The sequence below is a fragment of the Poecile atricapillus genome, chromosome Z (assembly GCF_030490865.1).
Source record: "Poecile atricapillus isolate bPoeAtr1 chromosome Z, bPoeAtr1.hap1, whole genome shotgun sequence".
NCBI classification, from domain to species: domain Eukaryota; kingdom Metazoa; phylum Chordata; class Aves; order Passeriformes; family Paridae; genus Poecile; species Poecile atricapillus.
The window spans coordinates 37,422,473-37,999,188 of NC_081289.1; the positions used below are offsets into that span (position 1 = coordinate 37,422,473).

General features: G+C 37.7%; 2 protein-coding genes across 2 annotated transcripts; one reads left to right on the top strand and one right to left on the bottom strand.

Annotated features, from left to right (window-relative positions):
• The first annotated feature begins 10,718 nt into the window (after nt 1-10,718).
• Nucleotides 10,719-77,329, top strand: LOC131573719 (PRKC apoptosis WT1 regulator protein-like). The gene is made up of 6 exons (XM_058827927.1): nt 10,719-11,346; nt 45,510-45,638; nt 63,702-63,736; nt 70,266-70,413; nt 71,714-71,818; nt 76,277-77,329. Exons 1-6 carry the CDS (start codon nt 10,873-10,875, stop codon nt 76,361-76,363), a joined length of 978 nt encoding a protein of 325 aa, XP_058683910.1. The 5' UTR covers nt 10,719-10,872; the 3' UTR covers nt 76,364-77,329.
• Nucleotides 77,330-104,961: 27,632 nt separating this feature from the next.
• On the bottom strand, nt 104,962-438,568 carry LOC131573767 (synaptotagmin-1-like). The gene is made up of 11 exons (XM_058827998.1): nt 438,366-438,568; nt 358,525-358,612; nt 319,057-319,118; nt 224,544-224,732; nt 188,822-189,006; nt 176,240-176,362; nt 172,993-173,160; nt 169,575-169,742; nt 150,973-151,090; nt 109,393-109,526; nt 104,962-105,168 (listed from the first exon to the last, which is right to left on the bottom strand). The coding sequence occupies exons 4-11, from the start codon at nt 224,713-224,715 to the stop codon at nt 104,962-104,964; spliced, it is 1,275 nt and encodes a 424-aa protein (XP_058683981.1). The 5' UTR covers nt 224,716-224,732; nt 319,057-319,118; nt 358,525-358,612; nt 438,366-438,568.
• Nucleotides 438,569-576,716: the final 138,148 nt, after the last annotated feature.

Consider the following 576,716-nt stretch of genomic DNA (forward strand, 5'->3'; position numbering starts at 1 on the left):
GTAGCCAGTAGACAATGATGGAACTTTAATTGTGCAGCAGGGATTAATAATGTTTTATTATGTTTATTATGTTTTATAGATGAAACTTTTCAGTTACAATCCAGAGGACTGTCATAGCAAAGCCATGACACAAATTCACTATGTAATATACATTTAAAAAACCCAAGAAAACAAACTCCACAGCCATTACACAGTTTTTGGGGGAGAGTGTTTTGAAATAGACAGAAGAAGCAGTTGTCACTGCATTGTAGGGGGTTGCTTTCCCACTTACTTTAAAGGTTCTGTTGAACAGTTCTGTTGCAGCTCTGCTGATCACCTCTGTGGAATTACAGGTTTTTTTCCACATAGGGATGGCCAGTCTGTCTGCTGGGGAACAGAAGAAATGCTCTGAAGTTTTTCAGAAGAAGCTCTTGCTGTTAATGTTTATGTACACACATTTAGCTGTGTAATGTCTGATTCAGCTTCCTCAAGTTCTTAAAGCCACCTATAATGAATGAAAAAATGCTGGCAACTGGAGTTACAAAAAAATACTTGTTTTGTTTGCAGGAGCAGCAGTGGAGCTGTTTAGAGAGTAGTAGGAAATAATACTATGCTCAGCCTCAATATAGGTGTAAAATAAGACTAGAACAGTCCTAAAGGTGACTGGAGGTTCATGCACTGGAGACAGAATTAAAAACCAAAACAAAACCTCCCAAACTCACAATTAATTTCTTACTTTAAAGGGACAGCTGCTGCCATACTGATGAGGTAATGAGCTATTCCTGCTTGTGTCAGCACCTCCCCATTTTGTATCACTGATTAGATAGGAAAAGTATGTAGCCTTTCGAGAAAGGAGGAGCTGTTCAGTTCTTTCATCTGAAAACATCACCTGTTGGATGTCTAATGTTTCTCATCTGGCCCAGGGACAATTACAGCAGGGACAAAAGCCCCACATTCCAACTCTAATTATTTTTCCCTTCTTGCTTGAGTTCTACATGTCTGTTTTGCAAACCTATTCAAGCTTAGCAGAAATAGTTAGCCAAGACAGTGCAATTCATCTTCTGGTGTGGTCTTTTCCCTTTGCTTTATTTGCTGGAGAAGGGAAAAAAAAAAAAAAAACACAACAAAACAAACACAATCAAGTATGGTGGATGCTGGGAAAGAGCCTATTTATTTATTTGGTACCGTCTTCCTGTGCTGCCCGCATTACTCTACAGTGTCCTTGGAGCAGAGACTCACTGGGCTGAGTTGCTCTTTGAGCAAACCAGCGCCTGCCGCACTGCCTTGGGTGGGACCTCAGCAGGGCTGGCTGCTACACCTCCCACGGACCTTCATCTTTCCCCAGACAGAAAACAGTCCTGTTGCCCTTGTCTGTGGCTTCGTATATGCACGTTTTAATGATGCCTCTGTTTGCAGAAAAGACAGACCTGATCTAAGGGAATTGCTATTTCGCAGCTAAAATGAAGCTACTGCTCTCTGCATGTGGTTACTTGGGCCTATACCCCAAATCTGCCAAGGAAAAGAGCGTAGGTTTTACATCAGCTGGTACAAACTACACATCTACACAAAATTACACAGTCTACACATCTTGCCACACAGTCTGGTCACTGCCCAGAAAGAAGAGTTAATGAAAAAGTTTGTTTAAAAATACAAATCTGCATTTACATCAACCGCAGGTAGTGTCGGTGATTCTTCAGCTGTTAGCAGCTCACCTCTCTGGTTTTAGCTGTATGAAAAGCACCAAATTAGACTAAGTTCTTTCCTCCCACTTAACCCATGGCTATTGGCGATGCATTGTGGTAATTGCCCAGTAATGCAGCCTCATAATAAAGCACTCGTCGTGCTTTATGAAAAAAAGAGAGCTTTCACTACAGGCTTTTGCTTCTTTAGTTCGGTGCATAAAAAAGGCACAACTCAGAAGCATAAGGGGGAAGGAGCGGAAACGATACTAGAGAAGCGCTAATATTACTTCACCAGTTTCTGCCTAGGAATAATGGCACCGAGATCAGTTTCCAGCCCTGGGAGGAGCTCCGAGCGCGGACGGGCCGCTGGCGGGCGGCGTAGCCGGGAGGTGGCACCAGACGGCTTCGCTGCTCCGGGGCTGCTCCGGGGCTGCTCCTCTGGGCTCCCCTGGGGCTCCTCCCGGGCTCCCGCGGCTTCCCCGCGGGACAGCTGGTGCCGGCCAACTCTGGCCAGGCAGCGAGGGCACGGCGCCTGAGCCGCTCCCTGTGGGGCTGGGAGCGCAGCACGGCTTCTTCTCCTGTCCTGTCCCCCGCCTTGCCCTCCACACCGGGAGTAGGAGCAGTGCCTGGAGGAAACTCTGCCTCTGATGTAAACGGAGCCAGCTCTAGTATGACCGATGAAGCGTGGCAGAGAACAGCAATCTCAAATTCATCGACAGAAGGAAGGCTCTGGGTTTGTTTGAAGGCGGCAAGGACTACTTTTAAATATCTTATACTGAAAGCCTGCGAAAGGAGCTTGACGCCCTGGGAAAGGCAGAGTGTGCTTGGCTCGGCTGGTGAGCTGAAATCCATCCCGTCAGGAGGCAGAAGTGTAACCCAAGGAGGGCTGGCCAGTGGCTGTGGCGGGACGGACCCGTGTGAGTGCGGGCTGGCACAGGGAGCGCTCCCGTACTGAGGGAGGAGACAGACCAGGGATACGCACCGGGCACCACAGGACAGCTCTGCTACAGAGAACAGGCACAGCAAAAAAAGTAATCCTCCATATCAGAAGTTGCCAAATCAGCGGTTCATAGCAGCACTGCGCTTGGCTGAAATGCCGAAACTGGTTAACTCCTTCTTGCTCAGCCCCTTTTCAGTATCATCTGTGTGTTGCTTCACTGTGTGACCAGAGTGCTCTGTAAGCTGTGAGGCCCTTGGAGTTCTCCCTTCAGCCCCTTCTCTGGTCCAGTACGCCGTGGGCACTCGCATCTTTCTGGTCTCCTCAGCCTTTTCTCCTCAGCTCTGCATGGATGGGGTTCTGCCCTATTTCCAAGCCACCATATATAATTATTTTCTGTGCAAGAGAGGGCTTTGAAATCTAATTACGTTCCCTGTTATCCCTGGAGATAAACATGAAAGACCCCAGAAGTCACTTTCTTCTTTTTGAGCAGTGTCTAAATTTCCCTTTCTGTGAGGAGTGGCACTCAGGATTGCTACATGCAGGCACTGAATGCAAGAACTCCTTCATATTTTACCAACAAGTCACTACAAGCTTATCGACATGCCACAGCTGCTGGAAAGAGCAGCCTCTCCTCCATCTCCTCCTCTCCCCAGCGGTCGGTTTTCTCAGTTGCTCCCGAGTGTCACCCTGACCATCGAAACTCCCCTTTGGACACTCAGATCCCAGCCCTCACATTCAGTTCTTCTTTTACTTGCTGCCGATTTGCAGCCCCTCAGACCACCTCCTGTCCTTCTGCTTGCTTCTTGCATTTTCTACTCATTTGCCCCTTCTCTCTCCTGTTTCACCCTGCAGATCTCATCACTGCTTACTTCTTCCAGAGCTCACTGCTCCACAGTTCTGTCATCGGTTGAATTCTCTGCTGTCCACAATACCTCGCTCTGCAAGCGCAGCAGCCTCAACACTGCATGCTCTCCCTCAGCCTCTGTTCCTCACCTCCCACTCCCCTTTCCTCGCACAGCCTTATCCTGAGCTTTTTAGATCCCTAATGGTTTCAAAGACCCCATTAATCTTTTACTGACCACTGGATCTTTTTTGTTTTTTTCACTGATAATCTAATCTTTGCCCAGCAGGAATGTCTCTACCCAGCCAATGAGTTCCCACCTACTCTTGGTTATCTGTAAGGGTAAGTTTTTTACCATAAACTAAGCCCACTCCTAAGAGTCACCTGTTCCCACTCAATGCAGTTATTCCCCTCCTCAGGAATCAGCACTATTTTTCATAGGCTCCATACCTCAAAAAAGTTTCAAGAGTGAAAGGTCTTACACTTATTTTTAACTCATCAAGGTGTTTGCAGGCATAATTCACTATTTCCTAGTTTTCCTTCTTCTAATTTTGAGTGTCTTACAATAAAGCAAACCAATAAGGGGTCCTAATGCTAGAGAATAAATAAATTGAGCCTTGGATGTGGGTTTGCTGAAATATGTAGCTTGTCCTCTCTCAAGTAACTTCTGAACTTTAAACTTAAATATGTATTTAAAGCCTGCCATCTTGAAAGGTGCATCATTGAAATAAATTTTGTAATATAAAATATCAACAAAATTTTAACAATAGGATGCATACTTTATTTATGTTCTTTAAACTATTTGCTTCCTTTGTAGTCTGTTTGGTTTCATACACACTCACTCTAAACTCCCTCCTCTGCTTACACTCACTGACACGTTACTGCCATTGATTGATTGTTGTTTGTGTTTGCTTTGGACACTTCCAGATGATTGCTACTAATAACCAGTACTAAATTCCTGAAATATCTGCCTGATTCCTTTTCCAAGGCAACTTCATTATGGTGTCATATGAAGCACAGTAGGCCCTAGAAATACTGTGCTGCAGGAGAAAAATTATCTCCAATTGAAGGGATAGCTCAAACAAAGCATTGTAAAAAGCCATCACACTAAATTCTGCATGCATCATCTACTGCATTTCAGCAAAGGCCAAGCTTCTTAGTCAGCTCTCTGAGGAGATCCCTCAGTCTTAATTATGATATTTTTGGGGCATAGTTTTGTGCTCACTGGACTTTCCTACTGCGTGCAACTCATCACCTGAACAAGGTTAGATCAAAAGGATGAGGTATAACAGTTTAACCAGGAAGTACACAGTAACAATCAAGAGGCCTAATTAATTTTTACTGACTTTGTATTGGTTTTTCAAAAAATCAAAATAATTCTTCTGAGTTAGAGTGCCATTAATTAAAAAATTGAAAAAATCTAAAACCACAACACAACAGCCCTGAAGGATTATGAATTGTAACCAGTACCAACAAGACACAGACTGACAGCGAGCCAGGAACCACTGGATTTGGTTTCTAATTATTCATTTGCCTGCTTACATTTGGAGATACAGAAAGACAGGAACAGAACTGTCTTTAGTGCAGACAAAAAATCCTTTTGACAATGTTTTAAACTCATGAGCTAGATGCATAGAGGTCACAGAAGTACCTTGAGTTGGAAGGGACTCATAGGATCATTGCGTCCAACTTCCTGTTTCTTGCAGAACTAAATCTAAAACTTTAGAACTAATCTAAAACTAAAGCAGACATATGGTCAGAGGCTGCTGTCTTTAAAAAGAATGAGTAGGCTCCATAGGTGCTGGAAACATCATAGAAAGGAATAAAGGTGGTGTTATTCAGATAACTTGAGGTTATCTTATAAGGAAGTTTACACCTATGTTATTATTTCTGTCACATGTAGAGGCACAGCCAGCTCTTTATCGCCAAGGTGATAGTATCTGAGATGGCACAGCAGTGGGGTAGCCTGACAGCCTCCCCACTAATGAAGGTGGCAGCAGGCCAGCTGCCCATTTAGGTAAGAACTCAGGACTCTAGAGGAGAACATGGCACAAAGGCCCTAGAAAACACCCAAGGCATGCTTACATCCATAAGACTAGAGAGCTCTGTTGTGAAGGAATATAAAGAGAGCAAAGCATCTCTATTTGTTCTCAAAAGGGCAGGTCTGGAGCTGGACTAATAAACCAGCATATGGCCAAATCCAATGCCTCTGAGTTATGCTCCCTGGTATTCATATAGCAAGGAAGTACAGGCATTCTGAAGGAGCATTTTAGTTCAACTGTGCTGCTCAACTATCTCCAGGTGGTATTGTGTCTTAGAAAATTTGTTCCAACACAAGTCTATGTCTACCTACCTACCTACCTACCTACCTATGTCTACCTACACTGAATTCCATCTGCTACTTTATCACTGTCACTCACTTTGGCAATTTGTTATTTTTCACTTTCTTGATTTGTTGTGTTTCTTTACAATTCTTTAATTTTGATGGATCCATCATAGTGAAGAGCTCTGCTGCAAGATGCTCCCTAGGCTCCTTCATAGTAGGGAAAAATGGTTTTTAAAAGTTCTCCTTTTGTATTGTGATCATATCCTGGCCCTACTGATCTCCCTTCAGGGGAATTCTATGCCATTTGAAAATGGGTCCCCAAGCATACTTACAGCCTGCCTTACAGCATCCACCTTTTCCTCCCTTCTTTCCCAAGCGCTGTGAGGCTCATCAGCATCAGCTTTTTCTCTACTTCCTTATACCTCGCTGATTAACATTTTAATCTGTGTCTGTTTTTACCTATTCCTCAACAAGTTGCTCTAGGGCATACTCACCTGGTTCACTGTTCAAATCTGGCCCTCCAGAGTACCTGTTTGGATGAAAAAAAGAGGTAGCACAGTTGCTCAATAAACTCTGTCAAAACTACCCTGGCTGAACCTCACCACAAATAGCAAGGAGGTAAGACAAGCCAAGTCATTGCTCCATACCCCCATGGTGCAGAACATGAGCAGCAGCAACAGACCCTCTGACAGAGTCAGACTGGGAACTGTGGCAGAAAACACTCTCATCACACTTTTGAAGTCATCTGCACAGATACAGAATCCATTTAATAAAGTGTGAGTGATAAAGCAGGTGGAACAAGTATGTGACTGAAAAAGTTTGGATTGGGAGAAGAAAGATGAAGAATGCTGAGTGAATGACCTTCAAAGGGGATCCATATGGGAAGCGGTAGACAGGTGCACTAAGTGGAAGAGTTTCATGGAAATGCAGGTAATAGGCAGACGCAAAGTAAAGTCTGGAGCAGAAGGAAGAGCATGTGTGTTTGAGAATCAGACAGGTGAACACAGTAAAGTCAACAGAGACTTTGGGGAGAGATGCTGAAAATGGTGAGATGGAGGGAGTGTTTCAGTGAAGAACATACAGGCATGAGTGTATATGACAAATGTTTGCTAAGCTCATGCATGATGGTAACAAGTAAATGGACATTGGGCAAGAATTTGGATGTTGTCCTTAATTTCCTCAGCCATTAATACGTTATTATGTTCTCTATTTTATTTTCCAGCCCTTGAAAATTGCCACTTCAGAAAAGATCATGGCTCAGATAAACCTGAATTCAGAACCTTAATAAGGCTGGATAATTTGGTTGAATCTCTAGAAGAAATTATAAGGCTCTCAAGCAGCTTGCAACCCTTTACAAAGGAGGCAGCTTTGAAGTGCCCAACCCCAAAAGGCACTTAATTTCCTTCAGAATTTAAGAATGAATTATGGGTTTTACTCTAAATTGAAAAATGAAGTATTTCTTCCATGGCAAAGGAGATCAAGATCATCCTAGCCAATCCTGGTGGTAATTTTACCTCTAGGGAAGAATCTCATTCCAGGATATATAAAAACCAATATCTTAAGGCTTAAGGACCCTTATCATTACGCCAGTTTAAAATGTAGCTAATAAAATGAATTGTATTTCTAGGACTTAAGAATATCCTAAAGATTTCTTTTTCTTTGTAAAAACAGAGAAAAGTGTTGTTTTAAAATGTTTGCAAGCTATTTAGCTGCTCTCCCTTGTGGCAGAGGGAAACATGCAGTGTGATACTTAAACTATTTGGGACTTTATCCCTGAAAGCTCTCCAGCACAGACAACCTTATTGAGATGCAAACATCTGACAGTCAGCATTTTTGTATTGGGCACTTAAGCCCAACCTCACTCACCACAACATAACTTCTGTTAATTTATAACAGACTATAAGGCAAACAAACCTTTTTGGCACAAAAAAACCCACCCAAAACCAAAAACAACAACAACAAAAAAAAAAAAATAAAATCAAGCTCACAATGTTTTTTATAGTAAAGAGATAAAAATCCAACAGCAATGGTAGATGCAGCTAAAGCCTGGACATGTCAGCTCCTACACATAAGAAAAGTGGGCACAAGGGACGTGAAGCAGTGCAGGCACATGTAATCCTTGCTAGCTTCTACAGATTGCCACAGAGAGAGGGCTCAGGGGACAGCTGGCATGACCTGGGGTAACAGAGAACCAAGGGTGTCCTAAGAAATAAAACACATTGTTACATTTCTCAATGTACACAACATGCTGTAAGTAACAACTTTCTAATATGATTTTTTTTCCTAATATTTGGCCAGCTGTGCTGCTCAAGGTGTGTAATTATGAGGGTGAAACACTGTTATTGTCACAGTTACATGATTCTCTAAAGAAAAGCTCTTCATTGTATAAATGGAAAAAATTTTCCTGACAGGAAAGACAATAAATCATATAAGGAATCCGTTTTCTAGATTACATTTTCTAGAAATACAATTGAGTACTTGTCTAATTTAAAAGTTCTACAGATAAGAGTGCAGGTAAGAGTTTTTTCTTCAGGAGAGTGCTTACTCAAAACTTTTGTTAGGACCAACTTTACTAATTTTGTACTGCTGAGTATTAAAGAGTAGCATTAGTGCAGACCTATGTTTTTACCATCTATTTTTCTGCCTATTTACAGCTTTCCAAACCAACACTGAACTAAGCTGGTTTTGTTTGGGGATTTTCCCTTGGCCTGAAAGACAAGAGTTTTGTCTGCAGTGATGAAACTGCACCTTAAATTCCACATATACAAACATTTAAACACCCCTTCAATACCAACCACCACACCAAAAACACCCCTAAATCCAAACCAGAGCAGAAATCAGGTATGAGTTCAGTGAAAAGTCCAAGTAAATGAATTATCACCAGAAGGGCAGAGAAGGTTGGCAGGGTGAGATTGTGTCCACTGCTTTGAAAGAGAACGGAGCTGAGACTTACTTGAGGCACAAGTGGCTACATGGACTAATCCTATTATTTACATTGTGCACAGAGCCTAGCAGCAGATATTTGGAGCTCCATTTTGCTAGATGTTTTTTACCCCATCACCTTATTTTTTTTTTTTCTGTAAAAAGGAACCAAAAACCCTTGCAAAGTTTATATTCTGAAGTATTACTGAATTTTATTAACTAGGTGGACAAATTTAGGACTGAAAAGAGTCTGAAAAAGGGAGAAGAGGTGATGGAAAGGTGATCATGTGCTCTCAGTTAGTTAAACCAGGCTATATGGATTTCCTCTGACCGATATAAGCCTGTATCTTGTCCTGAGCCAGGTGGAAGGGTGGCACCGATGCACTCCTTTCCCCAGCATACCACTAACAAAGCAGGATTAAGCAAACCACAAATCTGTTGAAAGCCGTGATTTTCAAAAGTACCACGATCAGTTTTCAGGGCGCTACTAAGCCACAGTGAATTCGGGCAAACCAAAAGAAGCTTCAGTTTTGCGTGCAGATTTACCCATCTTATCACCTACACAAGCTGTTCAACAGATAGCACGTGCTCCCACCACGGTCCTTGCATTTTCGTTTTTCCTAACATTTAACCCAGTCAGGTTTCCCCACCGAGGGCTGTTATTATTTATAAACGAGACATCTGTCAAGTCTTTGCAGCGTGACTGGCGGAAACCCCTTGAATCCTGGCTTCGTCAGGCAAACACAGGATCTTTCCCAACCTTCCGCCCGCGGGAGTGACTTCCACCAGGCTAGCAGCAGCCTGCCCAGCACCGGCGCGGCCCAGAGGAAGTCATTCTGCTGCGGGAGTCACTGACCTCGGGCTCTTTCCCACCGTGCCCCGACCCCGCTGCACAGCGCAGCGGCGGCACCACGCTTCGAGCCCAAGCCGCTCTGCCGTCCCCTGGAGCGGCGGGCTGCCAGCGCCGGGCTCTGCACGGGCTGCTCGGCTCGGCTCGGCTTGCCCCGGGGGCAGCGCCGCTCCGCCCCGGGGCCGCGCCCGGCACCTGCCCCGCGGGAAGCGGCCGCACGTCGGGGCCCTTCAGCCGAGGCTTTGCGGCAGGTGCGGGCGGGTTTGGCGAAGCCCCCGCGGAGGGGAGTGACACCAGACCGCCTTCTCCGGCCCCTCCTGGCGGGGCTCCGACAGCCCCCGCCCGCCGTTCGTTAAAGCCGCCGGGGAAGCGGAGCGCGGCCGGGGCCGGCGGCGTCCCGGCCCGCTCATCCCCACTCCGCTGCTGCCGCGGCGCCCCTCGCCCTCTCCAGCCCTCGCCGCCGCTGCTCGGGAGCGCCGAGGTCCGTGTCCGCTCCCGCGCCGGTGCTGCCCGGGGCAGGTGCCAGGGCACTGGCGGTGGGGTCGCGGCCCGCACCGGGCCGGGCGGGGCCTCCCCGCCCTCACCCCATTGTCGAGGCTATCTCGGCAGTTTCCGCCCTGGCTTCGGCTGTGTCCGCGCCGCGATGGGGAAAGGGGAGGGAGCTGGGGAAGGCTCGGGGCCGCGGCGCTCCTTCCGGGACGGCGGGAGGCGGTGCCGCTCACCTGGTGCCGCCGGCGCTGTGCAGCGCCCGAGCCGCGGCCCCGCCGGGCGGGAGGTGAGCGCCGGCCGCGCTCGCCCCGCCCTGCTGCGAGCGGGAACGCGGCTCCCCGGGCAGGCGAGCTGGTGGCGGGGGGATGGCACCGGCTTCGGGGGGATGGCACCCGATGGCCCGGGGCGAGGGACGGCGCTGCGCGGCCGTCGTGGCCGCAGCGGGCGGGCGGAGGAGGAGGAGGCGGGTGCCGCCGGGCTGCCCCGCGCTGAGGGGAGCCCCGGGGAGCGAGGGGCGCCGTGCCGGGGCCGGGCGGCGCGGTCCGAGCCGTGGGAGCTGAGCGTGCGAGGGCGGGCGGTGATGGAGACCCGTCTCCTGGGGCTTCCCGGGGAGTTCGCGGGGCGGCGGGACGGGGATGGGCAGCGCGGCGGGTCGGCTCATGTCCCCCCCCCCCTTTGTTTCTCTCCAGGGTGTTTGTGCTTCTCCGAGCCTCTCTCCCCGCCCCCGTCTCTCCCGCCCGACCCGCCGGGACCTCTCCTCTCCGGGCGGCAGCAGAGCCGCCTCGGGGCGGGCGGCGGCAGCGGTGCTGGTGGGGCGCTCTCGCCGTCCAGCCCGCCGGGAACATGGCGACCGGCGGCTACCGCAGCGCCGGGGGCAGCACCACGGACTTTCTGGAGGAATGGAAAGCCAAGCGGGAGAAGATGCGGGCGAAGCAGGCACCGCCAGCCCCGGGCGCCCCGGGCGGGGGGGAGCCCCGTCCTGCGGGGGGCGGCCCCTCGGCCGAGCTGAACAACAACAGCACCAGCCTGCCCCCCGAGCGCGCTGTGCCCCCCGCCGGCGGGGCGCTGAACTGCCTCGGCCTCGCCAGCGCCAGCCTGGGCCGCGCCGCCCCCGCCAAGGAGCCGCCGCCGGCACTCGCCGGGAGCCGCGGGGCCGAGCCCGCCGTCGCACCGGGCTCCCCCGAGGGCGAGGAGAAGCTGGCCGCCAAGGGAAAGAGCTCGGGCCCCAGCTCCAGGAAGGGGAAGGGGCAGATCGAGAAGAGGAAGCTGAGGGAGAAGAGGAGGTCGACAGGTGTGGTGAACATCCCGGCCGCCGAGGTGAGCGGGGACGAGGGGGCGGCCGCCGAGGGGGCGAAGCGCTCTCCCCGCACTGCGGGCGGCAGCAGCAGCGCCGGCCGCGCCTGGCGGACGGGCCGTGCGGGGGTCGCGGCAGGGCGGCATCCCAAGCGACCGAAAGATGAGGTGTCATTTATCCTAAATAAGTAAGACCTGTCATAACTTGCGGCTTTTTCCTTTTTTTTTTTTTTTTTTTTTTTTTTTAAGTAGCTTCTTGTCGACAGAGAGTAATCTCGAAGCTTTTGGAGCTGAGACACATGCCTGTTACAATATGGTCAAAACAGTAGTAATGAGAGAAAATTGATTTATCAGCTTGGAATAGATGTTCAGGTGTAAATATTATTCAGTTTGGAACACAGAAGAATTTCCTGCACTGGAAAAAATGTAGTGGTTTACAGAGCATTTTTTTGAGGCAGAGGAAGATATTTTTATCAGCCAGCACAACTGTCCTCTGTGGTTTGCTACTAGTATAAAAATCTGGCATTGATTTGTAATACTCCTAGAGGAATTCAGAAGAATGATAACTAAGCTTTTAGCTTGTTTTGCAGTTAAGAAGAAAGGCCACAGGAAACTTTGAACAGAGTTGGATTTCTGTCTACAGTTTTGCACTAGTATTTCTGATCACTATATTTTTGTAGAAAAAAACCTTGTGTTTCTTTTGGTTAATATTGATTATCAAAGTAACTTGAGACAATTGAAGATCTTTCTGAAGCAGCAGGAGAAGGTTAAATTGTGTTCTTCACACCTGAAGTTACTAACCCTTGCTTCTGACATCCTAGGCAGTTTCACAGCACACACTTTCATGTGAGGTGGTCTTAGAAGGCTGAGAAATGAGTTTCAGGAAGAATAGAAATCTTTATAACTGTGGGTTTTGAGAACAATTGCAAACTCTTTAGTTTTAGGTAAAGGGTTTTGGCATAGGTCTTCAGTATCATTGTTTTGTAAAGTGGTGAATACAAGTGAGTTCTTTTTAGGGTTTTTTTTCAGAGTGTGCAAGCCTCATAGACTGCACCTTGTTTGTTTTACATGGACTTCCCCCTTAAATACTTGCCTTTTGTGCCTTTTATAGGAACCTTAAAATGCTGCATCTTTACTTCTCTAATTGAACTCCTCCTAGCCCAGCCAATAATGGTTTTGCACATTGCAGCAGGGGTTGTATGACGTGATGTTTTAGGGGTCTCTGTTGTGTACCCTGTCCCTAGTTGTACTCTCTTTGGTTGCTTGGTTTTGAGCGGTGGGTTTCTTTTTGCACTTTGAGGCTAATGTCCTAATTCTTTGAACTAGTTTTTTGAACTACTGTTCCTGTGGTAGTTTTTGGGTGGTGTGGTTTGGAGTTTGCTAGTTTGGTGGTGGTTGGGGTTTCTGTTTGTTTTGTTAAAGTATTACTCAAAATCTGTCTTGCTTTCCAGGAAAACACATTCCTTGCTCAGCAGCCATTAGAATCCTGTGTTTGAATTTGCTGCATTTTTAAGGGTATCTTTGTTTATTAAGGGCAACATATTTAGGCATTGAGAAACAAGTTCTCACCTGCTCCCTAAACTTTTGAGGGCCTAAACTTTGCTGAGTGTCACCCCGTGTTGGCGCTTCTTGGAAACTTCTTGTACCTTTATACTTAACTAGCAATTAAGCATTTCATCACATTTTTGGAGTCAAATTTTAATAACTGTAGATAACAGTTGTACAAGGTGTCATTGGGGAAGCTTGCTACTAGTAAGTGTTACGTTTTTTTACCAGCATATACTTATGCAGAGCTATCTCTTTTCATTATTTAACCTTTCTTAAATGTTTTTATTCATTGCCGCATGCATTCCTAAGAATTGTTTAGCTAGGGAACACTAGACCATTCCTGGTAGGGAACAGCTTCAAAAACAGTCTCCAGTGTCAAATGTGAGTACCTACTTACCAGTTAATGCTTTGCAGACTGTTTGCTTGTCATGTCTTTCATACAACTACAGAGAGTCATGAGAAAATGTTTTAAAGTATTGATTCAACCTGGTCAGCTGAAGTTCTCAGACAAAAGAAGGCTGTGATGTAGATGATGGCTTGTTGGAGAACACTCCAGTTTCTTGCTGTCTTTCTCACCAGGTGCTAGGTGTAGTTTACTGTGCAGTACATAGTGACTTGGTAGTAGTACACACTGAGTTTTACCACTTACAGCTCTTCATGGTGTATGTTTAAAAATTATTTCTCAGGAGATGTTATTTTAGAGCTTTCCTGGGTGTTTCATTGTCTTGCTTTTCAAGAAAATAATTTTTGTAATTTTTTTCTACAAAGTAGGCATTTTAGGCTGAATATCTCCCTCTGATGATTATCATGCCACTGTGGTGGAGACCAGTAAGATCCTCTGAAATTGAAATAGGTACCTGTTGAAAAAAATGCACTCTAAGAAGATACAAAGTGCCTAAAAACTTTTCTGCCCAAAATCGAATACAAAAATAGGTTTTGCCCCAAAGAATTAGGATTTAATTTCATTTGCAATGCAGCTGTAGAATTTATTGATAGGAAAGGTGGCAGAATATGAAGAGTTTGTGTTGTCTCAGTTATCTTGAAACTGGCATGAAAAATGTTAGGAGATTACTCATTAATGATTAATTCCTCTCCTGTTCAATGGGAAGGTAATAGGGCCAGTTCTTAAAGAGTTCTGTCTCTTCAGTGTATTTTGTATAAACGTTGATAGAGGGCAGAAACTACAGTGGAAGCTGTGAAAACAGATGGTGACAGGTTGGCAGTTGACAGTGCTTAGTATTTAGAGACCACCTTGATAAAAGTAAAGGCTGGTTTTTACCTTCTCAGCACTAGTGCTTATCTGAGTAATGGTGACTTTTGAAAATGGCTTTGGAGACACTGTTCTTCTTTTCAGCAGTCGTGAAGTAGTTTCTTGAAAGTTGGATTTGCTCTAAATAGTAAGTGCTATGGGATTTGGGTTTTGTTGATTCATAACAATTCTTCAGGTTGTAAAAGGTAACTGAATTATATGCAATTATCATTACTGTGTATGTTTCCTTCCTTAAATATTAAATTTTATAACCATTTTTAGTTATGTTTAGAATGTGTTTCTCTGTTTGCAGGTGCTCACTTGATGCAGGTGTTGAGTTTACTTGCAGCTTTTTTCTCATATACAGTTGTGCTAGTGCCTATTTAAGAAACACACAGTTCCCATTATTCACTCACAGTGCTTTGTGAGGATCCATATATAGGGTGAGACTTAGGTTTTGTATTATAATAATTATGTCTGGCTCCAATCAGATCAGACTGCACTGGTGAAACTGCAGCTTTAGTTCCTGTAACTTTACATTTGAGGATTATGCAGGTATAGCTATGTGAGTAAGGTGTTTTGTTTTTTTCCATGAACTCCAGAAAGGAGAATAACAAGTATTTTTATGGTTACTTTTTTAAAATGGTATATGTGTAATCAAAATCTTGTCTCATTTAGGAAGGACAGTTATCTAGCTGGGTTTTATGTAATGCATGCAGTATAGATAAAGTTTACATTTTTACTTAACCAGATGGAAGTCATCTAAGTTGGGAAGTGTTCTTTTGTTAATAACAGGGTGATGAATGATTTTACAAGGTGTAAGGAACAGTGCTCTGTGTATTTTGTACCTGAGGCTGCCAGACCCAAAACACAACAGTCTCCTGACCTGTTTGTGGGAAATACTGGAGTGAAAGGTGGAAGCGATTAAAATACGGACTCTACAAAGGATGTTCAGCCAGTCTGTGCTCATCTCTTGTCTCATGAACAGCAGTAAGGATATAACTTCTTGTAACCTCACTGATTGCTTCCTGTCAGGAGTCTGCCTGTGTGTTCAGAAGGCACTGCATACGTGGTGCTTGATAGTGTTGTACTGAACAACAGCCTTGGGAGTAGGCAGAGCAGGGCGTGCTTTCTGTGGGGAAAGAGAGTTCCTGCTACTAGAGAGGTCCAGTGTGCTCAGCTGAGGAGACTAAGTGCTACATGTGTCAGGCATAGCAATTACTCTGTGTGTTGTAAAGGAATTGAAATCCTTCTCTGAATGGCTGGAAACTAGAGAGAGGAGTGGAATCCTGTACTAGCTGTTGAGCTCTTTTGATTAGAAGTTTGCCTTCAGCATTATCTTTCTTAGTGATTCCATACCTGAGGATTAAAGTGCCTTCATGTTATATCTTGAGATCAATGAGGTAGTGTCTTTCCATTGTCTAACATCTGTTGTATTGTAAAACAACTTGTTTCTTTTTGTACGTGTTGGGGGAAAAAAGAGCCTGAATAAGTGGTTGTTCAAAGTACTAGAAAAACACCTGCATGACACCCATACCATTCAGGCATATGTAGCAGTGTTATAATGGAAGTCTGAAATACATTTATTTGACCTGGACAATCATTCATGATAGGTTAGACCATTCTCCTGATGGCTTTGTCTAGTGAACACCTCTTACTAGGATTCTATTTATGGTTCTTCCTTCAGATGTGTCACGGTGAATACAAGCATTTTCAGGTTCCATAAAAGAATTGTATTGAGATTGTTTGTATCCAGTTTGTTTTGCAGTTAATACCTTTGTGAACTCTGATTTTACCAAGTCTCTTGACAATACCTGTTCAAAAGGCATCTTTTCTTCTTTCCATCTTCTTTTAGCACATGGTAAGCTTATCTTTATTTTTTTAAGCTTTATTTTGTTTAAGAGTATGCTTTAATATCCTGACATAGCTAGGTACTGGAAGTTATTTGGCCAAAAAATCAATCACAACTAAGTTTTTAATAAACTTAAAAGTCTGGAAAACTTTCAATCCCAGAATCCATGTAGCAGCTTCTAAATCACTATGTGTGTACCTTCCAAGCCTGGTGTGCCCATCCTGTTGCTTATCACTGGCAAGCCTGGGGGAAAACCAGGAACTGCATGGCAAAATTTGATGGGCTGCATGCTCATAAGGTCCTCCAGTCATCCCCAGGAGGTGCTGCTACAATGAGCTGCACTTGAAACGTTCCTACACTGATGCACACAGCAAGAGGAGCTTTTGTAGTCCCAGAGATGTGGCATCAGGGCCATAAGTGAAACCTGGTGGGATGAGTCCTGTGACTGCTGTGTTACAATGGACAATTACAGGCTCCGCAGGAGAGATAGGCAGGGAAGGTGATGTGGGTAATAGAGGGGCTGGAATGTATGGAGCTTGGAATTAGCAATGGCACAGTTAGAGCTACTAAGGCTTAAGGGACAAACTTAATTGTGGAAATCTTCTGTAGGCAGCCCAGCCAGGACAGCACTGATGAATTATCCTTTAAGGAGCTAAAGGAGATCTATAAATCAGCCACCCTTGTTCTAATGGGATGACCTCAGTTTGCCAAATGTTAACTGGGAGCACCACACAGCTGGTACAAACAGGTTCAGAAGATTTTTAGAGTACCTGGATGGTAACTTCTTGAGATAGATGCTAAGGGAGTTGTCTAGGAAAGGTGCCCTTCTTGATTTGTTGCCTTCCTCAGAGAGGGCTTGTGAGTGGAGTGGAGTGACTGGTGGCTGTCTTGGCCATAGTGACCATTAAGTTTAAAATGGACATGAGGAGAGCAGACTTCAGGCTGCTCAGGGAACTACTGGTGAGTAAGGTCCCTTGAGAAGGTGCTTTTGGAGGTGCTGTGGTCTATCAGTACTGGTACTTAAGTACCACCTTCTAAGAGTACAGGAGCAGGTAATTTGGAAATGTTGGAAGTCAAGCATGTGAGATAAAAGGCTGACTTGTCTGAGCAGGGATCTTCTGCAGCTAAGGCAAAAAGGAAAGTGTATGCCCAGTGGAAGCAATGTTCATTGATATGGGAGGATCATAAAGATGCTGTTTCACCTCTGTGAGGAGAAAATTTGTGTAGCTAAATCTCAGTCAGAATTGAAGCTGGTCAGAACTGTGTGAGACAGTAAAAAGGGCTATTTAAAATATGTTAATAGCAAAAGTCAGTGCAGAAATAATATATATGATGAGGATGGTCACCTCACACACTGGAATGTAGACAGAGCAGAGACATTTAATGGTTTCTTCACTTCAGTCTTCGACAGTGGTGGTGGCCTCTTGGAGTCCCAGTACCCTGAGCTGGAGATCCACGACTGTGAGAATGGGATTCACTGGGAGTTTACCAATCTTGTACAGGATTTGCTTCTTCAGCTGAATCCCTCAAAATCTATAAAACCTGATGGAGTTCATCCAAGGCATCAAGAGCTGGCTGATGTCATCACAAGACCTCTCTTGATGATTCTTGAATGACCTCAGGAATCTGAAAAGGTCCAAATCAACTGGAACTTGACAAATGCCCCAATTTTCCAGAAGGACCAGAAAGATAACCACAGGTCTCTCAGTCTCACTTCAGTTCCTGGTAAAATTATGGAGAGGATTATGTTGGGAGTTATTGAGAAACATCTGAAGGACAATGCAGTCATTGATCACAGCACAGGTTCATGAGGGGCAAGTCCTGCTTTTCAAACTTAATTTCCTTTTTTGACAAGGCGACTCCCCAGTTGGTCAGTGGATGCCAGTTGTTATCTTTTTGGATTTCAATAAAGCTTTCCATAATGTCACAGGATCCTCTGGACAAAATGTCCAGCACACAGCTGGATAAACATGTCACGCAGTGGGTGAGCAGCTGTGAGCAAAGGGTTTTGTGGGTTAGGCTGGTGACCTGTCACTAGTGAGGCTCTGCAGGGCTCTGTCCTCAGCCCTGTGCTCTTCAGCATCTTCATAAATGACTTGGACACAGGACTTGAAGGAATGCTAAGTCAGTTTGCTGAAGGCACTGAGTTAGGAGGAGCTGTTGATTGCCATGAAGGCAGAACGACTTTGACAAATATAGGGGCTGGGCAATCACCAACCCTGTGAAGTTTGAAAATGACAAGTGCTGGATTCTGCACATGGGGTGGGACAGCCTTGGATGTACAGACAGACTGTGTAACACTGGAGAGCAGCCCTGTGGAAAAGGACCTGGGATCCTGGTCAAGGACAAGTCGGAAGAGCCACTGTTGATTAGTTCCATACAAATTTGTACTGAGTTCTTCAAACTATATATCGTTTACATTCATTACATGTATGTAAACTCATGTGTGGTTTTCTCTGCAACTTTTTTTCCCTCCAAGCTGGAGTTAGGTATTTAAAGAATTTAGATTGAAAGACTAAGTGGATGACTTATTTTCTGTTCTACACAAGGTCATGGGAAATGAAAATAAAAACCACAACCTTGATGTTTTATTTCAGGATTTTACTGTATTTGATCTGCTTGCATGTTGCTATGAAGAGCTGAATGGAACATTTAGGTCTCTTAGGTCTCTCCATTCAACTCTGTTGTATAGTCTTACCATGTAATTATCACATCATCTTAGATGGAGCTGTTTTTGATACAAAATAAAAGAACATCATCCTGACTTAAGGTAAGCTTAAAAAAAGGAATTAACCAAAAAAACCCACCCCAAAACTTCAGAGAAACAAAAGTAATACCATGCCATCTGCAATTTTTACCTATCTTAACTCTCAACAGGTACTCACCTTGAAACAAAAATACAAAAAGCCAAAACAAATCAACCCCAAAAAACCAACCAACCAACCAAAAAACAGTGGTAGGTATGGGCTTCATACAGTGTGTTATGCAGGATTTCATTGATTTTCTTGATCTGAAACCTAAGTAAGTGAATCTCTTAAGTCAGAAGTTTTTAGATGAGAGACTTGTGGAAGTGTAGTCCAGGGCAGTGCTGGGTATTTTCTTTGTGTAGGTATTGAATCTAAGTGTAATTAAGGTTGAAAGGAACCTCTGGGTGTCTTTAATTCAACCTTGTTGCATCCAGTCAGATCTTGAAAATCTCCAAGGATTCACAGCTTCTTTGGGCAATGCTACCAGGACATGACTGTCCTTGAGATGAAAGTGTTTTCCTTTCTTTCAGTCTGTCCTTCAAGTTTACATCCATTGTCTCCTGCCGTGCACTGCTGCAAAAAGCTTAGGCCTATACTTGGTGTCTGCCTAGGACAGTTGGAAAAAAGATGGATTTGTTGTTCTGGAAGAGCAACAATCTAGACAGTCTTTAGCTGGCAGAAATAGGTCGTATAACAAGATTTCTTATTAGCTATTTCAAAAGAGCTCTAGGAACTCTTAGTCTGCTCTTAGAACAAATTTAATCTGAATACTTCTTCCAAGATGCAATGAACAGAGTAATCAGTGATACAAAGTATAATTTCAATTTCTTCCATACACTTTGTCTTTACAGGTTGAACTAGAAGTTATTATTAATATTTATCAATTAAGCAGTGCTTTGCCCAGCCAGAACTCTGCCAGTGCCTTATTAACCTTAGTTGTTTGAAGTTTGGCAGCAGTTGTGCTTGTAGTCTGTGTCCCAGACTGTTACTCTGAGATTGAGATGGAGAGTGTGTAGTTTTTATTCACGGTGATGAGGCTTATTAACTTTTATAGACTGCATCCAATCTGAAGTAGGACCATGACTTCATATTTTCAGCAAGCCTGATATGAAAAGTCATATTGATCTCTGGTCAGAAAACAGTACTTAGCAGTACCTTACTCATACCTCTGTTAACTGATCAACTCTCCTCATTTTGTCTTGTATAATATGCATTCTTCACAATGTAGAACCCAACAAAGATTCCATACATGACTGCTCTGTTCTTTGTACTGGTTTAGTAACTATTATTTTTTCACAGTTACTATTTAATGATTTGTATTTTTTCCTGAAGCTGGTAGCTGCTACAGGTGCCTCTAGAACACAAAGTCAAAAGCTTGTCTTTGTAGTTTGTTTCCTTCTGAGGAGTAGTTTTGAGTAAGATGTGTTTTGAGTAAAGATCTAGGTTTTCTGAAATGTGGAAATTGGAGTGGAGCATGGAAGTACTTGGTCCTGTAGAAAATTATATTTTTGACCTGTGCTAAATGAGTTGTTTAACTTCTGTCTTTTAGACAGCCATACTTAAGGTTACCATTTTTTCCTTCCTATAAAAGATCTGAGGTCCTTTTGTAAAAAGTTCTCTTTAAATTAATGTACCAACTCCAAGATGAAAGATTTTGTGTGTGGGTCTGTAATGTGGTACTTCAAAGGACGATTGTATGACATTGTCATTTCAATTAGACAAAAGCTAAAAATGTCTGAAAAATGCTTAGAAATGCTGAAATATTTAAAAACTGAATGTAGAGCCATTTGACAGAGCAGTCCTTTGGTTTTATTCTTTTAGAAAAATTGAGATGGTCCACGTTATTTTTTTTTTTTCACATTTTAAATTGCATTAATTTATGCTGTATTATGCTGGGAAGAGGTAAAAAATCTGTTTGGAGCTTAAATTATTAGTTAATGATTTGTCATTAATATTGTCATTTGTTTTTCAAGATGTTTGAGCTAGAAAATGGTCACATTTCTTTCACAAAGGTAGTAAAGACTAGTAATCTCAAAAATGTGGTAGTTTGCAGATTTGGAATTCTGCAACCAAATGTTTAAAAAGCATATATTTGGTGTGTTAAGTACTCTGATAAAGCATTCCAATGAAGTATATTGGAATTGGGCACTTTGAGCATTCTTAGCAATTAAATTAGGGACCTGCACTTGACAACCAAATATTTAGGTACCTGCATTCAGACACTCCTGAATGGCATAACTAGAATTTTGTTGGTCCTAACACATCTGTCAAAGAATTTCCCATTCAGCCTATTTCTCTACTCTTTTGATCCATTACTAATAGAATTGAAAAAGGACAAAGTCTGTAGTACTTCTTAATGGCTAGAAAGACATAGAAACACTAAAGGTAATTTTGTGAAAATAGAAATAAGCTAAAAATTAATGAAACTTGTACAGTGAGTGCACATAAAGCTACCTTGTATTCTCTTGAAGATGATGTGCATTGTAATTACCTTGTGTAAAATACTGCACCTCAGGCAGGTGACTTCTACAGCAAAATACAGAAGCTATTTTTAGCCTAAGGCAGAAACTGAGGTGCATCTCCTTATCTGACAATCTTCTTTAGTCTAAAACATAAATAGGTGTTTTAATATATCCCATTTCATTCTAAAAAAAATGGAGCTTGTCAGATGTCAAATCAGTTTTTGTCAAAGTTACCCAGAGGCTATTTGAATGCAGGTGTTGCTAAGCAGCTCAATACAAAAAATGCACTTCTCATAGCATATTAAATTTTTTATGAGATACAAGAATATTTCAGAATCAAACCAAGAATTTGGAAATGGGAATATTGTGGTCTATTTATTTAGAATGATCTGGATGTTGTTTGCATGTTTTTATGTTCTAAAGCTTTCATCACTTACTGCTGGCCTGAGCAGAGACTGGAAAATGAGATCTGAAGCCTGGATTACCTACATTGTACAAGTTATCAGTTAATATGTATTCCTTTGTGATGAGTGTAAGCATCCCTACAGCTCTGTATTTAGGTGCTGCAGTTTATTAATTGAGGTTGAGAATAGCTGTTCTGTTTTGAGATCGTCCTTGGATCAATGTGGAAGGACCTGGATGGTGCTTGTGCACGGCTTAACTTATGGTTAATAAATCATGCTGACCTTACCTGACTCCATCTGGAAATAATGTAAAATGTTGATGTGCAAATGGGATACAGTGATGTTCAAGCTGACTCTCAGACCTTTGGATGTCAGTGTTGCTTCCCACTTCTAAGAGTGCTTGGTGGGCTTGCCACTACATTGCATAAATACAGTTGTTTTTAAATCAGTGCAGATTGTGCAATGGTGCATGTGCTTGAGGTCTATCAGATCTCTGGAAGGAGCAATATTAAAAAGAACAGCTTTTGTACCACTTTGGCAAACTGGAATGGTTTCTGTCCCTTTAAAATACGCCTGTAAAAATCTTTCTTTAAATATGCTTGGGTTTTTTTAGCCTGAGGCAGAAAGTGAGGAGCAATTTAGTAGATTTACTGAAGTCATAGTAAATAACAAAAAAAGGCTAAACTGAAGGATAAAATCAAGATGTGTCTATCCTGTAATATGTTACAGAACTTCAACAAAGATGACAAATGTCCTGATATTCTAAAAAATAGATATAAGGAAAGATAGCTAACTATAGATACAGTTTAGAAGAGACAGTTTTGTTGGTGTGTCTGGGGAGAATTGATGATCATGATAAACAAAAAGCAGGCCACTAAACAGAGGTGATTTTCTATTGTGCTGTTGATTGGTTTGTTTTTATCTTAATTTTGTTTTAATTATTTGGTCTCTTGGATGCATTTCATATGCAGTGCTTGCATATGAGGTGGTATTTATAAAACTTTTTGCATTTCTTCATAATCTGGGGACTGAGATAAACTTTTTTGGAGAATACTGGGAAAAACCAGGCAGGGTTGCATAAGTTCTAAATCTGCAGTGACTGTGTGGCTGGATTCTCTCTTCATTTTCCACAACACTGCCAAAATGAGTATGGGATAGACAAAACTTGTATTGGAAAACAGAGGTGAGCACATGACAAAGAGTAAATAGAGCAGCAGGATTTGAGTGTCAGAAGGAAGAAAGAAAAGTATGTTCCAGCCCTTCCAAAGAGGACTATAATGTCTTCTGTCTGCTCCTTTTTTATTTTACATATAGAGAAAGCTTGTTTGAAAACAAAGGTTTTGCAGTTTACTTGGTTTGTAGTTATGGAAATACATTTCTTGAAATATTTTAGAGTTGAGAAAATAATGAATTTTCTAGGTCAGTGTTTTCATGTGTTAGCAACTACTGATACAAGTTGATTTGAAAGGTGCAACTGTAACTGAAAATGAAAATTTCTGAAGAACAAATGAAATCACTTTTTTTTTCTCACTTTTTTACTTCTAAGAACTTGACTAAGTTTTGACTTAACAACTTGGCTAAAATTTTAGGTGGCATACATCATGTCTGTAAGAGGACATTCCATTTATCAGTGGTAGCCACAGGTTTTATTTAACAAGAACAGTCTCAGAATGGCATGTTCGGTCATGCCTTAACTGTATGACAAACAAAATGCCTGAAGCAGATAGAGATAACAGAAAATGGGGACTGTATTCTAGCAAAGAGACACTGGCTCATGAAACAATCATGTTTGTATTCCAACCTGGTATTCCAACCCTTGCTTTTCTTTCTTCCCTCAAAATTCTGGCACCGCCAGATACTGGAGGTAGTGTACTCCAGCAATTAAGAGGTGAAAGGATGTGAAGCCTATATGCCTGATAAGTTCATTTGAGGTAAAAACGTGTTATACCAATGCAACATTTCTTACTGATCACTGAGAGTATTTAATTTGTAGCAAATCCATTTCCCAAAGTACAACAATGAAAAACCTCACTAAAAGTACACCCATTTAAAGCATAGTAACGATCTTCACAAGTCCTTTTGTGTGAGTGTATAATGAAGGAAAGTAGGATGGTGGATAAAAGCTAGAATAATCTTTTAGAGTTCAGTTTTAAAACTTCATCTTAAAGATGAAAAAAGAAAGGTGTAGAGGTATTTGAGCCTTTGTTTGGCTTCATTTAGAGCACAGGTTGATCTTCTATTTTGCAAAATACCTGGTTGCTTTATTTCTGGTTTGTTTTGTAGCCTTATCCTCCATTTTTCTTAGTCATTTGTTTCTGACTAATTTTTTGAATAGCCTGTTATGTACCATGTCCACTTCTGTAATCAATATATGGTTTATTGTTGTTCATTCTCTAGTTCAGTATCCAGTTTAATTAAATGAGATTGTTTTCATTAGTTGTGGTATCTGTTTAATTCTTAATTTCACCATAACTCTTGGGTATATACTTCTAATCTTATTTATTTCTTCATGTTTTTATTCTTGGTACAAGTTTGTAATGTTTATGCAAAGGTCTGTGCTTGTAGGGAAATTTTTTATTAAATTATCTTTTGGAGTTTTAATGGATTGGTGTTTTTTAAAGATTCTTTGCTGAGAACTTTAAAATAAAACATCCTTTCAGGCTGTGAATGCACATTGCATGCCTTGGACTTTTTTTTGTGTCTCCAGGTATGTCTGAGGTAGAGCAAAGGTCAAATGTTAACCACCTCCTCAAGTTACGTTTCAGATTAAGAAGACATGAATGTCAGGAATTTGCAGGATTGAGTTTAGTGAGGCCAGTAATGTCAAAGTATTAGTTGAAAAAGTGAGGAGGGGAAGAAGGGAATGTGGCAAGAGGGAGGGGGGTAATTTGCAGATACTTAAATATACTTCACCCAGGGCAGACCATGTGTTACACGGGATCTCAGAACTGGTGGTGTTGGGATGAAAAAGTGTGATGTGTGTATTTTGCTTTTCAATTTAAAAACAATTTTACTAGTTGTGGAATGGTATGGTTTTGAACAAAATTAGCATTTGCTGCTGCTTGAATGATTTTTTTGTTTGTTCTTACTATTTGTCAAGTGTTTTAACACCCTTGAAAGTCTGCGGAAATGTGATCATGGATGTTTAGTTTTTTGTACTTTTTTTAAATTGGGAAGCTTTGCAAGAATGTGCTTATTTTCTGCTTAAATGCATTTGCTGCTTATAATTTAAATGAGTTCATAGATGAGTGCTTTTTACTTTCAAGACCAATCCTCTTCAAAAGATGGAGCTGTCCTTGAAAGGTGGATTTGTAAAAAGCCATCTATCTCCAGAAGGCTCTTTTTATTGTTCAGAACATAATCCTGTCCTCTAAATATTTAATCTAGTAGTCAGAGTGTTTTATACACAGTTGGATTGAATCCCTTGATTTTTAGGGGGTGTTGAACTTGAAGATGGTGGTTGAGTCAGTTCTTGTTGAAATATAAGTAGATATCTGCTGTTGTAATCAACTGACCCAGGATTCAAAGAACTTGCCAGGAATTCAGTCCATACAGTCGTGTTGCTACTGTGTTGGAGCAGTTTACTTGTTGTGTGTATGTCATGATTCGACAGAGCCAAAACCTGGACCAAAGATAACAAGAGGGAACGATTTCCACTCAACTGTTTTAAAGGATTTGGAAAGAGAACCATAGAGCTAAATGAAGACTTGTGAATTTTTGTTTTAAGTGCCTTTTGCTGCAAGGTACTTAAATGGGCCTGTGATGAGGCAGAAGGAATTGTTTTGCCTGCTTACGCATTTCAGACATTTGGCAGCTGCCTGTTTAGTCCCCATAGAAACTGCTTGATTGTTGTCTCTTGACAGTAAAGAGCTAGAGGAAAAGGTGTGAAGTTTATACACTGCAATCTCTGTGCTATATCTGCTGGTACAGTACAGTACCAGAAATGGGTGCATCACTTCCAGATGTGAGGGGAGGAGGACCAAGTGTGGTTTGTTTTGAGAACTGAATAAAATTAAAATATACTCAAGGGTGTGCTTTTTTCACTTGAGCTTAATTTGAAGGCAGCCTTAATTTCCAAGTCAAACTTTACTGATTTTATTTTTACACTGCTATGAACTGGTTAGAAAATTTCATTATTTTTGTCTTTGGTTTCTAATTTTGCTCAAATACTGATTTCCAGCATAGCCTTTATCAGTACAGCCACTGCTTACTGTAGTTATTTATTGTAAGTTTACTTGCTTTCATCAAATAGCCCTTTCATATCGAAGGGGGAAGGTTGGGGAATCCTCTTGAGATTTCGTCTTCTCCTTAAATCTGAGAAAGTTGCCGCTCTCAGTAATTATTATTACTATTATATAATTATTATTACTATTATATAATTATTATTATAGCTACAGATTGCATAACAAAAGGCCAAAAAATGAGATGATCCAACTGATACGCACCAGAAGGAAATGCAGTGTAAGTGAATGCACCAAGAGAAAGGAGCAGAAAATAATTCATGGCAGGGAGAGAGATTTCTGATCTTGGCAATTTTGATTTGATTTCAGTGAACTATCAGATCACAAAGCTGACCTTTATTGGATTTGATGCATTTGGAATGCCTTTGCGTTCCAAATAATATATAATTATTTTTATATATAATATATATATAATCCATATATATATATATATATATAAAATCTTTGTCATATAGTGTGTGGTGTGAGTTGTGACTTTACTATATATCTGTTTATGTAGCCAGTAGAGTAAGAGTTAGAACAGTGAAGCAGTAAAAGTACATTTGGATAGGGAAGCTCACTTTTTGGACATGGGTAACTTTAGGAAATGTTGCAGGAAGAAGTATACTTCTATCCAGAAAAATGTGTGCAATTTAAGCAGTCCATCTTTCTTCTTTCCCCTAATGAATAATAGAGAATCAATTGGCTGTTTCAAAACCATAAACTTTGGATTTTAAAAGATTTTCCTTTGGATATTTTAGGAGAACTTTTCAAATGCATCTGATTATTTGTTTGTGTGGACTTCTTTTTTCCAAGTTGTTTGCTTCTGCACATTTTTTTAGATGCATCTTTGGACTTGTGCCTGAATGCTTCTTTACACAGAGCTTTGAATTACAGAACATTTTGCCTCAATCATCTCAAAAAGGCAGTATTGATCTCATTGTTGCCCAAATGTAAGAAAAATAAAATCCAAGTGGTCCCTGAGATTTCCACTTTGGGGGAAAGTGGGTGACAGCATATGAAAAATAAATAAAGCAGCCCTCCTGGCTCTGTAAATGCATGGAAATATTGAATGGAGGAGGCCTTTGGAAGTCTCAGAGCAGTACTTTGAGCAGCCCTGGATCTGGTCAGCCTTGACTTTGTCTTCCTGAAGCTTGAAAACCTTTAAGGATGTTTCTCCAACTGTCTCTGAGTAACCTGACCCAGTGCTGTGCTGCTGCTCTCTTACTGAAATATTGTTCCTAGTATCCAGTTGGTGCATTTTGTACGCTTTGCTTTATCATCTGCTGTTTCTGCGAACAGCCTGGCTCCCATCATCTTTGTAACTAACCTTCAGATCGAGCTTGCTATTAAATTGCTCCTTGACTTCCTCTTTAGCAGGCTGAACAAGCCCTTCTTCTTCGTGTGCTCTTGCTCTAAAAACCCTCTAGCTTCTTTTCCCACTGTTTACTTCATTTCCTAGTTTCAGAAATTACTCTGATTCGGTACTTCAATCATGTTCAAATAGGAGTAAATGGAGTATAAAACATTGCTTATTATTTTTGTTGGTTTTCTTAGTTGCTGTTGTAAGTGAGCTGCAGCATATCTGAGAGAAGTGTCTTTTTGTTGGTTCTCCTTAGTTACTGGTCATCAGACACAGATCAGAGAGTGTGTGTTGTTTTTTATTAAGGACTAAGAAACAAAGGAAGAGTTACCTATTTCTCAAGGTAACTTCTTCAGAAGCTAGTAAAAGCTTACATTTTTCTCAGATCCTTTTCTTTCCAAATATTTCAGGGACCTAGGGACCTTAATTCAGCTGTTTTTTCAAAAAATGAAATCAATATGAATCCACAAATGATACCCCTAATGCAGTAATTCTAAGTAGGAAATATTTTTTAGGTTGTTCCTTATTCTTTAACCTGAAGCATTTTAGTTGAAACAGAAGTATTTTTAGTAATAAAAATACTCAGTGCTTATTTGGATAGATATGTATTCTCATATTTGTATTATTTTAAAGAATTCAGGTACTGCTTACAAGAGCTTTCTAGGAGATTCATAGTCTTGGTGAATTATGGAATACACATACAAATGTATCTGTTCTGCAGTTACAGATAGATTAATTTTCAATGTGAAAACAGCATTAAATTTATTTTTAATATTTAAGTTTATTTATTTAAAATTTAAGTTTATTCTGACTAATAGAAAAATTTAATAATTTTTCAAGTTGATTCCAATATCTTAATCATCTGATAGTGCTTGCTTTTATAAAAAACTATGTGCTGCCTTTGTGCTCATAAGAAAGTCCTTACCTCGCTATTGTAAGAAGAATATATATGTTCTTTTTAAGATACATTTAGTGATAGAGTGCTTTGCATGGTGTTTTTCTTTGCAGGATGGTTCTGAAAGCTGAATGATACTACTGTTTGTGAATAACTTGGCTTAACTTGGCATACTTTTCAAGTATGTTATTTTATTTCCTTGGTTTCCATTCAGAAAGCCAAATTCTAAATTGTATGTCCAATGAAATTTATTGGGTTTTTGAAGCTTCCCTTAATGGGCAATGTGAATCCTCAGATATGTACTTTTTGGTGATGCTCTTCTTAGTTTCTAGGTTGAAAAATGGGTTTCTTCCTTTGATTTTGATTTGACTCTTTAGTCATGCTGTTATTAAACTTGTTTATGGATAATGCGAAAATAAACTCTCTCTTTGCTTTGCTAATCAGAATGGTGCGGAACAGCTGGTTTGTGAATAAAGTGCTTGATTTAGTTGTGGAGCCCAAATCTGAGTAAGTCTGAGGAAAGCTCAAAATAATTTTGTCATTTTAATACTGGTTTATATAATGCTTTTATTTGTCTATAAAATGCTCCAGGGAACAAGAGCTGTCTATTGAGATGCTGAAAAGCCTTTTCTTTTGACAGTTTTTCAAGGGAATTTTTCAAGGAACACATTAAAATTGTCTCTGTCTTCCAGTACTGAATGACTGTGATGTCCTTAATTTAAAATTTACAGATGGGATAAAGCTCAATAATAATCATAATGTTAGAGTGGTCATAAAGTCCACTTGATTTTATTCTTGCCTCAAGTAAGGCTAAATAGCCTGTTCTTTCCCCCTCAACTCTTTTTCTTTCTTCATGACTTGTATGTAAGATATGTCGTTTGTTTCTAAGGTATTTTGCTATTAAACTAAAGGTTGTGTGGGAATCCCCGGGAATCGGCTGTTTCCCAAGAATGTGACTCCTGAAAGATGGTCTGTTGTAACATACTGCTTCTGCAGCCATGATGTGCTGCATGTCAGAGTAAATTAGAGCACAGCTTATTCATTCTCCTGCTACATCACAGGAGTTGGGATTTTGAATACCCATTACTCCTTATTCTTCAGACTTCATTAATAGTTTTGGACCATAAGTAAAGTTCTAGGTCACTGGCCCTTTCCCCGTTAGTGTTAATGGACCCCTTTTTAAGTCTACTGGAATGTGAAGAATGAAGTTTTACTTCCCTTTTTGGGAACTCCTAATTTTTGCCAGTTGTACGATTACTTCAAGCTTCTGCATTGCTTAAAGGAATAAAAGAGTATCACTAATTTATTTACTATGAATAATTAGAATTTACAACACAAAGAAATGACATTTAAGCCTTAGCCTTTGAGGAAGCTAATTATCATGTATATGAAGATTCCCTAAAAGATGGGAACTGAATGCTGAGAAGCCTTGTTTTAATGAGACTGGTTTAAATTTCTTTTTTTATGTTAAGGCCTGTCTTTATTCTGATGCCTGACTCATAAGCTGAACAGGAAAGTGAGTTTTGAGTGACCAACTAAGAAATTATTTTAAGCAAGCATGTCTCAAATCATATTAAAAAAATCAGGAGTTGAATTTCAAATTGAGATGTACAATTCTACTCTTTAATGTTAAATGTCTTTTCAAATGTCAGTTTAAAAGTTGCAGCTCCAAATGTAGGATTTTACAAAGTTGCATTCCATAGTAGTTTTGAGAAGTATAAACAGGTTTAACTTGGTGTAGAAACTGTATTGCAATCAGTATTTTTTTGCTTCCCCAAAACCCCCTCACATTATCTTATTAAAACGGACTTTGCATGTTGATGGTTGTGGTTTTTCAAGGAAAAAGATCAGGAGGAGTGAGAATGTTCTCTTTTGTGTGTGTGTGTGACTGTATCCAAGTTACTATCCGTAACCCAGGTTTTGTTCTGCAGCAAACTAATTTAAATCCTCCTAGGAATGCACAATATCCTTGCCAAAGGGTTTCACCAAGCAATTGAATGCTGTGTTTCAAAATAGGCATTCTTTACAAATACTTCTATTAAAATTTTTGTCTTTAAGAATAGACTGTAGCAGTGCATGTGCTTTGTGGCAAATAGAGGTAAATGTTTAGTCTGTGCTGTTGAATAATTAAAAGTTCAGCATGAATAGCTTTGCCAGAAGTGTTGCACACTGGAGGGTGAGCATATGCAGAAAATCACAAATCAAAGCACTGTAGAAGTGTAATAAATAAATCCATTGGATTGATTAAAAAGAAAAACAAAAAATTACAATTCTGGTCTGTTTTTTTTTAAGAGTTTATAAATAAGTTATGTATCAAAGCCAGTGGAGACAGATAAATCCTCAGTGTTTCCAACACTTGGCTCCACACACAGATAAACTTCTCGACCAGCAATTTTCAGATCTTTCCTCTGGAAGTGTACAGCAGCATCTCTTACTGAGAATTGTGACCACTGCAGTTTGGGTCGGACCTGTCCTGCTTTCAGTAGAACCTGCATTTATCTGCCAGGGAAGATCCTCAAGGGTCCAGCTGCTTTAGACTTGGGGTTATGGTCAGTTGTCAGCTGTGATGGTGTTAGTACTGGGCTCTGTGCCTCTTGTGTGCCCATCTCACTTCAGGCAGAGCTACTAATGTGTGCTGTTAGCCCATTACAATGGGAAATAAGGGGGTTGTTTCAAACAGTAGGTTTGGATACTTTAAATGAATGTTTTCTGTTACAAGGTCTGGTAGCATGGGCATGGCCAAGTGTTACGTTTCATTTGTAGGAGCCATCTGACTTAAAAGTGCAATTCTTGTCTTCAAACAATTATTCAGTCATAATGTAAGTCATGTTGTTGTCTTTCTGGTTAGATTTGGATTACTATGCTACATTGATGAGCACTTGCCATTAGGAGTACGTGTTGAAGAAATATTTCTGTTTTCTGTCCAGTGGAAACAAGTGTAAGTATTCACATTAAAAAGGTTTTTCTAGGGAGCTGGTTCATCTCCAGTAGGGATAAACATTTGAAAATGATCATGTCCAGATAACTTGCTCTCAATGCAAGTGTCCAGCAGTACCAGTGGTAGTCTCTGGTCTATATACTGAAATACTTAGAATATACTTAGAAATACTGATTTCTAAGAAACCTTGGAATACTGGAGAAGTTTTCAGAGAATTTGAATATAAAATTATGATTATAATTACAAAAGCAATTCTAGGTTCATAAATCTAGATCAGCAGATGTTATCTAGACAGGAGTCAGTTGCAAGTAAATTAGTGGGAGATGTATTTTACATAATTTTCTTGACTAATGAACAGGCAGTGTAATTTAGCTGATCTTTTTTTCATAGTATTTTAACTAAGACCATCACAGAAGTCAATTGTAATTATCTTGTAAATACCTTGTGTTAGCAGGAAGGCAGAGGTTGTAAGAAAGGTAGTAATTTTGATTAAGCTAACAGGGAAAGTAGGTGTGAACTAGTTTCTTCAGTAGGTGTGATAGACTAATAGTAGTTGAAGTTAATACACTGGTGCAGTCAGTTGGATAAGGTCAAGAAGGGAAGAATATAATTTAGGAACTGATACTCTGTGCTTGAAAACACTCCAGAAACAAGCCAACATCCTTCCTTGGCAGGGATGAGTGGGAATGTATTTGAAAGCAAAGCAGGTGTGGAACAACTTTTTTTATTTCCCCCCCCTTTTTTTTTTTTTGACTGTTACCTTCTCAGATTTGAACTATATTCAGCTTAGAGGAATTCTTGTTCTGTACCTATGTCTTCTGATGAAGAGCCAGCATTGATTGAGCCAGCCCCATCGTATATGTGTGAGAGCAAAATTGCCCTGCTGCTCACACTTGTTCCTCCTAGTTTACTGTCCAGCTGCAGGTGGTTTCTGTGGGATAGATGCATGAAGGTTGGTGAGGATAAATGTGTTCTTGGTGCAGTTTGTTATTCTTATTTGTTGTTTCTGTTGCCATCACAACTCTTCCTGCAAAGAGTGTACTGTTAAAAACTCCTAGAAAATAAGGCTGTAGGGAGTCTTGAAGAACTGTCTAGTTTGTCATCTTGTCCCAACAGTATTCTTACACCTGTGTTATTCCTGATATTTATCTTCCGTTGATGTGGACTTTAAAATTTCCAGTGATGAAGATTGCTTTTCTAGGCAAACTGCTCTATGCCCCTTTTTTGGATGTGGCTTTTTGTATGTTGTTGGGTTTTTTTCTGTAATCTATTCTTGTTCTTGCAACAAAATCTTATTAGGTTGAGTGAAATGCATAAGTGAATCAGTCTGCATCCTATGTTTTTGTTTTCAACAACCCAGTTGGTTGTTTACAATGTGAGCTGAGATTTTGGGAGAAAACCTTTCTTACAGCATTTTGTGTCAGTAGTGAATGACTGTGAAAGCCTTTGTGGGTGCTTGGTATGAGAATACATAGATGTACCTGTGTCTTGCTTCCCTCTCCACAGTTCAGAAACAGTCTTCAAACACAAACCATAAATAGAAAAGGAGCAACAGAAGAAAGTCAGAGCCTTTCATTATCCTAACTCCATTTAATAAGATAGCCAGAAAAATCCTAGGCCCCACTTATATTCCAGGCATAAACTACTGCAGCGAAATTATCAATACCTTCTTTATATCTTTACAATTGTTGTCATAAGTACAGTTAAAAAAAAAGGCATAGAAGTGTGTATGTGTACAAAGCTCTACTTATAAAAAGGGGTTCCCTGTTAAAAGATGTGGAAAATTTTTCTTAAAGCAGAAATAGGAGAATACTAAAATCCTAGCAGCATAGGGCATAGTGCAGTGCCTGTGTTATGATCCTTTGTGGTCATGTTTTTAATGGATATTTTTTCCTAAAATGATTTGCATATGTTAGCAGGAGAGGTCACGAACGTGAGGTATGCTATGTACACAAGGTATACATATTTGAATGTGTTTTTGTATATTGTGCCAAGAGAGGGGGTAATTCATTACAAATTTCACATGGAGTTTGGCCAGGTCCTTGTCTCTCAGCTGTGTTTGTGCACCTGTTTTAATAATAGGGCAAGTGGCAGGTCTGAAAATTAACATTTTTGGGATTAATTGAATTAATTTTTTGGTGCTATCAGTTCCTGTACAGGTAAATGTGCCAAGACAGAAGGATGGGCAGTGCAGGTGTCAGGATGAACAGAAGGTGAGGCTGGGCTGTTTGACCAGACTATAGGCATTTCTGACTTCATGCTGTTTATGTTGGACAAGGCAGGTTAAACTCAGCTTGTTCCTGTCTCTCTATTCTGCTCATTTATATTTGTGTTGCAGTTTTCTTTCAGTTGCAATGGCCCTGCTGCATATGGAGCCAAGAAGAACATGTGGGAAGAAGCGTGTTAATCCAGTCTTTGACTCTTGATGGGCTTTTTACCTAAGGAATGTTAACACAGGGCTATACTGTGATGTGGAATGGTGGTGAAACTTCCAGTGGTTGGATGGATGAGCTCTGCAGCCCTGTAGTAGTCCTCTTTTCTCAACTTAGAGTAATAGCAACTGTGCAGGTTACAAGGGGAAAAGTGCTCTGTAGCACAAACAGCCTGCAGGTTCAAGAAGTCACCTGGGCCTTGTGTTGGAGCTCTGAAGTCTGAATGAGTAGTTTTTCCCTCTAAAAACAGTGTTTATTAGTGTTATCAGGCATACTATTTATATCCCAAAATAGTTAGTAATGTTAAATGTTAGTACGTGCTTTTAGATGAATTTCTGTTGAACCCCTGTTTCTCTGGTTTGAATTGCTGAGGTTTTAATTTTGTGAGATTTTATCCTTTTCTGTGTCCAGACAGTTTTAGATCCTTGCTTTTACCTGGCTTGCTTGTGCTGGTCCTGGCACCCATTTGATCCTGTAGTTAGCTAGACCAAGGTGTACAAAATATTGTTCAATTTTCATAGAGGTACCTTTTTGCTAGGAAATTCTCTTTCATGATTTGCCAGTGTCAGTGGAGGGGTGTGGAGGACTGGTAGATGCCCTTGTGCCAGAGCAGGAAAGAGGAAGAGTTGGAGTATAGCTAAATGGACACTTGCTGATTCTAGCTGTTGCGGAACCTCAGCCCTTGTCCATTACATTGTTAAATTTCTTAGGAATCTTGGGGGAGGGAGAAGTCTTGTTTTCTTGGCTGGAAAAAGCAGTTGCAGGGGGACATGAAAATAAAAAATAGGAAGTAGAAATAAAATCAAAGCAATGCAGAGTTATTTTAGTGTTGAAATAAAGTTTGGCTCAACTTTAGGGTGACGGTTCAGTTCTGATTGTATCTAGAGTAGTTTCCTTTCTTTAAATTGTCTAGTGCCCTCTCACAATTAGTCATAGATATGCAAAAAACTTTGTGTTTCCATGTTATTTTAATATAGTTTGTGAGACTTTAGGATTCCTTGCTCTTCCAGATCCACAGCCAAGAATCATGTGGCAGGGAAGGGAAAGAGTTTTAAATATTTACTGAACAGAAAGCTGTATATATAAAGCTTTCTGCTAATTTTTATTTCATTCAGTGCAGGTGCTGAAAGGTTAATAGCTACCCTATCACATCTATTGTATCAAGACATTCTTTTCTAACCTAATGCAATGTTAATTTCCATTTAAGGAAGAATGTCTGCAGGAGCCAGTGGTATTTACTAACTGCGCCTGTAAAAACATTCCTTTTCACCCTCAGATGCTCACTCAGCCTTCTGTTTTCCAACGACGTTATTACAGGCTTTAGCTTGTAGTCTGAGAAATTAAAAGCATGTTTTAATAACGTGAACATCAGAATCCTCATTCCTGACTCCTCCTCTGATACTTCTTTGCTTGCTTTCCTCTGGTTTGGACTATAAGTGTAGCAGTGGCTGAGGGGGGGATTTATTTTGTTGTTTTTGCATGTGTGTGTCTTCCCATTAACAACATGAAGATCCCTACTGGAGCATCAATTTATATTTGAAAGGGGTTTTTTTTTTGGTCATTAAGATTCTTTAAATCAAGGGAAAAAAGTCTGGTATTAACTATTATTTGGCTTTGATAGGTAATTATACAAGACAAATTGAATGGAATCCCATTTCCAGTGTTGCTAACTCATGTGAATTCCTCTCCTTGTCTTCTGGTCAGAGTGACAGGCTGTTGGGCTGGACACAGCAATGGCTCAGGGCTGCTCCATGGTAACAGAGTGAATGCTGTGGTACCTACAGGATGCATGTAGTTGTTTACCTTTCTTTCACTGAGGAATGGTAAAGCTTGAATTACCTTATGTTTACCACAGTTTGGTCTACAGAAAACAACGCATGTGAACAGTTACCATGGCGAACGTGATGCATGTTAATTTTGCATCAGTCTTAACCTTAACCTCATGCTTTCATTACACTCAGGAGGAGGGGGGAAGGGGTGTAGCCCTTCTATTCTGTGCCTCAGCAAGGGAGACCCTTGCCAGTGCCTTGGGTCTGGAGCACAGAGCAAATCCATGTCACCTTGTAGCAAAGTTTTCCAGTCACCAGTAATGGGCAGATTTGTGAGTATTTCAGAAGAGAGGACTTTACCCAGTATTCCTATTTTGAAGCTGAGAAATGCGTGTTACAGTTGATGTTACAAATCAAGATAATAAATGCTTTATAAGCTGAAATCTTAGTGATTTGCTTGAGCTGTCTGGTCTCAGGCTCTTTGCTTGAGCTGCCATTTATGTCTAGATGGGGTGACGTACAAGTAATTGATTGCTGAATACCTGGCCAAGGCTTATGCTATATTGTATGCAAGTAACTCTAGCTGAAAAAACCCCAAAACTTTTTCAGTCACTCAACAATTAAAATAACAGTAATGGAAAATTGTCTTTTTTTATAAATTCTGCAATTGTGAATATAAACTTTTATTTATTCAGCATTTTCCATGTTTTATTTATTCATGTTTTCTTCTGGTTTGCTTTCTTGTAGAAATAGCATTGCTGTCTTATGGAATGAGTTACAGTAGTGTAAGGTTCCAGTGAGTGAAGTTGTTTTGAACCAACTGTGTGACGTGACTCATTCCTCCCATTATGATCCTATACTGGGATTTCCTCACACCTGGATGGATTTGGTTTTGTGTCTATGCATGTTGTTCTCTGTTCTGAGGTCGTCATATTCAAATGCTACTTTTGTACTAAGGTACTTGAACTTGCTGGTACTGTTTAGTGTGCACATGAAATACTCTTCAGTGGCAAAGTCTTGTCTATTTGCATGTTCTCTCCCTGAAGTCATAGTTTTTCTTACCTGCTGGAAGTGGAGTGTGCCCAGCTCTGTCTTAGACCTGGTAATGAAAATATGAAAATTTTTGGATGCATGTTGCAGGGAAAATTAGGCGGCCACTCTGACAGTGACATAAAGATGATAAAAAGTAAGTACCTTGTGTAGTTTTTCTTCTCAGACCATTGAAACAGATGTATCCTTTGCTTGCTTGCTTATTTTTGCTGCTGTAATATCTGTTTACTTGAGTAGCTGCCTCTCACCAGGCATCAGCTACATGTTCTTTCTGTGAGCCTTTCCCACAGCTCTTTCTGTCTCCCACGCTTTCTCCTCCTCACTCCCAAGTCAATACCGTAGTTCCCTTAGTTCCTCACAGAGCTTTTGAATGGGAAGAGTCAAACACCTGCTGAGCTGGCTCAGGGCTGTATACAGTGCTGACTGCTTAGGTGGAAGGGGAGCTGCCTGTTTTGTCTAGTCCTTGAATTACTGTGGCAACTAATCTGCATATTTCACTTGTAACCAACTGGAGTTAACCCCCTCACACTTCTTGTGCAACTTTCATGTCTTAAAGAATCTATTGCTAAGTATTAATTACTGTCTGGAACACCACACACACACACACCTGCCAGCACTAGTGACTTCAAAAAGATCCAGGTACACAAGAGGTGTGGTTTCTGATCGCAGTTTCCATAAGAAGCAAGGATACAAGTGGAGGTAACAGAAGGCTCTTAGGCTGTTAGCATGTGAGATTGCACAATGAGAACCTGGACTGGATTTACATCAAGATCCTTGGACATTGATATAATCATTTAAAAAGTACTGGCAATGCTCCCAAGGAAAAGGACGTCCCTCCAAATACAGAACTAAAGAGTGATTTTGGAACTCTAGGTTGGGAAACAACTTCATAGAATCAGGAGGATTAATTAGTAGGATTAATTTGTAGGTGTAAGGTGTTCTCCCAAGAGATAGTTGATGTTGACTTCAGCAACTTTTAATTTTTTTGATCTTTTCTGGTTATATCTGTCCTAGGGAGGCTTCAGTACCACAGATATGCTTTTTCTGCCTACACAGTTTTGGTCAGTGCTGTCTATTCCTGACAACAGTGCTGAGTCCATCAAAAGTGCTTATTTATTGCCTTGGAAATCAAATTCAAGCTTTTTTTTTTTCATCCAGGTAAGTGCCCATCCTATTTGAAGTGCTTATTCAGTACTACTTTTCCATTTCCTGTCCCACAGCTGAATGTAGAGTCCATCTCTGTCTGGTTAGTACACTTGTATTAAGACTCAAAAGAAACATCTGGGAGTGCAGAAAATCTGATTAATATTTTTATCAGTTTTTGTAGATTGAGAAGATCTCACTCCTAAATGAGAAGTGTAGTACAACTCTCAAAATTAAGTATAGTGCCAAAGTTTTCTTTATCCCTTTGGGATTGGTTCTGAGTCTGTTGTCCTGGCTTGCCTGTGCTCAGTTGGTTTTCATCAGCCTTTTTGCCTGTTTAGTTTGACTAATCCCACACCCACTGTATGTAAACATTGAATGAGATTCAGTGAGTAGAATAAGAAAAATGACAACTAGCCCATTAGGCAAGAGAGCAGAATTCTATGAAGGCACTGCATTAAAAAAAAATAAAAAATTAAATGCAACTTGAAATTCAGACATTATAAATGGCTATAAACTGCATGCTTCAGGGGACAGGACAGTTAGAAATACAGTTCCACTGATTGACCTGTTTGGTCTCCTTTTAGAACATTCTTCAAGTACTGATCTCATCTTTATTTCTCTTCAGAAGCACCATAGATGTACTGGGGGAGAGAACATTCTGTGTTATATGGTCATATTAAAAGGAATAATTCTGTTTTGAAATTAGCATGCTAATCTTCTCCAAGATGTTTTTCTCTCCCTGTGGCTTTAAAGAGAAGGGTGCTCAAGACCATACGTTTTTTTGCTGCATGACAATATATAATTCTCTCATTTGGAGCATTGTTTCTGTTTGCTAAGTTTTGTCAGAAATACGTGGCAGTGAAAGTCAAAGTGATGGTGATTTTTTTACCATTTTTACTCCATTAGCTGTTGTTTAAGTGGCTTTTGTTCAGCCATTAAGTGCCCTCTAATACAAACATCTAAAATCTTACCTAATACAGGAGCAAGTTTAACAGAAAAAATAGCACAGGTGGGCATCAGGTGTGTAAATGATCACTTGTTTTCTATACATCCCGGAAGAATTCTCATTTCTGCTCATGCAGTCTGTGATTGTTGTTTCCTAACATCTGTGGCATGATGCAAACTGATAAATATTTCTTCTGTGAACAGTGGAAATATTTTTAACAGATCTCTCTTTTTTCCCCTGGTTGAACCAGGCAAACTTGGTTCTACCATATTTCTTCTGCTCAACCACTGGTTTGCTATCCTTGTTTCAGATAGGATGCATCATTTTGGAATGTTAATTAGGAGGTTAATGAGACTAGTTTGGTGACTGACTCCACTTCTCAAGTGTGTGTGATTTTTGGGACCATTGCTGTAACTTCTAGATTTGTATGTTCAACACTATTAGTGATTTCTGTGTAGAGATGTCCACCATCAGCAGAGGAGGGAAAAGACATGTTACTATCAAAATAGAAGTAAGGAGCAGTGTGCAAAATTTGAATTAGGAGCAGGATGTTTATTTTCACTCTTAGCACACAGAGATGTGCTATATAAGGACCCTATAACTCTGAAAGTAAGATCATACCAACAGCATTAGGAGGATTTGGCTGCTTTTTTCTTAGACCCTTTATTTGATGTTGATTTACATTTTCTTTTTAAGAGCATGGATTGGGATTTCTTCTGGATGAGTCATAATTCTATTCATATAATAATTTCTCCATGGAACAGGTGTAAGCAGTTGGATGTCATTGCACAAGGATCCTCAGTCATTGTTGCTGCTTGATACTTTTGTTCTTAGGTGTTGATCAGTCAGAAGGGCTCTAAAATGTTAACTGTGAGTTCAGCATTAAATAGTTTGGTGCTTAATTCTGATAGTTTGCTAATCCATAGTTTTTATGATGTCTCTCTTTTCTAGAAAGATTTTGGTGGTACTAGATAGCTTGTCTTCTGCAAGACAAGTTTTGTTGTATCCCTGGAATTTTACTCTGTGACTTTTAATATCATGTACTAAGTAGTTAAATTAAGCATATCCACCAATCATTCTTGACAAGATTTGTGATAAAGGATTTTTTGGCAATTAGTTTAAGTTAAACATTTGACTTTTGAACTCATTCTTGTGGTATGTTTGAAAACACTGGTGACCAAACAGTGTATTTTGATGAATAACAAACTGCAAACATTGCTGCTTTTTGTTATTATAATGAGGGATAATTGACATTCTAATGTTGATGCAGTTGATGTTTTACATAAAGCTTTAAAAGAATTCAAAATACTTTGTTATTTTGCTCTTAATACAGACAAATATGCTGGTTTGTTGTTTTTTGTTTTTTTTTTTTCCAGAAACATTTCTAAGAGGATTTTGAGACTTTAAATTGTATTTGCTGTGGAATATAGTTGAATGTACAAAGTAGGTACTTATAAATTCTTACTATGGGTGAGAAAAGGATAGAGTTAAAAAAAATGTAAACGTGACTTATAATCAGGAATGCTGTGAATTTTGTAGAGCAAGATGTGCATTTCACTGATCTCTATGTGATGCTCGTCTTTTAGGGTTGCTTTGTTGGCAGCATGGTCAAGGATGAGTGAATCCTATGGCTGCGGTCAGCTGTGCTCTGGCCCACCTGCTGGGCACTGACCCATTGTTGTGCAGGGTCTCTTTTGATCTCAGATACCAAAGATTCCTGCTTTTACTCTTCTTCTACATTAAAAATCCGTGTTTGTGATTATACTAATGATTGATACTGGACTGCTCCGGTTAGAGATGCAGAGTTTTAAAAGTGCCCAAAAATCATGCAGATTAAGGTGTTGGAGTTCAGTATCCTTTTCTGGACTCTCTTAATGTGAGAATTGAAGTCTTAAAAAAATACATCTTTAGCTGGGTAATTGATAAAACTGTTTGTAGGTTTTAGTTCCTAGGAATAACATTATCTCTTTTCACCTCTGTAAGAACAGAGGTGAACATTTTCAACTTGTAAAGAAAAGAACTTCAGCAAGTGAATTGTGATGAAAGGCTTGTAGAGTGAAAAAGATGCAATTTTTCCAATTATACTGTCATTCCAATAAAAACATTTTATTACTCTAAACCTGTTTTACTGAAATATTTTGGGTGCTGTCTAGACAATGTAATAAAAGTGTGTTACAAACATGATTAAAATTAGTGTTTCAGAGGGGAAAAGTTCTTTAATCTTAAATCATAGAGGTTTGGGATTTTTGCTTGCTTTTGATGGGAGGCACTGACAGAAGGATTTGATACTCTGCAAAGAGGTAGGAAGATGGTACTTAGCTGATATCAAAGTTGTGAAGGGTAAAGCAAGGAAGCGTCTGGTACTCAGTGTTGCAGTAAGAAGAGTGATCATATAGAATCATGTGTAGAATAGGTATCTTTTATTTGCAGTTAATTTTCCAGGTTTTTCTGAATGGTCAACCAAGGGAAAGATAATGTTGAATCCTAAATTGTATGTTGCAGTAGTTAATTACCTGAATAAGTTTTTTTTTTCAGAGTAAAAAGCAATTCTTATATCTTGTCTTGTATTTCTACTGTGGAAGCTTTTAGAAAATATTTACATTTAATAAAAACCTTAACAATTTTACAGTGTCTTGAGATGAAGTTTTGATAGTGCACTTCGAACTTTTTCTCAGCATGGGAAATACCCTTGTGGTAAAATTGGTTTTTTAAAATTTTAAATTAAATTAAAAATTTTTAAAAGTGCCATTTTTAATTGTTCCTAGTTATTTCAGGAAATTGGAAGATGCCTAGATTTGTTTCCTGTCCTACATGGTTAAGCCAAGAAAGCCCACTGAGATAACCAATGGTGCTTGTGATGTAGAGCTTCTATTTATTGCCCAATATGGAACTGAACACAGGGTTTTACTGAGAGTACAGTATCTGCTTGCACATCTTGCTGTACTGGTTCAATATGGTATTATCTCAAGAGCTCATCATTTTCAAAAAGCTGATGTAGCACTTCCATTCCTGGAGTTCTGCGAAATAAATAGTTTGAATGGGCTTGTATCTGGTCCAGGCAAAATCAATTGAGCTAATTAAAACTGCTGAAACTAACCTGACTGACCTTTCATGAAATGAACTGGAAAGCCCTCAGTTATGTGCTTGGTCAGCAGAACTCCAAGGCAGAAGCAAGTTGGTGCAGGAAGGGGGGTGGGAATGGGGACATTTTGACTCGGCATGGTTTCTTGTGGTGAGAGCAGCTTGTGAGTGCTCATAAACTGATCTGCACAGGATAGGAATATTGCTTCTTTCCTGGGAAGAGACAGGCCCTTCCCCAGCTCTTGCTTATTCTTAGCAATGCACAAATATTTATAGGAAGCAAACCAGTGAATCATTAGAAATGTTCTTTGTACAATGTCTCCTTACTGGAGGGATGGTGTGCTGGAATGTGGGGATATCTTTGTGGAAGTTTCTTTCCTCAGTCTGAGTCTTTTGAAAGCATCTTATTCTGCTTGTATTTTCCATACTAGAGGTTTACAGAAAAATGTTTATACTACAGCTTCAAACATTTACTGAAATCCTAGAAAACCTAAAGAATTTCTGTGGATTCCTTATATTAAGATCAGATGTGGGAATGTCACATTGAATATCTGCTACACAAAACTCGGATGACTTTAATGGAAAATAAGAATCTGAAATGGTATGTGCCTGGTGGCAAAATAAAAAAGCAGAGGAAAGGGAATGGATGGAGAGAATTATATAATGGGTCAGAATTACACCTCGGTGGTTACAAGTCCATTTCTCTGCTGTGCTGACAGAGAAAGTAATTGCTGTACTTAATGTCTTTTTCAATGACATGAAACTAGTTTTTACCTCAAAGTACAGTATTTGAGAGAGCCTGCAATGTGAGCAACACAGTAATCCAGCTGATTGAAATATCTTGTGGGCTGAGGCAGTTTCAGCTGCAGGGCAGTTTGAAAAAACACAGTTTTTGAAGTGTCTAACAACACTTTTAAATATTTTTAATTTTTTTCAATAATAATGTATCAACCCTCACTCACAAACCAAAATGTGGTTTTATTGATTTTTATTACTCTAAAAGTTAGCTAAGAACATAATGCTAACAATGAATAACTGAAGATGAGTGCATAGGCAGGATATTTTCAATAGAGAGGCTTATTTTGTCATGAGTCAAAACAAGTGGATTTCCTTTTTAAGGCTAATGGTTATCAAAGCAAAACTTAATAACTTGCTAAAAGGCAGTAAAAGGTTTAAATTATGTAGTTGTTACCCTGTTGGTTTTTGCTCAGCCTACATTTTGTACACATTGTGTAAATTTGTGCGTCTGCATGTTTGGAAGGGGAACGTATACTTCGTGTTTGGGAAACCACAGCCTCTGACAGTGACTAGGAATCTGCTTTAGGGCAGGAGGGCATTGGGAGCCCTGGCCAGATGTGCCATGTCAGCTGTGGATGGTGACTGTCGACCTGTGCTTGTGACTCTGCCTCCTCATCTCTTACAAGTAATAAAAACCTGGTGCTGCTGTGGTTCTAACCACTCAAACTTGTGCTGTGACACCTGCTGCAGTGAGCTGGAGTGGGGAGCAAGCCCCCAGAGCCTTTACAACAGAGCCTGTGCACTCTGAATTAGATTTACATGAACTGTTCAACCAGCTGTCCTATGCTTGGGAAGAAGGCCTTTAGCCTGGGGGAAGTATGGATTATTTGGGGTGGTTTTGATGGTACTGATTTGCAGACTTTGGTGATCTTGGACCTTCCTGAGAAGAAAGGAAAGTGTAGGAATGGACATTACAGGCAAATCCTAACTGAAAATATCTAAAGTTATGTGGCTAGAACTTTCATACCAGATTTTGTTCCTGTTCAAAATTGCTAAAAGAATAGTTAGTAGCAGGTGGTTTTCTATTAAAAGAGAGAACATTCTTCATTACAGATGTAATTGTATTCAGAGAAAAATATTTCTATGGAACTCTCATTGTCTTTGGAAAGCTTACGAGAAGCATGTATCAGAAGGAGAGAATTTGTGGAGAAGGGTACACTTATCTACTTAGTCACTACTAAGACTTTTTTTCCTACAATATTTATATTTGAGTTTCATTTTTCTCCTTAAAGAAGGTTTTTCCTTTGAAATGCAAAGTTGTTTCCATTCTCTGTTGTGACAGCTCAGAGACCGGAATACGAATCTGAAAATGTTTCTGTTTTTCTAACACAGTATCATTCTTCATTTGCATGACACTAGTTAAAATTTACATTATATCTTCTGTGTGGCTTCTAGTTCTTTCTGAACAAGGCTGGCTTTGTAAAGAGGCAAAGATCACTCCATTTCTTGTTGCAGTAGGGACTTAATATTTCTTATTGTGTCACTTCATAATGGATTAATATGATAATGGGATAAATTAGGACCTAAGTTTATGTTATCAAAATTTTTAAGCTTTACAGTTTATAAAAGGTAGAGGATGTTGATTTAAAGAACATTTCCTAGAATGTGCCATTACAGTGTTTTTTAAATGTTTTTTTTATAAATGGGCCCAAAAGAATTACATTAAATATTTGTAATTATTTTTTTTTACAGAAGAATCAATGGAAGTGTTTTTGAATGTGTAATGATTTAGCCATAGTAACCTTCTTTAGTGATAGGAGTAGGTCTGCATCAGTTGCATTGAAAGGTTGGTTAGAAGTAGACTGGTAAAATTGCATTAGTGTTGCTGTAATGAGGCCTGCTGTGGAGAGTTTAAATGGCTTTTATTCAGGTTCACTTGTGGAAAAATATCCCTTTCTGGTTTGCCAGTTTTCTAGCACTTGTATCACCATAGTGTTTGCTTTGGAGGAGCTGGAGTTAGTTTTTGATATACTAGTGCTATTTTCAGCTAGCAAATAACACTGGTTTTGTTTTTAAAGATACTGTATTTTCCAGCATTCTCATGATATCCTTTTGACTAGTTTTGTGTCCTCTGTGTAAGATGGTGAGAGATTGTCAGTATCTCAGCCTCAGAATATTGACTTTGTTTTATCTGCATTAGAAATTTCAACTGAAATAATTTGACATTCATCTTTGTTCTCTGCTAGTCCTGTTCTATGTTTCTCAAGGTACTGGACATTGAGCTAGAAGCTTTTCCTGATATCTTAAACTGATTATTTCCCTGTGTTTTGGTAACAAGGTTTCATGCATCTCTTGTTCTAATGTGGAATGCTGGCAAACAGCTTGTGATGTCATCATCAGATTTTTTTTTTTTTAATTTTTTTTGTTTGTTTGTTTGGTTTTTTTTAGTTTTGTCTACTTTAAGTTGGTCTTCTAACCATAAGATTGTGGGGTTTTCTTTCCCTCTGTTCAATGTCTACATTGAATTAATAGACTGACCTAGACACAGTTGACTCAGCTGAAAGCTGGTTTACTGCTCACATTTCTACCCTGGCCTTAACGTGGCTTTGAGCTAGAACAGAGGCAGTAAAACGAATTATTTATTTTTTTATTTACTTGCCTACTTTTCCTGTCTCTGGCCTGACAGCAGTCAGTGCTTTAGAAGCTTAATCCTCCTAAAGCAAATATTTCAGCAAATCTAGTATGAAACATTTGTGTTGAAGAGTCAAAATGTTTCATATAAGTGTAAACTGTAATTAATGACTGTCCATATAATTGAAAAAATACTGATTTTCAATGGTAAATTTTCAAAGAAAAAATGAAAACCAAGGGAGCCAAAATTAAAATGAGTAATTGAGACTGGGACTTCAACATCAGCAGGTGCCACTATGTCAAAAAAGATCAGCTATTGAGTGAAGAGTACAATTAACTTTTTATTTTTCTTTTCTGGATTTCCTGAAGATCTCTTATCTGTAAAGGTAATACAATTGCATATGGCAAACAGGTTTGTAGAATCATTCCAAAGGAAGGAACTTCAGGTATAGTCCAAGCTCCTGCTTACAGCAGGATTAGCACTGAACTCGCACAGCATTGCCTAAAGCTTTATCAAATTGGATTTTAATTTGATTATTTCTTACTTTTGTGATGAAGAAAAGCTGTTAGGTGGAAAGAAAAGCATTTAAACATTAATTAAACTTCCTGAAATATGAAATTAATATTTCACCGGTGCCTGAATTTTGTGAAATATGGGAAGTATGTAAAGCAACATACAAAGACTGTAACTGATAACTAAATATTTTCCATTTTAGAGCCTTGATGAGTATGAAGATGATGAAGCAGGGCAGAAGGAACGGAAGAAAGAGGATGCTATTACTCAACAGAATACGATACAAAATGAGAGTTCCAGTGCAGATACCTCTTGCTCATACTTACTCCAGGTGAGATCTTAACATTGTTCCTTTTTGGTATTTTACTCAGATTAAAACTTGTGCTACTTTCTTCTTTGTATTTAATAGTAGATTATACCCTATGTGAAAAAAAAGTTCAGGAGTTGACACATTACTGAAAACAGAGTATGAAAACAAACAACGCTACTGAGACAAAGATTCTGACAACAGAATCTTGTGTGTCTGTAGAGGTCTTGAAGGTAATAGTTTTGATGTTCATCACATAATTACTATTTAGTGAGGAGAGAGAAATTGGGAGATTCAAGTGAAAACTACTGACAGGTTTAAAATATTCAGTTAATTGGAGGTAGACTTCTAGATCAGGACACATTTTCCCAATTTCTTTTGTCTGTTGACTTTTAATTACTGATTCTAGGATTGAAACCAATACACAAACCCCTAGGGTAAACAGCCCTTGCCTCTGTGAAGCCTTTTCTTCCTTTTTATTGCTCTCCTATCCCCTGACCACACTGATTCCTGTAGTCCCCTCCTCGACATCAAAACATTGCCAATTATGCTCAGTACACCACTCCTTCATACTATACCACCTGTGGCAAATGTTCTGTCTCTTTCCTGAGTGCCTCAAGTCTCTTTAACCAGTCTTGTTTCTACTTCTCTTACCCAAGAGCATGTACAAACCCAGCTGTACAAACTGAGGCCATCCAGCTCTGCCTGTTGTCTCCAACAGAGGCAACAGCACGTGCGTAGGGAGAAAAATATGCAAACAAACCAAGCACGTGACACTCATTGGTAGTTTTCTAACCATCCATAACTAGAAGTGGCATGGCTGGATTGGTGGGTCTGGATGCACTTCTAAAATTTCACCATCTTTTCTATGCTCATGGAGTCCTTTAATGTTGAGAAGAGCCTGGGCAGAGAAGTCTACAGAGAAGTCTGGAATGTCAAGATTGGTCTCCTTTTGTAAAAGCTGAATCTGTCATTTTCCATGTTTCCATGTGATTTCAGTAAGGTGTCCCAGTGGAAGACATGGGGAACTTCCTCTTTATGTGCCTGATTGCTGCAGAGAGAGGATGGCTTCTCTCAGTTGCCTGTTCTCTAAGCTGAAGAATTCTATTTTATTTGGTTGTTCCTCATACAGGAGTTACTCAATAACATTCTCTGCTTTCCAGTTTGACTCTGTTTTGTTTGCTACCCAAAAACAGAACCAATGGAACATTCAGTACAACATGCATTCATAGAATGGTTTAGTGGTGGAGTTTGTTCTGTTCTCTGTTTCTTTCCTAACGATTCCTGGTACCTATTTTTCTCCTGGGCAGTGAATTTACTGTTTATGTTCTGTATGCCTAATCTAACTTAACATTTTGGAGTTATCTGTGAGTGAAAATAACAAGCTCAGAGGTCAATGACTGTGTATTTAGAAATGTGTTCACCTTTTGTTTCACTTATGTACACTATACTTACGCCCATTAAATTTAATCTCCTGTTCCACCTCCCAGTCACTCCCAGTAAAGGAGTCCAGCATGTTTTTATAGTTGATCTGTATCTTTTCTGTTCTGAATAGCATCTCTGGACATCTCCTCCCCAAATACGTTGAAAAGCACAGGTTCCTGTTCATTATTCACTATTCTAGTTGTTCTGTCCACTGTGAAAGCTGACCATCGGGGCCCACCATTATTTCCTGCCTTTTCACCAGTGATTTATTCACAGGACATTTTCTTTTATAGTAAGAAGAGATTATTTTCTTTTATAATAAGAAGAGATTACTTTCTTTAGGAGGCTTTGGGGAGTGCCTTTGAAATGCACTATGCTGTCAATCAAATTTCTGTCCTGGACATGTTTTTATGACTTTTATTAGATTTGTGAGGTGTAACTATTCTACAAATGCCCCAGTGACTCTTCCACATGGTATCATATTTACTTACTTATTCCTTAATTTTTCTAGACTTACTAGCAACACTATCCAGTATAAATATTGAGTTTACTCCTCTACAATTCTGTGTTTAAGAATCTTCATGAGGATGATGTTTATGTTACCCTGTGGTAGTAGGGCAGTTTTAAATGAGAAGTTCCATTTGATCTCGAGTAGTTCAGCGATTACATTTTTCAGTAATATCAATACTTTCTTCAAAGCTCAAGGAGTAAGTAGCTGCCTCATTCTGGCAGATAAGATTTTAAAATTTTTTTTTTTTTTATTAATCTAACAGTGTACCTGCTGTAAATAGACCGTTCTCCAGAGGGAATGCTCTGATACGACACTCTTACCATTCTTTTCCATGGTGAACATCAACAAAAATTTTTCTGTAAAGCGACTGGCTCTTCTAAGTATGCCTCATATAACCAATCTGATGTCTTTGCAGATTCGTCAGGAGCCACCATGCTGAAAGGATTTTATGCTTTTTTTCCAAGTTGTTTGTAAGACTATTTCTTATAGTGTTCACTCTGTTTTCACTTCTCCAACAGATACTGGAGAAGTTGTAATTTTTAGTTTCCCCTTGTGGTATTATATAATGCTTTGGCTATATTCCCGTGGCCTCTTTCTTTATCCAAATTTTCTATTCTTCTTGACCAGTAATCTCAGTTTTTATTTACCAAACTGTCTGTATTAATTGTATCCTACATTTCCAACTATGTCACCTCTGTGTTCCAACAGGCACTACTTATTTGTTGACAGAGCACAGCAGGAGTGTCCTGTTGCCAACAATACAGAAGGGAGTCCCAGGTCTTGCATCTGGCAAAGGCCCAGGGTGGCACATGTACAGAACAGATGGAACCTTAGAAAGTTGTAGCTGTTAAGACTTAATCAGTTTACTACTGGCTCTGTCAATTCGCTTTTTATTAGAAGACTTAGAACTTGCCCATTTTGAACAGAATTTGACAGCAGTGTTATTTCAGCTTTGATGACTTAATTTCCTTTTGATTCTACTCTGTGCAGTACTGTGAAGTAGAGCCTGTGTTGTGGATGTAAGAACTAATTTTAAGTTGCCAAAATAATATATATTTTACTTCCACGTACTAAGCAGAATAAATACATTTCTTTAATTACGGATATTTCCCCCCATTTGTCCATTCTTATTATCATTTAATGAAATCTGTAAATACATAATTATTGTAAATATGGTAAATAAGATGGTATTGACTTGATATTTGATGAGGAAATACGTTGCTGAATAAGGTTTTTTCTAGTCCTTAATCTGATTTTTCAGTTCCATTTTAATATTGTCAGAGGTTGGAGTTTTCATTTTCTTAGGCAATATGTACATTTTTTGAAACTCTGGCTGAATTTGAAGTTCTTGATCCAAAAGCACAGGCATACCAGGTTTGTTTAAGAATAGATCTAAAAACACAGCATAGTTAAATATTTTCCCTGAAGCAGAAGTATTCAGAAATTATCTTCTGAATTTTATATTGGCAATATAGAAGATGGTAGATCTGTCAATGTTACAAGCACTGAAAAACTATTACAATCAAATAATTTGTTATTTAACTTTAGCAAAAGGTAATGTGGAAAGCCACACCTCACCAGGTGAATCAACATTAAATCTGCTCCCAGACACAAGTGTTATATCTGACTCTTGACTTTGTTGCTTGATTTTCCTCCTGTTATTAATAGGAATAAGATCCTATTCTTCAGTTGTTCTGATCTTGTGAGTTACAGTACCATGGGCTACTCCAGTGATGTGTATGGGGATGCAGACTAGGGTGATAAGTCATGTATCAGTTAGCTTAGAACTCTTACAAATGAGCTAAAAACCTGTAATGCTAAGGACAAGCATAGTTAAAATTACTACTTAAAAGTTATTAAAGTTTCTGCTTTAACTAGGAATCTTCAGCATCTGGTTCTTATCTGGCTCTTGTTTAGCAGAGATGACAAAACTGAAAATCATGCAAAACTATTTGATAGCAGCATCTTTCTTGCAGGTGGATAGAAATGATACGCTCAAAGTAGCAAAGATGTCTTAATTGAAAATGGTGTTAGTATTTATTAGTGTTAGTGTTGTGCTGCACTACACAGTATAGAAAGCTTGCATCAAAAAACCTACAAGATTTGTCTGGAAAAAACAATTAGTTTACTGAAGATTTATTTTTAGATCTTTTAGAAGACCTTCTGAATTCTAGAATGTGGAAAAGATGTTACTATTAGCTAATACTCAAAAGAATTCTGCCAAAAAACATCATATGCAAGGCGTTTGTATAAAAATTCAGGTTTGCTGATACCATGGTCATGTGCCTCTTGGAATTCAGCTGTTTGTGCATTTGACCTCCTAAAATACGCCCCAAATATGTGCCCTTGTTTATGTAATCCTGTGGCAGTAGGGTTAACATAACCTCAGTGTCATTACAAAAGTGATATTTGAGTATGGTAATATGTTGTGATGTGTATGTCACCTTCTAGTGTTCTTGGAAAATTGGAGAGCCAGTTGGGAAGGCTGAGAAGGTAATTCAAAGCTAATATAAAGCCTTGCAGTGGGAGACATGTATAGGTCCTCCATCCATTAAAACCTTCAAATTACAACTGGCTGGTTTTTGGCAGTTACGCTGTAATAATACAGAAGTATCATTCTCAATACCTTGGGAAGGGTTTGAAGCCCTGTTTTACGTTATCTTTGGTTCCTTTCAGCTTCCATTTTATTTCAAGTGTTGTAGTGTCTGTGAATGCTAGTTGTGCTGTGCACTGAATGGGTACATTGCAAAAAAATTATCAGCTGTAAATAATTGACATTTAAGATATGGGAGTTGAGTAATATGTATTGTCAAAAGCATCAAGAGACAAAAAGGTGTTGGAGAACTTTAAAATTATTTTTGTCATGAGGGTGGGGGTTATTGAGTTCTAGATGTGTGTTTTTCTCTGCACTGAGGACAAAAAGGGTCTTGCTGGATGAGCTGAATCCTGTCCTCTCCCTGGAAAACTTGGCCCAAACACATCAGGATGATTTTTTGCTTCTAACATAACATGGAAATAGTAATCAATTAGAGTGAGAGATACTGATTTTTGTGCCTGTGGGCATGGAAAGAGGAAATTCTGAATCACTTAGATACTGAACTTCAACCTTTGTGAAACTAATACTCTGAATCCTTCAACTGAAAGGTAATTATTTATAAATACTAGAATGATTTAGAGTATCTTACTGTAGAAAGGGAATGCTGATCTTTATTATTGTCACACAGAGGCAAAATTTGTCTAGTATATTTCTTAATCCCATATTAAGAAATTGAAGATCATAATATCACAGTTACCAATATCTTTTGCATCTGTACTGATTGCCAGAGAGCTCTCTGCAGTTGTCTGCTAGAAACTTGCCTTGATATTTGTAATGCTGGTATGAAACTGGTAGGAGAATTTTGCCTCTCAAGCATTATGAAGCCTGGGACCCCAGTATGAGATGAGTCACCCATTTTTTTAAACCCGTGACAGCTGTTTTGCTGTACCTAATTGCATGTATATGTATTGCTGCAAAGCCCAGGGCCTCATTCAATACCCTTGCACTTCAGTTGGAATTAGTAGTCATTTTGTTCCAACCATTAATTTGCTTTGTGTATGCAATTGTAATGCACATTTTTTGCTCTCTCTGTATTGGTCTTAGCATGTACGTGAACAAGAAATTCAAGAAATTAAGATGTTGAATCTTACAAAACTACTTTTTACAACTTTGTGAGGTACATTTTATACAGTTAAACATCCACACTGAATTGCAGTCACAAACACAGAATGGATTTTCAAGACAAAAGAATGTCACTTCACTAGTAACACTTAACCTTGTTAGACTGTAAGTTGTATTATATTCTTGCAGTACAAATTATGTGCATTAGCAGACAGACTAAAGCTTGATCCTAGTACAGAATTCCTGTGGAGCTGTTAATCCAAGACAACGGAAGGCAAAGCTGCCCTAGTTTTCAGTCAGAGCACTGACATACACAATAGTATTGCCTTGTCTTGAATTGCTCTCGCTCCTCTCTGTAGCAGCAATGCAGGTTTTTGTTCTCTGCAAGAGATTAGCTTGTGATAGATGCTTGGATAATCATTCAATTTAGTGTAGAAATTACCCAGTAGCTTTGAAAGAATCCTTGTTGATTTGAGGTGAGGATAGGATGAAATGTCTACATAATTAGCATTAACAGTACAGTTATGAAATTGTGTCACAGTAGGTCGGGTTCATTGTAGTAACTTCAGTATGAATAGGTCAGATGGCTGGTGAAGTAATCTAAAGTTGATTTATTAACATGACTCCTTAGTTATGTCTTGTGCATTTAGTTGTAAGTCATTCAAAAGCCTTTGAAAATTGAAGGAAAACATCTGATCTTTTTTAACCTTTTGTTATAAAAAAGTTTAGTGTTTCACCAAAACATTGCAGACAGTGTCTAAAAGAAATGTGGTCCAAAGATATTTCTACGGAAGTGTAGTTCTGTTTGCTTAAATGCCATTATTTTCTTTAAATGTGACCTAACATACTGAAATTTTTGGAAGTAAGGGTATATATCAGTGTTGCAAAACTATGAATGTTTAATAGAGGCACCTTAAAAGCTTTGCTGAAAGCAATAAATAAAGGTAAGAAATAAAATTCCTTCTTAGCTTTGTGGCAGACTGTGAGAAATTCAGGGATCTGAATTTGTTACATGCATGTCCTTTCAGAACATTGCAGCTGAAAACCTGCTTGACATCAGCTTCCCCAGAGTTTTGTACTTGAATCTTGTGCTGAGAATATACTGCCAAATAAGCCAGTCAACTCAAGTTGCATTTTTTGATTATTTTGCCTTTTCTGGCTTTTCATTTTGCAGTGTAATGTCATACATAATTTTACAATTGCTTTCATTATCCAAAGTATGTGGTAATAATATTCATACCTATTCATACATGATGATGGCTTTTCAAAGGTGTCTAGCATCTAGGTTCCATGTAGTTCTTGCAAAGAATTGCGTGCATACATTCAAGAGTATTACATATCAAGATAGTAATTAATCTTTGGCAAGTATTTTGCCATGATATTGCTTGATGTTAATTTCTGTTCATAGAGAAAATGTGGTTGTGCTACACTAGGCGTACCTACATGTATTAAACATGTTTTCTTTTCAGCACTACATTTTTTAGGTGCTAGGCCCAGAAATATTTTGCATTGTAACATGATTATAATATCGGTATTGTTTTTAAAAGTAAGGCAGTAAATGTGATTAACAGAAATATACTAATTATGGTGACGTATGTTTGAGTATTGAAGTCATAAGTAATTCTGCCAAATCAGGTTATATGACTCTAATATTTGACAGTTAATTACCAGATAAAGTTCATCTTGGGATTTCTATTTGTATGTGTAGCGTGATGCACTTCACAGAGACGGTATGAAAGCAGTCATTAGTATCCACAAAGCACTTAAACAATAATAGTGACTGTGGTAGAAAACTCATGAGGAAATCTATGTCTAAAAGTGTTTGCATAAAAATTAGTTAAAACATATTCAGATTCAATGTTAAGTATTAAAAGATCACAAATTCTTAAAATAAAAATTACCTTAACTCAGTTTTGTGCATGTGCAGTGTTTTTAAAGTGACGTTAATTAGAGGGAATTCGCTACCCTGTGCAGGTCATGACATGAACCAGGTGCTTCAGTTACTATCTGGCATGGTTCCCATGGCTTGGGAGACCCAGATGATTTCTGTGGTCTATGTAAGGAAAACAGGAACACAAGAATTTCATGTTTTCATGGTCACACATGATCAGGCAATCACGCAGGTAGTTTCTAGCAATATGGGCCTATATTCAGAGTATGTTAATAACTAAGTAATTAAGGCATGTGTCCACTTTGTGAAGAGCTAGCAAATGCAAAATATTGAACATTACTCACTGAGTACTGTTCTTTGTGTTCCACTTAAGAGATGTTGTGGAAAAATACATCATGATATCAGGAAGGGCAGTGTCATGAGTTAGAATGAAAGTTGCATAGGTCTAGGATGTTCTGACCTGTTCTGAATTGGTTGACTTTGCAGTCTTGATTTGCTTTAATTGCTATTTTCTGTATGTATTATTGCAGGTTGGAAGAAACTCCACTTATAGTAACTTTTAAATTAATCTTCAGTTATATAGTAACTTTTAAATTAATCTTCAAGGTAACTTCTGAGTTTAAGAGCGATAATGTTGCATGGTGTTCTTGTCTGGTATAACTGGAGGCTTTAACTACACTCAAGGATTTGTTTTGATAAAAATGAGATTGCTAGTTTTTAGTAGAATGGCAGTTTTAAAACAGTGGAGTCTGAATTTCTCATCAGAATGGGCTATGTCATGAGATGTTGTGCTCTCCTACCATTTGAGCAAATTCAGTATATGTGTGTTTGTTGGTATAGTACTGCTGATCCATGTGTGTTCCGTGGGTTTTACTTTGCCAAAGGATCTGCACATGCAAATCTGATTCAGCTGTACTGCATGTGCACTGTCCAATACTGCTGCTTTGGGAAAGTGCTCTCAAGTGAAATCATGGTCTTTTTTGCCCCTAAGAAATCAGGAAGCTGAGAGCTAGCAGCTACTGATGTGATACCAAAGGAAAGAGGGTGGCTGTAAATTGCCTATGAGCCAGATAAAGTTGCTTGGCTAAGCAACATGGAGCCTTGAGGATGCAGCTTGGGCATCCCTACTTTGAGTTGCTTGAGTTCTGCTCTTGGAGGGAAGTACTGATACTGACTATCAAGATTTGTTTTCCTGAAAGCTAACCAAGAAGAGAGATCTTCCAATTTTTTTGTGGAAGGCATTATTTGTGTTCAGTGCTTGATCACTGTCAGCATAAATTTGATTACCTTTGATGGCAAACTTCTCTTTTTTTAGAAAAAAACACAGAGTTATTAACATATTTAACATCTGTGCTCAGTAAAGTTTAGTTTAGTGGATAAGTGGTTTAAGCTTAAAATTTTGTTTGATGGATGCATTTCACGCCAGTAAATAGAATTAAATGTACCCATGAAGTGGCTTAAAATTGAATATTTGATTTTGTGGCCTGTGTATGTGTGCACAACCGTTTGTCACAAGACCTGCATGAAAACTAAAGCTGAATCAAGCCTGTATCTGTGAAGACAAGGCATTGTAAAGGATTCCTGTTCTTACTTTAGGTTCAAAGTTGTGCCTAGGAACCTGCAGGGTTTTCAGCACAGCGTGTTCGTCAGGTACTTTTCTAGATCCCTATGCACAACAAGTGTGAAGCAAAGTGTAAGTTATGATTTCTTCCTTGTAGTTTTGCTTAAGTTTGGTTGTGATCCTTTCACTAAGGTTTAATTTTCTGGGGGCTTTGTTTACTTTTATTCTAATTTTTTTCCTTGTCTTCAGATGCTGCTGCTATGTACTCAGCCTGTATGAACAGATATTTGGTTTGTTGTCACCCTGTTCGTTTCTTTCACTATGGAGTTCATGTACCTGTGCTCTAGAATTGCACCAGCACTAGCTTCTGTTACACTGGTCTGGAGCCTTTTTTGGAACCTTTATACAGATGTAAGGAGTAGGAAGCAGTTTCTCAAATTCCCAGCTGATGTTCTGAGCAGCCTAAAGGGGCCTCATGTAAAGGAATTTACTTTTTTCCCCACATGCTTTCTGTTTTGGACTGGCTTTTTAAGTCAGCTGGGTTAAATGGGTATCTCCTCCCAGTCTGATTTTTCTTTTGTGTGGGGGAACAAGGAAAGTGATCCTGAAAGTATAACAATAATAAACTGTAGCTGAGGTTGCTTTGGCAAGAAAAATCTTTGAGTACATACAAATTTATTGAAAAAGAGGGTCTTCCTGATGTATCTACTTTTACAAATAGATTACACAGCCTGACTGATCTCAAAAGCTTCTGTAAGGTATGGTAATACTCTTGATTCCTGCTCTTTCCTGTGCTCCTACTCTAGAGAAAGAATTTTAATTAATACTGCTTTCATGCCAGGAACAAGTCTGAAGGCTGGGTCACAGTTATGAGTACCTGCTGGGTGTGTACAGAGAGGGAGGAGGTTCTTTTCTGCAAGAACCATACATGGACCCTGCTGCGAGGTGGAGAGGGGAGACAACTGGCTCAGTACTGCTGAAAGATGAGCAGAAACGTATACTCTGCACAAATATGCAGAGCAATAGTTGTCAGACATTTTGTAACATGTATCATATATTCATGTTATTAATAGCAAGTTAGAGAATATCATAGCAGCAGTAACTCAGATGTGCTGGTGCATTTGGAAGCTACATATTCCAGTTCCATGGTGGTGGGAGGATGGCTGGGGCAGGATAGCTTGCTTCTGCATCTCTACATCCTTGCAGTCTGCTGTAATTAATGTGATGGCTCAGGAGGGAGGAGGACATAGTTATTTGGTGGAGACAGTCTGTTTATACTGTGAAAAAGTGCAAGACCTGGGTGTGAGCTCAACTGCTGCACTGCTGATAGAGCCTGTGGCTTAATTATTAGCAACATTTTCTGGCATGGTTTTGGTTCATGCTACCTAATGCTCCTTTATGTCATACCTGAGGACTGTTTGAGGAATAATGTACCAGGAGCCAATCCTCTTGTATGGTATGAGCATCACAACACCAGTTTTGGCTGCCAGTGTGGTGCTACAAGGACATTACTAGCCTTTGCTAGCTCAGAAACAACTGTGTATCTTTAGTCAACACTCAGGGGTATGCAAGGCAGATGTAGGTTTCCTGCTCTGAAAACACTGCTTTGAGTTGTAGTTCAGCCCTTGTGTGATTTCAAATACTTTTGTCTGAGGGGAGCCGACAGATTCTTGTTTTTTAGGGATACCACACTGTCTTTCTGGTCATTTTTCCTGCTCTGCTTTTTCTGTGAGTCACCTGAGATGTAGTCAGGGTTTTTCAGCCTTATCTTATCAGCCCCTTCACAGCTTTTGTTATGAGTGTCTGCTTGTCTTGAACTTTCTTCTGACACTTCACAATAGTGAATATTGCTTGAATATAGAAATAGAGAATAACAAGTAAAAGAATAACTCTGTTTATTTGTTTAAATGTATGTTTCTGGTTTCCTTATTTCTGGGAGCTGTTTTTTTCTGGAAGATGACTGACTTACCTGGTAGTTTCTTGTGTTACCTGCAGGTATTTCTTTAATTATTTTTTCTCACCTTATGTCCTTAATAGATTTCTTTATAGGTACAAATTGAGGATACTTACCTTTCTGCTAAGACTCTGATTCCCTAGGTGTTCTTGCAGTGTTTCTCCATGGCTCCCTGGCTCTGTGTAAACAGGCAGACAAGTCATAACTCCCTTGGCTTTGCAGGAGTAATATCTATCACTTGAACCCAGGCTTTTTAGCACATCTGTTCTTGTTTGAAGTCATATTAATTACATCTTAATTAAAGATAATAGATGAGGCTGTAAAAAATAAAAGTTAAGGTTCACAGAGTTGTGTTGCATTTCCATTAAAAACCTCTAGATGTTTTCAAAGGGGTGACAACGATTGAGAGGAACTGTCAGCTCCCTCCCAGGCAGAGGGGCCCTGTAGATAGACCATGACAAATTAGAGAATTGGGCAATCACCAACTGTATGAAATTCAACAAGGGCAGGTGCCAAATCCTGCACCTGGAATGGGGCAGTCCTGGTTGTGAGCATAGACTGGGGAGCAGGAAAGAGACCTGGGTGTCCTGGTGGATGGAAAGTTGAACATGAGCCAGCAGTGCCCTGGCAGCCAGGAGGGCCAACCCTGTCCTGGGGGCATCAGGCACAGCATGGTCAGCCAGGCAAGGGAGGGGATTGTCCTGCTCTGCTCTGAGCTGGGGCAGCCTCACCTCGAGTGCTGGGGGCAGCTTTGGGTGCCATGATGTGTAAAAGACATTAAAAAAATGAAGCTATTAGAGAGCATCAAGAGGAGAGCCACAAGGATGATGGAGGGTATGGAGTGGGAGCCATATGAGGAACACTTTTTCTGTTCAGCCGGGAGGAGACTGAAGGGAGACCTCATTGTGGTCTTCATCCTCACAAGGGGAGGAGAAGGGGCAGGTACGGATCTCGTCACTCTTGTGACGAGTGACAGGACCAGAGGAAATGGCATAAAGCTGAGTCAGGAGAGGTTTAGGTTGGATATCAGGAAAAAAACTCTTCACCTCATGAGTGGCTGGGCACTGGAACAAGCTCCCCAGGGCAGTGATCACAGCACCAAGCTTGACAGAGTTCAAAAAGCATTTGGACAGCAATCTCAGGCATACGGTGTGAACCTTGGAGTATCCTATTTAGGATATCCTATTTAGGACCAGGAATTGGACTTGATGATCCTGATGGGTCCTTTCCAACTCAGCATATTCATTGATTCTGTGATTTAGGAATGGAGGGTAAATGGTATCTCTTGACTCCTGAGGGAAAATTGCTTTTGGGAAATTTTGATGGGAGGAGGAAGGTATTTAATCTTCTCGTCTTTTTTTTTCTGTTTTCCATATCTGCAGTCATTCCTGGTTTATATTAGTGTCAGATTGCCTTTCAGTTGTTGAGCATTTAGATGTTATCCCACTTTAAGAGCTGAATGAAACCCTGTCTGTATTGCAGAAGATATGTAATTGCCATTTCCAAACAAATCTCAGCGCACAGTTGTACTGAATGTGAGAAGTGGCTGTAGTTAATCAAGATGTGATTTAAGGTAGGGGAGTTAATTTGATTTGCTGGATGGAGATAGAATCTACCTTGGTATGTAAAAAGGCAAGAAACCTGAGCAGTAGACCTCTTTCTTCCATGTAGTGAAGTTGTATTTGCTCACATCTTGAAGAATGTACAAAAATTTTTTAGGAAGCCCATATTTACGTTACATATGAAAAGAAAATTGTTTTGATAGCCTAATTTCAGTCAAAATTTAACCTTGCATGTTGCATGAATATCATTATGTAGTAATAATCTGCACTAGTGTATAGTTATATTTCAAAACTGTGTGCATATTCTTCATGTGAGTATATATATACCAGTGAGCCCTAACAGCCTGATTTGATCCAGGGGATTTGCTTTAACTGTTTGCAAAACTTTTAAGCAGTGTTTCAAGGGATTCCAGTGAACCTAGTCCAGCTAACTCCAGAGTCTGTACTTATTTAAAAACAATGTTTGTTAGTGCATTTTAACTCGCAAATTTGTAATAGTAGGGTTGGTTTAACATCTGGAAAACTTTGTCAGACACTTGTAAATACAGACAATCCTATTTATTTAAAGCCTGATGTCCAGCTTGTTTATGTAATCTCTCTGTTTGCCAGATGAAATGCCAAGATGAGCCAGGAGCAAAGAGGAGAGTTAGCCAAGTTCCTTGCATCCTAGTTTGACAGAGATCTAATTGGCAGTAAATGGTTTCATTAATTGAAATGGTCTCAGCTGCTTTTTCTGTCCTTACATCTCTTCTGCAGCAGGTGCATGTCTGTGTGTTAGTCTGTGCAGTGAATCAGATGAAGGAGCTCATGTGGAATGAGAGAAATGTTTTCTTTTTCCTTGGGTTTTTCATGTAGATCACACCCTGTCCTGCAGTAATAGCATCCACACAGTCGCTTTTGTAGACCAAACAAAAAGGGAACATGACCAATTTTCTGGAGCAATGCTGATGTATGTCACTCTGCAATAGTTTGCAGTGTTCACTAGTAATGTGGTTTATTAGTGAAGTATATACTGTTGAAAGGTAATGCTAGCTGCCTGAGATCATGTGCAAAAAGTAAAAGTAATTTTAAAATTGTGTTTGGAATACTGCATTGAAGTGTTTGATTTCAGGCTTGGACAAAGAACTGATGTTAGTAGATGTCTTTGGCAGCAGTATTTTTTCACCAGTATGAAAGAAACCATTAGCATTGTTATGAATTCCTTCTTTATGTACTGTTTTTCTACTCAGGATTTCCAGAGACTATAAAAAGAATTCCTCTTTTAGAGGGAGACATTCAAATAAACTGATTCCTTTGTTACTCGTGACAAATCATTCACTTTTATAGTGATGATTAGATATTTTAAATGTGGGTTAAAACTCAAAGTTAAAAAATATTAAGGAATATAAGCCAGATTTGTAAATAAGTATTTATGTACAAGAATAATAATCTGCTTTTAAGTTAACTCTTTGTCAGAACAAGCATATCCCTCCTTTTTTCATTCCCTTTCTTCATTTTCTGCCAACCTTCAGTTCTCCAAAAGGAGACAAGATCTTAAGTTATAGATGCTTGCCTCATTTTAAGATCTTCTGAATAATTTGAAATTTTAGATTAATTTTTGATTTATAGGCACATAAGGTTACTTACAGTGTGACTACTTATATTCATGTTGCCAGAGACTTTTGGATGCACACAAAATAAATTCTGTAAGATGAGAACAGAGGTAAATAATACATTTTCTTAGTGCTTTCATCATCACTTCAGAGAATGATTGGTTTACATTTCCATTAGAGATTTCAAAGTAATAAAAGTAATAATTTACTAAATCTGCAATATTAAATTTGTGTTCAGAGGAGTATTTTTACACATCACAGGTGCATTTTTAACTTTTTGTTCATAGCTAGTTTTAACTACAGAAATAAAAACCACTGATAGTTACTGTAGAAACATCTGTTACAAAGAGCTTGTTAATTGACTCAAGGTTTTTTTTGTTTGTTTGTTTTAACAGCTGTCATTTGTAGCAACTGAGAGTATTTGCTGTGCACTTTGAGTATTTGTTTGCTTTCCCAGCTTTTTCTGAAGACCTGGCTTTTCTGAATAGTACTACCAAAGTTCTAAGTGTCCTGTTGAATTAAATGTGCAAGTCTATGTGGTTGCTTTACAGCTTATATTTTCATTTAGTATATAGAAATATTTTAGCAAATATGAGGGTCTACAGTGCATCCATTGTATCCTTTTAGTGTCTAGAGTACAAAACAAGCACCTTAAGATTTCTTTGTACAAGGGTATGTGAGTTTCCCTAGACTGAAATTTCAGGTGCAATTTCTTTCTTTCTCATGATTTCTGCATTTTATTGCAAACAGAGGCTTATATTCATCAGGAAGCATTTTCCTGAAAAAAAAAAAAAAGCTGTTAAAAAAAATAAGAACAGAGGAAGATTAGAGCCCAGAGTTCCTACTTTATTGTATCTAGAAGCAGTTAGGCAAAATTTAGACTCAATGTAACTCTCCATCCAAGCCTAAAAGGACAATTGAACCACTTGCCCATAGCTAATGGGGCAGCTGGGATGATTCTGATACCATCATCATTAGGAGCTGTGTCTGATGTTACTGATGTGGTGTTTCAGTTCTCAGGTACAGGGAACGTGTATCTTAATGTATTAGATGAAACAATTTGAATCTCTTCAGGTACCTCAGAGACAAATCACCTCATCAGTCATTGTTGACTGTCTTAAAGCTAAAAAATCTTTAAGGCTTGAAGGGATCTTGGGAAATCCCCAGTCCAAGTCTTGCAGTCAAAGCAGGATACCTATAGCAAATGGCTCAGGACCTGTAGCCAGTTGGGTTTTTTGGTATCACCATGGATAGAAATATGATACCATTATCTTTACCCCACCAGGAATTTGTATCCATTGGCAAGATACCTCCTGAGCATCCTATTCTCCTGGCTGAACATTTCCAGCACTTTCAGCTTCTCCTCATGTATCAGATGCTCCAGACCTTTAATCATATGTCCAGCTTTGCTGGAGTCTCTCCAGGATATTGTTCTCATACTGAGAAGCCCAGAACTGGACCCAGCATGCCAGCTGTGATCTCGCCAGGGCTGAAGCAGAGGGCAATTAGAGAATATGCTTAGTTGGAAGGGACCCACGAGTCCAGCTCCTGTCCCTGAACAGGACACCTCAAGAGTCACACCATGTGCCTGAGAGTATTGTCCAAATGCTTCTTGAAGTCTCTCAGGTTTGGTGCTGTGACTGAGCACTTCTGTGCAGAGCCTGTTCAAGTGCCCAACAACCCTGAGATGTGAAGAACTTTTTCCTAATATCCAAATTAAGCCTCTGCTGACGCAGCTTCAGGCCGTTCCTGTCACTGGGCACCCCAGAGAAGAGAGCAGTGCCTGACTGTCCTTGTCCCTTCATGAGGAAATTGTAACTGCATTGAGGTCTCCCCTCAGTCTTCTCCAGGCTGAACAAGCCAAATGACCTCAGTAAGTCCTTGTGTACTCACTCTTTTCTAGTCCCTTCACTGTCTTTACAGCTCTCCTCAGGATGCTGTCATTCATCCTGCTGGCAGTGCATCCTGAGGATCCATGGGCCTTCTTTCATGATGCAAGGGCACAGTGGTGGCTTATGTTCAACTTGATGTCCACCAGAACACCTGGATTCTTTTCTGCACAGCAGCTTTCCACAGCCTGTACTCATGCTTGGGATTATTCATCCCCAGACTCAGGTGCAGGACTTTGCTTTTTCCTTTTTTTTTGGACTTCATGGGGTCTCTGTAAGCCTGTTTTCTAGCCTGTGTCCCTCTAGATGGCAACACAGCCACCTGATGTATTGTTAACCTCTCATTCAAGTTGTTTGTAGTGTGCAAACTTGCTGTACTTTTTCTCATCATTCAGGTCATTAATGAAGTCATTAAACAGTACTGGCCCCTGTATCAGCCCTGCAAAGTGGCTGATGTCCACTTAGTGCTTGGACTTAATGCTGTGGTTCATAACCCTTTGGACCCAGCAGTCACTGCATCTTGTGCTCTACTTATCTGGCCTCTATTTCCAGATAATAATGTTATGTGGGAAGGTGTTGAAAGCGTTGCTACCAGCTAGATAAACATTATCTGCTTTGCCTTCATCCACCAAGTCCTCCCACCATAGAAGGCTGTCAGGTCAGGCATAGTTTCCCCTTCATATATCCATGCTGATTTCACTTTCTTGTCCTTGAGGATTTGTTCCAATTCCTTCCTGCTCAGGGACTGAGCTAAGGACTGTCCTGTATTTCCTTGCATGATCCTTCTTGAAGAGAGGAATGACATTTACTTAATTGTAGTCCTCAGAAGCCTCTCCCTGCTTCCATAACCTTTCAAAGATAACCTATCCCTTAAGTAAACTTTAAAAATAGCATTGGTACTGTTTAAAGTTATGTTTCTCTGCCCTTTTAGAGGTAAACTTAGGTTCTGTTTCACAGCTGTGAATCACTAATTTTCAGATGCTGTCATCAATGATAAAAATAGTTATCTGTGTTAAACTAGCAATTTTGCCAAGTTTGTGGGTTTCTTTAAATAGTTCCCATAAATTTGTTGAATTTTGTTTTTCTGCTTACCTTAGGGATAAAGTGTAGCACATATGACAGAAATTGAAAATGTTTCATAAATTATACTTTCAGATCAAGTTTTTTTCTATCTATTTTCTATAGTAAAATAATATTCTTTTTTTCCTATTTTTTAGCTTGTTTATTTACTTAAAAAGTCACTAATGTGCTGATCAGTGAAGGCAGTGTAATGTAGAATTTTCAGAGTGGATGGAATTTCTCTTGCATTTTGTTTTAAGAACTCATTTACTTCTTTGCCTGCAGTAAGTGTTGTAAGTAGACAGAATTTCATACTTTGCCTTTTTTTTCGTTTCTCGTAAAGGCAATTATCCTTTAACTCCTTAAATATTCTTTCCTGAGTTTTTACCTGTTATTTGCTGAGGGGTGTTTTGCCTATGACTAAGAAAATAATTGGTTCATGTTCTTACAACATCCTAAAAAATATTTATGGACTTAGTCTGTCAAATCTGAGCCATTGTTTACCAGTTGAAACATGTCTTAATTTTTGTACTTGACAGCTTCAGTTTTTGTTCCTATCCAGAAGGACAGCTGTGGTGCTGAGGAATTGAAACAGTTTTGCTCTGCTGCTCTTGGATAAGTTGATGACCAGCTATCAAAGTGCACGTGTTTCCATACTAAGTAGTGGTAGTGGAGGTGTGCTGGTGGCAGGGTGTGAGCTGTTTCATGTGTTGTCCATGCAGAGGGATGGAATAACTGCATCCAGTTTTAGGATGTAATCAGAGACAAACTCTTAAGGTTTCTGAGGTGGTGTTCAGAAGCAGTAATATGATGACAATACTCCTGGTATTGTCTATACCTGACAATAAAATAATGCAAAACTGAGTTGTACAGTGGCATGGGACTGCTCTTGCTGCAGACTTAGTTTTCTGTGGAGTGATAAGGTAATTTGGCAGTATAGATACAAGAAAAATATTAATTGGTTTTTCCTTTTTTTTTCTTTTAGGATTCCTCCAGGATGGTTTCAAGCAGGTATAAAAGGTATGAGATCTTTGTACACAACATTTTTTTTATATTTCTGCCAGAAATAATGCTGATTAAATGGCTATTTGTAGTAGAAGCCATCATACTGCTACTGCAGATACATAGCCTGATATCGGGCAAAGGACCTGAGAGATGCACCAAGCTTATCCAAAGCCCTCTATTATTTTACTATTTTAAAATAAATTCAGCTAGTGTTTTACTGGATCTAACTAGGGCAGAATAGTTTCCCAATCAAATGTCAAACTTGACTACACAGGGCATAAGAACCAGTATTTTCATAGTTTCATTTATGAACCACTGTATTCCGAAGTTTAATAAATGAAGATTATTTTATTGCTCTCCACAGTAGTACTGAAAGATGGTTTTGTCATACTACTGTCTCAGTTGTAGCAGGTATTTCTCATATATAGCATGTCCTGTTTGTTGTTTGAGTCAGGTATTACCCTGGTCATTACTCCAGCTTTTTAATCAGAGAAATTCTTCAGAAGCTCTTGATGCACCTGACCAGTGTGTGAAATTTTTGTCCACGTGGGATTAATAGTGACACAATTATCAGAATTATTAGGAAATGTTATGGTAACATGGTGTCTGAAATACTTCAGCTGAAGCAAGGCAATTGTGTAGGAATGTATTTTATTTGGTATATGAATGCATTCTCTTTTAGGTATCCTTTACTTGGGTAAAGTATGTAGGCGGATAATTCATCTGTGTATATCTGCAAAGAACATCAACAATTATCTAGTCTTCACTGCTGTATTTTCTACCCCTCAAAATTGTTCACCTATAGAATCATAGAATGGTTTGGGTTGAAAGAGACCTTGAAGATCGCCTAGTCCAGCCCCCCTGCCTTGGGCAGGGACATTTTCCAGTGAACTGGATTGCTTAGTGCCCCATCCAACGTGGCCTTGAGCACTTAGAGGGAGGGAACACCCATAGCTTCTCTGGGCAACCTGTTCCAGAGTCTCACCTCCCACACTGTAAAAAGTAATAGCCTATCCTGTTATTCTTTAGTTTTCCTAGCATGTTGTCTTTTATATTTCTATTCTCAGGTTCTCGTAAACCCTCTGAGTGATGCTTTTTATTGCTGTCAGGTTATTTTTTTTTAAAATCACTTTGTCATTGCAGAATGGGTGGGCTTATTGCCACAAGTTTAGTAACTATGTAATTTCATGATTCGTTTCTCATTAATCAAGCACATCTTAGTTCAGTCTTTACTTCCTCTTCAGTCCCAGTGCAGAATTTTATTGCTGTTTGTATCTGCCAAATACTTAGTGGTATGTGTCATACTTTTGTGGCTTTTCATAAACCTTATCTCTGCTTGCATGCTGTATGTACTCACATACTTGCAAAAATTTGGTTGTGCGTGGGGTGGTAATAAATAAAAGTTTGCACAACCACATTCGTAACTTAGTTGAAAATAATCTAATTCTTCTGATTAGCATTGCAAAAGTAGGAAATGCCAAGGCTAGCAAATGCTACATAAGACTTGGTCGTGCAGTCTTCCCTCAGTCAGCTTTAGTTATGTGTGGGATGTAGAGTTTGTCATAGAACTGGCGTCACGTTCAAGGAGGAATCTGACTTGCTGTGAGCTTCCATTCAGTATTTTATGGATGCTGCCATCTTATCTTATTCATTGCATAGTCTTGAAACTTTATGTTGAAGGATTATTGACCACTGTCAGCACAGTGCCCAGTGCTCACAAATACTCAGTGGGTTTTATTCTCCTTGAAATATACAATGCCCACTGTGATTTGAGTTAATAGGATCTATTAGTTTTCTGCTGTATTTGAAAATTTCTACCTCCCTGAACTAATTTTTCCTGTGAGGATGCTTAAGGTATGACTCCCAGTGGTTTTGCATTCTGGTTTGAATGCTAAAGGAGTCAGAACCAGAATTGTTCTGGGCTTGTTTGCTTCTTCCAACATGTGCAGTAGGTTAGGATCTTACAGAAAGCAGCCATCTCTACAGTAATTCTTACTCAGATCACTCAGATCTCACTGAAGTCCCGCAGCAGGAGTCCCTTGGAAAGTCAATTGGTTAGAGTTGGTTAGAGAGATTATTGGTAGACTTTATAGACATATGATAGCAAAAAGGAAAGTATATTTTCCTGAAATGTTGGATTCTATAATAGATTCTCTTTCCATTGAAACATTTAATTATTTGCTAGAAATAGACAGATTGCTTTCTTCCATCTTTACTACTTCTGTCTTTTGTCTTTTGCCTTCTCTCTCTTCCCCAGTTATTCCTTATCAAACATGACATCTTGTTCATCTCAGCATTTTTCTTCACTTCACTGGTTTTCATTTTCTAGCACAGTTAGGCACCCTTTCCTTTCTCTTCCCCACTTCTCTTACATCCTTATATTTAATCAGTGGGGTCCTAGTCTTCTCTTTATTGTCTGATTTCTTGTGGGGTTTATTTTGTTTTATTGGGTTTTCTTGGTTTTTTGTATTTTTTTTTCTTCTTCCTGTTTCCATTTTCTATTCTTTCTGACTTCTAGTCCTGGATTACTGATACTATTCTGGACTTCCAGTATCTTTCCTTTTTGTTTAACTGTTTTCGTATTTTGTTATGATCTTAGAGAGTCTTTTACAACTTCAAGAATTCTTTTATTCTGCCTATACACTGAGATACCCATCCTCCTGTACCTGACAAGAGAAAGGAGATTTAAAAGCAGAGAAGATCAGTTATGTGTGTTCTTACAGAATCATTGTGTTCTCGGTGTGTTCCAGGACTCAAGGAATTACACAGATTTTACACTGTGAATTACGCTGCCTACTTTCCCTTATATGGATGCAACAATCCTTGACTAAACATTTATATGACATTTCTGGGAAACCTGTTTTACTGAGTGTCCATTGACTGGAAAACATGTTTACAAATGAATTCTGATGGCTGCTGTGTCTTTCTGTGTGCTTAGTGACTTGTACAAACAGCTTGTCTCTTTGTGCTGTAAAGTAAATAAAAGTTTGTGATGAGGATCTTAGTCTATAGTTGTAGTCTGTCTTCTGAATTTACTTCAGAAATTTTCACACCTCCCAGAAGTTTGTGGAGGGGTTGTTTTGTAGTTGCATGATTAAATGCGTAAAATATTTTTGAGAGAAAGGGAGTTTTGTTGTGGTCTGGAGTGGTACTGTGTGATCTGTTAAAAGCAGGACCAGAATCTGCAAGGTCATGCTGACCTGAAGGCCACAGGACATGCAGGAGAGTATTTGGGAGCTGTGGTCAGTCATGTGTCCTAACTGTGAGCTTCATGTGCTTTAAATGTGCAGGTATACTTAAGATGTAAGGCCAGAGGCAGGAAGTGCAAGTAGTTCAGTAAGTTCAAGTCGAAGGCCAGAAAAGTGGAGGAGCCTAGAGAAGTGCAGCTGTAGAGAAGATGAAACTGCCTTTCCTTGGCTCAACTCTGAAAGCCACAAATTTGGCTTAAGCAGTCTGAAGTAACAGAAATCTGAGGTGCCCTATTTAGAAATAATTGTCCTTTGCTTCTAGAGAAGCTGTTAGCAACTGACTGGATTGCAGTGACATAAATAACTGGGAGTTTCCAAATTAGGTGTAAGATTCTGGCATCAAAATAAGCCTGCTGTAGTTGAAATATAGTTTTGACAAGGGTGATTTTCAATGGGTGAAATGGCAATTTGGAGAGTGCCTTAGAAAGACATTGTGAGAATCAAAGAAGCATTGGAAAGAGCAAGAGATATTTCACTTTGCTGTAATAATGCTATTAAACCTGTCCATTTCTGAATAACTGATTTAATTGTTAAAAAAATAACTAGGAACTTCATTCCAAACCAAAATTTCTGTCTTTCTGTAGGAGTAGTCAAACTGATTTTGCTCAATCAAACTGATTGTGGAAAGGGTTCTTGGGGGGCATCAGGCACAGCATGGCCAGCCAAGAAAGGGAGGGGATTGTCCTGCTCTGTTCTGCAGTGGGGCGGCCTCACCTCAAGTGCTGGGGGCAGTTCTGGGTGCCACAATATAAAACCGACATGAAGCTCTTAGAGAACATCCAGAAGAGAGCAACAAGGATGGTGAAGGGACTGGAGTAGAAGCCCTAGGAGGAATGGCTGAGGTCACTTGGTCTGTTCAGCCTGGAGAAGGGGAGACCGAGGGAAAGCCTACAGCTTCCTCGTGGGGGAAAGAGGAGGGTCAGGTACAGACAGATACCTTGACAGAACTCGGGGGAATGGCAGGAGTCAGCAGAGGTTTAGGCTGGATATCAAGAAGTTTTCCAGCCAGAGGGTGGTTGGGTACTAGCAAAGGTTTCCCAGGGCAGTGGTCACAGCACCAAGCCTATCTTGAGTTCAAGAAGTGTTTGGACAATGCTCTCAGGCACATGTAACTCTAGGGGTTCCAGGGCCAACAGTTGGACTCAATGATCCTGATGGGCCCTTTCCAACTCAGCATATTCTGATTCTGCGATTCTTTCTCATTTAACACTCATGAAGTGATGTTGCACCTAGAGACTTAAGTTCCATTCTTTGTGAAAGATGTTTCTGATGTGTCATGGATAGTACATTTTTGCCATTGCTCTGTACTAGCCATTGGTTTTAACAACCAAAATAATGAACTTTAAATCTGTCACATTCTTTGTGTTAGGTTATGGACTCATGCCTCCTTAAATGTTTTTTTTAAATCCCATTTCCTAAAGCCTCCATGATAGGTTCTTTTTACTTTCCTATAATGAAAAGGAATGTGTTCAGTAGGGTCTGCTGCCCAGTGGAATAGATGAGGAAATTCTTGAGTGTGAGTTTTAGGAGAAAAACCCCTGAAAATTAAAGCATTTTCTTTATTAATGAAACCCTTCCTGTCCAGGTATTCTTTCTTCTAATCTGATCTTTGTTTAGGGGCTTCTGCCAATATCACTCACTCGAGCTGAGCTAAATTACTCCAGTATGCTGGCAAAAGTAATCATTTTTAAATGATGAAAAGTTGAGACTTTTTTTTGTGTGATTTTCTCCTTGAGACATTAACAGCGTGAAACTGCATGTCTTTTGGGAAGCTCAATAATCTAGAATTTATAGAGTTAAGTTAAAATATTTCTCTTATGTTGTGTTGTAACATGCGTATCCGGTCCTAGAAATGTTTTTTAAAAAATCTTCTGGATGAGGAATAAACAGTGCTAAATATGGTAATAACATTAAGCTACAAAATTCCTTACAATTGTGTCAGTGTGTCTTGGAAACTTCACACATACTGGAGCAAAAGCATATTTATATCCACGAAAAGACATCCCTTTGCCAGATACTCCTGCTTTTGATTTGCGTTGTATCCCTCTAAATCTGCACGTTGTAAGCAGGGGTTTCCTAGAGTTATGAAATGCAAAATTGTTAAATGAACACATTAATCACACACTCGTCTCTGTTTTAAAGGAAATGTAGGGATGCTCGTAGTGCTTTTCATTCTTTTCCTAAGTGGTCTAGAGCACCAGTGCATACATACTTCAGCTGTGTGATTTTGCAGAATCACAGGCTAATTGATGTTGGAAGGGACCTGTGGGAGGAATCTTGTCCAGACCCCTGCTCAAGCAGGCCCAGCTAGAGCTGATTGAGAAGCATCTCCAGGTGGTTTCTGAGTATCTCCACCGTTTGTTTTTGTCTTGGCAGTTTGTCTGTGTATTTTAAGTCTGAGAAGTATAACTTTGGTGGATTGTAGAGGAAAAGTCTCTTTGCCTGCTCCCAGGGCACTCTGTTCTGTTGTTCTTAGTTATTCATTAGAATCTTCATTGAAGGTAAATAACATTATTAGGAAGAAAATAGCTATGAGGAGGACACTGTTAGTTTTGTGACTGAAAATGCTTGGCTTGTCTTACATATATATAAATTAGTACTGGTTTTGTACATACCAGTAGTAATGGAGACCCTGCATGCTTTTTTAAAAACTAGCTTATGTGCACTTGCAGTGCTTATCTATTGATTCCATTACAGTGATTTTAATAAATAGATACATAATCTAAACCAAAAAAACCCATGGAACCACTTAAGGAATGAGTGTCTATCAACAGACTTCTGCAAAACTCCTCTGTATCAAAGTTCTGAAGTAAAATATCTGCAGATGGCATAAAATTAGTTTGTTGGGTCACATCACCTTCTCAGTTCAGTTTACTTTACATTCCCTTATAGGCCAAATCCATAGTTCCTGAAAAGTTAATCAATATTCTTCTTATGTTTTGGACATGTACTTGTTTTTTCATCCCTTGCGTTTTCATCTAGTTAAAAAGATGCTTGGTTTAAACTAGTGGCACTTTAGTTCTTGGAATAAAGTTACTTACCGTGAAACTTGAAAAATAGGATAAGTATGTGTTTACAGTGTATTACCCATGTGATGAAAGCTGCATTATCCAAGTATTTGAATCCGTGAGGCAGTGAATTTATTGAGTTTTCAGCCACACAAGAGCTGTGAAATACATTCTCTGCAGTTTATTAGACTGACCTATTGACTGCTTTGGAAAGCACTTCTGTGACTACTCTCATTTCTATTTTGCTAAATGTGTAACTAGGTGTCTGCTTTGCTCTGCCTTTCACAGTACAGCTAATGCACCAGAAGACGATGCTCCAAATAGATATTCCCGAACAGAGAGGACAGCTTACAGCAGATATAGCAGAGATGCAAATTCTTCTGGTAGTTCTCTACCAAGTAACACTTTGGAAAAGAGGATTGAGGAACTTGAAAGGGTAAGTACCAACTAACCTTTCCATGGCATACATCTGAAATAAAGTACTTTTGAAACTCCGGGGGGAGATTTGCAGGTAAATACATAGAAATGATGCAAAATGCTTGAAGTACAGATAGTTAAGTCCACAAAATAAAGAGTCAGACTGGCTGAGAAGAATGTGAACTTTCGAATCACAGATGTTTAGTTTTCATTTAGTGTATAAGTGAGAAATAGTTAAGGTAAAGATAATGCACTTAGCCAGCCAGCAGTGCTCTGTGTGCTTCTTATGTACCTTGTGACACACTAACACAGAGCAAATATCTTGGGGGAAGAAGGAGCTCACTGGCTGTTCACAAGGTTACAAGCCAGTTTCTGATCTAGTTGTTGGCTTGTATTTTTTTAGTATATCAAAATATTGTAAAATTTAATTGGTATCCAGTTGCTTTTTAGAGCCATAAACATTTAAAATGCATATTAAAAAATTATTTTCATTGTTTCACACTGAATAGAAACAGTTTTGGGAAAATGTAATGTTAAAACTGAGCTTTTCATCGAAGCAAATATTTTGCTAAATAATGTCATCTGTGTAATCTATTACTGACTTCTCTGTCTTCTTCTGAAGTGGTGTTTTTGTGGGTAACTTACCAAATATTCTCGAATGTAGGGGTGAAAGTTATTAAATAAACAGAATTTGTATGGGTCTTTTTTTTTAAAGGGGGAAAATAACATGTATTTTGTAGAAATTACTATTTTTGATTTAAGACTTGAGAAACCTTCATTTGAGTAAAGTACACCATAAATCCTCCCTTCTAAATCAGCTTCTTTTGAAACACCTTACTTGCCAGTAACAAAAAATAGATTTAAGCACCTTCTTTCCTAATGAACATTTTCATTCTTTCTCACATTCAGGCCTACAGATTTCAAAGTGAGTCTTCATTTCTTCTTAGTGCTATTATAAAAACCAACAACAGAAAATCCAACCAAAAACAATTGAGTTGGTACTTTACAGTTACTTCTCTTTTGGGCCCCTATCCAATTCTGTGTCCATGCTGAAGTTAAATATAAATTAAAACATTATCACTTGAATCAGACAGCAAACAGATTTGCTGTTGGTAAAATATTCTTAGATGTGGCTCTTTAGCTCCTTGAAATGTAAAAGGACTTGAAGATGTGGGTTTGACTTGCTGTAGGAAAGGAATTATAGAGAAGTGTGTGTGTGTGTGTGTGTGTTCTTTCTTTGTTTTAGATGGTATTAACTTAAAACTGTCTCTTAAAACAAGAATTTACATTTCCAACTTCATTCTGTATTCTGGTTATAGGAACTTGCAAAAGAAAGACAGGAAAATGCAAGATTAATGAAGATGGCGCAGGACAAAGAGGAACTAATTGGAAAGCTGAAAGAAGAAATTGATTTATTAAACAGAGTAAGCAAATACTTTCTTACATGGCTCTATAAAGAGGAAATAAGTGTCTGCATTCTCTGTTGTATTCTTCAGGCACCACATCCATTGGGTAAGGCCAAAAAAGAATTAATTGAGGGGTTTTTGTACTTGTGTAGCTTTTCAAGAGGTATGTCAGTAAGTTATATTTTCTTTCTAACGTGACTTGTATTTATCATGATTAACTTTGTTAAGTCTGGTGTTATTGGAGTGCCTCAATTCTTTGTTGTTCTAAGTCTTCATAGAGCAAGGTTATAAAAGTAAAAGCTCTTTATTATTTTTACAGATATTCTCTTTATTGTTGATCCCAAGTAAAGGCAGAATGAGACAGATGGCAGGAAACATGAGGTAGCCTCACCAGGCAAGGATGTGAAGGCAGGAGAAGAGGGGTAGAAGAGTGAGACATGCTTGGAAATGGAACAGGATGAGAAGTTTTAAAGTTGATAGAAAAAGGTTGCACCAGTTTTAAGGACAAACAGGAATCCTTTCATAGACTGGATTATTGACTTCATCCTGCACTTCCTGGCTGAGGTGTGACATCCCGATGTACTAGAGATATATGCTTCTCTTCCAGTCCAGTGCAGATAAGGCTCTGGTTAACCGATCAGTGAAGGGAGGCAATGAAGAGTGTCAGACCTACGTTTTGCAGCTTCATTAGTAGCAAAGGAGGACAGCATTCAGAAGTTTGCAAACTAACCTAGAAAGTTAAAAGATTATTCTGAAACACATATTTTGGTTTTTATATGGAGAAAGTTGGAAGTTAATCCCTAGGATAAATGAGGTATTGTCTGGTTTGGAGATATTTCTATTTCAACTGAGGCATTGCTTTTCATGCAGCTCTTTCATTCTGCAAAGAATCCTTCACATCTAAGCTGATGGTCTTATTACAGTTGGGGCAGGTGTTGATTCCTTCTGCATAATGAATGGCAAAGCTATTTAATACTGTTGGTCACGTCTGACTTCCTGACTCAAAGGTTGGAAAGAGCAGATCAAAAGAACCTAAATGACTGAAATCTTGGGGTTTAGGACCACAACTTTTTGAGAGGTTTGATGGTCCAGAAGTGATTATTTTTTTTGGCTATATTTGAAGTATGATGTCCTAAATGAAATCCATCAAGTGTCTTAACTAGAAACTGTCTTTGAACATCCATAGTAAAGTCAGGCACTGTCTGTGCATTGCCTGTGTTAAGTACGAGGGCAATTTCTTTCCATTGCATGGAAGAAAACATAAACTGAACAAAGTAATTTCAAAACCAACTTTGTTATGTATTGACTAAAATTTTACCGTTCCATGAGATCTACAAGGCCATCTTGTTGGTGCTCCCTAGGTAGATACTTTCAAACACAGAAGAGAAGGGATTTTTTTGGTCCAGCAGGTCAGCATTTTTCATACCTTTAACATTATCTGTGTGCTCAATAGAGTGTAAATTATTTATGTCTGTGTCTCTTGGGCTTTTCTTAATAATGAAATAGCTGCCTTTTGATTTTATGACCAGCATAATTATTTGTCTTCTAAAACTCATGTCTCAAGTGATGCTTCCATTAAAACAAATACAGTTTTCTTTCCTGTTTATTAACTCTTGAATTTATGTTTGCTTCTGTATTGGTGATCCATGTGAATTTAGAAATAGAAAAGATTTAAAAAAATTAAGAAAAGCTGCAGAAATATCACATCATTCTCATGATAGAAGGTTATGGAAGTTAATATGGCAGTTGTATTTGCTTCAGGTTTATTATCATAACTGAGAACATGAGAGCCAGCGCTTGGACCTCCATCTGTTCTTTATGGAGTGTCCCTCTGTAGGCCTAGCACCAGGGTTGGATCCTTTTCATGGAAGAACAGTTGCAACCTTCAGCCTTCTGTTCAGAGAAAAGGATTAGCCCTGCGGGCTGAACTTTATTTAGTGAGTAACTCTATGCAGAGGTCTTCTTAAAAAATTTTGCTGGTAGGCAGCCTAAATAGGGGTCTCTAAATTTGACCATTTTCACATTCATGGTTTTTCTCCAACTTTTCTGTTCACCAGAGTATACAGTTTTTGGATGTTAAGATGCACTGGTATGGAAAGTATGTCACATTAGACACACTAGATAACTTCTTAAAAAGCCATTTTATCGTGTATCTTTCTGACTGCTCAGTCCATATTTAGTGAAATGCTCTTTCTAGAAGTTTTAGTCAGTTCATAACCACAGATGCATCCCTGATCGTCAGAGACCTTTTGTTGCATTTGAAAAACTTTTTCCAAGAATCATGAAAACTTGGTAGAATTTTTCTCATTTTAAGTGGGTATATTTATTTAATGTGACAATATCATTTTACTGAGACCATTCAGTACATCACAGGGATACATAACAAATATGAGCTGCATTTATATTGAGGAAGAGAAAAGGCTTTCTCCTACAAATGACATTCTCTCATTCCAGTATATTAGACATTAAAAGTATGTCTGCCGTGTTCTTTGTAAGAAAAGGCAATTGCTTCATAAAAACCTTAAATGTCTGAAAGGAAAGGCATCTCAAAATATTTAAATACTTTGTAGGCAAAGTTCAACTGTCACTTAGTTTACACTTAGTCGTCTGTGACCTCACTAAGATGTCATTGTAGTTAAGTGTGTTTGGAGAGTCTGTCAGTGAGGATTTACAGTCCAATCAGTGTCAATTGTGTAGTTAGCAGTCCTTTTGGTATGTGAACTTCAAGCTTTCCTGCTATTGCATCTTTTTTTGCTAATTAGCATAATTTTGTGTTGTAGTTTTGAATAAGAAACTTTAAATTTTAGAGTGGCAGAATCCCCTCCATCTGTAGATAATTAAACTGCAGCAGTTATTTTTCCTGGCTTATATTTAAGAAACTTTTATGTGTATTAATTTTTTGAATGTTCATTTTTGCAGCATAAACATTTCACGAACTTTTAATATTTTATTTTTAGTCAATTATACTAGAACTTTAAACAGGAGGTTTTTAGGTAAGTTTTAATTGAGGTATCTGCTGGCTAGATCAACACGTTTGAGCATTATAATACAAGTTTTATGTATACCAAACTAAAAAGAAATAATTTTATTGAAAATGTGTTGTCCCTTCCATCTGATTATTGATCTGAATTGCACAAAAGAGAATGTAAAGTGTATTTGTTTACAGTAGATTGTATTTGTACTATCCACCCACCAAAACTTTCCCTGTTTAGATGTTTAAGTCACTTGTATCCATTAGGTTGGAGTGGTCAAATGCTTGATTCATACTGTGACGCAACTTTACTTCTGTGAGGCAGAGAGGAATTTCTGCTAGTGATTTCTTGATTCCACTCTAGAAAACAATAAAGGGATTGCAAAGGTATTGAGGTATGGATTTCAGCTTGGCTGAAACTGAAGAGGCTTTTAAAAATCATTTTACCAGTTTTACAGATGGTCTCTATTGTGCACTTCTGGAATGACCTCATTGAGAAAGAGATAAGAAGCTGGGCTCTGTATGTCAAACACTGCATAACAACTTAAAGGGCCAAGAGAGAGAAAAATCTCTTTACTACTTAAGGCAAGAGGACAGTTTGGCAGACCGCAATAAAAAAACCACATAGGATCTCCAGTGAAAATTCTGGTTCTTTTCCTTTGTCCACCTTTCCTTTTTCTCCTTAAAATCTAGTACTTGACATTACTTTCCTGTTTCTTCATTATTTTCTAGTTGACATTCTGTTTCTTGCATATGATTTTTTGTACAGAAAAATTATTTTTATTGAATTAATGTTTGTATTAAGCAGTCATTATTGCTGGTTTTCACTTTAAGGGCTTGAAAAAACTTATTAGGAGTGAAGAATTGAAATGGGAACTGGGCAAAAATGGTAATTAGAGGAAAAGACACAAATATTTGGGGTGAAAGCAATCTATTTTACTTTACACCCATTACTACTGTGTGTGCGCTGTCTGTTCTTCTGGTAGCACTTCAGACAGAAGGTATGAGGTCCATTTTTATTTTTTTTCCACAGAAAACAGAAAAAAAGTGGACTGACATATCTTTTTCTCAAAATGTTGATACTTAATACACAAAACAGGTCTTCTTGCAGTAATAAGCAATGATCTGTGTATATGAGAGCTGTAGTTGAAGACAAGCAGTAGGGGAAGCAGGAACAGTAGCTGACTAATGCACTTTCTGCGTATGCCAGAAAAATAATCACCCCCATTCTCTTTTGGTTTCTTTATGCATTAATTCCTGCTTTAGCTTTGATTTGACCATGTTTCTGTTTAGGGTGCTTGGGAATATAATATTAATGTTTTGTAATTACAGTAACACTTGGAAACAGGCTGGTTTAACAGTCCTGAGGGTACCTACTGTGGCACTAATTCTTCCCTATCCCAACTTCCTCGTTTCAAAGCTAAGATGGTAAATTCCTGCTGCTACTAATCGAGAATTTGTATTTCCATCCTGAAAAGTGTTTACTTTTCTTTTTTCTTGTGCAGGATCTAGATGATATAGAAGATGAAAATGAACAATTGAAGCAAGAAAATAAAACACTCTTAAAAGTTGTTGGACAGCTGACAAGGTAGAAGATTCAGGCGTCAATAAGGAAAGATTTTAAAAACTACTGATTGAACATTAAGGTCAATATAGTAATATTTCCTGTGTTGCAGTATGTTAGAATAACTGTCTTTGTATTTATTGTTAGGAAACCAGATGAATGTTTATTTTCATAGTGCTTTCTCCTTTGTTCAATGAAATGGCATAAAATTTGGGGTGTATTTTTAGCTTTCTTTTCACATAAACATAGCTAAAAATTTTGACATGTTTCAAATGTTAAGTTCAAAAATATTTGGATTTTGTATCTTCAGATTACAGCTGCATGAATTACAGTAATCTAAAATTCACAGCACCAAGATCACTTTCAGTCCATGTGGGTGTATATTTTTGAAATGAATGGAAGCAATACATATAAGCTTTGTTTACACAGATTCAAAATATATATTTTGGGAAATGCTTCCTTTTTTTGTTCAAACAGCTGTAAAGTGGATGCCTTATTACTGATGTATAACATTTGCAGATTGATGACTTTCTCTAGAATTCTCGTATGTTGAGTTTTTTTACTGTGTCTGAAAGATTGACAATAGTAGAGAGTAGCAATTTTTTTTCCTGTGTTTAACAGTATTCTGTCAGAAGGGGAAGGTTTTACTAAAAACCAACAAAACAAACAAGTGCAAAACAACACAAAGCCAAATAAATCACCTCTGCTATCAGCATTAATAAGTTGTTAGAATCACATTGAAGTTGTGCACTGCAGTTTATTTTATGGCTTTTGCTTTAGCAATGAAAAGCAAGTTTGCAATCAGACAGTTAGTTTGCTGTGTTGAGAATTCAAACAAAGCCTGGATCTTTCATTTTAGCAGACACTTCTTGTCATCTTACAATTTGTAGTGATCATAACCTCTACAAGTTCTTGGATTTTTTTTTTTAAGCTGAGTGAGAATTTTTTTATACATGACGAAGTAGGGGGGAATACTAGTGATTTGTGCCTTTTTGAAAAATCAAATGGTATACAAATCCCATTTTTGTCCTTGATTTTAAGCTAACAAGTTTAAAAAGTGCCTGGTTAGATGTTAAAATATGACTCTGTGTGGATTATTCTATAACATGATAGCTGACAAAATTTTCCTTATACTTTAACCACAGACCTCAGTTAACATTTAGACTGAAAATTATTTGTACTTTATTTCAACTTAATACAGCACATTTTTCATTCTTGGTCAGATTAAATGTACATGTCCTTTGAGGAAAGATTAGAAATTACAACATTTCAAAGAGTCCAAGCTTTTTCTGGACTATTTTGAAGTTTGGTGTCAGAGAGTTACATGCATATATTTTTTGTTACCTTAAAGGCAACTTTAATATAACAATATAACAGTATTGTTATATTAATATATATGTGAAATATATATAACAATCACTTTTTCAGATTTGCCAGTTGTTTTCATAATGTGCATTTAATGACAGTGTTTCTTAAATTTAAAATCCAGCTATTATTGTTATACTTTGGATTGTTTTGGATATAGGATAGGCTATTTTGCATTTGTGCATTCTGATGAGGAAAAACTTTTCAAAGCTTTAAAGTGTTTTTCAACACACTTATAGTCCTGGATGCCTCACTGTTTTCCTTCATAGTGGATGAGATCCCATGGAACACCATTTAAAACCTTTACTCAGGGGGTTAAATGGTATAGGGGGTTTGTATAAGCCCTTTGAACTACAATATACACCAATGAGTGTTGCTTGTAATATTGTTAAAACAGTAAGAGGTCCCTTAATTTATAAGTTCCAGGAAATTAAGCATTTAAAGACATAATAAAGTCACTTGAAATGTATGCCTTTTGAATAAATATGAAACTTTCTCTGGAAGAAGATGTGATTTCCTTCTCTGTGTACTCGGTAGGAAATACATGTGCCCTTGTGCTGCATGGGATGTCAAACGTATTGGAGCATGGCTAAGGACGTACTGCAGTACACACAGATCTCAATATGAAGTTGCAAATGAGATGTTTCATAAAATGTGTTTCATGTACATTTTAAACCAAAGAAAAATAGCAACAAAGAACATAAACAAGAGTTACTTATCTTCATATTACCTCTTCTTGGCAGCAGTAATGCCAGAATTATTTTTTTTTAACTTGTACATAAAACTGACAGAAGTATTTGGCAGAATTTGTGGATTTCCAATGTAACTGTTCTTGTTCAGGGCTAGTTGTGATTTTTCTACCCTGGAAAAGTTGTAGTAGTTGAGTTTTCCTCTGAAAACAGTCTCATAATCATTATGCAGAGTGATTTTTTAAAAATATCCATTTTATGTGTTAAAAAATTTAAACATCGTTAACCTATGAGTAACTGAATATACATTTTAGTTTTGAACATTGACTAGTTGGGGTGATACTTGTTATCAGATTAAAAAAATTATTTTGAGATTCTTCTACTGCAGGTAAAAGATATGTGTTTAATAATAAAGATTGTTTGCCTTTGTTCAAATAAAACAAAATTCTTTTTCATCCAGGCTGAGTACTTACTGTCTTTAAAGGAAAATTGATACTGTCTGTCTAAAATTCTAACTGGATTTTTCCTCTGTAGTGTGAAGTTCCCAATCTGAACTGCTAAAATTAGTTTTGCATTCACATTGGAGTTTTCAAGTGTGTATGCATATGCAGACACACAAGAGAGGAATCTGTATACTTACATGATACTTATTTTTTGCTTCAGGTATGTAGTGAGTATCCTTCCATCAATTAGATAGAGATGATCCTTTCTTCTACTGCAGTGTAGGAGTATAACCCTTCCCAGTAAAAGGAAGAATGTTACAGTGCTGCTTCTACAGAATGTGAATTGATTTAACTTGATTTAACTTCCGAAAGCTCTATATAAATACACATTCTCTTCTCCTGCACAAGCAGAATCATTAAAGGCAATCTCCTTTTCACTCATAGCTGCAGACTACACGTAAAGAGAACAAGTGGATAATCAGTAAATATCAGGGACATAATAAATATATCAGAATTTATCATAAAGTTTGTAATGTTGTTGTTTTAAAAGAATGTAAACATAAATACCACAAGCAACCATACATTCAACACCATGGTTACTCTATGGATAAGACATCATCCATTAAGAGCAGTTGCACTTGGTAAATTTAAAATGTTAGGTGAATTTGGTTAAGGATGACTGCCATTGTGAAATCATGGTGGCTTTTAGATTTGTTTTAAAATATAAAATTATGTCCTTCCTCAGTTGTTGCCTTTGGCCTTTTAGGTTCCTCAGTCTTGGTGGGAAATCTTAGCTCCAAGTACACAATTGCTTTTTCTGTGCTCCTCCTTTAATCACTGGATTTTCCATACAATAGCTACCTGATCTTAGTACTTGGTATGTTTTCCCATGGATATTTTATTTGTTCTTTCATAACTTAACTTTTTGTATCTTTTGGTGTATTCTTCTTTCCCTTATTCTTCTAGAAACTTAAGTGGTATCTGTGAAGTGTAACAACATCCATAAACCTATTTGGTGGATTTTCTGCTTTCTTAAGCAGACCTCAAATATTTATATGAAGAATTTTTCTCATACACTGAGGAATGTAGTGCTGCTGGAAGTTGGTTTGGGACACTTAAGAGTTTATGAAGGTTTTGAGAGGAATTGAATATTGATAAGGATATTGAGACAATCTAATGTTCTAGTTCTACTGTAAAAAGTTCTGATAGTGTCCAACTATTAAAAGTGAAACCTCGTGAGAGTATCACATGTAAGAGTAATGGTAATGTATGGAAAGCATTTGGACAGGAGCCAACAACAGGACACACGTCTGTCTAATGTGTCCCAAAATAACCCAGATCTCTATGCAGGTCTAGTGATTTCCACCTAAACCTACAGGTTTGCAGCTGAACCCTCCCTGTCTAGCAGCTGGCAGCCCTTCAGGTATGGAAATGGATGCATATGTTCCACTTGGCATTCCTTGAGCAGGGAGCAGGGAGGCCTCATTCACACCCAGTCTCTCTTGCTGGTGTCTCAGGAGGGATTTTGATTTAAACAACATTGACCTTCAATTTCTGGATTCACCGGAGACATTTGATGCAATATTAAGCAATTGGCATATTTTAATAATTGATTAGGAAATCATTAGGAAATTGATTAGGTACATCTTCTATACCACATAAAAAGAGAATGTTTCATTTTCTCAGGCAATGTCCAGTGCATTAGGCCTTTTCTTGAAGTGAACGTTGCTGCCCCTGGAAAAGACTCTTTCAACACCTTTAAGCTGGGCTCGTTTTATAGTCTTACCTCAATAAACCCAAACTACCAGGCCTTCTTTTAACAGCACTAGAAGTTAAAATGTCTTTGGAAGAATTCCAGGGGCAGATTTGAGGGTAATGTCTTAAGACTGTAAGTCCTTGTTTTCTTTTGGGCTTTGGGCAGCCTGGTCTAGTGAAAGGCATTCTTCTGCATGGCAAGGGAGGGGGGAACTAGATCATCTTTGAGGTCCCTTCTAACCCAAACCATTCTGATTCGTCATTGAAGAAAATCTGGCTAAAAAGACAACATCCAGCATTGTTTCTGAGTGACTACCTTGGTAGTCATTGTTGGGCTTCTTGGGGAACACAACTGCTTTACACTGAAGTCCTGCAAGTACTGCAGCATAGCAGGGAATAGCAGCAACATTCTAGAAATGTCTTAACGTGGATTTTCTACTGGTTCAGGCCAAACTATGTAAAACATGGTTAGTAATTAGTGATGGAATTGTAGTGGATGTTGCTAATGAAGGAGCTGGAAAAATCTTACTTTTGTAGCTGTGTTTTATAATTGCTTCAGGAAATCTTTCTGTAGTTATAATTATTGAGAGGTTAAACAGTGAACTTTGGCAACAGTTGTGCAAGTTTTAGAAAGAAACTTTGAGGTAAGAAGGGCTGTCTTTGGTATCTTTAATTGATGCCTTTGATGCTTAGGTATTTTTGTGTTAAAGCGCTTTGTTATCTACAGAAAACAAAAGATAAAAGCCTTATCTGTACTGCAAAGATAGTCCAAGTCTACCTTGTTTTTTTAATTATTGTGTTGTAAATGTTAAAAAATATTAAATAACGTAAGAATCCAACTTTGTTTTCAGATTTGGAATTCCATTAATAGAGGAGGTAATGAAAATGTATGCATATTTTGTGATACTGCTCTGCCTCATTTTCTGGTAAACAACTACTGTTGAACAGGTTTTGTAATTAATTGTCTCATTGTTGACCTCTAGGTGTTACAGCTAATGAAATTCATGCTTTCTGGAATAGCAAAAAGATGCACTTAAAAAGTGGCAGCAGCAAAAATGAGAACTCGGTCTCCTCTTAGTCTTTTAGGATGGGAACTCAAGCAATTTTTATGGATTGTCCTTGATTAAATGACCTGAAGATATTTAGGTATTACAGGCTCATTCAATGAGCTATTGTGTAATCTGCAACAAAGTAGCATTAACTGTTGTCCTTTCTGTGTATCAGTATTTTCTAAGAACACTAGGCATAATTTAAAAGAAAGACTGTGTTTTTCTGTTACACAAGATTATGTTTTAGAAATCTGGAGGTTGATAATTGGCATCTTGATATACTCTCCATTAGTATTTCTCCCTGGAAATCAGGTTTTGTGGACGGGTAGTGAAATGAAATCTTTGTTTTTCTCTCTCAGAAATGTTAATCTCTGCTTTTGCTTGAAGGCTCATTATAACAATGATGCAGTTTAGAGAGTTTAAAAATTTGATTGCAACAGTGTATGTGTGTTTACAGCCAGCTACCAAATATATTTAATGGGTGGGGACAGTAAAACTGCTGAATTTTGCAAGTTGAGACTCTCTAGAAATAACTCCCATATTTCTCTGTGAAGCAATTATAGAAAAAATGCTAATTGTTCCCAGCTGAATCACTCTTTCTTCTCATTTAATTGCTTCAGCTCACTATGGTATGTAATAAAATATTACTTAAACCCTCCTGTAATTCTGTTGCTTTGGCTTTCTATGAGAAGTGACATCTAAAAAAGAGTGGCCGCTTTCAATTTTCACTCTCCAGATTCTAATATTTACAAGGCTGCTTTAACTCAGGGTGAAAATGAGGAGAAAATGTGTGGGTTGAGACTACACAGGATTGAATGTTCGGGAGAGGATATCTGTGAAAGAATGAAAAAAACCTAGTGTCCTCCAGCATTTTTTTCACCTAGTTTTCAACAAGGAAAGAATGACAAACTGGATTTTTTATAGACATCTAAAAGTGGTTTCAGTTATCACTGCAGTATAGTTAAGTGTTTTTATGAGAGAAATGTAATCTCCAGCTTTTCATTCTCTCATCTTTGCACAGACACTTAAAAAGGAGAATATGACTTTCTACTCTTGAAGAAATGCAAATGACCATCTGTGCCCAGAGCTTTGGTCATATCTTTCCTAGACTGTGCTAGGCTGTAGATGAGTGGTCAGAAATGTCTGACACTGATTTTCAAATATTGCATAATTTGTATTATGCTATGGTAATGTTGATTAGTAAGGTTGATGTCTTGGGGAATGGCTAGCTCTAAGCATTTACATCTCTAGCAGAAGTGTAACAGAGCTGGTTCTCAGGATAAGATGGGAACCACTTGCTAAAGTACCAGGAGTGTGTGGAAGACTTCTGATTTCCCTGTATCTGAGAGCCTTCCTGCTGCACTTTGCACATTTAAATATAGAAAATTCTTCCTTAACAACTGCTGAGATATTTATGAAAAAGAAACACTCCCCCAAACAAAATACTCCCTGCTTATGTAGTGTGCCAGATAGCTGTATGCAAGTGTGGAACAAAATATTTTAAAAGTATTTTGAAAAGCACATTGAATATGTTACTGAGCGAAGTAATTTAGTACATTTTAATGTAATTCAATGTGCCTGTGTAAAATGGTGCTTTTATGATTTTTTAAAAAAAGCTTAGAATCAGAGGGAGGATACTCTTCTGGGTGCACTGGATTGTAAAAGCCCAGAACTGGATATGGATCTCAAGAAAGGTGCTTCTTGTTTTGATTGAAGTGGCTGGTGCAGCTCTGTAAGCATGCTCTTCATTCAGCTCCCTTTTATGCAGCTGTCAGCAGTCTTCACTGAGAAGCTCTCTATGTAGGAATCACATCCTTTTTATTTGGCACCCTATCCACTGAGTTTACATGGCTTTTAGAATGCTGCTAATATTGTAGCTGAGGCAGTTGAGAGCAGGAAGAGCTTCCCTGGCTTCCTTCTGTGGGAGTGTAGTCCAATATTTGGAAGTTACTCCCGATAATAATCGCGTGACTTAGTCCACTGGTAGAAGAAAGTAGATTGCTCTTTGGGGTTTGTAATAAGAAGTGAGAATGTTCACTAATTCAAAGGCAGGAGTGACCAGCAGGGGTCCACGGGGCTGCCTCTGTAACACAGAGCATTTCCACCTTCTGAATTTTGTTACAAGGTCCACCCATAGGGTTGTAAATTTACCTTAGATGAGTGCTCAGAGTATTGAAAGTAGGAACTAAGTCCCATATCCAAAAGCGTGTTACTAAAATGGATGAATAAAGCTGATGTCTTTGGTCTGTCTGTCCTGTGGGTAGGCAAAGATGCAGACCTTTCAAGGCATTTTGTTTTGGTATTTTTGTCTAATCCGTAGGTAAATGACAACTTGAAACTTTTCAAGTCTGTCATTTCATGACCTTTTTTTCTTGAACATAATTGAAATATATTTCATGACACTTTAAACAAAGATCAAAAATAGATTTTAAACAAAACAGATCTCATTTGGCTAAGGATTCTACAGTAGACGAGTGTAATTGTCTTTTATCTTGGATTCATTTTCTTTAGTTATCTTTTGCCTTACTGATACCTTTTGAGATTTTCAGTGCTTAAGCTCAAATGTAGTTCAGTTTACATTCTAAATCTAAGGAAGGTTATCCCAGCAGATGATTATCTCTGCAATTGGAGTGTTCTGTGTATTTTACTCATTTTTTAATACCATGGAGTCAAAAACACTTAACTGAAGGGTTCAGGAAATGCTGTATCAATGCTGCCAAATACTTACTTTTTGAATCTATTAACCATCTTTTCTGGCCCTGTGCTGCAGTCAGAGCTGTGTGATTATGGAAAGTAAACAACTGAAGTACCTATGCAGGGAACAAGATTTAGAGGTAAGCACTTTCTGTTTGTTTTTTTTCCTCTCTCAGGCCATGCATCAGATATATTCTGCTGTCCACTAAGCTGCTGCAGCTAGACAGCTGAACCAACATATTTCAGGGCAGTATCATTAACTGTGCTGATACAAAAACCCACTGGACAGGATGAATCAGCTTCCATTTATTTGCAAATTGGCAAAATGTCACGTTCTTCTTCTGCTCTTCCTCTATGGAACTTTTATCCATCTTTCCCACTGCTCTTTCTCAAATAACGGTGTGTCCAGATATTCAGAAAAGGGAAGGTTGTAAAGCAAGATACCGACTGATTTGTCAGCTGTCTTGTTCGGCACCGAGGCAGTGAGACACAGGATGCAGTTCACTAGGCGTTGGCACCAAGAAGAATTTTCCTCCTTGTTATCTGGCAAAATGCCATATCTCCTCACCAAAGAGATTGAAACAAAACATATTTTTCCTCATCATTATGTAAGACTTTACAATAATAAACTGTTTTGAGATTTTGGCAAGCATTGCTTTGGATTTTAATGGACTTTAATAATCTCTTAAGTAAAGTAATAATTAAATCACTTTTAATTAGATAATTTCTTACTAACATGGCTTTAGTATCCAAGGCCCAAGATGGAAAGCTGCAAGGCTAAGGAAAGCAAGCCTCTGCTTTGAATTTGGTGTCATATGCACGAACAGCTGTGTTAGTCTTTCCTCTTTCGTCTAACTGTACTTTCATGAAGCATGACTTCATTGTAGGTCTGCTACAGTATTTTTTATTTGTGTGTCACAGCAAGAATTTTGGGTGTGTCAGTGAGAGACGGGAATGTGGACAAAGGTCAGGCTGGATGGCAGGTAGGGCTTGTGGCTGGTGAGTATGCCTGCAGTGAGGATATTTGTATGGGATGATGATATTTGGCTTGGGAGGGGAAGTGACAGTGTTTGGTTGAAGTGTTGACATGGCAATACCACAGTAGCTAGGCTCTGTTAACCTGTGATGGTTTTTAAATGGTGTTTAAAAGTAAATCCTCATTCATACTGATTGTGTTTTTCCTTTTATTTCTTTAGTGCAATAAAGAGCAATAGCTTAGGGGTGCAGAGGAATTAGAAGGGGACAGAAGAAAGATCAGGTGTAAAAGAACAGGACGTTGCAAACAGGTTCTAAAGCAAAATGGTTACAGTAAGTCAAATATGAGAGGAGGGTGGCTGGAGTCCCCTTGCCAGCAGACAGGCTGTCCCAGCACTCAGCAAAATAATAGCAGTCAACCAGAAAGGCATCCAGTCAACTTGGAAAAGCATCCAGACTGTGGGCTGTGAAAGGTGAGGGCTGGGGGGTTCTTCCTTTTCAGGCAGACAAGTTTTAAAAACTGCCTTTGTCAGTTCTCAGCTGATAAAAAAAGTCTGTATGCTGTTATTAAGCCTATATGATCCTTGGGAAATGTGACAGAAAAGGCTTAAAATTTACTATGTATTTTCGGATATATTTTGAAGGTGTATTTGGCACATGTAGTTTTTACAAGCTGTCTCAGTGATGTGCAAAAATTAGGAAGTATCCACAGGTGTTGGAAGTGGCTCAGCAGAAGCAGTAGCAAATTCTGTGGAAGAGCTCTGTGCTCTGCTGGGCCTGTCCTTGGGTTGCTGTGTGGGTGAATCTCTGATACTGGCTGACAGCAAGGTTTCAGTAAAGCTGCAAAAATAGGGGAGTTTGCAAGCTCTGCAAAAACCAAGAAGAATTTAAAAGTACATGAGGAGATACCAGAATGGCTGTGGTGGGACTTTCTTCACTAAAGGAAAGGAATAATTCAACAAGGAGTAGTTAGGACAGAGCACTGTGAACTCTACAGACCACTGTTACTAGTAGTAATAACCCATTCTTTTGAATCATAGCAAAGTAAGAACAAGAAACTAAAGAATAGCACAAATGAGCTAAGCATGGAGTGATTTCTGTGCTCCCTGTTAAAAAAAAAAAAAAACAAACCCTGAACACCTGGCAACACGTAGTCCTTTGAAAAGATCCTTTAAAAGGAAAGAGAAAAGGAAGAAGGAGTGTTACTCCTAGTGCCAGGCTTGTTGAAGGAAATGGAGCTTACCTTTTCATTTCTGGTCTGATGGAAAAGGATTTTGATGTTGTTTAAGAGGGACTTTTTTTTCTCTAAACAGGATAGATCTGCTAGTGTAAGTTTTCCCACAAGAACTCAACTCAGGAATTTTCAGTGTTTTCTAACTCATGTTCAAGAGAAGTAATGTTTTAGTTAGTTATCTAGACACAGTAAACACTTCTCATTCTTTCCCCATTCAATTAGGGTGAAACGGTAGGGAAAGGATTTGAAGTAATTATTTCTTAGAAGGGGAGAGGTGGATTTGGTGGTCATTGCTAGGGGTTTTGGAGAGCTGGATATTTTTACTGGAGAGCTGGATATTTTGGAAAACATCTAGAATCTGTTTTTTAATCTATTCCTAAATTACTAATTAAAACCAGATGCAGCACAAGATGAATTAGTCTCCCTGTACTTTCCCTTGTCACCATGCAGCCCTCCTGTGAGAGCTGTATGCCAGAAAGCCAGGAAGAGGGCAGTCTCACTACAAGCAAGTCCACTTTACAGGAACAAAACCTAATTCCCAAGTTTCTTCACAAATGTAACCGTGTTAAATAGAAGATCTGTTCAGGGTTGCATAACTACTTCTGTAGCAATTAGAGAAAACTACATGGAGAAATTGCATTAGTAAAGCGTTTGTGTTTCTAGCTCATCTCTCTATACGGTGTTCTTTAATTTTCTGTTAATCTAATACAGATATAATTGTACAATCCATTTTTCTCTTCAGTACATTTTTTTCTCATTTGTTGTTTCTCTTCCTAAGTAAAATGAGTGGAGTCAGCTCGACAGAGCTAGCCAGCTTTCTGTAGGCCAGGGGCATGTGATTTGTGGCCTATATTTGGGAAACCACTGGTATTAAGTGGTTCATGAAATCTGCTTCAGCAGCATGGTGACTAGAGAAGGATGTCAGCCCTCAGGAAGGACCAAGCTGGATGCTGTGCTAAGGAGTGGGAGAGAGAAATTCTGTAATGCTCTTGACCACAGTCTGCTTAAATCACTCAGAACTCTGAAACACTGATCACCCTGGACAATGAACCACAGAGTCTTTTTGATAGCTATTTGTCCTGCTCTCTGCCTTGATGCTGAGAAAACAGGATCTCTACCCAGCTGATTTCTAATTATGTATATACTGCTAGATTATGTGAACAGGTGAGGCAAACTTCATTTTGGGCCACAATTTCTGTCGTCAGCAGCCTGGTTACTTGTTAGAGATACTTAGATTTCTCAGTCAAGATGTTCCAGCTGTTTCCTAGAGGCAGCTGCTCCTCACAGACCTTGCCTGTCCACTCTTCAAGGTGCAGGATGGGGCTGGGGCTACTGGGACCCTGCTGAAGACAGAAACACTGCTGATAAATTCATGGTGAGTCTAAGATCAGAGAATTGTAGTGTGGGAAGCAGGCAGCTGGGGAATGAAATCAGAAGCCAGTTCAGCAATCCAGTTGTTCAAGAGAGGAAATGAGCCAGCTGAAATCTTTCTGAGGGAGTCAAAGCAGAGGCCAAGGCAAAGAAAGGGAAGAAAACTTGAAGCCAAGCTGCTGAAGCCTCTGTGATCCCAAGCTTGCTTCCTCTCCTGCTGAGGCTGGAGGGGACACACCTAAATGGAGTTGGTGGATTGAAAAGCCCTGTTCCCAAGCGAGGGAAAAGGGACCTAAATGGAGTTGGTGGATTGAAAAGCCCTGTTCCCAAGCGAGGGAAAAGGGACCTAATGGAAGATCCTTGTGACTGCTTGTGGTACCAGGTGAGGTAACTGGGGAGCTGTGTACTGAGTGTAAGGGGCTTCCCTACCTTGATATGGCAAGAGGCCGAGGCACCTGGTGAGGAGTCCAGCTCTATTTGTAAGGAAGGTTTTTATGTGTTCTTATTCTGAAATGGGAAATAAAAAAGACTTCTTTGGCTGGGGGGCAGGTCATTTCACAAGGCTAGAAGAGACCAAAACATCTGGGATGAAATCTCATACGTGGCAGCCCTAGGTGTTGGAAAATTACTTTCATACATGTTACGTATATTGCAGTGTCTCTTGGAACTGCTGTTTGAGATAGTTTGTTGTATATCCCATCTGTATTTTTGCAGTCATAAGAGCTACTCTTACTTTTTGTATCATGAGATACACAGAACTATTAGAGCTATGTAAAAAAGTGAAAAAATTGTGAGACAAAAACAACCATCAAAACCCCCCAAACCTAAAGGAGCCTTAATTTAAAGGTTGCAGACTGCTTTTAATTGAGGGATTTGCAAGTTTTCCTCAGAAGGAAGAGGTGGGACTTGCCTTGTTTTGCCCAGATGATGACTCACATGCCAGTTTTATTCAAAGGGGAATAAAAATTAATTGTCTGTCTTTCCTCCTATACAGAACATTTTAATGTACCTTGATTACTCAGAGTATATTTCATAAAATAAAAGTTGAACAGTTCTACCTAGTCTTTAGGGGCAGAATCCTGAAGGTGTGCAACGATATGAAGTGCTGCTCTCACAACTTCTAAGTTCCACAGGAGCCAGAATTTGGTTGAAGTCATGTCTCTTGACCAGTCTGTTTATTGCCTCCCATTTTCAACATTCTTCTCTTGACCTGCAGTATTAGTTTATGAACTCCATTTCAAATTCCAGTGCTGCAGGTCAGCAGGTGGTGTAGAGGTTTTAAGTAACTCCAGGCTGGTTTGGAGTGGGGGTAGAAAGGGATGTGTATTGAATCAGACTCAAGTTAGGTGTGGTTTATCTTAATTTTACTCAATTGAAGTAAACCAAATAACAGGGAAAATATCCTAATATAATTGTAGTCAACTTCTGTGAGGTATGGACAGTCAGTGCTGAAGTTATGATTACAGGAAACTAAAACATTAATGAAATTGCAGTTTTGGAGCTGAATCTGTGATCTTTACATGAACAGTAATTTCCAGGATAATTGAATTAGTATATATTTTTAAACAATTTTCATAACTCATTGCTAAACAGTAACTGTGGCTTCTTTCAAAGGCTGTGAACATTTTAAACACGGTCTTTTACTGCAAATTACTGCTGCAGGTGGAGTTCTTCAGATCTATATTCATGAAGAGCAGGTGAACCAAAATTCTACTCCCCCACACTCTCCCTTTTGCTGAAGGCTGAGACAGCAAATTTTTTTTGTGCTGGGAAATATAAAAGGACAGAGGCTCTTAATTTGAAATCCAAACTGTTTTGTTCATTGGTTTTATGTGAACTTGAAGCACTTGTGGATTGCCAGCTAGAAGAGAAGAAAGTCCATCTCATCGTATAGGGGGCTAAACCTGCTGTCTCTGCAGGGCCAATTACAATGTGAAATTTTTTAAAAAAAGTGAATTGCCATCTCATATTTGCAGGTTGATACCAGAACATTGTTACTGCTCCATTTGTCACCCTGGTATTCAGTAAAGATTATGGATGTGTATAAGGAAATAATAAACAAGTCATAAAAATCTATTGGAGTTACGATCTTTTGTAGCAAGGGCAAAAGCCAAAGAGTAGATAAACACCGTAATCAGAAATTGTAGGACTACAATATACTGAACTTAGTTGCCTTCTTAGTAATCAATATCTTCTCTTGAACACCTTGATGGGAATCTGCTGACAGAAAAACTGCAACACTCAAACACAGTTTGCTCCACATTTCCTGGATTCTAATGTATTGCATTAAGACTTTTCCAGTCATTATGGAGCTTTTAATACCTAGTACACGAACTTCAGCTTCTGGACATTGTTGTAGCACATACCAAGCAGATACCATGCTTGAGCCCAGAGGTGTGTGTGGGTTCGTGTGTGCAGGTGTGCTGCTTTGAACAAACATTCGGGTTCTTTTGAGGTATTAAAAGAACTAGTATTAGTAGATGAGACACTTCTTTTTACTTTTAATTTTAAGATATCAGAACATCAGAAATTCTGCTTTCTTTTTCTCCCACGTTCTCATTTTCCTTAAGCCTGAGGTAATGGCAGGGTATTAGCAGTGACACCTCTGCTTTTGCAGTGCTTTTCAGATGGGTGTTTATTTCTGTGGATTTGGCTTCCTGGAGCATCTTCCCTGCTGCTCCCTCCCAATCCCCCCTCCAGCCCCTTTCTCCCGGTGCATGACTGACATCTTCTGGTGGCATTTCCATACTGCACGGTAGCCTGGACAGCAAGTAATGAGGAACATTTTAGGGTCCTAGAGCTTAAAAAAAACCCATAACTGCTTTTGTGAAATTGTCATCCTAAGGTTTGTTTCATAACCCTCAGAATCACTGTCATCATGTTCTGCTTCATCACCTTATCTACATATGCAAAGTCTCGCTCAAATTCTGTATTTGCAGTTATTCCTCTGGGTTTCCTTTGCAGAATTCTTGAGCTTGATGACATTTAAAAAAAAGGGGAGGGGGAAGGGAAACATTTTAAAAAATAAGTATCAAATAAGATGCATTTTAACTGTATTGTAAAGTCAATGAATTTTAAAAATGTATTTGGCCTCTAACCTGCAGCTTTGGGATTACTATCATATAACAGCAAAACCTCATAACTGCACAGGCTTTAGATTCTCATAAATAAAATTTCCTTAAGTAAAGCTTAAAACAATGCTTTTTGGATGCTAGACCAGTGCCTCTGATATTTCTCAGGAATTTACTGAGCTTCTATGCATATATGCACAAAGCTGTGGGAAGATAGGTATGTGTTTAATTTAAAAGAAGCTGATGGTTTTGTTTACAGGAATTACATTCTAGTCCTTCATCTCCATTCCTCTCTGCATTCCTTTCATTCAGGAACTCAGACTGTTTACATGGTCTGCTTCCCTGACATTACACTAAACCCGGGATAGAAAGATGATTTCTCCAAAGAGGTCTGCATGGGAAAGCCCCCAGATGAATGGTCTGTGGGGAGAGCTGGTGGGAATTGAAAGATTGAGACTGCCAGCATTAGCATGGGTTATTTGGCAGCAGTACTGAAACAAGGGCTGTTGCTCGTGCTCCAGATGTCTGCTTGCTTCTTAATGTGCTTGAGGGTATGGTGTCCTTGGGTCCTTGGGACATGCCATAGCCACTTAATAGCTGTGTTTATTCCTTGAATTTCATCAAAGTAAACAAAGCCTTCTAGAGCAATTTCTCCTCTTAACTCCAACTTCTTGAGCAGACAGTCCCAACCAGAGCTTTGTGTGGTTTCCTGTTTTCAGCAGCGCCACTGCTGTCCTGCAGTACCAGGAAGCTTCAGGACTGATCGAACTGTCCTGCAGGAGCTATCCCATAATTTTAAGTAAGTGAGGTGTCCAACCTCGTTCTTTCTTTGGGCCATCACTAATTTTTGTGCGCTTTGCCTGCATGTGTTAACTTGAGTGGACAAAGTTGCCTGTGGTGCATGGTGTCCATCCCTTGATGTTACATGAGAGCTCCATATGCAGTACAAGCTGAAGTACCCTTCCAGGCACTTTCCATGTCATATCAACAATCTTTTTTACTTTTTTCCCTTACTATTTGCCTCCCTGAAAGTTTTCAAATGTCTCAGAACACACCTACCTTCTGCTCCTCACAGAAACCTGAGGCTTTCTCTTCAGACAAGGTCTTCCTGGAATGAAACTAATTACTGAGACAATAGAGTTGTGGATGAGCATTTCAAATAACCTTGTCTGTTTTCACTGTTTACTGCTGGGTCTGGTTTGAGTACAACCTACAAAGCATTAAAAGCATTGGCTCTAAAATCCAAAGATAATGAGATAATGCCCTACTAAAAGGATAATCCATCTCCTCTCTCTTTCTGTAACTATGATGTGGTTTTGATCAGATTGATGTGACCAGCACTCAGCAAGGCTTTACAGCTCTTGCCACAGTCTGACATTACATGAACTTGAAATTAAGAGAGCATGCTGTGCTGAAGTGTAGAATGGGGCCAGCACTGAGAGGGGTTCCTAAACCCCTGCACAGCCACTTCAGAGCTAAGTGCCAGAGTAATGCTTTGTCCTGTGCAGGGCCAGCTTGTCAGAGGGCAGCTTTGAATGGTTTGGGAGAGATCTGTTTTGAAACTGACATTAAACTGAGGTGTCCACTTAGACGTCTCTGGTGATGCCTAAGTTCCAGTGTAGTCACTCGAGCTCATTTAGAGAATTAAGCTGCTCCCCAAAGCACAAACCTGCTGCCTCGTGCATGGAATTCTTTCATTGATCAAATTTCTGCTCTGTATTCTTGGAATTAAGCAGCAGCTGCACTTACAGAAAACTGTATGTGGATACCTAAAGTCAGATGTCTCAAGCCAAATCCTCACCCTCACTAGAAAGTGATCCTCTTTTTTCAGCATCCAGAAGTGCCAGCATTTTCTGAAGAAAGTCTGTTGCAAATTGCCTTCCTAGACAGGTCATTTTAGTTCTGCAGTCAGTAGGTAGCAGAAATCCATTTTCTTCCTTTGTTTGGAAAACAGATTTTTAAAAACAATTTGTAAATATAATAGAATTATTAATTATTTCAAATGTTTAAAAACAATCATAACTCTAGTCTCTGGACACTTGAAAACATGTAAGTCCAGCTCCAGCTGAACTGGAGAATTTCCTGTGAGTTGTAATCCATTAATTCCTCTCAAACTACTCATCAGCATCCTGAGCAGATTGAAAAGTCTTCCACCTTCTTTATAAATACGAATCTGTGGTCAGGCAGTTTCCATGACTGCAAATGTAGATTCCTCTTCAGAAATCTTCTGCATTCTGTATTTTACAATTTTTTGTATAATTGCTACTGGGTAGGAGGAAGAAATACAGCAAGTTGTTGATTCAAGTGACTTCTGAGCTGAGTGAGAAATGGCCTTAGTCCTCACTAATTGTTACTGGCTGATTCTGAAGACCACGTTTAACACACCTGCCAGGTTCAGAAACTGTGCACAGCCCCACAGTTATCACACCTGGGTTGCTGTCTGCTTTCCTCATCTTCCACAAAGTGGAGCTACAGCTGCACTAAGAGAAGGGAATGTGGAAAAACAATTTAAGCATAAGGAAATAATACTCTGCAGTGAAAAAAAAAAAAAAAGTTGAAGCTTGACAGCTGAAAGTGAAGGAGAGATAATTCATCAATCTAGCTTTGCAATGCTCTAGATCCAGAAATCATAGAGGCTTCTCATCTTAATCCATCTTGAGTGAGCATTTAAGTGTGTGTATGGCTTGTACATGGCATACCCTTGCTTTGCCATGGCACAGACCTTACTGGGAATGTGTTTCCTGTGGGAGACAGTGGCTGGTTTTCAAAACTCTGGTTTCATTTGCAGGTAGAAACAACTGGTGACGTGTACCACTGAGGAGTGGTGTCTGCTTTGTACTGTAACCAGTCACAAGATACTGTGCAAGCAGCTTGGTGAAATCTCTAAAAACTCCTCACTGATGCTTTACAGCTGGGTGAGAGTGTCCAGATATTCTTGAAGTTTGAGCTCTGTCAGGACCAAAACTGACCACTGCTGCAGCCTTGTTTGGCCCTGCGTGACCTGAGATCAGATAAGGGGCATTGAGTTGCTGCCTACAGAAGTATAATAATGCTTGCCACCTCATTACCAAAATAATTCTTCAGATATGGTGGGCAAGGTTTATACAACACATTGAAAATAAGTTATGTAAGTTCCTAATTAGGGAATTAATGGCCTTGTTAATATATGACTCTGCTACATATTACCTACAAAACAATTTTCCTCAAATTCTCAAAGAGCAAAAGATTTTAGTTTCCTACTTACATGGAACAGAGGCAGCAGACACATAAATTACGTAGGATTTGCTGAAAAAAGGCCAGTGAGAAGTAAAACCTGATCATCACACTGTAGAACTCTGCCAGTCAGGCCATTGAGTACTTAATTAGCTCCTAAGCACGAAGTTCAATTAACTAGGATAGTAAACCTGACCAAAAACCAGCTGCAGTTGTGGTTGTAATCAGAGAAGATTTTGAAAATGCAGCTGTGAAACCAAAGAGATAATACATCCAACCATGGGGCATAGACAAAGGCAGTGTTTCCCCCAATTTTTATTGACAAAAACAGCAAAGATGGATTTGCCATCTTTGTATGAACTGATGCTCACTGATGGAGGTGAGAAGCTTGAGGGATGAGAGCTAGTGACTGATGGAATCGTGGGACTGATGAGACTAATCAAAGAATAGTTTGGATTGGATGGCCTCTAAAGGTCATCTCATCTGACTGCTCTGCAGTGAGGGCATGGGTTCCAACCTGACCTTGAATGTTCCCAGGGATGGGGTATCTACCATCTCCCTGGACAACCTGTTCCAGTGTTTCACCACCCTCATTGTAAAAAACTTTCTTCTTTGTATGTAGTCTGAATCTATCCTCTTCCACTTTAAAATCACCGCTCTGTCCTATTGCAATAGGCCCTACTAATGTCTGTCCTCATCTTTCTTACAAGTCCCTTAAGTATTAAAAAGTCACACAATCCTAATCCTCTCAGCCTTTCTTCATAGGACAGGTTCTTCATCCTTCTAGTCATCTTGGTGGCCTCCTCTGGAGTTGTTCCAACCCATCCATGTCCTTTCTGTGCTGGGACCTCAGAGCTGGATGCAGCACTGCAGGTGGGGTCTCACCACAGCAGCAGAATCCCCTCCTTCACCCTGCTGGCCACGCTGCTTTGCGTGCAGCCCAGGACACGATTGGCTTTCTGGGCTGGGAGTTCCCATTGCCAGCTCAGGTCCAGATTCTCATCCATCACTATCCCCACTTCCTTCTCGGCAGAGCTGCTCTGAATTCCTCCATCCCTCAGCTTGTGCTGTTACTGGGGATTACCCAACGCAGGTGCAGCACCTTGCACTTGGTCTTGTTGAACCTCATGAGGTGCCCATGGGCTCATTTCTCCAGCTTGTCCAGTCCCTCTGGGCAGCATCCCATCCCTCAGTGGTGCCAAATACACCACTCAGCTTGGTGCTCTCTGCAAACCTGCTGAGGGTGCACTCGACCCCTCTGTCTGTCAGTGGTGAAGACACTGACCTGTACTGGTCCCAGTGCAGACCCCTGAGGGACACCCCTTGTCACTGACCTCCATTTGGATACTGAGCTGCTGACCACTTCCCTCTGGCTGTGACCATCCAACCAATTCCTCATCACCTAACAGTCCATCCACCAAATCTCCCTCTCTTCAACTTAGGCAGTAGGATGCTGGACATCCTTACACTTCAGATGCTCTGGCTTCTTGCTGTTATATTTGCCAGTAAACTTCTGACCTTCCTCCCTTGAATGCCTTTTAAGCCAAGTGGGAAGGAAGGGACTCATGCAAAATCCAGTACAAGTTGAAGTCAGTTGCTCCTCATCAGGACCTTCCTTTTTTCATCCTGCAAAAGTCTGGAGAAGGGGAAGACCTGACTTGATGTCTTTGCTACACACACGGCACTTTTTAAACATGGAAAAACTGCCTGCAAACTAAGGAAATAGCTCACTGCTCCTTACAAAGTCCTTGGTTGCTCTTATTACACCTTGGGCCAGGTTTGGACAGTATTCTCCAGGAAATCTCTGGGAGCCAGGCGCTATGAGTCAGTTATTTTGAGGTATTATCCAGACCAGTAATTTCCAATGCCGGATTTTTCCCCCCCTTGATAAGTACCCTGTGGCTGCGTTACCAGAGATGTTGAATCATGTTGCGTGACAAGGAAGAGACCATGTTGCTGCTAATAAGACCAAATTCACTCCATGGATAACTGTTTTAGATAATTAACAGGATAAAATGTTTTCATTATAGTCCAAGTACTTCAGATGAAAAGGATACAATTCTTGCAGGATTTTGAAAATTACCTAGCCCTGCTAACCGTGTCACAGTAAGTGGCTGTTCTACTATGTGGGAAACATATTGTAATGAGATGAGCAGGGAATGGCATTAATCTTCTCTCTTCATTTATTTATTTATTTATTTATTTATTTTAATTAAGGAAGAGTATAGCAATCTTTAAGGAAATGAAGATCCAGATGCTTTTGAGTAAGATGATTTGGCTGATGATAATATATTTGTTTATCAAGTTATGTCAATGATAATTTCAGATTTGCAGTGTCAAAAGCTATGAACTTTAAGGCCTTTGCTATGGCTTCAGAATTTAAATAGCTGGCATTTGCAATGCAGAAATTCTCAGGTGCCCTGATTGTGGACCAGGAGTGTGTGTGCTACAAACCCTAGGAAAAGTGAACAAGGCAACAGTGTGGGTATAAATGAAAGAGGAATGTGGTATTTGCCATGTAATGCATTCATCAGGGAATGGTGTATTACTGCTTACACGGGGAGGAGACCTAACGTGGGGTGCTGGGGAATACAGAGTGCCAGTGCATACCTGTATTTAGCAGCTGCTAGTCAAGGAACACGCTGTGTAATTGTGTGAGGATGTGAAATATTTTGTCGTGAAGGAGCTCCTTATCTATCCTTGAACATATCAAGAGTGTGAGAGGATTTATGGAGCTGTCATGCAGGAGATAATGAATGCACACACACACACAGAAGAGTGAAGACACTATAAAACCATTACCCAGGCTGGCAGGAGAATGAAGGAGTTGCCTGATAATGCTTTTAAGTTGCTTATTCTTTTAATGCATTTTAAAAATCTAGATTGCAGTGAAGTTGGCTTCTGTGTCACTTGTATTGACATTCTGTTTATGGTTTGCTATCCATTCTGTAGACATTAAAATGTGAATTTTTCTTTAAGATAACTGAGAGTGGATATGGGATTGTGGTCTGAACAAAAGTTTGTTCCTCATGAGATGTCTTAAACAGAGAATGTGAGTCAAATCAGCCAAAGTCAGGTCATGAGCAGGGGCAGTCCTCTTGTAATCAGAGAAGTATTAGTACTGCTAACTTCAGAAAAGGCTGGGAAGAGGCTGGCGAGATTCATGTGCAGCCCAGAGTGATTGTTTAGCCATCTGAGTTATAATGCAGTGGGTTTCTGTTATGGTACCAGGCAGGGAGAGTGTTCTCCCTCTCTTGGGGAAAGGTTACAGGAGGTTTTGTAAAGGCACTTGAGATGATGAAAGTTGTGGTGGAAACTGATGATGAATGTCATGGTTGGAAATGATTTATAATTTCTTATAAATCAGGAATAAAAATCAGGATAAAAGGGGGAAAAAATCCCCTCATTTCACCCAGTCCATCATATCTCTTCTCCGATGAAAAGTGCTACTACACTTCTTCGGAGTGCTGGTGTGACTCTCCATTGCTAATAAGTTGCAGAATACGATCAAGTAAAAAAGTATACTCTCAATAGCATAAGTAGGGAAGGTAGGTTTTATGCTGTGGGAAGTGAATGAAACACTGTAGCATCTTTGTAGTTTATATTCTGAAACAAGTATCAACTGGTTGCAAAGGCTTTTGCAACTCAGTGTTTTTCCCTGAGCTCACATTCCTAAGAGATTGTTAGAAGCTATTGCAGAGTGGCTGAACAAACTTCAGAAAATTGGCTAGGCAGAAGTGCAGCAAAGGAAGCATCAAGAACATTCAAGAAGGAAACAGCTTGTATTCAGCTGGATTAGGGGACACAGTAAATACAACATAATAGCAAACATGGCATGAGAAGTTCAGTTAGAAGAGATCTTGTGGCTCTATTGACAGAACAGGGACATGGGGAAAGACAAAAACACGTAAGACCGGGTGGGTTGGGGCTATATGGTGAGAGAGAGAGAGAGATTTGGTCCTCTGACCTGCAAGCAATTTCTTCCTGTATTTTTGCCAGTTTATTCCTCTGTGTTATCTGTACTTCAAAAAATGTCAATTGGAGAAGTGTGCTTTCTTGCTTGCTGTCGTTGCATTACTAATTATGGCAGATTTAATTATGGTCACAGCGCTCAAACCTTTCAGGCAGATATTTGTTTGTGTTAAATCCAAGGAGTGAGAGCATTAACCAATTCTCCTCATGACTGGGCTGGAGTGGGAAAGCTAATTCTTTGTGTTAGGAAAAATACTCTTTTCAGAAGCATGGAGCAAAGCAAAAATAATAACCTGAATTGTCTCAGGTTTTTATTCTGGAGACTTGGAAGGCTCAAAGACAAGGCACTGTGTGACTTAAGCAGGACTCGACTCTGGTACAAATCTGTACCTACTTTTTCTGTAGTATAGCAGAACTCTGGATAGCTAGGATACATTTTTACTCACTAGCTGTAAATTTTTATTTTTTTTGCTGTTCACTTATATTGTCTCCATAAATGTTTTTCCTCCACAAGATTGGATCTTTTTAGATTTACTTTTCAGAATTTCTTTCTGCCAAGGACTCCCTCAAATCCTTTCTTATGCCCTGTGTTTCAACTACAAAGACTTACCTGATTCAGCTGCCTTTGCAAACATTTTACTCTACACCAGACCATAACACAGCTCTTAATGGGATAGCATTTTCCAGTTTTTACAATAGATATGTTCCAAGGTTTAGTCTGGTCTTTGAAAAGCACTTTGAGACATTTGAATGGAGGGTGTGATGTCTCAGAGGCAGCAGTCCCACACTGAAGCCAAGCAGCATCCTGGCATTGGTACAAGTGCTGTGCAGGCACACAGAGCATCTTCTGTCCATGTGTGAAGTATGTTACCAATAAACATATTCCAGATAACATATATGAAGGCTAAATATGTATATGAGGATTGTAATTTGAACATCCTTTGTGTACTCAAAGTTTGTCAGAAGATTTCATTACCTTCTTAGAGACCACTGAGAAGACAAATTATTTTTCTGGAAGTAACTCTTGTACAAAAAAAGAGGTTCTGCCTTCATTTGTCTTAGTGGCTTGACTAGCTCTCTTACCTTATAATTGGAGATCATCTTTAGAGACATTTTTGGAAGTACTGTTCAAAAATTTATCCAAATATTTGGGTGATCAGTAAGATTTGAATTGAAATGCCTGTCTTGGTACTTGATTCTCAATCTATGAGATTAGAGATGGCCTCATAATTTAGATTTGTTCCAGCTGAAACAATTCTATACCACAGGTAAATTTTGCCAACTCATTTGTCTGTTTTCTAGATCACTAATAAATGTTCATCTGCAACAATGAACCTCTTTAGCATCTCACCCTTAATCATACACTATGTTGAAATTTGACCATTTAATCTTCATTCAATCCATGAAAAGGACACTGTGAGTCACTCTGATTACTTGATTTCCTTGATAACCTTCCATCACTGATCACCCATTAATCAGTGTCAGATCATGGTGTATGGCTAGAGAGAAGTGAAACTAAGAAGTTTGATGAAGCAGGGAGTTAAAGCCAATTAACATATTTTATATGTTAATTACATATAAAATATATTTTGGAGAGTTGGTTTTAGAATTCTTAAAACTGAGTTAAACAATAGAGGCAATCTTGTATTTTAATAAAGAAATGTATAAAAGCTGCTTTGAGTTTGACTATTACAGGAAAAAGAAAAGGTTGCCATGAAAAAAAACCAAACAAATAAACATCTTGGGGAGTTTCATGAAGAATAAAGCTGTTTTGAGCAGGATGCAAGTTACTGAGGCTGTCTGTCTTTCACCAGAACAAGAGGATAAGAATGTTTCCGAGTAAGTGTGAAATAATTGACTTCAACATTGCATTCTGGGTTCCAGCCTGTCAGGCTTTCAATCAGGATTAATAGCCAGGAATCCTCTTCCTTGTGATGAATGGTCCAGGAGCTCAATCTGGAACTCTTCAATGACAGATCCATGTCACGGTTTTGGAACAAATTCTTGGTGCCAATGGGCGCTGCTGCTCCTTAGGAAAACCATGAAACCTTCTAGGCTAAGGTACATGTTTGTGAACATAATGGATAAAGGAACTTTCCCTGGGCTCAGGGGGAATGCAAGCAAGCTTAGGTCTGTGCAAGACCATGGGATAATTTTGATTAGGAGAGCAGAGACTATTTTGCCACTTTTGTGCGTTGGTCTTTTGTTTTTGAGGAAAACTGGTGTCAGCTCCATTTGGTACTATAACATCAGGCCATCATCGCCTACTGTGTGCTCTCTGTTGTATGTAATAAGACAGTGTACAAAGATTTGAAATTAAATGTGAACTGTCAAACTGAGACTGGTTCTGTCAGAAGATGAAACTCTTCATTTGGTAAGGTGGGTGTATTTTGTTTTTTTTTTGGCTAAATGGCTGATCAAAATCTCAGCATGTTACCACACAGTGCATGCACAGAAAAAAAAGACTGTATTAGCTGTACCCTCCACCTTCACCCCAGAAGCATAGAAGAGCTGTTTTCACTTCCCCAATTTATTTGGCCTCTTTATAAGCTTCAAGAAGGACATCTAGATCATCTCCTAGTTTGTAGAACTTTCTTTTTTATCTTGAATATAGCATAATCTTGACATACATCTCTTTGCATGGCTCATGTCTGAATGTTGCTGCAGGTGTCGGTCACAGAGAACTACATAGAGTTTGTGTCCTCTGCACCAGTTTGTCATGTGCTTTTGGAACTACATTTTGGTAAAATAATAAAAGTATTCTCTGTATTGAAGATAAAGATTTGGTGCATATAAGGTAACAGTTATGAAGGCTGCTTAAGAATTTTGGTAGTATGTCAAGAAAATGTCTTTTTCATACTTTATTCAATGCCTGGATGAGCAACAGTGCTTGAACAGGTACTGAACATGAGGGCTGGACGTGCATTCCATAGGTTCATGTTCTGAAAAGAAGGTCAGTATGTGTAAAATTGAACTGACAGCCTGAAGTGGAAATGTTAAAGCATAAATAAATAAAACAGGGCTGTTAGAGTAATCAAAAATAAACTGTCTTAATTTTTTCTTTGCATAACTAACAGGCAATTAGCTTTCATTGACTCATGATGTGGAGAGTGATCGAGAGACAGACACTTTGCTTTGGTAACAGTCTGACAGTTGGGAAAAATGTTTTTCTTGTCAGTTGATTAGGGGTTAAATGAGCTGAATAAAATCGGTAATTTTTGCTGCTTTCCCCACTTAGTATAATAGCTATTATATGAAGCATTTTTCCTTACATTAGTTGTAATGACTGATTTTAACTGATTACTCTGTTGAAAGAACTGGTTTTGATTGACAAAGATGTCTCAAAGATGGTATTCCTAAGAGCTGCAAAGATGGTTGGTGCATATAGGACCTGCAATACCTTCTCCCTGCTACCCCTTTCCCCCATAGTTTAAGCACTTATTTGATGATCTTTAATCTACAAGAGTTTTAATTTATGGTCATCTTAGAAGTAGCACTTGGATGTAGGTTAAAATATACCATCTCTCTCCTAATAAAAACTTCAACCACGCTTTAGCACAATTGTCTGGAATACTGATGTGTAGGCAACTACTTGTGAGTTTTTGCCATGGTCATGTTTTGATAGAGGATGGTGGTTTTTGAGGCAAATAATCAGGCTCCTGGGTAAACAAGGTAATAGTGCTTCATCTGCAACAGAGGTGGTGAATTCATCTACTGTAGAGCTGCTGGCTGTGACTGTCTTACTGATGAAAGCAGCTTTTCAGAGCCCCTCGAAACGTGCTGTGCTATTTCACTTGTGACACTTCAAAGTATGTGATTGTGTGAAAGTCCTGGAGTGAAATGCCTTTTCAAAATTTTAGATCAAAAAAGAAATGCCAGAACATCAACAGGAAATAAAACATTTTTATTGAATATCTGTGTAATATGTATGTTAGTTTAACGACAATTGGAAAACTCTACTGTGGGGAGTCACTACACAAAGTGAAACAAAATATAAACCACCTCATCAAAAATGAAGGTAAAATACGGCTAAAGTTGTCAGCTCGCGGGCCACGAGCGATATGGCAGGATAAAACACCCCAAACATTTCTACAAGATACAGAGAAAACCCACACAGAGAAACACTCAAGCAGGCAGTAAATATACACAAAGGCAACTAGGATCTTTCTACAGCATCAGATTCTAATACTTCACACAGCTTTGTCAGAAAGGTACATGTGGCTTCTTTGAGGATGAAAAATGTCATCTTGGTCACATGGCAGGTTCAGTCTCTGAGAATCATTGTACCTTACAAACCAGTTCTAGGGTGACGTTCAGTCTGGCAGTGTAGGAAGAGAAAGCATTAAGAATACCTTAACACAATAAGTCAGTCCTGGCACTTTGAACCTGCAGCTATCCTGAATGAATAACTGAAAGCTGGAGACCATGAAGCTCCTAGGCTGGAAAGCTGACTGTCTACATCTTCTCTTTGGTGGGGTTTGGTCCTTAAGGATAAGATTTTAAAATATTCCAGCTTGATGCTTTGCATGTATGTGCCTGTTTCTATCAGAAAATGTCTCGCTTGTGTTTTTTCTATGTTTCATGTAAAAAAGAAAGAAAATGGATCTTGCTATTCTCACTTTCGGAGGTGGGGAGAGATACAGGCTTTTATTCTCCTCCCAGTAGTTTTACCCTCAAAGTACTGAAAATCAGGGGTGCTTGGCCCCTGATTGGATCCCTTCACTGACCTCTGAGATTGTCACACCTCTCCCAGAAGTAGAGCCTTGAGGAAGGCTGTGGAATTTAGTTTGCAGTGCACAGTTCTCTGATTACATTCATCTTTGTTAGACACAGAAGACTGATAAGAACAGTAACGGTTAATTCTCATGCCTCCCTCCAAAAGCAATAGCATTTCTCCATTTCTAGGGTCGTTTGCATTGCTGAAAATAATGAACTCTTCAAAGCATTATAAATATATTCACAGCTTGGAAAGATAAGCGAGGGGCCTCCAAGGATGGTACATGAGCTAGAAGTGATGCCCTGAATGACTTGATGAGATGGTGCAGCGGAGGGGCCATGCTGGGGAGCTGTAAGATGACTCTACGGGAAAGCAGCAGGGGCGAGGGCGCTTGGAAACGTAGAGTATTGCACAGGGCTTGACAAAATGCTGCGTGGTCAACCCATTCACAAGAGCATCCTTGTCCCCTGCATAGCTCTCCAGTTCTACATTGGTCCGTAACAACTGGAACTGCTTGTGCTATGCGTTCCTTCGGCAGTGCAGTAGAAGGGAATGGCAGTATTATTACAATATCACTACGGAATAAATTGATTGCTATCCACTGAGAAAACTACATTTCTAAGCACACACGGCAGTCACAGTGATACACAGAGCAGTCTTTCAAGACTCTTATGGAATGACTAATAGCTTCATAATAGTGCCATTTACTACATAATAACATTTAAAACATTTAAAAACTCCTCCTGAAACGAGCATCTAGTATACAGAAGAGGTTGCTTCAGTTTTCTAGAACTTGTTCTTTGTTTTCACTTTTTTTTTTAAAGGACAAATTAAAACTTAAGTATAAATAGTATATAAAAGGTCACTAGCTGTTCTCTTTTGGCTTACTTTGAAGTGCATTTAGAACTATGGCTAAATTTTGTCATCTTCTGATGGGATTACAATACTGTCTGTTTACCATGAAACTATTTTGTATAATAAACTCACACGGCTGTGTCTAAAAAATATTCTGCATTCCTTCTAATCTGAGTTAGTATCATAAAATATTTTGTTACAAAGTCTAATGTGCAAACTCATTATAATGTGAAATCGTGGATGGAATTCACAGTATGCAAATTTTGTATAAAGGTGATAATGGAGAGCTACTCTTGTTTTCATGGCAGCGTTTTACTACTGCTGCATCTCCCTCTTCCCACTCCCTGCACAACTTCTGCAGTGGTCTGTCTTCATATGTTAGATGAAATTGTTGCCTCCTGTGGAACTGCTTCCTCAACTTTCAATCTAAACCCATTTCAGTCTGTTATGTGTTTGTTTTGGAATATATACAAAAAAACTATATCCTGGCTTCTGGCTACATCTCCATGAGGTCAGCCATGGAATTGCTCAGATCATGCTAAGTTTCCTGTGAAAGAAGTCTACCCAATTGGATTTGCCCCTCCAAGATTCACTGTGGACGTGAAGTGTGTTATTAGGATGGTCCAGTTGAAAGCTCAGATTTAAGTTGTCCTTTAAGATGTCAGTGTAACACTACTAGTGCCTTACAAGTTGGATTATTTTTTTCTGGAATGCAGACGATACAATAGTTACCCTATAATATAGTATCAGCTCTCCTACATCTCAGTCAATTTACATAATTTAAAATAGAACATCTTATTAAAAACATCTAGATATACACAGATTAGGAAACGCTTACAACATACAAATACACAAACTAGAAATAAATTCTCAGCATACTGGTGTATATATACAACTGTGTGATACAATAAATAATTTCTGTCATGCTCTATCTACACATCATATTGCTTAAAAGAAGAGTAGATCTGGGGTGGGCAGTGGTGAAATGAAGTGCCTTTAAAAGGCTCTCTACATTTAAAGTTGTGCAAATTAAAATGGGAATTTTAAAGTACAACTGATCTGTGTCAGGAACACATGGCTGGAAATGAAAGGACCCATATTACTGAGGTATTTACAGATACTGGCTAAAGAGCACTATGTGGGCAAATGCAGAAAGGCTTCTTCTTCATCTTTTTCTTTTTCTTCTTCATAATTTAATTTAATTTAATTTAATTTAATTTAATTTATTTCTTGACTGCCAGCATGGCATCTACCTCCTCCTCGGGCTGTAGGGTGTGCCACTGTGCAATGGGCCGCCGGGGGTTGGCCAGCATGTCTGACCAGTGCCGCAGCTCCGCGCCGGTGCTGTTGTAGCCCACAAAGACTTTCCCGATGGCATCGTTCTTGCCAATCTTGTCATAGTCCAAAACAGTCACAACAATTTGCACTTTCTGTAATGAGAGAGAGAAAGAGCAGTGAGCATGACAGTAAGGGGAAGGTTGGCAGGGATGAATGTGGGGACAGCCAGCCATGGAGAAGTCATGAAGGGGGAAGTGTGTGACAGCTGGCGTGGATTCCCCTAATGAGAAGCAAATCCAAACTTCTGGTTTTGCTTCTTGTGAGCCTTCCAAATAAAATCAGCTTTACAACCTCCCTGTTAGCTTGAAACTTGCCCCCTTGCATTGAATAACTTCATATAGAAATAGAGGTTGTTTGTTTTTCCTTTAACAGATTAACAACTTATGGGTAAATTAATTCAAAAGTGCAATTTTACACACCCTTATTTTTTAAGTAAATAAGTTAACAACTAATGTTCTGAAACGGCTCTATGTTTGCAATGCTGTACTCTATTCTGTTAGTTGTTTTTCTACTTCTTAGCAACTCTTACCCATCCATCCAGTATGCTAGTCAGGTATTTTCAGATAAATTCAGAAGATGGCCCTTAAGGTTACTATGTACATAGACACACGTGTTCTCATCTCTACGCACGTGTGTGTACTTGTACATACATACAAGCATGTGTGTATACCCTGTATATTCTGTGTATTCACAGAGAAATCTAGAAAACAGGCTGGGTGCTTAAGGGAGTTGGAATGGATGTTTAAACCCCTGGTGTCTTGGGGCTCTGACACACTGGCACGGACTATAATGAGCTGATGCTGGAGTGCCACTTCTATAGGAATGGTGACCTCTGGTAAACAGGGTTAAACAAGTCCCACATGGTCTGTGAGCCCATCTGTCACAGCACACAGACAATTTTCCATCCATTTAGGCTGGGGCACACTGGGAGGTGTTTGAGCCAGGCATTTATGTTTGTAGTTGTGTGCACGTACACACTATTCTCATCTTTCAGGTCTCTAATATTTGTCAAAAGAGCATAGACAGCTATTCCTTCACTGGAGTGTTGTTCTTCCCCAACAGCACCTAAGACTTGCACAGTCTTGGGCTGATTTTGCTAAATTTTAAACACTTCTCCTTACAGAGCTTTATTTTTAATGATGAACATACAGTTCTTTTCCTGATTCCAGTGCCAGCTTCCTGAATAGAAGGAAGAAATTTCCTGAAACACTTTTCCAGAAGGATCTCCTATTCTCTAGAATTAGGTTTTTGATATATCTACAATCTGGACCTCTTACTAGAATGATTAATTTCAGGGCTTGCAGTAGCATTATCTTGTAAAAGTAGCAAGACCAGGGTCATGAGATTTATTTTATAAAGTCCATTTCCTTACAGGATTGTACAGTTCACTGAGCCAGAGAAAGAGATGATTCCAACAGGCACCAAAGTATTTATATAGTTGCTGATGACAAAAGTATACATCGAACTCAAGATTTTCCCTCCCCAGAGCACTCATGATAAAAGGCAATATTCTGAAGCAGGTATTTCTAGGTGCCAGAATTACATTTCAGTGTTGCTGTTTGCAATACACTCTCTTTTAATGCTACCTCCCTAAATGAACACTTCTGTTTTAGAAGCATGGTACACTCACAGATATAAAAATTAAGCATGAGACTATTTTTTTACACTACAAAAAATGCTTGCCTGCTGCACCTAGAAGCTTGGGGATAGTTATTACTGGATTTTTTTTTTTTTAATGTTAATTATAAGACAAAAATGAGCACTGTAAATGAAGGACCCTTTTCCTTGCTCTACAAAGATGTAAGAACAACCAGCTCGGATAATTAACTTGGAGATGATTCTCCCCTCGTGATCTCTGAACTAAACCTACAGAGAAATGTGAGCATCTCTTTGCCTTTGTACTACATATTAAAGGAGCAGCTGCATGGCAAAACCCAAGAGGTGCTAGTAGAAAGCCCTGCCTCTCCTAATAAACACTTGGATTAGCAGTTTCCATGGTGTGATTAAGCCCTTTGGACTGAGAGGGCCTGGGGACACCGCTGCCTACAAAGGCAGTCTGTTTTGCATGTGGCAAAATACGTGCCTGATGTGCTGGTAGCAACAGGATTTGACTTTCCTAGTAATGGGGTTCTCCCATTACCCTTGAAGACATCACTTTCTTTCTCTTAAGAGCCTGAACCCATAGTCACTTTTAAATTGCTGAAAATGTTAATGCTTGGCTCCTTTAAAATTATACAGATGTACTGTTATTGACCTGCTTTTCCCTCCATGACCTCTCTTTGTTCTCCAACAATCAAGAAACTTGTTTAACCATTATTTTTTGACAATGAAAGTTTGCTTAATGACTTTTACATGAATAACACATAAGTCACATTGATTCCTACCATATTGTCTAAATATAACATTTAAAATGTTTTTCTAATGATGAAATCACTTCAGTATCCATGATGAAGCAACTTCTAAATTTAGTCTTTTATGACTAACTCAAAATACATTGGCAAATGACCAAAGTCCATAATTGCAGATTTAAAATTGGGGCTATATAATAGTCAAGTAGATAGCTAAAAAAGTCATTCTAATAAACTTATAAAAAAAAAAAAGAAGGCAAAAATTTAAACCTCTAAACCACAATACTTTTAAAATAAACTATATCCACCTCAAAAAATGAGTTAGAATTAGAAGGCAAAATGCTCAAGTACCAAGAATGCATCTAACAAAGGTGCATGCCAAAGCTTTGACAGGGTAATTTGGAGAAAACCATTCCAGCTCCTCAATCCTGTCCCTATTTGGAAATCAAGATACTTGTTGCCTAAACTGCCACTGGATTTGATTAATCTTGTTTTGTCTCTAGGTCTTTGATCCTTGTTATGAAATCTTTCACAAGCACACAGACCAACTTTCATTAAAATCAAGGGAAATTAGCCCCCTCTGGATTTCCTCCTTTTTGATTCCTAGAATCCATAGACACCTGTTCATGCAGTAGGGCATGAAGAAATTCTAAATGGACAAGTGATGCATTAAAGTCACTGTGCCCATGCTTCACCTTGTCCAGTTTTGTTATCTTTTTTAGTACCAAGTCAGAAAAATGCAAGCACAGTTTTACTTGAAAGGTAGGACTTGGCTCCTGGGCTTCTCTCCAGCCCATTTGCTAACAAAATCCAAGATACAAAATGTGGAAATCCATACTGTACTCTCATCTAATGAAGAGGGCGCTCTAAGTTTTGTCCGAGGAATTTAAATACATTGAAACTTTTAAAACTACAAGTTTAAAAGCAGGGCACCTAATTTATACCATGACTTCTCTTACAATCCACAGAAGGTATTCAGAGATGTTTTAAATGACAGTCATTTAAACTGGGAGGCTCCTGAAAGGACACTTTCCCCACTCAGCTCCACCCAGAAAAGCTGTTGTGTTGCTTAACATCTCCATAGTCCTGGGGCTCCATGGCGAGGTGAGAAGCCAGCATGGAGTTCTTTTCCCACATGCTTCCTGAGATGGTTAAAAAAAGCTTCTCTCTTGAGATAAAAGACAGTTAACATCAAAAGAAGTTAATTCTCCCTCGTGAGAGATGGCTTGTCTCCCAGTAGCTCAAAGATAGGGAACTGAATCCCTGGAAAAAAGTTACACGATGCTTTGTCCTGTTATTTCCCACTGCTAATGTAGGTGACTTCCATCTCACTCTGCTGACTCCTGAGACTTAATTTTAGGTACTGAGCTCTGGAAGTAGCATCTGGACAACTACTGGAGCTCTCCTGAGGCACTAAGAGAACAGGTACTGCAGTACTGACCCCTGAGATTCTCAATGCCTTCTTCCAAGGGAAAAAGTTTTCAAAGTGTAGTGAAGAACTGTAAACAAGGTTTGTAAGAATTAGGTGTTTTACTTTAAGGGGGTATTATAGTGCTTTCAAAAAACAGGGCAAATAAATGCACATGGAACACAAATTTATCTGATAATGCCAATTTATTATTTTAAATAATTTAGGGAAAAATGTTATATACGGTTTTTCTTTTATCTCTATACCTTTTTGCTGGCACTTTCCTTCACTATTTTCCTGTGGATTTATTTTTCCCCCAAATCCATTTCTGTTAATAGAAAATGTCAGTTATCCATTTCTCACTGATGAATCAAAGCTTCCTAAGTACTTCATATTTTATAATTTCCCTCTTGAAGCAGTCACACTCATCTAATGTAGCACAGGGCTGGCACCTAGGTGCTAATGAAGGCATGCACATGTGATAATTAACAAGATTCCTGTTAAATATTTATAAGGGCTGAGAAATGGAATGCAGAGGAAAGACAAAACACTGACATTACCTGAATTTGCTCGAATGGTACTTCAAAGCTGAAAGACTCGTTGTAGTAGGGATTCAGAGTGTTCTTTTTAATTGTAGTCTTTTTCTTCTTCAGCCTCTTACCATTCTGCATCAGATGGATCTTCACATAGGGATCTAAACATTCAAAAGAAGAGGCAGAGCTAAGGAGTGTTCAGTGTGTTTTCTACAAATTTTAATCCCATACATGTAAGAGTAGATTTAAAAAAAAACCCGACGACATTTACAGCTTGTATTTAAACAAGTTCTTAATTTCTACTACAGAAAAACTCTCGTACAATTGTGAAGCATTCTTGATGGGAAAAGGTACAAAGTATTTATTGCATTATCTCCTTAACATCATGAAGGTGGAGTAAATTCCATCTAACTTTGTTCCAGAGCTTATTAACCATCCTGCAAGCATTTCTTAGCAATGGTTTGTGGGTGGTTTTCCGAAGACCAGTGAGTGCTGCCAAATGCACACAGCAGGTACAGAGTTGGCATGGCCAGATGCTCTACAACCACCTAGCAACTATTCCCATCACTCCCTGGGCAGGTGCTGTGTCATGGTTTTCCTGTCCTCTGACCTCCCTGGTGAGCTGTGATTGGCAGGAAAGGACTCTGTCCCTTCAATACCAGCCCTCTGCCCCAGTGCTGCAGATAGCCAGAGCCCATGGGGGCTGCAGTGCTGGTGTAAATTTCAGATTGGCTTTGCCACTCTCTACTGAATTCCATTGTCATTTCAAATGACTTCCAGTGGCAAAGGAACTCATTTGGTATCTAATCAGATGTTCCTTGTGCGAGCAAATCTTTCCTGGACGTTACAGCGCTGATGAGGTGTCTCACTGATAATTTCAATTCAAGTTTTGCCTGCTTAAAAGAATAGCACTGTGAGTTCTTAATCCATTACATGAGAGTGAACTAACATTCCTCCATGGAGCTGTTAATTAGCAGTACCATCACTGTGTTCAGCTATTTTTCTGTTTAGGCTTACTACAAAGCAACATTTGAGGCCTCTCAAGCTACTGGAGTCACTTGATCACAGTCTACAGTTCCTTGGAAGGAAGACAAATTTTGGTAGTAGATTCTTCAAGACAGCAGAGAAGGGTATAAAAAGATCCAATGGCTGTCAGAAGGCTGTTAAAAGACTCAAAGTTCAAACAGAAATTAAATCTGGGTAGGTTTACGTATCAGGCAAGATGGGATTGTAAGGGTTCCTTGTGGCTGCACAATTTATGAATTAAGGAGTATCATATGAGGAGTAAAATGCTAGCAAAAAGCCAACAGAGGTTTATTTCTTTTTTAATACTGAGAGGAACATCATTGCACACAGGGTTTTGAAGATGGAAAGGAGGCAAATCTGGCCTTCTTCAACAGTGGTTGGTACTTGAGAAAAACTCATCACTTTCGCTGAGGCTCCATGCAAAATGCAAAATTGTGCTAACTTCAAAATGATGGTTTAGGTATACCTAATATATACACTAAGAAAGATTAGTAGTCAATGAGTCAGTGGTAGAGTGTTAAAAATGAGAATGAGGTAAGATGCTGTAAAGATATAATTTGAGTTACCACACTGGAAGGCTAAACAGTACAGTAATATATTATTATTAAGGGCATTAGAACAGAATAATTTATTAAAATAAATGCAGGTGATATAAGCCAATTCTTCGCTGATCTGTGCCTTTGCACAGACAATATACACAGGTTTGATGATTATTCATATGTCCTTAAGGAACTGTGAAGTAAGATTTATAAAGGGATGCAGAAATAGTCCTATATTGATAACAAAATCCATATTCTGGAGAAGAATATTTTTAAACTAGAAATCAATGTATGTGGATGCTTGTAGATCTATGAGTACATTAATTTTACATTATTTGCTTCTACAGTTTCTATCTTTATGCTTTTATTAGAGGAAAACCTGACCTAGACAACTCACAGCCATGGGACAAGACCCACAAGATAGGTTTCTGTGGTTTCTTTTCAAGTCCTGATCAATTTCTTCTGTTTGTCAGTCTGGGGAGTTGAGTAAGGCTCAGTCAAATGCCAGTTGTTTAGTAGGAAAGACCCAGAGGTGCCACTGTAGTGCAGAACTGAGTGGCAGAGGTACCAAATGGAGCACAGAATGGGGAGTAACATGATAAAATAATCCAATTTTCTTTTATCTGAGGGTAAAATTGTCATGCCAATCCAAACAGAAACCTATCACTTACCTAAAACCATGTTCCTTCTTTTCTTGTTTCACAGGAAAGCATTATATAAATTTACTCATCACAAACATTTAAAATCAGAACAGGGTGTCCAGCTCAAGTAAGTGGGCCATAGAGAGGTTTCTAAGAGACCTTTGAGATTTTGTCTGAATTTATCCTCATTAGATGGTATATCCACATCCTTGTTTTTGAAGTATCCTGGTCCTAATTCTCCCCTCTCCTCACTATTCTGTGTCCCATACATGGGCCCTGCTACCACTGCACCATCTTCACTTACATTCTCCCATCTTGCACAACTTTAACTCCCTCATCTCCCCAGTAATCTATCTGCTTGCACTCTACACAGAAAACCTGATACCTAAGCACAGACTTTCTTGTGACTTCATGAATAAATCTCTGAAAAAAGACAGATTCTCTTCCACTAAATAACAGAAACCGAACTGCTTGGAATCAATTACTGGAAGAAGGGATGATAATCTAAAGAAAGTAGAACCTCTGGGAAGTGCCAGTCTCCAGTGATTTTTGTGAGATAAGGTTTAGCGTTAATGGAAACATCTCTCTACTTGCAACACAACCTCAGTTCTGGCCCCATTAGTCATGCTGAGTAATACTTTAACATGCAAATAGTCTTACTGAAGAACTGAGACTAGTAAGGATGAACTGATATTGCAGCCTGCAATGATAAATTGCCTGTTAAATGCTGAGCCTGGTCATAAAGGGCAATGCCAATGAAAATAAGCATTTCTCTTTATATACCCTGGATAGTTATTCTAGAGTAAATATTTCTTTATTATATTTATATATTATAAATATATTAAAATATTTGTATTTATAGATATATTTATAGATAATATACAATGTATATATTAAAATGCATATTAATATATAATTAATAAATTATATTAATTTTATTTTTAGGTAGATACAGTCAAATAGATTGATCCCCAGAATATTCACTTCTCTCCATGGCTGAACATCGAAGTATTTTTAACGAGTTTGATTCCTTTCAAGTAAACTGGGACCTAGTACCACATTACATCCACAGCTATCTCTGGATGGGCCACACCCATCTATCCGAGACAAAAGATGTTCCACCCAGATGTCCCTCGTTGAAGGAGACAGAATAGCTTTGTGCCCCTTGCTTAATAATACATTTTAACCAGTATGTGGGACTGAATAAAACTGTTCTGCTTATTCCCTCATTAACAGTCTACCCAAGGTCGCTAAAAAGATGTACAATTCACAACTAATTGTGCATTGTGGATCTCACAGTAATGTCTCAATGGAGGCTAGCTGAACTGCTTTTAAAGCATGGGGGAACCAGCTGACACATTTTGTTTTCCTGAAGTTTGCAGTAAGATGCCAATACATTATTTAAGAAGTAATCGACATGGTATGTAATACCAAGATTTCTACAGTAATCTGGACCATGAGGCATATATATATATATATATACACACACATATATATGTATATATATAAAATGGAAAAGTACTACCACTCAAAAGAAGAAAATTGTGGCAAAAGATAATATGCCAGGAAAAGATAGAACTAAAGAATGACTGTTTTTCAAAGGTTTTTAAGATAAGAAATGTTAAGAGGGGTAAGTAGCTAATGAAAAATAGTTTTCCACATAGGTAGGAGAGAATTCAGCACACAAATTTCCATTTCAGTGGGTAACAGAAAAAAAGCATCAACAACATAGTCAGCTTGGGATGGTTTTATTACAATAGCTTATTCTGAATGGAAACAGAAGGATAGTGCCCATCCTTTCTAAAATAAAATAAAGGCTTCTGCAATCTAATCAAAATATGAAAAGGAAGGCATTTACAAGTTGATAAATTTGAAAAATACCACAGGGATAATACTGGAATTGATTGTGTGTGGAGTTACAGTCCCGAGGCTGTGGGCAGGGGGAGCTTAATGGTTTGAAGAAAAAAGTCCCATGCAGGTCTGTGCAGTGAGATCAGAGAAAACCCTCTACAAGGGTAACATGATTAACAGGAAAAAACGTGAGCCAGAACAAACTAGTCATAGATACAGCTGAATAGTTTCATATGACAAAACACTGTAATAAGATGTTCTCAACTAAAATGTAGAAATGGTGAAGAAATACGGTGCCAGAACTGCCTCCAGCTGTATTTTTGTCTTCAAAATGTTCAGGATAACTGGGTGCTCATTAGCACGTGTTTTTTTCCATCAGAAGAAAATTTATGCACAATCCATGCCAAGGCTCAACATCACTGACATTTAGAGCAGAAGTGTCAGCAGACAGTGGAGCTTCCATTCCAGGAAGCAGAATGAATTCATGAAGAGCTTGGAAATTGATTCAAGAGGTAAAGAAAATGAGGTTTGGAAATGCAGCTTTACAAATTTCTGTGCAAATGCAGTTAGGACAGAAGTGACACGCAGGGTTCATTGTTAGTTCCAGGCTAAAGAGCCACTCTCATCCTGGAATGCAGCAGCGCGGTGGAAAGCCAAGGAAACACCTAAGCCAGGGGCTTAGACCAGAGCTTGGGGCAGGGTCGGTACTTCACCCTTAGCCTGTTCCACTTCTGTGCAAACACGTTTCAGGTGAAGTTCTCCTGGCCAGCAGTGGGGAAAACAGCCATTTAATACAGCAAACAGCCTCACTGTATCCGGGATGGAGGCCGGCAACACCTGCGTACCTCTGGAGAGAAACAGCAGCACAGGCCAGAGCTGGGCTATGGAAAGCGGAAGGGCTCTAAGAGCAAAGCAAAACAGGAAAAACTTTGCTGGGAGTTCTCACAGATTTGCTGATTTTTCCCAAGAACCATGGGACACGCTCCCGCTGTGGGCATATAAACCCTTCCTCCCAAGGGAGAGGGACAATTCACACGATGCCTGTGGCATCCAGGCCATGGATAGTTTCCCCTTACTTTTTCTGTTCTGTTTACTCATGTTCAGATGAGAGCAGAAAAAAAAATCTCTGAAATAATGAGTTTAGAGTGATACTGGATTTTCTCAGCTAGTATTTTTTCAAATGAATGGAAAGCTTTGAATGGGAAGGAAAGCCAGAGCAGGAAAAAAACAATATATGGTACGATGACTAAGAAGAAGCACAAGTACCTTCCACATTGCATAAAAATTATAGTTTATATTCACTGAGACAAGCTGTTGGGCCTTCTACCTTCCTCCACAAATGAACAAATGAAAGTTAGGACATTATTTTTAAGAAGCAACTGATGTCACAAGAGAAACATTGGAAAACACTCACAGTGGAAACAGTTCTCTTGGCATAAACTATATGGTTTGTAAGGTTTAAAAAATCAGATTTCCTTAAAAATAGAACTTTTTTTTTTTTAGATTTGCTACATAATGTCCAATCCTCAGCTAATACTGATACTTTTTTACTCTCATCACACTTTCAGCAACACCACCAGGCTGAAGATTACTTGATGTTATGGGCCAAGTCTTCAGCAGTTGCCTTGAGATGAGAAGTGAGTACCAAAAGCTATTTGGTGTAGGTTCCTATGCAGCATCCATGCCAGTCCTGACCCCAGCAAAACACGTTTTAAAATCCCTTTTACTAAGGGAGCTGAGGATTGAGTGGTGGAGACTCTCCCAACACCAGCACCAGTAGGTGCTGACTGTCGATGGGGTTGAGAAGTTGCATGCAGTCCATCCAGAGGGACTGTCAGGAAGGTCATGAGACCTGTGAAAAGTTTAAAAAGTTCCTATCACAGTTGCCAATGTCTGTCTGTGCCATGGAGGGATGCTCCGGACCCAGTGCACACTCACAAAGCATATTCAGGCTCTTTTGGGCTGATATGTCACACTGTAACAAGTTAGGCGACTTTATATTATATATTTCCACCAGCATCTTTAAAAGAAGATGCTGTAAGACTGGGTAATTTATAAATGAAAGAATTTTAAATTTCATATTCAATAACATTAGACAGATTCTCACAGGAATAATGGAGTCCAGGAATCCATTTATAGTGGGTAAGAAGGCGGTTGGTATCTGTAAATGTAACAATAGCCTGCCTAGAATGAAAAGAGTTAAATGGAGAGTGTAGCAGAACAATCTCAAAATAACAACTCTTCACTGGTGTGCAGTTTTATAAACATCAAGTTGCTGCTGAAATGCTGAATTCAGAGAACCAGGGAGCTTTGAGAAGGAGGTGCTGTAAAACTGACAGACAACCAATGATTCCCTCACCAAGAATCCCAAACTGAGGTTGCTGAACATGTAGAGCTGACAGCGGAAGCAGAAATGTTCACAGTGGCCTAAGGGCTATTCAGCCATCTCTTGAGTGTGCAATTCCACCCACAGAGCTTCCAACTGGAACATAACAACAAATGTTACAGTGCCAGATGGGGAAAACAGCAGAAAATGGGAGGGGAAAAAAGAAAAAAACAAACAAACAAAAAAAACCCAACAAAGCAATGCCAAAACTCTTATTTAAAAACCAGCACAAATTAGTGCTTATGAGCTTATGATTAACTTCACTGCCAGAGCAAGGACAGTTGATCTTTCGGTTGTATCCAAGGGGTTCATTTCAGCACAGTTACACAAAGGCAAAACAGTTTTATAAAGCACAACAAATGTGGGTTGAACCAACAGAAAAACGCACCTTGAATTTTGGCTGTGGGTAAACACAGAGTACTCTTGTGGAAAAGCAAAGCTACTCAACCAAGCACGTTGTAAATGTGATTACATGGAAACTACATGCAACAAAGCAGTAAACCTTGTTCCCCTGTATTTGCACCAAAAGGGGAGGAACTGACTGCTCATGAAGCTTGAATGTAGTGAGGAGGGGGAGAGACAGCACGGCATTGTAAAATTGTAACGTACTGGAGAAGGGCACCTGCAATCTTGGATAACAAATTAAGAAATAAAAATGCATATTGTAATACCATGCTTGTATACAAGGAGAAAGAATACAACAGTAGCTAAGGTGAAGGAGGTATTGATATCAAATAGTGGGAAGGTATTAATCTGAGCTGCTGATACGGGCAGACTCTCCAGGACAGGAATTCAGACTGAAACCAAAGCAAACTGGCAATACCTCAGGCAGCAAATTCCATAAGACTGCTGAGTTAGAATTTAGGTAATGCCTTTTGATGATGTAGAAAAAAAAAAAAAGATAATTTTTTTATTTATTAAATTAATGGCAGTGAAAATGCCAGAAGATAATACATAGAGGCTTAGAGAGATTCAAAAGATTGTCCTCAAGTGAACTGGGGGGGGAGGGAAGGGGGAATACACATGGACTGAGGAATAACAGCAGGCAGAAGAGTGAACAGAGAATCAGAAGCACAGATTACAGAATAATCCAAACAACCCAAGTTAAAAAGCAGTTATTGTGGGATGTCTTAGCTGAAAAAACCAGGAGCTTGGGCATGTAATGATGTTCTGCACTGGACTCTCAGTGAGTGCCTTGAAGCCCTCCAGAGCTGGGCTGGTTTGTGGGCAGAGCTGCTCCACCTCCCTGAGGCACACAGTGCTGAGCTGGACTGAATGTCAGCATGGCACTATTGTGTCGTGATTGTCTTTGCATGGAAAAAAATGAATATACCCTGCTAAGGGGTAATCTGAGTGCTCTTCCACAGAGGATTAGAAGTAATGCACTCACAACCAGGAAAAGTCAGCAATAAAGGCTGTCTAAAAAAACCACTGAACTATCATATTGTTTAACCATGAAAGTCTTCAAATGCAGCAAACCCAGTTGGCCCTGTATTCCATCCATACTCTCATGGGCCAAAATAACATTAGGCGAGCTGGGAGGAGAAGCAGAGGACAGAAAAAATAGAAAAGCAAAGCAGCAAGGAGTTTTATCTACCCATGATCATCAGGGTAGGAAACACCCAATTACCTTAGCTCATACAAATGAGTCACCAGAAAAATGTAAGACAATATACTGCAAAATAATTCTGACGCTTTTAGTAAAAATCTAGCACTGCCACTTATAAATAGCTTCTCTCATCCAGGTAAGCTCTCAGTCCCAGACAATGTGAAGTATTTTTTTTTTATGCTGATGATTAAACTAGAAATAGCACAGAACTAATACTGCAGGAATGCTGCAGTAAAGAAGGCATAGAAAATATAGTGCTACAACATCAGTATCTACTGGTAAAGCAGCCTGATCTGAACTCTTCACAGCTGAGAAATTAACCCTAGTTACGCTTTATCAAGGTTGATATTTATTTTAAGAGCATATAAAGACTTCCAAACTACATTTCATTTATCAGTGGCTGCATGCATAAAGGGATTCATCAAGTCCTCAGTCTCAACTTGAAATAATATTCAGTACTTTTCTACTTGTGAAGTTTATATAGATCCTAGTTCTCATTTTGTTTTCATTAGTTTTCTGTTGTATTTGAGCTTCAAGGAAAGAACCATAAATGGAAGGAAGCGGGTACATGAATGTAGTCTTGCTTTTAGCCTGCAAAACATGCATTCAAAATTACTTGGAGAAAATACTCAACAGCTCTCTTTCCCCTCCTATTCCTGCCTCCCAACACATCCAGCAGGATTTTGGGAATTCATACAGGCTACTTGTGGCACCTAAATTTAGCGTGACATAGAGGATCAAACTCTTTATTGTCTCAACACACAAACCACCCACCCCATATACAAAACCTAAGGTAACACACAATACAGTTAGTTTTTTGAACCTCTTTACACACAGAGGCCACAAGAAACCTTTTCTTATTCGCTACTCAGAGCCATGGCTAAGGACAAGCTTAGTTGATGGGCTTCCTGGTGGTGAGAAGACTCCTGGAACACTGCAAGGCAAGAACTACATCTGCTCAGGGAGTGGAAAGGGCTATTCTGGATTATGTTTTCCAGTATTGTTGGGATAACTGGGTTTTTTGGTTTTTTTTTGATTAAATTTTATCACAGTAAGGAAAAGGAGATCAAAAGCAGATTTTATTGGGATGGCCAATATCTTTGTCTTAATCCCATCATGAGAAGTTACAAGGTAGGTTAATTTATCAGCAATTTCAACTGAGTTCAGCTAAATTTTATCTGTTTTCCGAACGTAAAAGCTGAGTGAAAATCTAATTTTTAGAATACCCAACCCCCTGGATTTTAAAAGCCTGAAGGTCAGATTTTTGAGTTGAGTACTTGCAGAGGAAGGGCTGGGAGGCTGCACGCCTGCTCACATTCCTATTGATTACACACAAGGAAAAGCAGTGACCTGAAACTTAAGGCAAATTTTTCCATAGACAAGAGTAACATTGAGATTATGTTTACTGAAGAGTCATGGAAGAGCTGAAGTCCTTGGGAGAACGAACTGTTTACTTTGTTTTTTAACTCCAGACAAGTTACAAGAAAGAACAAGATGAGGAGTCATTTAAGAGCTAAGATTAAAGGAAAAGAACAAGCGTTCAAGGCCAACAGTATCTGCATTAGGAAAACTCTGCTGCTGAGAACATTAGTCCTGCTATAAGACAAGAGGACAGATAACTTGAAAAATGGTGCCATTAGGTGAAAGATGGAAGTATTTATAACACGACCAATAGCTCATGCCCCAAATTCTTCTTCAAATTGCCCTAGTAAGTCAATAATACAAATGGATATTTGACTGACATGTTCACCACTGACTCTACACGACTTTAGTATAAAAGTGAGTCAAAGGAGACACAACCTTTCAGAAATCCAAGGATACATGATAGTTTTCAGCTCAGATACCTGCTACAAATTTCTACAGCAGATAGCCAATTTGGTATGAAAGTGGTGGAGTGTGCTTCACTGACAAACCAGATTGAATCTGGGCAGCTCAGCATATTCCTGCCTGCTACTCCATTGAACAAGATCTTCATGCAGCCTAGTGTGCTTGTTTTGCATTAATTGACATTTGGGGAGGAGGAAAAAAGCCACCCACGGAAATTATTTTTCTGAGAGAAGATGCTAAGAGCTTCCTCTGTGCCTGGCAAAAACCAATAGCTAGCTAGCTCTGAGAATTGACAACTTATTAAGCTATTAAGAAGCTAGATCTGCCTCTGTAAAATCTCATCTTAAAGATGGGCAAGCCTGGGAAATCTCTCTCTTGCTTCAGCCTTTGAAGAGGTATCTGGGAGCCAGTCAGGTCAGCCCCATCCTGCCGTGGCCTGCATGGCCTGGCTGGACCCCAATGGTGGCTGGGCCATGGCTGCAACATCTTGCACCAAGCCCTGTACCGAGCTGGGGTCTGTTGGGCGCCAGGAGCGGCTCTGGGCCGGGCCAGGCCCCATCCACCACGGCCTGAGCAGCTGCGGGGCAGACGGAGGGAAAGCCGTAGAGCCACAGCTGGAATCGAAGGGAGCAGGGGCCAGTGACAGCCATGCAGCCATCACCATTCTGGCTGGGCCCCCTGAGATCCTGGCACAGCCCCAAAGAACTGCCATCCCTGTGACCACCCACAGGCCTGGGCGAGATATTCACTCTTTCACTGCTCAGATGAAACTTGCAAAACACTGATCCTCTCTCAAGTGAGAGAAAACGACAGAGCAAGAAACAACATGAAAACACTAAGGGAAAGAAGAGGACTTCTGCTCCCAGAGATGAAGATGATCTCAGAGATAGATGAAGGCTTTTAGTACCCCATAAAGACATGGCCCATGAATGTAGCTGTGGGAAGGCTGCGTGAGATGGGAGGAACTTCACAATTGCAGATTTTCCTGGCGGCTGCTATTCGTGGAAATTAAAAATCCACGAGAGAACTGCTTCTTACGGAGAAGTCTCCATGGCCTGGTGAGAGAAACTCCTCTCCCTACAAGAACTGATGAAAGACTATTGTAGAGGTGGTAACTGATTGAAAATCCCAGGTTTTCTCTCTGTATTGTCAGTTGGGAATGAAAAGAGGTTGTGGGGAGGGGAAGAGAAGTGTTCTGAAAGTTTTATTCTGATTCTTATTATTCTTTTAGTTCTGTTACTAAAGTTTTCTCTAGATCTTGCAAGATTTGAGCCTGTTTTGCCCTCCCCTCCTAATTCATATCTTACAGCAGGAAATGAGTAAGTAATTCTAATAGTGCACTGGCAATTTTAGCCAGTGCTAAACCCTCTACATTATTTAGTGTGTTAGTTGGGAAACTCAAACTAGCGAACCAAAACCACTACATGTAATTGGTGTTTCTGACCAGTTCCAAACTGAAACTGCCACACCTAGTCAGTGGATCATGACCTGCAACACAATCAATTTTTTTTTTTTTGAAAAAAAGCACATATGAATTTCTGAAAACCTTTGGCTCTTCAGAATTGAAAGGAGGGGTATTTGAAAAGACAAGCCTGAGTGTCTGTGGTTACTGGAGGAGGATGCTAGTGGAGGAAACTGCTGTTTTTATTTGTAATCAATAGATAGAAACCATAGTAAAGGAAAAGTGGATGACACTGCTTCCAAGCCACGGTAGTACTCATTGTGTATAACAGGGAATAGAAATAATTTCAGTAAAACTAAGCTCACAAAAGAGTATCTTTTTCAAGGAGTGTTCACCAAAGTTAGAATAGATTTTCAAAAGTATCAAGTATTTGTAGATAGGTCCATTTTCAAAGGCACCTAGCTCCTGTTAAAAATCACTGGTATGAAGATGAAGCAATCAATTCCACTGGAGACCCAGGCTTCAGCTTTCCTCTGGAAACTCCTACTGAACATTTCTCTGCATTAGTCAGTATCTAGGTGACAATAGGCCTCTTTGTTTTGCTTGTGAACAGTCAAGACATTCACTCAAGCAGCAATAAGAAATAATTTAAATTCTTTCTGTTTACTTACTGTATATGCCACAAATGGCAATCAGCAAGCAGTGATATTAAACTTGTGGGTTTCAGATAGACAAAATATTCTCATGTTAAAAATGAAGATCACAAACGTTGAAAAGAACACACTAAGGAGAAATGAGATTTTAAGTAAAAAAAAAAAAAAAGCCACATTTAGCAAACAATAAACCTGCTTTTCTGATACTCTTAGGAGAGAAGGAGAGAAAGGGGGAGAGAGAGGGAGTGCCTCCATTAGCTTGCCATTAGCACAAAGGAAAACAATTGCAGGCCTTAGTGAGGATTTAACTTTAACAAATGCTTATCACAAAGCCATGTCAATGCACACTGTTGTTCTGTATTTGGAATGAAATTAATTTCCAGCTCCACATTAACCTTTTAGAGACCCTGCTTGGTAGAGGAACTTCAATCCTTTGGATTTTGGTATGTCACCAATGAATTTGGTGAGTTTGATAAGACTACTACCTGAAGAACTTTTACTAAAGGAAAAAAAAAAAATCAGTTTATTAACAGTGGTTATTTCAGACCACTGAAAGGTTGAGTATTGAATCAAATAAGCAAGAAAAATGAAATAAAACCTACAAAATCCTACGTTTTTTCAATTCTCATAACATTATTCTTCTGTGCTATAATTAATCCACTGATACTGTGACAGCATACTCTTGAGCCATGCATTAACATAAAATCTTTATTGTGACAAAGTAGATCTTTTCTAAACTTTATGAAAAACAGGCCTTCCAATGTGACCAAGAAAGACCATTCAGCTGGGTAATGGGATACAATTTGTAGCCTCACCATAAAATAAGGGAAAAGTGGTGATTTAGATAGTAATAAAAGCAGGAATTTCAGCACATGTGGGGAAGCCCATTTTCTGGTCCTTATTAGTATTAATGCAACAACTGTCTTTGTTGGCCTCTGCAGGACTCTTTCCCTGCTGCATTCCAGGAGCTGAGAGGAGCTCTCTGGAAGTCAGACAAAATCTGCTGTCGCTACCATATTAGGAATCAAACTGAGTAGCAAAAGCCTCTGGCTGAACAGAGATAAATCAACAGGGAACGCGTTTGCCTCCCAGCCAAATGAGTAAAGCAAAGTGATTGAGGAAACAAAGTAAATAAAAATTAAAAAACAAACCCTCAGCAGCAGGAATGACAGCTTCTTCTTTACTTTTATCATTCTTCTTACTGAAGTATAGGTCCAAACCAGATTTACAGATATGAGCACACCCTGTTCCTTACATTTCTTTATTGCTACAGAGTGAAATAATCCCATGACACGTATCAATGATAGTTTCAAATGTTTTTTAACACTTTCTTTTTGGCTGGAAAGACATCATTAGACTGCAGTGGAGTTTAAACTGCTCTTGACATAAATTTTGATTTACAACCAATCTGGTCCTTCCACCAAGATTTCCCCTAATCAGAGACACAGTCACTCTTCCACTTGTGATTGTCCTTGTAGTCCACAGAAAATCTCACCTGAAATACAATGTTTGCTAATGATTCAGCTCTTCTTAAGAGCCAGAACAGAGGACTTGCTATTACACTTTGTATATGTGCATGGATCTGTTTTGAGCATTCCTAATTAGAGAGGGTATATAAAGTAACATTGGCAAAGGGATGTAATTCCATGTAGGTGTGATTGAAATCTATAGATTTTGTACCTGCTGTGTGTGAATGAGGGCCAGGTCTGCAAGGCATGCCAGTTCATAGCCTGTAAAAGGTGGGAAAGTCTTACTTCTATTGCATGGCATGGAGTCCAAACTCAGCATGATGAACTGTCCTGTGAAAAGATCTCTGTCTCTACTCTCTGCACTGCAGACGCTGTGAGATGGTGGATGCTCATGAGATGCAGGCACTGCAGATGCCATCGCAAAAAAGAGGAAGGGCTGCTGTGTCTGTACCCACTGTACCCACATAAAGGCAGATGTGCCATACCTTCCCTCCTGCTCCCCAGCAGCCCAAAGCACACCCCATCCCACCTCCTCTCATGCTGCTCAAGTACACACCCCACTGCAGGTTAGGAGGCTTAACAAAATCATGGTATAGGTAAGTTCAGGTTTCTATTTTGAAATCCAGAGAAGATTTATTCTTAGTATATTATTTCACAGAAAGAAAACAGTCTGAAGAGTTAGAAAATGTAACAAGATGGAAGTTAACAATGGTTAAGCCATTGTTAACTGGTGTTAAGCAACACCAGCATTTCAGCCTTAGTAACCTTGCATGTCACTTGTGATTGTTGTCTTTGGTTGCAATGGGTAGGAAACTGTCACATACACACATTTTTCTAATCCTCAGCCATCAGGCTCCCATGGCAACCCTTCTCTCAGCCAACCAAAATAAATGGGGGTTTCCCCACAGAACTTAATGCAAAGCATTGTACAATTAGTGGCAGAAATAGTATTTTGCCCATGGAAATATTACCACCTCATTTGAGAGGAAAGGTGGTTTCTGAAAGGTGGCAGACTAGCAATAAAAAAGAAGACTGCACGTATTGTTTTGTATTTGTTCAGGGGAAGAAAATCAGTAGATTCTGTCAACCAGCAGGTTGTCTCAGTAAAAATAAGCAATGGCTGAGGGAATGCAGAAATAAAATGGTACCCACGGCTTTCTACAGCTTTTGAGACAAGAATAAAGCTGCAGCTTCCTAATTATATAGTGCTCACCCTCTAGCATATTGATTTAATTGTTATATTTTCTCCTTTCTTGATAAGACACTGTGGTTGAATGCTGTTGTCAGCTCCTAGTGTGTTGTTTTTCTGAAAGCCTGTCTTAACTATTCAAATATCCACAAACTGTATCAACATTAGCAAATAAAAAGTATGTATAATAAGATCCATCAAGATACCTCTATTCACCCCCAAAATCAAATAAGGTAAAGCAGAAACTCACAGGTCATGACATCAGCCAGTGGTATGAGACCATAAATATTCATAGGGCATCAAACCAGTAAGCATTTATCACCAGTGGGAGCCTGGAAGCTGGACTCTGGGGCCTGGGAGAGCCCTCTGGCTGAAGCTAAATTCAGACTGATTCACTAAAAGGCAATGTGGCAGCACCCAGAGGAAGGAATTGGATAACTCGGCCTATAATCACCTTGCTGCTAATTTGAGTTCATTTTCCTTTTTCTTTTTAATCTGGGGTCAACATCGAGGTTACATCCCATTTTCTCAGTTATGTTTGATAAGAAATGCTGGTGTGCTGGACAGAAATTGAAGGGGAATAAGGAATGCTGGGGTTTGAAGTCCTCTTTGCTTCCATTTCAAGTTATGGGATTTCTATCTGGGCTACCGATTGAAAGGAGACGAGCAGGGCAGAGCATTTAACCCAGACCCCAATTTGAACTAAGTTCATTAGATTTTCCTTTGTAAGACAGTTACCACATATTTTGTCATAGATATTGTTCATCTATAGAGAAGTATTGTTCAATTAAGAGAGGGTGCTTAAGGAGTAACATGTTTACAGAAAAAGTTGCAGGTTACACAGAAAAACAGTGAAAAGGTGTGAAAAATAGAGCTTTCATACTGCTAAAAATTTCTGTCAATCAACTTTTCGTCAAACCAGATAGAAGACAAATTCTGAGTCCTACTGTCACACATTGGTATCTCAATTAGGTTTTCACAAAAGAATGGCTTAAAGTGCCTTTCAAGCTTTAAAGTGAGTTCTCTTATATAAATTTGCCTACAACACATTATGCAGTGCTCTGCAGCTTTTCAGATTTATTTTTCTTAACATCCCTGTCATTCTAACCATAGCAAATTCCAGGCAGGGCTCTAAGCAAAACCACAGAAGCTTTTCAAAGGCTCTTTATTTTCCTGCTTTTCCTTGAATTATCAGTACCTTTGTTTCATAAACTTTTGAACTTGCCATAAACATGTCTTGGTATGTTAAAGTACTGTCCTTCACCCAACCCCTTACTGTGAAAATACAGTAGATTACAAAAAGAATTGATGTGTACTTAAAAAAAACCCCAAAACCCTATACTCCAACATTATATGTTTTACTTTTTGTAAGTAAAGAGGTGACTTTGCCAGCCATTTCTAAAGGATTAAAAAGCCTGCTGTGTCATCTCATATATCTTCGTTCAGTTTCTAATGCAGCCAGAGAACACAAAGGCTGAGAGAAAACCTTTTATCATTTGCAGTTATCGACTAGGCCAGAATACAGTATTAGAAACCTTAGAAACTTGTAGCTAAAACTTCTTTGCTTTGAAGAATGGCTGATCTCCTGAGCGAAGGAAAGCAGTCTACCCTCAAAAAGGTTGTTATTATTATCCAGAAACCTAACACATTTTAGGGAAAAAGTGTTTGGGGCACTTTGAATGACAACCCATTTTCTATTGCATTGCCACAACAGTCCAAACGTTTTTGGATGTTCTTAATCACCTTATATACCAGCACTGGGAGAGTTTTAGCAGCCTTCAATAATAAGGTCTTTTATTTAAAAAAAGTGTATCTATCAGAAAGCAAAGGCAATTTCAAGGAATTGTTGCTTCAATGAGGGTGAAAGGTAGTGTTTTGTCCTGAGGCTTTTCATCCAAGATGCTGCTGATCTTAATGTTATGGGTTTCCAGAAAAATGCAGGCAGCATCCTTTTCTCCTTACAGCCTCTTGCTCATGCACCATGGCATGAGCAAACTGTAAAGTCAGAGGTAAAGACTGATATTAAACACCAGAGTACTCCCTCAAACTAGGTGCCAAGATCTCTTCATAGCAATCATATAAAATGTTATACTCTTAATTTGCAACTTTTATATATATATATTATATATTTGACTTTTATATATATATACAAAATAATCTATTTTTAAAACCTTTCTACTTGATTATGATTTCTGGGATTTCTGGGCTTTTGCATCCATCTTCTCTTTCAGTATGGATCAGAATCTTGACCTTATTCAAAGGCATCAGTCTATTTACTGACCAGAGGTAACCACCGTAGAATTCTGGCATTGATTGATAGTCAAGCCAACAGTCAGCCCCTGGAGGTACTGTATCAATTGAGAAATGAGACTGAAAAATCATTGTATACAAACTTTGAGAATATTCACTGCTGCCAACTCTTGTGATTTTATCACAGTCCCTGAGATATTGAGTATATTTCTTGAAGCCTTACATTCTCAGCAATATGTTACCAGTAGGGATTTGCAGACTGCATTTCAAATTAAAAAAAAATAACTTCCCTAACTCTCATGTCTAGAAATAAAAATCTGAAAGCATTGAATGCAAAGCTTCAAATCAAAAGTAATTTATTTAATTAATATACTTGAAGTATATTTATTTTTAAGTCAAGAGCAAAAATCTGGGAACCTAGGTTTGGCAATATCACTACTGTGCCCTCTTTAACAACAGCACACTTCAAAACTGAGCTGCTTGTGACCTTCCCCTTATGTATTTTTTTCCACTGCAACCATTGTCAACTTGCAGTGATAAAAGCTTTAAAAGCATAATTGAGAAGGGCTTTTACTTATAGTTTTGCTTGACATTTTTCCTAGGAAATTTTCAGAGCTGAGTGAAACCAGAATCAATCAAAATAAAGTCTTCAGAAAATTCATGGTGTCCTCCTCAGATAGTGGAATCACTAGCATACTGAACTGAGGAAAACATCAAAACAGACATGAAAACCCAACCAGAACTATACTGGTTGACTCTGTCAGGTCAGCATGAACTTACTCAGGTTGCCACCATTTTGGTAAATATTTTTCTAGCTACTGCAATCTGAGTTACACTGTTTTTACTGTTGGGAGATTTATCACTCAATTTTCTATAGTTCTCTTCCAGCTTTAAGTGCAATAGAAAGCTCTTTTCTCCGTTATTATTTAGGCTTCCTCCTGGAGAGAAAAAGCAATTCAGAAGAATAATCAGACATAAGTAGAATTTTGAAGTGCTGGACACAAAAACTTCTCCCCGCAGTTTCCACAGCAAAATAGCTGTGCCACATATTACTCAGATGCTGCTCATCTATTTTGCTTTATTTTGTGGAAAAATCAACCTCTGAACTCAGGCAAGTGTGAAAGAAGCAGAAGGAATGGACACAAGACAGCACTGACTCAGGGCATGACTGGTGGCTCCTCAAGCAGGTGGTCTCATGGAGTCATGAGGCAAGCAGCACCTGGGTTATGCTCTCCCTGTGGATCACTCAGAAAGATTCTGTCCTTCTCTGCTGTTTAGAAAGGGACATGGGGAAGAAGCATGGGAAAAGCTCTTTCTGCAGTGCTTTATCCCAAAGATTCCTGACTAATCTGGTACCCCTCATGCAGATGTGCACCTGTGAAAAATCTGCATTTTTTCATGCTGAACTAAAACCACCAGGTTTCTTGCCCTGTTTTGTTAATGTGGATCATGTTAATGATGTTTCTCCTGTTTTATCTGTGTTCAAGCTGTAGAAGGTAACTATCTCATACCTGTTTATATTGTGTTCTATAAAATTGAATAAATCTTTTTAAGAGAGACTTTCAGGAGTACTAAATACCCAGATCATCATTTTACTGAATTGATTCATAGCACAGGACATTTGAATTCCACAGATTGTTGCCATGGCTGCAACCTGAATGAGGACATTCCCTTCCAGAATTCAGCAGACAAGTTCCTTTGTTTATTTTCATTAAATTTTATTTGTACATGTAAAAGAAAAGGGGAAACACTGACCAGTCAGTCTGTTCTTTAGTATGCACATACTCTATTTCATCACATTATTACTTCATCAAGATAGTATTTTCTGGCCAAACTAAAGAGGATATTTTAGAAAGACAACAAACCAGATTTATGTACTTCAGCCTGATCCATTAGCTCATATGCTCTAAGTCAGTTTCACATTAAATCTTGTGGAATGACTCTCTTATTACTTTTATTATCAACTGTCCTCATTGCTCTGAGGGGCTCTGATAGAATTTAAAGAAATCCAGCAAACTCAGAAACCTCCTAATAGCTGTGTCTCTAAGTGATACAGTCTTTCTTCATGTAAGGATTCTGAAAGTGGTAGCATTCACACAACTTAATTTTCACCATTTCATGCTAAGAACTGAAAATAGCACAGTAACACAGCTATTGCAGAATACAAAAATTTGATTTACTAATTGAGAAAAAATTTCTAGTTGAGCAACATTACATTAAGAAAAATTCTACAGAAATATTCACAACTATTACAAGCTGCTCATGTCACCATAGATTTGGCTTGGTACAATGATGATACAGAATATACTAAGCTTCCTTTAAAGAAGTTAACTTTTCTTACCTGTTGAATGCAGTAAGTTTTTCAAAATCATATTTAGGAGAAGCACTGCAAAGGTTCTCTCTATCTTTGTGGTACTCTATAGGTTTTCCAAAGTGCAAGATGAAAATATGCTTTAAGTCCTAGTAGAATTATTCAAATACAATTCCAAGAACAGCAACACATGTCCAGGCCCAGGGTCAATAAAACCAGCTCACCGGTTTCAAATGTGGTGTTTCTTAAAAATTGCAAGGGGTCAGAGAGCTAGTCTTTGCATCATATTTTTTCCATCATTTAAAGGGATCAAGGAATTGGCCTCTAAGGCCTTTTCTTACAAAACAAACAACTCACAAACAACCAGGGTGAGACAGCAGTGAGGAAGGAGCACTGAAACTAATAGCTATAAAGTTTACCTGAAAGTGAAAGAGGCTGATGTGCCTTCTCCAATGGATACTTATAGGAGTGGAATAATTGGGGCATGGTTGTGCTCTAGTAGCTGCTAGACTCATGTAGAAAGGACTTCCTGGGAGATCCTCCTGCCCTGCTCCAAATGGAGTTTACTCTCTCCAAACACAGAATTTGAAAATCCTCCTGTCTGTTTTCATTCCCAGGATTAGAAACCTTGGTAGTGTCGAGCTTCAAGGCAGTCAGAGCTTTGAGGAACTCAAGAGGCTAAAGCTAGCCCTTTTTCTAAACTGTTGTCTTGATTTCTTAAAGACTTCTGTAAATATTGTTATTTTCACAGAATCACAGAATAAGCTGTGTTGGAAGAGGACCATCGAGTCCAACTCCTGGCCCTGCACAGCACTATCCCCAAGAGTCACATCATGTGCCTGAGAGAATTTCAAGCCATTTGCTGTAATAGAAATAATATTTTCCACAATCAATGTTCGACAGTCCTCTAGCACAATAAAGTAACTGTGTTTTGCAAAAACAAGGCATCCCAGTTGGATTTATTGTCAATTAAAAATGCTGCATACAAAAAGACCTAAGATAACCTGAGAAATAGGAATTGGCTGAGTCTGTTGCAGACTGAGTGATGGCAGAACAGGCACATGGGCTGTGCACACGAGGTGAGTCAGTGGGACTTTTGAGTAACAGCTCTGCATGACACACAAAGTAAAGGCAGGCACAATTACAGCGTTTATGGTTGTGGAAACACAATTCCTCAGCTAGTGCTCAAGAGACAAAGACTGCTGATCAGTGAAAATTATGTGGCACTCTTGGACAAAAGAATAAGGACCATGCTGTGTACCATATTTAGATGCCAGCCAGCACCCTGCTATGTCCTGATCCCAGGCTCAGTCCCCAGGCCACAAAAACCAATTGTGCTGCCCAAAGCTGCCGTTGAAGCAACCCCGGTGAGAAACTGATTCTAAGAAGGCAAAGACAAGGAGGCACTTCAGACAACATCAGATAATTTAAAACTGTGCACAGCTCCCTGCTAGAATAAATGGGCACATCATCGTCATCATTGGTGAAATTTTATCTGTTCAGATAAGCAGAGAATTAGGCCAATAATGCCCTACCAGACTAAATTATGTAACTACTTATCTGTAAAGGTTACTTTTGTTATCTCTGTAATGGAATTATCTCCACAAAAACAGTTATTTAGCCACTTAGTTATAAAACCATGTAGGAACACCAGAATTTCTATCATCAGTTTATGATTGTCTTTCGTTATTAATTCCAATCGTGCTATATAGTGATAATGAATCACAACAGGGGCACTGCTTCAGATATTGCAGCACAGTATATCTACCAGACCAGAACAGCTACCTGCTGCATTAGGATAATTCTGACACACTTTCGTTTTTTTCCTGATTTTTTTTTTTTTGTTGTTGTTCTCTGTTTATCTGGTCTCAGCTACCTAATCTAAGCAAAATAGATGATAATATTTTCCTCTTTGATAAAAGCCCTAGTGACATCTCAATTTATTTTTCAATTAGTCTGCCTGTCAGTAGTCAGGTCCACTAGACACACCAAGACCAGCAAGTGAAAAGGCATACTTGATGGAATTTCAAAAGTCAACTCTAAACACATGACCCAACATCTAAAATGTGGGGATCACTCCTTGAACAAATGATGTGACATACTTGGTTGTTCAAAAGAATGGCATTACCTTTGTTTTAGATCTGGTTACAGTGCTTTGCATTTGACTAAATCGGTTACATCTGCGCTGAATTTGTATAAAAGCCATGCCTTTACAGTCCAGTAGCATTCTATATCATCTTTCACACACTCCAACATGATTGAACAAGTCTTTTGTTGAACTAGAAAATCAAGTTCGTGTTCATCCCTAGACCAATTCCCTAATAATGATTTTTCCATCTTGCGATCCGAAGTTCAATTTAAGGACCAAAGACAAATGAAAAGTGCTTTTCCCCTCACGAGAATTTGACTTGTTCAGATCGAAACTTCAACATAAATACGCATTAGGAATGTACTGTTCTCATTTATATGTGAGTTACTCCATACTTGCTCCTTCTTTCTCACTTGATGAGGATAGTCCGTCTCCTTCCAGCATCTAAAAACCCCACCTTACCTTTTACCAGGGAAGGACTTCACTGTTGAGACTGTAACTTCTTTTTTGCAATCTACTGCTTATGCATATTAGGCATGACAGGTGCTGCACACACTTTTCAGGCCCTTACAGCAACAGCTTCAAGTCCATAAGAAGGTTGCTTAGACCTAAAATCAGCAGTGCTTCCCAAAATGATAGAGCCCATGGATGTGAATGTCCTACAATATGTAAGATATACTGCAAATGCATTTATCTCTATCCATAGAGAAAGGTGCATTAAAAAAAAAAAAGCCATAAAAAGGAGAAAGAGGAAAATGTATAAAAAGACAAAAAACCGTTTATAAAAACCGTTTATAAAAACGATTGCACAAGTTTCCATCAAACATGCAACTAAACAGAACAGATGGGGAATATAATCACAGGCTTGATTTGTTAAAAACTTCTAAATCAGAAATTTCCAGTTGTTCAGTTTAAATACCATCAATACTTGACAAACTAAAAGATTGTCACTTTACAAAAAACTCTGCCTCCATGCTTAATAATTTGATGTATATGTATACTGATCTCATTCAGATGCAAATGTCTTCTGGGATTGGCCACAGATGATGCAAAATGCTAATTTAATATTGTACAAGGGGAATGATTATTAATTTCTTCCAGGATATCTTGGTTATAAGAACTACAAATTATGCTGATTTGGGAGCAGTGTGGGCATGAGAGAGGATGACACCTGTTTAGTAACACTCTTGCAAGAGATTAGTCCCACACAAGGGATTTGCATGATAGTAGAAAAGCAGTATTTTCAGGATTTTATTTACTACAGAAATATCTGTACATTATAGATTATTGACCAAAGCACCAAGCCTAACAAACTGGAACCCACATCTCTGCTCACATTTTCATCTGTCATAGCTATCACTCTTTTATGTTCCCTTACATTGTTGCTACAACAACAGCTGTGCTGCTATACGTATTTTCTGAAAAGTCAAACATACTGCATGATTAATCATTTAAATAATGAAACATCAGCTTCACAATATTGGTCCTATTACTTGTATGATGTATTCTCAGGTACCCGTGACAGACCAAAACACCATCCTGGCAGTGGAAGTTTCCTTAGATAACTCTAGTATGGTTCAGTGACATTTTAGGCAATTGGAAAGTTTGAAAAGTATTTTCTAGTCATTTCATTAAGGGCATGTTTGGCTGATGCCCCTCACAGCTACTGGATGATTCACAGCTGCCTACCTCTGAGAAGCAGTTCAGCAGAAATTACTGTTGTGTTTCTATAGCAAACAGAAAGGACTGAAACCAATTTTTCCTGGAAAACGCAAAGCCAATGCATACAATTTCAAAAAGTCGTGACACTACCTACTCTTCAAATGGTATAGTTATTTTAAACCTACATTAATGCCAAAGCAAAGGACTCCCTCCCTGAAATAAATGGCCATCTTGCATACCCAGATCAATAGCAGCTCCAACACTTCCAGCTCAAACCAGCCAAAGTCTTTAGTCAGAACTGTGGCTTCACAGAACAAAAATGAACCAGAAAGCTAGAAAGCCATTCTGCAGTTTGGGGAATGTGTGGATTGAACCCCCCCATAAATCCAGCTCAGCAGCCTGGACTGCAAGGTCTTCTCTGCATGTCCTCTGGGAGAGAAGGGAGGCAAGGGCTGCAGGAATGTTATGGCATCCTTTCTTGCTATTTGCTTTCCTGTGGGCTTACAGAGCTCCTCTTATTGCCAGACTACAAACACATTCACTCTATGACTGTAACATTTTCTGTCCACAGCATGTGAACAGACAGGCAGGGGACACCAGCTCTTCAGTTGTGTGGTGAACAATTTTCTGTTCCATGATGGGAGAAAGATTGGAGAATTTAAGCCCTGGTGTGCTTGCGTATCAGGTGAATAGTTCCTCATTGCTCCTTCAAATTATAGACTTCAAGATCTCTGGAAGAGCTGTGAACATGTGAAAGCTGCAATGCAGTTATTTCTCAGTTTTACAGCTATTTTCGTATTTCACTTTTTAAATTATCTTGTTACATAAAATGAGCTTATCCCCACCCACTATTCAGCATCCTTAATTTCATATCCCGCCCCACTAATTTATTGCTAAATCTTCTCCCAACATTACTTTATCTTTTTTTTTTTTTGTAATTTTGGGCTATTTTATTTAAGCAGCCCTCAAATATAACAGAAAAATCTTTATAGATTAGTGAATCATTCATTTTACTCAGCTTAAATATTTTGGCTGATTTCAAAGAGTTAACAGCTAACAATTTAGACTGATGTACAAAGATTGTCTTCCACACACTCACATCAGTTGACTCCATGTTCTGCATAACTAATAACACATGTCTAATAATATATGGATTTGAGATTAATCTGATCAACCTATTTATGTAATCCAATCAATCTGTTTGTCTTTGAATATGTTTGTATGTTGTTATTGGCATTTAGGTACCTCCTAAGACTAAAATCTAGTGCTAAATTAATGATACCCATAGAGACTTTTCAGGGCCCAATTACTTCTGTGCTGCAGCTGCCACTGAACTGAATAAATAGTCTGTGTTGCAGTACAGAGAATGGAGACAATGCATTGTGATGTGGATCCCAGTCCTGTGCATTGGCATAGCAGCTGAGAGTACAAAGTGTTTATACTGTGCTAACTTAAAAGAACCAGCTTCATTCCCATGTAACACACAACTAATAATTACATTGAAAGGCTGCAATTGAAGCCCTATCTGAAAGCTTTTCAAACCTACAGAATCCCAGAGAAGGAACGGCCAATCTAAAATAAATATTAAAGGAAAAGGAATTTGATAAAAACCTTAATTAAAAGTGTGTCAGAACAAATACACCTCACTTTATGTCCTGAAGCCCATTAAATTTTAATATGACAAAGTGCCACTAGGCATGAATGTCAGAGCTTCACTGCTGCTAGAGACTCAGTGCTGGTTTCCTCAAAGCCCTCCTTGGAAAATTCACTTCCCGTAACCCTCCCCTTTTGCATCCTGTCTCTGCAGCTGGCAGGAAAAGTGACACCTTAGGAAGTCACCTCCAAAGCACCCAAACCCACAGGCAGTGGGAGGTGCACTGAGGAGACTGGTATTACTGGTTCCCAGCCCCTGACACACAGAATGTGCTACCAGCACCATTTGCATCAGCTGGGAGCTGCTGTGCAGCTGGTGAAGATTAACAGGAATACAAATTCTGGCCTTTGATTTTCTGTGCCTTGAGACTCCATGTGCACGAGTGGCCAACCAGGGCTGGTTAGCCACTGAAACAAAGCCTTGTTCTGCTCCTGTTTGGTGCAAGAGCAACATTAGAGTGAACCAGCAACAACCAGTGCAAGTCCAAGCTGTCTTGAGAAGAGTGGACACTACTCTCTCTCCTCCGAAAATTGAAACAAAGTCCCTGCAAAATTCTCTACAAATTTCCCCTACCAATAAGCTTCTTATCTCACCCTGAGCTCAGATAGGACATGCTTTTTCAGACTTATATTTTGGTCACTGAGGAAGAAGATAAGAGGACCATAGAACCTAACTGCAAAATATATGCCCCAAAAAACTCATGTTAGCCAGAAAATAAAAAAAAAAAAAAAGCCCAAACCACCTAAGTTGTCAAAGGAAAGTGTTTTTATTCAGACAGATTTTATTAATTTGTTGTTCAAAATTAATAGACTAACACAATGGAAAACCATTGTAATTTCCCTACCCAGATATTTTTTGTAAACACAAGGGATATCTTGAAAAATTTTGGTAACAAAATGTTGATTAATTCAGTTGCCTATTATAAAAATTTAGCAGAAAGGGAATCTGCAAATCAGTGGCAAAACCAATAGAGAAGAAATCCAAAAAGTCATTACAGCACTATATAATTACTTGATGATTTTATAACTGTGTGTGTCAGCAGGAGCAAGTAAGAGACTGCTCTTCAGAGACAATTCTATCACAACAAGGCTTACAAAGATATTAATGTAAAAGCTTCTCATTGTCTGAAAATCCTTTGCCATGGCAACTTAAAATCAGCTGCTTCCAAGTGATTTTAAAGCTTAACCATCCATCATAACCCTTGTGTTTCAGACCTGGTATTTCAACCACAACTATTACATCTTCTGAACAGGTGTATGCATTATCTCTTCAAAGACCTGCATGATGAGCAGGTCCATTTACTCTACAGGTAATCATTTCAGGTCTTATTTTACTGTATCAGGCATCCTTTATTCAAATCACTCAAAGTCTTGCACATGCACTACAGGAATAGCTGGGGTGCTGTTTTTTGCATTACAATGAAGCTGCTTTTCATCAAACTGTATTTTCATGCTGCTTTGAACTTGCTGACAGCATTGATCCTCTTATCATCTTCAGGGATATCTGATGAGATTTATCTGATTCAACGGAAATTTGAGACAGTTTCAGCTACAGATGTACCAAAATTTTCTTTGAAATCTACAGATGCTCCTCCATTCAGTCAGTGAGACTGAGTATGAAGGATAAGCTGAAAAAAAAAATCTATTTCAATTTGAACTGGGGAATTGTCTACCTCAATTTCTGTGAGTATAAAAACCTGAGGAGCAGTTTTTCAGCTGTGAGTTTTTAAACTGTGTTGGCTACTGGTTCTCCAGGCTTGAACACTGCTAGCAGCAATTGTAAGCAACTTTTCCTCCCTGAGAAAATACTTGCCTCTCTGCATTAAATAAGGAGAATTTACCATTTCCTGTTTGCCCACTGCATTCCTGATTCATGCTCAGGTGACAGCATGAAGAAAGAATATTTAGAATTTGGCTATGTGGCTTTTATTATTAAGTTTTTCAGGACATGAGCATGATCAAACTGACTGGAGATCGTAAGTAGAGCCATGACACAAATAATACACAACAGTCTCAGGAAATATAGGATGTGAGCACAGATGAAAGAATGAGGTAAAACCAAGGAAATTCAAGACTTCCTATAGCTATTACTGTTACATGAGCACACAAGTGCCTCTTAGTTGGACATTGGCTCTATACAACAGGGGGCAGTCCTGTTCCACACTGGAAGTAAGAGTGCAAATAAAGGCAGAAAGAAATGCTCTCCAAGGTTAAACTTAGCCCAAGACCTTTACATATGGCCAAAATGCAAGGTACTAGTAAATCTGGAGTTGACTTGTGGAGAGTCAACTTTAAGGCTTAAAGCAGCAATCAGAACAAGGTTGGCAAACTCTGGGTACCAAGAAGAGTAAATGTAAAAAGACCTTACATATACATGTCAGAGGACATAGCTGTTAAGTGTTTTCTGGAAACTATTTTCCTTAAGTGTCCAACAACACACCACTGCATCTTCCACAGAACACATTCACTCAATCACCTAACATGTGGAGGTGCCCTCATTCTCCTAAACGTTTAGGGATATGGAAAACTGCACACTTTAGATCCCACTGGGATGTACACTGGCTAGCTTGGCTTATCCTTAGCACAGAGACAAACTGAGAGGTGGTGACTGAGCTCTGCACAGAGAACAGCCTTTGCATGCTTGGCAAAAAAATGTAGCTGTCCCTGCAAACAGAGAAGGTAATTTCGAAGACTAGGTTTTCCTGAGTAGAACATGCACAAGGAAAGCAGTAACCCCAGTCCTATTTCTGCTCCATAAATTTCTACTCAATATGAGGTAATTTAATACTCCACCTTCTCTTTTCCTATCTTACCAGGGTACAGTCTTGGCTGGTGACCAGGTAATTAAACCCTCTTCTCAAATCTACAAACAAGGAAATAAGAAGGTGCCTGAGGCAAGGGCATCTGGCAGGGTATGTCTTGACTTTGCAAAGCACTGGTTAGGACACTCAGGTGGATAAGGATAGATAAAGGTCTTGAATCTATAAGGTTTCACTTTTCTGGGATCATACAAACATTTTATGTTAGGAAGTTCTCAGTTAAAGCCCACCCACAAAGCACATTCCAAAGTGGGAACCAGAAAGTAAGATTTCTTCAAAGGTTCAGAGCAGAAACAACTACTAAATTAGTCGCATTTCCATGCCACCCATATCTCCATTGCCTCATCCAACTGCATTTGCAGAGCCATTTGGAATACTAACCTTTAGAGACTCCCTGAGAAATGCTAGCGGTACCTCTCAGGAAAAAAGAGTTTTTCCTTTTATTATACTTTAGAAGTGGAAGTGTATTTACTAGTCTAAACTCCTTAAAATATTTTTATACTGCTCATTGACATCTCAGAATCAGCTTTTGGATGAAAGGGCTCAAGGGAATAAGCAATATGCACATTTTTCTTCTGAGTGCTCCTTTTCAAATTTGGTTATTCAAGTCACTTGACAGAGGGTTAAATTCCCATGCCCTCTCTCGTCTTCCTATTAAATGCATATCCAAGAGACTCAGGTAAGCATTAACTTAAGCCCTAAAATACTTATTAAGCCTTGAGTATTAGAAACTATTTTTTGAATTTAAGGCCTCTAATTCACTGAAAAAAAATTAACAGCTTTTCTGTGCTGTCAGAGCTGTGCAAAAGAGTTTAGATACAACTGAGACACCAACCTCCTGCCTTTCAGTTTATTAAAACTTGGCCCCTAAACTGCTGGTTCATGAAAATTTGGTCTTTCTGACCGACCCAGGAAAAGTTGATAAAAGTAGTAATACTTTTACAATGATAGTTGTAAATATATTTAAAAGCCTAAGTATGGATGGGATTTTCAAAAGTACACAGCTAAGCTGAAGTCCTGTCACCCACTGGAGTTTAAATTCATGAACTGTTCTTATTTGAAATAAAAAATAATAGCAGAAGTCTTTTGTTTGTTTAGGTAAGTTCTGTCTTGCCCTTCATTGCCTTTAATTATTTAGTGTGTTATCTATTGAGCTTCATGGCTATGACACTAGAACTGGAGGTCTGATATCAGCATATGCTGTTGGTGTAATGTTTGAAAATTTGCAGTTGAACCAACATTAACGCTTCAGTTTACTGGAGGAGGACTTTGGGGCTGAAAAGACAAGCTGTATGTGGATCTAGTGTGTGCTTTTCTACAATGGTTTGTGTTTTATGTGACATTGTGTAAACCATGATGTGACTGTGTTAGTGTGCCCAGTCTTCAGTGATCCATAGATGGCAACTCTGTGCATTTTTTATGAACCCCAAATTTTTGCCTTCCTGGCAGCTCACATGCAGTTTCTCTTAAATATTTTTCACTGTTATTATTTAGGGATTTTTCTTATCTTGACCAGTACCTTTATTATGCAAATATGATGAAATCATTAAGTGATATACTGTTTGATATACTCTATGCCCTTATTTCTTCTGATTAGTTTGTGAGACACTAATTGGTGCATTTTTTCTCTTCACTGTGGCTTGCAGATCACTTAGAAATATGTACTATTCAAACTAGTTTATTACCCCATATAAAATTCACATAGAAATTGTTGACAAGAAATAAAACTCACACAGTTTTAGACAAGTTTTAAACAAGACAGTGATAGGGTGTCTTGTTTCCTAGGAGCAAAAAGGTGACATTCATTTATGCACAAGCAGACCAAACATCCAGTCAACACAGAGCACTCCACAAAGACGCAAAGCCTATACTAATTATGTTGCCATGAAATGCTTATTTGAAAAAGCATTAGAACATCCGAAATCTGAGTTCTATCACCCTTTACATAATAAAACAAACTACACCTAATAGAATTCTATTGGACAATCTGAAAATATGCCCTATTGGAATGCTGTGAAATGGCAGGATCCAACTCCATGTGTTACAGCCAGTTTTCAGTTCTTCAGATATGTGTGCAATTTGAGAAACAAGGAGGAAAATAAACACTCAGTGTATGGGGAGAGATAAAACTGGCAGATGGAGAAGCTGGCTTTTGTGCTGCTGAGACTAAATAAAAATCAGTAGAGGAAACAAGGGTAAAAATACAAAACTGAGCATGAACATTTTGCATCTGACCAGAACTCTTCCAATGAAACAACGCTAGAATTAATACAGAACATTATTGTACTATATGGATGCTTGGATCTCTGCCAGAAAAACTGCACCACCTTCTCTTTACTAAAAAAAATGACTGAATTGAGTTACAGCAAGGGTACCAGTCTTTTCAATATGCCAGACACAACCCTGATTAGAAAAATATACTTTTCAGTCCAATAAGACCAGCAATGGTCCTGAATGCTTATGAGTCTGACCCAAAGATACTGAAGGATTATTTAATTACTGTGTCACACTTCAAAAACCCTGGTCAGTAACATAAAATTTGGTCACTATTAATGAGGAATTGTTATTAACCATATTCAGAGAGCAGCTCAGAGTACTTCTCACTGGTTATAATAAAAATCTGTTAACAGTATTTTAGACAACAAGTCTAAGGTCCTCCACTTTCCTTATCAAGCTTAGCGCAAGACCTTTGTTTTATCTCTAGATGGCAGTGCTATCAATTTACTTACTTCACTCTGTTACCAAATACAACATAAACAGCCATAAACAACACAGAACACGCACTTATACAATGCATCTCATTTAGTATGCTTGGTTGCTATAAGTCAAATGAACAAAAACCCCATAACATTCCCATAGGGTCCTTCAATTTTGAAGCCTCTTTCACAGAATTTTAACTCGATTTCAGGAATATAATTGAACTAACAATCTGTTGTCTCAGACAGGATGTTCTCTTCCTGATATTATGCAGGGCTGGACAGATGCCAAGGCAGATTTGAATGCATCTCAAAGTACCAGTGAAAAAATGACTGGGCTGTTCTGAAAGCAAGAGGCGTGTGCTGGATGGGTCAGGCACCAACTGTCTGATGCCTGTCTTCCCTTCCGTTTAACCTATCAGGATTCAAGCGTGCTGGAATTGTAAACAAAGAGAAAATACAGCAAGCAGAATGTAAACAAGAAAAGCCAAAGGGCTTATCCGGCAATGCTCTGCATAAAGCAAACCTTGCACAACAACAGAATGCTTGGGGACCACGCTCTTTGCTAAAGAAAGATGCTGGCAACCGACACAGACAACACCTGGTTTCTAAAATCAGGGTATACCTTAAGATATTCAGAGTCAGGAGAAGGAGTAATGGAGTGATTTAGATCACTGAAATGATTGGAGCAGCTAGATTAAAAGGAAAAAAAATATTTCCTTTATACAGAGATCAAAAAGAAAAAGAAAACCCACCACACAGCAGGAAAATGAGAATAGATTTAAATATGACTCAAAGAATGTTTGTCACTGGATTTGCAATAAAACAAAATACATTTTTTCCCAAGGAAATAAAGTGTAGGTAATAATTTTGTCTTTGAGTGCAATTACCAGCCTGGTGACTGACTGCCCCCTTTCCATATCCTTTTTAGCATATTGACCAGGATCACAGGCCTCTTGAAGACATTAAATTCCTGTAAGTTTTCAGAAAGCAGGCAGCCAGATGGGATACAGAAAGCCTACTAAGTATCCTAGTATGAAGTGAAAGCTCCAAGATGGGCTCACCTCTTATTACACACCAGAAAACAGACATGTGAAAGAGATACTGTGGATGTTCAAACTGTGGAAGAAGGTTTCAATTGAAGCACATATTTTATTAGACATCAGAATACCCAGTCACACTCTGAAATTAATGGAAATCATGCCTTATAATTCCATTGCTCACAAAACTGTATTTGAAATTGCCAGAGGACTACTGCTGGCCTTGGGTTTTTTCCACCTCTTAACGTAATAGAACATTCCACCTTCCCTCAAGGCTGAAAGGCAATCAAGTCATATCCTCTGCTACCTCATGGAACCTGAAGATGAGGACCATAATACCTAGGTTCTCCAGCAATGGGTATTTCATAATACCACAGTTGTACTAGTAAAGGAAAGTGTGCACTGGTGTATGTGAAAGATGTGCTTGTCTGAGTAATTTCATTTAGAAACTAATGACTGTCAATGCTGTGTTGTGGATTCTCTTATATTACTTCATTTTGTTATGGGAAGAACTAAAACCTTGATCAAAGAAATGCAATCAATCCCCAGATTAGACAAAAGCAACATCTATCTCATACTTGAGTCTATTTCTTGACTAATTCATGTCAAAGAACTCAATCAATGTAGGAAATCACTCACTTGCTGTGCCACAGGGACTACCCGACAAAAACTGAGCAGAGCAGCAGATGAAAAGGATTATTCTTATCAAGTACTGGCTTCCTAACCAGAATCCAGACAGTAACTTCCTGAAGATGTTCCTCAGCAGTGGGCAATACAAGTAATCTCCAGGAACAGCTGAGCCAGTCTCTGATTTCCACCACCATCCAGGAAGCAGCTTGGCCCAACACCCTTTAAGCTTGCTTAGCCTCAGAGAAACTTCTCTCAGATACACTTTACTCCCACAGCTTTCTAGATCCAGATCCCAAGCACCTTATTCCTAAAGTAACGTGCACTTGTTTTAAATTAAATACTTTGCCCCTCTATTTTTTTTGTCCACGAGGGAGCAGCCTGAACTAACTTAGCTTCCAACCAGCTAAACAATTTGCAGCACAAGACTTGCTGATGCTGTCACATCCTTACATAAGCATTTCTTCACATCCCACATAGTCAGGGCTTCTGAACTTAAAAAACCCATTTTGTTCCAAGCTCTCATAATCGCTACTTTTAGCATCCTCAGATGTTGATAAGCAGGTGATGGTTTGCTGATGAGAAGCAACTGATACAGCTGAGTACTTCAACTTGGCTTCCTGGGACTTACTGCAGGAATGCATCCATCCTTTCACAACAGTGCAGGAACGAGACTGGCCCTGGAGCCAGCTGTACTGCAGATTTCTGAAGAGGCTCAAAAAGAATATAAGATGCTTTTTTCTCACTAGGGCTCAATCAGGACATTATCATATTCACTTCAGTGGAAAGGTGGATTTAACCTGCAGACCTGTATATGTAAAGTGTTCTGTGTTACCACAGGGAGTTTGGAGAAGGAGATCCCATGAATTTGGCTTCATAGCTGAGATCAAACAGAACCCCTTACTTCTCTGACTTGAAGCTGTTCCTCCAAAGATGCTGCTGAGCTGCAGAGATTACATTTGGATCCCAAAATGCTCATACTTACAGGACAGGAATTAGAATTTGGATCTGCCTCCTGTAAGATTATGCATAGCTCTTATTAGATCATGCATAGCTTTATAATATATATCTCTATTTGATTTTTGAAAAACTCAGATATGAGAGATTATATTGTGATGAAGTTCACAAAATCAGATCTTATAAATCCTGTGTTCTGCTCTCACAAAAGAGGTAGTAAACAGAGGAACTTTGCGTTGGATGGGATTCTTTATGAGAGATTTCTTTCTAAGCATATTTGTTAAGAAAATTTCTATATGTTATCCATTCCACATTGGTCAATTGTGTTACATAGCATTTGAAGTCTGCAGTCAAATAAAAAAGGTTTTATCTGTCAGTACACAAGCTGGACAGATGTTCTCATCTTTATTTTTGTCTTTCCTTAACTAGAGTTACATATTTTATTATTCAGTAATAATTTCATTAACATCTGATTTGATGGGATGCAGCAAGAAACCCCTGCACAGAAATTACTTTGATTTAAATTGAGAAAAAAATGTTGCTATTTGTAAATTTGAAGACAGCTCAGCAGAATTGAAAGGCATTCATGTTGGGAATGACTAATAGCATATTCATCAAGAAGACAGAAAAAAGATACTTTTTCAAACATGAGAGGCCTAGACTCACTGCATTAATAATTACAAAATGTCAGGAGCTGTTCCCTCCATATTACCAGTTTTACTATTTTATTATGTTGGTGATTAGTTACATGAGTTGAAAGAAACACAGCTGGCTCCATCTTATCAACAAGGCTTGTATAGCAGAGGAAAAAACCCCAGCTTTGGCTTCAAAACTAACCATATTGTTAAGGGAGTTAAAAAAAGAGACCAGATTCCTTTCTTCAGCTTTGTAAAATAATTGTTTAGCACCTCAACTGTCTTAAATCACTATCTAAATAAAGGGTTTACTTGTGTAGATCCCTCACTCCTACCCAACCTTATTTTCCCCTTCAGCACATCTGCAGATTTCACAGAAGTGACACATACATGTTCATCATGCTAAAGACGACTCTCATGAAGAAGAGACTGTGTTGACTTTCACAGCTAATAAACAAATGGACAAAAATGACAGCCAGAAATAAAACCCAGCTAAATTTATATTCTACCCACAAAATTCCTTCTTTACTGGGGAAAAGTGGCATTTCTGGGCTTTGCTTTTTCACTTTGTTAGCAGGTAATCTCCAGTTAACCAAATTGGCTCCCCCACCCCAAGACTGTCTCAAATAGAACAAAGTGGCTCTGAAGCAGCATGACCTGTGCTGGGACAGGGCTCAAATGCTGGCTTCCCTACCTCATCCACAGCGTCATGGAAATGAGAGCGAGGAATAAAATATTTGAAAAGAAGCCCATTGAGATTCATATCACTCTACTCAGAGAGACAAAAGGCACAAAAACTGGATGTTGGCATCCCAATCTCAGCAACAAGATTGTACATCTCTTCTGTTACCTCAAGAAGGGTAATGGGACCTTTTTGGGGAACTGCATCAGTAGAAGAGTGGACAGGACTTGACTTTTACCTTTAGTTAGAAAGGTTTTGGAAAATAAACTTTGGAATTGGCAAGGGGAAAGCTTCCTTTTCATTTTGCCAAATAGCATCTCACAGCTGTCATTGGAGAACACTTGCCAAATGTGCGGACAGATTTGAACAGCTATAACCCATAAAGGATTTATGTAAAGTAATGATACCGACCAAGAACTACAAACACGTTTTCTTATCTCTCTTCTTATGCTAAAGCACATGCTCTGTCTGTCGTCACAGATGTTTTTAGCAGTGTACTAGAGGAAACATGCATTTCCCTTCTTACAACCCCTGCTCCTTTCAGGAGTAATCAAGGGTCTAATTTGTGAAATGTTTCTTTCCATTGACGTGCACATAAAGGAGTTACACACTGGAAACAGAGGCAGGAGATCTATAACAAGCAACCACAAAACTAATAATTTTTCTACCCACATGGATTAAACAAACAAAAGATGCATGTGGGATGTAAAGTAATGTAAAAAATTTTAAAACTGTTTCTAGTTCTTCAGACAGTGCCACAAACTTCATCAAATCTCAAGTGCACCAACAGTGCTAACAAAACACTCATCACACTGTCTTAAAAACCTGTATGATTTTATATTGTTGTGAAAAGGAAATAGTCTCATTTATACTTACTTTCTCTGCACATTTAGGCACTTATCTAAACTGTATTTATAAAGATGAAAAAGATATTTTTTTATTTTCCATTTTTTTTTTCTTAAAACCCATTAAAAATATATTTAGGCTGCAAATTTCAGAGAGTAAAAAGAAATTAAATTTACTTGTAACAGAACTGCCTAATTTCCCTAAGGATCCTAAAATCTATCTAAGTATTTCTATATCCATTTTACAGCCACTCACATTGCTATGAAATTCTTTAGGAACTTGAAAATCTAGAGCATTAATTACTTATATGAAAATGAGATGATTAACATACTTTTTTACACTTGGCTTTGGGACGGCACAACCAAATAAAAACTTAGTATAATTTAATCAGGAGGAAACAGGCATACAAACACCAAATGCATTGTTTAGATATGGCTATTCCAATGAAAGAATAAGAAGACTTTGTTTTAAATATTCTTTGTTTTGGGGAAGGGAGGAGGAAATCCATAAAAATACCAGAAACTGATGACTACTGATTGGCAGATTCCAGCCAGCTGGGCACTGACCACGTATACCTTTGGTCAGTGTCTACATGAAATAACCTTTCCTTTCTCAAATCGAGAAGCTATTCATACAGCTATTAAGCCAAGGCACTTTTTCAGCACAGTGCCTGCCCTAGATTACTCACAGCAATGCCCACTGGTTTAGTACAACTTCTCTGACAATCAGAAAGCATGGTCTTGTTTTGCTCATTTTGTGCACAGGAGAAAAAAAACCAAAACACAACAATTTGACTCTGCTTCTTTGTATGAATAAACAAATTTGACTGTTCATCTAAAACAATACATTGTTTTGTGCAAAAGCTGTATATATGATGCAGTGGAAATTGTGGACTCACTACAAAATGGACAATTACCTGACAATTTCCACTTAAGACTTTCCAAAATGCCCTGAAATATGAAAGTCTGTGTATCCTTTAACTTAGCCTCTATGATGGATACACTGTACTTCGGAATATATGTTGATTTTGGCGCTTGCTTCAGCTTTTAAATTGAGGAAGAAGTTGGCTTGATGTCAAAGGCTTGACTTGGGATTAGAAGAAGCAACTCCCTAAAACACCTTAATTAACTTTTGAGGAAGGACAACTTCAGGTAACCCCCCACCTACCGCCCAGTGTTACAGAAGATGTCACCAACAAGAATGTTCTTACAGGCAGGAGAGAAAGGTTTTGATGTGATGGAGATTTTTTGTAGGAGCCCACAATGAATTTAGTGCAATGCTGTGCGATCACTTTGTGAGCGTGAGAGATACATTGCTGCAGCCATCTGCTATTGGAAGTTCTGCTGGTGTAGCAGAGAGACTGAGATGTTAGATGATGTAGAAATTCTCTGCACTAAGTAGAGATCTTAGAGTATTTGTTGGTACTGATCTCTGCTGGATTCCTTAGGATTAGGCTAGTTGAAAATACAGCTGTGGTGGTGGTGGTTTGCTGTTTATTTTTACTTTAATCTTTTAATAAGGCTGTTTTCTCTTCTCTTAATACTTTCTGAGTTATGCTTACAGTAGGGCTTATAGCAAGACCTTGACATTAATGGTCGATTTCTTTTCCCATATTATTGCACTCGTGTTAGCCAGCTTTTAAGGTTTCTTATATTTTCATGAAGTTATTAAAGTGAATGCTCTGACTGCAGAATGAGCATTCACTTGGCCTTCAAAGAGATGGTCTCCAAATAATTTTTAACTTCTCAATTCTTTTCTAAGAACATTGGATCAAGCCTTTTGAATTTGAATGCAATCTTTCGAATTCTAGAAAACTAGCTAGTTTCTATGTGTTCCTGCTACAGAACCACTTGGTCCCCAGAGATGGCTCTATGAGTATTTACTTGGCAGATACAAAGGGGTGCTGTGTATTTTCTATTTATAACTCAAATATTGAGATTAGCTTCCCCCCATAATGGGCCGCTTTCTTTTCACAACTGTATCTGCAGCTTTCTGCAGAAGGAAGAGCACATGAATCCAGTGACAATCCTATTCTCCTTGCAATTCTTTCTAAGCATTAATTTGCGGTAAAAAGTACAATTTAGGGTCTGCTACAGTATCTGTTACTTGGCAACAGTTCCTAAGGCAATACCTGAGCCCATGCCAGCTAGGATACCTAGTCCCCATCTAAACTGGGGAGTGCTGAGAGGCAGCAGTGCTGAGGACATAAGGGGAGGGTGTATTTCTTGCTTCTAGGATACATGCCTGGTAAATATATTCACTAAAAGCTAAGCATACTAAAATAAAAAGAGAGCAAAAGCACATTAACTTCCAAAGGTTTTTAGAAAGAATAAACCATACTGAAATTAAGCCTGAAAAGATGACAAGATGTGCTAAGGCTTATGCTTACTACCAGCTGCTAAAAGGTGACTTCTTGATACAAACCAGTATTTCACCATTATATACAGAGCCACTGAAGTTCTTAAAAAACCCAAATCAAAACCAAAATAAGGCACATAACCTGAAGGGCCTAAGTGGCCAAACACCTTATGACAGTCTGCTCAGGAGCCAGCCCCAGCCACTCCTGAAGGTTTAGAGGGAAAATGCTTTTCAAGGTATTCAGGTAATTTATTTCAACAATTGGCTTAGTCAAAGCAGGGAAAGCTGATGAAAGTTGCAATGAAAGTTTGTATTTTATGTTAGGAACAAATTGAATTCAAATGGAGGATATGGCTGAATAGATGGAAATCTGTAGAATTGTTTGTACAAATGTGTGTATGTATTTCAAATTTTTCTATGTAGTAAAAAGAAGCACCATATTTATCCCACAGACCACATTTAGCTACTACTCAAGTGCACTGAGGGTTACACAACCAATTTCACTTTAGAAAACAAGTTAAAATTATAACTATAAATAAGATTAAAATGAATTTAGAATAAAGTTTCACACTCGTTTAAATCTGTATCTGAAATCAGTATTACTTGGATTTATATGAATATCTCATAGGGGAGCTGCAGATAATTCCTGTCCATTTCTGGAGCAGAAGGGATCATGAACCTAATGAAGTACTATAACTAACAGACAACCATTGTGAACTGAATGGCATTGGCGAGCTGCATTGTGCTCTTATTAAGGAATTAGCTGGATTATGTCTCTAAGGACTGTTTGGAGAGATTAAACCATAAACTGGTTTTGAAATCTTCCAAGTCTGCAAATCACCTAAATGAAATTAAAACAAAACCAAACCAATGGAGTAACATGGGAGTCTAAGTTCCAAGACCTAAGCTTCTAAGTCTCATAGACATTTTAGGTGAAGTATGCTTATAAAGCCACTCAAGACCACCAAGTTCAGATAAACAAAAATAATTGCTTTGTATCCTTAATTCCTACACATCACCTTCCAGATGTCAGATTCATTAGCAATCCATTTGAACATAATTTAAATAATTACAATGCCATTTTAGAATATGCATAATTGCTTGCCAGAGGCCATTGCTCACCAGAACTAATAATTTCCACTTGTTGCAGTAACTTGATAAACTCAGGCTAAATAGTTTCAGTGTTTGAGCCAAGGTTTGCTCAGCCTGATGTTGAAATTAAGTTTAAGACCTGGGAGTTTACTGCTCAGATGGGTGATAGGGTTTTGTTACAGTAAATCTAATGAATTTGATGATTAATTTGTTGCTTTCATTATCTGTTTCCAAAGTAACTTATGCTTGGCTTTTGACTGCTAATGAGATGTATGAAAAATGCTAGTGATAAATACTTTTATAAAGTGTGGTTTTTTTGTTGCTTTTTTTAAAACTGCAACTGTTTTTTAAACTGTAGTAGCCATTAAGTATTATATATGCTGACTGGAAGGATTAAAGTTTACCAGCTGAGGCCCTGTAAAAATGCCAGGAAAGATAGTGCTCTCAATATACTTCAATCTGTCTTGCTTTGGGTACTTTTGTAACAGGGCTCTCTCTATCTCCATAACGTAAATATACATATAAAAAGAAAGCCAAGCATGTATTTAAGCCCAATAGACCACAATTATAAATTTAATAAATTTATATACAGTAGTAAAAATTCAGATGACTGCTGAGTCACAGCGACTGGTTCTTTCTATTTGGGCTAAAGACAATGTAATTGCTGAAACCTCCTACATCATTGAGGTCAAAGGTGTAGCAGATATTTACTGGCAGCAGTAATACTTGAGATGTGGAGAGAAGCAGCCAGAAGGAAGCCATGAAGTTGCCCACCACTGTGCTGTGAATGCTCGTCAGCGCTCCCTCTGTGGGAGCCACGGCGTTGCTCCTTCTCTCTGTGAGGCAGGTAAACTTCCCAGAGGCATAAAGGATGAGTGCAAGAGAAAAGCAGAACCCTTTCCAAACATCTGTATTCTGCTTTTCCAGCATCATCTCAAAACCAGGAAAGAATAACTAAAAGATATTCCCCAAACTCAAAACAATAACAAAAAGGTATTTTTTGCCTATTTTTGACAAACCACTAGGATTTGTTTCCCCCATCTGTGTCAACTACAGCATTTTCACCTCTTGTTAATGGTGCCATTGAATATATATGTAACATTCAGTCTGAGTTCACATTTGACTGTTAACCTTTGCATCTCCACTGTCATGCAAAATTTTCAGTTTTATAATATGAAAAGACATTTCAGTATCTAGAGAAAGTAACAAAACTAGGCGGAAATATTTGCTAATCAAGATAAAATCCTGTCACCTTTGTTAGCACTTAGAGAGCAGGTATTATTTAGTGTGAATAATGACAACAGAATCTCAGCCTGATTTCCAAAGTTGTTGTTGCATAATTTATTCAAAAGATAAATTCCCTAATGAAAGATACTGGATCTACTTTAAACCAACATTATTTCATCTATAATTACTGCCTCAGGAATACCAGACTAACTGCCACTTATCACTGTCAGTGACTTCTGAATTCCTGCTACAACTATGGTATCCCATTGGGTTTGTTTGTCGAGAGAACATGATGTTTCAGATTTGGCATGGCCCTAAAAAAGGAGAACAAAACCTCTCTTTCCCTAGAAATTTAAATGTCCTCCATGTGCCTCAGAACATAAAGAAGATGAAGTCCATTCATTTCCTCATAGTTATTTCTAACACGATGTACTATATTTTCCATCTGAAGTTTGTAGAAGCCCTTCAGTTCATTAGTGGCTCCCCTGCCCCTCTCTTTCACTTCTTAGAAGCCGAGTACCCATTATCCATCGCATTTCTCACAAAGTTTGGAGAAGAATATAGATGATCTGGCTGTCAGAGCTAACCCTCAGTCAAAAATCCCCACGCTTTGTCATTATGAGAATCTAATCTTTCATTAGGAAACCATTAAGAGTAAATGTGCTTATGAACATTAATTTGCAATTTGTTCATTATGAGCATTAGAGAAACTATTAGTGGTGTGTCTTAATCGAGTGTCCATTGTGGACAAGAAAAGGCTAGACTTTATTGAGTAATGACTACAACAACACTTGTACGTCCTTCACTTTTATATCTGTTGCTGTGCAGTGGATGACTTTAGGTGCAAATAAACAAAAACCAAAAAAATAACTGGTTATTGATGGAAGACTGTTTCCCTTCACTATGGGAAAGGCCTCCAGTTATTAGTCATCGAAAGTGGTAAATAAAACCTTCAAGGTAGCTTTTATTAAGTTCCCATTTCTGTTTATTTTGCATACAGCTATTACCTTGCGCTAAGACTATAAAAAACAAGAGCAAACCACTTTTTTTCTTGTCACTTGGTAAATTAAAATGAGCAATTACATCATCTGTGTGTTAGTGGCAGCTGTAAAAGTTTTCAGTCCTAGAACTGTGCTGGAAATAGCCTCATTCTCAATGGTAGGCAGCAACTGTTTCTTCTGAACAGAAGGCATACAAACCAAAGTTCTCCTGGAAAGACCTCACCTTATAAAGCATCTTGTTATTTAATTTGGTCTCAACTAATTGGCAGTTTAGACAGTAATTTGTGTCCAAATTCCAGACACAGCAGAGAACAGAAACCTACAGGGAGCTGCACCAGGTTGCTGGGACACAGCCCAGGCCCCAGGTGTGCTGACTGCAGCGTCCCTCTGAGGTGGCACACGCCCTGTCACACGCAGGGTGCACAGCCTCACCCCTTGGAAAGGCTGCCAGGGCTGCTAGCAGGTACTGAGCATGCTGGATGTATCAGCCTCACTGCCTACCACATGCACAAGATTGTCACTTTGATTTCTGGTGTGTATGCAAATGCAGAGCACCTCTAACTCTGCATATTTAAGAAATCACACCTGAGCCCTTCACATGCAGAAACAATCTTCCTAGCACCTCAAACAGCAGACAGCATGGCAACCTGTAGTGAGTTCCCCTATTACCTATTATCTGCAACATTGCAGTGAAATGCTCACATTTTGTGAGATTAAACAGACAATAGGAATTGTAGTCATATTTTTTTTCCCTTGCCTGAATAGTCTGTATTTATCTCTAGGCAACAGGAGAGAAGGAAAGTACAGAAAGCTTGAACTGTCATCTGATTGTGTAACTCTTCAGACCTTGTCTTTGAGTGTAATGCAATGTATTGTGATTTTTTTTTTAAACTAGAATTAGCTCTGATATACTCAATCATGCCCCAGCTTTCAAGAAAACACAAACCACATCTTTCAGACAGGGAGCAAGAGCCCTTACCTTCTCAGCCAAGAGACCTTCAACAGAACACTAGTTGATTTTCTACCTTTGTAAGCCCACAAAATTTTCAAGCAGATTTTCATACACATACCTGATAGTCCACCGACATCCATCTTCTTCAAGTTCTTCGCCTCCAGAATGACGACAGTCAGCTTGCCAGCAGTAGGCACATAACGGAGGGAGAAGCAGATATCACCCAGCTTTTCTTGCTGTGAAAGCAAGACAAGACATGGTGTTTTACCTTAATGATTTTTTCCACCTTTTAAAAAAATGCAGTTTTGAAAGCTCCACATAAAATTATCAGGAATACATCTCTGACATGTACTGCCTAAAGAAAACAATCAAATCAACAATATTGAGAAAACTACCATAAATTGTGCAGATGAAATCCTTGATAACCTCAAGTCTGTTGCAGCAACTATCCTGTAGAGAACCAAGTGACAATATGTCAGAAAGTGGTGGCCAGAAAGTGATACTTCTCACAATTTCACCCCTGACAATAGGGGTCCCACAAATACAGTTTGCTCTTTAAACTAAGGCAGGATTTTTTGTTTTCTCCAGGCTGCATTTCAGTGGAAATCTGTTAAGAAACATGCACAAACAGCTGTTTCCTGTGAAACAGTAATATGGATCTTTCTCATCACACTTTGTAACAAAAGCAAAAAGTATAAAAAAAACCCACAAAGTATAAAATATTCAGTATATAAAAAGACTTGTCTCCTATCTGTTAGAAGAGAAAAAAAAAAAGGCAGATAGAGACCATGAAGGGACACAGTACGTCCCTCCTCACATAAGGGATAGCTGGAAGGATTTGGTTTTGCCTTCCAGCCCATCATCTGAGATCCTGCCAAATGCAGCCTTTTGCTATTCATCATTTAAGATTTTCCTAACAGTCCTGGCAAAGAGAGAAAAGCTGAATGATGTTCAGGATTACAGGAACTTTGTTTTAAAAGGATGAATAAGAGACAGGAACTTGCAGATGAGAGAGGGAGGATATTGCTTAGAAATGACGAGTTGGATGATCCGAGCTGCTTTCCTCCCTTCCTTCAAGGCCCATGGTATATCTTGGGGGGCTAACAAGGATGTTTTTGAGATATGAAGGATAAGCTTACACCAAGCAGACCAATAAAAAAATTTCAGACAGCCACGCCTCTCTTCCAAAGGCATTCGTTCTTATGGCAAATGCTCACTTCCACACTTTATTCTGACAGTAGTGTATAAAGTACATTTCTACGATTGTCTCTCTTTGCTTCCAGTGTTTTCTTAGACACAACTGAGAGCAACTCACCCATATGCTCATGGATGTAGTGGATGTTTCCTACAGACATCCTGTGCATGTCCATGTGCAAAGAACTTTACCTATAAGGTGACAGATTCTAAACTGCTTATTTCAAGTTGGGACTAAAATCCAGGGATAGTAATAGACAGTTCCCTGCCAGACATCATCTCAGCAATCACCAGAGGTCAGAAAACATACAGAATTAGCATAGTCACATGTAGTTAAGAAATGCTCAGACAGAACAAACAAAATAGCTTGTGATGTTAAATGTGTGTGTTGTATAAAAATGCTCTCAGAATGCACTGTGCCAGTATCTTGAAAACTCATGGTGCTCCCCTCACCTCAAAAGGATATGGTAGAATTGGGACAGATTCCAAGAAAAGCAGCAAGAACAAGCAAGGATACGACAGTTTCTTCAGAAGGAACATGTAAAGAGATTAGGACTCCTCAGGTTGCAAAGTGAGTAGTTGGGGAGGAGACCTCTATCTGAAGGGCTAGAATTTTGTTATTACCTTGTTCAAAAGGAGTGACACAAATATAAAAAAACTTACTCATATCTAGAACAACCCTAGATGTCTTTCAGAACATGGACTTCACTACCATGAAAGAATTTACTGTTCCTCTCTGACTGCATATACTGCTCTAAATCCCAGCACAGATTCAGATCATGAGACTATGGACTTTAGCCATGCAATCTGCATAGCTCATGCCTAGCTTTAGCTGAGCTTCAAATAGCACAGTGACAGCAAATCATGCTTCTGTTCACCTGACATTTGGTTTTCTGACTCCATATTGGATAGGATAACAGTGAAGTTGATCTATCACTTACAGATTGCTCAGAACGAAAGAAATCAATTGCTTATTGATTTGTGTTATCATGATCACAAGTCAGCCAGCCACCAGTGTTCTCCACAGTCACTGCTCTATTACATTGTAGAGGTGGCTTAAATTCACCTGTGGATTCATGGGGCTGTAAGAAGATTGAAACAAGGTATATATGAAAGCTTATTTTAGTCCCTCCATCTAAGAGATCTCTATGTATTACCCAATATTCAAGGGCTCTGCCTCGCCTCCAGATTCATTAGGCAGAGCTTTAGTTGTAGCAGCATAGGAACTTTTGTTCCCTTTTAAATCAATACCATGCTTCTAATTGTTCCTTTCAGTGGATATTTGTAAGGGTTTTTTTAGCTTTTGTTTGTTTCAATTTTTGATTTTTGTTTTTTTAATTTCTTTGGTGTCTTTAATTTATTTTTTTTTTGTAATCTTGTGTTGAGACAAGAGTGTGTTTAGAAACCATAAAATAGTATTAGGATTGTTGCTTTGATCTGAGTGCTTCAGCAGTAGCTGAAGGAAGTACTTTACACTGAACAGCTATTGCCACAGAGACCATCACCTCTCACCAGAATTTCTCCATTTGCAATCATGTTATGCTACTGTGCAAATACTGCAATTGTCTATATAGAAGAGTAATTTTAAGAGGGAGTTTAATGTTTTTTTAGCCTCTTTTAACGTGATTTTAGCTGCAGGAAACACAAAGAAGGCAGCACCATACAAACTGCCAGTTTTCCATAGATCACCAGGAAGCCATGGGAAATGGTAGCAGATGATGGGCTAATTCCAGTGAATAACCTGAAGAAAAAACGTAGGCACCTCATTAAGTGCCTCCAGAATCAATTTTAGTACTTTTTTTGTTGGTATGAAAATCTATATCAATTGCAGTTTTGTAATACTTGTACTTGTAACCTTTTCTCTGCATGACTGGCACACTTTTTTTTTTTTTTTTTTTAATTTAAAAAATATCTGTCAGGCAAAACACTGGAAGTGGCAGCACTTCAATGAAGCAAAAAAAACCCAATCACAAGAGGTGTGGTTTGCAGGAGATAATTAGAAACCCCTGCAGGGCTACACGGTACAGATGAGTGCTGCTGGTATGGTGATTATCCCATGGAGATGCCTTATTGTTATTATTAATTTCTTTCAGCCCTGTATATAAATAATTTATGTTAGTAAATTACTTTGATGGAAACTGTAAGTTAGTGTTAGAAACTTCCAGCTGGGAGGTTCATAGTCATTAACCTATTCATGTATAATGCTTATACACCAATCAAAAGATTCTCTCCATCTAAGCAACTTCCTAACTTCATTACTTTTAAAGAAGATGCAATGGAGCAGAACATAAATGAGAGAGACAGTGCTGCTAACACGTCTTCAACTTAGGAAAGGCTTTTTGAAGTCCTGTTGAGAACCTGGACTTTTTAGAGAAGACTCTTAAGTAGCTCCTGCCTGTTTGGTGCTTTTCCTATTTGTCAGTAATCATGGTTGTCTTGACAGTACATGCTCCTAATGAGCTACAGACAAAAATGCTTTTTATGCAGATGACTCTCATTTGTACTGCAGAATCTCTAACAGACATATCTATCTCATTAATATAAACATTCTCTACATTTTTTGTGGAAGATATTATGAGAAAGTTGATGCTTGCAGTTCTCTTAGTAAAACAATACCAAAATAACAAGCCACAGCACCATATGCTTTTCCCTAATTGGATATGAGACTCAAAACCAATCAGTATAGGAAGAATATAAACACACTGAGGCCTGTTTCCAACTTTGGTACCTGGTTTTGACCGTGAATATTTGCATAAGCCTGAGAGAAACACAATATGATGCAATATATGGGCAAAGACCCAAAATAATACCATCTTACCCTAATCAATATTTACAATGAAAGCTTGTAATGTTCACTGTGTAGTTTTCACAGCAACCAAAACGTTTTAAAACTCTGTGGAGAAAACAGGGACAGCATAAATGTGGGTTATAAGCTAAATTAGTGTCTTTAAAAATTCAGGAGACCCAGGTAAATTGTAATGACAGAATCTCTACTCCCAATTCCCACACTGATGGACTTCAGACAATTTTAAGGCTACCACATGCTGTCTGTACATGGAGATCTCAAATGCAACAAATTCCTTTTCTTGGTATGTAAGGCATGAATACACTAAGCCTCAAAAAGTGCCGCAATAGTATTAGTGACAGAACCACATGGATGCAGAAATTGATGACAGACTGGTCCCAACTTCAATTAAGCCACAATGGCAAGTGGGTAGAATTAGCAACCGATACACATAGCTGGGATCTAGAAAGCATTACTCCTGCACACCCATAGAGCAAACAGGGATCACACTGGGGAAGGGTGATACTGGTTTGTTTAGCACCCATTTTTTTCTTCTAAACATGAAATTTTATTGCTACTACAGCTGTCTGACATTATTAGTTCCAAAGGTACTGCATTTTTGATAAATACATGGCTAAAGCAGAAAATTTCAAAGCTGCAATAGGTATAATCAGGAAAGAATTAAACTTTTTTGTCTTATATTTGCAAATCAGGGTCCAGATGACCCCACAATATGAAGATGATTCTGCCACAATTAGGCAAAGGAATGGGAAGTGAGCAAGAAGCTCCTAGAACTCAGTTTGTAGAAGCAGGCTAGAAATAGACTGTGCAGCAGGGAAAGATAAGGAAGGGGAAGATGAGCTGGATCTAACATGTCAGCCCTTACGGCACTATCACATGAATATGTATGCACACCAAGTACAACTCTACCCCAAAGTTTGTGCACGACTTCTGGGATAAAATACCAAGAGTGGATAGGAGAGGCAGAGCTCTCCCAACCTTTTCAGACAAAAGGCTTATTGCAGAAGTACCTGTTTCAGACTTGCAAAATGTTATCTATACATCCAGACAATATAAACCTAAGGGCTTTAACAATGAGATCACTAATCTAACAAGCAAAGTAATTCCTTTGTCGTCTGAAAGAATTTCATGTCCATGAACACAGCAGCCAAACTGGAAGTAAATAGGTGCTAAAAGCCTCTGTAAAGAAGGCAGAACCAACTTCATGTGGTGTACCTACTGCAGCTTTAAAGACAGTGTTTTAAAAAATTAAAACATATGAACAGAAGTGCCCGACTGCACGATTCCTTACTCTATTATCAATCTGTGTTTTGTCTTAGAAAATGGAAGTACAGAATGTCTGAGTTTGCTTTTACTAACTTCTTCTTTTAGAAGAGTCTTCAGAGATTACATCCTCTTCAAATGTGCACACTTGGTCACAAAAGGAAGCCCCTGGTAATATAAGTGCAGTTACAAGCCATCTAACAAGTAAATCAGAAAAAAAAAGTATTCTCAAGGCAAAGATCCAGAGGGCTCACTTTGAACCCTGCAGAAAAGTGACTGGCAGTGACAACAGGCTAAAGAAGAGATGGAAAAGAGACTGATACTAGGTGAAGAGAAAACAGAAGTCCATGAGGCAACTTTTAAAAGGATGAAGTTCTAGGGCAGACAGAGAATAATCTTTCAAATGAAGTGAGTTCATTAAAGGTATTGGGAGGTGGTATCTGTAGGCATACAGTCATGCTATAAAGTGAGAAAGCCAAAAGAAAGGGCTTAATTGCATATTCCTCTTGACTGACTTCCTACCACAGTCCTACTCTGACTCTTTGTGATACAACTTTTTTATGCCAGCACTACTTTTTACCTTGGCTTAAAAGGAACAGACCTATCAGGATCTTTCTCTGAAAGAAAAAAATATACTTCTTTTTCCTTCTTTCCCCTCAGCCCCCTCTGAACAGCACTACTTGAAACGGAAATTCGTGACACATCTCTGTCCTCTTATTGCAATATATATAAAAAAACCCCAGTGGATTGTATTTCTTTTAACTGCCATAACTATCTAATATTCCCCAACAAAATGGAAAATTTGACATGAAAGCAATTTGGGCAATAAATTTAAACTAGCCGATGTTATTAAAATATTAACAAACTAGGTTTTATTGGCTTCCTCCTTTTAGTCTGCCTATTACATTTTTAACTATTTAGAGAGAGTACTGCAATTACTGCTTTCTAAAGAGCAGAGAAAATGGAAAGAGAAAACACTTATTATTAGTAGAAAATGACACTTCACAGTCATCAGTTTAAAAGCATCACAATCAGATGTCTCTTGCAATATGAGAAATGCTGTGGCTGAAGGCAGCTGAAATCAAAGATTAGCCAAACCACATTCTTTGATTGCCAGACAAGAGACCAAACATACCAAATTCTTAATTAAACAAAAAGAAAATTAATTTCTTAAATAAATGAGAAAGGAAGGAATGAATGAAAAGATGAATGTGACTGAATTCATCATAATGAATATGGCTGAATGTCACTGCCTGGTTTCTGTAACTCTTTGGCTATCCACAAAATCCTGCAGCTGGCTGCTCTGCTTTAATCATTGCATGTCCCTCTGTTGTGCCACTTCACTTCTCCTCAGCTCCTGCCTGATCACATTTCTAAATGTCACTCATGTCTATGCAGGCCAGTGCACAAAACAAAATTAATTTAACTGAATGGCACACTAATATTATTACTTTTGACAGCATGGAAAACTTATTAACTACAGTATGTCATAAAGCTGGTCTTCTAGTGAGTAGTTTAAGTGCAACATTGAAAGGAAATGTAATACATTTGAAAGACTTTCTTGGCTTATCAGACATTGTGAGAAGTCAAATCACAAAGCTTGTCTCTAATTATTAGAATATTATATATGCACTGCAGACAGTCCACAGAAAGTCACTGTCCTCCTGTGACAGGGTAATAGGAAGCCACACTACTGTTCCCTTACTTGATTTGAAATTTCCTGTAGTAAGTATGAGCATCTTAACGTACAGTTACTGTAGTGTCTACTACTGAGTGTGTCTTTAGTTTCCAAAGGTGATTGAATTAAAAGTGTTAGACTATGAACTGGAATTACAGCATACATCCAAAAATATATAGGCTCAGTAGTCAGTAAAGAACTGCAATTAAGAATCAAAATAATTAGCAGTTTCTTACTTGTAAGATGTATGACTGCATGTGGCACTGTATGAAAAACCTGGCATGAACAGAGTCCTTGCTACAACAACCACACATTATTGATTACCCCAAGACAGAACAAGCTGATTTGAACAAATCAGTAAAAGCAGGAATGATTGGTATGATGGGACAACTACTCATCTATGGCTGCTGGTAACTACTGCTGAAATTCATCAGCACCAGGGAAAGACTATCCGGCAAAATCAGTGCATCCATTACTGAAGCCATGTAGTATTATGTTTCTATTTGTTCTGCAAAAACTATAAAGAGAAATTCAGTGGAATTCATGGATTACCTTCAGAGGCAGCCATCCTCTTCCCTATACTGAAACTTCAATGAACTACTAAGACAATAAGACCTACTACTAAGACATTAAATAAATGTTGACTGATGTCCTTTCTCTCCTCTCTTGCTTGCTGCGACACCAGCTCAGCTTTCATGTTCCTCCATAACATCCCCTAGCTCCCTTCTAACCTCCAGCTCCCTTCCCTCCATCACAAACCCCACACAATAGAGCAGCATCCTCCAAAATCTTCTGAATTGGCAATTAGGAAAGAGGCAGTACATACTGGTATTGTTTTAAAACTAGAAGCTTGCTGGCTAGCTAGGGGCAAACCAAACAAAACATATGATGACCTGCCAAGTGCTCAAGGGTTTCCCTGAACAGGGCAAGAATCCGAGGATCCATGTTTGTTAAGACATTGCATTCCTGTATACTTACAGAAAATTTTCTTACCTTGCTCTCCAACTTCCAGGGCAGCATGCAATACGGTTTTGTACCAAAACCAGCAAGTGCATTTACTTTCACAAAGTAAAAGACAACAAAGACAACTTGGCCACACAGAAAAGCGAGAATTCCCACTGCACCGCAGCAGTGACCTGAAAAGGGCTGCACACCAAGGACCAGCACAGCAAGATGAAAAGGAACTGGACTTGCTAATAGGAAAATCACAGACAGCTGATCTAATTGACAGCTAATAGGTGAAGACTTATAAGAAGACAGTTCTCCACCTGTAATTTATCAAGCTGAAGTTTTTCTTTCATGTAAAATTTCACCCAAGCCAATGTCATCTTTTTTTTTTCCATTCACTGCTTTTGTGCTACAAGCACACGTAGGGTTACAATAATTTATTGATTTTTGTACTGAAGATTTTTTTCAGAGCATCGGAACTAAATGTGAGGTGGGGTAAAGAATATGCAGCTGGAAAAGACGCAAGCTGAAAAGATCAAAAAAGCTCTTGTTCTAGTGCTCCCCAGTTTGAGGGAAGTCAGAAATATGTGAAATACTCTCTCAGATAATTTCAGTATTTTTGTCTTTGGTTCCACTTGAAATACATGTCTCCTACTACAATGCCTTGCATTATATGTCTTAAGTTCAGCACGTTAAATATTTGTGTTCAGTTCAAGAATCAGGCCCTCCAACCTAGTGCTACATATTCAACTCTATTGACTTTACCTTACCAGGCTTATATCCACTTCTTAAACTAAGCATTCAAACATTTATTTTTATGAAACTGCTGAAAGATATTCAAGAGTTGGATAAATACTTATTGGCAAATTCCTCTTTTTTTATTCTACTTCTACTGACTATTTCACTTTGAAAAAACCTCTTAACACATTCCTTAGGAAGACAAGGCAGCTCACCAAAGGTCATCATAGCAATCAGAACCACACACTTGATTGTATTAATCTCTTCAGTAAAAAGAAAGAGTTCATTGCAGTTATCTAAAAATCTAGGAAAGAGGACTGCACTTGTCATAAGATCTCTGGCTCAGTGACATTTTTAATTATTTTTAATTATTATTTTAATTATTTAAATAATTTTTAATTATTATTAATTTTAAATTAAAAGGATAATTTTTTAATTATCCTTTTTAATAAATCTTAGACCACAAGGGAAATAAGGCTGAAACAGTGCTAATGTTATACTTGTCTTACTCAAAAAAGGCCATATAGGATGAAGATGGTATCTATCAGTCATTTGTCTTTGATCAAACCCATATGAAACCAAAGAAGAATTCATAAAAGTTTGTAATAATGTTGAGTTAAAGGATATAAAATATTATGAATATGCAGTCACACTGTTTTATGGAAAATAAAGGTCTTTTCAACTCAAACCAGATTCCCTCTTTGGTAAAACTGTAAATTTTCTCGATGAAGGAAGCATGCACATTTCTTTTTTTTTTTTCTGTTCAAGGTCTACTGCTGTTTTTAGTGGGGAAGACATTTTGCTGACAAAGGAGGCAGGTGAATTATAAAAACTATTACAACAGTAAATAGTAATGCAACTGGTTGGTGAGAAAGAAAGTGCTTAATCAGCTACCTGTAATCAGTCACAAAGAGGATATTTTCATACAGCCAAAAGCAAATTTTCCACGTTCTAAGACTCTAAACAGTCTTATAAAGACTACTAAGGATCTCAAGATTTTTGTAAGTAACTTCTGAATCAGGAAAGGTATTTTATGAGGCAATACCTCCTGCTGAGGACTCAGGGTCATAAGCTACAGACCATGAACTGCTATTGTAATGCTGTGCAAAACAATCAAGAGTAGACATGGTCAGAAGAGGCTGGTGACTTTGTCTGCCTGGCAAAGAAATACAGTATGCTGCACAAAAGTTCTTGTTAATTTTTTTTTAAGATGCTGAAAACTACAAAGAAAGTAAAAAACTCACGACAGACACGGCAGAAATGAAAACCTGATTTTGAAAACCATGGAAGATTAATTTCTGCAGCTTTCTGAAAAGAGGATTGGATGTGACTTGATTACAGTGAATAAGTATTGTAGAGAAAAGCAAGCATCATGTATTAAATTGCTTGAATCTACTGAAGAAGGGCATAACAAGAATCAGCAACAGAGTAGAATCCAGTAACATCTAAGTAACAAGAAAAGCACACATTTTTAAGAGAGATAGAATACTGCTGAAGCTATAAAAGGGGTGTTATTTTCTTCATCTACTTATGTCTTAAAATCAAAAATTTTCAAACTCTGTGCTTAAAGACCCTCTAAGACTTTTTCAGTGGAGGTGCAAAGCTGCCTATAACAAACATTGCTGAGGGCTGAGAATCAGACAGTTTCTAGCTTCATGTTCCAAAACCAAGCAAGGTAAAACTTCCAAGCTTGTAAGATTTTCTTGTGCCACCTTCCTCCCAACTTGGTACTGGGAGAACACTATTAGCTCCAGGATGCTGCCTATTGCCTAGACTGAGTTAGATTACAGGAGATTCTTTGAAATGTTCCTAAGAGTCCTCCAGATTTAGGGCAAATAATACCACCTAATTTAGTGAAATGTCTAAATGAATTGATAGGAAATAGCACTATTATGAAAAATAAAAAGGTTTTTTGAAATGGGAGACTTTTTTCAGACAGAAAATTTTAATCTTAGCTAATATAAATGTCATAGAAAACTTGTCTGCTCTAAAACATCAGAAAATTAATGCTTGTCCTGATAATTAATGTGCAAATCTGAGTGAGTAAAACCACTTTCAGCATAACCCACTCCTAAATCTGGGTTGGGCATTAACAGACAGGGGATGTCAGCTGCAGACCTCAGGACACTCCCACAAAAATGAGCTGCTGCCAACTTTAAAGCTGAGGCTCCACTCAGCAAGAGGTCCTCCTCTTAATTTTCACAGTTACTGAAGAAGATATGGAAAAACAGAGGTAAAATAACTGGATTCCAGACAATCAGAAATAATTTAAGCAGCACCTAATATTAAGCATCTGATGGGAAGCTCAGGTGCTGTCTGCCTGTTGCCAGCCATAGCACTGTGAAGCTGCAGTGCCATGTTCTATACCAGCGCCACTAAAAGCAAGTTGTACATCCCACATCATGGTAATCGTACAGGGAATGACTTCAGTCAGAATTTTATGGCAAGCTCTTTGGCTAAAAAGAAGGGATTTGAACTCGACGTCAGCCACAAGTAGAGCAAGGCTCAGAGAAGGGTTCCCAAATTCAGTTGTCTTTATCAGTGTTAGTGGATGTTCCAGTACCTCCTAATTCCATTCTGTTGTAGGCAAACGCAAGCAGCCAACCAAGCAGCAATAACACCACTTACAACTCTCTCCCTGCGAGTTAGGAAGCCTTTATCTCTGACATTACTTCTGTAATTGTGACTGCAGACATAACTGTCAAGGAAAACATCTTGAGATCCATGTCACTGGATTCAGTTTCAGGTACGTGTTTTACTCTAGATTTAGGCCAGCAAGAAGAACCTACGGAACATATCTGGCTCCAAAAAGAGATCGGAAATAGATTTCATCTGCGCACTGACGATGGTAGCACAAAGTGAGTTGTGTTCTGCTCTAATGAGACAGCAGTAGTAATTCTGTTGCAGTGATCATACTCCAGCCCTCTACAGTAAAAAATCATACTCTGAAAAGTCTGCTAATGGAAGGGACAAAACAACTATGGTACCCCTCCATCCCTCTAGTGAGTGAGCCAGTCAGGCAACCCGAGTACTGCTCTAGTTATGATAGTAGCAATCACAAAGTAAGCTGCAGACGGCCACAGAAAAGAAGGAGGAGGAGAGAAGTACAGGTGCACTAAACTCATCCTGCTGCATTACCTGTAACATACTAACAACACATCAGCCACTGTGAGGGAATTCTTTGGCCTTTGGTTATCTCTGTCCACCATCCATTTAGCCTAGAAATAAGACCTGTTATACTTCCTAAATTCATGTACTCTACCTCTTGAAACATTAGCATAAACAAAATAGAAGTCTCATACCTCTGAACTGAAAACACAGTCTTATGTTCCAGACTCTAACTGTGATTAGGGAATTTTGTGCTAATTCCTGTCACAGGTACAATGCAAAGTGCTTCAGATACCAGTTTAAGCTCATTGTTGAACTAAAAGGAAACACAACAGCTCTGAAAAGAGGTTAAATGGTTACTATGGTAATCTTTGACATGGTTTAAATCAGTGTTTAAAAGGTGATAGAGGAAAAAAAAATAAAGAAAATGGCTAATCCCTTTCTTTCTTGGACCACTATTCCTAAACCTTTGTCTCCCCTTTTCAAAAATACATCCTTCTCTGATGTTTCTGGAAGCCAAAATGTTATAGTTCTACATGGAGTGGGCACAACAAAGCAAAGACATTGGAGTAGCATGCAACTCCTCCTCAACCTTCTAGTGAAAATGCTGGTGTCATTTTTGTGATACCCACTCTTCCCTTGTGACTGCAAAAATGCTGCTCTCTGTTCTGAAGGTCCTTCTAATGACATTGTATTTTGATACAGTGGTTTAACAGCTTCCCTTAGCTTCTGATCCCAGTTTGTAACAGGAATCTGATAACAATTTTTGTCACTTTTAGCTTGGAAATATAGGGGAGAAAGGGAAATAAGGTATTTGCCTGGGCTACTGCAAAGCATCTGCCTAAAATCCCACGTGAGCATAAATGGGCATAGTGAGCCCATTTCTGCCTCTGGATTATGCATTCACTGATGCTGGTAGTCAGAAAAATAAATAAGTACGTAAAAGACCAGTTGGAGAACAATGCTGAACAATTCCAGATACAGCACATTCTGTGGCCCTTTCACACTCATCAGATGTTCCATTTATAATCTCTCCCCGAGTACAGAACTTTACACTTGGGAGTACTCCACAATGAAATCTGTACTTCCTGGAATTCCTTCTGCAGTTTCCATCCAAAATACCTCTTCATACTCTAGCTTCAGATGAGTTTGATCCCTCTCAGTAGCTTCCTCAAAACTCAAACACTATTCAGAACACTGCTTTCCAATTGCCATTATTTGTAGCTGTGTCTTTGAACTTTAAAATATCTTATGCTTGCGTAATAAAACCCCACACAGTAACATTAATATGTGGAGGCTGGGAACTGCCCACTATTCCTTCCTTTGGCCTTGGAATTTTCTACAAGGTTCTTAGCAATACACTTTGTCTGAAACAAATGTTATTATTATTTTGTGTATTATGGGTCATTAGATGTTTAGCACCAAGTGTAGGATCTACTATTTCAGACTCAAAATGCCCTTCCACACATAGAAGGAAAATAGTAATAAAAAGGTTTTTGGCAAATAAGCAATACATGTTTTTCTGATCTCAGAATGAATACTTTCCAAGAACAGAAAGGCCCCAGAAGAATCTAACACTATCACTGAGCTTCTCCCTCTTTTATACTGTCTGTATTTGAATTTAATATCTGTAAACCCAGACAGTTTGAGATGAATCAAGACAAGTTCCCTTTTGATTTCAAGTAAGCCAATTACATTCTTTTTATTATAACACAAGAATGTCTCTGACCTCCTAAAGCGTCTCTTCCAGAGAGCGAGTGAAGAAAGAGAATACTCAACAAAGGTATATAGTGGGATTGTCAGCACTTTGAGTATGAAATGTGAGAAAAGAAATGCATAATTCTAATGAAATAAAAACAGTACCCTTACAGGTCTACTTGAATCATATTTAGAATCATTTTAGCATCTTCAATTTCAAGATGAAAAAAACCTAATTAACTGCTGAAGAATTTTAAAGCAGGCTTGCTTATTCTCAAACTTCAGAACCTCTGTTTTGTTCTCTGTCTCAGTAGGAAATTCAGGCAGGACAGATGCTGCACTTACAATGTTAAACAGGCATTCAACGATCTCTGTTTACTGCATAAACTCTTCACAAAACCTGAAAATTAAAACCTCCTTAGATTTAACATTTTAAAGTTTTAATTGGGTGTAAGAAGATGTAAGAACTTGAGCAGATGTAAACAGCATGAAGAAAACATAGTGTTCCAATATAACTTGCAGCTAAATAAAGGAAATCTCACATTTTAAAATTTGTCTGACACTCTGACAGAATCACTCTGACAGCTTCTCCATAGGGATAATGATGCTTTCTTTTGCAAAGCACTGTGCTCTCTGCAAAGCTGTAAAAGAACTAAGTGTTATTACCAGTGATGGGAAAGGCCTATTAGATCATCTGTCCATTGCTCATGTAACTATAACAGAAAATAACAGTGATTTGCTGCTGTAATTTGACAGTGACTTTTGTAAAAATGTCCTTTCCTCTTAGATCCGTGCAAGTTTCAGTTCCAGAGAGTCAGTAAGCTGGGTGGCTCACTAACTTTGTCACAGTCTCTAACTTCTGTGAAGTGTACCAAGGTATTAAATACATGTGTTTTGGGCCCACTTTTCCACCTCCTTCCTTCACCTTTTACTTTTGGATAAGGAAGGAAAGAACAATCCTCATGAAAAGCCCAGTCAAGGTTCACAGAACTGCTTTTTCACTCTCCAGCTTGGGGTTGTGCACCATGTAGGAGTGATGCTGGTGTTTTCCAGCAGACCTCCCATTCAGAAGGCTTGTATAAAATACACCCAGCATCACCCAGTGTGGTATGACCTTGCATCCATCATGTAATCTAACCATGGTGGATGCCTGGTCAGATAATGCAGAGTCTCATGGGATGGCATTTGTGAAAGATCTGCAGAACTCTTGGTGGTGGATACTGTCAGGTCAACAAAGATCCTCCTCCTTACGATATAACACTCTGATTCTCCACTGCTTTCAAGGGAAAGAATTGTTTCTGCTCTACCTTATATTCTCTAAAATTTCTTGGCATATTTGCTACAACAGGTTTTCAATTTAAGTGCCAATATAACAAAATGTCTGGAGGGAAATCAGCAGAAGTATTCAGAAGATGACTCTCAGTATGATTCACACCGCTGTGAGCAAAGAAGAGGTCTGTCTGGCCTTCTGTACTGGAGTGATAACAGATATTGGATGCAGTGTGTACTCAGATAAAGTTAATAGCAATGACATCTGGTAGATGACAGAGAGGAACAAACTCCTGTGATCTGCTTTTTAACACTGTGCCCAAACCATTATATGTCAGACTTGGTAAAAGTGAATAACCTTTCAATATCTACCACTCCTCCCTCCCACACTCTCTGTCAAATGAGACTGAAGGACTACTAGACACAAGGACAGCAGATCTAAAAGGAGTCAAGGAAAAAGGATTCAAGGTATGCAGCTCATTAGAAGCGGCCTCCTCAATATTTAGCAGTCATTGCACATTCCCAAAGCTCTCTTAGAGTCATCAAAAATGCTCACACAAAGGGTTCACACAAAGTACCCTCAAAGTACTTCGCAAACATAAATATATTAATAAGACCTTTCCCAGAAGAGAATGCAGTGTCAGAGAGATGCTATTCAAATGGCTAGGCTGTGAGAGATAGAGCTTACATTATTTCATTAAACCTTCATCCTCTGTCTTCAATTTTAAGCCCATTTAGAAAAAAGGACAGATTGTCCAGTGGAGCTTTATGAGCAAAAAGAAAAGTAACTGCTTGTAAAATTGTTTTGACCTCTATGATTGCAGTGGTAATTAAATTGCAATTCTGTCATGTGCATCAACTGAATTTGACATAAAGTAAAACCGAGATTTTTATATTCACTTTGACTGATGCCACCTAGATAGTTCTTTTAAAGAGACTGCTGACAACTGCCACTGATTCACTTTGGTGTACATCTTGTCTAGGGGTCATAATTAAAACATTAAGGATACTTTGGCAACTTAATTTCAAACCTTTAGAATTATAATTAGCACTCTGTTGCTGAGATCTGAGGAACTTGCCTAAGTATTGTAAGGGCAAGAAAGGAAATAAAGCCTGTCATTCTTCAAATATTGAAAATTGCATGCAAATGTGCTTTTCAAGGAAAAGTTCATTACACAATTATAACACGTGTAGTAATCTGCAAAAGATATTTTGTTAGCAATAGAATTACATTTGTCATAAACTTTTTTATGAAATCCAGTTGCTCAGGTTTTAGTTTGTTATTTTAGTAAGCCAGACCACCATATCATGCTCATGATCATTACCAAGAGACAAATATGTATCTACTGCTACACGTCTGATATAGATAAACCATGTTAGCCTTCATACACACAGTGCTGTCTTTGCTAATTCTGAAACCAAGGTACTTCATGGTTGCAGCTGTATCTGCTGTGAATTCTGCAACATCTGCTGCGTCAGATGACAATCAGTTTATGCAGATAAAAGCTGTCCCATCCCTACTTATTACCATTTAAAATACACTAGAATCTGCTTGGACTCTTTGCTGTGGAGCAGGGACTGAAACATCAAAGATGGTAAGGTCCTTGAATCAAATATGGAATATGAAACACAACTCCTAAACTGCTGCCAGACGCACCTCTCCTGGTTCTTGGTAGAGATTTCTCTTCCAAATTGGGCCAAGCAATTATTTGAATCTGGCTCAACATATATATGACAGAAGTAGAGATTCCATAATGGAGCAGAAGTAAGTTTGGATTAAATACACTTGGTAAGGAATAAGTGGTTTTTGTAGGATTACTTTTTGTTTGTACAATGAGCTTATGAGCTGTTACAAACCAGATATACATAGTATATAGAAAGCTAAGGTTAAAACGTCTCCATATACCCCAAATTATGTTATTTTTCCATATTGATTAGATACCTTGCATGCTGGAGCATTGAGATGCAAAAATAAAACATGAGATCTCCTGCAGTATGAAAATATTTAAGGAGCTGGTGTAAGCACATTTTTCCATGATGCTTTCATATCATCATATTGCCTAGCTCCTTATAAATAAAATGGCCATGCTTTGGTGGCAACTTCAAAAAGGTTCCATCAAAAAAGAATAAAAATAACAGTTTTTTTCTGCATAACAGTACCTGAAATTTAAAACCTAGATTTCATCTCTACAGCAAACTATTCAAAGCTCTTGCAATACTCATTAAATGTCCAAATACTTCCAGAATTATTTATTTTATCTACCTCCTTCTTTTTTAATAAATAGTATTTTCCAAATCAGAATGCATTTCTGGAAGTAGCTCACATGCTCAATATCTGTTTCAAGCAAGGTTTAATCATATAGTATTAGCAGGGTATGAATTTTATTAAAGCAACCAAGTGACTGCATCAGGTCTTAGTGGGAATGGTAGCTAGAACACTTAAGAAGCAACTTTCTATGCAATAAGGCAGATGAAACCCTAATCTGTAACATGTTATCTGTAAGATGCATACATGGGTATCATTGTTTATTTTCTAAAAGATTAAACTTATACTACAAAGGCAAAAGTGGCAATTCCTTTTTGAATAGTGTTTGGCTTATTTTATGTGTTTCATAACAGAAACGCATGAAACAATTTGAAATCACACATAGTAGTGTAATAGAAGACCAATTTGTTACTTGATAAAATTTGGAAGGATTAATACACTCAGATTTCCCATTTTCAGCTTTCTAGCATGCTGAGCGCTTAAAAGAACAGGTCCCTTGAACTACAAACTTCCTTTATCTCTTTTTTTCATTTTCATATTTAACTCTTAAGAGTGGAAGAAAAATGCCCTACATAGCAGGGCACTGATGTCACCTGAAGAAAGAGAGCCCTGCAAATACTGCCACTATGAAACAATGACGTGCAGAACAATCTCAGTGTAGCAGTGGCTTTCAAATCAGCAAGAAGTTGAAGAAAGCCATCTGAAAATACAGTCTTTAAAATGAACACTGAAAAAGGCAAGACTGAAATGTACCATTTTTGAAAATCTGGGAAGGCTGCATTGGCTCTGCATTTGCTGCTGTTTTCACCACTTTTAGTCTAAATCAATACTCAGGTTTTCATCACTCGTAGAAGGAAAGATTTCATTTAGAGATTGTCCCTTTAATTACAGAAACTAAGATTTGAATCCAAAGAACTTTATTAGCTAAATTAGATGAAACTCAGAATTAGAGAATTAGAAATTAGAGAAACTCAGACTCACGATTACTTCTCCTCCCACCAGAGAATTAAAGCAAGCTATTCACTCTGAGTGGGCAAGTATTGTCTATAAATCAAAAGGAAAAATAATGTAAAAAATGAGTACAAAATGATCTTACAATAAGCAAAAAGTTGGATGTATCAGCGTGAACAATCTCACAGGATGCGCAATCTGGTGATGAAATATTTCTAAGAAGTGTTTTGCGTACATGTAGCATTATACCCAATAAATAATTAATCCAAGGGATGTTAACAATGAGAGGAAAATAAAAAAGGTGATAAATATTTGAGTAAGATGTGATTTCAAGTTTTCTGTAAAATTCATAATTCTAATCAAAAGGTATTATTGCATAACAGTTCAATAAAACTAAGATATTTAAATGAAATCCTACCATTATCATCATGCACAATAAGATATCTTGAGATAAAAACTCTGAGAACCACCAAGAAATCTAAGTGCATACCACTTATAATGCAAATGCAAATTCTATGTACCCAAAATGCAGCAATTCAAGAAAATGTCAAACTCACAAAAACATTTTTAATATGTTGTATAAAGTATCAAAAAGATTGACTGAATTAGCAGAGGAGAATGTTGCATTCAGTGAGTACTGGAAAAGATGCTTATCAAAAATTTATCAGGCAAAGTAAGTCTGAGAAATGCTGATAACAGATTGGAGCTGTCTTGGCAAAAAAATAGAAGTTGCTAGTTTGTCTGTTTCTCTAGGTGAGGATAAAAGTCTTCTGGGAGGAAAAAAAGTCTGATTTTTCTTACCTCTTCTTTCTCTGCACTTTGCAAGTCCCTCCACTCCTCAGTGACATGACCGAAGTCCACCGTGTTCATTGCAACTTTATATTCCCCAATGATATCATGTTTGGAGAAACGATCAAAGTCATAAACTGCCATCACTAAAGTTTTTCCACCCAGCTCAGAGTATGGCACCTGCAAAGACAAGAAAATGACAAACTCTTCATCTGAGACAATAAAGATTGGTCCACTACAATGCAAATCTATTTCTTTGGTTTATCAGCTGTCATCTTGGGTAAATTGAACTGCAGAGAAAATTATGAGGTGTATTTGTTTCAGAGTCACCAGGTGCAGTATTTCTTGAGACAAGGCTCTGGCACTCAATAGAACAATGTGGCAGCTCGCTCATCACTCCTGGGTTTTTCTCATTCTACTTCAAATCATTTTGTGGGTGATGAAACTGAAACAAGAAGCCAAATTACTTGCACTGAAGACACATGAACTTTTCACACAATGGTGTTTTTTCCTCAATAAATCACCTGTCATCACTCAGAGATGGCTAGCTCCCAGACTGATGAAAAAACTAGCACTGGCTTACTATATATGACACAAAGTAATTAGACACTGGATAGGTCTCTTACAGTACCAATACCTATTACTTACCAAGGCATATTTTTCATGCATACACCTTTCACATCTTAGACACTAAGGTGCTTCTTAAGTCACAATGCATAACTAGAAATCGTGGTGGCAGAAGGCCAAGTTCTGACTAATTCTCCCTCTGTTCTAATGTGTTCAGACAGATGCTGTGGTTTGGGTGTTTATGAGCCACATTTTTAATATTCAGTTGGAGACATGCAGCTCAGGTAAGCTACACCTGAGTGGCTGTCTGAAAAGGTCCGATTTAGGAATTGTTTGGATTTATGTGAACACTTGGTCAATCAAAATATTCTGCAAGTATAAATGGTTTCCATGGGATTCAATAAATACTTCTTTATTAATTAGAAAGTGAAAGCATGGCATTACCATTGGCCTTGTTAACCTCTATGTTATTGTCTGCTTAAACCCTAGGAATATTATCTTTTGTTACTGTTCGGCTTCCACTTGCTTCTTAAAATACTAATAAGTAGTAATTTTTCCTTTACATAACATCTTATATAACATCTTATCAAGTTGAGAGCCAGATCTAGCTTCCATTACCGAATCAAATCTTTTCAGTGGTACATGGCTGTGTACCTTAGTAAATACTGCAGCAAAACCTATTTTTCATTCTCTAAATTATCTGTAGCTTCCAAAATGCTAGAAAGGACAAATGTATGCGAAAGGAAAAATTCTAAATAATGCTAGTTTTATTTTTACACAGCCTCAAAAACAGGAGAAGAAAAATGTTCTAGTTTATTTCTTAGTTTCCAATACCACTTAATGGATCCTGGTAACTTGGAATACAAAGACTAGATTCATCATTATTTACTTTTCTGTACTTGACCTCAGTAAAGCTCATTTTAGCTACCTCTCTTCCTAAATGTTTCCTTCATTTATTACTTTTAATGTAGCCTCAGTCTCCAGCTTTGTTCTGGACTGTCAAGGATGGCCTCAGCTCTTGTGAAGAGTTGCTCCTTCCCCCTGCTTTGTGCTCAAACATAATCAGTCTGTTGATATAAAGCAAATGAGACCTCAGTAAAAGGACACGTATACAGGAGCATTTTTCTGGCACAGACGTGTCACTCTAGACACGAACCCTGTTCCCACTTTGGATCTGTGGAGGAACACCTCCCTCTGCCAGGCCGGTTAGTGCCGCTAGGATTTCTCGGTTCCTTTTGGCACTGCAGACTGGGTATACAATTCAGACAGCTGCAGTCTGACAAACACTTGCACCCTGGAACAGCACCGTGGATGTCCAGGAGGAAGAAATGAAAAAGGGAAGGACTGAGGTTCAGGGCTCAAGATGCAATACAGCAGAAACACAAGTCAGCTCATTCCCATGAGCCGTACTTTGGGAGGAAGGCAGGCAGCTCACAGCTGTGCCCTGCGAGAAGGCAACAGCATGGGCCTGGGCTGCCTGGTGGGCAGCACTGCCAGACAGATGGGAAGGATGCCAAGAGAAGCTGTGCACCACCTGAAGTGGGTCACAGGAGCAAAGCTCTGCACAAGTAAATGAGATACTGTCAACAGTTCCCACAGAAGCTGCTATTATAGTTGCAGTTCCAGTTAAATGGTCACTGTAGTCCTCAGAACAATGACAGTACTTGGCATGCTCTGCTGGTTTTCTCTCAAGTGCAGACCACAGACCACAGGGGATGATCAGTACCATATTGAGATGCACCTAAACACTCTGTCAAGTCTGGCATGAAAAACAAACTATTTTCTGGAGCATAAAATTCAAATATTAAAGATGTGACTTACAACAAGTGGACATTATAGTCCAGAAGTGGCTGATCTGATTTATAACTTGTGTCTTCATCTTAGATGACAGCATTATTTGTTCCTTCTTTGTTTTTGTGAGCTGCATGGGAATATGTAATTTAGAACTCTGTTTTCTTTTAAATACTCTCTTAGGAAAGCTCGAGAAAGAAATAACTCCCCACAAAAGATTACTTTTATGAACATCTTCAAGGAAAAAATAAGCTTATATATACAGTAGTAGTTGTGGCCTAGAGGGATATCTTTCTCATTGAATGATTGCATAGCCTGAGTCTTTCACTGTTCCTGTTTTCAATCTGTAGCTGTCATTATAAGACTGGGCACAAAGAGAAAGGCCTGAAGTAACAGCAGAGGAATGTATATAAGGAGAAACCCTGTGAAACATGCTGTACAGTATTCCTTTATTCTATTTAACTGGGGTTTGAATTTGGCTACAGTTTTAGAAAAACAATATTAATAGATACTATTGGAATGATGTAAATACTCTAATGTAAGGCTTACCTAAATTTATTTAATTCATATTTTATTAAACCTGTGACACAATTTCTTTTCATACATAAAGTAGCATGGAAAAGAACTGCTATGACAAAGTCTACAAGATGAATCTGCCATATTTGCTTTCACCTATTTACTTCCCTTGAATTTTAACTTGTATTTCAGGAAATGTTAACCTGAATTTCATAAATCAGACTACAAAGATATTTAAAGAAAACACTGGTCTAGTGAAATTTACATTAACATTTGTCAAAGTGTCACTGTTTTCTGAATTTCTTGTATGTTTTATCCAGCCATAAAATATGGATCAGATTGTCATCTATGAGAATAATCAAAGTGCCTAAAATCAAACTGTGCCTTTTAAACCTATCTGACCCTGTATTACAGCAAGATTGAGTATCATGGCTTTCTACAACATGAAAAATAATTTTGCTGCAGTTATCATTTAACTAAGACATCTAAATTCATAGCCAAGCATGAAATACAAAGTGGTTAAATTAAGAAGTATCAATAGTTATCAAAAAACTACCTTGAATGTAAATTGCTCATTGAAAACAGGGTTAAGGGTCTTTCTGTGGACTTTTGTCTCATATTTCTTCTTCTTATCAGGCAGCAGGAAGACTTTCACATAGGGATCAGATGTACCACCCATATCTAATGCAGGCAGCTCAGCTGCTTGAATAATCCCAACCAGAAGCTGAAAAGAGAGAAAAACAGCAGAATGAAATTTCAAATAGATATTTATAAAAATACTGTAACAGAGGAATGCATATGCAAACTCTATTTCTGGTCTAGGAGAAACTATACTTCCCCCACTTCTCCCCCCACTTAAGGAAGGCAAATGAAGCAACACTATTGACTTTAGAAAACCAATTATAGCAGATGCAGACTGTACAAAGGCTGTTTTAAAGCAGAAAAGAGGTTTTCAAAGGGCAGCTGATTACAGCTAAATAGAGACTTCTTCCTTTTAAAGACTGCAATCAAATAACTTTCAATTGCTCTCTCCTCTTGTACATTATTTTTCTATGCTGAGCACCATGAATAGGAATCACATTATTAAACAATCAAGAATGTCTAATTTTGACTACAAAATTTGTATTCTAAACCCCCAACACATAACCTTCCCTCAACCAAACACAAAAGGTGATAAAATCAAACGCAAATCCTCAGGCAGAGCTTTAATGAAAACAAATGAATCTTGCAGTCTTCTATTTACGTTCTCTTGCTATGCACATGAATAGGCCCAGGCAGTAAACTAAGGACAGCATTTTCAAAAAATATCTCATGAAAATGAACCTTTGGTAACTAAATCCTAGTAACAATATGTAATCTCATTGCAAAACAGAAAAATTAGATTTTTAAATCTCTTATACACTTTAAAGATTAGACTGAAGCACAGGTGGAACTTGTAAATGTCTTGGCTGATTTTTATGTGTTATAAATGAAGGTTTATTCTGTGTTATGTTATGTCATGTCATGTCATGTAATGTCATGTCTTCTAGACACCCCAGACTGTATGAGGCCTCATCAGCATAATGGAGCTGAGAAAAAAAAACAACTTTTAATCTTGCTTCATAGATACAAAACTAAAGTAAGCATTGAAGTGATTCTTCAAGGTCATTCTGAAGATATTACGAACTGGAAATGAAATCTGAGAATACTTTCTTCTAAATCAGCGCTTCAATAAGAATATATTTGCTTCCCTCATGGATGAACTGTTTAAAATTGGAAACAGGAACTCTAACAATTGGAGTACAGAAAAATATAGTCAATCTGTGAAAGAAACTTCTAGCTTCTAAGAGATTCCTCAAAGTTGGACTTAAAAGTTGGACAGTTTTAAGTTCACAGTATGGCCTACATGCTTTCCCACATAGGACTCAACCTCCAGGAAACATTTCCCTTTTGCTGTATGAAACACTTCTCCTTTTGGATCTCATTTCTATTCTAAATGCATAACAGTTCATAAATACATGAATAGGCTCAGGATCTACATCAAGTTTTTCACATCAAAGAGTGAAAAACAAGTCTATGATTTTTAGTTAACAGAGTGGAAAAGCAATTCAATTCCCCTTTACAATTTCTCTCTCTAAAACTGAGGCATAGTGCTTTGAAGAGTTCATTGGTCATCTTGTATTCTTAACTCTGAGCAATATATTAGCCAAATTTTGGGACTGTAGTTTCATGCCATTGCAGTACGTTAACGTAATTGAATCCCCTTTCCTACTGTTTTACATCATCTATCCTTTGACAAATTTCAAGCTGCAACATAGCTTAGAGAAGCAAAACAAAATGGAAATCCACAACTCAGACAATTTATTACCTTAATTAAATACAATACAGACTTACAGATTTGTGGCTCTTCCATCCTATTTTCCTTTGCAAAATATGGTTCATAAAATCAACATTCCCTTTAATAAAATTCACACTGAAAATATTTTTTCATAGTATAAGGAAACTGAAATCCATTTTTCAGAATTCATTTGCAGCTTTTCCTTTTCTCCTCTTTAAATCTTCTGCTTGTGAAGGGTCTACATGATTTCATACTGATTTCAAGGGGGATCAGTGTGACTCATCACATGGTCAGGCAGCTTGCTCTGGGAGCTGAGGAAAAGCTCCTTTAACAACAACTTCTTGAAAGGCTTATGAACCCTTTTTAGCTCTTGCATTGGAAAACAAGCACCGTTAATCAGAAGACTGTTGAAAATTCAGGCAAATACTACTTATTATGCAGGTCATAGCTGTGTATAAATACCTTCCTGCTAACAGAGAATTTTTTTTAAATTTCCCTTAATTTCATTAAGGGATTTACCTTCAGTAGTCATTTCTTTCCTTAAACAGAAAAGAATTATGTGATTTTGACTGAAATCGTCAAAAAAATAAATGCAGGATATGTGTTCTCAAGTTTACTGGAACATGCATAGTAGAAGTGAAGAACTCAGATGAGTTGTATGTGTTGGGCCAAAATTAAGCACAGTGAATTTTAATGTGAGGCTGTGAATTGGTTTAATTGACAAACTGATCCCTGGCAAAGAGACCAGGGAGGGGAATAAAATATGTGCTAGTTCAGCATGTGGCCAGACCTGTTAAGTTGGTCAATTCTAGGTCTACACATTATAGTGTCTATTAATTCTGAAAACTTGGTAAGTATGCCAAAGTTTAGTCTTACCAGCTTCAGAGCAGAGTACTGAAGGAGTACGAGTCCTTACAGTCTTGTTTTTCTGGTCTGCTTTTTGGGGTGCAGATCTTTTTATTTGAACTTGTATTCGAGACTAGAATTTTAGGAAGTGTACTCTCATGGAGAGCAACAGAACCCGATGCAGCTACTGCAAAAGCCCACACTTGATGAAGTGAGAGAAATAAATTTTACCAACCTTCTAAAAGACCCAGTGAATCAACTTGCCTTTACGTCCCTCTATTTTCCCTCCCATTTCTGTCTGCTTACATTTTAAATACTTGAAGGCTGAAGCTACATTTTAGTGACTGCATGAAAACCCTGTAATTTACATGGATTGACATTGGTTGGTGATGCTTTAATTTAAGTTGTTAATAGTCATTAGATAAAACTGAATCTTCAGTTTTTGATTAAAGGTGTAATATAAAGTCCAAGTGCATTCAGTACCAATTTAGTAGTACCTCTGTAATGAATTTTTTGTCTTATTTTCTCCCTTTACTCCATGAGAGTAGTAAGGATTTCAGAAATATCTACTTTAACTAAATGTATTCATTCTCCACTTGCACACACAGAAACGAAATGTCACAGGTTGGTTGTTTCAAACCTGATTGTTCTGGAAGTCATAATCCAAAGAATATTGTATTTTCCCTAGCTTCTCAACTTCTTTAGCTTCTTCCTTCTCTTCCCCATCAGTCAGCCCAGTCTCAGCATCATCATCCTTAAGAGCCTAGAAAGAAGAAATGTAAAATTCATAAATGAGGCAAACCGTTAAGTAGCAGTTTAAAATAGACATGATCCTCAAATCTATTTTAGAGCAATTAAAAGCAAGCATAACAGCAGAAATTCAAATATGCAGTTTTCATATATATCTCTACTTTCTGAGTTGCTCAGTAAGATGTTATAAATCAGCAAGCAAGCAATGGAAGTAGGAAGAAAGCTCCTTGGACTATAACAAGCACAAATTGTTATAAAACCTGAAAGTAGAAACAAAATATCATCTTGATGTGAAAAAATAGTTCTTCTGGGATCAGACTGGCTCTTAAAGAAGCACAAGGAGGCAAACATGCTATTAAATAAGCAAAGTCACGCATTCATTCAACTTAAGAATCTTGGCAATGTCAAACCTGGTTGTACATGCTGTGCATTGTTTACATTCGGCAAAACATTTCTGTAGGACTACTGTGATAAAGAGCATGTGCTGTGGATGAGCTCTCTCTACAATCATATGCCAAACATTTTTCATGTTTTTTAGAATGAATATGGAAGCAAAGTTTCCACCATGCCATTAGCAAATGCATGTTCTTCCTTTTCCCTCCCTCCCGAGACCAATTTCCTTTTTATTCATTCTCGCAATAAAGCTTGGCTGAACCAAATTGATTGCAAGTTGATTTTAGTTTGCTTAGAAAGAAACACAAAAATAAAGAAATACAGAACTGGTCGCAAGCTATGTCTATTGCATAAAACCTTTTTTTTAAAGGACACAGCAGTTAGATTTTATACATAATTAAAAGTACTAAAATACTAAATTATATATAAATATATATATACATATTTTTAATACATAATTAAAATACTAAATTATGTATTTTTTTTCCTGTACCAGAAAGCAGAAGTATTTTTACTGTGTAAAAGGTAATTCATACAATTATTAAACCATATGAACCATAATGAACTATGTAGATCTTATTCCAGCAGATTCTTTTCTGCATAAGAAGTGAAAAATAGACAAAAGTGATGAGGCAAGTAGTGAAAAATTGTGGAAAATGTGGAAGTAAAGTTGAGAGTGTGAAAAGAAAGAATCAATACTGAACATTCATCCAGAATTGTTATTTGCATGTTACAGCAAACAGTATACTTGTCTGTTAGAGCCCTATCTGAATGAAGGTTCTTTCTATATGAAGCTTCTGCTTCCACAGACAGACAAAGTGCCAGAACAAGACGTATTCTTTGTTGCAATGTAATTTTTCTGCACTTGTAGTTTTTTTGTGTTGTAGGAAACCTACAGCATTTCTTAACAATAGGTTGCTGCTGGAGCTCTCTGAAAAGGCAGCAAGGCTTGAGAGTAGCTATATACACAGATGACAGTAGTTTGGGAAAGATGAAACATGAAAGCATTAACATTCTCACTCAGCCTTGAACACAGTGAGGGCCACACAACAGTTGTGTGGGTTTGGAAAGAAGGAAGATTCATCTCTGAAGTAGAAAATGTTCTCCTCCAGAAGCCAGATCTAAATTCAAAAGGTCAGACTCAAAACTGTATGATACTCAGCAATTACTTCTCTACTTTTGAAATTAGCTAGAAATCCTGTTGGCATAGCTCAAATGAAACCAATCCAACAGCTTTGATTTTTGCGAGCTGAGAATCCGGGTCTCAGGTAAATATCTGAATGTTAGTGAATGATGGACTCTCTGCTAGAAACATAAATTACATTGTACCTGGATGAGATTGGTGGGAAAGGTCAGTGACGGATAGAATCACCTGTGAGACTGGAAGAGTAGTATTTTTTAAAACAAACTATTTCTATTTGGAAAGGCTGAACTGCCTGAAATGAAATTTGGTTTGATACATTTTATCACTGAGCTCTTAGTAAGTTCCTGACTATAGCTCAACATTTTTGTTAGTACAAGAAGTGTGACACTTGAAAACTGACAGGCTCTCTGGCAGACTGTACATGGGATTTTCAGGATATGGAGTGATGTGGTTATGCCAAATACTCTTGCTTCTGGTAATAAAAATAAGCTTAAGGTTTTGTGATCATAAAAAGAGATGTGACTCAATCCATCTGAAGCAACCAGGTTTATTTGAGCCTGGAGACAACAGGAAACAGTAAGTCAGAGTGGGATGTTAACTCCAACATCCACTGCTCTGAATCATCCCAGTATGGTACTAAAGGAGGACTCCATGATAAAAGCATGATATACAGCTCCAGTACATTAGTGTTTCTAGGACAAATACTGGACTTTCTGTTTCTCCATCTCCTTTTGACCTGGATTTTCTTTGAGAGGAAATATCCTGTGGCCATTCCCCAAGGAGAAAAGTGAGAATGCAAAAAGAACCTTACACGCTAATTTCCAAGTCAGAGGAATTTGTAAACAGTCCCTCAAGGCAATAGTTTCTTCAATCCATACTTTCTCTGGGAAAACTACATTCTCTTCTGCAAAACTGTTCAGTCCAGATGACAGAGCTGTGGGTAGCTCAATGTGAAAAAAGTTCTTACTGTGACTACAGAAAGTGTAATGGGAAGCTAACATCTCTCTTGCAAGGGAGCTTTGACGTGCAGGCAGAAAACACTGTATGGTTAAGAAACTCGTCTCCACAGGTTACGAGAAACCTACTGGAAAGGTGAAAGCTATTTCCATGAGAGATGGAAAACATTCTACATGACTGACATCAGCTGAGGAGCTACATGATTCTTCTTGACCTTGACTCAGAACAGTGAAGCACTAAGAAAAAACACTAAGAAAGAAATAATGTTTGGATATGGACAAGTTTGTGGCACTGGGGGGAGGAAAAAAAGACAAATTATTATCTCTACAGCAGTCTGTAAATAATAGTGTTTACTGTTAAGAGAGGAATTTGCTTTCAAACTAGAGGCTAATGCTTCAGGAAGAAGCTGAGTCAAAAGAGGCACCAGTTTCTCACGTTTGATTTAGCTGCTGAGTTCCAAAGAGGAAGAAGAATTGGTTTCCTTCAAAGTACTTGAAACACCCCAGAGAGATTTTAATTTTGCATTGAGATTCTATGAAAGATCAATATTTAATGGAATATTACTACATACATACAATTTACAGCATACTGCATCACACTGTATTGAATCTTACTGTTGCATTGCTACAATCAATTAAAGTAAGTAGCTATATTTTATTTGTTTTATAAACAATAAAATATTTTTAATTATAAGCAAGCTTCTTCATCAAGCCTTTTCAACTGATAAACTGTATTGAGAAAGACTGGATTTAGATGCAAAGAATTCAGAATGTAGGCCTTGTCTTCTCTAACATTTTCTTTAACCTCATGACATTTTATATGTTTTATATGTTTTTTCTGTGAAATATCCAACATGGAAATGCATAATTGCGTTGTGCTGGAGACTGGATTTATCTTTTCTAGTTTGAGGTGACCATGAATTTTACTCAAGCAGTTTCTTCATTTCTACATTACAGATGCAGAAACATGCAACAGTGAAATGTCTACGCCCTCTCAAATGTGTACAGGTATCTGAAAAATAGGTTTATATGTAAGCAGGTGTAGGAATGCACCAAGAAAGTGTTAATCCAGTACAAACATTTCAAGGTGATACATCTGTGTCTACTGAAATCAGAACCACTACTGTGCAGTAGTAATTCTTACAACAAAAAGGGCTAAATTACAGCAATTTGAGATCCACTGTTCAATCTGCTGGTTGCATCTTCACTTCCATAGCGTTATTAAGGGTGGTTTTGCAGCCTCCTCTTTTCTTCTGAGTTGTTAAAGAAAATGCTTAATTTTCAATTCTTTTGAAACTCCACACCCTGTAGTGGGTTTTTACACTTCCTGGGTTTTTTTCTCCCTCTCATTCCCCTAGCTGACAAAAGCCTCTCTCCAGAGAGACTGCGTCCTGACAGTGCAAACATCCCTTGCTTTCAGCTCAGTTCCACTGAAAGCCCCGCACCTTGCCACTGGCTTTGCCCCACTATCAACCACAAACCACAAAAGAGATTCTGGGGCTTAAAACAACTTTACTTTAATCCTTCCCCAAACTATGTGTAGAAAATGAGAGAGCCTGCAAGGGCAGTTGCTCTGCTGGCTGCCTCCAGATTCCACATGTGCAGAAGCTTCAGGAAAGCAAAGTGATGGCCGACTCAGGTAACAAAGCTGCTGGGGGAGCAAGGGTACTTGCCTCTGTACTGAGAGGCAGAGGTCACAGTCGCGACTGAGTCACGTCCTGTTAATGACTAGTTTATGTTGCAAACCATTTAAAATGCAAAGTGTCTTTCACTTTTGTATATAAAGAAATGCTTTCATTAAAAGAATTTTTAGGGTTCCTCCTGTTCATGGGGTGGCCTGCAGCCTCACTTTTAAGGAAACAAGTTACCATTAAGAAAGGAAGAGAGACATTGGGGAGCAAAACAAAACACTGACTGCAGCCTCTAACTGTTTGCTGCATGGTGCATGCTGCTGTCCTGATTACCAAATCCACCTGCCCTTCCATCATTTCTTTTGGAATGGTGAAGAAAATATTGTTTCAGTGTTTGAATGATGCCCAGTCTTTAGGCTTGTGCAATGCCTGGTGAGCTGAAAAAAGAAAACAGGAAGATTTTGTAGAAGGAATGTTCTGTGCCATGTCCAACAATGAATTTATTGGAAAGGCAATTTTTCCTCCACAACTAGAAATGACTGCTTTTCTGCTAATGGTGGTGCACCTCTTATCAATGTCTTTCCCATTCAAGAACACAATAATATTGATCTGGCCAATTTTTATCCCAAGGGAAAACAAAAGCTTTTAAAAATTTCTGTCTGGTTCCCTGTCACAAAGCAGACAAGCCTGCAATTGTAACATGCTCTCTATCAGAGTCCCTCAGAAGGAAAGGCAACATTTCATTCATTCAGCATCTGCTTTCTCTCCATGAATTAATTTAAAGAGCATGTTGCGCCTGGGTTTCCAGTGGCTGCGCCAGGCTTTGGTCATTGTGCAATCTACTTTGCCATTACTGCTGTAAGAATGTTGGCCTCACATACCAGCAGTGGGCCACACTGATGCACACAATGAGAAAAACCCTGCTGGGTTCAGCATGCAACGCCTTGACTTGCTTGATTACTTCCTTGCTTGTTATCCAGCTTTTAAATGGTCTTGGGTTATTCAAAAGGTTTTCTTTCTTTAGGAGCTCTATGACATGAGGTCATCATATTCAGTTTAAGAGCTTGCTGAATTGTCTAGGTGCTAAAATACCAACTTAATCTGGTGCAACAGAAAAGTACAGAAGGTGTTCAGTGCAGGTGTTCAGTGTAAAATATGAATATATTAATTTAAGTTGGAGTTGTTAAGCTCACAAATCAACCTGGTTTTGAAGTTTTATAAACACCTATAGCTAGTGTTTATAGGCTGAAAAAAGATGAAGCTGGTCTCAACCTGGGAGCCTATTTTAGAAGTTCATCCTGTGGGTCAGGGCTGTGCTTTGAAAGCAGGGCCCATGTATACCAACTAAAAGCAGCAGGCACTCCTGCGAGCACGCTGCTGTGCTCTGCCCCCACCTGCCATATGGCAGGCAGCGCTTGCTTGCACTGAGCAGCAGGCTGTGAGTGGGAGGCAGCCTTAGGCTGCTTGGCCAGTGCATGCTGCTCCATCAATTGTTCTTCATCTTCCCCAGATGAATGGCAGTGGGCCAGATGGAAGCACGCTTTGGGACAGAGCTGGCTCCTTGACCTGGGAGGACCACTCAGAGTACTACATTTATTTCCGTTTGGAAAATCTGTCACACTATATAATTAGGACTACATGTATTTGATAGTGAAAATTAACCTAAATATAACCAGACATGATTTACTGTCTGAGTGTCGCTTTGATCTATGGAGAAAAAGTTGGCACAGACCTATTCTAATGGCTTAGTTCCTTAAAAAGAGATAACCCTCGGATCATCTTCTAAATAGGACTTTATTAAGTACCTAATATTCTCATGTTTGAAGGCTATTTGCTATTCATATTTATTATTTATCAATTTTTTAAAAATAAATACCCTTGCTTGAAAAGAAAGCAATATCCCCAAATATTTAGTTTTTATTTTAATTTTTAAAAAATGTACACCTCATTAATATGAACGGCTGTTCCTGTTGTAGATTATGCATACCCAGTAACTTCAGACATAGCGTAGGAGTTTAGCTCTCCCTGCTGTCTGTCGCTATAGGTAAATGTCTTGAGAGTCTGATTCAAGTCACTTAATTTAAGGACTAATTTCATACTTCCTAAATGCCACTCCATTAGGAACTTGCAGACTCTGGTCTTGAATAAAGAATTCAGAATTTGGTCTGGTAATCAAGAAAATGAAAAAAAAAAAATCCTTGGAAATGGAAGCTTACAGTGGTAAGACCTTTAACGTAGAAAATGAGATATGTAAAAGAATGAGTAGGATCTGCATCTTTGTATGACCCTAAAAGTACAGTAGGTTACAACAGAAGTAACAAATTAATTACTTTACAGAAAAAAATAGTTTAACAAAGGAGAAAAACAAACTTTGGAAGTGTGCAAAGCAAACTCCCATTGGGAGTGACTGAGAGGGAGAGACAGGAATGCAAATAAGCCCAGTCTTGTGTCTCACAGCTACTGCTGCCATATTTTTAGGCTTCTAAAGTCTAATATAAATCTAAATTTCAAAAGAGTTTTACAGAAAATCTATTTGCAGAACACAAACACTCATCTATAACATTTTATCTTCATAAACGTTATTCACATCTTTCAGGAAGTTTTATGCACACTGCACAGTTGTCTCCGAGGCAGGTAAAAAAAACAGGACAACTGGTCAAGGCTGAGATTGAATTAATATACAAAAAGGACTCAGTCAATCCACTTTGACTATCACAGTAAACTTACTGGGCTTGTCCTCTAAGACGTCTCATCCCCATTGTTTCTGACTAAGTGTCTCCACTGCAGTGGCTCTGCAGCACATCATCTTTCTGAGCGTGAATTAAGATGTCTCACTGCATTGTGGATAAGCCACAGTGAGCATTTACAGCACCACGGGCTGAAAATGACAACAAATGGGAACTGGCATGCTGACACCAAGGCAGGTAGCACTGTGGAACAAACACACTCACTATTCTCTAGGCATTCAACTGGGAAAACAAACAAGCGTGTAACCAAATACTGCAGAAGAAGAAAAGACCACTGCCAGCAACAGAGCTCCTCTCCCTCAGAAAGATCCTCCTGGATTTTTTTCTGGCAATAAAGGCTTGAGTTGCTTCAAATGAAATCCAGGCTCTCTGCATGTCAGTGTGGATTTTTCTGACTTCATTTGGGCTATTGTTTTCATGCTGCCAAGTCAATGCACTCTACTTTGAAATATTTCAGGGCACCTAACACTAAAAGTCATGGTCCTTCAGTATTTTGTCTACAAGAGGTCAAGGGTGTTCAATGATCAACAGCTGGAATCGTAAAGTGAATCAGTCTAATAAAAAACATTTTATGTTGAAGTTTGGCTGTGTGCAATTGCAGCTGTTACTGTCACATCACTTTATAACACCAGCTATTCAGAGAGGAACATTAATCAGAATATTCTGATTAAGTTAGTACATAACTCAAATGCAAAAGGAAGGCCTATGTAAAGGATAAACAAACATACAGGGAAGTCAGGTGGATGACTCAAGGGCACAGTAAGTCAGTAGTAGAGCCAAGAACATACTACTCATACTCCAGGCTGTACATACACTTAATGCCAAATCTTCTGTTTCATCTAACACACATATCATAAACCAAAAATTCTTCACTTGTTACAGTGTTTTAGCTTGATGCAATAAGAAAGGGCTGAACTATTGAATCTCCTTTTCTACAAATGCTCTGTGACCTAATAAAATGTTCAGACCACAACAATTACTCTCCAAGTAATAGGGCTAAATTTTAGTAAGTTCTCAGTGCTGTTGTTTATGACTGAAATGATTATGTCTATTCCTTTTCTTAGCCCACAGGCTGAGCTTAATAAAGAATTTTGCTGTACCAATGCATTAAATCCAGACATAATAAATCTGAAGCTGTTACACCATCTCTGAAGTAGTCTTCAGGGCCTTTTTTTTTCCCCTCAAAGAAAAAATGTAGTGGGAGCCACCAGGGGCATTTGTAGAGATTCAAAGTTATGAAGATGAAAACCATGATGGGAAGATCTCACAAAAACACTAGGGCCAATTGTCACTATGTTGCACCAGCAGAAATCTGTACTAAGACCACTTAAAACACTTTAGTATGGAACACTAAGAATTTAATTCCTGAGCACTGTACTGAGATGATGTGAGAGCCCACAGCAAGTTTCATGACACAGCAGTCATTTTAGCAACACTTAGAAACTAAGACATTAAAAAAACCCACATTGCTTCTGTCTACTTTTGATGTGGTGACATTTATACAAAAAGGAAATATAATTAGCAAGTTATTTTTATGTGCCGATCAATTTTAAACTTGAGCTTTCTGGTACAGTTTGACTTAATATTTAACTATAGAAGGAATGATAACCTCTTTTCTTCCACCCTCCTCCAGCCTCTCCTCAAATATATATCCAACCAAAAAATACCCAATCAATTTAGTTCAGCCTCTTGATGTGTGTATCAAAGCTACTACATGTCCATCTCTGCTAAGGAGACAGAGCTGTCAGGAGACTACGCATGAGAGCTTAAATCTAGGTGCGTCCAAATAGCAAAATAAACCTACCGCAAGTGACAATCCAGAACAGTCATGAGACACAACATAGACAAGGAGGACATAGGAGGAAGAAATAAAAATTAAAACATCCACACACAAACGTTAGTAAAAAACATGGAGAAATGACCTTTTTACAGTTGTACATTCATTAACAATTTTGCCTTCCCTAGAAGGAATCTAATCCTCCCCGTGGCCCTTGGTAGAGCTGTATACTAGACTTGAAAAAGTAAGCCTTGCTTACAATGGAAATGGGTCTCAAAACTGAAAACCTAACCTTACTTTCAACTCATCTCCCATTCCACCTCAGCTACAGTTTTTGATAATCTTCATATAAAGACAGGTTCTCTTTTGAAATTGTGTTTAGGGAAGTAGGTATTTCAAAGCACAAATATTCCAAAGGAGACAAAAAGTTTATTCCCTTTCTGTAATATCTAGCTTTCATGTGTAACTTTTGAGCTGACTGTCTCTGTGCCAAAAGGATCTTGAACTATGCCAAGTTACATGGCTCTATAATGATTTGGCATGGATGGGCATGAATAAAAGTAGTTCTCAACAAAAAAAATCCAGACTAATATAAAAAATATATTTCCAGGAGCTGTTGCTTTCAGTTTACCAAATGGCACTCTCTTTCAGCTTCATGTGCCTACGGAACTAGGATCCAGCAAGATGCCACGTGACTAGCCTGCTATTATGCACTCTTAGCTGAAAGCAGAAGTAATTAGCACTTGCAGGATCAGGCCTAACAATGACTGAAGTAGGTTTTTCAGTTTTTGACAACATTACTATTGTATGCTGCCCTTTATAATGGCATTAAATTTACATCTTACTCTTCAATTACTTATTTAACATTTTGCTTCCTTGAAGAGCTAAAAGGCATTCTTATTATTCCCCTTTCTGTTTTATGCCAGAGCCTCAAAAGTGCTTCAATTCTCTTAACTGAAATATGCTACATTTAGCATTGCCTTGAGTTCAGCTACGTGTATTAAAACCTGCACTGATAAGTCAAGATTAACTGTTAGAATAAAAAACACGTCATACAGAAAAAATGACAGCCAAAATGTTGCATTAGGAATCAAGCTGGCAAAAGTTATTGAATGCCAAGGAACTAAAATCTGCACACTGTCAGACTGCTAGAAATGAATTTAAGGTGCTAATATAAGAACCTCTTAGCCTGGGTTTGAAATCCCAGACAGTGAGGAGAGGTGGCTGGAGAGTTGGTGATCTGCTTATTAAAGGTCTGACATTTACATCAATTGTGAATCTACCCTCCTTAGGTTTAACTGTGCAAAACAAAACATGCCAGTTAAATCCCAAAATATCCAGGCAAATGTAAGTTTAAATAACTATACCAATTATTTTTAATGGAATCATCTTAAAATACCTATCTGTGCAACGTTTCAAAGTCTCAGCTCTTTTTGTAGACAAAAGATGCAGGATTCAGCTTTTTATCAAATTTTCTCATTAAAAAGATACAAATGGAACTCAATAAAATATGTAATTTTGCATTACAAATACTTATTTTCCAAGAATCCATGGTCATTTATCCAGGTCCTAATGAATATAATTAAAAACACTTAATAATACATTGTAAATACAACAAAGGTCTTACATGATATGGAACAAATTCCACATAAATATCAATCAACAAATTGCACATTATTTATCCTATGACAATGTATTAGGCTTATTATCATTAGCAGGACATAACGAAGTTCTCAAGAAATTTTTCCATCAGCATTATCAAAGCAGTTCTTTCAAATTATTCTGGGTTCAATGGGAGGAGCTAGCTAACAGTAGCCTAGGATAACCCAACAACTGATGATCTGATTTTCCATACATTGAGGGGCAAATATCTCACAATATCTTAGCAATAAAAGCTCAGAACAAAGTCTATACATCAAATACAGGGATTAATTCTAAATCAAAGTGCTTTAAGAGGGGTTCATTTCACATTCATCATAGGGAGAAAAAAAACACCAGCATATCTTCTTCAAGGGAGAATTCCTAATTTCTGCTCTAGTGTTTTTTGAGCTCAGTCTTACTAATCTTTCTAACCTTGGAATCCCTCCATCTCCATTAGTGATTTTGTGTACTGAGGATGCTTTTCTCAGGTATGAATTTGTCTTGTGTTGGTGTTACTCCAATACACCGGTGTGGCACACGAAGCATTGTATCTCCAGGAGGAACCAAGGCTCAAACTGTGCACCAGTGCAGTATTTGAAGTACTCCACTTGCAATGGGGATGTAAGGGTCTCCAGCACTGGCTTTTATCTTCTTGTCTCTGAAACTGAAACTTGAAGTGTCTTGGATAGCTCTACACTTATCCATACTTTTCCTCCCCTTACCTGAGCTCCTTTCTGACTCCTCTCATGTGATCTATTGCAGCTCATCATCAGATTTGTAAGGCTTCCTCACCCACTCTCCCCATGTTGCTCTTCTACTAAACCCTAATTGCCTGCAAAAGCATGCTAACCTGTTCCAGGACTCTTAAGATGGGCTCATGAGCCACACTGGTGGCTGTTCCATCACTGAGCAGTGCCATTTCAGCACTTCTTCTGTATTGGTCCACGTGCTTTAGCTACCGTGCTTTAAGATTCTCTTCTTGTATCCTGTTCCTGACCAGCTGGCCCTAGTTCTTGGGTTCCCAGCTCTGACTTGTATTTCTGATCAACCTGCCCTCAGCTCAGCTTTCTTCTATACTAGATCCCAAATGGTGGAATCATTTTATTCCTCAACATGCTTTTATCCTCTCTTTTTGAGTGGGTAATCCCTCCTGTTGCTGTAGCTCAACTTCCCCAGGAGTCCTGGGAATGCAGACTTGACTAGGCAATATCTGTAAAATTATTTGCTCCTACTTACAAGGGTTTGCAAAGCAATTTCTAAATTTCTTCAATCCTCCTTGAAAAAGCTCTTTGTCTTTTTAGTTTGGGAAATTTCTGAGCTTTGAGGACAAACAGATACTTCATGTTTATTTCGTCATTCTGCTGCTTATTCCCAACAGTTTGCTCCACGAAGGGCAATACTAAAATCCCATGAATAAAAAGCTTTGTTTTCTCTCAGGAAGGTGTTGGTAGAGTCTGTGGCCCTTAGTAGTAAGCCCTGCAACCTCTGCTTCTCTTCCACCAAGCAGATCTGAAGGACAAGATTTTCTGCCCTTATGAAAATGATGCTGCTCTCAAAGGACATGATATTAATCTTCTTCTCCAAGTTACTCAGCTGCCTTACAGCTCCCAGTATGGCCTATTATCTTTAATCTGCTCTTCTCTAGCACAAAATGAATTCTCCAAACATCACTGTATTGAATGTCCCTGTGGTTTTCCTTTTTCATTATTTCCCCTTGTTTCTGACTCTCATTTTTGTCTCTATACTATTGTTTCCTTCTCAGCTGAACTTTTGTGTAAAAAGAGATTTAGAGTTCACAACTACTTTTCTTTATCATGTAATCTCAGAAATACTGTTAGTAAAATATACAAACACTGTACTAGGTCTTGAAAAAAGTATGGTGAAAATTGCATAGTTGCTCTGGTTTTGAAGCAAGCAGGATACCCTTGATAAAATCGCCCCTTAAGGATGAGTCATTATATGCCTGCTCATGTTTTTTTAGCAGAGCAATGAAATTGGCTGGCTGCTTCATCAGTGATGCCACACCCAGGTTTATCCCTTGTGATATCACTAAGAAGATGCTGTCAATCAGTCCACTCTTCAGAGAGCCACTACTGAGACAACAAGCACAGCTTTTTCTAGCCACATCAAACAGGAACCTTCAAATGCAACCCAGAAGTTCAGGAAACAGAGAGGTACTTTACCTGGTCCTTCATGCTTTTCCCTAAATCTTTAACATCTTTCATGTTAATAGCATTCTTCCCTCCCTTCTCCTTTCCCTTCTTCTTGTTCTTCTTTTTGAACAAGCATTTCTTACAGAGACAAAAGCAGCAGGTGAGGATTAATAGGACTGCAACTATGGCTATGGCTATTAAGGCCCAAGGTGGCACTGGAAGAGAAAAAGACACACAGACAAAAAGAAGGTGGTAAACTGTTAGTATGGTTAAATGCAGAAACAAGCACATTTCTCTCACTAAAGAGAAAGCCGTTTTTCAATGAAAATTCCTTGCAGAAATACCTGAGATCCTTTCTAAAATATCCTGTCATCATTTACATATTTCTCCCAACTGAGCATTTGCCCATACAATGCCAACTTAACACATCTATCTATATACAAGTCTGGCGTCACATATCAAACTTGCAGCTATTTTGATTCATCAACCATCTGAAAACAGTATATCCAAAATATTTACACTGTGCAATCTGTAAAATGCTCAGCAAATTTAAGCAATTACTTGTTTCTTTCTTTAATTATCTCCCCAACCCACCTGGCATTGTGGCTGAATCGGGTGGAACTGACTGGAAATTTCCCTTTCCTGGAATGGTATCTGATCCAAGCAGTCAGTTCTAATGAACAGCCCTTTTCCTCTGCCCACTGCTGCACTTGACAGATTCGCAGATTCCTCGCAATAGCTGCAGGTCAAGGTCACCAGTGAAGTCTGACCAAGGACAAAGGGCTGTCCAATCCACAGGCATTTGCTCTATTTGGCATCACGCCCTTAACACTAGCAAAATTTCAGCACGCAGCTATATTCTCACCTGTACTCTCCTATAAACAAAAGATTGTTACATTTTTTCATGAAGTTCAGGATGCAGGACATGGCTGAAGCATGAATAAATAAGAGAGAACACTTACTAGCACAAAATGTTCCTGTTAAAGATCAGAATTTTTGGAAAAAAACAATTAAGATGATACTTAAACACAAGTACTCCAGAAGGCAATTATCTTCACACAAATCAGCTTTAATGACCACTGATTTCCACATTTAAGCAGAACACCTGACAAAATTTTAAATCATGTAACCTATAATTTTCTAAAAATCTTGAAATGCACTCAGTTGGTCTGCAAGATACTCAGTGCATTACCTAAAGGTCTCTAATATGATACAGAGCTACAGAGCAAAGCCAAAAAGTGAATCAAATTTGACATGTTGACGTCAGTGAATCACAAAATGGAATGGACAGTATAAATAGAGAAAATTAATTGCCTAAAGGAGCTAAGAGGAGTGCAAAGCATAGTCACTGGAACTTCCACTACAAATTACCAGTTCAGGAAGATGACAGAACATCTACACCTTCCTTACTCTGTGTTTAATGAACTTCTTTTCTAACTTTTATTCAAACAACCCTAATGACAGATAAAAATGCTAGAGAATAGTTAAACAATAATTTCTGTAATATTTTTGTGCCTCCAATTGTTCATTAAATGCAGCTGCTATAAAAGGAAAGCTATACCATATGTAGAACAAATGAGAACTGATTACTAAATGAATGGTAAGAGACAAATGGTGAACAGATTAACAGATGTTTATGGGATGTATTTTATGAAGTCAGCAGCAGCAAGTCTGCAGTTAAAGCTGCATTAGATCTGCATTTATCACAACTTAAAATCTGTATTTCATGCATTAGTACTTAATTTTGTCTTCAAAACTGGTGTAGTACCATTTTGTAGCACAACTGACTGTTCTACATTTTTTCACCCAGCACTCAGAAATGTAAACCCATCATCTTTCACAAGAACTATGTGCTCTATTCAAATTCTAAACTTCCCATGTATACTTTGTCTGTTAGACACTTAGCACCTGAAACTGCATTTACCTAACACTGTATCTAAGATAATGCACAGGAGTTATATCAAAAGGAAATTAATGATGTGCTCAAATTTATCAGCTTTTTGTTTCACTGATTTGTCAGCAGTGCCTGAAGCAGGAATAGGGGGAGCAGCAAGAATATAGGGTGGGGTTCTGCCAGCAGGATGCCACTCTGTGAGTTAAGTGAAGAGGAACACATCAAGTGCAGGTAAACTGTGAGAATCAATGGGTTGAGGAGACTGGGAATGTAGGCATTAATAGCATAAACACATATGCATCCTGCAGATTAAAAAGCTTGTGTAGGTAGTAAATTCAAGTGCCTTTGTGCTGAAAGTGTTGTATCAGGTGGTAGTCTGGCACTGCTGCCTTGGTTCTCTGGAGCATGAACAATGTAGGGTACCTTGGGGAACATTTGAAACACTTGCAGATACCTCAGCTTCTTTTTTTACATGTGTTGTCTGCTCTCATCTGTTTGTAATTTAATCTCACCCAATAGCTCTTATGATGCAATTAAATGATCATTGAATTAATATCTGGGACACCAAGAGTTATGCAGAATTCTTTACTTATCTCTTCAGAGAAAATATGCTTCCTTTTTTTATTAAAAAAAGCATAAGGACTAAAGTAAAAAAATTGGGATGGCACAAAATCTGGACATTTACAAAACCACTGCAAAATTCAAGCTTGAAAAAAGAAAAAGGAATGGATTATTTTTCCCAATAGAAGTGTACTATCTCTGTCAAGGAAATGGCTCATTTGAGCATTTGTCGACAGACAATCAATGGATGTAAATAATAGATTTAAGACAGGTGAAACATACAGTTATCATTGGCTTTGAAGAGATGTTTGTTTCCTTTCAAAAGCATGATGCAAATATTTTAAAATGTTAATAATTTTATGTAATATTGACAAATTTCCCAGGCTTTCCAGTTTTTCTGCCTGTGCTCCCCAGTTTATGATGTTGCCAGAGGAGCCTTAAATTCAAAAAAAGATAAGGTCTCAAAAGCTACTTTTCTATGAAATTATCTCCAGGTGGAGAGACTGAAGTCACTAGCCAATTTAGAAGACTCAAGTCTGCAGCCTTTTATTTTTCAGGCTGCTGTTTACCAATGGTTACTAGTATCTATAAAAATCTTATCAACAGCATAAGAAATTTCTGTTTATGCAGTGGCTCATTTTGAAGATCCATACTGATTAATTTAAGTTGGACTTTAGCCATGCTTACACCAGATTTTCATAGAATTATATTTTACCAGTGGACAACAGTGGGAACCTACAGTTTGAAGAGTACCTCCATCCATATGATACCAGTTTGACCAGGCTCAGCATTTTGAAACCTCAGGACATGGTCTCTGGCCATGAACCATTGAACAAAACACCTCTGTGGCAGATGAATCAGGGTGGGTGACCTGGAAAATGCAGATCTTGACCCAGGGATAAAGGTGTCAGGGAGCCAGAAGCTTCTTGTACAGCTTGTGTTACCGACTGCCTGCACAAGGGGGTGCTTTGAATCAAGCAATACTTACCCAACCAAGCAAAAGCTATTGGTTAAAGGATAATTAATATGTGTGTAAACTTTCTGGTGTTTCAGTGCTATTTTCTTTGTTCTACTCCTCTGGGAAAATACAGAATACTTATTTTGAAGAAGCTGTCATGAATGTCTACGTGATTTGGTGATTCTACAAAGCTCTTAAAGACAAATCTATAAGGGGGGATTTGCTGAGTAGCAGTTAGTAAATAAGGTCTTGAATTAGTGTTATTGATCCAATCCAGAGTATGCTCTAGGACTTCAGTCAGAAATGCAGGAACGAAGCCTATTTGTAAAAGGAGAGTGTAGAGATAAAGAAACACATGGCTTACTCCTGGGCAATAGCAGGGCACTGAAATGAGTAAGCTCTAGAAATGTGCCGAATCAAGGCATTTTTGGGTACCAATTTTGTATACTTCACTCATATTGAACAACAGTCAGACACAGATGCAACTAAATGTGACCTCTCTTATCCCTCTCTGTTGCTTCCTTCTACTAATGCCAGCCAGAGTTGTGTGCATATTGTGAGTCATTCGATGCACTTGATAGATTTCACAAATAAAGCAGCTGTGATGCTCTTATCATTTTAGTTTGGGCTAAGGAGTCTGTTTACAAGTTTTATCTCCAGACCATACCCATAGATCATGCTTGTACTCGTGTTCTGCAGCGATCTGTAAGGGCACAATAGACAGAGTGGGAATATATGTTCCCAGAGGTCTCCTAGTGATGCAAAAGGCAATTTGCCCATGAAAGCAAGCCTAATTCAAAGCACTGCCCCTACAAACCTCGAGTCCTCAGGACTGACTGCTGCATTTCACTGACTTGCTTCTACTGAGCTGCACTAGCTTGTGTCACAACCTGTCATGAAATCTTGATTCTCTGAGCATGCTAGATTCAAAGGGAAGGATGTATTACTGAGTTATTCAATTTAAGAGCTACAAATTTTGTCCTTTATATAAAGACATCCTTATTTGGCTTTACACAAAATACTTGGAGAGGTACAGGCCTTGGGTCTAAAACTGACATTTCCGCTAGATGATCTAAAATTATCAAATGCCTTGGAGGACATTTGGCTGCAGAGGAATGACTTTAAGGGGGAAGTCACAAAATGTGAAACAGCATCAAAGTGCTGCAGTCTGGGAAAGAGAATAAAATCCTTAATCCTAATGATTTTCTTCCCTTTCTGAGTGCAATGTCAGAGGAAACTTTACGAACTTAGAACACAAATACAGGGAAGGTCAATGAAGAATTGAAGAGAAGAGCTGAATTAAAAAGTGAAGACTCCCATACCAAAACCACTGTTCACCAAAAATTCCCAAATAAGCAGCTCCATTTAGACTGTGACAGCAAAGGACAATCAGATGATGGCAGCTTCCATATCATTCTGAAAAAGAGGCCCATAGCATGTTGGAATTGATAAATACTAATAATCTATGTTTCAGAGGGTGCATGATGCTTAACAGAAAGCTGCAACTGCCAAATAGCTGTATGTGAAGCACATTGCTGTAATCTAAAGCTCTGGTAGCCTGAACATGGGTGCACTGGCAGTTTTAGTTTATTAAACCGTAGCTTGATTTTAGCTTTTTGCACTTACAGCTTCTAATCAGGGAGCAAATTCCATATATAGCTTTATTCAGACTTTCTGTATAGAAATTCCCTACAGATTGTGCTCTGGAAATCAATTTGCCATTCATTAGGAGCTAGTTATAGAAAATGTCCTGAAAGCAAGGACCCAGGTAAAAGATACCACTACCACAGCAGAAGGAATACAAAGGTGATCAACGCAAAGAAAAGAAAATGCTGATACATAGTAAAGTGACTTATGAAAGACAAAAACCGAAAATACACACTTGCATATACTGATGGTTTAAATACTAGCATTCAGGCTTATACAGCTACATTTCCACCCCAGACACTCTAATGTGTGACTTCTTGTTTCAATAGCATGTTTGCAAAATATTACTTATACTTTCTTTTTTTACTGCAATCTACTGCAATTTTTTTTTTCTGGTTGAAGTTCATGCTGCTACCTTTGACCCATCACTAGAAAGAACCATTACTGAATAACTTAATGAATGCACTCAGGCTCGTATTTCTCCCCTTTATTTTTTGAGCATGTGCAGTTGCATAAGACTCTCTCTGTGAATAGCTTATAGAAGTTACTGAAGTTACTTAAGAAGTTAAGAAATTACTTAACTCTGCTGTAAGATGTATGTTCTGACAGTGAAAGATCCCCACAAAAAAAATCAGCCCGTGGAAGTGCACTGATCAGGTGAGTTCACTGGCTGAATATACCCCTGCCTATAGCTTTTTAGACATTATCATGCAAAATTATGTAAAATTTCTCTGACCAAACATTCCATTCTTTGCCAATAAACCCACACTGAATTTAACAGTAATCCTTGATACAGCTACAAATTTAGCCAAGGTGCTTGGGCTGTTTGAGAATATGATGTGCCTACTGTATGCTCAAAATCTGGAAGTCAAAATGCATAAAAGAACTAAGATATTTACCTGAGGGCAAACCCACACCTACTATTGTAATTTACAGGTCATTTATGTTCATTTCTGCTGGTACTAATTCACCTTTTACAGCATGCGATATGTTCTGTCAAAGTAAAATACAATTACCCAACATGGTATCTTCTTCCTGCAAAGCACAACCATTTGTCTGTGTTGTTCCTCCCTCCCTTTTTAATGTGTTTTTCTCCCTCTCTCCCCCAGTTCCTCACTGCTCAGTCTCTGCCCCTTGTCTCTGGAAACACTTAGGGGAGAAAGCAAAAGAAAGCAAGATGGGAGAGTCCAGGTGAGACAGGATGATGAAGCAGCCAGAGAGGAAGTAAAGCTGCTGAGATGTCTCCTACTTGAAGGAAGTAGCTCAGAGAGACTGCAAAGGCTGTCAAGCTTAAATGTCAGGTTTCATCTGTATAAGTATCACAATGAAAACAGTTCCTGTGTTAACCTCCACATTCCCCCCCTCCACCCCCAGTCCAAATGAGACTGTGAGAGAGTAAGAGCAGAAGAGCTTTAGCACAGCCCTGGGCTCTGCCGGCTCTGTCACTGCTGCTTGGGGCTGCTCTCTCAGCTCAGCCAAGGCACCACCTCTTTGGTGGCCACATGGCTCCTCAGCAAGGTCCCTCCTGTGGTCTCTGGCACCTGGCTGCCCTTCCCAGCAGTGCCATGCTTCTGCAGGGATGTCAGCTCTCCTCCTACCCTTTCACAGCTCTCAGCCCTCCTGCCTGCTCCAGCAAATACAGAAATTTCTTCCACTGCCCTCTATGACAGATGATACACCACATCTGGAACACAGTGACCCAGAGGAGGAACCAGCAGCCCAGTGTCCTGCTGCATAGCATGTCCCTTGGGAATGACTGTAATGCTGGCCAGCATGACAAATGAAACAGTCCCCTTATCCAGCAAAACCTCTAGGTCACTTCATACAGAAAAGAGTGTAGGGAAAGGAATGACTTTGGTGAAAGGTATTTTCTAATAATCCAGTAGGGTGGTTGTAGCCGAGCGAGGGTCAGTCTCTTCTCCCAGGTGACCAGTGACAGGATGACATGATACAGCCTTAAGCTGCACCAGGGGAAGTTTAGGCTAGATATTGGAAAAAAATTCTTACAGAAAGAGTGGTTGAGCATTGGAATGGGCTGCACAGGGAGGTGGTTGAGTCACCATCCCTGGAGGTATTTAAAAAAGACTTGATGAGGCACTCCGTGCCATGGTTTAGCTGATAAGGTAATGTTGGGTCACAGGTCAGAGTCAGTGATCTCAAAGGTCTTTTCCAACCTAGTTTATTCTGTGATTCTGTGAGATAATATTTTTAGAATGATGACTCTTATAGGTTCATATGTCTGTTGCCATAAAACTTTTAGAATTAAAAAATGAGTTCAGGATCTAGAAAATTGCCAGAGACAGTGCTGGAGCACTCTGAGCAGCTGGGAAAGATAAAAAAGGCTGGAGCCTGCAACCATACCTCGAAGCCAAAGAGGTTTGCTGAATATTTTTCAAAAACTTTATGTACTAACAACAGTTAAGGCCAAATACTTCCTTGAAAAGGGACAAAATAATCCATGAGGTTCATATTCAACTATGACAAACAAATATGTAGAAGTCTGAGATGACTGCTTTCCATCATGTGAGCAATTCTGTTCTGTGGTTAAAATGATGCCTTAATTTTCAGTTTTCATATCTTCCAGATTCTGTATTGCATTCATACATAACTCTGAACTTCATACAAAGTGTTAGCAAGTTCCTCTCACAGTGTAGTTAGACAAGACAATCCTTTTCAGCCTGAGAACCATTGCAGCTTTAGGCCAAAAAAGTATGAACAGTGAATTGAGGAGAGCAGTTTGGGAGGATGGGACTTCATAACCTGAAGCTGTAACTGGACAATTAACCCAAACATGTAAATGAACCAGAACTTATAAAAGTGTGAAAACTCATGACCCGTCGTCCATCTTGGGTAGGGCCTCGGCCAGGCCCTTGTACTGCTTACGTATCCTTTGAAGGCCTTTTTAACAAATACCTATTTTATTCCTTTAATGCTGTCTAGCCTCTGTTCTAGGTACCCTCTCAAGGCATCAAAAATATCTTTCACTTTTCTTGTGATATCCACAATATATTGATTGCACCTCTAACCTCAATGGATAGACTGCAGGAAAAAAGAACAGTAAAAAAAATCTGACTTGGAACTGGAAGTTTCAAAGGGACAAAATATTCCAGTCATATCAATCCCAGGACTCAAAAATCAAGAGAATAAGCCTCAAAAATAATGCAACTGATAGGAAAAATGAATTATGCTTATGTATGTTTGATTTTCTTGTTTATTCTTTCTTGCCTATACATCTTTGATTTCACTGTATGCAAAGAACACTGGTATTACATACTCTTTTTCAATTTTTGAACATTTGGATAGATTGTATGAGATTTTCCTGGTCTGCCCTGTGAACATGAGAGTCAGTAATGTATTTCAATATTTGAAAGTGGAATCACATTTCTTGCATTCTAGAATTAATCATGCATACTACATATGAATATTATAAATTCCCACATGAAGTATGAACTCCATTGCCTAGGAATAAAGAGCTAATTTGCATACCTTTTAATAAAATACTATGCAGGGGTAAAGTCCTTCAAAAGAGGAACAGTTTTGTGAATTCTGACAAGATGAGCTTACAGAAACTGTGTTTGCCAATGTTCTTTTAACACATACAGTCTTAACACAGGATGCTATTACACAATGACTTAGGATTTAAAGGACAATAGCTACTATTAAAAGATAACAAACATTGGAGTAGTACATCAATTTTTCAGTGAAAGTAAGAACCAGTTTCATTTCTTTCTGATATTTAATATTAACTTCAAAGCTCTCAAATAGAAACAGTTCATATATAGCAATTTTCACCAGTAGATCACAAAGTGTCTAATAAAGGAGGTAGGTATCTGAACTTCCCAGGTGGAGACACTCATACACACAAAATAAAAGTACTTTGGTTAGAACACAGAAAACAGTGTGGGAGCATCGGAGCAGCAAAGTTCATGTCACCTGCGGGTCCTAGGCACCCACCCACAAGTATAGGGAGCTAAGGCCTGGAGGATGTCGTGCACATGGTGCAAGCAAAGGCCTGGGCTGCAATGGCAACCTTGGATACCACCAGAGGTGGCACCCCCAGTACCACCCTGGGGTGCATAAACACTGCTTAGGGCCCTGGTAGCACAGAGGCAGCACAAACTCACTGCCAGAACAAACCCCTTCAGCACACCAAATCATCAGCACTGTGTGCCATTAAGACAGCAGAACCACACACATCAGAGGTGCCCTGCATCCTAGCATCAGGCCCCTTAAGGTTGTAATCTTTCCAACACATCTCACTGGCACCTCAATTACTGCAGTGCCAGGAGCCTTGCTCAGCCCTTAGGGCACCTGCTGCTCTCTGCTTCTTCCCAAGCAGCAAGTCAGAGGACCACTTTCAGATTTTCTGCATGGATGCTTCATACAAAAGAGTGATGCTTGAAGGACAGGAAGGAGGCACTTCCTACCTTGGTGTGAAACAGTTACTACCTGTAGGGTAGTTACTGTGCCACAGAGAAGATAATGACATGTCTTGCTCTGAAAATGTTCCAGCCTTGCAGAAGCCTTTGGGATCTTAAAACTTAATTTTATCATTAAAGATCTGTAGCACAAACAGACTTTAATTTCATTTGTCATGCTCTGCTACTGTGGTGCATTAATCCTGGATAGATTCTAGGTGTCTGCCAAAGCTGCTCTATCCCTCCTTAGCTGGGCAGAGGAAAGTAAATACCACCAAAAGTCCTGCGTCGAGATAAGGACATGGAAAGACCACTCACTCATTACTGTTGCAAAACAGACTCAGCTTGGGGAAATTAGCTTAATTTAGTAAGGTATGGGAATAAAACCAAATATTAAAACACCTTCCCTTCACCCCTCCCTTCTTCCTGGGATCAACTTTTCTCCTAACATTCTCTACCTCCTCCTCAACAATGCAGGGGGACAGAGAAGGGGGTTTGCACATTTTTCCCTTGCTTCAGGGTGGGGTCCCTGCCATGGGAGACAGTCCTCCACAACCTTCTCCAACAAGTGTGCTTCCCATGGACCGCAGTTCACAACCGGCTCCAGTGTAGCGCCTTCCCTCAGGGTGCAGTCCTTCAGGAACACACTGCTCTGGTGTGGCTCCTCCACGGGGTCACCAGTCCTGCCAGCAAACCTGCTCACTGGGGGCTTCATTCCCCACTGGGCACAGCTCCTGCGAGGAGCCTCTTGAAGTCCAGGCTTCCCATAGGGTCCCAAACTCCTTTAGGTCTTCACCTGCTCCAGTGTGGGGTCCTCCATGGGCTGCAGGTGGATCTCTGCATTCCTGTGGATCTCCACGGGCTGCAGGGTGATATCCTACCTCACCATGAGCTGCACCATGGGCTGTAGGGAAATGTCTGTTTCAGTGCCTGGAACACCTCCATCCCTCTGCCCTGACTTGAGGATCTACTTCTTACCTGAAGCTTTAGAAACAATCTTTTTTTCTTTCCTGATTGCCATTTTATTATCCAGCAAGCAATACTGTAACTAGAATCCATACACTCTGATGTAGCACTGGATTATAGAATACCACAAAGTAAACAGAATTCCCTCCTCTTACACACCAAACTGATGAAGCTACCCAGTGAAACAGGTCTGCTGTTCCTTAGCTTTGTTGCCAGTTCAGATTTCAATTTCCCACCTCATTAAAAAAACTGGTGAAAGTCTCACTGAAATTTACAGCCTCTCCATGTGAAATCAGGTCAAATGTAAAAATACTTAAAATGTAAAGTACTTCTATTTTGTAAACAATCACACTCTCTCCCATAAAGGTATGACAGCCTTTCCTTTAGGAAAAGGGAATCTTATCTTTTGCTTCTATCCATTACACAGACCAGGAGAGCTATAGTATTGACTTTGAACAGATACTAAGCAGGTTCTTACGTCTGTTTTTATCCAGCCCTTGAAAAGGCCTGTGATGAACTTGCTTTTTTCTACATCTGAAAGGTAAGATAAAGATTAAAAAGACTCTTCTGCAGCCTAGAATGTAATATATATATATAGATATAGATATGCATTGCATTGCACATGCCCTCTGCTCATTAAAGAAACAGATGTATTCTGCAGTTAAGGATTTAGGGAACAAATAATTTCAAAAATTTATTAATACTTTCAGACATAAAAGCCTTTGTTGGTGTTTTTCTTTTTTTCAAATTGGTTCAACAGGAAGCATTCACATACTTAAGTATAATAAACAGTGAGAAAGACCAATTTTTAATAGGCTGAGGGCCTTTTTCATATCTTCAGAGTCCAGAATGATTTACCAAAAATTAATTGCATGGCTGTAGTACTGATAAATCAATTATAAAAACAATCAAGGAGAAAAGCAAAACCAATCTCCTTCTTCCAGAGAGAATTATGTTAATACAATTGCAGTATGTAGGCAGCAATTGACCATATAAGAAGCCATATTTCTTTCTGTGACAGGAATATCTCTCAAAAAGCTTATTTCTTTTGCTGGGCAGTAGTGTACGCCCAGTAAAATCAACCAAATATCTGCATTTTTTGATCTGTTATTTTAAATATACAGGTAAAACTTTGAACAAGATTCTTTCATTAAATATTATCATTATTAACAGACATTCCTTTGTATGTGGGTAGTGCCTACAGGCACTGACTCAGAAAAAATGCCTCACCAGATCAGTCACTGCACACAGATCAAAAAAAAGAACAATCCTGCCTAAGAGGCTTTTCAGTGAAAGGGCCCAAGCCTGTGTGTGGGCATATGCCCATCTTGGTCTGACTGCCCACAAGAGCTGTGCCCTTCCCAACCATCAGCCTACAAGAATGCACCAGACATGCCCACTGCCGGATCCAGCGTATCCAAGCACATCACGGAGCTCCCCTGTGCGTGACCCTTGCTAAATGGCCCTTCTATCTTCTCAACAAGCTCCTCCTAGGATCCTGTCCACCTAGGGCATGAATGCCCTCTTTCTGAAGGGAATCCACCCAGAGAGCTTGGCAGCTTCACATCTCACCAATGGCCAAGCTTATGGCTATGGATGGGCCCTGAAACAAAGGACACAGGAAACGAAGTGTCTCTCTTTGCCAGGACCCTCCAAAATAAGTGCCTAAGCTGATTGTACTATTGAAGCACTTGTAGTTTGCCCCAGACAAGACTATATAGTCTTGTCTGCTTTTTTGCATAAATGGTTGTATGGCAAGCACTTTCACACTGAACTTTCAGTGTGAGATTAAATTTCCTGTCCCCAGTCACCATGACTGAAACATCAACACAGTTCATCATTTTTGTTTGTAGGCTGTATGTAATACCGTCATTGGTCCTATAATACTTAGGTGCCACTGTTGCCAGTACAATTGGCAACACATATATTCCTGGGGATCCTTAATAAGATGCACTTTTTTGGTTCGGTGTCCTTTTAAATCTACTAAGACTGCCAGGTGATCATGGTCTTGGTGCATGGCCAGCAGTGCCTGAGGTGCCCCATACACAGGCAAGAGCTCAGACCATGTATCAATCATAGAAAGAGGGAGAGCAGGGTGCTGGAGCTGCTACTGAGCTATTCCACCTCAGGATGGCTTGGCTCACCACAGCAGAACTAAGCAAGGCTGGTCATGATTGTATGTGCGCATTTTTCCAAGGGACACTGGACTGTATATCAACAGTATCAATCATGCAGGGGTATGCAGGAGTGAACTCCTGGCAGGCACTCTGCTCAGCTCATGGACATGACACTGGTTCATGAGACTGGGGCATAATGCTGTGGGTTCTGCTGCAGTGGTTTATGGTGTGTGCCTGGCTGGTCAGGGCAGCTGGGCCATCTGCCCTGCAGTGTGGTCTGCCAGACTGCCTGGGGGTGTGTGCTGAAGGACTCAATGGTCCCAGGCTGGTGCCCCAGGCATTCCAATTAAAATCTTTTCATGACCTCTATCTATTAAGCAGAGGTGCTGCTTGGGATATTTATACCAATTTTACAAATTTTGAGAGAACAGACCAGCTATCCTGAGCCTCATCCTAGTGCCAGGATGCAAAGACAAACCCATTCTCGTGTCACACCTCATCTCTGCCTCAAAAAAGCGCCTCAAAAGACAAATCCCTTTGCTCATTCCTTGCCAAGATAAACTTGCTAAGAAAGCACCACTGGTATGAATGCACACAACAGCTTTTGCAGCTGTCTGCTCTGTTCCACCAGCTATCACCATGATGTGTATAAGAATACATATTATAAAAATACAGTTTTATGGAATCTGGATGTTATTAGATACTTATAGTGCTAATACAGAAAAATGAAATTTAATCTGGTTATTCACAGACTGTATACAACTCAAACCCCTCAGACAAAATGTTTTCACCTGCTATTTAATAAAATAGCAGGCTTTGACCTTTCTTTCTCTTTTTATGTGCTCAGTTTCATTTTAAAAGACTGAAGCAAAGAATCTAAACATGGGTTGGGTCCTTGCCTTGTATTTTGACCTCCTTTATTTTGCAAGAAGCTATCAGCAGTGTCAGAAAAAATCTGTTTTCAAGGTATGGTTAAGGTTAATAGCCATGTTGCTTTTCTTTCTCAGAAGCTCATTTAGCAGCACAATTATGATGAAGATGATGATGATTGATTACTAACTTGCGTCTTTTTGCACAAAAAACACCATTCCTGAGTGGATAACCATAAATGCTATAATGATCATTAACACTGTTGCAGGAACCACTGCCAAAGTGATAAATAGATTTGGTTTACATTAGCTACCAGTCTAAAAGCATCATTTGACCTCATTAATCGATCTAATAAAATCTGGAGTCATGCTCCGCAAGAAGGAAGATGGTCCTTTTTAGAACAAGAACTCCATGGCTTTTTTTCTGATCTCCACAATTATAAGAGCTGCAATTTTTTACCACTCTAAGGTCACAATTCTCTCCAAAACACCCAGAGCAAATGCTGGGCATTCAAGCTTGTCTTACTTGTTCAGTCTGGAAGAAATTTAAAGTGCTCCTGGGGGGTATTAAAAGATACCTGTACAAGACCAGTGAATCTGCATTTCTTGGAAAAGTGGTCAGTTTGCTGAAGGAACCAAGGACACATTTAGGCATAGAGGTCTGTAAATTTCATGTTAGCATAATGAAATTGCCTCAATATTATATGGTTGATGTATAGACAGAGCATTTTAGATCTGTGAAAAGATAAAGCTGCAGACTGCATTTGATGCTTTAATCCATATTTCCTACATGTTACAGTTTATTTCTTTGTTCATCTTTACTTCTGTAAGGTAAACGTATAACACATTCCTCACTGCTGCTGTACTTCTCACTTTGCCTACCTAGAAATGTTAGAAGTTCATAATTCAGCATGCCTGGAATATGTTTTTTTTCATACTGTGCTTTAGCCTTCTTCTAATTAGCCTAAATAATTAGTTTACATGAGCTCTAGTCAGGCCTCATATTCAGCTGGGCCATGAGAGTATATTATAACTGTTACAGCTGTAACCCAAAGTGATGGTTTTAGTTTCACATTCAGATGATGTGGACCTGAAAGAAGCCTGGGGAAGACTGTTTTATAGCTCACGTATCATCCTGAAGGACAGCGCATGCTCTTGTACAGTGTGGATTAACAGAGACAGTTTGTACCAATATTTTTTTGGTGGACTTGTTAAGTGAAAACAACCACTGTCAGTGTGTCTCTTAAGAGAGCAGCTCTCCCTAAAAATCTCACCTACTATTTTGATCACCCTTTTAAAAAAAATGATGTAGTAGAGGGTGAAGTATCACTATGCAAAGGACAGCAGAGGAACCATGAAAAAGAAGACTTTTCATCAACTTTTGCATTTTATTTGGTGATTGCTGCTGATTCTAAAATTCAGCAATGTTGATAATGGGAACCAGAAATCTGTTCTCCCCTCTGATTTTTGGCCTATAGTTTGAATTATTTCCTACACAATACCATGACTTATAGCATGAATTAGAAATGCTGTCATAAATTAAAGCTTCTGGCTAACTGACGGAATTTAATCTAAGTCTCTCCATTTCCTTGAGGAACACTCCAACTATAAAATTAATATATTAAGTTTATATATATTAAGAGTAGTGAGCTGTGATAACAGTTTAATATCAGAAGACCCAGCCTTGTTTTACTCCTACCCTCATTCACCCAAAACAAGGACTACCCTTCAAAGGGATATTTTAATTCCCCACTGTTAAGTGGACAGGTGAACCAGTCTGCTGCTCTGAGATACGCATTAGGGATTTCAGATAAAAAACCTCAATTACAAATCCCTGTACCTGGCTTGCTGCTGGACAGCCAGCCTGGGAGGCTTTTCATTGTTCTAAGACCCCATGACTCTCACCTGTGCTGAGTCTGAAGGCCAGCCATGTAGGCTGCAAGGTTTTCTCAAATCACGACAGTCATTCTTCCTGGATATGACAGAAATAAATAAATTCCCTCTCTCGGTACCAGTTCATTACTGCATTAGGTGTCAGTTTTGCCTCATGCTGCCCAAATGAAAAGCAGACACATTCTGGGTACTTACATGCCTTGTGGGATCTGGTTGTATGAGCTCAGTTCACAAAAAGAGCATCCTTTCCTCCGTCCTATCGACCCTGACTGCTCAGCACAGATTGATCCTACGAGTACATCTAGACCAGACTTTTTGCACAAAGTGAAGCATTCCTGTAAGGGCACATTGAAAACTCAATGCTGAAATGTCACAGCTTCTTCTTCTAATTGGGAAGAGAATAGGAAATGGAACCATATGCCAGGTCTGAAAGTCAATTAGTAGACATTCTTGTTTGATTTTGCTGCAGAAAACGGTCATCAGGGTCTGACTCTAAAGTTCTATACTAGACTTGAATCTACAGTCCTTTGGTTGACATCACTCCATGTTCACTGCTTATCCTTGAATTGCTTTCTGAATGATTTGTTAGTTGCATAATCAGAGAATCATGTTATGTTCCTTTTAAAAATGGGAAGCCAGCAGGCTTAAAGGTCACAAAGAATGCCACTAAACCTTGAGAGCAATGAATTTAACACCACACCCTGTAACTGTGTACACTTCTCTCCTGAGACTGGCATACATTTAATCACAAAATAAATTTTTCAGTCTAGTAATACTTTGCTCCAGTATTTACAGCCAACCTTAGCAGCTGCTCTTGATGAACACATTTTCTTACTGCTATTTAAAAGCCACTGCATCCCCTCATTTTCAAGAGTTCATCCCACTTACTAAAATCATTTAATTAAACCCTTTTCTTCTTACTGGATTAATTTCATTGCTGCTAATCAAAGAGACTGAAAAAAAAATCATCAGATCTTAACATTAGAGGCACACAGCACAGTTCTTGCTACTGTCTCTATATAAGTACATTTTTAATGGATTTGAAGTGATTAACCTCTGGTTTGGCCAGAAAGAGAAATAAAAATTAGAAAGGAATGCCAGGGAATACCTAGGAAAAATAATCACTCGTGGAATTAAAAGTCAGTCTGCTGAAATCAAGGGTCATGTTTCTGATGACTTCTGTCCAGTGAGTTTTCTGTCCCAGGTTTCCAATTCCTTCGGCAAGTACTCTGCCATTAACTAAAGAAGCTCTCTCTTAATAAGAACTTTGCAATAGCTGATCAACCACACTTTCAAACCTATACACCACCAGTAATGAACAATTAATCCTCCGCCTCCTCAGAACTGAGTTAAGCTTCGAACAGAAAGGGAAAAGCAGCAGAAGAAAATGGGCTCTGTGAAGCATGAAGAAATTAAAATAAAAAGATGATAAAGAAAATAAACATTAATGGTAGATGAGCAATCAATAAAGTCCAAAGCTTGCAAAGATTGCCTTGGAAACTAAGTGCTCTAAAGGAATTTAAATAAGTATAAATGGAATCTCAGAAAGATTTATTTAAGAGTGAATTAATTCTTCAGCATATTTTCCTTTTTTTTTCTTTCCTTGCATGACTGTCTCTTAGGCTACTTTGTTTTCTGCATATGGTGCCACAGGACAATAACAGATTTATCTCTAAGTTATATATGTTCTTCCATAGTGATTATTCCAGCAAGCAAAACGTTAACACATTTAAATTAATGCAAATGAGATAGGGGTTTGTTATTGGCTGAAAGTGCTTCAAAAAAGACTAATAGTGATACACAGATGCAACTTTGCATCTGCAGTCTAATTAAAACTAATCTAATTAAATATGGTGCATCTGCAAAGCTGCTTGAGCACTGCAGAGAACACACAGAATTCCTTTTATAGTTGGACAGAGCCTCCAAGAGCCAGTGTGTCTGCCATTTCACTTCATTTGGAACCACTTTAATAGCAGGTGAGTAATCAGCAAATAAATTCTCCATGGCTGCTTTGGAATTGTTCACTCAGAGAGGCAGTGATAATGTATCCATAGATACAACACAACAGCAATGGAGGCCACACAGAGGCAATGTCCTTTCATTATGCAAAACGATACAGCTGGAAAAAAGAAAAAAGCTTGAAGCCATAAGTCATCCTTTAGCCTCACTTATTAAGGAAGAATTCTACAAAAAACCACTTTCAAATGTGTTATATTACTGATGTGAGTTGTACACAGCAAAATCAGGCATCATCAAAACTTTCTCCTGTCTAGCAATTCCTTTAAAAATATTTTTTTTCCCCTGGCAAATAAACATTCCACAGACATTGTATCCAGTAGAAAACTTACTGCTCTCAACTGAAATTCCGCCATAAGCTGTTCTAGCACAGATCTAAAATGGCAACAAGGTAATAAAATAATGTCTTCCCCTCTCAAAAAAAATAGGTAAGAAATTTCATGTTGGAAAACTGTCTTAAAATGTGTAGACCAGCTATAGCCACAGGAAAGAAGGTCAAAGGAGGAGAAATACTAATGACAAGAAATTGTCATCACAACAGACTTCTATATGGTATTTTAGAAGAAAAAAATACTCTGCATTCCCACCTTAGAGAACTAGATAATATTATAGATAAGAGAGAACTGTCTTGACCTACTACAACCTAAAGCAACTATGTTTGTTGAAAGCTAAAGAGAGAAGTGTATGGTGCTTGGCAGGAATCTGAATCCGTGCAGAGTCGAGGCACTCCAGATCTCATAGTTTTTCCTCTTTAATCCTTTTTCAAAGCTCACCAGATTACTAAAATGTTAAATATCCATATTAATATCCATAAAATGTTGAACTGCTATATATCCTTGACTCTGTGGGGCATTGCTCTATACTCCTGGCCAATTCTCCATATCAGGCCACACTTTGTGTTAGAACAGATTAATGGAATGAGGGCATGCAAAAACTACTGTGGATATGACACTCTCCTAGAGGTCAGCAAATTGAGCCTTCCAATTATTTTAGATTAAATATTCACTGTGTGAAAAATGAAATTAGGCTTGGGAGTAGAGCTCTGAAGCCTTCTCTTTGCTCAGCTGGAGCCCTAAGCAGTGAGCCATTTACCCCATATAAGCCAGGGGCTAAGCCACTTCTCCCACAGAACAGTGTTTTTGAGTCCCTGGCTCTCCCACGGAGGATTTCTGTGCCACCCTCAGTGAGACAGATGAGTAATGCATTCTCCATGCAGTCTAACCTTCAGGCTATCGGCTTTCCTCTCTGTGGGGTGAGATACATGGGTTTAAACTTGTTCAGGCTAAGATGCAAGCCATGTTCTTTCTCATCTCCTGGCAGTGCCTTAGCAACTACTCTTACTACAAAACAAAACTGGTGACAACACTCGGCATTTCCTTTTCCTTCTTCAGCCCCACTGTAGTCCCACTAGCTCCAAGGATGAAAATACAACCTGCAAGTAAAAGAACAATAGATATGACAAGTAAGTCCCATAGTGAAAATTGAGTTTGCTGTTTGGAAAAACCTACATAGAGGGCTCTGGTAGGAAAAAGAAATCATAAATGATGAAAAGTCTCCAAAATGGCCCATTAAAGTAATTTTCTTTGCTGCCTGATAAGTAGAGCTCCAATTTGAGTCCTTTCAGTTATAAATAGTTACATTAATTTCAGCAAAACTGTGCTGAACAATGTTTGTAGGATTATGTCTTGAGGACAACTTAGTAATACACAGGAAAAAAGCACTGCATGTTTATGAGAGCATTCCTTTAACCTAGGAAAGATAAGTACGGTGATTTATATAAAAGGGATGCTTTCCTAAGTCATAACTAATTTTCAGACTGATATTGCTAATCAAATAGTAATTTTCATGGTATTTTTCTATATCCCAGTGTGAAATTGACTCCATTTTAGAAGCTTGCAAAAGGCATTCTTCACAATACAAAACCTGTATTAAGGTGAGGTTTGTGTTGCACAGGCTGTCACAGAGGCCCATGCAACAGAATGAATATTCCCCTCCATGAATATGTGCACTGAAAGTTAGCAGCACCATGCACTACACTAAAAATCCTCAGGGTAACAGAGACCTCTAAAATAAAAAGTTTTTTTTCTCTTAAATATATAACACGAAGAAAAGTTGAAAATAAGAAGTGTTCATACAAGGAAAATTTTATTCAGATCTAAATTTTCTTGATGTATTTCATAATGTATCTTGATGAATTGCACCACATCTCAAGAACTGTGTTCTTTTTTGAGTCCCTCACTTCAAGTCAAGTAAGACATTGAGATGCTGGAGCAAAAGGCAATGAGGCTGGTGAAGGGTCTGGAACTCAAGTCCTGTGAATGGCTGAGGGAGCTGGGCTTTAGGGGGTAAGAAGGCTCAGGGCAGACGCTATCACTCTCTACAACCACCTGAAAGGAGGCTGTAGTCAGGTGGGGGTTGGTCTCTTCTCCCAGGTCACCAGAACATGGCAAGAAGAAATGGCCGCAAGCTGAGCCAGGGGAGGTTCAGGACATCAGGAAGAATTTCTTCACTGAAAGGCTTGTCAAGCATTAAAAGGGGCTGCCCAGGGAGGTGGTGGAGTCACCACCCCGGAAGTCTTTAAGAAACAGTCTTCTTTAAGAAACACTTGGCACTTAGTGCTATGGTTTAGTTGACAAGATGGTCAAAGGCTGGACTCGATGATCTTGAAGGTCTTTTCCAACCTAATTTTGATGATATTATCATGGTATCATACATTGCCTAAGGAATGGAAAGTGAACTGTGAAATGCATTATTATTTTAAAATACACTACAATTTTAATATATGTTTTTATATGTTTTAATATACTTTTATATATTTTCATTTCAGTGCAATTTGGAGCTTTTAGAGTGTGATGCATACATGTGGCTGCAATTATATCACATTAAGGACATTGCATTTACTTTTTTACTCTTTTAATGCATTATTTAGTTTACTAATTAGTCATTATTTATTATTTTTATTTATTATCTTTACTTTTACTCGTATTACTTTGATCTCACATTTCTCTTGTGTTCACTCAGTGTACAGTATTCATAAGACAACCTGCTTTTATAACATATGAAGGCTTTATCATGAGCTCAGCCACCTGTAAATTGTCTTTAAATCAGCACAGAGTTTTAAGTTACCACAAATATAGAAAGGTAATTTATATGTGGTAAAAACCAGTAAAGACACAAGGTACAGCAAGATAGAGATTATTTTTAAAAACAACATAGCACATCTGATGGAAAGTTTTTAACTTCTAGAGTTCAAGTCAACTATACCGGTGAGCGCCAACACTTAATAAAATTTGAATCTAAACCTTGTGCTGCCTTTTCAATAATTTTAATAACTGAGGAATCAGGCAAAATAATATTGTCTTGCCAAAATTATCTCAGAAAGAAATCTGCCAAAATTTGCCTTACTTTCTGATTGCTGACATAGCATATTACTCTATAATACAGCAAAATTAGGATTTGTTGGGTGAAATCTCAAAAAGGGCTTCCAGAAACCAGAAGATAACCTCTGCTTATTTTGAGATGACTGCTTCTAATCTGACTTGTCACAAACTCCCAGATGAGCTAGGTGATGAGGTGCATGTCCTTGAGCTGAGGGAAATGAAGTCCTCATTAATATTCCTTTTCAGTGGAGCTTCAGAGCCAAAGGTGTGCCTACATACAGGAACACTATACTATATGGGAAGGGCAGTTGGCAGAGCTAAAAAGAGGCTGATATATTTTATTGTTAGGGTGAAAAATAGTCCTTTAATAAAGATAAAGTTTTTGTCTCTGTCACCTGAAATAGGCAGTGCTCTTGGAAGGTAGTATTTTTTTGTGCTGTGACTAATATTAAACCCATCTCAAATCATAAATAATTTATGTTGGCAGTGTTGTCCCAGGAGAGACCACTAATGTAAGCAAAGCTAGTTCTATTTATTCAGGCACATCGTGGTAGAGGTGACACTTGATGAAAGAATAAATCCTTCCCTGGAGCAAAACTAAATGCCATTTACCTCACTGCCAATGGCTCAGAGATCTAGCATCTCTGCAGTGGTTTCCAAAAACTCAACCACTGAAGAGATCAAAATACCACCCCAAAATAAACGTTATTAAATAACTCTCTAGTCATAGTATTTTAACCATGGCAAACATGAAGACTGTATTTTTTGATCAATAGTCCTTTTATCCCTTCATGAAAGCAGGCTCTGACAGGGATAGCTCTCACAAGTGGCTAGGAGTTGTTTAATTGGCCTCACACGCCTTCAAGTTGAGCCAGCTCCTGTTTGGGAACAACCTCCTGTAAGCCAGCACTGCAACCAATTTTCCTTTGGCTTCTCTCTAAACTTGGCAATGCTGTGATTTATCCTGGCTTGTCTTGATTGTTGATCCTTATCTGAGGTCACACACCATTTTGCTGACTGCCACTAACATTGCAGGGTCATACACAACACACTTTCTGTCTCTCCTTCTGAAAATGTTTCTTGTCCAGCCAGTAGTGCAACTAGCAGCAGTTAGAAAATGCTTGAGCAGGGATTTGAGATTTCTAGATCATGGTTCAGTGCAGGAACATTCAGCATATTCAAGGAATAAAGAAATATTCTTTACAGGAATGTTCTTAGTCTCAAACAAAAAAATAATAGCTAGTCCTTTCCTTATAACTTCTGTACATTTTTTAAAATTTATAACTTCTGTACATTAATCCTGAAGCTACTAAAAAAATACACATCAGTTCAGCTTGCTTTGCTACAATGTTAGCTAAAAGCTTTCCAGTCCTTCTTAGCAAGCTTTGTGTGAAGTAAGGGGAAAAGTAGACAAATATTGGTTTACATTTATTCTTTTTCATTGAAAGTATCCTATGGCAGGCAGCCTAGAAAACAGAGCAGAGACTAGTATTGTCAGGAAGCCTTAAGCCTCTCAGTCATATGTCAAAAAACATTTCAGAGGCTTTAACTCTCCTTCTTCCTCCTGTAATGGTATTCTCCACAGAAGTCAGCATGACAAAACTGCTTTTTTTCTGGAGAGGCAGGAGGTGTAAATGAGATGAGAAGACTCTATGATGAGGGAACCAGGAAAAAGGAAGGAAAGGAAAAGAGGCAGTAGATGAAAGAGACTGAGAAGAACTGGAGATGTAAGTCACAAATTGGTTATCATTTACTTGCAGACCACAGACGTGACCTCTAATACTTACAAGTCATACATCCCATCAACATGCTTTGCAATAGTAATTTTCAGAGTATCAGACATAGTGATGAGGAGATTGTGAAGACACACACTGACTGTCATTACTGCTTACCTGTTTGGTGGAAGCAAATGCAGCACCTTCTTGGAGACATCACTGATTATTACTTTTTTTAGAAAGGGCAATTTTACATTCACCTAGCATCAGGACAGGGTAGGTACAAATCAGGACAAAATGTGGGTACAAACCCTTTTGCTACATAAAATATTGTGGCAAACAGCATTGCTTTGCTGTATCAGGAGTTCTCACTGACACTTGAGTCTGCTACTGGCTCCCAACTCGCGGGATGACAATGCTGTATGAGTAACAGAGTTCTGTAATAAAACATCCTGATAATTTAGGTCTATTAAGTTATGTCTGGGAACTGGATGGTAAGGCCACACCCCAACAATATTTATTTTAGTTCTATGTTGATGTACGTGTATTACAGCTTGTCTTCACCTCTTACAAAAAACAAACCAAAGCAAAACTTTGAAACAGAAAGGCATTGAAGCTTCTGCCAATCTATGAAAAGTGATCCATCTTAGCATACAGGACTGATACAAAGTATGCTCCTAGCACTTTGATTCCCCTGATACCAGGGGGAAGATTACAGAAGTCTGCCCAAACAGAGGCACTATCAGTGCTGTTGGAGGCAATCCTGTAATTTTGTCTGCAAGGACCAAAGCACTGCTGGGGTCCAGTCAGTGAAAAAATCTTGAACCCTGTAACAATCTGATGCTGACTTTAAAATGCTTCTTAGTGCCACTCAATGCTGAAAGAAGGGAAGAATTAGTGAAGCTCATCCAGCTCATTGCTACAACACTACAGTACATCCACCAAAGAACTGAACTGAGCAACTGAACACTCATGGATGACCTAAACACAGAAGGAAGCTAAACAACATCATCTGCCAGTATTCTGGATCCATCTCAGGCACAGAAAGTGGTACCATGGCGGCCTGCTTCCCCCTGAGCACTAATGCTGGGGAACAGCAGCGGTGACATGCTGATGGAAGGGCTGCTGTACTTTGGGGGAAACATAAAACAAACATCCTCAGCTTTTTTGGTGATGAGAGATCTCCCGGGATTTTCCCTAAAGGACTGTAATGCCTTACAGCCCCATCCAACTCTCATTAAACTAAATGGAAACAACCTCAATCACATCTGTGGAAATTGGATGTTTGCTGGGTTGGCTCAAGTCCCAAGTGAGGTAATTACATTCTTCCAACAGCTTCCATTGGAAAATTTCAGTGTGTGTGTCCCCTTCCCAAATGATCTCAAAGTAGCACTCTACTGATCATTTAAACTAAACAACTGCCCTAAATGCTCTTTTTTTGACAACCATCATGAAAATGTGTGCTGTGATAATAGGCCATGTGAAAAGTGGGTACAACTCCCAGCAAGCAGCCCACTAAAATAAAATGGAAGGTAAAAGAATCACACCAGTATTTATGAAGGTCTGAAAAGAAATTTGCTCTTACCACTATATGTGTGTGTGATGCGTCTCTGAAATTACACTACTTGTAGAGTTACAAACTTTTAATAAAATTAATAGTTTTTACTAAAATAACCATAGCAAAAGTAAATTTAATTTACATTAAAATAAGAATCAATGTAGCAGTTCATCAGGTAAATTACAGGATGCATTAGAAATGTTATTTACAATTTTGATCCTCCAAACCACTTGTGTGTGAAAAATTTAATTCGATGCACCATGCAGGAGCTTAAAGGTTAGTACACATTTAAATACTTTACCAGACTAAACCTTTTGAGATTCTGAAACCTGCTGTGTAGCATTTCAATACCTGGACTCAGCCTGCATACCCATGCTACACTTACTGGCTGGCTCTATCAAGTAAGAATGCAATCCTACTGTCTTTCCAGTTATTTACAGGAGAGGTGCAGGTCACTCAAGAAAAAAAGACTTGGAAACAAGAAAAAAATTCTTTACCAGTTTGCAGTTGTGCTGCACTGCAGGGTTCTTGCTTATATAACCCTTATAGGGTCATAGCTTTGCTATGCCTTTAGGGATTTGGTATCACAAATTATTTTATGTAATGGTGAAACAATTTAGAAGTTTGGTTGGTTGTTTTTCTGTTCTTTTTCTAACAGGAATTACCAGGATAAATACTTGGTTCAACAGAATAAAATGCTTTTTGTCATTATCATTACAAAATCATCAATAGTTTTCTGAGAAGTAGTAGTGATGTTGGACAGATCTGTGCATTCTGCAGAATCAAAGCCCAGTTGTCAGTAGGTTCCCAACAAAAATAAGCCATTGAAAAATCAAGGATGTTGCACAGTTTAAACACTTCAGTTCATGCATTAACTGAATAGAAAAGAGATTGTTGTAATTAGTTTCTCTTTTCCATTTTGTCTCTTCCTATATTCCTCTTGCATGCCTGTATTTATATTAAGAAAAGCATTGTGCAGGAACATTTTTGTACTATACAGTCACTGTTAAATAAATGCATAGCTGTTTCAGAATGGTCAAGTCAATGCTGACATTTCTTCGTGCTATGTTATCGCTGTGACCCGAGTTCAAGGGAGTATTTTTTATCCATTGGTCCTCTCCACACATCATACTATTTCCCACTGTCTTGGCCACCTCACTGTCCTCAGACTTAAACCTCATCAATAAATATTTCATGAGGCAAGCAAATTTAGAAACTGGTATTCTGGAATAGTTTCCTATAAAGTGATTTCTATCACTGACTTGGAATCTAAAATGCTATGCTAGGCTGAAATTTATGAATAGTAAGCTTGCTTTATCTTTGTCTGTTCTCCTTCCCTTGCTCATGCTGCAAGGAAATTTGTACCCAAGGCATATAACGAACAAACAGACAAACAAACAAAACAACTGGCTCTAGGGTGGAGACCTGAAATGCCATATTCCAGCTTAAAGCACATGCTTGATGAAAATGAGTCCTGAGGTCTTAGGAAACATGATACAATAGCTGCTTTGGGAGGAAACGTGAGTTTGATATCTAAAGAATAAACAAGACTGAATGCTGGGTTAACAACTGTTTTGCTTGTGACGATTTTTCATGTGAGTTCTGGCTAGGAGAAAAGTGTTAAGAAATACATAAATGAAAAAACAGAAAGAGAATGGAAAATCCATAGAAATCTGGTAAGGAAGAAAGGACCATAAAAGTATCTATAAGAAAGGTGTAAAAATTATCGAACATTGTTAACTATGTGAAGAACGTATTTCCTCCCTATGGCTGATCTATGGTTTCCTCCCCCTTGGGGTACATATGCATTATGGTCCTGACAGACGCCTAGGAAAAACCAAGATTCTTACGTGGAAAGGACTTCCAAACCAACTGGCAGCTCATCAGCTTTCACATACTCTTTCTCCCTTCTCCCTTCCCCTTCAAGGAGCTGGCACCCGTACTCCCCTGTGTCAAATAGATAGTTTGTGTGGCTGCCTCAAACTGACAATAAAGGAGCTACCAGCCAAGACTCAGGAGTATTGTTCAGGCTGCAGCCTAAAATACCTGAGTTTCAGGTCTTCCTGAGACTAAAGGAAATCAAGGGATGATGCTGGAAAATTTGGATCTCTCTTTCCTATAGGAACAGTTAAAAAAGAAATGTGGGATTCACGTTCATATTCTATAGTCTTGTGAGATATTTGTTTAAGCACAAGGAGCCTTAAATACCTGGTATTATTTGCTCATTTTGTCCAATGGCATTTCACAGCAAAATGCATATACTGTCCTTCAGCCAGGCCTCTAGTCCAGTGAGTTCTCTTCATCAGATTGTATATTGATAGAAGAGATTGAAACAATTGCTCTCCAAGTGAGAGCAATCACGTCTCTAAGCTCTGAGAAAGTGTTTTAAAGCTGTGAGTCTCCCTGTTAAAAGGGCTTAACCTAGAGGCCTTCCTAGATATCAAAGTATGTGCCATCAATACAATTGCATACACCGGTTTTTCCTTCTGGATAAACCTGGGCCTCCTACTTCTACATCATTCTGAAGAGGACCAACGCATTTAACTCAGATCTGTAAATTCAACTTCTAGAGTCTGATTCTTAAAAGCTAAGTGTAGAAAGCCGAATAATTTCTGGAGCTCCTTTTTAAGATGTGGGTTGAAATGCCTTTCCCATCTGAAATTATTAACTTCCTCATTCATTTAGGTGGCTTCTCACTGCAACAGGCAAACAGTGCCAGGTACAGTACTGAAACATGCCCCCAGATTATATAGGGGCTGTGAGCAAATTAGGGAGCTCTTGGTGAAGTTAGTAATTAAGAGTAGATTCAGATTCTGAAATCTGCAAAGGAGTAGGCAGATGGCTTGTTCAGCTGCCAGCTGGAAGTCAGCCTTCATGAGGCAGTCATTCATGTTCAGCACCACAGCTTCTTTCTATGAAGTCAGAGCAAAATCATATCAAGATTCTTCTGAATATTTGAGGCTACTTCTACAGCTCTTGCAAAGTGGCTGCATGTTCTGGAAGCAGTAGTGATTTCAGATCTAGAACCATTCAAGAACTTGCTTGACACAAAAGGCAAGACTAAGAAAGACAAAATGAATGTATGAAAGGATGCTGTGTACCTACAGTACTCCTGACAGTTCCTCTTGGTAGTCCGTGTCTTAGTTTTTCACCCACCTTGGCATATGGCACTGATGACCAGGTATTTTAATTAACATATCTATACTATACACTAATAACATATAGTAAAGGCATTCTTGTGTCATTTAAAAGATGTTAAACACTTAGAAATCACATTAACCAAAGTAAGGAGGGTATTATATATTCATAATCTCTCAGAAAAGGCTTTAGTTTGTACAATTCTCAGCAGCAAACTCACCCAGTTCTAAGCACAATAGTTAAGAAGAACAATGAAGAACAGCATTCTGTTCTTCAGCTGTTCCAACTTACAACAATTTATCAGAGTAACAGTGGCATTATCAACTCTTGGATCTCATAAAAATACGAGAGAATATCTTCTAGCTTGCCACAGTGCCCAGGCACAAGTAGCTGATTTAAGGATGGAATATAAATCTTAACAGTAATTCCTATATTTTCACTTAAAATATTTAAACTATACTTTTTAAAAGAAAATCCACTAACCACAGTCACAGGTGCCTTTTATATTTTATGTCGTACATTGCTGAGAATTAAATGTATTCTCAGTTTAAAATTCAGAGAAATTGTTCCATGTATTTGTAAAGCAAGATTACAAACAATTACAACAGAGAATGTGTAATTCTGTAGGCACTTTATATGCAGGTAACTCTGAAAAAGGCTAACAAAGACTGTGTTTCTTTTATGCATGTAAACACAATTTTAGTGCACTTTCTCTCACACAAAGTAATGAAATTTTAAGATACATTCCCAGAACGGAAAGTAAGCCAGCAACCATGTTCAGTTTTCTGCTTGTAAATTGAATTCTGTACTCAATTTATAAGGTACTGGCACAACTTGACATATCTATAGTGCAATAAAATACCTACCAGAGTAATTGTAACATATAAAATAATAATCACAGTGATGTGCTAGAGGAGACCCCTGGGGGTAGTCTGACACCTGTTGTTAAAATGCCATCACCAAACCAAAGGTAGGTGCTCACCCCTGTTTCTGCTATAGATGAATTTCATCCCACTGGTTTTTAAAGTTAATCTGAATGTGTTTTTTTGTTTTCTTATATTTTGCTGAAATGTTTTCAGCATCACATGTTTTATAGGAGAACTTGCTTCTCCTTCCCTTCCTTTCATATTATACAACTCAAAACCAACTGCTGTTTCTGAAGAGGGTGTTCCAGACACATACAATCAATAATGTATAATTCTGTTTGACACTGAGGTTACCTTCCCAGTGTGCTACTGGCTTAGAAACAGCATTTCCTTTCTGACAGGACAGTGCATTCTCAAGGTGATGCAGAGGAGGACATGGGTTTAGCCTGTGACAGGCTCTCCCTGTGCTGGGGATGGAGAGTGCTGCAGCTGCTGCTCTGGTTCAAGCTGTAGGAGCCTGCTCTTCTGATTTCTCCTCTCCTTGGCTTGTCCAAGGAGCCAAGATAACGGCCAGTGTAGGAATAGGGACCTCCTTCAGACGTGTGTCAGATGCATAGGTTGAGTTTGCATTGATTGGAGGATATTATTTCCCTGCCCATGGCTGGGGCATTGCAACTACATGATCTTTAAGGTCCCTTCCAACTAAAACCATGCAATGATTTTATGTAACCTCCTGGCAAGCATGTGTGCTTGCCAGTGCTTGATCCAGCTACAATCTGCAGCAGCAGCACTTCTAGGTCATGCTAGAGCAACTTGTACTTCTAACAGCCTGAGGTTCCTCGCTCAGTCCTGTATGAGGATCAAACTGGCAGCTGTCATGAACCCAAAAGTTTAAGGAGAGTACATGTTAAGGGGAGCCTATCAGAAGGCATATGAGAATAACTCATGGATTGTAAACTGTAATCATGTAAAAAAAAAAAACCAAAACAACAAATTTCTGCATGACAGAATCAATCGTTAAAATATTGATGTAGTATAACTCAGTGGGATCTCAGACCATGTGCTACTCCTTCCAGACAGGGATTTTCATCTGCTTCATGAGTTTTTACTTCCATTCTTCCATCCCTCAGTATCTATAGACATTTGGTATTTAAAAGCTGTATTTTCAGGATTCCTCATTTAAAGCAATCAAAATATGCTGGACCCCTAGAAATAATCACAGCATTTTTATATTGTGAATTTAAAAAATAACAGAGTTGAATTGTTTTTGTCTCATGATATTTGTGTCTTCTGGATGTATATGGGCAGTATTTTCAAGCTTTTCCCTATCAGCAGGAGGTCTAGAAGTTTTATTTAACATTAAAAAAAAAGGATGAAGTTCTCATCTACACTCTGGGACTGTTGGTTCAGGGAGAAATCAAAGAAATCTGATATTTGCATTTAAATTTCTATATTTAGAAATAATAATTTTTTCCCCATCTAATATTCTGCTGCAATAGCTCTGTCTTGTACTTCTGCATTCCAAAACAAATCCTTATTTTTGTTTTTCCCTGTTCCTTTTGCAGGGTAAAGCTGTATGTATTTTCTTGGCATGAGTAGCTGCAAATGATTTTATGACAGGAAGGGAGAAGACTTGAACTCATGCCGTCCTGCTTCCTCCAGCACTGCTCTTCAGACTTCCCTGAACACCAAGAAACTTCTTTATCTTCTCTGAATCTCTCCATACAAACATTCTTTGCCAAGATACCAAAATGGATTTGCCAATGTCTGACTGTTCTTAAGCTGAGCACTTTGCTTATAGTTTTGATAAATATAGTTTTAGTTTTACAGTTTATAGTTTTATATTTTTTATAGTTTATAGGTTTTTTTTATGCTTATAGTTTTAATAAATCTATGTGCATGCACATATAAACAAATGGATTTGCCAATGTCTGACTGTTCTTAAGCTGAGCACTTTGCTTATAGTTTTGATAAATCTATGTGCATGCACATATAAACATATGTATACATAGTCCTCATTTCTACTATTCTACTAACAGTCCTTCTATTTCAGGTGTCAGCTACTACTCAAGATGATCTCTGAAGCAGAAACTCATTTTTTTCTGCCTAACCTAAGATATTAGGCAATGACTAACACTGGCACGCCTACAGCATTAATCCAGTTTCTAAATCTGAAAACATTCTATTATCAGCATTTTGTATCTTCTTTATGAACTTACAAAATAATGTGCCATTTCCTCCCTTTACCAGTGACACCTGTGCTCCGGGAAGCATTAGGAGAAGCCTAATGAATTCATTTTCTGCAAATGATCAAACTGTCAATTTATAAAAATTAAGTTTCAGAAAGATCCCATGAACAAAATCCTCGATTTTCTAACAACAGACATAATCTGGTACTAACTCCTTGATAATCTTGATGCACATACAAATGAAAAAGTAAGAAATTAACTTTACTGTCATTTATAGAGGACAATAAGTGCTTTTAATACACCTCAGCTGGTCAATCAAGAAAGGCAGAAGAGCAAAACAGCAGAGACTAGCAGGGAGAAAGAAATTATGAGATGTGACTACGATGACTGCTGAATGCTGAAATTTTGACCTAAATGGCTTAATATATAAATCCAGAATTACTTTATTTGCTAAATTACCCAAATATATCTACAACTTGGTAGTCAGCTAACTATGATATTATTTAGAATTCAACCAAACCTGAGTCTTACAGTTATTTTTACATTTTTTGTTACACTTCTTTCTCCAGCCTCCAGTCCCATTTTGTTTTCCCTGTTTATTTGTTTTTGACTAGTTATTCTCTAGTCCAAGGAGTGGGAAATAAAACTTTCTCTGCAAACAGAATGTGAGACAAGTCTGCACAGAACATCAGGTTTTAGCCTGAATTATCACAGAGATTTGAACTTCAGGTTTTGGGGGATTATCAGTCAGTTGTACAAGATGAATCAAATTCAGGGCTTTTGAGCACCAGCAACTGAAGCCAAATGTAGTGGCAAGCCACCCAAACATTTCAGAATATGGTTTGTATAGAAATGTAACTTTTTGTATAATTACAATGTAAGACAGCAAAGAGCATTGGAAATATGCAGTATCTTCCTCCTATAGAGGTAATGACACTATCTTGGATTCAATGCAATCAGCTATTATAGCTGTTTCAGATATTACCACGAGCGTTAACAGCACATCACTATTCAATCAGATGTATGATGGAATTTTATTGGATTTTGCTGTCTAGTTTACTGGCAGAATGAGGTCTCCTGTTCATAGAGGAATGTGCCCTTAGAAAACACATCAACATAGTTTTGATTTCAAAATTATTCAGTAAACTAATGGTAATTTATGTCAATTTTTATTTGTGTATTGTTAGTATCAGTATCTTGACATTTAAAGTCTCCACCCAAAAGCTCTTGCTGCCACTACCACATTCTTGTTACAGCACACTAAATGTACGGCAGATATTTTCCTAGCCTGTACACAAAGATCCAGATGTAAGAGCACTAAGAAGGAAGAAGGAAAGAACTGACATATCTTCCAAAATCTTTTAATGCATTTTGTTTTCAGAAGAGCAAGTGCTGTTTTAGCTGCTTTGTTTTCCCTCTTTTTTCAGCTGTTGGATTTACTATATTTAAAATGCAAAATGTAAAAGCAGAGATGGTGCCTTTTTTTCACCTTTTGGTAAACAGATTAAAAGTTCTGCAAATTAAAGATAAATAGGGATTGAAAGTATAAGAATCAATTAAGTTAGAGTGACATTTATACACAGTTCAGTTATGGAAAAACAACTGTACTGTGATTATGCAAATCAGCGACTCACAACCAAAATGCAGGGATTTACATAACGGAGAAAAAAATTCCTTACAGTTATGCCTCAGTAACTTACTGGGTTCTTGCACTTTAATTGTATGACTCATTGTAATAAAATTATCCCACTTGCTTTATCCAGAATGAAATGTATGTTAGGACATTGCCATTCTGAATGATTTGTGTGCTTTTGGAAGCCTACGTTCTCATGTCACAAAATGTGGTGTATGTTCTATTTTAAAGAGACAGAAATCAAGGAAAAAACCTCCAGATTTTCTGCTTGTATCGATGAAAATTTTAACCAGGTTTATGCACTGCATTACTGTTCTTGAAATAAATGTATACTGATATATTAGATCCTTTCTTTTTCTTGGAACTTTTATTTCCTCCTTCTATTACATTCATTTTTTTTTTAAATAAGACTTGTGCATACTCAAGAAAACACCAGTATAATTTAAATTGCATTAATTTAAAATGAATTGTATCTTTTAGTTTTGCAAAGTGAACTTTTAATGGGTATCCTGATACCTTTAGTTAGCTGGTATGTCTAGACTATTTAACTTCTGACATCTGTGTTGTAGAACACATAGCATTTAAAAAAATGAATCTTCTATTAAAAGCTACATGGAAGGAGCAGTATTTATTCAGCTGGATGTACTCTGATGTACCTTTATTTTTGTTATCATGTATTCCCTGATTAGAATGTTGTAATTTTTTTTTTTTTTTAATATAAGCAAGACTTGATACTATATAATTTCTAAGATAAAATAGAAAGAGAATACTACATAAATTAGGCTCTACTACGGCTTGGCCTTTTTAGCACTCAAACCAAGTTGATTGCAGGTGAGTATTATATATAATATACTATGTTTTTATGTGTAGTATTAAATACTATATATATAATATAGTATGTTTTTCACAACAAATGACGGCTTATTTTCCATCTGCAGACATCTTAGGCAGAGGCAACTAAAACATTTAATTATTTATCTCACACATAAACCACAGAGAACTGGAAAAAAGGTCTTCTCGTAATAAACACTGAGATTCCAAAGTCTTTCCTGGCATGTGGGGATGAACAGACCTTTGGAAGTAAAAATCATACAGCACAAAAACTAAAAAAGAGGCTTGTCCCTCATCTGAAAAGATGAGAGAACTTGCTGTCTGTGACATTCCACTGCCATCTGTAAGATTCAAATCAGGTCTTCAGTTTGAATCTACTGATGGAAAAACATGGTCCATGGTCTTGGGAGTGTTCTTAGACTCCCAGTCATCCTTGCTGTCCCAATGGGGCCTATGCACCATATTTCTTCTCTCTCTCACAGCAAGAAATTCCCAAAAAGGCACTATATCAACAATTTGGTTTGTACTAATTTACATTATGCTCTGTTTTAAGAGAGATTCTAGAAAAAAATTGCAGCCAGCTGTAAGAGGTAAGTCCTGAGAACTTTTCAACCACAATTTTTTTTTTGTAATAGGCTGAAAACACCACACTGACAACTCCCCACTGGCATAAACTGAATAACTCGTGAGAAAATGCTATAATCTTCCAACAGGGAAATGAGGTCTCCTCTGCCCTCCTGTCCCCATTATTTTGTAGACATCCTAATTAAACTTAGTTGTTTTGTATTTATGTTAGTTTATAAATTAAAAATACATACAGACCTGTGTGTAATGCGGTCCATTCTTGTAGGATTTATTATTGAGGAAAATGGGCAAAAGAAAGTTATTTGGAATATAAAATGCTCAAACATGTCAATGGCACTAATTCATATTTAGTATATCAAAAATGCCCCCAAGAAAGTCCCTTGCCCCTCTGTAGTACAGCGAACATTCAGCTTTCTTGAAATGGCAACTCCCCCAGTATAGCAGGATGCAGTACTGAACAGCCCCAGCATCTGACAGAGATCCTGGGAAGATCCCATCACATCTGCAGCCTCTGTAATAAGAGCGCACAACTGGCAGGTGATTTGTGACAACCTTAGGTTCATTTCTCCAGGACAACATTGCTGCATGATCTTGGATAAGAGACCGGATTTCTAAGATGGAGGCAATATGTTCTGGTGTCACTATCAGCAAAAGGTATGGTATTTTATAAATGATATGATGTATTTTGCAAGAAATAAGGTTTGTCTTATGACCTAATATATTGTTCTAAGTAAGCACTTTCATTATGTAACACTAAAGGCTTTTTTCTTTCACGAAGACATGATAGAAGTTTTAGTCAGCTCAACTTGAAAATATTCTCCAGATTGGACTTTCCACTTGTTTTTGTTTTGGTTTTAAAAAAGTGTGCAGCAGGACATTCCAAGTTTATCTACAAACCTTTTGCTACACCCACCAGTTAGAGAGTTCCTCATACTGGAAGCCATTCATGCCCTTGCAAAGTTAAAAACAAAATTTAAAAGTAAGAGGATATTTACATAGAAGTTTCATCTATGTTATTTATATAGCATGGTGAAACAAAAATTACAAGACAAATATTTCAAATTCTGACTGTTTTTCCCTCAATGTCTTGTCTTTTTATTTATCCTCTTCTTTCTTTTTATGCTTTTATTTTTGTATTTTTATTCTTTAGTTTTGTTTTCCCATGACATCATGAGACAATTTCATTTCAGTATGGTCTGAACTGGACTGCACAGATCACCAAAATAATGGCACATGAATTTCTTACCTCTATAGCTCCTTAAATCTTGCAAGTGAGAATTTCAAGGGATAGAGCAGAACTGTTTGCTATCAATTTTGTAAAAACTGCATCTGCCATATTATCAAGATCCATTTAGAGATAAAAGAAATCGATTAATATTCTAATTTGTTATCTGACTTTATCAGTCACAGAACACTTCCTTACACAAAGGAAATCCTTCTAAAAATGCAAATTCTTACATATGTTAGAATACTTCCCTGGAAATATTTTACATTTACTTCTTCTTTTAAAGAAGAAGTCATTAAAGATTGAATGACTCTTTAATGCTTGCTACTAAAATACACACACAGAGCCTTTACCTTCTTGTCTATACAAGTGCCAAAATGATCTGCTGTAGCATTAGGTCATTTTTCTGTCAGTAACAAAAAAATTTTTTTTGTATTATACAAAATGCCATTGACAATATTGAAGTAGTTGTATATTTGATACCAGTGTATGTACAGTAGAACATATCAGACAAATTAAAGAACTTCAGTATTATAAACAACAGCACAAAGTTAATGCTTGTATTGTTTTTTTAAATGTGAACAAACTGAGGCCTCAACTTCGAGTCAATACCTTCTAGCACCAAAGACCAAAAGAACCCTGCTGACTTTATTTTTATTAACTTCACAGAGATATACATTTATACTTCGAAGTTTTTGTCACAGATACATGAACTTGTGCAAACAGCATTCACTGGCTGATCTACTAGAATAACTAGTGAAAAAAAGCACAGCTATCTTCATCCATTACACATGTGGTAGCTGTTTTCTTGTTAAAACTCAATTGTCATATTTCTTTCTACATTTGCTAATCTCTAAAGATCCAAAGTTTCCTTGTTTTCTCAATATGTGTGAGTTCTGACCAAATACTGCTTTAAGGCAATATGGCCACACACATTTGTCATAAACATGAAACCTTAAGTGTTACTGACAGGAAACATTTTACTTATTGGTCCCACAGCCATAGTAAAGTTCTCTAGTTTCAGTTTTAATAATTTAGCAGTAATTCATCAGTAAAAATTTTCAAACTAATCTGACATACCAAGAATAGACATAAATTAAATTTGAGTTGGATTCTATTTTTTTCTACTTCAGTTAACTTTGAGGAACTTACAAAACCAGTTTAATCCTGTGATTTTTCCAGCTTTGACTAGAAAACATTTAGTATGCTGTCTAAATAAATGTCAAAGAGGAAAATGTCAAATTAAATCTAGTCTGCCAACAGAAGCTTTTTCATCACTCAAGTTTTACTTACGTGGAATTTTGTTCAGTTCATTCATGAACTTCTCTTTTAGCTTGGAGAATGCATCTTCTTTTCCTCCCCCTCCTCCCGGACTGGCTGGCTCGGTGACATTACTTGGAGGGGCTGCTGCTACAGTGGTCGCTGGCGGCGCTGCCAGGGCCTCATGATGACTTTCACTCACCATTTTAACTCCTGGGTAAGCTGTTGGAATAATAAAAAAAAATAAACACAACAAAAAACCAAAGGGTAATATAATTGAAATGTATCTCTCAACAATAAATGTATCAGCAGGCAGAATATCACTTGGTTCTCATGATTAGTGGGTAAATATGACTGCATTTGCATATAGTTTCAGGTTCTTCATAAAATATTTATTAGACAAGAGAGAAAAGTATTTTGCAGGGTTAATTTCAGCCAGAATAATTTTATTGCTTAGAGCATTTTTCCAATGGTCTGCATTTTGGAAGTGCTAAATTTGAAACCTCAAAATTCCTGTAAAATCTCAAATAGATTTACATTTGCTCTTCAGTTTGAAAGTATAAGCAAATTAGGTAATAAATGCTCCCTATGTGCAAATTTCAATGTATTTATATAATTATCTTTCTGTGAGAATTACAGAGGTGTGGATCATGGACAGAGTTTCTAGATATGAAGTAAATGAGGTGATAAGAACACAATAAAAACATTTAGTGATTTCCTGTCAAAGTAATAACCTATTGTTACCTATTTAAAGCTGTGTATTAAACAGAAATTGATTTGCATGCATTTTTATCTTCACTAAGTGAAGACAATTTTCCTTCCAGTTATTTTGTGTGACACTTGCTACTGACAACATTCTCTTAAATTATTCAGATGTCTTACTGTATTCATGAAAATACAACGTCTGTAGGGAGTCTAAATGCAGCCATTTTGAAATATATATGAGGCTGTCACAAGCGTAACCCCACATCAGCATATTTCTAATTTCATGTTGTTTAATGGGCCTTTTGAAAAACCTTTATTTGAGTGCATATTACTGTAGTGGGTGTAATGGCCAGGTGTTAGGAATGGGGTGGTTACTGGAGTCTGTGAGAAGCTGCCAGAAGCCTCCCCCACGCCCCACAGAACCAATTCCAGATGGCTCCTGGATGGACTCGTGTCGCCCTGAGTATCAGGCCTTTGTATATTGTTTTCATAATTTCTAACCACTTTCCCAGGAAAGTAACTAGAAACATAGATGTTTATACATTCCATTAAAGATACGCCTTTTGATGGACGTCTCTCATGGCCAGTGTGGTTGGGAAGGTGGTGACCTGACTATCCAATCCCTGGCCATTGTTGAAAATCTATAAATGCTGAAAAGACAGAATAAACCTTCTTCTGCTTTCATCACACTTCGAGCTGTGTCTGTGTGAATCATTTCATGTCCGACAGTGACAGACTCGCTGCTGACCGAGGCTGAGCCATCAGCAATGGTGGCAGCACCTCTGGGATAACAAGGGATAAGAAGGGAAAATACTGCTGGACAACAGCTAGTAGGGAAGAGGAGTGAGAATATGTGAGAGGAACAGCCGGGCTGACACTGAGTTCAGGGCAGAAGGAGGGGCAGGAGGTGCTCCAGGTGCCCAAGAAGAGATTCCCCAGCAGCCTGTGAAGGAGCCCACACTGGAGCATGGAGAGCCTGAAGGGCTGTGATTCTAAAGGAAACCTGTGCTGGAGCAGGGTCCTGGCTGCAGCTGTGCCCCATGGAGAGAGGAGCCCCCACTGAGCAGGTTTGCTGGCAGGACTGGTGACCCAGTGGAGGAGCCACTCTGGAGCAGTGAGTTCCTGAAGGACTGCACCCTGTGAAAGGACCATGCTGGAGCAGTTTGTGAGGAGCTATACCCCGTGAGAAAGAATCAAATTAGAGAAGTTTATGGAGTTCTGTCTCCCGTGGGAAGGACCCCACACTGGAGCAGAGAAAGTGTGTGAGGAGTCCTCCCCTGAGGAGGAGGGAGGGCAGAGACAATGTGAGATAGACTGACTGCAACCACCATTCTCCGTTCCCCTGCACTGCTGAGGAAACACAGAGTGAAATTAAGCCTTGGAAGAAGAGAGGGAGGAGGGAAACTGTTTCAAGATCTGGCTTCATTTCTCAATATCCTACTCTGCTTTGATTGGTAATAAAATTAAGCCAATTTCCCTAATTCAAGTCTGTAGCAATAGAGACAGACAAGACTCTTGTTCTTGACACAGAACAGCCGAATCTTTATTCACATAGTTCATATTTATAGATATATTAGAAGGTACAGTGTTTGAATATAATTGGTCAGCAAATCATTGAAACTCAGTTCATTGGTTGGTAATGGTACGTGTCTATCAAACTTTTTCTACATATGTTTACATTTTTTCTTCACAGATTCTCACGGGATAGACTTCTTATTTTTACAGGTGCAAACTGTCTTCCACAAGAATAGATTGTTATGCAAACTGATTCTTATTCTTATAATTCTTTTCTCATGGGAATTTATCAGGCTAGCTTAGCCACAGTAGCAAGGCCTGAACCATGTTTTACAAGGCCTTTCTACTGTGAAGTTTTACCTTAAAGTCTGTTCACCAAAAATTTGTTTTGACTGTGACAGCAATAGGTGACTGATGTCTCCCTGTCCTTATCTTGATCTAGGCACCTTTGGTTGTATTTTCCCTCCACTGTCCAGCTGAAGAGAGGAGGGACAGAGCAGCTTTGGTGGGAACCTGGCAATCAGCCATGGCCAGCCTACCACAGTCACACAGCAAAGAATTTTTGGCTAGTGGGATGAAGATTAAAAGGTATGAAAGAAATTTTAGCAACACAAGAAGGCTAGCTGAAATGTTTATTCAGCTTTTGAAAACATTGTTCTGATTTTCTGCTGCATCATAAATATCACTGATCTGAAAAATTTCAGAAAACAGAGGCAGAAAGGGCATGAAAAGTAACGAACATTCATTATTGCTCTGAGTATACAATTGCTCTCAGCCTCAAAAGACATTTGGCCGTTGAGTTTTTCCTGAGAAATATAAATATCAATATAGGAATAAAATAGATAACATCAAAATTGTAGGGCCATAAGACCACCTGACTGCATGTAATATGATGAATCATGACCTTTCTTGTCTTACATGATTTTTTCACGGATGTTGCTAAGAGTGCTCAAATCACTAAATCAAGAGGAGAATTAGCTTTTTGTCATTCAACTTCAGTTCTAGGAGTCTGCAGTCATGAAGACCTGCAGGTGCAGACCTGACTGCAGGGAGAATGAACTTTTTGAAATCATCATCAGCATTCTTATCATTAAACAGGGGTTTGTGTAGTCTGGAATACAAAAGCCATCCTCCAATATTGCTGTATGATGAAAAACATTTTAGCAAAATAGGGGGTTGGTCTTGCTCAATTTGGTGAATATTTTGTAGCAATTTTATTGATGCAGCAGTGAATGAAGTGGTATTCTCTGCGTGCCCATCATTTCTATCCTTGCCCTCAAGTCCCTAGCCTAATAAAAAATCATGTTGATGTTGACACAGAATATGTATGCAATAAAGCTTTATAAATATTTCATAAGCATGTGGTCTTAACTATTTCCCTGCAACAACATGGGAGCAGTTCATTATCAAAAGCAGACCAATGTTGATGGAAAGATTCCAGATAGTATCCATAAATTTGGCTTAAGCCCAAGTTATCTGTATTTCCCCAACTGCCTCACAAAACAACAACAGAAAACCCCCCAAGTAATACATAATTTGGGTAGTATGAAATAAGATGCCAGCTATTCCAGACTACGAGACTTTTTCCATATGCTCTGATGAATGCCAAGTACTATGAAGCAAAACACGCAGAGTCATAAGCTGTAAACCCTACTGCTGTTTTATGTTATAGCATTTTGTCAGTGAATGTCAGTTAAATCAGAAAGAAAGTTGTGTATCATAATTAAATCAAAATTAAATTGCTTAATTATAATATATTGCTGAATTTTTTCAGGCCTGGCAGTTGACTATTTTATTTAGCAATGGAAGACACAATTTGCAGTGACGACTTTCAGCTAATTAAAAATTAAGGCAAATGTAATTTATTTGCTTCTAGTTTTGTAACTATATTTTGAAAATACTTTTAAAGAACAAATTTGAGGCATTACACTTTGATTTACTTAAAAGGAGGAAAAACCAACAAAACAGACTATTCCTGTGATCTCCAGGAACAATCCTCAGTAGATTGCTGGTGCTGTTAGAGGTCACTATGTCTAATGAGGCATGCACAAATGGTTTGAGACTTGCCACAGAACCTTTGACCTTTACATGCCAATGACACAGTCCTGATATTTCAAAAATGTGTGAAGGGGCTGAAAAAGAATCTTGACTCAGAAAAAGCTTTCTGCAAAGAGCACATGCACACTTGCTTATAACATCTGATGGCTTCTGTAACTGTAGTGCTACAGCTTTCCACAATAATGGTGTAAGCACCCTGCTAGTGTTAGAGACTGCAGAATATGGAATAATTAGATTTAAACTGGCCTTCTTAAAAAGAAGGATGTTACTTGAATGATGCAGTGCATCGCTGAAGGTAAAGATCTACAAATCACTAGCAGATTGTCTGACACTTATGGAAAGGTACTTGCAAGCAAAAATTTCTTATAAGTTAAAAAATTAAATGTCATTCCACTCAACTATGATTTTCAGTTCAATGTTCACTACATTGTTTATAGTGCTGTGTATTAAACATTAATGTCTCATGTGCAACATCCAGTCATAAATAAGAGCACATTTGTAATTGTAGGTAAAAGTACAATTTAATTTCCATGCTTCTATAAAACGTAGCATAGACTATGCTTCCTGACCATGTCAACTCTTTGGCATACCATTGCCTATTCAATGACCAGTAGGGCCATATAGTTATTATAAGACATGTAAAATTAAACAATGGACAAACACATGGAATACTTCAAAGTAATGCTTGTCTCTATTTAGAAGTAGGTCTGTGTTGACTGAAAATCCAGTTGAACCATTGAGGAGACCAGGCATTTAGAACTTTAATGCTTCCTGTGCCAGAATAACTCTGACAAACATGAATTATCGGCTCAAACTTCTTCATAATTTCAACACCATTTCCTCCGAAAATGAAGCATTTGAGAAATACACATGTACACGCTGGAGATTTGTAAGAAGCAAGGGATTTTTTTATGGAGGTACAAAGGATTGGCTGACTGCCTTAGTATGGGTTGTTGTGGATCCTGATGGGGAGAGTCCTATTGGAAAGCATCTCTTAAGAAAACTGTAAAGCGGCAATGTCTCTTAGGAGAGGAGTAAAGAGCCATAAAACTTCAGACATGGATGAATAAATAGCATTGAATAGATTCTGGAAATCAGAATTGAAAGAATGTGTTCAAAGGGCAACTGCCTGCAAACATTCTGGCATATGCAAAAGTAAGATGTGGACAACTTGGGAAGACTAATCTCATGGGAAACTTTAAACTTCTTTAAAAAATAAACTGAATAGTCAGAAAATCAATGAGAACTCTGTGGGATGTCCACAGTGATTCACACAAAAGGGGAATTTTCTGGAATGAGCAAAACTCAAGAACAGTGTATCACCTTCTGGAAAATCATGGGGAGAATTATGGTGGCCTTACAAAAAAAATGAAAATAATAATGCCAAAGGGCAGCAAAGTTAATTGGTGTGTTTCTATGTGGTTAAATTACAGTAGGTGTAACACAGCAGCTGCTAAATACATAATCTTATCGGTGTAAAATTGGAAACATTTCTTCTATATGGTGGATTTCAGACAATTTATATTTTCTCATTTCTCCTCTTATCTGCTGCATCCAAACTGCATGCAGGAAGATAGTAAACAGGTGAGACATAACACTCTGACCAAATAATTTCCTCCCAATGAGAAATTTTCTGGAAAGTGTCCTTTTGCTTTACTGCCTCTCTTTTTTTTTTTTTTTTTTGCCATACTAACATAAAAATTAATGAAATTATTAAACCATACAACTATAGTGTTGATATGAGCAGTTGCTTAAGTTTTCAAAAATAATTGTCATCATTCTTGCAATGTTTAATGCTGCAGCTGTAGTACACCTATTGACTATACTCAAGATGTAAATTGGGATCTATACTGTTAAATGGTATTTCCTGGAAAGCTTATCTTTTCAACATACAAAACATGTTCAGCTCAGCAGTTACATCCAATGTAATGGAATAACAAAACTTATCCAAGAAAGCAGAAAAATCACACAGTTGTGTCCCTTGATCATTTTTGTTTACAGCACCTGAGCACTGAAAGAGAAAGCAACTATTAGTTTTCAGTGCTGGTATACCCAGGGTAAGCAGGCAGTATTGCCAGAAAAAGGTATGCACCACATTGAAAATATAGCTCATTCCATTAGAGTGTTTTTGATGAAATTAATTCATTAGAAGATGGGATCATTAGCAGAATGCTTAAAGGTATTTACAATAAAGGATCTCTTCTTAGATTTAAGGATTCTGGGATGTTAATAATACATTTTTTTACTCATTCATCTTCCTACTAATGAAATAGGTTTTCTTTGTAGCTTCAGTAAAGGACAGTTATTTTAAAAGACAAGCTCAGAAAAGAGACTTTCTTGGCCTTTTATAAAGATGGGACTGTAAGTACATTTTCAGAAGAATGGAAGGTAAAGACCTATCAAAACAGCCTTTTCATGACTACCACAAAGGTTTACAATGCAATCCAGATTTAGTACTGCTTTAGATAAGGCACATGAAAGTCCAACAGTTCATGAGGAAAAAAAACGTTCTGATGTAGAACCTTGGTGTGGGAATTCAGGTGTCCTCTCTGTGCTTCTACCAAGGCACAAGAAACGTCCCAGCAACATCCCCACCTGCCCCAGAGTGATCCCTACACCTCTATCCGTGGAAAAGAGATACTTCTCCTGCTGCTGTTTGTGAAACATGAACTGAAACTTTCCAGACACCATCCATACATCAGCTCTTCAACACTGCTTTCCAATGCTTGCTACTAACACCACACCAATACTTTCACTGGCTGAATGAACTGAATAAACAAGATAAAGTACCTCAATCTTCTCCCCAAAGCCTATGGCTACTTTATTGCTCAGTTTTAGCGAAGTCCATGCCTGCATGTCCTGCCAAAGGAGTATCACTTGTCCTGGAGCAGGCTGGAGGAGCAGTGTTGCAGACAGAAACAGAACCATGAGCTGGTGAGCCAGGAGTGATGAGGACCCCAATACCTGGATGGCAAAACATCTGAGCCCAAGTTTAAGCAAGTGTGGGGGAAGAACAGCAGTCACATACCAAGTCAGGCAGAAATACTGCAACCCCAAAACAGCAAAGAGAAGGAGAGCTTGGCAGAAATATTTTTTGACACTTAGTAAAAACTTTTTAGTTTTGAGGGCCAACAGCAAGTCTGACAGGTATCTGCATCACATTCCTGGAGCAGGCAAAAAATCTTCCCATTATTAGACATGAGCTCCATACCAGTCTCCAGAATTTACTTAAAATAGAAACAAATATTTTTAGAAAAACATCTGAAAGACAATGAATTGACGGCCAAATATAAACGAATTCTCATGAGAAAGTGAAATAGTCTAAGATTTCCAGTCTAGCATTCACACTGAAAATCTGTTACTTGAGTATGAGTTATATCAAAATATTAGCCAAGTCTCTGTCCCTGTCTCTTCTCAGCCTAATTCACCTTTTTAGTATATCTGATAAATCTAGAAAATATGAAGAATAAGCATAGAATATTTCGCAGTTATCTGTTCTGATAAAAACATTTTATTTAATTTAATTCATTATAATGGAGCATTTCATGTCTAAGCATGTTTCAAAGCTAACCATATGTCACAGAAAACAATTTGTCCAGGGACAGAAAATCACCTGCAAATTTTTGGGAGGGATATGGACACTGTGAACACTGGGGAAAGACAAATTCTTCAGTCCACAGCACAAACTGCATGCTTCTCTTTCAGCTTCCTGCTCACACATCTATTAAATATGGCAGAACTTATACTTGAAGCACAAGGCTCTGGAATACCTTACACTAAAGTCTGTGGAAGAGAAACTTTGTCTCGAATTTTCAGGAGGCATCAGAGTCTGATATGGTATCTGTGAACAGCTAATCCCTATATTTTGCACTACCAAGCTATGCAAGATGGTATTTTCAGACTCAATCCCTAAACTGTTGATAAAACCACAATTAATTGAGAACAGTGAAGTTGACACTATTTTCTTTCGAGCTAAAAGCCATAATTTTTTGACTGCACTTCAAACTTCTGCTCCTGCAATGCAGAAGAGCTCATGGGAGCCAGAGAATTACAGTTACAGAGAAACGTCTCTGTCTACGTCACACTGCAAAATAAGTCAAGAGGGGTGGGTCCCTTATGCACTACATAAATGCCTGACCATGTTCTGAAATTTTTATTATCCCCTAAGTATGATATCTCTTAGTCATGTGTTTCCTTTGATATTTAGAGGTAATGGGGATAGAGACAGACCTGTGTCTCTGGATGTTGATGTTCTTGTCATGTTTCAGCAGCAGTGAGGTTACCTGTCAAAGCTTCACAATATGTATAATTTAAACCTTCTGGCTTCGTCTACTACAGAAATTGCTGCTTTAAAATGTCTGAGCTCCTTGATAATAGCTAGTTATTAATAGAAATAAGGGAAAGAAAGAAACTACAGTAATTTACTCCCACATGATCACTCTGTCATCTTTCACACTTGCATCTCATTTCCTGAAGCTGCAATCTGTGTTTCTACTCCTCTGGTATTTACTTTCAGACTTCCTTTATACAGCAGTGTAAGACAAAAGAATTTATACAAAAATTGGCGTTCAACTGAATTTAAGCATGAAATTCTAATGCAGTCCACAGAGTGCTCTTACTGTTCCAAAATAATTTTAGAGTAATCTTACAAATAATGAAGCCCTTTATATCAATAAATTTTTTGTTGTTTACATTGCATAAAATCAATTTAGATTCCCATATGTGGCTCTTGTCCATTCAATGGCTCTAATAAAGCCTATAAACTAGTGAAGTGCCATAGAGTTTAACTATGACATAGTAAAATTCATAAGGAACAACATAACAGAAATGGTAAAATAATACAGAGAAATATTAATAATATTCTTGCTTTGGCACAGCTTTAAATTTAATATTTCCCCTTTGAATTTTCTTCTTATTAGTATTTCTTATATATCCCCATTTCTTTAGTCAGTAACCATGGGGCTAGAAAAATTAATTAGGTACATGCACTAAGGAACCAAACATGAGGAACTGAGATGTGCAGTTCAGGGCCACCTCTCACATTAGTTCAGTCTTGGACTTAGGCTGTGAAGTAATTGGCACCTCAGAATGTGATTCTGACAAATGACTATATAAAAATGACACCTTCCTTCTGAAAAGGATCTGCTCTCTACATATATACAGTCATATATGCTGAATTTAATGAGTACCACATTTAACTTCATCATCGAGTGTTTTTTCCCCATTACATCCGCAGTATTAAAAAGCTAAGAAAGCAAGAAGAATGCAGTAAGATTTTATTCCTCATCTGCATCATGACTGCCATTACAAACTGAACTTCAAAGACCTCTGAGAACTTTAGATCACACAGTAAGCTCATGGAATATGGGCTACATCACTTGGTGGTAGGTGGGAAAGGGCAACAGCTCAGCTAGTTTTTCAGATCCTACGATAAAATTATGTTTATGGCATTTAGGAAAATGTAAATAGTTGGTATTTGGCATTAAAGCTTTATATGCATCACCCAAGTGTACTAATGGGAAAAATACCACATGATCGAATTTTGTAGATCAAACTTTGCAAATTCTGTAGAATAAAGATTCAGACTTTTCAGGTACACTTACTCTAGTTTTAAAAAAAACTCAGTAGGTCATCACACAGATCTCAGTCAGACATGTAAAGTACCCATGTGTGCACAAATACATCTTTCTCTAAATATATATATCATAGGTATATTCCTCCCAGGAATTAATTATGTGCATTAATTATGCGCTACTGCTATTGCATGAAATCAAACAACGCCAGTTTGAGTTTGACTCCTCTTGTGAACAGATGGGGGCGGCTGTAGGGAAATACATAATTTTCGGAAATTGTGATGATGTAAAAAAGATTCTTTAGGGTTTTGTTCAGCCACATCATAGCAGTACTGAAATCATGCAGCAGTACTGAAACCAGGAACAGAAGCTGACTGATTGTGACAGGTTCTGTTAATTGCAGTTACATGAAAATTACTGTTTCTTCAACGTTACCAGTGCAGGAAAGAAGAACGTGGGGACACAGAAAGCATCTGCACTTAGATTTGGTTTTAAATTAAAATATTCTCTAAAAAAAGTTATTTGATATTTATGGTTAATTACTATATGTAGATTTCTAAGACAATCTTATCAGTACATAGAAGTAAAATGGTGAAAATTGAAACTAATTGTCCCATAATGACTGATACTTTTTCCTCCTGTTGAGAATGATATGCCATCATCCAATAGCCTTCTGCACACAGCAGGAGGGAAAATTACCAATCAATTACATGACATTTAATTTCCAACTTGAAACATTTTTCTATTGAAAGAAAGAAGGCAAGAAATCCTAATTTGAGATTAATAACCATGCATTCCCTACAGTGTTTTCAAAAGACGTTTTCTAAAAAGATGCTCTTATGCATATCTGAATTTTTTTTAATAACTGATAACCCTAAAATGAGGCAGTTTATGAAGTATTAGTATAAGCACTGATTTCTGCTATTAGTACAACCATTGCTTGTTATGCAATTATTTCTTCAGGTGATCAGTTTAGCAAGGATTCCCACCACAAGAATGTTGTATCCAGTTTATGCATGAGCAATACTAGAGAACAGAACTCCAGAATAAGGATGAGGAAGTAACAAAATTAAATAAAAAACTACTTGGTTTTGTTGTTGCCATTGAAATAAAGTTATTTCATTTTTTAAATTTTTCATTATTAAATGAAATTTAGGGATTTTCATAGGTTTAAAACTTTCAGGGTTTTTGCACATGGAAATGCTTGGTGTGATCATACTGAAATATATTTTATTATATATATTATATATACTGAAAGCATATTGAAATACAAGAAAGCTTGTATGATAAAGCTATGAATTCCCTTGGACAGATGACAGACTAAGACAGGTTATATTCAATGAGTGAGTCCTTATCACAGGGTTTCTCATACCCAGTGTTGCTACCTCCAAGGGAAGAGTCATCACTGTTCAGCTTTTGCAAAAAAGGACTTGCATGCCTGTCTTCAGGCATCACCTCTAAGAAGGTGCTGGAGACAGTTCAGAGAAGAAGCAAGATTTATGAGTCATTTCTGTTTTTAGCACACCCTGCTGACTAGACAGCTTCTCACTCAGCATGCTGACTGCTGAGCAACCCATTTAGAGGTACTCACATCTTCCGGATATTGTACAGGAAGCTTACTCTGAAGCTGTGACATAGTCCAAGGATGGAAGAAGCATGGGTATTTATAAGCACAGCATCAGGAATTTTCTAATCCAACCCACAACCTCAGTCTGCTCTGCTTTCATAAACAGAATGACAAAAGCAATTTGAGTTGCTGCCTGACGGTATGGCCCTTCTGTGTCATGAATAGTCCTCACCTCCATCTGGAGGTTTTGCACTGGTTTGAAAGAAACTTGGTGGACTGAGACCAACTAAGATGCCTGGGCTGAATTCTGAAAGCAGCCCTTCTGTGTGCCTCTTCCAGGATGGCAGATCCCAGAGCATCCTGCCCTTTCAGACTGAAGGATGGATCTAAGCTAGATCTGGAAAACAGTCCACAGCAGCATTCTGACTGAGGCAGTGATTGATAGATCATTCTGCCTCATTAGCCACTTACTGCTGCAGGAGGGCAACTAAGGTTAGTGCTATTGCCAAAACAACCTGAGGGAGCTAGAAATCCTACTTAATAGGCAAGGCTGATTTATTGCTATTGCTGGCTTTCCCAATTTTGTTCTGGACACCTCTTTCTTCTGACCCAGCAGAGTGCTCTTTGTTTTAAACCACTGATTCAGTACATGTTCAGGGCAAAGTGTTGTTCATCAAAAGTGTTTAAGGAGGATAATTCAGTTTTTCAAGTTTGTAGATGGAAACTTGAGCAACTTTTACTTAACTTACGGGTAATTAAACTTAGAACACTCTGAACAGCTCACTGCTTACAGGATGGTACAGGAATGTTATTTTTAATGCAGCCCAGTAGATACTGCTATTGCAGTTAAATCTCTAATAGCTAAACACCTTGGAGCATGTTGTAACACATCCTAAGTTTTCGTGTAGACTTAGCTGATTGAGTTAATTGTCCAACTGAGACATCGGAAGAAGATCTGAGTGTACACTAAGTGCTATACAATTAACATTCATGCAGAAAGAAACAAGTTTTCAATAAGCAAATGAACATGAGCGAACCTAAGAGCTCTTTGTATAGACATCTTATTGATATAATTTAAAAAACCATCTGTTGTATTTCAGTTCTTAGTTTCTTGATGGTCATGTTGTTTAATTGAATGCTTCAATTTTTGTGACAACACTTTGTTTTTTTGTTGTTTCCTTTTTTTCTCCCCTATTTTGTTTACTGTAGAAAATCTATATTATCTATCTATCTATCTATCTATCTATCTATCTATCTATCTATCTATCTATCTAATCTATATATAATCTATATATCTATCTATATTCAGATAAAGAATTATAATAATTTATTGGTCAACACCCATAATCCATAACCATGATCCATTTAAACAAGAAAACAAAAAACTTACTGATCATATTTGCATAGGAAGGTAGGATTATCTGTTGTCACAGAATGAAGACAATTAGTTATGTGTTCAGTTCCCACTTTTTTTTAGGTCACCATAGCTAGTGCAAAACTATTCACCTTTATCCAATTTTCAGCTGAAAAATTTAACTTTTGCTGTTATGTGATCTGTGGCCTTCTGGGTGTGACAGAGCAGACTTGAAGCTAGGGAGAGTTTCAGCAGTAAGGGAATACATCTTCTGAGGTCATGTGCTACCCACTGTTTGGATGGTGAACTTGGCCTACAAGGAGGATGATACACAGCAAGAGGTTCATGCCTTCTACTACTCAAGAGGAGTGGCCAGGATAAACAAGTGATAATTTTAACTTAATTTAGATCTTCTGGTACCTGTTTGGGTTTTTTTTCCCCTCTGTAATCTTTAAATTGAAGTGAATTGCTCTGGAAAAGGATGAGGGTACTGGGCTAAACAGAAGCAGGATATAGGGAGGCTAGCATGAACTTAAACTGCTTTCAGTAGGTGGGTTTCTGCTTTATGACATGGGCATTTTGTCTTCATGAAAACATGTAAACACAGCACTGAACCCAAATTATAAAGCCAGCACTACTTGCAAAAGCCTGGTCCTCTATAATGAATGCAGAACTAATTATTAAAGAAAACCTTGGCTTCTTCTAAAAAACCTGTATCTAAGAGCTGTCCAGAGATTACACCTACATTATAAAAAATGAGAACAAAATAATTCAACATGATTGATGAAATTGTTTGCTTTATCTTTAGAAGAAAGTAATAAATAAGTCAGGATTTTCAAAGTTCTATGAAGAGAAAAGCTATTTGAGAGAAAGCACACGGATGCATTGTTCTGTAGCAGGGGCATTTGATGAGCTCCAAAAATCTCTTCGGAAGAGAAAAGATGTATTATGGTGTGTGAAAAGAAGAAATCTTCAATAACAGGACGTTATCTAGTTGCCAAGGGCTGGTTCTCAATGAAAACAGAGCAGAATAGAATGGATAGTTTAAGCACTGTGAGGTAAAAGCAGAAAATTGGACTTAGAGCACAAGGGACATTCACAATAGAATGAAAGTGAATGTGCTAAAGTGTTAAGAATGTGACAAGAAGAAGATTATCATAAATATGAAGAGACAGAAGTCAAAGTTTTGCCTTCACTTCAACAAAGCCCTTGGAGAAAAAAAAAGGGAATTACCCTGCTGGAATGTACATTAGCAAAGAGAAAAGAAAGATGAAAAGGAGAATACCACTTCAAGGTCATTTTAAACTAAGCAGCAACTACTAAACCTCTAATTACAAGCCTGCAATTCTTGTTTATTTATTAGCAATTGCCAGCAAAAAAGGAGATAAAAGCTTAGTCAACATAGTTTTCAAGTTCATTCTGTTCATATTTTTGCTGCCAAAAAGCAAATAGAGTAATTTAAAATTATTTAAACCTAGAAAACAAAGACAAGTTTGTAAACAGGAAAGTGTATTATCTAATTCTTTTACCACACATTAAATAGCATATTTTTCTTGTCTTGTGCAAAAAGCTAACAGCTTTAACTTCACAGAACACCTAAATAAACAAAAGCCAAAGCATCTCCCTGGAACTTAGGAACAAGTACAGCTTCCATGCTGTACACACATGCAGTCCACTATTCATTGAAGAAATTAGCAAGCCTAGAGGCAAGTTGAGAAGTTCCCACCAAAAGCCCCTTCCTACTGAGACCCCTGCTAATGCAGCAACTGTGTTTCAGTCACTATCAACTGTCACAGAAGACAGAAGCACCATTTATGGCAAGGACTGATATTTGTTTTTAATCCACAGACATAAGCCGTATCTGGAATTTTCATCACCTTCCCAACCATTTGAAAACAATAATTGTTATCTCTGTTAAATGCCTTCTCTTTCTAAACCAACACTCTCCAAATGCAAACTGTAGTCACAGCTGCAAAGGAAATCTACTGCCAAAATACACCACTGGGAGAGAAGAAAATACAGTGGCAGGTGGCTCTCTCCCAAGTGGAGAATGCCATCTCCCTGAAACACTGTTGGCTCTTATAGAAGAAATGCTAAAGAGCAAAGAACTGCAATAGTAGCCAGGCATTGTCTGTCAGTGGATGCTATTAACGGGAACAAACTGAAGGCTGTACCTTTAGTAGAAAAAGATGGAAAGGCTAAGGAGGGCTGAAGCACTGGGAAGCCTTTGCCTGCACACAAGGTGAAAGTAGTCAAAATTTTGTAAGGACATTTTTTTAGTTAGGTTGGAACTCAGCAGTATTTTTTACTTCCCTCACTCATACATGTCTGAGAGATGGGACTCCAGAAAAAGGGGTGCAAAAAGTAATCCAAGCAGAAAGCAAAGCCTGAGCAGGAGTCAGAGCTGAAGTTGTGTACTCTTTCTGTTTGCAGATTCCTGACTAAAGCCCAGTGACTGCTTCACTAGGTGTTTGCCTATCCCACATCCCAGTCCCATGAGTTTATCATCAGCAGGGCACAGTTTAAGGAATCAAGCTCAGGGAGATGTTGTAGCCCCTTAGTGCAGCTCCACCAAGCAAACTGTGATAGCACAACACCTCAGGAAATACATGTTCTCTGTGACACAGGAACAGCTCAACACAGGAGCTTTGTCTCTGATAGAGTGGACTCAATTAAAAGTGGGTATCTACAAGGTGAGACAGTGCAGCTGAGAACTGCCCTACAATACAAAGTCCTCTGGTCACAGAGCTCACTTCAGAGGGAACTTACCTACAGCTGTGCCAAGAGAACACTCAAGTTATCATCTGAAGCTCTCAAAAGACACTCCTGAAGCCTTTATATTTCTACCTTTTATCTAGCATAACAAGAACCTATAGTTATATTCTCATTATATATTTTACTGGGTCCTTTGCAATGCTCAAATCAAGAACTTTTAGATTTACAGTACAGCCACCTTCCAGCTCATTTTAGTATTACCAGTAGTAGATTCTGAATCTAGTCTTTGCCTTGTTACAAAATCACTTGTAAGACAGCAGGGAAATAAATGGATATTGGAGTCTTAAGTACCTACATTCTGCTTACAAAAGGCAAGTAGTGCCTAGCATTTACAGCAGGGATTAAAAACATGATAGTTAGGTACATTTATTTCTTCTCTATGCAATTATTTCTAGCAGGCAAATTTTAACTTTGCTTCTTTTTGTCACAGCCTACTCACACTCTGTGACAAACCATCCTGGAACAAAATGGGCAAATGACACCTGCTGTGAAATCAGAATCTGATCAATCATAAAGGTTGTGAATTATGTTGAAATATACTGACTAGCCTGAAAGGTTTTTTAGGGTGCCTTTATACTTTTATACACGCGCAGGCTCAGTGACATGTAACAGGCCTTTAGTCTGGGTATCATTACTAGCACATTGTGGTGCATTGAAGGAACATCTGCATGCAGGAGAGGTTAGACATGTACACTCACTTTTTATCACCTGATATCCCATCACAACCTGCATTAACATTTGGTTTTTCTTTTGCTTATTTGGTGGTTTTAGCCTCTTCCCTTTGCTCATGGCACTTTTTTCACTCTCCTCTTCTTCATCCTGGTGTGTGACTCACACTATCCTAAGAATTGCATTTCCCTGCTTCATTAACCAACTTTATTCTATCTCTTTAGATACCTTCTCTAGAAATTTTTCTGTTCTCTATATTCTTCCCATCTATCTGTATCTCTATCCCTGCAGTCACCATGCAATCTTAATAGATTTAGCTATTCATGCCTTTGCAAAATCTCCTCCTACACCTTCATAATTCTCCTGCTATGCAGCAAAACTCTTTTCTTACTTTTAACTCCCCTTCCTCTCATCACCTCTCCCTTCCTGCCTCTGTTCTATTTATTCAGTTTCGCTTATCTAACTGAGGCCATAGTTATGTCAGCAGATCTCTGCAGAGCAGACATGTCAGCAGAACTTCTAAGCTATGTCATTATTCTGATAGAAACAGTTTTTGTCAGCATATATTACCCAATTTCAGAAGATGGTGTAACTGCACCAGCAAACGCGCCTCCTCTTCAGCACTTGTTCTTCCTACACTCGTGGTGCTGATGGGTCAGCAGTTACAGAACAGTCAGGCTGTTCAGCCACACTTGTCAGACAGCCCTTGGTGCAGAGACTTTACTTTTAGAACAACAACAATGAAAAAGCAACAAAAAATGGTATTTATGGTGCGGGAAGAAAATCTGCTTGAATGCATGCATAGATCCTGATATACTCTGTGTCTATCTAAATGGGTTAAGGAAGGGGCTCAGTTTGCAGAGTAAGCTGCTCAGCACTTCAGCAGAAGGAAATAAATACATTAATTTAGAATAGTTGGAGTGAATAAAAACCAGTTATTCTCAGGTCTCTTTTCATAAGTCACAACTACTTAGGAGTGATGGAAATTTTAATTTTAAATGGCTCTCGTTAGAACACAGGACTGTAAAAAGATCTGTGTAAGAAAAGACATTACAATAGCATAGAAAACAACGGACTATTTTTAGCAAGCATGCTCATCTAATTGTGTTTTCCAGCCTAATGATGCTGTACAAAACTTAATTGACTATACTTTGAGCCCACCACTTCTAATGGAAACTAGTACTGAAAAGGTAAAAGGAAACTGGATCTTGATAAAGGGGATCAGGGATGATTTTTAACTTTTGTTAATACAGATCTCTGTAAACTCTTTCAGGTTTATATTCCAAAAAGGTTCTTAGATTATGTTCTAGGCATACACAAGAACCTCTCTATCCTGGGACATGAGAGAGAGTGAAAGAATATACTGGATGTGTCCTCTGGGAAGAGAATTGTAATGTGACCTAAACAGTCTTCTCCCACTCTCTTTGAAGCCACTTTCACAACCCTCATTCTCATTCTCAAAGTTTCATTCCTTTGTCCACTTATAAAACTGCCAGCAGTAAAGGATTGGAAGTAACTTCCCATGACAGATTTCTACACAACAAGCCAGTTAAGGATTTCTTGCATGCCTGTTTGAAGCATTTGATTCTAAATACTGCCAGCCAATATATACTACACTGGATGGGTAGTAACCTATATTATACTAGATGGAATATAGATTTAATCTAGCATAGTAAATCTTTATAATTCAGTATGAACAGCACTTGGCCACATTCCAAGTCTACATTTCTACTGCGTTCTTTATACACAAAACATGAATCATGGTTAGGCCCTGTAAACATGGGAAAGTAATAGTCATCCAACTCATCTTCATCTAATTACACTAAAATGGCTATAATGTTCAAGAAGCCGAGAAGTTAAACAACCCAATTCACTTCTGATGTCACAATAACTGCTTGTTCCACCCTACAGTAATGCATTGCATGCTGCTTTGAAGTAATTTTAAGTGTCACCATCTAGTGCCTGGTATATTCAAGGCCAGCTACAGTTTCTTGTCTGTTTCTGCACGTTATCCCTTCCTTCAAATAAAATTTTCAATTTTTATTGTCTGGTGTGGAATTTTTTGCTTGTTTGGTTTGGTTTGTTTTTATTGAGAAAGACAGGGATATAAATCAGAGGAAGAAGGAAGAGTTAATGTTTGAAAATAATCTCTTCACACATTAGCCACTCAGTCACAAGTCCTTGTTCTCAATGCCTGAAGACAGTACTTTTTGAGTACATCTTAAACTGCAGGTTGTGGCAAATCTGTTATGCTTTTGGTAGACCTGATTGAAATGCTCTGCTGTTTAAAGAGAATGTAAGTAGTTAAAAATGGGATTCTTATTGTATGGAAGAATCACCTTCCTTGTTTTGGGAGCAGCTATGAGAACCGTAAGAATCAAATACATACTTTCATTAAAATTCAGATTTTGTAACTGAGCTGAGTTCTGGGCAGTCAAACAGTATCTGTCCAATACAGAGAAGCACAGTTTTTAACCAAGAGAACCCATCTGTGGTGAAAAAAAACGAAGCAAAATCTATTCTGACATTTCTGTAATGCTGTACAGCTTGTAAACTGCACAGCAGTGTTTTTTTAGTGTGTTCAGTTTCCTAGCACAGAGGAGACACTTTCTGTGACATGCTACATAATCATTGAAAGAGCAAACTGGTGAAAATTAATTCCACAAGCTGTAAGCATTGGACATAGTTCAAAGATTTTACAACACTCACAAATTTAACAACCTCAAATTTTTCTCTTGAAAAGAGGAAAAAAACATGTTAGACTTAAAGGTGCCAGGAGAGTAAGACTAAAACTGCTTGCAAATTCTACCTTTGAGTATGAAATTCTGATTTTTCTATTTGTTCATATCAAGATGCTTATGTTTTGAAATTAAAAATAATTTTTACTCAGTAATTTTTTGGCTTTATACTAATAGGTCTAAGTCGGCCATTATTTCAGTCTTAAACATACAAACATAAAACAGGTTTCACAACAGAAACTGCAGTTTGTTTTGGGTATTTTGAGAAGTCAGACAAAATATTTGTAATATAAAATACTGCAAAATTTAGTAATAATAGATTAGTAATGGCCTGTGGTATTTAATTTACATTTTAAATTCCTAATTAAAGTCATTAATTTGTAAAGACTTTAGATTTGTACATCTGTGAGAGTTGAGAGTTAATAAAAAATTTACAACTTTATAAAAACTCCTAGTGGATTTTCACCTGCTAACAGAACAAGTATTTCCAGCAGAGGGTAGAATACTGTCACATTTATTACACATGTATTAATAAAGCACTTCAGTGCTAAAATTTATTTATGTCAACACATACTGCTGACAGAAATTTGAAATCATGACAGCACATCAGATTTTCTTTTGGTTTGTGTTTCAGTGAATTCTGATATATAGAACACAGATTATTTTCGGGTACTTCACATCTTTAGTGATGTGGCATGATAAAAACAATATGCAATCATATTAAAACTATCACTAGCTACAAACTGTAGGCATCAAAATTGTCACTTTAGCTTATGTTTTGTATTTCCCATCTCCCAAACATTAAGAAGACTTCTCAGGATTTATGCAAGATAGTTTCTCTCTCTAAAGACACATTTATAGTAGCGTTTTTATTGTCTACATTCTAGAGGTCTCATATGATTTGATTCCCAAAATATCTTATCAGAAATCTTGATTTCTAATTCATCTTTGAAGTTTGGATGCATTTTTCATAAGTTCTAAAAATAAGGAGTTCTGTCTTTTGCAGAGGCATGTCATGCATATGTATGAAGGCACTGTGACAAAATTCCAAGGCATTTTAAGAAATGTAAATGGAAGGGAAAACATAGTATCAAATTATGATGCAGCATTTTAGTCTTTTACATATGGGGAATCTTCAAGTATATCAAAATAATTATGGGCAGCCTAGTGACAATGGCAGAAAAAACAGGGTCATGCCCTGGTGTTACAGACTGGAGACTGCTACAGGTATAGTCTAAAAGTGAAATACTCATTTTCTGGAGCACAACATCTGATGGGAATGTGTGGATGACCTTAAACATGCTATCCAAATTACACTGGAAAACAAGCATAGAGGAAAGAACAAAGCTTCTGAAAACTGCTGCTCTTGAGAATGACTGATCCATAGAGTAGTGCAAGTTTACTTAACGTTTTCCATGGTAAAAGAACTTAGTCTGTGTCAGATGGGCAAGGTCCTATGGATGAGCAAATTTATATTAAATTTATAGATAAAAAGTCTAGGCTGATTTCAGATGCAGTTGCCTTCTCCCCTTTACAGGTGATGCAATCTCAGGTTAGAACTAGCATCTGTCCACTTCCATTCCTCCTAGTACAGAGGGAATTCAGTACTACTGGTGATGGGAAGCAGAACAATCTGCAGGGAAAATGCTAATCTAGAACTGCCTGATGGGAAAGAGAAAGAAATCCTGAAAGGGGTAAACATCAAGGGATAAAACCATAGGATAAAGAACTTAAAAAGTGCTAAAGGTAGTAAAATAGTCATGGAAGAAGGTGACAGAGAGGTGTGATTGCTGAGCGCAATTCAGGAGAGAGAACAGGAAAGCAGAAGGAGAACAAAATGGGAGAACACTCTAAGAGAAAAGTTAAAATATGGAAGATGGGAAAATGCAACAAAATAATTTTGCATTTTTACAAGTCCTATGAAAAGTCACAAGAAATAAAGTAAAAATTGCAAGGAATGAATAAATAAAAAATTCACAGTACTGAGGTTCTTCCATGTGGTCTAGGTATTTTAATCACCACGCTTAGAACACATTCTATACGCCCCTCAGTTTAACCAGTGAGAAGTCTTATTTTGATCCCTCCTGCTGTGTTGCACATAGGTAAAACCTTACAAAAGGAAGGCCTTGTAAAACCATGGCTCAGGCCCTGCTACTTTGGCTAAGTAGAAAAGGACTATGGGACAGAGAGTCAGCTCAATTAGAGGTAGAAAACAAGTGATGTAACCATGGTGTGTTCACATTGTGGTGTATGGTGGTTGGTTGAATGATGTTTGTTACGATTTAAAACTGTAGCTGATAAGGGGCTAACTGCTTAACAAAGCTTGGCTTTTGCAATAAAGCAGCTCTCCTCTGCACCTGGGAACGCTCTGCTTCACACACTATTGCACAGTATTATTGAATATGCTGGCTTTCACTATTTAAATATTACATATTAAATATTAATTATTAAATATTAAATGTTACATATTTAAATCGTGAAAGAAGGAGAAAGAGAAATAATTATTTTTACTTTTTGCCAGAAAGCACCACCCAGGCACCATCTCGCCAGCAGGAGAAGCAGAGCAAGCAGGACAGCTCAGAGGGATGGGTCACTTTCCCAGCCCCATTCAAGGCTTCTGCTCTGTCACAGGACTGGGGAATTTTTGCTGGATTCTGCCCATTAGCTGCTATGATCCCTGGTGACCCACTTCTGCTCTGTGCCTCCTAGCCACTAAGTAATCCTGCTCTAATCCGTGCCTCTAGAAACCAAGAAGATTGGCTTGTTTGGCACAAAGGTTCATTTAAAGCCATCAAATTTTATGAGGCAATTTTAAATGGGCTTTCATGTTGTATTTATAAATACAACTTTGTTATGAATTCTCTTTACATAATCTTCATTCATCCTTCACAGTTAGCCGTTATAACACAATGTTAAGCACTTTTTCTGAAACCAGCACCCCAGTTTATAGCAGCAAATGAAGCACCCATGTTTGTACATTCTGCACAGTTTGTAATGGAGCTGTCTGAAAATTCCTAGATACAGCAAAAAACAGCACGCTGTCCACCACATACAATGCTGCAATGACCTTCTGTATTTTCTCTTATATGTCCTCTGTGAGGACCAGAAAATGTTCTGAATAGAAATAATTCCACTAGGAAATCCATTTTCCAAAACAAAGAAAACAACAATATAAGCAGTTCAACAAATAAAACCCTACTCCTATCTCCATTCTATTGTTTTTAAGTAAACAAATGTGGAAAAAATCTCATCTGTGCCAAAGTCAAAACTTCATGTTAACCATAGAAAAAATTAGACAACACTTTACCTTCACACAAGAGCAATAAAAATATTGTACATTTGTAGCAAAAAATGCTTTTGCTTAAGAAAACTTCAATATAGTAGAGTATCTTGGTAAAAATATATAAAATTATGATTTATATATGTAGAGAAATATATTTCTTTGTCAAACCTCAAAATAAATGCATCCTCAATCTCTAAAAGAAAAGGTCCAAACAGAAATGGAAGGAAATGAGCAGAAAAATCTACAGAGATTTTCTTTGGGTGCATAGAATGTAACTGAAAACAAGAAATCTCATCCTAAACACTACAAATACAGAATTTTGGAACAGCCATAAATATAATATAGTAATAAATTATATGAGCATTTAAATAATTTAATGATTATGCAGAAAAAATGTATTTCTCACTTACTAGTGAATTCTAGAGAAATTGAAATCACACTGTAATTGGAGCCAGTCTTCTGCAAACCTTACTTATCCTTACTTATTCACAGGTCTTGGAGACCTTAATCCAAGATCAACAAAGAGGTTGATTGCTTATAGAAAGGGAAACCCAACAAAAGACTGAGTTGCTATTTTGTAAACACCCCTGAAACACTACAATCCATGACATTTTGAAAACAAAACAAAATGAAGCCAATTGAAAGATATGAAAAAAAGTTTTGCAATTGCTGTTGTTCCACTAATCGATATGCTTACGCTGAGGTGTACTGTCCAGAACATGTAAATTAAATTTTAAAAGTAGATCTCAAGGGGTGTAAAAATCTTAACAATGAATACAAAATATTTTAATAAAAATGTACATGTCTTTTGGACTTATTCTCATATATAGTGACTGTGCAATAAATTAAAACCAGACCAAAAAATCTGTGGTAAAATTGAGAATTGTAAGGAGATTATATAAGTCTTTAAATACGTACTACATAACATACTTAAGGGACAAAACCTCACACAGACATAGTGGAAGGTATCTTCTAAAATGTTAAATATTATGTAAGGACTTCATACCTGGATTTTTTATGACAGATATTACAATAAATTTTAAGGAGTAAGTAATTAGACCATGGAGGGACTTTGGTCAAACTAAGAATTATTCTGGTCTGATGCAGCAGGTGGTCTGGGAAATGCTATTTCAAGTCAGGAATGAAGACTACTTGGTAGAATGTCATGCAGATTTCATATGGTAGAAAGAAAATTAATCTGGCCCAGAAAGGTAAAATTATGTGGAAGTGGAACTTGTAAAAATTGAGTTTATTCTTTTAATTAAAGATGCTGTAGAAGATGACCTGAACAACATCAACCATAAATATTTTATTCCATGTAATAGTCCATATCCTACTACATTATGACACCTCCTTCACAGTATTCCATTTTCCTCAAAATGACTGAAGGAACTTTTCTTCCAAAAAGGTGATAAAAGTGGATAAACTGTGGCAAGTTCCTTAGAATTTTATCCTGCCTCTGTATTAAAGCTACCGAGTGAAGCAGTGCTTCAGATGCTACAAATAAAGAATTCCATTTTGGAATTTGAGGACAGATTTGCTGCAAAGTTGTTACTATTCCAGAAATGAACTTTGGATATTTTGATGTACACAAAAAGGACAGAGAATAAGGACAGTAAATAGTGATTCAGTGCTTTAATCCAGTCAGGATTTTTATTTGGGTGAAAGGCACCATCTCTTCCTATGAAGCTATCAAGTTCCACACGATCAGCGGGATTTTGCCTCAGAAATGGTAATATTTTAGCATACACAGAAGTGACACCAGTTAAAGTGACACCACCCCACTTAAGAACAAATGGAAGTACATTGTCTGCTTTAATGAGACTTTGATTTATAATTTAATTGTCTCAAAAGAGCACACTGATTTGCTTTACTGTGCAGAGTGGCTATTCATTATTAGAGGGAATGTTCTCTGTTATTAACCTGGAGAATGCTGATATCTTATATGTAATCCACTTTGCTCAGTGAATAATTTTTAGCAAGAAATGTGGCACTTACTCCAAATGCAAATTTCTCTGCATATTGCACTGAAGCAATGTACCTGCTAATATAAACACAGGAAAAGAGATTTTAAGTTAAGTGGTTATTTGCAGGTATCATAAAGCAGTGACTTACCCAACATTGATCATGTCTTCATATTGAAAACAAAAATAAAACGTTGAGTCTCACCTCAGCTGAAAACAATCAGCTTTATATAACTCATTTGGGTATAACCCACTGCAACAATGAATGAGGATGAGAAATGGCAATTCTTTTACTGTTTAAAATGACATTCAGCATATAAAGCATCTTCAGCAAACCAGCATCACCATGGATTTTCAGAGATTCTGAGAAGATAGAAACCTCTCTGAAGACAATGGAAGAGAAGGTACTCAGCAATTTTGAAAATCAGGTTGAAAGGCTTTCCTAACATCAGATTATTTTAGCTTTTTTGCTGCAGAACAAACTTAAGACAAATGAATCCTGATTTCTGAAGAATCTGGTATTAACTTCTCAAGCTTATATTTAATCAAAGAGGTGTACATAATGTTCTGATCATTTTTTAATGCTACCAGCTCTGCAAGCTCCTTTTGAGGCTGACTATCTCAGTGACTGTGTTATTTTAGTCAGTAGATGGCATTAGCTGCCTCAGTGTTAGTTACGCTGTGTGATTTATCAAGAAGTGGGTCAGCTACAGCCTGTGGCTGTGTGTATGTTCCCAGCAGGCTGAGAAAAAAAAAAATAAAAATTTTGCTTTCTTTTGTTAATTACTCTTGCCATATTTTAGTTGTTTCACTGGACAATATAATTAGACAATAAGGAGCAGATTCAACAGCAGGTACACATTTTCAGACAACAGTATTAGAAATAGGTAGGGTAGCACCGGTGTTTCTGTTCAGACAGCAAATCCTTTTGCTGTAGGTATTGCTCAGGATTACAGGGGGTTGGCTCTGAGGATAGAAAACTGTTCAAAGCCATCAGGGGAAAGACAGCTGACACAGCTCTAATGCTTTTTCAATCCCTCTGCTCTATTAGACTCCTCCCAGCTCCTTCTACTAATGAAGAGAGGAACACACTAGGTGTCATATAAATTCATCAGCATGATTCTATTTTCGAGATATTTTTACATCTAGCAGTTTTTAAAAAGGATGTATTTCAGTAATTCTTATGATAAAACTTATGCTGTAAAAATATACACATGTATATACACTACAGACAAAATCTTAATCCCGTATTATTCAAATATCCAACGGGAACGTTCAAATATTCCTCTGAAGTGATTCCAACCCAAACCCTGCAGTTAAACACCATGAAAGTGTGTTTGTACGTGTTTGAGACCACAATCTGAAAGTGCCTAGTGCTGAGCAGCAAGCAATTCTCCCCTTACGTAAAAATAATTCAAGATGATTTTCTTTCCCTTCCATAACAGGATGAATTTGACAAACTTCAAAGTCCCTTTATGCAAAATTTGAAATATTTCCACTCCCTGCTTCCACACCAGTGATTAGAATACGCACCGGGAATGTGAGAGAATGCAAAAGACCTGTCAGTGCATTTGCCACAGCCCTGTACAATGCCCGTGTCACTGCTGGGGCTGGGGGACTCTGCAGCCTGGAAATCCCTCACTGCTTCCTCAGCCTTCGCAAACCAGCGCACACATCCCCACTGACTCTTTTCAATTAGCAGATATTAGCTGCAGAACTGAAAAAACATGCATTTTGTGCGAAGGGGCTGGGTTTTCAGAGGGCATGAGGAAGGGTAAAAGGGTATATGACATAACTGACTTTCACTGTGTTGTAGGACACTCTCAAAATATTTCCAAGCACATTTCTTGCCTTTTTTTTTTTTTCTTTTTGACATTTGATTTTCTTCCGTGGATTTAATGGGTTTTCACATGTGTATTTTAAAGGCAACAACTTCCAAAATTTCTCATCTGCAGTTAGTGATTTCTCTTGAAATTTCAAGTGATGATTTTGGTTGTGTACTAAAACTAAGGCAAACTTTCAACAAGAAATGTTAAAAAATCCTTAGATTTTTCTGAGATTTTTAATTCACAATGAATTTGCATATTATGTTTTGCATTTTATGACAAGAATAGTTTAATCTCACAAGAACAGCTCTGTTCCTTCATCTTATTGCCAACTCTGATTATTGATATTTATGGTAGGTGAACTCATATAGTCAAATATTTATATGCTCCAGAAAATCAAGAAGTGACTGCATCAGTACCTTTAGTCCAACTACACTCAAGCAGAGAGTCAGCTAAATTTTGCCTTGTTACTCCATATTCTGATATATCAACCCAAATGCTGAGCCAAACCAAGCTAGACTTTTTCTCCAACTGGCATTGCATCTAAGTGCAATGAATAAGTTTTAAACAAATAACAAATGTTCCCTTTTCTTAAAACTCCACATTAACAGGATTATCCTATTCCAACCCTCTAAATACAAATGTTTGGAGTTCCTTTACCTAACTCTTCAAAATATTCTCTTGCTGCAGGGGGAGTAGAAGAATAGCATGGAAATGGCAGCAGGGAAATATTAACTCAGGTTTGTATGTGGGAAACTGAAAGACATAAAAATTAAAGGACTTCTTCAGGCTTGTACACAGTATTATGGAAAAGCTTATTCCCAAATTTCCCATTCCAGTATCTCTGGGGGTGGGAAGGGGGGGGGAAGTAAATATGCTGCCATCTGTAGCTCTCTAAATGCCAGTATAAAACAAAATTGTTATACTGATAATAAAGTCAGAAGATAAAAACAAATAAGCAAAATCAGCAGCACTGTCAAACAGACAAATCGTAAAATGCTGCCTGATGCATTTTCTTCACAAGCATATTTCCTCTCCCTCACATTTTCCCATCTTTGATAGTTCAGTTCTCTGTAATGCCCAGCAACACAGCACAGCTTCTTCATAACTTGGAGGTAAACACGGGTTCAGTGTTTAAATGAGACATTAATATACAGCCAGCTAGCTGGAACTCAAGGCCGTGATGCTGCTTTTTTCCATTGACAGTGCTTCAGACAGTAATGTGAAATGGAGAAAAATGAGCATAAGAAGTTCTTATAGATACAGAAATGCAAGACACCATTTCATCAAGGATAAAAGACTTTGCTTCCCACCATTAAAAGAGCCAACACTGGAAGCATGAACTCTTTTTGCCAGTCTAAATATGGCATCAGACTAGACAGCTCATAACACACAAAGCTTCCCATAAGGAATTCTCAGTTAAAGACCAGGAAAAATTACTGCTGAAATAAACCAAGAAAGTAGAATCAGGATTCTGGAGGACTAACCCATCTTTGTTCTCAAAAAATTTATGACACGTGAAAAAAGCCAACTACGTCAGGATAATTATTTACTCTACAAAAAAAAAAGGACTTTGGCTTCAAATTTTGAACATAACATTTTTTTTCAACAACAAAGAAAAACAATGACAATTTCAGTCCCAAAACACTGACTTGGCAGAAGACCTGAGTTGCTGTCTGCAAATTCTGTGACACTGAAAGCTCAATAAAGTAACTTTGCCTTGGAACTCACATGACAGAAGGAATAAACAAAAAGACCCAGATCTAAAGGGAAAAGAAGAATTTACAAAGATTCACAAAAGTGATTGTTCTAAAAATATTTTTCAGGGTTGAAATTGGTATTTGCTATTTTAGGTTGAAAACTGGAAGAAAAGGAACTTTCAGACAAGCAGGAAAATATCAGATATGAATGCATGTCTAGATAAAGACAGATAATACTCCATATATACTTAACTCCCTGAACAATGCAATGACAATAAAACCTCTGCACACATTAGGACAAGAATTATTAGATAAAATAGGTATGTTTTTTCAAAACAGAAAAAAGTCCTCTAACAATTCTTCAGACATGAAATGACAGTCCATATAAAAGATTAATTTATTTTTTTAATTGGCAGTCATTTCCAAATTTGCAATTTATAATGACTTAAACATCTGCTGAAAATTTAGAGCCATATCTGAACAGCCTATTTCACACAAAGTCCACGTTAACATTACTAGGCTATTACATATGAATTTGTAGACCTATTTTAACACAGTTAAGCATTTCATAAAGTGCAGGCCCTTTCCTATAGAAAAGGAGGGCAATAAGGCAAATTATCAGTGTGAAATTATTTATTATTCACCCATCCAGCTCAATCTCCCCAGCAAAGTCAGGCCTAAGTGATTCAGACTGATAGAACCTTTTTATACCAGCTGAATTTCAATCTTTTTTCAGCTGTATTTGCCATTCTGGAAAACTTGGCTTGAGTTGTACAGATAAACACCACAAATATTGACTCATATCAGGCATTTCCAGAGCTTCACATTGTGATTCACACAGGGTTTGTAGTCCTGGAGTAATCTTACACAACAAATAATATGTAGGAGGCCCAGCTAAATGTAAATACTGAAATAAATAAATAACTCAACTACATCTTCAAAACATGGCCCCAAATGTAGGAGAAGCTGAATATTACTCTGAAATGTAATTATTTAGTATAGAGGGTATTTTTCCAACAAGTTGTAATGCAGCTTTTCCCTTTTATCACTTAGCTGACTTCTGTACTGATCAGTCCCTTACAAAAATACTGAAGTACTGTTAGGCAAAACAGCACCTAGAAAAGATATGACTGAACTCACAGGGATTTTCTCTTGCTATCTTTTACTTGTGAAGTTGCACAGATGCAAGAAGGAAACAATTTATCCAGCAATAAAAATGCCAGTCTTGCATTTCTGATTCGGGGCTGTCACAGAGAATGCCTATGAACTCGATAGGTCACTACTTCCTAAACCTGTTTCAGTAGAAGCCGTATATCTTGGTGCATCACGGTGTAAACATACCTGTTCTTTGTTGGCAGCTACTCAAATGCCATATACTGCTTAATGACAGATACCTGAGCGAAGTTTAATGTAGAGTTTATGAAATTTGATACAAAATTAAGATTAAAATACTGTCCAAGCTGGAATCATACAATTTCTTATATGGAACACTAAGGAACACATAGGAAACATAGCACAAGGATTCAAATACTACTTGAAAGTTATGTTTTCCATTTGAGAATTACTGGAATTACTTTTCCAGCCTGTATTGACTCTTGGCTATCAGGACAACTGTGACTCCTCCTCAGTCATTTTAATAACCGTTCTCTTTGTCTGCTTTAATATGGAACTACGCCCATGAAAAAAATGATGGCAAGAACTTTATTTAGCATTCCAACTTTAATTTCACCTTTGCCTTTCTAAATTAACAGATCTCCACATTTCTTGAATGTCTTGTCGAGTAACTCCTCTTTCAGTTTTCCATGATGCTATCTCTACTCATCCACAAGCAGATTTTTGTTTTCCTTCTCTGTTGTTTTCAAGGGATGAGAAGCCAGATGGGGTAGAAATGTTTTATGACTGGTTACCTTTCATTTTGTACTTAGACACTTGATCTATTTCTAATGATCCTCTCCTCAGTCTCTAGATACATCATTCCTTCTACAAGCTGCCAAAACCCTCCAATATGTATCAGAAACAAATCTTTTAAGTTTTCTGACTTTGAGGGGCAGTTGTTACATGAATAATATTAATTCAAGACCAGTGTTCCTTCAGCAGTCTCACTAATAACTTCCTTTCTATCTAGTAACTTTAATACAGATCATCGTGTTTTCTACTTTTGATAGTTTTCTAATTACCTCACAGTTTTTTACACATTTGGAACAAAACTAAGACCTATTTTTAAGTATGCTTCCGCAACAAATGCTATGAAGTCCATATAGATAAATTTTACTGAGGTTCCTTTCTTATGAAAAAACATGGGAAATTTAGTTTGGCATGCTCAATACCTGTCAATTCCATGTGGGCTTCAATTACTTCCATGCCCCTACTCAGTGTTTTGTTAAAATATCTTCTAAATATTACTGAGGCCAGTGGTGTGCCATTGTCCGAATCATATTTTAACTTGAAAACAAGAAAATTCTTGCGCATAACAAAGTGCCTTTTCCAGGCAGACTTAATATAATAGATTTGAAAAACATGATTTTCTGAATCTAGGACATCTCTAAATTATTTACAGTTTTTGAAAAACCACATGCAATAGGAAATGAGAATAGGCATGATAAATCAAAAAGAAACCAAAAAGTAAACATGTATGGTAAAATTTCTTAAAACTTATGGTAATTATCAATGCTGATTAGTGAGATATTAAAAATATGTATTTTAATTAATTTATTTTGTTTATCAATATATTTTTTAAAAAAAAAATAAATTAGGAAGTGCAAAATAGCTTAACTTCAATCTTGATTTTCTGGTAAATTAGTATCTCTTTTAATATAACCCCTGTCTTAAGCAAAAATAGTGATGATTCTCAGATATGGAATTTCTAGACTACAGTGTTTCACATCTCACCTGAACTTAGGCATCACTTTGTCATTTCATGATGTTCACTAAGTAGACTTGGTTATGAAACACAAGGGTAACTGCTATATTAAACTGGTAATCTGGTAGACTGATACCTTAAACTAGTACCTTAAAACTGATAAACTGGTATCCTAAGAATAATTTGATTTTCAAAATGACTTCCAAAGGACGAGGACTTAATTGAACAATGTAATATTCAGAGTTGCTGCACACACAGAACTCTCTTTGAGAGAAAGAGCGGCTTTAGGTTCTCACCATTGTTTCAACAAAGGGCTCCCACTTGGGTAACTTCTGTGTCCTCAGCTTTAATAACACAGGAAAGTGTCTTTTAGTAGCAAAAGCATAAGCATATAGCATAAGATAAGCACAGAGAGTATGAATAAGCAATTCTTAACACAGACATAATTACCACAAAGTAAACAGCAACATGCTATTTGTAAAGTGGTCTAGATGTGGTTTGAAGTGAAAATTGTATATACATATAAATAATACAATTAGACACTTTTACTATTAGTTTTAATATAGATATGTCCACTCATAAAACAGTTTACATGAGTCACTGATAGTTTAGTGACAATCAGTGCTGTTTTACACTTCTGTAGGAAGGTTTGAAAGACGTTAAGAATTATTCGAAAAGGTGTTAATATCCTATTAAAACCTGCCCATGGCTTTCAGTAAATCTTTATGATAGTAGAAGAACGCTGCAGTTACCTCTGTTGATCAAGTACCAGTCTATGGGTTACTTAAATGGAAAGCATGATAGATATCCATGTTCTGTTTTTACTGGCAAATGGCAAAATAGAGTATTATTGACCCTCCCTATCACAGACACTGAAACAAGCCCACCCATGCCTCTGAAGAGAAGAAATCTCTACCCCAAAGATAGCTGGCATGGAACTGCAGAATTTTTATTTAGAGCTAGAAGGACTCATATGCAATCTCTTGTGTTTGTAACAGTACAAATAGAATGTCTGCAAAAAAGGGACCTATAGGATGAGGATGGTACAGGGTGAAAAGTTCTTCAGTTCTTTAAAGCTTCTTCTGAGGCTGACTTTTATCATAAACTTCCGTATCTTTTCAATACAAAAAATTTTTTACAAATCACTATTACCACTTTTATGTCCAGCTCAACAACTTTTCTTCTGAAATAGTTTATATGCAAAAAAAAAATGTGCCTGATTTAATATGCTTATCAGTTCTTGTACTGATTAATGCACACATATTTTCCATCAACAGTTGAGCTCAGAAACAGTAATTAAAGAAATACAAACTTTATTTCGAAGTAATCACTAAGTCATCATGAACTCTTTTTTTATGCATGCCAACATTTGCACCCTGGCAAGTGTGCTTAGGATAGAATTCAAGACTTCTTAGCACAGTAATTTAAATTGCCAGGCTTTTGAGAGGGAAACAGAAATCTAATTACTACATATCTTGGTCACCTCTGGAATCACCTCTGCCAAAGCTCAACAGATACATACTTATATAGAATCCTTTGCCATAATAAACAGAGGAAGCCTGCATCAGCTGTGATTAACAGGATCTGTAATGCCAAGAATTTAAATTACTGCCTTTGTCAGCAGGTTGCTGGACACAAAAGACAGATGTCAAGAGTTGTAAGGACCCCCAGTTAAATGGACCAATTTTGTGCAGACTCTTCATGTTATTTTATCTGTTTCTCTACAGCAGAACCTAGTGAGTTGCAGATAGCAGCTACAGCACTGAACCAAGACACAGCTCCCATTTGCCTATACAAATCAAGTCTTTTAAAGCTAATCAGGAAGGAATAATTTCTTTGAATGCTATTCAGCTACGGAATCCCACCACAAGCAGTATTTATTGTCATCTTTGGTCTTAGTGGCATGCAGGTAAAAAGCTGTACTTCTTAGATAAGATGTACTTCCTTGTCCCTTAACCTGTGCTCAAGAATTATTATTTAAAAAGTTGCTCAAGCACCTTACAATACTATTCCAAAATTAATTTCATTTTACTCAGAAATATTTCCTTTAAACTTTCATGGACCCTATAAAATACTATGAACTTTCGCAATACATTTCATACACATGATACTAACATCATTAGTATTTATTGCATTGTATTGCCTTTTTTTCATGTAGCTTCAATAGCCCTTAGATTAATATTTTAACCAGACCTCTTAGAGCACTGAGGACTTAAAGAGTGGTATTTATCTCACCCAATTTTAGATACTAAGCCTGATCTAACAGCAGACTAGGAAGAAAAAAACATATTGAAATAAAAGACACATTCACAGGAAAATTTACAAAATTTTATCTGTTTTTAAAATGTATTTATGTGATGTCTGACTTCCATAGATCTAAAATTAGGTAAGATGAATTCAGTAATGGCAAGTTTATGAGATGCCATGGACTGAAGTAATGATTGCCCAAAAAGATGGAGGTGGATGAGTTTTATGAAAATATTAAGTGAGGAAGAAACTTCTGTAAGAAACTTGAAGCAATTTCACAAATATAAACAGAAAAGGTAAATTTCCTTTGGCTTAAATTATCTTATGTATAGCTTTAGTATCAACCTCCAGGGAGAAAAATGGAAAAACATAAAGTTTAGTATTTTTTATTTTATATATTGTTGCATTTAGACCACAGCGCATATATATATGTGTGTATATATATACACACATAAAAGTTTTAAAGATTCATTTTATTTGGTTAGAAAGAGAATGAAAAGGAAGGTTTTTCCCATGCATTTGGTGTTTGGAAGCATTCACTGTAATTGAATCCATGTGAAAAACTGGGTTGCTATTTACCAGTTTCATTTATATGAAAATGACCACCTGCTATGGTAATGAAAAAGTCAGTATGTTAAAACTTGAGAAATATCTTTTTATGAGCTATTCCTTCACCACCCTTACAAATACCACAGAATGGTAATAAAAGCTATTTTTCATGTTTTCTTCTTGAAGTTTGAAAAGAAGATAAGAGCCCTTAACATAGAACAATACTCCAGTAAGAACAGGAAAGAATGATTTGACCCCAGTATCCCATCCACCTCCTCAAAACAAAACAAATAAAATACAATCAGTTTTTGGCTACCACTAAAGCAATTCCCTACTTTGTATTCAAGAGCTGTAATGCTTTCATATAGCCCCAGATATGAGAAACTGAGAAATGGCCAAGAAATCTACCTCATTCCCTATTGCCACATAATCCTATGGAAGTATATGAAATCCGTGGTTGAACGCTATTGCCTTAGTTATCAATCTGTCATCTGTGAATCCTCTCCTGCTAACCTATTACTTGCTATCATAAGATAGTTATGTTAATACCTATTACAGCTAATACAGTTCTGTTCTGGAAGAAAGTCTTTTACACTGGAGATACTGTGGATATCTGTACTTGCAGGATTGCAATTACGTTTCAGTAGAAATAGTATAACAACAGTCATGATTTGAAGGAAAGGAAGCCAAGGGAATATTGCCAAGCATTTCACTTGTTCCTAGCCTTTGGAATTCATTCTTATCCTCTCTCTAGTTTACAGGGGACCTTACCTGCCACAAACTCGTAAGTATATTAGAGCATGTAGCATTTCAAAACTTAGAATTTTGGATTTTTTTTTTAATATTTATTGAATATGCTTTTCCAATTTGGAAACCAATGATTATGCAGAGGTTGGTGAATTAAAAAAAAAAAGGTATTTATCACAGCATTTCTAAAAAGACCAAACAGACATGCTGTATTTTGTTTAAATTATTCTTTTGCTACCTGGAAATGGCCACAGCAGTAATACTTCTTGAAAAGGAGATGTCAATAAGAATCCAAACACATTTTGGAGATTTAGGGTTGAAGAATCTTACAGCAGCAGCTAAATCACTGGCATGTGTTTTACACATTAATACTGAATCTCAAGCTGGTTATAAAAAGTAACAGAAAAGATGTAGGGAAATGCTTGAAAAATAAAAACAAACAAATTCCCCAGAAAGGAAGGATAAAAGGTGGCCCTACCAGAATTTAGGGCTCACAAAATTTGTGATTCTTTTCTCAGAAAGTAAATCGGCTCAGACCTTATGCTACCCTTATTAGAACCATTTAAGTTTCTAAACAGTTCAGTGGCTTAGGATAAATATGTGTAGAATTTAAGCAGTTAATCAAAGTTTGGCTTTAATTTTTCCTATGAGGACATGGAAATTTTAAGTATCTTGTCTTAATTTTTTAGAGATCTTCTATGTTCTAAAGAGACACAGTAATATTCTCATTCTTTGGAACATTTGTGTAATCTACTTCAGCCACAACCAGGTAGAACATTATTCCACTAAAAGAACCACCCTTGCAAATTAGAACATCTTTCTGAAATCATTTGACTCAGTCACTCTTCCAAGCACATCCCACTGAGGTACCAAAGCAATCATCAGCCACCAATGCAAGAAATCAGGTTCAAAGTCACAGAGGCACTTGTTACAGATGAACTTTAGGAAATCTGAAGTCTAGACAGGGTATATCTTATTTTTAACAACCTGCCACTTCTACAACCTGTTCCCTAACAAGAATTTGCTGAAATAAACATAAAAGATTCCTATTGCCTTCAATTAACTTTTTATCAAGCTTTAGCTACTTCCTCTTATCCTCACCCTCCTACTCACCTTCCCAATATATGTATCTCATCCTTCTGCTCTGTTTTGCTGCTTCCAATTAGTTGTGCTTTCTACCCCACTGAATCTCCTCTGTTGACTCTTCAGACTGATATTTCATTCTCTTTTCGTCCTTGCAAACTTTACTTCTTTTACCCTGTTGAGTCATGTGTTAATCACAATCTCCTTACCACATCCATTACCTAAACACCTTGTTATGACCACCTGAAAAATGAAGCATTGCTGAGACCATATCTGAAGCACTGTGTCCAGAGTTCTGTGCTTCTCAGTCTAGGAGAGACATGGACATACTGCAATGTTCCCAGAGAACAGACACAAAGATCATAAAAGGACTGGAACATCTGTCATCTGACAAGAGCCTGTGAGAGCTGGGACTGTGCTCTGCAGGAGCTACAGCTGCTCCATCCCAGTGAGCAGGAAGCCAGAAAAAAATGCCAGGAGGCTTGCATGGATGAAAAAGGAGCTTCCAGCAAAACTCAAACACAAAAAAATGAAGCATGCAGAGGTCAAACACAGGGAGGGGAGACCTGGGAGAAATGAAGAGATACTGGCTGAACATGCAGAGATGCAATGAAGAAAATGAAAGCCTACCCGGAACTGAACCCGTCAAAGAACAACAAGAAAAACTTCCACAGGTATGCAAGTGACAGAAGGAAGACTAGGGAAAATGTGAGCCCACTGCTATGTGTGCCAAGGGACCTAGTGACACAGGGCATAGTAAAGGCTGAGGTACTTCATACTGTCTTCACCAGAGTCTCTACCAGCAAGACTGGCCTTCAGCAGTTCCAGGCCCTCGGCACCAATGGGAAAATCTGAAACAAGAAAATGTACTCTTGGTGGGAGATTATCGGGCCAGGAAATACTGTTGTCCCATGGTACATGCCCACAAATGCTGAGGGAGATGCCTGCTGCCATTTCTAGGCTACTCTTGATAATCTTGAAGCACTGTGGCAACTGGGAGAAGCATACAAAGACTGGAGGATAGGAAATGTCACTCAAAACTTTTACAACGGCAGGAAGGAGGACCCAAGGAACTACAGACCTGTCAGCCTCACCTCTCTGCCTGCAAAGGTGACGGAGACGTAATCCTGGAAATGATTTTCAGGCACATAAAGGACAAGAAGGCAACTGGGAGTAGTCAGCATGGGGAAACCTTGCTTAACCAACCTGACAGGCTCCTGTGATGAAATGCCTGGCTTTGTAGATGAGAGGACATCAATAGCAATTGTCAACTTTGACTTCAGTAAGGCTTTTAACTCTGTCTCCTGTAAAATGCTCTTAGAGAAGCTGATGAAGGATAAGCCAGACAAGCAGGCAGTGAGGTGGGCTGAAGACTGCCCAAAGAGCCAGACACAGAAGGCAGTGACCAGTGGTACAGTCTGCTAACTCGTGGTTGTACCCCTGGCTCAGACTGGGTCTGGTCCTGTTTAATACGTCCATTAATGGTCTGGATGATGGGGCACAGGGTACCTGCAGCACATCTGCAGTCTGCTGAGAGAAAGCATTTCAAACAGAGAGTGGTAAAAGGACAGCAGGTAAACAATAGCATATTCTTCTGAAACTCCCACTCCTAGAGCTGGCTGCTATCATCTGTTACCTCTTTTGTCTAATTTTAGATTGCAAACACTTCAGGGCATGGATGACATTTTTTATTTGCCTAAGACATGAACAACAGCTACACATTAACTATATATAAACGATTAATAATGATAACGGCAGCACCCCAACAGCAAAATACAGCTCTGTCTCCACCTCCCATTTAATAATCAAATAATCTGAAACAGAAAATCCAATAGGCTATGAAGGAGTAAACATTTTTATTAATTTTTTTACTGTTCCCTATTATCTTTATCTGGATATAATGGAGAGTATTTCCCCCTTAACAATGATACACAAAGATTAAAAAAAATGAGAAGACATCCTAAATTTCACAAATTCAAAACCAACTTGACTTGTTCTGCTGAATAAAAAGGTTTTCTAATCCAAAAGTTCAGATAGAAAATGTTAATGAAAACAGAACCCAGTCAAGTCAAATAAAATAAGAAAATAAATAGGGATTTTGCTTCAGGCAGCTTGAATCTGATTTAAGCAGCACTCTTGGAAGAATCCAGCTGTTGTTTACTGAAATGTAAAATAGTGTACTTATTCTTTTATGTGACAGCATTCATGATCCTTCAAATCATGAAGTAACATACTTCTTCTCATCAACAATAATCATTTTATGTACAGTTACTAATCTGACCAATTACCTGAAAGCTAATTACTCAGGCTTTACAGAATGAGATAGCTAACTGAATGTATTTTGATTTTAATTACTGGTATTTAATAAGGAGTACTGCCAAATACATCCATAACATTAATGTTTTACAACAGCATTACAGATATTTTGTTAGCGATTGAACCAGTCTACGATCATCTTTGTTTTATAGCCTCAGAGATCAATCTAATTTTAGCTAGTGCAGAGATGGACTATGGCAATTACAGTGTATTATTCATGTTAACAATTTACCTCTTTTCTCTGTATGTACACTGAATTTTCACATTGAGACACTAATTCTCTCAAGACAGCAGGATAACCCATAAGGTTCAAAATTATGTGTCATTAAGAAAAAACAGACAGAGCTTTCTCCAGCAACACAACTTGGGGCAAGTTTAAACAGGGATTTACTCAGCCCAGATCAACTGAGCCCACAGAGTTACAAGAGCTGCAAACCCCATCTGTGCTTCTGCCTAAGAAATCTTTAAAAACATGTAGTCTATTCCCACTTACAGCTCTTCACTTTTATAGGGAATTAATAAAAGCCTAGTGCTACTACAGAAAACACTTTTCTTTCTACATCACTGTGCTAAATGATGTTCTGTGTAATTGCCTATATTATATATTCTATATTATCACACTAAACATTCAGTGCAATTCTGTGCTGCCTATAAAAGCTAAAAAAGGTCAACAGAGAGGGCTACATTCCCACAATCCATGCTAAAACGTTTATTTCAGTCTCATGGTCTCCAAGCTTTCACAAGTACTTTAAGAGGAGATTGGAAAGAATTTGCTGCCCACTCACGATGATGTCTCATAAAAGGTTCTTCAAAAACGGATCAAAGGCTGTAATTTCCATGCCATTTCTGTCCAATTTCCTTTTCTCTTATGTTTTCATTTTTGAAATGGCTATGATTGCAGTCCACTTCTGCCCACACAGCACTGCAGGTCTAAATGAACCATTTATCACAAACTTTTTGTCTTTTGGCTGCTTATGATTTTATTTCCTTTGCAATTTTTTTATTTCATTTTTTTGGTTCTACTTATGCTGTGTTGCAATTACCTTCATAATTATACCTGCAGTGATTTATGTTTTCCTGCATCCAGATGCATGGAGACTTCTGATCCAACCCAACTGCACTTTATTATTTATGTTAATTTTAACTCCTCCTCCCCCCCCCCCCCTCCATCACCAAAAAGAATTTCATATGTATCCTTCCACTGGAAGAACTTTTCCTTTTTCCATTTCCACAGCACACAGAGAATGTTGATATTTTGAAGATATCTGTTGATATCTGGAAGTTTATATTGGTATTACTTCTGCAGAATGCTACTGCCTTGTATCTGAACCTCACACCTTTTTCTTTGAAAAAGGAATTCCTTTATTTAAAAAAAATACATTTGAGATGATGAAGTTTAGCATATATTCAATTGATTCTCATTATCTCACTAGACAGCATGCCATATTTTGAATAACAATTGTGTTGCTCTTCTTTAACATAAAATAGTACCGGTCAAATGCAGGTTCTCCATCATTTATCTAAATGCACTTGACTAGCCTCTCATTTACAAAATATTAAAAAAAAAAGGCTAAATATAAGCTCTTATGACTCAGTTTAACCAACAAATGATCTTTCAAAAGAGATTTTAAAACCTTCTTATATTTTTTGATTTTTCTAAGTTAGGAAAGAAATTTCAAAATTCATAGTCATTTAGCCATTTATAAAAAAAGCCAAAGACAGATATATTTTACTTTAGCATTTACTGTTTTCCTCCAATTTCTCCTCTCTCTTTCAAAAATTAACCTTTAATAACAATGTTATTTATTACAGCTTAGCCATACAAAAAGATTAAATAACATTTCAGGGGCAGATTTTATTGCTATACTTTTCTTCAAATTTATCTTTTAATATAAAACAATATAGTGTATTACAAAATGAAAAATAAATTTGTTTCAGATTTATTGGTCTTGAAGTGAGAAAAATATACTATATACAATCATTAGGGAGATGATTAGATTATTAAATGAGACAGAAAATAAAGTAATAAATATAGTAATAGTAAGAAGTTGCTGCAGACTAGTCATACATGGCTGGAGTACCTGAATTTTTTGGTGCCACAGTGCTCACATCACCAACCCTAGAACCTCACAATATTTAAGCTACATAGAGATGCCTGAGAAGGCTAAATGAAATTGTGGCTGCAATTCTGTAGTGGTTTAGATTTTGCTAATTTCATTTCCCGGCCAACACACCAAATAAATGTTGTGGTTTTAAAGCAGTAAGTAAAAAATTACTAGAAAACTTACTTATTTCTTGCTGTGAGATGTGGATTAGAACAAGAGCAAAACAGGCTTAAAACTTAAAAGGAATAAAGAAAGTTTATTAACAACACTACAAGAACAAGAAAACTAAAATAAAACTTCCAGAGAACCCTTTTTTCTCCCACTACCCAACCATTCTTTTGTTTACATGACAACATAGAGACAAAAAACTTTGGAACTTTGGTGTTTAAACAGTCCCCAATTTCTGCTAGAATATTTTCATCAGTCTTTGTAGAGAAACAGAAGTCTTCCTCTGCTAATCTATGGAGTTTCTGGCAAGAAAACTATTTATGTTATAGTTTTCTATTTCTCTGATGCCAGCTGCCCGGAAATCCTGTCATCAGAGTTCACTCCTCCCATTTCACATCACTCTGAGGTGTGTATGGGCCATGAGTCTAGGGATGTCATTTTTAAGGATGAGTTATTCAAAGGCAAAAGTTCTCTTCATCTGTCTCTGTGAGCTTCTCTGGAAACAGAAGTTTTCTCTGTGCCTCTACAATAGCCCCAAATCTTCAACTATTACTTCTCCCCTCTCTGTTCCAGCACCTCACTGTATCACAATTACTCCACCTCTTGCTCAAAATTCACACTTTGAACACTCCATTCCTCCCAATATACTCTGTCATGAATTAAAGGAGTTTTTTTTCAGAACACTATTGTCCATCTCCATAGCTTTAACAGAAAAATATTTCAGCTTATAAAGCCTCTCCTTATTCTCTCTTCCCCATCTAAAACTTAACTCTTTTCTTCACAGTCTTTGATGGTTTTATGATGTCTTTTTCATGTTGATTGTCTCTCTCTGGAAAAAAGGAGTAATCTGTACGTTTTATCCAGGTAGTAAAAGAGTTAAAGTCTTGGAAAAGCTGCAGCCAAGCCGGCCGGCTCCATTTCTCTTCCCCCCCGCCCTCTGCGGCCTTGTCCGGCCTGGGGGGGGGGGGGGGAGGAGGCCAAGACAGAGCTTTGTTACCTTGTCAGAAGCCAGAAACCAACGAGAGCAAGAGAACTCTGGCTTTACGTCTTAAGGTGGTGTTCACAAGTTGATCTCACTTTTCAATGGTCAAAACTGCTGTCAATTCTTAGAAATGACCAATAATTGATCAAAAGAAAAGACTCCCATCAGCCACCAGCAGCTTCAACTTCCTCCCAGCTCCCGAAGCTATCTTAAAGGTAAAGTCACCCCATGACAAATTCTCATATTTGAAGGCAAAAGAATAACTAAGTAACTACATATAAAAACCAAATCAAAACACACATATGTATATATAATTATGTGCATAAATTTATGCTTGCTTATTTTACACAGAATATACCTAATAAAAACTCGGAACACATCTTAAAAAAATCTATGTTTATTACTAAAATTGTAAACAAGGAGTAAAAGTTCCCCCTGAACTTTCATGGATGGATCTGTTTTACATCTGGCCAGACTGACACAGCAGAAAACTTGATGTCCTGTTTGGTGAGATGATGGAAATCACTGGATGCCTTACTGAACTTTTACACAGATGCACCCACTTCACACACAGCTTATGAGCAAAGCTACAAGCAAACAACAGCATGTGACTAAAGTAAGCTGCAATTCATATGAAAGTGAATGGGCAAAAAACAGATATCAGACAAAATAAAATTTACTGTTATTTTAATATAGACTTTTCCTATAAGCAAAGATTCTTGTTGCTTCATAACAGAATGAACAAAGTGATGGAAATTATTTGAGCTAATCTGATTTGGAGATATAAGTCGGAGATGTGCAACACAGAGGAAATTATCTGAAAGACTTCACTGAGATATTCATCCTGGTGAAAAGGAGGCTCATGGAGGGGAGCTCATTGCTTTCTACAACTACCTGAAAGCAGCTAGGTGAGCGTCAATCCCCATGTAACAAGTGATAACCAGTGACAGGACGAGACAAAACTGCCCCAAGGTGTGCCAGCAGAAGTTTGGATTGGAGAGTAGGAAAAAGTTTCTTCACTGAAAGGATGGTCAGGCCTTGGAACAGGCTGCTCACCATTCCTGGAAGCGTTCAAAAAAATGTGGCTGTGCCAGTTGAGGACACAATTTATTGGTGAACATGGTGATGCCAGGTTAATGGTGGGACTGTCTTTTCCAACCTTAACAAATTCATAATTCAGCAACAATGAACAGGTAAACAAAATTTTAAGAGAAAAAATAAAGTTTCAAATGAGACAAACATTCTGCAGGACAAAAAAGAAAGATCTGTAGAATTCTGTGCAATACAGAAAGAAGTAAACAAGCACTTTTACTGGTTCTCAGTACTTGCAAAATCTGCTTAACAGCCATCAAAGTAGATACATGAAACTTCACTGTTTCTTTACTTAATTTAACCAAGGGAGATTATGAGGGTATAAATACTGGATGTTGTTTCTTGAGTCTCCTTTTATATTTTTTATCTAAAGCATTCAAGCCACATTCTACCATCAGAAATACCACTAAAACACATAAAGTGAAATACGACATTGATTTCAATAGAGCAAATCCAGATTTACACCTACATAACTCAGAGAAAAATTTAGCACAGTATTATTTGGTGGAGAACAAGAAATTCATCCATACATGAATGACTTTCTGTAACATTGCATTCATTTAAAAGAGTAATTAAAATAAGCAATCAGTGCAATAAAACTTACTAGAGTGACATGAGGAGCTGTCTCTATTCACCTTAAGGAAAAAAACCCTAGTAAACAACAAGTAATTCAAGATGGTAATTTTGGATTCTTCCGGTGTTGGGTTAACCAGCATAGCAATTGTCCATATTGCAATTATTCCACAGTAATTGTTAAAATATCTTTTACTAGAAATGTGATTTTTCCTCTTAGATTACTATGATCCATATTGATATAAGAATTTAGGAATTACTAATATCTACTGAATCTAGATTTTAAAATGCCTTGTGAGCCTGAACCTTAATGTGCTTTCTCTCATCAGATTAATTTCAGTTTTCCCAGCTCTTATGATTCTTGTTCACCTTTTTGTGGACAAAGATAAAGCTAAGTGATGTTTTGCCCTCTTGACTTTCAAGACAAAAAGACCAAAATGATGGCTACAGTTTCAACAATGATAATTGTTTTGATTTCTGTCTGAGCCTATTCATCACAAGAAGATTATAATGGTAGAGATGTTTTCCTCATTAAGAAAAATCATAATCAGTAAATAGTGTATTACAGTAAGAAGGAAATATTAGAGTAAAATAAAGTATTATTATTTGCTTGCAAGTTTTACCTAATAACAGATCTTCTTTTCCTGACAGGTGTGATGCTGACTCCTAAACAGGAAAAAATACTGAAAATGCAGCATTTTATACTTCCTTCTATGTCTGATGTGACTACTACAAGTAAATATTTAAAAATATGCTACACTATATGCAGACATTCTGAAATTTAATTGATAGAAAAAATACTGAAGAAAAAAGCGCTCAAGTAACAGTCCATAGACATTTCAATGGAATACTAATTCTCACAATAGTCTTGATTAAAAGTGTGATGAGAATGAAACTAACCTCACAATGGGATTACACACGAGCTGAATGATCAGTAATGGGAGACTGTTACACAGTTATGTTCCTAGGTTTCTGTGGAATTTCTCACCCAAGTTTCATGAATGTTGCTGTATTTGATTGATTGCAATTTTCCCAATTTCTAAGCTTTGTTCCAGAAAGCAACATTTTGTTCCAGTCATCTTAGCAAGTGGCACAATGTTCCTTGGCATAAGATATTAATAAAAAGTCATGCTGCCTGTCTCTCTTGGTTAGTCACACCAAGGCTGATTTTTGGTAGCATTTAATATTTAATTATGTTGGCAGCCACATCTGTATTTAAATTTGAAATAATCTTATAAAAACAAGTACAGCTACAGGGGAAAAAGCCAAATTTAGATAATTTACATTGCGATCGTTTACATTTCATGTCTTCCCTCAGCACATCGCACTCTGCCCTCAACATCTGCACAGAAGTAATAGAAAGACCTTTGGTTCACTTTTTATTCCTTGGTGGAAATTCCTTCAGCCACAACCTGAGCTTAGATTCTGACCTGGCCTCCCATATGGACCCTGTTTGAAGTTCTACCAAAATGCTTTGTAAGTGACTTAGCACCGACTTCCCAGGTGACAACCCTGCCCATCACTGCTGCTTGCTGTTCACTGAAAAATGATCCTGAAGAGCTTTCCTGGGGTTTTAAAATAAGCACAGCAACTCAGGATTACTGCACACTGTTTGAAACAGATTTTCACCCTTTCTGCAAACAATGCTGCTCACGTCTCACACAAGACAAGCTACTCAAGCACATTCAAGGGCATTCCTCAAGAAACAGTATGCTAATTCCCAATCTCCAGCAAAGCTGGCTCCTGGTGCACATCCAAACACAATTTCAAATTGATGATACAGACTGTATAGTATAATAAACTATACTGGCAAGGTAATATATTATTACCATATAATAATATAACATGTATTAGACACACATAAGGAAAATTACATTCATTGATGAACAAGCAAAATTGTGTTGGGAGTAGGAAGCTATACTAGAGATTTACAACAATATCAGTCCAGATCTGATTTCAGTCCACACGTTTCTTATGCTCAACTTTGTTTAAGTAATAAAACTTGGAGATGTTACCATTTTAATATCAAAAAGACACAAAATCTCCATGTCACCAATTTTATTATAGATTTGCAGCAAATTCATAATTCCACATTATTCACACTGGGGTAAAGCATCAGCCTACTTTTGGCTGGTTTTAGTCTCTTCTGAAGCTTGTCTCTGTGTGTCATATTTAAGCTCACCTATATTTTATGTGAATGCTTATTCAAAACTCTTGCATAGGTATGAATATGCACAAATGGTAAACACAAGGTACTTTACAACAGAAAAAAGTCAGTTATTTTCTTCAGGACACAACACATAGGGATATGTGTAGGGATAAAAATAATATAAGCAGTAGGACTAGCAAAGCATGCAAGGCAAGGGTAGAAAAGTACAGTGCAATGTAAGGACTCAGCAGAGAACTTCTGGAAACTGAGCGTGTTCCTCCAGGTCATTTTCATGCAAAGTATGCACCCTGTGGTAAAACCTAAAAAATGTACTAACTTGCAATCCCACAGTTGACACCAAAACAATAATTTATCTCTAGTAAAACTGCAGCTGTGTCTGATTTTAATGATTTTATCATTTTCAGGCATCCAGTTATGAGTATAAAAAGAAATTAATTACTGTTAGAAGGAAATAACATGTTGACTACTGGGACACCTGTCTTGACCACCAGTGTTTAAGGGGGTAGTCCCAAAGCTATGGCTCTGTGGTTTAAGAAAATGGATGGACAGGCAAACACTGCATTGAGACAATATGTATTCCATAAGGCAAGCTGAGAAAACAGAGAAATGGGCATGGTTTTGGATAAACAAGATCAAAAGGAGCAGGGGGGAGGGCTGTAAGGAACTGAGCTGGTTTAAGGGCTTATTGGTACTGAAAGAGTTTTTCCCTCGTTCCTCCTTATTCCTTTCTCTATTCCTAGCTATGGCATTTCACAAATCTTCTCCAGTCTCCTCAGGGGCTTCTGCTATGAAATAATTCTACTTATTAGTACTCTAATATAATATATATAATATATAATAATATATTATTATATATTATATATATTTTATAATATATAATATATATTTTATATATTATAATATATAATATATAATTTAGTATACTCTAAACTACCCATCTTCTTCTGTTACCTTATCTATTTCCTATATTAGTAAAATGTATTGGCTCACAGGAAGTCCCAGAGTTTTGAGAACTGATGCACACACAGATAAGGAAACCATATTCTCCTGACCTCAGGGTCAGGGAACTGTTAGGCTACAGACAGAAACTACAAAGGACAAATAAACAGGCAAATAACATTAAGTATCAACTAACACTAAAAATTTCTGTATCTATTGGTAAACATTTGACAGAGGCAAGGATGGGGAGATACTCCTTTTTTTTGTTCTGGAAACATTACATAATGCTGTAAAAATGGTTTTAGGATTTTGTGTACTTTTGATTCCTGCCCCATAAACACCCAAACCCATTACACCATGGACACCTGTGCAGTTAACCTGGTCCCTCTAGATATATGTAATTCTTAGTAATTCCATCTCACTTTTTACTGATGAATGGTTTGGACCACCCTGTCAGCCTACTAACATGAGATACATGTTCAGTCACTTTTTTGCCTTTTAAATTCAGACAGGAAGGAGAGCAAAATGCTGAGAAGCCAGATACAAAGTGGAACAGAGCTATGGACTCCCAGGGCTGTGCTGACACTTGGGTTACAGTGAGCTAAGGTGTAGTGACACTGCACTGGGAGCTGGCATGGGGTGATAAAGTGCAGAAGGCAAACATGACCTCTTGGTGTGAGAAAGCAGGCTGCTGGTTGCTGTCTGCCACTCAAGGAAAGCTGTGTGTTCTTTCTGATCCCTGGGATGGGCACTTCCTTTCACACCACAGCTGAAATTTTGTTTCAGTCTACACAGGTCCATTACTTTCCTTATCACTCAAGCAAAATATCTACCACTGTGAATCAAAAATGAAATTCAGATCAGTTTCCAATGTTCAAACTTTTCTGTTTTCTTTTTTGCCTCTATTGCTCCATTTTATTATTTTCAGTCAGCCTTTTCTCACAAATGTTATCATTTTCAATAATACTTAAAGTAAGCACCTACTTACAATAGTAATTACTTTTTAAAATTAAATAATACAAAGAAGCCATATGATTAAGAACATCTTAATTATTGGCACAGAACAGATACCGTAAGAACTGGGGCCTCTTTTGTGAAGTATACTGTAGTTCAAATGAACAAAGCAGTCTCTGTAGCATGTATTTATAGATATATATCATGCAGAGTCAGGAAGTCATTCAGTAACTCCTACAGACAGAAAAAGTAGAGAAGACTGGAGATGAGGTCACTTGACCATATTTTCCCCACAAAAGTTATAGACACAATTGAACCTGGCCCTCCACAGCTTTGTGACTCAGACAGCCTCAGAGGAGGGTTTTTTGTACGGTGCTGATACAGGTTAAGTCAGCTGTTACCCAAAACACGGTTCTGATTTTGTATTTGCTCTATATTAGGTGTCACAATCATTCCAGTAGCTTCAAATGGCAAAGATTTCAGTATTCTATCAGGAGCTATCATAATACGTTGAAAATATACTGTTTTCTTCCATAGGTTTTATACATCATTTATATCCCCTTAAATGCTTGGTGTTAAGTAGAGAACATGGACAGAGCTTCTGTGAGCACCAATGAAAAATGCCAAGAACCTGAAGAGAAAATTAAGGTCCCCACAGCATATCCTGCAGTCCCATGTCTTCTATAACAATTCAACTAAGGCAAGACATCATGGGTTTTGCAGTTTCTATGTCAGACCTGCAGCTGTGACTGGTGATCCTAACAACAAAGCACTAAGCTTTCTTCTCTCAGCTACCACCACCAGGAAATGGAATCAAGAGAAAAACATAAGAAATACTGTTACTTTGTACTTTTTATCTGTCTCCTTCACAAAAGAACAACCAGTAAGAGCTAAAGAACCTGGAGAAAGTCTTGTATCCACAGGCAATAAATATCCAATTTTGATACCATTCTATTTTGGGCCACAAAGAATCTCTTAGCTACTCAGAGACTAGATCAGGGTAACGAGTGAACTTTTTTATTATGCTACAGTTATTTTTATAGTGATTTATACTCTACTTCTTTTTTTTTTTTTTTTTTTTTAACCAGAGATCATTGCTTGCAATGTGCAATTATACATATGTCTTCTGCAGAACTGAAATCAAGGAGAGAATATTCAGTAATAATAATGACAGTAAAAAAACCTCAGTTTGCAGAACTGTTTCTTCTTAAGCATTATCTTTTTGTTTTCCATTCTTTCTAAGGTTTTCCTTTCTTAAGGATTTTCTTTCTTTCAGTGCTTCCTCTTCACTACGTTCATGTGCCATAAACAGAGCACACAAAATACATAAAGATGCCAGTGTTCTCACACATCTACATAAGCAATTTTTATAATTGCTGCAGAAACTGCCCAAGCATAAGGTCCACCTGCTGCAGAAGTACAAGAAGCTGAAAAGCAACCAGATGTGGGCAAGTTTGAATTCTCTTCACATTCCTCATTCCCATAACTCCCACCTGTTGGTATCAGCAGAACAGCCAGAGCAAACCTCACACCAGCTTGCACATATTGTGATGGCATTATGGCCAGGTGGCATGAAGCCATATGGTGCCCCTGACATTCCAACCCACTCTTAGCTTCAGCAGAGCCTCGATCAGCCACCAGAGCCAGAATGCCCTCATTACACTAGTGACATCAGTTGAGCAAAGTCCTAATTGTAGCAGGTTTTTACACCAAAAAAATTAACTCAGATAATAAAAAGTAAAATTCTATCAATGATAATTAAGTGTGCTCACCTGATGGATTTTCTTGCCTCAAGGCCAACAGTAATCTGCAGACTGCTCAAATACCTTTTAATTAGTATGACAGATTAATACTATCAGTCATTTACACTTTCTCACTTTAGAGACAGAAAGTGAGTGGAAAAGTAAAGTCCATAGAAATTTGAAACAGTCTTGAATATTTTATTACTCTACCACATTTACTCACCACAGCCTTTTTGACATCATGTTCACTTAACCACTTGAAAAATTCCTACAAAGTAGGACTGGGCAAAAGTAAATTCCTAAAAATTGCTAACTTATACCTTGCAATATATTCTGATTTAGAAAGTACTGCATTTAGAAAGTACTGCAATATAAACACATAGGCACAATCAAAAAATACACTGCACATATCTATTTTTCTCACAGGATAAATGAAACAAAATAAACACTACAGTGAAAGGGTATTTTTTAAATAGAGGAGATATATACACTCTGTAGTTGAAGCCCCTCGTTTAAAGAAAATGCTTGCAAATCTCTGTACCATGAACAATAAAATGTAATTTGTTCTTATGGCTCCTATGAGTTCTTTGTTTTTCTGTGATTGTGCATGTATTTTTAGAGATTTATGCAGATACTTGCAAACATACTATTTAAAATTAATTCTTTAAAGAAAAAGCATATTTGTAGGCTAAAAAGGAAAAATATTGAAGTATTTAATTTCAACTAAAATATGCTTATTCTGATAATCAAAATATATCTGTGAGAGAAATAAAACGTGTTCAGTTTTGCTCTTCATAACTCCTTCAATATTATTTTTATATTCTGATCAATAAGAACTCTTAGTAACTTTTAAAAGTAACATTCGTGAAAGTATCGTAAGTAGTAATGACTAAAAATATCCTGTTCTAAAGCCACGAGCTAGTAACTGCACATAGAAGCTAAATGCAGATGCATTGGAAAATGACCAGGTGTCCCCTAGATAGTATGTGGAAAGGTTTGATGGGGGGGTCATCTGCAAAGCTGTAGAGATACTTACCCATAGTAAACTAAACTAAAGTAAATGGAACAGGTGTTATACAACATGGTGCTGATACTTGCAAAACCTTCTTCGTGAGAGGTCAGACCTTCTTAGACTAAAATTTCTTATTTTGTCTTATTCTTGGCTCTGACAGCAAAGTGCTGAAATGAAAATGCTGTGTTCACTGTCAGTGCTAGAACAGCATGACTTTTCAGTATTACTCTTGTGATCAGGAGTCAAATTTGAACTAGCCCGTAAGCCAGTGGGTGTCTAGAGAGGCCTGTTCTAGCTCAACTACGTGCTCTGGGACCCTGCTGTCAGCACAACTCAAAGCTGTACCTGCTTTGCTGACACCCCAAGGCAGATTAGAGAGCCAGAAGGGACTAATGTTACCATGCAGTCTGACCTGCAGTATTACAAAAGGCTTGGGAATTTGTAGCAGAGATTCTGTCTTAGAAAATCACAACTTTGATTTATAAACTACCTTCCTTAAAGAATTCACCTCTGCTGTATTCAGGTGCCACCATGGTTCTTTATTTATGGCATGAGTCACCTATTTCCAATTGCTAATCTGTTAACATGTTTGTCTGCTAGGTTTTATGCCTTTGGTTTTCAGTTTTCTGTTCTCCACATATACAATTATAGACTAATCTCAAGTCTTCCTGTAATTAATTTGTTTTCTAAGTGAATTGAGTAAAACTCATTGAGATAATCCATCACCATACAGAATATTTTCTAACACGTATTGTAGCTCTTAAGGACATCAGGTTCCCAACATCCTTGGTGAATAGTGGGAAATAAGATTAGGCTTCAAATTCTCTAGCTACACAGAGCTAAGAGACAAAATGATCTCCTTAGTTTTATTCTATATTGTCCTGTTCGTACCTTCTGTGATTACATTAGCTCTTGCTGGCTACTGTTCTGGATGAAAAACTTCAGTTCCATTTAGGGCACCTAAATATTTTTCCTTTGTTGAACCCTTCATTCTGCAAAGTGAGCTGTCTTATATTTTAATGGCTCAGCTTATAAAACATATTGTTTGCCTCGGTAGAGTTCAGTACTCTATTATTCGAGTCCCACACCTGCATTTCCATTATTTTGCTTGAGACTGATGTCAGACTGACAGGCTTATAATTACCTAGGTTATCTCAGCCATTTAAAAAAAATGTTAGCATGACCTTTACTCCAAACAAGCTTCTGGAACATCCCCAGTGCTCCAAGTTAGAATGAAAATCGATAATAAAAATCCAGTGAGTTCTTCTGCCAATCCTTTGAAAATATTTAGCTACCTCTTACCCCAATGTACTGACTCAAGATTTCCAGCATCAGTAGCTTAGTCACTGCTGAAGTAGAAATAATTTCGTAATCACAATACACTATGAGTACGGCAACCTGCTTATTCTCACATACGGAACAGAAGTATTCATGAACACTCCTGGCTCCAGCTCCAATTTAACTGCCACAGACTCAATCAATCAATCAATCAATCAGTCAAAGCACAGAATTCTAAAATGCCTGCTGAACCATTACTGTTTAGTATCCTTCACAAAGGGGCCAAAGTAGACCACTTAGAAAAACTCCGAACATATATGTGAACGTGTGTCTCTAAGTGATAACAGGAAAGTTAGGCAGGAGTTAGCCACAGAAAACCATAATTAAAGGTGCTTTTTAGAGAGAGAAAAGATTGTAAGAAGATTCATCATGACAAAAAACAGCATCCAAGAAGATTTCTTCAAAAACTCTGAAGTTCACGAGGTTCTGTGTTAGCTCTTTATGTTTGCAAAACATTACACTCTTTTCCAAGAGCTAAACTCCCGCCTAATTATCTATAAAAGCAAAAAGTGCAAATATTTTGAAATTCTACCTAGCAGAATAGTAGTAAATCTATTGCAAAGTTACAGCCAAGTCAGTGAATTTCATAGAATGTTCAAAATATTTCATTCTGGCCCTTTAACACTGATGAATGCAAAGTCAAGGGTTGCAGAAGCACAGAAAGTTCTAAACTCAAACTCCTGGTAATACACAGCTGGAAAATATTTCTTCAAAAAAAAATTCTTTACATAAAAATCCATCAATCTTTCCTGTCTGTAAATTCAAAATGCATGAACAGTTAGGAAAACAGTTAGGATATTTTTATATTAGAGATAGATGTAGTACCATGGAATTAACTACCTTTGTATGGAATTGGTGACATTCAAAAGTGGTAGGGATATTTGACTGGCAGAACTTTAGACTAATATCAGGCGTAGGATGCACAGAAAAAATGGTAAGGTTATCATCCATGTATTTAGTACTTTTTTATACAAATGGTAAATAATTTATTAGAAATAGTGGAAAAAGAAAAAGTCATTCCACAGAAAAAGAAGTTTTAATAGGTGGATTATGTGGTGTTCAAAAATATTTTTAATGAAGCCTGAGATCTCTCAATTTTATCTGAAATTTTCAGCAAAAGGGACTCCTATCCTGGTTGCAATATTAGACCCATGCAAGCAAGTGCAAAGCTGCATATTTAAGAACAGAGCATTATTCTGCTACAGGCATTTTTAAGCACATCAGCTCAGTGTTCCCTGGAAATCAAACAAATATTTGATTTGAGCATGTTCGAACTTTACATATCAACACAGTTGTATATTCCAACCTTTTGATTGACACAATTCCATCCAAATGTAAAAATATTTTAATTGCTTGAATTAACTATTTCTTTACTACTTAAGAGTTCAGACAACATCAAGACATGGTACTGCCTGCCTGCCTTTACTTTTTTCTCCCTCAGTTATTATGTAGTGACAGACCACTAACAACAGCAAATTTGCAAATATAATCATCATCAACAATACGAAAATAAAGACTGCGAGAGCTATTCCAGTTCCCAGTCTATTCATCTGATGATGTGCTCTTTTTGAACTTTAAGCTGCTAACCTTTTAATCTCACAATGAGATTGTCAATGGTGAATGATGAGGCAAACACATGGGTAAACGCCTTTTTCTAGGTGCACCTGCATGCACCTGGCTTTGACTGACACATCATCCCTTTGGAGGGATGTTCCACAGAAAGGTGTCCCCAAACACTCTCAGAAACTGCCATAGCCAGCAGCAGTTGAAACCATACCAAGACAGATAGAGGAGGGGAAGTATTTTACACAGACTACTAATATTATGTGAAAAAAAAAAAGTAAAAAAAAAAGAAGTATTATTACCAGGACATTAACACTTGCTCCTTTCATATTTTGGCTAGATTTAATCTTATATTAATAAATTATCTTAAAATAGTCAAAACTTGTTTTTCTTTTCACATAGGAAAAACCAGGAATTTATGAAAAGTTAACTGTGTCTTACAAAGTCTTCAAAGCAGTTATGTCCTTACTTATTCTTTTGCAACATATTGTTTGAAGAAAAAAACAGACATTCCAAATATTTTTAAATGAAAGAGTTTAAACCTTGGAACATATTCCATCAAATTTTCTTAAACCCAAATACTTTAATGTGAATGTTTATCAAATTGAAAGCCATTTAGCTAATACAGCCATAGAATGAGAATGAGCAAGTCTGAGCTCTGCAGTAAGAAACTAGGACAGAGCTGGGCCACAATGACTACAGTGAAACTATGGTAAGAAGTTCTCTGGAGAAGAGAAATCACAGGGTAAGGCACAATTTCAGAGGTAGCAGGAGTGTCTACCTCAGTAATAACCTGTGGAAACACACAGCTTCAAGTGAGTACAAGCTGTGGTAGAAACATGGATGTGGGATCTTGCTCTTCAGTTAATTGAAAGTCGTGAATATATACAATGTTTTTTTCTATCATCCTGAAAAATAAAAAGTATATTTCCATTTTTCCACTGGTTTTATATATCACTAACACCAACAAAAAGGTTTTATCAGTATTTATGGATATATCTCCTTTGAATGATTACCCTAGCTACTCATAGGTTACACTAAGACTTAAGTTTGCGACAGGAAATTTACTAACAATCAACACAGAACACATGCACCCTGAATCTGTTTCTTAATCAGATTAAATTAGTTTTCATTCTGCATTAGACCAGCAGGCTAGATATTTTCTAGTCACAATGGCTTTTTGATAGGGTTATTTTTGTATGTAGATTAAATCTTAAAACATATCATTTGTAGTATTTGAGCTGTTTCATTGCTAGGCACTGCAAACATAAGTAAACATATAAAAATAAAATAGTAAGCGAAGGAGAACCGGATATGGATAGGAAAATCAAATCTGTTTCTTAAATTTTGCTGCATATAGCACACAGAGGAAATCTGTGTATATTCTGCACACCAGATATCCTGCTGAATTCAAGGGCATAATATGCATTATGTATGAATTAGAAAAGAATATTTAGTAGTATCTGCAATACTGTTCTTTAGAAGAAAGTGCCTCCTGTGACAGCCTCATGACAGAGGACTGAACAAAGGTCAGACCCTCTGTTTACCATCTCATATTTCAAAAAGTGTTCTCTAATCCTTAATACCTTTAAATCCAAATACTGCTTAAAAGAGGGGTGTATTTCCCGTAATGATCTGGAAAGAAAAGTAATTGCTTGCTATTAGATATTAGCTAGAAACAAGGGAAGCAACAGCAGTTAATGGAAAGTTTTTCACACTGCACAAGTCACCTAAAAATGATGAATAAATGTATAAAACAACAGTAGTACATAGATGAAAAGAGAAGAGTTAATTACTGAATACCTCAGCTTGTCTACTATCTTTGTAAATTCTCTCTTTTTTCAAGTGACAAGAATTCTTAGAATCAAAAATATTTAAATAACTTTTTACACAAAAAAGACTTGCTTATCCATCACTGCAAAATTTCCACTCTAACACAGAAGGTAAAGTTTTCTGCACAGATTCTGGATGTGCATGCCCTAGTTATTTATATACACACACATCTACCCAGGGAAGAACATAAATGTATTTCATAAGTTACAATGTGATAAATGGTAGATTTATAGGAACTGGCGCATTGCAAACTGGCTGAGTGCTCTGAACATAAAGTGAGAGATATCATTATTGCTGCTATAAATACTTTGCACTGTAAAACCATACTGTACTTTATGTGACAATACAGAACAAATAATACAAAAATTGTCTCTGTTTCTGGTTCAACTTAAAATGTAATAACCTCTGAATGATCCCAACAGAAACTGAACTGAATAGGCACAGGCATCGCTTCCAGTTTTTATAGGACCCAAAATCCATTGCATCATCACAGCTGCAATAGAGGTAACAGCATTATCTGATTTCCTAATCAAATAATCTAGATCTCTTTCTTGAAAAGTGAAATGTTTAAGGCTCAGTTATAAGCCATATTCTTTCTTTCATCCATCAAACTCTAAAAGATCCTTTCTACATTATGCCTTTAAAGAAAAGTAGCGATGTGTGCCTGAGTTCATTGGGACTTGGGGAAAACTACTTTGGTGAAGACTCTAAAGAGAAGTGTCTACAACATCATTCTAATGTCATAAGCATCCGAGGGTGGCAGTACCATGCACAAGTTGGCTGGTAAGACAAATCAGGGAGATGAAGACTTCCCATGTATTGAGTCCATCTGCTCATTCCCTAAACGCGTGACTGTTCTCTACTCATCCTTCTTTCCTGTTTTTTAGGCATCTTGGGTTCCCACAGCTCTCAGCAAGTTCAGAGTGAACTACAAGGCAGTTACCTTGGTAAAGCTCAACCCAGAATTTGAGTGACTGAAGGGCTCAGAACACTACTTCAAAAGTGAGCACTTTTCAATGAGCCTAAATTTATCTGCTCCACTTTTTCTATTATTTGTTGAACAATATTAATGTTGCAGACAAGTAAAAAATGTTATAGAAGAAAGGCCTCATAAAACCAGGCCTTGCTCTGCTGACTTACCAAGTCACAACCTTGAGAATGAGAAATCATTTGCACAACAATCTGTTCTTGGGGAGAAAATTAAGTGGCACCTGCATAAACAGTGAATCTAACCCATGAGAATCAGTGAAGAAAGTATGTAAACAATCCAAGAACCAAGAGATCTGATAGCCAAGTAAAATGCCTTTTACTAGCCAATAGAGTTGAGTAGTAAGAAAACTACTAACCAGTTAGAGCTGAACATGAAGTCTGTAAAAACTGTATAAAATTAGTTATGTAAATAAAGAATTAGCTTTTTCTGTACAAAGAAACTGAGTCCCAGCTAATTTTTATTACAACATAATAATACTGATTCACATTTACAAAGAACTTTGGGATCTCCAGCTGAAAGATGCTATTCAATTAGTCTCATGAAATCATTGTTAAAAATGACATTCCCTATTATACCCGTTTTCTAATCAGCTGAGGAACATTAAGTTCAAAAGTTCACCTTGATACATAATCTGTTTAGGAAATTTAAAAGAGAAGGAAGAAAATGGGCAGGAGAAAAATGTCCCAAAAAAAATCCAATGATAACTAAACAATGGGAGAAGAGCAACTAAAATTGAAGAGATTGTAAAATGACTCTGAAAAGGCATAAGACAAAAAATCAAATTATGAGTATGACTGATTTCACAGAGTGCTAGCAATACCGCCTTTGTCTTTATTCCTACTATCACACATCATACACAATTCCTAATAGTTTTTTAATTATTTAACAAACTTCCTTTATCAAAATTCCACAGAGAAGAGAAGGGTGAGAAACCAAATGACTTGGGAACCCTGACCATCCAAAAAATTATTTGAAAGGTTAATTTAAAATATGTCATACTGTAGAAGGTTTATTCTCTAATTATGATATTGATCTGATATAGACAAAGCCATCCCCTCAGGCTCACAGCTTTGCAGTGCAATCGCTTCCCATGAAAAACAAGAATGAGGTCATATTGCATACCGTGCAGCCAGACTTCTTATACTGAAATCTGTAATGTTTTAAAGGTAATTTTAATGGTCTTTATTTAAAATTTCCACTGCTAAACACATTAAATAGATATTATCTAAAGAAATTCTTGGGCATGTTTTTACAAAATTGATCACTGTGATCTAAGTATTAATCTTCATTAAACATGCAATCAAATTTTTAGTAATTTTTCCTTCTAAGATTAATTTTCCTAAACTAACACCTCTGTTTGGTTTGGCAAAAGACCCAATGAGTTAATGTTTACACTTGATGGGGGTTTCATATGTCAGAATCAAGCAAAATAATTTTATATTTTTCAGATACTTTACCATGTTCTTTTACAAAATAATATACATCCATGCAGCAAAAGCATGTCTGACCCTTTCACCAAACCATCTGCTTAACAGGACGAAAAGTATCTTCCTTTCCTCCTGACAAACAACCCAACATACACTGTTTATTGGGGAAAACCAGATAACTACAAAAAAAAAATCAAAACTGCAACTATAAACATTAAGCAGTTTTGATTCATTATCAATACACATACAGCTCCATGAAATGATTTCCTGTTTCCACTTCTGTGAACTACTTCTGCCTTTCCCTGAAGTACTTTGAGTTTCAGATATGGCTTATATTTTCAAGAGATGTACATAGCAAGCTGCATGGTAGGTTCATCTGCCCTAATTTAATTGACAGACACTCTGTTCCTTCACAGTCAACAGCAAGAAACAGCTCCCTCAGAAGATGAGTCATCCTATCCTATAATAGAGGTTGAATTAAAAGAAGATTAATTGCCTATCTGCTGGCTGTAAAACCAGCTCAGATCTGTACTGCAAACTTACACACCCGACTAATAGGTATCTACAACTGGACAAAATGAATCCCAGTCCTTATTTCTCCAATCATTAAAATTAAGAGGAGAGAGTTCAATCATTTAAAAGAATATACTGCAAACGATCAGTTTACCCTGCCCTAGTAATTTTTTTTCCAATTTCAGCAACAGCATTAATCCATTTGACTGGCACTGCTGACTGCAGTTTTCACCTTCACGCTTCACATATTAAAATATGTCAAGCCAGCCCTGCTGTCTGATCTCCTCCATGCTTCAGGACTGTGGTGTGGTGCAACAAAATCTAATCTATGGAAACAAACTGGCTAAAAACACATTTCACAGCACTGCAAAGGTGCATAAACATTTTAGAAAGTGAAGCTGTTGGTGAAGGGGCAGAACATTCTCGTAACATTGCAGTGACGAGATAAGTTTCAGATCTCTCAGAAATGCACAGCAGTAATCAATACCACCTGTAAGAGAACTTATTCATATTGGGTTAGAATTTTCGAGGTGCATCCAGGCAAGGTAAATCAAGAACACAGAACAGAGTCCACATCAACACAGTATGCTCACACTATTTACATATGACATCACTGACAACCACGTGCAACCAAAGATACAGATTTGGCAGTTATCTGTTCCATTCATTTTGTCCTGTGTGTGCTTTAAGTCAGGAAGTGCAAAGTGAAAACCATAGTAAAAGATGTAGGAATTTTGTCTAAGGAAAGTGAAGCAAAAACTTTAGAATTTGACCTTTACATGCTAGACTGTAGCTTTCAGGCCTTTGCAATTATTTTTAATTGCTTTCATTGTGCAATATTGTTTCAGTGCCAAAGGAATCACGGTTCTTTTTCAATAAAGAAAATGGGCAAAACCACTTTGTATATGTAAACAGGCAATCTGACACTACACTGCAAGTATCTGGCAGGAAAAAAAAACCTGCTTGTATCAATGCAAGTTTAAAAGTTCTTCAGGAAAACTAATGAAATTGCCAAGTCTTATTTCAGTTTTTGAGGAAGCAGTAGTTGCTTAGCAGTGTGATATTTTTATTTAATATTATCAGGCTGTTTTACATTTGCATTGAAGAAACAACAGATAAGAATACAAAAGGGTATAATTTGATGATACAAATATGGAATCAAAATGGATTGATTGAATATTTTTTAAGACGAGTTCTATTACTAGGAAAAGTCAGAACAAGACTTAACCATCATGTTGATTTCAAGCTGCAGATCTTCAGAGAAACTTTGCCTAATTATTCATTGAGGCTGTACTGTCTTTTGAGCTCCTGAAATATAAGTTTAAGGAATTTGTCCAATAAATTTAGTTGCTGAGACCTCTTCCACTGTTATTAGACTGTGAAGTGGCAAAAAACCCACCTTTGAACCATTTCATCCCCATTTCGACTTCCCATCTTTCTGGCAAAGGCAGTAATCTGCATGTTCCATAAATACATTCCTTACTTTCCTCTCAGTGCCCTACCTGCAGAAGCCCCCATAACCTGTGTGCCAGGCCCAGAAGTGCCCCTGGGCAGGGACAGTGGTGGCCAGCACTGGCTGCTCTGGGGCACTGTGGAGGACAGGCCACTTGAGGCCAGGCCTTGTGCTTCTCTCCCTGCTGCTATTGCTGTGAAACTTTCAAGTTCACTTGGACAAATTTATATCCCATCCATTATCAGAAGCAGTTACAATCCAAACTACAATTTTTAAGTTCTACTGTGACAGCAAACAATTTCCCCTTTTGTTTGGAAAAATATTTGCATTTGAGGAAAGGAGGACAGGACAACACTTCAGAAAGGCAGAAAATGGCTTCGATGTGATAAAATATCTCCTTTTTCACACCTGCACTGGGGAAACTTTCCTACTTTCTTTGCCACAATTTCTTTGTTGTCTAGGTCTGATACACTGAAAAGTAAGACCTTTTCCGGAACAAGCAGTGGGCTAGCTGGCAAGCTGAGAGAAATTGCCTCCATATATACTAAGAACAGGGAAAAAAACCCAACTCTTTAGACAAGAGGGTTTTAATATTTTGCAGGACATAGAAGGGTTAATAAAAACAGATGGGTCTTTGATGATGCGGCCACTGTACCAGTTCACTACACGATAACTGTGTGCCTGGTCTAGTACAAAGTTAACAACAAGGTGAGGAAAAATCCTTTTCTTCATTTACAATGAGAAAATTAATGAAAAAGCTGTTGACTAACTTTGTCCAAACCTGTTTGTGCTCTAATAACACATTTATATCACAAGGTGCCTGTGCTACAGAAGCCTCATTTCAGTTACAATTAGGTAGTTTAAAGAAAACAAAGGTACAGGTATTCAACATTGCCCAGTTTTTCCAGCAGTCAAACATTGTAAAAGATTTGAAGCGACTCTACCATGCAATGGCCAAATGTAGTAGTTCTTAGCACCCAGCTAATTCTAATCTAATATTACTGAAACTTCACGTGGCAGGAAATCCACAGGTTTTTCGAATACCCCTGGAACAGAAAGATCCAGTCCACTGTGAAAAATGTTTTCCTTGAAATGGTTGCTAGTAATTTCATTCTTTTCAAAATGAAAAATTACTGTAATATGCACAAGATATTAGGAACTACAACAAGTTTGTACAGATTTTCCATGAATGTTGTATTTGGTTTTTGAATCGCTGCAGAGCAAAGGTGCAAAACTACTTTTCTCTCCAGTATGGGATTTTTTTTTCATTTTTGGCATTGAAAGATAGCCAGATAAAGATGATGAAGATGTTCATTCACACATCCCACTGCACTTCATTCTTCTTCTTACTTCTGTTGATGCTTTTGAAAAAGTCTGAATAAATTCTTATTTCTAATTTATATGCCCTTCCTATGCCTGCATACTGCCAGCTTAGATGCGTCACCTGTAATAACAATGAAAAATTGCTGTGTGCCTCATGCTCTGTTTTCTTCATCTGCTTTAGAAGCTTGCTCCAGCTACCGCAAGGGAGTTCACTTGTGAGTAGTAACAAATCTAATTTAACTGTACCAAGTCACAATTTTTTCATCTTAATAGCCATTCTGCACAGCCCAGAAAACTCATTAATGGAAAGACACTCAAGTCTAGCTCATGTCTTTATGGGAATGAACTAACTTACCAAAGAGAACACATTTTGTAAAAAGACATATAGCTTAAAGACATCCTCAACTACAATTGTCAGTACTCTACAATTACTGACATAAGCAGTACCTTTGTGCTGCTTCTTGTAGTATCCTGAAGAATCAAGTGTGCTTAACAATGACACAGAGAAATTTAAACCAAAGACAAGCTGTAATGTTAAGCTTGGAGGTCACCTCAGATACTCAAATTGCTCAGGATATTGCAGCATATTCTTTTACTTACCATTCTGACAAGTGATACTAGCTAGACTGACATTTAGAAAGCAAGAACAATAACATGCCATCATTTAAATTTAACTAAGGAAGCAGCAGCTCCATCCTGGGACAAAAATAGTGGTTCACTAATGTGAACCATGGGATAACTAACAGGAATAGCTGGATAACTATGTCTAGTCTGCAAGGTCAAATTTACATGTGTATGTCAAAAATAACAATTGAATATCTGAAGCCCTTTAGCTCTTCAGTTGTGGTATTCTTCTGGGAAAGGAAAATGAAAAAAAATGAGAAGAATATAGCCAGATGTGGAGGAAAGGAGGTGATCACCATTAGAAACGTGTTTTCTGAGGATGACTAAGGAGAATTAATGCTTTATGAGAAAGACAGGAAGAGAGAGAGAAAGACAGCAAAACAGACACAAAGAGAAAGAAAGAAAGAAAGAAAGAAAGAAAGAAAGAAAGAAAGAAAGAAAGAAAGAAAGAAAGAAAGAAAGAAAGAAAGAAAGAAAGAAAGAAAGAAAGAAAGAAAGAAAGAAAGAAAGAAAGAAAGAAAGAAAGAAAGAAAGAAAGAAAGAAAGAAAGAAAGAAAGAAAGAAAGAAAGAAAGAAAGAAAGAAAGAAAGAAAGAAAGAAAGAAAGAAAGAAAGAAAGAAAGAAAGAAAGAAAGAAAGAAAGAAAAAGAAAGAGCAAGAAAGAAAATAACCTTTTCTCATCTTTACTGAAGATGAAAAGTTAAAATACAATCTGAATATACTAAGGAAATAGATTATTATTTCATTATACTCTTCCTGGTATTTGCCCATTTCTAAAGCATGTTCACTTCTGGATAGAAGCAAGACTTTAAAAGCAAATAAATGGTGGACGTATTATGACAGCTTATGCCACTGAGGTAGCACCAAGACAAGTAAGCTTGGCTAGAAGTTCCTTAGGACTTTGGGTATACAGCAAAATACATGAACACAAAAAATACCTCACATTCTGAGCTGTCAGTGGCTGCAATAGCCACAGAATTTTGTAATGGATGAAGATAAGCTAAATCCTATCCTTACAAAGCCTTACAGCGAATAAATTATTATTTTCAAAGAAGTCAAAAGGACTTAAATACACAACAGATAAGTCAACAATTCATCTTTCTTGATTTTGAAATCATGAAAGAAACTCTGGCTGACTAAGCACATATACCATGTGCTGAACAATGTTTGCCTTTGTTAAAGTCCTCAGCTTTAAACTCTCATGAAGTCCTACCCTGTTGCTTCTGTACACTGAATTTCAGTATGGAGTAAACTGCAGTTTTCTACTAAACCCAAACAGAACAAAGAAAGACATGAACTTTTAGAAAACTTTTGATCCCGTAAGTTTTCATTTTTGTATGTTCCTGCATTCTGACCAAAGGAACAAAAGGGAAAAGTAATAAGAGATTCTAACAGGATTTCAAATAAAATCTTTTTTTTTTTTTTTTTTTTTTCTGGTTAAAAATTGAGACTCTACCTAAGGGAAAAAAATTATAGTTATAGTTTCTGACAGGAAAATTAAAGATCTTAACCAAATCTGGATATTTTCATCCCAGCATTAATAATAATTTCTTGAGTTAACAGTCAAGTAAACAGAAGAAAAAGGTTCAGGTGCTGAATCCTTCAGCATAGATATGCATAATCCTCCACAAGTGGAAATGGCTAACTCACTGTGATAGAAGTATTGCATCTGATTGCTATTCCACGGACAGAAGTACTATTATGATGAATACAGATCATGGTCATATTTGCTTTGAGCAGCTGATTTGACTATTAAAATACACAACACACAATAGAAACGCTTTTACTGCAGAAGCCTCTTATGCGAGGATATGCTTTAACAGAAGTAATTTGAGTGCTCTCCTTATTTCTGCTTAAATTGAGAATGATGAAATACTCATTAAGAAAAAGTACCCTGTACTGTTATCACCATGTATTCTGAAGCTACAAATCCCTAATCGTGAGACTGAACATGTCATACTGTTTTGTTTTCTTTTCCAGGATAACTATGTGATCATTTTCTCAATATTAGGATTATAATCTGTAAAAACACAGACTACAATTTTTGTTTCATTTTTCCCCTGAAAAAAAAATAGAGAATTATATCCAAGACAGAAATTACTACCATGTAAGCAATTTAATTCCGTAAGGTGAGGCTTAAAAACATTCTCATCCCAAATATTGAGAGGTTTATAACAAGGGATGCTTATTTCTGAAAATTTATGGTGACTATTTTAAGTTGCTCTGCATTTGGTATGAAATAGTATCCTGTGTATTTACCTGTGATTAAAAAACAGCTTTATTTTGCTTTTCTGTGTTCACTAAAGTCCTAACTGCTTAAGTAACACTAATTAAATACAATATCTGGAGATATGAGATTGGTTTCTTTTAGTACAATTAGTTAAGTAAATTGAATAGCCTCCAAATGCTACAGGCAGAGGTAAGGTTTTTTTTTTTTGAGCTCCAAACCACATATTTCAGTAAAGAAATAAACTTCATTCATTTTCATCATTCAAATGAAACAAATTATAGTTTAAATTTGTAATTTTTACATCATCTACATGAAAATACTTTTGTTTGGTAAGCTTCCCAAACATTAGCCTGTCAACAGAGAAGTATCATCTTCTTTCCTTGCCAGAATCAACCTTGAACACACTGCAGACTTAATTCTGTATATAGCTGTGGATCAATCCCTTCCTTGTACACTCAGCCTTGCCATTTTGACTTGGACATAGTACCAACACTTTTCATCACACAAGGCTGTCTAAGTAAGTGCTAATGTTAGAAGCATGCACTTTAACTGAATTGAATGGATTTGTCTTTAGCAAAGTTTCATGGTATATGCACTTTCTCATGATTTTGTAGTTAGTACTAAATACTTTCTACCAGAAGATTTGATTTAAATCTATCTCTGATGTATTTATGCTATACTGCATCCATCAACATATACTAAGTGTGTAGATCCTGACCATGGCTTTTCCTGACCAGGGGTACAGCAAGTCAAACAGTAGAAGTAAGATTCAAGTGTATTACATCGCTTGTGAAGAGAAAGGCAAAAAAATGTGGTCTACAGTGCGTACCTTAAATCTGCAATTGGATAGCAAGGATATGCACAATGGAAAGAAGAGGCATCTCATTCTCACCAAAATCCACGAGATGACTCTCATTTTCGTTACCAGAAATAATTTAGGCAGTATATTTCTGTTCTGAATGTAAAGCTATTTCCTTATGTACTAAATGGCTGAGAAACGGAACAAAATCTAGTGAAAAACACAACCCAGAAAACCTTTAAAAGAGCCATCAGAAGAAGAAAGGTGTAAAAAGGAAAACACTTTCAAAAATTATCAGAGTAATATATGCTGTAGAATTTTCTGTCACAGCTCTGTCTCAAGTTACCCTGGTGCCTACTTTGCTTTAAAGAATGTACTCAATATGCAAGGCTGCAGGCTTGTGTGTTCAGTTTTAATTGAAGGAAATTTCACTAATTACTTATTAATCCAGTGCAGTGATTTTTCATATGCTTCGTTCATACAGAATAAAATCTGTGCCTTTAAAATTTTAATAGATGGAAGCTAGAACGAGGAGATTGGTGGATATAAACAGATTGTTTCACACTCATATCAGCAGTTCAAATCCACATTATCTTTCTGGGGACCAAAAAGAAACCATCTGTTTAGAAGCCTACATGAAATGAGTTTATGATCTTATATATAACCCCTAACAGGCACATGTTCATCACCTGCTTGATTGACATACATGCTGATAGATAGCAGAGAACAAAAAAATTAACTATTTTCACATCAAGAGATGAACCTAAAGTGCAAAAATTAAGTATATTGCTACGACAACCAGAAGTATTAATGCTGTTTTATAGTAAAATTGCTCTAGAGATAATAGATAATTTCAGTTGTCATCAGTTGTGTTATGTACTAAATTACATAACAGAACTGGAATAAGGGACAGCCTGTTATTTTAAGTGTCTGTGTACTGTTTTTCACAAATGTTTTGTCAATCCATGTAACCAAAAATGTTTCTCTAGTTCAGAACAGTCATCTTCAAAATTTCATTACAGTGGCTGAAAGCTGGTTGAATTTTGACACAAGGTTTAAATCAAAACAGGCTGACCTAAATGCAAAGCATTCGCTTTTCACAGTATCTTTGTTGTAGTCCAAGCTTTTTGTCTCCCCATTTACATTTTTCCCAATTCTATTTCCCTTCTTTATATGGTAATTTAGTCTCTGAACAAAGCAGATTTTACTATTACCACAAAAGTAATTTAAAGTTTGTGCTTATATTTAATTTTATTAAACCAAGCAGAGAAAATGACATTATGCAAATAATTCTGAAACTAATAAAGAAGCCAGAGAAAAATGGCTAAGTGGAAAAAATTTTTTGGAATCCACTGAAATCCACACGTACTCTTCCTTTTACACATTCTAACAGAGTAGACAGCAGTGCAGAGTTTATGCACTCAAAAATGGTTTGCTACCACCACCCCCCCTTTAATGAGAAGTCACACTGTCATAGAGAATACTTTATAGATTTTTCCACTTCATCTATCTTCTCACCAAGGAAAGAAACTGTCTTCAGCAGCAAAGAGGCATTGGAACAGTGACAATGTCTAAGATATTCCACCTCACACCTTCACCTTTTGGCTGCCATAATCTTCAAATATGTCGATGAAGTTTCTAGGCAATTTTTCGCCTGGACAGTTCAAACAAATAATTGCTAAATGCAATGGCGGTTTTCTTGTCCTTGTTCCTTTTTTAATACAAAAAGGTAGTTTTCATCAATCATATGTAACTTTCCCGCACTGCAGCAGTCCTGTAGAAAATACTGTAACTAAGCTTTGATTGCTTACCTGTGGCCTAAAGTAACAATATAATAATGAAGGCAGATTGGAAAAAAAAGCACCCAAATTCTGCTACCTGTTATTTCTTTGTCTAGATCATGACATTACAAATCCACACTAGCAGTAGAGTGTGGGCTGCTAAAATTGCCAGCAAGCCAGGCTTGATCCATAATGATGTCTAATTTTTCTGCCCGTGATACAAAGTGTGGCAGAAGTGAAGTCATCCTCCCTTTCATGATTCTACCTGTAATCTGGTACCATCATGGAGTGGGTCTGTTCACTGTCTCCCTACACATTCCTGAAAAACTTAAAACAGTGCTTGTCTGGAACCTGTGCTTCATCATAAAATTATTTCAGACAGGGACAGCACTTTTTGTTTCAAGTTTCTACAGCATTTAAACAAGTTGACACTTGATCCTTCATGAGTGCTTTGCTTCCTATACAATAGTAATCAAATTTCATTAAGCAGTAGCTGAGCTAAAATTCAGCCCAACTACTGAATTTCTGGTGAAAGCAGAATGCTGGTTTTACAGCAGGCTCAAAACAAAAAGAAAGCACAGCATCATCATAAGAAACCGAATTAACTTTTACTTTAAATTTTAGTAAAGAACAAAGACCACAGAGAAATAGTTTTCATTCAGGAGAAAACGTACCTGTTCATAGGTTAGAAAGAAATCTGTATTACTGTGACCTTGGAACAATACATGTGAGGCCTCCAATCGGCAGCCTTGGTTGGAGCTCCAAAATGCAAATATTCTCCACTCAAAGGTGACCTACCTGTTTTTTAATGGTTATGGAAGAAAACTGCCAGCAGTGACTTCCTTCTACACACTGCCTATGACCTTTTTGCTTTGCTTTAAGAATGAAGGCAAGATGTTTACCTCCTTACCATTCCCTAAAGTATCACCACTATCATATGAGAAGACATGATTTAAAAATGCATTTTTTACCCTGCCATCAACTGAGTAAGATGAAGAATAAGTCTACCTTTGTCCTTTGAGTAAGGTAGTCCCAGAATGGTAGATGAATCATAACAAAAGCACTCTCTCCATGCCTGCTAAGAAATACAGTACCCTGCATGGAGGCTCTTTCCATCTCAGAGGGTCTTTGTGATTACTTGACCATATCTACACTAGGAATACTTTGCTGGAATAAGTGTTTTCTCCGCCAGTGACTCCTGATTGGCCTTGACAGGCAATCAAAGTCTCCCACCAGGTGATCTGTTATATAGTTAACAACACACCGAAGTACAGACTTCAAAAACTAGCTTGATGCGTGTGACTTCAACCTTTTAGTGGTGGGGGTTCGAAGTAAATAAAGAAGCATCATGTCTAATGAGAGCTGAGTATCACACTCACCTGTTGCTCACTTCAAAAGGAAAGCACAAGGACAAACACAGAAAGATCTCTGCTCCAAATGCATTTTGCAGTGTAAAAGAAACACACAGAGCACTTTCAATAGCAGTTACATGAGGACTGCCAAAGTTCTGTGGGTTACAGACATTTATTAGAAAGTACCTTTTCCACCATATGTAGTATCTTGTTCAAACCCAGCAGCAGAAACTCATGAACAGTTCAACTTTAGCTCTTGAATAATGAGCAACAGAGAAACAGCTTTATGTGGCTCTGACAAACTCAGTTCTCTTCAGAACTGTAATTTTGGTACAGCCCAATTTCATCTGAACTTCCTGAAAAAATACAGGGCAGACCAACTTTTGGACCTGAACTAACATAATTTTCTTCTAACTACCAAAAGCTGCAGCCTTAGACCTTACCCTACCTCTTGCAGTGAAATGGAATATAATTTACAGAAGTAATAAAGGTGAATGTCATCACATGCTTAAAGTGGCCACGGATTCTTTTACAGAATTTTTTTGCTAACTTAGCATTTGCTTAATATTAGATGTTAGATTCTTTTCTTACATCAGAAGTGTTTCAAACTCCTTTAGTAGCTATCTTACTGTTTAATTACAGTTTATTTTAATAATGAGAAATAAAAACATAAAAAAATTCCATCAAAGCAATTTTCTATAGTTCAGTTGAACTGAAGAGTGTCTCACTCTTGATATGAATCCCCCAAATTCTTTATTAGTAACTATCTAGTATTTCTATAGTAACTTCATGGACAGTTTCATTAGTATTTTATTCTTAAGTCTGGAAAATAATTTTAAATTCGAATGGGATGCCTGAGCAATATGGCTATAAATATATGTACTGAAATATTAAATCAGTTCATCAAAACCAGGCTTAACCTAAGCAAAGTTGCTAAATTAATGATTTGGATAAGATGCTGCAATTTAATGCTTATACATGCTGCAGGATTTAAATATCTTTAAATGATTAATTGATAGAGGATTTTATGAGTCAACTTGCTCTTAGTCTCTTTACAAATCCACCTACTGTCCATACAGCAAAATTTCAATATTCTGTGCGGCTATTTTCTCTTAAGGCTGTTAATTTTTTTCTCCAATAAATTTCCAAGTGTAATCCTCACACAAGAAGTACAAGGTGCAGTGAGAAGTATTCCCAAATTAAAAAGATTTAGCTCTATAAACTCTGACTACCTTTAACCCTTTCTCTTGCCATCTCTTCTCACGGCTGTTAATCCTGGTTCCCTATTTTAAGTCCGCTATTGGATGCACCATTGATTATGAGACAGGTAACAAACAAGATTTACTTCCACAACATAACTTTCTGAATCCAGTTAGCCCAGAACAACCTCCTGCAACAGAGGTATTTCTTTGGTACTTGCAGACACCCAACACAATTCCAAAACCCATGAAAAGGATTAGGAATTCAATAATATGGGTGATAGAATCATCTGTTAATCACTAGAGAATGTAAACTTAATTACTCTTTAATATGTTTTCACATTTATGGTGTATTTCAGAAAACAGAAAATTTGATGAGTGAAATTAAATTTGAAAAAAATTAATAATTCAAACCTTTTTGTTCAGATACAAGAAATTATTTACTATATGAACTATAACATCTGTATTCCAAGAAAATGAAGCATTTGGTGAGTGATTGTTTAAGATTTACATGGACTTACAAGGGCAAGACTACAACTAGATTTGAAAATCGCAGACTTAAGCTTTTCTTCCTAGAGAAGGAAAAAAATCATTACCTCCATATATAATGTTAAGTCTCAAAATAGCACATTTGCAATGATACTTAGGGTTTTGGCAAATTTTCAATTTTCAGTTAATGCACAAGGATTTGGATGAGAGGCAATATTTGAAAGAGGTTGTAGAAAATTTTCCATTACATGTCATCTAAGGTGAACTGTTTTTATGAAATTAAAGAAAAAAATGTTTATACTGTTAAAACAAGCAATTTACAATACTCTGGTCATATCTGACAGCTGGAAATAAACGGCTTTTGCTGAAGACCGTGCTTTGTGCTGGACTGAATACTCACCCTGATTTAATTTTATTGTTGTCTGGATATCAAACAAGTGCTAAACATAAGCAGACCACAGCTAAGCAGTGCACTTGCGCTGACAGTGGCTTCTGGTTTGTGCCTCATGCAGTTACTTCCACATTTATTCAGGGAAGCTTGAAAGGACAAAAAAAATCAATACTAATGTAGTGGACCAATTCAAATCTGTTCTCCAGAATATCTTGTTTAGCGTGCTGCTCACACACTCTGAAATCATATGAGGAAAGTCATCAGTTTTGAGATCATGAAAACTCTTGTTTTTCTTAAATCGTATCCATCTAAGGAAAATGCGCATTAGCTTAGGAAGCAACAGAAGAACTTAATAGAATTACAGAATCTTTAAGAAGATCAGAACTATGCTGACAAGCTGCAGTTTTCCACACTGACAAGCTGCAGCTCTCCACCTGGATGGTAACAAATGTGCTACATCCAGAACTTTCTCAACTGAGGACTGTTACCACCACTTAGCTGATGTAAAAGAATTGCTATTTATCATAGAACAATGTTCAGTGTGCACTGACAGTCAAGCTCCTTTGAACCCTCAGAAGTAATGTATGATACAGCACTACATTTTCTGAACATCTCACTAAGAATGCATGACCCTCAAGTGATTAGAAAAGAAAGGAAATTAAATAATCTCTTGGTAGAGACACAGCCACAACGGTTTGAAGGCAGGTAGATGAAAGGAGGGATGGAGTGGGGAGAAAAATTTAAAATGAATAAAATAATGCCATACTTTTGCGAAAATACAGCTTCACAGGAATTATAGTCACATAGGTAGCTTAAAAAAACGATGTCAGTTCTCATGTGTAACTGAATACTTCCAAAAACAGTAACAGAGTATGTCCAGTGGAAACATATTGACTATTTTTAAAGCCTAAACAAAATAAGTACAATTTTGAAGCATGACTAATGTGAGCAACTCAATTTTAGAAGTTAAAAGGGTTGAATTATGAAAATAAAACATATATCCTCTGGAAAGGAAGAGTAACTTTGTTTAAGAGGATGTATTTAGAAATCAGGATTTTCTGTTAAAGTAAGTTAAAAACAGCCACATTCCTTAGAAAAAAGATCACCTGGAAGTCCTGATACATTCTGTAAAGGATAATGCATTGCCTCTCCTTTAGATAAACCCTGTACATAAAACTTGAGCAGTGGCAGGTTTTGTATGTGCTCTCTTGGAACAATATTGAACCACAGTGAGATCAAGCTAGAGAATAATTATTTCTATTTCAATACTTATCAGGATTTAAAAAATGTTTTCAAGAGAACACTAAGTTCTCAGATGAGAATATGAAATATTTTTAAGTAATGCTAAAACTAATGTTCCAATACTGTTATAACTGGAAAAGATTGAAATTTGTTTTTTTGGTTTTTTTTCTTCTGATCCAGTTGTTTTATTTGGTACATTTGACAAGGGCTCATGAATTGTCTGCCATGTACTTTTCCCTCTCTCTCCTATTCTCTCCCCCTCTCCCACTCTTTAATGATTCAATGGAAGATAAGGAACACTGAAACAATTATTTTGACTAAATTAAAAAGAAAACTCAAGTAGCAGTGGTGTTCTTGAAGCTACTTGAAAATAGAAATCATTACATTGGCAACATATTACATAGTAATGGTGCATTTATGATTACCAGCTTGTAATTCAGTTGAGCTAACAGGTGACAAAGTGGTTAATCCTAAATAGTATGACAAGATGTCCTCACTAAACTTAATTTTAAGCTTGTAAAAAAAAATTACAATATATCCTTCCTTAGAATTTGATTTGGGAAGAATTAACACAAAATAGTCTACGTATATTAAAAGTTAATGCAGAGCTTTTTCTTACCAGGTTAACAACATAATGCAGAGGATTTAATAAAACCATCATTTCGTGAGCCAGGGCTAAAAAAACCCCATGTTAGTTGCTAACAGCAAGCAGGAGGTATGGTGAACAAGATTTTACTGAAAAGACAAGTCTAGGGCAAAGTAGCAACGAGGCTTTGACCATTTTGTCCTTCTCTGTAGGGAATTATCCCCCACAAGACTAGACAGAGAGATCATTTTCACCCCCAAGTTGTTACACAGTCATTACTGGGATAGTCCCTGCAGGCAGAAATCAATGAAAGACAAACGTTTCCATACGGATTGGCAAATCTAAAGCAAACACAAAAATAAAACCTGCATGCAGAAAAGATGCCACTGTTATTTAGTCCAGGCTAGGTGAAATTCAGCTGCAATAGAAATACATGGTGATTCTGTCTTACCTAACCAATGTCTGCTCTCAGTGCTGACATTTACTCTTTACATCATTCATTGGAATAGGAGACTTGTGCAATAAGCAAAATATGATTAGAAAACATCTATTTTATTTCAAATTTGCACATCTAAGGTATCTAAGTTACTAAGCCCCTGAAATACTGTTTCTTTGAATTCCAAAAGGAATATTCAAAAGAAGGATCCTAACAAGGAAGGAATGATATAAAAAATGGTAAAAAATTCTATTAAAGCATCAACTTGTTCAAAAAATAATGCTGCTTAGCTACACTGTGGCATTTCCCCATGATTTCTGTGTACAATGTTACATAACAGAGCTGGATTTGCATTGAGGGCAGGAACAGCAAATGCTGTTTGTATTTCCTCATATATGGCTAACAGAAAGAGTTCAGCGCTTCATCAAAAAAAAACCCAAAAACCCGCACAAAACCCAAACCAAATAAAAAACTTACAGGTCTGAAAGCCTTCATCCAAGAAGTAACTGAGAAAAAAAAAATTCCACACTTGCATAATTTAACAGCTGCTAAATCACTAGTTTTAGGCCGTTTTTACTACTTCAGTAAACATATTTGTGACTGCTGTGTATCATAGTTAGATGCATTGAGACTTATTTGACTCAAGAATACTATTTTGTGAATGATTTTTTCAAAGTGGCTTATTAATATAAAATGAAAAAATTAAGTAGGGTAGGTGGAGTAATATTTTACACATTCATGCAAATCACCATGAAGGATTATAAACACATGCATGTATGTCTATAAATACAAGATATAAAAATTATTTAACTGAGAATCTGCTGTATGCAGCACGTTATGGCCTTGGGAAAGAACCACGTCAAATGCCATTTGATGATGCTCAGCCAGGCACATATAAAAGCACATTGCACCAATAATATTTGACAACACTGGCTGTGCTTTTTCTGCTTCAGTGGCTAGCTTGCTCAAATTCTGGGCAAAGCAACACACATTTAGTTTATAAGCAGCTACACTGTCAGCATCATCCTTTCAAAGCAATGACCACACTGGCTTGCCAATAAACATACTTCACATTTCAGGTTTGAAATGATGAAATAACAAGGGAGAGAAATGTATTAGCCATAGGTCACCAAAAAGATGTCACTGAAAACAAAATTACCAGCAGTCAGCTTGAAATTCAACTGTAATGTCCAGTAAGCTCTTACTTTTCCTTGATGGTGCTTCCAAGGCATTTTTTTTGTTGCCCCAGAAAATACTGAGGACAGTTCCTGCATCTGGGTTGAATTAAAATGTCTTACACTGGACAGTCAAAACTAGATACATCTCAAAGCACTGAGTCTGGTAGCAGTTACCAATAGTTACTGTCCTAACTATTGGTAGGAATGAATATACACTATGAGAATGATGTATGTGGAAGTCAAGAAGGGCCAGGCTAATTCCACAACTTCAATAGCCACAAATCTACCCAGGTAACAGCTCTATCCAACTTAACCATGACCAGATGCAGTCCAAACAAATTATCTTTACATTTTTGCTGACTACACTGGTTGATGACAGAGACCAAAGGCTCACAGTACATGTTTAGACAGACCCTTGCTAAAATTCACCCATCTATAGTGATGCACAGACTGACTAGATATTTCTTTAAATTCATAAATTCATGGTAGGATAAGATTATCTCTTTTGTGCAGCTTCCCCTACTGAAATGGCACAGAAGGCTGTATAGAAGAAGTCAGTCGCAAGAGTGAGAGAAGGAGAAGGATGAGACCACAAAACGTGCCCAGAAACTGAAATCGTGAACTATTTCTTGGGGAAGAAGGAAAAGACATCTGACCTGTGCCTGAGTGATTTTATTCTCCATCTTCTCTGAAATTATCCTGTTTCTACCTTAAAACTGTATCGTGACTGACAGCCCAGCCTCATTCTGTCTGCTGGCTGGGGACCGTCCATATTTTGAGACACTCATTAGGAGGATGCTCTCACACCGTTCTCCCTCTCCCTTCACTTTCATATACAGCACACACCGGATGCCAGCTTTGGAGGAAAATATGAGGTGAAAATGAAAGCGCTGCACTAATTAACTGCTTGGATTTTTTTGGAGCTGCTCATTTTCCTTGGTTTCAGAGCCCATAATCAATGATAACCTAAGATCACTACAGCAAATTGCTAAATCAGACTTGTAGGTTTCCATTTGTTACGATTCTTTTGACAAGTCAAATAGCTCACAACACTTAATTTTTTTATTTTTTTTTCCCCAGGAATTTCAGTACAGAAGAGAGCAGGAGTAGCCAATACACAGAGCAAAATGTTGTCAGCTTTGTTCAAATTCTGATATTGAATCTCTTAACTTCTAACCTCGCAGCGTTCTGTAATACACGGATCAGCAGTTTTCTCACTCCCCACCATCCTACATCCAGTCTTTGCACTGCTAGGAGGATTTAAGTCATTACATTGCAAAAATAATTTTTGCTAAATTAGTCCCAAGCTCATTTCTGTTTACATTTACTCGTGTAACTCCTTTGACATTGTACTGTCCAAGTCTTCAATGCAATTACCACAGTAGGACAATATATTGCATGTAACCTTCTAACCAATATTGTGGGTTTATGTTTAAAATTTAACGAAGGAAAATGTCTCGGTTCTGCCACAGATTCATAATTTACAATTTATATACAAACAGACACCATAATAGGATTTTCTTGAGACACCAAATAATTAATTATACATTTGAAATAACTTGTATCTTCAAATATGGAAAGGAGAAAGAAGTCATAGACGTGGACCCAAACACTTATACTTCAATAAAACACATATTCCTAATCAAAACATGGGGGGGAGGTGGGGAGTAGGGTGGGCTTGGGCAGGGGAAAAAGAGGGAAAGTCTTCTACAAAATTATTCTACAGAATGGTGACTTTTGAAGAGGAGATTTAGAGAAGAAGAAAAAAGAAGAAGAAAAGTTTTTTTCTACAAAACGTTGTTAGACCTGGCATCTGACTTTAAAAAGAAAAATTCTTTTCAGACTTCAGCCTTATTTACATTAGTCAGTATATTAAATCAGTCTTCACTGCTTCTCTTTATTTCTTTCAGTTCCTTCAGTATGATGTTCAGTGAATGAAACTGTTTATTGAGCTGGATGTGAAGTCCAGTTAGACTAGAAATGTTAAATATTAGCTTGGTTGGTGTTTTTTTCCCAGTTCTGGACCAAACCATATTGACAGATTTCTGTGAACAACCCTGCATATCACCCAAGTAAAGTGTTCCAAATCCAACTAGTAACACTAAGCTATCATTTTCAGCTCATTAAATTCTCTTCTTACAATTAAAAAATTATAAGTGTAAAAATAGGAACATTTGAGTAGATGATCTATCAGTATATTAAATACATTTTTGCATTAATTTGCAATTCTATGTTTGACCTTGATATTTTCCAAGGTTCTGACAATCAAAAAAGCAAAACAGCTTGCTGTAAACACATACTAACTAAATTTCTTGAGAAACGAGGAAGGCACAATATTAAGTGAGTTTATTAAAAAAAGGTTAAGTTCTTCAATAGAAGTAAACAGTGACTTATTGACAGTACAAAAATACTTCATTATCCTTTCATGGCAGTCACTTAAACCTCAACACAATTCTCTATTATACTCTATAATCGATTTTTTTTCTTGCTTTGTCCTCCAGCTGAATAAGTATGATTCATATACCAATTTTAGGAAGAAAATTCAGCAGTTTACAGTAGAAGATATCTATCTTCAATCTACAGTTTATGAGTTTTGTCATATGGAGCAATATTAACGAAACGATTTTAAGCACATGATAGGCAAAAACGTCGGACCTATTCTTATGAACTGTCAATAGTTCTGATTATTTTCTGAGTCTGTTTACTGTGCCAAAACTGTTGAAATTCACACACTGGGTATCTTCTTCAAATTGATTAAAAATATAATACTAGGAGAAGAAGACATTCTGAGAAAAAAAAATCTCATTCATCTTTCAAGAAGTTTTACTTTCCCCCCTGTTTCCAGTCTGGCAGAAGGTTCAGCCTGGCACCAGAAATGTGTTGATTTCTGGGAAGTGTCTAAATCTGTCTAATCACCATGCCTGTAGAAAAAAAAGTCCTTGGTTTCTCTATTTGCAGTAGAGACTAAGTATCAGCAGCTACATCCCTATCAACCAAATTTCCATCTGCAATGAACATGTTCCAGCTCAGAGCTGGAAGAACCAAGTATTCATACTGTAGAGCAGGAGAAAACATAGGAATAGTGCTACTTACAGAATTTTGGATTAAAAGAAGCACCTTTTTCTATGAAGCATTACAGGTGACCAGACAATATGAAAAAGAATGGCACAGACTTGACCGGCTTTCAATCAAACAGGAAGGAATAGATGGAGATATGAATCATCTTCTATGGGGATGACTGGTCAACATGTATAGGTCTGTATGCCATGGGACCTTCAATGGGCAAGGAGACTGGATAGGGAGAAGGGATGGAAACTAGAGCCAGAAAAGAGAATGAAGAGACAGGCAGAAAGTGACTCGGGACAGAAGCATGAAGGAGCATACAGATACAGTAAAGAGCATGCAAGTATGTGGCAAGCTAGCATGAAGAGTTCATAGAAGACTCTTGTTTGTCAAGACATGAACCATTACAGGTGGAAGAAATCCAGAGAACAGCAGCAGTGGAAACAGAAGCAATGAGCAATGCTACAGAGAAGTGCTTCCCCACCAGTATGTGGCTTTGAATTGTTTCTCAGCGCTCTTCTGCTCTCCACACGTAACTGTGGAATCTGATAATGGTGTGTCCTCCTCCTTTCAATTTTAAGTCCCTCCAAGGGAGGCTTTTAAAGCATTCTATGCTACAAAAATGTATAATTCTGAAATAATCAAGATGTTAAAGGTCTTGTGCTAATTGGACACACAAAATGAATGGTCACTTGTACATTTTGTGCCTTACTGACCCTTTTGTAAAATGGAACTAAACCCTTTTCTCTTTTCACATGGGTGCTGCAAGTTTATTAGTATCCAAGTACCCTTACTAGATAATAATGATAAGTGTCACAGAAAAGCCCAGAGAAAAGCAGTAATAATCCCACCTTCAGAGAAAGATGTGACTAGAACATGTGAATATCCTATTAAACAACAAGGATGAAACCAAAGTATGAGCATCTCCTGCTTTCCTGAGCATTCTGCATTTTACGTTTATTCTGGAACCTTCTCCCTTAGTTATTTTATGATATGATCACACAATTAAAATTGTATATGCTGAGGCCAATGGAAAGGCTTACCTATTGCTAGCAATTTGTATTTTCCAATGTTTGATTAAAAACCTGTAGTTTTCAGTTTACCAATGCATGTGGCTATCTACAATGCATTTAAAATTGTACTACTGCTGTGGTTTAGGAATGATATCGTCCATATTAGTAGCCCCCAAAAAAACACATTGCCACTCACTCCCACTTGCTACACTAACTGGAAGCACAAAAGGCATTGATGATGGGTTGTGATAAGAACAATTTACTGGAAATAGCAATCAGATAAGAAAGCTAGTAACCGCAAAAATAACGACAGGTATAACACAAGGAAACTACAGAGAAATCCCTTCACAAGATGACCAGCTCTTCTCCATCACATTTCCTCCCACTAGAAAGAACACCTTTCTTCTCAGAAACAAAAATCCCTTACTCCCACCCCAGCAATGAGGTGAGGTGGTATAGAAAAACCTCTCCAGCCACACTCCCTCCCAGCTACTAGCAAAACATTAACTCTGTCCTGGTCAAAACAAAGACAATTACATTATGATGAGATTTAATAAACTGTATGAAAAGTACATATAAACTTTGTTTAAATTGTTTCCATTCCAGACTGATTTGTGGTGATTAAACAGGAAGAGCTACTTCTTTCAGTATTGTCACCATTGCCTAACTGTAACTTATTAATTTGGGAGTTTTACAATGAACTGGAGGAAGTGTTCATTCTCATGGACAGGAATTTACATGTATCAATATACACAGATGTAAAGATACAGATGCATAATTTAATAAAAACATACATATTTTCATTTTAAAAAAGTGCAATAACTCCTCTCTCTGTCTCTCCTCCCTGTCCCAACACTTTAGCCGTAATTTTATACAAACATATCTCAATGGGAGAATGACTATATCTGGTTGACAACCATGACCAACAATCCAAATTTAGTCTTTTTCCAAGTGTAGGTATATGAAGACTTTTTCTTATTTTTTGCACAGGACTGAATATGTGTTTTGTTTCCTATGTCAAAAGCACAGCTGTCCCTGCATTACTTGTTGGATACAACACGAATAATGAAACATAATATGATGACATTGTAAAACTAGGAATCATCTGTAGAACATTACTTGATAATGCAGTCTGCTATGATATGTTTGACCCAGACCCATCATCTCCTGTTTCTAATTTGTTGCAAAATTCTTGATAGATATTTAAAAATCCAGCAACACAAAGCGTGTTTTGTAAATAAAATAATTTCTTGTCTGTACAGGTGACCTTTTCATACTCATTATATATTCACTAACCTTCCATTCTACTTCTCTGCTACTCATATATGAAGAGCAACACTAATTCACAATGAAATAAGTTATGACAGCACAGATTTCACTTGCACTGTTTTTAGACAATACTGAACTCAGGCTTTCAGATTATTCTGGAGGCTGCTATATGCGTTTTCTCACCTGAAGTAGTCATTGCATCAAATTTCTATTTCATTTATTCTGACACATGGATAATAAGCTGAAGACTAGGTTTTTCAAGCCATTAAAAATGTATTTATTTGTAACCCATTAGCTCACTGTAAACATTTAATTTGTCTATGCATAATTTCAATCCAAACAGCTTCATAACAAATAACAAGCACTCAAAGAAAATTGTGTTTCTTCATGAATCTTTTGAAACTGAATTGGTTTTAGTCTGCAAACTTGAATAAGCGAGTTGCCACCTTGCTTGGGCCTTCCTGATACATGCAAGAGAGGAATTATGTTCCATTGAAAAACCTAGAGGAAACCAACCACAGTGAAATACTCTTGTTTCCAAGGAAAAAACAGCAAGAAATTACATACAGAATGAACATCAAGCACTTACAAGGGAGCAACTAGTTAGCTGAACAAAGTCTGTGCTTTAAAAATGCAGTAGCTTTTACAAGGGAATTGAGGTGACAAATTCAATTTCATTTCAGCTTCAGTTTGACAAGAAGTTGTCAATCAACAAGGATTCTAGAGTATGGTTCTTTTGTCTACTGTAGTGTAATTTCGTATACCCACACTGGTTTGGCAGTTTCAGCCTTCCACACCCCAATATTTTTCTGAGCAAGTTCTGTGGAATTCTGCAAGCTAGTTTTTAGGCTCATGAAAAATTAAGCTCATAAGATCTTCAGGGGCAAAATGGGTAAGCTGCTATCTCAAGTTGTAGCTGAAATGTGACTAGAGAGGGGAAATGGCAATAAGAAACTGGAACCAAGAACGAATGGGAGAAGAAAACACTGAGCATAGAAATAAGATAGAAGTGCAAATGGGTAAGCCCATTAAGTGAAAACTTAAAAGGGAATAGATTCCTCAGTGAAAACTTGGTGTGAAGAGCACACAGAAAAAATAGAAAAATAAAGAATAGGGAGAGGAGAGTGATTTTTTTTTAGGAAGGAATCTTATTTGGCTTTTTTAATTTAAGACTTAGTCAAGAACTAGCTACTTCTAGTAACAGAAATGCACAACAAATTATGACTTTTGGTGAAGAAAGTATGGCAAACCCCCCTCAAACTCATGCTACTTAGCTGTGTGGTCACTCCTATTATTCCCTACTTGAAGAACTGACAGGATAGCAATGCCTTTAATCCCCTTTCAAGTTCATTAATAAGACTAAAATCCAGATAAGCTTTACATCTGTTTATCCAGAGTTTCAAACTGGAAGCTTTCCAGACTGATAAAGGATAAAAGATCTATTGGTGATAAAGAAGTTTCCTTTTGCTTGTATAGCAAATCCAAATATATTTTTCTTAATACAGCCCAGATGTTGTGATCTCATAAAACAGCAGCTCTGAAAAGCCATAAGAGAAGCATCATTTTGAGAATCTGTTTGTGCACATTTGGCCAGAGAACTCTTCCACTGGAGATGGAAAAAGCATGTTTTTGTGAAATTACACTGACCTTGATAAAACTGGCCTAAAACAAGAGATTTTAAAATTAAATATGGAAAATTTAACATTAAAACACCATCCTTGAAAGTTTTATCATGAGAAAATTCCTGGATTTTGCCTTAAAAGCTGGTTTTAATTTTATACAATATATACTTCTATTTATACTTTTTGTATACGTATTCAGGTGAAAACATGACATGACAAACTGTTTTGCTATTCCAATTGCGTGTAATACTAATTTAAGTAACCTGTATTTATGGATCACAATGATTTTTATTTATATGTAAAGTGTTCTGTGGGAGAACAAGAGAAAATGATAAATTGAAACTCGGAGGTGAAAATGGAATGTGAAAACAAAACACTTCCACAGCAGGATAATTAAGCAGCTTGCCCAAGAGAGTTGCAGAAATTTCATCTTTGGAGACTTTCAAGACTTGCCTGGAGATAGTGCCAAGTAATCTGGTCTAAACTCAAATGCTGATCCTGCTTTGAGCAGGAAGCCTGGCTGGAAGAACTCTCAAAGTTCCTTCCAAAATGGACGATTTTGTGATTCTAAGGCTTTGGTGTCAATCAAAATGTTTCTCTTCCTCTGCCAGACACCTGCTGATATGATACCAGCCTCCCTCTCAGTGTGCAAAATGAGGAACAAGTATGGTGACCAAGTAGTATTTTCTCATCCTCATTGTTTTATGATTTATCATCATCCTAAAAAGATCATCACAACTCAGGGTATGAGAAACTAAGATGCTAAGACTTCAAATTAGAAAATGAAATAATGGAAGTGATATGCAATAAATTACATCTCTGTGTTAAGCTGAAAGAGAAAAAAGTAGTTAATCTAATTAGAAATCAAGAGCTTATACTTTAGAAATGGAATTACATTAAAATGATCAAATAGAATATATTATCATGTATTAATTACAAAATCTTTGATTTATTGTTCCAGTACCAAAACACTTTGTAGAAAAATGACAAGACCAAACAGGAAACCAGTGCAGCTGACGTGAGATGACTTCTCTTGTGACTGTTTCTTACATATCATAACAATAATGCTGCAAACATGGAAAGATTTCACACATATTAAACAGCAAGAATCATCTGAAAATTCTTCATACGTAAGTGTCAAAATCTTTTCACTACAGAAGTCCAGAATTGTGATCAGTGTGAGCTCTAACTATCTCTGTGCTTTCCTCATTCTGCAATGACATGAACTGTAGGGGACTTAGGAAGGCAAAACTGGCAGCATGTTTGTTAATTCAGAAAAATTTGGGCATGTCAGCCTAATCTGTTTATTTTTCACATCATGCTAATGTGGTATTACAAATATCATAATCATATTACTACTATTATTAATAAGACAAACTTCTATTTGTTATTAATGAAGTGCAATAGAACTGTGGTCTCTTATGACCAAGTTTCACAGAAAGATGCATTTTCATCATTGTTGTTTCCCAGACTGGAATGGTTTTAATAAAATTAGGTACATAATTAAAAAAAAAAAAAAAAGCCCTAAAAGACCAGAACTCTTAAATGTAGAATAAATACTGTTTTAGAAAAGAATAAATTTTCTTTAAAGACATTCATCGCCAACTGTAAAAGTTGTGGAGGTAATAACAAAGTAAGATATCGACCCGGTATTATTCAAACCAGACAGAACTACCTAACCTGGAAATCTAACCTTAGCGAAGCCAATAAAAATGCAGTGTGTAGAGGTGTAACATATGTAAGCTAAGATTAATTTCAAAGATCAAAGCTTAACAATTTACTTCTTATATAGCTAATTATAACTAACTGCTGGGCACTTATCTGCCTGGAAGTAAGATCACAAAAAGAGTTTTGTGTTTTAAAAACTGCATAATTATTTGCAAGTAACCATGGGAACCAGCATTAACCAAAATGTCTTTTTTAGTGCAGCTCTCCATTATACATATAAACTTCACTGCTTCCCCCCCAGAAGCCCTTTTTTGTTCCTCAAGCTTTGACATAAAATATTAATTTAGGTCTAAAGAGTGAATTTAACTTGTACTGTGGAATGGAAAATAACAGCACAGACAATAAGAATTGATTGTTTTCACAGCTGCCTGTTACCCTCACTGTAACTGGGATAATTATATACAGTCCAGAATACAACTGATTTACATAGTGACTTTTGATATAAGGGCTATTACATGTTATTCTCACTCCTATTAAAGACCATAATTCAGTCCCTTTTATGTATCGCAATTTCAAGAGACTCTGACCATGTCCTACAAAAAACAGACTTTAAAAAAAATACTTATAAATTTAAAAAATAAACCCACAACTTAGTCACTTGTAGAATACCACAGAATTACAGAATTTAGCTCCTTTGTATGGGAAAAAATGATACCTTTTTTGATTCTCATAGTCAGCAGCTAAAACATCACACTGGGAGAAAATTCAAAGTTTCACATATCCATGTTGTTGATTAAGCTGCACTATGACCTGGAAAGTCCAAACAGATATCACTGAAGTAATGGAAATTAATTAATCTTTTCTTCCTTAATTATAAATATCTAAATCATTCACACAGAGAAATAAGGCTTAAAGGAATCAAATATTTAATAATTGTCAGCAACTGACAGAATGGTGAACTACAGGGAGTTGATTTGGCAAACTAAAATTTAACCTTTTGCTAGGTTACCTCAGATATGCATCTTTAATTAAACAGCTAAAAAAATCTACCTGTGTACTTACAGGTCTACTGGAATAAATGGGTGCCATTTTAGCAATTATATTTCAAAGGCATCACACAGTGGTTTGAACTGGATAGGCTCAGTCCCTGGGGAAGGGCCACCTATTGTAGATATACCTTAAGTAACACCCAGCTGTTAGTTTGAAAAGTAGCATTCTGTAACCTGGGGGTGAAGTGGTTGCTTGTCCTGACAGCAAGGGCTGCTCACTGCATGCACTGGAGAAAAGGCTGAGTTTCCACATCCAGGCATGAAGACAAATCGCCAAAGTGGAATAAGAGTGCACAGCTGAACACAAATAGACTATACCAGGTTATCTGACTTCCTGCTCTGTGTGTGACAGCTTTGGCAGCTGCCCATCTTACAGTGGTGACTGACAAAGGGAAAGACAACTCTCTTGAAGTACTGGGTCTTCTGTTTCGGTACCTACTTTCAAGATGACAAGTTTCAAGACATAAGCTTAGACAAAGTGTTACTTACCAACAAATACTTGGTATACCTGCACATCCAAACACAATAAACAAACACTAAATGTGAAGACATAAATAGTAAGATGCACAACATGAAGGAAGAGCAAAAAAGCAGGGGGAAAAAAGCACCAAAGCAACCACAGAGGAAAAGCCACACACACCATAATAGAAGAAAGATCCTTTAGAACTGACTCATTTTATTAGCAAGGTTTACCAAGTAGAAATCACATCCTACCATGCACCAACAATTAACTACAGTAGAAATGTGCTAGATTTTCTACTGAAGGAGAGAAAAGACTTCTCTTTGAAAATTAGTTTTGTGAGAAGTGAATAGAGTTTTAATGTTTCTCACAAATTTTTTTCTCCATCAAACAGAATTTTTTCCAGTGCACTGTAAACTGTGCCAGCAAGTATATCCTGCATAGGATTACTTCCTTGTCACAAATCCCACTGTTTTAACAGCACAGCATCTACCAGATACTTCTCCACACAAGAGACGTATAGCTAGAGCACCACTCAAAGCATTTGCCACTTCTGTATGTTTTTGTAAATTATTAACTTTTAGAACTGCTAATGTGAAGACTACCTTATTTATATGACTTAGTAGGGCACTAGGGATACATGGTCATGGAAAGTGAGTGAATCAGAGCAGAGGACATGTTAACTTTACAGTAAATATGTAAACTCTTGTGAATTGTATAAAGACTGAACAGTATTTTATTTGTGATCCTCTTATAAGGTGATAAAACAATTAGCAGTATTGATATATTAAACTTCAACCATTACCAAAGCAACTGCAGATTTCTTGAGCAAAGTCTTGTACTGCAACCTACTGTTCCAGTGCAAAAAAAAGAAAAAAGCAAGCGTCCATAAATGTCACACAGCAGAGAAGCAACACTCCCCCAACAGCATCAGAAAATGACAAGGGAACCAAGTCATGGATAAGCTCTTATCAAAAAGCCTTAAGAGGGACAAAAGATTGTTCTCACCAAGGAAAAGGTACTTTTATTTATTCTCTAAAATAAATAGAAAGTCAAGCCTTAACCCACAGAAATACATACACTTTCTTACATAGTCAAGCTGCTTCTTCTACCAGACAAGTACTTAAACTGGGAGATGTGCATGTACCACTATAAGTTTTGCTAAAACCCAACTGAATTTGAGCTGTTTGTTAGCCGTGTACAAAATCTATACATCCAAAACACACTTGACATCATTTAGTCTGTGAGCTAGCATCAGTATAAACCACAGACACCTAACTGTGAAAACACATGGGGCAGCATTCAACACCATTTCAGACTACAGTTACTGTTGCCTACAGATCAGACATTTGTCACTGCCAAATATTTCCAATTTTTTTAACCAGGCACAGTCTAGAAGAAAAATGTAAAGCTTTCTGAATGGGTAGTCATATTTTGGATGAAAATGACAGAAGCTCAACAGAAAATATACTAAGGTCAAGGCAACAACAAGAAAGGTAACTAGTGGCAATTTTTCAGCGGGGTATCTAGACAGCTCACCAGTATTTTGACAAAACTTGTAGCTTCATTCTTCTAGCTCTGAGTTGGCATTTCTCTGCTTTACCAATATAGCTAACACACCAGCAAATAACTTTTTCACTACACCTTTTTTACATCTTTCGGATGTAAACAAACAAACATATAATTAAATATTCAGCCTTAATGTCATTCTTGGCCATATTCTTTTCCTACATATACTATGACCTCTTAACTTGCCAAAGAACACCACCATGCTCATCCTTATTTCTTAAATTGAGTCTCTTGCCTTTTCTGAGATAAATCAATGGTACAAGTCACATCAACTTCTAGGTGACTGAGTAAGCTTCACTTAATCAGAGAAGTAAGAAGTAATAATACATATATTAAGTATCTTAAGCAAATGCAGTTCATATGGAGATTACTTTTAAATCTAAATAACTGTGAACTTTCATCTTTCCTCTTTTGTATTACCACTGCAAGTACCTAATTCATCCTTTCTTATCCAGTCAGCCTGCTGTATTTTCTAACTATTTCTACATGTGGCCTAAAAAATATTCTGATTGCTTGAAAATAAATGAGCAAATCCTTTTTACTGGCACCACACCAAGTCCAAACATGATAACTGAACTTAAAAAGTCAGCAGTGTGAGAGCTGATGAATGCTTCTATTTAGAAACATTCTGACTGTCCCTGTTTTCTAATTTTGGTATTTTTCTGTTGGATCAGTTGAGTGTTTGATTGTTTGTGACACCAAAAATTGTGCCCGAAACCGAGGGTTCTCCTTCTGCTTTTTCCCAAGAGAAGTACTAACTATACTTCAATTACTTCAAGAATACTTACATATAAACATTATCTCCCTAAGAGAATTTCCAAATCCCCAGATTGAGATACCTTTCATAAGACAGGTTGCACCATAGTATATAATCAACTGATACAGCTCCAGTCTTCTAAATCTATGAGTTCCAAGATGTTACCTGAATTGTAACCTACCTACCCTGTCATAACTTCTGCTAAAGAAGTTGAGACACCCTATATATTGTACTCCTAAGCTAAAAACCTAATGAAGCAATGTTATGGCAAGCAGAATATACATCTAGTTACAGGCAAAGCTAAACAGTCATGTATGGCTGGTCATGATTGACCTCCTGAAAGCCACAAATTAAGGGTGGCAACACAGTGGTGTCAAGTGTCATGGAAATGCCTTTACCCATGTTTCAATCAACTTCTTCTTCCTGAGAGAAGAATTCAATGCATTTTGATAACCATGATGTTTTTAAGTAGCAATGACTCACAGGTGTCATACAGTTCTAATGTTAACTCCTTCCCTCCTACCACGTAATTCATAACAGTCTATAATGCATGATCTGCCTCTTTAAAGCTCTTTTGCTTACCTATCAATTAACTCACAAAACCAAACAGTTTATTAGTAAATATATTGTTCGGCAGTTTACTGAACCCTGTACACAATTTTAAACTCTCCTCTTGATGCTACACAGAAGTGGATGTGCTGTTTCTGAAAAACAACACCTTGCTTAATTATCCATATTTATTTTCAGGTTGTATCTGTAGCATTCAGTTGGCTGATAGTTGCACTTTAGTAATGCTGTTCCTGGGAAGCTAATGCTGAAGAGATGCTGTAAACCTGATATAATATATTGCAACAAATAAAAGGACAATTAGGATTAATAAAACAGAGCTTTATTTTCTCTCCAGAAACAAGTTGATGATTCAAATAACCCCTCAAGGTTTCATAATCTTATCATATCTCCTTTTTTATATACCAAGTATTAGAGATTCCTTTTCACTAGCCTAATACCATACTTTTTTAATAATACACATTTTTTCATTTAAGACACAAAATTCAGTTTCACTCTAGACATTAATCATCTGCCAGAGTTTCTGGGTTGATTTCTTTCAATTTAGCTTTGGAATTTTATCTGAGAGAAAGCAATTTGACAACTGAGGACATAATGTTCCAGCAAAGCACAGGAAAAAAGCGAGAGATAGAGAAAAAGCAAGAGAACACGCACATGTGCATCCAAGAAGAAAAGTCACACAAACATGGGTTTCTTTGGTGCTTTGAGTAAAATATCTAATCAGCAGAAATCAGAAGCTCTTCAAACAAATCAGACATTGTGTGCTAAAGGCAGATAATTTGGAGAAAGTAGAATATGCTAAAGCTAAGGGTTTAACAACCAAAAAAGGGCATAAAGATAATGTATTGATATATCAATTATAAGCAAATTTACTGTCTTCTGTCTGAAGCAATGTAACATTATAGTCCCATACTCACACCAGGTAGAGAAGAAAGAAGAAGTAGGAGCAAAGCAATAAAGACAATTTGCTGACTGGGATAAAGGGATGCTCAAATTGCTCGCAGCTTATGTTAAAGAAACAAATGTTTACAGAGGGAAAAAATATGAACCTCATGTTCATTCACTGTTAAACATTAAAATATCTGGGCATGGTGAGGAAGGAGTGTACACATAAAAAACATTGCTTTATGTCTAGACATATTTCTGATCACATAAATGGGCACCATCCCAGCTTGAGCCCCTCTTTGCAAACTCAATCACAACCTAGTTACAATACTTCAGCAGATGTAAGTTGTATTTTATCCCTATTGTTATTTTTTTAAAATCCCTATTATCAAGAAGAAGATCAAGAACTATGGGAACTACTTGAAAACAAATTAGATGACACTGAGTAATAAGGGATCTTTCTCAGAAGAGTATCATCGAAGTAGCTCTAGAAGAGAAACTAAGATTTAGTAAGCAAATCCGGAGTACAGCTAGAAAGATTCTTCATTGTGAGGATGGTGAGGCACTGGAACAAATTGCCCAGAGAGACTGTGGGGGCCCCATCCCTCCAAGTGTTCATGGTCAGGTTGGATGGGGCTTTAGAGAAACCTGATCCAGGGGAAGGTGTCTCTGTCCATGACAGGAAGGTCGAAACTAGATGGTTTCAAAGTCACTTCCAATCCAAACCATTCTGTGACAATATGACTTAGGTAGAGCTGCCAATAAGAAAACAGTAAAGGGAGAAAAATGGAAATATGTATAAAGGATGGAGAAAGAAGACTCAGAAACAGAACCAGTATAGGGCTATATGCTATAGCAGTAAGTAGCAGATTAGTATAATTACACCAGAGTTTTCCTAAGCCCCATCTCATTATTCAGGCTTGTAAAGGCTGCTGGTTTTTTTTCCAGGAGAATGAATAAGGGAGACAGGGAGAGCTTTTATTGGTAAAAAATGGCAGCAAGAAAAACTACTTGATGTCTGTAGGACTTATTCATAGTCTTACACAGGTATTTTCAAGATTAGGAACTGCCAAGTAAGACAATGTTTTTTTTAAGGCAGTTACTTAACAGCAGATATAATCTCAATTTCTTTTAACGTGCATCAAACATGCATTAGTAAGTACTAATGAACAGACTTCTCAAACACAGTGGCACCTTCTAAGAAGCTTGAACTGATGGACAAATCAATATTCAGAACAATCTCAGAGTCTGAAAGAGAAAGATAAGCAACAGCAGTACATAGTTTTGTAGTTCTTCAAGGTCTTTGCAATACTGAGATGGTATGAGCTTATTCTTTTCACACCAGTAACAATACTATGAATTTCACCACTAAAGTGAATTCCATCCCCCTTGGAAAGTTACTGTGTTCCACCATATCAATCTTGAAAAGGAAAGCTACTCGAGAGGGTTTAAGCAAATCATTTACATCTACTAACAGATCTTTTGAAAATTTCAGTATCAATGATACTGATTCTATTCTCTTTAGGAAATGTCTAAGAACAAAATTATAAAGTTTAATGTGACACCCATTTTAAAACCTATCTATATATTTGGTATATTTGTCCAATAGACTGTAACTCTCCAAATTGAATCCCTGTTACCTTCAGGAAAAACTACTAAAAGTTTGATAGCTAGTGGTTTTTTAACCAATTGTTTAATGCAGTTTGAAGTCTTAAACATTCTTATCCCTAAACTAAAATGAGATTTTAAATAAACCCTGTCCATTTTAATAATTTCATTTAAACTAAAGATTCAACCACTGAGACATGATTCTAAGAGCAAATACCATCAAAAATAGTTAAAGTTGCACAGTCTAAATGACATCTTATTCCATTTTTCTCATCCTTCTCCCTAAAACCAATGTTCTTACTTGGCATCACAACTTTTAAGGATGAGTGAAACAGGCTTATGGTATAAAAGCAGCCTAGGCACTATTTCTGTTAGAAATGAAAAGGTATTGGGAGACCTATTACGTGAAAGATCAAAGTGTACCTCTGCTTAGTACTAGCAGAGACCTCCAGGCTATCATGCATTTTACACAGCATCCCCAGACTTTGCAATAAATGTTTGGGAGTTATCTTTTGAAGCTTCAGCCCCTGGATCCATGCAACTGAGTGAAAATATCACCTTTCAATAAAAAATACACTTCTAAACCTAAAGATTTTGGAGGTACTAAAGTAGTCATAGAAATTGAACAGTAACAAGAAAAACTCCCAAGTACATGGCTCATGGAAAAACAGAATCTCAGCATTTTTAATAACTGAAAAGTTACAGCTTTGTAATTGGTGAAACTGGTAAGATGGCCTAATGTTATGTACTTTATCAACAGCATGTTCAAAAACTTGTGCCCTCAGCTCAAAATACTGTTCCATTTATTAGCACAGCTACAAGGGTCACTAGAATGAAAGACTTCAATCAATATTGCTCTCAGAGCCAACGTGCAGAGGCTCCTCTCACAACAAAACCATGTCTTTGCCTCTTCAGCTTGCAGAGCAAAACTGGAAGTATAGCAGCAGCACACTGCAGACACATTGCTGATATATTTGACATGTTCCAGAGCATTCCTAATAGTTCCTAATTTTTAGCAGTTCCAATGGATATCCTCCCACCCAAAAATCCTATTCCAAGGAATTGTGCTTTCCAAATATTAAATAAAATATTAATTTTTTAATTTTGTGTTTTCAAAGTTGTTTACTGCAAGGAAAGTTCTACTGTGCCCATTTCATGTACTTCAGATATTAATATAAACATGGAAGACTGACATCAGAAAAAATATTTTTATATGCTAATGCTTTTGCAAAATGTTTCCGTTTACATGGAAAAGTAACCGAATTTCCTATTTCCTTCCCATTTTCACAGATAAATGCTGTCAATATTTTAACTTATTGTAAACAGTAACTTATTGTAAATAGGTCTAAGACGTGTCTTTTCTCATTTCTGAATAAACCCTTGAATGAGTTTCATATACATAAGGAAAGGTGTCAAAATGAGATGCTTATGACTTATATGTCTTCAAAGTAAGATTTATAGTATGAAACTTTAAAGAAGAAAAAAAAAATCATCATTGAATAGAAAAGTCATACTTTGAGAGGATCCAAAACTGCCAAATAATGTCCCTTAGTGATCACCAACTCCATACAGGGGAGTCATCTTAACCTGTATGTTTCATAATCACTTGTACCATATTAGTTATTTCTTCAGTTAAGCTTCATGTACCATAAATGCAAAATGGCAAAGTTGACAAAAAAATCTATCCTCTTATTTCCTAATCAAAGTGTAAGTCACGACAAGTGCACTGACACAACAGGCTATCTCCAAGACTCGAAGAAAATTTGGGCTGGAAGTGACCTACCACAAATGCCTAAGGTACATACCTGAAGCTAACCTGGTAGTCTTTGAAAGTGCAATGAGATTAGAATTAGAAACAAAATGGAAATACTGATTAAAGCTTGCTAGCACAACAAAAAAAAAAAAAAAAAAAAAAAAAAAAAGAACATCAATTTACCCCCAAAAAGCATGCACTGCTGCAGATGTCTACTAATTTTGTTTGATTGTATTTAGAGATATGACTTTGATTGTATTTAGAGACTACAATAGCAGTTACCAACGTCAGCAAAGCTGCATTATGATGACACAATATAATTCTTCTTATTGAGAGATTTTAATCACAAGTATTAGACAGTAACTAAAAGTAAAGAAAAAACAAAACCCTAAACCAATTATCAACATCTCCATTCAAAAATACACAGCCATAATAAAAACTGCAGTAGCAAACAAAATATAACATTATAATTTCTTTGATATGTGGATCATAGATGTAATTCATTATAGTAGCTTCTTGAAAGTTGCCTCAGTAATTGTATAGAACTGCTGAAATGTTTACACATTGTGCAACTTAACACCAAAAACCAACCCTTCTTTTAAATGGAAATGACATTTCTATGAAAGATTCTGATTTAAAAACATAGCCAAGTTGATATTCAATGTGATGTTTAAAAATAGCAAAGAACAGGAACACAGTATACAACAGAGGAGAATAAGCATGTCAACCTTCCTGACTGAAGCTGGCTTATGGAATTCCAACAAGCAAATTACGCTAATTAATATTTTGCTTTTGAAGCCTAATGTGAAAAGGTGGTTAAAATCTACTACCACAGCAGCAGCCCAGGCATTTGGCTCCTACACTTAAGAAAGATGCTGATTTCTTGTAATGTTTTTCAGTGGATGAAAAAAAAGCTGGTAAATACAGTAGTATTTCAGAATAAATATATATTCAATATACAATAACTTTGAAAAATGGAACATGTAACAGATTTCCAGTTCAAAATTTCCAAGTAATAGACAAAAATACCAGCCAATATTTATTGAAACCATTAAATGGCTCAAATGGTTAAATTCCTAGCTGAGAAAAATATGATTACATGACTTCTGGGCACTTGGAAAACACATAATTTGAAAATGTGTCTAGAAAAGCATGTGTTTACCAATTAAAGAAAAAGCTTAGAAGCTGCAGCAGATAAATTAAATAGTAGAGACTAATCAATCACGGTGCTAAAATGATAGATGACAACTAAACTGAAGCCCCAGGGAGCTACAAATACAGAGCCATTTTGCAAAATCAGGCTGCATAACTAGCATACCTCAAAGCAGTACAGAATCTAAATCCATGTCAGAGATGTCACATTAAAAAGCACAAAGCGGTGTCTGTAATATAGGAATGATAAAAAGAAAAATGAAGTTTTGAGGCACAGGATTTTGTAAGCATGTAAGCCATAGACAATAGACTCCTCTGAATAGTCTTGACATGATAACCAAAAGACAGGCAACATAAACAACCTTTACATTATGCAAACACTACTATATAATTTACCAGAAGTTCATACTTTCACTATGTGAGGGGAAAAAAAAGAGTGAAACTAATTTAAGGGAAGACCTCATTAAAGACTTAAGGTAGTACAAACACTACAATGAACAATTTTGTCCAAGCCTGAAGTATATGCACATTAATTTTAATTTGCAATGACAAAACCTGTGACAAAATGGCAAAAAAAACAAGGAATGAGGGCAGGCACTTCTATGCTGCCTCTAGCTTACTATAATGCATGAAAAACTGAAATAATAATGTAAGGGAAGGTTATTGTGGTTAGTACAGAATATTCAGGAACTACAGGCTCATTTCTTTTTGAATACTCATAAATTCAACTTTTACAAAATGACCCTTCCAAAACCAAAAAACCTTTCATTTAGCTACTTCAGCTCTGGTACATTACATACCTCTGGATATAATATGGTAAATGGTAAAACATAAAACACAGTAGCTTTTGAAATAGATATTAGGGCAAACAAGGGTAATGTTGCACACTCATGAGCTAATAGTAAGTCTAACATGAATAACACATAATGGAGTCAAACTTCCCGTACAATAATTTTCAGCAGGCCAAGCCTCCTCTGATCTGCTCACAGCAGAGTCTGGATTCTGGCCATCCCTCTCCTGTACTAGCACTATGCTTGTGCAATCTCCTAATTTACATCACATTACCTGAACTTGCCTTTGTCAGACAAGAGTAATAAACAACCTGTTATCAACCATTCACCAATTATTTGCCACTTCTTTGATAAACCAAAGTTTGTGGCAGATGAAATCTGATTGCTGCTGACTATGTGAGGACAATGGACATCTTTTTTTGAACACATGTTGCAAGATTTTTTTCCTGCTCCATAAAGGATACCTGTAATCTTTCACAGTATCAAGGACAAATGACAAAGGCCCTTACACTTAAAATAAAGTTGGGAACATGTAAAACCCACAAAACATACTATATATTGTGACTTTTATTTTATCCTTTTAAAATAAGAACAATATAAATTTTAATTTTATTTTCTCTATATGTGGGAATCCAATCTTTTTTTCACAGATATTTTAAATTTTAGATTTTAATTGAAGTTGAAGGGAAAAAGGTATTCTGAAACAACTCCATAATTCCAATTTATCAATCACAGTGTCAGAAGAATGACTGGTTACTTAGTATATGAGTAACACAGTTCTCAAGGGTGTTGTTAGAAGGCCCAAACATACCATACACAAACTTCCCTCCATGGGAGAATGTACAGCCTGATCAAGCTGGTAACACTGCTTCTCACTGATGATGGATGAGAGGTAAGGGTAATTTTATTTCTGTTTTATTATTCTAATTTCCCATGTATATTCCAAAGAGAGTGTTAAATAAATTTCACATCATGAATGTTAAATAACCACTGCAGAGTTTCATTTTTGTTACTATATATTCATTATATGTTAGATCATTTGTAGTTTATAATCATAACACCATGACTGATAAAATTAACTGATGAATAATATGAAAAGGTCCTGTCAACATACTCTGCCCGCAGAAGAGAGAGAATACGTATGTGAAGGAGTACCAGTAATAGTTGACTAATTTTTTCTCACTATACACAAATAAATACATGTTATTCTGAAAACAGCTGCCTGAGAGTTCTGGCCACTTGACACAGAAACACAACTGGGGGGATCTTCTAAAGTCTGCAGTAGTGAAATTTATTTTCTACAAGTATGTCTGTAATGACTTGTGGACTTTTTGTATACCTATATCAGTTGAACTATAAAAATTGCTTGGAATTGCTAGCATTTATTCATGTAACTATCAGTGACCTGCTGCCAAAACTTCAGATCCAGAGGACGTAAAGCATGATTGATTAGGTTGAAGGTATCCTATGCATTAAATAACAACTTCTAAAGTTCCACTGCATCTTTCCACACATCAAATAAAATTGCAATACCTGACCCATATTACACTATGTTGCAACCCTTTGTGAATTCCTGAGACACAAGCATATGGCATTATTCTGTGTGTTATGAGCTGACAACAGCAATAAGGCTCTTGGTCTGCAGAGTATCTATCTGATACTAGAAATAGCAAGCTCAAAACTTGCCCAAGATCAGAAACATTCTGCAATGCAGCTCTGCCAAGAGTAAGAGGAGATGGCCCTGTGTGGGAGATGCGAGCAGAAAACATGAAGTTCGAGCAGATTGACTATGTGGCAAAAAATGGAAAGATAAAGGGTAAAAAGAGGTGTGATATAGGGAAATATATCATATATAGGATGGTGTGATGTAGGGAATATAAACCACAGGAATCACAGAGGAAAGAAAATTAAAGGAAAGTATTACTGATAGAAGAAATTAAAGAAATCAAAGGAATAGATAAATAGGAGTTTTGAGAAGTTTTCTAGAATTCTCTGGTACATATGTGCCATTTACTATGTATCTAGAAGATGCCCACAGGTAACAGTTTAGTACAGTGTACAAATAACCACGCAGGTTCACAAACATGCATTGTGTTGTCCTTGGATTTGGGAAATGTCACACATTTCTTTTCTTGTTAAAGTCCATCATCAAGCTTGTCTGCCCAGAGATATAATGGGTAATTTTTTTTGCTATTAAGATTTACACACATTCTTTCCCAACAAGGAGTATTATTTTATTACTTCTCAAGATATATTCAAGATTTATTTGCATTCAAAACTAGCCTGTTCCATATGCCTGTTTGGCTAAATGAATAGGGATTTCATATACAACAGTAAAACTCCTTAACTTGTACTGCCAAATGTATATTTTAAAAGCAGAATGGTGCTAAAGAACACATATTCTCTGCGCATTACTTACCGTCCACAATTATCCACCACAAAAAAGGCAGGTTCTACTGGCACCTAGCACAGAGGAACTGTTTTGTTGGAACTGTTAATAGAAATGTGCTAACACAAGACCACCTGCTCTGCTTCTCAGAAGATATTGTCACCTGTTAAATACCCAGTAACGTGGTACACCCGTAGAATCAGCTGCACTTCCCAGGGCACATTACTTTGGATTGGCAGTGAAGGCAGTGTCTGTGTCCTACTTTGTCATGACTGGTACCTCATCAACAGCCCAAGATTTTTTTCTAGGGACAATGTTAATAATATCACCCACAACACAAACATGGCTCATTTTCTTGTCTCAGCAAGTGGTCTTAATTTCTTGGTGTTTTATAATGCTGCAGTTGTCAAGGGCCAGCACAGCCATGCTCTGCAATTGGTTGGACTGTGAACAGCACAGCTATGACCAGGGCAGTTTGGAACAAATAGTCACTGGTTATGTGGTTAACACAAACCCATAGAAGTCTTTTGCTCCTACACTGACACAGCACCATCTGACTACAGTGATGAATCTGCTTTTCTGCAAAATTTCATGTGTGAGCAAATGTTGGCATAATATTGTTTTTAGCTTGGTAGTGTCAGTTTCTACTGGAATGTATTTTTACTGAAATAAACAATGTAGTATTCTCAGTATGGGCAGCAATGAAGACACTTTGTGTGGACTACCTGGTCCTATCTGAGATTGCAGGATTTATAAAAGTCTACCCCTGTGAAATGAAAACTAAGTTGGATATAAGGCAGAAATGTTCACTGCACTAATTTCTTACATTTGTTAGAAGAACTGCAAATACAAAAGAATAAAAAAAAAATTAAAAAGGAAGTACAAGTCATGTTTAAAGTATGTAAGTTGGTCACTTACTGTTCAGAATAGAGAATGTGTGCTTAACTCTCTTCTCTTTGTTTATTCAGGACTCCACGCCTCTGTAAGAAAAACAAATACATGCATTTATCATGTTTCTATCTAAATGAAACTATCTAGTTTCATTTGTGCTAGAGAAGTTTGCCATTTTCAAATAGCAGCAGAGATGAGAAATCAACAGGTTCAGGGAACAAATCTCCCTTGAAACTTCAGACTAAATTCTGGGCATCCTAATTTCATCTGGACACCTGCAGATCTCCCCAGTTCCAGGAAGGTGACAGGCTTTCACATTTCTGAGACTGGCAATCCTCTTGTCTAAAATGTGGTGTATTAGATCCTGGCTGAATTACCCATTAGACTGAGGAGTCAAGGAAGAAAGAACATATGTCTCCTAAGACAGCCACAGCCTCACTCACCACTTTTGGAGGAGAGTGGAACATGCTGCAGAGGGGTGTTTGATGCCTAACTCCTTCTGTTTCATACAGGAAACTTGTACGGTGAGAACTGAACACAGCACACCAGCTGCTTAGCCTTTCTTGACCAGTTTACAAGCATCACAACAGAGGTGAGTTTTAAGGCAGGATTTGATGGAACACAGCATACTGCTTTTGCAGATTTTACTATTAACAACTTTCATTAATAAAGACTGCTTGACAGAATGGAGAAAATTGGGACTGCTGGGCAATAGGGGCTACAATAAGGGCAACATTGGTGTGAAAGGGCAAGCACAATCAACCTGTGAAGTCATTAATTGTGAAGATGACCAATTTGGATGCAGCTAAAAAATGGAGACAAATACATAGTTGCTAAGATAGACAAATGCATTTTTTACATCAACTAGAAAATGAAAACTTGCTAATCTGAAACTGTCACACTATAGCACACCAACACTTACACTGGTCTTTGAAAAAGGCAAATCATGATTCCATCCACCATCTCACTCTAATCAACAAACCATCTTTCATGACTCAGATAATATAGGACTCAAACTATAACTAATTATAAAATCTAATTTCCCCTTCTATTTTAGTAAGAAATTATATTTCTTTCTGTATTGTTCTGTCAGTATTTATGACATACCAGAAATCACTCATATCTGCATATAAGTCTACTGAAGGAACCTGTTAAGCAACAATTGATAACTGTTTGGAGCCAAGGGCTATGTAATACATTAGTCAGTAGCATCTAATATTATGATGATATTAAGTTTTAAACTTTTTTGAACCATAGGAATCAGCTCTTCTATCTAAGCAGCCCATTTTGTTGTCCCAGATGTCAGTGCGGAGCTGAACACTTAAAACGATGCAAGGTTAACTGGACAATGATTTGAAATCTTACTCTAAAGGGTTTAGAATAATTCAGATGCTGGTGTAAAACACAGCTAATTTCATTCCCACAGTATGTAACCCATATCAAATGTCAAGTCAAGTCAATAGCCTTAGCAGGCCTTACCTTGCTTGGTGCTCTGTATTAACTGTATAAAATGTTCTGGAACAGACCACGACAGACCTAATCTCAACTACTGTACTCCAATATCTCTTGAATGGCTTCAACCAAAACTCTGCCTCTTGCTGTCAAGTCAAGTCTTCCCAAACTGAGGCATTTGAAATTCAGAAACACTCAAAAAGAGGATTCAATAAAAGAACCTCTAATCTCTATCGTCTCCTGGGGTTCAGAGCCAGGGCTTTGGTGCAGGGCCCTGTGTATATCTTGCATTTGAGCAGAGGTAGCTGCAAGTGCCTTAGAGAAATTAACACCCAGAGTCACACCTGCTCTGTGGTACACTATCTCAATCTTCCCCTGTTTCTCTAAGCTGTCTGTGTCAAGCTGTGTCATATTTATTACTGAGCCTTTCAGGAGGTTCACTACTTCCTTCTGCTGCAACGACAGAAAATGGAAAGATAAATGTTTACTATAGTATTAATTGTAAATAACTAAATAAAAATAAAGGTTTGCACTAGAGAAGCAAATTTAGGTGAAACTATGAATAAGTGCAGTGCTGCATTAAGTGCAAAGAGAGACAGCCTGCATGCTCCTTTGAAGCTCACAGTCTGAGTTTTCAAAACATATGAAAAATGCACATCTGGAGTAAATAAGTAAAAACCAACCAATAAAATGTAACAGTTGTCCGAGAAACTAAATACCACCACTCTTTGCAAGGATTTGAAGAGCTAAAATATCAGGAGATAAATAAACTGGAAAGATTTGCATTTTTAGAGGAAGGTTAAAACATTACAAAAGAAATTCAACTGTGTTTCTATAACTTACTAATAAACACAGGCTATTTTTTTTCTCAGATGTGTTGGAAGATTAATTCATAACCCTTGGTTATAGATTCCTGTGGGTCTTCAGTTCAGGAGATCCCCTGCAGTGACAACTATATTTTCAGAGCTGCAAATAGCATCTGTCATAGCACTAGTATCTTCCAAGGCTCCGTTTTTACTTCAATAATATTTGCAAGGGAAGACGTTTCCTAATGAAACCATTGGAAATATCAACAGAAACACATTTTGATACATGTGAATACATCTTGTAATATCCCTTTGAAGTGTAATCTATATTTACAAATGTTAAATATAGATAGAAGATACTTTAAGGCATTTAATTTCAGGGTAAGTACTCATTTAAATGATCTACAACTTTTACTTCAGTTAGCATACAGATATGCAAAAGTAAGCAAAATGAAGCCTTTTCTCATTAATTCTAAACTCTCTGATCCCAGTCACCTTTATGGTAACCAATTATGGAAATAGTCCCATTAAACTGGGGCAGGACTGGAGCTCTAAAATCAAACCAGTTCAGTCAACAACACTGAATTTAAGATTATACATACACATATGCTTATGAAATGAAACCCTACTTCACTGCAAGGAAGGGATTCCTTGCAATTTTCTCAGGCAGCTCGTGTTTAACTCATACAGAAACAGAGGATTTACATTTATTACAGGTGACAAAGAACATTTTTAGCATCCCAGAATCATGGCAAAAATAAGCCCCTTTTATTAGATGCTTCACTTTTCGTTGTGAACTGTGGTACAAAAGATGAAAGGGAAGTTTCACGGTAATTAAAAGATTTCTCAAGATATCTTAGGCCGTCTACAGTTTCTTTATGCCATTACTATCTTTGAAGCCAGGAACAACTACGTTATCTTTTACAAACTCCATGAAGAAAAAATTTCTATCTGTTTAGGATTATGGGCTAAACACTCATTAGTAGAGCATATGGCTGTTATTTGAGTATTATTCTTCTCTCCTTTCAAACACTGAGGAACAATTTTGCAAACTGAATCTCTGTACTCTGGAGTAATAAAAAGCTGCTAATATATCATCATTATGACTCAGTGACAGTTCCAGAGCACAACTGGACATTTTTGTCATGAAGGAATAAAAGCTCTAGAAATGAGTTTCAGGAGAGTTTTGGTTTTGATAGAGCTGGCTTTTTTGATTGTCTTTCAGACCTGAGGACATCTACTTATGTGGCATATCTGGGAGGTCTGGAATAAACCGTTTTGAAATTTTGTGTGGCAAAATGAAAAGATATAAACAAAACTTCAAACAAAAAGTAGCTGCTGTTTAACCTACTGAATTTAGCAGCACATCCTCAAAACACAAGCCCAGTAGTCTTAGAAGTGAAAATGGGTATTTCAAATTTTATTCTCTGCTTTAGAATTATTTATGAGAGAAAATCAGATTAATTGAAAGTGGAGGAGTCCATTATGAATAGACTGACATCCTGTAAAACATAGAACTGACATCTGGAAAAATGAGGCTAGCATTCGATTATGAAGTTTAAATTAGCTAATAACCAGTACAGAGTCTGGATAATTTCCAGTTGCATAATGTGCAACAAATTAAATGCATTTTGAAAAAAAAATGCAGTTGTGGGCATTTATTAATCGTTTCAAATATTGAAACAGAAATTGTCATACATTATGAACCTTACAGTCCTTAATCATATGTATATTCCACTGTTTTATGGGCTTAATTTGCTCAGCATCAACTTTTACTGTGAGTAACAGTGATTTTGTCGAAACCTCAAATAAGTCACAGAACAGATCTGAGGATTACTTCAGAAGGGATTTAAAGCACGCCCTGTGAATCTCTATACAACCACCACTTAAAACACTACCCGTTCAGGCCCAGATGGATCGCTATGGCAACAGAATCCCAAATACCAGGTTTGTAACTAAAAAAAATGTAAATTATTGATGAACCCAGAGTTGTCTCTCTTGGACACCCTCCTATTCAAATACCAAGCCGTATGGTTAGAATACAGAGAAATGGTTGATATGCAATTTCCCCAGCCCAGTGAGCACTAATCCCAAAGGATTTCATTAAATCTTTTGGCTTAAATTTTTATTCTTGGAACAGCAGTCAGCAAGCAGGGATTACATTAAAACAGGCACTATTGAGGTCATTACTGACTGAATTCAGGTCTGTAATATAACAAAGCAGGAACTAATTTTAAATATACCTCCACACACAACTCCCCCCCTGCCCCACCCTGGACAAAATAACACTGCTCGAAGTTATTATATATTTGATGACAGCACTTTTTCCACTCACATCACCACCATTCCTCCTTGCCTACAGGCAATGATTGAGAACAGTACTAGAGAGTGAAAAACAAAAACACACATTATTTGATAAAGAGGTGCACATCTCATGGTAGAGGTGACTGTGCATAAACAACTGAGTTGCAGGACGATGAATGCAAGGAGGCTTTGCAGCCTCTGATATTCGGTAAACCAAAACCAAGAATAAAAACTTCTCTAGCAAATGAGCAAACCAGAGGAGAAAAAGTACTTATTGGCATTTTTACTGCAAATTTCATGAACAGTCTGATAAGGGAACAAATAGTTGTAGGAAAGCCAAACACTACTGGAAAGCCTCTCAGACTTTATACACAGTGATTAATACAGTGAATGTCAGACAAAAATAGACCCATCAGTTCTCAAATTCTGGACTGTGACAGTCCAGTTTTCTTTTAAAAGGAACTATGGCTTTAAAATACCCAAACAATTCTCAGGTGTGCCTGCCATTAGGTGTCACTGTACATAGAAGAGAAATGGCAAACTTCTGACTCTTTAAGAGTTTGTTACCAGATCCAATGTCTACCCAAAACTAGAAGGAAAAACCAGGACAGGGGTAGATTTGTGGAGATGGGTAAATATGGAGGAATGCTTTTGCTAATAGAAATGAAACAATCATTGAAACAGAAAATGAAATTAATAAAACTGGGGCATAGAGTCATATCCTAAGATGAGGGAGAAATTTAGAGCAACAGAATGAAAAGAAGATAGTGGTTGTACCACACACTCCCTGGTGGGCCAGGATAAATTCTCCCATTGTCATTCTTACAGATGAGCGTTTATTCAATACAGTACATAAAGACAGAGGGCCTATTTTGGAGAGCTGTCATTTGAACAGCCATTTAGATTAATAGATATTAACTAGATTGCAAGCCTTTTTTAGGTCTCAACATACAATGTTTCAAATACTTCAGAATACAGTTTACAAGCTACACATTCAGCATCACTGTGGACACTAGAGACAAAACCAGTATGTAGACCTCGCTTTTCTCTGTCCATTCAGTCTATGGCTTGGCCATTCCCACCCTGTCACCCATATATTTTAAAGGTGAACAGTTTTCAGCTCTACAGGTTTCTTTACTTAGCAAAGGACTCTGCTCCTTGTGGAATTTGTCTCTGGGAGTCCCTTTTACAATACTAGCAACGGAGCTGCTTTTTCAGCCTCTGTTCACTTGTATTGAGCTACCTGCCACCTAAAGTTCAAAGAGCCTTCCCTGTAACTTCCTCAGAATTTCAGTTCATAGCAGAACCAGATGTTTCAACTCTTGACTAGCTTTTTCTTGTTATTACCATACACCTCCATCAGACATGCTGTGTTTCTGTTACACAGAACACACAGAGGCAAGAGCAGCTCTTAACCTCAGTAAGTGCCAGCTGCTCCTCAAATGCCACTGCACTACATGATGCTACTCACATTCTCAGATTCTTTCTCCTACCAGTACTGCCTGAAACATGCCTTGTTTCCTTTGGTTCCCAGTCCTGGTGGATTCAGATCTCTCGTTGCCTGTCAAAAGCCTTTTCCACCTTCTGTTTTATCCTTACACTTGGCTTGATGTTAGAAGAGCCATCCACTCTGATACTTCCATCAACCACACCTAGGTCAGCATCATAACTTCATGATCAATAAGCAATCATATGGATCAGTAGGCACTAAAAGATTCTCTTTCAACAAAGAAAACCCATTAATGGTGATGGTATGGTCAGTGATAATACAGTCACAAATGGGTATCTGAATCATCTTGAGATGTTAGAAGAATCTTTTGTGGCCAAAGAAGTATCAGAATTTGGGGCAGCAATAGCATTTCCTCCTTCCAGTAGCTATCCAGGACAATACGTAGCTCTTCTTCTACTAATCCTCATTTCACTGTGAAGCTACTGTAGTCCTGCTGTAGAAATGGGATGGCACAAGTGCCAGCAATACGGATGCGTACCAAACACAGACTGGCACAGACTCAGAGGAAATCTTTGCATATAACAGACCATTAAAGTAGATAAGCTGGATGTGTTCACTCACTGGGTAAGGCCACTTCAACCACTATGCTATATCTGCCATGTAGTAACTGTGGAGCTGCTCTTCCCAGTGCGTAGCTTGCCATTCCCGCTTTTTGACTCTTGGGTATGTCTCAGCCATTCCCTTAGACAATAACAGAATTTTCAAACTTTACATGAAACTTGTATTTTTCCAATTGCAAATATGAACACGTGGGAATACTAACATTTATTAACAATAAAAAGTCATAAAAATTTCATACATCACAGTGAAACGTCATTTTTCTAAGTGAAAGTTTGAAAGTTTTCAAGACTTCAGCTGAAACAACCAGCATTTGTAATATGGCGTTCCATCAAATTTAATTCCAAATATTTTCAGGTTTTTTTAGACAGTAAGATACAGAGCTACAATTACTTTCTGTGACATCTTAGTAAAAAAGAAACACAGTTCTCCATAAGTTGCTTCATAACATTATTTAGACTAGGCATCTTGGATCATATGAAATGATAAGAAAATAGTTCCTAGCAAAATTGGTTTCAGATGTCATATTTAGGTTGCTTGTTACAGCTATAGACTAGGACTTATTTAGAAGCACAATGGAGGTTTTTGATCAGTCTCCTAAATCCTTTGTAGAAAGATAACATATCTTTACATTAGTAGATACACACTCAGTTGCATTCCAGTGTTTGGAGATTCAAAATCTAATTGGTTTTATCACAGGACGAAAGAACCTGCTGCAATATCCACTGCAGGAAGTGATTATATGTTACATAACGCAGCTGATCTTTTTGTTCTGGTATGAGAGGAGAGGTTGACTTACTTTCTTTCTTTATTTATTTATCAATTCTGGTTTACAAAAATGTACTAATATGGATAAGCAATTCACCCATAAAATCTGACAGTGACTGTCAACATCTCCACAAATGAAGCAACATAATCTATGGGTGAGCTGTGACAATACCCTTCCTATATTACCACAGAGAGACCTACAGTGGCAACAACTTCAGTATTTCTTGGCTATTTAAATGCATCCCTTCAAAGATAACTTTTTAGATAGAGGGAAAATTCTGAGCGGACTGTATTCTGTGGTTCATCTGGATAGGTACACAAAATGTATAGAGATGATAATTCACCACTGGTATAATGTCAACCCATATTTTCTATACCATACAGTAAGTTTTATTCATACTGCTGTTTTCTCCTAATGGAAATTATTAAAAAAAATGAATTTGAAAGTCTACCAAGTCTAAATACAGACAAAATCAACTTACTGCCTACCCCCTCCTGTACTAATCCAAGAAGTAATGGACTACATGCTGCTCAGATTTCTGAAAACAAATCCCATAAAGACAGACACATCACTTTCCAAAGCTGGTACCCTTGATTTCTCACATGAATTTTAATGTTGTTTGCTCTGCACCCACCATGCAACAAGCCCTTTCGCTCCACAGCAACTGCTCTCTGCTCCCTTTCACCTTTTTATAACTGAGTGCTTCATATCCCAAGACTACTATTTTTAACCTTCCTGTGCAATTTCACTACTCTCACAATCACAGTTGGCTTCTCCTTTTTATTGAACTACACTTCGAATTACTAAGAGAATGAAAAATACCAACTTAAATGAAGATTTTTTTGATTTTTGTTTACAAGAAGAGATGATATTTTGTACCTTTCTGTGGCCAATAGGAGCAAAGAATGAAACAGTCAAAATTAACATTGAAACTGGACAGCACTGATCCCTTGCACTGGTACTAGACATTTTAATAATAGGATCATTAAATAAAGATACATGAAGATTTTATATGTTTCTTTCCAGTTACAACACATAATATTTCATTACCAAAAAATGTTTCTAATCACTACTAAGTTTAGCATTAAAATAACTTCATTGTAACACCGTAACAGCAAACAGTTATAGCAACACTGGTGGAAATACTTTACAACCTTATGGATAAATTATTAGGATGAGAAAATCATGAGCAATTAGTTAAAAATTAAAAAATGTTTTCAGCTTACAAATTATTTATGTTAAAAAAAACCCCTGTGGTATTTCTGTCTTTGAAACATTTATGACAAGAATGGATTCCTATTATGAGATTGTTTTATGAATATCACAAAATCTGTTAGAAAAAACAAATTCATCTCATACCGTGTTCTCTATCTTCCTCAGCAGGTAAGAATATTAGACCTCCTTACAGTCGGTAAAAAAACCCAAATTTGAGCAATCATTAAAAATTGTATCTTTCCTATTTAGTACTGTCCAGAACATTACTTTCTCAGTGACTGTCACTGTGGCAAATAGGGCTGTCTCCTGGAAGGAGCTGTACCTAGCACCACTAAGAGATGCACTGACCAGTATTGCTGCTCTTCAAACACAAGTCATAGGTTGACCACTCAGTAGATCTTTCTGGTTCTTCAGCACTTTAACTTCTGCCTAGACACAGAGGCCAACAAATAAACTAAACCAAACCACAGAATAGCAGAAAGATGCACTGCAGGGGTATAAAATAGGTGAATGCCAAGAGCAATGCAAACTGGAGTTTCTTGTCATGTTACAATACAACTTGCTGAAGAAACGTGTAACCTATATGACAAGAGGGAACACTGAGTGACACCTAACAACAGCCTGTGGAAAGTACAAGGTGGGCATGTAAGCGGCCCCAGCTGCAAGTGCTACCTTGACTCTCAGAAGCTGCAAAGTCAACTTAGCAGCAACTGCACAGCTCAGTGGGAATGTCTCATAACCCTGAGATAAATGGCTGTCAGCCTGGCTGGCTGGCAAGGGAGAGAATTTGGTCATCAGAGCTGTTAACCAAGCACAGGTGTCTCAGCACAGCGTGTCTAAAGCATGCTACTTTCCATAGTTCGTGGCACATAGTAACATCCTACCTGGCCCCCTTGGCTTCCTTCCCTGGTCAACTAATAGGGTTGGGCTGGTATCTGCAGTGAAGTCCATATCCACATTTATAGAAGCACAGTGAAAGTTTTAACCCTCAATTTCCACCCTCAATTCCATAGTCACCCTAGCCACTTGGCAGTCACTCTTCCCAAAAGAGGAAAGCTACTTAAGACTGACATGCTGAAGCTCTCTGCTCAATAATCCAATGCAGAATCTAGTAGGTGCCACTGAACATGATTTAATTTGGGTCTAAATTCATTATTATGTAACATCATCTAGAGATACAATTTCCATATCTTGAAGCATTTCTTTACACATTATGTGCACACGCCTGACAAATGATTTTGCAATACTAAAGATGAACTGAAGTATCATGACTTTTTTTGTCTTGAAACTACAAGCAGAAACCTAGAGACTGGGGAATTGAGGCAGAACTTTTAACCGCAGGTGTCACTTTGGGCTGCAACAGAAGAGTTTAACTGCCACTCCTTGAAGATAACATGCAAAGATATTATTAAAAAAAGCAGGATAAAAGACAAGTGGTGGCTTTGCCAGTCTACATAACAGTAAAAAAAGGAAGCATCAAGTCAACATTGAAAAAATCTGATAGCCTAATCAAAAAGTAGCACATCAGACAGTGCAGTTTTGAAGTGCAGATGGCTAGGAATCTTAAAAGAGGCAGTTATCATTATTGTTCCTTACATATTTGAGTAAAGAAACGATATCATGATATTGTATCTGCCTATAAAATCAACTTCCTCAGTTAGACATTGCCAGAAGGAATCTAATGGAAATGTCTATTTAGTGAAAATCAAATAATTACCTTGTAATTACCATCTCATGTGTTACACTTTATGTTAGCATCTCTGAATCAAGGAAAATTCAAAAAAAAGTCTATTTGAAATCCTTAAAAAAAACCCCATATGGGCAAATATTTTAATTGGGCTACTTTTGCTAATGAAGCTAAGTATTCCACATAGCAGTTATTTCTCCCTCTTTGTAGAGCCAAATGTTAACATAAACCACCCTTTAATTTAATCTTCCTGTCCATCTTGAGGAAACCTGTTTAATTTTTGATTATTAGATTCTCTGAAATACAGCTTATTCAGACCAAACTTCAGCCACTTCATAAAAACTACTGATTTGCACTCAAATAGCACACTGGAGCAGTCTGAAGGGAAAAACCATTTGTTCTGTCTCAACTGATGTATAGAGTAATTTTCTGAGATTCTTTCATTGCAATTTGCAAACACATTAGCTAAGTCTATGAAACAAAAGCAATCTGTACTACCCATGGCCCAGAAGAAGCAGAAGCAGAAAGTTAGAAAACATAACAAATGTCTGAATCATCTTGAAGCAGGGACATACCCTACCTTCAACGCAAAACATAATTATCCAAAATGTGCCTCATCTATTTTTCTGACAAAGAAAGCCTGGCCACTGAACACCTAATACTGAATACAATCTTAAAACAGGCTGTATTAGACTTTTAAGAAGGGGCCTAGAGAAGGCAAACTTACCCTAGCTAACTCAGGGAAGCAACACTGCAGTTAGGTTTTGAGACTTCCATTCCCTTCGTCCAGCTCCTGCAGCTCCACCCTCAATTCTATAGCCACTCTGCAGCCACTCTTCCCAAAGGAGGAAAGCTACTTAGCCCTGACACGCTGAAGCTCTCTGTTGAATAATCCAATACAGAATCTAATAGGTGCCACTGAACAGTTTCAGTACCGTTAAAACAAAGCAGATGTAAGGGAATATGCACTGTGGGCAGGAAGGGGAATGTAAGTGCAGCTTTGATACACAGCCAGATGAGAGCATAACTGCATTCACAGATAGCAAGGGACAGCATAATAGACAGTCACACAGAATGATTGGTACAGCATCTCTCAGCGTGGATTTTAAACAAATCAAGAAAATACCACATGATGTATCTAAAACTTCATTTCAGCACCTGGCAAAAAGGAAATATCTGTTAAAGATCATTTCGTCCACGGAAAACCTTAATATGAGTTTCTGTAAAAAGGGAACTTGAAATTGCCTGTCAACAAATCAGCAGATGCCCTTTCTGAAGCTGACAGGTGCTTTTTGGCATTATTGTAATGACCATAAATACTTCATTGCACAGGGTAGAATCAATTGCTTTAATCAATTTCTACTATCACTTATGAAGCATCCAGACAATTTTCTAATCTACGCTTTGCAGTGACATAAAATATACAAGTTCAGCATACTCAGGCAAAGCTGACTGTCAATATATATTCCTTTTGACAAAAACCAGCATTTTGTCTATATGGTTATAGTCCTGTTTCAAGAATAACTGAAGCAAGGGCTCTTAAGTAAATTGATTCTCCTAAAAAACAGTAAGACAATCCACAGCAGTGTCAGTCTTCAGCAAAGTTCTGTGATACATAGAGATTTCAGGATGCAATGTGAAATGCTGCTTTATGAACAGAACAACCTGACAGCTTAAACCAGGAACATCATGGATTCATTCAAATACATCAATAATACAATGTCTATGTCAATTATTTTCTTTCTGAAAGCTCTATGTTCATATTTCAGAAAATTCAGGAGATTAGGAAACAGTAAGAGTAGGAGAAAGGAGAAAATAACAAAGAAATCAAGTATCTCTTCCTCTGGCCCTAGTTTCATTTGTTCACTCCTGATATTCTCCTTTCTCTTCTTCTTCTCTACCTTCTCCTTAAACTAAAATGGGTATCTAACAGAGCTGATAGTTGCCATTCTTTGCAGCTAAATAGTTCCTTTGAGCACACAGTGAGAAAATGTCTTGAAGTACTTTTATTGTGAATCTTACACTCGTAAGAATAAGTAAAAAAAGAAACTGAGAGATTAAATTACCCTAAGTGCAAAGCACTTCTTGCTTCACAAAAAATACAGATCTACTTGTCTTGTAATTTGTCCACTGCTCTCTCAAAAATTTGAGTTTGCAAAGAGATGCAACAATAGAAACATACCAATGAGATTTTCGGTGTCTCAGCTGCCATCTTCCATGCCCATTAAAGATAATACCCTTATCTCAGCTTGTTAAAAATATACAACTGATTTAGTTTTTAGCTTTGCAAATATGAATCGTAAATCATTGGAAGAGATCATTGAACATGTTAAGAAAAGCAAAGAGAACTCTTAGAAGGAAGATTTTGAAGAATTGTGGCAGGCAGACTGATACTGTTAAAAAAAAAACAACAGCTGAAGAGAGTGGGAAGTATCTGAAAGATTGAAGACTCTACAGTATTTGGCACATGACCAGCACTGTAAACAAGCATAACAGGACAGAACAGGGAAAGAAAGCAGTGGCTGGATACCAAAACCCCCTCGTTTTGCTCTAAAATATTTTAAGGGAAATAGCAAAGTTCAGCTATGTGTGAAACTCAAACCTGGACCAGGAAAAGCACAATAAAGTAGGTAGCTGAAATCATCTTACATCAGATGAGCTGAGGACTACTTGAACTAAGTATTTATTTTCTTCTTTCCCCCTTAGTGAACACCATGCTATTATTGTGGAGGTGAGTGGAATTAGTGTAGCTAATACAGGGTTAGAAGTCAAGAACTCTAGAGATATAATCCTGGATTGGTCTCTGACTTGCTCTGGTACCATGTTTACATCACTGTTCAGTTTCTCTACTAACAAAGCAGATACAATAATTTATAACTCATGAAGGACCTTGCAGGATTAAAGTGTGCAGTATTTTGCAGGAAAACTTCCAAATTTAAGTTTCCTGCAGCACTTAAATGGATCAGCCTATAGGGACTGGGCCTTAACTTATGTCTATAAAAATGTTAACTGCAGTAGAAGAGAATCAAGACAAGTGCTTTTTAAAATTTTTACCTTTGCATAACTAAACCATTTGCCATGGGGACTGAACAGTTGCACTTCTGGGACTTTGCTGGATTTCCAGATTTATGCTGCAGGACAGTTTTCCTTTGGCCCTAACACCTTAAGACTGTTTTTCTAAGGCATTATAAACAGAAAAAAGCACCACTCTCTAAGTATCCTTCACCATTTTGTTTTAAAAAGTCTTTGAAGCTGCAAGTGCCTCTTACTATTCATCTGTAGAGGGTTCATGACATTTGACTCTGTGGGCAAGGTGGTACTACAAAGAAACAACATGTCTCATAGCACTTTTAATGTGGTTCAGTTGCCGCTGCTAATAACACTACATTTATCCTACTAAATCCCAAAGTATTATCCTTTCACCAGCATAGGAATTACTCAGCCAAAACTGAAATACACTCTTAAATGGAGCAGTTTAAACAAAGATGAAGGGCCAAAGGACTGCAAGAGTATTTTCTGGATTGTTTAAACATAATAAATTCAGCAACAATTCTAAATTCTTCACTGTTTCATGTTTCCCTCTCACAATGAATTTTTTCCTGCTGTTTTTTTTCTCTTGTTGCACTCACTGTGTTACATAATTAAAATACTAAGATAAGGAGTTTTTTGTAGCCCTAAATGAAATCACACTACCTTATGTATAAGCACTTATCCGTATTTGTAGGTATGTATGCCTTTGTCAAGCTGTATCCACTCTCACGTATATTCCCTCTTTATTTACCCAGCTTCTGCAAAAATCAAGGTCCAACTCTATTACATATAGATCTTCTGCATTTCTTTGAGAATTTTTGGCTTCAAACTACAGCACACCAAACAATAACTAACTGGATTAAGTTCATACCCATGCTTATGTCAGACATGAATTATGATATTTATATGATTAAAAGGTTGACAAAGAAATATTTGGATAAGGTTCAGTTATACCAGCATGGGCATAAAACTGAATATGTGAATAAACAACGCATTATAAAAGTAATTATTTTAGTTCCTGAATAAATACAAATGTATAACATTTAAAATATGTCATGTGACATTACATAAAAAAAAATATCAAAGGATCACCTATAATGGATCACCCATATCTAAGATAATGGGACTAGAGAGTCTTAAATTACACAAGGGAGATGTGAAATGATCCCAATTTAGGTGCCTCCTGGTAGCAGTAAAGAGATTTATAACACTGTGGAAAAGCAGAGAGCCTTTGACACCCAGACTATTCAAAAACCTTTGGTTAGATCAGTGTACCATTCTGAAATAACAACAAACACTACAGAATTTACAGCACAAGAATAACAAAGGAAGATGGTGTGCTCCAGCCTGAATACAGCACACAGAGACAGAGTTAGAGATATCCTTTAACAGCATTCGATGCCTTTATTATGCCCAGATGTCTTCTGAAGTCTTAAAAAAGTAACTAAAATAGATATTGAAAGATATTGTAATTGATAGTGATAATTACCTTGGTAGGAGGCAAAAGGCTATGCTGCAGCAGTACACAAATATCTCTTTTGCAAGTCTGCTCAGTATATTGATTTGGCATGGTCTGTACCACAGGCCTGTTTATTAAATACAGCATTTTACTTACATTATACTTCCAAACATCAATAGAAATCTTGGTGTCTGAGTATTCTGAATTTACATAGTACAGATAATATCTTCCTGTTATTTTCCACTCAGAATGAACTGACTAACTCATTTCATAGGAGCCAGAAGCCAAATAAATTATGAGCTGTCAGTTATTGACTAGGCATCGAAAATGTATTTGGAGGCAATACTATCCAGAGAAACATGAGTTAGAGCTACTCAACCTTGGATACCACATAGCACAGTTTTCTGCATGAAGACAGCCAAAAGCCCTGCACTGGAGATGATAGTCCCACTAAACCTATCTCAGAGGTTGGGATTTCCCCTTGAAGCAGGGTGGCCAAGGCCAATACTACCTGAAGATAAAAAAGGCAAGACAAAACAAAGTCAGGTTCGGCTGAGCCAAGAACCTTGAAGGAAGGTTTTCAACGTCTGTGAGAACCAGGGATAAAGCTGAGCTCTCCAGATTGCTGGCTTTAGCTGGCCCTCAATACTTACTGAAGACTGACCTGGCCTGAAATTTTTGGTAGAGCACGGAAAAAAAACTTCTCCCTGAGAACTACAGTAGAAGGATTGCTACAGAAAGTAGAGAATTTGATATTTTTATTGTTTTTTTAATGGGACAATCTAGTTCATCTTCCTGCTTAGTTCAGCCTACCTTCTTCAAAGCAAAGCCAAGATTCTGTGTAGTTTCACAGTTTCCTTTATAACCAAGCCTAAGACATCAATACTGCTTTGAAATGACAAAGAATGAAATGAGAAAGTCCCAGGACTTCCAATACTTACCAAGGAACTGTATCACAAGGAAATGAATTTCCCCATAACATGGAAGATATCACCCTAGGCACCAACTTCAGTCCTCTGCAAACACAGACAACCCTGGAAAAACCCCTCGGCTGGAATGGCCTTGAATATTCTGCCAGGACAAGTTGCAGAACACACCCTACTACCCTGATACATCCTGACGTTTTTCATGCAAGGAGACAAAAGGGACCTAAATCTCTAAGTCATTGGAAGGCTGTAGGAGAGCTCAAGAACATCCAAATGTCATTAGGCTTTGCAAAACCAAAATAATTTCTTAGTTGAAAATACAGAGAGCATAGCATGCAGGGGCAGAACTTCTCTACTTTTCCTACTATATGTGGGATGGAGGGGAAAGCAGAGCTGTTGGTATTAGCATTGCCCTTCTACAGTAATCATGTAGCTTTTGTGAGTTTTTATACCTGGAAAACAGAGCAACCAGGTTGCTTTACCATTTTTTACTTTGGATCAGTAAAGCCAGTCTGTGCAGTTTTCATGTGTCATCATACTGCATCCCAAAGCTTCCTTCGTGCCTCATACTGGCTCACTTTGTTCCTTTCCCTACATAATACTCCTCCTCATTTATAAGGAGCTAGTACATGAAATATTTGGTTTATTAAATTTATGTTTGTCAAGTTAATTTCAATCACTACTCAGATGTAAACATTTATGCTTCCCCCCAGATCAACAAATATCGATTCACTTAATATTTAGCCTGTTTAACATGATCAGGATTTTCCTGTGAGATGCTGAATTTCCTAAATAATAGCTATAGCTTGTGAAGAGGTAAAGATACTCAGCAAGATGCTTAAGCACACAGACAACTACTTTTAGTAGTCAGGAAACCTTTGAGACTACTTCTGTACTTAAACATATGCTTGTGTAACTGAACCACTGAACAGTACTCACAGTCAGGCCAGAAGAGAGACGTAATGGTAAAATTTGGTGGAAAAGGCCCAGATGGTTTCTGACAATAAATCAACCATAAAAATACAGGATTTTAATTAAGCTTCGTTGTTCTACTCAGGGATGCTCACAGTTTTGAGTTTTGACGACTGCATTTTAATTTAAGTCTGTTTGTGGACAAATCATGCCCTGAGACAGGTAATCTATCTCAAGTATTATTTTCTTACACTATCTGACCTAGATATAACACAAGAAAAACACATTAATTTTGGCATGTTTTTGTCTCATCATCTCAAAATTAATTCCACTTTCAATACGGTAGTAAAAGGTAAACAAACAAATGCTAAAATCCTTACAATTCTAGCATGTAAGAGAGGCTGGATCACCTCCTTCATCTTCCATACAGACCTAAACAACCCCTTGTTCATCTGGTCAGTACTGCTGGTGGTACCTCTTATGCTTACCACGTAGTTTTCTTCTTAACTTTTGGCTACACTCTTTGATAATCTCTAATTGAACAACATGCCTCATCCATTTGTTGCTAATGATTATATAAAGAAGTGCTTTTAGATTATTTTAGAAAGTTTTTTTCTCTCTCTTCAAAATGTTAAAATTGTAAGAAGACACTCATCTCCACTAGCTTCTTACTCCAAAAGTAAAAATGATCCTATGTTGCCAAAATTTCAATTTTAAAGTGTCCTGGAGCAATTAATCTTGCTATTTCAAAGAAAAAATATTATCTTTTAAAATAGAAAATAAATTGGGCTTTTCTTGAAAAGTCTTTGTCTTTTACTTTCTCAAGCCAATTATAATTAAGTTCAGGTGTAATTTTAAAAATAAAAGAAAGTTACAGAGAATATTCCAATACCCTTAATTTCCCTGTGAGGTCCTTTACCTCTAAATTATCTCTATCCATGAGGTATAACTTCATTTGAGAAATATTGATAGTTCATTGTCATTGAAATTCACACCAGTACAAAAATAAGTATAAGATGTATTAATAGGAAAATACACGAGTTATAAAAGAAAAATAAATAATACTGGTAAAACACATTTGAGTCTTATCTATGCTAAATATTCTAATACAAGATGCATCTTATACCTTCTTACACTTATATTTGAATTGTCAAGAAAATGAAAGGACCTGTCAATCCTTTATGTATAGATGAACTCCAGTACCCAAATTTAAAGAACTCTATAAAACTCTCAAATGCTAACACTTTATGTTTTTCCTGGTGATTTGTGAAAGAGATTAAAAGAATTTTCAGCTTTACTGTAGAATTAAAGATAGAAGCAGAGACTCCAAATGTGAAAGAAACTCACCCTATGCAAAGGAAAAAAACCAGGAGTATCAGAATTCATTAAAACTCATTTCAACCTTAGCAGGATCAGATTTGGAAAATCAGTTATTTTAGGGAAAAAGGTTAGGCTGGTTCTGCTATCCAGCAATTTCTCATTCCTTTTTAACTAAAAAAGACATTCTGTAATGAAAATTGTAAATATTCAAACACCTGAAAACACTCAAAGTAACTAATTTTGATATTCAGTGGGGTCTTTTGATGAGTTGCGCAAAATGATATTGGGGAAAAAAAGCAATTTTTAATGATTTAAAAAATACTGCATTGACGACAAGAACATTTATTAAGAAAATTATGTACTTAATATAAAATGGCTTCTTCATGCCATTCATGCAGCATGCCATTTCCTATACCACGGAATTACATTTGCAATACTGACAGGGATACCATGAGAATGTTTTTAAATGGAAATTTTACAAAACTTACTGTGGGGCTTGAAAGCAGGCATAATTTTAGACAATCTAGCATGTTTTCATTGTCCATAGCTACCTACTGCATTAGTAGCACCATAACTCTTAAAAGCCTGAAGAGTGCCTTGCATTTAATCTTCTTCCTGAAGAGTTATTGAAAGTAAGAATTGTCTTTTAGGTTTGGGTTTGTATGTTCCCCTTATACAAGCAAGGCTGGTAAATAATGCCAAGTCTTAGTCACTGCTATGGCAAGAACACATTCTATCAGATAATAACCATCCTCCTCACTGCTATTAATTGCCCAAACTTCCATTTACTTTGGCTCCTTAGCCTAAAACATTACACAGTCTCATGACAAAAAAACCGGAAATACTTATGTTCTGTTTTAGCTATCAATTTCCTTGATTTTCTAGAAATAGAACTTTGTACACATTGACATAGAAAGGATGATTATTTTGTTTTTATTTAGTTAATTTGGCAGATTTTTTGAAAGTTATTTCTATTTTGATTTTATTATTTCAAAATAAACACTTTTTAAATAGAGGTGTTTATAGCACTAACAACACTGCTCAGAGACTGAAAAGACATCTTGTACTTTGCAAAAAGTAAATTGCCTGCTAGTTCTCTGCTAGGTAAGTTTTAACAGATTTATGTTTTGAGGTCAGGATGAAGCTGATGAATTTCATGAAATATGAGATTCCTTTTAAAACAATACAGAGCTATTTTCAGCTCAATGAAAATATATTTTGCAATTCCTCCTCCTCCTCCATTCTTCTTCTGACCTATAACCTCCAAATTCCATTTCCTATTTCTGTTCAGTCTGAATGCCCTTGGGTGAAAAGCTGGGACCAAATCACTTTCTTCCACTATGAATCTGTTCTCTCCTCTTTCACCTCAGTTCCTGTCCTGGCTAAGAAGCAATTATTTTCTGGGCCTAATGAATATCACACCTTCTACCTGTATATGGTATTCACTTCATCTCCACCTCTTCTCCTGTAATGTGATATAGCAACTTTTTCAAACAGGTCAACAGGTTTTATGCTTCCCTTTGGGTCTTCTCTATCTCCTTCTATCTTCACTTCTATTTTCCTTTCTCCTCCTGGTCCTAAGTCAGTTCTTAAACTATTCCTTTTTCTGTTCCATAACACTTTGTGTCTAAGTTTCATCGCCAAAGAAATGCTAAAAAATGCAGTTCTTTTTTGACTCTTCTGTCCAGTTTCCAACTCCTCCCCCAATTTCCTTCAGCTTAATTCTCCTCACTCTTTGACCTCCTCTTCTCTTCTGGTTTTCTGACCAATTTCAAATACTGAGCACAAATGTTGCAATTTCCATACTCCCAGTACCTTTTTGCTATGACTGTACTACTCAATATACATCTTGGTTACTGCACTGTGAAGTGTGGATGATTCTCAGCTCATACATGAGAGACTTCTTGTCAGTGGCATCAAGCTACAAAGCCAGAAGTGTTTGCAATTCATACTTGTTATCCCTGCAAGTGCTTCAGCTCTTCATGCAGTAAGCACAAGTGATGACAAGTGACTTTGAATTTCTCAGAGTTTGATAGAAATAGTTTTAAAATGACTGATTTCAGAATATTAAGCACGCTTCTGCAACAGAAAATGAAATGCTGATTTATAATAATTTGGACATGGAAAAGAAAGGAATTCTGAAGCACTTAGACCTTTTGAAAGTCACAGGGAGTATATATTAATACATGGTTGTTTTTTGGAGTGTTTTTGGTTGGTTGGGTTTTTTTTTAAAATCTAACAATAGATTTTAGTATGGATAACAAGTTTTTATCACCCTCATGATACAACTACCTGAAAGCATGAAATTCTTTTAGCAGACATGACACTTTGAAACTGAAGTTGGTAGCTCCTTGGAGCTACTATCTTGGAAAGAAAGATTATAAACAGCCAGCAATTTTGCATGACCAGCGCAGGCCAACAGGCTGTAGAGGATACTACAAGGGGATATGAGAGGCAGAACTAACAGTATGGTGCATTTTTCAGTCTGAGAAGATAGTTCCCTAGTTAGATGTCACATTCTCATTATTCTGATCCTGTGTAACAGCGACAACACAAACATTTCTATCTTTTCCGTAATGCACAGTATGTGGTAAGAAACCAAGCCAAACCCACCAAGATATATACTTGTGTTTTGCTGGACCTTCAAAATGAGAAATGAACAACCCAAAGCAGGCTTCACATTAAGCAGTCTTTCACTAAGCACCATGGTGGGATCATAATATCATGTCTTAAGATCAAGCACGGTTCATATTCATTAGTCTAAAGCCATCCTGAAGTATCACTCAATTTTCTTTGCTTGAGTTCAAGAGCACTCACTCTTATATTTGTTCTTGCTTCCCATATAGGAGACTTACAGTACTCTTTCTCAAGAATTTGCTTAATAGAAGACATGGTGTGATTCTTGGGGTATCCTGTGCAGGGCCAGGAGTTGGACTCAATGCTACTGATGGATCCCTTCCAACTCAGCATATTCTGTGATTCTATGACATGGATCAAAAAATGTATTCAAAACATATAAGTACAGTAGCTTTTCCTAATAGTTTAGTCTATCCTTTCAGACAGGAAAATACTGATTTACATTTCCAAGGCTGTAAAAAATGATGCAGGGTTTTTATTGAAAAATTATTGAACTTAAGAAGAAACTGTTTACTTGAGCATACAGGTAAGAATGCAGACCTTGTAGTACATACTCTCCAATTTTATTAATACTGGGTTCCAAAAAAATAAAAGCAAACTTTTGCTATGTATTTTTGCACCTTTTAGTGAAGTTACAGTCCAGCCCTGGATAATGTTATGCTGTTATCAATATACTTAGTGTACAAAACCAAAGCCTGACTTGCAGTGCTGTTATCAATATACTTATTTAGTGTACAAAAGAAAAGCTTGACTTGTGATGTCAAACACAGAAATTTTAATGGTTTTCTCAGGCCAAGATTTCAGCTCACTAGCATGAAAGATGGAACAGAACAAGGTAAAGACAAGAATAATTTTCCTAATTGGAAATCTAAAGCACTTTTCTAGAAGTGCTGACTGCATTCCATCTCAGTATTACTTCCTCCCTTTCAACTTGCTCTCTGTAGAGACAAGCAGTGAGAACAGATATAGCTGGATTCTGTACTAACTTCATGTAACTGTTTCTTATTGTGCTGGCAATCAAGGAACAGGTCTTTACCTTGCCACTTTTTTATTTCTACAATTATCAACTTTTCATAATTTGGGTTACTTTTACTGTTACCAAGTAGCACTACAGCAGAAATAAAGAATCTCTTGCCATTAAAGGAAGAATTATTGGAAGGAATTGTCCCAGCAGTTTCAAGTATGAAAAATTTCTATATCTCTAAAATGAGATCTTTTTTCACACACTGGATCCCACGCTTGGACATTAGCTGCTCTGGAAATTCTGTCAACTGGAAACACCAAGAAGGCTCTCCGGCACACAAATCTGTCAGAATGTCTTCCTTTAGTAGCGCAATGCTACCCACTGACATAAAGCAAATGAGTCACATCCTAGCCTTATCCCTGGTTAAATTGATTTAGGTAGATTAAAATTACATGTTTGAAAATAACCCGACTTCATAAATAGGTAAATTAAAAAGCTGTTAATTTTTTTTGATGGAGAAGGACCTTGGAAATGTGTTTCATTTACCTTGCAGGGCACAAAAATTAATAATATCAAGGTCAATGAAGAAGAGAGTTGACCTTCGAAGTAATTTGTTTTAGTTTTCAACTGTCAGATTCTATATGAGTTATGAATGTAGTATTCACTCTCTTGCCATGTAAACTGACATGGGATTTGTTTCACAAAATGATGCTTTGCAGCAGCTCAGACTGCAAGTGTCACTACAAAGTGAAGTGTGGAATTCTAAAACAATTTTAAAGTTATTGGTAGAAAATACTATTTTATTTATGCCAATGTAGAAAAGTTGCTAGTAAAATGAGCCATAGAAAAATAAAAATATTTATACAAATAGTCAATCTTTCTGTATTCTTTACTACATCCTGTGTCTGCTGCAATGCAAGGAGAAAGTTGCTTAACTTAAGATATTTTGTGCTACAGCGTTCTGTAAGTATTTATCAGGTTGTTTATGCAGACAGTGGTAACATGCTTTAATTTACAATGTTTATGCTGATAAACTGTTACTGCAGGCTCCAGTAAGTCTTTTACCTATCCATCTAATGAACAACTGGACTTAAATTAGCTACTCATTCAACTTAAGTAATTTATCAGTTACCTTAAGGAGACTAGATTTTGTAGATCAGTAAGAATAATAGGAAGCTCTTAGTCAAATATGTAGGCTACTCAATCAACACACAGAATTGTTTACAGACTCACATGGACAGGTTAAACAAATATGCAGCAAAGGCTTTGTCAAAGCTGCAAAGTCAAGCAGCTGAAAGTTTAGAAACATTGTACTCCTAGTTAACCCCCTAGAAAAATTTTGGCCTCTAGTTAATCTATTTGTCACACAAAATTATCAATATGGCATCAGAATTTCACACCCACCATCAAGAACATGAATGTTTTGGAGAATGAGTTAGCATGGTAAAAGCAGTCCATAAAAAGTCATTCTCTTTTTTTAAAGCTGAAAGATAAATATGCATCACTAGCAGAGTTTAAAGTTCGGGCTGCTCAAAAGCTGCAGTGGATTTTTTCATTTACATCTGAACTGCTACTGTGAGCTGTAGTTAACACAGCTGAGAGATAAAAACTGGTATTCCACCTGTGATGAATTTGGGCAGAATTCTGTGTCCACATGTAAGAGGTGAGGAAAAGAAAAGCACAATTTTACTGAAGTCATATAGTGGACACTAAGCAGAAAGAAACCATGGAGAATTCACTGGACTAAACTGCTTCAGCAGCTCCTGGGCAGTCTCAGTGCATCCCTATGCAGGTCTTCTGTTGGATGTTCCATATCACAAAAGCCTAACACAAAAGCTCTTAGAAATAAGTCTAACACCATGGAAATTTCTGGAAAAACTGAAAGGAAAAAAAAATTAAAAAAAATATAAAAATTGGAGGAATGGAAATTCCATTAAGTTTGAGCTACGGAAGACCCCATTTTTAATATGGATACCACAAATATTTTCATAAAAATTTTGAATATAAATAATGTAACTCTAAGAAAACAGAAAACTCAAGATTTTGCTTCCAAGATAACTACAAGTTCTATATCAAATCTTATTTTTAGACTGAACTTGAAGGTATTATTCTAATAAATTCCAAAAATGGGATGAATATCAAAATACTTGAATGAAACTGAACGAAGTTCAATGACAACTACAATGAAAACTACTAATTTAAAATAGTTGGGCATTCACTTCAATCACAGCATTCTGCCTGTGCCAGTTTTTTGGGTTTTTTTCTTTTTTCTGCTCTAGGCCAGAATAGAACATTTCAAAAGACAAATAAAAAAGTTTTTCTCTCGGGCCTTGACATTAGCTTATGAAAAAAGTACTAAAATTTAAAATGCAAGAGAACAAGTGAAAGCTATTTGGGGAGCAGGAAGAAACAACTTAGCTCAAGAATTTAGTAGTTATTGGAAACTTGACAATAAATTGTAGAGGAGACAAGAGTAAAGTAAAAATGTAGACATGCATTACAAAGGAAAAGGAAATTTTCTGAAAACTATAAGGGAAAGGCTGAATAGGAACTTTTTCATATTTTATATTTCTGAGAAAGGAGAGCCATTCAGTGATTTTACTTTTCCTTAATGGAATTAGTAAAAAAATAAAAGAAAGGTCTTAGCCAAAAAGTTCAGCATCTTCTCAAATACTCATTCATTTTCAAAGTTTATTTTTTTTACTAATAATGATAAGTAGTCACAGGCACATGTTTCTGTCACTGCTTTTGTTGGCTGACATTTGAATTAATTTTTAATTTGAAAAACGTACTTTACTTTAAAAGTAAGCCTAATACATCACAAATTACAGTAAATAGAATTGCCATTTTCTACAGCATTATGATTATAGACACCACAAGAAATAGCCGAAAATTACATGTGTTTAAATATGGACAATGCTGTTTAAAGGTCAAATGGATGTTTTGTGTAAAAACACAACAAGACAAACAAATCTAAATCCCAAAGCCTAACACCACATTTTCAATCCCAGGTAAAAGTCTACTTTAGTATCAGTAAAGTCCAGGTTACCAGCACAGGTATCAGCACCGAGCTTGTACAGAGGTGCTTGATATGCTCTGTGTCTTTGACACTGCTGTCAAACTTGTGCAGTAACAAGAATACTTGAAGAGTAGTGAGTATGTTGAAGAAAGAAGTTCACATTTCCTGATTTTATTTATGTGTCTTAAATAAAATATCCTAAGTATTAAAAAAATGGAAAAATGAGATATTAAAAATGCTGCTATTACTCTTGTTCAAATTATTTTTCCATGAACCACATTATTACTAGCTGATAAAACCCCTTCCTTAGCATAGCCTTGGGCTTAGAACACTCTAATGCAATGGAAATTTTTTATTTATCATTCATTTTAATTGGCTAAAAATAATTAAAAATTGGCTAAAATAGATTAAATAAAATTTGTGAATACAGTCTTTAAATCAAAATAATTTAAAGAAACTACTGCCAGAATGAAGAAGACTAAGCAGAATAGGAAAATGTTGAGATGATAGCAGCATGAAATTTAAGACGGGAAGTGTTCACATTTTGTGAAAGCAAACCAAGGTTACATAGACTTATGTTTTACATTTCAAGTGACACAGCAAACATCAGTAGTGGTGATCTGTACAACTTGATGTGCAACAGCTATTTGGAAAGGATACTATGGTCTAAGGGGCATAAACAAGGGGATTATTTATAAATCAAGAAAAATAATGGTTCCATTAAACAAAATCCCTGTGTCAGAGGCTACATGTAACTTCTCCAGGTTTTAATCTTTTTAATACCTGTATAGATGATTTTAAAGGCTTATTCTCTGAGCTTCAGCTTTCCTTAATGCAAAGCAGATAAAAATGACCTAGCTATTTATCTTCCCAGTGGGTAAAAATGTGACAAAGGCCAGCTTCTAATACATAAGAATCAAGAGAAGACCAAATTTAATAGACAAAACTTGCTTATTCTGCAAGTTGCAATAATGGAAAAAGAGATATGCATAGCAGCATTCATTAAACAGAAATCTGATGAATTTACAATCAAAATTTCTGTAATTTGAGCCAGTATATTTTCAAAAATTAAATATACCTCTTGCAAGAAAATGTCTTTTAACATATTGAATTGTTCAACATTCGACATACAGACCACTTTTCTTCATGCTCAAAATTTTTCTTTTTCTGAAGACAAACTTTTCCAAAAGGCATATTAATTTAGCAGTTATAATGACTTCATGTGTTAAAATTTTCAGTAATTGATGTTTAATCTCATGCTGTAAACACAATCTAGTTAGGTAGTTTTAGTTTATTTTATCTAGTTTTTGTTCAGTCAGCAATCAGAATGTTGTACCCATTTGTACAAATGGATGACTTTGACATGCAGTGTGTTTTGGTACTTGAGATAGTCAGATAACACTGCTGCTGGTGCAAAAAAAAAATAGAAATCTGGTTGCCAAAATTAAAAATAAGATGGTTGACTTTGTGTTTCTAAAATAAAGACTAAACAACTCTGAAATGCAAGCTATAGACACATCTTAGATACCAGTCTTAAAATGTCACTAGCAGTTCAGGACACTAGAGTCAAGGATATTTAAATTCTTTAGCAGACAGACCTGGAAAGCTTATCTGGAGATTAAAAGGTTATTTTATGATGAAAGGCTTCAAGACTTCTGAATCTGTTCAGTATTTGAAAGAAGAATAAAATGATCATAGGAAGTACCAGTGAACTTGAAATAGTACTGTACAGATTATAAATGCAGCAGAATTAAAACAGGAAGATGGACAAGGAAGTAATATACCAGAGGAAAAAATGGTACTTCTTTGTGTTGCATAAGAAGCAATGGAACACATGAAGGCAGTGAAAAGACTGTTAAGGGGATTCACAGCTGCTTAAATACTCAGTGTCACTATTTGACAGCTGTTAAGTGGCTGCATCTGTCCAAAGGCACCTCGATGGAGTTGGTTTTACCACACCATGTCTACTTGCAACATGCTTGGTATGTCAGGCTTTTAACTGAAAGAAAATCAATAGGCTTACTTCTCCTCTCCTTTGCCTTTTCCTCCATTTCTTTTTCTATTTACTTAAGCATCTTCCTCTTGCTCTCCTACTTCTTGATAATCACACTACCATACTTAAACACTGTCTGACTGCTGATTCAGTTCATCAACAACCTGTGATTCTGCCACACTGAGATTAGTGGTCCAAACACATTCTAAACTAAAGGATCTTCAACTCCACTTGCCATCTTACTGCTCATAGCACAGTACTATCTTCATCCCTTATCTTTCAGAAGCATTTTGAAGCTTCTTACAAGCTTTACAGACTCCTTATAAAACACATCCTCTTCTTTCCTTAACAGTGCTTTTTACTACACTGATCAATTCTTATACAGGTCTTAAAATCATGCCATCCTAACACCTCCACAGCCTTCCACGTTACTCCTTTTAACATCCATTTCAGACTCTGTGGGCCTGTCGTTTAGTTTTCACTCATCCAGTTTTTATCTTATAGTTTCTTTTCCCTATTTTACCAGACTCTCCTAACTTTCAATAATATCTCTGGTGACTATTATGTGGATTCATCTGTAATTTGTGAGTCAATGGCTCATCTCTTTTACACAACCAGCCAGCTCCCTTTTATCCATGTTTAAATTCCTTTCCAATTTCATTACTCTAAGTGGCCTGATAGCAGCTCAAACTTAGTATGGCTAGAAAAAACTTTGACTTCTCTAAATCCCTACCCATATCTATTCTTCAGTGCTTAGCCTTATTAATAAAAAAAATTCTGCAGTAGCTCAGGATAAGTTTAAACTCCTGCCCTTCACTTAAATTCTCTCTTCTTCACAAAAATGAAACAAAGAGAACTTTATCCCTTAAAAGTGAAAAATACTACCCAGTCCTAACTTCTTTCTAGGTAATCATAATCTCGCCTCCTTCTCAACTCTTGCTCACTTCTTGTCTCTCCTGATTTACTTCTCAGATCATTTTTCTTCATTATACATTGAACAGTCGTATCAAAATCATAATTCCTGTTTCTGTGCTCATTTTTAACTTTTTTCAAGCTGCTCCCAAACATCTTTATTAGTCTCAACATAACCATACTAATACAAATTTTAGAAAGAACCACATTTCATGAAATCAAAGACACTAATTCACATTAACCAAATTAATTTTTCCACCTCAACATCATACAGTAATTAAACAAATCAGGTAATTTTGCAATAAAATTATTACACATAGACTTCTAAGATGCTTGGCTGCAAATCCCTAATCCAGAGACTGGTTTAAAGTGTATCCCCTGTGTATCTAAGAACACGGTATCTGGAAGGCTGATGCAATTGGAGCCCTGTTTACAGGCAATCTGAATATGAAATTTCATTTGTGAGTTGATGATACTCCAACATAAGCAACCGTCTAACACTAGCCTGAAGTAATTTGTGGATGTTTTTGCATCTGCTTATTCACGGGTGCTACTGCACAAATATGAGATAAGGAAGGCTGAGTAAGGCTTTACCAAAAAAAGACAATGGTTTTGTCTCTACGGAGAAAAAGGAATAAAAGTTTCCCCCTTAAAAATAATAAACAAAAATACCAAACCAAAAGAAACAAACAAAAAAAACCAATCCCACCAGCAAAACAAAATAAAACAAAAAAACCAAACCCCAAAAACCCCACCAACCAAACAAAAAAACCCAACACAACCAACCAATCCAACCCAAGCCAACCATACTTTGGTTAAAAAAACCAAAAAAAAGAAAAAAAAGAAAAATTTTGATAAGGTAAGTTTCACTTAATGAGAGAAAAAAATTAAATTGTCATCTTCTGGTTTGTTTTTATTCCTTTTTAATATCAAAATACACTCCAACAGCAATTCACAATTACGTATTTTTCATTTGTATCTACAAGTGAAGCAGACTAGAAATTGGTTATCAGAAAGCAGTGCCAACATGCAGAGGCACTGTCTAGATCCATCTATATCTATCATATATAAAGATATGAAAAGCCTCAGGTAAGAATAATGATCTATTATTTATCTATTATAATAATCTACTTTTTCTTACCCCTCATTCATAGCTCATTATGTCAAACGCTTTTGCCTGTTTTTCTCTAAATTACTGTGAGTAGGAAAAGATACTATCAAATCAAGACAGGAATGTTCACAGACATAAACAAACATTTTTGTTTAAAAATTCAAGAAGTCTTCTCCAGTGATGGCTAGATAGAAAAACTGAGGGGCAGAAAGTATAATCACCTCCAGCCCTCCATCCTGCTCTTCAGATAGTTTTTCCTACCCTCAGGGCAAGGAAATCTGATGTGCCAATCAACCAGCTCCTGAAATGTCGAAGAGTTTTTAACGCCAATGTGCTGTGGTAAATCAAAAACAGGCTAAGTCAAATGAACAGGCTGGATGCAAGGTACTCGGGGAAGATACAATCTATCAGGAGGTTCGAGACAGAAACCCATCCCTCCTTAAGTCCTTTCACTGCAATTCCCTGTTACATCACAGATTAGCAGAAATACTACCAGGAACTGCTAAATTGTGCTTAATATACATAACAAAAAAACCCCCAAAACCAAAACAACCGAAAAACCACAAGCAAACACACACAAAAAACCCAAGCCAGCATGGAAAATCTGAAACAACTAAACTGAAAATGTTGAGAAAATAACTCTTAAATATGATGTGTCGGCTTTAAATCTGAAAATAAGACATGATATGGCTAAACTATTAGTAAGTAAAGATTATAGATTTTTTTCTCAAGTTATATAAAAGATTCCATTCAAGTTTATTAAAAGGGCCCAGTAATGTCTCCGTATCTACATCCTTATCCATTACACTTTATTCCCACAAAATCCTATGTAAGTAGACATAAATACATGAAGCAGTCAATCTTCTATAGACTTAATACTATATGTAAGAGTGCTATTTTGCAACATTAGAGTTTTGCTGTAATCATGAGAAAAATTCATCACACAAGTTAGTGGCAAATGTCAGTGTAAAGCTGAGACCCATCCATACACAACACTCAGCACAGTGAAGAGTTGAAGTAGTCCAGAATATATAAGATCACTCTTCAAAATGTCTGTAAGGCTTTGTGCATCTTCATCTTTCTAGAGCACAAACACTTGACCAGGAAATTTCTTACAACTATAAACCAGTATAAGAAATTTGGTACATGACCCTTTTTGGGAATGTAAGTAATTTCCTACTGAGAAATTACCTATTGTTTAATAGAAAGTCGTTGATCTCTGCCCGCCATCTGCTTAGCCCAACTGCTTATTTAATATGTTGGGTGAAAGCAACATTTTGTCTCAGAAATTACCCTTGCTGAAGTTAATGAACATCATGTTGTAATTTTAACTAGATTCAGATTTATCTCCAGTCCTAGCCAAGCATTGAGTCCATTAGTTGCTGACAGTGACTAGTGTGTTTGGCTAGCATATTAACTCACAAATTGTTCCACTAAAATCAACATAACCAAATGTGCAAAGTTATCTCAGCAATTCTCAGGTGGGATACAATCTTTATTTCAAGGTGTCATCCTTTTACAACATCTGTATACAACACCTGGATCTGATTAAGGAAACTTCTTTTGGATGCTATTATGCTACAACATTGTAGACACATATCCTTCTCTGTAAACCTCAGGATAGATCAGAAGGGCGGACTGTGATGCTTGTGTGAAACACAACCAATCACTGCTAATCTGTATTCGGAAAGAGAAAGGAACTCCTGTATTTCCCCGGAAATTGCTCACATACAAATAAAACATCCTCCCACCATAAAGAGTTTGCAATCCAAAAAATACACCATCAGATAATTTATAATTCAGAAGAATATCCTTAGACGCAGGTTATGTATAAGATCCCCCATCAGGCACCTGCACCTCTCAAAATGTGGTATGAAAGGACAGGAAGGGCTGCTGAGTTCTGCTACCACAACCCAGGTGGGAGGAGGTGATTGTCTAAGTAGCATAATGTGGCCTTAACACATACACACCTCTAGGCTCGAACATTTTACTTCTTCAAACTTTCCATGGACAAAGCGTTAGAATTGGCTTACATTTTACTGGAACCAGTTTATTCATGGTACCACTGCTACTGTGCCACTGCTAACTTTTGATCTCCAAAAAATATTTTTTTTTACAAAAACTGGATTAATAGCATACCTTACATCATTGCTGACAAAACAGCATGGAAAGAGGTTTTCAAATGGTGTCAAATTGCACATTACTAATACACTACAGTGAGTGAAGCCTTATACAAGCATGCAATAGAACAGGATGAGAAAGTTAATGTAAAAATTACCCAACTCAAAATGATGTTTTTCAAGTCCATCCTTCTTACAATGTATTGGAAGCAGCTGACTCCCAGACACCAAACTGACTGAGTACTTGATGGGTTGGCACTATCTATGTGCTGCTCAGGAACAAACACACCTGAGCAGTCATAACCACGAGGCTGCATTAGAGACCTACAGCACAAATGTGTGTTTCTTACATTTATTATGTAACATTCTCCACATAAAAACGTAGGACAGAGACTTGCAAGGTTGGTTGCCTTCATGACATTTACAAACAACAATAAAATGGGCATGTTAAAACACTGTTTGCCATAGTGTGGTCTGAATTTATCCATCTTTCAGAAGCACATACATACAGGGTATGTTTTAATCTCAAAATAACTATGCGGCTGCTAATGAAAAAAGAAGCATCAGAACACACAGCAGTAGAGGGAGAGACAGAAAAGATTTTTAAAATCTGTAATCACTATGTTGTAAACCATTTATCTACAAAATTAGTTTGAGCTTACAAGTTTGTCCAGCCTACCCCTGTATATGCATTACACAGAGTTCTGCAGCAGTGGAATGAAATTTTGCAGCCAATGCCCTTCACATGTAACTAGTTTGTGCTGAAACAATTTGTCAATCTTATTTAACTGTTCCTATTTGCTGCAGTGCAAGGAAATTCTAACTGAAAAAGGTTAGACTTCTGATGTCACAAAAAAATAGCAACAGCTGTCTTTCACAAAATTCACTAAAGCTAGCTTCCCTCTTCCTTGCCAAAATTAATAACATATTCTAAGGATGTCCAAGTACTGTCATCTGTTTCACCCTTTGTCCCTGAAAAGTAACTGCATTCTCTACTTTTATGTAGGTCATTTCTCCACAATAACATTTTTTTAAATGCCATTCAGGGTTACAAAATGGAAAGAGATCCCATTTCACTGCAACCATTTGTTCCTAACACAGAGAGGTAACAGTGTGACAGCATAGAAGCTCTCTCTCCTATCTCCACCTGCTCCCTCTATAACTTTTTTAGTACTATTCCAGTAGACTTTAAATCTTACTTACAAAAGCCAATACACCAGATGTCCTTGACTGTCCCACCTGCTGGCCATGTTTACGCTCTCCATAACTGATCCACCCATCCATCTTCATGTGTGCATACATGACAGAAGCACTGGGCAGAGTGCATGACGTGTTCTCTCTTGGACCTGGTACAGAGTATGTGAAGAGTGATAGCTGTTTGTTCTAGAGCTTCTTATTTTAGCTCTAGCTGCACAGCCTCACGTGCTTTGTGCAGGAGGTTCCATGTTGACAATCTGTAATAGCTGACTTGGAAGCCATCACACTGCAGGATCTGGCCTGGGAACTGAAATACAACAGCCTTGGCTACTCAATTTGAGTTTCTCTGCCTAGGGATAATACAAAATCCCTCCTCAGTCGGTACATATCTTCCCCACTTGTGTGGTATGGTTTTTACACAGCTGTTCCTAGCTTCCTTTTTCTTTAATACAAGCCTTTAAAGAACTGTATGATGAGCTCAGGAAATCTTGGCTTCTACCTGTGCTTCTGAGAAGCAGGCTACACTGTGCACACACTTCTGTGTCACACAGCATAGCTGAAACTTGTTTACTGCTATCAAAGCTTATTTACAGCCTATCAGAAAGCTAAAAATACCTTTAATTTTCCCACAATATAAAGCAGACTGCCACTGCACTTCTCATCAAATCAGATACCCTGCCAAGGAAACACACAGGCTTCTGCATTCAGTCAGCACTGAATTTGGCTGCTCAGACCAAGGGTTACAAAGTCAAAGCCTCATTACAGAATCATTGTGCAAATACAGCAATATACAATCAAGAAATGTAAGTCAGAAAAAATAGTGTCTTGCAGACAAACATTGTACAAGTAGACCTCTGCATAAACTGAACAATACCATGATATATTCCTGTTTTTCTATAATATATCACATATTCTCAATATGTACATCTCTCCATTTTATTATCCACAAGCACAGATCAAAGTCATGTCTATAAATACGTTTACATATAAATATCCACTATTTTCAGTCATTTAAACTGGAAACTACAAAGCAAGAGTTATGCGTACAGTTGCATGTATTTATATTCCTAGTTTCTTAATGATGTATTTCTTTTACTGGTGAGATGATGTTATATGAGTTTGTGATTAAATGACTACTCATCTACTCATCTCTATACAACATGTTATCAAACTATTTTCCCACTTTTCTGTGACTTCCTACCTTACATCTCTCAGAATTTGGGGAATGGACCCAAGATTCACATATGTTGAAGTGTTCAATTATGGTAGCTATGAATAGACCAATTATGGTCAAAATTGCTATCACTAACGCTAATTAGTAAGTAACAATTTGTTCAGAAAACTAACTGGAAAAGGAAACAAAGAAACTCATCAATGAACAAGAAAGGTCTGTCTTAGTTCATTCTCTCTTCAGGCAATGATTTATTTGGTTTTGTGGGCACTTTTTTGTAGGCTACAGCTGCTTTTATATCTCTGTTTCTTGAGATATCTGAAGAGCTAAGCCTGATACAAAGATTTGATGGATGTCTGCCTAACTAATGTATGTAGCTATTAATTTGTATTTTTCTTCTTTATTACATTTTCAGAATCAAAAAGCGATAAGCATTACTACAAGTCACTGTTATCAATATCAAGAAGACACACACAAAAGATGTTTGAACAAAATGAAATTCTACATGTCAGTAGTAGACAAGCTGCTGTTGGAAAGTGCCAGATAATTAAATTTTACAGAGAATCACAAATTTTGGACCTCTCACAGTGATGAGATCTGTCAGACACAGATAAGAATTTGTATTTTTAAAATATACAAGGTTTCATATCACACCTTCTTTTAATGTGAGAACAAAACAAACCAGTTGTTTATGCCAACAGCTCCAAGTAGTTTGTCACACTGCAAAGCACAAAGTATTCATCTGGCTGGGCCACCACCATTCTGACATCAACAGACAACATTCATAGATAATAAAGCAGGAATCTGTATTCACCCAGTTTACCAAAGAAACAGTGGAAGGACAGCAAAGGATGCATTTATCTCAGGACAGTGCCCTAACCAAGGGTGCAGAGAACAGGAAGCCCCAAAAGCAGAGGCAGGCGCTAGAAGGGATACAGCAAGTCGGACTGGCTCCAGTTGAAGACCTGGATGCCTACTGGGACCCTGCCCCAGCATGGGCAGGGTCTGTTCTCCGGCACCTTTTGCACATGCAGGACATAAAAAATTTGGATTCACAGTGATCGAGAAAGCAAATACTTTTTAACATTTTGTAGGAAGGAACGTAATTTTAATATTTTTTCTTTTCAATGCTACGTACAAAGGGTTACACATAAAACCTGATTGCTTGCTGTAAGATGAGGTTAGAAAAAAGGCCCTCAAGTCTTCCAGACTCCTGAGAAAATGATCTTTTGCTGGCTGCTCAAACTGTTTGAGAGACTGTGGTGTCTGGGGCAGAGCAGAAGGGCACTGGGAGGAGAGGCAGGTCTGCCCAGGGCTGGTCACAGCAGGTTCCAGATGCCCTCACTGCATCCACCACAGGGCACAGATGAGTCCCACAGCTGATGCGGGGACAAAACCCCCTGAGAATACCTCTGGGAAATGTACTTAAGATAGTGCAAAACCACTGCCCAGCAGTGAGAAGTGAGAGAGGAAAGCATGAGAAACAGCCCTGTGCACACCAAGGTGAGAGAAGGAAGAAGGGGAGGAAGAGCCCCAAGGGTTGGAGCAGAGATTCCCCTGCAGCCGATAGTGGTGATCATGATCATGCAGATTCCCCTGCAGCCTCTGGAGGCCCCCATGGACAACGGGAAAAGGGGGAGGAGGAGTAAGGAGTGACAGGGATCAGCTGTTACAAACTGACCACAAACCTCACATCCGACTTCCCTGCGCTGCTCAGTGGAAGCAATCAAAAGGGTTGAATGAAGGAGCGCATTTGAAAGGAACAAGGAGAGAAGGTGTTGCAGGTTTTGTCCTTGTTTCTCACCATACCAGTCTATTTTAATAAGCAATAAATTAAGTTAATCTTCCTCAAGACAAGCCCATTCTGTCCATTAAGGCAAGTGATGTCCCTGCCCTCATCTTGAGATACATCAAATGAGAGAGGGGCTGGGTGAGAGACTGGCAGTCAGCTGAGGACAGCCCACCACTCTTGGGAATCAAATTTGGGAACTGAATTTTACACATTTAGGTAGTCCAATTATATAAAAGTGACCAAAGTTCATTATTCATTACAATGCTAAGCACACTTGCTAATAGTGAGGTGAGCAACGTTTGCTTTACAGAAAGTGTATGCTGGTTCCACCACCTGATGCCCCCAGACACCTTCTGTGAAGGCTCAAAGTTCTGGAGTGGTTTCAGAAGGTGCTTAAACTGATTTAAGGCTTTGCTACTGCCAAAAGAGAAGAGATCCTGCCCTACTTTTCACATGCACATCACTGCACTATTTTCTTGTGAGGCAGCAATAAGGCTTATCTGGCTGAAAACTACTGTTCATTTTTAGTGCTGGAACAAAAAGGGAGCATAAGATCATCACTTCCAGAAAACATGCTATCATGAAACGATACCCTTGGAGTGCTTCAGGCTCATGATCCCAATGTTCCTCAGAAAATAACTAGGCTTATGAGACTTGGATCATAGCCGCTATTCTAGCTTCACACTGGGGTTTCTTAAAATGTCCATCCTGATTTATTCACATGTAAAGATAGTGAGAAATGTCCTGCTGGGTTTTTTTGAGCCAATTTGTCACAAAATTTTTTCAACACTGCTTGACCAAACCTGTGACAGGACCAGAGGACTTTCTGAACCAATCTAAATTTATGGTCTACTAATCTGGTATCCTCTTTGTGACAAATGACAAGGTCAGTCATTTAACAAATGTGTGTGACCTCCTGCAGTAGTTATCTCTAACATAATTCATTCCATGAAAGAATACCCTACCCACTTACCCATTTATTTTTCCCTACACCTGGGGTCTTTTTCTTCCTCCTAAAAGCTTGCAATAATTCACTCAGAAACATAGAATGTGCTGAGTTGGAAGGGACCCAACTCGACTTGGAAGGGTACAACTCCTGACCCCAAGAATCCCGCCATGTGCCTAAAAATCATTGTCCAAACACTTTATGAACTCTGTCAGGCTTGGTGCTGTGACCACTTCCCCGGGGAATCTAATCCAGTGCCCAGCCACCCTCTGGATGAAAAGCTTTTTCCAGATATCCAACCTAAACCTCCCCTGACACAACTTCAGGCATTTGCTTGGGTCCTGTCACTGGTCATGAAAGTGAAGAGATTGGTACTTGCTGCTCCTCTTTCTCACATGCTCTCAAGGAAGTTGACAGCTCCTCCCAGTTTAGCGTTCTAAGCACATTTATTTAGTATTCCTTTGTGTTCAAGTCATTAATGAAGATATTGAAAAAAACTGGGCCCAGGATGGAGCCCTTCAGAACCCCACTGTTACAACTCTCATTACCCTGTCAATTCAAAACTGTTCTGAATTTTCTCAGCTTCTTGGCTTCATTCTATAGCAATCTAATGGGGCTTTTATCCAGACATCTAAAAACCACAATTCTCTTCCCAGATATGATGTGAACTTGTAGGTGCATACTTTCCTCATGAAACTATTATTTTCCCTTGAAGTTTTAGTTTCTTTTTTGCCTGCCAAAAAGGAAAACGAAGGCATGTTCCCCCTGCCACATAAACACATGCAGAAGAATGAGCGTCTGGTTTCTGACCATTACGGATGCTGAGATTGACTGGGATAAACAGCAAGGGCTCCAAGTACCACCTCTGGCTCAGTGAGCCAACTGCTTGATTGTTCTCACGTTAACAGCTTATGTGTAATTGCTGCTGGTTTAGACTGTAACACAGTAAGTGCAGCACTGTGGGAACAGAGGCCTGTTTTGCACAAGCAGTTTTATTCTCTTTCTTTCAGGAAGAGTAAGATCTGAGCTTGACTGTATTACTTTGTGAAATTTTATTTTCCCCAAAGAAGTGTTCAGTATATCTGATTCAATCTGAATCATCCAAGCCCACAAATCTCATTGCAGCATATGTTACCAATATAAATAGTTGAATTTACTTTCAGTTGAGGAGGTTATATAAAGAGCTTAATAAGTTTCAACACATTGATTAAATATATTTTTGCATTTATTGTTCTCCCTATTTTTAATGGATGTACACACCATAGATCTATGTAACATTCCATGCTCACTGTTTCTTAATGGTTTACCTTTAAGATGGTAATAATTAAAGGAGATATATAGGAGATACAAAGGCTGACATGTATCCATCTACAGCCTAGGGACTTGAATTTATCAGTGGAAAACTGCGTCTCAAAAGAGAAATTAAGTGAAGAGTTAGTTCAGAAAAAAACCAATGTAAAATCATAGTAAGAGGTAATTTTTAAAATATTTCTATTTTTAGAAGCAGGTTTACAGTCTATCAACCTTTGTTTGTGTATAATTTTGATGTTCATTGCAACAATACCTTAGTCCTTATTTCTTGCATAGTCCCAGGATTCCAGGGCACCTTGTTTTTCACAAATGGGCTAGAAACAAAACACTTCAAGGGCAGGAAAACAGGAAAGAACTCATGAGAGATTTGCTATCAACTAGCATGGTATCTTGAATTTAAATGGGTCAGACCATTGAGACTGGTTGGTCTGGGGCTTCCCAATTCTGAATACAGTCATTCTCTGTGCTCTGTGGAGATTCCCTTAGCTGGCCTGAGCACCATTCTGCCTTTTTAGAATGTTCAAAGCAACTACACTGGAAGTAATAGCTCCTGTGAGAGGAGAACTGCTTTCATCCCTGTTACTATCAAGTAAAAAATACCTCCAAAGCGAAAAATGCCACCAAAATCAACACACCATAAATACTTCTAAATGAAAAGTAGTATTAAAGAGAAATTGCATCTAAAACACTTGAAGGAATATTTTTGCCAGTATAATGGTGTTTTTTAGAAGGAAGACTCCTTGTAACACTTAAAAATTTCCAATTATTTCATATTTCACTAAACATTTCCTAATACCCAAAAAGTCTAAAAAGGCATTTCCTACTGACTCTGCTTATTACAGTAACCCCTCTAACCCAATTTGTAGCATATTATATAGACATCAGCCCACTAGGGGACCTACCAAACAAATTCTGTGACTCAGGTGACAAATTAAGAAGCATTTCTAGTTCAGATTTGTGCATGGGATCCTCAGGTTTTGCTGCAACCTTAGGCTACCGGTATAGATTTTAAAAAAAATTCTCCCAGATTCATTCATATTCCATCTTTGCTTTAATTTGCTTTTCTACTTCATATTTACCTTACAGACAACTTTATTCTATTTCACATTCCTGAGAATCTTATTGTATCTCATGGGTCTATGTGGATAATCTCTTTACTAGCAATACTCTTCAGGGCACAAGACAGTCAAATGTGCATGCAAGTCCTTGAAGCTATTGTTCAAATGGAAATTCAACTTTCAAATCCCAAAACATTTGCTTTCATTTGAATTAGTTTGAGTTATGACATTGGTGACTTACTCCCAGACACATTCATAAGACAGTATTTCATATTCAAAGAAGAAACTGCCTGTAACTGAGATATGCATGATAGTGAACAAAGATGGAAATTAATTTTATCACTGTGATGAACACACAACTACTTAAATCAAAATTTATTTGCAAGTTTTGGTGGAACAGGAACAGATTCAGGGGAATTAGAAGATTAAATATTTTTTTATAGAATCATAGAATATGCTGAATTGGAAGGGACCCATCAGGATCACTGAGTCTAACTCCTGTCATTCAAAAATGAACAGTCTCTTTATCAATGTAAGTACCATGCAGGAAATATAGACCTCCTTAGTAAATCTATTTATATCTGAATGTTAATACAATTGTGACATGAATTTCATTTTTTCTCCTAAAATCAGAAAAGGGTCTAGAATGCAAGCCTGATACTATAATCACATCTCTTAATTTCACTGTGCTGTCTACATCATTGGCACTGAATTTTATGAAATGACTACAGAAGCAATGGGACTGCCTGGTGGAGACTAAGGTGTACAAGCATTAACTCAAATGGAACTCATCAGCTAATATGGCACAACAGATATTCTGTCTGCAACCTGAAATTCACAGTACCTTACTATATGCAGCTACATTGCATAAGATACTCACAGGCTGAAGAATGAGGACACACACTACTGAATGTACTAATCAAAACCTTACTCAGAAGTGATCTGTTTAGTGGTGCACAATGGCAGATGCCACAGCATATTTTTTTGTGATGCAAGGCTGCTCAAGATCATCTATGGATAATGAACCATGACAGCTTGGGATTTGATAAAACACAAATTGATGGTGAGAGAAGGCAAAGAATACAACTACTACTGAACAAAAAATGCAAATCAACTGGATTCTTTTAATCTTTAATGTCAGAATGAAATATCATGTAATAAAACAACATTACATGTTCATAAATCTAACAAACTTTGCATCAGAAAAAGTGATTTCTTTAATTTCTTTACTATCTCCACTTTAATTATTGCAACGACATGGATTAAAGCATCTAGTAGGTTATAGAAGGTAACAGAATCTTGTTTGTTTAAAATACCTTATATGATTGGCATCAATGCAGTGTTCACAGGGGAATCTTGAATGAAGGTTCTTCTTCACAGTTGAGAAAAATATCCCTTTTCTCCCTTTAAAAGAAAGACATTCCATGTAAACACTTGCCAGTACCTATAGTGCTGTATTTTCCATCTTTGCCTACGAACAACTGCTGCTTAAAAACTCCTTTAAATATACTTGGTTTGTTCACTGCCTTTCAGCTGATTGCCTGTAGCTGATTATCATGAGATTTAATCAGACTGTTAAGAGACACAGAAGAAAAATATGTGAACAAGATTTCTTCATCATGGACTGATTTAGACTATTTTCTTAGTGTGCTGCAATATTATATATTTCTGTAGATTTCATCAGTGAGCCAAGTAAAGTGAACTGCAATGATCTCACATCATGTTTTTCTACTGCTGTAACCCACCAAATTCCTTAACTTAGCATGCTCAGTGAATTCACATGATATTGGAAAGACATGGATGTATACTTGAACATTTTTTACCTTCTACACACAAACAGACAATTTCAGAACAGTTTGGATTAAGGGCAAAAGTGACATCAGTAAATTCAGTCTTAGACTCAAAACAATTTCCTAAAACTGTTCAGATTATACTAGATTTTCTTTTCCTTCTCTGCTCTTCTATTTGCCTTCTATAGAGTCTCCTATTCTGGTAAATTAAAGGAATTCACATGACTTTTTCCTCACAGCTGTAACTAGAAGCTCCAGTTAAGACTGAATGCTCACTGAGCTGGAAGTTGTTTGAACAAGGCTGTTAGACATCTTTAAGATTTTTATAAATCAAATCCCTTAGACAGCAAAGGATAAACGAGTAAAAGCTGTATCAATATATTTGTTCTAGAGATGAAAGCTAGGGTACACAAATATTAAACAATATGCTGGAAGTCACATGAGTCTGGTTCAAGGATCCTTCTCAGTCTTAAATGCCTTGAATCCTTGCCCAACCTCACCCCATAAAGCCTGTCCTCAGCCCCCATATCTTTTATGATTATTATCTTATTTTGATTATTTTTCTTAGGAGGAAGTACTATCAGTATTTAATTTTCTTGCACTTGACAACATTTAAAACTGCAAAATTACAAATAAAGATTTTTTTTAAACAACAGAAGCATTGAGTTAAATAAAAAATTCATTAAAATTATTTTAAATACTTTGGAAGCTTTCATTTTTCACTGGTTAAGTACTAAGAAATCAATGCTGTAAAAATGATGGAATTTTCTGTAAATGTATAGACTTATTACTTGCCTTCTAATTTTTAGGTAATAAAGTCCGTATCATCAAGGTGCATTGCATTGAATTTAGGGTCACCAAAGTCTGGGGATACATGAATTTAGAGCTCCACACAATGTGTCTTTTCCACTAGAAAAGGAAAGAAAGACTGAAGCCTTTAAATTACTCCAGGACCGAGGGTTTTAATGAAATAACTATCAGGAAAAGCTGGTTAAAAATGTTCTGACTTTCACAGTCAACAATTATTTTCTAGCTTGTGGCTGTCTGGATAGAATATCTTTATTTATCAAAACAACAAAGTGAAATTAAACTCATTAGATGCAAACCACAACATTAATAAAAGAACATCACTGCAATGTCAAGCACTCAGAGTTTAATTCAGTCTATTTCTGTGGCTTTATGACAGTCTCTGAGTCACAATTTTTTTGTGGGGAGCTATGCTTATTCAGTGCCTAGGTTGTTTTTTTAAGGAATTGAAGAGGCTTACCCCTCCTATTATGTGAATGCTCTAGAATTCATATACCTTATAGAGCATATTCTTAAAATAAAATAATTATTTTCATGATGAAAAATTTTTAGGATAAAAAAATCCACTAATTTTATACACCAAATAATGGATCCTCTCCACCTCTTTTTTTTTTTTCTTCAGAGCACGTAGCATATATTGTATGTTCCTATATATCTAAGACAACTCCCACTGAATTTCATTTTCCTGCCTTCCTGGCTCATTTCTCAACCATTCCCAGTTCTCTCGAGCTAGGATTACTGGCTGATACTCCTGGCAGTTATGCTGGCAGCTCTGTATCTGCTGTCCAGATATCCAATTCCTCATTAAATCTGTCTTCTCTGGAGCTCCCTGCCAATTGTGACTCTTTTTGTCTGGTCAGTTCCAGTTTCCCATTCCATGTCCAATTTTTATGCCCTTTCTCGTTATCCAGGTTGACTATTAATCCACTGCCCTTGCCCATCAAGCCCCAGCCATTCCTTCCTCAGCTAAAGGCTGATCAGTTTTCTGGTCCTCTTCTGTCCACTGGGGTCCTGGCAGAGTTCTATCTGGTGTAACACACAGAGGGACTGCCAAAAGCCATCACAGGTAACTCTTTTAAAATCTTCTTCATCTTGCAACAAAGTCTATTGGTAATAGGGACACTAGAGTTTATCACAGTCAGCCTCTGGAGTTTTGAGAAGCCAGAGCACACTTAGTAATGACTGCAAATGGAGATTTTCCATCTTTGTTTCATTAACAGATTCCTCTTCCCTCTGTGAGTTCTCTTCCTTTTCAAAAGGCTTATGATTTTGTTAATTCTAGTGAATATTCACAGGCACGGCCACAAATACACTCTGTAAGAACTGGCAATCTCACTGCTAGGCAAAAAAACCCCTAAATCTGCCAAAAAGGAAACTTTAAAATATGAAATATGGTTTTGTGTCAAGATCTTAACTGTGTTGAAAAATCCTAGTTAGATACAAATATTTCTAAGGAGACAGGATTTAACATTTGGGAGTCAGGAAAAGATAGATAAATCTATAAGTAAGTTTTAGTACATTTTAATATAGGTAACAATGAAGCATGAACCATGTTCCAACAAGAATTTTTAGATTTTCTTAGAGATTTAGAACTTCTTTTTACAAGTCCCTTAGGGAGCAGAACGAACCTCTCTCACTTATTGGATGAACAGTGCATAATACTTTGCATAATGAAATTAAGCAGCCTGAAGTACATGTGAACATGACTAATGAGACCAAATGCAGCAGGAAAACCAAGCAGATGGCTTGAGCGAGCTGGAACAGAGTAGCAAGGAGAGATCTGAATGTTTTGGGGTTTTGCAGGATACATACAGAAACACAAATATAATTTTTGCATTTCTGTATAACAGTGCATCTGTCAGCACTTTGGTGGTCTATGGACCACAAGTGAGAGCTTGCCAGAATACTAATTCTGTCTGTGGAAAACCTTTATGTGTCATCTATGGAGATACAAAATGCAAACAAAATGGAGGTTTGGGGCAGGAGGTGTTTGTTTTGCTGTGTCCTGCTTTTTTAATTGCATAAAAAGATATTTAAGCTTGTGGTATACTTTTAATGAATTAGTTCTTCTCCATCAAAAGCCTGGTTCTCAGACACCTCCTCAGTAATATGAACATCTGGGGGGAAATGCAGTAAGAGAGAGAAAGGAGGCAGCAGGTATTAAAAAATGATGGGAAAAGGCTTTCTTATCAAGAAAGGTCAATGAGCAACTTATAAAGGATGCTACCAGAAATGAAGATGAAGATACATTCAGTTTGCGCTCATTGCTTTCTGGGAAAAAAACAAATCTGTCCACAGGAAAGATTAACTGTTCATTTCTGTAACATGAGCTACAAAGAGGGTCAGCAGACAGCCTCACCTTGAGAGGTATTCAGGTGAAGCTATAGCTCTGCTCTACATGAAACACATTCTGACACTAGCTATTTACATCTGCAAACTTAAGGGCTTGCCTGCAGTTATATTATAAAGAACAAGCAGCTTCAGAGAGAAAAAGTAAAGAACTAAGCAAATTTACAGTGTCATCCTGCTGCCATCTCTGCCACAAATGACTGGGATAAAATGCCTTTGGATGTGTATTTTCTGACTGAGATATTTCTTTTACTAGAAAACTTCATGTGATATTTTGAAAGGACACACAGACATCACCTCAGTTTGCAATATAAAGCTATCTTGTCAACAAAGTAATTTTAACCAATGTTCAGAAGAAAACTATTTAATTGATTTTCCTGCTCCTGTCAATAAGTATAGTAGTATGTTCCACTGCAGATGATCATGCTACAGCTGTAGCCCACCTACCACATATTGGACTATTACATGCTCCTAATATTCAGTGCTCATAACACAATTTAGCAGTGCAAAATACTTTTACTACCAACACAAATTGTTGAGGTACAAAGTTCACACATTCTTTAATCCCTTCAGTTACTTTTAAAAATTTATCTCTCCACTGTGAACACTGGTCTCTTTTAAAAGTTCAGAAAATTTAGAAACATAGAAAGAGACTGAATAATTCCATGGAGCACCATTATTCAGGCAAGAAAATAAAAAAGAACAAAAACTCACAGAACTGCAAACTTCTTTTAGTTTTGGAAGACAGTAGTAATATTTACTTTTTTTTTTTTTTCCCCAGGGACTTCTGATGGTATTTTTTCTCCTGTACTAAACAAAAACCATTTTCTTTATTCTGAAGCATATTGAAGTTATCTCCACTCTGAAACAACCATGAACGTCTTTAACAATCTAGACCAGCAAGATCTTTCAGTCAGCCTTGACCTAAATTTATCAGGTGACATATGTAGAGATTCGGACAATCTCTTTATTTTACTGCAAATGATTGTTAATTACACCAAAGCACAAATTTTAAGCTTCAATCTAAGCAACAATATGAAGTATTTTCTGTGTGATAAATGATTTAAATAAGAAGCCATTCCACATCATTACAGCCTATATCACTTTTATCAGATCTCCCTCATCTTCTAAACATTGGCTATTATTCAAACTATCCAACAAATCCAACTTATATCAGTATCCTTGTAGCTTTCTAGTGTAACTTGTGTTAAGTATGAGTACCTACTACAGAACTGAAAACAAAGATTGATTGATCTCAGTGCCTTTTATTGTCCATACAGACCAGGTTTGCAATATGCAATAGAGTTTTGTGAGGAAAAGTATCAGCGGGCAATTTCTATCCTCTCAGTGCTTTAAAAATGATATTCTCCTTCTGTAAAGCTGTTTGTAAGTAAGTCCAATTGCAAAGCTGGGTTTCTGTGATCTTCTGCAATAATTTTTATCAAGACAGAGGACTCAAACTCTACCTTGGTACCATTTTAGGTTTGGCATAACATTGTACATAGAAAAACTAGCAACTTTAAAGGAAGCTGGTAGGAACAAAGTGCAGAACAAACAGAAAAAAGTGGTTCTCTGCCCAACAGGTGAAAGATCTATGACACTGCCAGAAACGTATTAGGGGGAACTAGAAGACTTAAAAAAGCTGTATGGGGAAACTTAACATGAGTTTAGAAAAGAGATTCATTGAGAGCTGGTGATATCACACCATGTTTAGGAAATCCCTTGAGCTGAAAACAGGTGGAAGCTGGGAATTTTCTAGAGATGTGTTATGTATTCTCACTCTCCTGTTCTCTGGAAATCTGCTATGGCTTATTGGTGATAAGATGCTTAACACTGTAGATCCAAGGCTAAGAGAATCCCTGGTCTGAATTTTTGGAACCATTCTTCCATTTCAATGAGATGCTCTGAAGTTGTTTGTACTTCTGCCTAAGCAAAGGCAAGGAAATGTGCGTCTTCATATTCCAGGAATTAGTCAAAACCACTGCATCACACATCTGCATCACCCACTAGTCCTTAGTACTGTAAATGAGACTACTTGTACTGGAAAAATTTGGACAATATGGCTTAAACTGGGTATGTCCATAATCCCATTAGTAGTGATTCTTGTTATTCAGAATGGTGAAGGAGAAAATAATAATAATAACAACAACAATAATAACAACAATAAAAACGTTGGATCAATTTTACTTCCTTACATGGCATAGATAAGTGCAAGGCAGACAAGTGTTAACACAGAATCCAACAGGATGGTCTAAAACCTGGGAGGAAATACATTTTATCCAGTAAAGCAAGAGCACAAAGTGACTACAGTACAGAGTCATGTGAATACACAGAACTGTCTGATCTGGTAACTGCAACTTGCAAATTCTTTCCTTCCCTGTGTGTTGTTTTTGGTGTCCATATGGTAGCACACAGCTAGACATTTATAAAAAAATTACCTTGGCGACATGTGGCCAACATCTTTGAGTTGTCACCTTTCAAAGAAAATGTGCCTGTCTCACATGTCAGTATTCAAGCTTATATGTGTTTTCTGGTCTCTCTTGCCTCAGTAGGATAATTTTTGACCTTCCTTTTGGGGATTTTTTTTTTCCAGAATAATTTGGACTGAAATTCTTGCTTATCTATTAAAATTATACAAAATTAGTGAAGGAAATTCTGGTCCATTTCTCTACTTCCTAATCAAAACTAGCACACAATACATATAGGCAAATACACACTTTGGTCTGCACTTAAGTGACAAGAAGACAAAATGATTATTTCTACTAGCACCCTACTCCATTGGATCCCATTTGAAATTCTGTGTAAATATGACACTCCTGCTTCCACTTCATTTATGTACAGATGTTACTGCTAACACTCTGCTTTTACTTCATTGATCATTAATTTTTTTACTATAGCAAAAGCAGACTGCGACAGACATCTTGCTTTACTGTAAACATTTTTCTTCCACATGAATGCTGAATGCTGAAGCATGCAATTAGAAGTAAGAATCAATAGTTCACTACAGAGCAAAAATATTACATTTCCTTATATGTGCCAACTCCTACCCTCAAACTCTCATTCTGACCTCTCATACCACACTAATTCCATGATCTCCAGTTCCACACTGATCAATTGGTTTACTTGCTACTAAAGAACCATTTCCAGCTTAAACTAGGAGCATAACCTTTAATTTATGAAAGATATTAAACAAAGTATCTCATACAGAACGCTCTGATGAAGAAACAGCTGGGTTTTTTCATGTCAGGAGTGAAATTAACTTAAACACATGCAATTAACAAGTTGACAAAGAAAGGGCAAGTTTTTGATGTTCTGTCTTCCAGATCTGTGGACTTGCTCAACTAGCAATTATTAAAGTCAACTAACATGACCAGCTGACAACTTGCAATGCCAGATTAAGAGTTGAATGTTCTTTGCCAGCATCAAGCTGATGTACAGTATGCCCTTCTGTATCTAGAAAACTCAGCATATCCTTTTTAAGATGACAAAACAATCTTCACAAAGCTCTGGTAATAGAAGCTCACAGTTTATCAAAATCTGGTACATTACCTCAGGTTCAAATCTTTTCAAGACAATAGTTCATTAGCCAATTAGGCTGGAAAGAAGTATTTTCCTCTACAAACAGCTTTGATGAGCTGAGTTGCCATTTTTCTCACATACACACACACAAAAAAACCAAAATCCATTTGCCAAGCACTGTTTCCCAACTGCAACATTTAAAGAGAAGATTGCCATTTCCCCAGCAAAGACTTATCAACATTAAAAAAAAAAATAAATAAAAAATGTTGTACTCATAAAATCAGGGGGAAAAAAACCCAATCAAATTAGAAATCTCTAACAGCATGAACTTATCACATACACCCAGGCAGAGCTCTCTTGCAACTAGGGATCAGATAAAGATTTTAATTAGCTCCCTTGAAAATTGGTGTTTGCATTTAGAACGAAAGACAAGTTCATCATTACCTCTTTAGCATCCACTTTCCAGGAAGCTTCTTTGTCAGAATCTACACCCAAACCATGAATAGGTGAACACATAAAGCAGTCAAATTATGGTAAATTGCAACAAAGTGTCGTTTAAGAGTGGGAACACTTTGTATTTTAAACCTGGAGTTCCTACTGCCCAATTGGGCAACACAGCTTAGATAGCAAGATTTTAGAGTTGCACTTCTTTGGAAACAGGAAAACATGGGAATATTGCATCCAACTCACAACAGTGAAACCAGGTTTTCATCAAGAATGACATAAACTACAACACACAAGAGATTTTTTAATTGGTTCAGACAAACAAATGCATAGCACAGTTAATTCTGCCTTGGTAGAGAAAAGAGTGTCAGGCCCACATATCTTTCAGTCTTCATCTACTGTTAACTTTCACACATATTATATGCATATAGATTTATGAACATAAATGTATTAATAACCAATCCATAATTCCAGAAAAACCTGGCTGTAGTAAAGACAGCATTTTAAATAATTTTCACTTGTCTTTTAGGTACTGCTTTCTTAACTATAAGGAAGTGCCTGTCACTTAACAGGAGAGGAAACTAGTCTGTAGTGCCTCTTCAAAGGTGTAGGTGAATCACAGTTTTATAGTCTTTTAGTCTGCACCTTAACAAGACATTCTGAAAAACATTAAGTATGACAGATACTACCATTTGTCTCAAGACTCAAAATAGAAAGAAAATAAACAGATACAAATTTAGTATTGGTTGATTATTTCAGCACCAAAAGTAAGTTTCTACTCATTGAGATAGTCTCCAGGTGATAAGCAAAATGTCATGACCAATGGCTCAATCAGTCTTAAGCAATTACTTCAAAAATACTACTGAAAATTCCCAAAACACTGTTACAGGCAGATGAAAAGTCTACTTAGTTTTCTACAGATTTCCTGAGGTTTGTCAATATTAGATGATCAGGCTTAAAAGGTGTGAAATAATGTATCATAAAAACAAGTAGTTACTGAGAACCTCCAACAGAATATTAAGTGATACAGATAATTTTACTTATCAGAAAAGTAGCAACATAATGCCATAAAAATGTCCAAAACCCCCAAATGGCCACTGGAATAATCAGTTCCTGTAAAACACATACATTAATATTACTTTTTTCTTTTGTTTCAATTTTTCAATCAAATTTTTTTAATCTATAGATAAACTGACACTACTGCTTCATATCTAGTTGGCAGCTTTCTGCCAACTGAATCCTACTGCTACCGAGCAGTAGGATTCAGAAGGACACTGAAGTTTCAGATAATGTGGTGGGTTTACCCTGGCCAAAACATAAGTGCCCACCAGCCGCCCATTCACCCTACCTCCAAGCATGGAGCAGAGAATTTGAATCACAAAAGCAAGAAAAAACTCACAGGTTGAGAAAAAGCCAATTTAAAAAGTAAAGGAAAAAAATAGGGCAAAAATACACAAGTGAAGCAAAGGCCCTCCCACCAGCATCCCGGCACTCAAACAGCCTCCAAGCAACAACTCCTTTGGAAAGACCAGCCTGCACTTTTTATCCCTGAGCAGGACATTCTAAGGCACACAGCACCCCTTCGGTCGATTTGGGTCACTTGGCCTGGCTGTGTTCCCTCCCAAGCTCTTGCAAAGCTGCTCCCAGCCTACTTGCTATGGGCAAAGTTAGAAAAGGCCTTTTTGTTGTGCAGGTGCTGCTCTGCAACAGTTCAAACCCTGGTGTGTTACCACCACTGCTTTAGTCACTAACCTAAATCAGCGGCGTATGAGCTGGGATGAAGGAATTTAGCTCCATCTGACCCAGACTCTACAGACACTCAGTCACAGTTCATGTCTCAAGTTAGCCAGAATGATATCTAACTGCACACAGTGATCTTCCCTCATTTTCTTTCTCCTACCATTTCCACCCTGGTTTCCAGGCACGCTGATGAACAAGCAACCAGGACACCCTGCACTACTCATGCAGTCTAAATGCAACTACCGAGGTCATAGTCCTCAAACCAGATGTCACCTCTGATGCTACCAGCCTCATTTCCGTCTTGTTCCACTTTCCAAAGTGCAGCACAAGAAAAATTACTTAACTGTCTTTGCTCCAGGAAGTATATAATAAACTTTATAAACACCCCATGTCCATAACTGCATTATCCCCCGTTCCCTCTTTTTTTGGCCTTTCTTATTTCTCTAATTCCATTCCCTTAATTTACAGCCTGTCAAAGTTTGTTCAGTTCTTGACATTCTTGATATACTTGACATCTCTCAGCTTCCTTGTATGCCAAATATTTCTTTGATTTCCCTAAAAAATTCAACTAGCATTCAGTCCACTAAGGAACTTCTCCATGGTATTGCCTGTTGGTGTTTGTGCTTGAATGGGAATCATGCAGGTAAGAACTTAGTAGCGATCCTTACTGATAGAAATGCAACTTCTAAAGTTTGTGATAATACATATGTAAAAAGAAGTAGAAATATGATTAAATAAGATTGAGTAATTCTGTTTCTCACACCATTTCATAGTTTACTTTTGGAATATTTTAACATGGAAAAAACAATACTTGAGGCAAAACTTAATTTCCAGAATAAATGTTATACTGCATTTCATTCAAGAAAGCACCAGTTTTCTTGACTTACTGTCATGTTGTCAGTCCATACTGAACTAAAACAAATTGAAGAAGTAATTCATAATACAATATTATTCTCAGCAGTTCCACATGCTGTCCAGGCTATTTAAATAGTCTATAAAAAATTGCTCAGAAAGGCACAACTGACAGTGTGCACAGACTGGTTGATGAATCATAAGGTAGTTTAAGTAAAATTTTGCTTGATTAACTGTTTTGTTTTTAAACCACCTGCACCGTATTGTTTGATGTATCAGGACAGATCAAACTGTTCTCAGTATTTTACTGAAAACCAGACAAGCTTACAAATGACAAGTTCTATTGTATTATGGAACTGATGCCAAACAGAAGAGCTGTGTATTGTGTGATTCCAATTTTCTATTTTTAGACCAAGTATTTACAATCAGGTATTGTTATATATGAAACTAACCCAGATATTTCACACACTTACAGCTTTGTATCATATGGAAGTAATTTTAGTTTTTGTCTCCTCATCTTCAAAATACATTTATTTGTTCTCCTAAAGTATAATCTCTTGCTTAATTTTTTTTTTTTTTTGTCAGCTGGCAACCAAACTGATTACATCTACAGTATCTTCAGATGGAGGCAAAAACAAACAAAGCCCACTGATTTGAGGCAAAGCATACCTGACTTCTGTCATTGTAAATGTTGCCAGGGCACACACTTCTTTATTTAGACCAGCAGATGAGGTATTTACATGTCTAAAGATGCACAAAAGCATTTAATGGAGATTACAAAAGCATCCAAATGAGTAAGCACCTTATTTCCAGTAACTTTCACGGGAGTCAGGCATCTATTATAATTAGTCATTTCAGTAAAACTTACCATGTTTGACTTTGGTCACCTCCTATACCTCCAGTACTTCTTAACAATATCCTTAATAATGCCAATCAGAAATCTATTTTCCAAAAAAAAGGTAAACATCAAAATTTATCACTCAAAGCAATAAAGCAAAATTTAAACGAGGGTATGAAAAGTTTATTAGCTCCATCTTTTGGAAAAAATGCCAGCATCTTAGGAAACATAATCAGCTTCATCTACGGGTTTTGCAATTGCAGAGCTCCTCCTGGCATCCATACAGTTTTAGGTTATTACCTTTATACAATATAATGCAATATAATGTTTATGGTACACCAAAGCTTTCCCTCACCTTCATGTGATTTCATTTTCACACATTCCTAAGGAAGAGTTACAAATTAATTGCATAGATCATTTTTTGTAGACATAGTATTGTGTCAGTGCTGACTTAAAAAACATTAATGAATTTGCTAACCACTTGGTCTCCCACGTGTATTTGAAGAATTAAGGACCTAAATTAATTTTTTAACTGTTCCTCTAGTTGCTGGTCAGTTGATTTTTGGGTGGACAAGAGCGAGAAGAGAATTGTTTGCTTCATTTTACATGTATCTATTGGATCCCAGATCCTTCCCTTCCACATTTTTTCCCAGACAATAAATATTCACTCTTTTTTCAGCTCAGTCCTGAGATTTAATTAAGATCAGAGTCCTAGTGTGCTGGGTATTGTGTAAATATGCAGTCAAAACAAAGAAAAACATTACAGCAATAAACCAAAGAGTTTAAACATATACTGACATTGGTATTGGAGAATCAGGATGCAGTACCCAGTCACTTTACGTAAATTGCCAATTTTAAGTCCTGTTTCTGTTGAAAAAATCTACTGTAATGCCTATGCAGAAACATAGTAGTAAAAATCTTAGAACAAAGAATGTAAGCTATAAACATCCATCCTAATGAAGGTATAAGGATAAAACATAAACAGTTGAGAAAAGAATGTGCTTGTTCTTAACATTAGAAGAAGCTTAAGACTGTTTTACACAGGAAGCAAACCACCAGTCTTTCAATAAGCACATAATGCTTCTTCTTTATTAACTCCTCAAAATGGTATTTTAAGACGTAATATTAATTCACAGATTAAAGTGCTGCTTCTGTAAGACTAGCAGAAAAGAATAATACTTCATATTTTGCTGTATGCTATTTAGAGTTTCTTTTGGTATTCTATTCTTTCATGTGCTATAGGAGTATGCAAAGCAGTATTCAGTTGAAATGACACATCCAAACAACTCACCTCAGAGACTATTTAGGGCAAGCATGCCAGCACATCAAACAGGAAAAGCCTGCAACAGAGACATGCAAGGACAAGCTCTGCTACTATTTCAGGCTGTCTCTTGTGGAGAATTTAGGTGCCAGTTATGAAGATCATATAAATGTTTTATGTTTTGCACAATCACTATTGATTAATTATGACCTACATTAGCATTCAAAAAGCTTCAGCCGTAAGACCCTGTAAGACTGCAGACAGTCATTTCAGGTGAATTACTGCTGTGATCCTACAGAACGTCAGTAAATAAGGAGAACATCTCACCACAATAATTATCGAGGCAGTAGAAAAACAAATGAACAAAATGCACGGCAGTGACATGTTATCTAATTACAACGTTGTGTTTGCGTAGAGCTTACTTTGAAATGTATCCATTTGAAAATACAAAACCCTTCTGATATGGATATTCTAATATAAAACTCATGAAAATAAGGATTTATAACGTAAGATACATCTGTAGTTTTGGATATATTAATAACCATTAATAACCAACTATTTTGGCATGGTTTTGTGTATTCTTTGAATACCACGCTCAGAAAAAAACTGGTATAGCGAGAATGTAACATCTCAGGGCAGGACGTTCCACCTTCATTTAAACAGCAGAGGACATGGATGTCCAGCGAGCTGGGCTGGAGAGGAGGGCAGTGTGCTGCCACAAGAGCTATTTACAGCAGTTAATACTGGAAGCTTTCACAAATCCATGACTGGAACTACAGTAAGCTTTACTCTGACTAACAAATTGCTGACAGCAATTAAAAATGACCCAATTATTTCTGGAAAAAATAGCTCTTTAAAACTTGAAAGTGAAATAGACAGACAGGAGGAGAAAAAGAGCAAAATGATCATGTATGAAAATTCAATAGCATTTTACTTGAAAACAGAAAAATTGAGTAACATTCTTCGTCTTTCAATGAAAGAACAGAATAAAACAAGCTATTGTAATTGTTTTCTAACAACAGGTTTTTCCATAAATAGCATTTGTGTTTTAATTACAGTGTTAAACCTGAGTGAAGAGAATTTATTTTGTTACATACTGTTTCTTTACAACCATTCTCAATATTACTCATTAAACTGGCATGCCATTTAGATAAAAGTGCATTTTTATTCTATTCCTTTAAAACACAGAAACATCTGTATAATTCCTTAGCACTGACTCAACTACTAATGTAGCTGAAATGTAGTCAGCTGAGCATCTTCATCCCTTCAGCATAATCTAACATCTCAGTGATTTATGAGAGTAAAGGCTTGTGTAAGACTCCCATATAGACCCATACAGCCATAAACCTTTCTATTACCATAACAGGGTTTCTCAGCTGCTGCTATTGTTCCTCTGGGAACTTATTTGCTAGTGAAATGTTTTCCCCCCATATAACTTAACTAATCCTTAAAAGGAATCATTTATAAATACTTAAAATTATGAGAACAACAAATCACTCACGGAAAATATATTCTCCTGGTGAAAATAAGCTTTTATAGTAACAGGTTCTGTGACACAGCCTTCATTAGTTATTATTGTTACAAATAAAACTTAGAGGAAAAAATAAAACCCCAAAGTTTACATTTCCTAAGTCTTCTCAATGATGCAGAGTCCACTAAAATTAAAAAAAAAACCCCATCAAATAGTGGTTCCTGACTCTATTTAGAGCTTCAAAACATAGTGTCTGCAAAGAACAGGATGTATTAAAGCAGTCAGTAGTACTGACTGCTAGCCTGGCCAAACTGTATTCAGCACAAAAGCTGCAGAAATGACCTGTGTAATTCTGGCTATGATCAAAACTGACCTTTTATGTATTCTTTCAAACCTGTTTCCTGGGACTTGTACCCCCTTTCACCATTATATACATCTTCTGCAACTTGTCTTAAACTGAACTCCTATGCCACTGGCATCTGTGGCCGTTATAATATCCTAAACACCACAAATGATGGCTCTACATTTCTTGATTAGGGGTCAGAGCAGTCCCATAGCAGGAACTGCTGGGAGCTCCATGAGATTCTCCAACAGGCACAAGAGTTAAGCTTCTGTTTTGAAGTTTTCACTCACTTTGGATGTTTGGCACTGTCTAAAAGATCACACAATCAATTTAATTTCATTAAAACTTACTGAACTCTTTTCTACCTCTCAGGAAGGCATCGAAGTGTCTTGCCCCAGTTAATTGCCTAGTAGCTATATGTCCAGAACAGCTCCAACACTTTTTCTGGGAAGAATGAGCTGGTACTTCAACGAGGATGAAGAATCACCATGATGGATTCCTTACAGCATGCAGTCCTGAACAAGCTAAGGATTATTCTAAGTTACACAGCAAGGTACCCCAAGAAGGAGCCAGGGAAGCTTTGTGAAAGCTTGGCCACCTCTGCTGTAAAACACATCCCGCTCTCCTGCAGTAGGTGCGATCCAACAGAAATCTGGCAAATGCAGTCACACACACCACAGCTCTCAGCCACCCAAATGACTCATGACCCTTCATGATCCTTTTCCTGGCCATGCAAACTGTTCACCAAAATAAGAGAAAATAATTAAAAAAAAAAAAAAAAAAAAAAAAAAGGCAGGAAACCTCTGAAGAAACCCCATGATCTCTTAAGGCAAGAAGTTCTGAATTTTGCTCTGTACTGTTAAATTAATATACTGAAGGCTTTTACACTATGATTACAGCACCTATTATCAAAATCCATACAAAAGGACCCGGAACTTTTCATAATACTGAATTATGAGAATTAAAATAGTTTCTTTTGAAACACCAACCTGAATCAGATTAGTGGCACAGTATCTGGCAAGCTATGCAACACATTATGGAGTATCTGAATTATTTATAAGCTTGAAAGACACTATATTCCTCCCAAAAGGCAAAAAACATCCCCATATTAATGACATCCTACAGACAAAGGTCAACAAAGTTAGCAGAAGTTACTCTAATGTTTGTGTTGGGTAAACAAATAAAAAGTAAATAAGAATTAAACTTTGATCTCTCACTTCTTTTTCCCTTTCACTTAACCCAAACACGTCTAGAACCATTCATTGTCACTGTATGGTCTCAGGTGAAAAAATCATAGTACATTAGTATACACTGCTTTCTTTATATTAGACTTCAATTCCACTGTGTCACTGAAGCTGTGGTTGCCTCCAGTGAATATCTTTCTCCGCAAGGCTCAAAATATTTTTCCTCTTCCGTTTACCCCCTGATCTTTCACATTGCTTTGGCGGGAAATGGCAGTCACCTTTCTTCACATAGCAGGAAACTCAGTTCTACCCCAGTAAAATATCTAACCCCATGACCCTCCTGGATCTTGCTTCCCCTGTACAGTCTGTGCCTGCTAGTGATGGCCATCCTTACGGCTTTTTTTCTTTCCCTCTTTTCTCCTTTTGCATTAACTTCTGCTCCTTTGTATCCAACTTCAAAGTTTTCATTCTAGGGTGCTTCATTTCAGCCTTATTTTTCTCACACATTCAACTTGTCTGGGGAACAGTCTCCCAACTATCTTTGGACTGACATTTTCCATGTCCTCCTTTCAGTCTTCCAAAACTGTACTTAATCTAAACACTAGATTGACTTAACACATGAAGGAGAACTTAATGTGCTTTCTAACACAGACTGTAGTATTTAATTTTATTTGCACAGGATAGGCTAGACTAAAACCCAAGCAAATAAATTATGCTGTTCCTTCGAATATCTGCTTAACGCTATGTATAAGGAGCGCATTTGTAAGCAAAAAGTTACTTCAAAGTTTTGTGTATGGAATTAAGGATTGAGATCTACAGGGTTCTGCTGTTTAATTCAAAGAAATTTTATTACTCAAAAATATTTGCTCTTCGCAAACAACTATATGCATGCAGATGGGCTGGGATTAGGAATAAATAAATCTGTACATAGTGAAATATTTTTCACCTATACGAATGAAATACAAAGAAGAAAAATGAGAAACATATCAAAATATAGTGAAGATGGCACAGAATTTAGGATTAGGATGAAAATATTGAGTGCAGGGATGAAGATGTATAATAGGAATAAAAAATATAAATGATCAGTTAATTATAAAACTAGAACAAAGGCTCAAGAACAATTTCCAGCCCAAAGTCTGAAAGAACAGGAAGAGGATATTTCAGGTAGCAGGATCATTATCTTTTCCTATAGGTATAGAAGAGAGTGGAATAACATAGGGCAGCAAAGTAGGAGAGAGGAGGAAGCAATTAGAGCATCAGATAGTTGGAAAGCTTTTCAAAAATGTGTATTTTTTCAAAGAAAGTTTTCAGAGTAAATGTATTTAATTTAAAGACATGCAGGAAAAGGAGGATGAGTAGGCAAATCACACTGTATCAATTCAGTAGCTATCTTCAAGGTTCTGGGGATTATCAGACGCTGGAAATGTGAGAGACCTCACATATCAGAAGTTCAGATAAGCATTTTTCATATCATGCCACATGGGAAATCATTACTCAGTTGACACAAAATTAGGATTAATATCAGAAATATTAGGTCAGTAAGTAACTAAAGGGGAAATGAAAGTGGTTACTGTTAGAAAGTTTCAGGCTAGAGGGAAGCTATTTAGAGAGCTCCTGAATGACCAGTCTTGGGAGAAATCTTGTTATTTTTGTAACTACTTTACCCAAAGTGTCAGTACTATATTAGTGACCTATCCTGGTAATTCATTTTTGGGGAGATAATCAATACCAAGGAGCACTGGGATATTTGTATGCAAAGAACTGTGTGACCTTGAGAACACGAATAACACCAGTGAACTAAAAATTTAGCATATAAATGGCAAGACCATCCCCCTAAGGACTAATAATATCATTTCTTCCATAAGGTAGAATTTCATCAGTTGAAAATGACTGAGGTGGAAAAGGATAAGTCATAGGATTTAAGTATTAGCTGTTAGTGTTATGGACAATGCAACTCTAAGCTGCATCAAACAAGATTTTTCAGGAGAGAAGGAAATACCGATATGGGAAAAATCTAATCATTGCTATCTCTAAATTGCCATAGAACCCTGTTCACTCATGTTAAAGAATGATAAGCTTAAATTGGAAGAGGTGCAGAAAAGAGGTGCCAACACGATCAGAGAAATGGAAAATCTCTTTGACAGAAAGAGACTGAAAATGCTTAAGCATATCTGGTCTGGTGAAATGAAAGTCAAGAGAAAATATACCAGTGAACTGAATAGTGAAAAGAAGGAGAAATTATTCGGTGCAGGAGCCACAGCTGGCACAAGAACAAATAAATAAATATAAGGTGGTCATGAATAAAGTTAGGCTGCAAATCAAAAAATACACAAAACAAAAACTGATGAGAACCTCTAACAGCCCTGGAATAGAAAAAATGGATGCAGCTCCCGTCCCTTCCCCAGAAGTACATGTACCTGCAGTGTGCTTTATAAGCACAGAAGGTGGATCAATATGAAGGGCTACTTGAAACAGTAAGGAGCTGGAGTTAGCAGCCAAGGAGACCCCTACCTATCTTATGTTTTTGAATTTCCTTAAACAGCAACTACCATGTTTCAGGAGAAGCTATGCATGATAATCAGAAGATAACAAAATAGAAATCTTCAGTTTACAGAATTATTCACTTTTTCCACAGACTAAATTAAAACAAGTGTTAATTAAAACAATCTACCTAACTTTTTTGTGGAACTCGCTATTTCATGCCCCTGAGATATTTGTGATCTTTCTACTTCATTTTTCTACTAAGTACATTTCTACTAAGTACATTTTTCTACTGCACTGTTAAGTGACATTTTCATATACTTGACTATCAACTCTATCTTACAGAAGTCAAAATACAAAGGAGAAAGACTATCCAGCACCAGTCACGAAGAACTCAATTTATGAGATCGCAAATCTATAACTTATCCTCATCTCAATGCATCTACATTTCTAATAGATTTAAGACAGAATAATTTTGCAGGCATGGTAATTTTGTTTTGTCTTTTTTACATAACTATTCAGATATACAAGAGATGCTCTTAGCATATGAAATTTGAATGGAGGGGACAAAAAAACTTTGTAATGCCACTCCACCACTCTTCCACTAACAGCCACTTTCAAAAACAGGTTCACACCAGTGATTTCTTCCTGAGGAGGTAAGAACTGACAAGACAGTCAAGTATATATTTTTCATAAAGAAAAATATATAAATAAAATATCTAACCAGATATATGAATTTAGATGGTTCAGTTCTCACAGACCCCTGTGAAGAGATATTTAAAAACCACTAACCTTTTCATTTTTCTGAACAGAAATGACTGAGGAGCAAAGAGTAAGTGTCAGTGCGACCATGGCAGTTCTTTTACAACATGCTCAAGACTTTTTATTGGACCAAAAGAAGAGCCAAGAACTGACTGGGAAAGCCATTGTAGGAGAATCTTGAGAAGGCATTTTCAAAGCTAAATTAATAATCCAGGTGTTGACTGAATCCTGGCTAACTGTCCCCATCTCAGGCTCTGTGCCATGACTACAGTATATTTTCCCATTTTGTATACATTTGGTATTGCCATATTGATGGACCAATTACCAGCCTGCACCACTCACAGCTCCAGGCACCTGACTGAAAGGGCTGTAAATTGGTCCAAAAACTAGTAAACAAATTAATTTACTATTACTAAACATCCTTCTTTTAAGTCAATTGTGTAGTTCCCAGAAAAAGCCCATGTCTTACATTCAGTTGCTATTGCAATAGTTGCTTGTTTTATTTGTAAGTTACTTAGAGTTTATTTTAAAGAAATGAATAAAAACCCACTTACATAAAAAAAAACAAATAGATGATGAAAAAATGGTACCATTACCAGTAGTGATAGTTAGAGCTTGTTTCAACCCTAGCAAAATGTAAATAAGGAAAGGCAACATTAATAGCAACTGTTGCTACACAAACACAAAAGAAAGAGTAAACAACTATGTACAAACAACTTCATTCAGAAAACAATTATCTGTGACAGTGTACACAAGCATACTGTCTCCAACACTGCCCTACAACAAATAGGTATTCACACTTGTGCCACCTCTTTTAGTATGCCACTTATTACAGTTATTTCCCAATACTTCCTGACAGCAATGTTACACAGCATTTATACATGTTAAGGGATGAAAGAATATAGCTCAGTGCCTTCAACTCAACTTGCTCTAAATAAGATATAGCTTGCTCTCCTTTACCACAGAACTTGTAGGAACTACCTGGACCAGGCTTCCAGGGACATCCATCCTAGAGGGAGCCCTGTGCAAGCCAAGATAGGTGCTTTGAGTTTAATGAAAGATGTTCTGCTCTAGCAGGGCTCAAGGATACGTATCGGCAGCCATGCTGAGGTCACCGCCATGCCTGTGACGGGAGAGCTATAAATGCTTCTGTTTACACTCGGCTGGCTTCATTTCTCCTACCCAAGACACAATTTGTCCCGCACCCACAGATATAAGTGGTGTCATGGGATGTGCTGCTGCGCTTCTGTAGACCCTACGCACAAAGCCTACCATCATTCCCAATTTCTTTGCTGCCCTTGGGCTTTTCTGCACCAGCCTAGAGAGAATTTGATAAATTATAGCTTTCATGAGCTTATCTGCGAGCTGAAAAGTACAGCTCATATATTTAAAGCATGGAGCCCTCCAGAATCCAATTTCTGTTTATTTTTTTAGCATTTGCTCTGAATGCTACCTTCCAGGTAGTTCACATCTCATCACCAGCCATCTTGCTTGCAATATATGATTCTGATCCTATATCCCTAGAAATGCAGAATGATTAAAAAGCACTTTGATAATGGAACACGAAATTTACATTTAAATGAGATAATACTTTAAAAAAACCCCAACTATCTTGTTACCATAAACCTATTAAAATGTTCAGTTTTTATGTAGCTGCTTTTATGTAGCTCTTGAGTATTGACTTAGATCGATACTCAGCTGTTCCATTTATTAAAATCTGCCATTTCATCTGCAAGATTTGTACTTGTTAGTATTGCAACTTCATCTCTTAAGTAAGTTAAGTAAGTAAGTAAGGATCTCTTAAGTAAGTTAAAAAAAGGTGTTGAATAAATATCATTTTAGGCACGATATACTGCTCAGTGTTTTCCATATAAATCTTTAGGCCAGTATTACTAAACAAAATGAGTGGAGAACTGTATTTACTTCTGCTGTCACTCAAGTGTTCTATCTTATTTCTGGCACTTTCTAATCAGCTAATTGGTTTCGACCTTGTTGGGCTCTGCAAATGCAGTCCATGCAGCAAATTATACAAAGAGAGCAGCTGGTCCCATAATGTTATTGAACATTACTTCATCTCCTGAATGAGATTCATCCAGTCTGTCACATGATCTGAGGAAAAGAAAAGAAATTCGGGGCTTTTTCTATTTTACTAAGAAAAATGTGAAAATCACAAACAGAACAATTTCCACTGAGTGTGGAAACACTGTGAATGCATTTAGTACTCACATTTTCCCTAGGACACTAGGAAACTAATTTGTCTCTTTCCTGAGTCTTTTAAATAGATGATGTTGTTATCTCAGGTGACATGTCAGCAGAAAGCTAACATGCAGCAGAGGCAGTACACAATACTAATGAAACACTCCAGAGGCAAATCTGGTACACACTGTCACTAATTCAAAGTTTATGGTAGGTTTTCTTATCAGTGAAGCCACCTTTTCCATTTTCTCTTTCTTTACTGGCTTTATCCATATTAAGCTCAAAGGAACAAGAAAGCTCTCACACATGGCTTGCTGAATATTGGCATGATTAATACCTGCTCTCTGACAGCAGTTTGAATTGAGGTGTTCTCTCACTGTAAACAGTCTGGACTGTGTTTGTACCGAGGTCTGGCTTTTGAGGAAGGTCTCGCACATGCACAAGAGGGTGGCCGGAGAGTGGGGGCGCAAACCCATTCTCCACACTTGCCCTGCTTTCTACAATACCTGGTGTGCCAGAAAATAAGCCTGAGCAGTCAGAATCACAGCACCAGGACTTTAAAAATAATGTTAATTCTGAACTAGCATCAGGCGCCATGAATTTATTTTGTATTTAAAAAGTGCTATTAACTCAGCATCAGGAGGCAGCTGTAGCTGAAACTCAAATGGGCTCCCACTGACTGTGTATGACAGTACAAGGGCCAATAATTCAAAGAAAAAAATCTCTTCAACTAATTACAGGCCTGTGGCCTGTAGGTCACCAAAGATATCCAAACAAATCTAAATCATCCTTTTCAAAGGATCACAGAATCATTAGGTTGGAAGGGACCTTCAAGATCATCGAGTCCAACCCAGCCCTAACACCTCAACTAAATCATAGCACTGAGTGCCACATCCAGTCTTTTTTTAAACACATCCAGGGATGGTGACTCCACCACCTCCCCAGACAGACCACTCCAATACTTCATCACCTTTCCTGTAATAAACTTTTTCCTAACATCCAACCTATATTTCCCTTGGCACAGCTTGAGTGAGACTGTGTCCTCTCGTTCTGGCAGCTGCTGTCTGGAGAAAGAGACCAACCCCCACCTGACTACAGATACCTTTCAGGGAGTTGTAGAGGGTGATGCAGTCATCACAGCCTCTCCAGGATAAAGTAAGTATTGCTGTCATTTCCAGGAGAAATGGAAAGGAAAAGATGATGGCATGAGGTGACCCAATAATGTATGACAGCAATCCCTACTTTTTATAAGCAAGGGTTATAGGTAGTAGACACCTCTCTGTTCAACCAGGATGTATCTTCTGTTCTTTCCCTCGCCTAAAGGCAGATCAGCTACCCAGGTGGCTTAACAGGGAGGAGCCCTAGACCAAAAGCAGCTGTTTCATTGACCACATCCTCTCCTATTGCCTGTAAATTCACATAGGCTGCCATTCAGCACCAAATGGAGGCTTCTGCCACCATGTTTTTCTTGAAATTTAGCTGGAACTGATGAGTACTTAGAGCAACACTTCAGGAAAAATCCATACAATCACCGTCAGCTCTCCAGCAATTAATTTTATGTGCATTGTCTACACCAGAACTTGCAGCAAACCTCCAAGTTGAGCTACTGGTGTTCACCTCAGAGTATCTTCACATGACAGAAGGAATTAGACATTTTTAAGGAACATTTTTACTACTTATAGCAGTTCACAACAGACAGCTTTAAAATACTGCCTCAGACACACAGTTATACATCTTGATTTGAATTTTTCTTCTCCCTACCCCCCCCCGAAAAAAAAAAAAGAAGCTGCTGATGGGTTGCAGCACCTGACTTTCCATGATACAAAACAAGACTCATTTTCCATGGCACTGAAAAGCCAAATCTCTCTAGGGAGACAATACTTCCTCCTACTGCATCTCCTTTTCCTCTCACCATGTCACATGCACACTTCAGAAGCACAAGACACCTTCCTGTTTTGTGCTGAGTATCATTTTTTGCTCAATTTCTAATCAGCCATTTGTTAAGGGAGCTGCAAAAGCACACAAAGGCAGCAGCTGTTCCCTCGCTGCTGCGAGCGTGCAGCTCCGTGAGCAACTGCTGTTCGAGGCACTGCCCAGAGGTGGGTGGTGATGCTCACCGAGGCCTCCCAAGGAGAATGCTTCTCCTCTGGAATAATTCTCACCCTATGGCATGAACAATTAAACTGCTATCAGCATTTTTTTTAATATAGGCATTAACCTCATGAAAACACAAAGCATTTTCCATATGTGTTACTTTTTAAAGAGTATAATCTACAGACACAGAGAGTACTTTGAAAAAAGTAATAAATTTCTTTTTTAAAATACTCTGTTTTGCAGAAGAGGTGGTTTTACTATTTGGTAGTTTTCATACTATTACAAGCACAAATCAAATATAATTAACAAAATTAGATGTAATGCCTAATTTAAATATATCCACCAAGGATAGAGACAAACAGAGAGCATTCTACGCCTCAAGTCTACAGAAACATATTAATGGACAAAAATCCCAAGATGATGCAAAACTAAAATGAAACTTCAAGGCTGATATTCCATCTCATTACATTTTGCAACACTTCAACAGTTTTTAAATAATACCTATTAAATCTGATTTTCCTGTTATTTGACATTCAATTTAAAAGAGGGAGGGGGAAAATCAAGTTTAGATGAAAGTGCTCAAATATACATAGATACAAATAAAGGTTCGAAATGGAAGTTGTTGGTGTGATGCCCCTTTAGGGAAGCACCCGTTGAACATGCTAAACTAAAAGATCCTGTAAGACTTCAACAGAACTTTGAATACTTTAAGTAACATTACTAGGGGTATTCAAATAAAACAATTTGTTCATTTCCAAGGAAGAAACCCGCATTTTTGTGCTTTGCTCCTGTGAAGACCCCTAGAGTCAGCAGAGCCCTCCAACAGACCAAGACCTATGACGATATAGATTAATTTGCGGTAACCTGGTCCAGACATCTATTACTCAGGAAATGAAACGCTGATACAGCTATTCAGCTTCCAAGGAAGAACTGTTCCTCCATTTAAAAAAAACAAACTACATGTGGCAGATGAGATCAGTGTTCATGTGAACAGCATTTTTTACTGGACATATACTACTTAAATGCATACCCTCTTGGTTTTTGGCTTAGTACTTCAATTGGGCTTAAAATTAATACTACTGGATTTGTTAATTAAAACCCCTCCTTTTTACAGAGTATGTTTTACAGTGAAGTATCTCTAGATAAAAGATAGATAACCATGTTACCACTGTGAAAACTGCCCAAGAAATTACCTAATAATGAGCTTTACTATGTATTACTGTGCAAAACACTGAGTAAAACAGATTTTAATGAGAATTTAAGCATTTCCACTGTATTTTCTATAGGCTTTAAAGTATTCATCAAGCAAAATTATTTGAACACTGTGTTGCCTTTTACTAATTCAGCTTATTTGATAGCAGTAGATCAAAATTATACATATTAAATGTACATATGTAGAAAGCAAGATATTGAATAGTGAAATGCCTGAAATGCTAAATTAAACCACAATAAAAATTTGCTGTAGGATATGAATCCACACACATTCTTGAATTTAATGAAGCAAACTTACATAAAAATGCATGCACTTGCTTCATAATCTATGTAACCTTCCAAAAAATGTACCTACCTACCTAATTGCTGCTACTGATAATTGCAGGGAAAAATAAATTAAAATAACTCATTTTGTAAGAGGAATATTTTGTATCTAGAAAAACATCAGTCACCTATACAATTCTGTATCCCTGCACATCACAATAGGAAGCAGTTAATTGCCAGTGTTTAGCATTACATTATGTACAGCAAACCTGTACTTAAATACCTATTTCTAGAGCATTTACATGTGAGAAGGTGATAAGTGCACATGTCTAGCAGTGGCCAATGTCTCAGATGACAATCCTCTCTGGCATCTTTAGGAGGTGCCAGAATGGCAGAGAGAGGTGTACAACCCAGTGCCCTGAACTGGTAGGGCCCCCTTTACAAGAACCCAGCAGTGCTCCGAGACACCCTGAGCAACACAACCAGAGCTGACCTGAGTCAGAAAATGCCTCCTGTGCCTGGAAAGCTATCCTGCTTCCCCTGGGAGGCCTCAGGTGATGAACTGGGAAGGACTGTGGAGCTGCTGGAGCAGCTGGCAGGACACCCTCTTCTCCCACCTCCCTGACAAAGGGGACTCCCATCAGGTGTTTGAACTCTACTCTTTCCTCCACACCCTCCCAAACAGCACAAGGGCACAGGGCCTCCATCTTTAGGCAGGAAATACCATTTCTATCTAAGTACTGGAAAGCCTTGAGTGGCTCTGTATGAGACTAAAATCACAATTTTTGCCATTTACGCTAGCTGGTATAATGAAGGAGAGAATCAGCCCCCTAATGCAAATGATACTATGCCACCTTCAGTGTGAGTGATATACATAAAATCTAAAATGTATGCTATTTGAGTGAGACTATAAATAAAATTATGTAAAGAATGTGCTTGTGACATGAAATAATTTTTTGGCAGTAATTTCTGAGGGGGAATGTTGCCTAGGCAATAGCCTATAGGGTAAGGTCACAGAACTAAAAAGCCTCTCTTTAAAAGGCAAAGAAGTATGATAAATTATAGAGTTACATGAAGTTTAGTGAGTTTCTGGCATTGTTCCAGCAGAGTAATAATCAACTCCTGCTGCCATTCTTGTTCTAACACCCATTTTTATACAGAAACAGAAAGAAAAGAGCAGCATGTTCTCTCACGTAACATGTATGCATAAATCTCACCCAGATATCCACGAAACACACTGATCTTTGCAAAGCAAAACTCACACCTGCTGTCTGAAGTCTATTAACAAGAAATGCAACAGTTTCTAAACATCAGCTGAAATAGTCTCCTCAGCCTGCATCCTCTACTCCCATCCCAAAATCTGATGACCTTGAATCCACGAGGAGACTCACACCCATCTGCTGAATAATGTAGCAGCCAAACAGCCCATCTGCCATGGGATGAGCCAGGAGCACCCACACTTGAACTGTCTTAAACAATGCACATTGGGTTAAGTGATTCACCTATTAAAGAAGCTGCAAACGAGTTACTCTACTTCAATACTTCCCTCTATTTAATAAAAGTTTAATAAAATATTTACATATTTATAACATTTACACCATTTCAGTATTTTAGAAGATGAAAAATTATGGTTAAGGGAACATCTTTAAGTCTAAAGAACATTATATACTAGGTCAAGCTCAATAATAGATGAAATTGTACACACTGTTACTAAATTTTAGTTACGAGTCTTAACAGAGATATGATGAATTAAAATACTAATTTGTATTTGCACTGTATTTCAGCAAAGAGTACTATATATGAATAGTAAATTCCTGACAGTCCAGTGATTCATGTTGAAAAGGCTGGCTTTTGCTGCTTCTGCTATTTACATAAACTGAAAAAGCAATATGAAGTATAACTCTTTTAATGAAACTATTAAATAAGCCAACAAACAAAAAGCTAAAATACTCCTTGGGAGTTTTGTAAATAGGATAGAAGAGTGTTAAAGAGTGGGAATTAAAAAGTGAACAGTATTGACATGTAGACTTCAGGTTGTTTTTATAGTCAGAAAGGAATAAATATAGAAAATGGTTCATTTAGCTTAGCTCATGTATCTGCTCTAGGTTAACTGGCTTTAGAAAAGAATGTTTCTCTTCTCTAAAAACAGATGCCAGATCACAGTAATTGGCTGCAAATGTAGATATTCAAAATAGAAGTTGAATTCTACCCACTGTTTCCAGACAATAGCAAAAATCCCACCCCAAAACACAATACTCCTCTCCTGAAGAAATTGCAAAAAAATATTATTGATATGGAGCATTTACTCAGTTTAAAGAGCAAGACTTCAGTGTAATAAGATTACATCATTACCTGCAAAAAGGAGAGAGACAAAACGTCTTCTCCCTTCACCCAGACAGCAGATCCAGCAAGGGATATAAACTGCAGCCATGCAGATTTAGACCTCCAGTTAGGACCAACTTTCTAATGACCAGCTAATTGATGTCTAAGCCTAAGCAGACTTCCTAAGAAGGCTGTGAAATGTCCACCCCTCTGAATTTTACTAAGAGTTGATACCTCTTAGAAATTATTTCTGTTTAAAAGGTAGGATACAGACAAGAAATGTCCTCTGTTGTAAAAGCGGTTCTTGGCTGATGGGTTCAGTTTCCATCTTACAAACCTGTCTATTGCCAGTCACTTTCCAAAGCCCCTCAGAATGCACTGCTACTCCACCATGGCAGCACCATTCCAGTTTTCAAATCCAGTAGAGAACTTGAAGGCCCACAAATACTTCCTTTTTTTTTTTTTAAACCCTGTTCAGTGTCAGAAACAAAGGCAGCATGCCTAATTTCATTACAGTGTTGCAAATTAGCCTCCTTTAACCCAGCAACAGTCATTTGGCACAGAGGCTTCATTTTCCATTAACTTTCCCTAATCATATTCCAAGTCCCAGTAATGATTTAATACCTTGTGTTCATTGCCAGTTTTGCTGCTGCCAGTGTTTTACCTGCCTTTTTCCCCCTCTCCTAATCCCATCATCAACACAGTCTTGGCAAGGCACAGTTAGGAGAGTGCTTATCCACCATTAACACTTGCTTCGTGTCTCCAAGTCTCAAGGAAGACATCAAGTCTCCTTGAGTCAGTGAGCTTACACTCAATTAATTCCAAGAGCACTGAAAGTCCTTACTTACGGCCACAAGAGGCACTATTTTATCTTTATTTCCTCCATGCCAATAAATTTTCATGAACCAAACACATTAACTTTTCCTACCCTCTACCAAAATGTCATGTCTAACTGGAAAAATCCCAGTAGAAAAGTTACATAAGCTAAAAAATGTTTCTGTTTTATCTGAGAAATTTGTAAAAAGCATTATTCTCTCATAAAAGGGAAAAAAAAAACAAACAAAAAACAAGCTTTGATGTCTGCTTAATAGTGCTTTGAGGGCAACTTTGCATTCCATGTCTGTCCAATCCCAAAACAATAAACTGACTGCTCTCTTTGGTTTTAGAAGTGTGTTGATCATCAACAGTATCCACTACTTGTCCTTAACCATCCCTGTTTTCTCCCTCTTTTCTCTTTACATCTTTTTGCCACACAGGGATATTTTTTTTGCCTTACTTTTACACCCTTCTTGTTCCACTACTGATGTTTGACATAATCTTCACACATTTTCCACCACTTCCACTGTTAGAACTGGCTTTAGCTCTTGGCAAAAAATTGCAGTAAAAAAATCTGAAGTATTTTGGAACTAATCACACTTTTCTGGGACTTTAATTAAGCACAACAGTTTGATGATACCCTTGTCATGGGGTGGCTTTACCTTTAAGATAGCTTTGGGAGCTAAGAAAGTTGAAGCTGCTGGTGGCTGATGGAAGTCTTTCCTCCTGACCAACTATCAGTCATTTCTAAGAATTGACAGCAGTTTTGAACATTAAAAAGTTAAGTCAACCTGTGAACACCCCTTAAGATGTAAAGTCAGAACACTCTTGTTCTTCTTTATTTCCTGGCTGTGAAAGGTAACAGAGCCCCAGCTGGCTTCCCGTTCCCTGCCCAGGCCATGCAGCCCAGGCAGGGGCTGGGCTGGGCCCAGCGGCTCCCGGCCGGGAGATGGGGCCTGCGGGGCTTGCCCCGGGCTCTGGCCGGGCCAGGCTGGTCCCTGGCTCAGCTGCAGTTTTTGCTGTGACTGAATTCACCAGAGACTGCCGAGTAAAGAAAGGAAAAAAAGCTCTTGACCTACGGCAGGCTGAGACAGCGACCACACTCTCCAGAGCAGCCATGAAGAATCTTCCATCACAGACAGCTCCAGATCCTGCTCCAGCAGATATCACAGAACCATCCACAAAAGCCTGGGCAAGATTTTAACCTTTTCATTACCCAGATGAGACTTGCAGATTAATCCTTTTATCCAGAGAGAGAAAAAGAGAGTAATCAACATGTAAAGAGACTTTATAAACTATCAGAGACAGTAAAGAAAAAAATTAAGCTTCAGAAAAGGTAGAGAATAAGGAGATGCTTTATAAGCTGAAATATTTTTCTGTTAAAGCTATGGAGATGGACAATAAGGTCCTGAAAAAACTCCTTTAATTCATGACACAGTATATAGGGAGGAATGGAGTGTTCAAAGTTTGGATTTTGAGCAAAAAGTGGAGTAATTGTGATACAGTGAGGTGCTGGAACAGAGTGAAGCGAAGATTTGAGGCCACTTGAGGCAATGAGAAAACTGTTTTCCAGAGAAGCTCATGGAGACAGATGAAGAAGACTTTTGCCTTTGAATAACTCATCCTTAAAATGTCATCCCTAGACTCATTGCCCATACACACCTCAGAGTGATGTGAAATGGGAGGAGTGGGATTTCTGGGCAGCTGGCATCAGGAAAATAGAAAACTATAACAGAAACAGTTTTATTGTGAGAAACTCCATAGATTAACAGAAGGAGACTTCTGTTTCTCTACAAAGACTGATGAAAAAACTACAGCAAGAATTGAGACTGTTTTAAACACCAAAGTTCTAAAGTTTTTCTGTCTCTATGTTGTCACATGTACAAAGAAATGGTCAAGTAGTGGGGGATAAAAGAGTATCCTGGAAGTTTATTCTGGTGTTTTGTTTTTTTTAATTCTTGTGGTTTTGTTAATAAACTTTATTTATTCCTTTTAAGTTTTAAACCTGTTTTGCTCTTGTTCTAATCCATATCTCACAGCAAGAAATAAGTAAGTTTTTAGTTACTGCTTTAAAACCACGACAACCCTATAGATTATACAAAAATCACATGCTTTTTGTGCCTGAGACTCAGCACCTAAACCACATGTTTTTTACTGAATTACTATCCTATAGCAGTATTGTGTCTTGCAATGGAGAGGGATAATGCCAAGACAATCCTTGGTTTTTTGCACTTTAGAATTCTGCAATTCAATCTGCTTCCTCAAACTCTTCACTTCCTACAAGAGATTAGGTGCCCTTGCAACAAAAGTAGGAAATTAATGTATTAAGTATCTCAGAATTCCTTTTAACACTTCTGTTAATGGAATTTTGTAGCTGTTGTGTGCCTTGACTGCATCTTTCTATTCAGCATTTTTATATGGTGTGTATGACTACAGGAATGCATCATTCATTTCCCCCTGCCCCCTTAACATTAGCTGTGGTTGGTTTTCTGTGTCCCTTATGGTGGTGGAAAGAACACTTAATGGTCCTTCCACTGGCATTTGTGCTGTAACATCCAAAATGGGATCAGTGTGCAACCACTGACAACAGAAATTTTCCTGCATCACGCTCAGAATTAGTCCCAGATGAAAATGAGTGACTTAAAATAAACCCTAACAACCAATCCGGGTCCATTTGAAGCTAACACTGGTAGTTATAACACTCACTCAAAGAAATTAAGTATTACTTGTCACTCCATTACTAGAATAAAACAAGCATGAAAAGAAGTTCTACTAGAAATCTTCCGCATCTGCAGAGAATAGCAGAAACTCCAAATGTGGCAGAGTAATTCTGAACAGTGCACATTTTATTAGATCTTGATAATTCAAATCTCAAAGGGGAGCACAGTGAAGTCTGAAAGACTTTACACTAATACTAATACTTGAGATCTTATAAATAGGTATTTCCATCTTTCACTTATGTTCCTAATCAAATCTCTACAGAAAAATAAAAACCTCATATTTTATTGTGTACAAAAATACAACAGTAAAAGATGCTATCATTTTTGTACAGATGCACTGCAGGAAACCAAAGGGAATGGGAACACTTCTCTACCGTTACTGTGAGGAAGAGAATATGGCTGCATCTTATTGACCATACTCAAATACCTAACGTGTATAGCAGACCTCAAACCTGGCCTCAGAAAGGCGAACATCAACAGTTCAATCTAGCTCATGCCGTGCTATTTAAGATGCAAGGCAAAGGGGAAGCATATGAATGTCTGCATACGTAGAGAGTAGAGCGTACCTGTGTTACAAAATGAGTCTAGCCCTAGCAAACTAGTCTGTTGTGTAAAAAAAACAATACAGCCTGAAAAAAAGTAACATATACTTGTCTTCGGTAACCCAAAACATTACTGCATTCCATATTCGTGTCCAAAAATGGTCAGTTTCTTCCCAGTTCAGCACAGCCAGAACTAGAATTGTGTGGCAGTTGGGAGGTGCTGGTCACTTGAAAAGATTGGAGCACCCAAGCCAAGCTGCTCTTCAGCCTGGCAGCGCTTGCCAAAGGCACAGGCTCTGCTTTGGGTGGGTTTCTGAGCCTGCAACTGCAGCCACTTGGAAAATCTGCATTTCACAATTAGAAACTGTTTTCAGAATCAATTTTGCCATTCAAACACTCAGCAGCAAAGCTTGAGGCGGTCCCTGAGGCTGGGCCACCCCACATGGGTGCCAACAAGCCCGTCTCCCCCACTCCCACCTGCAGCAAGAATGACAGCACCAACAGCATCCTGCAGGCAGCAGCAGAAAGTAGCCAGCAGTGCTGATGCCACACACACCAGGGCAAGTCTTCATCTGCACCTAGAACTGCTCCATAAGCTTTTGCCTTCCTACAAGGGCTCTTTCTGTCTGCCATCTATTTTCTGTTTGTTTCCCCAACCATGTGGCCAGCCAGGGAGTAGCATTTTATGGAAGAGAGCTGACACCATTTTCCCTTTGTCTTTCAAGCGATGCAGTCACCTGGCAGGCGCCATTTTGTGGGTAGGGGCAGCCGCCATCTTCCCTCTGTCTCCCAACACATAGCTGCCTGTGGCAGGGGCCCTACCCCCACAATTTGGGTGACTCTTTGTTCCCATGGAGGGTGTCAAATGTCAAATCCAGCAATTTTGTATCTAGGAATTACTGTTATTTTTTCTTTTCCTGTTGCTGTTTCACTTCTTAGTAAACTGGTTTTTTTTTTCACTTGTATCTGCTTGTATCTATTCCTTATTGCTGGAAAGAGACGGGTTGAAACTTAAGGGACTGACAGTAATTTTAGAGTGTCCACCTCTTTAAATTGTCTTAAACCAAGACAATACTTTGGGTACATTTCTCCTAAAAAGACAGGGAGGCTTTTATATTCAATACTTCTTAGTACATGTAAGTGGCTGAGCATTCAAGATGCAACTAGCTCCAACAAGAAGTTATTCCAATTTCCCTTTCTAAGGTATCTAAATTCAAGACTTGAAGCAATTTTGCATCATTACACATCTACTCAAAAAACCAGAGAAGCTGTATCTGTTTTCTCAGCTCTCAGTCGGGTAAATTTTTCTCAGTCCCTTCAAAATGGAGATATGACATGTGAAAAAACAGTGAAAATAGACCAGTTAGTTTCTTCGGGTTTTCATTTCCTTGTGGCACCCTTTGTGTTGACTCCAAGGCTGCAGTAATAGCAAGCTAAGGTCAGAGTCTTACACCTGGATAAATTACAGGGCTTTTCCTTCCTAGTGTTACTGGTACGGACTATAATGTTTACAAGCAAGTCATTAGCTTCCAAAGTAAAAAGGAGGGTTGCTTCATAAGGGAGTATTCCCCTGGAGGACAGAAAGAAAAACATGAGCTAGAGCTTTTCCAACAGCATATGCTAGATGAGGGAGCTTCAATAAACAGCTGATACAAAGAGGGTCACTGCAGTCTCACAGGTGGTGTTAGAGTGCGTACTCCTATAATTCTTGCTAAGGAAAGATAATAGGAGAGCCTGGTGCTATTAAAAATATTTTAAAGATATTAAAAAATGTTATAAAAATACTTAAAAAAAGGACATACATACAAGTCACAGCACAGTCACACTTCAGAAATTTATATAAAAGCACAAAGAGACTCGTAAATGGAGAGATTCATTCAATTGATAATTCTAGAAAAATTAGAAGCAATTAAAGCCTCAAACAGAAAGAATATTATCAAACAAACATAGTCATGGAAGTAATTAAAAGCATTTGATTGCTTCATAATGGGAAGAGCTAATCAAGCTTGTTCCTAATCAAAGTGTTCTGCTCATTTTAAAGGAAACAGTAAAAAACAGTGAAATTAATAAAGAACAGGTTACACTGCAATGTAGTAGCTACAACCGAGGTAAAATCTACCCAGATACATCATCTACCATGCAAGGAGCCAATGTGGATATTCACTGCATCAGAAGGATGAAAAAGCATCTGCTTGTCAACAACCCAGTTACTTACATTCCAGTGAGGTTGCTTTAAATAGGTCAGGGATATGGAGGAATGCATGAATCCAGATTTTTGAACTACTCATACATCTACCTCTGGCAGCTGGCATTCCTGCCCACAGGCAATATAACAGACTTTGCCCATCAAGGTAGGGTGAGGAAACTGCTCTGTGTTTCCTTACCTAACTGGCCAGTGATCACTTTAGTTTTCATGGAATAAAATATTTTTATTAACATGAATGAAGAAAGCTAATCTGAGTATTTTTGCTCTCCCCTAACACAAAATAAAAACTCGTTTAATGATGGTGGGCAAGAAAAGAAGCCATTCAGACGATGTATAACGGAATGATACATCATTTGATCACAATTTAGATGAGCACAGGCTTAACCTACCAGTCTTTGTCTATCTTAATGCCAGTGCTATATCACTGACTCTGCAACGTTTTCCTTCATGAAGTTAGAGTCAAAACAGAAGAAAAAAATCAAACAGGTACATTTTTGAGGTATGCCATTTGCAACACTACCAACTAATCTTAAGAGGTAGGAACACACATATTGACTCATAACCAGCAGCAATTCACCCTCCAGTGCCACTGATCAGTCAATCCCAAAGCATTTTATCAGGGAGAACAGCACCACTTTCTAAACAGCTCAGATGGAGATGGTAAATAACTTGCCCAGGGTCAGCACCTGACACTGGTAGAGCTGAGACTGTAACTCAATTCAGTATCAGCCTGGTAAACTAACAGATCATAAAACTTGATCAAAAAAAAATCATGAAGTGTTTTCTTTCATCATATAACAACAGAAAGTTATATACATGTTGAATATATATGATGAATCATGTTACAATACCTAAAGATAGAACAATGGTCATTTATTATTGACTTGATACTGTTGTTATAATCTGGATTTTAAATTATTAAATATGTATGCTTGCTTAAAACACAATTCACAGAGGGGTTCCCATAAAGAAGAATTCTAGTTTATTGCAATTTCTGGGTATAAGTTCTCAGATCAGCTATGGCACCCAAATAAAACCTCATAAACTTAAAGTACTGGAGTGCCACCACCCTTCAGAAAAACCTCCTCCAACTGACTTTGGAAAATAAACTGCAGCTGGATCAATCTCTATTGCCAGCTACAACAGTATGAAGAAAATGTTAGTATTTTAATACTCAATATTTATGCTCACAAATTGATTTGCTGTCATGAAACATGTCAGTACTGTTACTGTAAAATTTCTCAACCATCCTTTTTTTATAGGCCCCTTCTTACGACACAATTTCAGTATAGTACAGAAAGTGGGCTGCTTCCTATAACAAATACAGGTCAGACTCAATATTGCACATAAATGCCATACTGCCACACATATTCAGGGAGACTTAAAGTAAATTTAAACCATTTTATGAAAGTGAATGAAAATAAAGAAATGTTTACTGAATAACCATAGTTACCCAAAACAAAATTCTTATCTTACAAACAGACTAACTGCAATATTTATTACAGTCTTTCTGTCATTTACTGGTTGTTGCTTATCTAGAAGTGTTATGAACTTAAGAGGGTATCAGCCATGGACAAAGAGCCACTTCTCATTGCTAGACAAGTACATATTTGTTCCACTTAGACTTCTGAGCAAGTCTTGGACCTGCTTAGCGAAGAACATTACAGCTAATATAAGGAAGAATACAAGATATTTTACTTGCTCCTTTCTTTCCCTTTATCCCAGTGCCGTGGTATCCTGTGAATTAAGATCCAGGGTGCCAGTCATTGTAAATGCAGTGCTAGCCCAAAGCAGTGAATTATTATCACTCTGTCTCTCAATGAGAAACTATATACATTTATTACTGCACTAAGTAAACTTACTAATCAAGCAGACTGAATCAGTTTGTGGTCAGTTCCATTCCCATCTCAATTTAAGCACTGGGAATAGGGAAGAAAGACCAAGAAGAGAAGTCAACAGAAACATTTCCTATTGCTTGCAATGAATTGTCTGGCATCCTCCTCTAAGTCTCCAAGAGGAGATATGGGGAGACTATTATCTCTCATCGAGCTGATGAATTGTTAACTGTTTAATCAATACAGAAGAAAACACATCTAACAAATGGTCGTTTATGTCTGTGAAGGAAGAGAAGGATCTTTATTGTAGTTAAGAAATACACTGATTAAGGAAAAGGACAAGTTTTAGGAGAAAAATATCAACCTGCATTGATCTCCTGAAGGATTTGAAGAAGGAAATTAATCAGGAAGAAGGGTGTAATCAAGAGTTACAGAAATGCAGAATTCCTGGACAGCTGAGAAACACACAGCAATACTGCTGGATGAAGGGAGAACAGGGAGAAAGTGGGCAGAGAAGGAGAAGAAGCCTTCCAATGAAATTGTAGTAGCTGAGAGATCTAGCATAATCTACCTTTCACTTCTTCTTTCATATGTTTTATAAATACTTTATAAACACCTTACATGTATTTCACACCCAGATATCAAGCTCATGTTCTCCAAGTAGCCAAAGAATAAAGGAGCATGTCCATGTACATGCTGCAAAGGACATGTGAAGCACTGGTATTCAATTGGTCCAGACGAACTGCTGTGCAGTAACAGTGATAGACTGCAAGGATTCCTGGCATGCAGAATGCCAAACCTGCAAAGATGCCCAGGGACATTTCCACACACTGTCTAGCTTCATTATGTTCTTCTACAGGGTTCTACAAAATATCTTTTGTGGCTTTGAAACTGATTGGATAGTACAGTAAAGGGAAGCAGCTTGTGTTGTCTCAGAGCCTACACAGGATCAGTGGTAGAAGCACAGACCAAGAGCTGGCAAACTCTGACATCTGCAATGTCAGCTGTAAAAGCTTCCTACATCATTTCTCTGACGTCATAAGGAGTTACACAGCACCCGCATTGCTAGGAGATGAAACAGCAAAGTGAATAGCATAATATACACAGAAGAATTAAATGCTATAGCATGAGAATATAACTGTTGTGTGTACTTGCTTCCCATTTATAAGCAATGCTTGATACTGGTTGAGTATAACACACCCAAGTAAAAAGGTAACTGGATGATGTTATGCAGCATAAACTGTCCTCTAGATCTTAAATAGAGTAAACTGACATTTAAAAAACAATAAAGGTGGTAAGGCAGTCACAACAACTAAACATTGTGGAACTCACCTTACTACAGTTTGTCTTTGCACAGGAAACTGTAAGCAGTATTACAGCACAAATTAATACTCATTTCTACTGTAATGTCACAAGTGTGAAAAAGAGAAATACTAAAAATGTATTTGCCAAAAGCACCACAACATTTATTTTACATCAATAGCCCCCTCAAAAGCTCAGGCATTGGAAATTCTAGTTTCATCTGGACTTCGAAAAATCTAAATAATTTGACTTCTGAAAAACATTAGTCTCTAAAGAGACAAACTGTTTATGTTATACTGTGCTCAGTCTGAATTCCAGATAGACTCAACAGCCTCCTACATAATGTAACTGTCCTGGAATAAAATGAGTTTTTTTCTTTCTTTCAGGCATAAAATACAGGAACACTAGAAGCAGGCAACATGTCTCTAGTGCAGCATTTGGGCTCTATTAGTCAAAGTGTTGTATTCCTTAAGTATACATCAGAGGATAGATGTGCACATAAAATACCATATGTCAGTTTCAAAGCTATAATTTACATAGTTATTTAAACTTATGCAAATGAGGACATTAAAGCTGAGACACACACCAATAAAAGGAAATTATAAGTTAGAGCTGCCACATTGTCCTTAACTTCCTGTGAGTGACTAGGTAGAGCAGAACATATGGCACCCACGCTCTCCCACTGTTCCCACTGCTCCTGAGAGAAGGCCATATGGGCTGCAGTACCTAGACACAACAGGGCGCGTTAGGAACACGCGGTAGCCTTACCTCGCCCTTTAACTCTTACAGAGATCATGCCAACTACTTGGAGACAATCCCTTATTGTCCCTGTTACTTCTGGTTCTTTTCATAGAGCAATATGAACCAGAAGGAGGAATTCACATCCGTTCCCTGACTCAGCCTGGAGAATTCCAGATTTTCAAGCAAGGTTCATAGGGTTTTTTACCCTGAAATGCATTCATGAAGTAGCTTGCTGTAAATCATGAAGATCTCTCATTTGTGAATCACGAGGCCTTTGCCTGTTCCAGCCTGGAAGTAAGGATCACAGTAGAGTTTATCTCATTAAGCCTGGACTCCATCTCATACAGTTTTCCCATGAACAAAATAATGAATGTAACATCTGAACAAGAGTTGTGCGTGTCAGCTTTGGCAAAGTTTTAAGATAATGATACAGATGATGCTCACAACCAAAGGTAAGACAATGTATTAGCAATAAGGAGGTTTGTCATGCGAAAGTGCCAGAGACTCAATTTTACCCTATTAAACAAACCACATGTTTCTTCTAGGAAATTATTATGGTTATCTTTCCAGCTCATAGTAAAAAAGTAGTGGTTTGTTTTGTTTGGGGCTTTTCACACAAAGCTCTTACCATTCCAGGTTTTATTTTGCCAACTGAAAAAAAAGGACATTTAAAAATTTAGCATTTATAAAGTGGCCTCCCTCTAGTGCATACTTAATTTAAGACCTTTAAGTGCTTTTAAATAATAATAATAATAATAAAAAAAATCCAACCCTATTCATGTAGGACTCTAAATCAAAGCAGACAGATCATGTATAATAAAATCAGGGAGATTAGCAAAAAAACCCCTAGGATTCTAATATAGACAGATACCATACTGTTAGGGCTCACCTGTTTATTCCACACGTTTAAACAGTAAAAAAACCCCAAACGTTCATGGTTTCTTTCAAATGAAAGAACATGGTAGAAGATCAGAAATACAGATCTCACCCATGCTGCCATGCTTCCCATGCTGTTACTCAAAATTTAGCATCATTTTACTAAATAGCTTTAGTGAATCCATCAATAAGAATAGCAGAGCTGCTATCTTCTGAAAATCCCTCAAGATTCCAGAGACTTTCTACTTACTCCTCTCAGCATTAAACTGTCAAAAGCTTAAAGCTTTACAAGAAATCTTAATTCAGACCTATAAATTTTACTTGACCGTATTTGGAAATGAATAGGTTGACAACTCCTATTTGTTACTGTGACTGCCTGCTAGGAGTTAAGAGTCACAAGACAATGAAAATACTTGAGGCAGAAGTGGCATATTTAAACCAAAAAAGACAATATAGCTTTTATTGCTCTAACTCTACCCAGCCACTCTCTCCAGAAATTGCTCCTGGAGAAACATGTACATCCTTTCATGAAACTTCACCCTCCCTACATGATGATGTGAGACTCCACCAAAAGGCTCACCTGTTCAGGGGAGGAAGCGATGTGAGCGTACGTAGAATGTCTGCATCGTGTGACGTGTCTGCTACTGACACATGCCAGAAGCCATGGTTTACAGATGCTCATGCTGTAAAGTGCTCTTCTGGGCTTAGAAAAAGCTCTGCCAGTCAGCTGGGAACACACAAAACTGTAGCTCTGCTGCAGTGAGGGGAGGTAGGTCTGGATTAACCAAATCCCTTCCTGACAGATTGATATTTGTGCTCCAGTACTTTATATTCCATGAGAGATGAATCCAAGGGACACAAGCACAAAAAAGTGAACGCAGAATAAAAAGAACCCCTAATAGTTATTTTCTCTGCATATTTGAATACACAGTTGCTGACAGGTCTCCACTAGTGAATCCTTAGTGTAAATTATGTCAGGATCACTGACAACTCTGTGCAAGTTAATCAGACCTCAGATTACCCTTTTTTCAGTTAAATGAGGCCTTAGCCATATCAGTTTCTCTTATTACCAATCGTATGAAATTTAACAAGAGCAAGTACCGGATTCTGCTCTGGGGATGGGGCAACCCTGGTTGTATGAACAGACTGGGGAACAAGAGGCTGGGGAGAAGCACTGCAGAAAGGGACCTGGGGGTCCTTCCTGGTGGATGGAAAGTTGAACAGGAGCCAGCAGTGCCCTGGCAGCCAGGAGGGCCAACCCTGTCCTGGGGGGCATCAGGCACAGCACGGCCAGCTGGAAAAGGGAGAGGATTGTCCTGCCCCGCTCTGAGCTGGGGTGGCCTCACCTCAAGTCTTGTGTGCAGTGTGTCACAATGTAAGAAAGACACAAAGCTATTATAGAGCATACAAAGGAGGGCCACAAATATGGTGAAGGGTCTGGAGGGGAAGCCATATGAGGAGCAGCTGAGGTCACTTTGTTTTTTCAGCCTGGAGAAGAGACTGAGGGAAGACCTTTTCATGGTCTTCAACATCCCTACAATAGAAGGGAGAGGGGAAGGTACTGATCTCATCTCCCATGACCTGTGATAGGACTCAGGGGAATGGCATGAAGCCAAGTCAGGGAAGGTTTAGGCTGGATATCAGGAAAAAGCTTCTGAAGAAGTATTTGGACAATGCTTTTGGGACCAAAAAGAACTAATGTATTTTCTTAGTGAGTTTTCTGAATACTCACATACAATGAAGTACTGAGGTCACATGAGTGCAGCAAGGTCATGAGCCACTCTCTGGGCCTTCCAAAACACCCTATGGAGCGCAGAAATACACTGGAGTGCTGTGCCACATGGAGATGGCCAGCAGTGCTGCGGTGGGGTCTTAAGCTCTTTTCTCTCCTTGCCTGTAGTTACAGCATCTCGTAGGAATGGCAGCCAGTATTTGGATAAAGTGCTCCAACTGCTAGCGCCAGCCTTTCAAATGACAATGAGGGATGATGGGAAGAGTCATCACTGAGAGGGAACTTGAAGGGGCAACAGGGGCCAATTAGTAAAAAAGTAAGAACAGAGCAGCTGCAAAACTCAAACTGAAAATGAAACACAGGGGGGAAGGCTATACTGAAATGGTCATCCTTCAGTGACCCTGCTGCTGCTGCTCAGGCCTTTCCCCTTTCCTACTGCTGAAGTTAACCACTCAGAAAAAAAGAATCATGATGTGCTGAGGAAGAGAAAAATGTTCCTCTCCTTCAAGCTGTGAAACATCTTTGCTGAGCAATACTTAAACACCAACACCAATGTGTTATGGTCTACAGAAAAAGGCATTACTATTAGAAATCATGGATGCTGTTGCATTTCATAGTCCAGGTGGATTATGTTGTCTAGAAATATATTTTGAGAACAGCTCTTTGAAGCTCCAGCTACATACCGTAACCAATTTAATCTGCTCTATGCACAACTGGAATGTACTAACGTCTGAATCTCTTACCTGGAGACCTACTTTTTCAAAGTTCAGAGCTTATGGACTAAGATAATTAATTTAGCTTAACTTTGCCTAGCTGGCCAAAATAATTTAAAGGCTAGACCAAGATCCTTGGACTGTAAGGGCTTGCCACAACAGTAGAACTGTGTGTTGCTTTCCAAACCAGTGTTTTTTGAGTGATTTCAGTTTGTTGTTTTGGGTTTGTCTTTTTAAAGTAAAATTAACAGTTTTGGATCCAAGTTTTAGTAGGAAATTTCACAGCTTTCAAAATCTAGAAATATTCTAAGCAAAGGGACCTATGTGCTCCCACCATTGTAAGAGTGAGCCAAAGATTCAGCTAATCTTTTTTCAAGAGCATGGCTTTCAAATCATTGCCAACAGCATCCCTCTTGAGAAAAAAAAAAAAATTATGAACAAAAGCAAACCTGTAGAGGAGTTTTTTCTTTTAGAACATTGTATTTCTGTATTTTCATAAAACTGTGTAATCTCCATCCCATTAAGATGCCTAAACAAGGCCTGGTGTTTTCTCTCTTCTTGGTTTCTTTTTCTCTGTGCTTTTTATGCCTGGCAGGACTGCTCTGGACCTTGGAGCTTTGTGGTTTATGCGCTCCTTTGTCAGGTTAGATTTGCAGATTGGCCAGAAACAAGACAAGACTTGTCAGTATTAATGTTCCTGGTACTGTCTCTTCACAAATCTTCGATATTTGCTGTTTTGCTTATCTGGTGCAATACAGTTCAACTACATTTTGCATCTGATTAAGAACCAACCATCCAAAACCCTTCTCCCCCTTGCATCTGAAAAACAAAAAATGTAAATACTAGAGTTAAACTAATCTATTCCGTTAAGAAATAAAACTGGAAAGGCTACACCCAAATTAAATATTCCTCAAGTATTACAGATGGTTACATATGAGTTACTGAAAAGTTTCCACTTTAGTGCACCATGAATCAGACCCTAAACATTGTGTGTTGAACCTAAATTACTACTGCTGGATCAATAAAACCATTTACTGTTCTCTAGTCTCACTGATTATTAAATAGCTTGTAAGGTCACATAAACAATTTTCCATGACTTCCAAAATAACCATACCTGGCATTTAATTCCTGTTTTCTCCTTAAGCCATATTATTTTATGATAGGCTCAGATGGACCTATGGTGTTCTTCTCCTCTTAACATTCATTCTTATGAGTAACAGGTTCTTCAAAATCCAGGTTTGCTGGTATCTAGCTGATTAATCATATTAAAATATGTCTCGTCTTATTTTATCACAGAGTTCATACCATCCACATTACACTTAACTAATTTTTTTTAAGTACACAGTCATTGTTTAGTTGCTTACAGCTCTGGCAGACTGAACAATGGGGCTAAAATAACCCATGCTTCATCTCCTACTCTATCAATCTTCAGAGGAGGGGGTGGGAGAGACACGACTAGCTTGTAGATTAAAATACTGATTTTCAAAAACTATGCTGAGGCATAAATATGTAATTTTCTATGTGCTGGTATTCTCTCACTTCCCTCCTCCACCTTCTCCACACTCTTTCCAGTCCACTTGTTTTGTTTAAAATATGAGAGGATATAGGAAAGGAGTCAAAAGCACTGACCCATGAAAATACATGCAAATTTGGTCCAGCTGAAGATATTAAAAGTTGCTAGCTGTGGCTGATCCTAAATCTGACCTGTTATTCTTGCTAGAGAAAGCCGACACAAAACTAATAACACCATGAAACTCCACATTCACTTCCTCCAACATGCATATCAATAATGTTTTGCATTTTACTGGTACCATGTAGAGCAAGATATGACCTTAATTTAGCTTTCTTGTGGGTCTTCAATTTTATATCAAGCTTTCAGTCCTCCATCTCAGCTGAACAACATAATGGGCAGCAGATAAGACTGAGGACTGCAAGAAGACTAAGAATAATCTCTGGAGACTAGAGGCACTGATCAAGAAACACATGCTTCTATTCCTGTATGATCATAGGGAAAGAAACCCATCAGAATATATGAAGACAATGGAAATAAAGTTGCCTGGGTAACATAATAGTCACCACCGCCTAGGTTTTAGTGCTTGACTTCACAGGTTTTACATTAATCTTCTCTGTAATTTTATCCTGCATATGTGTGCTAAATTCTGAGAAGAACAGCTGAGATCAAAATAGGCTTGTACCCCAGTTCTGCAAAATGGTCTCTAGCTTACCTACCAGAGTAAAAGCTGAACTGTACTTTAAGACTGGAAGAATGTATTTGCACTTACATCCAAATATAGTGGTATGCTGCTCCATGTTCTCTCTTTCTGTTAAAAACCCACACATTTTCCTTGCAAAGAAAAAGTAGTATTTTCTCATTTTAATAAGCGATTAAGTTTAGCTCCCAGATATAACTAGATTTTCAAAACAGCTTGTCACCATTCAGCTATTTGAATTAAGCTTAATTCAAATTTCTGTATTTCACTTGAAAAAAAAAAATCATTGTCTTCTAAAAATTGTTATGTTGAAGCAAAAGGCTATAGAACAAGGCACTGCAAAAGCTGTCTCTCCCTTTCCCTATGCAACTAACACCTTAATTTAGCACATGTTACAAGTTGTACTTTTACCAGGCAGGGCTGTATCAAATGATAAACTCTTCAAAGTCATCAGTAGTGTAATTATCATTCCACAGTATCACAGATTATCATTCCTGCAGCAGGTATAACTTCATCTATAATTCACACCAAATTAAGTTTTTATAAAAGAAAATTGAAGAGTACTACTTATAAGATTACTTATTTTCTAGCTCTAAATTGAAACCTCACTTCCCCATCCTATAAGAAAAAGGGGGAAGGAAGATTCATGCTTAGAGCTGTTCATGTAATTGGGCTCTTCCTGGCAACAGCAATTTCCTTGTCAAAGCTAGTAATCACAGCATCCACTTTTGTTGCTACATGATTCATTTTTGTAAGTTTAGTATATATTACATAATACCTCACTATTTTTCAGTTGTATTGTTTTCCTTTCACAATGATTACCTGAAAGTTTGATCAATCTCTCATTAAAAGCCAGGGACTCAGACCATCTATACGAGTAACTGTATTGGTCCTTAACATCCAGGAAGTGCCTGCCTGGTCCAGAATTCCTGTATATGCAAATAAATAAGCGGTTTGGGATATCTTTTGTTCTGAAGTAAGGTGATAGAAGAAGAAGTGTGTACTTCTGCACCTAATTAGAGTTCAACATTTAATAATCACACTAAAATGGAGCAACTTTGACAAAAAGGAAGATGATTCCAGTAACTGTAGTTAGGTTGCCTTGCCCTTTATTCAAGTATTACAATTCCAGTAAACATTACCTGGAAGGATGCAATCATCACCCTGTCAAGAGTATCCAGACACTATAGACTGATTAAAATTCCTCTTTATGTAACTTACGTTCTATTAAAGTTCAATGCCAGATTGTTGCTATTGCTCGTTAGCATAACAAAGTAGCGCCACAGATTTCAGGCATAGAAAGGACTCCTTGAGAACTGTTTAAACTTCAGCATTGAACATGACGGGAACATTAATTCTTTGGTGAGAAGTAAATATAGTACTGAAAATGGCAACATGATTGTTCACCACTTTGTCCTGTTACTCTTTGTATTTGTCCTGAGATATTATCTTCTTTAGAAAAAAACAACATTTGAAAATGTTTATTTCCATTGTTCAGAATTTTGCACAGCAACCTATAAAAAGGGGGGTTTTGCATGGAAATTGTCTTCTGCAATCCTGCAGTAATTTCTTCTGACAACATGAATTTTAGAGACCCTATCACACATGGACAGCAATGAATCATTGTCTGTCTGGGGGCAAATCAGCTGTCATAGTTGTGACTTCTTCTGCAAGAAGAGAACCTACCCCAAGGAGTCAGCAGGCAGCTACACAGAAAACCTCTGAGAGGCAGGATGAGTTTACTGGCTTATTCATTCCTTTCATTCCAGTGTTCGCTCCTGACTTCTGATCTTAGCTTATTCTTTGCTCTGATTTAAACTATGCATCCATTATCAAGGACTCCTGAACTTCATATCATCAGTACTGGGGATTTTTTCCTCTGGCTCCTCTTTCTGCTCCTGATACTGAATTTGGCAGAGCATTGTTTGCTTTCCTAATCAACAGGCCTTCCTGGCTCCCTGCAAGAAGCCCAAAGCAGGCAGACAACAGGAATGCATATCTTCTTTTCTAAATTCTCTTTCCTGTTTAAAAAAGAACATAACCTATATTTCATTAGAAGTTTCCAAAATATTCCTTTCAACATGTATCTAAACAATCTTTGCCTTTATCACATCTGTATTTTACCTTCTCCTTTATCTTTCCAGTAGCCCTGTCCTTCTGCTGCATACTATTATAGACACACAGGTGAACAGATTAAAAATTAAAAAATTCAAACAAAATCAGTTTCATAGATTTTGAGTGGTTGAGATATGATGACTGCAGGAGGCATGAGGCTTATACTGATGATTCTGCTGTTGCTGGAGCAACAAAAGAGTGGGTCAAGTCAGAGAACATGAAATCACACCTACCTCTTCATCACCAACACACAAATCTTTGTGCTTTTTTGTGAGGTATATTCATCATCTAAATAATGCCAAAGAGTTTGCAAAAGAAAAAAAAAGAAGTAAATTGAAATCCTGAACTGCTTGCAGTGATCTCATTTAGCAAGTGTTGACAGCCACCATGGCAAAGCAAAAGTGAAGGATACCCTTAATTCATAATAACAGAGAATAATGATATACTGATAAAGTTTTCCTAACAAGATTTCTAAATGATGTTTCAAAAGCAAGAAAACCTTGGTGACTTTAGTGTATGAATGGAGAACTTTAAATAGTTATTTTGTATAGTTAATTCCTTTAATTGGTAAAATCCAGTGACAGAGTATTTACTTTGGGGTGACTCAAATACTTAAAGATAACCTAGTATTCATATTGTGAATAAAAAAAAGGACCAATGTTTTCAACCTAGCTAACAGAATAAAACCCTTGTAAATCATATTTAAATAAATGCAGAGGTTTTAAAACTAAAGAGTAGGACACTCAAAAGAAGATGATTTTGATAACACATATTACAAACAGTTATATGTGATTTGATTCTTCCTGGAGAGATTACAGACAAAATAATCCTTAACTCAATATAAGAGGGAATACGTACGTCTGGAAGGAAGGTGCAATAGCATGCTTGCAAATGGCAATTTAATTTTTCAAGCTCTACATCCTTACTTTGTGAGAAGACTCCAGATAGTTTAATCATTAGCATGAAAAATTACCTAACACTTCCACTGATGACTATTTTTGCCATCCCAGTGGTAGCTGATCAAATCTCTCTTGCTGCACATATGCTGAGCACATAGCTCCCAGAATGTCTGGCAAAATACTCAGTATTTTTTCCTTCACTTGGATTCATAAAGTGTGTTATGTCACTCTCTTGCTTGGGCCCCTTCCACCTTTTCATCTTTCCACTCTGTAATAAATGCCTGTGCAAGGCAACTGAGAAAGAGCTTTATAACCTGTTAAGTGTTTCACAGGACTCAGAATACAAGATCACAGAAGCCCCAACGAGGCATGTGGTGCTATCAAACATACCCTTGAGTATACCAAGCATCATCCAGAGGTGGGATGTGGACCTCTCATGGCTCTTGTATAGCACCCAGCAGCCCTACAGAGAAATCTCACACTAAGAGCTACCAAAGAAGTACAGGTGCCTCTGTTTTTCTGGGTAAACTAATCAAGTTCCACACCTGTCCCTATGAAACTAGGAGAAGATGATAGAAAAAACTCACAGCAATTCAAGTTCAAGCTAGTAAACAAAAGGTCTGACTGGACAAGAGAGTGTGACCTCCATCCTGAGTTTGAGCTCTTATCTTAGTCATTACAACTACTGCTTGGACAACCTTCCTTAAAAAACTTCCCCTCTCCCATTTGTCCTCCATCACATCTTGTGTGACTGGAAGCCTGCAAGTATTCACCCATTTATTGGTAACTTGAGCCTCACAGCTTCTTGCACTGTACCACTATGCTAATGTTAGCACAGTCCAACAATGAGTGGATCTAAAAGATACCAGTTGTATTAACATTATATACATATTACATATCTCTTGGCTACAATTCAATTTTTCATGGCATAGCTATGGTTAAGAGACAAGCAATATATTTCTAAAATATCACTATTCCTTCCCATTCTTTTCCATTCATTATCCTTTTAAAATACAGTGTTGAATAGTCCTCTAAATTCCTTGAATTCTTTGCATTTTGGCTAACCTTTCATCACAGTTTAAGAAACAGAAAAGTAAAACAGCAAACTCAAATCCTTAAACTTCCTCTAGTTGGGGATGAGACCAAGAGACAAGAATTTATTTTTTTTTCAGACATTCAATACAACAGCCTGCAAAACACAACAACAAAAGGCATGTATTATTTTGAATTACTTAAATAACAACCCACAGATCCCTGCTTCTGTATGTTCTTTATGTAAGAAAAAAAGAGTTCTCTACAGAAGCACAATCAGTATCTGTATTTTTCTGAGGTCCAACATACACAGCTTGGAAAAAACTCCATAGGCTGCACATTCTGCATCTCCAATAGAGCAGAGCTGCAACATAACATGAGCTGCACTGACAAAGTCAATGTGGACTTGGCAGAATCGTGTGGAAAACTGTAATGGGCATTGTGTAGCACCTTTTCTACTTCATGGCATTTCAGGAAATTCACCTGGTATTTCTGTTGAAGGAGGCTGTAACACTATACTATGAATCTAGCTACAGAAAACCCAATTTCTTCTTTCCTTAAATAGGAAAGACAGAGGGAGTAAAATCGCAGAACAAGTTTCTATAACACAGAAGTAACCATTAGCAACTTCAGTTGTCATCTAGCAAATGAAGTAAAGGACTAAGGTAACAGCTCTTGCATTTTCAGAACTAGCTATGACAATATTCCCCCGTGTGGCCTTGGGCAAGTTACTTAACCTCTCCAGACGAGAGTCCCCATCTGTAAAAACGAGGATAATGATATTTACTTACCTCTCTCAGAGGAGATGTGAGAACTAATTACAATAATTTGTGTAAAGGGTTTTGAACCTGAAGAGCACTAACCTAAAGTGCTAAGGAAATAGTGTTTATATAAAAGACTGAGGGGAAGAGAAGATTGAACTTACACAGTAACACATCATTTTAAGAAAGAAACAACTTGGTTTTTATGCCAAATCAAACTATATATCTGAGGTAATTTTCCTACTACAAAGTAGGTTTAGTTATAAAGCAGTACAACTGAATATCAAGGCTTTTTCATAGCACTGACCATTCGTATTCCACTTCTGTCTAAACTTAGTGAAAGGGACCACCCAAGGTAGTTGCCAAACTTGCCCTATATTATTCCAAAATATGCCATGCACATAGACTGTGATCAAATTTGTTAGGCAAACTGACATTTGTTTACCCCAAGCACTCCAACACTTGTTTTGGTCGAAATGTGGATGTCATTTACCTACTTGTTCTTTGATGAATCTCACTGTCTTCACAAGGGCCTTGTTATGTTATGTTATGTTACAACTGTATTTTAATGGGACAACATTTCCAAGTGGAAAAACAAAGGAGAGTGGTTATTTGAACTAGAGGTTAAGTAAAATTATTCCCTCTATATACTCTTTGGCAAGTCTACCAACATATCAAAAAGACTTGTTTCCCCTTGCCCCAGGTCAGGGAGGACAAACTTACTACAAAGGGGGAGAAACCACTTTCAGAAGACCAAAGTGTGTGAACCAGAGGAGACAAGGGGTGGGACTTGGTTTGATTTCTGTTTTTTTCTCCAGTGGTTTTAGCTTTTACTATAAAAAACAATAAATGCACAAAAACATGAACCTGCTCATACACATGCAGGAGATTATTTTGGTGCTGACCATACAACATGGAAGACTGGACAATAATGACATAGCACAGACTACAGGTGGCTGATTGAGAGACATCCTTATATGTCTTATTCATTTAAAACCTGGACAAACCCATCTCTTACATGTCTGATCAACTAGCCTAGGCCATACTGACTGCCTCTTGGCATACATTTGAACACAAGCCAGAGTATAGAATTCAATTACTTTTATTTACAATACAATTCTTCTTTGCTTATGACTAAAAATTTCTAATCAGACAGATCAGAACTGTTGATTAATGTTCTTCATAATTATAACCAATTCTGTAGATGGCATAATTGCTTTAAAACCTATTTCTTGATTAGAATAAATTAATGAATAAAAACTTTTTGTCTAATAAGGGAAAAAATCAAATGTGACCACATATGCAAGTGGCTGAAGAGCCACGCCAGCATCATTAAAACTGCTCTGCCATCCTATTAAGAACCAAAGCATTAGCATTCTGAACCCTACCGAAAAATTGTAACCAGAATTATATTCAGTTCAATGTTTCCCTCATTGGATAATTCCAATATGATTTTCAGAGGATATACTTAATTTTTATAACAGTTATTTCGGGTTATTGATGTTGAAATTGGAACAACTGGAACTAATCTAGAATTCTGCACTGCTTCATCTTTTGTACTGTAAGTTTTAATTATTCTGCTACTTTATTATGCCTTCGAAATGAAAATTAGCCTTGGGCAGAAAGATTAGAAAAGATGTTTAGATCTTATAACACATTTTGGGTAGCGTTGTGGGGTGTGCATATCAAGTGTTTTTGTTGCAGGGTTTCCTTCCCTGCCACGAAGAAGCTCTCTGGTGCATTTGTTACTTCTCCAAGTTGATTGCTAACCATCCAGAGATATTAATATCCTGCTGATCTCTGTGCTTTTGGAGTGTTTTCTTTGGGGTTTGTTTTTTATATTGTTGTTTGGCTTTGTTTGTTTGCTTTGTTTTTTCTTGTTGTTTGCTTTATTTGTTTGCTTAGTTTTTGGTTTTCTTTCTGTTTAAACATGTCATTTTCAAACATTCACCTAGAAGTAAAAGCCAGATGAATCAATATTGTCAAGAGATTATTTTCATCACTAACTTTCTTAAAAATGTAAGATTTTAAATAGAAAATAGAAGTTATAAAATAAGATTAATTCTAAAACATGTCAACCATCCTAGGTAAAGTGAAAACTCTGTGAAGATGCTGACAAATAAAGTAACACATCACGTATTACTTTTCATAAAGAATCAAGTATATATATTTGATCATTTTACACATGGCATAAAGTAATTCCTGTTCTGATGATTTTAATTACTTCAGCAAAACATGGCAGTAGCAGCATAAAAGTTTTACACCAAAACTCACTTGTGCTTCTTAAATGTTGTTATAATATTTAAACTGTAACTTACAAAATTATTTTAACTGACATTGTAAGAGAACTCAAGCTTAAGAAAAAAAGCTAATTTAAGTTGCCACAAAAACATTCCTTTACCTCAAATAACAGTTTTGCTTTTTAAAAAAAGGATTTTCAAAGGCTTTTATTTATAATTTGTTTTTTGTTAAATGAAAGTTTGAGTGACCACAAATTACCTTTTTGTAAAGAATTTTCATTAAACAGTTTCACCAGGTCTCTCCTTACCATTCACATTACAATATCAGAGATTATCTGAGAGGAGACTGTGTCACAACCTATCTTCCTCTTTCCTTTCATAAGGAGAATGTTCAAGGGACTCCAAGCACAGCCCAGAACTGGCTCTGACTCATATGAGTTCAAGACAGAGTTAAACTCTAGCTCTGTTTGAGGATTTATGAACTAATAGACCATAATCATCCTTTTGTTCTTCAAGGCTGCACTGAAAACCTGAGAGAATGAAGCTGCAGTCTTACAAGTATACACAGTACTGGTAACCTACTTGCAAACCACGTTATATTCCAAACAACAGCCATCCTACTCCAAGGATTTTGACCCTGAAGGGGGTAGCACTGTTGGAGAGAATGGCAGCCACACTGAGCTTGGTAACTGCTGTGTGAAATAGGGTCATCCTACCACTTTCCTTCAGTTACAGCACTGGTGGCACAGTTTTTGGTACCTACTCTAGGGCTGCTCAGGCATTCACTCTTTGTATGGAAATGACTATGAAGTTCTGTATGATTGTCTTCATTCAGAAAAGCTGACTTTTGAGGAAAGCTGCCTCTCTTTCAGCCTTGAACAATACAGACCCCACTTTAATTTGATCCAAAGGTGACCAATTTTGAATTTATAAAAAGCCCCAAAAGTTTCCAGTGGAGCTACAGACCTCAGCAGCTACACTGCTGATTCTTTGTAATTCAAATCAAATACACACACACTTAGCACCAGATGTTATAGTCACCATGGGTAAATGTCACCAACAGGCCAAATGAGCAGAATCGCTGGTCTATTAAAATTTTAGCCATTACTATTTGAGTTAAAATCCACTCTCTCAGCCCAACTATCAGTGTGCATAAATTAGCTTTCAGTCGAGTTTAATGTGTAGTAGGAGCTAATAACTGGCACCAGGTCTAGCACTACCCATTTCTCCAGTGGAACACTGTAACCAAACCTCCTAGGACTTCAAGAGCAGCAAACACGTAATTCTAGTTTTGCTTGATCTCCATCTTCCCTATGACAGAAGGCAGAAGTATGGACGGTGATTAGATGCTTCTAATTAGTATTTCTTCCTACAATCTGGTTTTGGCCAAGTTTCAACAGAACAAAATGTTTAAACAAGCAGCATTAATAACATCGTTATTAACAATGCTTTAACAAACCTATTTTACCAATGAACAAGATAGAAATGACATAATGAAAAGCAAAAAAAATGAATTAGAGGATACAAAAGAATAAGGCTATTTGAAAATCCCATGCACACTTCCAAATTTTGAAGTGTAGTCTCTCAGCCCAGTACTGCTACAAATGTGAATAAAAGGAAAAAATAGGCTACAGACAAGGAAGGAGGGCCTAATTTTAATACTTTCTGCATACTAAAGAATTCTTAAAAACATATCATACATTTTGAAACATTAATGAAATACATTTTTTTAAAAAATCACTAAGCACAAGGTGTAAATTCCTGGAATAGCATCTATGCAGTACTTGGACACCAAGACTTCTGCTGGCTCTGCATATTTCCCTCTCTAGGTGAAGATGAATTGGTCTTTAGTGGAGGCATTCACCAACACCTGGGACGATGAGGAAGTGTCTGTCCCTGCCCACAAGTCACCATCATTTCATCACTGGGTGGAAAACTGAGTTTTTGCACAAGTACAACCCAGCTTCAGCTTGATTTACAGCACCTGTTCCCTCCCATGTCTAAAGGGGGGAAACTTCAATAATGTCAACACTTTTTGTTTACAAAAATATGAAATAAAGAAGGATCCTAGTCTTAAATCAATCACTGCCACCAGCTCTCACCAGTTTTCTGAGATTCACTGTCCAAACAGTGCAAGATAAACATTCAGTGCTTTCTATTAAGAATCATGCTCAATGCAGGCATTCAGTCAAATGTTCTATAAGATAAAAGGCACTATAATAGCAGCAAAACACCACAAGCTATACAGACAAAGCAAAGCCATGATCAGTTTTCAATTCTTTCCCATGCCTCAGCCTACATGACATCACACAGCAGTTTTTTAGCTTTGCAAAGAACAACTACCTTCTTTTTACCCCTCTAGGTTTTTACATTTCCTCCATGATGGGGAACAAATATTCAGCATCAAAACGCTTATGGGTGGGGGCTGAACACACAGAACTAAAACAAACCCTGAAAAATAACACCACAAATACTCAAGGTGCATTCCTGCTCTCCCTTCTTTCAAACCCTAAACATCAAGTAGTACCAACACCAAGCTTTAGTAGAACAGGAAAACAAGCTGTGTAAAAAAAATAAGCAAGACTGTGGAATACCTCAAATGGCTTTTCTTCAAAAGGTGCTCCTACTCGTATTCTCCTGTTACATGATTTAGAAACATGATTTAAATTTTATTTAACATAGTTTTTTCACAGCCAGGTATCCAGTAGTTCTGTCACAGCTTTTGATAGGCAACATTATCAAAGTTTATTCTAGGGATCACAAGGTGTTTGCCTAAATGGAAATAGCAGTTTAGTTAATAAATTACTGGGAGACATTTTTTTAAGTCAGAGAGATCTTCCTTGGATCTGTCAGGTTTTAAAAGTTTTAAGAAGATCTAAAAATAATAATCATAAATAAATCACTGCACAAAAAACTGTATTTTTTTTTCCCAGTAATTCAGGATTTTTAAAAAAAGTTTATTGAATAGTGAAGCATCTCACTTTAATTTTAGTATGAATGATAGTGAAGAGAGAAGTTCAGCAGTTAAACCTCAGCTTCAGATCAACAGCTGCTGAAGACAGGAACCCCATTCCCAGTTTCAGCAGACAGGAGTTACTCAACACTAGCAAAGCTGTCTGTAATGCTAGTAAAGATGAAACAAGCACATATTCTAAGATTAGCCATCTGTTAAACCATGGATAATAGCACCTGCTTGCTCTGATCAGTATTTGCAAGGTTTATGTCACTGTATTTGTTAAATCCTTTTAACACTCAGGTAAGTCTAAGTGGAAGAATTTTTGTAATATGAACTCTGTTCACAACCCTGCAAGGAATTTAGAAGATGACTTTCAAAAACCCAGTTAAACAAGAATTCAATAAGCAGCAATAGATCCTGAGTGTCTCACTCAAGCACAAAACCACATTTACCAGTAGATGTGACCCTCACAGGAGTTGGCATCTCATGACATGGATAGAGAGATCATACATTTGAGTTGGGGTGTGAAGACTACAGTGTTTATCAGGTTCTCAGATATCATATAAAACTTGCAAATAAAACTGTAAGCACAACGCATTATTAAAAAGAATGCCCAGTTATTTTGAGATATTTGTGATAAGATCTATAAATTACAGTTTATCCCAGGTGAAGCAAAAGCAGGTATGGTGATGCAGTTCAGTAATTTCAAATCAATGACTTCTAGTGTCACCACTATAAAGAAATTTTCTGTATTTCTCCTCTCTAAAGGAAAGAAAAAAAAGCAATCTTACTGAGTAATTTATAATTACTCATTTTTCTGTAACCGTACTGAGGGTCCATCTTCTGTCCCCTCTGCTTCTCAGTTACCTTGTTCCTTCTCTATAATGGCCAGTCCCAAAAGGATGCAGTCAACCACTAAAACAATTTGGAAATGCAACTTTTCCAAGATCCTGAGTAATAAAAAAAGATCTAAACACAGAGGGCCAAGTGCGAAGGAGGTCTGTTCCCACTGGCAAGGGGCACACACAACATAAATGCAATGATGAGAAAGCGTTAACTGTTAAACTTTAAGGCTATGATGGAAAAGTCCTCTAGAAACCCAACTTCCATTGATTTTAGGTGTGTCCACTAACGATTATTGTGAGCTGTATTTCAAGTCTAGATAAAACATAGACACAGTAGAGCTTCTGCTAAGAAGGTCTCTATATGTTGTCAATATGCCTAGCAGAACAAACATTTAATATTTGCAGAAAAAGGTAAAAAGACATGAATGTCCTACACAAGGCTTTTTTTTTTTCTGAAAACAAAGACTGGACACTGAAAATTTGTTGATAGAAAGCTATTCATCCATCCTGTTTCTTTTGCTGTGCATTGGACCAAAGCCAAGAGTCCCAGTTCTCAGCTAACTACTGAAGTAAATGAGTGACCAGCAGACAGAAGTGATTTTGGCCCATTATGCTCTGTGAGCACACTCATTATTAATCACCTGAAAACAGAAACTTTATGAAGTGACATTTGAGTGTACAGGCAAGATCTTCTTCTTTTCCTCCCTCTTACTGATTATGCAGTTTACAAGGAACTGTATCAAGACATAACCTCTGGAGCTTCCTTAGAAATCAGCATTTTGCCCCATCAGGGTCTCAGTTGCCTTATTTCCTACACTAACGCCTGGATCTGTAATGGTCAAGATACATTACAGAAGGGAATACTAGATTATCTGTACTTCTACACATGAATGTAGTGATGTAATAATTAATTATGTACTGCACTGGGAAGAACGACTAAACATGCTGTCCTGTCACCCCCCCCTCCCCCCCCCCCCAAAAAAAAACAACAAAAAAAACCAACCAGGAAAACACCACCACCAAAAGAACAGCCAAGATTCTTTACAGATGCAGTAATTCAGGGGAAGATATTTGGGAATGCCAAACTGGGAAAGCATGCTATCTCAAATGTAATGCAAAGTACTTCCCTCAACACAAGTACCAAATCAACCTATTTGACAGACAGGATGTAGCAATGAAAGAACAAGCACACTCCGTTCTAGGAGAAACTAGATACTTAAATGTAGACTGGCAACAAGAACCAATCTTCTCCCTTGCCTCCCCACAGTCCTGACTGCTATTGGCTCCTCAAGTCATCTAGAAAGTTACTACTTACTATACAGCTCCCTAGAAGCATCTAAAGGAAGGCTCCCAGCCTCTTGCTCCTCTCCCTGCCCTTGTCCAGGCGGTCATGCTGCTTCTTTTGCATCTCATAAATGAGTAGGTTATGAGCAACTCCAATGAACTGAGCCAGCCAAAGTAATTACTATTGTTCTTCTCCCAGATCCACTTTCTGTTGGCTCAGTTCCTTGAACTGACTTACCATCTGCTCATACAAGAGCAGGCAATGGCATAAGTGGGGACAGAACCACTGAGTCAGGGGAGAAAGCAGGGAAAGAAGGTTCGACAGCAGCCCAAGCTGAACTATTGTAGGTTGGCACTCCCTCTACTCTGGTGGAGGACATGTCCTTCTAGAGACATTAACAGAAAAACCACAGTATGCTATATAGTTCATTACCTTCAAGGAGACAAATTCTACCAAATACCAATCCTGGTATGGCTGGGGGAACTCAACTCTAAATTGTACATTTCATATATTTGGTATGATGTCTATTAACAATCAAACCATATGACACCTACCTGACAGAATTATCTACAGCTGACTAAATTCCACCAGGAAAAGACCACTCATTATTAGTCTCTGGATTTCCAGTGAATAGGAAAATGAATTCCTATAGATTTATACTATTGGGTAAAGTACTTTCAGTAACACCAAGTCAGAATTAAGCTACAAAAAACTATTTTAAAATATAGGTCTGATTTTTTAGGTATAGCTAGTTATTCTGAACAGTCACCCATAAAACTAAAGCACATTCTTCTTCTGTATTGCAAGTTTTTTGATTTGTTTAGAAAACAGGAGTTCTAGTACAAATATTGTAAAATTCTGTACAATAAAGTAAGAGTTATCTATATAACAGCAATCCATGTTGCTCAGTTTTCAGCAGACTGACAGAATAAATTTCCTTCTTACTGCTGTTCTCACCTTCACTGCTGTCTTGTTTGTTCTCACTCTTCTTGAGGAAAGGGTTAACCCAGCCTCTAATTGTAAGCTTTCTTTAGCTAAAAAAAGATAAAGCAGGATTTAAAGACCATTTTCAACTAGCTTCACTATACACTAAAACGTCACTTGCTTGTTCAACTAATTCTGACTTTAAGTTTGATGGCTATTTTAAAGACACTGATCTTCAGACTATACTTTTATTTATAGTACAAAGAAAATAAGCACAGATTTAAAAAAAAATCCCAGGAATTATATGTCATATATATATATAAATTATATATATATAAAAATTATATATAATTTACTATGTTCTTCAATTAATGGTAGTAGCTCTGGTTACCTAAAAATATAAGACATTTTAATTTTACAAAAATTAGACTCTTCTAATCAACATATAGAGGTACGTCAGTCATATGATAAGGGAACCAAATATACAAATAATAAGGTTCCCAAAAAAGGGAATCAAAAATAAACAGCTACATTTGATCTGAACATAATTTCTTTTTTAGACCAGTATTTCTTTTATAATTAGAGAAAGAGAAGAGCCAACTGCAGAATTTCTTAATATTTCCAGAACTGGATAACAACTTCAAATTGTAAACTGTGCATGTTGCCTCTTTAAATTCGCAAATTAAGTTAACATTTTCTCAGTATATATAAAAAATATGCACAATAAAATCTGAGAGTTAACAGTTACATTACTGTTCAGGAAGCTTTACCTACTTTGTGTTATTAGTCTGGGAGTACTACTGAAGCTTGTTTCTGGGGAAATTTATTAATGAAAGAATTAACTTAATTCTTCTTTTGGTTGCACTTTAGGTATTTTCATATTAATAAATTTATTTTCTCAATTTATAAAATTGCCTATTTATTTTTTATTGTCATAACTGTAAAAGAGAAAAAAAGAAACAATATGAAATCTGCATCAATGCAGGAGCCCGAGATCCTGGCTTATGTCGTTTCATGTTCTAGAAAAGAGTCATATTGCAATATCTCACTTCAATTACACACAGTTTTAGGAGTTAATAATAAATATACATAGATATCAAATTCTTATATAATACTATTATGGCTATGCAGAGACTCCAAATTCAAAACAGTATGTAAATGTGTCTAGTCAATACTTCTGACCTATTTTGTTGAGTGTATTTTTTACATATATAATTGGGTCATGTTCCACTAATATCATGCTTTCCTCTTCAACTCATTTTTATTCATTTATTTTATCACATTTGAACAGCTTCTGCTAATCCTATTCTCTGTCAAATTTGGATTAGAGCTGTGCAGAACTTTAACATCATTTTAGCTGACAGATAGGATTTCTGGCAACCCTAAAGATGTGGGTGGAAAAGGCTGCAGAGTGAAATGTTTTTCTTCACGCACATCTATTAGTTACAGTCCCAGGCTGCATTAAGAGACCTGCAAACAAAGCTTCAGATTCAAAAAGTGTTCTAAAAAAATGCTTCCATCCTCATTATGATTAATATTTGTAATCCAGCTATTAAATAATTCACAAAGAGCCCTCACTTTCAGTCTGCTAGGTGGGTCAACACACATGGAAGCAATGGCTGTTTACATAAGAAAGATGAGACTGTTGAAGAGATGTGCTAGGACTTATAAATAATTTTCCTGGCAACTCTAACAGCTATTTTGCAGGTAAACACCTTCTATGACTCCTTCTTTATGGAAACCATTCTTAGGTTTCTGTCAGTAAGTCTTTTGAAACTATTTTGAAAATAAAAATTATTAAGTAGTGGGAAAATTGTCTCCTCAAATCAATGACACAATGAGGTCAGCAAGAGTGTTGTACTTCCATGGGAATACATCCAGTTGAATGTTTCCTGCATGCTCTACAGTTGTGCAAGCAATTTGTCTCTATCTATCACAACCCTCTTGGCCCCTACTCCCTCTTCCCCCTCACCCCCAAACTTAAGACTAAAATAATGCTATGGTTGCTGAGATAAGCACTCTGATGTTAAGAGAAGCCAGAAGTAAGACTGCTGGTACAAAGTTAATTTGACCCCCTAGTGCAACATAGTCTTTAAAGCTCCACTATTTTTCTCCGCAGGATCCTGCATCATTTAGTGCACAGAATGCTCTGGGGATTAATTAAGGTTATGTAGTGAAGAAGACTGTCAGAAGAATTCCAGCTTCATTTACTGCAGTAATAGGAAAGTGTGTAGTAAATGAAGCAGAGGAGTGCCTCAATCCCTTCCTTTCCACTGCCTGCTCCCAGATCACTCTTTTTTCCTGTTTTCCTGACTCACATTTGCTCTCTCCAAGTTGTAAATACCTTTGACCAGGCATTTCACCTATTCCCTACAACTTCTCATCTCCAATAATCTACCTCCAGGTTGGTACCATCACCTTAAGAACAAGAACAGACTCCCTCTAAGCAATGTCTGGGCAGCTGCGGAGAGAAGATATGGGATGTGCAGCTTCCATACACAGGGCTCCCTGCTGTGCCAAGTTGCCATCAGATCCTGAGATAATCGATACATGAAAAGTAAGACAGAGTGGCTGTAACTTATTTTGGCAGCTGTTACCTACTTAGATAGCTCCCGCACTCTGGGGATGGTTTGCTGTCCTGCCATTGAGTTCATGGAACACAGCAAACCAATTCAGTCTTGCTAGACACATTTTTTTGGAAATACTTCCAAATTAACACTATACTAATTAATGAGCTTATTCATATTAAAATAACTTTCCTACAAAAATAAAAGTATTTTGACTTTCATTCATTGACAATTCACAGCAAAGACTTCCAAATCCAAAATGCGGAGTAGCTAGGGCCCATCTCAGTTTTATACACAGCCCCACCAGAACAACTGGATATTGCTGTCACTGAAAAAGCAATTACTATATAAGTCAGTATAAAATTTCTAGGAGTTGCTATTCAATTAGAACCTATCACATCAAGAAAAACAAATCAAGTAGCACCCTTTTTTATGTGCCCAGATGCAACTTTACAGAGTTTGTCAGAGTGTAGGCGGCAGTGACAAGAACATGGAGTCATTACTGAGCATTAGAATCACAAACAGATTTATATGCAGTTGTGGGAGCAAACACCATACCCAGTGACACCTATTAATTGAACTCACTTCAGCTGAAATTCTCATGTGATGTATTTCAGTCATACAGCCTGGAGTTGTGTGCCACTGGAGTAATGGGCAGAAAGAGCAGCTGGCTAGTCTGAAAAATCAGTTCAGTTTTATTCCTTGCACTTATATTTTGGGTTGGCAAAAGCATGATTTATAACTCTATTCTTGCACTTATAAATGATACTATTCTGCATATGTTTCACATTTAAACTACAGCATAGCAATTGCAATACTTAGTTGGGGTCTTTTTCCCTGAAAGACTTAAAACTCCAGGAATTGTGACTACGTACATGACTTTTTACTATGTAACTGAGTTTCTAGTTCTCAAATAAAAAAAAATAAGCTAAACATTTAAAGTAATCAGTAAAATAAAATTTTCTGCTGGTTTCGTATTAGGTCTAATTTACATTTCTTGAATACTATGATAAATATTCTTAAAGCAGCTAAGGAATTAATGAAAAATCAATTGGACTTTCTCCATGATGCCCAACATATGATCCTACACACCAACTTCTAGAAACAATGAGGACTATATCAATAATGACCAATAAATGCAGAATTAAATTAAAAATAAAAATGTCATGAATGTAGGCATGTTTCTACATTTGTTATGCAAGAATATATTTTTTAAAATTGTATATATATATAAACTATCCATCTAAGTCCCAGAAAGCTATAAATATTTTTTGTATAAGTCAGTTGAAGCTGTTCTTCCCAGAGACAAAACCAGCAAATATAAAACATCAAATCACCTTACAAATCTGTCAATGAAACCCAACATTTAAGGCTATATGAGGATTTTTTAAATCGATATTAGGTATTCATGTCGCAAAAAAACATTTCAGTACTAAGTTCATCACTTCGCCTACATTTCTGCATAGTAAGTCTTACAGCATTACAGCTTTTACACCCCTGCTGAGTGGTACCCTCAGGCAAAGATGTGATCCTGGTTGCCACATCATGTGCAGACTTCCTCACTCGCCACGCACATGACACTCCAGACCTGCATGTTCCCATAGTTGTGAGAATCACCAGTGCTGGTTCAGGTGCCACTCCAGAATATCTACATTCTAAACTTGTGCTCCTCAGCTTTGTGGGTCCTTTATCTGTTTAAATATAATACTGCTTTTTGCTCAGCTCAGAAACGACAACATCCTTTTAAGCCATACCAGAAACTACCAGTATACTTATTTAACAACTTCATTCCTCCCTCTTGCAGTGTGAGTTTTGTCTCCAATGACCATTTTCAGTTTTCCTTTCTACTATAGCATGTGAATAAAATTTTTTGTTACCATGAAGCAACACACAGAATACAAGGTGGGAAACTACATTTGCCTTGTTAGAGGTTGTTATAGAAGGATCATTATGTTATATGTATTACTTTAAATCTCCTCAGCTAGTTCCTAGAGAGGTTGACTTGGATGACTCGCTTAAGCAGTTCACAAAACCGAATGAAAATGCTATTATTTAGATCAAATACATATCACTGACATTAATTTCTAAATTCCTGAAATATTCACACTAACTCTATTCCCTATATTGACCTGTTTTAGTGAACTTTTCTTGGAAAGAAACTGCACTGAACAAATTTTTTACAGCAAGAAACTGAGGTGGGAAGTTGAAATCATGTATTTATTAAACTGACCCTTTTCAAAACTGATAGTTATATAGCAGTGCTATATTCTGCTTTTAGAAACTTGGGAACTTGCATTATTTTAAGTGTTCTGAACACTTCTTTTACTTTTTTCATGTCATGCAAGTTCATGGACACATTAGAAAGATTTCTTTCTAATACATGGTCTAGAGAGATTCATTAAATCTGTAGCATTTGAGTAGCTCATAAAAACTAGACAGCAAAGCTAAATATCAAACATCTCAAATTACGAGCAACACGACAAGAAACAACATGTCACCAAAATTACTGACTGCTGAATTATGATACTCCACAGTTCTACCACCTTTTTTTATACTACTTGATAGACTTACATTGGCTGAAGTGTCCAAGCTTTATTAAAATAATGTAGACTTATAATGCAATTTTTTTTCCTGAAAACAGAAAATTAACCATTTCTCATTCACATTGCAATTCCAAAAGTTCGTCTTAAATCCTACTTCAATTTACTTTGGCATTCTTCAGTAATTTTGACAGTGCTCTCCTTTGGTCTACATGCTGAAACTGCCAAGTCTTAGAGATGCTTCTACTAAGATATATTCATTACAGGAAAAAAACATGCAAAACAATTTATTTTTTTTTTTGCTTGCTTAGTCTTCTAGACTAATGTCTTTTGATTTCTTTGTTAAAACTGCTTCAATTTGCACTTTTGAGACATGTACATTAAGATTCATTTACCTGTCTCCTGAGGGTATACCAGGGGTAGGTTTTGAGTGTCTGCAGTGGTCAACTGTTGGCAATATATTTACTCTATCAGCATGGTCAGATGAGGAAGCAAAAACTTCTTTTCCATTTTAATTAATAACCAAAGAAAATTATTCCCTACAATTTTCTAGTATCCTTTCCATTGAAATCTAACCCTCTACCCTCAAAGCCTCACCCACAGAACTGTCCAAAAATGCTGTCATTTATCACACGCCAATGTGAAAAGCTTGGAAATTTATGTTTGGAGAAAAAACAACTAACAGGTGATAGGATAACTCTTTATAGACTTATTTGTTTTTATTGGTGCTAGACACGGGCATTACAATCATCAATTTGTAGGTTTTGTGGTTGCTTCCTTACATGTCACTTTACTGTACTTTATTAAAAAAACATCTTGTTTGCACAAAATAATTAATTTAGCACCTCTAAAGCATTTTTATTCCGCATTCCAGCCTTTTGATTCTAATTTAACTGATGGACAGCTCATACAGGTAGCTTGAACAAAGCAACTGCACATGTTCACGCTATCTCTAAGGATATAAAATACCCAGTATTTGCATGCACATATTTTCATACTCACCCTCAAGAATGTACATCCACAGGAAGTTTACAATCAAAGGCTTCACTCTGAAGAAATGGAGAGCCTGTTTGCATGCATAATGCTTAAATCCTCATCGTAGCTACCCAAGACAATACTTCAAGGTCACTCCTTAAGTATCCTAGCTAAATTACATTTATTTAGCATCCTCAAACTTTTTCCTACAAATACATTATGACAGAATATGAGGCAACATCCGAGCCCCTAAGAATACCAAAGACATGCCCAAGGCCAGGAAAAACACAACCATTCCAGGCTAGAAACATCCTAATTGGCAGAGGTATGCAAGCTGCACAGTACCAATGCATACTGCACACAGACCTACACAGTCACGTGTGCACATTCAACTCAGCTGAAGAAGCAGCATCATTACTTATATATATGGGACTCACAGTACTGTATATGCAGTTAGAATGAGAAATGAAGCATCAGCAAGAGACTTCTGCTGAGATTTTATACAGTTTTCAGAAATCTGTTTGGATGTACCAGCAGGTATCCTGCTTCCAAGACCTTAAGAAAAAATGCTTAATGGCTGGTCTCTCTGGATCCCATTAAGTGATCATGTAAACAGCAGGGCACTGAAAGGTACTCAACAGAAATCTCTTAGTAACATTTTATGCCACCACACAGTTTGTGTTTTATTTGTTCCTGAGAAACTTGGAAATTCATTCAGGTTTGCAAAATCAAAGTATCACATATGTGACTCTGTTCTAAGTGGAGTACAAGTATGAAAAAAGACAAAATTACAACAATAGAAGACATAGGCATCCTGATCGCAAAACATGTATTATGAACACGTTACTCACCTTTGTTCAATAGTGTTCTGTGATAGGGAATAAGTAGAAACCCATTACTCTCAAAAAATGCTAAAAGTCACCGGACTGGTCTAGTATGGGGAATGCATTTGACCAGTAGCCAGAATATCCTGGACTGGGAAGACAGGCCTACAACACAGGATAAAGCTTTTGACCAGGCAGTGTTCTCTACAGTCGTATCAGTCGTGGTCAAAGTGCCTCTATTTCATAGTTTCTCTAACAGATGAATAAAATTTGCCTTTGGGCCAAGCATGAATTAAGCCTGATTTTAGCAGCATGCATGCCCAGCACCTGCTGAAAACAAGACACTTCCAAATGAGCTTCAAGCTGGGCACTGCTGGTGGACAACTTGGTCATTTACAAATCCTGACCTGCTTAAACAGTAATAATCTTGCCCTTCATCCCAAAAACTAGGAGAGATTTGTCAAGTATTGTCTCTCATATATGCTTAAGATAGACAGGATTGTGTCCTTGCTTTGGCTGTGATTTTCTTTATAGTAGCTAGTATAGTGCTGTGTTTGGAATTTAGGAAAAGAACGTTGTGAACACATTGATTGATGTTTTAGCTGTGGCTGAGCAGGGTTTACACTAAGGTTACTACACAGTTTCTGCTTCTCACACCACCCCAAAGCAAGGAGGCTGGGGGTCACTAGAAGCTGGGAGAAGACACAGCAAGGACAGATGACCCCAGCTGACCACTGAGATATTCCACATGATGGCAAGCCCAGCATATAAAATGAGGGGAAAGCTGGCCCAAATTGCTTGGATACCTGGAATGGGTATCAGTCAGTAGGTGCCACCTACAGCAATTGCATTGTGCATAATTTGCTTTGTGCATTCAAATTCTTATATCATTATTACTGTTTTTCCTTCTATTTCTGTACTACCAAAATGCCATTTCTTAACCCCTGAATTTTACTTCTTGTGCCCTTCCCTCCAGTTCTCTCCCCATTCTACTGAGAAAGGGAGTGAGCAAGCATCTGAGTGGTGTTTTGTGACCTGTCAGCTTAAACCAGGACAATTGTTAAGTATGTATAATACCGACACTATCACTTTCTTACTGTATTAATTTTTTCAGTATCTATTGTAGTGAGTTTCAAGCTGTTTGTCACAGTAGCATCTGTCTTAGATGTCTTTTTCTGGCAAAGAAAGCTCTTCAACAATAAAGTAATTGTGGTAGCACATTGACCACATCATGAGTTTGGGCATATATCCCAAGTAGATCTATTTCAAAAGCAATGAAGCACAACCTAAAATTGAACAGAATTATATGTCACTATCTTTTGCCATGGAAGGGAACTCCTGGGCAGCTTTACTTCTTGGTGCAAAAAGTAACCTTTGAACTCCTTATATATTGTGTGACCACTGCTACTGTCAGCATAATTGACTTTTTCCCTTCCAAAAAATATAATCTACTGACAACTAAAACAGTACTGAAAACTATCCATGTAAAAATATTTTGTGTCAGGTTTCTGTATCACCCCAAAATTCTCTTGCAGCTTGAAGCCTTCCCTCACCTCAAGCCTTACAATTGTCCATTTCTTTGAATGCTTCAATGAAATCAGGTCATAAAAGCTAAATATTAAAAAAATGTTGTCAAGTATTTTAAAAAAAGGAAAGAAAATCCCCTATATTGACATTCTTAAAATGAACTACTGATACTTTTAGTACACCCAGTTTTTGTTAAGATGTCAACAGAAAGCATTAAGACATTCTACTCCACAATAAGGATAATCTTAAGCCCTATTACTTCCATAATTGGAATTTGGAAGTTTTAATGAACTCTAGTTTGTACAATGCTGTTCATCACAAGTATGGACAAGAACAATTCACAGGGTTATACTCTTCTTTTATAATATGCAGAATTAAAAATGACTATTCATTTTGACAAAGACTGATATGTCTAAAGTATTCAGTGTCAAAAAATATTCTGCTGTTGAACAAAAATTAAAGCTACTTAGAAATTTATGTCTAAAAGCTTTATTTTATTAGCATTCAGCATTAAGGGGTCTGAAAAATAAGGCTTTCTCTGGAGTGCTTAGCTCATGCACTCATGTTTTCCCTGTGGGATTTATACTTCCTTTTGCAGACACTGATGTGATAGCCAGCTGAACTTACACACTCAAAGCTATTTTTAAACACTGCTGTAATACAGCAGAGGTAAGAACAACTTTGATTTCCAAGTGATAATTTGAAAAGACACTTTGGAAAATTTAAACCATATAAAAGTCTCAAGACAAAATCTTGCTGCAATAACAACCAGGTGACTAAGGTTTCAGAAGACCTCACATTTGCTGATTAATCATAATAGGAAGTCTTAGGGTTCAATAGCATTGCTTTGACTAAAGCAGTCACCGCAACTGTAGTTGTTTAAATGTTTGCAAAAGTTGGGAGGAGAGCAAGGTACCAACCAACCAACTGAAGAAACCACATACACACACAAAAAAACCAAAAAATCCCCGCCACACAAACAAACAACCCAATACAAACAAACCTAACAACACAAACCTTACCAGAAAATTATGCACTTTTCACAAGCTTTTTGAAATATCCCATAAAATTCACCTTATCTCCCTGGTACACCTTCATAACCTTTAATGGTTGGACACAATGATCTCAAAGACCTTTTTCAACCTAAATGATTCTGTGATTCTATTCTTAGGCAACATATCAATAATGTGTTGTATGAAGAGATTCTCTGCTCAGATATGCTATGTTTCTCTTATATAAATAACCTGGTACAATGAAGGGTTTCAACAAAACCTTCCAGAAAAACTAAATTATACACATTAGTCATCTTTTAGTGATACCTCATGCTTCCATTTCAGAAGTTTGTATTCTAGCTAGGACTACACTTTTTCACTTGTTCAGATCACTTTAATGTCAGAGGGATTTCCAGATGCTCAGCAATTCACATGCACATAGCACTGCACAGAACGAGCAACTTACCATGGGAACTTCAGGGCTTACCCAACCACAACTGTGGTTTCTGGGAACATACAAGAAACATTCAGAAATCCAGACTCTAACAACTAAAGAACAGTTTATTTATTCATTAAATCAGTCATAAACATAGTTTCAATAGGGTGGTACCTAATTACCTTGTCTACTGCATTAATGACAGTTACTTTTTGATTATATACAGGTCACCTCTTTAGCCTTTACAGTACATTAAGTGTTGTTTGCCTCCTAACCAGAGCTTATTGCAATATTTGCTTTTAACTACATTTCACATCCTTCTCTCCTCACAGTTTTAAAAAAATACAGAAGAGAAAGGCACATGTGAGGGAAGAAAAATGTGTAGAAACTGTTTCGTCAATTCAAATTTTAATAGCCACAGGTAAAATCAATCAAAGAATTGTATTTAGGTGTTCCAAAAAAAACCCAAAAGAAACAAACAAGTGTTGCTTAAGGTTGCTGCAAGATTGACATTGTACCTGTAAACGCATGGTGCTAACTTTGTATTTTTACACACCATCTCTGTTCTCTGGTGAATACTTTTGTCAAATGTGAAAAAACCCGTAACTGTTAACATACTTCACCTGACATACCTGATATTACACTAAGAACTCAGCTATAGCAGACTGGATAAGAGAAATAGCTTACCAAAGCCAACACCCAGAATAAAGTAGAGCAGACACATTTAGAAACACTGATAAATTCAATTTCATTAGAAAGGTGATAGGAGGCTGCAGTTTTACGTATCAGTTTCTGAACCTTGAAATCTCTCCTTTCCACAGAAGGATACTGCTTCAAACCCTTCCTATCTGGAAATTAAAACACCAGAGTAGCTGCCACAGGAGGGGCTGCCCAACTGCTCCAAATGAGTCAGCGTGCCCAGCACCTTGGGCTGTTTGATGCAAGGCCGGCAGCTGAACAGATTGGGCCGTGTGTGTCCCTGTCCCTGCGTACACAGGAGCCATCTGGAAACAAACAGCTCAATCATGAAAGAGTAAAGCTAACAAGGAAAATTGCAGCCTCCTGATAAAAAAAAAAAAAACAACCCCCAAAAAATACAAATTTAAACAAACAACAACAAAAAAACAAGTACTTGCTTACCTCCTTACTACTTCTGTTTTAAGACTCACAAAAGATGAGGGATTCACTTTATCTCATTCTGTAGTTACTCTTTTTAGCTACATTAAAATCATCATCATGGGAAATGAGGAGTCATTGAGAGGCAAGGGCTATCACATCATTCATCAGGTGCTGCTGCCTCGGTCCAAAGCATGGCAGACCCAGCAGCCGTTCAGCCCAGCAAGTTTTGCTGAAGGCTGCTGTCAGGTCACTGAGACCCTGCAAGCGGATGCTTAAATACAACTAAATTTAAGGCCACAGCAGCCTCTATAATACTCAAGAGAAACAGCAGCTGGAAGGAGGAGACAAGAAGTTAAGCAAGTTCTGTACATCATCTGGGATCACACTTTGAGCACCATCCAGAAGCACAGGCCAAGGAAAGCTGCACTAACAATCTGCTATTTTAGCTTGGCCAACTTCACAGCAACTCCAAGCCAGCCTGTGCCCCAGCACATGCCCAAGCTACAGCTCTACCAGCAGCAGCTACTGAGAATCAACCCCAGCTGCTCTGAAGTTTGTGACTTCACCTGTAATGAGCCTAATTAATTTACTTTCAAGGTAGCCTGACTCCAGATTGCACTGTGTTTTCCAAATGTTTTCTGCAACGCTGGAGGAAGAGATGCCCGCTCCCTATGCACCTCGACATGGTCCTGGGGTATCCCTCAAATTCAGGGGCTGTTTAGCACCAGACCCTGCCAAGGGGAAAGACCCATTGCCTGCTTCCAGGAGAGCCTGGGGGAAAAAAACCCAAAAGGTAAAATATTGCAGAGAAAATACTCTGGCTGAAAATTGAACGAGGATTTTATTATTAAAAGCAGTCCTCAGATTAAGGATTATAATTCCTAAAAGGTTGGGGCGGGGGGGGGGTGTTTAACTACCTTTTTTGACATGAAATAATACAGAAACAGATCACTACCTTTAAAAGGTGCTTTTATTTCCTTATTCAATCCCTCAGTCTTCTAACATAAATTTTTCTCTGCCACTGACAACTTCTGCATTATTTATACAACGGCCAAACTATAATTGGCCTCTTTCACATGGGTGAATATCAACATATGGGGGAGAAATAGGGCAAGGAGAGAATGCAGATAAGTGACAATTTCCATATTTGTAGAGAAAACAGTTGTACTCTGACAGCGTGACAGGCTTTAGATGTACTGTTCTGCATTTATACATAGTTGATGTCTAGCTTATAAAGGTTCATTTAGCTAGAAAATCATCATGTTTAGCTGCTGAAAGGAAGCTGGAACAGAATGAGAAATTCTCATGATGTGTGTGAACAAGACAACCATTTTGCTGTAATATAGTTTTTCAGAATGCTACATTTTTCTTTCTAGACCATTCTGATTTAACTTTACTTTAGATCTAACATGAAGATACAATTTTTACTGTACACAGTACTATGAAACCAGTGGCCAATTTCCAACTTTTAGAGGCAGAAATTACATAGGCTTAAAATATACATCCTATTTTACTCCTGACATTGCCAGCTTTTCTTTTAGCTTAATATAGCACATTTTATTCCCTTCTTTTTACCACAGTAATCAATTGGAAAAAAAAAAAACCCTTGACATTTACATTCTGAAGCTTTAAAATCTCAGTATATTCCCACGTAAAGAAATGTGATACCATGAATTAAAGAGGGTCACACATTACTAGGATGTTCTGGTTCACAGCTGGGACAGGATCATCTGAGAAGACTTCTACATATAAACTACCCAAAGCTGTTTAAACAGATCTTGCACTACAGCCCAGAAAATATGATTTCATCTCACTTACAAGCCACACTAAAACTACAGCCTTGAATTAGGTTAAGGAGGAAGGGATGGGATGGGTATGGGCAGGGAGGCGAGCAAGGAAGAACCAAGCTAACCCCTAAAAGCACTGTGCTCATTCAGGTGCAAAACTTATTTCAGGTTCAGAGAGGGAAAATACACACTAGCAACACCTGAGCTGCTGCTTTTCCTCTCTCCACTGAGAGCTTTACTGACCAGATGACAGGCAAGTCTCACACTTTGCCCAGTGTGCCACCACTTGTGCAGACCTCACTGGCTCCCTGCATGCTTCAGGCAAGATCCAAAGCCTGCTGGAGCCACTATCACTCCCCATATTAGCTTTCATATTCAGGTTTCAGGAAACATCGAGTCTCTTAACGGTTGCAATTCACAGTAAGAGAGGGCATTTCCTCTCAGGGAGTGCCCACTTTCATCAGCACTGACTGGACAAGGCTGACTTCAAACTGCCCATAACTGCAAGTAAAATATTGTCACTCCAAATATAAAGGACCTTTATTTACAATTTTACTGACAAGATATCCGTCTTTCTGTGGAGCTGATAGTAAACTTTTCACCACTATTAAGATGCTGATCTTTAAGATACAAAGTTTATTCTTAGTGCTTCTTTTGCACTGTAAGATTCTGCAGAAAGACACATTGTGATTAGTTGCATTAACTTGCAACCAGAAAACTTGGGTTCAATTCCCAACACTGCCACAGGCTATTCAAAAGGCCTCAGACACATCACTTAGGATTCCAGTGCTCCATGTCAGGTGTCTATAAATTGGCTGGCTAAATCTCATCTAGTAATCCAAGACTTCTTATAGTCACTAGAAGGGAACATAGCTCCAGAGAGCAGTCCATCTCACACCAAGACAGACGCCTAAGGTAGGTCAAATGAATCACCTTCTGAAGGTATTTAAACTTAAATGAGATGAATCCTATCCTTAATCTCCCTCTGCCATTGATCCCCATCTGTCATACGGGATTTATGGTTCAACACATCAATAGGACACTACTTTGATTGGCGCCTACATAATATAAATGACTGTCTGATGTGTACGGACTTGCACACTTCACAAAAAGCTATTCCTAAGATCTTCACCTGAAATCTTCATGTCTATATTCAAGACAGGCTACCTTGGTAGCTATGGTTTTGACTTTGTATTTGTTTTGCCCATTTATGCTATCACATATCAAAGCAGTACTAGGCGTTCTCCTGTATCAGCCTCTCTTTGAGAGGGGGAGCAGAAATCTCAAATAATTACATAAAACTCTGGACAGATAAACTGGCTCCTGTACTGAAGAAGCTGCTGTAGCAGAATTTTGCTAATTCCTTTATCATAGAAACTGCTTTCTGGTATGAAGTAGCTAGTCTTTTAAGTATTACTGGAGCTGGAACTAGTTTATCTCCTTTATGTCAGATAAATCCCCTCCTGGCCGCAGAAGGCTAAAATCTAGGTCCTTTGTACCATCCCACCTGTAAATAATTCAAATCCCAGTTGTGAGCATGGCATTATACACAAAATAGCTTTCTTCAGTAGCAAGTCAAACAGCTTACCTAGTTTTCAACTAGAAGATGGCAAATCATGACTACTGGGAAACAGGAAACTGTCTTCTATTTAAAACTGAAAAATTTATCATTTATGCCAGGGTGAAGGTAAAAAGGTTTTAAAGAGTAACTCAGCATAGTTTCTATATTGAGCTCCAAACTTTGTCCAAATCCTCTAGTACAAACAGTACTCAATAACCAGCAAAATATATTTATATCTGGGAGAACACCTAACAGACAAGTGCTCACAGGTCTGAAGTTCCCACGATACAATTAAAAACCCTTTGAAGGAGACTGTTGATATGGTTACAGCAGGGAGTTGTTTATTGATCTCTGGGGGCCCTAAATGATGGCACTTTTTCCAACACTTGGGCTTTTTTTTTTTTTGCTTTTTTGCACAACAGTCCATGTTCCCAGTCAAAGATCTGGATCCTATTATGTTAGGCACAGTATAAACACATTACAAGACATGTCAGGCCCTGTTCTAAAGAGACTGCAGAGCAAACACTGCTCCTCGCAAACATAAAGCAGCTCTTGATGAAACAGCTGTCGCCAGTTACAACTCACATCTGGAATTTATGTGTTAACAAAGCATCCATACATAAAAATAATATAAATTAAATAAAAAAAAACCATGGCCACCACACATTATGATGTTTGCTTTTGATTTTTCCCACGTGTCCAGGCAAGCAAGCAGCCTACAAAAACAAAACAGGTAAACGGGTTTAAAAAAGCCTAACTAGCTATTTGATGTAATGGTGACAATAAATGACTTTTTACGCAGTTTTCCAACTCAACTATAGAAGTGCTTTGAAGGGAAAAAAAACCAGAACTGTAATTCTGGGACATAATTCTACTCATCTGAAAAAAATATGATTCACTAGAAATACAAGAATTCTGGTCTATGTGAGCCAGAATTGGAAGAACAATATTAGACCAAGTCCAATGGAAAAAGCAACGTGGCCTGAAGCAGTTGTTTTGTAACAGGAAAAAATTTAGCACACATTCATTTCAGGCTCTCTTTCTGTGTCTTATCTAGGGAAAAACTCACATGCATTTACTACTATTAAAACTCAGAGCAATTGTCCAGGCTGTGACCGTATCCACATGTACAAGGGTGCTGTCCCATGCGGTGAATATGCTTACTACATGTTAGTGCTAGGCACTAACTTGCTGAAACCAGCCAGCTAAGGTTTAGTTCTAACTGCTAGGCAGAGTTTGTGCAGGTCATCAGCTTTATCTCTACACCAACAGGTCTGGAATGTTTGACTGTCGTGGAACAACATGGAGCGTCTCTGCTCATATACCTCACTGCTAAGCCCATTACTTCTAGCTCTTCTTAATCTTACCACACATTAGTAAAGAAAATTCATATAGCCAATAATAACGGGACAACAACTTGACTTGACTAACCACAATCAATAAACTTGCTGATGGTCTTTAGGTGCGGAAAAGTTACATTCCTCTACTCATTTTTTTGTAAGTACTACAGCTTAAGATAAACACTTAGCACAGTTCTACACTCTTTACTATGCAACCTCTTAAACTTTTTACCTAGAATTCATTCAATACAATTACCTCCAAGTCTGATTGAAGCAACTACCTGTAAGTATCTTAAAAGAACTACAGCTACAAGCAGGACAGGCTGAGCTAATATTTTTCACAGTTTGAGGATAAATTCTTGTATTACTTCATCAGCGTAATCCTGAAAGTATTCAGAATGATCAATACACTTACCCCAAAAGGATCCAGGAAAAAGCCAATATTTGACCTCCTGGAAGACAAAACCTCAAACAATTTGTTAACTATAGCAATATCAACTAGGCTCAATACTGATTGCATCTACCTATGATCTTTTGTCTACCCTTGAGTTCATTCTTCCAGACTTACACATTCACCTACTCGAAACCCCTAAAGCAAACACTGCAAACTATGCTAAGAGGTTGGATTTTTACCTTCTCAGTAAAGATTACTTTTCTTCATCACAGAACGAGTCACAGAACGTGACACCAGACTAGGGAATACCAGGTGTTAATTCCTTCCAGCAAATAATTTAGCTTTGTTCTGTGAAACCAGTAAACACCACTGAATTCACACATTGTTTTAAAAGTAACATAGACATTCTAAGAGCCAAATTTCAACACAAAGCAAACTAACTGCTCCAAGTGTAATTTTAATACTGAAAGGAAATTCAAAAAAATCTATTAACCAGAGTAATACTGACATGTTCCATTAAAATTATGCCAACTGTTATTCCTTTCACATACATGCAATACATACATTTTGGAATTCCACTGATGGGTACAGAAAGGCAGAAAAAAGATTTGGCTTTTGGTAATCATTTGAATCCTTAAGTAACAGTGCAGACAGTCCCTACTATGCCTGCAAAAGACTGGTTCATCACCTTTAAACATTTAGCTGGTTCTTGCTTTAGAATCTAATTGACACTATATGAATAAGCAGTGCTCAATTCAAAAATCTGAGCTCTAGCTGCCTCATATAAAGATAAAATATTCATTACTATTATTTTTTTTTAAATGCTGATTTCCATAGTGAGTTTTATGCCTTGGTCACCTATAACACAACTTTCATCAATATCTATAAAGAATAATTGATTCTGAGTAAACAGCTCACAATTATTAGCCAGCATACAATTTATAAAGCAAATATTTACATATCAAATATTAAAGTAAGCCCAAATCATTATTAAAAACAGACTTATGTTTTGAAAATGACAAATGCAAGAAAAAACTATAGCATGTGACTTCAGGTGGTTTTGTCCCAGACAATTTTATTTCAATTTTTCACTACCAGCATTTTCTCAGTAAGCTAAAAAAAAAAAGCCAGTAAACACACATTAATAAAAACCCCAAAGAGATCAATTGTATTAAGCAAGATTTACAAAAATAAAGCAAAATATACAAGACAAGAGCAGCAGAGGCCTTACACAGCTATAGCACATCATGAAGAAGTAAGTGACCTCTATCAAGGTCACATGAATATTGCCTGGTGTTTCTCTGCTCTTAACTAGCAGCTGAATAAACTAAGAAAGCATGAAGTAAAAAAGTCAAAGATGATGAGCAAGTGCAAGGTAACTGCTTGTTATTAGCATATGAAAAACAACTATGAAGAAATTAAAAATCTCAAAAAGAAAGGCATCCACTGTCATGCTTTTCAAAAGGAAATACTGGTATGTCCCAGATACAATTATCAAATGCAATAGTATAACAGACATACCTTTAATTAAATCTTTGGGTTGTTAGAAAATACATAAACTTTAATTTCAGGATCTAGAAATCCTGCAATTCAACCAATATTCCACTTCCAGTCAAAAAACACATTTGCCTTCTACCCTCAGCTGGACTACTTGAGGACATCTCTGGCAATTCAGTGGGCATGCACTCTCAAAGGCAGCCCTCTCAGCAGAGACACGTGTTTTCTTACCAATGCCACCAATTAGCTATCCATAGCCTGACACATGGAAAGAGGACATGGAAGATGCTAATCAAGACATGCTTATCCTGGTTCAAAGCAGAATCACGACAGGTTTCCCTGGTTCAGATGCCAGCCACAAGGTTTGCCACCTTCACAGCCAGTTACAAACCCAGAATGGGTTTGACAGAAGATCATCCTGCTGGTATCATCTCACTGATGGGCAACTGCAAACTAAAGCCTGTTTACACAACTCCAGGGCATAACAATGAGACACAGGGCACTGGCACTCCCACACCTTAAAGAGTAACAGGAATTCTCTTTTTTAGTGAAGTAGCTACTAATAACGATGATTTATAGTTTTAGGATACATCAGAGGAACAAAATAAATGGAAAGAAGAGTTAGCAGCTTCAAGGGACTTTAAATCAGGTCTCAAAGATGAACACTAGTTAGATAAATAAACAAAAATTTCTTGTCAGTTACAATGGATGAAATAGGATTATAACATACAAGGGCAGCTTAAGGGAAGTTCAGACAGAACCTCTTCACACTACACAACATGCCACATCTTTTACAACAAATGCTATTTAATCCAAGAGACACAATAGGAGTTAATAGCAGCAAGTTCAAGGGGTTGGTGATTTTTAGGTCAAAAGGACAGGCGATTACCTCCCCATTCTCAAGGATTAACACAAATCACAAATCCAGCAATTTCAACACCAAATCTAGAACTTGTACCTGGTCCAGTTAAAAGAGAAGAAAATACTAATCTACAGACTTCAAGTAGAAAGGCATCATCTGCTCAGTAAGCTGGTTCATACACTTGCTACTCTGATGGACAAAATACTGATACCTCATTTCTAGTCTGGGCTCCCCTAGAGCTTGTATGCTCAGCCATATTGCTGTGTGAACTTCTGCGTATCAGGGAACAACTTAATACTGGTATTTTCACTGTGTGGGGATCAAGGAGCCTTTCAACATACCCAGAGAGAATGGTAAGCTTTTAGGAGTCCCATGAGGAAACAGACTAGACAGACATATTCTCAATTTAAACAACTCAAGTCCCTTCTCTAAACTAATTCTAGTCATCCAGCATCCTTCCTGAGTTAGGAACCTTTCCTACTCTCAACACGCCAGTCAGTTTTACAGCTGCATACAACTTCTTTTCTCTTTAAAATAAGAGCAGATCATGTTACCTGGCTGTAATCCCAAATCCTTCTCAGAATCAGTATTTAGGGGGGACTCACATTTTTTTATGGAAGTAGCCAGAAGTATTACAGTGCACTTTGTTAAAGCACATTCAGATGTAGAATGAGAAACCAAATGAAATCAGTCTATAATAGCACTTTATCCAACTTTATTAAAATTGGCAAAAAAACCAGAAGTATTCTCATGAATATGGATTTTGTATTTTATTCCAAATCATTGTCAAAGGTAATGAAAAGAGTTGGAATAATGGAGATGGCAATTCCCCATACACTATCTGTTCTGCAATTTATTACATGGGAAAAAAAATATCTGTTCACATGGACAATAGTTCTGCTCTACAGTATTATTTTTACAACTAGAACATCACCCTGAACTAAATAAAATGCCTTACTGAATTCAGACCACAAAGCTTACAATTTCAAAAAGAAACACAGTCCTCTCCTGACTCAAAAAAAAAAAGTTTCAAAACTCTTGATTGGGATGTATTACACTATCATTCTTCAACCCTTAACTATTTGCCAGCATACTGTGTCCTCTATCAACACATCATACTAAATATACTAATAATAACCATATTAATAATAATAAAATTAATAATCATAATAATATTAATATGAAACATATTAATACTAAGATTTCCTCATCACTTGATCCTTTAAAAAATTTAAAAATACAACCCTCCCACCCTCTATCTGTATCATCACATATTTTAAGAATTCCTCCCAACTCTAATACTTTATCCTGGAAACAAATGTTTATAAAGAAACACTGTCCATAGCTTTGCAAAAGTAGAAACAAAAAACAACCAACCAACCACAAGAAAACCCAAACCAACCAAACAGACAAAAAAAACCAACACCAAAACCAAAAAAACCCTACACGCTACTAGTAGTCATTGAGTTTTCCAAATAAGAGATCTAGTGTTTATCTATACACAGACATATTTTCTAGGAAAAGAATGACTGTTACTCTGAACCAGATAAGCCATTTGTCAAGGAATCTTTATTTCCACAGTGCTTTGCACAAAAGCACTTCAATTATTTTTAACTGCACTATCTACATAGTTATTTAAACACATGGACATGAGAGTTCATGGGTAAACTCGTGTCTCTGAGCCAAGCTGAGGAATGGTTACCAGCTTTCCCATTTTGCAACTGCTACAGTGGTTTTTCAATCACATGATTACAGAAAAACAATACCCTTAAGATAAAGGCACAAAACAGAACTTGTAAGTGGATTTTTAATCAATTAATTAAAACATCACTGAGCAGCTTTGAGGCACTGTACTACCTAGTCACTATAGCCATGGCTACATAATTAAAGCTACTACAATACATTTGGCCATAAATCCTGAATAGTGTCCAGGAAACTTACAGACAGTATCCTTAAAAGAAGCAAATTGGATTTAGCCACTTCTAAATAAAATTTTATTTTCCTGAAATTTTTATAGAACTATAATAATTTAGAGATGATTAATTATTTAGATAATTTCTCATGACTGCTTTAAAATTTGATAATCTTCTTCATTTAAAAAGATATTATAAATACTAGAAGCTTATCAGATAACTACACTGCACAGGAGACATTCCAGATTTATTTAATGTTCTGATAGATTTCCCTGTACCTATTTAGGGATGTCTAGAAAAGAGAAGTGTCATCCCGAGATTGCAATTCTCTGAGAATTTAAAAGATGGCAACACCACTCCCTCTAGTATGGAGAGGGAGAAGTGTTCAGTGCCTGCTCTTCCAGGGAAATACCTCCAGACTGACAATGATAAGTAAACTGGTTAAGAAAAATGGTCAGCTCTCTCATAAGCCATTCATGTGCTCCTCCTTTAGCTACTTGGGGAAAACAACAGAAGGGAAAAGCCAGCCTCTAAAACATACTGATTAGACATTTGTCAAAAGCAGTACGTAAGGAGATGATTTTCTTACAGTTCCTATCCAGCTTTCAGTTATTACAGAACTCAAAACAAAAAAATGTATTAGCAATTATTTTTACTTCTTTTTTTATTTAAACAAGAAAAAATTTTCCACATGCTGCTGCAGAAATTGTTCAGCTAATCATCTAGTCCCAGAAAGAGACTGCCTGTAGCCTGCTCTTAGTGTATCACCAGAAGGAATCATGAACAACACTTGTCAGTTGTCCTCCTCCTAATGCATTCTACTTTGGCATCTGCTATTTTTGTAAAAGATGTAACAGTATAACCATTTCCTAATCCCCCTTTTACTGGGGTGTATGAGGGAGGAGTAAAGCCTACTCTAGCAAAGGTATCATTTCTATGTAACGATCCTGAAAATATTTGTTAACCTAATGCTTTGTTTACTTAGTCTGGCAAATGCTTTTATTTTAACCTTGAGTATCTTTAGTAAATGTCAGCTGTAAACACAAATTGATAGTTTTCTCCCTTATCTGTATTTCTAATTAAGTTTTTTCCTAGCTACAGAGTTACGTCTAAAACAAACATTCTATAGAGAATCAAAGTAAAACCAAAAGATGAAGTATTTCTTTGTGAAACTGCATATTTATATATGGCATCACCAGCAGAGGGAAGGAGATCATTGTATCCGTGCGTAATAATTTCTCCATGCTTTTCTTCCAGATATGAAGAAATATATTCCTGTCCGTTTCATTTGTATCACAAACTTTAATGTCTCTTCCAAAGCATGTAATAGGAGGTTGTGTGTACCCTTTATTCAAAAAGCAGTTCCCAGTAAAGAGTTTATCTTTGTGCTTAAACTACATACTACATACAAGTATTTTTTAAATTGTAAGCAGACTGCTGAATGGACAGGAAAAGACAATGATATGCTAAATAAGAGCTTCATTTTCATACAAGGAAACATCAATTAACTGAGTTCTGTACAGCTGAGTGGCTTAAAAACTTCTGCCAAGACACTAAGCTGCTCCTTCTTTTTACTTATTACAGCCAAGCCTGCCAAAAGACCATAAAAATTGATTTTATGTTTCCGGTGTCTCTATGCTAGCTGGGAGAATATAGATTTTTTTTTTTTTTTTCCCCCTAGGTTTCTGACAAACAGAACCTTCCCTTATCTCACACCTTTGCTACTGTAACCAACACTGAGCATCTTCTTGGTCAACTCTTACATCTGATTTAAGTTATGATTAAGGTAGGAGAACATTTCAGATTGTTAAATCAAACACTCTTCTACATCTATGGTTTTAAAGGGTTTCTTGCCCATCGGTGTTACACAGGAGGCTATATCCCACTTGTTCTGCTAAGGCATATGTGGTAACTGACTATTTTTCACATTTGTTTTAAGGAAGTATTAGAACTGCTCTGTTAGTCTGTGAGCTACCTCTTTAAATTCCAGCATCAATCCTTAAAATGGATTTAGCATCTTTCGCATCAAACATTAATAAGGCTCACTTAGGCACTCTTAATGTGAAGGAAAATTTGGCTTGTATGAAATGGCTACACTGGAACATTTCATGCTTTTGCAAGTGCAGGAGTATGATTATTTCCTACAGTATGTCATTATCTTATGCCCTGTGGTTCTTCTTGAAATTATCTCTTCTCACTCAAGCTGCCTACACCACATTTTTAAGCTATACAGTTTCAATTTATGAATTGTGTGCATGCAAATTTTGAGCAACTATACCACAAGCCAAGTAATAGAACACATTAAAGTATATTTCCCTCAGACACTACTAATAGAACGAAAAACCAAAGAGCTTGGAACGAAAAAAGATAAATATCTGACTCAAGACATAAAATCAGGTCATTTGTTTCCAAGACAGATAAGAAAATACTATTCTAGATACATGCGCAATCTCCTTACACTTTCCCTGAGCAGGTTTATTTAAGCATGGCAGGAGATGTCATTTCACATCCTCACAAAGCAAATTAGTTCACTGCCTACTTGTCCTTCTACCCAAAAGCTCCCCCCTCCCTTTTTCAGGGACACTCCTGAAAGAACTGCCCATCTGTAACTCTAGATGTCAACTCACCAGAGAATGGAAACTCCCCTTGGGTCTACAAGTACCATCTTCCCTTTCTTAGGATGAAGTAACTCTCTCGGACAATAAGGCAATTTAAACAGCGCGTAACAGATTAACATGCAACATGGATGGCAACACTGCACAGCAGCTCTGAGGATCAATATCACCTCTGCAGATTAGTAATCTACTTGTCGTCTACAACATGTCTGCATATCTAAAACTACTCTACTGACCTTTGTACAGAAAATATTGTTTCAGAGACAGTGAAGTATTATTGCACTACAGCATTTTGCATTGAGTTTACAAGGTAATAAAGACAGAGCTACTTCTTCACACGCAAATGGCTATTAAATAAGGAAAATAAAACTTGACATCCCCCAGACAATCAAAAGAAATGATTTATTTGGATGCCAACATCTGTCTTGATATTGCGGCCAAGTGCTTTTCTGTGCTCATTTAGGACTGTACTTGGAAAGCTTTCCAGTTACATCTACCTAGAGATTTCTCTCTACCGCTTCCCATCTGACAGAAATCACTCAGCTGGGTCTGATGAATAATAGCGAAAGGCAGCTTTTATCAGAGATGACTGAATTACAGATTGTTGAAAGTGCCATAAAGGCTCATTCCAATGACTACATTTAATTTATTTACTATACTGCCTACCAGAAGCTAGTAGTCGTTTGATATCTTTATTTCAGAAGGCTGGAAACAAAAGAAATATTAACATTCTTTGTTACTTTCTTACTACTGTACCTAGTAGAGTTTGATAAGCAAAATTAACTTTTAAACAGAGCGCTGATCCCCTACCCGTACCGTGTGCGCCTAGGAACCAGAAGAGAAGGTACCCAAACCAAAGCAGGGCAAGTGGTACTCGGTATGAAGGAAACAATGTCAGAGATGAAATTGCATGGAAAGAAAACACATTAACCTGACAGCCTTTCTAAGTAATGTGGGAAAGGCTTTTGTGAATTGATACATAAATGATTAGCTGTTGTCCTGCGGTCCAGAAGACCAGAGCCGGGGGGAGGCACAGCGCCGCGCCCCGCCGCCCTCCGCCGGGGCGACCGTCGGGACAGACCACGCTGCCGAGGGCGGGGGCACGGCGGTGGCAGCGGCCAGGTGACACCCGGAGGAACAAGTTGGCCCGGCGGCCGCCTCGGCGCCGGCTCCGGGCAGCGGCGGGGAGAGATGGAGGGATGGAGAGCGGACGGCTCCTCTCTTCTGCAGCCGGGGCGGGGGGCGACGGCGGAGCTCCGCGGGGGCGGGGAACAAGGAGGGCGGGGGGTAGGGGGGGCGCGGGCGTCCCCTTTGTCTGTGTCGCCCCTCCCGTAACGCCCCCACCCCCGCCGGGAGCGCCCCTGGGGCAGGCCCCCGCCCCCGGCAGCGCGGGCAGAGCCGGCGGGCGGGCGGCGTTACAGCCGCCCCCGGAGCGTGTGCGCTGCCCCCGCCCGCGCAGCGGGCATTCCCCCCGCCCGCGGCGACACCGCCCGGGCGCGGCTGCGGACAGCCCCGGAGCGCTGCCTTACCTGGCAACCGGGGCGGGCGCAGCCGGCTCCGTCCTTCAGCCTCTCCCCACGGCGGCAGCTCCCGGGGCGAGGCTGCGGTGCGCGGCGGGGCGCGGGCGGACCGCCCCCGGCACGGCAGGCAGGCTGCCCCAGCCCCCTGCGCTCGGCGGGCAGGCGGCGCGCCGGGCGTTAAGTTTCAGCGGCGGTGGCGGCCGCCGGCGGGCAGGGCGAGGCGAGGCGAGGGGAGGCAGGCGGGGCGGCGGAGGCGGCACGGGGGCTGCGCGGCGCCGGGAGCGCCGCCACACTGCAGCGTCTCCAGGAATCCCTCACGCGAGAGGCAGCCCATCACCCCCGGCCCGCCGCCCTCATTGGCTGCGGGGCGGGGAGGCGCGCTCCCGCGGCCAATCGCTCGGCGCCCACCGAGGGTGGAGCCGCCGCGCCGGCCGCGCCCATCCCGCGGCCGCGGGTCCCCGGCCGCCCCGTCGGGCGGGGCCGGGCGGAGGCGCGCGGGGGGCGAGGATGAGGATGGGGAGGATGCGGAGGATAAGGGGGGGTATCCCCGCGCGAGGCGGGCAAGGCTGGTATCCCCGGGCCGCCGCGGGGCTGCCGCTGGGCGGCACGAGGCGCTGTGCCACAAGCCCGACGGGCGTCGGGCGAGCCGGGTGCCCCGGGCGAGGCGCGGCGGTGGCCCTCGGCCGGAGGTCGCGGCGCCCCGGCGAGCCCCGGCAGGCGTAGGCGGTACTGTTAGCGAGCCTGCGGTGCGCAGCCCTCCCGCTGCCGCCGCCCCGGGCAGCCCGCGCCGGGCAGTCGCGACCGAGCGGCGAGTCGCAATTGGCGTCTGTGGCTTAGGCGAGAGCAGAGCGTATCGCGTGTGCAGGTAAGGACGTGCAAGGGTTAAGCTAATTCCCTTGATCCATCCACTCTGAACTGGAGCTTTGATTAACATTGGTCTGCAAAATGTAACTGTAACAAATTCAATTAAGGGAAGCACATTTCTTCAACTTTTAATTAGATCTACCCTATTTGTCTAATGTTTAATATAACATAAAAAGTTGCTCGGGCTCCAGAGGGAAATGGAAATAGATTTAGATGTAAGCTTAGCTTTTAAAAGCACAACAGACTAAAGTTCTTTGTTCCTCAGCATATATTACTGCTGCATTTATACCCTCAAAGAGGATAAAAGCAATATTCCTCAAAGAGGAGAAAAACATTTTACCTGTAATATTGTAAGCATAACAGGGTGGTATTTATGTGAGTCTTTCCCATAACCTTTAATTGGTTACAGGGTACTGAACACACAGGTTGTAGCCCAGGTTTGATGTACTACTGTACATATCCTTCTGGATTACACTTGTTTTAAGAAAACTTGAGAAAGAAGTAATGTATTTCCCAACCATTTAGCTGGTTTCAGTTAGTACACGAGAATGAAATTTATCTGAAGTACATCTTAATATAGCAGATGCTGGCAAAGGGGCGAGCCCGTATGCCATCCTCAGCAGGTAACTGAGAAAGTCACGCAGCCCCCAGGCACTTCGCGTAGGTGACTTATTGTGCCTTCGACAGAACTGTATTCTGCCATTCCCCATCCATACTTCCATGCTGGGATTTGACTCTGAAATTCACAGCCCTTTTCCAGTTTTTCTGATCACATTTGTTCTTAGGTCTGTTAGTCAGAATATCAGTTTTTCTTGTATGGGCACATTAGATCATGAGAGGAGAGAAGGAAAGCAAATGCAAAAGAAATTATGTTGTAAAGCTTTTACTGAGCTATGTAAAGGAAGAACAACCATAATTTAAACTGCATATGCAGAAGTGTCACCTCTGCTCAGACTGCCCTGTTTGATTTCAAAGGGTTGCTGTTTTCTCTCTCCCAATACAATAGATATCAAGGATTATTTTCTCTAGGATCATTTATCTGGTCAGTTAAAAAACCCACACATTTCAGTGCTAGTAATTATGAGGACTTGATGCTGAGTTCCTAACAGCCAAACAGCCAGAAGTCTGTGGGAGTCTGACATTCACAAGGCATGACACATCATATGCTGTCTTAGTATTTGAGCAAAGGCAAGAAACATCACTGAAGCCCAATGGCCCTTCCTTAGTGTACAGACAGTAAGGATCAGAAATGCTATCTAGCAGTAGCCCTGAAGAGTATACCATCACTTTTGCACTCTCCGACTGTGGTAGTCCATACATAATTGTTCTGCTATGTTAAAAAACCAAACCAACAAACAAAAAAACAACCTCAAACCAGCTGTTGTTGGGGCTGGGAGAGTTTTTGCCTATTATTTTCTGAGCTTGGTTGTTTGCAATGAAAGAATTGCTGCAAAAGTTTCTTCCTTCAGTTTCTTTAAAATTCAAAGGTTCATTCATACAGAAAGAGGTTTTCAGTCCTGCAATTTTTATTTCACTACTCCATTTTCAAGGAAATGGATAGTTACTATCCAGTCATTATGATAAGTATACCAAAGGAAGCTGTGAAGCTTCAGGAATGACATACAGATCCTGAATGGACAACGATGCTCTAGAAGACCTCAGGAGCCATTTGATGAATGCTTGGAGTGCTAGCCAAATGCTAGCCTCTAAAATCATGAAACATAGATTACTGTATTTATTATTGTTAACTCTTTCACAGTTGTGTTTAGGGAAGAAGAAGGTATTCTGAGAAAAAAGAAGAAATGTGCAAATCCAGAGGAAATTATATTCTAAACCCTATTTTGTTGTTTTATTTAGCATTTTAATTTTTTTTAATATCTTCTAGTGCATAAGAGGAGAATATTAAATAGAGTCAGCCATTCAGAAGTTCCATCAGGAATCCTACTACATACAAATGAAGAACTAGACTCCATTATATTCTTCATATGTTGTGTTTTTATTTCAGATTTTGACTAAGCCAAATGTACAGGAGCATCAGGAAAAGTTTTAAATAAAAAGCAAGACCAGATATGATTCTGTGTTTGTCATTTTTATTTTTTACTTTCTGTACATTGTGACCTCAAGATACAACCTCAAGATTAGAAAGCAATATGAGCCATAAAATCTAGATTTTGAAAATTAAAGACTCCTGCTTGATCCATAAAGAAGGAGGAAGCCTGGGCCAAAGCCAATGAAACCAATATTCTTGGGCCTATCCTGGCAAGTTTTATGACATATAAAGAGCAGATAATAGAATGTCAGTCACTGAACTGAGGCTAATTCAGTAGCAACAGCACTTAACATAAAAACAGCAATCAGAGCTCAGACTTTTTTTTCTTTTTGTAGGTCACCCTTTGTGTGACCAAGTATCACAACTGTCAGAAATATATGTACAAGATGGGAAGTCAGGTAAATAATGAGAGCAAATCACTGGCAGGTAAATAAGTAAATAGAACTGGTGGCATGTTAATTTACTTAACAAGAAGATCTGTAAACTAACTGAACTGTGACTGTTGTGATTCACTGCCTTTGTGTTGCACAAGGTTACAGAGAAAAAGTGCTTTTATTTTGTTCTTCATTATCATGTAATTTACTCCTATTTGTGCTTTGATTTGTTCTTTTCCATCGTCAAGTTTTTCATTTTTAGAGATGTTCCTTTGTGGGAAGATAAAGGAATTGGGTTTTACTTAGGGAAATGGAACAGCTTTTCAAATTAGGCTCTGATTGCAGGAGTTTAAAAATGTGTTTCTGAAATTTCTTTTAGCGTATTAAATGTCTGTTCTTGATTGTTTTGGTGGTTTTTCCACTTGACTAGGAATCCAAGGGCTGGTCTGTATAGCTGAAAATTAAACACTTGGAATCCCATTTTGATGTTCTGTTGTCACACTCTTGGTTTCAGTAAAGTTTACATAATACGTACTGAGTGGTGATGATGCAATTAGAATGAAAGACATGAAAGCAGAGAGCTATGTCCCCAAAGTGAGAATAAACCTTCAGAAAAATTAATAAATACTGGAGTAACTATTTAGCTATACACAACTAATGGAAGTGTTATATGAAGTAAATTATCTTGGAAGATGATTTTCAATGTATGTGATTACCATTTGGGTAGAGACAGTGGAGAATAAATGTTGGGGTTTTGTGGTTTTAATTATAGCTAAAAATGAAAGGGTAAAATCAAAGAACTCATTAGTCCACTCACTGATGTTTGTCTCAGTTTGTCATCTGATTTCATTGTTTTCTTCTGTTTGATCTGTACACATCTGCTGCTGCTTTTAAGTTGTTTAGCCAGAGATGGTCTCTTTTAGTCTGCATTTGTACAGCAGCTGACACTGAGAGCTCCTGCTTTGTGCCCAGGGCTCCTGGACACTGTGGCAGCAGAAATGAAAATGAAAACAGAAGTACTCTGAGGGGGTGTTCAAGTGTAGCCAAACCAACTTGCATATGCTTTCCACAGATGTCAGCTATGTAATGCAAGAATTGATCTGAGCCAGTGTCAGTCTGTTCCCCTGTAGATGGTGCCCCTAGTTCAGGGATTCTCTTTCAGGTTGTCAGATCTGCATCCCTAATCCCCCTCCCCACTCAGAAAGTCAGTTTTCCCCACAGAGGTGCTCAGCACTCCAGAAAAAAGATGTTTTCAGTTCAGATAAGATGAGCTGGACTGAAGTTCCAGTTCTCTTTTCAGTCACAATCTACTACAAAGAATTACAAACTACTGAACTCTTAGCTTCCAGAACACCCAGATATTATCAATCTCATTACCTTACGGCTTCCTCCATGTAAAATTTCTAATGCACAGTTAGTATATGCATCACATGGATGGCTGTGTAATAAAAAGAATGTAAAATGGGATTTCTAATTTAATTTTGAGGAGTGACCTTGCAAAGCAGGTGGAAGATCTGTGTAATGGCAGTCAGTGTTACCTCCAAGAGAGGGTTGAGACTTAAACAATGTCTTTTCAAATCAGTATGAATGATTATCACAAGGCTCATAAGAGAGCACATTCCATGTCTCCAATACAAATTAAGCATAGCTCTGTATGGAGACTCAAATGAATTGCCTTTTAAGTGTAAAATATGCATATATTTACATCAACCTGAGAGTGGAGTGAGGGTGAATAAGTATCAGACAATAGCACTGAAATAGAAGTAATACCTTGAGACTTCAGGCTTCCTAGATTTCATGTCTCTAATTTGAGATTCCCATGAGACCTTCACCCTGCTGCAGACATACAGCAAAAATGTCCCAGGAAGCCAGCCCAGCCATAAAACATAGTAAGTTCTACCATCTATCTATGCAGAGTAGGCCAACAATTCCAGGCAAATTAAAAAGGGGATAGAGTTACTAAAGAACTAGTTAATGTATTTTAAATTTCAGAAAATACTTCTGAATATTAGTAGCATGATAAATAATTCTCAAGGGAGTTTGTTTTCATTTAGCTCACATTGTCATTTCATTCAAAGTAAAATTACCCTAGTATTTAAAATGTCAAATCAAGAAAGTGTCAGTGTTATTTTTTACAGTAATCATTATTTCATAATTTCTGTCTGTTTAAAAAATGTATTTACTTCTCTTACAAAAATGCAATCACTGTACATTCTGATGTCTAGACTTCTGTTGAGTTTAAAAGCTTCCAAACCACATAGATAAATGAACTGAAAATTATGTGTCATTAATATAATTAGTAGAAAAGATTTTTGAATTTTGCTTTCTTCATAGCAATGTTTTAGCCAGTATACAATATGGTAAACTAGCATTCACTCTGGCAATTCTGTCTGTCAGCAACACCCTTTTGTTTACAAACTAAAAGAATTGTTTTGTTTGCCTTACTGCTTTTTCTATAGCATATGCCATAGCCTTCAAATTGCGCGAGTATAAATTAGAAGGAAATAGAGCTCTCCAACTGTGTTGTTAAGATGATAAGGTCAATAGTAATGTCTCTTCTGCAAGCCTTGATAGATATTTATCCAGGTCAAAGCTGAATTTTTATTCATTACAATATGTTAGTGAAAAGAAGGCCTTTCTTGCTTTTTAAAAATTTTAGGCAAAGAAAAATAAATCCTACCCACTGAATCTAATTCTCCTCACAGTTAGGTATAAATCTGTAGTTAGACCTGATGTCTTAAAAGCACAGCTTTCACAACTCTTATCTTCTATAAATCAAACTGCCTCAGAGTCCTAAAGAAGTTAATGTACCAATGCATAATTTTAATTCAAGTGCTGAATTTAAATACAAAGTTTTAAGGTAACAGAGACTCCAGTTGTACTCTGGGGACATAGTTCCTTCTTTACTCAGTAGTTCCTACTTTGTCTGGGGCAAGGTTATCTTCCCTAGCTGCTCATAAATCTGTATTGAGAATCCCCTATCACCTTCCTGGGCTTTTTGCTTTTGGCCCCTTTGCTTGCCAGTCCTTTTACCTTCTTTCTCAGTCCTGAGAGTCCTATATTCATCTGAGAACATATTTTGGGATAACATTGTCAGTCCTCAGTGAAATGGTCTGAGCAGTCACAGTCATCCTCTTCAGCCTGATGTTAGATGCATTTCTGCAAGAACCAGGATTGGTTCTTTTCTGTTAGGGATGGAGGTGAAGTCTGCAGTCAGAATTGTGACAGATGATGAGGTACAGTAATAAAGAGGTTCCTGCTGAGGAATGGAAAGGTCATTAAGTCATTTGTTTGGTTTTTCATTCTTGTTTTGTGTGTGAACAGAAGTAGCTACTAAGGAATGTTGCTTCCTGGATTAAATAAATAAATACAGAAAAAGAAAAGAATAAAAACAGACTAAAAAAGCAATTTAGGATGGGGATAATAAAGGTTCTCATAGCTGGAAACTAGTCTTTGCCCACACTGAGATTGGACTAAGAGCTTGCTAACTTAAGATCAGTAATTTGATCCTAGGGAGAAGTTAAACCCAAAGGAGTGTTTGGTACTAATTATTTTAAGGATTTTGGCTAATATCTCCTTGTCCTTTAGTGTGGATTTTCAAAGAAATGGTGATTTCATATGGTCTTTGATGTTGGAACTCTAAATTAAAATGTTCTTTCTGAAGATGAGAGCCTAGATTAAGTTATTCTGGGACTTAGAGTGGACTCCTTCATTCCTTCCTTTCTTCCTTCTGCTGGAATCTATGGCCTACACTTTCCCACCATAATCACAGAAAGGTATTATCATCATTATTCCCTCATTAATACAAAGGTATCTGCAGAATAACCTCAGGGATATTTTAGAGCATCAATCATTCATCCTAAGTTTAAAAAGACCTATTCAATGCTAAAGGGTTTTTTATTAGCTTCCTCTTCAGTTTGGCTTTTCCTCTGAAAATTATTAAGCATTAGCTCTGACCTAACAGTTTGGTGTTTTTTTTAAGGAAACTGATCATGCCATTTCCATCCATAAAAATGCTTACATTTGACTTTTTCCAGAAGATTTGTATTAGTTTTCTTTCCCTTCTACTCTTATTTAAATAGAACTTGCTTGATTTTTTTCCCTGCAGTCACTTCTAAAAAATCCTTGATGGTTTTCTTTTGAGGAAAAAAGGTTATTTGCCAAAGTTATTTACAGTTTAATTGCCAGCTTAATTACAATCTAATGTCTCATTTACTGTGACACTCTGTACTCTGAAGGCTGACCTGTGATAGATGGTAGGAGTCACAGTGGCAACAGGTTCACCTGTGTCTGAAGCTGGGCAGCCTCACACTGTTGTCAGCAGACCTGCCCTGAAAAACTGCACCAATCCTCTAATGATGATCAGGACATGAAAAATTCTCTGACCAAGCCTATTTGGAGTATTTCAGTATTGTGGTGTTTTTACACTCCCAGTTTTTGCCACTGATGCATAGTCCACTGACTTTCCTTATTGCCTATGTGTTGCTGAGCACATTTAGTGGCTGTCCTAGAAAAGACATCTCAGAGCATGATTACAGAGATTAGCTGATGCTTTTGGCATGTCTTGTCTCTCTTCACTACGCATGCTATCATATGTCTAATGTCAGCTTACAGTCCTCCACAAGGATCTCAGAAATCTATGTACTTTTCTGGAAGGACCTCCAGAAAGGAGGATGTAATGCCATGCTACAAAGAACTGTATTTCTAGTAGACAGAGGATCCATTTGAGGGTCTGTTTCCATTTCTGTTTTGATGCCTCTGCATGCTGAATTTCATAGCTATGAAGGTTTGCTGCTAATAACATGTATCATGTATCTATAAAGTAACTGAGGTTATGAGAGACATTTAGGGGTCATCTGTTCTAACCACATGCTCAAAGCAGTTCCTGATAGAACAGGTTCCTCAGGGCTTTGTTCAGTCATGTTCTGAGCACCATGAAGGATAAGTGTTGTAAGTCATTTAGGTGGCCTTCAAGACCTCCTCATAATGCACCAGATGTGGTTTTACAAGTATTGAATATTAAGGGATAAATTTCTTGCCTTGACCTCCTGGGTCTTGCTGACGCTGCCAAGAATGTAGTTGGCCACTTTTTCTGCAACAAGATACTGCTGATTCATGTTCGTGATTCATTCACCTCCTTCATAAATTTGGTGTCAGAGAGTCCATGAACCAACCTGTGAGGGGCCACAACCATCCCTCTGTTAGAGAGCTGTGTCCACTAGGGTGGTGGTCTTCTGGTCACATGAACACCATTTATCACTCTAAAAAGTTGGGGAAGCTGTATAATACCTGGAGAATCTGAAACCATTCCATTATGGATGAGATGCATGAGGTCTGTGAGCAATTTTATGATCTGGACAGTAGATTCTTCTAGCTCAAACTAATGATCAGGAGTGACTAAGCTTGAAAGGATAATGACGTCCTTCTAAGATCTGGAGCTTCAAGGAGGTATACCAAACACTTGGCAAATGCAATTATTCTTGTCCTGAAATTCATTGTCATCCTGAAAATCTGCTTTAAGCTGTTCCAGGCCTGGAGATGAATGTTTTTCCACTATCTGAAATTAATTTAATTTGCCCAAAGTTTCCAGACAGCAAAGAACAGATTGCACTCTGATGCAGCTATGGCCCAGTCTATCCTGGTAGGAGGTTAGGATTTCCTTAAGAGGTTTGGTCCTGCTTCTTCAGGTCAAAGGGTGGAAATGAATGACCACTCACTTGCAGGATGTCTGCAGAGCAGATTTAGATTGTCGTAATGCTCTATGGGCTTTGGGAAGCAGAGAGCTACCTCTGTATTTGGGACAGTTACAGCATGTGTTTGAAACAGAAATTGAGGGTCAATAAATGCAAAATAATGATCTCTAATTATCTATAACCACTAAGATTTTATAGTGAGGGGAAGCCAATCTGGGACACAATCTGCAGTCTGCAGTAATGTGGATACAGCTCAAGCATGCACCAAATACAGACTTAGTCTGAGTCACCTTTGTAAAGTATATAAGGTATACAACACTGCATGTAGCTCTAGATTTCTACTTAAGCTTTTCATGTTCATTCATATAATCCAGCCTTGGAGTATATATCTCAGGACCTCTTCCTTGCTTGCTTTTTGAGGCTTCTTATACATTGGAGACTTCCTTTCCAAGAAGTCATGCACAAATTCATACCGAGCTGGGAGAATGGTACTTACATTTTCTACAATTAAATGTTATGAGCTGTATGAAAACTTATGTACTTACCTCTATTACAGCAGTAGGGAAGCCTATATAGTAGTAATAAAGCTAGTATAAAGTAGTAAAGCTAGTATAGCAGTATTGGAAATTAAATTAATTCATATAAAAGTAAAATAAATCAGTGTATTTTCTAAAATAAACCAGAAATAATGTATAAAGTAAAACAATAAATAAATTAGCAAAGCTAGTATAGCTGTAATAGTATAGTATTAGAGGTATATATACTATAGCAGTAAAGGATATAGTAAATTTAACAGTGGGGCTACTATAGTAGTAGTAGTAAAGCTAGTATAGCAATTAAGAGACTTTTCTCTTGGCAGGGAGAGTGAGTTTAAAGTTTGTTTTGGATTTGGGGTTTGTACTGTCTGGAAAAAGATGAAAAAGGCTCTTTCTGATATTATTCTTTTTAACTTCAAGGGGTTGCTGGAATATCCTGAAGCAACCTTAAAATATGCAAAAGTCTTTCCCTTTCACAGTAAGAACAACATTTTGAATACTGTTCCAGTAACAGTTCCTCCCGTAATACTTTTGCTGCAGAAAATCATGTATGTTTATTCTTCTAATTAAAAAATATGTCTAATGCATTTTTTCATGATAGGAAGTATAGCAGAGTAATATTTGCCTTCAGGTCATAATACTTGAGCCAGAGCTAGAGAGTTGACTGAACAAAAATTCTCCTAATAAACCATAGAAAAGTGACTAATACAATGATAACCTCTGCAGCTCTTGCTGGAACCATCAGCACTATCTGAGATTGAATATTATTACTATTCATCATCAATATCCTCTGCCTCGGGATGTCATTTCTAAGGTGATTTTTCTCATCGCTATTTTTTTTTTCTTTCGTTTTTGGTTTCTTGTCTTGTCTTCTTTATCCTTGCCATTTATTTATAGCTTCCACACAGGAGCTGTAATTAAACCTTTTCTTTGCTCTATGCCTTTAGGCTCTAATGCATTGTATAATGTTATAGTCCTAAGGTAGAAGAGTAAGAATCCACTAATGTAAACTTTTGGGAAGGTTTCCAAAAGTACATTCTGATTTGAATCATGTAATAAATTGCACTGACATACAGTTAAGTTTGTAATGGTGTACTAAGATCTCTCCACAGATATAACAGAAATATGGGACTTTTGTGACTTATAATTTCTAAAATGGAGCTCTTGGTGGAAGAACACAGGTAATTTGAAGTCTGAGGATGCCTACGACCAAAACTGAACACATCTATTTTCTATTGGTATCTAAATGTAGGTTTAATGACTTAAATGAAGGTCATTCTGATATTTTCTGGCCTTTATTCTTCCTGGTGTGAGAGATATGTATGGCTATGAGAGTACAGGGGTTTTTGTTTGCCTTTTTTATATTATTTTCCTTTCCATGTCTTGTTTGTATTTAGCTTTATCATTTTACTCCAAGTTCTCTACAGTTCTTCCCCTGTTTTTCCTTCACTAACCCTGTGTGTAATATTTAAATTGCATTTGAACTAGACTTTCTATATCTGATTTCTGTATACAGATTGCGTTATTTAGCCTAAATTTTCCCTTATGAAACTCCTCAAAAATCCATTGCTCATAAGATGACTGCCAGTTTTGGGACATGTTCTTATTGTTTTCCATTTGGACATTTTGCTGGTCTCGAGGCAGATTTAATAGAACCCACATTTCTCCAATTAGAACTAATTTAGGAGTGTAAAGCTAGTTTGATCTTTGACAATCCTATCTTCTCAAATTCAAACCTTTTAGTTAAATGCCCTAATTTTCTTCTGATTCTTTATATATTCACTTGATGGCATTGACCCCAAGAATACTTGCCCTTCACTTGAACATCCTGTTCTAGCAGCCTAATTTAATGTCAGCCTGGCTACTGAGAAGCTGCTGAATATATTGAGTATATGGCTACTCAGAAGCTGCTGAATCTCAGGTTTCTCTCTACAAATTACCTCTATATTTTTGGTATCCCTTGACAGATACCTGTTAATGCATTATTCAGCTTTAACCCAATGCTTATAGTAAAAATATAACGGAATTTTTAAGTCTTTATTATTATAATTTGCTTTAAATAAAACTTACTGCTTTTGTGAAAAATTCAAAGAAACTCAGATGTAGATGGGCACAAAACCACTGCTTGTAGCAGCAAAAAGCTATATATTTCTAAAAGTGGTTTCACTTGTTTTCACACCTCAGGGTTTCAGGTTGGCCCTTACTTTGGCAGAACCAGTTTGCTGTTAAAACTAAGGCAGGTTTGAAACCTGCATCCCAAAACCAGAGATGTGCGTTCAGAGAAAGGTCATTGTGCAGTGGGAAACAGAGCCACAGTTTTACAGTGTCGAATTTTCCAAAGAACAGGGATACAAGGTGCTTTTATTGATGCTCAGTCTCTACTTAGCTGCAGAAAAATAGCCAGTCTGTAAATGACAGATTCCCAATGGAACTCTGCTTGAAATACAAGATGGAGGAGGACAGTGAAGACTCTGTAAATTCAGATTACCATATTATAGCTATGTCTGTGCTAGGATCCCCTGACACAGTTTTTATTTGGTTCTGTTTCTAGGGTGTAGGTAGGGCTCCAGGTCATAAACTGCTCAAGCTTCTGGGCTTGAGAAAGTCAGCCTAAACCCATCGATTACCCAGGGTCTTGACTAAGAAATCACATTCACATCAGGGCTGTGACCTCTTCAGACTGTGTCTGCCATGGCAGATGTAACAGGAATACCAATCAGGAAAGATTTTTAAAAGTTTTAAAAACTTTTTTTTTGTGTGTGAAACCTGTCCCAGCACTTCTCAGTAGCTCCAACATGGACTAGAACCACATAGCATCCTGCTTTTAAAACAAACTCTCAGATGTTTCCTGTTATTAAAATGCCAGTGATGTTATAGCACTAGAACACATTTAGCATAATTGTTTTGCATTGGCATCCATAATTTCTGATGTCTGTTCTGCATATCCTTGTTTCTGATTCCACCACGATTTCAGTCTTCTCTTCTACCATTTTGTTTTTTCAATGATTCATTCAAGCTCGTAGTTTGAAAGTCCATCTGCTTATTTTAAGAGCAGATCTTTCACTTTCCAATCAGGAAAAACCCAGCAGAATCAACATAAAGTAGCTGGAATTCAGGTAATTGTATATATATTTACAGAATGCAGATGTGTTCCTTTTCACAGTCAAAATTTGTAAACCAGTTTAATAATGACTGCTCCCCCAAAGATACATGTTATCATTGTAGGAAACAAGTTGTTTTGTAAACAAATTATGTGGAATGATGCAACATTACATGAGTCACGAAGCTTAAACTTGATTCCAAATTAATATACTACATTTCGTTAATTGGTAATATTTCAAATGCACAGTTTTACAGAACCAGTAGAAACTGGTATTGTAATTTGCCCATAGTAAAACAACAAATGGAAAAAGAAATTCTGAAATTCTGCTTCAGAGAACTCGTTTTCTCTTGGCATTGAGCACTCTTCCCAGCTCTACTCTGAGCTTTGGGATTCTGTGAATATTTCAGATTTATTTTTTCACTTGTTTTACATTTACAGCTAGTTTAAAAACATTATGCAGTAAAGCTTGAAGAAACCAGCACCCAAGTGTCAAATAACACAGAGAAAGTGCAATCCCCAAATTCATGTATTTTTCTAAATTTAATTTTCAAGCCAGTCTTTTAGGATTTTGATTTCTTTTTTTTTAATAGCTGCAATACTAAAGATACTCAAATGCTCTTCACTCTAGTCACAGTACCTATATGCAAGAACTGATGTTAGTTGAACTTATAACAAATCATTATCAGAAAGGAAGGAGGAACAAAAAGTCATTTGGCATGAGTGGGCCATGTATTTTGGCATATGCTGAAGTGGAAGTATTGCTGTATTACAAAGATTAATTTTTAAACTCAGTTAAAATGACCAGAAGACCAATTTCTATGTTTCTCTCAAGAACAAAATCTGTAAGATTTTATTCTGTACCTTTCCTGTCATATCTCAGTAAATGTGACTGTTTCTGGTGGTTTAGAACTCCAGTGCTTTTCCTGGTTTGAGGTTTTCTTCACCAGTTTCTTCACCAGGAACCTGTTCTTGTGTCCCTAACTGGATTCTCATCACATTTGTTTGGTCTAGAATTCATGCACTTCTAAGGAGTCTGCACAGAATCTGTAAAATACAGTTGACAGGACTGTAAGTGTTTTCATATCCTTGCATATATCTGTAATGGTTCTTCACCATTTGCATCTTTACAATTTCCATCATTTCACTTTGCCACAAGCTACCTAGGAGTTGAGCTGGAAAACAGTTGAGACTAGATATTTAGACTTTTGTATCTGAATAATGTGGGAGAGGTGAAAAAAGCTCCTACTGTCTTCCAAGTATTGTCCTTCTTCACTGTAACCAATGATACTACATCATTAATATATTTAAACTCTTTCACTTTCAAACTACTAGAATGCAAAATTCTTTTTTCTATGTAGATGATTTGCTCAAAAGATTAAATTGGTCTTTCTGAGGAAAACAAATGCATCAGCACATCTATTCTCAAAGGTTCAAAGCAGGAGGTATGTCTTCTTAATGAATGATTTTGAAACTTCTGGACAAAAAAAAATCTCAGTGCCATTAAAAGGAATGCAGGCAATATAGAAAAGAAAAGGATAATTATAGAAATATCTATCAGGAAGCATAAGAATAAGAAGATGAGGAAAAAGCTAGAAGAGAAAGCTTTGCTGGCATCAAGGGTCTTGAGCCTAAACTGGGCTCGGATAGATTTCTGGCTATAAATGCAGTTTTCCAGATTGAATCTGACTTTCATAACTCAGTGAATTAATAACAGCTCCTTCTCTGATCAGGTATTCACTGATGAGCAGAAAGTCTGTTTGCCTTGTCAGCAGGACAGGTATTCAACCAGGAATGCTCCAGAGATATTCTTAAAAGGTAAGTTTTTGTTTCCTTTTCAAATTGGACTTTGTTTTGGCTTATCTACCTTTATCTCTGATCTTATGTCATTCTCCTCTTTTACCCTTCCCAGTTTCCTTCTTTGAAATAATTTTTCTTCAGTGTAGCTCCCCAAAATATTCTTGATTCATTGATGTTGGCAGAAAATGCTGATCTGTTTTAATCAAATTCTATAGGAATGTATTTGTTTCAGTGAAACTACAGCTGAAAGCAATTATGGGCTCCAATTCTAAATCCCTGTAAAAAAAATTAAAATTAAAAAAATCCTAGGAGTTTTTCTAACTACTAGGTTTTAAGTTAGTGGCACTCTCATAGGAATTGAGGCTGCAAGTTCAAGTCCCTGTTCCATCCAATTTGGAACTGGAATTGGAACAGAAAATTGTATCTGGGTCATCTGCATTTCAGGCAAGTATCCTGCTCAGCAAGCCAAGAAGTCAGCATCCCCTATCCAACAAATATTTTAATTTAATGAAGTCTTGAATAGGAGGGATTTAGCTTCTTCCATGCCATGCAGTGGAGACACTGGTACCCAGCCCCCCATGCTCCCCCTTCCTGTCCTGAGCCATGTGGTAGTTCCAGGAGCAGACTCAGTTTCAATAGACCCATTCCTTTCTAGTAAGAGAATATCAAAAGCCTTGCTAAATGGAATTTTTACACTCCAGCTGGCACTCCTGTGAAGTCCTGGGCTGCCACTCTCTCTGGCACTACAGAGATGTTCTGTCTTGTCCAGAGATTAAGGCAGGAAACACGGAGAGGTAACTGAGGTTCCCTATTCTTCCTTGATGCCCAGCCTAATAACAGCCCAACCCTTCATTCCCTGGTCCAAGGCTAGAAAATAAGAGGAGAGACTTGTGCCCAGATAATAGGAGCAGCAGAAGTTGCCTGAAGCAGTTTTTCTTTTCTTAAGAGAAAAGGCTGGTAAATGGAAATTTAGGAGTTCGACATCTATTTGAATTATTGAACTCTTGTGTTTACTTCATTCTCTCCCTGGATTTACAAGTATGAGCTGTTTTCCTCCCAACTAAAAGAAAAAGCAAGGCAAACTGGCACATGTAGTAACCAGTTTTTCCTAATTCATATAAGCCCATTATGAAGGCCTATTTTAAGTTCCTTTTTCTCACAAAAGATGTTAAACTCAGTTTTTAAGGGCTTTACAGTATATTCAAACCAGCTCAGCACAGCAGGAATTCACATATTTTTTTTCCCCATATTATTATAACGTCTGTTTTCAAGTGTCTTCATTCACAATTGCATTTTGGGAATTCTGGAGATTATAAATAAAAGCATCTTCTTTTCTTGAAAGAAGCTCCAGGCAAGTTCTTTCAACAGTAGCTTCTCTTCACGACATTACAGAATGCAGTGTAAAGTTCACTGTTACAGGAAAAATATTTCTCCCATTTATCAAAAGATTATTTTAGACACATTAGTTTAAGACATACCTTTAAAAGGTTGAGTGTTCAGAAAGCACAACAGAATCCTTTGTTTCCTCAATCTGTATGTGTGCTTTGCCACTTTCAGGCTATACCGTCATAGTTTTGTCCCTTGTTTACTGATTGCATGTGTTTTCTAAATGCACACAGATCAACCTGAAAACACCATTTGAGCAGGACCATATCTCAAAGTGCCAGGTGGATATAGACAGGTAGCAAGAGAGCTATGTAAAAAGTAAAGATTTTCATTTACACTTCCTGACAAGTCTTTCTGAGAGATGGGAAGGGATTTGCTTAGTCCTTCAGTGAAAGTTGGATTCATATTCTCAAGCAAGGCCAATGGGAAATTCCTATTAGGTCTGCCAGCTTTGTCTGTTGCATGAAATGACATATTTGTATTCAGGTAAGACCATTAGGATTTCAAGAAAATACTGGTGATTCAAGAAATTTAGCTAAAAATTCTTGGCTAACTCTGAGGTGTTATACAATAATTCGGAGGGTTGGTTGTATGGGACTCAGAGATTTCCAGACAAAGCTTGACCCAAATGTAAGAGTTAATGACATATTCAAAATATCAGCTAAATGATTATACAAGCCACTTTTCTCTTAAGTTTTTTTAATGTATGACAGGTGTCTACCACATTCCCACAGCAGAATAGAAAATAGGAATTGATCATAATTGCTGCTGAAATGGAAAGATAATGACCAATGACCTTCTTCATTGATGTGAGCAATAATGTTTACTGTGGATAAAATATATACTTTCAGGAATGTGGCTCACAAACAGAAAATCAATAAGAAGAAGGTTCAGATTCTGCTGCCTGTGTACTAAATGTTTGCTGACCGAAATGAGAGCTTAATAGGCAGATCTGTGAGCTGTTGAGTTTTACAGCTTTGCACTTCGGTGAAAAAGCTGGAATTGAGACTTACTCTTCACACCCACTATGTAGTTTCACAAACATACAAGGGAAGAAGAGTTTTTTTGAAAAATATGGGAAATAATAATTTATCAAAAGAATGTTCCTTTCTCTGAAGAAATGTTGACTTCCAATTATTTTCAGAGATGATTTCTGCAGGAAATTCAACACATTTCAAGTAGTAAAAACAAAGTGTAACTATGCCTCTTTGTATACAAATGTTTATAAAGAACCCTTTGTTAAAGAATTTGACCCACAGAATCAAAATGTAAGATAGGTTTTAAATCAGCCATGTCTTAATTCAATTAATACTTGTCTCGTGCCAAATAAAAGCATGTGCTTGTTGTAACTCTTGCCAAATGCCATTAAATTAAATTAAAAATACATATACTGTTATTTTTCAGAATCTGTGGCTTCACAGAGTATTAAAACAGGAACTCAAAGAACTCATTGAGTTCTGTTTTAATTTTATAATATTCTGGTTAATAATGTCTATTAAAACATCCATTAAAAAAACATCATGCTAATTTATCTGGGAATATATAATAGATGCTGTTTAATGCTCCCATTAAATTAATGCTAAGACTCTGTCTTCAATAGATGTTGTTATTAATGATATCTTAAATAGATGCTATTATTAAAAAGAGTAATGCAACATTAATTAAAAGCAAGCTAGGACTTCACTGTCAAAAGAAAAACTCCTTACCTAATAGACACCAAAATATTAGCAATAGCAAAATATTTTCTTGTTTGGTTCACCGTCTTCTAGATTCTACCATTATTTTCCCTTGAGTGTAATGACCTCAACTGCACATTGTAATCACATGAGATATCAAATGGATATAAAATATATGCTTCCACAGTGATGGAATGCTTCTTAGTTTCTTTCTTTCTATTTTAAAATCAATAAATGCAAAGTTTAAATGAACCAGAAAAGTACTGATGTCCAAATATTATTTGATGGCAATTTCTGTATTTATAGCCTGTATTACATTATGGATGCATATTGTTTTATATATGTGTATATATTTCTGTGTAATTGATGGCATAAATTTATTGTTTTGAAGACCTTTTTTTTTTTAAATTCAGTCTAATTCATAAAGCTCATAAGGCCATAAAGCTACTGAAAGGCAAGAAATGGCCATGTTTGACTGTTTGAGACAGAAACATACAAGCAGGTCTCATCACACAGGCCATGATGGAGCTGCAGCAAGTAAAAAACAATATGGAAGCCAAAAGCCATGGTTTCTTGCAAATACCACATTATAATAAAACTTACATGTTATACCCATGCTATTATGGCTTTTCTCCACCTTGAAATGCAAGCTAAAGTACACTCATCACCAGGGTCTGAATAATATAACTTTGTTTTTAAGCTTGAAAGTCATTGCTTTTCTCTGTCATCAAAGACTGGGAAAACACTGAGCAGTAATGAACACGTAAGGAAGAAAATATCATGAAGATAATGCTCATAGTCACATCTCCGATAGGGAACAAGATTCACATCACTTTGTAGACTCATATTTCCTGACATTTGTCCTAGCAGATTATGATCAAAGAAATAAAGCAGTGGCTGGGAAACACCACAGGAAGGATTAAATTAAATGATTATGTAAACTTCGAGAGGAGGACTTCTTCCACTTGCATCCTGGCTGCTAGAAACCTTTTAGAGTTTATTTAGAGGCTGACTATTTTCTACGGAGCAGGGTCTTGTTTAGGGATCCCCTGACAATTTTAGCTTGTTTTATTGGGCATGCATTGCCCTGCAGTTACCGTCTCCTTGAACAGAACTGGCTGTCAAACCAGCAGCTGCTGCCTGTAGCCTGTTCACCAGTGCCAGCCAGCAGGAGACCATGACTGAACTGCAAAGAAGGGTAATATCACATATAAAACCCACTAAAGTAACGTTAGCTTGCGACATGATGAAAAAATCTCAGATACAGTGCTAGTGGGAACCCCTGTACCAAATCCTTGTATTTCTAATAAAGAATTATTTCAAGAAAGTAAGAGAGCTTTGCATTTAAAAGTAAAAAAAAAAAAAAAAAAAAAAAAGACTACGCTCTTTTAACCCCAGTTGCTTAATATATTTCAGGCAGGGAATTCAATCCACAAAAGCTAAGTGAATTGAACACTGAAAAGATTTTTAAAACAGATTGGACAGGTTTATAGCCTATGTAAAACAAAAATAATCAAATCATATTCATGTGCTAAACTGATTACCTTCAGCTCGAGTACTGCACAGCAGGCCTGGTCATGAGGGAACGGGAGGAGAACTGCATACAGTTAGGCTGACACTGACTGGGATTTTTGCCTGATAGAAAAACAGGGAGAAATCAGGGCTGACACTCACAGTAATAGACCTTTCATTCAAGAAAAGGATTATCTGATGTTTGAAAAATATTTTTTTTTTAAATTTCAATTTTCATTTTGCTTTTGCTTTTAGAATTAGTTACAACGCAGTTGCAAAAACTGCATGTGGAATAATATATAGGGTACTATTTGTCAGCAATTAAGCACAAATCTTTCTAGCAACTCCTTGTTTTTTAACTTATGGGCTCTCCCTCTCTTCACTCTCAGCACAGAAGAAGATACCTTTTTAACTTATCCCTATCTCATACAACCCAAATTATCCAAATCCTTGTGTCTTGTGGAATCAACTGCTCAGAGAGCACAAAGGGAACATTAAATGTTAATTGCATTGGTTGCAGGCTTTGCATCTGTTTTCAACAGCTACACGAATGAAAGTAGTGAAGAATCAGATTTACATGCAGTTTATAGAGACCTTTTTTCAGTAGAGAAAAAAATTAACGCAACTTTTAATTCATAACTTACCTGTGCTGCCTACATTATACATGGAATAGTAGGTAGATGCTGCTGTATTGAGAACCGGTGAGTAAAGTTGAATATCACTGCAAAGTTAAAAGATATTTTAAATTTCTCTCACCAAGATTTTCTGATATTGAAAATTTAAAAGCAAAAAAATATATAAAAATATAATATATATTTTAAGTTAATTAAAGCTGAGTGTTTCCTTACTCCTTTTTTACCACATGTATTCATGACTTTAGAAACAAAGCAATAGGTGCTGAAAGTATATGAACTACAGTTAATTGAAATTTTGTAGATTTGTGATATTCTCATGAAAATTTGCAAACACAAAGTATAAGGTTTTTTTTAATAATCGAAATCTAATCTAACAGCATGAAATCAATAAAGGATTTCAATACAATATTTGGAAATATTTTATCCAGCTGTGTCACAAATAATAACAAGAATTAATTGATTTTATTTAACACTCTGTCTCTTACAAAGAGAGGAAAAATTCCAGTTTGGGTATTGAAAAGCTGAAATAGTTATAAAGCTCTAAAAACAGTCATTTTCAGCTTTGAAGACAGTACAGGTTGTAAAAAAAGCAACACCTTATGCATTCTCTTTCTGACAACACAATGCCTTATCTGTGGTACATTATTAGAACTAAAAAGCTCCAGCAAATGGCCTAGAGAACAGAAGAATTCCTAAATCTGATGGCTTGAATCATTCCTCTTATTTCATGGTTCCCTTCAGCATTAAAGCACACTGCTGATCAACCTACAAGACAGGCATTTGCAATGCCAAATCTTTTAGGATGAAGTTGATTGCTTATTAAAGATTCCTTCATTTTGGTGGTCAAGCTGTTTGTGAATCAAGAGGTGGAGCTTTGAGGGTTGGCACTGGAGAGCAGCACAGCTGTTACAGAAAAGCTGACCTTGAAAACCTTGTATGATAAAGATATGATTCATCTTGTACTCACAGATGAAAAAAAAAAAGCATCGCAAGATAAAGAAAAGTTTATTACAGAATGCAATGCCTCTCAAGAGGAGAAACTTGGATAAACTTTGATAAACTGAAGATATTTCTCAGTATTGAGTCACGTTGAGGACACCAGGACTCATGTGGAGGAAGATTTAAATTCCCTCCAGTCAATGGATGTAAAACTGTCTAGGATTTTTATTACAAACAACACAGGGGTTAAAACACCTGCAGGCTACAGTTCTGCTGGCTGGCTGACCACTTTGTGAAGGACACTTTGGAGCAAGAGAAAGCCTGTTCAGAAAGGAATAAGGCCTGATTAGCAAAGAAACACTTAAGAGGTCAAAAAGGGCAGGGACAAGAAAAGATTTGAGAAATATATCTAAATAATAAAACATTCTCCAGCAATACAAGTAAAAAGAGAACAGAAATACCCAGGGTTCCATACAGTAGGAGGAAAATATGAGCTTTGGCATCATGCCTTTATTAGCACAAAGAATTTTTTGCTTTTAAAAACTGAACTGTGATATGAGCTGGCAGGGCAAAGCTAGAGGGTAATGCAAAGAAAATGGATGTAGATACTTTCCACCAAATTTGATAGAAATGCCATTATGAGCTTAACAATTTTTTTCAGTAAGAATTGTTACTATATGGTTGGAAAATAGGAAAAGTAGCAATTATATTTTCAATGGAGAATAAATGTGATACAGACAAGTGCAGACTTGCTCTTTTGTCTGTATATAAGACAAGAAATGACGAAGCAGAGCTCATTAGAGACATTAGGGGTTAGAGAATATTGGTTAACTATCACAGGAAATTACCAGAAGTAGCCTGGTAGTGTATTTTCTCAACAAATCAACGCAGAGGGTCTTACCTACCTTAAGAGGTGAAGCACTGAATGACTGAGTCAAATGTAAAATTGTGGGTGAGGCTGAGTAGTTCAGCCATCAAAAGCTAAACTACAAGTGAATAAAAAGACTTGTCCAAGGCAGAAAGACATGGGTAGTAATGCAGAACAGCAGTAGGGTGCAGAAGTTTCTTACCAATATGTCCATGGATCTGTATTTCTCTGAAGACTTCAATAAAGAATGGCACCAGCAATAAGTTAAAACCTTCTGCTGGTAAAAAAACCAAACAGTTGTGGAATAGATGGGTGTCATGGGGTAGCTTCACCTTTAAGACCGAGTAAAAAAAAGGGGAAGCTGAAGCTACTGGTGACTGGTGAGAGTTTTTCTTCCTGACCAATTATCAGTCATTTCCAAGAATTGACAGCAGATCTGACCATTAAAAAGTGAATTCAACTTGTAAACACCCCCTTTAGAAGTACACTCAGAGCTGTCTTGTTCTCTTTGGTTCCCGGCTTTTGAGAGGTAACAAGCTCTGTTTTTGCTTTCCCCCCTCCCTCCCAGGCCCGGGACAAGGCCGCAGGGAGGGAGGGGGGAAGGAGAGAAAAGCAGAGCTTGGCAGCTTAGTTTTAGTTTTCAAGGTCTGCTGCTAGACTGAAACTTGACACTATGAACTTTTGTAGCTTTCTTAAAACTTTTAATTCTTTTACTACCTAGATAAACAACAGATTACTCCTTTTTCTTAGAAAAGACAGAGAAAGAGAGACAATTAACATGTAAGACATCATAAAACTACCAAAAACAGTGAAGAAAAGAGTTAAGTTTAAATAAGAAAGAGAGAAAAAAGAAGATGCTTGTTGCTGAAAGGTCTTTCTGTTACAGCTATGGAAATGGACAGTAGTTTAAAGACTCCTTTAATTCATGACTAGAGTATGGGAGGAATAGAGTATTCAAAGTGTGGACTTTAAAGAAAAGAAAGGTGGTTGTGATACTGTGAGTTGCTGGAACTTGCGAGTGAAGTGAAGATTTTAAAGCCTTAAAGGAGCCAAAGAGATGGCTGTTTTCCAGGAAGGCTCACAGAAACAACTGAAGAAGATTTCTACCTTTGAATAATTTATCCTTAAAAATAACATCCCTAGATTCTATTTGACCCATGTACACCTCAAAATAGTGTGAGATGGGAGGAGTGGACTCTGGAAACTCCATGGATTGGCAGGAAGAGACTTCTGTTTCTCTACAAGGACTGATGAAAATACTCTAAAAAATTGAGACTATTTTTGACCACCAAGATTGTAAAATTATTTTTTTTTGTCTCTATGTTGTTATGTGTACAAAGAAATAATCAAGTAGCAAGAAGTAAAAGGGTTTTCTGAAAGTTTATTTTGGTATTCTTATTCTAATTGTTTGTTAATAAACTGTCTTTATTCCTTTTAAGTTTTAAGCCTGTTTTGCTCTTATTTTAATCCATATCTCACAACAAAAAAATAAGTAATTTTTGTTACTAGTTTAAAACCACAACAATGGGAAGGATCTAGAACAGCCTTCCCATGCTCTCTCCACCCTTCAGGACTGGTTGCTAGAATGACAGTGAATCACTTGACATTGACCTCTTGGTCTCTTTCAGATATCTTTGTTTTCACCAGGATGCTTCAGAAGCCCATCTTCAACCTTTTAGTTTGCATTTCAAAAACCACATGCTAAACTGGCACGGATATTACTTCTGTTTGATGCATAAGTAGTTTACATGTTCTTTGAACAGTCTGCCCACAGTATCCAGATGCTCTGGAGTCAGAAAGATAGTGCTTATGAGTCTGACTGGATCCATTTGCCAGCTCTACAGTGCCAGTAAAGCCCATAACATATGCACGGGAACCCAACATTCATATCAGATCAGTATGAACATGAAAAAGCTTGGTAAGGTATTTTGGCAAGGCAGTAAGAGCATTCACTGATGGAGCCTATGCCAACAGTACTTAAATATTTACCATTTACTATGGAGTTCTTAGATTAGATATAAATGTACTCCCTGTTTTTACTTCCACATTACCAAACTTTACCTGCTGTAGCTATTTTACTGATCAAACCCTCCTCTTTAGGTCCCCTAGATGCCAACTGTTTCAGCTGGAGAAGACCACTTTAATTAGCAAACCTGTGAGATCTCTTTTTGATAACTTCACAGAGAGTTTCAGCTGTCTGTTTCAGGTGACAGAGATCAACTTGGTTGCTCATGAAGAACATAATGTCTTATTTCACCAGGATCTTCTAGCTGATGCTCCTATCTTGGGAGCAGCACAAAAAGCTCATGGAGTCCATATGCATGTCACAATATATGAACTAGCACAAACAAGTGAAATCTGATGTTCTGCAAACAAAAAGGTTAGTGTAGGTAGGCACTGCTTCTTTGTCACTCCAGGCTGAGAATTATGTTGTAACTGAACTCAGGTCTGAGTAGAATTACACATAAAAACATTTTCTTTAAGCGTGTTTTTAAGTTGAGTCGGTTGCACAATCATTCTGTTCTGCTGGAGGCATAGTCTGTGAGTATGGCCGCTCTCTTTTGTCTGTTCTTCAGTTGAAAACATAGCCTAAATATCTGTCTTTGCTGCAGAGTTAGTTCCAGTGACAGGAGTTGATTTGTTAAGAACTAAGTGGATTCTTGCCCTGCTTGTGGGCAGTGCAAGAATTTAAAAGACATACTCCATCCCTGTCCTACGTTATATGTTTACAACAAAGCATTCAGAAACCTAAGTGGAAAGGCTGCCTTGCCATTGCCTGTGGCATAGATTCTTGCTGTAGCTTTTAAACTGCACCACCGTTGGTCTTTCTCTCCTTGATTATATATTCATACATAGAAATAAGTGTGGAATAAGTGACTGCTTTATAAATGTGCTCTCTCAGAATGCAGAACTGCTGTCTGCAGAGAACATTTATTCACGGAGGGCCTGCAAGGCCGCTGTGTGAGCAGTAATGTGATCTGACTATGACTGCATGTAACTGAGGGCAGCCATGCCACCAAATCTTATACTTGCTGACCTTCGGAATTCTGTGTTTACAGCAAGTCACAGAAAGGCACCAGAACCAAGAACAGGTGGCCTTGAGTTGTGTGAACAGCCTACGGGGTTTTAAACAGTTCTGATTTATTCAGTGTGACAGTCCCTGTATAATAAGGTTGGACTTGGAGATTGCAAAATACGAAGTTTCCACGTGTGTTTTGGTGAATATGATAAGGAAAATGGGCTATAGCTTTTTATGTAAGTGATTGACATTCATTCCATCATCACTTTTAAGATTCTGAATGACACTGCTTGTGGACACATCTTGTGTTCCCTGCTGTTGCCTGATCTCTCAGCCAACAGTGCTCAGCCAGAGCTTCCCATTTCTCGAACACAGTCAGTCTGTCTTTATAATTTGCTGCTCTACCATAGTGATCATGTTTCTGATAACCTCAGACTAAGAAGATGAATTTCACTGAAATTATTTGTTGAATTTTCTACTTTTTTCCTGTTATACATATTTTCTTTTTTTTTTCCCATGGATTTTGTCAGATTAAGATCCTGATCCTTCAAACAGGCAAATTAATTCAGTGGATCTGTAATAACAGATAATAAAACAGGGACGCCAGTGCTCCCACAAAAATCAAAATACTTACCTGATCAGCTCTCGAGCAAAAATCTTTCAAATTTAGGTTTGTCAGACTACCACAGCGGTATATCACAAATCTCATTACAATATTCTTTCTTTTGGTCTTAAACAAGTTTGTTCTTGTTTCAAAACTGCCCATTGCAGTCAAATATTTAGCAACTACAGCTTGTATTTTGGGTAAGTTAATATCTTTACAAATTCCATTTTATTGTCAGTATAACATAACAAAAGTCATGGCTGAGTATAAATAGCCTAACTCATTCTATCTCTTACAACTAAAATATTAGGAGTTGGGCATTAAAAACAGAAAATGTGTATATACAAAACTTTGCCAACTCTGCAAAAGCATGTCTCTATGAAACTGTTTTCTGATAGATGTTTCTTTCAGGGAAAGTCACCTGCACTGATCTGGGGATGAGGATGTGACACAACTATACTGCACAGGCACCTGTATCTTCTTCTCTAAAAGGGCTTTGTCAGAGCCTCTAAGTGCAGTTTTCAAATCAGGCATGAAGATGCCTGATCTTTGCTTTAAGCAGTACAGAAAATTTTGACAGAAAAAAAAAAAAATCTCAAGTTTTTCACAATCGGTGTAGGCTAATTTCCAACTACATGTACCTTCAGAACTTCCTTTGAGGATATCATTCACAGTTCCAGTCCTGGGACCTTCCTAGATGAGCATTCTCATGGCCTCTCAGAATTCTTCTGTCTCTGTTTCCCAGAAAAACAGAGGTTTTTGGGGGTTTATGGGTCTTTCTGACCCAGAGTAGAAGTTACCTATAATACCCACCTTCACTTAGGGTAATTCTTCTATTCCCCACAATTATAGCTGCAGTATCTTCTACTGGCCTTTTGTCAGCCACCCAGTTGATGGACAGCTACAGGGCCTTGGAGACATAAGAAAGAGCCTTTTTTACTTTTTTTTGAAGAGCAGCTGAATTTGTACCTCACCTGGAACAGTCAGCTGAAACTCTCACTGTGCAGATAGCTGGAAAACATTAAAAAGAGGTCTCACTGGTGTGTAAAGTGACCCCTTTCCAGACAAATTATCAGATACCCTGGGGGGTTCTTGTAATGATTACTTGCTAATGCACTTACATATAGCCATGGTCAGTAAGGCAACACAATGATTTTACTAAGTGGGGGAAGATAATATTGCATCACCTCTGTTTTCTAGTAAACTGCAAATATACAGTGAACTTTTGCCAACTTTTGTCATTTGTCGATGTGATTTTGTCTTACAGAAGGCAGAAACTGAAATGGGCAGAAACCCAGTGATTTTCCACATGGTATTTATTTTTCATTTTACATAAAGTCTCTGTTGCACAGCCTCTTTTATCCTATCAATTTTTATTCACTAGCCACACTCTGTCACCACCTTTTAGAATCACATCAGTACTAGCAGCACCATTACTGTCCTTATTCAGCAAAACACATATGTTCCAAAGTTTCCAATGCCCCTGCAGCAAGAATAGTTATAGAATGATCTGAGGAAAAAAAAAAATCTCATTTTTCTTGATATTCTGTCTAACAACGCCGTACTTTAGATGTTACTGAGGTTACAACAATAATATGGAAAATGTGTTTTGGCTTTTATAGTATTTTTTGTCATGATGAAGTATTAGTAGGAGCTCTCTGTGCCAGATAAAGAGATGGGATCACATTTGTATTTGATACAAGAAAGGTAGATGAAATCAGGCAGAAAAAAACCCCCCAACAAGTTATTTGACTTAAAAGCAATCAGTTGCTCTAGAAAGATGACTTTTTATTTTGAAAAGCCATAGATATCTCCAGTCAAAAGATGGGGATAGAATGAGAATTTGTGCTGCACCATTTGCTCCAGCAGTGTTCTCTCCACCTACCCTCTTCAAATGTCGTCCTTTTCAATTTAGCTTGACTGGTGGGAGATAAGGAACTAAAGGGCAATGAACAAAGTTGGACAGAGTATTTTTGTTCCCTGAAAAATCAGTATCACTCTTCTAGAAATCAGGATGCTGTAGCTGTCTGGACTCATCCTGCACATCAAACTGCAGTGCAAATTTTCTTCCTGCATTTGCTTATTTTAAGCTTCAGCAAATTACAACTGTTTCACAGACTTACTAAAATCACCCTGTGGGAATGTTAGAGTAATAGTCCTTTTCTTAGCATTGTAACTACAAGGTGTTTTTAAGGTGAACCTGGAAATGCCCATAATGCACAGAAGCATATGCTTCTCTCTGTGTATATGTGTAGTGCATACCTACCTACACAAGCTGACAGACACCTTGTGGAAAGAGGAAAGAAATAAAGGACACTTTTCCTGACCTGGGGGTCAGGAACTTAAGTCTGACAAAAATAAACATCTTTGGGATGAATATAAAAGCTCCTGCATGAGGCAGCTTTTTTTCCATTGCATTTTACTTTGTGGAAGAAAAATTTTGGCTTGTTTAAAATACTCCCAGATGTCAATTAACTCCTTTCACAACTGCTTTGTGCAGTAAATTTCTCTAAGCTACTGGTTATCTGTCCTTTTGCTATGGATTTATACAGCGCCTAGCATAATACATCACTGGTGCCCAACTATTCCTATAAGTGAACACCAAATAAGCTAAGGAACTGAGTAGATGTCAACTGCTTTAAAGTAAATTAGGTAGTATTTATCATGGACAGAGTGGTTTTTAAGACCTGTGGGGAAGGGATTTATTTTTTCTTCTCCTTTTTCTTCCCTTCAAATTTTCTCAACTCGGAGATGTGTGAACTGCTTATTGAATTACAACCTGCTGTTCATGAATCACTCAGATGCTGGCCTGATTAAACAATAACAAGACCATTTCAATAGCAATGGACTCATTTTTATGTTACTTTTTTTTTTTTCTTTTTAGATGAGAGTTACAGAAAAGAAACCCTTAATGATACCCTTATTTTGGGAAAGAGGTTTGAGGCTGGGAGGCACAGTCCTCCTGCACTATGCTAACATTATTTAAGTGTAAGAGATCCCTTGTACAGAAATGGGATGCTAATTTGTCATTTTTCTTGTCCAGGACAAGTGTTTGTTTAACTGACTGCTGATTGTATGGGTGGGAACTGCCTCTATTAACACCTAAAATCCTGAATTTTACTGTGTGTAATTTTTGGATATATCTTAAACCGAGACTGAATACCCAAGCACTTGAAAAAGACTAAAATATACTTAAAAATGAAATAAAGTATTTGGATGTTCCTAAACTAAATTGTTTCATTTCTGGTCCTTGTGCAGGCAGAAGGGATTAATTTTGAGTTGCTACAGTTCTGAATTGCATTACCAAGGGGAGGATACCACCACTAACCAATTGGCATTTGGTAGTGCTATTTTGCTTTTAAACCAGATTTCCTGGCAGGAATGTGTATTACACAGAGTTAAGAGTCATTGTCATGTACTAAACATCTTTGGTAGAAGAGTGACCACAATCATGTCAAACCTGAGTGATTGTTTTTAGTGGTCAGAGATAAGTTGCATGAGAAGAATGAAGAAGTGTTTTTGTTTAAGAGAAATTTTAGATAAAATATTATTTCAATTAGCATATTATGCTGCTTTCTCTCATCTGTGTGTTTCTACAGTAATTCAATTGTGAAAAGCTTCAGGGTTTTTGTTTTTTTTTTGTTGGAAACTAATTATCAGCTTCAATGCAATTCAATATATCTTTGGCTTTCTACCTCAGTTCATAATTTTTTTCTGCTTGTATCACTCAAATTAATTGCAGTTTGTTACCTGTTCAGAAATTATTGAGATTTTAACAAATTTTCATGGTATGTTCAAGTCTGTTTCGACAAGGAAAGAAGATTTTTCAAGCAAATTTGAGAGAGCCATGAATATGTCACTGTCAACAAGCTTTAGAATTCTAAGTTAGGGTTTTAAGTTTGAACATTATACAGTTACAACATATGCATACAACATTCTTTCAAAAAAAAAGTTTGCATCTCATGTCACAGTTTCAGCCCCTGAGTAAATTATGCAGTAATACAACTATGAAATAGTTTAGGGTGAAAAGGACTTCTATAGGCTGTCTTGTTCCACTCATTGGGTTAATCTGGCCCTTGCCCCAGCTGATTTTGAACATCTCCAAGGACACAGATTCTATAGTCCCTCTGGGGAGTATCTCTCAGTGTTTGCTATTACTGTGAAAAGCTTTTTACTTGCTGGAATTTTCATTCATCCCTTCTTTCCCTTTCATCCAAAAAAGTCTGTCTTATCTACACCCTCCTATTGTATGCACTCCTAATGTCCTTCCATGGCCACCTTCTCTGGGCTGAACAGACACAGCTCTTTAAGCCTCTCCTTGTACACCATGTGCTCCAGTCCCTGACCATCTTGGTGGCCCTCCCCTGGACTGCTTTATCATAGTGCTGCTTTGGCTAGAAGTTCTCATTAGCTCATTACTTTGTCATTAATTTGTTGTCTCACAGATTCATGATATCATAAATAGTAATGACTGACGTCATGAGAAGCAGATTGTGAAAGCATTTAGTTAACACTTGAAGTGTTCTTCTCTTTTCTGGTTTGTGTCATCCTTGGAGAGCACGCAGTTGCACATGAACATGCACATGCTGGTTCTAAAAGTCTTACTGCAGAAACACCTGTCCAGGTGCCAGATGGACAGAAAACTCCCCTGAAGATCTACATACATTCAAGGAGGTATCTGCCTCCTGAAATCTATCTGACCTGATAAAGAAAAAAAATGTTGAAGAGGCCTTATTTTCAATATCATGTAACAAAGATATCATAAAGCATAGTCTCTAAAGCATTCTTTTCTGTATATTTGGTATATGAACTGGGCATCAGCTGTTAACATTTATTTTTCATTGATTTGTAAACATAATGTCTTTTAATATTCATCCATCAGCACCTGCACTGTCAAAGTTAAATTTTCTCACAGTTTTAGTGTTTAGTTACACAATTTTCTCCTATCTTAACAATTATCAGGTAGAAGACACTTTCAACAGAATATTCAGATGTAATGTCTTTTCAGTGGCAGACAAAATAATTTCACAGTTTTTTTAAGAGAATATAGGTCCTTTGATAGTAAATGCCACAATAATGTAAGAGTAATTATATGTAAAGATGCTGCTGATTTTTACAGTCTCTTTGGGGAGGGAATATTCATAATTGTCTTAATCACTCTCAGGTTTTTGCCTTTTCTGGCTGTATTATTCTGTCTTCAAATTGTTCTCAGTTCACAGAAAATACATTTCTCTTTACAGTTACACTAAATTATTCTCCTTAAACACTCTCCTCAACAAATCAGTCTCTACCAGAAATATAAAGCAGTAAAGCTTCATAAGAGTTGAAGTACTGCTATTTTTATAGTATGTAAACTGGATTAAAATTTGCAGAGTCCTGATCTGATCCCTACTTATAAACTTCCAGAGTTTGTCAGAAGAAAATGCCTTATTACTGTTTTTTTCAAAGCTCTCACTTCATGTATTACACAGCCTAAAAAAGAAATACTAACTCTCCTGTGAATCATGAATAAACAGCAAATTCTTCAAAATGAAGCTTCAGGAACGCTTTGTGTTCCAGGTCTTATTTTAATTCAGTCTTACAACAACAGAAAAGAACAATCACAGCCACTTTGTGGCTGGCTTTTGCTAAATGCCTACGTTTCCTCAGGATTAATTTTACACCAAGAAGAAAGTTTAATCAACAACTATGTTCCTTAATGTTGCAAATAAACCCTTCAAAAGGTTTGTTTGATTATTTGGCAAATTTCATTTTGCTTTTATTACAGCGGCAAATGAACCAAAGTAAGAGGTTGCCATCTCCACAGTGATATTGCATCTAAACCCTGGCTACCAAATCAAGCTTGCTGGTATAGTGCTGAATTTTGCCTCTGGTGAGCGTGATCAGCCTGAGAGAAGTGGAATCTTTTGGGAAAGGTGGGGAGCTCTCTGTTGGTTGCTATGGAAGAGACATGCACAGCAGTAGTTTCATCTCATAATCTATCTAGCAAATGCAACCTCATTGAAAACAACAGATTATTAGTCTCAAAATGTCTGGCTACTGATCATAAACTTTCCTCTTGGTAATCTCTAACCAGAAGTGCCCTGGCACGTTTTTCAGCGTGAGAACTATTAGCAAAGATAACTCATGATGTGAGGCAGACTTGAGTTACATGAAGAATCTTACATCCAAACTACTTTACTGTTCCAGCAAAACTGCTGAAGTGGGAACTATAATTGGTCTTGGAGGACTACCACCTCTGTTCTCAATTTGCTGTAGTTCATAATATTTTCAGACTGGGATATTAGAAGGAAGAAGGTTTTCTGTGTTTTCTGAGGGTCTGATTATGGGTGGAACAGAGTTCTTTATTTGCAACCATAATTTCTATTGTGGCTTAATCCACGGGTGGATTCATGCATAAAGACTGGATGTTTACACCATAATCTAAATTATACAGCGTTTTTCTATCTAAATACTGCTTTCTTGTGAATCATACTTATTAGATTCCACCTGTTGTCTAATCGCTATTTTAGCAAATAAACTTAAGCCTCAGTGTGATGGAGGGACAACAATCAATCTTTCTTCTTAATGTTGTGCCATTATCTTGCTGTTGACTGGTTTTGCATTTAACAAATTCCAGTTTCATTTCTTTTCCTTTTTACAGTTCATGTAAGTAAATGCCATGTAGAATAATTTTTTTTCTTACTCCTCTGAAGACTAGAAATGTCTCCCCCTCCCTGCTCCCAAATATTACCCTTATGATGTGTTGTGTTTTTTCATTGAAAACAACAGTTTATATATATATATATAAAAACTGCTGTTTTCAATGAAAAAACACAACACATATATATATGTATATTTCTCCTACATATATATTTCTCTTACAGCCAGTACTTTTTAATTAGATGCAGACTTTTAAGAGAAAACCTTTGGTGGTGTGCAGTTTTGAAGATATGATCTCCATATTCTGAAGCCCTAGCCATATTTTTAAAAGAACCTTTAATGCTCTGGGAAATGCCTGCAGGGCTCTAAATTAATGTCTCCCACTGATAATTATGCAGTTGCCAAAGTTAGCTAATATTGACATAGCAGAAGCATGAAATTAAATATTTTTGTAACCTTTCATACCAAGGCTAGAGCAGAAGTCCAGGGAGAAAATTTATCTGTAATGCACTTGAATCATACAGGCTCTGGTAAACAAAGAGTAGGGTAAAATTGCTTGTTTTAGGTGCCATTGAAATTTCAAGAATACAAAAAAAGCTTTCTTTTTTCAGAGCTCATAATTAGTAACTATACAAATAAATAATAATTTTTAAAATTAGTAAAGTTGAAGAATTTGCTTTGAAATTTTTCCTAAATATCTAAAGTATTGCTATATGTTTTTAAACCAAATGGCTGCTTTTCTGTTTAGAGAATCATTTGTTGTGCACCCTTCCAAATTGTACGTCTGTTTTGTAATTGCAGGCATACTGAAAGCAAGACTATGACTAAGCAGGAATAAATCAGCCCAGTGTCCTTCCATCAATTCATTTTCTTTAGGCTGAAGATCCTATCCTTTTGCTTGAAAGAAGCAATAATGCTTGCCTGCTTCTTTTGACAACAAAAAAATGTTATCTCAAAATGAATCATCTACTCTATTTTTATTGGCTACTGCTGTGTTCCACTTTTACATCATGAAGATATGATCCTGTATAGAAGCCCATTAGGAGTGACGAGAGTCATCAAATAATAACAAGTGGTTTGATAAAACAAGGAAATATAAGCTGCTAAGAAAAAAAAGGAAGATGAGAAGAGAAGAGAAGGGACCAAAGATAAGAAAGTATGATGAAAAAACACCATAGCAACAAATCCCCCCTGCCTAATTCAACATAATGTGCAAAAGAGCATAATTCTCCTCTGTGAACCCTGCTAAAATTTGAACCTGCTGCCTCCCAGTTTGGCTGCTGGGATCAGGAGAAACAATACCGGTAGGAGACTTCTGAAAACCAACAGCTGAAAGCATCACAGACATGCAGAGGGTGTGGGCAGGGGTACATACAAAGATGGTGAGGCAGTCAATGTCTCTTGAGACTTAAAGTGAGCTGAAAGCTTGTGTTTGTTTTTAAAGGCAAAGTGTGGTTGCATGAAGTAGGGAAGAAAGGACCAAGAGTTCAGCTGGGTCCCAAGCTAAAGTCAGAACACCTTTCCTAGCACCATGTGATCTCCCAAAAAGCTCCCATGGTTAGCCATAACACATTCTCCCCTCTCCCCAGCTCCCTGCGTTATTCTCCTGTGCCAAATCCATGACTGACATCCTTGGCCAGAGCTGCTGGCTATACAGCTGCCTGTGTGGAGATGCTCATTCTTCACATCTTTCAGCTTTGGAACTGAAATAGCCTGACTTGAAACCGTTGTTATCCCTGAGAAGTAGGTCATATTTTGGCAGTATAATAGAAATAATATAGTTAGTTATATGTGGACATATATATAAAACTATATATATTCTTACTAGCACTTCAATTAGAAAAGAAGATTCTTCTGCCAAAAGGAGTGTGTGTAGTAATGTTTGAATTAACACTGAGTACATTTGCAGTGGAAATATTCTTTTTGATTACTGAAACTGAAGTGGTTCAGTGAATTATCCCAATAATGTTTTCTTGGGAAATATTTACTTGATGTGAAAAACAACTTGCGAACTGTACCTCTCCAAACAACCAGGGGGTTTTGCCATACAACAGTTACATGCAAGTAGCAAGACAGTTACCAGACTAATGGAGAAAGTTTTATCAGAATAACTGTTGCTTGAAAGGAAGAAAATTATAGTGAGGATTGCAAAGAAGAAAATTACATGTTGTCACCATTTATTTCACACGGGAGAAAAGTTGTGTTTTTTCCATGCTAAGTGTATCTGGAAATTCAAAGAGCCTCGTATGAACTGTGTAATTCCAAATAAATAAAGCTGCATTCTAAGCCTCAAGATAAAAATTCAAAATTATGAACCACCATCATGATCCTTTATTTCCTTGTGACTACCAAAGCAATACTGCCTGAATCAGACACAGAATGTGCCTGCTCTTATACCTAGAATACAGAATAATAATTCTCTATGGCATGAGAGACAAGTTCATTTAAGCATCACAGGCCTACCCAAAAAAAACTAGGGAGGGTAAAATGAACTTCAGGAATTACACAGGATCAAATAGTGCTGCTACATCTCTATCTCTGGAAAGTTACTACCAGAAAAGTAGAGGGAATGTTTGCACCTTAAGGTTAGATGTTTAACATGCCCATCATATGTCTTTAAAAAAAGCTGTGTGTCAATTCACTTACTGTGTCTGCCTTTACATGTTGAGCCAAATATGCCTTTTCTAAAGTCATAAATCACATGGTTTAATTGAAGTCTATTTTAAAATCAATTCTGTTAACTCAGTGCCTCTGAATTCACTGACGCAAATTGAACAGGAAAAAACAGGTTTAAGCTGATTAAAGAGACTGAACATAAAGACTGAATACAACCCCTTTTTTCCTGTAGCCCAAGCAAATGCAGATTGTGTGGATTTATTCATGAGAAACTTAGAGCTAATGCTATAGAATTTTGTTTTTCAGGACAAGGAGGATAACCAGAACTTACTGGGACAGTTTGCTCTGTTTTACTTCTGTTTGCATCATGCCTCACGTCATTTGCACTCATGAGCATTAAATTCAGAAAAAAAATATTTTAAAATTCCATTTCAGTGCATCATGAATCACTTTCACTTAAGAAATGACAGCTTAGAATCACATGAAATTGCTTCCAAAAAGGAGCAAGATACCTAGGCAGGTATTAACTAAATTAGAATCTCTTAAATCCCTCAAAAGAACCACTGAAATCTCAGATGCTCAGCTCGGCATCATGTCCAGAAATTGGTATGAATGTGAGAAGACCAAATAGTGTCCTTGGTAGCTCTGATCTCATACAGCACGAAGGGGAGGACTTCTTCCTTTCTTTGCTTCACACGTTCTGTCTCCAGCATTCACAGTGTATCAAAAACACCTACAAACTCCTACAAATAGGAATATTTATCCATACTCTTACACTCCATAAAATTCAGCGACAGCCTTAGGGTTTTTTCATAGAGGTTTCTGACGCAGTCAACATCAGCATCATCAGGTTTGTACTGTGATTATATAGTTGGATTTTCAAATTTTTTTTTTTTTTTCAAAGTACTATCCTTCTACAGGTGTCCTAAGTGTTTTCAACCCTATCCCATTTCTCATCAGCAAAATCCTATGCAGCACTCTTTTATGGCTATGAATGTTTTTCAAGTGTGGTCTTCAGTGTAGTTGATGATTCTTATAGGACATTTCAGTACTGAAGGCACCAGGTACCTACAAGCCTTCCAAGATCTCAACTTTTCTCCTCATATCCTCTATTTCCATTAAGAAAAAAGGATGTATAAATAAGAAAAATCTTTCCCCCTATAGTATTCTCTTCTGTTAATGCAAACAGAAAAGAATCAAATCTGAGTTCATATTTGGCTCCTTACCTATTGTCGTTCAAGTCCAATTGCTAAAAAGCTTTTACTACAGCACCTCCTGGCTCTTTTTGATAATAGTGATTTGCGTATTGACTTCAGCAGGAAAAAGGCAGGACTTTGATGAAGTTGCTTACCTAGGTACAAAATGCATTTTTTAAATTTAGCAGCAATGAAGTAAAAAGCATACGTCCCTTCATTGCTGCCAGGTCAGCACACTGGGCTTTTTTAAGATCAAGCTCAGCAATGACAATCTAATGGACACCAAATTACAGTAACATGTATTTATTCTTATTTAACAGTGTTTCATTACAGATCTTAGCGCTTCATTAGCATACAGGAAAAAAGTTATTGTCACACTCTGTTTTGCTTTTCATTACTAAAATAAATTAATTATGGCTCTTGAAATTCATGAAGCATTGCCACTTCCAGTGGTCTAAGCATATTAAGCTGTCTTCTTGGGAAAAAAAACAATAAGGCCACATCAGCAAGACTGACATTTATTTCAATCTCCTACTCTAAAATCTGTAGTTAACAAGGTCAAAAAGCATTGGGTGAATTATGGGACAAGAATTCTTAAGATGATTTGCAGCAGGGATTTATTATGAAGCCAAAATTGTATTGTCAGAGGGAAGCAGATATGTAGCGAATATGAGCTAAAAACCAGTCCATCTACTTTACATGCTGTCAAGAGTTAAAGGCAGGAATGATTCACAACTGCACAAATGGTGCAATTCTGAAACTGTAGGAATTATTTCCTCTTGTATCAACCTTTGAGAAAAAACACCTTTGCATATGGATTAAGTATGGAAATAACTAGGTTTTTTTCCTTCTCTAAGACAGGAAAGTGTTACCCTATGTGCAATTAAACTTATTTTGCCATGAATAAATAACTGAGATACGTAAGAATAAATTTGCTGGAAGTAGATCCATGCATTTTAAACTTGCTTACAAAGGGTTTCCTCACTGAGATTTCTTCTTCTCTCTTCCAAGTAATGGAGGTTTCATAGGCCTTTTAAAAAAAAAATTCTTCTTACACTCTACAGGAGAGGAGGTCTTCTATGTAGCTTCACATTCCTCTTGAAAAGCTGTTGCAATATGCATCAGGAGTAAGAGAACGATCCAGGAGGCTAGAGGACAGCATGGAAAAACAGGGTTGGATGGAAAGCCCATCCCAAACTCTCCAAGAAGACACTATATGGAGAAGAAAAGAAGCTATATGGAGGCTCCTGTTGTCTGTAGGCTTTTTCAGATCTTGTCTGTAGGCTTTTTCAGATCTTTGGCCTCATGCAACATACGTCGTTTGATGCCAACTCTAAGCATGCTCCCTGCTTATGGCTATACCAGTGCTAAGTGATCTAATAATTGATCTGAAATAGTTTGCAGAGTAAAGCAAAGCAAGATCTCTAAAAGTCTACTTTGCTGATTCACTAAAGGCTTGAAGAGAGAATCAGGGAAGAAGGTGCTGCAGTGCAGGTGTAGAGAGATTTAGAAGTGGTTGAGTCACCCTGTTTGCAAACCAATCTATATCTAATTAATGAATCCTTGTCACAGCCCTGGAACGTATGTAAGTATTGCTGCTCAGTTTTACAGTAGTCTGGGATGGAAAGGAGCAAATTCTGCTGTGTTTTAAAAATACCTCTAACCAGTTGAGTGAAGGCAAATTAGGCAGGAATAGTTATGAATGGGCCTTATAAAGTACAACTTAATGCCTCTACTGGTTACAGTTGCAGTTTACATGCTACAGAACCCTTTTATTTACTGTTCCTTCAATGCTTTATGATTTTATTAAATTTCATATCCACAAACCTTTTTCTTGGAACACATGATGAGATACATGCTGAAAAGCTGCTAATGTTGGGTTACTCATACCAAAGGGAGAAGATTTGTGTTCAAGGGTTGTAGTCTGAGTTTGATGGGTATTTGAACAAACTTGGTCTAGGAGAAGGTTTCCCTGCCTGTGTGGTAGGAGGGTTGGAATTAGATGGTCTTTAATCTGGTCCTTTCCAGATCAGGTAAGTGCTCTGATTCCATGATGTAGCTTCTTATGAGAGAGACTCTGGCTTGTAAATAGGTATCCACTCTCTCCTAGCTCCTAAGAAACATGTGATGTAAAATGAATGACAACACATAGCATCTGAACACAGCATGACAGAAGCGGGGTACAAATATAGGTTATCAAAACATACATTGTATTTTCTCCTCCCAGAGCCCAATTCCTTTACACTACTAATACTTACTGGGTGAGTGGGAAAAGGAAGGAGGCTTGTACAGCTCTTGTTAAAACAGAAAATGAAAAATAAAGTCTTGTATTGTGAATGAAACAGGACTCATCAGTCTCTAGACTTATTGCATGTTTAGCTGATAAATAAACTAATAATATAAAAATATATTCCTGGCAAGTGAAATAATATTATATACAAGTGTTCTTCTGGGGATGTCTGCTGAACCTGGGAATCAGATTCAGTGCCTGAGAATACCATGTATTTCTTGTCATTGCTAAAGCAATCTGTCCACAACACATTATTTCTTTGCAGTCTAGGCTTTTCTGATTTAGTAAGAAGAAACTTTTTTTTCCCCCTCTGAGTGGATGTCACTTGAACATAGCCAGAAGAGCCCAAACTGATTTTGAACACCTTGAAAGAACCTATTACACAAATAAAGTGCACTTTGGGGTTTCCATATTGACGAGTTGAAAGAAAGACACTTTCAAATTGGTGCGTGCTTGGGAATGCTAATGAGTAGTCTTGGACATATGACTGAACAGCAGTGTTGCAATGCTGTTGAGTAGTCATCTTCTCCAAGACATGTCTGCCAAACAATAGCTACCAATTGTATTTTTATTACAGAACCTCCTTCTCTATATGATATTCCTTCTTTCTTTTTTTCTTATTTCTTCTCTTTTCTTTCTCTTCTATTTTGTTATTTTAATTTTTTTCTTCCTCATTTTCTGCTAGCTTAAAATTAAAAAAAAACCCAAAACCCCTATAATAAAAAATTTTTGTTAATGGTCAGTCCTTTTATTAAAATATCTCTTAATTTATTTATTATTATTTTTTTTAAGAAAAAGAAACAACAGCAAAAATTCAGAAACATTCTGTAGTTTCTCTAGTATGGAACAAGGGCATATAAATGGGGAAATAACTTCACTTTGATAAGAAGTACTTCATCCTTGGTTAACTGATTTCTTTGTTTCTTCTTCTAAACTGCAAAATGTGTGTCAAGATTGCTCCCAGATGTAACTATTACATCTGTATTGCAGAGAATTCTCAAAATTTCAATATGTCTCGCCGGAGGAGTACATAATATTCTGAATATCTGCAGGTATACGTATATGTCTGAAACCACTGAAGTTTCCTCACTTCTGTAAGGTCTAGTCTGGATTGTTATTGTTTTTAGCACACTACTGTTAAAACTTGCTGAATGCTCAGCCTTCCTAATTACTCCCTGAGCCTCATTAGGGTGATGCCTGAGGTTGTTCTTCAGGACTGTATTCCTTAGACAAACTTTTTTCCCTCTCAAAAAGATGTTTCCTGTCTGTAGGAAAATGAATACCCTAAGATGCCAACAGCTGGAAAAGCCCAACAGCTTACTAATAAAAGGGGTGATATGCTATAACAGATAGAATCTTTATAATGCATTTACATTCTTGATGGAAATAAAAGTTTAGGGGCCAAATATGAGACTATATAGCCAAATACATTATGTTAGCACTGACAAACATCACGGCACAGAAAAAAATACAGAGAAATTTAAATATATTTAAAACATTAAGGCAACAAATAACTAAGAGCATGTAAATTGTCCATTTCCTTTATTTAAACAGCTTATATTGAGAAAACATATCTTGGGAAATACATAAATGAGCAAAGAAGATGGGCACTAAAGACAAAACTGCTGAGTGCAACTGAGCTATAATTTCTTGGTCCAGGAACCATCAAAAGGAAAGATCAGTATTGTCCAAGGTTGAATGTGACTTAAAACTCCTAAGTGGCAATAACTGTCCAAACAGGAAGAAATGACAGAGATGTTCCATTACACTGAACATAAATTAAACACATTTTTCAATGAGTTCTAATGGCAAGATAGAGTGACTTTTATGCAGGTGAAGCCTTCTGAAGAAGCAACTTCTTCTATATATTGACTATAAGTTTGAATAATAACCTTTATGTTAAAATTTCTTTCAGAAGACAATGTCACCTTGCATTTTTCTTACAATGGGCAATAAAATCAGACCATCGGTTCTTCTAAAAATAATATCCATATTTTGCTATCAACAAAGTGGTTCTTTAAATATATTACAAAGACATTTTCCAGATTTGGTCTTTGTATACAAATATATGAATAATTTATGTGGCTGAATGTGATTTTACAGATCATTAAAAATTTGCACAGCCAGAAATGCATTCCTGAAATTCAATTTTACTTATATAAAAAGTTGTCATGTTAAACAGTCTCTTAAAAATGGTCATGCTGATGTATCTGACTTTATTGTAGTTGTCTTATGATGTCAGAACTGTTTGTGCTAGTTCCTTTACTGTCATCATATCATTACTTTAAAAAAGAGATGTGATAGGCTTAAACATTTTGCTTATCTAACAACTCATGATTGACAACTGAACTTCTGCACTGTGAGATAACCACTTATCTTCAAGCAACATAGTATTCAAAAAATTTAACAGCTTGCAGTTATTCATATTTGCATCTGCTGAAGCTGTAGCCTAAAAAATATACAGTATTTTCTTAGAAGATGGTGTCTTCTGGAAAGGTGCTTTTTGGACGGAGGGAACTGCTGCATCATTGTTGAAGGTATGAGAGTGTGCAGGTACTGCATACACCGACAGCTACATCCAGGGCTTTCTATCTAACTACATGGCTTTTGTAGCATGAGTCAGATGTTTCCCTGAGAAAAGAGAGGGTGAGCACAAAAAATGATAAGGTAGGGAAGTATTGCTCTTGAATTACTACATACCACAGGAGTTTATTGAAATTACTGTTTTAAAATCCAGTTACTATAAGTTCTGTGGTCCAATAAAGTATGGCTAAAGTATGTCTGTTTCCTACCAATCACTGTTTTAAAAATGTCTAGTCCTCGATTTCAAAATATCAGATGGGATGTATGTGCTTTAGCCATTAATGATGACTAATGCTAAAGCAAAGATGCTAAAGGTTTTAAATCATAAGACCTGAAATGGTATTTAGGAACAGCAGAAAGTTCAGCTTTTACCCCTTTGAAAGGTCAAACAGGAATGAAAAAAAAGACAAGTCCCCAAACTTTTATAAAAGCAATAATATCTTGCCTTTGTATGGTGTTGGGTTTTTTTTTTTTCTTTTCTGAGCACTGTATAAACATTAATAACAGCAAAAGTTCTGCAACCTGTGGAGTCTCCATTTTACAGACAGGAGAAAATAAGGAATGAGAAAAGTTAAGGTCTAAACTCTCAGCAGTACCACTTAGGTCAATCTTAAAAAATCTTGCTTAATTTATGGTATTACAGAATAAGCAAAATTCCCAGTAAATTTACAGAAAAGAATAATAGTTCAGTACAATGTGGCCAGATCCAGAACTCCTGAACCTGCAGAAAGGCAGTTAACTTAAAAATTAACTGTCTTTCTCACAGCCACAAACAGGCAGCAGGAATGGCACTAGAAAACTCTATTTGAATTTTTGCCTCAGGGTTAATACAGGTCATAGATTCATCAGATAGAAACCAGTGAAACTGGTAATGTGTCTTCTGTATAAAAAAGACAAGATCAAATTGCAGTTTGGGTTTAGTTTCTTTAGGGCAAAAATGAGACTTAACACGGCATATTACGTGTGGTCAGCCTCTTTGAAGCCCAGTCAATTCATGTATTGACTTGCACTCTGAAAAATGGCAGTGCCTTAATTCTGCTCAGTACCTGGTACACAGGACTCCCTTGCATATATCTTTTAAATCCAGTTCATAGTTCTATTTTCTGTTTCTAGAAAAATCCCATACGTCTGTACCATGTGACAGAGCATGGTGTAGGTACACTTCAGTTACACCAGAGCTTTTGTGTCCATCCGTGTGAGTGTAAGAACCACCCTGTGCATCAGAACAGTGTCTGTCTAGCGCTCTTCTGTCTGGCACTGGCAAGAGCGGCCCTGGAAATTTCTCTTGGTTGTTTCCCAGCATCCACAATCACTGGATGCACTTTGCTAGAGGATACATCTATGGCCATCTCCTGTTAATATCTATTTATGGATATTTTGACCATGAATTTGTCTGACCCCTTCATGAACACAATGATGCCAATATTCTTGTACTGATTTTCTGATTTTCAGTGGCTGGTATCTAGTTCTTGTCCCACAGAATTTGTTGAATGATAGATGGTATTCATTTCACCAGCACCTTTATGTTTTCATCACAGCCCCCTGTGGTGGTTTTGGCTGGTGTAGAATTAATTGTCTTCACAGAGGCTGGTACTGGGGCCATATTTTGGATTTGTGCTGATTACAGAGCGGATAATATAGAGACATGTTTGTTACTGCTGAGGAAGGCTTACACAGAGCCAAAGCCACTTCTGTTCTTTGTACTGCTGCACTGGCCAGGAGAATGGGGGTGCCTGGAGGTTGAAGGGACACACCCTGGATGTGTGACCCCAACTGACCAAGGGGATACTCCAGACCATCTGACATCATACTCAGTATACAAAGTTGGGGAAAAGACGAGGAAGGGAGGGACATTTGGAGTGATGGTGTTTCTCTTATCAGGTCACTGTCACTGATGCACTCTCCTGGAGATGGCTGAACACCCACTTGGCCATGGAAAGTGTTAAATTATTTTTTGTTTGTTGGTTTGTTTTTTTGTTTTTTTTTTTTGTTGAGTGTGCACCTTCTGCTTTCCCTATTAAACAGTTCTCTCAGCCTACCAGTTTTACTTTGACTCTCCTCCCCATTCCACCACATTGTGAGGAAGAAGGGGGCTGGGTAAATGGCTGCATAGTGCTTAATTTCCAGCTGGCCTTAAACCACAGCACCCTCTCCAGTTTCTCCTTCTCCAAACTGAGAAGTTGTGGTTGTCCTTTATGTAGGGAGCTGGTCTATCTTTAATCATTTCAGTTGCCCTTCTCTAGATCCGTAGCTTCTTACCAGCTCAGTAACCGTGCATTGCCAGGCTGAGCAGCTCAGCTGTGCTGGATTGGGCATCCCTGCCCTGTTTTAATGTCTGTTATAGTCCTGCCACAGGAGTGTGATTTTATATCCACTGACTGCAGCACTAAGGCTGCCCTACATTCCCATCCCTGCGATTAAAATAGGAACAGGAGCTCACATTGCATGTGGAAACGTTTTCTTTTTTTCCTTTTAATTGAAAGAATAGGAATAGAAAAGAAGCTATTTCATTATGCTTTTAAAAGGGATTTGGAGATGCTGGCAATCTCTAGAAAAACTTCTTTTTACCGCATTTTGTTCCAAACCTCACAAAATTACTGTTCGGCTATGCACTGACTGCACAATGCAGATTTGCTTTGTGATTGCCTGGATTAAATCTAGTTTTAAAATATACCTTCCAAACAAAATCCAAATTCTCAAGCTATTTATAGAAGTAACAAAGTCCTTTCAATTTTTTGGTGTTCTTAAAAAAGCGATGCTTCTAAAAACATAAGGAATTTCTGTGTCTTAAAAGTAGGAAGATACTTAGCAGTTTTATTAAACAAAATAATTAACTTAAGTGTTTCAGAAGAAGGAAAGAAATGAGCTGATTATTGACTTGTTTGACTAAATAGGTGCTTCAAGTCCATCCTAGGGCAATAGATTAGTAATCTCATTCTGGTACACAGCTTTTGCAGCTGGTAGGGATATTGCAGGTATTTTACAGGTGGTAGAGATATTATGGTAGAGATATTATCTTGGCATTCAAAAGTCACAAATTCCTCCTGTCTTATGCCACCAAATGCTGTGTGAATACATGCATGCTACTCAAGATATGGATTTTCCTAGCAAAATTCCATTGGAATAAAGACCTTAAATCAATTTTTAAAAATTTATTCTTATTTTCCTTAGGTCTCAAATCTGTGCCTATAACAGAAATATCAGCCCAAAGCATAGACAGCCCAGCGTAGTTTTGTGTCACTCTGCCTCATAGGTAAAAAATGCAGACATCTGAGTGATGCAAACATTTTTCTGTTCAAACAGAATATTAGGGTGCCGTCAGCCAGTGAGATGTGTGACCTATTTTCTATTTGTGCTGTCCTGTAGCCCAGCTTCCTGTGACCTGGTTTGTTGCTGGGTCCTGATGAACCATGTTGCTGAAGAAGGGATCCTGTGGCCTCCTGGGCTGTCTTTAGGGTGAATGCAAGACACAGTCTGAGTGTGGCTCTGATCACTTGTGGCATGTTCGCTCTCCATAGATTTGCAAATCTTGCCCTGCCGAATGTACTGTCCTCCTGTAAGCTCCTGGCAGCCCTCAGTGCCTCCAACATATCCTCCTGCTGTCAGTCTGTAAATACAGCGCTCTGCAGGCCACTTTTCAGGCACTTGAAAGCAAAAGACATGAATAGGTGTACAGCCACAGACATGGACCGTGGAGTTGCAATCAGAGAGTTGCCAGAAGTCTGCAGTGTGGGAAGTTCCTCAGAGGCACAGGGACACAGGTCACTTCTCACTTCTGCCAGCCAGTTTACAGCAGGTGATTCTCTCAGCAGCCCCCATACCCTCCCTGGGCATACTTGGGTGCTTTACGTAGGAGATTCAGTGATAGTTTAAAGTGACACATAGGCCAAAGCGTCAGTGGTGTGTGCATGCATTCCTGGCTTTAATGTCCTGCATCTGTTTACCAAGTCCTTTTCCCCAAAGTTGTTCACTAGAGTGTAATAGTTTTGATCCCTTCATACTGTCATTGCTTCTTGGTGAAGCTTGAAAATATCACAAGGCTAAATGAGATCTTAGTTTACCTTAAAATAGACTCCAGCAGTTCTAAGACAAATGTAGTTTAAATATGGAGCAGAAAAAGGTCTCTCTGGAAAAAACACTTGGATCTCTGCCGAAGCCACTGCAGAGCTGCCATTTCTCCATTAGTTCAATATTCAAATGCTAGACTGAAAATGACTCTTGCTCTTCTTCACAAGGACTACTTAAAAATGGAAATTACTCTAAATTGCCAGGCAATAATTTCTCTCAGGGGGTCTGCTACATTTTAATTCTACTTACTTCTCTCTTTTCTCCTATGTACACCATCCTGCAAATGTTCTATTTCCTTAAGGCTGTTTATACTCCACCATGAAATTTCTGCGCTCTGTCTGCCAGCACAAATAATCAAAAGTAGGTGATTGCAGAAACTAAGGGATGCCTGTCTTGGCTGGCACACCTGGCTACAGAATTTATATGAGGTTAGGTAAATTGACCATATGTGAAAGTCCTCCCACAGAATAATTACAATAGAGATATTTTGTGATCAGGATAAGTAGTTGATTATTTCTCAGATCACAGGTAACGTTTTACAACTGCTCTGAATGAAATAGAGAAGTAGTGAATTTATTACCGCCACTTATATCGTGAAGAAGAAAGGGCTCTGTGTCCAGCAATGAAAGAGGCTGAGAGCCAAACACAGGTGGGGAGAGCTGCAGAACATGATACATTGAGAGCTTTCATCTTGATGGCCTCAAGGACTCTTCTCCATGCAGGAAAGGTACACCCGTTCATCTCTCTAACTTCTGCAGTCTTGCTTTCATTTCGGTCTGCTACTGAATTATCTACATATACATGTATGTGGAACACAAGTGAGTGAAATCCTGTTGAAATTTGCATGCCTTCAGCACTTGATACAAAAAAAAAGTGCCTTCAGAACTTGATACAACAGTACAAAACTTCAGAGGTTCCTTAATTCAGATGACTGACATTAAAATATATCTAACAGCTATATACTGGAATATTAGAACTGCTGAGACTAGGAAGGGAAATTTCTTGCTTTTCTAGTTATTAGAAAACTTCAAGAGAGAAGATGACATTTTCCATGAGGAAAGGAGGATCAGATAATCTTTTTCACCACTCCGCATGGAAAATGGCCAGTGAGCAATTAATTTTGTACAGAAATTTATTTTTTTTTTTGCCATACATTCTGTAATGCTTGAAACCCATAACCTGGAAAGTCCAACAGAAGCATGTCCTTCATAGTACTGCATCTCCTTGCATCGTTAAACCTTTCTGGTTCATCTTGATCCACTGAAGTCCAGAGTTTCTATGAGTTGATGAGGTGGATAAACCAAAAAGAGGAAAGGAGTACCAAAGTGATGTGGAGCTGTAAGACATAAATCAGTGTCAATCAATATTCTATGCTTTTGGAGACACTAATCAATAAGAGGCACAGTATTGCCAAGAATGCCTTAGTTTTCATTAACCTATGAAAAAAGTAAAGTCAGAGAGTTTTTTCTGCTTTTTTGTTTGTTTGCTTTAGGTCAGTATGATGCATTGTGTCTCAGGGAGAAAACTGTGAGCTGCAAATTATGCAGAGCTAGGCAGAGGTGGTCTGTTGTGCATTTTTTTTTCAGGGGTAGAAGTATAATTATTTATTTTCCTTTCTGTTTCCTAAATGTCTGATTATTTAAAAACTGGAACATGAAAACACTGGTAGGGATTATGTGCAGGATAAAAAGGAGTGTCAAGAAGTAAAGTTGACTGTATGGAAGGTGCTGAGTTTTAAGAATACCAAGATCTATATTTCTTTTCTGATGTTACAGGTAACAACCTTGGCAGTGGTCATCCCTGAGGATTTACTACGACTGGCCTTATTATTTTCTTACACTGTGGTTAGATAAAAAATAGACAAAGACAGCATGCCAATTTGCAGTTAATGACATTAAAACAAGGCTGAGCCAGACATGAAAGTTGTGTTTAGCCTTGAATTTTTATAAAACTTGTTCAGATAATCTGACCTAAGTGTTGCTATTAACACAACTGAATTCATGGACCGCGTATTCAAAGCAGGCTTTGATCTTGTAACTAAATTAAAATTGATTTTGTAATGTGAATATCTGGTATTTTTTCTTACTTAAAAATCTCACTTCAAACTAAGTAGTTTGTGTTTGACAAGTCAAGGAAAACAAATAATTTATATGTGATGGCAGGCAGGATCATAATGAAGATATATATGGATGCAAAGTTATCAATAACAATAAAAAGCTATGTAGTACTCACCACATACTGTTCTTTCCTTTGCAGTTGTGCCATTGCTAGGCAACTGAAAATGGATGAATAATAGATTTCAGATGTATATCTATACACTTACATTAGGCTTCATCTGCAGGCTCATGAAAGGGATTTGTGAAAAACTATCATCTTTCTGATCAGAGTCCAATATGTCTTTACTGCCAATAAGGACAAGAAAATAGATTATTTCTAACAGGAACAACTTTTTTTGATAAACATCACAGTGTACTTTTTTCTTTTTTTCTTTTTTTATGCAGTCTTTTGTTTAGTAACCGAGCATTTTCTCAAATTTTCATGCTTCAATTTTTTAGTCACCATATCGTGACATTGTACAAGCCATGCATCCCATAGTCTATTAAATCATCATTAGTGAATAATCAGTAACTAAATTTAAAAATGTTAGTAAAATTTCCTTCAGTAGGGATTATATGTAGTTCTAACAGGTGGAAACTCTTTTTACTGAAGTAAATTATTTAATGACCTCTGTCATTTAAAATCAAGTTACTCAATTCCAACTGCATTTTCTACATGCTTCAGCAAACACTTAAATTCTTATTTCTAGTTATGTTTCACAGTAAGGACAGAGACTGCTATAGGAGTATTAAAAGTAGCTGACAATTCACATTTTCTCTACAGCCGGCTGCTCCTTCAAAAAGGGGCAAAAAAGGAAAAAAATCAAGTCCCTTGATAATTAGTACCCTTCGTCAAAGCTTCAGTTACAGTTTGATGAAAAAAAATTCCTAAATGTCAAGAACCATGCAGTCTGATAAATATGGATGACATTTAAAAAGCAGAGGAGGTTGTTTCTAGAAAAGCAGAAGAGGCAAAAAGAAATGTAATACGTATTTATGTTGAGAAATAATTTTTTTACCATGTGCTCTCCTCATATATTGACTATTTTGTACTCCTAGTTCTGTTTTTCATGATGGCTGTGATCCCTTTGTCTTATATCAAATGCCTCATCTGCATTTTGCAGTGTTTCTTCAGTGGAAAACTGTGCATTTGAATGACCCAGTCCTTTCCACTTGTAATCACTCAGTATAATTGATTGAAAATACAGAGACAGAGAACCCTCCAAATATTTTAATTTTTCAGCGTCGCTTAAATTTAGCAAAAAAATGACACCCTGAGAAAATGAAATGGCATGTACTCGTAAATTGCTAACTGTGTGATACAGATCAGTCACAGCCCTGAGTGATTACTCTTTAAACAAGTCTGTCTCACAAGCATGTTCAGAGGAATTGACTTGCTGAATGTTAACAAACTGAAGGGGAAGATCATTTGCTTGTGACAAGTTTGAAAACTTTCTTGTTGGAAAGGGTTTTTCAGCAGGCTGAAGCAGAAAGCTGGGTGTGACAGTACCTCCTACTACAGTCTTTGTCAGAACAACACTCAACAAGTAAGCTGGAGCAGAATTGAAGATTGTCGTGGAATAAATAGCTAATTGAAAAGTAATGTGCAATGAGAAAAGATTAAGTGACCAAACTTCTCAATGACAGGGTTAGAAACGTGTCAGTGTGTTGCAATGACAGAACGAGAGACAGGGACTGTAATGAATTCACAATCTTCATTTCCTGTTTTATCATCCTGCCAGAGCCAAGAGCATTAAGAATGTAAATGCAGTCACACAGTAAGATACCATCTCATCCTGCATTGACAGGATCCAGGTGCTATACCTCTTCTGACTTATTTTTGGAGAGATGGCAGCAGAAACAGGCAGGTCCCATCCATACCCTTAGTGGTAACATAGCTGGATTACACTGCCTAGTGACTACCTGTCACAGCAGCTCTTACTGCCAGGGTACCTGTGAGCTGCTCTACCAAACCGACTTTTATCAAAATTCAGTAACTACAAACAAAAAAAGTAGCTTGCCATATTACAAAAATTGACTGAAAATTTTTGACTTCTGGGTCAATTTTATAATGTCTAAAACTGTGTTTGATTTATTTATTAATGTCAAAAATGTGTCTTTCCTATTTAATTGCAAGATATGAAAGTCTAAAACAAGTATCTCTCAGATTGTCCTAGCAAGAAGTCTTAACAGATCCTTGACCCTTATAATAAAGAGACTGAGAGAGCTTTCAGGTGAAGGCAGTAATATATAGCAAATTTATCTCAGATATCAAATCGCACACTTCATATATGCTGAAACTACCATGAGTTTACTTAATAATCTGAGAGACTTTGAACAGCTCATTAAAATTTTGTCCTTTAACCAGCTCTGTGGCCTCCATCTATTTGATTCATATCTCAGATATATCTCTAACACTGACTACTTGGACTACTTTGCACTTCTGAACTACTATGATACCAATTCTACAGTAACAAGGACTGAGAGACCGGCACAAAAATAACGTGTGAGATCTGCTATGTGAGCATCTCTATTGCATCCCTAAACCCTTGTGTACCTCAATCCACTGGGTGCCAATATGCAGATCACAGGGGTTCCCCTTTCCTCAGCTTTGCGAGACAAATGAATGATTTTCAGCTTATTGCAAGACTGTATTTCTCCCCAGAGTTCCTCACTGATGCATGCTGTAGGGAAAGAAGAGCTGTTGTCATAGTAGTAGTTCTCTTTGCACCAAGATGGATACAGTCTGACCTCAGAGAGAAAGATGATGCTCTACCGACAAATAGTCTTTAAAAGAGGGATTAGAATACCAGCACTGAGAAAGTGCCAAAAACTCTATGGAATGAAAGATATACATACAGGTTGATATTTATTTTTTTTTAACTGATAAATGAGGAGAAAGATGCAGGAAGAGAAAAAATATTGGCATTATTGAGTTAGTGGAAAGACACAAGTCTTGAAACCCTCTCACCAGGCGTGTGTCCAATTGTGGCTCTGTGTTCCTGAGAAAACACGGATGTTCTGCCAGCAATCCACTAAAGTACAGAGGTGTGACATTTTGCTGCAGTGCATGGTGTTTCATCATCTGTGCTATGAGAAAGTCCTGAAATAAGGACTTCAGCCACCGGTTTCAGCTGTGCTCCTAATTACTATTCTGTCCTGTTTCTAGTGAATTCAGGGAGAGCATTGCCACTGTTTTCAGAGATACCAAGATAAGGCCTTTTGTGACCAAAGTCCTGCAGTTAAACAATACATCTATATATTCAGGTAATTTTGTTTTCAGGATTAGTCACAGTAATGGCTAATTTAAATGTCCGGCAGCACAGATAAAATACTTTTATGTTATCTATTGAAAACAATGACATATCTGTATTTGTACACAACTGCTACAGCAGGTGTTCAGAGTATATATGCTGTATTTTAAGTTACAGCCTTGCTTATAAAAATTCCTCTGCCCTTGTGTAGTCTTTTGTGTTGGTTGTGGGCCTTTGTTTTCATGGTTGATTTCTCAAGTGAGCTTTCCTTCTTGCACTTGGCTGTTTGATATGCACAGCACAGCAGTACCTTTACCTGGGATGGTAGTTGTACAGAGAGAAACGTGGTGTTGTCATCTCCCTTCCTTCTGGGAAGGCTTTGCAAAAATTGCTTTTCATGAAAAAAAATAATCATTGAGTCTTCTTAAGGGTGTTGGAATTCAAGTAGCAAAAGACTAGACAGAAGGTTATTTAAAATGTAATCCCTTTGTTTAAATATTCACGTCCCTTAAAAAGAAAAATTCATCAAAGCAATGCATGGTTAAAAATTAATAAAATTTAACTTTTTTGCATGCCATAGGTTCTGTTTCATAAAACTATGTATTTGAGAATGAAAGCCATATGTTATTTTTAGCATTGTCATTTTTTTCTAAGGCAAATGTAAGAATATCTTTGTCTTCAGGAACAGCACTTCAGCATGAACTTTGAATCCCAACCCCCAGCCATCAGCTTCTTCCTAGATTAGCTGAGTGCATTGGGTCTATTTAACCATTAGCTTTTATTGAAGGATAGATGAATATCAGTCCCTGAAGAATAGTGAATTAGCTATTGCCTTGTAGCAAAGCATTTTCTCTTTTCACTCTACAATAGGTCTGCTATAAGCACAGCTTTTCATGATACAACTGGCAAGTAAAGTGGCAGGTCTGGAGAAGAAAATGGAAATCTTTTGGAAAAAAAGGCTCTTAATGTGCAAGGGCTTTTGCTTTCATTTTAGGAACCTTAGAATAAGGTGATCTTTTGAGAATAGACTTTTATGATAAAAGGGTTTGAGTAAAGCTTTACTGGTCAAAAATATGTTCTAGTGAGTTTTAAACAACATATGTTTAATTGTATATAGAAAAGTCATAGCATCTCTCAGGAAAAAAAAAAGACTCCAAAATCAGTGAAATATGAAATATGGCAATATAAACCCTAAAACAAAGAACGCTAGAAACTTAACAGAGAATACTTATGGTAAATGAATTTATGAATTTCTGTTGCTGCATCTTAGGTATATCCCACTTATTATTATATCTTATTCCTTCTCTCCACAGAAGGCCAACTGAAATGGCATCAATTTAAGAAAAAAAGATGAGTTAGAATTACTGGCTTTTTTCCTTTATTGAAAAATATCTGTGTTTACACTAAAAGAAATATTTTAAGGCCATATTCTCTTCCCTGTTAGCTCTCAGCTAAAGCTCATGCAGGTCTTGGATTTTCCTTTTAAATTTGAAAGGATATTCTTAAGACAGCATAAATAACTCTCCTTGTTTTCTTCATCAGAGAGCTAACAGAGGGAGGAAGGGAGCTACAGATGCTTATGCCTCAGTCCCTGATAACCACAGGACTAAAAATCTTCAAGGCAGACAACAGATGATGTGTGGGTCAAAAAACCCCAGCTCTATGGGCATTACAATGTCTTTTCCTACCTTTTAAGTGTTCTAATGCTTCAGATTTAGTCACTTTGTATTTTAATTAGAGAAAAAACCCTACAGGTTTGATAGATTGCATTAGTCAGACAAACATGAGAAAGCCTCAGGAACACAGTGGAGTACATTTTCACAGACTCCATCTATGATAAAGACAGGTGACATCCTGGGTGGGTAAAAGGGGGTTCAGAGGAAATTTTCAGGAAGGAAAATAGACTGATATCCTGGGTTTGTTTCTCCAGCAACTTGCCTTCACACATGACGAATTATAATTTTTTCACAATAAAAGTTACCAAGGTACCAGCTTCTTAAAAATCACCCTTCAGGCCTGAAAGAGAGGAGAGCAATTGTTCGGCTGACCAGTTATGTACTCAGGGATGCTGGATGGGCTCTCACATGATATGAGAACTCTTCTCGTATGAAATGAAATGCCAATATATGAAATGCCAATTACTGTGTCATTTTCTTTGATCATTCACGACACTGGCCAACACCTTTGCTGGTCACTCCATCCTTTCCTTCTTGTTGAAAATACTGAAAGTAGAACTGTCTCAAAGAAAAAAAGAAGACAAATTTCCAGATCCATACTGGGGAGGAAATGATCTCTCTCTGGATGTAAAGATAGAATTCCTGTGGCATCCTCAGGTCTTGATCATTTCCTGTAGTCAACTTAAGGTCAAAGACCTGTACCTAATCCACTTGGTCTTCATGGCCTTGGAATCTAGGGCCCAATCTGACGGAACAGTTGCCTTTTAGAAATATTTTGCTTTCTCTTTCTACTTAAAGACTTGACAAACCAGAGACTGCTGATCTGATGATTCCAATAGCAGGCTGTCTTCCGCAAGGTGAGTTATAAGACATTCAACTCAAATGGGCAGAATCTGTCAATACATTAGAAATAAAAACTCAGGCTTACAAATATCCTATTTGATCCAATTGCTGTGTAATCTTACCCTTTTTCTTATGTGCTGTGGATACAAAACCAAAACAAGATGTCCAAACCCTCTTCTTGCTTACTACATAATAGTGAAAGTAGTGAAAATGTTGCTTTGGCAGTTTAGGGAAATATGGTTAACTTAATATTTGCAGTTTCTTACTTAGCTTTAGTTAAGTCCATAGTTGAAGAAGTCCAAAGTTCATCTTGCATGGTAAATACTGGACTGTGACTAGGCAAGCCTGCATGTGGCAGAGGAGGAAAAACACATTATAATAATATTTCAAGTGTCAGAAGAGTGAAATTTGAGTGCCCACTTTTTAAGCTATTTGTCACAGAGCGTTAAACTACATTTGGAGCAACAGAGCAGTGTGTCAGGGAGACGGAGACAAAAACAGTAGCTATGTCCTGGATGACTTTTTCACCTAGAAAGCAATTGAGTCCTGCTCAGAAGCTCTCCCATCACATCTGACTTCTCACATCTTACAGAGTATGGCAGCCCTCAGCCCAATCCCAAGCAGGATCTCTGAAGGAAACCATGTTGGGAGGTAGAAAAATACCTGGATTCAGACAGGCTCAGACCTGTGTTTACTGACCTCAGTTTAGCTGACAGTGTAGAAATTTTATTTTGATTTGTTCACTGGATCTAAGCCATGAGTGCATCAGAAGTGCAGGAGCTTTCTAAGGTTCCAAGACAAGCCAGAGCTATTATGCAGCATGTGAGGATATCAGCCTGGGCTTTACTCTGAACTAATGTGTAGGACTGGCCTGCTTTCCAGGTGAATGAAATTAGAGTTAAACTTACCTATAGTGTTACAGTGAAGGGTAGCCTTTATAAGGATAAAAAGAATATATCTGGCCATGGAATTAATATTACTGTATCAGAATGGGGTAACACAGATCAAAAAAAGTTCAATGCCTTCCAGAATGTACTTTGTGTTGCCTTGTGACTGACTAAAACCCAGACAGTGAGTAAAGCAGACCTTCTTTGGACACTGGCATTGTGACTTTGGATGTTTCTGAATGCCAGAAAGTTATAGTAGAGCCTTAATTCCGTAAAGGCTCCAAGGTCTAATTATTTCATTGTCATGGAAAATCAGAGTTGCAAAGCCATGAGATCAGAACATATCCAGAACAGAGCTTCATTTCATAGAATCTAAATGGTTTGCTTTGAAGGGGACTTTAAAGAATGTATAGATCCAACCCCCTTGCCCTGGGTAGGGACACCTTTCACTAGACCAGATTGCTCCAACCTTGCCTTGAACCCTGCCACTCTCCAAGTATGACACTAAAGGCTGAGAATACACAGCAGTAATGATCAAATATAAACAACAATTTCATTTTTTAAGCCCTAGAAACCAATTTCACTTCCTGACACACATAAACATTTTAGCTTGGAAGAAAATGCAAATACATTAAAATATTTACTTCAAATGGCAAAAGAATCGCAGTAGATAGGTGCAGAGACTGCTAGCCTCAGAAAAATAAGACAATACATTATCCCATTCCTTTTCTTGTTTGGTGGCAGGCACAGGACTCATCAGCTAGTGACAGAAATATTCCTAGTGACATCTGGCTCCTTGGCATATTCCTCTGGCCAATCTGGAGTCACCTTTAAGCTTGAATCAGTCATTTTGCTGGTGGACTGCCTACTATTCCAAATTACCTGATAAAAATCATTATAAAACACTGGACACACAGGAAATTTTTTTGAGTTGTATCATAATCCTTTTGAAGTTTGACTATATGTTGGAAAACATTGCATACAATATGTCACAGACGTGTGATGAAACATGGCTGATTTTCTAAGTCCATTTCAGCTGAGTGTATAATTTTCCTCAGCCATAAGTTGCTCTGAAGTCAGAATTTTTGTCTAAGAGCTCTACTGCACAAAATACAGTTGAGACAACATAATGGAGAAGCTTAAAGGGACTAGATTGCCAAGAAGCTAGAACAATCAAGTGTCTGTGAAAAAACAAAAGGCACTCTGGTAACTAACCAAAGTGACATTTACTGTTATCTCTGTTGTGTTTGGTGGACACAATTTGTGACTTTTCCATCAGTTTAGATACTAGCACATGTTATTTGCTCAAGCAGGAGCCACAGGCCCATTTTATCATCTTTTCCCTGAATTTTCATCCCTCTTTGAAACCTTTGATGAATTTCATTAATTCCAGGGACTCAGAGGGAAAGAGAGAGGCCTTCTTGAAGCATTTGCTGGCAGCTTGCATGTCTGAGCTTCCCCTCAAGCAATTGCAAACAACTGGTTCAACTTCCTTGCTGCTCTCTAAGTCAGTTGTTCAGAATCCTTGATCCTAGCCTTAGGACTGCAAAGATTAAACCTCTCTAGCTTAGAAGGAGCCAGGTAGAAATATTGGCCTGTTATCAGTGCCTCACTGGCTGAAGAGCTTAATCGTTTATATATTTATTTTGTTTTTAATTTTTTCCTTGTTCTTCTCTCTAAGAAATCCCTCATTTAATTATCCCTGTGCCATCTGGCAAAATGCCACCACACTGATAAACACAGTCTTTGGCATAATACAATGAAGCCCCTGGAGGTGGTGATCTGGAACAGGAATATTGACATGTTCCATGCAGTACTTCTTGCTGAACCTTGGGTATGTGCTCTTCTAATATGTATGTTTGGAGATAATGACTTTTAAATGCACATTTGAATAACACTCTCAGGCACATGTGATTATTGGGGTTGTCCTGTGCAGGGCCAAGAGCTGGACTTTGATGAATCTTGTGGATCCTTTCCAACTCAGAATATTCTGTAATGCTGTGTTTATTTTTCCAAGAAAATCACATAGCTTCCATTTAGTGGATGTGCAAGCTGCGAAGTCTGTATGCTTTTAAGATATGCAAGGAGGTTTTATATCAACTCAATATAATGTGTTTAACCTTGCAGTCCAACATAAAACAGGTTAAAAGCTGAAAACAGTCAGAGCAAGTCAACTGAATGTAGCACTGTGTCTACTAAGGTAAGAAGACTGACCTGATGGCAAATCAGTTCTAAGCAGCAACATCCTGATGCATTATGATACCCCTCACAACAGCAATATGTATCCCCAGTCCCCTGTCCTGTCATCCCTGTAGTGTAGTATTTCACACTAGCAAGACACTGAGGGCTTGAGCCACTGTGTTGGCACCCAGTGAAATACGGACTGGGAAGCTCTTCCTAAGTAGCAGAGTTTCCTTTCTGCCCGGGGAATTAAAGTCTGTAGGAAATGCTGCTCACCTTTGAATTCACAGCACATACTTCCAAAAGCAGCATTTAACAGAGCTTTATTTGGGATTGTGCTCCAAAATTAACTGATGCAAAGTAAACCATGCATATTTATTAGTTTTGATTAAACTGACATAGCCACCAACATTTTTAGAAGTAACAGTTCAAATCTGAGACTTTACAATAGTTTAATTATGTTATATCCATTTCCTACTCATCCCCCAAATCTATGTAAAGCAGCATCATTAATTAGCCTGTCCACTGCAACTGCTAATGAGGTCACTGATTGATAACAGAGCTTTCTCAGCATAAGCTGTGAAATCTGAAACATCATTTTAGGTAAAATCAGATGGACTATACCCCTCACTGCCTTCAGGTCATTGTCAATCACTATTCATTGTCAGTGCATTTATTCTTCACACCACAAAAATTTCAGTAATTAAAGAGATTCAGAAATGTTTCAGTAATATACAAGACACAGATCACAGAATCACAGAATTTGCTGAATTGGAAGGGACCCATAAGGATCATAGAGTGCAGCTCCTGAACCTGCCTGGGACCATCCCCAAAAGTCACACCATGTGACGTGAACTCTGTCAGGTTTGGTGCTCTGACCATTTCCCTGGGGAGCCTGTTCCAATGCCCAGCCACTCTCAGTGAAGAACCTTTTCCTAATACCCAAGGTGAACCTCTCCTGACACAACTTCAGGCCGTTCCCTCAAGTTCTGTCACTGGCCACCACAGAGAAGAGATCAGTGTCAGCCCCTCCTCTTCCCCTCATGAGGAAGTTGTACTGGGATGATGCCTCACCTCAGTCTCCTCCAGGCTGAACAGACAAAGTGACCTCAGCCATTCCTCATACAGATTCCCCTCCAGACCCCTCACCACCTTCACTGCGCTCTTTGAATGCTCCGTTAAGAGCTTTATATCTTTCTTATATTGTGGCACCCAGAACTGCCCCCAGCACTCGAGGTGAGGCTGCCCCAGCTCAGAGCAGAGCAGGACAATCCCCTCCCTTGCCCAGCTGGCCATGGTGTGCCTGATGCCCCCAGGACAGGGTTGGCCCTCCTGAAAACAGTTTCATGAGCTCTCTCTCTAAAACAATGCTTTTTCATTTAATACTGTTCAGACTGATAGGTTCTGATTTTTGGAATCTATATAAGATCTTTTTGAAAACATACATGCAATTTTCATTCAATAGAATACACTAAATGGATGCTAAAATATATTATAAATTAATTTTTTCACTTCTAGGATATGAGAATATACTTTATTCATTGAAAACATCGCAATCACTAGTAAATTTGTGAAAATTGGCAATGTGCTTGAATTAGGAACCTTACCAGAATAAAGGAACAGAAGAAATCAAACTCAACCTGTGAAACAAATATGCCTCTGTCTCTTTCTATGTGAAAGTGTAAGATGAGTATTCAGATTATGGCTAACATTAAAATCGTATCTTGATTTGTACCCCCTGTTTTCCTTATCACAGGAAAATGCCCACATCAAACAGGCAGTAACCCTGGAGATTTGCTCTTTCCAGCCCCTTGCTCCAAGTATTTCTGGCCTTTCTGTGATCAGAAGACATAACAGCATGAAGGTTACTCTAACTGATATTCAGCTAGTAATAAGTAGTAGAAGAAGCTGTGATTTTAATTAATATATAACTCTCATCAACAACCAGTATCGTGTGCTCATAGACAGCATCAATCAATCACTTGTAATTTGTCCTATTCTCAGCTAATTGCTTTATAGTTCTCAATTAAAAAAATAAGCACATTCATGAGAACATGGATGTTGTAGGATGCCAGCTAATAAACTTCTGGGGAAATGGTGAAAATATTCAGTGGAGCAGTTCTAGAAGTGGTTATACAATAATCACTATATCACAATAATCTCTGGAAAAAGTTAAAAGCAGTGGGACAAGAATTGAACAATATCTGTATAGGAACATAGGTGGCTATTTAGTGTTCCATCTTCATTGAGGCTCAACAGTGATTCCTGACAGCAAAGAGGCTCAGAGTGTTACATGTCTGGTAGGTCTCGACTATTTTAAAGGTGTTTATCCTCCTATCCTTCAAAGGTATCCATTTTATATTAGTTCTATTTAAGTCTTTTCTCCATTGATTGCAGTCTCACCAGCTCACAGTAAAGAAGTGTAGTGCTTTGCAATCAAAATATAGAGCCATAAAAAGGTCAAAATTACAAATAATTACAATAATTTGTGAAATTACATTAAAACTTCAAATCCTGATGGCCTATTCAGTGAAAAAATGAATTGTAATACTAAATGTAAAATGCACAACAGGATTCCACTCTCTTGACAAGAGACTGCAAAAGATTTTCCAAAATGATCCAATAATTATAGAGTAACATGTAGTGCACAGCTTTATATAAGAGAAAAGTAAGTTGGGAAAGTTGGTCATTTAAAAGAAAAGAAACGGAGTTATGTTCCTTCATAACTGGAGAAACAAACTGTAATTGTCCATTCCCTGAGCAAGGGGGAGTGGACTAGATGACCCCAGAGGTCTCTTCCAGCTTCATCTATTCTGAGATTTCGTGATTCCTTCAAATATATCCCATGTGCACAAGCTTTATATATTTTGAGTAAATTACAATGTCTCATGCTATTATTTTCCACAAGAATCCTGACCTGTTCAAGAGACTGATCTGAACCTCACTGAAGGCCATGGTAGTTTTTCCAATGGACTTCAGTATGTTCTAAATAAAAAACATAATTCATATGATGGATGGTATCTCTCAAATGAGAGAAAAAGACTGACTTTTGTTTTGAAATAATAATTATCACAGCAGTACAGAGTGAGACAGCAAGGAGTACAGTTGCTGTCAATGCAAATATTATTTATCAATGGATAATGGAACATTAAACAAATTAATTGGTAGTTAAACAATATATTAAATATTTTTATTCACTTCTCAGTAAATGAAGCCTTGCATTTATGTCTGTATTCCGTATATGACATTATCTGATCTTCTCATTGTGAATCAGGGCTAGTTCTGTCTTACTATAATACCAATTTTAAATAACTTCTTTACCTTCAACTGAACTATTCCAAATTTATGCTGATCTGAGCTGGGGCATGATCAGGGAGGAATCATCTGGGCTGTTATATCTGTCATTATGGTTTAGTGCAGCAAAACATGGAAGCGGGTCCTGGGATTTATTCAAGATTTGCAGTGCTTTGAGCTGCCAACAGAGCTAAATAGTGCGAAAAAAGCTTTGCTTCTGTGAAAGGAAAACAAGGAATTGCCTCTGTAAAAATAAGGAACAATAAAGAATTTATTCCTTGATAGCTGCTTATTTTTTACATTACCTTTTGATTATTTTGCTTATGTGACAGTTCTTTTTCTGCCCACTGTTCTAATGTGATATATGTTCCATCTTTTGGGATCCACCTCTGTCCAATGTGTGGCATTTTATGAAATTATGTTTTTCCATCAGTTTTTGTCCTATAAAACATCTAGTTTAAATAATATTCGGTTAAAAAAGAAATAGCAAGGAGTTATGCATGCTATGCAGCAGCAAACTGGGGAACTGTAGAGCCGTTACTGAGTCTTGAAAAAACATTCCTTATTGCAGAAACCACAGTATTCTTTTCTGGATTTGAGTCAAATTAATTTGTTTTTATCTTTTGGCTTTGTAGACATTTTGTGGAAAGTCTGAGTGAAGTGTTGAAGATAGAAGAAAGCACCTTAGCTTGCTTCAGATTCCTTCCATTTCCTATAATTGAACTTAGTTCAGCTCAGGTACTCTTTGCAGGGAGACCATTAATCTGCCCTGTAACTTCATAGTCAAAAGCAGCAGACCCAACTCAAACCCTGACTGTGGGGTGTACAGTCTGGCGGGTGCGTAGAGTGGATCTGTAGTAATGGGAGCAGCTGCTACTGAGTGCCACTGCCACAGAAAGTCAGTATTTTCCAAGTTTACCGTCTTAATTGACCTTTGGAAATATGCTTAATGCTACATAGGGGCACCAAAAGCAGGTTAAAGCCTCAACTGAGGCAGTTTTTAAAACTTCAATACTGTGAGGAGGCTTTTGCTAGAGGCTCAAGGTTTTTTTTTTTCCTTGGAAAAGAATACAAGTTTTTATCTTCAGGATATCATGAATCTAGAGGCAATGAAAGTTTTAAGGCTAATGGTCTCTTTTCACGAGGGAATATATTTTACTTCTGTCTTGTATTAACAACACTTATATTCCAGTTATATAATAACTGAAAATTTCTGACCAGAAGCATCAATGCTTGCTAGTTTATCTCACTTTTGGACAACGAGAGTAAGATACTGAAATAGAATTCCCTGAGTAGCACTAAACTTAAATTGCATCACATTTTATTTTGATCACACATTGTATTATTTCAGTTGCCTTTTCACCTTCCTAATGCAGCAGCCTCCTTTGAAAGACTGAATGGTGAAAAGCAAGAGACATATGAGTTCAGCCAAAAGATAGGTCAGAGTCAGAAAAAATAAACAAGAAATTGCATCTTTTATGAATTAGAAGCAATAAACTATTGCTGTATAATTCTGCGATCTTAACCTTGAACATGTACAAAATTCTAAGAAACTAAGAAGTAGAAAAACTGGAAAATGTATTCATCATAATTTTTGAATAAGTAAGTTTACAGATCCACTGCACTATTTTAGCCTGCTGTCAAAACTTCAGCCAGAAACAGAGCTGTCAGCCCAGGAGCTATAGGAGACTTTTGATTTTGTTCCTAAACAAAATAACTTCTATTACCAGGAAAAATTAAGTCAAATTTCTTAAAATAAGAAGTGCTAAGTCTACAATAAGAAAAAAACATGTTTTCAAAATAGTCTAGTAATGGGTTATCTAGTGCCATTTTTGTGATATATGTGATACTTGCTCTCAGCCTCCTTTTGCATCATCATATCACAGCAGCACCTTTGCAGAGAATTTCCATTTGTAAGAAGAATTAGGAGTGGAAATGGCTAGACACTCATCTTCAGCATCTCCCAACCTATCCAACACCTTCCAGATGGATTAAAAAACTTCAGAAATCATCCTTATGTAGATTGCAGCACAGTCATCTGGTTGAAGATCTTAAATATAGCTATCTGAGAAAAACTGTAATACATATATCCTTAGGTTTTTACTAGTTTGGTGTTTCCCAACCACTGAGAGACCTCACTATCTCACTGGTAGGGCACTGATAAATCAGGTGAAAAAAAAGGACATCCTAATCTGTGTTTTCACCATGAAAATGAGCTGATAAGTAGTAGCCTTGAGTTAGTAAAGAAAAGAAGAAAGCAAGAAGCTAGAGAGAGTAAGATCTTCTCCAATCAGCCAAGAGCTGTAATGGTCAATGTAATTTAGTCACTGGTTTAGACAAGCATTGGACAGAATGTGATTTAAATTATCAGTAATTTAGAAAATACTATTCTTCCATGTCTTCTCTTTCTCATGAACAAATCTGGAAGCAGGGATAATTCCTAAGCTACTGGCTTGCCCCCATGAGAGGCGTGATTTTCTGATGATACACACTGCTTGAAATTCCCTTTTAATTCCATGTTAAGTGGAAGTAAAAGTGTAAGGATAAGGTCAGGACAAGTGTTTTTCCTATAGCAGTCTCCTGCATCTCATTCCCAAACGGGAAACATCTCCTAAAGCATAAATGGGAAACAAGGATCATAGGCTGCCACCACACAGGACCACCATGTCCCATCACTTCCACTTCACCACTTTTGCCTGTTGGAAATATGAGAATCTTAGCAATAGGTATTTCTTTCTGCTGTGAAGGATTTATGTGCAGTAGATCTGGTTCTCACAGGCTTTGGTAGTGCTGATTCTCACAAAAGAGTGTGAGCAATCATTAGTGATTATGTATACTAGCTCTACTAATCCATAGTCTCAAGGCATTCCTAAAATTGGTTAAACTAGGAATAGGTATGATGATGCTCAAAATCTGAAATTCACTTTCTTTTCTCTTTTCTCTTTTCTCTTTTCTCTTTTCTCTTTTCTCTTTTCTCTTTTCTCTTTTCTCTTTTCTCTTTTCTCTTTTCTCTTTTCTCTTTTCTCTTCTTTCTCTTTTCTCTTTTCTCTTTTCTCTTTTCTCTTTTCTCTTTTCTCTTTTCTCTTTTCTCTTTCCCTTCCCTTCCTTCCCTTCCCTTCCCTTCCCTTCCCTTCCCTTCCCTTCCCTTCCCTTCCCTTCCCTTCCCTTCCCTTCCCTTCCCTTCCCTTCCCTTCCCTTCCCTTCCCTTCCCTTCCCTTCCCTTCCCTTCCCTTCCCTTCCCTTCCCTTCCCTTCCCTTCCCTTCCCTTCCCTTCCCTTCCCTTCCCTTCCCTTCCCTTCCCTTCCCTTCCCTTCCCTTCCCTTCCCTTCCCTTCCCTTCCCTTCCCTTCCCTTCCCTTCCCTTCCCTTCCCTTCCCTTCCCTTCCCTTCCCTTCCCTCCCCTCCCCTCCCCTCCCCTCCCCTCCCCTCCTTTTCTTCTCCATGTCTTCTTTATAAAAATGCATGGAAAGGTGGGAAGTTTCATCTTTTGTACCATCAAATCATGGATGAGGATGCTTCCAGCTAATACATTTTTTATATCTTTTGCTTAACCTTTTGTATACTAAAATATAAGTTAGGAAGATAGAGTATGACAAAAACAACTATTTGACAATAAATTCAGACTTCATGCTTTTCTTCATTCTGCCTTTTCTACAGGAAACTTGGTTAACCAAGTAAAACTGGGAGATAAACTAAATATTTAGGAGTATATTTCTCATTTCACCATCTTATGCCATGCCATCATTGATGATTTCCTTATCAAATGAAGGTAAAACCAGATTGGATATTTCCAACATGCTAAACTGAACAACTTTAAAAAACAGCAGAGAAAGTGAAAAAAAGGGAAAAAAGTATGCTTCAAATGAGATTTTTATCTGTGTTTGTTTGTTCAATATGCATAATATGGTAAGCACACCTGAACTCCTCCAGATCAATTTTGATTCTTTCACTGCATGTCACAGGAAGTCATGAACAGTTATCATTGCTTTGATTTCCAAAGACCTTTTAATTTTCAAAATAGTTATCAGTAAATTAATTTCATATGTAATTTCATATATATGAAATATATGAAATATACTTACCATTAAGCATTCGGTAAACTTAAACAAGAGTATTTAATTTGTATGTTCTGTTTGCCAGCACAATCTAGTCCTAATATTTCACCAAGACATTATTTACAAACATTTATGGGATTGATCCTGCTTGAACAAGAACTTGGTACATCAAGAAAAATTTTCCAGGGAGCAAATGATTGCAGGTCTGTTTCATAAAGACGGTGGCATGAATATGAATCTTGAATATGTAATCTTTCTTGCTCTCAATTCAAGGCAATCTATGCACCAGGAAAGATAATTATATCTTGAATTTAAAATCTGAGAAATGAGAATGAGTGTAGACAATACTTTGCTGTAATGTGGGAGACAGAATCATTCAAGTCGGAAGGGACTTCCAGAGGTCCCCTTATTCAGCTCCTGCTGCTTCTTCAAAAGCAAGGACAACTTTTATCAACTTGCTCAGGGTCATGTCCTGTTGAATTTTGAGTATTTCCAAGGGTGGACATAATGCAACATATCTTGACAAGCTGCTTCCAGGGGATGATCAGCCTCACTGTGAAGTTTTGCTCTTAGCACCTAATCATAATTTCTCATGTTTCAACTAGTATTTCTTCTCATTTTTTGTTTTGGCAAGAAAGACATCTAAAATGAGTCAGTCTTTTTTCATGTCAGTTCCTTCAAATGTTAGTCTGCTACCTCTTATTCTAGAGAAAATGTTGAACACTGGAGATACTTGGAATTCCCAAAGCTAGAAAGGAAAATAGAAGTTTCTAGGAAAAAACAGAAACAAGAATGGTTTTAAATCCAGCTCTGTATATTCAGAAATTAAATATATATGTTCTGTGAATAAACAGTCTTGATTTTTTTTTCAGTGTCTTGACAGAAAGATAAAATATCCAAAATGTTGAAACTTTCCTAAGGAATCTACAGGTATCACAAATGAATTCAGAATCAGACTGCATCAGGTACATGGCTTTGTTTCTTACTACAGCTGGCTGATTACTCAGCTTTGTCTGTCATTGTCAGCTAAAAGAAAGGTCAGTGAAGATGGTTAACACCATTTTATTTTTTCCAAGTAAATTAAGGGTTAGTGGGGTGTTTTGTTATTTTTAATTTTTTTGTTCTTTTTTTTTCCCAAAGAAGTAAAATTAAGTACAATTATTTTTGTAGTTCCATTAGAGGAGGTTGACAGAAAATATACTTCACGTTTTCTATGTCTTATTAAAAAGTGTTTTTGATCCAGGTGACTCAACTGGTATTTGAGTTTACAAATACACAAGGGTAAAAGGATCATCCAAGCCTAAAGATGCTACAAAGTTATTTATTCTTGTCTGAGCAAAAATAATTACAGTCTTTTTGTCTGAGCAAAAATAATTACAGTCTTTTCAGATTAGTAATTTATTCATGTTCATTCAAGTACTTTAATAATGCAAATGTTTTAGTGACATGAATGTATTTACCCATGCTTTAACAAAAGATAAATAAATTACCTATCCTTTTCCAAACTCAGTGTTAATAGTTGTAAAATTAAAAATTGCAGTGACCTCCGGTCACCTATGTCTGGCAGAAATCAAGATTTAAGCTGGCTTTTCTAATGTTTCTGCACAACCTTAACTGTCCATTAAGTTTTTGTGTTGTAACACGGAGATGGCTGGGCACAGTAAAACAAAGAATCTAAGGAAATGTATCCACTGTGCTATTAGCTTCTTTTAAGAAATTAAATGGCATATTTCAAGCCTTGCAGGTTGAAAGAACCACTGCTTACTAAATTGTTGCTGAGAATAAAATATTTGCTTAATACTTGCTGAGAATAAAAGGACAGTTGTTGACAAACAAGAAAAACTATGAGCAGTTACTTTTGAGAGTGATGTAAGATTAATCTCTTATTGATGCATGCTGAGAAGCCTTCTTTTGCAAAATTAGAAGCTGAGCTGGAAATATATAAATCATAAACCAAAGGATCTACATGCTGACCTTTTAGTGATTTGCCACTGGCTTTGAGGATCATGGTGGATGTAGGTGGATATAAGGGGCATATGCACTACAATAGAAGCCAGAAATGCTAAACTGGTCAATGGGATCTGATAATCCACAAAGTGATTTGGGATGAACACCCAAGGCTTCTCAATCTTTTATGAATGTCTGGAAATGCCTGCTCCAAGCCACACTCTCCGAATGTCTATTAACAGGCTGTCTAGTCTAGCTGCAACTATCCTAAACATAACCTCATCATGTTTTCTGGGATATTTCCTATGGTTCTGCATGCTATTTGCATGCATACTTTATCTGCAATATCTGTTTCTCCATTTAAGATATTTGCCTTAGTTTGTAGGGCTCTCCCAGATTAAAAAGAGAAAGCTAAAGGGAAACAGTGTCAAAGCAGCACTCAGAGTCACTGGTGCAGGCTATGGCTGAGTTCTCTAGGCTGCATCTTTGCTCCCCTGGAAAACTCTGGTGACAAAATTGGCGTAGGGACTAGAAATTCTCCACATCCAGCTTCTCTTTATTTCTTGTTTCTTTTCTCTTCTTGTGTGGGAGACACTCATCTGGCATAAGGCTTTCAAGCAAAGCTGACTCAAATAGTTGCCTGAACCCCTTACCTCCCCAATGCACCTGCTAGGAAAGGGCAAGGGGACAAAGGCACCGTGTTTCTCTGTTTAGCCTGCAGTGCAACCTCTACCTCAGAGAAAAGAGATTTCCACAGTGAAAATTTTGCTCCTAGAGATTGAAGACAAGTCTTATGATACAGCTAGGAATTAGTCAGTTTTTTGACCTGAGCTGTTAGTCTAAAGGTTGAAGTTTAAAATTCAAAATTCTCAGAAAAGCACTGCATACTGGGGAATTGGCTGATCTTATTTTTCCTGCCTGCTAGGAAGAAAAAAGCTTGCAGCATCCTTACAATGTAGAAAATTTCCCTCCTGAATGTAATGACTATGTCTCATATTGCTTTCAGTCTACTAGTAGACTAAAATACCACTGTAATAAACCCAAAGGCCTTAACACAAGGGAAAAATAGATGGATTCCAGCTGAGAGACTTAGATTTCTCAGATCATTACAGGACTAGCTATTTGCACTTGGTTAGCAAGTGCTGGGTTTTTCTTACATCTGTTTCAGCTCCTGTGAGTTCTCTTTAATACTGCAGACTCACATTGTATGTGACAGGGTCCAAACCATAAATTGATTGAAGATTTTGTCTCCCCGGGTATCTTCATCTGTGTTGAGGTGGAAAGTGATGCAGGTCTAACAGAAGACTGTGAGTGCTGGTGATCACTCATTTGTATGGAAGCGCTGTTGGCAGCTCTGCAGAACAGGCAGACTAGCAAGGGTACCTGTAACTAATCCATCAGTCAGCTGGCAAAGAAGAACAAGGGGTTGTTTGTCAAGATTTTTTTCAAGGGCTTAAGGATTGTTGTTCTAGGCAGGAGAAAAGACAGAAAAGGAATAAGATGTGGAAGAAAAATTCTGCCTGAGTAAAACTTGGAGGATTTGGATTGGTTCCTTAACAAAACACCATAAGAATCAAGTAAAACCATGCTGGGCAGCAGAGAAAAGTAAGAGGCTGAAACAGGGAAAAGCATGTAGGCATTTTACTTTTCTGTCTCATCTACTGTGAGTTCTTTTCCAAGTTCACAAGTCAAATTCAATAGGATAAGGTCTCTTGTTTGACATGGTGGTCTGGATTGATCTTGAAGACTGGTCAATATATATGACAGCATTGGCAGCTATTGACAGCTGTTGTCAAGGCTTCAGCTATACAGGACATGCATCCTCACTGCCCCTGAGAGCATTTGTCCCACTTGCCTTCTTGACCCCTTACTAGGGCCCACACTAGCAGCATTCATATGTTCTCCACCAGCTGAAAAAAGTGTCATGGGTTTTTTTGGGCATTTGAAGTAGGGGAAAACACTGGAGAAATCAATAATCCAGCAACATGACTTTATAACATGAATGGTGACCTCAGCACCCTCTGTGGTCACACCCCAAGAACCAGATGTGCCACATACAGCATGCTGAAGTCCTAACCAAGCTCCTTTCCATCCCAAGCTGGTGGCAACAGCACAAATGGGAGGCTTAATACAGTATCTGGAGGATCTACCACATCTCTCTCTCTACTTTCTCCCCATAACAGTGAGGCTCTTCAGAGCTGCTACAGTGCAGTGCCAGTAGCATGTATGGCACCAAAGCCATCAAGCTGTAAAAACAGATGGAAAAGAATCTCCTCTTTGCTCCCCCTCTGGCCTATGTGTACACCTATAAATTAAAGTGTCAGAATTGGCTGTCTTATGGAAAAATAAGAACCTGCAAATTTATGTTTCTCCCGCAATTCATATGACTGGAATATACTCATCATCTGTATGTTGATCCTTCTGTTACTTTAGAATCATTCTATTTTTATTTATGTCCTTCTTGGAAATATGAAAAAATGGGGAAAATAATCAGTGAAAAACTCCATTTCAGCTGCCTGAAAAAGGATTTAGCTGAGCAAACTTCAAGTTCTTTCTAGATTCTTTCTGCACCATATAGGTGCAGATTTAATGCACGATGTTTCAAAACTTGACACTGTTTTGGTAAAGGTGTGTACCAGGTATAACAAGTTGCATTAATATTATGCTCTATTTTTCTTATCTATAAAGTATAAACCACAGAAATTTGAATAGTCCACTGAATTCTTAGTAAAATTATTTTTAAAATAGGTCTACTTTCAGTAAGATGCTTCTTTAAGGCTCAAAGAAAATCCAGTGTTACTGGACTGGTAATGGGAGACAATAATTTCCTCCTGGAGTATCAGTTCAAGTACAGCCCAGAGTGGTAGTAAGCTGAAATTTTTATCTTCTTCAAGTTACCTGATGTGATAGATTGGCATTTAAAAAAACAAAGAGAAACACCTAAAGAAGTTAAAACTGCTGGAGGCTGGTGGGAGTTTTTCTCCCAGCCAACAACTGGCCATTTCTAAGAATTGACAGCAGTTTTAACCATTGAAAAGTGAGATCAACCTGTGAATTCCACCTTAAGACCTAAGCCTGGGAATTTCTTTGTCTCTGTTTCCTGGCTGTGAAAGGTAACAGAGCTCGGGCTGGCCTCCCGTTCCCTGCCCAGGCCATGCAGCCCGGGCGGGGGCTGGGCTGGGCCCAGCGGCTCCCGGCTGGGAAATGGGGCCTGTGGGGCTTGCCCCGGGCTCTGGCCGGGCCAGGCCGGTCCCTGGCTCGGCTGCAGTTTTTGCTGTGACTGAATTCACCAGAGACTGCCGAGTAAAGAGAGAGAAAGCTCTTGACCTGGGGCGTGCTGAGACAGTGACCACACTCTCCAGAGCAGCCATGAAGAATCTTCCATCACAGACAGCCCCAGCTGCTGCTCTGGCAGAGATCACAGAACCATCCACAAAACCTGGGCAAGATTTTAACCCTTTCAATAACCAGATGAGACTTGCAGATTAATCCTTTTTTTTCCAGAGAGAGAAAAAGAGAGAGGCAGCAATCAACATGTAAAGAGACACCAGAAACTATCAAAACAGTGAAGAAAGGAATTAAGTTTTAAATGGGGAAGAGAAAATAAGGAGATGCTTTAATAAGCTGAAATTTTTTCTGTTAAAGCTATGGAAATGAACAGCAGTGTTCTGAAAAAACTCCTTTAACTCATGACGGAGTATATTGGGAGGAATAGAGTCTTCAAAGTGTGGATTTTGAGCAAAAACTGAAGTAGTTCTGATACAGTGAGGTGCTGAAACAGAGGGGGAGAAGTAATAGTTAAAGATTTGTAGCCTTGTAGAGGCAAAGAGAAAACTTCTGTTTCCAGAGAAGCTCACAGAGACAGATGATGAGAACTTTTGCCTTTGAATAACTCATCCTTAAAATGCCATCCCTAGACTCATTGACCCATACACACCTCAGAGTGATGTGAAATGGGAGGAGACAACTGATGGCAGATTTTTCCGGGCAGCTGGCATCAGAGAAATAGAGAACTATAACAGAAATAGTTTTCTTGTGAGAAACTCCATGGATTAGCAGAGGAAGACTTCTGTTTCTCTACAAAGACTGATGAAAAAACTACAGCAAGAATTGAGACTGTTTTAAACACCAAAGTTTTTTTGTCTCTATGTTGTCATGTGCACAAAGAAATAGTTGGGTAGTGGGGGAGAAAAGGGTTATTCTGGAGGTTTTATTCAGCTTTATTATTCTTGTAGTTTTTGTTAATAAACTTTCTTTGTTCCTTTTAAGTTTTAAACCTGTTTTGCTCTTGTTCTAATCCATATCTCACAGCAAGAAATAAGTAAGTTTTCTAGTGATTTTTTTTTAGTTGCTGCTTTAAAACCACGACACCTGATCCCATTATTCCCTATAGGCAAATGTGTCCATTAGAAATATGCAACAGCTGGCACAAATCGGCTTCTTGCTGGCATTTGCAAGACTGAGGATGGGGTAAGAATGTGGTTGGAATCTAAATGATTCCTCCCTCAAGGTGGTCTGGCCAACACGGATAGAGGCACTTTAATTTGAAAGGGAGACTTGAACTTTGTAGTTAATGGATGAATAAATGGAAGGCTTCGGTCTGCAGGACTGTCAGATTGGTAGTTTTCACAAATACTTAAATCAAATACCACATCTAAGGGAAAGAAATTAAGATATAAATATCCAGGAGCCAGTGCCAAGACCAGTGAAATCAGAAAACAGATTTGCACTATTTTGCTTCTGTGCCTCAAAATATAACAATACATCAAGATCTTATTGCCTGTAAAGATGATTTGTCATGTTTTAATAAAGGTACAAAGGACATAAAATCGTTATCCTCTGATCTGTCAATAAAACAAATTTTTAAACAATGCACCCAGAAATGGCTTCTCTAAAAATTCAGGTATTTATGTAGAGAGGGGTTAATTGGACACTACCATTGCCATCAACAGCAATTTCTCTCTGCTGATCATGAGCACTTTCCTGAAAATGATAAGCAGCCCTCTCCTGTGTCTGTTGTGTATACTTACTGATGAATCATGCCAGTCAGACAACTTACAGAGAGCTCTTAGTGAACACTGGACGAGTCTGAATAAAATATTGGACATTCCTTAAGTTTACCCTGAACTATTTTGAAATGCAATAGCCAAGGCGTATTTATACCAACGTAATCTAAACATGCATTGAATCTCCTGAGCTGGTAAGGAAATGAGTCTATTGCTTTCTGGGCTGGCTGTGCAGGGCAGAAACTGTGACTCCAGCAGGGTCAGCTGCTAGCACAGGCTTCACTGACATGCAGGGCACTTCATGGTTCAGGAAGATGAGCCACATTAGTCTACACCATGGACATGTAGTCCATATTGCTAACAGAATATGGAAAGCACCAGCTGTAAGGAAACATAAATTGTACAGTTGGTTTGGTTTTGCATATCAAATATGTGCAGCATATTATTCACAGATTCTGTTAATTAATCCTGATGAAATCATAATGAGAAAAACATTAACACTAATCGATTTGGATGAGATGAAATTTCAGACCTCCCTGACATTCTCATTTGTGACACATACCATAATGAAAAACAACCAACCAGCTTTCCCCTTGCAATGCAAGCATTAACTTCCCCAATGGTAAAACAGAAGGTCAGCTTAAAAGCCCTATTTTCTACAATGAACAACAATTCTTTAAATGACATAGAAGAGCATGCAAATATTAGAGCTACAATTTTCATAAAGCTATTCTGCTGGTGACTATTCATAGCCACCCTTTGCCACAATTCCTTTCCTAAGCAGCTTTCCAATTTAGGTTTCCATAGGCTACAGTTTGAGAGAGTATCTAGAATTCATGCATGTATACTACAAAGTTTCATTATCCTTTTATCTCTCATGAACAGCATTCCTTAGAGGATGTGTTCTGTGGATACTCTGTGCCAAGACAGCATTATTTGCTCTTCTTGACTAATGAGGGTTCACCACAGAGAAATAAATCACAGGGTTGTGCAAAGTTTTTTTCAAAGGCTCGACAGAAAGCAACTTTTGAAAGCAAGCAGTTGGACCTTCATGCAAGTCCCCCTGGCAAGCAGTAGGAGCTAGCATGTTTCCTGGATTGGTCTCAAGCTGGTCACTGATTGCCGTGGAAGGCCCCTGGGAGCTTGCCACAATTCCCTATTTGCAATGCTTGTGAGTAGCTGCCCGTGCCAAACACCAGGATTGTACAAACATAATCCAGAGCAAAGTCAAGACCATAAAACATTATCTCTCAGCCGAGTTGGAAAATATTGTGTAATTTCTCACCCAGAGTCTAATCATATTCATTCAATCAATCCTTTACTTCAGAGTGCTGGGTACTTCTGAAGTTACCCTTTTATCTTCTCTCTCTCAAACATGACCACGTATTTCTGTTTAAAATGTGACAAAATCAAAATGTACCTCTAGCTTTTCATATCTGCATTTTGATTCTGTAATACCTCCAACTGACTAGGTAAAGTGGTGAGTAAATCAGAAGAAGTTTTCAGCAGAAAATATAAAAGATGTGGTTTCATTATGCAAATGTAACACATTGCTTATTTCAGGGGGTTCTGCAGTCCTCTGGAAAGTAAAAAAAAGCAACAAAGTAACCTTGGAATAAGGTATCTATCCTTGTCTACCCTAGAAGAGAGTCCTCTTTGGTCATTTTAAAAGGCTGTGAAAAAGTGTCTACTTTACACTTTCCTCAAGTATGCACAAATAGGGGACTTTTACCACAGTTTATCTTTTGTTCTTCGTATATTTGTACTCACGGCTTGTGAAGGCCTAGAAATGAGTGTGTATCATGCCCAAAGTTTATATCCATCTGTCACCAGCACTAGAGGCTGCAGCATTTTAAATCACTTTAGCATACTGCTTGCACAGTGACTCAGCCCTGACAGGGGTGTCCACCCTGAGGATGAGAAAATGATTCAGTATTCATTAGTCTAACTTAATGCAGTCTCTCCTCAGCAGGAGAACAGCCAATCATGTGCCTTATCTCTGCCTGCTTCTGTGATTTATCCACTGAGGACTGACCTACAATCAAGAACTTTACTTAAAACCTTTTGACAGGCAGCTAGCTGCTGGTCTGGAGATAAAGCTAAGCTAAATACACCCGTGCTAATTTCAGACTTTGCTTTTCTTACAATCTGAGAGCTCTCCATAAAATTTTTGGATAAAGTTTGACATACTGCTTATATATGTTTGTACAGTTTTCATAAATCTGATGTCGCCTGTTTTCTTGAGGTTTTTGTTTTTGTTTTCTAAATATTGAAAGAATGACACTGCTCTTAGTATATCATTCAAGAGATGTGTGCTCCAACCTGTGCAGATTTCAGAATGGTGTTGAAATATAAAATGAAACCACTAAACACCCCGAGTCCTTGGAACTTTTTAATTTGTGAAGGTGGGAAAACAGTCTGCTTGACTAAAGAACAGAGAAAGAGAGAGTGGGTCTAATTCCACCACATTCTTCTCAAATAAACCTGAAGCTGAAACATTTGGAAACTCCCTGCATCACAAAGCTACCTGAAATGCTTTCCATGGGTGTCCTATTTGATAAGAAGATGCAAAGAGGAGGAATAGAGTGACAGACCTGTCAGTCTACCTATATAAAGAAGTCTTCCTTCTATTCCCTGTGCTGATTTTCCCTTGTCAAACTTTCCTTGTGTTTGCAGGTAGAAGGGTAGAAGAGCAATAAGCTCTTCTTTGTTTTTCTTTGCTTTGCTTTCAATACACTCCCAAATATGATTTTTTTTCCCCAGCCTAGGTTAAGCTGCAGTTGTGGAAACAATATTTCCAACAAACATGCTGAATCTCAGTAGATTTTTCCCTGTATCTTTACAGAGCCTTTAATTCAGTCAATATGTGACACTTAGTTTCAGTTTAGAGAAGGCAGGACAGAATGCCTTGTCCCAAAGCAGAGGGAAAACCAGAAGGATCAGCCTTGAAGAAGGCCGATTTTTAAAGGATTCTTTGGCCTTATGTAAATTTAAATTCAGAGAGAGGAAAAATTATTACAGTTTTTTCTTGCCTCAGGGTGAAATTATTGGACTCCTAAGGAAGCTGGATAGATTTAGAAGATTCAGGTGCTTTCAACCACCTAGTCAATTTATAGATAGCAGTTTTTCATATAATCCCATGATTGAAGAATGAATGAATCTGACAGCCAGCATCTCAGTAAGGTAAGAAATCAGACTAATTTTTTTTTCCAATGTCAAGTCAGTGTCATTTTGGGAAATAGCCTTATTTGGGATCAGTTTTCTGAGTTACTCCTGGTTTCAAGAAAAAAAAAAGGAGAGGAAGCAGCCCATACTTAATATAAGCATAAACATGTTTTGATTAGTTTCAATATCTCTTCCTTCTGTCAATTCCAAGCACTATCAGATGGAGTTAACATTAGCCATGAGATAATTCTCATAAATTTTTTTTTGTCTACCCATCATGTAAGTTATATGATATTTTCCAATAATCTTTTCTTAAATTTGGCAAAGTTTCTCCTGACTCAAGAGTTAATATAGGGGTTTTGTTCTTGTTGTTTTGGCTTTGAGATTTCTTTGGTGCATTAGAGAATGAAGTAAACCCCACAGCACTGAAGATTAATGATGGAGTTATATTCACACTCTCCCAATTCTCTGTATTTTTAAATTTTACTGAATTTCTACTGAGTGTCATACATTTGAAGTAATTTAGGGTGTTTCCTTGTAACTAACACAACTTATGTTTTAAGTAGCTATTTTAATGTGTGTGTGTTTGTGTGTGTATAGAAAGTAATTTTCTCTATTGTATCAGATGGAGAACTGGTAATTCCCAATGTCCCAATGACTTCTTGAAGTCCTGGATTTGAAAAAAGTTTTAAAAATCTTGCTTATCAAGAGTTTACTTCTCTGTAAAAACAACAGATGATTTGTATGCACCTGAACGTTACCATTTTTAAGACTGCCAGACAAAGCCAGTAATAATGATTTGTATGTCTGGTATGTATTGGTATTTTTGAACCTTCTGCTTTTCAGATAAGCAGATGGGAAATGGATGAATGCTGTGAAGCTCTATGGAAGCATATGAAGCATAAAGAAACATAAATAAAGTGGTGTAAACCAATGTGTTTTTAGCTAGCCTCCAATTTTAACTCCTGCAAGTACTACAGCAAAGAGATTGGTAACACATACTGATTTAGGCTCAAAGGCCTATCCATAAGGTCAATCCATAAACTAAGATCAATTATGTAGAACTGGGATTTTTATTTTAAATAGAAAATATGTAATTGTCAGCAATTAAAGCCCTAGTAATATTCAAGTCAAAATCCCAAAGCTGAGAAACACCAAAGTATCTTTTTGCATTGTTATGTGGTTGTGCTTGTTTATATGTACGTGCAGACAGTATGTTTCTATTTTTATTTAGGTCAAGAACTGAGACAATTGGGGTGCTTCTTATGCTTATTTCACCTCAGTATGACAGAAAGTTGTGGATATTTGATTTTGTACCCATGAAGTAGCAGAAAATCATGTGTGCAATCATTTATGCAGCACCTTTCACAAATGCTTTCTATCACTTATGTCATGTGAAAATTGCTCACAAAATACTGCAGAAAAATGTTGAAACTACTGGTACTGCAAGGTCAAGCTGGATCAAGAAAGAACAACTACATTTTTCCTGCTTTACTTTCATAGTAATGGAGATTTTTTTTCTCCATTACCTGGAATTTAATGTTTTGTTTTTTTAACCTGACAGAAGCAAGTCAGACTGTCCTACTCCTACCACCATGGGAGTACAGGAATGGAAAAAAAAGAATTTCAAGACGAGTTTTCAAGTGCCCTCAAATGGACTTTTTTTTTTTATATGTGAAAATTAATTGAATATGGGGGCTGTTTCCCACTTAATTTTTTTTTTCTTTTATTTTTTTTCTTTTTTTCCAGAGCTGCAAGATAGTCAGGCTGTTATTTGAGTATTTATGAACACTGTTTCTGAATTTCACCTAATGTCCAGTCAAGTTATCATAATACCTATGGATGCTCACTGATATCATTTGAGCCCCATATTTTATCCACCAAACCAGTGAAGTTGTGTGCAATATTTCTCCTTGTAAATTACTGCTAAGCCATTTAAGAAATCTGGGGTTTTTTTTATGGATTTAGTGCTTATTCAGAAAAGAAGATATCACTCTAAAATCTATTGAGAAATAAAGCACACACTGATGTAAGACATCTCCTCTCTTCTTGTGAACACTCATATTTAAATCTAAGCAATTTCCTTGTCATATTTTATGGAATCTTTCACTCGTGACTTTCTATCCTGTCTGTCTGTATAAAATTTTAAGGTGGCCCACAATAACTTAGAAGATGATATAATTTTGCAATGCATTATGGAATCAATTTTCATGGCTACTAGTTTAGCAATATTCAACTCTTTGCTCTGAAGACTTTCATTCCTGCTGCTTAGGAGAATGAGGTTTGATTCTATGAGAGGCAGACAATGTAAAGGGATTTTGTCATCTAAAATCTGTGAAAGTCATGTGTCTGTATTCAAGTCAATATAAGAAGAATATGATGTTAAAAATTTAAAAATAGTATTATGTCAAAAATAAAACCAAAGATGTAAAAATAATGTTAATGTAGCTACTTATTTTCCTTATAAGAGAAAGATAAAGAGAAATATTACTTGACCCAAACTCTTATTTTAAAATATTAAAATATTATATATATATATTATAATATTATATATATATATATCTAATATTACATTAAAAAAAGAAAAAAAGACAGAACTTTATGCAAAAATACATGCATTCAAAACAGATTGCAAGTATATCCTGAGAGTTTTCTGATCTCCCTTCATGACTGCTGGTGGTACCAACTGTTGACCTCCATGAGAAATACTTTTCTGCATGAAATCACATTGGCCCTATCTAGCTGCTTTCTGTAGCATGTTCCTGTCTAAAGGGGAAAGGGAGAAAACCACATATGCACCATAACTGCAACTTTACCTTATAAAACATATTCTGTTTTCTCTATGGATGAATTGCTTCTTGGAGTAGAAAGTTCTGGAATGTGCATTAAGTTGCAGATTGAAAAGGATCAGTTCATAGTATACCCAGCATTATTATATTTCCCAGAGATCTGTATATAAATATCAATAGCTATCAGTGGCTCTCTTAGATGTTTGTAACTTCTTCATGACTATTGATAACGAAGTCTAGCATTCAAAATTGGACAGATACTTGATATGCTTTTCCATTTCCTTTTTGCAAGAGTTTAATTTCCTTTACTCACTTATCTGTATTTCAAAACTTTCAACATCATAGATTCTCTTAAAGAGAGACTCATCTTAAAAATAGATTTTCAAAAACAAAGAAAATAATTTCAGCAAATTTTACACTAACCTGATGATGGAATGCAAATGCACATTTTTCAAGACAAAACAAAAAATTCTTTTGCCAATAGGTATTCTGTTTGGTATCTAAATGTTAAGAGTTCATTTAGAGCTGTAGCTCAGATTTACAAGAGCCCATCAGCAGCTGTTTGGTCTTCACAGGACAGGGGAAATTCAAAGTCATCTGATGCAGCTTGACAAACTACCATGATATCATACAAATGGCAGGGATCACATCCTTTCAAATAATAGCTTTTGAGCGCTGTGAAGGCTGAAAAGTTTGGATCCACCTGTCTGTGAAAAATTGCAGCAATGTGGTTTCTGCAGAGCAAAGTTGTGGTACAAAGAGATAAAAAACATTCTTAACACAGTGGATGAGAGTGTTCTCAATGTGCATAGGTTTTTTCATTTTTGGGTTACAAATTCTTTATGATAGTGAACAGAATCTCCTAATAAATGTCAAGAAATCACATGGCTGCACTATCATTTAGTGGTTAACAGCACAAAATGGTCATATAAACATTGTGGTTCTCTTCATTTACATAGTTATTACTGGTAAAATAGCTGAAACATAACCAAATTGATAATTTCATATTAATAGATTCTGAACTGATGTTACACGGGGTACTTTCACTCTCCATGGTAACCATGAATAGAATGTATAACTATTAAAAAAAATTGTAATTAATTGGATTAAAAATAAAAATTAAGAACCAGAAGTAATAGTTTATTGATATATCAGTATCATCTGTGTGATAAAAATGAGTTATTCTGTGATTAGATGAAGGGAAGACAGGATGTGTTCATGGACATTCTATTTTATTCAATCTATTTTTGATGTGTAACTCATATAATGAAAAGTCTGATTTACTTTTAAAGGGGATTTTCACCTCTATGAATTCAGATCGTGTACAACCTAGATGATAGCCAGCAGAGATACAAAACAAAAAGCAGTTATGAAAACACTTAAGAGGAGTTTTAATTTGGACCATGTTCTACTGAACTATGTGATCCTTACTGGATCTTTTCTCCAGAATTATTCCTTTTTTTCTATGTGCTATATTTTTCTACACCACATCTACACCAAGAAGGTTCAGACTTTTCATTTCCTCACAAACTACCTGCAGAAGAAAGGACATGCCATCACACTCTTATAATTTTAATTAATAATGTATCTCAAATATGTAGGGATAAATAAGGCAAAAGTAATCACAGTGTCCAATGCTCTCCTTTCTCCTGGCATATATGTTCTTCCACAGTTGTCTTTCCACCTTTGACACCCTTTTCAAGATTTATGTTCTGCTCTTTTTCTGTTATGACTGGCTGTAAATAAACTAGATCACTGTATTACTGTCAGAAAATAACACCTGTCCTGATGACTTATAACTCTCAATTTTTGTTTCCTATAGATATGTGGTACTCTTATCTTCTACACAAACACTTTCCAAGTGACCAGCTAACGTTGGAGCCACAGCCACCACTTCAGAGAGCACAGGGAGCATGGAGTCAAACACCTGCTAATTTGACTGGGTGGGTTTGCATCTATTTTTGGTTTGCTTTGAGTGCCAGTCACCACTGTCTAACCTTGCTATCAGATGGTGTTCCCAGTCTCCTCCTAGGCTGCCTCTGTTGGTCTCAGCCAGGACTGAGTCTGCAGGGAGGGGTGGGAGACATTCAGGCCTCCTCAGCTGTGGCAGGTGCCCACCCCACGGCACTGCAGGACCCCGATGAGGCAGGCGGGCCTCCAGTGCTGGCCCCTCTGTTTGCTGCAAGAGCTCTCCTTACAAGGTTTTGGTAATGGGTGAGCTACAGCAGTGGCTTCTGTGAGAAACTGAGAAACCAGAAGATTCTCCCATGGGCAAAAAAGCCAATTCCAGCCAGCTCCAGGGTGGACCTGCTGCTGGCCAAGGCCAAGCCCCATCAGTAATGGTGGTAGTGCCTCTGGGAAAACAGATTTGAGAAAGGGGGGAACTGCTGGAAGAGAAGCCAGAAAGAGGAGTAAGAACATGTGAAAGGAGCAGCTCTGCAGACACCAAGGTCAGTGCAGAAGGAGGAGCAGGAGGTGTTCCAGGCACTGGAGCAGAGATTTCCCTGCAGCCCATGGTGCAGCCCATGGTAAGGCAGGATGTGACCCTCCAGTCCGTGGAGGTCCGTGGAGGAACAGAGATCCAACTGCAGCCTGTGGAGGACTCCACACTGGAGCAGGTGGAGGCTGAGGGGGGCTGTGACCCTGTGGGAAACCTGTGCTGGAGCAGGGTCCTGGCTGCAGCTGTGCCCCATGGAGAGAGGAGCCCCCACAGAGCAGGTTTGCTGGCAGGACTGGTGACCCAGTGGAGGAGCCACGCTGCACCCTGAGGGAGGGACACACACTGGAGCAGAAGAGCTGCAACCCCTGGGGAGAAAGTTTGGAAAGTTTGTGGATGACATGTCACCTGTTGGAGGGATTCCCACACTAGAGCAGAGGAAGAACGTGAGGAGTCTTCCTCCTGAAAAGGAAAAAACAGCAGAAGCTATGTGTGATGGATTGACCATTGCCCCAATTCCTCATTCCCCTGCTCCGCTGGGGAGAAGGAGCTAGACAAAATCTGGACTGAAGTTAAACCTCGGAAGAAGGGAGGGGTGGATAGTTTAAGATTTTGTTTTTATTTCCCATTACTCTACTCTGATTTGACTGGTAATAGATGAAACTAATTTCCCCAAGCTTAGTCTATTTTGCCTATGATGGTAACGGTGAAAGATCTCTCCCAGTCCTTTTCTCAGTCCAGGAGCCTTTTGTTATATTTTCTCTCCCCTGTCCAGTGGAGGAGGAAAGGGATAGAGCAGCTTTGGTGGGCACCTGGCATCCAGCTGGAGCCAACCCAATATACACCGCTGACAAAGACACCGCTTTCAAGGCAGACTTCCTCCACTGTTAGAAGCTACTAAACAAAGGCAGACCTTCCACTTCTTGATAAACAACTGGCTGCATAAACCTCTCACAGAGACCCAGTGTGCTCATTCCATCCAGCTGAGCTGCCTAAACACCTCCTATTGAAAGGGGCAGGTTTCCAGCTAGCTGTTTTCAGAGAAGCATCTTGGCTATTCAGTGTACTGGGAAGCCTACTTGTCCCAGGGCATATTGCCCCGCTGAAAACACAGAGCTGCTCTAATAGGAACTATGGATGGGTGGGAGCAGGTGGTGGCACAGCCAAATGTGCTGGTACAATGCAAGAGAGGTTACTGGCTGCAGAGCCTGGCTATGACCCCAAGCAGAAGGGATTTAATGAGAGGACAAAAATTGTACCTGCTTTCTTGTACAGTGCAAAAATAGCAACCAGCAGTGGTGCTAGCTATCCTTCTTCCACATTATTAACACTTCATTTTTCCCTGATAGCAGGAAACTGTACAAATGTAAAGTTTGAATAGATTGTCTCAAGAAGACTGAAGTTAGGAAACCAAGTTTCTTACCACCCTATTACAGTCCTACATACAATGACCTAGTCCTCAGACAATTTTTAATCCTCTTTTTTTAAGCACCGTGTGGTGCTTAAACTGTCTTTCAAAATATAATGCCTACTGTTTTTCTGAATTAACACTATGGAAGAGGATTTATCCAGCTGTGGTCAGTTTTAGTTTTTAATTTGGCATCTTCCAATGAAGATGCCAAAGAAATTAATTCTTCCATTTGCTTTCGCTAGGGATCTGAAATTTTTATATCCAGAGTAAGAAAGGCCCAACAAAATCAGTGAGAAAAATAATGATTAAAAATGTGTTTTATTCCTGACATCTAGAGTTGTGATTCTCCAAAAACACGACCCCTTTTGGTCGTTAAAACCCTTATTAATTTCTTGATGCTTTAAACTTTGATTCTTTTATTGACTTCATTCCACTGTATTTTGCTTAAGGATAGAAGGCCTGCATAATTGTGTAGAATGGTTTTGATGATATATTTGTGTAAAAAATCAGTAATTTTTCTTATTTTTTCTGAAGGAAAAAGAAAAAAAAAAACTTACAGGCTTTCTGTGCTCCAATTGGCTTATAATTCATATGTTTGCAAAACTTTCCTCTCACAATCTATGAAAATATTTAAGTGCTTCACTTCCCTATAGAAAGTATTCTTTAATTCCACCCAGTAGGTATAAATGACAGTGCTATCTGAACAGGAATTTATTCAAAATTTCAATTCTGGATTAGCTAGAAAAGCAAAGATGAAATAATGGTTCCAGGGAAATATTTAATAGCTTAAAAACTGATTTTGAAGCACCAGGTTTTATTCCAAAACTTAATATTTATATGTAGGTGAAATCAATATGCTAGGCTGGAGCCTCACATCATATTGCTATCGTCATCATCTATTTGTATTACCTGAGAGCCCTGGAGTCTCCATTCAAGGTTAATCAGTGTATAAAAACCAGATGTTCCCTGGCTCAAAGGATGGCTACAGACAGGATGCTACAAAGAAGCAAGAGAATAGTGTTCAGCAGGAAACATGACGGTATCAGCATAGCACCACCCAATGGATATAATAGCAATAAAAGCACTTGGAGGAGGCCAGTAAATTAGAAATAGCACTGCAGAAGATTCACAATAGTCAAAGGGGGAGTACATGGACTAAGCCAGAAGTTTGAAAGCATTGTGTGCAGAGGTTGTGTCAGATGTATGGGAAGAGCAGAGTCCAGAAAAAATCAGAACAAAGGTACTCTCCAAAGTTTATGAAGCTTCGTAGTGATCCATTATAAATTTAGAATGGAGATCAGTGCTTTTTGTTTTACTCAAACACTATCAATTCTGATCATCATCGGTACTCAGATACTGGTAGAAGAGATCACAGGATCACAGAATCACAGAATGATTGAGGTTTTAAAGGATCTGTGGAGGCCATCTGGTCCAGCACCCTTGCTCAACAGGGACTCAAACAACGCTTTGCCCAAGAACATATCCAGATAATTCTTGAATACCTCCAATGATGTATACTCCACATCTCTGGGAAACCTGTGCCAGTACTCGGCCACTTTCACAATAAAAAGTATTTCCTGATGTTCATAAGGGAACTCCTGTATTTCACTTTGTGCCCATTGACTCTGCTTCTGTCACTCGCCACCATGGAAAAGAGCTGGGCTCCTTCTTCTGTATGCCTTACCTTCAGGTATTTACACACATTGAGAAAATCCTTTTGAGTTTTCTCCAGCCTGAATGGTTCGTAGTGTCTCAGCCTTTCCTGATATGAGAGATGCTCCAGTTTGAGCATTAATCTTCCTTGTGGTGATGCACTTGACTCTTTGCACTATGTCCAAGTCTCACTTGTTTTGGGGAGCCCAGCAATGAGCACAGAACTCCAAGTGCAGCTTCTCCAGTGCTGAGTAGAAGGAAAAGATAATCTCCCTTGACCCACTGCTAACACTTCCAATACAGCCCAGGACACCACAAGTTGCTTTTAAAGAGAGGGCACATTGCTGTCTCATGTTCAATGTTTGACAGTATGAAGAAAAGAATAATGTGCTTGAGATTTTTACTTTCAAACTTGATTTTTTTTAGAAAAAAAAAATAAATTAATGAGTTTGTGAGGGGAAGATATTAAACTTATACCAGACCAAGAGGAGGTCCTTAGATACTGGATTATAAACCAGTCCTTTAAGGGGCCATTTGATAGCAAGCTGCCACTCCATAATACATTTTTATCGACAGTTAAAGTATAGAAAAGTCATAGAATCATAGACTATGGTGAATTGGAAGGCACCCACAAAAATAATGAAGTCCAAATCCTAGCCCCGCACAGGATATCCCAGGAGTCACACCATGTGCCTTGAAAGCATTATCCAAATGCTTCTTGAACTCAGACAGGCTTGGTGCTGTGACCACTTTGCACAATTGCAAGTGCTCAAACACCCTCTTGGTGAAAAGCCTTTTCCTTTTATCCAACCTAAATCTCCCCTGAAACAACTTCAGGCCATTTCATTGAGACCTGTCACTGGTCATGAGAGCGAAGAGATCAGTACCTGCACTCCCACTTCCCTTGTGAGGATGTTGAAAAGTTAAGCGAGGTGTCCCCTCAACCTTTTGCTGAATGAGTCAAGTGTGCTCAGCCACTCCTCACAGGGCTTCACCTCAAAGCCCTTCACCATCCTTGTTGGCCTCCTTTGGGCACTCTCTAAAAATTTAACATCTTTCTTGCATTTTGGTGACCAAAACTTCACACAATATTCAAGGTGAGGCTGCCCCACTGCAGAGCAGAGCAGGACAATCCCCTCCCTTGCCCATCTGGCCATGCTGTGCCTGATGCCCCCAGGACAGGGTTGGCCCTCCTGGCTGCCAGGGCACTGCTGGCTCAGGTTCAACTTTCCATCCACCAGGACCCCCAGGTCCCTTCCCATAATGCTGCTCTCTGGCCTCTCATTCCCCAGTCTGCACACATCCAGGGCTGCCTCACCCCAGATGCAGAATCCATCACTTTTCCTTGTCAGACTTCATATGGTTGGTGATTTCCTGTCTCTGATTTGTCTAGGTCTCTCTGTAGGGCCTCTGCTCTCAAGGGAATTGATAGCCCTCCCAATATAGTATCATTGACAAACTTAATATTCTTTTGAATACTAAGTTACATTAAGAGAAAAAGGAAAATTCTGGTTTTGTTGTTATCCATGCTGTTTTTATTCTCAACTATACCAAGTATTTATTGTTGCATTAATCTCGTATGAAAGGAACATAGACAATGTGTTAAAAGGTGAAGTGGATTATTCCTGATACAGAAAATATTTTCAAGACATTTTTGAAATCATAAATGTTTTTCATACCTCACTGATCACAGTTTTTGCAAGTAAAACTAGTAGCTTTTAGGTCACATGAATTAATACACCGTGGTAGCTTTTACAAGTTTTTTAAACTTTGCTATATTTCTGTCTCCAAAATATTTCAAAATGCAACACATTCAGTTGTAAATGTTGATCTCTGTTTAGCCAGAATGATTAAGTGATGGTCATTGTAGCATGACTCATTGCTTCTGAATAGGAACATTTTCACAATATTACCTTTGTTATGAAGTGCAGTTATGATTCACATCATTCCAAGCCTTCTTCAAGTGAGGATAGTTATGATTACATTTGGAATACTTCATGCTACTTGGTGATTTACCGGTAGTGAGCTCAGTACTTACACTGATACTTTGTAAAGAACAAAAATAAAAGAAGGTTGACTGCATTCCTTAGAGATTGGTGCTGCCAAAACCATATGTTCTCATTAGATGAAAATGAACCTCCGTAGAGGAAAATTCTTCAAAAATTGTCTCTTAGAATCTTTCTGCAAAGAACAGGAGGTTGCTGACTCATTTGGTGCTGTACAAGGTTCTGACGAAGACATAGGTTAAAGTCCCAGGCAGAGCTTCACTCTTCACAGAGCTTTGATTTTACCTATGTTACTAGCTCTGAAGGAAAATTGCAATAAAAGTTACTATAAAACATGTCCCTATTAAGCTGAATTACTTGAACTGGTGTTTGAAATAGAACAGCTGAGCCCAGCTTGTGTACTAATATTGGTATCTGGGATTGTGTTCTTGCATCTGTGTGTGACCTAACCTAGCTTCTTGCTATGTTGACCTTGCACACTATGTTCACTGTTTCAAAGGTAGCTCAATACCTAATCTATTTCTATCCCTCAAAATGGTGTTCTAATAGTAAAGAAGAACAAAAACTTCTTAATTACTGATTTTTTAATAATAGAGCCAGCAGCATCAACTAAAGTATATGTTTTAGACAACCCTAAATAGATTTATTTTGATTATTCTATTAAAGTACATAAATGTAAATGTGCTATCAATTTGAGAGTATACTGATCTACACATTCATTTTTTTGCAAAATAAGAATGTAAGTCATGAAACAATCAAAGCATTCCAGGTGTGCTTGAAAAGGAAAGGTTCTGACCTTACCAAAAAGCAACATTTCATCTTTTTCTTCCTCAAAACAAACAGACACATTGACAGACATCAAGGGAACTGCTGAATTTTAAAGATGTCATATTCTTTGAGTAAAAAATAACATCCTTGACTGCAATTTTTTGACCACTATTCCTTCAGATCTTTTAATGTGCCCTTTTTAATGTCATAGAGATACCTCTGCTTGCCTTAGGTGAGGCATGCCTAATATACAAGTTAGCTATGCATTAGTTCTGCCTTCTACATAATGAGTCAATCAATAAGGAGTTGTATTTGTCATTATATATGTACCAGAAGGTGTGAGCATGGACTGAACTCTCTGATTCTTTCCCAGAATCATGTTCACCTTTTCTTCAGTCCCTTTCCATGTCTCTTAGACTGTAACTTAATTTTTGCAAATTTCATACTGGGCACATCTTACTTAACCTCACCCAAGTAATGGGGAGCTACCTAATCAGTTTAGCTGCCTCAGACTTCTATGGGAATGAAAATTTTGCTTCTTCAGTTGTTTCCATTAATTAAAAAATAAAAAAATAAAAAAATTATATCTCCCTTTTGAACACACTGAAAGAGACCTAGTCATGATGTTGAAGCAATCAAGAAATTCTTTTGCAAAGCAGTCTGACAGCAGAAAGTACACAGCTTTTTTAATAGCATTCAATCTACAGAAGGTATTTCATTTATGTAGGGCAATAAATACAACTATACCTGCAGTGGTTCTGGACATCTCATTACACAAGAAACAGTGGCAGACTGAAAGAAATCCAGGGTAGCAAAACAGAAGTGATAATTCATTTGCAAAACAGACTTATGGAAATGTTAGCAGGGCTAAATACATACCAGTTAAGCCAAAGAGGAAGTAAATAGAGATAGAATTCCTCTGCTATTTGAATAATGCAGAGGTAGGAGATGGGCATATGACATATTTTTTTGCCTGGTCTTAACCTTGACATAATCACATTGAATTTAGAGCCACAAAGGAAATATTTAGGACAATGCCAGGAAAAGTCCTCAGCTGTGTCACTCAAAATACTGGGCTGTACTGAAGTGGGTATACCACATCAAGGTGCAGAGCTATAATGAAATGGACTCCAATATAACCAACCCTCCTGCCTTCAAAAAAACCACCACAATTCAGAAGCAAAATAAGGAACTGCAGAGCACACCTACTTAGCTGCACAATGAGGGAAATTTCTTGCTCATACAAATCAATTTCTATCACCTAAGATTTTGTTGTAGTTGTTTTCTTAAAACATTGCTGCCAGCATGGTAAGGTATGGTAGTGATCTTCTGTTGATTGGATAAAGCTCCCTTCTCAGGAGGGACTGACAATAAAAAAAGCAAATAAGTTTTTATTTTCTGGACAGCCCTCAAACTCTCATTTACAGAGTGAAAAAACTGCATTTTTGGGACATACATAATAACAGAGCAAATATGACTGCATCCTGAAAGTTTATCCTTTCATATCCAAAAACTTTATTCCTTCCAATTCAAATGCTAGCTGCACTGAAAAATTTGTCTTAGTACAGAGATGTTGATAAAGGTTTTCCAAGACGAATATACTAAAGCTACACATTATTCCTTATACAGGATTTATCTAGGAGACTTTCTGGATCCTGAAAAATTCAGAAACTTCACCAGAGTTCTGAAACATCTCCAGAGTTCTGGAAAGGTCTAATTTTCAAAGCTTCATCATATAGTATTTGCTGCAGTATAATCAGTACAACATCAATAAGAATACTTTTTAAAAAAAAATGTTTTAAAATATTTTCTAGTAACAGCCATTACTTGAAAAGAATTGTCTCATCATGAGGATGTGATTAATTCCTTCTATTTTGTCTCTCAGGGAAGAATTCATAATTTCATATTTCTTTCCTGGGAGTCAGAAAGAAAAAAGAGCTAAATCCTTCCGATCTTATTGCAGTCATGGGACCACATGCACCAGGAGGATAACAATAATCTCATCCATAGTGGTGCTGATTTCTTTTTCAGCAAGTGCTCTCTAGTTTGTGGGATATACCAAAGGTAATCAGTAAACATTTCAGTGATCCTAGATCTGTTTTGTATATTTTCTTACTAGGTGAAGCATAAATCCTAATAATAATTAAAATTATGCCCTATTCCAATCAGCAGTTTGTAGTGATGGTGACATTTATTCAAAATATACAGAAATGTGACTCAGTTCTCCTTGCTGAGAAGTTCTGCCATGGTTATTAATGGTTCCTGTAACATAACAGGAACTTTAGCTTAAAGCAAACATATAAATTAAAGCCCGGATATTGAAGGAAGATGTCATAATGACAAGAGAATTGCACTTAGAGGCAGGCAGATGGGAGATGCTCAAGGGGGCTGCTCAGCAGGACAGTGTACAAGTGAATCCTGCTTGCACAGACTGGACATCTGTGATCTGTGTCTGGCAGCTCAGCTCTGTCTTTCCAGAAAGGAGGCCCTAAGCTAATGAAAACTGCTGCCAACAGCAGCCCACACAAACCCATTTGACTGCCAAGCTGCAACAACATCAGGCTGTGAAGTTGTTTTTCCCTGTTGTTGCCAGACTTATGGACTATCACTTTAATGCCTTTTTTTAATTATAATTTTTTTCTAACCACAAATTAGCAAATATCTATTTTCTTTTAATTTACTGTGATAAGACCTATGGGGCACCAGTGCCAGCAACACACAGAGCTCTATGTCTGCATTTTTATTTTATAGAGGAATAAAACCCAAACAAAAATAATAATCAGCAAATACATATTTTCCTGTTACAAGCTAAGTTGGCAGTGGTCTTGTTTTCTGTGACAAGCCTTCATAAACAGTCAGGAGAGACAGCTGTGCTCAGAATTGTGCACCTGTAGCATAAGTCCTCTCCCTCTTCCAGCTGATTGGAGGTAAGAAGATTTAAACAGGGGAAAAAAATTAAATATTGGCAAAGATTTTTAATTCCGTAGAAAAAGAATAGAAACATTAAACATGCTGAGCACTGTCTCAAGGCTTATTAGAAAGAGTTATCAGCTTGAAAGCAATTTAAAGGTACACACATTATACAGTACACTCGCTGTCAACAAGCAATCATACTGCCTCAAGTTGAGAAATTAAAGAAGTGAGGAACATCAGTGGAGAGTGAAGCCAGCTAGAGAGAGGATGAGAAAGAGAGTTAAAGTCAATTTATAACCCTCTTAACTGAAAAATTCAACATCTGCCTTCATCTCTAAGATGTTTTAATGCAAATGCCATAGGTTGCTAGCCTACATTCTTTCAGGATGTGACTATCAGTATGGAGCCTGTTACTGAGGAGCCTAAATGTTTATAGCATCCAAAGACGTACAAATATGCCTCTGTAGAACTAAATTCACAATGGTCATTATCACTATTAGGTCATTGAGGTGAGATGCATGTTAATTTTTCCCCCCGAAGTTCTATTTTTTGTTATTTTTAAAGAAGGGTGTATTAAAAATTGTTATTCCCCTTTATAGGGTCCCAGTAGAACTACCTGTAGTCTTAGCTTTTCTGGGGAATAGATAGCCTATTTAAAAAGAAATCTCTCTTTCTTCAATGAATTTCCCCTATGCTACAGAGTTTTCTTTATGCCTTCTAAAAGCTCACATAATACTTTTAGTCACTGGATTGCACCATCTTGTCTTTTTTCTTAAGATTGCCTTAAATTCGGGCTTTCTTCAGGTTGACTATCGGACAAGGCTCCTCTGCATTTCCCATGTGATGCTCGTATATGTCCCTAAGTCAACTGTGAGCCAGCCATGAGCAGGCAGAGGCCACTGTGCTACTGAGGTGCTGCCAGCAGACTCACACAGCCCATCCAGCTGTGCTGCTCTTGCACTTTTCTTCAGCGCAGCTGCTTCGTGTGCGAGGTTGGCAGTGTGCACTGGCCCCAGATGACAAACCCTCCCTCACTGTTAGTCCCTTACCTCACCGTGAAGTTTCTCAGATGTGTGTGGGTTCAACGACTGTTAAAGACCTCCACAACGTTATAGCTGCTCCCCATACCAGCTTGGCAAGTCAGAATGCAACTAGCTTTGATGCAGCAGAAATTCATCATGCTCAGGCAATGCAGATTGGCACTAATAGGCACAGTGGTTCCCTCCAGCTCTGTGTTCAATGAGGGTTGAATAGATGCTTCTAGGTTCATAATAGAATTTTTAACTGCCACTTCCTGTCACTGGAGTTTTTCTGAACAGCAGTGCTGGAAAATCTTTACGGGGGAATCACACCTCCACGAGTTACTTTTGGCTGTGGCCGCTGCAGAACTGTGCACCATCTGTCATGAAGGCGGCAGAGAGGAGCACTGGAATAGCAGCCCGACTCATATGGGAAACACTGGCATTGGCTACGTGACAGAGCAACTGGGAGCTTCACAAGGCAGGCAACAGCTTCCTATTGTAACCTCCTGAGAAATGACAGACAGAGCCATTGCACAAAACAGATGCGGGCTCTCAAGCAGGTGAAACAGCAGCACAACAAGAATGAAGTTGCAGCAGGTAATTCTCCACACTTGTATGAGACCCCTAATCTGTTTTTACTAGCAAGAGCAGAGTTTATGCCTCGAAGTGCTTTTTCTCCCCAGACTCTTATACCCTGACATTAATAAAGATGACAATATGTGGGTAAAAATGTATTTTGGCACAGAGCACACGTTTGTGAGCAACAGTAAGACTCTTGGGTGCTTTTATTATTAATGGAATATGGGAGAAATCAAGCGTGCATCAAAAAAGATACAGATGAAGGATTTGTAGTAGCTTTAAGCTCTATCTACTCAGAAATCTAAGAAAATAAACTGTGAATTTACAGCTAATGTCTCCATTTAGTATAGTTTAGAAAGATGAGATTGAATCTCACGTGCTGAGTTGTATGTATGTCAGGCTTCATTATCTATGCAATGGGAAATTAGCAGCAGTTACTTAGTGCCCAGCAGGATATTTGGCAGCTGTTTGAATCAGAAGCTGATCATCAAGTTTAGAGGGTAGACTAGAAAAGAGGGTAGACTAGAAAAGGGAGGAGACTAGAAAAATCCTATAGGGCCACAATGTAAGAAAAAAGGCTTAGTTTATAGCCTTGTGAAATCAGAGAGAAACTTTCAAATTATTTCATAGTCAATTGTATAGACCTTTAGTAAAGGTTCGTATGATCTGAGTAGGAACTAACAAGGAGAGTGAAATGGCTATGAACTATACAGGACTGGACAAGAGTCTTCTTTCAACAAAGAAAGAAATCAGCTGGAGAGACTCTGGAGTTTTGTAGGGATTGGAGGAACAGCTGGAATCCTCTCAAGATACACCAGAGGCTGGTAACTTTACAAATAGGATTGATTTTATTAAGCTTACTTTAGTGAAAGATAAAAAATGTACTGGCCAGTCATAGATTGTTGTCTAGGTTTTATCTATAGTCAGGAGCAGCCATAAGGCAATTCAGCCCCTCTATTTTCCACTAACAACAATAATAAGACAAGATGGCTATCTTATGCTGCAAAGAGTCCTAAAGGACTAAGTTTATGTACAAAGAGTGCAACTATCAGTTGTTATTGAGCAGTGGCACTCGAAAGACTGCTTTAAAAAACTCAAAAGATAATCCAGGATCTACTTTTTGGAACCTGTTGAACATTGTCTTTTTACAGATTGAGCTGTGATCTTGTAATTGTATCTCTTTTAAATAACCGCTTACTTAAAAGAACAAAATTACATTCAATTGTACTTTTATTAGATAAAAGGAAAGCCATTTTCTGCAAAAGTGGCTATTTAGAAAACACTGATACTATAATTGTCTTTGTTTATCCTGGCTGGACAGAGCTTGACCAGGTGGAAGCTTCCTAATGCAAATAACTATGATGAGAATTGTTGAACATTTCAATCTAGAAATTCCTCATAACCTGTCTCTACTGCTTGCAGAGGGCATAGTAGGAAAGAAAGATCTCATAAATGTAAAGCAAGGCCTTAGGCTGGGTATTTGGAGTGAGGGTGGTGGAAATTACCTATAAGAAGTGATAGGAAATGCAAGAGATTTCTTAGGAGGGGTGATTGAAGTGTTAGCATTGGACATTTTTGGAAATCACATGTTATTGGCAACTGATCTTAATTTTGGACAGATGGGTGACTCTTTAAGGGTCAGAATCTTCCATCAGAAAAGAGCACTTTGAACTCAGGATAGTGACCTGGTGTAGAGACGTATAGCCTTGATTTATTTTTCAACTATCAGCCAAATGCATATTAGACAATTGAGTATACAGATAAACCATTATGATGGGTTACACAGAACACTTACTTGTATCTAGAATTAAGCTGTTATAAGTCTTGGATAAACTAAGATTTACCTTGACTATGCAGTTTGAGAGTTCTCTACCATGCTGGGCATATGGTTGCCTTGCTAGCTTCTGTTCAAACAGCTCAGGTTATCAACTACAACTCAACAATTTTTTAATAGTCACAACTGGTTTTTAATGTCACAGGCTCAGGCAAATTAATGGGTTTGATATTCTCCTGCTTAGACACCAAGACAACAATGAAAAACCACTTGTCTTGCCAAAAATTATGTCATAAAAAATGATATATGTTTTGAGAGATATTTGATACTTATACTTCTTTCAGATGATCTTCTATGTTCTTGCATTTATGTCTTGAATATGCAGGACATACTTCAACATCTTGCTGTTAAATAGCTCTTTAATGGGCATCAATGCAAACAGAAATAAATAACTGTGTCTTGTTTAAAGACTGTTACTAATTTACATGATTTAGCAAGAAAAGGGAAAATATTATTTAAATGTAAAAATGAAACAGCGGTGTAGTGGTTAATAGTTAAATTATATTTTAAAAAATGTATAAAGTTGAATGTCTTGTAAGTCTAAATGGCTAAATTTAAGCTACTAAGTGGTTAAAATACTAATATCATGCAACAAATGTCTGCTGTAATGAAGGAGGGCAAAGGTTAGGAATTAAAAGAACCTCATAAAATAGAAGCTGTTTCCACATGATATGATGATATAAGGCTCTGTGAGATATAAGGTGCTCTGATAATCCTTGAGGAGTGATTCCACTTAATCCTACTTTATGCCACTTTATTTATATATTTTCTTGCTTAACCTGCTTGTAGCAAACACTAATACTTATAAAAAACTGTATTTATGATGCAGTGCATCATGATCAGAGAAAAGAACACTGTTAATAAAGTTCTGTCATTGAAATGGCTTCTAAAAGATAGTACAGTTACATTTTTTCCAGTGTGACTGACCTGTAGCAAATACTACACTTCTAAAATTCAAAGGTGCTGCAATAACTCTTCCTTACACTTTTAAAAGATATAGTCACTGGAATGATAAGGCTCATTTAAGGATAACATCCCCCGAGAGTGGTAAAAATGCACATAAAAAACAGCTTCAGAATTCTGAGGATAAAGCTTGACACAAAGAAAGAAAATTTAAAAATCAGCATAAATTTTACCTGTGGATCTATTTTGGAAAGAAAGTCACCTTTTTTTTCACCAACATAATGAATCTTCATGCAAGTACTTTAGTGTGACCATCATAAAATTGAGAGCAAATGTATCTGCTACACTGAAAAATGAAGAGCTAACTGGACCAAACTATCGTGAAAGTGAACAACTGCCAGTTTTGGAGCACTGTGCCTACATGTCCTATCTCACCCTTCCTGCACTCACGGATCTTCAGTCTGTTTATTCCAGACAGCTGAGGACAAAACTCAAACTTGACTCCTACAAAGTGCTTCAGGCAGTTGAGCATGGCTTGCTGATATCACAGGGGAACAGAAAAATGATGTTTTTTAAGCCTCTCTTGAAACAAGTTATTTTTCTTCTTTAATCTGAAGTTTAATCAGATCAAACCATATTAATGGGGATATCTTCACCAGTTCAAAAATTGGACTTAAAGACAGGTGGTTTTCCTCAGAAGCATGATACCAAAATAGACACTCCTACTCAAAGATATAAAAAAGTAGACCTTTTTCCACACGTGATTTTGTTATATAGATCACGCAATATAATTAAATTAAATAAAGAAGTCTAAGATATTATTACATTGTTGGAAAACATTGCTAGAGGATTTTAAAAATGTAAATCTCTTGCTAAAGTAGAAATTTGATGGAAATTTTACCTGGTTGTAAAATTTGTCCATGATATTTCCAACCATTTATTTTTGATAAAAATACTGAATGCTATCAGTACTACATATCTTTCCATATCTGCATAGATAAACTAAATACTGACAAAAACAGGTTGAGCTTGCATGTTTTTAGGCCAGGATTTACAACTCCAAGACAGGTGGTGACCTCATCTTGAACCATGTAGAAGCATAAGCGAGATAAGATTCCACAGGTTATCTCCCAGGTAGTATTTTTAGTAAATTAAGACATGCCATAGAACAGAAACAGGGGTGAGATGTGCTAAACCCACAATAATTAAATTGTTCCTTTTTCTTCCTCTTAAAAATCTTTACATGAAAGGTCTGGTAGATACCACAGGTACTTTAACAGTGATACACACTCTCCTGAGAAATTCTGGTCTTTGGGTACAGCCAGACAAATGTGTTACTGCAGGAGTCATTAAGGAGTTAACTTGTAACATGGCAAAAATATACATGACCTATATTAAGACCTACTCCATGGTAATTTATCATGAAATTTTCTCCTTCACTACTAGATAGGAGCTCTTCAGTGTGTAAGGTGGCAATTACTGACATGCTGGTCTCATGACGTGATTCTAAATCAGCTTAGTCTGCAGAGACTCCTCTCTCTGTGCCGGTGCCAGGCCGGATGCTGTTTAAGTGCTAAAGAGAGTCACACAGATGATATTTGGGACAGTGATCTGCCTGCTATTTATATTTCAAACTGAGTCAAACTAAATGGATTTCTGAAAGCCTCTTAAGGAAGATTTAGAGTAAGAAACAAAATGAATAGAAGAAACAAAACAAAAAGAATAGGAAAAAAAACAATGCAGAAAGGGGGGAGGCATTTCACCTGAATAATAGTTATGCGCCACAGTTTACCTATTTGGTACTACGTAGAAAGAAGGAACAAAACTTAAAGATAAAAAAGGAAGGAAAATGGAACTATCTTCACTTGTGAGATTCTCACTTTCCTGATTCCAGCAAGGATAGTATGATTATTTTGCCTTAGGCCTATGCCTCAGGGTTTCCAGCAGTATAGACATGAAAGAAAGATGCTAACTAATAGAAACTGTAAGTGAATTTCTAACAAATCGCTAGCAGCTAAACACTGCAGGAATAGTCTTATGGCCCCACATCAGATACAGGGTCTGAATTGTGCTAAACTCATCAAAAACCAAGCCAGGAAAGGTGTTCTGTGAATTCACATGGCCAAGGACAGCATATGCCTCTATAGCCAGTGCAATTCTTTTGACTGTTATATCTTCCTTCTGACAAAGATGAACAGTGTATGTTTTCTGGCCACCAGGTAAATTGTTTCTGTTTATCTGAAAATAAAGTAATGGGCAGCAGGGCTGAAACCTTAGTACAACACTAGCTCTGTTTTTCAGGAGAAAGGATGCAGTGAGACTCTGCAGGAGAGAAGGATGTAGCAAACTATCTTGCCTTGAAAAGGGCAAACATCAACTGAGAGATTAAATCTTTAACATGGCCAGCTAACTATAAACTCTCTGACACTTGTTGAAAAGTCGCACTGGCTGTCAATCTGAAGAAAAAGCCGGTGATGTGCGTATGATTTCACAACCTGAGACTCTGTTTTAAAACTGCTTAAATAAATATCAAATATCATCTCTTGAAAAAGTGCTTCTTGTAAAGAATACTGAAAAGTAACTGCCTTTACAAGTATGATTGTTTGATATTTTTAAGAATCCTGGATGCTGTACCTGCAGATCTTCTTACATTTCATAGTAAATAAGGTTCATATGCTGCTAAATGCATTCCTATTAAAACTGAGTAATATTTAATGTATCTGGAACATCATCCTGGTTTTACCTACATTTTTTGCCTTGAGTAAATGTATTTAATTATCATTGTGAGTCAATTACTGTGAGACATAAAAGAGAAAATGATACTCAAGTAATTGGCATTAATGTACCTGAGTCATCAAAGGAATTCCCTAAAAATAAAGGTATCATAAAGCCACAATGCCTTATCAATGAGATATTGCAATGGGGTCCTTTGTTGGTTTAAGGCTTATTGATTCCTCTGTGTCAATTCCATTTCTTAAAGAGATTCAAGTTTCCTCAGAATACTTAGGTTATTTATATGATGCTTAAATCTCATCCACCCACAAGTCACCTTTTTTCCTAAATCCTTAAGCAAGTGTGATTTTGAGGGTTTTCTTCACTGCTCTTTTTACGGAAGTGGGCAATGTGCATTTAGCATTAGTGCCACTTAGTCTAAGGTTTGCTGAAGCACAGCTTTTGCCTGCTGAAGCGTATACAACCTTTAAAGTTCAACTACCAGCTTTTGGAGACTGTTAAGGACAGTTCCTGCTTAGCAAGAGTTTTGCTTAACATCTCACATTCTTCGCCATTTCTTTCCCTGACACTCCTAATGCTGAATTTGATGGAATAGTTCTGTATATCAGTATTTGAAATAGAATTATAACCACAGAATCAGCATTACAGCTTCGGAGAGAAAAGAAATAGGTGGAAACTCACTTTCCTCTGTTAGGGAAGAATGGAAGCATCATGCGCTTTGTTCAACCAGCCACTTATGAATACACCATTGATTTAAAATCAAATCAAATCAAATCAAATCAACACCAAACCATTTCAAAAGACATTGCAAAAATGTAATATTTCTACTGATAGTTTAGGATTAAATTTTTGAGCAACGTCCCCTGTGAACTCAAAAACCAGTTCAGCAGCCACCAGACCAAATGGTCTGTCTTCCTACAGCTCAGTGCCCTGTAGATGACTGTAGTTTGAGAAGATACAAGAAATACCAAAGCATATGGAGGCTGTTTATTAGACCAAGCATTGCTTGATGAGCTAACATTATACTTTCTTTACTGGGTCTACTGCAAGTGTCACAGCTCCTTAAGACCTGACAAAGTTAATTAATTGTGAGAGCTTCTGTTTTCTGCCAATTTAGTTAAAACTGATAGCTGCTATACAACTACAACAACTACTACTACAGCAACTACTACAACTACTACTACTACAACCACCACTACTACTACTACTATTACTACTACTTCTCCTATGACTAATAATCATAATAAAAAGGTTGAGATTTCTTTTTTGAGACCAGGTATGAAAGACAAAGCAAAGGACTGTATACAGTTTTCCAAAGAAAATGTGATTTAATTCCCTTTTCCTCCATCTGCCCACCAATGTCTTAAACTCCATCCAGAATGATATTATGGTTAATGTCAGTGATTTCACAACTGTTAACAGGCATGAAGATTACAGCTACTTTCAACTCATACTGTTTGATTTCCATTAGTACACTATAATCACACTGTACCTAACAGAAGGTGCTGAAATATCTTTCAGTAATTCATCATAATTTTGGCCCTTATGCAAATAAGAATACATCTCACAGGTGTAGCAGTGTATCCATTTTCCCATGCATCCTGCTAAAGAATTCTCGGCTGGTCTAAATACTGCTCCACTTCAATGTAATTATTTGCATGTATGCTTGGCAAGTAAGTGCAGCAGACTTTTCTATTTATCTAACTACGTGGTATGTACTTTCTCTTCACCTGCTCATATTAAAATATTATCTAAAAATATATTTCCAGCTCTCAAACTAACATTTCATTAATTTTCATAGACACTGAGCATTTATTAAAATCCAACTTTTTGCATAGAGAATAAGATTTTTCAGTTTCTCAGATTTTTTTTTTTAATGGAGCTTTTCTATTAGGGCATGTAGTGCCATGGGGGGCTGCAATGTCTTTAACCGTGAAGCGCTATTCATATGTGGTGATCTCTGCTGGCAGTACACAAAACATGTTCATCCCTTGTCTAGATCAAAGCTTTCATTTCTGCCAACATGTAAAGGTCATATATTTAAATAGGTCAGGAACGAAATGACATGGGTGTAGATTAGGGTCTTGGGACTCAAAAGTGGAGGAAGAAAGACTCCTGCAAATGTCCTCAAGACCCAGACCTCAAGAAAATGAGCCGCAACATTTTTACAAAGTCCTTTGCGGGCATCAGGGTGGACAAACAATGTGTAGACAGAGGGAGATGCAGTAAGCAGCACCAGGGCAGAGGCCAAACAGCCCCTGGAGACAGCAGGTCTGAAACCCCTGTGCTGGAGCTCTCTTCTTGTGCATGGAGAGCTGCTCTGGCCTGGCACACACAAGATGGTGTCACACCTTGTCCAAAAGAAGGGTCTGCAGAGGTTACCAGCTGTGGTTGCTGAGGTGGCCCCAGCTGTGGCTCAGGTGACACCTGAGCAGCTCGGTTTAGGACATGTACCTTCCCTTGGCCATGTGAAAAGCTCCAGAAGTGCCTTGTTAAGTGGAAACAGTTTCTCTTAGAAAGAGTAAATTCCCTTACAAGAGTAGATATTAGAAAGGATTAGGTGTCTCCCTGTACTGCTTCTCACTTTACCACCAAACATGTTCCCAGACTGGAGATGAAGGCTTGTACAGACATGAGGTGCATTTTGTGTGGTTATACTGGCCACGATCTAATGGTGTCCTCCTAGCTGGCAGGAACAACTGAAGCCACCCAATAAACATCATGTCCAGTTTGTTGGGTGTTATAGGTGTGAATTGGTGTTAGGAATCTACAGTGGAGCCAGCAAGACTGGAGCCTTTTGCAGAAAACGACATGTTTGTCTAAGGGCTTGAAAGTAAGCCAGGTATACTCTTTGTGAGGCACTGAATGGAGGGTCAGAGGCAGAAGCTGGGCACAGAGTGGAATAGCGACTTTTCCCCCTCTCTGTCTCATTATTGCTCCACTAGGAATTTCATAGTTTAGCCAGCATTGTGGGGTTTCGTTTAAAAGCTGACTCCGCAAGAAAAGTGGTATTTGAAGATTCTCAGCTATAATAGATCCTATATAAAAGCTTCATCAACAAGCCTTCCTCTGATATATTCCTGGAAATTTGTATTAAAACTCTAAATTAGTGTTTCTAAAATTTGATAGCAATGTTTTAGCAAAGATGCAATGTAAGAATGACAATTTTCTATGGCTGATCTTATGCCATATACCCATTAAATTGAGGTGCTGTGCTCCATGGAGGATCACTTTAGTACTTACTATACCCATTAAGCTGAGGGAAGAAAAAAATAAAATAAATCTCACAATTTGATCTGAATATTTCATTGGAATAGAGCACATTTTTATGTATGTTTATTATCGGTCTTTAAAAAGGAATTCAAACTTGTCTCTGTAACAAATCAAGAATTAAAATACTTTGTTATATCTTCTTCTGTCCTTCCTAGAAGTAGCCTTAGATAATAAAGGAAAAAGAGATATTTCATCCTGAGATTTTCAAACTAAGATAGCGTGCAGAATAAGTGGTCAGAATATTCTGACAAATTCACAAAATTCTACCTAATTTTTTAAAAAAGAGATGTAATTTGATACATAGTTTATCTTTCCCTATTTTTTCAAAGTAATCTCAAAAGAAAAAAAGAAGGTAGAGATTAGCTGCAAACTAAATCTCTTTTGTAAAAGATAAAAGTAATATTGCTAAGGGCTTCAGCACCTACATATCACTCCTGTTTGACCACTGTCTTTTATGACACACTCTACAAAGAACTTTTGAACATCTATATTTTCAAGGACAGGAAAAACACTTAAGTGATGTAAAGATCCATAAATATATTGCCAGCATAGTCTGCCACTAAACGCACACATTTCTACTTTGCTCCCCTAAAAAGTAGTCTTTCCTCATCCAGCCAAGGAAGCTTGCAGCACCTCTTTTTCCTCTATTGAGATCAATAAGATATATGAAAACTAGTTTATGCGTGGCTAGAAGTTATGGGTGAAATATCTTGAAATAGACATGTTTTTCCATTCCTGTCATTTGGATTTTGTTATAAAAATTGTTATAAACCTATCTAAGCTTAGACCCTAAAGCCCTAAATAATTAACATTTTCTTCTTGTGTACTCCTTCACTGGATTGACTCTTCAGAAGAGTTCTGCATAAGTGAGTTAATTGATCAGAAATGTTTGCTTCTCACATCACAGAACCGTAAAATCATTTAGATGGGATAAGACCTCCAAGATGATCCACTGCCAACTTTGATGAAAAACCACTGTGTCAACTAAACCATAGCACTAAGTGCCATGCCCAGTTGTTTCTCAAACACATCCAGGGATGGTGACTCCGCTTTCCTGAACAACATAAAGACACAAGCACTGCCACCAGCTCAATGTCACAAGTTTGCACAGTCACACTCTGTGGACAGGCCTACTCTCCAGAATGAAACATCCAAAACTGTGCTCTGACATCCTTATGCTGCAGGTTTCTGGGAATCAGTTTGGGTCAGCAAAATGCACATACTATAAAATCCTTCCACATGTTTAAGGAACTTTTGGACATATGCATGCAATCCTGACAATGCTTTCCTGGTCTCCTGTTACACAAAAACATAACGGGTCAGCACAAAGCATAACAGGAAACAGCTGTGACAAGAGCTGTGCACGTGGATCCATCAGACACAATCCTCCTGGAAAGGAGCATGAACATCTACTAGGATGGATATCTTTCCAGAAGAAGTTATCTTCTCATTCTTTCCTACATAAATATAATTTAAAAAGAAAAAAAAAAATCAGTAGGAGCATTAATGTATGTTGCTGCTCTCATTTCTATTGGCAGGAAGAGAAAGAGTTACTCCATTTTTTTTTCCCCTTTAGAAATCCTGATAGTTCACAGACTTGGAGAAGAAGTGAAAACTGGTTTACTATGAAAGTAAAATATCGTTGCAGTACTTCTCTACCATCTACACAATGACAAAATCAGGACAAAGCTGAAAATCTATTCCCAAGGCAATGTGAATTCTAAGCAAGAGCATGTGGGAATCAACAAAAAACCCTAAAAACCTGTCATAATAGAAAGGTGTAGGATACATATGGCTTAAACTGCAGCTCTTGATGAAGACACAAAAGCTTTTAATGACATTGTATTATCTGAAATCCTTGCAATAGCTGGATTTGAATTTAAATCTCAGCAAATACATTAAGGATGATAGTGTACTAGCCAGAAAAATCAAACTGTTCCTTCTTGGTTCTTGATGAATCATGTGGATGATGCAGCAGGACAGATAGTGCACTAATGGTCAATACTTTATGGAAAGCTGCCTTGGGATGACAGCAGTACTCCATAATGGATATATTACTGTTCAGAAGATTTCAGGGAGATACAAGGGGTCTCCAAAAAATAAGAAGAGTCCTCAAGCTCTAGAGCGGGCCCAAGCAGATATTTTTAACCTCATTCCCAAACAGCTGTGATTCTCAATCAGTGTCTCACAAATGCAGAAATCAAAACAGGAAAAGTAAAAGGAGAAAATAATTGCATACATGGGGGGAAATTCAGGTTAAAATGTAAGGAGATGAGGGTGCAAATAGACTCACATAATGAAATCACATGAGTGTTTTGCAACTGAATGTCATGAATGATAAAAAGTTAGGGCAGTTATGCCTAAATATAGATGGCTTATCAAAGTAATATTTTCACTATTAAAGACAATATAATAGCAATTCTATATAGTGTAATAGAGAACTTAACACCTAATGTTAAACACTATAGGACTGTTAACTTACTGCTGACATCTGTTTCTGTCTGCTTTGGGCTACTTTTATATATCTGAGTAATGATTTATTTTTTAAAATGCAAAATCTGAAATTTTACATTATCAAATTCAAGCATATTTTACGGAGAATTCTGCTCACCAGCTAGGATTAGCCTACCAGGGTTAGAATATTTCAAATTGCATTCATTCCTTCTATAATTATTTTAAGTGACTTCTAATCAGGATTTGAGGACCCTGCCTATACTCTCATTTCTAATTATCAACTGAGGTTTGAAGGACTTGAAGTTGACTTAAGTAGCCCTGATGTATGCAGCTCACGATTCATTCATGCCAGCCCACCAATTATTCCATTGTGGCGAGGGAAGAGAAACCAACCTCTCTTTTAAAAGAGAAATCACAAAAATACACTTTCATAATGGCAGTATCTTGAAATCTGTATTATATAATGTGATGTTTTTAGAACAAGCCAAAACAACAAATGATTTTGACTAGGTCTGCAAGTAAATGCATCTGATAGAGACAAGTTTTCAGTAATGAGAGAAATGCTACTGATTAAAGAAAGATCTTTTTAATCTAATTTCCAAATTAGGCTACCTGGCAGAATTAGTCTTAAATTAAAGCTCTCCAGGAGATGCCTGCTATCAACACTGAATTTGGAAGCCATGAGACTATGAAAGTTACATATTTTCCAAGAAAAATCTTAGGCCATGGTTAACGTAGAGAGAAGAGACTGCTTTTTAAATTCACCCTATTTCCCCTCTAATCTGGGGGGACTGCAGGGAGCTGGAACCTGTCAGAAGGTTTGGTGCAGGGAGGGATGGGCTGAGGGAAGGCAGGAGGAGAGAACAGCTTTGCCTCCAGAGCACCTCCCCAGCCCAGAGATCCCAGGCCCTTTGCCCAGACACTGCAGGGCCGCTCCCAGCGCTGGCAGGACTATCTTGCCCGTCGAGGCAGAGCATGAACACAGCACTTTTCCCACCAATCTGAAAGTCAGAGTATTTAAGATATTTAAAAGTAATCCAAATTTCTTTTAAAGCAACCATTTGTACACAAGTCATATATATATATATATATATATATAATAGATAATAGATAAAAGACAATAGATAATAGATAATAGATAATAGATAATAGATAATAGATAATAGATAATAGATAATAAATAGATAATAGATAATAAATAGATAATAGATATATAAAATAAATTTCCAAGGTGTTTGTTATTTTTCTATGATCCAAATATACTCCTAAAGTTATGCATTTTCTCAGACAATGATTACTTCAGCTAGAAATTCTTGAGTTTGGGGGTAAACCTGATAAAATCTGTGGAACTGATTCAAAGTCATTACAAGTATTGGGTGATCTTGACTTTCCTTTCGTCTCATTATATAACAAGCTGAATTAGAAAGTCCATATAAAGAAGAAAGAATTTTTCCAGGACTTGTCTCCTTGTCTGTGAGTGATTAATATGTAAAGTCAGATTAAAAACATTTTTTTTCTGGCAGGTGAAAACAGAGATACCAGGACCAAATTCATCTCCAGTGACAATTCATTAGGCTCCATACAATTACACTAGGACAGCTTCTAACATTGTTTCAAAAACAAGACAGAACAGAAATCTCTCTTCAATGAATAAATATTGAACAGGTACTTGTCTTCATTTACCTAGATTCCTTTAAAGGAAGTTCTTTGAAAAGCTATGAGACATTTTCTGTTTATTCAAACAAAGAAAGCTTTTATCCTCACACACCTGTGTCTTCTAAGCTAGGAAATTAGTCAGCTGTATTCTGCTAAAGTAGTATGTTTTTAAGTAATTATGTTGAACGATCCAGCAAAGTACCTCTGAATAGGAGAGTAAAGCACTATCCCATTTAATATGGAAATGAACAGAAAAATCATTTACTGTCACTTGCTGCAGGAAGCCACTGGAATACCTCTACTCTGCAGGACATGACATTGGGGATCAGGACACTGGGCTTATTTTTTGAGTTCTTTGAAGGAACTTGTCTCATATCCTGATCGGATAAAACTGTCTGCTTGAGCTTTTACAAAGCTTAACTAATAAGAACCTTATTTTGATAACCCAGTTGCCTCTGAGCAAACACAAAACATTTAAAAATGTGGCTTGGGTGCTTGTCACTGCTCTAAAATTAAAAATTCTTGCCTATCAATGTGACTGTGAGTTATGCATTTTCCAACTGTTTCAGCTCAGTTTTTGTTTGAGATGTAGGGAAGACAGGAGCTCTAATAATAGTCTCAGTGAAATTCCCATCCCAGCATCTCAAATGGAGGCACACCATGCTGAGCCGGCAGAGCTCCTTTATTCCTGACAGCACCCGGAGCAGGGGTTCTTTTCAGCCATAACAGAAAAACATCCTCACTTATTCTGTGCTATCATGTAGGGTGAGCAGGGGGTTTTATCTTCTTCTGTTGAGCAAACAATTCAATAGTGCAAAGAAATTGATAGCACCTGCAAGTCTCACTTGGTATAAGCCACCCTTCACCATCTACACACTCTAATAATGTACTAAGAATTGTGCAGTTCAAGTTCATCTACAGTTGGGAATTAGTAATGAAAATTACTAATTAATAGTATAAAAACTGTAAAACTAGACAATTATAGTGAAACTATACCCCCATGGCAGGGCATTTGGAATTAGATGATCTTTAAGGTCCCTTCTAAAGCAAGTCATTCCATAATTCTATAACATGTTACAATTAAACTCTCAGTTGTTCCCTTTCACTTTCTGAGGAATTGTCTTAATTGACTGATGGACATTTAGGGGGATTATTTTCACAAAAAACCGTTGACATTCTCTTCCATTTTTATCTGTTATGAAGCATAGAGTGCTACCTATAAATTCCTCCTATTCCTACATATGGATGTAATTATTAGGAAAAGTTTCAAAACTAATCTTGAGATTCTTGACTCAAAAGAACTTGACTTGAGACTAATTGAATAATCAAGAGATTATTAGAGCCTCTTAATTTAAATTGGGTTTTCTTTGATGTTATGAGTAGTCAGGGAAGGCACAGACCTGAGGACTGGTTGTGAAGGGACTTCTCCTGGTCTTGGCATCAACACTGGTGTCCTTTTAATTCTTTTTCTCATTTCAAGAGTCATTACTTAGATGACTACCCACACAAGTTACAAAAAAATAAAAATCTAATGTGCCAAAGGAGAGATAGTAAAGAGAAACTTTTTGCTGTCTTGTCCTTTTAAAGAATATTTTGCATGTTTAGAATATGCCAGAAAAATTGAATTTTCAGAATTCCCCTAGTGAAAGTGATGTTATACAAGTGTTCATGTCAATATAATATATAATCTTTGTGAAGCATAGCTTAATATGGGACAAAGAAGCAGCACATTTCCGCAGCGATTTTCACAACATGACTAAGAACATATTTATATCCTATTAGAATGGTTACTTTGATAAAATGTACCTGGCCTGAAAACTAAAGGGTGTCTAAAACCAAAAGAATTATTATGTTCATTTTTGTCATTTTGTTGAGCTACAGTAGGCGAGTTCAACAGTCTTAAGGATCAAAATTCAATTGACAATGTGGTTGTGTTTGTACAAATCTTTTTGGCATAGTCAGTTTTCTTATTGCCTCTACACTAGATTTAAATTTTAAAACCTATTTCTTTGCTAAGTAATGGGTATTCCCCCTCTTTTCTGACTGGTCAAAGCAGTGTTCTTATTCATATGCAGGTGTTCCATTGCTCTCCTGGGAAAGAGAAGAAGGCAGCAAGCAAACTTATTTTCCTACTTAACTTCTAAAAATATTGAACATTTTGATGTTCATGTCATTATAAAGCAATAAAAAGGTGCCTCTTAAAACTAAAAAATATAAATGAAATTTCAAGCTGCTCCAAATTTTGTTAGAGCAGAATATACAATTTTATATGCAACTACATCAGGTGCAGAGAGCAAATTTTGATCCTCTTTGGTTCAGTCTGTAATTAGAAGAAGCAGTTTTCATTGTTGTTGTTGTTGCTGGGGGTGGATTGTTTACTTGTTTTGCTGTCAGCTCTCACTCAGCTGAACAATTTCCCTTTGCAGTGAGAGGAACCTCTCTGAGGTCACACCATCCACCAACTTACTGAAGCTGAGATACAGCAAGGTGAATTTAACTGCATGATGGTCTGTTTTGTTTCCTCTGTCTTTCAGGGACACATCCCAGCTCAGAGGGACACTTGAATACAATTAGGATTCTATAGAAGGAATCTTGTTTAGAGCCCTTTGAGCAGTGTTCCCTTATGAAAGAAAGCTGCTCCCCAAAGATAACAGGTTGCCATGCAGAAATCGAGTTCTTAAGAAAATTTTGTATTTTTTCAAAATCATGTGTGTGTCAGTTACTAATGCTGTGGCCAGGAAGTGGAGGAAAAAGACACACATTATTCCATTTCTTATTCTGAATATCTATTCCCCTTTTCAGTCATTTGAAAGACAAAAAATGACCCATGATTTTTATAATAATTATTTTTTTCCAAAGTTCTGCAAGATTTCCGATCTGAATAACATACTCTTTCCTCCAGCACACCAGACTATAAATTGTTTCTGAGCACCACTTTCTTTGATGTAAGAATTTTAATATATTTGTATCCACTTACTAATCCTCAGTATTTGTATTTCACCACAGTAATCCTTATTGTCACAGTCAGACCCCCTTCAAGCACTGCCCAGTACTTTCTCATGCTCTTAAAAGATTTTAAGAGCATTAGTTAAACCTAAATGTCTCCTAAGAGCTGCATAATTGCAGTCCTAAAACTCCTGTCATCATCAACAACCTTGTCTTCTCGTCATGAACAGGGTCTCTGGGAAAATTCAAACCCAAAAAAAGTGAAAGCTATGTGAAGATTACAGCTGAAAAACAGGAAAAACAGGAGAAAAAGTTAAAGCAGATATATTATGGAAAAATAATACAGACCCATCTTATCTGTAAAAGTCCTAGCACAGTTATTCTTTCAATGCCAAATCCCTCTGGGTGATCAGCAGCAGAAATGCAGCAAAACTCTTCTCCTCCAAGCATTTTCTATTGTTTACACTGTTTTACTTCCCCCCACTCCAAACCTTACAAGTCTGCATTAATATTCATCTGTATTTATTGATACAGGCTCTGTTAAATGTTTCCATTTATTTAATTGGCTTGGTGTGTTTCAGCACCGATTGATTCAAGTCCCAGCTTCCATTAATCTTCCCTGATGACCATGATGAAGCTCTCATAAATTTTTCCCACAAACACAGGTGGCAGATCATTTTTCAAATTTGTTTCATGTTACCTTGTACAGGAGAAACTTCTTGTTCCCTTGACCAAGAGTGGCACTTGTTAAACAAAAAGGCAGCATTTAAGGAGCGACTGCTTCAGGTTTTGTTAGATCAGGTAGCCTCCAAAATAAGCTGATATAGAGCAGTCTGAACTAGGCTGCCAAAAAGAATACGGTTTTGGAACAATTGCAGAAGCGTGTTTGTCTCTTGCATAAATTCCTTTGTTATCAGCTGCAATATTAAGGTAAGTTTGCAGAGGGTTTATAGACATTTTTCATCCAGATTGAAAAGAACAAGTGAGCTGTTCAAAGCTACACAATAGACAATTTCAAAAGGAGTTCTCAGCCTGTCAGTGGAATTCCTTGATAAACATGATTTTGAAAGAACAATGCTAAATGGTTTTTTGAGTCCTGCAGTGCTATCATCCACGGTAAACACATTTTTGGCTGGTCCATTCAGGGGAAACTGTTTCCTGTCCTCCCTTCCAGCTTCAGGAAGCTGAAGAAAAGACAGAGCAGATATATGTATTCATCTACATGGCAGGGGGAAATTTGAAGACGAAGCCTGGACAACTGTGTGCCTTGGGATGAAGGAATAATGAAACCCACAAGGCAGCTTTTGTTGAAGACTGTGGAGACTTTCTAGAATGGAAAGTGATATTATTGCTTTATTAGGTTCATTTTTGTAACACTGCTTTTGTATAGATAAGTTTTAATGCTGTTGTAAGAAGAGAGAACACAACAATGGAGATGTGGTTAGGACAATGACGATCTGTCATTATCCAAGGAGTAGATACCTAGTCCTAATATTCAGGGTATTTCTTCTTTAATAAAGGACAATAATAACTAGCCTGTGTGTATTAAAGTAATCAAATATCCAGCTCTTACTTTTCTTCTCAAGTTGTAGAATACTGTTTTCTCCACAATGCCACATCTCTCTACACAATTACCAGCAGAAGGTACTGTGAATGTCTTTAGTTGTCATTAAATAAGCAGGGTTGAATTTGAATGCTTCCATAAAGCTATGAGCACCTGAAAACAGTATCAGAACAATAAATGTTTTCCAAACCTTAACTGGAATAGGCATTACACACATTGTTGCAGTTATGAAATACATTTTTTCTAGAGCAGGTAATCAAAGAAATCATCAAATTTCACAATGCTAATAGAAATTATTTTTGCCAAGATTATCCCTTGCTAGTTATCCTGTTCATACAGCAATGTTTTTTTCCTTCAGGCAGCTCCAGGCACATCAGGAGGACTGAAAACAGTTCATGTATCAGCAGTCCTTCCAACTGGACCAAAACCTGCATCTGCTAAATTTACAGAGGAAAAAAGGGTCCAGACACATGATACAGAGAGAAAGGGTGTTGCAGCTGGAGAGAGAGGGAAGGGAGGGAAAGAGAAAGGAAAGTGGAAAGTGGAAAGTGGGAAGTGGGAAGTGGAAAGGGAAAGGGAAAGGGAAAGGGAAAGGGAAAGGGAAAGGGAAAGGGAAAGGGAAAGGGAAAGGGAAAGGGAAAGGGAAAGGGAAAGGGAAAGGGAAAGGGAAAGGGAAAGGGAAAGGGAAAGGGAAAGGGAAAGGGAAAGGGAAAGGGAAAGGGAAAGGGAAGGAAAAAAGTCCCAGTCATACAAACCGAGAAGGTCTCAAGTTCATTGCTTAACTCCAAAGACAATAAGTAGGCAGGGTCAAGTTTTGGGAAGTGTGATTCTCTCTGACTAACCTTATTTAGGGCACTATTTCTGGAGTTAGGCAATGTATGTTGGCCAAAGGAAGATTTTCTGTGTGGGATGTTTGGTACCCTGGAAAGAAAATGCATTTGATTTCAGAAGGTAAACATTTTCCTTTTTCCTTCCTTCACATCACCTAGACTTTAGAAGTTAATCCTTAAGCTTTTTACGAAGTGCTACCTTGTCTACACTGATCAAATGTCTTTCCACTCCCACTGATACAACCATTTTATTAAAGACTGGATGCTTTTCTTCTCTTTACTGGTCAGATAGTATCTCCATAATCCCTAGTACCATCTATATTGTACACAGTTGTGCTGATGGTAGCAGAGCTGACTGACTTTCTGCATCACATGCCTTTTGATCACACAACACAGCGACTTCAAATGTTATGCTGGGAGAAAGGGAGAGAGACACAGTCCAAACGAAAATTAATTTATCCTGTCCAAGTCCAGTCTTTCCCTGAGGCAGAACAGCAGGATAACACAGAGAAGAGCTAAGTCCCTTTTCCAGAACCACACAAGGCACAAATAGAAAAAGCCTTATGAAGTCATACAATCCTCTGACCCATCACTGTAGAATTGTCCTTTGCATTATACTGTATGTTACAGTTTTAACTTACACATCCATTGAAACAACCAACATTTCCCTTAGGCATATATTCCAAAAACTACTAGGTCACATTCTGAGGAAATAAAGGGATAATAATTGCAAAAGCTTCCCATCTGTCAGGTTATAAGTCATATATAAAAAAATAAATGCAGAACTACATTAACAGATTGTGATGTCCAGCACTCAGAAATTTAGAAATGAAGAAATTAACGCTAGAGTAATCAATATCATGCACATCTAGAAGATTATATATTATCCAATTTAACAGTTATATACTCTTCCTGCCCCCCCCCCCCCCCTCACCCCCCCCCCCCCCCCTCACTTAATGAGCTGATGTGACTGTTTTCCTTCTCCTCATTTTAAGGTTTCAGATTCAGGCACTACACATAAAACAAACCCTTCTGAAGTTTAATCTCCTTAAAGGTTTTTCTCTGGTGCTCTTCAAAATACAAATTGGATGTTTCACACACACTATGAGCAGGACAGCCTTGGGCATTGTCAGGAGTGGTGTTAATTCTGTCTGACAGCCAAAGAGTCCAGACATGGAGCCCTCACAATGTTTGGGTGCTCAGTCTGAACCCCAGAGCCTAAATGTTCAAAATAGTCAGACTTATGCACTGCCATATCCACCCCAAGTGTAGCTGCTACTGCATCAGTTATAGAAGTTCATAGGGTACTCCTGGAAATCAAAGCACGTGTCCCAGGTCAGGCTCTGGAAACCAAGGGATGAAAGCACCAGTACAAAGCAAAGCACTGGTTTAAAGCTGGATAGACCAACACCCCAGACTCCATATACTGGACCCAGTCCATTTGTAGGTTTCTATAGCCTCATGTTCCCTGCATGGTATCCAAGAGTAGAATTCACAGACTTGCTTAAACTCAATGGAAACTATTTCCCATCGTGTGAAATAAACATGCATTTGTTGAACTAGAGAAGCAGAAAAAGCTTCAGTCTTAACAGAAGACAGTCCATTCATGGACATGCACTTATGGGTATTAGGTGCAAAATCTAGGGAGCAAGTTCTGATAATACTTCAACTGAATGTTTTAACTGTCTTAGTCAGAATTGAGGAGAGTCAGCAAAAATCACTGAGTTTTTTATGCCAAAGAGTGACATTCAGTACAGTTATTAGAGTACAGCTTCTGATTTAATAATTTCAGCTGAGTTTCCCACATCTAAGCGGATATTCTAGAGACTGAAATTCTGGAAAAGTACTGGTGGCAGTCCCTTTGTCAGTGACATCCTGTGCTGTGCAAAGCTTAATCTAATAGTCTCTGAAACAGCTAGCTAATAAAAAAAAGATAGGCAAAAGGATGGTAATTTGTGAATCTTGACAACATTTAATTGAAAGATAGGTTGCTATTTAGCATTTTCAAGATTTTCAAAATTTAGCTAGATTAAGAAAGTTATTATAACAGGCAGGGGTGTCTGGGGGCTAAGGGTGAGGTTCACCGCCAGGGTGTGGAAAAGAGGCACACTTGGACATGGTGCTCAGGTTGACACTCACCCATCCCACCACATCTAGACCTATTGGACAGCATTCTCCTAATGCTTTATTGCAATCAATATATTTTTGTGTATGTCCCCTCTTTTATTGAAATTAAACTCTCTCAACAATCTCAGCTACATATATGAGAGCTCTCAGACAGGTCAGAACTGGACCAAACTTTTGACTTTTGTAGATATGGTGATTTTTTGGCCTGAGAATTGGTACTGTCTATCACAGACCACAAAAGCAGTGTGTATCAAACAGACACCGGTGTGGAACACGCCATGATGTATTTATATACTGTAATATGTTGTAACACAGGAGCTGTAATTTAACCCTAATGTTTATCTGGTGCCAGTGGTCTTTGTATGAATCGAGCCCCTCCTGGGTCTCTGAGCAGGTGCAATCACATCTAAAGGAGATCAAACTGCCACATCCTTATTATTGTCTAAATTGAGAAAACTGGCATGGGTGACATCTTTTGATTCATGCACAACTGGCCTTTATTGGAAACAATACCATACTATTGTATGCTATTGTCAGAGACCTTGGATCTCAGGTCCAGTGCCAGGCTCTATAGAAAAGTGTGCTTTACTGGGAACCAACATTCCCCACCTTCTCCAAACTTGATTCAGTATGCCCATGCTCCTCAAATGCCTCTGCTCCACTCCTGGTTGCTCCTAAGACACATCCTCTCACTTCATTAGTCCCAGAGAAGTATTCTAATTTCTCATCCTACTCCTGGTTCTTTTGCATAACCAACCCTCCTCTACTTCTCTGCACTGCTGCCCACTCACTGCCGCATTGCCTTCTCTCTCACCCAGTAGTCTTGTTAACTAGTCTCATTTCTCCCTTTCTGGTAGCTCTATTATATTTCTCTTGTCTCACTAGGTATTCAGTTGTCTTCTAAACTCTCTGTCCGTTCCTGTTACCTCCTTCAGCTTTGCTCCCCACTAGCACTGCCTAAGAAGTTGCTGCTGTCCTCCTGGCACTGAAGCTTCTTTTCAGACCCGTTTCTCCTTTTTTTTTTCAAATTTCACCAGTTCCTACATCACTGTGCAAGCTGCTTAAGAGATCAAGAGCATTGGCTACTCTCAGAGGTACCTGGTCTTGCCCAAAAACATTTAAAAGTCTCTGACAGAAGCTCTATGCCAAACTCCCAATTTTGTCCCCCAGTCCAGCTCACAGTCTAAGTTCTCACTTTGTTTGTCATGCACCTTTCCAGAGTCTTTGCCTCAGCTCTGCCTTCTTCCCTGTGCATAATATCTAGTTAGCTTTTTGCAAACTGCTGGATTAAGGGACAGAAAGAGAACTGGAAAAGCACACAACTCATCCAGTGTGGGGGTGTAGACCATGCACAGTCACAGCAGCACAGAGCTGCAATGGCAGAAAGATACCTCCTTCCACACCACATTCAGAGAAAATGACATTTTCAGGGCATTTATATTCTGGAATTTCAAAATGTGTGATCTGTCTACATTGACTTATCAAGCATGTGTGGGTTTTCATGTATAAAGAAGTTGCTCCTCACTAAACGTAAAATTTGCCTCCAAGCCAAGAACTACTGGAGTTTCTAGGCAAAAAGATAGCTCTGACAATGTATTTTCCCTCCAAACTTTCTCTACTCCAATCTCCCTCTTTAAAAAAGGGAAGATAGTGGCTTATAAAAGCCTTAAACATTCTTAGTATTCTTCCAAATTCATCTACTGAACAAAAAAAATAAGTGGAAAAATTCCAACAATCTGCAAATGCTTTCCACAGAGAATAATCATCTGAGAACTGGAACCTGAAGATCAAACTAGAGAACCAGATATAAGAAAAATCTCTCCTAACATGCTTATCAGTGAACCTGTTATCAGTTCAATGGACCAGTTGGCAATATGATGAGTGCTCAAAACAATGGAAACCAATCCAAAGCACAAATGCTGGAAAAGTAAAAAAATCAAGTAGTTGCTGTCTCTGGTTTTTTCTACCCCATTCATATCAATTGAGCACTCAATGGAAAATACAAAATTTCTAGTTCAACAGAATGGCCTGTGTGCTGAAGGTGTATGTGTGGTATCTCACTCCCACAGACATGTTTATCTAGCATTGTTCCTACCTCTCTAAGGTATATACCAGGCTATTTTAAAACAGCAATTTCATTTCCCTTGTAACTGTTTTTTTCATAAGTTTTAATTAAATATAACAAGAAAAATGGCAGTTGGATTAAATAATGTGCTGTGAGAGTAAAACTACCCAGTAGTCAACGATAAATAATAACATAAAACCAAAAATGCTAATGACATACTATGAGTGCAGCGATCAGCTGATTAGACACTCAATTTCTCATTTGAAATCAAATTTGCATACCTGACTTATCAATTCAGATGTGACAGCAACATTAAAATTAAATATGTGTTTTGGTATTTCAGTAAATGACAGCCATTGGTTAAATAGCAATAATACTAGCCTTTGTGACAAACGTGGAGAGCACATTGCCTAATTCATTCATTTTCAAATGAACAAAGAATGACTCTGAATGCTCTGCTCCCCTACAAATATGCCTGGAAGGGTTTGTTGCTAACTCTGGAGACTGAAAGATGACGGCTACAAAAACTAAGCACCATTTATAATGTCAGCACCCAACCTCTGAAGCAGAAGGGTACTGTTCAGACATCAGTTCCCCACACAAGATAAGTGTTTTGGATGTGGTTTGGATATAGCTGCTCACCAGATGTATTAGGTCTCCATGCAACAGTCTTTCTAGCAACTAATATCAACTCTCAAGAAGGAAATCTGAGATTTCTAAGGCTATTTAACAGAGAAAACACCCCCCAAACATCCCTCACGATTAATGGCTTTTATAATATTTAATTACTCATCTTCAGAAATATGACCACCATAGATCACACATCCATGAAATTTTGGTCAATGTCTGCTTTACCGATGAAGATACTGAGCCACTTCAGGGACATTAAGAACAAAATTTTGAAAAAAAAAAAAACCCAAAAAACTCTCTTCTGATGCATTTTTCAGTATTGCTAATTAATGTGTTGTTGATTAGAACCACGTGTCTGAGATAACTATACCTTATAACAATTTTTGCATTATAAATTCCTATTTATAAATCTGGGAACAGAGGCACATTGCAACCCATTGTGGATGGATTATCACTGCCTTTTAAATATGATTGAAAAACAATAAGAAAAAGTAAATTTTTTTGTCTTTTTGACCAAGTGACAAGAATTTAATTTCACCACACACAGGTTGCCTTTTCTTACATTTTCTGTTTGTGACAAAGATACTTGCCTGGAATGTTAATTCACAGAAGATAGAGAAAAGAAAAAGAAGAACCTGGCAGAACTCTATCTGCTTCTGCACATTTGGAATGATGGAAACACAGCCTAAAGAGATGAAGAAACACACCATAGTGCAAGCTGTGTGGAAAAATCTGCATGCAGAAATGACAAAACTATAAAGACTGTTATATAAGACTGCGGATTACCACATGATTATCTTTGTTTACAGAACATATATATATAATATGTAGTGCCCAGATACCTGCAAGGGTGGGAAAAATATTCTTTTTCCTGTAATATTTAAGGCTTTTATTCACTTCTGTTGCTACGTACCATGATTATTTGTCCCATCTGCATAGCAATGTTCCGTGTGTCAATTTGTGAAGACTATAGGAGATCACCACCTACATAAATAAGTATATAAATGGTAACATTTATGGATTGAAAAAAAAAGATTGAAATGCTGCATTAGTTTTGTCTTTATTCCCTACGGAGTTTCACATACCTGTTTTCCCAGAATTTGGTGTCTTTCAGCACAGAGCACTCTTGGTGTTGGCAGTGTCACAAGCAATCTGCAGTTTCAGAGACAAGGTTTGTTATAAGCTTATTTTATTTCATTTCTTAAGTTCTTAGGAAAACCAAACAACATTTCTATCTGTCAAACATTGCTGTGCCATAAAAATTAGTCTGGTGGACGTAGGCATTAAAGTGTTTCAATTTTTTGCATATATTTATCTCAAAATGGTCCATTTGCAGAAAAAGAAAAAACCTGGTTTTGCAGAGGTTTGGAGGATTAAAGGAAACATTTAAGAATAGAAAGTGAGGATGCCCAAAGCATGCAGAGTACCCTGCCTTCTGAGCCCTGCCCCAGAGACCTCTTTTGGCATCAATTATGAAGATAATTTCATAGAGAAAAGTTCTGCCAAAAATGGTAAGACCAATGTTGTTTGAACAGGTGTTGCTCTTTGAGGCTGTTACACAGGACACAGTTTGATCTTCTTGACTACCTGTCTGAACAAAATGTTGTGGGAAGAATTCATACTCTGACTATCAGCTCCCCACCTAACAGTCCCAAAGGGCACTACTTAGTAAATCTAAAGATTATACTGACAGAAAGGAGTTGATGGCACATACTTCATCACAAAAGAGAGTTAGATTTGGCAGCTAGTCTGTCATTTCTATGAAGAGTAAAGGCAAAACATGTGCTTTGTGTTTCAGGAATATTCAAATTGGAAAGTCTGTGGACATGGCACTTTTGTTAAATCAAAATCCAGTGAGTACATTCAAACTCTCTCAGCCAGATGACAAGCCTCAGTTTCCAGTTTTTATTTGCTTTATATGCAACCAACTTGTCACCATGTAATAAAAGAGCCATGGTTACTTCTATGCCATGCCACCTCTCCAAAGCTAAGCCTCCAGAAATTGCTAAAGAGTCACTCCATTCATCTTCTCTCCAGCGGCCCTAATGGCACTTCTGGAGCAGGCAGACAGCATGAGTGACAGCAGCCCTGAAGCTACTTTAATGTGTTTCACAGACACAAGCTGGCATTTGTTACCTGAGGTTCAGGGTTGTGCTTCAGTGTCTTAATGTCTCTTCCTTCTGGTTCAAATTTGCTTTAAGCACTATTCTGCTGTCCCAGAAAAACAAGGCCAAACTGCAAGCCATTAGTTACTGCCTGGAGTAGGAGCTAGCCACAGGCTGTATAGGACTAAAAACTTGGTCTTGGGATTATTTTGCAACAACACTGAATTCAATTGATTTTTGCACCAAAAATATTTTTTCCCCTCCATTTGTTAACTAAATTTTTGCTGTATATATATGCCAATGCTACTTTTTTAATAAGTAAAGAACTCTTGACAGATTTGAATACAAAATATGAGCTAATTCTATCCAAGGAAATTTGTATTTCTTGCAATGACAAAAAAACGCCACCTAAATATTTTTTAGTAATATCAGGTAGCATCCCCATTCCCAATCAATGTTATCAGATGTGCAGAGAGACAAACATAACTGTTGCTGAATCCTCACAACAAACAGAGATAGAAACCAGCATCCAGAAGGTGAGTGATTTCTTTAAGGTACTGTAATGAATCAATGTCATTGCTTCTGTTAGGTTTCTGGATCCCTGGTACCCAGGCCTAGAACTGAGAAACAGAGCTATGCTGTAATCATTACTTTATGTTCCACAGCAAGATCAGAAGTGTTGACGGAATCTTGTGTTGAAGGATGATTTCTTGTTGTATAAACAGAAACAGAGGACAGCTACATCCTTTCATAAAGCCAAGGATCTCCACATGTCCTAGGACAGCCACATTTGTAACATTTGAGTTCCGCATCAAAGTCATAGCACTATCAAATCTCCTTTTTTGTTTATTCATTTTACATCTTCACTGGGAGAGTGATTTTTTTTTTGTCACTTATTTTTTACTTACATATATCTATGACCACAAGATTCATGTGTTGATATTTCTTCTTCTAACCCTATTGCCTTTTATTTTGACAGTACACATATGGCTGCTCATTTTTTAATTTTTCCTGGGGTTTTGGCAATTCTTCTCTGTCTCATGTCGACAGCTCTTGTTGCTGACACCTCACATTCATGAGTCAGAATGGCAGGAGAAGCTCAGAGGAGGCTCAGAAGAGAACCCTCTCAGATGGAGGGTCTCAGACTCAGTGCAAGTGGTCAGTGTAGCATTTCTTAAGTAATCCTATGCTACTGACTGAAATGACTTGGAAAGTGATTTCCATGTTTTTTTTTTTGCAATGTAACTACATCTGCTGCAGGCTCACAGGAGAAGGAGGCAGCTCAGGAGATAACACTGATGGATTAGTGGAATGAGAAACTTGTTCCAAAGGCATCTTTGCTACTGATCCTGTTTGTCTCACTTGAATGAAAAGGAGGTGGGAAAACATTATCTTTCATCACAGCTGCTACAGACGGAAAACTCTAAGTTTGGGGGTTGTAAGAAACTGGTCCCTAATGAAATTTCACTCTAATTCTTTTATCATTACTAGTATACTTCTCAGTTTCTGTTTCTTCATTTTGCCTAATCCATCTTCTTTTTGTGTTTTCACCTAGTTCAATCCCAGCTCCTCTTTCTGTTTTGCAGCCATTCTCTTCACCATCTAAATGACATGTCAAATGCAGCACTGCAGGAAAAATGAGTAGCCGAAATGGGAGAGAACTGCAGCTCTCCCCATGCCTGCAGCACTCTGCCACTCCCAGGGTTGGTGGCAGTGCCTACAGCAACTGCTCTCTTCCACTTGCTTGTGACTCATGATTTCTTTTGCATAACTACAATGAGCAACACCCACACAGAGCCATCAGTCAGTTCAGCAATGGCAGCAGAAAAAAAAAATTCCTTTATTTCTTAGGAAATACTACAATTTTTGGAAAAAAAGGAAACCAAAACAACACAAAAATCCAAACCACTCCCTGACAAAGGCTTAATCATTCAATGTTCTGTTTTCAAGGACTATTTAAATTAATTTCTCAGAGAAATTCTCTTGCATAGCCTATTGAGGAGTCTGCAAAACAATTTGATTTTAAGGAATTGCTATAGATTTTAGGGAGTCAAGTTAATTGTGATCTGCTAATGGCAGATTTAGAAAGAATAAAGAAGATTGAATGTCACAACAGCTAAATAACTGACATCTACTCTATGCCAAACCTTTTACTGTCTTTCCTATCATACATTACTCTAACTACTTCAAATGGAATCCAAATAAATTAATAAAAATATAACTAAGGAACTCTGAGAAATATAGATATAAATTACCAAGACAACAGCACATGTCTTACAGTCCAGCTTCAAAAAAGAGAATAACCATGATTGCTGGTTTGAATACTCATGCCTAGGTCTTTTGGTTTTCTGAGTTTAGGATGTGTTTAAAAATGCAACTCTACTGTATAAGGACCATGAAGTCTCAGTGATCAAACTATTGTCTTTAGGAATTGGAGGCACATTTTTTCTTTTGATCTTTTCTGAAGTCTCATACATGGAAGCTAAGTTTAGATCACAGTTTTGTGAACACATTGCTGTATGCTTTTGAAATAAGCACACTGCGTAAAGCAGAACATTATCTTCAGGAGTAGCTTAGAGACATGGGACAAAGTAAGCATATTTTGTCCTTCACCCATCATTTCACTTCTTTTAAAGAGCTAGTTAATGTACAGTCAAAGTGACAAGCTTTTAAGGAATTGGATTTTCAAATTATTTTTTTTGCTATTTTGCTTTAGCTTCTAAGAAACTTCATGTAGAGATGGGAAATTGCATATAAAGCACCTAAAAGACAGCACAGACAGTCTGCATCACTCCACCTAACTATTTTTTGAAAATAAAATCAATTTTCTTTTCTATGTTTTTTAAAAAAAATAATAATGAATGCATTTATTCTCTGGACTGACTGAGATACCAAAGGTTCCAGTTTAATTTACTTGATAACAAACTTCAGCAGGGCCACAGTACGTATGCTCAAAGAGGAAATTAGCATGTCACTGAGCAAGACAATATTCACTAGATGTGTGGGCATCTTATGTATTCTTCTCATTTCTTGGCTTCTTCACCTCTATTCTCAGCCCTTTATACCAAGAGAGAAACATGAATACTTATCCACAAACACACCTTTGTAGCTCTCATTTCCCATATAAAACAACAACTTGTTACAAGTGACAAGAGCTGGCAATATTTTCATGATCCATGCCCTCAATTAACTCCATTCCAGTGGCATCCATGCTGGGATGGATTTTTTCCTGTGTTTCTATTAACAGGGTCCAGAGTCACAAACCTGAGAAGTACAAAGCCACACAATGATTCTCCTAAAGCCTTCATTTGGCCTTTCGGTAATCCTCTCCAAAAATCTCTATTAGCATTTCATGTTTGTTATCACTTGCAGCAGTATCATCTATGGGGCAGAAGGAAGTTCTTAAGGCTGAGGTTTAAAAACAACTAAATCCAGGGGGAGAGGATTCCTGAGTTTGTTCTCTCAATGTTCTCAGTCTTGAAATGTAGCTTCTCCAAAACAAGGACTGCTGCTGCTGCTGCTACTTGTGCTCTCTGTGGAGATATTCCCAGTCCTGCCACTTAAGCCAGAGGATCAAGGATGAGCAGTTCAGTGCCTGCCTGCATTGCAGGAAGCCTCTAGTGGGCCAAAAGTTTTTCACAATGCACTAGATGCAAAATTAAAGACCACAACTACTAAGGCACTTCCAAGTGCAGCTACCTCTAAAACAACAAATCTTCAAATATTTTCCTAAAGAAGCCTTTTAAAATGCTATATTAGTTTCAAAACTTTATGGTCCTGTGGCTGTTTTCAAGTAGAGTTGATTACTTTGGATGAAATTTGAATTATTTTCTTTGCATTCATGCCCAGAAACAATTAGCAAAAGCACCCTTAGCATGTGACCTCACTTACAGAATGGTTTGGCTTGCTTGGTGATTGCTATTCTAAATAGAAAAAACATTTTTCTTAAGACAGTCTTAGCTGCAGAGGTCATGTGCTGATCCATGCAGATGAGGAAATGCAATTGTGTTATTTCGTATTCCCAAGGACCTCTAAAACATTTCAGGCTAAACTGGCAATTAATTTGTTGAACTGAAATTCATTAAATGCTCAAATTGCAAACATGCAGCTGAGTATTAACTGTATATGAATCATATTTTTCTATTTTATGCAACAAAATAAATTTCCAGTTGAACTCAGTAGGACGAGTCACACCGCCTAAGGGAGCAATTTCTTAACTCAGGGGACTGAGTCAGATTCCTTTATTATCATTATACCCCCAAGACAGAAAAACACAGAATGAAATTGAGCTAAAATGTTGATTAAAATGAGAGTTCTGGATTATTTAGTAAGGGAATTATTGTGTATATGGTGATTTTCCCTCCTAATTCAGGTGTCTAAATAAGAAGCCAAAAACTGGTATGACCACACACAAATTACACAGTCAGCTGGGACAAAAACCTTTGTACATATGGGCATGGCCTGGCAGGAGATTTACACAGTCTCCAAATTTTCAAGGAGCAGCAAGAGCTCACTGTATGCTGCCATGATCATGGTGCTTTCCCAGGTTCAGACCCCTCTGTCGCGGCAAAACAATTCCAGGATCCCCTGCCCTTCACAGAGAAAACACACATTTCCCTGGATGCTTTGCTCAGTGGCACTGGGTGACATTCCTAAAAGGGACAAGAGGAAGGATCTGGGGACTTACAGATCAGCCAGGCTCACCTCAGACCTTGGAAAAATCACACAGCCTGTCTTTTTCGGATGCATTAATTAATAAGCTTGTGAGGAACAAAAACTTTACCATTTTAATCAGCAATCACCAGATTTACCAGGGACAAATGACGTTCAGCAAACCTGGGTGCCTCCTACAACAAAGTGAGGTTTGTGGATGTCATGTATCTCAGCATTAGGAGAGCTTTTCACTCCATATTCTGCCAGCTGGCAGTTGAGGGATTGTGGACTGGAAAAAATGATGTTTAGATGGAGTAAAAATTAACAGTACCTCTGGGCTTCAAATTTATCAATGAGTAGCTCAGCATCTGCTTGGTGGCCAGCAGTGAGCGGAGCAGTCCAATGGCTGCTCTTTCTCACTGTTGGATGTCTTAATTAATGACCTAGGTGATGACCTAGGATTACCACCTTCAAATTTATGAATTATGCTGAATTAGAAGGAGTTACTTGCAAAATGAATGTCATAAGTTGAATCCACAGGGATTTTGATAAACTAGAGAGCTGGGAAAACAGAAACTTTATGATGTCCAACATGGAGACAAGCAAATTTCTGCTCTTGGAATAGTATAAACTCATATCTGATTAAATAATTTGTAGTAATCCTGCTGAAAAAGAAGATTATTGTTGGACTCTAGCTTGAATACTCTCCCTTGCTGTGAATAAGGTAAAATGAAGTTTACCCTATGTTGAAAGGAGTTCCCTAAAAGAGATGAGAAAAACGAGAAAGTTGCTTTTCCCATCTGCCTGGAGCTTGGGAGGCTTCATGTGAAAAAGTGAATCAAGTTTTGGACAACCTACACAACAATCACAATGAAAAACTGAGATATCCTTAGACTGCTGAAGAGTCTTAGGCTTGGTCTAAAAGCAGGCAACAACTACTTGAAGAGGAGTTAAAATAAAAGGACTTAAGGAAAACTTTTCACTAGGAGGAAAAAATTTGCAGTGCTGCCCTGTCAACCTGTGCAGGTAAACCCAGAAATTTCCATCCATTTTTTGAATTTGGTTTTCAAGATGCAGCTACACAAAGTCATGGCTGATCTGACCAAGTATTTGCCTTTTTGGGTGAGCAGCCCCAAAAGTCTTTTTGAAATCCTTCTGTGATGAGCAGCTTTATGTTTACCCTTCATCATTCTATACTGCCTAGGGATTTCTGCATCTACACCCGGAATCCTGGCAGGTCCACAGGATTTGAAGATTAATAGGTTGGACAATACCTTTTCCATAGTTGCCTGGAAAATTAATAGGTTGGACAATACCTTTTCCATAGTTGCCTGGAAACCCTTAGCTCTGCCCTTCTGCATGCAGAATGTATTTTTACCAAGACCTGGCTCCTGTGGTGAAAGCTTTATGAACTGTAGCTATTCATAGAAATTTATATGTAAATTGCTAATTACAGAAACATCCTATATTTCAGAAGCTTGGCCTTTCAGTTTAAGTATGGTGCACCTTTTCATAGCAAACCCAGCATTTAGCCTGAGGACTGTTTGGACTGCAGAACAGATGTCTTATGGCATATCTGCTCACAAGCAGCTGGTGAGGAAGTCTGTTGCTCCATGGGACAGTGCAGAAGAATCTAGTCCAACAAATAATCATTTGGGACTTTTCCTGCACTTAACACCCATACACAGAGAAGAAGTGAGGAATCTGGAAACTCCCCATGATGACTTTCCTCATCATCTCACCACGGGAGTGGGGCTGGAACCAGCTGTAATCCCAGAGACCTGTGTGTATTTTTCTCCACCCAGCAGATATGAGGGAGTGGGAGGGGTAACCCATACAAATATGAAACAGTGGCACTGGTGATGTATTTTGAGCCCAGAGGTATTTTAGGATGCAGTAGGTGATGCAATTGGTGCTAGAGATGCTGATTAGGCTAGTGAGCAAGCTTCAATAGAACATTTTTAGATGTTAGTTTTAACACACTGGAGGATCTTTCTAAACAACACACACTACTGAAGGCAATTAATTATTATAAATAACTCTCACATCAGTCAAAACTGAATGTAATTTCACTGTTCAAGAATAAAATCTATCCCTACCTAAGGATTTTCTACCTTTAAATTCCAAAAGCCCCCACGGAAGGAAAATATCCTCAGACAAACCTCAGAATTCCTTTCCTGACTGAGGTTTGAAGCTGATAAAGGAAAACAACATGTGTGATAGAGGAATGCCTTACTGTCTGAAGGATTTATTTTGAAGACAAGAATTTTCAGATTTTTGAAGTAGATGCAGGTGCTCCCTTTTTATGTCAATGCCAGAAAAATTGCAGAATTTGGCACAAAACTAACAGAAACACAGCCAAAATAAAAATATGCTTTAATTATTGTTCTACCTTAAAAACTGTATTTCTAAGCCACCCCAAGAAGCTCTACTTACAGATTTGTTTACTTTTCTTTCATTTACTCTCACCCACTGTGCTTTATTATTCTTGCTCCTTAGACCCACGTTTAAGAAGCAGGAAATTAATTGCCTCCATGTTGATGGGTGCTCATGCAACTTGTTTCATGTAGTGCTTCTCAGTGTTGCAGAGACCATCTTAAAAGTGCATCTTAGTACCATCTTAAAAGTACATATTCAGCCTGCAAAATAAGCTGAATAGCTGAATAAGCTGACATAGCTGTCAAGCTATGTGTGCAAGCACTAAAGGAAGGCAACAGGGGGAGGTGAGGGGTTTGAAAGGCCACAGGTATTAGCCCAGTGCATATCTCTTTCACTCTTTCTTCTCCCAGACCCCTTCTTCCTATGTCCATCTCTAGACTGCTGTTCATATTTCCTGTTCTTTTTCCCAGACTACCTTCTTTGTTAATCTCTTTACCTGTGTCATGTAGCAGAAAATATTTGTCTAAATTATTGGTACCTGTAGATGATTTGCAACTGGCTGTTACCAGCTGTGAGTTTTGGGTTATGGCTCATCTAAAGGCACTTTTCCAGTGCCCCTGGGCTGGGTTTGCCCTGTGGGTGCAGGGTGGTGGATGGAGGTAGCTGCACTCCAAATCATTAGCCAAGGCATGGGTAGAGGAACAGACATCTGTCCATCACTTCCTCTGTCTGTTCTACCATCTGACACTTCATCAGATTTCAGCTTACCCCATTTCCCATTTCCCCTAGTTCCTCATTTACCTGATGAACAGGTTAAGAGGGGAATTCCCAGCACTCAGCTGAATCTCAGTGGTTCCCTTTACCTACCCTGCTGATCTTGAATGCCTCAGACCATCCTTAGAGTCTTGTTGGGCTAGGGAAGGTACAGAACTTGTCTCATACTCTCCATCACTGTAATTCCAAACCCAAATCCTCAAAGATACATCCTAAAAGACGACAAGCAGAGGCATCTCTGTGATAACAGCCTGATGAGGGTTAATATCATGTTGTAACAGTCGCCAGCTGTTTATACATATTCAATCTATACTGTTTGAGAGCCAGTCTGAACTTTAAAATTTACATGCCTCAAAGCATTTACCTTAAATAGATATTTCATTTCCCCAAGTAATGGGCAAGCTGAGGCTTGCTTGTTATATCCCACTCTCTTCAGTGAATCCTACAGCACGAATTACAAATCTTCACTTTCTTTTCTTCTGAACAAAGCAGTTGCAATGTCATTTATAGTGAGGCTCTGAATAGAACTATGGTTTATAGCTAATATGTTCTCAACACCCCACACAATTGTGTCAGACTCCTCAGAGATGAAATTTCCACTTTCTGATGCTTTTTGGAAGAGCTGAGTTTTCTTTTGCTGTAAAAAATTACAAGCCTACTTTCACTATTAGTCACTCTAATCACAAAATTTCTATATACAACCATATTGTTCTGGAAATTGCAAGAGTATCCTATCCTAGCTCATCGTCCAAATTGTCATAATACCAGTCAGAATGGTTGAAATCCTAATTTGGTGCTTTCTGAGGAAAATATATACAGTGACACAATGCATGTATACTCCTTCCGAAGGAACTAATTTACAGCCTGTGTAGAGCCCAAACAGTTCTGCTGGGCAAAGTTCTAGCTCTCCTCTGTAATTTCCATTAACAGCTGGACTCTCTGCCCTTTCCTACCTTATAAGTGAAAGAGCTTAGGAAAACCTGGCAGGTTCCTTGACATGCAGTGAGGTTTTTTTAATTCTTCACTACAGTTTAAAAATCCCTACCGGGGAATGAATTTTCTGATCATCCAAACTCATGCAAGTCAGGGAGTCTATTATATTAATGGCATATTTTATTGCTTTAAAATTTGAAAGTGACAATCTATGACACCAGTTAGGAATAACGGAGAGGGAATAAGCCCAACAGCCAAGGCAGTGAATAACAAGCTCTGTGCAGAGCGTGTTTCAATCCTTGAGCACTGCACCTTCCTATGTCTGAAAGTACTGCCACAATGGAAAATTTATTGCATTAGAAGGAAAATGCTTTTTCTTGTCCATAACTGTCAGTATCTGCCCAATAAAAGAAATTGCACATTCTGGGGCTGCTACTTATGATTATTTTGTCGCTGTTGTGCCACTGCAGAGTTTGGGCAAATCCTCCAGGAACCAGAAATAAATGATTTGGAGGAATTCCTAAGGAGAAAATGAATGGATGTCATTATTATGAGACGTCTCCTCTCTCTAAATAAATGCTCTCAACAGCAGTGATAATGTCTTTCAGTAAGGTAAGCTACATCTGAAAGAGTTGAAACCATGGTCATAATGATGATAATAAATCCATGAATACCATTTGAAATGATTCATAGAAACTGCAATAATTTATGTTTTATCTAAATTGTGTAAACACATGGCAGTACAAAAAAAAAAACAACAAAAAACAAACAACGAAAAAGCCAAACCAAACAAACCTCAAATCCTAAATTCAAAAATATATACAGAAAAGTTCATAAACTATCAGTGATTTTTACTGCACTAGAAACTATGAAGAATCTGATGATACAATCTTAATTAATTTTGTTTGATTTTATGAACTCTATTTATTCCTATGACCTCTGCTTTGCTTTAAAACTCTTTTTTATGATAGAAAAAGGCAGTATGTTTGAATCTTAAACAGGAACATCAAAGACTGTCATCAAAGAGACAGGCTCTTCAAGAAGAACAAAAAGAGACGAATCACCAACCACATCAGAGGGCTGAGCTGAGCACGAGAAGGACTGGAAAGACATGCTCTCCCTAAGGATGCTGAAAGGTACCCCAGTAATGGTGATGATACAAAAGGGAAGAATTTGCTGTCAGATACTGGTTTTTGTACACATCTGTAAATCTCCCCAGTTGTCTGCAAGCAGAGCTACTGCAAATTTCAGATGAGCTTTAGCAGAGCAGACTGGTTTACACCTAATATTTGGTCAAAGAAATAAATTGAGGATCCTGCTTCAGCAACTCTGAGTAGTGAATGCAAGGGGTTTGCAGTTATCCTGCAGTAATGCCAGGTCCATCACTGGTATCAAGAGTCTGGGGAGTGGCCTTCCAATAAGGGGTGATTGGAAAGCAATATAATTTTTCCCCTGGAAGGTGTTCCCAGTATGCCAAACCATTCTGTGGCATATGTATGCTTCTGCTCTCGCTATATGGCATTCACAATGTCCCAGTTGTCAACAACAAAACTCATATTCCATACCCACAGAATTTGTTTTCAGTGCTCTTTTTTTTTTCTGTCAAAACAAGAAAATGATAATTTTGCTTTCTATAAAACTTGAAGCATTTCATATGCCAGCAGATGACTATCACTTTCAACCTTTCTTGGACTGGGCTCAATTGTGACCAACAACACAGTTCAGTAAAGGGTGCAAAATCTTGCACCCATTCCCACTGATCTCCCCCTCCCTTGATCTTTCTATTTCAGCTTCTCCGTTTCTTTTTAATAGATACAGATTTACTTCTCTGCCCCTTGATAACTGCCCAGATTTAATATAAGCCATTCATTGCAACATAAGAAAAAAATGCCCAAACCAGATAAAATCTGACAGAAACACTCATTGTTGGTTCTGTCATTTCCTAGAATCTGAGTTCATATCTTAGCTGTCTTACCAAGCTTTGAGCAAAGCCTTACTTATGCAAGTTTGAGGGGGAGAAAAAACCCTTAAAATCTAAGGGATGAATTTCTACTGAGCTGTATCAAGAGCTGCCATTTCAGGACATTTTGCTATACTAATTTTGAATCTTGGATCTTGCCTACCTCTTTTCATCCTTTCTCACCACTGCCTATCTGTCATCATGTCTAAGATGCTTCCCATTCTTCATTGCTACTGAACACAAGCTAGTTTATTTATCATGCCTTAATCCCTCCTTTTCAAAGTAACTCTCCATTTTTTTATTTTCTGTTTCAAATTAATTGTTCCCAGTTCTAGCTCTCACTATTGTCCTCTGCTCTGTCTTTCCTTCTGTACATCTCCTATCTCCATTCCCTCACTTTGTGTTTTGGTCCAACCTCTTCCCACTGAAGAGAGAAAAAGCTGTTTTCTAACAAAACTTAGAAGGGCCAGCAGATGAAGGTTGTTCCTTGGACAAGGCTGTCTAGTCCAGGCCATTTGCTGGAACACATCAGAATTTTGCGATTAGATTTATAAGTTACTATTTACAGGAACATAAACGTGTAGTTTTGGCTCTCTGTAATTGATTGTTACAAAAATAGCAAGATACTCTCTCTTTCAAAGCTGCAGTCCATGAGGTGGTGGTGGCAGTGACTGAGATAATCCCAGAGTGAGTGTTAGATCCAGCTGCGCAGGGAGCTCCCGAGCTCAGGGACACCCCAGCATCACTCCCCAGCCTTGTCAGGACCTGGGACCTGGAAAGCCTCAGACAACAGGAGATCCACAGGAGATTTAAACAGCTCTAGGCAGCACAAGTTTATACATGTAGTAAAGGCCGCACTAGAGGAAAAAGATACTAAATATCTATAAAAGAATAAAATATAGACTAATTATTATTGGACATGAGAAATCAATAACAAGTACAGAATAGGATACAACAGAGTGTTTTTCAGTCTAACACCTTACCTTTTAATGTGGAAAAAATATCCTTTTGTTAGTAATATCAATTCTGGAAACACCTTAAACTTTCAAAAACAAATAAATTATGCATTTGAACAGAAAAAACCCACTCTTTTTAACCATCCAAGTTGTTTAATGTTAAAAACATTTAATAAGAGGATCTCACAGTAATGAGTGCAGGGTCTTAGTCTTATAGGTGCACCACTTACCATGGTAATAATTGCCCAGTATAGCGGCATTTGAATATAGTCCTTGCAAATTTAGTACAATATTTTAAATGTGTTTCCTGAAAGCACAAGTCCTTGGTGGTTGTAGGCTGTACATCTCACCACTCTGTGTTCTCATCATGTCAAATCCCTCAAGTGAAGTGACATTACACTCAGTCTGCACTAAACAGTGCTGGTGATTCACTTGACTGCAGTCTTCCTTTTAAGTCTGTTCTGAGTCAATATTCTGATAGGGGTTTATTAAAGAGCACCCTGATGTTGCAGGTCTAATCCTTTGATGGGGCCTGCTGCTGGGTTGTGCCCTTTTTTGATCATGTAACACCTACAGTAATTTTTCTGAAAGTCACTGTTTGCCTCTTAACCTGGATAAATTCCAGATCAGGAATGCTGAAAACTCAAATCCCTTGACAGTTTCAGTGATAGAAACCAAGTCACTGCTTGAACTGTTTATTATTGATGAAGACTTGAACTAAGTGGTGGTTCTCTGCACCGAAGGTAATCACCTCTGTTGATTCCATCCTTAACTGAGTACTCATTGTGCAGCTGTGTTCTGTATCTTAGAACTGTTACGAAAAATAATCATTTCAGTCGTTGTGAAGGCACTGCAGACTTTTATGCAAGAGCTGCTATGTAAGAGTTCTGTATTATTGTGTTCCTTGCAATGTTATCATTACACTGATTTTGTTTTTCAGTAGTGTCCAGCTATTTCCACACATGTTTAAAAATACAGTTCACAGGAAGCTAGGAAGCAATTCTTTCCACTTGGAAAACAGGGTATTAAAATATTTTATTTAAAAACCTGGCATAGAAATTCATTATCATTTGACTTATCTAGGAAACAGAATTAAAAGAAGTTTGTTATATTTCCTATTTTGTATGAAATGAACACTATCTATAGATCATATTTAGAAAATGGAGATGTAAAATGTCTTTTGGGGAAAAAAAATAAATAAAGAAAGCAGAGCTTTCTAGAATCTTTAAAGATTCTAGAAATCTCTTCCCTCTTCCTGAATGGGAATGAGTCATCTATAATCACACATCATATCTAAGCAGTTCTTTGTCAGGTGCATAGGTTTAATTTCCTGCCAGATTATTAATTCTGTCAGATAAAGTGGGGGAGGAAAAGGAAAGTTATTTGAGCCATGAGAATTTTTTGCTGTCCTTCCTTCCCTCCCCCTTCTCTAAACTGTCATTTGTATGGTTCATATTTTGGTCAGTTACAGTGCCAGACACTGAGAAGCAGCAATAGTATTTTTTCAGTATTTTTCTTTTTCTCTACCAAAATTCCAACATAATTTTTTTTTTTTCTCTTTTTTTTTTTCAACATTCTCCTAAAAAGCAATAGAACAAGTAATTTGTCAGGGATCCAGTGCAAGCCATACGCTCCTGCTCTCTGGTCACTTTAAATCTCTGAACCAGAGGAGCCAGAGAAGTTGTTGCATGGAACAACTGTAAACAAGTTTGTGACTGCACAAAGCGCAGACACTTCTCCAAATATTAGGAAGGCATAGGAGACAAAAGTTTGGAGAAACTCTGGTTAAAGCCTCTCCAAAAACCAACCAGGGAAAAATGAAGAAAGGTGAGTTCTCCCTTCCTCATGCTGAAGCAAAATTTGTAACTTAGTAAGTGTTATGTGCCTCTTAGAACTTTTGCATGTCTTACTTAAGAATAATAACCTTTCTGAAGAGAAGGAGTAAAATCAGGCACTGGTGCTGCAAATATAACTTTCTTTGATCCTGAAAAGATTTAGAATTTTCTAAACTGACAGAAATAATTGACTGAATGAAGAGTTGATCTTTCACTCATTCAGACTTGGATCATGACTGGAGTTTTCCGTATTCCCTGTCTGATCATCAAGGAGTCAGATTCTAGCTGCTGGGGCAGCCCTGATTTTCTGTCTAACAACCTTTCCAATAACTTCAATTATAACCTACAGATAGAGGTATTTCTGAATTGGTCCTTGTTCTTTGCTCCTAATTTAAATTTTATAGCTCCAAAAGCAATGGCTAAAATCTGTATCTGTCTCTCACAATGCACAAATGAGAAAACACTCAGCAACCTGCATGGATTTAAATAATTTCTAAATACTCCCAAGGCATCCATCTTCCCTCTACGTACCTGAAAAGGCGCTTCTCAGAACATTAGGGTGTCTAATCTTCTTGTAAGTGCTAAGTAGGCTGCTATTTTTCAAGCAGAGCTATTCTTTTCCCTCCCCCACATTGCCCTCTAAGAAACGTGGTTTTCATAAGAACAAAATGGAGACTCTATTTGAAGTCTCTACAAAAGAACACACAGAGAATGAAAAAAAAAATGAATCAATATGAGCCCCTCTGGTAGCTGAAATGAGATGCTTCATAATGCTGTGCCAATCTCCCTGAGCATCATGTACTTTACTTTCAGTGCCTTTTCACTTGTTTTTGTCCATTACCTGTGGGAATAAAATACAGTCTTAGGGTGTTGGTTTGGTTTGGGGTGTTATTTGTGCCAATTTTTAAAATGCTTTAGGAATTTTTTATTAATTATTAGAAAAAATGTCGCACCCCAGATCAATGATTGGAGTCCCTTTGTAACGAGATGCTCCCACATTAGGTATTCCAAGTTCAGTTAGGCAGTGAGGATGTTTTTGTTATGTCCTAAACAAACTAAATCAGTAGCTTTTATGAAAGCCCAATGCTGAGGAAGACACACAGAGCAGGCAGAAATAGTATGAGTGATGTGCTGCTCTGAGACTGAGGGAAAGTGATTTTGAGACATTCCTAAATGTATTAGCATCGTACTGATGAAATCCCTCCAGAAGGACTACTAAATTTGCAGTGGCTGTCTCAAAGTACTTTTGGATGGTCAGCTGGAAAGAACAATGTCAAGCCCAACTTAGGATACATTTCTTTACTGAAAGGGTAGTCACACACTGAAACAGACTTCCTAGAGATGTGGTTGATGCCCCAAACCTGTCAACATTTATGAGGTATTTGGACAATGTCCTTAAAACCATGTTTTAACTGTTGGTAAGCCTGAGGTGGTCAGGCAGCTGAACTAGTCATAGGTCCTTTCCAGCTGAAGTAGTAGTTCTGTTTGATTCAATTAAATTAGATTCAATTGAATTCTATTTCTTAAAATACGCTGTTTAAGACATTCTATCTAGCAATTTTTCAGAAGTGCAAGCAAACTACAGCTTTTTTTTTTTTTCTAATATACCCATCAAAAGGCAATGCTGTTGAACACTCCTATGGGAGAAGTGTGTTTCAGTGGTTATTCATGCCCTTTATTGACCTTCACAATCCTGATTAAGTCAAGAGGCCAAGTACTCTATCTTGTTTGAAGTGCTGACTCACTGAAGCAGAGTGAAGCAGTAGGAGAAACACACAGAGGAACACCCCAAAGTTTTTCTGCTGGTTTGGGGAAAACAGCAGGGAAATCCAGTTCAGTTCTTCATTAGCAGAGCAGCTTCTGCAGGACAAGGCAGGGAAAAAGGCTTAAAACTGGGCATTCTCTCAACTCCACTATTAATATGCAGAATTTTCTGAGTGAAGAAAAGTTCAACTGTTTTATGTATAGAGACATCTGGTCATTGTCTTAACTTCCTTTCTATTTTCTCTTTTCTTAAAGATGAGAATATTATCAGGTTGAGTAAAGAAGGACGTAGCAGTTCTGCTTACTAGGGATAACAAAGAAAAAGCTACAAAGAACGTGATACTAGTATGTTAGCATCGTTATTTATTAAATTCAGCACATGAAACTGTTTAATGACATCTAGGTTTATTAACTGGTGGTATCTACAGCAATGCAAGCTAAATTTAAATCCCTTATTTCGATCAATTAATGGGTGCTGGTGTTCTGAACTGCAGGCAGGACAACAGGTGTACTCCCTGCATAGCCTGTACCCCTGCCAAGGGTTACAAAATGTTGAATTCTGCATCTGTGACCTTTATGTAATGAAGAAGGTCATTTTAATGCTAGGACAGCTGCACTAAGCCATATGGTGAGCTAGAAATGGTGTGATCACCACTCAAAATATGTTTCAAAGATATTATTCTGGTGCTGCATGCCCTCTGGTATCCTCAGGCAGAGTCTTATTTATCACAGAGGAAAAGCATAATCATTCCAAGAAAAATGATCTGGAGTACTTAAAAAAATATTAAGTACTTAAACAGAAATATTCACTGCTGGATGTGAAGATCATCTCATGGACATTGCTCTTACATGCCCTCGCCTTTGGCTTGGGATGCACACTGCGTTTGCCGCAATCCATCATAGGACCAGTGAAGCCAGGAGCTCTCACAAGTAATGAATTAATGAGGCTAATTAGAGAACCGTGGGTTATTTCTGCTTCTGTTTATATGGCATCATGATTTAAGCCCACGATACAGCCCAGTTGCCAGTCAACTGGATGAGAAGACCCTAAGTGGTGAGCACACAGAATAGGAATGTTCCTTCAAATGGTTGCTGTCCAGCACACTGATCATTGCTCAAATTAGAAGGAACCAGCACAAATTTTAAATTTTTCCATGAACATCTCTCTTTGAACAACTTAGTGATGCAAGAAGACACCCCCCTATGTGGATGGAGCTAGTTTTTAGGTGAAATGAATGTTGGAAAAGGTATTCAAATCCCAAATAAAAATGATTGTGTAAGAATGCAATACTTACTGGCAGGAGAGCCAGTCTGTTTGTTCTCAAAAGCTGCCCTACTATTGTTAAGAGTATTAAGATTAGAATCAGGATGTGCTGAACACAAGTGAAACACCTGTGATAAATGCTCCGAAAATAACTCAGCAGTAGAGAGCTCTTACTGGGTCACAAATTACTTGATTAAAGCTAGAAAAGCCAAGGTTATTTTTGTTTTTCTCCATCAAAGCCATGACATTTTTTCTTCCAGCAAACAATGCTTTAATGTTGAGTTTTAATGGGATTCTTATCATTCAGATGCAGAATATAACATTGTAGGATTGTGGGGTTTTTTTGCCCTAATGTTATTCCATTATTACATTTGAAAAGCTTGATGAATGGATAAAAGGAAAAAAAATATTAGTGTTTCACATAAACAAAGAAAGACCATGTCCAAGAGGATTTGTTGATTTTAGGAAAATTGCCCTTTCTTGTTATGTAAAAAAAAAAAAAAAGAAAAAAGCTTTGGATTGATCTGCAGTTTCTTCAGATTAAGGGATTGATAGCTTTGTGTCAGTAAGGTAATTTAAAATCAGTTCTGAAATAGGCCAGCAAAACTATCACACCGTTTTTTCTGAAAGAATCAGATGTAATGAAGGAGTTCACAAAACAAGGACATATGGTTATGATGGGTGTCTTTCCTTTTCCCAAAAAACAAGTTGCCTGGTAGGTAAGTAATAATTAAAAGAAATTTAGGCTTGAGGCACATAAATACTACTTTCAACATCATAATGAAAGATCACAAATAGAATGTTTTTAGAAGAATAATTTATAAACAAGGTTAACTGAGTACTAAAATCTCTGCTCTACTACTAAGATTCCTCCTGAGCGCTCCAAAGATTTACCTCTTAACTAGGGACAGGGTTTTGTCCTAAGCAATTGCACATCTGAGGAGTCTTTTTGCTTGTGTTGTCTGCCCCTACAGTGGAGGTACGAGGAAGTCAACCTGTGCACTCCCCAGGCAGGCAGAGTTAAAAAAAAAAAAAAAAAAAAGCCAGCCGACTCCCTGTGGTTATTTTTTCAAATGAAAAATCAATCTAGACTGTCCTGCAGCTGCAATGTGAGCCCAGCAGCCATAGAAGGAAATGGGGAAGGCTGTTACTTCCACCAACTCCTTCCTTTGCAGAGTGCTTTTTCTCAGAAAACACTAGTGATCTCCTGGCAACACCTGCAGACTTGTGGACAATAGGAGTGTACTATGGGGAATCTGCACTTTGATATTTCTCCTGAACTCTAAGAGAAGCCTCCCCACATACCAGTTGAACTACAGGATTGTATTCTCAGCCTCTGTGCAGTTAGTCTCTAGTGAAATACTGCGTTTGAGTAATACTCACTAATTTATTTCTGCTCTTGCCAACTGATTTACCCTGCATATTAATATTAACAATCATGTTTGTACAAATGGGTCCATTAATTCTAACTTCATTTCCTTTTCAATTGATAATATATGTAAAGAACAATAACCAATGCAGCATAATTTTACCCATGGCTATTATAAGAGAGTACACAATATCACATTTATTTTCCTCTAAAAGCATTGCTTTTAAATGAGAAAAGGATATTGCAACAGTGTTAGCTTTTTTCCTTACCTCAATGCATTGCAAAGATGTGGGAGGGTTGGGGAAGGAGAAGCCATTTAAAACCAAAATGTAGTTTGAGAGCTTGATCCAAAGTCAGATTCCTCCAAGGGGAATGTTTCCTTTTACTTTGTGAGGATTTGGTACAGGCCCATAATGAGCATTAACAAAGATGCCCCAGCAGACACAGAAAGAGAAAATGTTCTGCAAACTTTGCCGTGATAAACAGTATTTAACCGAGTCATTATGGAAAAAGGAAGAAACGTATTACAAAGCATGGCTGAAAAACATACTGGGAATTTCAACACCAGAAAAACCTGACTTCACAATCCAAATCATGCAAACCGACAAAAAAATAGTACACATTCTTTCATAAATTAAATTAGGATTATTTTTCAGATTAGGAGCACAGAAATAGATCAGTTGATAGCTGCTATCATTATTCAGTGTTAGATTATGTAGCAGGTAAGGCAATCAAGAACGTTAAAGCTACCTTTAGAAAACTCAAGCAGTAACAAGATAAAAATAGAGTTGTGCTAGCTTTTGAGATTGTATCAGGCAAGACCCCGAATAACCAGGAAAGAGAAAATTAGATCCTTCATTATGGAAAAATAATAAGAGGATCAGATGATCTTGTTTCTGTGAGAAAGAGGTGGTTTACTGAAGAATTCTTGGTGGTATGACTAGAGCTCCAAAGCTCATATAGATCCTCACATAGACTATACCAGGAAAAAGCACTTCAGTTCTACATCAATATTGTCATTTTGCATAGTCAATACCTGTACACCAAACTCAGCACTTATATCCCATGGCAGCTGCTGCCATGAATCTGACAGAGAAATTTTATTTTTCAAGTGAATTTTCTAAAGACTGTCTGTATTTTTAAAACTTTTGTTAAGAGGGGCAAAACTCACAAGTTTCTAAAAAGAAGTTTTGCCACTTTCTCTGGGAAGTATTTTTACTATCTCCTATCAATTCTATCCTAAGATCTTCTTACCAGAATGGGCTAAAGCATCACAGAGTGCACATCAACATAAATTTCCCAATAGAATAAACATTTTCAAACAACTGAGCTGGTGTTACTGACTGGAAATATCCATTGCCACACAGAGATCTCTCACACAGCTACACCAGAAAGAAGCATTTCAAAGATAACAGAAATCAGCTGACTGATTTGTTTCCACAGCAATCTATATATTTTACTTTTCCATGTTGTTTTGTGGTGATTTATTAGATAATTTCTGAGAACCACCTGTCATGTAGGTCATAGCCCACCACAATATTTGGTAGTCAATAACAAATTGGGATCACCTTTCAAGTTATCTTGGATTACTGATTTGGCGTATTTACTTTCATAAAAATTAAGAGTGGATACAAAAACCTGACAAGATTGCATGATACAAAGACCTGGGGATAAGAGTTTTGCCCTAAGGCATGTCCAGCACTTCACAGGGAGCACACTACAAGCTGGCATGTGATTTCACAGCAAATTTTTCTCTGTGTGATGGTACTGGTTGCCAGTAGGTGGTTTGTTCCTCCAACAGGTTAATCTCCCTCACTGACATGGGCAAACACAATAAAAATTATTTCAGAAAGGTCTATGCGACTACATAAACCCCGAATACCCTAACTGTACAGTTAAACAGTAAAAGCACATTATTACATTGTGTAACAAGTGCAGGGCAAAGGAGATCAAGGGTCTCTGCAACAGGAAGAAATTAGTGTAGTTAAATTCCTGGACCATCTGTGGTAATGCCCCATGAAATTAGGCAGAAATAAAAAAAGGAAAAGAAATAAAACAAGCATTGAATGTCCACGCCATGGAAATATTCCTTCGTTCCCACAAAGGCGTCAGTCTCTTTAAACCTGATCAAGCCAGAGTAATCAAGCCCCTGAGAAATTTTTGAAGCAGTAGGAGTGCTCCTGTGATACTCCCAGAAGCCTGTCTCCAGTTCCTAGTGCATAAAAAGACAACTCCTCTTTTCAGTTCTTCTGTTCCCCTTGAACCAAATTATGCATCCAGAGAAAAATTTCCCAAGCATCTTTTTCTTTCTCATTCTCCTGGCTTCATCTTCCGTTTTGGTATCCCTTCATAATAATTCTTTTCAGAAATACCCTCTGCATTTTGGTTTAATTTCCCAAATCAAAAACCCACTCTGCGTAAAAACTCTCTTTAACACGAAGTTGGCAGGCTTTCTCCCTTGCTGATAAGAGGCATTTAGGTTTATTGCCAACAGTTACTTCAATAATAGTCTCACTGTCTTACTGACAATTAACGTAGGCTTCCCTGTTAGACCAGTAATTAGGCCTTAGAAATGTCAGAATCTGGTCCTGGTTGAATATTCTGCTAATGTGAATAAATAAATAAAAATATAAAAGATAATAGAAATTGCCAATATCTGGCTGAAAAGCCATCCGGATTGCAGTGTGATCCTGCTTCCTGGTATGGGGGGCCAGGCTGGCTCAGTCTTGGAAATTCTGGTGGATGGCTGCCTCTGGCTCACTCAGCCAAATCAGTGGGGCTTCTCACCAGGTACTTTCACATGAGTAAAGAAAACAGAATCTGCCAGTTTGCAAGACAGATAAAGAGCTCTTTGAAACACCCAGGGCCACTGCAGTGGATCATATTTATTGGTAGTCGTAATGAATACTGCAATTAAAATGTCTGGGATGCAACACGTGCTCCAGCTGAATAGTAGGTGATGGCAGAAAGACAAAACCAGGAGTGAGAGGATTCCCAGTTATGCCAAGTTATGAAAGAGGACCTGCAACCACTCCCGTCCTACTCAAACCAGGAGAATTGGGTAAGAGACATCATCTATGGACTTTTGGCCTAATAGTATAAATATTTACAAGATATGTCACAGAAGCAAAATAAATGTTCCTTATAAATTCACCTTCCTTGGGAGGATCTGGAGACTTAAGCCACTGCCAGTTGAGGTGCACAGCCTTCCTGTCCCAAATGTCTCTGTGTCACTTCCTTTTTTAAAAACACTGATTTGTCAGAAGAAAGACATTTAACCAAGTTCTGCCAGCAAAGCTCTATAACACAGCTAACCTTTGTGACCTGTGCAGTTAGACAGAGGATTTTGGTTCAAAGGAAAATATAAAATTAGACTGATAATTCTCCTATGCAACCTATGTATTTCTAACTAAGAAATAAAAAACAATTTGCGTACAAGCAAATTCATAGCCTCTTTTTATTTAGCCCTTTCTCCTAAATCCCATAATGTTTAGTTTTCTTCTAATCATTTTTTTTTCATAGACTCTTCAATGTCTTTTTTCCCCCCATATTTCCCTGAAAAAGAAGGAGAAACCATATCCCTTTATCCACATGTGCCCTGCAAGTATGCCAGGGATGGCTGCATCCCAGAAACTGTTGTACCATCTTGGTCTTAAGGAGAAGACACCAAATGTTCTTAATACTTTTTACATTGTTTATTAATAGTGAAAGATATATAATATTAATGTCAGGGTGATTTAATCCAACCATAGCAACAAATATTGCTACTGTCTTCCAATTAATTTTAATACATTGAAAAAAAAAAAAAAGATTGTATTTCCAAGTTGTGTCAAATGTAATTTTTCAGTACATATATAAAAGACATTTTAAAAAGCAATTACAAATTTTCTCTTCTATTTAGAGGGAAGAAGACTGTTATGGATTTTTTAATTTCAGATAAAGTATCTCTGTTTTCAGTAAACTTTACATATTTAACATTCAAATGAAAAACATGTTGTAGCCATGGAAAAATCATCAATTTGGCAGAAAACTTATTCTAGAAAATGGAACTATCTTTATTCTGAGGCACCAGTAACATTGTTTATGTTTTGTGTTGGTTTTCTTTTGAACTGAGAAATCTGGTTATTTAAAAAAAAACCCCAATATTATATTTCAGTCTGCCATATTCTGCAGGCAAAAAACATCAGACTTGCAAAGTGCTGTAATCACTGGAAATAAGAAACTGGAGTTGATAAGCTTGGCTTCCCATATAATCATTTCAGGTGAATTGGTGACAGCTGAGATCAAATTCTGGGGATGAGCAGATGTGTCTTTAAATGGCTGAGATTACTGAGTTCCTTTTCCCTCTTTTCTGCGTACACAGACTTAAGGAGGAAAAAAATATTTTAGGGGTTTGATAATACAGTTTTTAAGACAAACTGTCTTTTTCCTCTTTGCTCATGTTTTGAGAAACAGAGGGCTTTTGACTGAGAAAATAGTACAAAATCCAGCCTCCATTTTGAAATATGACTTCTTCTCTCCTGTTTCAAATGCTATGTTTATTGCATTTTATTTACAGATGTGTTTATTTGTTGGCCTATGTGTGTGGTGTAGTGATAAGGAAGTCCTGGTCTTCCCAATAAGCTAGAAAGCTGAGTGTTTCCACCAGAAAAAAGTTGCTTATGGGTTTGATTTTAAGGGTATTTTTTTATCTTAACTTTTTAAATTTTTCTCTAAGCTCCCTATAGCTAGCAGAGAAGAATAGAGAAATTCCAGATGTGCTAGAGCTGAGACTGCACAATTTGTGTTTGATATCTCTTCATTTTAAATAGGGTGGTGTAGTGGTTTAGATTTATTAATTTCTGAGGTCAGTGAAAGAGGTGGGCATGGAGGTGATGGGTTGCAAAACATGGCTCTGGACATAACAGGAATTTGAGGTGAGAGGAGATGAATTAGAGAAACCTGGGAAAGGACAGCAAATATCTCCTTCCTGAAAAGGAAGGCTTATTTTTTTTTCCTGTGTAGAAAATCAAAGGAAATAAAAGAGGATAAAGAAGGGCTTGAGGATGGAAGCTGTGACCCAAGTACCATTAACAGCACAGTAGCTGCTCTGAATTAAATCTGCATTTCTCTTATCCTATTAACTGGGAAGGCCAGGTTATATTTACTGCTTGCTCCAATTAAAGAGTGGCACAGAGCAGCACCACCTCCAGATGAAGCCTCTGTGGCAGATTGTTCGTGTGGTTGCTGCTGTCCTCCCCTTCTTCCTCCCTGCTCAGTTATGACCCAGGGAGCCCCCTTGTCCTCCTCTGCCCTGGGCCTGTCAGGGGAAGAGCAGTGCACCTCCCAGCTCTGATTGCATTTAATCTTTCCTTACTGGCTCTGTGAGCACATTGTCAGGAAAGGTGGAAAAAAGCCTCTCCTTGTTCAATTGTGAACTGCAACCAGGGTGGCAGGGGGAGGGGGTCAGAGAATTACCTTGAAGTGTATTTTAGTGTCACCTGGGATTTAGGATATTCAAGAAGCAACAGAAATTTTTAGAGAGGGCTTGACACATGCAAATATCTCCAGTGAAGGAAAAGAACAAGTCCTTTTTCAGCTTCCTGCCTGCTACCCACAAAACAGCTGCAGTGGAAGTGAAGATATTTGAAAAAGATCATACCCTCCCAACCTGGAAGGACCTTGCTCATCATTTCAAAATAGAGCAACATGCTAGAGCATTCAGTTGGATTTTCAATTGCTGAAAAGCTTTGCTTTCCAAGAGATCAGGTCTGGCTCTCCTGGGTTCTCTGGAGAGTCTGAGAGCTCCTTATCATCTTCTCAATACACTACTGGAGCTGGCAGCCATTCCTATGCACTGGGTTTCTTTTATTCTGATACACATTTATTTTATGTTTAGGATAAAGTAATGAGCTTTACAGATAGCCCGGCAAAGGTGTGTTTTTACACCTCAGTGAGGGTAACCCAGGGTGGAATAACAGCTCTGCTCTTGCTTCCAGAAGGGAAGCAAGTAGCTGAAGGGACCATGCAATTGTGCAGAGTAAGGCACAGTGGGGCCAAGTCACTATCTCAGCCTGCAAAACAGTGTGAGATTTAACAGCCTAATGTGGTACCTACAATGCTGCTCAGTGCCTGCCCTGTTGAGGACTGCAAGGACTGGGCTGGTGAGGAAAGTGGAAGCAGGATTAGGCCAGATGCCAAAGGATTGTGGACCAGGATTAGTTCGTGCAGTCTTCTTCTACAGCACCTTTGAGAGCCAAAACGGCCATCATGCTTATTTCTTCTCTAGCCCACCTAGAAGATATTTGAAACTGCACAGTTAAGTTCAGCAGAATTTCTGACTGGCAGTCACAGACATAATTTCTCATGAATAGGCTGCGATCTGGTGGGTGCCTCTAACAGAAGATGGCTGCTGTGTCAGACTTGGATGAGAAAGCCCATCCTGATTACCCCAGTCTTGTTAGGTGAGAATTTGTAGCATATTTCCCTTGAAACAAAGAAACATGGCACATAAGACAGTCAGAGAACGGCAGCATTTCTCTCCCAGAGCTACCGAGTGTTATTATCTTGGAAGGCAGCACTGCCATCTGGGGATGGAAAAACAATATTTCAGTCACAGTTACTGTCTCAGGAGGGGGGTGGTGGTGGAAACATGGAAAAATAAATAGAAGCTTGCAGAAGCTCACAATGCTTTTCTTACAGTATACATGAATCAACAATCCCCTCTTGGATTATTGCTCTCAGATTGGTTTACATTATTTTTCCCTCTAATACAAAGGTCCTACCCTTCCACAAGCATAAGTGGAGTCTTGCCTTTTTAATGTTTGTATCATTTAACAACTGGCTACATGGTGCAAACGCTCTGCAATGAATTCCCTGTATTTCCTTAAATTACAGAATTATTCCCTTTTTGCTCACTTATACCAGTAAACAAGGGAAGAA

Excerpts from the sequence above, each read along its gene's own strand:
- LOC131573719 (XM_058827927.1), top strand. The coding sequence starts at position 10,873 with ATGGCGACCGGCGGCTACCGCAGCGCCGGGGGCAGCACCACGGACTTT. Across the intron at positions 11,347-45,509 it reads TGAACATCCCGGCCGCCGAG|AGCCTTGATGAGTATGAAGA; the intron begins GTGAGCGGGGAC and ends TTTCCATTTTAG. Across the intron at positions 45,639-63,701 it reads CTTGCTCATACTTACTCCAG|GATTCCTCCAGGATGGTTTC; the intron begins GTGAGATCTTAA and ends TTTTTCTTTTAG.
- LOC131573767 (XM_058827998.1), bottom strand. The coding sequence starts at position 224,715 with ATGGTGAGTGAAAGTCATCATGAGGCCCTGGCAGCGCCGCCAGCGACC. Across the intron at positions 169,743-172,992 it reads ATGAGCAATTTACATTCAAG|GTGCCATACTCTGAGCTGGG; the intron begins GTAGTTTTTTGA and ends TTGTCTTTGCAG. Across the intron at positions 151,091-169,574 it reads AAAGTGCAGAGAAAGAAGAG|CAAGAAAAGCTGGGTGATAT; the intron begins GTAAGAAAAATC and ends TTGCTTTCACAG.